Source organism: Mytilus edulis, chromosome 9 (genome assembly GCF_963676685.1).
Source record: "Mytilus edulis chromosome 9, xbMytEdul2.2, whole genome shotgun sequence".
Lineage (NCBI taxonomy): Eukaryota > Metazoa > Mollusca > Bivalvia > Mytilida > Mytilidae > Mytilus > Mytilus edulis.
The window spans coordinates 2,636,208-3,095,381 of record NC_092352.1 but is presented as its reverse complement, the minus strand read 5'-3'; the positions used below and the strand labels follow the sequence as shown (position 1 = coordinate 3,095,381).

General features: G+C 32.7%; 24 protein-coding genes, 2 long non-coding RNA genes and 1 pseudogene across 35 annotated transcripts; 17 read left to right on the top strand and 10 right to left on the bottom strand.

Annotated features, from left to right (window-relative positions):
- Positions 1-13,926: 13,926 nt before the first annotated feature.
- Positions 13,927-27,015, bottom strand: LOC139487478 (putative ATP synthase subunit f, mitochondrial). The gene is made up of 4 exons (XM_071272310.1): positions 26,677-27,015; positions 15,577-15,675; positions 14,655-14,768; positions 13,927-14,120 (listed from the first exon to the last, which is right to left on the bottom strand). Exons 1-4 carry the CDS (start codon positions 26,915-26,917, stop codon positions 14,092-14,094), a joined length of 483 nt encoding a protein of 160 aa, XP_071128411.1. The 5' UTR covers positions 26,918-27,015; the 3' UTR covers positions 13,927-14,091.
- Positions 27,016-27,204: 189 nt separating this feature from the next.
- On the top strand, positions 27,205-34,186 carry LOC139487477 (uncharacterized). Of its 2 annotated transcripts, none has more exons than XM_071272308.1 (2): positions 27,205-27,304; positions 31,687-34,186. In XM_071272308.1, the coding sequence occupies exon 2, from the start codon at positions 31,910-31,912 to the stop codon at positions 33,233-33,235; it is 1,326 nt and encodes a 441-aa protein (XP_071128409.1). In that variant the 5' UTR covers positions 27,205-27,304; positions 31,687-31,909; the 3' UTR covers positions 33,236-34,186. The 2 variants fall into 2 exon arrangements, with proteins under 2 accessions (XP_071128409.1, XP_071128410.1); XM_071272309.1 differs by having other exon boundaries at positions 27,211-27,261.
- A 3,714-nt stretch (positions 34,187-37,900) lies between these two features.
- On the bottom strand, positions 37,901-59,047 carry LOC139487500 (ribonuclease P protein subunit p21-like). 4 transcript variants are annotated; one of them, XM_071272353.1, is made up of 6 exons: positions 58,938-59,047; positions 48,209-48,278; positions 47,646-47,746; positions 46,760-46,842; positions 44,681-44,845; positions 37,901-38,179 (listed from the first exon to the last, which is right to left on the bottom strand). In XM_071272353.1, exons 2-6 carry the CDS (start codon positions 48,272-48,274, stop codon positions 38,166-38,168), a joined length of 429 nt encoding a protein of 142 aa, XP_071128454.1. In that variant the 5' UTR covers positions 48,275-48,278; positions 58,938-59,047; the 3' UTR covers positions 37,901-38,165. The 4 variants fall into 4 exon arrangements, with proteins under 4 accessions (XP_071128454.1, XP_071128451.1, XP_071128452.1 ...); XM_071272350.1 differs by having other exon boundaries at positions 37,901-38,182; positions 58,938-59,045; XM_071272351.1 differs by having other exon boundaries at positions 37,901-38,182; positions 58,930-58,954.
- A 115-nt stretch (positions 59,048-59,162) lies between these two features.
- LOC139487496 (protoheme IX farnesyltransferase, mitochondrial-like) lies at positions 59,163-72,030 on the top strand. Its single transcript, XM_071272344.1, has 6 exons — positions 59,163-59,437; positions 60,884-61,283; positions 61,981-62,105; positions 62,725-62,795; positions 68,221-68,453; positions 70,386-72,030. Exons 1-6 carry the CDS (start codon positions 59,312-59,314, stop codon positions 70,847-70,849), a joined length of 1,419 nt encoding a protein of 472 aa, XP_071128445.1. The 5' UTR covers positions 59,163-59,311; the 3' UTR covers positions 70,850-72,030.
- Positions 72,031-76,855: 4,825 nt separating this feature from the next.
- LOC139487492 (leucine-rich repeat serine/threonine-protein kinase 1-like) lies at positions 76,856-280,405 on the bottom strand. 3 transcript variants are annotated; one of them, XM_071272339.1, is made up of 34 exons: positions 280,315-280,405; positions 134,804-134,999; positions 134,077-134,117; positions 133,330-133,495; positions 132,798-132,833; positions 130,855-130,972; positions 127,133-127,277; positions 123,147-124,825; positions 122,514-122,742; positions 118,389-118,556; positions 112,460-112,608; positions 111,910-112,021; positions 110,478-110,630; positions 110,051-110,173; positions 109,242-109,506; positions 104,472-104,604; positions 103,648-103,742; positions 103,283-103,405; positions 102,693-102,892; positions 98,624-99,561; positions 98,054-98,077; positions 90,145-90,304; positions 89,795-89,908; positions 89,261-89,320; positions 88,625-88,876; positions 87,887-88,141; positions 87,023-87,145; positions 86,701-86,911; positions 85,484-85,596; positions 81,946-82,046; positions 80,792-81,064; positions 78,935-79,104; positions 78,090-78,200; positions 76,856-77,867 (listed from the first exon to the last, which is right to left on the bottom strand). In XM_071272339.1, the coding sequence occupies exons 2-34, from the start codon at positions 134,991-134,993 to the stop codon at positions 77,491-77,493; spliced, it is 7,407 nt and encodes a 2,468-aa protein (XP_071128440.1). In that variant the 5' UTR covers positions 134,994-134,999; positions 280,315-280,405; the 3' UTR covers positions 76,856-77,490. The 3 variants fall into 3 exon arrangements, with proteins under 3 accessions (XP_071128440.1, XP_071128438.1, XP_071128441.1); XM_071272337.1 differs by lacking the exon at positions 280,315-280,405 and adding an exon at positions 136,092-136,203; XM_071272340.1 differs by lacking the exons at positions 98,054-98,077; positions 280,315-280,405 and adding an exon at positions 136,092-136,203.
- LOC139487493 (chitinase-3-like protein 1) lies at positions 138,169-149,239 on the top strand. Of its 2 annotated transcripts, none has more exons than XM_071272342.1 (10): positions 138,169-138,287; positions 138,826-138,882; positions 139,742-139,921; positions 140,645-140,907; positions 141,146-141,270; positions 142,508-142,616; positions 142,982-143,167; positions 143,667-143,789; positions 144,549-145,401; positions 148,720-149,239. In XM_071272342.1, the coding sequence occupies exons 2-10, from the start codon at positions 138,837-138,839 to the stop codon at positions 148,890-148,892; spliced, it is 2,058 nt and encodes a 685-aa protein (XP_071128443.1). In that variant the 5' UTR covers positions 138,169-138,287; positions 138,826-138,836; the 3' UTR covers positions 148,893-149,239. The 2 variants fall into 2 exon arrangements, with proteins under 2 accessions (XP_071128443.1, XP_071128442.1); XM_071272341.1 differs by having other exon boundaries at positions 138,267-138,296.
- On the bottom strand, positions 151,685-156,346 carry LOC139487501 (acidic mammalian chitinase-like). The gene is made up of 6 exons (XM_071272354.1): positions 156,220-156,346; positions 155,636-155,750; positions 154,403-154,589; positions 153,558-153,680; positions 152,350-152,535; positions 151,685-151,771 (listed from the first exon to the last, which is right to left on the bottom strand). Exons 3-5 carry the CDS (start codon positions 154,532-154,534, stop codon positions 152,359-152,361), a joined length of 432 nt encoding a protein of 143 aa, XP_071128455.1. The 5' UTR covers positions 154,535-154,589; positions 155,636-155,750; positions 156,220-156,346; the 3' UTR covers positions 151,685-151,771; positions 152,350-152,358.
- On the bottom strand, positions 156,614-158,864 carry LOC139489389 (acidic mammalian chitinase-like). Its single transcript, XM_071275702.1, has 3 exons — positions 158,858-158,864; positions 157,954-158,133; positions 156,614-156,834 (listed from the first exon to the last, which is right to left on the bottom strand). The coding sequence occupies exons 1-3, from the start codon at positions 158,862-158,864 to the stop codon at positions 156,614-156,616; spliced, it is 408 nt and encodes a 135-aa protein (XP_071131803.1).
- Positions 160,637-179,787, top strand: LOC139489388 (uncharacterized). The gene is made up of 10 exons (XM_071275701.1): positions 160,637-160,724; positions 162,521-162,531; positions 163,679-163,811; positions 164,768-164,785; positions 165,847-165,983; positions 166,396-166,528; positions 167,468-167,485; positions 168,857-168,993; positions 169,409-169,541; positions 179,753-179,787. Exons 1-10 carry the CDS (start codon positions 160,637-160,639, stop codon positions 179,785-179,787), a joined length of 843 nt encoding a protein of 280 aa, XP_071131802.1.
- Positions 191,537-193,193, top strand: LOC139487503 (uncharacterized). The gene is made up of 3 exons (XR_011655829.1): positions 191,537-191,673; positions 192,078-192,210; positions 193,176-193,193. It is a non-coding gene; the product is annotated as an uncharacterized lncRNA (long non-coding RNA).
- LOC139489387 (BMP-binding endothelial regulator protein-like) lies at positions 195,799-204,276 on the top strand. Its single transcript, XM_071275700.1, has 7 exons — positions 195,799-195,952; positions 199,233-199,474; positions 199,936-200,231; positions 201,120-201,408; positions 201,689-201,891; positions 202,567-202,759; positions 204,250-204,276. Exons 1-4 carry the CDS (start codon positions 195,799-195,801, stop codon positions 201,313-201,315), a joined length of 888 nt encoding a protein of 295 aa, XP_071131801.1. The 3' UTR covers positions 201,316-201,408; positions 201,689-201,891; positions 202,567-202,759; positions 204,250-204,276.
- Positions 225,224-263,239, top strand: LOC139487498 (uncharacterized). Its single transcript, XM_071272348.1, has 10 exons — positions 225,224-225,352; positions 234,366-234,517; positions 235,049-235,152; positions 235,926-236,007; positions 236,745-236,958; positions 244,930-245,022; positions 245,697-245,802; positions 246,349-246,522; positions 248,670-248,779; positions 262,323-263,239. The coding sequence occupies exons 2-10, from the start codon at positions 234,367-234,369 to the stop codon at positions 262,348-262,350; spliced, it is 1,062 nt and encodes a 353-aa protein (XP_071128449.1). The 5' UTR covers positions 225,224-225,352; position 234,366; the 3' UTR covers positions 262,351-263,239.
- LOC139487504 (uncharacterized) lies at positions 269,556-271,357 on the top strand. Its single transcript, XR_011655830.1, has 2 exons — positions 269,556-270,493; positions 271,285-271,357. It is a non-coding gene; the product is annotated as an uncharacterized lncRNA (long non-coding RNA).
- Positions 276,603-280,176, top strand: LOC139487499 (uncharacterized). Its single transcript, XM_071272349.1, has 3 exons — positions 276,603-277,060; positions 277,386-277,541; positions 279,817-280,176. The coding sequence occupies exons 1-3, from the start codon at positions 276,674-276,676 to the stop codon at positions 279,856-279,858; spliced, it is 585 nt and encodes a 194-aa protein (XP_071128450.1). The 5' UTR covers positions 276,603-276,673; the 3' UTR covers positions 279,859-280,176.
- Positions 280,406-282,961: 2,556 nt separating the features above from the next.
- On the top strand, positions 282,962-292,780 carry LOC139487494 (chitinase-3-like protein 1; annotated as a pseudogene).
- A 1,535-nt stretch (positions 292,781-294,315) lies between these two features.
- Positions 294,316-295,277, top strand: LOC139489386 (uncharacterized). The gene has a single exon (XM_071275699.1). The coding sequence runs from the start codon at positions 294,555-294,557 to the stop codon at positions 295,275-295,277; it is 723 nt and encodes a 240-aa protein (XP_071131800.1). The 5' UTR covers positions 294,316-294,554.
- Positions 295,278-295,359: 82 nt separating this feature from the next.
- LOC139487502 (uncharacterized) lies at positions 295,360-297,480 on the top strand. Its single transcript, XM_071272356.1, has 4 exons — positions 295,360-295,640; positions 296,256-296,339; positions 296,690-296,803; positions 297,236-297,480. Exons 1-3 carry the CDS (start codon positions 295,421-295,423, stop codon positions 296,767-296,769), a joined length of 384 nt encoding a protein of 127 aa, XP_071128457.1. The 5' UTR covers positions 295,360-295,420; the 3' UTR covers positions 296,770-296,803; positions 297,236-297,480.
- A 951-nt stretch (positions 297,481-298,431) lies between these two features.
- On the bottom strand, positions 298,432-307,329 carry LOC139487497 (acidic mammalian chitinase-like). Of its 2 annotated transcripts, none has more exons than XM_071272347.1 (10): positions 307,226-307,329; positions 305,707-305,752; positions 304,338-304,517; positions 303,302-303,564; positions 302,959-303,083; positions 302,427-302,541; positions 301,070-301,255; positions 300,225-300,347; positions 299,050-299,238; positions 298,432-298,523 (listed from the first exon to the last, which is right to left on the bottom strand). In XM_071272347.1, the coding sequence occupies exons 2-9, from the start codon at positions 305,747-305,749 to the stop codon at positions 299,059-299,061; spliced, it is 1,215 nt and encodes a 404-aa protein (XP_071128448.1). In that variant the 5' UTR covers positions 305,750-305,752; positions 307,226-307,329; the 3' UTR covers positions 298,432-298,523; positions 299,050-299,058. The 2 variants fall into 2 exon arrangements, with proteins under 2 accessions (XP_071128448.1, XP_071128446.1); XM_071272345.1 differs by having other exon boundaries at positions 307,112-307,246.
- A 2,332-nt stretch (positions 307,330-309,661) lies between these two features.
- On the top strand, positions 309,662-315,304 carry LOC139487491 (C-type lection lectoxin-Enh3-like). Its single transcript, XM_071272336.1, has 6 exons — positions 309,662-309,690; positions 311,023-311,174; positions 313,086-313,189; positions 313,929-314,010; positions 314,652-314,865; positions 315,233-315,304. The coding sequence occupies exons 2-6, from the start codon at positions 311,024-311,026 to the stop codon at positions 315,234-315,236; spliced, it is 555 nt and encodes a 184-aa protein (XP_071128437.1). The 5' UTR covers positions 309,662-309,690; position 311,023; the 3' UTR covers positions 315,237-315,304.
- Positions 315,305-330,191: 14,887 nt separating this feature from the next.
- LOC139489385 (carbohydrate sulfotransferase 15-like) lies at positions 330,192-339,564 on the top strand. The gene is made up of 7 exons (XM_071275698.1): positions 330,192-330,388; positions 333,054-333,182; positions 334,089-334,245; positions 334,986-335,088; positions 336,939-337,086; positions 339,022-339,119; positions 339,550-339,564. Exons 1-7 carry the CDS (start codon positions 330,262-330,264, stop codon positions 339,562-339,564), a joined length of 777 nt encoding a protein of 258 aa, XP_071131799.1. The 5' UTR covers positions 330,192-330,261.
- A 538-nt stretch (positions 339,565-340,102) lies between these two features.
- LOC139487490 (glutamate receptor 4-like) lies at positions 340,103-352,466 on the bottom strand. The gene is made up of 10 exons (XM_071272335.1): positions 352,292-352,466; positions 351,697-351,861; positions 350,860-351,012; positions 348,046-348,237; positions 345,741-345,844; positions 345,404-345,494; positions 344,296-344,626; positions 343,024-343,241; positions 341,488-341,738; positions 340,103-340,650 (listed from the first exon to the last, which is right to left on the bottom strand). The coding sequence occupies exons 1-10, from the start codon at positions 352,442-352,444 to the stop codon at positions 340,335-340,337; spliced, it is 1,974 nt and encodes a 657-aa protein (XP_071128436.1). The 5' UTR covers positions 352,445-352,466; the 3' UTR covers positions 340,103-340,334.
- A 1,413-nt stretch (positions 352,467-353,879) lies between these two features.
- LOC139487489 (perlucin-like protein) lies at positions 353,880-357,415 on the top strand. The gene is made up of 6 exons (XM_071272334.1): positions 353,880-353,938; positions 354,693-354,844; positions 355,430-355,533; positions 356,279-356,360; positions 356,682-356,895; positions 357,344-357,415. The coding sequence occupies exons 2-6, from the start codon at positions 354,694-354,696 to the stop codon at positions 357,345-357,347; spliced, it is 555 nt and encodes a 184-aa protein (XP_071128435.1). The 5' UTR covers positions 353,880-353,938; position 354,693; the 3' UTR covers positions 357,348-357,415.
- Positions 357,416-372,620: 15,205 nt separating this feature from the next.
- Positions 372,621-385,586, top strand: LOC139489384 (carbohydrate sulfotransferase 15-like). The gene is made up of 8 exons (XM_071275696.1): positions 372,621-372,626; positions 373,368-373,643; positions 374,255-374,462; positions 376,233-376,361; positions 379,717-379,873; positions 380,566-380,728; positions 382,927-383,074; positions 385,102-385,586. The coding sequence occupies exons 1-8, from the start codon at positions 372,621-372,623 to the stop codon at positions 385,293-385,295; spliced, it is 1,281 nt and encodes a 426-aa protein (XP_071131797.1). The 3' UTR covers positions 385,296-385,586.
- Positions 385,587-385,989: 403 nt separating this feature from the next.
- On the bottom strand, positions 385,990-409,484 carry LOC139489383 (glutamate receptor 4-like). Its single transcript, XM_071275695.1, has 13 exons — positions 409,427-409,484; positions 406,023-406,148; positions 402,652-402,903; positions 401,822-402,000; positions 400,455-400,619; positions 399,185-399,337; positions 398,044-398,235; positions 391,865-391,968; positions 390,783-390,873; positions 389,910-390,243; positions 389,057-389,274; positions 387,957-388,207; positions 385,990-387,216 (listed from the first exon to the last, which is right to left on the bottom strand). The coding sequence occupies exons 1-13, from the start codon at positions 409,482-409,484 to the stop codon at positions 386,901-386,903; spliced, it is 2,439 nt and encodes an 812-aa protein (XP_071131796.1). The 3' UTR covers positions 385,990-386,900.
- Positions 409,485-410,684: 1,200 nt separating this feature from the next.
- On the top strand, positions 410,685-420,497 carry LOC139487476 (BTB/POZ domain-containing protein 6-like). The gene is made up of 3 exons (XM_071272306.1): positions 410,685-410,788; positions 418,515-418,792; positions 419,296-420,497. The coding sequence occupies exons 2-3, from the start codon at positions 418,524-418,526 to the stop codon at positions 420,308-420,310; spliced, it is 1,284 nt and encodes a 427-aa protein (XP_071128407.1). The 5' UTR covers positions 410,685-410,788; positions 418,515-418,523; the 3' UTR covers positions 420,311-420,497.
- A 1,640-nt stretch (positions 420,498-422,137) lies between these two features.
- On the bottom strand, positions 422,138-433,001 carry LOC139487475 (acidic mammalian chitinase-like). Of its 2 annotated transcripts, none has more exons than XM_071272304.1 (9): positions 432,961-433,001; positions 431,349-431,528; positions 430,688-430,950; positions 430,366-430,490; positions 429,344-429,458; positions 428,592-428,777; positions 425,248-425,370; positions 423,818-424,310; positions 422,138-422,544 (listed from the first exon to the last, which is right to left on the bottom strand). In XM_071272304.1, exons 2-9 carry the CDS (start codon positions 431,455-431,457, stop codon positions 422,261-422,263), a joined length of 1,698 nt encoding a protein of 565 aa, XP_071128405.1. In that variant the 5' UTR covers positions 431,458-431,528; positions 432,961-433,001; the 3' UTR covers positions 422,138-422,260. The 2 variants fall into 2 exon arrangements, with proteins under 2 accessions (XP_071128405.1, XP_071128406.1); XM_071272305.1 differs by having other exon boundaries at positions 424,142-424,310.
- Positions 433,002-441,744: 8,743 nt separating this feature from the next.
- LOC139489382 (chitinase-3-like protein 1) lies at positions 441,745-452,366 on the bottom strand. Its single transcript, XM_071275694.1, has 9 exons — positions 452,357-452,366; positions 451,762-451,941; positions 450,999-451,261; positions 450,435-450,559; positions 449,572-449,686; positions 446,824-447,009; positions 444,110-444,232; positions 442,314-442,653; positions 441,745-442,025 (listed from the first exon to the last, which is right to left on the bottom strand). Exons 1-9 carry the CDS (start codon positions 452,364-452,366, stop codon positions 441,745-441,747), a joined length of 1,623 nt encoding a protein of 540 aa, XP_071131795.1.
- Positions 452,367-459,174: the final 6,808 nt, after the last annotated feature.

The following is a 459,174-nucleotide window of genomic DNA, read 5'->3' as shown; positions in this document are numbered from 1 at the left end:
GTTATTATCTTGAATATTATTATAGATAGAGATAAACTGTAAACAGCAATAATGTTCGGCAAAGTTAGATTTACAAATAATTCAACATGACCAAAATGGTCAGTTGACCCCTTTAGGAGTTATTGCCCTTTATAGTCAATTTTTAACCATTTTTCACAAATCTAAGTAATCTTTTACAAAAATCTTCTCCTCTGAAACTACTGGGCCAAATTAATCCAAACTTGGCCACAATAATCTTTGGGGTATCTTGTTTAAAAAGTGTGTGGTGTGACCCGGTCAACCAACCAAGATGGCCGCCACGGCTAAAAATAGAACATAGGGGTAAAATGCAGTTTTTGGCTTATAACTCAAAAACATAAGCATTTAGAGGAAATCTGATGTGGGGTAAAAATGTTTATCAGGTCAAGATCTATCTGCCCTGAAATTTTCAGATGAATCGGTCAACCTGTTGTTGGGTTGCTGACCCTGAATTGGTAATTTTGAGGAAATTTTGCCGTTTTTGGTTATTATCTTGAATATTATTATAGATAGAGATAAACCGTAAACAGCAATAATGTTCAGCAAAGTTAGATTAACAAATAAGTCAACATGACCGAAATGGTCAGTTGACCCCTTAAGGAGTTATTGCCCTTTATAGTCAATTTTTAACCATTTTTCATAAATCTAAGTAATCTTTTACAAAAATCTTCTCCACTGAAACTACTGGGCCAAATTAATCCAAAGTTGGCCACAATCATCTTTGGGGTATCTAGTTTAAAAAATGTGTGGCGTGACCCGGTCAACCAACCAAGATGGCCGCCACGGCTAAAAATAGAACATAGGGGTAAAATGCAGTTTTTGGCTTATAACTCAAAAACCAAAGCATTTAGAGGAAATCTGATATGGGGTAAATATGTTTATCAGGTCAAGATCTATCTGCCCTGAAATTTTCAGATGAATCGGTCAACCCGTTGTTGGGTTGCTGCCCCTGAATTGGTCATTTTGAGGAAATTTTGCTGTTTTTGGTTATTATCTTGAATATTATTATAGATAGAGATAAACTGTTCACAGCAATAATGTTCATCAAAGTAAGATTTACAAATAAGTCAACATGACCGAAATGGTCAGTTGACCCCTTTAGGAGTTATTGCCCTTTATAGTCAATTTTTAACCATTTTTAGCTCACCTGGCCCGAAGGGCCAAGTGAGCTTTTCTCATCACTTGGCGTCCGGCGTCCGTCGTCGTCGTCGTCGTCCGTCGTCCGTCGTCGTCCGTCGTCGTCCGTCGTCGTTAACTTTTACAAAAATCTTCTCCTCTGAAACTACTGGGCCAAATCAAACCAAACTTGGCCACAATCATCATTGGGGTATCTAGTTTAAAAAATGTGTGGCGTGACCCGGTCAACCAACCAAGATGGCCGCCACGGCTAAAAATAGAACATAGGGGTAAAATGCAGTTTTTGGCTTATAACTCAAAAACCAAGGCATTTAGAGGAAATCTGACATGGGGTAAAAATGTTTATCAGGTCAAGATCTATCTGCCCTGAAATTTTCAGATGAATCGGTCAATCGGTTGTTGGGTTGCTGCCCCTGAATTGGTAATTTTGAGGAAATTTTGCTGTTTTTGGTTATTATCTTGAATATTATTATAGATAGAGATAAATTGTAAACAGCAATAATGTTCAGCAAAGTAAGATCTACAAATAAGTCAACATGACCAAAATGGTCAGTTGACCCGTTTAGGAGTTATTGCCCTTTATAGTCAATTTTTAACCATTTTTCGTTAATTAAAGTAATCTTTTACAAAAATCTTCTCCTCTGAAACTACTGGGCCAAATTAAGCCAAACTTGGCCACAATCATCTTTGGGGTATCTAGTTTAAAAAATGTGTGGCGTGACCTGGTCAACCAACCAAGATGGCCGCCACGGCTAAAAATAGAACAAAGGGGTAAAATGCAGTTTTTGGCTTATAACTCAAAAACCAAAGCATTTTGAGGAAATCTGACAGGGATAAAAATGTTTATCAGGTCAAGATCTATCTGCCCTGAAATTTTCAGATGAATCAGTCAATCGGTTGTTGGGTTGCTGCCCCTGAATTGGTAATTTTGAGGAAATTTTGCTGTTTTTGGTTATTATCTTGAATATTATTATAGATAGAGATAAACTGTAAACAGCAATAATGTTCAACAAAGTAAGATCTACAAATAAGTCAACATGACCAAAATGGTCAGTTGACCCGTTTAGGAGTTATTGCCCTTTATAGTCAATTTTTAACCATTTTTCGTAAATTAAAGTAATCTTTTACAAAAATCTTCTCCTCTGAAACTACTGGGCCAAATTAATCCAAACTTGGCCACAATCATCTTTGGGGTTTCTAGTTTAAAAAATGTGTGGCGTGACCTGGTCAACCAACCAAGATGGCCGCCACCGCTAAAAATAGAACATAGGGGTAAAATGCAGTTTTTGGCTTATAACTCAAAAACCAAAGCATTTTGAGGAAATCTGACATGGGATAAAAATGTTTATCAGGTCAAGATCTATCTGCCCTGAAATTTTCAGATGAATCGGTCAATCGGTTGTTGGGTTGCTGCCCCTGAATTGGTAATTTTGAGGAAATTTTGCTGTTTTTGGTTATTATCTTGAATATTATTATAGATAGAGATAAATTGTAAACAGCAATAATGTTCAGCAAAGTAAGATCTACAAATAAGTCAACATGACCAAAATGGTCAGTTGACCCGTTTAGGAGTTATTGCCCTTTATAGTCAATTTTTAACCATTTTTCGTAAATTAAAGTAATCCTTTACAAAAATCTTCTCCTCTGCAACTATTAGGCCAAATTAATCCAAACTTGGCCACAATCATCTTTGGGGTATCTAGTTTAAAAAATGTGTGGCGTGACCTGGTCAACCAACCAAGATGGCCGCCACCGCTAAAAATAGAACATAGGGGTAAAATGCAGTTTTTGGCTTATAACTCAAAAACCAAAGCATTTTGTGGAAATCTGACATGGGATAAAAATGTTTATCAGGTCAAGATCTATCTGCCCTGAAATTTTCAGATGAATCGGTCAATCGGTTGTTGGGTTGCTGCCCCTGAATTGGTAATTTTAAGAAAATTTGGTGTTTTTGGTTAATATCTTGAATATTATTATAGATAGAGATAAATTGTAAACAGCAATAATGTTCAGCAAAGTAAGATCTACAAATAAGTCAACATGACCAAAATGGTCAGTTGACCCGTTTAGGAGTTATTGCCCTTTATAGTCAATTTTTAACCATTTTTCGTAAATTAAAGTAATCCTTTACAAAAATCTTCTCCTCTGCAACTACTGGGCCAAATTAATCCAAACTTGGCCACAATCATCTTTGGGGTATCTAGTTTAAAAAATGTGTGGCGTGACCTGGTCAACCAACCAAGATGGCCGCCACGGCTAAAAATAGAACAAAGGGGTAAAATGCAGTTTTTGGCTTACAACTCAAAAACCAAAGCATTTTGAGGAAATCTGACATGGATAAAAATGTTTATCAGGTCAAGATCTATCTGCCCTGAAATTTTCAGATGAATCGGTCAATCGGTTGTTGGGTTGCTGCCCCTGAATTGGTAATTTTGAGGAAATTTTGCTGTTTTTGGTTATTATCTTGAATATTATTATAGATAGAGATAACTGTAAACAGCAATAATGTTCAGCAAAGTAAGATCTACAAATAAGTCAACATGACCAAAATGGTCAGTTGACCCCTTTAGGAGTTATTGCCCTTTATAGTCAATCTTTAACCATTTTTCATAAATCTAAGTAATCTTTTACAAAATCTCCACTGAAACTACTAGGCCACAATCATCTTTGGGGTATCTAGTTTGAAAAATGTGTCCGATGACCTGGGCATTCAACCAAGATGGCCGCCACGGCTAAAAATAGAACATAGGGGTAAAATGCAGTTTTTGGCTTATAACTATGAAACCAAAGCATCTAGAGCAAATCTGACAAGAAGTTAAATTGTTAATCAAGTCAATATCTATCTGCCCTGAATTTTTCAGATGAATTGGACAACTGGTTGTTGGGTTGCTGCCCTCCAATTGGTAATTTTTAAAGAAATTTTGCTGTTTTTGGTTATCTTGAATACTATTATAGATAGCGATAAACTGTAAACAGCAATAATGTTCAGCAAAGTAAGATCTACAAATAAGTCAACATGACCTAAATGGTCAATTGACCCCTTAAGGAGTTATTGCCCTTTATAGTCAATTTTTAACAATTTTCATTAATTTGGTAAATTTATGTAAATTTTTACCAAATATAGTTCTCTGTTACTAATGGGCAAAGTTCATTATAGATATAATTGTAAGAAGCAAAATCGTTCAGTAAAGTAAGAACTTCAAACACATCACCATCACCAAAATACAATTTTGTCATGAATCCATTTGTGTCCTTTGTTTAATATGCACATAGACCAAGGTGAGCGACACAGGCTCTTTAGAGCCTCTAGTTTGTAAATCTTAGTTATCTTTTACAAAAATCTTCTCCTCTGAAACTACTGGGCCAAATTAATTCAAACTTAACCACAATTATCTTTGAGGTACTTTGTTTGAAAAATGTGTCCGATGACCTGGCCATCCAATCAAGATGGCCACCACGGCTAAAAATAGAACAGGGGTAAAATGTAGTTTTTTGCTTATAACTCTGAAACCAAATCATTTAGAGGAAATCTGACAAGGAGTTAAATTGTTAATCAAGTCAATATATATCTGCCCTGAAATATTCAAATGAATTGGACAACCGGTTGTTGGGTTGCTGCCCTCAAATTGGTAATTTTTAAAGAAATTTTGCTGTTTTTGGTTATTATCTTGAATACTATTATAGATAGCGATAAACTGTAAACAGCGATAATGTTCATCAAAGTAAGATCTACAAATAAGTCCACATGACCTAAATTGTCAATTGACCCCTTAAGGAGTTATTGCCCTTTATAGTCAATTTTTAACAATTTTCATTAATTTGGTAAATTTATGTAAATTTTTACCAAATATTTTTCTCTGTTACTAATGGGCAAAGTTCATTATAGATATAATTGTAAGAAGCAAGAATGTTCAGTAAAGTAAGAACTTCAAACACATCACCATCACCAAAATACAATTTTGTCATGAATCCATTTGTGTCCTTTGTTTAATATGCACATAGACCAAGGTGAGCGACACAGGCTCTTTAGAGCCTCTAGTTGGTTATTATCTTGAATATTATTATAGATAGAGATAAACTGTAAACAGCAATAATGTTCGGCAAAGTTAGATTTACAAATAAGTCAACATGACCGAAATGGTCAGTTGACCCCTTTAGGAGTTATTGCCCTTTATAGTCAATTTTTAACCATTTTTCATAAATCTAAGTAATCTTTTACAAAAATCTTCTCCTCTGAAACTACTGGGCCAAATTAAACCAAACTTGGCCACAATCATCTTTGGGGTATCTAGTTTAAAAAATGTGTGGGGTGACCCGGTCAACCAACCAAGATGGCCGCCACGGCTAAAAATAGAACATAGGGGTAAAATGCAGTTTTTGGCTTATAACTCAAAAACCAAAGCATTTAGAGGAAATCTGATGTGGGGTAAAAATGTTTATCAGGTCAAGATCTATCTGCCCTGAAATTTTCAGATGAATCGGTCAACCTGTTGTTGGGTTGCTGACCCTGAATTGGTAATTTTGAGGAAATTTTGCCGTTTTTGGTTATTATCTTGAATATTATTATAGATAGAGATAAACTGTAAACAGCAATAATGTTCAGCAAAGTTAGATTTACAAATAAGTCAACATGACCGAAATGGTCAGTTGACCCCTTAAGGAGTAATTGCCCTTTATAGTCAATTTTTAACCATTTTTCATAAATCTAAGTAATCTTTTACAAAAATCTTCTCCTCTGAAACTAATGGGCCAAATTAATCCAAAGTTGGCCACAATCATCTTTGGGGTATCTAGTTTAAAAAATGTGTGGCGTGACCCGGTCAACCAACCAAGATGGCCGCCACGGCTAAAAATAGAACATGCAGTTTTTGGCTTATAACTCAAAAACCAAAGCATTTAGAGGAAATCTGACATGGGGTAAATATGTTTATCAGGTCAAGATCTATCTGCCCTGAAATTTTCAGATGAATCGGTCAACCCGTTGTTGGGTTGCTGCCCCTGAATTGGTCATTTTGAGGAAATTTTGCTGTTTTTGGTTATTATCTTGAATATTATTATAGATAGAGATAAACTGTAAACAGCAATAATGTTCATCAAAGTAAGATTTACAAATAAGACTTATTTGCTGTTTTGGGTTATTATCTTGAATATTATTATAGATAGAGATAAACTGTAAACAGCAATAATGTTCATCAAAGTAAGATTTACAAATAAGATTAAGTCAACATGACCGAAATGGTCAGTTGACCCCTTTAGGAGTTATTGCCCTTTATAGTCAATTTTTAACCATTTTTCGTAAATCTTAGTTATCTTTTACAAAAATCTTCTCCTCTGAAACTACTGGGCCAAATTAATTCAAACTTAACCACAATCATCTTTGAGGTACCTTGTTTGAAAAATGTGTCCGATGACCTGGCCATCCAACCAAGATGGCCACCATGGCTAAAAATAGAACAGGGGTAAAATGTAGTTTTTTGCTTATAACTCTGAAACCAAATCATTTAGAGGAAATCTGACAAGGAGTTAAATTGTTAATCAAGTCAATATATATCTGCCCTGAAATATTCAAATGACTTGGACAACCGGTTGTTGGGTTGCTGCCCTCCAATTGGTAATTTTTAAAGAAATTTTGCTGTTTTTGGTTATTATCTTGAATACTATTATAGATAGCGATAAACTGTAAACAGCAATAATGTTCATCAAAGTAAGATCTACAAATAAGTCCACATGTCCTAAATGGTCAATTGACCCCTTAAGGAGTTATTGCCCTTTATAGTCAATTTTTTTTTCTCTGTTACTAATGGGCAAAGTTCATTATAGATATAATTGTAAGAAGCAAGAATGTTCAGTAAAGTAAGAACTTCAAACACATCACCATCACCAAAATACAATTTTGTCATGAATCCATTTGTGTCCTTTGTTTAATATGCACATAGACCAAGGTGAGCGACACAGGCTCTTTAGAGCCTCTAGTTATGGTTTGTTGCTCAATCTTTATTTTTGTCCTTTTTTTAATACGGTATGTAGCAATAGGTCAACTATATTTAATGTTTGGAAAGATTGTAAGATGTATATGTTTGTCTAGAAATTATCATCTGACCGTTACCTTATTTTCATGGGTCAATCTTAAGTTTTCCTGGTTTGTTTGTTTCTTAGATACTATATGCAAAAGGACAACTATATTTAAAACATGTATTGATTGTTAGTGTATATGTCTGTCTGGAAGCTTTCATCTGACATTTGCCCCCATTTCATGGTTCATTGATCAATGTTAAATTTTCCTGGTTTCTTTGATGTGAAGTAGGTCAACTATACTTAAAGCATATTTGGTGTATGGAATGATTGTAAGGTGTACATGTATTTCCAGTTTGGTTTACCTGACCTTGACCTCATTTTCTTTGATCATGTTTAATTGATGTGAAAGTTGTATTAAAGCTTTATTAGCTCACTGGCCCTTTAAGTGAGCTTTTCTCATCACTTTGTGTCCATCGTCGTCCGGCGTCATCTGTTAACTTTTACAACCAGATGCTCCACAGGGCGCAGCTTTATACGACCGCAGAGGTTGAACCCTGAACAGTTGGGCCAAGTATGGACACAACATTCAAGCTGGATTCAGCTCTAAATTTGGATTGTGATTAAATAGTTGACACAGCATAGGTTTTTGACACAGAATGAATGTGGTCAAATGAACTTAAAAAATTTTTTTTGCCTTTGAGCAATTCACTATGCTGTTGAATATTAAGCCTCTCAAAAAAATGTTTGAAGACATTTTCTTTTTATTTATGAAATCTGAAATAAGAAAAATTTAACCCCCCCCCCCCCCTTTTTTTTCACATCCCCCTTTCTCTTTTTCTAAAACTGATCTCAATTCAAATTTCTAATGGAGTTTGCAACAATAACTACTCATTTAAATACATCATAAAATATTAAAATGTAAAATAAAGTGCTTGTTATCACTGAATTGTAAAGATTGTTTTAATTTATCAGTTGGTAGTAACAGTGAATATACATTGTATTATTGTATAAAACAATGATTTAAGTTGATTCAACTACTATTCTGGACAAAGAAAGATAACTCCAATTGAAAATTTCTTGCTATTGCACATTGTGCAATTAGATATTTCATGCTATTGCGCAATACTGTGCAATTGAAAATATTTGCTATTGCACAATACTGTGTAATTGAAGATTTCTTGCTATTGCGCAATAGTGGCAATTGAAAATTTCTTGCTATTGCACAATACTGTGCAATTGAAGATTTCTTGCTATTGCTGAATACTGTGCAATTGAAAATTTCTTGCTATTGCACAATACTTTATATAATAATTTTGGATCCTGATTTGAACCAACTTGAAAACTGGGCCCATAATCAAAAATCTAAGTACATGTTTAGATTCAGCATATCAAAAAAGCCAAAGAATTCAATTTTTGTTAAAATCAAACTTAGTTTAATATTGGACCCTTTGGACTTTAATGTAGACCAATTTGAAAACGGGACCAAAAATAAAGAATCTACATACACAGTTAGATTTGGCATATCAAAGAACCCCAATTATTCAATTTTTGATGAAATCAAACAAGTTTAATTTTGGACCCCGATTTGGACCAACTTGAAAACTGGGCCAATAATCAACAAGAGGCTGTCACAACGACAGCAAACCGGATTTATTAACATTTATTTGTGTCCTGGCAATATCACAAGAACCATTACTGATGAATGGTGAAAGTGAAAATCGTCAATATCAAATTTGACCTCCATTTTGTCATCAGTATCAACATATTAAAATTTGAAAAGCTTAGATTGAATGGTTCATGAGTAAATGCAACAACGTGAATGGAAACACCATTTTACGATCTTTCAAGAACCATAACTACTGAACGGTAAAAGTCAAAATCGTCATTATTGAACTTGTCCTCTATTTTGTCATCAGTAACAACATATTAAAATTTCAAAAGCTTTGGTTGAATGGTTCATGCATAAATGCACGGACACGACTGGAAACTCCATTTTTCAATCTTTCAAGAACCATAACTCCTGAACGGTAAAAGTCAAAATCGTCATTATTGAACTTGACCTCCAATCTGTCATCAGTAACAACATATTAAAATTTGGGAAGCTTTGGTAGAACAGTTCATGCGTAAATGCATGGACACGACTGGAAACTCCATTTTTCAATCTTTCAAGAACCATAACTCCTGAACGGTAAAAGTCAAAATCGCCATTATTGAACTTGACCTTCATATAGTTGTCAGTAATAACATATTAAAATTTTAAAAGCATTGGTTGAACGGTTCATGAGTTAATGCACGGACAACATTTGATTGCCGACCGCCCGCCCGCCCGCCGTACATCCCCAAATCAATAACCGACATTTTTGTCACAAAAATCCGGTTAAAAATCTAAGTACATTTTTAGATTCAGCATATCAAAGAACCCCAAGGATTCAATTTTTGTTAAAATCAAACTAAGTTTAATTTTGGACCCTTTGAACCTTAATGTAGACCAATTTGAAAACGGGACCAAAAAATAAGAATCTACATACACAGTTAGATTCGGCATATCAAAGAACCCCAATTATTCAATTTTTGATCAAATCAAACAAAGTTCAATTTTGGAACCTTTGGACCCCTTATTCCTAAACTGTTGGGACCAAAACTCCAAAAATCAAAGCCAACCTTCTTTTTATGGTTATAAACCTTGTGTTTAAATTTCATAGATTTCTATTTACTTATACTAAAGTTATGGTGTGAAAACCAAGAATAATGCTTATTTGGGCCCCTTTTTGGCCCCTAATTCCTAAACTATTGGGACCTCAACTCCCAAAATCAATCTCAACCTTCCTTTTGTGGTCATAAACCTTGTGTTTAAATTTCATTGATTTCCATTTACTTATACTAAAGTTATTGTGCGAAAACCAAGAATAATGCTTATTTGGGCCCTTTTTTGGCCCCTAATTCCTAAACTGTTGGAACCAAAACTCCCAAAATCAATCCCAACCTTCCTTTTGTGGTCATAACCCTTGTGTCAAAATTTCATAGATTTCTATTTACTTAAACTAAAGTTATACTGCAACCAGGTGCTCCGCAGGGCGCAGCTTTATACGACCGCAGAGGTCGAACCCTGAACAGTTGGGGCAAGTATGGACAAAACATTCAAGCGTGATACAGCTCTGAATTTGGATTGTGATCAAATTTTTGACATTACATGGTTTTTTTTTTACACAAAACAAATGTCAAGATTTTACAAATCAATTAAAGATTTCTTCTTCAAACTTTTTAAATCTAAAATTAAATAGTTGATCATGACACAGCATAGGTTTCTGACACAGAACGAATGTGGTCTAATGAACTTAAAAGTTTTTTTTTGCCTTTGAGCAATTCACTATGCTGTTGAATATTAATCCTCTCAAAAAAATGTTTGAAGAAATTTTCTTTTTATTTATGAAATCTGAAATGAGAAAAATTTAACCCCCCCCCTTTTTTTTCACATCCCTGTTTCCCTTTTTCCAAAACTGATATCAATTCAAATTTCTAATGGAGTTTGCAACAATAACTACTCTTTTAAATACATCATAAAATATTAAAATGTAAAATAAAGTGCTTGTTATCACTGAATGGTAAAGATTGGTTGGTAGTAAAAGTGAATATACATTGTTTATTGTATAAAACAATAACAAAAACTTCATCAGCAACATTTTATATTGGCAAATTTCCAATGAAGTTATTTACATAAAGTTATTGGCAAATAAAAATAGAAAATGACATCATAGTCATGTCTGGCAAATGTCCAACATACATTATCTAAAAACATTTTAGATAAGATAAGGAAAAAAAGCTTCATCAGCAACATTTTATATTGGCAAATTTCCAATGAAGTCATTTACATAATGTTATTGGCAAATAAAAATAGAAAATGACATCATAGTCATATCTGGCAAATTTCCAACATATATTATCAACTACTATTATATACAAAGAAAGATAACTCCAATTGAAAATTAATTGCTATTGCACAATATTGTGCAATTAGATATTTCTTGCTATTGTGCAATACTGTGCAATTGAAAATTTCTTACTATTGCACAATATTTCATATGGAATCCTGATTTGGACCAACTTGAAAACTGGGCCCATAATCAAAAATCAAAGTACATACATGTATTAAGATAAAGCATATCAAATAAGCCCAAGAATTTTTGTTAAAATCAAACTTAGTTTAATTTTGGACCCTTTGGACCTTAATGTAGACCAATTTGAAAACTGGACCAAAAATTAAGAATCTACATACACAGTTAGATTTTGCATATCAAAGAACCCATTTAATCAATTTTTGATGAAATCAAACAAAGTTTAATTTTAGACCCCCATTTGGACCAACTTGAAAACTAGGCCAATAATTAAAAATCTAAGTACATTTTTAAATTCAGCATATCAAAGAACCCCAAGGATTCAATTTTTGTTAAAATCAAACTAAGTTTAATTTTGGACCCTTTGGACCTTAATGTAGACCAATTTGAAAACGGGACCAAAAGTTAAGAATCTACATACATAGTTAGATTCGGCATATCAAAGAACCCCAATTATTCAATTTTTGATGAAATCACACAAAGTTCAATTTTGGACCCTTTGGGCCCCTTATTCCTAAACTGTTAGGACCAAAACTCCCAAAATCAATACCTACCTTCCTTTTGTGGTCATAAACATTGTGTTTAAATTTCATTGATTTCTATTTACTTAAACTAAAGTTATTGTGCGAAAACCTAGAATAATGCTTATTTGGGCCCTTTTTTGGCCCCTAATTCCTAAACTGTTGGAACCAAAACTCCCAAAATCAATCCCAACCTTTCTTTTGTGGTCATAAACCTTGTGTTAAAATTTCATAGATTTCCATTCACTTTTACTAAAGTTAGAGTGCGAAAACTAAAAGTATTCGGACGCCAGACGACGCCGACGCCAACGTGATAGCAATATACGACGAAAATTTTTTCAAATTTTGCGGTCGTATAAAAACCAAGAAAATGCTTATTTGGGCCCTTTTTGGCACCTAATTCCTAAAATGTTGGGACCAAAACTCCCAAAATCAATCCCAACCCTCCTTTTGTGGTCATAAACCTTGTGTTAAAATTTCATAGATTTCTATTTACTTAAACAAAAGTTATAGTGTGAAAACCAAAAGTATTCCGACGACGACGACGATGATGACGACGACGAAGCCAACATCATATCAATATATGACCAAATGCGGTCGTATAAAAAGTAAACCATTATAGGTCAATGTACGGCCTTCAACACAGAGCCTTGGCTCACACCGAACAACAAGCTATAAAGGGCTTCAAAACTACTAGTGTAAAACCATTCAAACAGGAAAACCAACGGTCTAATCTATATAAAAAAAACGAGAAACGAGATACACATATAAATTATTACATAAACAAGCGACAACTACTGCACATTAGATACATAGATGACCAAATATGAAGTCATTTTGCTTAGAAGTACATGTACTAGTGAAATGTTCACATCAAATATTTTTAAAAAGTATCTGCTAACAGGAAGTAGGTGTCAGACAGATTATTACAGTGATCACAGGTTACAATACATCCTAGAAAGCTGTTGACCAAATATAAAATTACGTGCAGTACTTCCTGTGAAGAAGTGTTGATGAAAATATTTGTTTGATGAAAGGATTGACAACTGCAGAACAAGAGGATTGCAATTTAGCCCCCTTTATTAGAATGAAGGTATAGTCATCATACAACAGGTATATTAGCTCAACTGATAGTAAGTATATTTTATTTTATCATTTCATCACCTTGCACTTTCACATTTTGACTGAACAGTTAGTTCAAAATTTTGACCAGTTGAACAGTTTGATTTGATAAAACAAATTGCAATTTGGTCAGAATTTTGAATGAGTTGCAATAGTCCGATAGCAACACTAACAGTCAAGTCACTGTAATACTATTAAAAATAATAACCAAAAACTGAAAAATTTCCTAAAAATTACCAATTTAGTGACATTCATCTGAAAATTTCAGGGCTTATAGCCCGTAGGTTATGAACACTTTTACTCATGTCAGATTTGCTCTAACTGCTTTGGTTTTTGAGATATAAGCCAAAAACTGCATTTTACCCCTATGTTCTACTTTTAGTCATGGTGGCCATGTTTTTTGACGAAAATAAAACACAAACTTTAATCTAGATACCATAAGGATCATTCAGTTTAAGTTTGGTTTGAATTGGTTCAGTAGTTTCAGAAGAGAAGATGTTTGAAGTAGTTTACACCAGACGGATGCCAAGTGATGGCTAAAGCTCACCGGAACAGCTAAAAATGCAACAAAAAGTTCATAAATGTATAAAAACAGCTCAAGTGTGTAAGAAAATAATTGATTATGAAAATGTATCACACAATATGACATGCTCACATGAAGCTGGATACCAAATTTATTTTCAGGTAGCTCAGATTTGTATTACTGAAAAAAATGTCAGAAAGATTGTACCAGAGACAGACTATGGATACCCAGACTAAGAACACCAATTAAAGCTTTATTCCTCTGCTTTTTGCAGGTTTTTTTATGTGCAAATACCAAATTTGAGTCATGGCAGATACCCCATATCCTTTCTTTTCTACATTCTATATATACCCCTCAATGAGCAACATCAATCATGTCCATATTGACATCTTTTTGGACAATCATGACAATCATGATAATCATGTCACCTTCTTCAACATTATTTACATTTAGTTTAAAGACAACTCCAAAACAGTCCTTGATTCCAAAATAGATTTATTAAACACAGATACCCTGTCCATCAGCTGTATCTTTTAATCTGTATGACTAAGAAATATGAACTCTTTATAACATTATCAGAATCTATTTAATAACACATTAATAAAGTTGTCTGATCACACATAAGTCTAATGTTTGTTCCTCCTTAATGGTACTTGGAGTGTCTTTCATTGGCTGAAAGAAAGAAAAAATATGGTTAGCACAATTTCTCTTGGTTGAATTATTTAGATATTTACAATTAATATACCTTGAAATAAAATATGAAAATCATAAAAATACCTTTCAAAAACATTTTTTTTTTATAGATCTAGAAATTTTTGGAAATAAATTCCAGACACAAACAAAATGAAATCAGTCATGTCAGTTAAAATGTGTAAATCTTTTTTTATAATTTTTACAATATTGGATGTTTTGATATCATGATTTTGATTGCATTTCATGCAATCTTTACCAGGTTTACCTAAAAAATCTATGAAGTACAAATGAATGTTTATCTATGATAAAATAAGTGAGTTGTGTGAGTGCTACCATCTTGTCATTATTTATGGGGTTTTTTTTGTGGACTATTAAGTCTGTAAAATGGGATCGAATTCAGATATATATCATGTATATTGCATCAAATTTCTCTTTTTTTAATTTCTATATATGTAAGATTTTATATATAGGCTAAGAAATCACATTATGCATGTTATGTGTTAATATACATACAATATTTAGGATACTGCATGATGTAGAAATAGGTCATTCCCACAGCTCCATATAACCAGATAAAATACATTGAGGCTGCTGATGTCTTATATTTCTGCATAACAGTCCACATTCCTGTGAAAAAAATGAAATAATTATCTATAGTTATAGAATGTAGACAACTTAATTACACTGATATTGCTAGCGATCGTCATTTCGTAATTTAAGAAACAGTTTTCACAATGACGAAAGTATTTCAAATCATAATAGATATTAATTTTATGGGGGGGAGTGGCTGTTCATAACTTTTGTTACGTATGGACCAATATGGCAAATGACTGTATCGATAAGATTTTATATAAATTTCCTAAATACTTTTGATCAAAAGCATTGTTGGTAGAGAAAATTGGTAAATGTGTGTATAATATGTAGTACATGTAAAACACAAATGGGAATAGAATAACAAAATAATGATTTTATTTGAATGTTTGACACATTCCCCCATTTACGTTTTCAATTTTATGTACATGTATTGGAGTATATATTTCATTGATCAGTTTCTTGCAAAGTTCATAGATATCATAGGATGCATAGAATGTTATGCTACATGTTAATGAACTGTTTTTATTTTTGTGATAAAGTCTGGAAATTTGATGTGTGTTACAGTTAAGTCAGGACCAAAATATTTTTGACTGCAGGATAAATGCATTCTCAATAAACCAGATGTAGTATGATTGTTATTTGTATAAAGATTTGAACAATTACTGGTCACCCTACTTCCTTAGCAAAACTTATACTTACAGTAAGCTGGATAACAAAATGTGAAAAAAATTGAAACTATTGAACGATCTTATTTATACCGAATCTAAAACTAAAACTGCATACAGCAACCAGTGACAACCACTAGACCTGGGCTAATTATATAAGGTTTAATTGAACTTACTTCTACTAAGGACCATGGAGAATGGTCGCACACCCAACTGTCTACGACCAAACCACTTTGGTAGTTCTCCTAATTTACAGTCCCAGAAGGAAACATCAGCTAGAAAGTAAACAAGATTTTATATCATTTGAACACATGTATAGTACACAATCATTTATTATATTCTTTCAAGTACTCATTCTAAATTTGGCTTCTTCTTCATAACCTTGTAGGAAGGCCTCACAGTAAAACAATAAATAATTAGTGACATTAGGCAGCAACCATTTGATTTTCTGGGGGGGGGGGGGGGGGGGGGGGGGGGGGGGGGGGCTATGGTTTTTTTTGGAAAAAAAAGTTTGTTTCCAGTTTTTGGAGAAAAAAATAATTTGTTTTTGGTTCTGAGAAAAAAAAATTGTTTGTTTCACCCTCAGCTGCCACTATATGTAATGCTAAAATTGAAAGAAAAAAATTGTTTTCGACTTGTCACGGAAAAAATAGATTGTTTTTCGCCGCAGGCGAAAAAAATAATTGTCCAGAAAAAAAAACCCCATAGCCCCCCCAGAAAATCAAATGGTTGCTGCCTTATAGGCTCTTTCACGGTTACTGCAGCCATGTCGCAAATGGGGCAGATTTTCATAATGGAGGCAAAAATGGTTTAACCATTTGAAAAATAATTAAATAATACATCACCAGGGTTGTAATGGGAAGATCTTCAACATGTTTGAGAATTTACGGTAAAAAATGTTGCCAAATGACATTAAAGCATTTTTTGGTATATGACGATAAAATGTTCCCTTTCGTTGAGTCGATAAAAAAATCTACTAAATAAATAACGGTACATGTAACTATTTGAGACCTCTTACGAAGGATATTTTGACAAATCATTGTAAAATTTTGCCCAATTTGCCCCTGTAACAGACCTGTTTACCCACCATGATGTCTATCAGTAGAATTGTCAGTAGTTTTGCAATGTTGTCGGTAATACTTTCGAAGCGGCACGAACCATCCATTTTTGCAACAAAGATTATAACCTAAAATTTGCATGATTTGACAAAAGTTGAGCTAAAGTTTGGCATGTTTGGAATAAGTCAATACACGCAAATCTGGTATTCACTGCATGTGTACAAAAAATGTACTTATAAAGAAACAAGATATGTACGTTTAAAATTTCATTAATTATTTAATCTTCACAGTACAACACATTAAAAATACAAAACCTCAAAATAATAAACTCAATAGGGACTAGATTTCAATACTTATGACTATAAATATTATCAAGTTACTTTCAATACAAAGTTGCCAATAGTTAAGACTTCAAAAAGGTACTATGTACATCGTATTCAATTCACAGTTCAGAGTTCGCAGGATCTTTGTTCAGTTCGTTGTTTTCTAACGCAAGAAAAATCTTTTCACAATGTGTGCATCCTGATTCATGCTGTCCATGAATTATACTTGATCACTATCATTTTGCGCTTTATAGAGCAGCTATTCCCAGTCAAAAAAGTGCCTTTTAGACACCGATCACCCTAAACGGAAGCAACTATGATTTTTTTCAGGATTGTTAGAAAATCCGTGCTTTTTCTTGACGAATCCAAGTAATTCTATTTAAAAATCTGTGTAAAATATGGACAATCCGTTCAAGTAAACACCTCTGCTGTAACAGTAGAGAATACATGTATCTGACTGTTTCAAGCCCAACAGTAAAAGGTATTCTTAACCTCATACAAAATGTAACAGTGAAGTGGCCTCTTTTTTAGACGTTATGTATAGCATGTATACCTGGCTGCACGGTAGTCCAAATAATTATGACGTCTAGCATGTCTAGGAATTTTTTTTTAAAATTTTTTGCTTTGACCCTTTTCTGTCGACAAAAAAGGTCTATCATGTCTATGTAATGTGTCAAAGAAAAGAAAAAAACTTTCAAGGAGGGTCTCTGCACAGAAGAAAGCGAAATAAAATTGAACGAACAATTAAAAATGTCTTGCACGTTTATCTTTTTAACGATTTCACGAAACACAGGGAATATTGATCCTTTTTAACAGCTGCATGCATGTGAAATAAAAATGGTAAAACAGGTTGCACTAAAATAACCCTTTACCACCCTCTTCAAGACGTCATAATTGTTTGGACTATACTTGTAGTTGAACGGCTGCAGACACAGGCACTTGTCTCAGAATTTTTTTCCCTATATACCTTATTATAACACAAGGTACTTAACTTGCATTTTAGAAAAATGTCAGGTGGTAACAAAGTTCCGTTATATGCCGCTTTAGAGGCTGTCAACCCCACTAAAACTTGTTAATTTTGTTATATCGTAAATCTAAATTGATTTATCTTTATAATGGTGTAAAACATGCCTACATGTGTTGTCGGAATCATCCGTAGCAATCCTACCAAAGTATGTCAATCGTAATAATTTTGCAAACCGCTGAAGAATTGGCAATACACGTCCGCAGTAAATGATTTATTATAAAAATTGTTTTAATAAAAACTGTTAGTATTCGTATTAATAGAACTTATCATACAGTTAGTTAAATTGTATAATATACCGTGAAAAAAATATAACAAGTGTTGTTTGTGGTATGTCTAATAAGTTACAAATTTTCCCACGACGTCAATGTCTTGCAGACTATCTCTTGACTTTATGTATGAAATGAAACAAGATCAGATAACTCCGAGAATCAATTAGACTTTCCCATAGAATTGAACAATCGGAAACCGAGATATACAAGGAGACGTGACGCGTTTATTGCCAATTCTTCAGCGGTTTGCAAAATTATTACGATTGACATACTTTGGTAAGATTGCTACGGATGATTCCGACAACACATGTAGGCATGTTATACACCATTGTAAAGATAAATCAATTTAGATTTACGATATAACAAGTTTTAGTGGGGTTGACAGCCTATAAAGCGGTATATAACGGAACTTCGTTACCACCTGAAATTTTTTCTAAAATGCAAGTTAAGTACCTTGTGTTATAATAAGGTATATAAGAAATTTTTTTCTGAGACAAGTGCCTGTGGCTGCAGACTACAAAAATTTAATGATCTTTAATAAAACTACAAAGTACGAGTACAGATCAGTAACCGACACAGGTACAGTATTCGACAATCGATTGAATAGACAGTTTACAAAAATTACTATCTATTGTATAGTCAATTCAAATCAATTGACTACTGCTGTAGGATCAATCAATTGTTGTCGGTTTATTACTATCATTTGTAGTCAATTCAGTAAATCTATTCAATCAACCCTTTTTTTTTTTAAAGATAATTGTATTCAATCGTTACGATCGATAAAGAGTTGATCAACTCAGTCAACTCTATCTTTTGTATTTCAAGGGTCATGATCGTATCGATCGTGTTCAATCGTTACGATCGATTAAGAGTTGATCAACTCAGTCAACTCTATCTTTTGTATTTCAAGGGTCACGATCGTATCGATCGTGTTCAATCGTTACAATCGATTAAGAGTTGATCAACTCAATCAACTCTATCTTTTGTATTTCAAGGGTCACGATCGTATCGATCGTGTTCAATCGTTACGATCGATTAAGAGTTGATCAACTCAATCAACTCTATCTTTTGTATTTCAAGGGTCACGATCGTATCGATCGTGTTCAATCGTTACGATCGATTAAGAGTTGATCAACTCAATCAACTCTAACTTTTGTATTTCAAAGGTCACGATCGTATCGATCGTGTTCAATCGTTACGATCGATTAAGAGTTGATCAACTCAATCAACTCTATCTTTTGTGTTTCAAGGGTCACGATCGTATCGATCGTGTTCAATCGTTACGATCGATTAAGAGTTGATCAACTCAATCAACTCTATCTTTTGTATTTCAAGGGTCACGATCATATCGATCGTGTTCAATCGTTACGATCGATTAAATGTTGATCAACTCAGTCAACTCTATCTTTTGTATTTCAAGGGTCAAGATCGTATCGATCGTGCTCAATCGTTACGATCGATTAAGAGTTGATCAACTCAATCAACTCTATCTTTTGTATTTCAAGGGTCACGATCGTATCGATCGTGTTCAATCGTTACAATCGATTAAGTGTTGATCAACTCAATCAACTCTATCTTTTGTATTTCAAGGGTCACGATCGTATCGATCGTGTTCAATCGTTACGATCGATTAAGAATTGATCAACTCAATCAACTCTATCTTTTGTATTTCAAGGGTCACGATCGTATCGATCGTGTTCAATCGTTACGATCGATTAAGAGTTGATCAACGCAGTCAACTCTATCTTTTGTATTTCAAGGGTCAAGATCGTATCGATCGTGTTCAATCGTTACGATCGATTAAGAATTGATCAACTCAATCAACTATATCTTTTGTATTTCAAAGGTCACGATCGTATCGATCGTGTTCAATCGTTACAATCGATTAAGAGTTGATTAACTCAATCAACTCTATCTTTTATATTTCAAGGGTCACGATCGTATCGATCGTGTTCAATCGTTACGATCGATTAAGAGTTGATCAACTCAGTCAACTCTATCTTTTGTATTTCAAGGGTCACGATCGTATCGATCGTGTTCAATCGTTACGATCGATTAAGAGTTGATTAACTCAATCAACTCTATCTTTTATATTTCAGGGGTCACGATCGTATCGATCGTGTTCAATCATAACGATCGATTAAGAGTTGATCAACTCAGTCAACTCTATCTTTTGTATTTCAAGGGTCACGATCGTATCGATCGTTTTCAATCGTTACGATCGATTAAGAGTTGATTAACTCAATCAACTCTATCTTTTATATTTCAAGGGTCAAGATCGTATCGATCGTGTTCAATCGTTACGATCGATTAAGAGTTGATCAACTCAATCAACTCTATCTTTTGTATTTCAAAGGTCACGATCGTATCGATCATGTTCAATCGTTACGATCGATTAAGAGTTGATCAACTCAATCAACTCTATCTTTTATATTTCAAGGGTCACGATCGTATCGATCGTGTTCAATCGTTACGATCGATTAAGAGTTGATCAACTCAGTCAACTCTATCTTTTGTATTTCAAGGGTCACGATCGTATCGATCGTGTTCAACCGTTACGATCGATTAAGAGTTGATCAACTCAATCAATTATATCTTTTGTATTTCAAGGGTCACGATCGTATCGATCGTGTTCAATCGTTACAATTGATTAAGAGTTGATCAACTCAATCAACTATATCTTTTGTATTTCAAGGGTCACGATCGTATCGATCGTGTTCAATCGTTACGATCGATTAAGAGTTGATCAACTCAATCAACTCTATCTTTTGTATTTCAAGTGTAACGATCGTATCGATCGTGTTCAATCGTTACGATCGATTTAGAGTTGATCAACTCAGTCAACTTTACTTTTTGTATTTCAAGGGTCACGATCGTATCAATCGTGTTCAATCATTACGATCGATTAAGAGTTGATCAACTCAATCAACTCTATCTTTTGTATTTTAAGTGTCACGTTCGTATCGATCGTGTTCAATCGTTACGATCGATTAAGAGTTGATCAACTCAATCAACTCTATCTTTAGTATTTCAAGGTTCACGATCGTATCGATCGTGTTCAATCGCTACGATCGATTAAGAGTTGATCAACTCAATCAACTATATCTTTTGTATTTCAAGGGTCACGAAATAAAGATAAGAAAAAACTGAATAAATTCTACAGTACAAGCGCTGGAATGTTCTTCGCCATAAGACCATGTGGTATAATAGTTAGGTGTGATGAAATGTACAGTCATGAATCATTAACGCAGGCTTTTTTATTCCTTCGAAAGGTATTTTTCAAAAATGGTGTATGCTCTGATAGATTGAAGTATATCGGTTATGATAGATCTTGTGAACTCGAACCATTTATAAGAAGGCTCGTACAGAACGAGGTACCAGGTGCTGAATGCATGTTAAGATCAGTAGACTTTTTAGTAGATATTTTTCATGTTATGAATCATACTAAATCTTGTTGTATGCCTTTACACAACAATCCCAAATGTGAATTCCACCCAAAACTAGAAAAGTTTGTAGATATACATGGTTCAAACACAGAGAGTTGTGAACAAGCATTCAAGAGACTTAAACAGATTTAAGCATTCAACAAGGATGATGACCCGGAAAAAAAGAAAACTATTCTTCATTAACATAAACAATGACTTTAATGAAAGGACAGAAGAAAAGAGTAGTTAAGCTATACAAATTTATAATATGCAAAAGACTGTTAATATTGAAATTATATGTTAACTATGTTATGTTCTATTTGCGATTCAAACAAATGGTATAATGTGGCACTTCAACACGCATTGGCTCACACCGAACTGCAAGCTATCAAGGGCCCCAAAATGACTAGTGAATCAAAGAGCTGAATAGCTCTGAGGGGAAAGACGGCCATTGTCTCTTTTTTTTTGTGGGGGGGGGGGGGGTATCTTTTGATAGTCTTCATATAAAGAATGAAAAAAGAACAGCTAGAACATGTAGAAAGGTTGACAATATTGAAGTCAATTGTTGTTTAATCTAACTTTGTTTCCTTAGTTTAGGATTCAATTTGGACCAAGAGATCTGCATCTTCTAAATCTAAAGAGCTGAAACATTCGATTAAAGTTGATAGTTAATTATGTTAAATTCAACTGATTTCTGTCATTTAACAACAACTACAATGTTTTCTGAAATCTTAATGGTGTACCACTGAACTGCAGGCTAGGCCATTTTCCATTTTTTATGACAGTACTCTAAGATTTTTAATTTTTTTCTTACGAAAGTTAGGACTGAAAAATCCATTTAATTTTAAATTTCCATTGATAAAGTTCCCAGTTACAACTCTCATCACAGGGATACAGGTACTAATAAAAAATAATATGATTGATGTAAACTGTGTGAAGCTTGTTTCCAGATCCTACATTTTGAAATATTTGTAAATTTCATGAATAAATAGAATTAAACTATAATATGCAACTTTTTTTTAATTTATTTTTTTATCAGTACAATGCTTTATTTGTTGGTACCAAGGATTGGTATAGCCTATAGAAGGGAAATGTTTAGAAAAGTGTTTAAAGTCAATCTATTCATTTGTGTGTTTCCTTCTCATCAATCTCAGTAAAATTTGTTGAGGGTTTTCCACACTATAAAAACAAAATGAATGATGTGAGGGAATGTCACTCTGGTCAACCCCATAGGGGATTGACGGCTTGAAGTCGTCTTTCCCCAAAAACAATTTAAACAGCAAAAGCAGCAGCCTAATTTGTATACAAAATAAGAAACGAGAAACACTTATGAACCATAACAACAAACGACAACTACTGAACAGCAGACTTCTGACCAAGGACATTTGTAAAATGTTGAAGTCCGTACATTGTTATTTCGATGGAGTGTTGTCTCAATGGCACTAATACCACATCTTCTTATTTATATGTGTAAGCCTCAAATCTATGTCCGGCCTCAAATCTATGTCCTTTCCGCAAAACTATGTCCTTTTTAATATTGCGTCATAGACGTTCCAAATATCTATGTCCTTTATTGTCTCAAATCTATGTCCTGTATTGTCTCACATCTATGTCTTTTATTTACTCAAATCTATGGCCATTTTTGGCTCAAATCTATGTCCTTTCATCGACGTAAAACATAACAAAACGTCATCAAGTAAACAATGAAAAGTTAACAATAACAGGTGTAAGTACGGCCTTCAACACGGAGCATTAACTCACACCGAACAAACATAGTACAAGTGGTTTATATGACAAAAGCAAGGTTAACATTTTAACTATTACTTCACATGATTTAAAATTGCTTTATGATTTGTCTTTAAAACTGGAGGAAAATCTGTTATGAATAGTGTACTGATAGGAAATTTTCAAAAATTTGTCTTTAAAACTGGAGGAAAATCTGTTATGAATAGTGGATTGATGGAATATTTTCAAAAACGTCAACTATAGAGATTTATCCTCTTGAAATGTTTTCTGACAATTATCAGGATATCTTTACTCCTACTATTGTGGAATATTTACAATTCAAAACAAATCCAGCCACGAACAAAGGGACTTCGGTGTTGACATCTAGTTTCTGGAGAGAAGGGATATGCCAAAACATAAAGAATGATTCTTCTCGGGGAAATATTTTCGTTATTAAAGATATTATTACAAGTTTTACATTTAAACTAAATAGATATCAGCTAAGACCAAACAATTGAAATATGTTCTTTTGTGATCCACAAATATTTCAATTAAAAATATAAAAAACGTTTTATTTTTTAACAATTTAAAATGATTTTTTGATACTAGTATTCAAGAAAAAACATAGATAAAGTGGTATAAATGTCAATGAAACAGCTATATGAATAAATTCAAAGACAAAACGAAGTAAGTTGAAGTTGCAAACAAATATTCATTCTTTACTGTCTTTTTGAGTAAAATTACTATGGTTTTGTGGTTTCATTCTTAAAGACGGCATACATATCACATCTTCTTTTTTATATACAATAATAACACACGCATCATATGTAAAGATTTTAACCTAACACATGAAAAAAGACTTAATAAAACAAAAGCATATACGACTGTACTTGACACAATATCATAAATACCAGCTAAATAATTTAGCTGGATTTTCTTAAACGTATACTATACTTCGGCTCTTGCATATACATGGATAACACATACCATCTTAATATTGAATTATGGGAAAGTACTTAATAAAATAAGTAAAGGGCTGCGCTTTAGCGCATGATACGCCCGTTGCTCTTTTAACTTGTCTTTTATGCTTTAAATGAATTTATATGATCAACTAGAAATATATATACAAATCAAAAGGGATGTTACATTAATATATTCACCAAAGTTTCATAAAATCCCCCTTTTTAAGTATAAAAATTCATTACTTAAGAAAACGTAAAATCTAAAATTTATAAAAATGGAAAGGGAGCTTATGTCAATAGATATAAACAATTTATCAAAGTTGCATAAAATTTTGTGAAAGTGTTAGTTATTGTCCCAAAATTGGAAAATCCCCCCTTTTTTAAGCATAAAAATTCATAACACGGAAACGTAAAATCTGAAATTTATAAAAATTGAAAGGGAGCTTACATCAATAGATATAAACAATTCACCAAAGTTTCATGGACATTGGTGAAAGCCTTTTTGAGTTATTGTCCGAAGTGTTGAAAATCCCCCTTTTTTTATGAATAAAGCCCCATAAATCCAAAACTTAAAATCTGAAATTTATAAAAATTGAAAGGGAGCTTACATCAATAGATATAAACAATTCACCAAAGTTTCATGGACATTTGTGAAAGCCTTTTTGAGTTATTGTCCGAAGTGTCGAAAATCCCCCTTTTTTTATGAATAAAGCCCCATAAATCCAAAACTTAAAATCTGAAATTTATAAAAATTGAAAGGGATCTTACATCAATAGATATAAACAATTCACAAACGTTTCATGGACATTGGTGAAAGCCTCTTTGAGTTATTGTCCGAAGTGTTGAAAATCCCCCCTTTTTTATGAATAAAGCCCCATAAATCCAAAACTTAAAATCTGAAATTAAAAAAAAACGAAAGGGAGCTTACGTCAATAGATATAAACAATTCACTTAAGTTTCATGGAAATTGGTGAAAGTGTTTTTGAGTTATTGTCCGAAGTGTGGACGACGGACGGACGGACAGACGGACGGAGACAGACGGACGGTTGGACAACGGTATACCATAATACGTCCCGTCTAAAAGACGACGGGCGTATAAAAACCTATAAAGCCGAACTTATTAGACGGGCATAAATTTGCGCATGGCGAAACAAATTGCAAAAAAAATTTAAAACATAACACAGATTTGAGACCTTATCTTTCTTATTACGGACACAGATTTGCGAATGACGTTGCGATTAAAAATCGGACACAGATTTGAGGTAGAACCATTTTTTACGGACATAGATTAGCGATTGACGTCACGATGGGGCATAGATTTGAAAAACGGACACAGATTTGAGGTCGTACACAGATCTGAGGTTTACATATGTATATATAAAAAATAACAAATCCTTGCAAAAAATACATACTCAGTATACTATTTGCAGTTATAATTATATGAAAACCGTTTTATAATATTTATTTCCACCTATGTTGTCGAATGCACAAGTCTTTTTGGAGTACGCTTCACCAAAGCCTTCCATTGGTAACGATCAAGTTGTTGCATTTCTTATTAAGTTGGTTGAGTTGAATTTTGGTAATCAATTGTGATCAATCGTATCGATCGTTACGATCGAGTAGTTGTATTTCGTATTGAGTTGATTGAGTTGATTTTTGGTAATCAATCGTGATCAATCGTATCGATCGTTACGATTGAGTGTTTGTATTTCGTATTGAGTTGATTGAATTGATTTTTGGTAATCAATCGTGATCAATCGTATCGATCGTTACGATCTAGTCGTTGTATTTCGTATTGAGTTGATTTTTGGTAATCAATCGTGATCAATCGTATCGATCGTTACGATTGAGTGTTTGTATTTCGTATTGAGTTGATTGAGTTGATTGAGTTGATTTTTGGTAATCAATCGTGATCAATCGTATCGATCGTTACGATCGAGTCGTTGTATGTCGTATTGAGTTGATTGAGTTGATTTTTGGTAATCAATCGTGATCAATCGTATCGATCGTTACGATTGAGTGTTTGTATTTCGTATTGAGTTGATTGAGTTGATTTTTGGTAATCAATCGTGATCAATCTTATCGATCGTTACGATCAAGTCGTTGTATTTCGTATTGAGTTGATTGAGTTGATTTTTGGTAATCAATCGTGATCAATCGTATCGATCGTTACGATTGAGTGTTTGTATTTCGTATTGAGTTGATTGAGTTGATTTTTGATAATCAATCGTGATCAATCGTATCGATCGTTACTATCGAGTGTTTGTATTTCGTATAGAGTTGATTGAGTTGATATTATATAATCAATCGTATCTATCGTAACGATCTATGGTTTGTACTTTTTAGTTAGTTGATAGAATTGAAAACTTGTTATCAATCGTGATCAATCGTATCAATCGATGTTTTAAAGTCAATTGTTATTGTATCAATCGATTGTCGAATACTGTACCTTAATGCAGTAACCATAATTTGAACCTTAGTTTTTACCTTTTGCATAATTCCGTGATGGATAATATGGACCATGTACCCTTGGGTTGAATTCTTTAGGGTATGTTCCAGCTCCAAAATACTGAAAAAGTTTAGGCAATGCTTGTGTAAATCCTGTGCCCTTGCCGAATTTTTTCTGTATATTTTCCCAACTGGTCTCTCCGGGAACCTGTCTGTCACGTTTAGATGTTACTTCTACTAATTTCTTTGGCAATTCCTCAATTTCTTGTTTAATACCCATGATGGACACTGCAGATAAATAAGGTCCAACTTGGTTTGTGAGTGTCCTTGCCCGGTGCCCTCAGACCTCTTATCTGGTACCGAAAAACAACAAAAAGAAACAGGGAACCACGTCAGAAACGCATCCGCACAACTTTCAAGCGTTATTTTCACATGTGCTCTTACAAAATGAATATCATCATTCATTAAATATATATAAAATCGTTAATTGATCTTAAATTGTTCAGAAAATTAATAAAAATTATAAAACATTTATTAAAACGAGAACTATTTTTACATGTAACAATATCCGTTTTGTTGAAAATATTCCTCCTAAAGTAAACTGTTCATTCAACATTATTACTGGTAATGTTTCAATTTTATTGATGAAAATATGAGATAGAAAATGGTAACTATAATATTAGGCTGCTGTCGGCACCACGATTACAAAATACCCTTTCATAATACGGAAAATAATACTCCTTCAAAAATCCAATGCAAAATTATTTTAGTGACACTGTCAGTGTAATTTTTCTAATTCAGTAACTGTTTTACAGAATACAGGATACTGTATTGACAAAAAAAATATCTGCTTCTGTCACTACAATCAACGAACTGATTATACGTTCATGGATTTAGAGCGCATACTCATGACTCATGGTACTGCTTGAACTATACACCTTTGAATAATCACTATTTGTCCACAATTACTGCACATCGCACAGGTTCACGCATAATTTTGATGTCATAATACAAAAATATCTGATGCCACAATGGTAAAGTTATTGTTGTATGGCGTCAAGAGTTCAAGTAGGACAGATTCTTTGGTCTGCCGGGAATATCTGTGAGCCATAATGAGGTTCACTGTATATTGGGTATATTGGGTGTTATATGAGGATTACTTTCAAGTGCATTCTTCCCAAGAACCATCTTGAGCATTCCAATACTTGATGATTCATGTTCTTTGGGAGAATGAGTTTTTGTGGTAATCAGTAAATAGCAGGATACTGATTGAAACTGGAAGCATTTGTTGTTGCAATCTTTTCAAACTGTCTGTTTTAAGGTGTTAACTGTAGCCAGAGACATATATACACATATGTATATATGTCTCTGCTGTAGCATTGTGCAAAAGGTGTACTTTTTTTTTTCTTCTGCATGTTCTGGTTAATTTTGCCACCAGGTTTCAAGTTTTCTGTTTTTGGTTCTTGTACTCCAAAATTTGTCCCCTTTATTGAGGGGCCTGATCGCTATCGTGATCAGATTTTCTACAGATTTTTTTTTGTTTTTATATTTTCGTGATCCATGATCTGTGAATCGTGATTGACAAAAAAATCAACTCATGAATCGTGATGAGACCCCCCATCAGGCCCCTCTTTTTAGCTCACCTGACCTGAAAGGTCAAGTGCTCACCTGACCTGAAAGGTCAAGTGAGCTTTTCTCATCACTTGGCGTCCGTCGTCCGTAAACTTTTACAAAAATCTTCTCCTCTGAAACTACTGGGCCAAATTCTACCAAACTTGGCCACAATCATCCTTGGGATATCTAGTTTAAAAAATGTGTGGCGTGACCCGTCAAACCAACCAAGATGGCCGCCATGGCTAAAAATAGAACATAGGGGTAAAATGCAGTTTTTGGCTTATAACTCAAAAACCAAAGCATTAAGAGCAAATCTGAAATGGGTAAAATTGTTTATCAGGTGAAGATCTATCTGCCCTGAAATTTTCAGACGAATCGGACAACGTGTTGTTGGGTTGCTGCCCCTGAAATGGTTATTTTAAGGAAATTTTGCAGTTTTTGGTTATTATCTTGAATACTATTATAGATAGAGATAAACTGTAAACAGCAATAATGTTCAGCAGAGTAAGACCTACAAATAAGTCAGCATGACCAAAATTGCCAGTCGACCCCTTAAGGAGTTATTGCCCTTTATAGTCAATTTTTAACAACTTTTCATCATTTTTTGTAACTTTTCTAAAAATCTTCTTCTCTAAAACTACTTTGCCAAATTTAATCAAACTTGGCGACAATTATCATTGTGGTTTATAGTTTAAAAAATGTGTCCGATGACCCAGCCTACCAAACAAAATGGCCGACATGGCTAAAATTAGAACATAGTGGTAAAATGCAGTTTTTGCTTTATATCTTTGAAACCAAGACATTTAGGGCAAATCTTTCAAGATTTTAATGTCCATCAGAATAAGATATATCCCCTCACAAAGTTTCAGTTGAATTGGACAACCTGTTGTTGGGTTGCTGCCCTTAAATTGGTTATTTTAAGAAAATTTTGCAGTTTTTGGTTATTATCTTGAATACTATTATAGATAGAGATAAACTGTAAACAGCAATAATGTTCAACAAAGTAAGATCTACAAATAAGTCAGCATGATCAAAATTGTTAGAGGACCCCCTAAGGAGTTATTGCCCTTTAGAGTCAATATTAAACAACTTTTCCTCATTTTTGTAACTTGTATAAAAATCTTTTCTAAAACTACTTGGCCAAATTTAACCAAACTTGGCCACAATCATAATACTAGGGTATCTATTTTTAAAAAGAGTGTCTTATGACCCCGCCTACCAACAAAGATGGCCGACATCAGTAAACACATTAACAGGTGAGCGACACAGGCTCTTGAGAGCCTCTAGTTTGGTCTTTAATTTGTATTTAGTTGACAAATGGTTGTTATAAATCTGATGATTTCCCTCTTTTCCTGAATCTGTGAACTGAAACAAAGTTACTATTTCTTTATTCTTGACTTTGTTGGGGTTCAGTGTTTCCATCTGTTGTTCTATAACTGGATTTGTTTTCACTTGAACCATTTATGAACTTTGAACAGAGGTATACTACCTTTTTTTTGTCCCAATGAAATTGAATACCAGTAACACACATGTATGACTAGTATATATTTGTTTAGGGGCCAGCTGAAGGATGCCTCCGGGTGCGGGAATTTCTCGTTACATTGAAGACCTGTTGGTGACCCTCTGCTGTTGTTTTTTATTTGGTCGGGTTGTTGTCTCTTTGACACATTCCCCATTTCCATTCTCAATTTTATGATAGTTTGGTTTTCATTGAACACCACTTCAGCTCGATTACATCATCTTCAATGTTATGCGATCTGAAAAGTACATTTTCAACTACAATTCTGCAATATTCATACATGTCATATCTCAAGTTGATAAGGTATTACAGGGCTTGTATTTCCTATCATGATTTCCTTGACAGAGGGATGCTAAACCAAGTATTCCAAGTGGAGATTGTTTAGCCATGTACCTTCAGTCATAGTTCATTGACTTTGAATATTTGCTAAACTTACATGTTAAAGTGTTGCTATTTTTTATTTCATCATTTGCATTATCGAAATTACAAAACAGCAAGACATAATATGATATCTCTGTGATAACAGTTTGTTCTTTTTAGTCATATGCATGGGGATGTTAGTTTATTCTTTTTACTTATCTTTTGTCTCTCTTGTCATTCTTGTTGATTGTTCTAACTTGTAAAGTGTGTTGATATGTTTTCTTTACACCTAACTATCACTTTATGCATTATATGATCCATGTTTTCAAAGCTCCTTTCAATTTCAGTGCTCTGATTTATAACAAACTCGAGTTTCTTTTCTACATCATTAACTTGATATGCAAATGATGATGATGGAAGTTTTTAACGACCTTGACTGGCTATACAGCCCTTGCACGGTTGGTAGGCAAATGAGTTACCGTAAATTGTAACCATTCATTATATAAGTCAGAGCTCAGACATAAACAAGTCGATTTTTGATTTTGACTTTAAGAAAAAGAAGTCAAAACATGTATTTATTATAAAAATGTGTATTCAATTTTAGACTTATCTAAGTCAGAAAATAACATACTTGTTTAGGTCTTTTATGTTGATGAAAAAACTTAATTTTACTTGGTGGCCAAAGTACACCACCTATGACAGCAAAAACCTGTCTGAGAGTTCACAAGGACTTGAGCTATCTATATTTAATTATCTTATTGAACATCCTTACTAAACACAGCTGTTTTACCTCATTAAGTGTGGTTCCAGGTGTTTGCATTGTAAGGTTAATTAACATTATCTCAGATTTTTTAGACTCTCATTCATATTTTTCTTTAGAAGACAAAGCATTGTCTTTCAAATGTTCAATGTTGTCATTATTTGATTTTATAGATGCATGACCTTTTTATAAATATGCGTGGGTCTTGAAGTTAACCAATTTTGATATCTAATCGACTTGTAGGAGTCGATATTTGCAACTTTTTGATTCTGGTCAATTATTTCTTGCTTAACAATATTTGACTTATTAAAGTCATATTTTGTCTTGCATTAAAGGGAGACAAATCCTAAAACTTACAAATTTAGACCTCTGTGAGTCAAAAGCAGATTCAGACTTATTTATGTCTGAGCTCTGACTGTATAACAGGTATCTTCTCAATTCAAACTTCTTAAATTGATGCTGAAGATCCAAACAACTTCTAAAAAACTGAACAGAATTGAGCAGTTGTGGTGTCAAAAACAATATTCAGACATTATTATTTCACAAGAAGTTTTTCACATACATGTACAGCATATACAGTTTATCAACAAGTATTCAGGTATTAAGTTACTGTTTCTAAGGCTGTGTAGGCGCCATATTTAAGATAGATAATCTTCAGATTAATAGGATGCTACATGTACATGATGTATTAGAGACAGAAAAAAAGTATTGTTTATCATAATCCTTATATATGTTATAGTAAAATTGTTCATAAAAATTTTGGAATATTTTATTCAATTTATAAATTATTTTTCAGGTATCTTACGAGGTTGAATAGAGACTAGACATGCTAGTGGATGAAAGAACCAATCAGTTGATGCATATTAATTATAATAAAACATTTTCCATAGAAAAACCTTGATGGACACATGATGGAGTATAAAATTCAACTTGCATAATAAAATGACAAATTACAAACTTTATTAAAGATGTAGAAACAGTAGAATAAAGGCTATAGATGGTATTGATTTGAATAAAAGATGTCTGACAGATTATCAGTGGTGTATCTCCCAAGTATATCTGTTGTTCAGATTCTATCGTATCTAACATGGGAGGATAAGATGGCGGTCTCATCAGCGTTTCCTATATGGGATATTATACTGTCATCAGCATCAGCTTGGCCCATTGTCCTGTATGAAAATGAACTGACAGAAAATGCTTACTTCATCCCTGAGAGAAGGTCACGCTTCATGTCTTGTATAAAGCAGTACGGCCAATATATAAAGAACATCACAATAGAATTTGCCTTTGAAGTAGGACATGATGGTCTAAACATATTCCAAGCTATATCTGAACATTGTGTTAATTTACAAGGTTTTTTACTTGTACAAGAATGGGAAGTCGGGAGTATTGGTATAGATCTTGATAGCTGTGCTATAGAATCAGTCTGTCAAATACTAGAGAAATGTACTAAGTTAAAATCTGTAGGAATCAATTATTGTGACAATGAATATCATGTAGAACAAGACATAGGACTCCTGGATGTTATAGTTAACAAGAACTTAGCCAATAAGATTACTCAATTGGAAATTTCCTGTATGCTCTTTTATGAAGATTTTGATCAGCGTGAATTTCCAGTGCTTACAAAATTTCCTAATCTTAAAAAATTACGAACACGACGAGAGATAATGACATCAGGCTTACTATTAGAATTGGTTAATAATTCATTACAAGAACTGACACTCGTGCAAGAAGAAGAATTGCCGTTCCCTTTACAAAATGATTTAAATGAGGATTTTTGGAAACTTGTATTAAAAAGCTGTCCTAATTTTAAACTGGATCTTGTGCTACGTTACCTTATGGTTATTAAAGAAAATTTTCCTCGTTCTATGCCTCTAAGGTGTCTGACTTTAGATGACCTAGCTAATATAGTGACTAAAGGTGTTTTAGATCATATAATAGATTGTTATCACAACACACTGACAACATTTAAATACACCAATTCTTTATTGGAAAATAACGAAGCTGGCGACAGAAGACTTCCATTTGCCCTCGTTGATATGATTAGACGATGTCCAAAGTTTAAGTGCTTACAATATGGTTTTCCTCTATCAAGTACTTCAGTGCTGCTTTTAGCTAGAATAAGAAAGCTAAAGACTTTAATTCTGCATGGTGTAGAAATATCTTATGAATATGATTGGCCAAAGAATCCTGACTGGCCACCAGAGTTTATCCATTGGTTGAAGGAATGTGGTTCTAGTCAAGGTAAACTAGAAAATACAGTATCAGGACTACAAGACAGGCAATGGAGATTGACATATGATCCTTTTACATTAGATGATCGACTTAATGCTTTATTCATATGATATAATTCACATGTATGATATATATATATATATGAGAGCAATTATCATTCTTGTGAGTAGATCAGCATGATCAGAAATGTCTTTTTTAAGTGATAGAATTCACATGTTTGATATGTATAATTGCAATTGTCATGCTTGTGAGTAGATCAGAAATGTCTTAAGTGATAGAATTCAGGGCTTTACTTTTAAACCCATTTTAGTTTTGGTAAGTTTAGTATTAGGCTACACTATATCATGCTGTGTAGCTATCAATGCTTACCTAGAATATTTACCCGGATCCAAATATTAATTATTTTTGAATAGTTTAAATATATATATTTTATTTTATAAGCTATGGTTCATGTATTACAATGTACGTACATTGTATGTAACATGTGTAAGATTCTTGCATGTTTCATGTTTATAAGTTGAGTTTCATATTAGGGTATAATTTATGATTGAAAGCTTTAAGGTTCTGCATTATAGTAATGTATATAAACATTATCATATATACATGTAATGATGAATGACCATGATTAGCATGATTAGAGAGAATAACCATGATAACAGAATCAGTCTTGAATATCTGTCATTTCTGACATGTCTGATAAGGCCAAATAAAAATATATGTGTGGTTCCAGTAACCCTACCGTCCCTACTTTTTCGGCTTAAAAATAGCCTACCCTAAAGATTTTATTGTCATTTTTCATTAAGCACCGTTAAAGTCAGAATGATGCTCCCATAGACTCAATGTAAAAAAAACCATAAAATAAAAAAAAATCCCTACCTACCTACCCTAACTTTTTTCCGGATGTAACTGGAACCACACATACTTTTTTATTTGGCCTAAGTAATTTAATAATGCCAAAATCCTTTTGAATAGAATGAATTCACATTATTGCTACATAAATAAAATGTGATACATACTGTAATCATTAATGATTCACATTTGTGATAAAAATGTTTATTTCATGCAGTGTTTTTCTCTTATTTTGTCCATATTTAATATCACTTTTATACATGATATACTGGACACATGCATCACAACATCATCCTTTGGCCCCACCATAACTAAAACTTGAATTACCTGGTATACACAAACACATGATGAATAGTTATATCTGCAGCTAATACCAGCTATACAACCTACTCTTGGTTACAAGCATTTTTATGCCCCACCTACAATAGTAGAGGGGCATTATGTTTTCTGGTCTGTGCGTCCGTTCGTTCGTTTGTTCATCTGTTTGTACGTCCATCTGTCCTGCTTCAGGTTAAAGTTCTTGGTCAAGGTAGTTTTTGATGAAGTTGAAGTCCAATCAATTTAAAACATAGTACACATTTTCCCTATGATATGATCTTTCTAATTTCAATGCCAAATTAGAGTTTTTAGTATTTTTTTACCCCAATTTCACGGTCCATTGAACATAGAAAATTATAGTGCAAGTGGGGCATCCGTGTACTGGGGACACATTCTTGTTCAACAGAAGTTTCAAAGTACATGTAGCATCTTTTAAGCACCAAGTCATTATTTAAACAGGATATGTACATGGCTTGAGTTGGTCAGATTTGACATTTCTGTTTATACAAAAATAAGATCCAAAGAACACAGACAACTGATGTAAACAGACATAAAAAATATTACATGGTAAGACATCCCTTACAAGTAAATAGAAATTAAATGTGAACAAATTTAACAGAAACTATCAGATTTGCCGCCAATTTTTTTTTCTTCAAATGACATAAAACTAAGATATGACACAAAACTACCACTAAAAAGGTTCTAGTTCAAGCTAATTTTCTAGACTGGGCTTACTCTGAAGTTTGAGAGACTTTTAAGGACTTGCTTGTGTCGAAATACTAAAAAGATCATACAGAAAAACAATTTTATTAAGAATTTTTCACTTGGAAATGCTGTGCAGGGTGTTTTAATCCATCTCTTCAACATATGTGTGTATAACTTTTTGACAAAGAGAGATAACTCAATTTAAAACAGTTCTTGATTTTATATACACCTTTGATTGTGGCCTATTTTTATTGTCCAGCCCGACTTTTTTCGCAGAAAGCTCGACAGGGATAGTGTTCCAGCGGCAGCTAGGGTAGAAGCTTTAGCTAACTTCTTAAAAACTTTATATTTTAAAGGTGGAAGACCTGGATGCTTCATACTTTGTATATAGATTCCATTTGTCACATACATACCTCATTTTTACGGTTAACATAATCCAAGAAAAGAAGGTAAATGTCAAATAAACCAAACAAGAAATACATGTACACATAAAAATAATTCAATACACCAAATATAATTGACCTATTGCCTATAGTTTTTTAGACAATACAATACATTATGCTTTATTTAAAAACATTCCGTCACATTGACATGTGAAACAAGAGGTAAATACATACAAAATACAATCATAGAAATAAATAAAACAGACAACCAAGAAAACTAAACAAACATTAAACAGTGAACCATGAAAATGAGGTCAAGGTCAGACAGACAGGTACACCTTACAATCAATCTATGCATTAAATAAAGTTGACCTATTGCTTTTAGTATCTTAGAAACAAAACTTAACTATGAAAACTTAACATTGACCAATAAACCATCAAAATGAGATCAAGGTCAGATGATACCTGACAGACAGACATGTACAACTTACAATCATTTCATACAACACTGCTTATAGTTTAAGGAAAACAGACCAAAACACAAAAACTTAACACTGGGCAATGAACCGTAAAAATGAAGGCAAAGTTGAAATGTCCACAAAAGATGGGGAAAGATTTATGACTCAAAAGATCTTTTTTAGAGATGAACCTTAACCAAACTTTTAAGTTATATTTAGTGTGACCTAGGTACTCACTAAACCAGATGCTCGGCAGGGCACAGCTTTATACGACCGCAGAGGTCGAACCCTGAACGGTTGGGGCTAGTATGGACACAACATTCAAACTGGATACAGCTCTGAATTTGGATTGTGATTAAATAGTTGACACAGCATAGGTTTCTGACACAGAATGAATGTGGTCTAATGAACTTAAATGTTTTTTTTTGCTTTTGAGCAATTCACAATGCTGTTGAATATTAATCCTTTGATATTTGAAGAAATTTTCTTTTTCATTTCTGAAATCTGAAATAAGAAAAATTGAACCCCAACAAATTTTTTTACCTCCCCTTTCCCTTATTCAAAAAATGATCTCAATTCAAATTTATAATGGAGTTTTCAACAATAACTACTCATTTAAATACATCATAAAATATAAAATGTCATACAGTCATGATTTAAGTTGATTTGACTACTATTCTGGACAAAGAAAGATAACTCCAATGCAACATTTTATATTGGCAAATTTCCAATAAAGTTCATTAAACTAAAGTTTTTGGCAAATTTCCAATGGAATTTATTAATAACGAAGTTTTGGTAAATTTCCAATATATATAATTTAAGAGCAGTTTAGGTGAGCTATTAAAATGAGTTTCAATTACCAACCTTACACTGCTTTTAAATTATGTTTTGTACTTAAGTAATTGTCCATTAACCTGGAAACCCTTTTCATCCCTTTTTTGCACCTTATTCCTTAACGGTTTGAGCCATAACTTCCAAAGACAATTCTTACCATCCCTTTGTGATATTCCAATATCCAAAATCTAAATACATGGTTAGATTCATCATATCAAAGATACCCATATATTGAATTTTTGTTGAAATCAAACAAAGTTTAATTTTGGACCCCGATTTGGACCAACTTGAAAACTGGGCCCATAATAAAAAAACTTGAGTACATGTTTAGATTCAGCATATCAAAGAACCCCAAGAATTAAAATTTTGATAAAATCAAACAAAACCCTTTGGACCTTAATGTAGACCAATTTGAAAACGGGACCAAAAATTAAGAATCTAAATACACGGTTAGATTCAGAATATCAAAGAACCCCAATAGTTCAATTTTTGATGAAATCAAACAAAGTTTAATTTTGGCCCCTTTTGGCCCCTAATTCATTGGGACCTAAACTCCAAAAATCTATCCCAACCTTCCTTTTGTGGTCATAGACCTCATGTTAAAATTTCGTAGATTTCTGTTTACTTATTCTAAAGTTATTGTGCGAAAACCAAGAAAAATGCTTATTTGGGCCCTAATTCTTAAACTGTAGGGACCAAAACACCCAAAATCAATCCCAACCTTCCTTTTATGGTCATAAACCTTGTGTTTAAATTTCATAGATTTCTATTTACTTTTACTAAAGTTAGAGTGCGAAAACCAAATGTCTTCAGATGACGACGACGCCAATGTGATACCAATATACGACCAAAAAATTTTCAATTTTTGCAGTCGTATAAAAATTAGGAGCAACCCCTTCTATCCAAATGACATTCTCCAGCCAAGTTTAGTGAAGGTTGGACCAATTATTCATGATACTTTTGACATATTGGCCCAAAACATCAATAGGAGTCTTCATCTTTTAATTATTAATTCAAGTGTGGTAAAGATATATTCTTCACGGCTCAAAAGATTGAAAGTTGATATCTGCTGTTAAATTCTGCCACTCGGGTTGTAGTCTCTTTGACATATTCCTCATTTCCATTCTCAATTATATTAAGAATTTTCCACCTGTGTCTTTGCTTTTGAAAGAATAATGTATAAAGGTGATAGCAGTGAAATTGTTTACAAATATAACAAATAAGGAAATACTTTTTATTGGTCCATTTAATTGCTTAATTCATCCAGTCATAATTCTGATTCACAATAAATTTTGACTAATAATCTGTATCTTTTCATTATATTCTGTATTTCATTCCCTTTAAACATACTGTCATTGTACATGAAAATTAATTTATGGAATTGGTGATAACATTTCCTGTTCCCTGTGCATCATTTTGTTTTCTGTGGCATGACTCATCTTTCACGAATGCTGTATCCACATACATCATACTTGCTCTATTAAACTAACATTTCATGTTTTGACTTCTTCTGGAATTTGAAAAAATAAATAAAAAAATCATTTAAAGGGGCACTAGCTACAAGATATATATTAAAAATCTAAAGTATGATTTTTTTTGGTTCAGGTGTAATACCACCAAATCATGGTTCATCACATCCGGTTGTATACGAAAGTAGGTCTAAAAAATATTCCCTTGAATTTGACAGTTGTAGGTAATTAATCCTACTTTTTATTGCAGTAAAAACATTTCTGTGTCATAAACATATGTCTTGATGCGACTTTGTTTGGATTTGTTGAAGAAATTTTGCTTGAATCGCTGTAGATGTCGTCTTTCATTATACTAGATTTTTCTCAAACTATTGAACTGTTTATGACAAAACTTGACAGAAATGCTTGAAATAACCAGTATTACAAAGGGAAAAAGTTACATTCAGTTTATTGAACAAAAATGTCTTCTTTAGGTGTAATACCAACAAATCATGGTACGTCACATCCGGTTGTATACGAAAGTAGGTCTAAAAAATATTCCCTTGAATTTGACAGTTGTAGGTAATTAATCTTACTTTTTATTGCAGTAAAAACATTTCTGTGTCAAAAACATATGTCTTAGATATTTCAAAACCAGGGCTTCCAAAAAATATTTGAGCCAGCCGGACATTTTATATCTGATCCCGATTTTAATCCCTAAGACTAAGTCACAAAAGGCAATTTAAATAAATTATAGTAATCAGATGGCCATCCCAATGATTGACATTAGATTAAAAAAAACGTTATTAAACTTTACTTTGATATGAATTTGATGTTCTGACGTAAACTGTTAAATTGACAGTGCATCATTCAAAGTGTGCACATCAGCGTGCTCATATCTGCCTTAGACTCTTTATTTGTGCAAAATGATGTTGTCAAAACTTTACTTTCGTTTTTAAACCAGATGTTGACATGACAATGGTAAAACATGGACCATGTACGGATACGTGAAATCCGTGTACGTTTCACAAAGCACAACTGAGTGAAGGAGCTCTTTCCACGTTATTTTTTCAACAAAATACTTCAAATGAACTTTAGATACAGGGGTTGAATGATAATTTTAGCATTTTTGAAGAAATGTAGGATGCATAATTAAACTTGAAAGGATGGATATTAGCACTAGCGATCCTAGACCTTTACGTATAAAATGGGATAAAATTGATAAACAAAAATATGAAAATTTACTTCAAGAGAGATTAACTGAATTTAGTGATGTGGCTGTGGTTGAAACTGCTGAAAATATAGAGAACATTTTAACAAAATTTTCTGACATTATTGTGACTACTGCTGAAAGTCTATGCCCAAAAAGGAAAAAGAAATTTAAGAGGAAAAGGGACTGGACCCCAGAAATGACTGAAATTGTTAAGGAGGGTAAATTTTACTATTGGAAATGGAAAAATGAAGGTAATAAAGATAATAAATCTAGCATTAACTATATTCGAATGAAAGTGCAAAAGAAAAAACTTCGTTCTGCCCAAAGACGATTGGCTGCTGAGAAAAGAGAAAATACGTATACCAAAATTATGGAATTAAATGAGAATAATGATAAACAATTTTTCGCATTAGTAAATAAGCAGAGAAATGCAAGGTCATCCACAACTTCAATTTTGAAGGTTAACAATAGACTGTATAATAATTCAGCCTCTATTCTGGGAGCTTGGGCTGAATACTTTGAAGATTTGGCCTCGCCATCTGTGCAAGATAGATTCGATAGTAAATTTTTCAATTTGGTTAATAATGACATTGAAATATTAACTGATATTTTCTTAAGTACAAGAGAACCGATTCAGGAAGTGACTGAGTACGAATTGAATAAATGTATTTTATCTTTTAAAAATGGAAAAGCTCCAGATGTTGATAAATTCACCATAGAACACTTGAAATATGGAGGTCAGACAGTTGTAAATATACTAACTAAATTGATAAACTTGATTTTTAAAACTGTTGCTGTCCCAAATAATTTAAAAATAGGGATAGGATGCCCTCTGTTTAAAAATGGAGGAAAACCAAAAGAAGATCCAAATTCATATAGACGTATAACTATAACTAGTGCTATTGGAAAAACTATAGAAAAGCTACATTTATCCCGTAACAAAAGCTCTATTAAAAATCAGCAAAGTAGATTACAAAAAGGGTTCACTGAAGGGGAATCCCCTACTGTAGCGGGGCTGGTTGTAACTGAACTAAGAATAGAAGCTAAAGAAAAACGTTTACCCATATATATTGGATTAACTGATGCTAAAAAAGCGTTTGATATAGTATGGCATGCTGGCCTATTTAGAGAAATGCATAAAATGAACATATCTGGAGATAATTGGTTATTATTTAGGGCATGGTATGAAGACTTAACTACAAAAGTAAAATGGGAAGGAAATTATTCACGTGGGTTTAAAGAAAAACAAGGCGTCCGTCAAGGAGGTGTTTGGTCTCCAACTGCGTATAAAGTTTTTATTAACTCTTTACTGAAAATCTATGAGGAAAACAAAATTGGGTCGTACATAGGTTCAATATACTGTGGTGCTCCAACTGTAGCAGACGATGTTACATTGATAGCTAATGATCCATATGAACTACAAACTATGATTAATATTCAAATGGACCATGCAAATAAATTTAGATATTCGATTAGTGAACAGAAATCCTGTGTATTGAAAATAGGAGACAAGTCAGAACATTCCTGGTATATGAACGACCAAAAGTTAAATACACCAATTAATGCTACCCACTTAGGAATAAAAAGGGACATAAATTCTAAATTTGGAGTTAAAGAAGTTGTACTAGATAGAATACAAACTGCTCGTAAAACAGTATATGCATTGATGGGCGCTGGTCTCTATGGCCTGAATGGGATAAATCCGAAGGTCTCAGTTCACATGATAAAGTGCTTTGTCATTCCGAGGCTACTGTATGGCCTGGATATTATTCGATTAACAAAAACTGATATAGCAAAACTATCTGTTTATTATATACAATTGTTGAAACAAATCCAGCATCTGCCGTCACGCACTGCGAATTCTGCTGTTTTAGTCCTGACTGGTCAGCTTCCTATAGAATCTGAAATCCACAAAAAAATGCTTTCCCTATTTCGTAACATTGCAGATAATCACGGGTCAGTTGAACGCAGTATCGCTCAAAGACAGCTTGCTTTGAAAACAAGAGACTCTGAAAGCTGGTTTATTCAAATTATAAAATTAACAGAAATGTATGAATTGCCATCTCCTATAGAGGTACTGGATCTAGTCCCAGAAAAGCATATTTGGAAAAAATTGGTTTATAACGCAGTGAATGACTATTGGAAAAACATTTTAATTCTTGAAGCTAGGACAAAAGTATCTATGAAAATGTTAAATGTTGATAACTTTAAAGTTGGTGTAGTTCATAATATCTGGGAGAGTAGTGGTTCAGAACTTTTATCCGTTAAAAGAGCATGTGTCAAAGCCAAAATAATAAGTGGGACTTACACTCTTCAAGCTGATCGAGCAAAATTTAATGGAAATAGAACAAGTTCTTTATGCCCTCTGTGTTTTAAACAATCTGAAGACTTAATGCACTTTCTTATAAAATGTAACTCTTTGGAAGGAGTGAGAAGGAAATTCATTATGCTACTAAGAAATCTACTAAATGATAAGATAAATGCTCTTCTTGTGGATGATTTATTTAACTTTGAAGATAATCTATTACAATTAATAGTGGACTGTACAAAATTCCAGTTTTTAAAACAATTATGGACAACTATTGAGCGCCTGTCAAGCAGCTTATGTTTTGGTCTACATCAGAAGAGAACTAGCTTGTTACTATAAAGACTGTTCATATAGTTTTCCAAGTTATAGAGACATATATAGTGAAATTTATTTTTTGAGTGTGGTATAGATGATAATGATAAGCAAAGATTTAAACTGATTGTTAAAGTTAGGTGGTCTTTTTAATGCTTATATGATAGGTGATAACTTTACATATTATTTTTAGATTTTAAATGTTTATTTGTCGCTAAGTTTTAAGTACAAATAACAATGTAATGGTTCATTACCTTAAGTTTAAGAATAAATTACTCTGTAATGAGGCTCTTTGGTTAGGGGTATATACTAGGTATAAGTGTAAGGGTTAGGACTTACAGTTTGCATTTGATGAGTATGTTTAAGTATAAGGAATGTGAATTAGACATTTGCTGAGCTGAGCAAGTTTCACAGTCTATGTGCTTGGTGGATAGATGTGATGTATATATATTCTATCGATGAGGAGAGAGACTCAAGTGAGATAAAGGACAAAATAACAATGGATGAATCTATCAAGTTTTAGATTTTAAAATATGACTGTATATACAGTTTGAATACTTTTAAATAAGTGTGGTGGCGGTGTATATAAGTGTATAAAGAAGATGTTTTTAATCCAATAGTGAATATAAGGGATTCTACACTTCAAGAGGATATTCCAACTGAAGTGGTTCATCTGATAAAGGTGGAAAGTACAGAATAGGTAACAGGTAACAGGTAACTTCCCACCTGTGCACATGCGCACATGTGTTCCAGTTTGTACTATCGTAGTTCGGACGATTTTTTTTTAATTTTCATCAAATCATGTTTATAAACATATTTCTTATAATTTTAATCTTTTGGTCTAAATCAATTAGATACAAACCGCTGAAATGTTAAAAAATAATTGTTAATAGACCGATCAATTTATAAGATGTCCGGTACTGAAAATAGTTTACCTGTCACCTGAACAGGTAGATTTCAGGCTTCACCGATTTAAGCTGTCCAACAACTAATTAGCCTTGATTAAAATTAGAAAGTATTGAAGTAGGGGTTGTTTTGATAGTAATTAATCATCATGTCACTTTTATGACCGGAAATGTGTGGCTGTTAAAGGCAAAATATTGGGTCAAAAAGATCGTGAATTATATAAAAATGACCGAAAAAACCTTGATATCTAAAAAGTAAAAGACCGTTTCATGCTTTTCCCAGCCGGACTTTTACCGGACATTATACAATTGTCCGGAATATATGACCGTTTTGGAAGCCTTGTTCAAAACCCCATTATTTTTTATTTGGGATTTCTATAGAAAATTTTGTAATCTTGAGGTTACATGGTGACTAAACCTTGTACACAGATAAATTAAGGGGATGAATTTGATTGGTTAACTTCCAATGATGGTTATTTTCTTATATGCAATGAAATTTTATGTGAATTTTTTCTATAGTACTGGACAAGATAAAACTTTACTCATGCCAAGTATTTCTTTATTTGAAACAAGGATAAATTCTGCACATTTTTTTGAAAAGTGCAAATTTAACAAAGACAATTAGGGGAAAATCAATGGTGGTATTACACCTTCAATCATTAAAGAATGTGAAATAGTGAAATGATAATTCCCTTTTAGTAGCTATAATGGTTAAATTTTGTGTAATTAAGCTAAGAAACATTGATAATGAATTATTCACGTGCATGTGAATAATTCGACCTTATTAAATTCATATTCATGTGAACTTCAATTGAACTCCTCAGTTAGAGATAGTATAACGCATGCATTGTCCGTGTACAGTTATTTAAAGACAAAGAATGTCAACATTGAAAGTGAAACAAAGGTAAATCATTTGATTGACTGCTTCGATCCACAAAAAAATTTCTTATAAGGTAAAAACGATGATGAACATATATTTTTCTTAGATATTATCAAATTAAACAGACCTATAAAATTCCAATTGCACGAGTTGCTTAATCTATTTGTATCTATATTTATGTTTACATCACTTATATGGTCATCAGAGTTCAACTCAATAGTTAATTAGATGGGGTCTAGACTAAAATACACAAAATTTGAAAATTTGAGTCAAATCGGTGAACATCAATTTGACAGCTAGCGCCCCTTTAATAAATATTTAACAGTGCCCAATAATTATTTTCATCCTGTTCCTTTGGTCCCATAGGGAATCATTATTGCTGTCTCTGTGACAGGAACTATACAACTCGCCTCATTATTATCAATAAATGTATCTGTTTCAACCTTCTAAAAATGTGTAAATATTCTTTATCAATAACTGACTCTACCAAAGAAAACTACCCGGTATTATATTTTTAAAGCAGACGTGAAATTTTCTGCATTAACTTTGATTAACTTCATAACAAACTTATTTCTTTAACCTTTAACTCTGACAGTTGTGTTTACATACTGGGAAGCATGATTTTAAGTACTCCACATGAGAAACTATATAAAATGTATAATGGTAAAATATACAAAGGGGAGATAATCAGTAAGCAAGGTACAGCCTAGGAGAGAAAATAAGGTTAAGCCTAATATTCATAATTGTCTAAATGTATGCCTTTAGAAATAGTGAAAAGTAAACACTTTATTTTAGATCATGTTTTAATGAAGCAGTTTATCAAATTGAAGTCATATTTGTTTAATGGCTATGCATTCATGAAAATATAACAAAATAATTATAATAATTTGTATTATAACATGTATAACTACAATCTATAGTTAATTAAGTCATTTGGCATACCATTATTCTGTTTTTTATTTGCTGACTGGAAATCTGTTATTGGCTTTATATGGTCAAGCCAAGCCTGTGGATTGTCTAACCATAGTTTGTAGTCTTTCCTCAGAAGAAATCTCTTGACTGTATCACATTCCAGACAGGTAACAACAAGGTGTTTCTCCTTTTTACCTATACAATATATTACATTTAACTTCAATGAGAGTCAGATATACTAGACTTTTATACACTTTGGATGATATTACAGCTTGTCATAATGCATTGCTAGCTTTCTTTTTGTTAATGATGTACGCTATCCTCTAGATTTTTTGTTGCTGAGCCTGCAACATTTTATGTTACAAAAGCAAAACATTACAATTGATTGATTTGTGATTGCTTTATGCAGCATCACAACACATAACCATACTAGATTCCTAGATGTACACTGATAAGCATCACAACACATAACCTTACTAGATTCCTAGATGTACACTGATAAACATCACAACACATAACCATACTAGATTCCTAGATGTACACTGATAAACATCACAACACATAACCATACTAGATTCCTAGATGTACACTGATAAACATCACAACACATAACCATACTAGATTCCTAGATGTACACTGATAAGCATCACAACACATAACCATACTAGATTCCTAGATGTACACTGATAAACATCACAACACATAACCATACTAGATTCCTAGATGTACACTGATAAACATCACAACACATAACCATACTAGATTCCTAGATGTACACTGATAAGCATCACAACACATAACCATACTAGATTCCTAGATGTACACTGATAAACATCACAACACATAACCATACTAGATTCCTAGATGTACACTGATAAACATCACAACACATAACCATACTAGATTCCTAGATGTACACTGATAAGCATCACAACACATAACCATACTAGATTCCTAGATGTACACTGATAAACATCACAACACATAACCATACTAGATTCCTAGATGTACACTGATAAACATCACAACACATAACCATACTAGATGTACACTGATAAACAGGGATTTCTGTATATTTATATGTACCGATTATCAGGTTGTCTGCATTTTGATATCGTAAAATATCAGCTGCGAGACATAATTTGAAGCTTTTTGTCGAGTAAGCGCAGCGAACGAGATCAAAAAGCCTTCATATTATGTCGAGCAGCTGATATTTTACAATATTAATATGCCGATAACCTGATAATCGATTTATCGGGCTGTATTTGCGTCTTTTGGAAGTATTGTCTTAGTTTCACCAGCAACCGGAAGTAGACTTGATAAGTTCAGGTCAAACTTATCAACGTCGGTTCAAACATTATGACGTCGCTGATATGTCCAGGTCAAAGTTATTAAGGCCAGGTCAACGTATTTGACGTCACAAAGCCGTGATATGGAGTTTTATTAAGAGCTGAGCCGATTGATATAGACAGTTGGACGACCGATAAAACAAAATATCAGTTTCAAGTCACAATTACAGCTGTTTTGGCAAGTGAGGACAGTCAACTAGCTAAAGAACTTTTCTTTGTGATAAGCAGATGATATTTTATATTGCCTACATTTGGGAAATTTTATAATCAACATACAGATTGTTTTTGTGTGGTTTCAATAAAATTGAGAATGGAAATGGGGAATGTGCCAAAGAGACAACAACCCGACCATAGAAAAAAACAACAGCAGAAGGTCACCAACAGGTCTTCAATGTAGCGATGTTTTTTTTCATATTTTTTTTTTTTAGATTACTGTGGATTCTTTTATTTTTGAGGGTACCATTTTTTGCAGATTAAGGGAAAATTATCTTATCATGGATATTTGATTTCTAGTTTGACAAAAGTATGCATACTAGCCTATAAAAAGTTTATGCTTTAATTTTTGAACATTAAATTTTTGGTTCGTGTATATCGAGGAAATCCAAGAAAATTGTTATCCAACGAATAACAATGGATCCACAATGAAACTGAGCACAGAGTGAGAAGAAATAGATGGGATTGTGGCACCAACAAATTGAATCTATGTATGATTATTTGTGACATAGATATATACTGTAGACATCACATCACCTTTACTTACTTTTTGTCCTCACAATGGCTGTTACTCCTGGTATCAATAAAACACAGCACTTTTTACACATTGTTCTCTTGATGTCAACATGTCTGTAAAATAAAATATATTCCAAATAATTGATTTTTTTTAAATCAAGTCAGACAAACAAATCAAGAAAAGTTTAAACAATGGTGAATAGAAAAATTGGTAAATGTACATGAAACTAACTTGAGCATGACATGAAGTAATTTACAGATATATAAAGCAGGTAGTTAATAAAGGGAAGTAATTCAATAAATATAATCTAATTTAACTTTTAACCAGCACACTGTATTTTAAGATACACAATTATGGAAATTGCATGGTAAAATTAACATGCGTAGTTGTGTATTCCTTGTCACAAACATGTTCTAAGAATTTTCCTACCTGTATGAAAAGATAAGCCCATAAATAGGGTGTTACTTAAAAAGACCATATTTTGATTTGAAGATGTTTTTTTTAGTTATTTGTTGTTTGGTTGCTGTCTAGAGTGTAGCATTTATCTAGTTCACTTGTCCAAATAAATAGTCCATTTTCAAAAAAATCAAGTTATCAAGATTCAAGGTTGTTCAATCAAGGAGAATTTTTTTTTACCATACATGAATTTTGCTGATTAATGTTTTAATTATTTTAGTGTAAGTAAAAGTTTTCTACAAGTACAAATTTGTATGTAGAACTTACAATCTAAAGACTAACGTCTTTGCTAAGTAGAATTCACAATCTAGAGAGAGACTTCTTTGCTAAACAGAACTTATAATCTAAGATTTGACCTTTTTGCTAAAGGAACTTACAGTCTATTCAAGACCTTACTTCTCTCCTAAACAAACTTACAATATAAGAATTGACTATGGGTACTTTGCTAAACAGAACTTACAATCTCAGAACTGACTTCTTTGCTATGCTTCTCATTGTTGTTAGATAAAATCTGCAAAGGTTGAGATCTCTAGGGTCAGACTTGATACATTGATTGGCAGCCTAAAATAAAAAGTCAACTCAACACACATGTATAAATACATAATCCCACTAAGCTGGAGTATCCCAGTAATATTTGAAGTCTGTATTATATTTTCTTGAAGTTATAACTCATACTACGAAGATGATTTATAAAGGTCATTATCAGTTGTCCCTCTTAAATATTTCAAAGGAAAAATATCTTATTGTTCATCTCCATTATAGGTTTATATAAATAAAGAAGGTTGGCTGATTAAAGTGAGGGTCCTGGCAGTTTTCTGGTTATTTTTTAGGCTTGTTTCAATGTATATTTGCCTATACAACTTGTATGTATGACATTTGGGAAAAAATCCTGATATTTAAAGGTATTTGTAAAAATGTGCTGTGTACAAGTTAGCGATGGTAAAAGAAGTATACCAGTAAACAATTAGCCAACTAAAAATGGTATAGCTTTAAAAATAATGTTATAGCTATAGTTACATGTACCTGATATAAGTATTGCATTCTTTGAAACTGTTCTTTTTGTGGAATTCCACCTTTGTTCTTCCCCATCTTCCTGAAATTAAAATGATTTGATAAAGCAGGTTTATTAGAAGCATGCATTGCTTACCTGACTAAATGTTTACTGGTCCGAGACCACATTTGTCGTCCCTTGATTTTCCTTGTTTACGAATATAGTCCCTAGTGTTGACAGTGGGTTACTTGCCAATATTATTCATACCCCTTCCAAATTTATTTCTCCATGTTTGATGCCTCAAAGTTGAAGAAGTGGGGGTGAAATTACAATGCAAACAAATTTGGGTCCAGAATTTTAAAGGAAAGTAGTGATTTGGTCCAGCTGAAAAAGGTTAAAAATTAGCACTTCGGAAGCTGTCAAAAGATTTCAAGACGCCCCAAACATAAAATTGTCCATATTTTGAGTTAGAGCCAATGAAGTTTTCTATAATTTTGATATAATTTGTCCCAAAAGTAGTACAAAACACACTGTAAAAGTTTCATTGAGAAAGCGCAGATGGGATTTTTTTAATTTTCATTTATGTTCTAAAAGAAATGCACTACGAATTAGTTGTGGTCTCGGACCTACTATTGTCAGCATAGATTTGTTAAAGAAAAAAAATGTTAAAAATGATTTCTTTTAGCTTTCATATTTCTATTTACCATGTTTACTGGTGATAACTGTTTTGAATGTGTTTCCAAAAATATCCTGCTTAAATGTCAAAGTGTACAAATGTATGTATCTAGGAAGGTCTTAACTACAGATCTGACAATTCTGATGTTTCCAATTAAAATATTCTACATCTACATCTACATTGTATGACAATCCATCAGCACATCGATGACTATACAACGGCACATCGCAAACAGACACTTAATAAAATATAACAATTTATGAGTGCAATAATTCAAAAATAATTTTGTGCAAAAAAAAAATCAAAAAATTAACACATTTACATATTTACAAACAGGTTGGATATCTAAATATACTGACTCTGGATCAGTATTCTAAACTGATCCAGGGAGTTGACACTGATGACATTCAATGGAAGTGAGTTTAACAGTACAACTGTGAATGGAAAAAAGCTGTACTTGAAGTAATCTGTTCTTGTGCTAAATGTTTGGTATTGTAATGAATTAGTGAATCTGGTGTTTTTGACTGGCTGTGGTAAAAGGTAAAGGTTTGGATATACTGCAATGAGATTGTGTAAGATTTTGTACAGCATAGTTACTCGATTGATGTTCTGCGAGTTTCAAGTGAAGATGGTCAATCATGGAAGTGACACTACTGATGTTGTGGTACCTGTTGACGTGCTGCCCTTCTTTGTACTTTTTCAATGTTGTCTTTTTGTTTTTGGGTGTGAGGTGACCAAACTGAAGAGCAGTATTCTAAATTCGAACATACCATGGATTTGTATGCCAAACTTTTTGTTTCTTCCTGGTTTATTTTTAAATTTCTTTTAAGAAAGCTTATGATCTTATTTGCTTTTGCAGTAACGTTGTTGATATGTGTATCCCAAGACATGTGAGAAGGGGTGATACCGAGATATTTTGCAGTGCTGACGGATTCTAAGATGTGGCCTTTTAATACATAGTCATGTTTGAATGGTGACTGTGATCTTGTTACAGTGAGAGAGTTGCATTTTTCTGGATGGAATTGCATACCCCAAGTTTGTTCCCATTTGGCTAGGCAGTTTAGGTCATTTTGTAGTAGGGTACAATCTTGGTGATTTGTTATGTTTCTGTATAAGATACAATCATCTGCAAACAAGCGTGTTTTTGATGTTACTGCTGCAGGTAGGTCATTAATGAAGATGAGAAAAAGTAGTGGACCCAAGACTGAGCCTTGGGACACTCTACTTACCACAGGCATTTGGCTATATACCTCTCCGTCAAGCGCAACCTGTTGCGTTCTGTTATTAAGGAAGGCTGATACCCAATTCCAGGTCAGGGCCGTAACTACCTATGAGGCAGGGGAGGCAACTGCCTCCCCTGAATTTTCTACACCAATTTTTTGTTTTTGAAGTAATAAAAGGGAAGTGACAATATGTACACGAAGAACTTGAATTTGTATTATGAACAACACATGTTTACAGTTTTAACAGTGTTATCATGATACGTGATATTTCTGTTATTTTCAGGATTTTTTTTATCGAAAGTGAACCATTTCAGTATTTGTTTTTTGGTGGTTTTTTTTCGTGTGGCCATCCATCTGTTATTCAATATTTCCTCTGTCGTACGAGAACGCATATGAAACTTTGTTATCGGCAATTTTGATTAAAAGTTAACTGATCACATTTATTTACCATGTTTAGGGGCTCAATTAAGCAGAGGAAGTTCCCTTTGTATTGTCATGATTCAAAGCTTTATTTAGAGTCGATATTCAATAAACTACATAAACACAAGCTCTAGTGAGCTTTTCAAATCGACTTTTGTGAATCTTTTATGATATCGGAAATTCGTTACCGGCTGAATCAGCTTTTGGATAATTTTTTGAACATGTCTAGTCAGACAGTACGTCTCCCGATCGTACGAGAACATTATGGTCATTGACTCAATGCCTAAATTAGTAGTTAAACACTCCCATTCGTTGTAGTTCTATATATGTCTATTCAGCTTTCAAACTATGATATTGAAATTCAAGGTCCTCGATAAAAAAAAATATTCTTGCGTTCTATTATCTTACTTGATATGTTACCAATTTGATTTCTAACAAAAATATCTTTAAATACAGATAATAATTGTTTGCAAAACAAATTGCTCCCGAGTTTCAAGCATTACTGATGAGTTGTAAAGTAAGGAAATCGAAGGAAAACAGGTGTTTTTTTTCGCCATTTTATTGAGAGAAAAAAATCGGCGGTCACAATGTATTTAATGTTAATAATTATAGTTAAAAGTACGACCCACAAGACGGAGCCTTGGCTCACCCCGAACAGCAATCTCAGTTTGTTTTTGCATAAAAATTGCTTCCAGGTTCAAGCAATACTGACGAGTCTTAAAGTAACGAAATCGAAGGAAAACGGGTCATTTTAAGCCATTTTACTGATCGAAAAAAATCAGCGGGAGGCTGCACCCCAAAACCCCCTCTCTAGGGGCCTTAATCGGCGGTCCCAAACCCCTGCCTCACCTGAAATCGATCCCTAGTTACGGCCCTGAAGAAAGATGTGTTAAAAATGAAAGTGAGATGTGGTGCAAATTCAGGTGCAAATTGTTAAAGAATACATGCTGGTATTTCATCTGGACCTGTAGCTTTAGACGGATAAAGATTTTTTAAGAGTTTTTCTATGCCATTTGGTGTGTACATGTATTTCTGCAATAGATGGATAGTTGTCCGAAAGAGTTGGTATTTGTTCTTTATCATTTTCAGATGTAAAAACAGAGTGGTATTGTTTATTGAGTATTTCAGCTTTTTCTTTTGTGTCATCTATCAGAATGCCCTCAGATCTTAATGGTGCAACTCCTGAACTGTCTTTTTTGGTGGACCTAATATAATTCCAATTTTTTTTTCTGTTTTTGAAAGGTTTGTAAGCTTTCGTCGTAACAAATGATAATTTCCAGATATGTTCAATAAGCTTTTCTTGTCTCTTTCTGAAGCAGTTTTTTTGTTTCCCTGTACTGTTTATTGATTTTATTGTGCGAGTCTGTTTTCATTGTTTTGAACAATTTGTTCCTTTTTCTAATCAGTGACTTTGTTTCTTTATTAATCCATGGTAGTTTCTGTTTGGTGTTATTTGTCATTTTAGTAGGGATGGACTCTTCCATGGTTTTTAATACCTTTGTTTTGAAATTATCCCAAAGTTCGTCCATTGTGAGATTTTCTAGGTTTGTAATATCGTTAAGGTGTATGTTATTAAGCTTTTCTTTAATTTGTTCAGTATTTGCTTTTTTGTATAGAAAAACTTTTCTAGGTGTTTTTTTTTTGCTCTTCTAGGTTTTAAGTTGGATTCAATATAAACAATTTCGTGATCGGAAATTCCGGGAATGACTTAAGTTTTATTTACTAGAGAGCTGTTATTAGTAAACCAGATGCTCCGCAGGGTGCAGCTTTATACGACCTTAGAGGTCGAACCCTGAACAGTTGGGGCAAGAATGGACACAACATTTAAGCTTGATACAGCTCTGAATTTGGATTGTAATTAAATAGTTGACACAACATAGGTTTCTGACATAGAATGAATGTGGTCTAAGAACTTATGCTAAAAAACTTAAAAATTTTAAATTGAACATTTACCTATTATGGTCCAATATCCAAAATCTAAATACATGGTTAGATTCAGCATATCATAGAACATGTAGAACCCCAAGAATTCAATTTTTGATGAAATCAAACAAAGCTTTTTGGACCTTAATGTAGACCAATTTGAAAACAGGACAATACTGTACAATTCAATATTTCTTGCTATTGTGCAAAACTGTGCAATTGAAAATTTCTTGCTATTGTACAATATTGTGCAATTAGATATTTCTTACTATTGCGCAATACTGTGCAATTGAAGATTTCTTGCTATTGCACAATACTGTGCAATTGAAGATTTCTTGCTACTGCGCAATACAGTGCAATTGAAAATTTCTTGCTATTGCACAATACTGTGCAATAGAAGATTTCTTGTTACTGCGCAATACAGTGCAATTGAAAATTTCTTGCTATTGCACAATACTGTGCAATTGAAGATTTCTTGCTACTGCACTATACAGTGCAATTGAAAATTTCTTGCTATTGCACAATACTTGATATAATAATTTTGGACCCCGATTTGGACCAACTTGAAAACTGGGCCCATAATCAAAAATCTAAGTACATGTTTAGATTCAGCATATCAAAGAACCCCAAGAATTCAATTTTTGATAAAATCAAGCTAAGTTTAATTTTGGACCTTTTGGACCTTAATGTAGACCAATTTGAAAACAGGACCAATCAAAGTGATGGATATCACTCATGGAAAGATTAGAAGAGTAGTTTGAATTATTTAATATTAAGGTATGGTGGGGAAAATGAACATTTATAAAGCTCTATTGCTGAAAATTGCATTTACAGCAGGTCTTTAGAAGGAAACCTGCTTTTCCAGTATGAGGATAAAATGAGCTCAAATTAAATAATATGGGTCTCTTAATTTGCACAATTTTATTTAAACTGCAGTTTATATCTTATCGAAATTATGCTGCCAGTTCTGAACATGTTTCAAAAAAACATAAAAATGCAAAATTTCTTCTAGTAAATGTTACCAACTATCCTTGTAAGACATAAATCTGGACCAACAGCTTAAAACTTTAAAGTGTCAACAAAAAAAATGGAAAAATGTTGTTTTGGGGCAATTTGTTAGTTGAAACAGAGGTTATATGGCATTGAAGATTAAAAGTTTTAGAGTGCCTTTTGATCAATTTTTAAAGTATTTTTCAACACAGGCCATTGAAAATGTACTTTTTCAACGTAAACCAATTAAAAAACTTATCTTATTGAAATGTAGATTCTTTCTTGATTGCAAAAATATATATTCACTTCTAATAAAAATTCAAATGACAAAAATAGACATTTATAATGATTGATGGGAAATAAACTAATAAACAATGGTTTGTTATATGGTTAAAATTAAAAGTTTTAAAATTTTAAAACTGTTTCAAGCCAATTCCTGATAAAAAAAAAAAAGTGAACTAATTTACTTGTAGATTAATTACAGATGATTATTGGAAATTTATCAAGTAAATTATAGGCCTTACTTGAATACCTTTTATTAAATCATATTTATATTCATATTACATTTTTTTAATATCTTGTTAATCCATTAATCATTTATCTTTCAGATATAATTTACAGAATCACTTTATGTAATGTAGATCAAAAGTAATTGGCAATAAATAAATCTATCATCCTTATAAATATCAAACATCTAATATACACATTTGTGTATTCAATTATGAGGTCAAATACTTGTGTATTAAGACATGTAAATATAGAAGTGCATATGCTAAATTTAGAGCAGGTGTTGCTCCGATTAAAATTGAAACTGGCAGATATGAAGGTATAGATGTAAATGAAAGGTTCTGTTTTAATTGTAGAAAAAATGATTTGAATATAATTGAAGATGAAAAACATGTTTTATTAGAATGCCCAGAATATGCAGATTTGCGAACGATATTTTCTAACAGTGTATGTAATATAGAAAGTAGTTTTAGTAATTTAAGTAATGAAGAAAAGTTTTTATTTATGTTTCATGATGATAGAGTTTGTTATTTTACAGCCAAAATCTGCCATGAAGTACTTTTTAAGAGAAAGTGTATTTTATACTCGTAATAAGTGTTTATAATGCTGTTTGTTTTCTTTTTTATAATTGTTTTTAATAGTATGGTGTTTTATGCTAAGACAGTACATGTAATAGATGTAATATCAATGTATTTTAATCTGTGTTTTTACAGTCTCTCATAACTCTTTTTAGAGTGGCTCTTTTATAAATTGTTAATATTATATTGTGTTGTATATCAAATGTTTTAAAGAGGTGGGACTCTAATAAATTAATTTGTTTGTTTGTTTGTAAGAATTATATGTATATTGAGTGGTCTGTATAATTATGTAAGACTGAGGTTGATAGGTAATGTGGTCAATTTGATTGGCAGTTTAGGAGGTGGGGCATTATAATTAAAGGTCCACATTGTCTCTGATTGTTTAGTGATAATGACAGTTGTCAATCATACTAGTTGAATCAATACCCATGCAGTTACCTAATCAAAATGTTGTTTAAAAAGCCTGCACATCAACACACCTTAATGACATACATTCTTGAATGAACTGCTCCAATAATATACCCAGTTTTTTTCAGTTTATATGTGTATTATGTGCACATACATGAGAACCATAGGGAACTATATTTCAGTGTGAATACATTTAGTAACAGTAGCTAACCTGTCCTGTTGTTAGGGAGGCCGGTGCCTAAGTAAAGAATTAGAACAAGTTCTAATCTTTCCAAAAATTAAGAATCTGAATACACGGTTAGATTTGGCATATCAAAGAACCCCAATAATTCATTTTTTTATGAAATCAAACAAAGTTTAATTTTGGACCCTTTTAGCCCCTAATTTGTTGGGACCAAAACTCCCAAAATCAATCCAAACCTTCCTTTTGTGGTCATAAACCTTGTGTTAAAATTTCATAGATTTCTATTAACTTATACTAAAGGTATCGAGCAAAAAACAAGAAAAATGGTTATTTGGGACCTGTTTTTGGCCCCTTATTCCTAAATTGTTGGGACTTAAACTCAAAAAATCAATCCCAACCTTCCTTTTGTGATCACAGACCTTATGTTAAAATTTCATAGATTTCTGTTTACTTATACTGAAGTTATTGTGCGAAAACCAAGAAAAATGCTTTTATGAGCCCTTTTTGGACCCTAATTCCTAAACTGTAGGGACCAAAACACCCCAAAATCAATCCCAACCTTCCTTTTATGGTTATAAACCTTGTTTTTAAATTTCATAGATTTCTATTTACTTTTACTAAAGTTAGAGTGCGAAAACCAAATGTCTTCGGACGATGACGAAGACAACGACGACGACGACGCCAACGTGATACCAATATACGACAAAAAAAAATTTCAATTTTTGTGGTCGTATAAAAAGAGATCAAGTGTGCACTGTGATGTTTCTGTGTAATGTGTTGGTTTTGTTACGACTTGTTCCAAATAGTTGTCTTGGTATATGTCTATAAGTTGTTGACATTGTTTTGAGTTGTTAAATATCAGCCGCTCTACACAATGTGTAATTTTTGATTTTATAAAAATGGATAATTACCACGTGAATCACTGTTTACATTTACTCGGAAGAAATTGTTCCGAGTATTCCTTATTTTGATTGGTCAATTTGTTACCTGGATACAGGACGCTCTTATATATTTCTTTGTTTCGGGATTCGCGGTACATTTGAAATTTTTCATTGAAATTATTTATTTTGTAAAGTTAAAAAGGGGCGCATTCTACCCATTACTTATAAAGAGTATCAAAATAAGCTTCGATATTTAATACAAAAAACAGGTCGTAACTCTTTATTTTACTCTACTCATAGTTTTAGAAGAGGGGGGGCAACTTTAGCTTTTCATGCTGAGGTTTCTACGGAATTAATTCAACTTCATGGAGATTGGCATAGTGATGCTTATAAAAAGTATTTAGAATTTACTTTGGAACAGAAACTTCAAGTTTCGCAAATGATGTCGAAGAGTGTTTCCTTGTTAGGTTACTAATTTATATCGTTTCTTTGTAGAACCAGGAACTTTTCTGATAGTGTCAGACTCAATTGCAAAATATGTGAAGCTTGAGAATGCGGATGTTTATGCGTTTCGGGGGGCTTCCATTGGAGAAATAACCTATCAGCTTAACAAGAACAAGGGGAGTATTTATGGAGGTTATAAATGTTTAGTTATTCATTGTGGTACCAATGATATTCATATTTTATCTATTGATCAGTTTAAGTCTGCCTATTGTAATTTAATTTCTACCGCCAAGTTATTGTTTCCTTCTATGGTTATTGCTTTGTCTGGTATTCTTCCTCGTCCTGTTGATTTTGAGGAAACGGGTAAGAAGATAAAGGATGTTAATATGGCTTTGTTAAATTTATGTTTGAGTTATGAAGTCGAATTCATTCATTCGTATAGATGTTTTTTGAAATGTGGAAAGCCAAAGGTGGAGCTATTTGCCTATAAAGATGGTGGGTTACATCTCAATTGTGAAGGTACAAGGCAGTTAGGTTTATATTTTAAAAGAAGGGTTGCTCATTTAATTTAGATAGGTTAACTTGTCATTTGAGATGAATTTCTTAAGTGGAGTTAAAGGATTAGATATGGTTGAATTTCATGTTTCTACCATACTTCCTTTGGGGTTTTTTTAGTTTATGGTTGATATTATTTCTTCCATACTAAAATTTGGATTATTTTTTATTTTATTTTCCTTAATATGTATTGGTATTATTTAAGATTGTTTGGTTAAGATGTAGTTAGGTTTATTTATATTAATATGTACTAATATTTTTATTTTATATTGCAGGTAAGGGACTCTTTTCAGTGAGTATTGTTCACACTGTTGGGTGCGGTTTCTTTTCATATGAGATATTGTTTCTTGTATGGAGAAAAGTTTATGTTCAGGGTTGATATTGTTTCTTCCTTGCTTGCTTTTATTATTTAGTTTTTGCTTGATATTATTTCTTGCATGCTAGATTAACAAGCTAAATTGTGTATTGTTTATATGATAGTTAAAATTAATCTGCTTAATTCTTTGTTCAGCACAGTTGTTTGTTTATTTTTTGGCGGCCGTTGGCTTGGCGGCTAGCTCATGTGTTTATTCGAGCTGTTTGGATGAATTTATTTATCATTTCTAATGGCTAGACGCTATATTTGCTCTTGAACATTAACTTTACATGTTATATGTGACTGTCAGTGGTACAGTCGAGTGTTTGTCCTGTGCTGTGAAATATATCTGTTTGTCTTGTGTATATATTGTGCCGTAATAAAATTGAGTAACTTAGATTTCTTTTGTGAGAAGCCTGGTAATTGTGTAATTTTTGATTTTATAAAAATGGATAATTACCACATGAATCACTGTTTACATTTACTCGGAAGAAATTGTTCCGAGTATTCCTTATTTTGATTGGTCAATTTGTTACCTGGATACAGGACGCTCTTATATATTTCTTTGTTTCGGGATTCGCGGTACATTTGAAATTTTTCATTGAAATTATTTACCCTCCCACCCGCCGCATACAACTGTGTTAGTTATAAATTTTAATGTATTTTGTGTACTTAGTTTTAAGATGTGCTTGTGTATACTGTGGCTAGCTCATGTGTTTATTCGAGCTGTTTGGATGAATTTATTTATCATTTCTAATGGCTAGACGCTATATTTGCTCTTGAACATTAACTTTACATGTTATATGTGACTGTCAGTGGTACAGTCGAGTGTTTGTCCTGTGCTGTGAAATATATCTGTTTGTCTTGTGTATATATTGTGCCGTAATAAAATTGAGTAACTTAGATTTCTTTTGTGAGAAGCCTGGTAATTGTGAAGCTTTTTAGGTCGTTCACTGCGCTCATGCACTTACCAAAAAGGTTCACATTGTATCTAGCAGTTGATATCTTGCAATATCAATATGTAGAAAACCTGATAATATATATACATATATGTCTATTTTAAAATCTGTGCAGGTTGACCCAGAGAATCTGCGACAGTTGAACTATTGATGTCATAATACACCTTATCGCTATTTGTCCGGTGTTACTAGATATCACACAGGTTCCTGTAAAATTTTGACATCATAAAACAAAATATCTGACGCCAAAATGGAAAAGTGATTGTTGTATGCATCAAAAGTTCAGCCGGGATTGGCGATAAGCCGTATAAAACAACAATAATTTTTCCATAATGTAAATGGCATCAGATATTTTGTATTACGTCAAAATTAATGAGAACATGGGTCCAGTTATGCTGGACAAATAGCAATAAGGTGTATAACAAGAAAAATAAGATTTATTAAAACAAATAAAGTAGTAGTATTGCTAATAAACATGATAAATTTTTGTTTTCATCATATTAATTTTTAATTTTATGCAGGAGAAAAATACTATCATGATAGCCTAAAGCAATATTTTTTTCTGGTGAATTTTTGTTATGATATGTTTTATAGATAGGCATGATAAGGGTGGATAAACTGTCAGTTTCAGAAACTTCAAAATTTTGTACACTTCAACCTTGACTTGTCTTTTTCAACTGTTTTCCTTTTTTAGCATTTTCCACAAGGTTTGACTAATACCAAATTGAATGTTCCGTTTTATATACATTTTTTTAACATTTTAAAAGCATGTAAAAAATGTTTGGTTGTTGTAGATGATGTGTTCGAAACTTCTTATATACATTTATCTGAATGGTCATTTCAAAATAAAATATTGTTATGTAAAGTTTGATTTTTTTGGTAACAGGATGAACCTTCACAGGGACAACATGAAACCACTCAACAGCAAAAAGAAACCGTCTCGATAAACTACGTTGTTTTATATTATAAATAACAAAATGTAGCTTTTAGATACATCGTAAACTTGAAAATGACTTTAATGTAACGATCGATATGCATATAATGAAAGTAGGATGGAGTGTTGGCAAGAAGAAGTTATTTCAACTGCAAATGTCAACAAAGTCATGCATGTCACATCTAGAGGTTACACAACGTGTAAAGTCTTCGTGGAGTATACAAGTATGTTTAATGTCGTTTTCATAAAATTTTTGCATTTATGAAATTAGTCATATTTGTGAATTATTAATTTTTTAGCTTTTTTACACATGTTAGACTGTAGTCATTCATCCTGTTCATTGTCAAATATTAGTGGGCTTGATCCCAGTTTATAAACATAGTTCAAAGTGGACGTAGTATGTCTTTTTAGGTACATATAATTATACATGTATATATAAACATTATTCGTCATTGTGCGAAGTGCTCCTTTGAAGGAGGGATTTTCTCAAACAGAACAGAACAGAACAGTGGGTAACACGAATGACCGAATAACACTGATATTATCCGAATAACACTTGTAATGACCGAATAACACTTGAAATTTTAATATAAGCACATATTTGTGACTTTTAAACATTGATTATTAAATAATAATATATTATCAATGTATTTTATAACTTACAAATGCTTTGCAGAAAACAGACAAGTTCATAGAAAACTTTTTAAATTTAGTGTGTTTAGTGGAGGTAAAAATAGTGTGGAAAATTCGGGAACACATCATTTTACAGAGCAGTTGCTTAGAAACATGCTTAGGATTTCCCACACTTTCATACTATTTCCACCTCTTTCCTAAAAATCTGCCCCCTATCCAATATGGCCGAACTAATCGTGAAGAGCCCTATTGGGGCACCTTCATGACGAACAATGGTAAAAATTCTTGTCAAACAACGTTAACAGTAATTTTAGGTGCATAACGATAAAATATCAACTTGTTTTGGTGAATCACATTAACAAAATTATTTTAGGCCGAGCTGACAAATTATGATAAGAATATTTTGACGACGCACAGTAAAATTTTAAACAATTTGTCGCTTACTATAGCCAAAAATGACTGTTTGACACCTGACGGTAAAGGGCATTCCTATCCTCATTCACGAGTCAACCAGCACAGATTTCCAAATAGAAATATAATATGGTGTATATATGTAATCAAGTAATCGTTGGTTTTATCTAACAATACTTGTATACTCGCTCAGAAATATACCAACACGGAAACACAAAGTTACATACTTTACATTCTGTGGATTGTTCTTTAATTCATTTGCAATTTTACTATACATAAACCATAAAAAAAATAGATTGAACTGAGATGCTCTAGAAGAGGTAGAACTTATATATATATCTTGTTACTCATGATCATTGCAAGCAAAATCTGTAATAAATTGTATTCAGCAATATCATGAACAATATAAGATGACAAGAGATAAGATAATATATATTCCTGGTCATCCTTGATATCAATGACCAGTCAATCAAATCATGATGACCAATAAACTGTCACATGACTGTTAAACCTTTATTTAAATAAATGCATTTTGAATTGTACCTGTGATTCCAATACTAAACAAAATGTATGTGTGTATACATATATATTACAATTATCACATGATTTATGTTTTATTGTTACAGTTAGCTCAAAGGACAGCTTCATCCAAAGCACAGAGGGTGTTTAAAGAATCAAACCATGTTGAAGAAGAGAGAATAAAACCAGATATGACCACTGTCCATCAATCTATCCTTAATCAGGGATTATCGTTACATCATAAACATTCTAGCACACTCCTTCATCTAAATGAAAACTTACTCGATATCAATGGTGTACAGTTACAGGATACTGTTAGAGATAATCCAAAATGGCTGACTCCAGAAAAACTTAAACTTATACAAAATGAATTGAAACGAGACAGAAAGGCAGAGAGCCCAGCAAGTAATATAGAATCACTTGTAGATTGGACGTGGCATGAACAGAAAGTTGATTATTCTAAACTCTTACACCATTATTTAATGTTATCAAAGATCAGATTAACAGGTAATATAGAATCACTTGTAGTCCCTTTGTGACATATACAGTCATGATAGTGTATGAATGTTATTTTAAAATTATAAATATATTATAGAACTGTTTTAGCAATAGCCAAGTCCTTATTGATATTATTAGAACTGAACCATTTGTAAATTCAATTGGTTTGCATATTTGTTGTTAAATATACAATGATATAGACCCATACAGTTTATATTATGGACCTTTAACGATATTAAAAGCTTATGTTTTTCGCATATATGTATCTTTTGTACTAATATTTTGTAAGAAAGTGTTTAGATAAATGTCTTGTTCATGTGTAATTATAGATTATTGTTGATCATCTCAACTTTCTTGCTTGAGCCAGTACGGCGAAAGCGAGAAAAGCAATCGAGTTGAGATGATCAATGGTAATCTGTTTATCGCTATTTTGCCTATGACGACGTTGTCAATTTCATTAGCAACGCTACACGCCTCCTGAGTTTCTAGCCATAATTTTCCATCTCAAGCGAGTACATGAAGCATGATATGAAAAATTATCACAAAAAAAATTAAAGGAAAAATGCACAAAATAGCGATAATTCATTGTTTCCGGACTGGTTGTATTAAAACAGTTTTGATTGCTAGTTTTGTTCATGAGTAATGTGTTTTTTTCAGGACTGGTTGTATTTTAATATAGATCATGTGTATGTATTATTTATTTTAGGACTAGTTGTATTAACACAGATGGCAGGTTTTGCTATAGCACCAGGTGCATTTGACCTTTGGACTTTTATGTTTGCCACTGTGGGTACATCTCTTACCTCAGCTTCAGCAAATGCCACTAATCAGGTACAGTATATTATAGTCCTAGGCCTCAAGGGTTAACTTTTTTATGAGATTTTGTTCCTACAATCATATTTTAACCCAACATCCCTGTTGATCAACCACCAAATTACCAGTAAAACAGTTTCATTCATACTTTAGTTTTAAGCAGTTGTGTTGGTGTATTTATGTGAAGGATTTTAATTATTTAACTTTGAAGTGCTCAGATGTGTTGGTGATTAGTACAATGGCCTTCTATAATATTACTAGGTGCCTCATTGGCTAAGTGGTCTTAGTAGTTCTACTACTGTTATCACTAGCCATTCATCACAGAAATTGCGAGTTTGAACCCCACTTGTGCAAGTGCACTCAACTTAACTCAAATCTTAATTGACTAGGATTGTCAGTTTTCCTATGAATAACTGTCAAAGGTTGTTGTTTTCTCTGGGCACTCAGGCTTCCTCCACTAATAACAACTGGCCACCAAGAAATAGCCCAAATATGTGCTAAAAAGTGGTGTTCAAACACCAACAATCAACATAATATTATTACATGTATAGCACTTAATGATTTCGATTTTCATAAGGTCACAGATAATTATAGATTTTATTGTAACAATGGAGTAATATTTATGTTTATATTGTAGTTTTTGGAAGTCCCATATGACTCACAGATGAACAGAACAAAAAATAGAGTTATTGTAAGAGGATTTTTAACGTGAGTTTAATTTTAAGAGTACAGGTTCACCATTTAACATCAACATACATGGTCCCCAGGGAAGTCCAATTTCTAAATGGAGTACCCACTAAAAAAGGTAAATTTGGAATTGTGCATACATTTTCACACTTAAAAATGAGAATGGAAATGGGGAAATGGGGAATGTCAAAGAGACAACAACCCAACCATAGAGCAGACAACAGCTGAAGGCCACCAATGGGTCTTCAATGCAGCGAGAAACTCCCACACCGGAAGCATCCTCCAGCTGGCCCCTAAACAAATATGTACACTAGTTCAGTGATAATGGACATCATACTTAACTCGGAATTATACACAAGAAACTAGAAATAAAAATCATACAAGACTTACAAAGGCCAGAGGCTCCTGACTTGGAACAGGTGCAAAAATGTGGCTTGGTTAAACATGTTTTTTGAGATCTCAACCCTCCCCCTATACCTCTAGCGAAAAAACAAATGCACAGTAAAACTCAGTTTAAGAGAAGTCCGATGTCAGAAGAAGTAACAAAAAAGAAAATAAACAAAATGACAATAATACATATAACAACAGACTACTAGCAGTTAACTGATATGACAGCTCCAGACCTCAATTAAACTGATTGAAAGATTATGTCTTCATCATATGAATATCAGGCACAATCCCTCCCGTTAGGGGTTTAGTATTATACCATCATAAATATATGAAAAAAACATAACCCGTGTCATGCCAACAACTAGTTTTAAAATAAATGTGTTTAATTCCAATGCAAAGACCCTATCAGTGAATCAATATTAAAGCCAACATATGCAATCCTTTAATGACCTGACAACAGTATCTTAATAACTATATATCCCTTCTTAATAAGTATGTTTAAGGGTTTTGATAGCTTTTGAGGTGAAAACTGACATTTTTGTGTTTCGTAAAAAATATTACCATAAAACAGAGGCGTAGCATCCTAATTTATATTGGTGCGGCATAAAATCATGATGGGTCGCAAAGCGACGCATCCCGCCTTGTAGAGGCGGTTATGCGGCAAGGGGTTCGGGGGCCGTTCAAGGCCCCCGAGAAAATTTTAATAAATAGTGCAAAATCCAGCATTCTGACAACCTCCAGACATTTAAATTTGGTTTTCTAAAACCCTAGTTTTATTGGCAACAATTTAAAATATGACTCTTTTTTTTTAAATCAAAATATAAAAATTCAGCAACAGAAACAACCTGCAGAACAAAACCACTAGACTGAATGAAACAGCACAAAGTATAGGCCTGACTATTAATGAGAAGAAGACCAAGCTCATGAACATCAGCAGTAATACAATTCAACCAGTGTACTTGGGACATAACATCATAGAAGAGGTTGAGGACTTTACATATCTTGGAAGCATGCTAAGTAACACCAATGGAACAGCAAAAGATATAAGAGCCAGAATAAGCAAAGCCAGATATGCATTCTGCCAACTACAGCCTATATGGAAGAGAAGGTCAATCAGTCTGAAGACAAAGATCAGAATATACACCAGCAATGTGAAGTCAGTCCTTCTATATGGGGCAGAATGCTGGAGAATTATCCAATCAGACATGAAAAAGCTTTCCTCATTCCATAACACCTGCTTGAGGAAGATCTGTAAGATATTCTGGCCCAATACTATTTCCAACAAAGACCTGTACCACAAAACCAAACAGATATTAAAAGGAAGAGATGGCGTTGGATTGGCCACGTATTGAGGAAAGGAAATGAGGATATCACCAAGATTGCTTTGAGATGGACACCTGATGGTAGACGAAAAAGAGGGAGTCCAAAAGAGACCTGGCGCAGAATGATAGAATCAGAGATGAAAGACCTTGTGAAAACCTGGAAGGAGATCGAGAAGAAGGCAAAAGACAGGCAAATGTGGCGAGTACTGGTTGAGGCCTTATGTGCTGACAGGCACGAAGAGGATGAGTGAGTGAGTGAATAAAAATTTATGATAAAAAGTGCAACTTGAATCCTGCATTCTGACAATCTCCTGACACTTAAATTTAGTTCCTAAAAAAATTGTTTTATGTGCAATTATTTTACTCTCTTGTGTTAAAATCAATTTCAAAATATAGAAAGCAGAATTTGAAACATGAATCGTGTTGAAAAGGCAGCAATTAAACTTAATCAAAAAAGTTGAAGGCCGTTGAACATCTTAGCTAAAATAAATACACGTACTTTAACTTTGTGTTGGACACCTTGCCAGGCCTTGGCATGCTCCTACAATACTTGAAAATTTTTGACAGAAAAAAAAGCGCCATTCCGAATATGCATACCGGTTGTAGGGAATTATTAAACTATCAAATCTTCGCTAAAAGTATTCAGGAAGTAAAAGGAACTATGAACAGACCGATGAACAGATTTTCAAAATTCCTTTTACAAAGACCAATAAATAAACATGATGGATAACTTTCAGAATTTCTCATACAATATCAAGTAAGGGTAAGACAAACGACGAATCTATGACACTGCAAAAAAATCTATTTTCATTGTGAATATGGTTTCATCGCAATAACGATCAATAAGTTTATGACGACAATGCTAGAACTGCTAAAGCGATAATATAGTAGCAACATAACAATGTTCAAACAACTTAGAACAAACAAAGTAAGAACATATTCAGGGAGGGACATCCCAATTTACAAGTCATTTATAATGGCATCGTGATTACAGATTAGTTTGTATATATTGTATCACTGCTAGCGATCCGATGGATAAATCTGTTGTAGAGTTGTCACTCGGTAATTTTTGCTTTTCCCTCACCGAACTGAGATATCGTGGTACCAAATTGCATTGCACTATGATCGGCGCACTAGACCAGTCGACCACTTGGATCTTATCAAAAGTGATAAACCAGAAAATATACAACTTGAAGCGGCTATGCTAGTTACTGGCGGAACTAAGCTATCATGATCACCCATTAACAAATTATACAATGAAACAGGATTGGAGTTACTATCAGAAAGACGTAAAAAACATGAAATGTTTCACAATAAGACCCCTGATTATTTAAGCGATATTATCCCTCACAACTGTTATTCATAACTATGACACAAGACCAACGAATGACACACAACATATAAAGTGTAGAACAGCATTGTATCAGAAATCTTTTCTTACGTCAGTCATTCGATCTTGAAATGCTTTTCTGGACGATATCAGATTTGGTCCCATTTAAGTCTACACTTAAACGTTACCTTAGTCAAAATGTAAGTAAAATACCAAATTATTATTTATATGGAGAAAGGAAAGGACAAATACTTCATGCCAGACTTCGGATGGATTGCAGTATGTATTAAGAGAAATCTTGAAGAAATTAAAAACTGTACTTGTGGTAGAATCCGGGAAAAAATACATAACAGCTAGGTGCAGAGAGTTCACGGAATATAATGGAATAGCATTTTCTAATAGCATTAAACGTGTTTGTAAACCGTCGAAGATCAGACTTGGGGTTTCAGTGACTAAAATTTTAAAAAATCACTGTGACTAGGGCTGGTCTATCATTATGTACTTTATTTCTAAGGATCATGCAAAGGTTGGCACGTATACTATCTGAATGCTAGATTTATATCCACGGCGAATATTCGTAACACTTGCTTTCAGATTTTAGCGTCACGGAACGCTAAATACTTTTAGTTTTTTTTTTCGATATCACACAGTAGATTGCAGATTTGTAGAGTGTAAAACTCCAAAATTACGAGAAATAATATAAAACCAAGTGTCGCACGGAACTTTTGAACATTTAGTTTATTATATATAAAATTCACACTATAACTGTTAAATGAAGAAAAAAATTCGTTATTTTCCCATAAAAAATTTGTTAAATTACAAGTGAAAATCGCATTCAGTTTTTTTCGTATGTTTTGTTCAAAATGCAACATTCTTTGCAAACACTTCTTAAAATCTTGAAGGAAAACAAAAAGCCATATATACAATGCACATTAGCAAATAATTATGAAAGACGCGATCACAAAAATTTACCATAGCACAAATGATATCACACATTCACAATGGTGGGATGTATAAGTACCGAGCCACGTCAAATAGATATTACCAAAACATGACTATTGATAAAACAGTAAAAATGTGCTACTTTATGGTTTTGTTGAAGTTGAATTATATTCCGATCGTGTTGGTGCTTAGAAGCAGAATGTGCATTTTAACAATGTGCAGATCGTTTATTTGTCTCTGTAGCGGATAGATTGGCACACATTTAAAATTGGGACAACTTGTTTATATTTTAGTCATGATTACTTAAACTTTATGATGCATGCATACAGAGTAACTGACAATATTTCTGTTGCAAAAAAATAAAATAACAAAAATACCGAACCCCGCCCAGGAACATTCAAAACGAAAATACTGTTATCAAATGGTAAAGTCAAGAGCTCAAACACATCAAATGAATGAATAACAACTTTCATATTTCTGACTTGGTACAGGTATTTTCTAAAGTAGAAAATGCTGGACTAAAACTGGTTTTATAGCTTGCTAAACTTTAATCTTGATGCCAGTCGCACAAAATTCCATGCTTGCCGCACAACGTTTGTTTCTCCATTTGAGAGTTCTAACTTTGATTCTTCCATGCCATTTGTGTTTAAACCAGAACAATTGTAGAAGGCAGTAACATGCTATTGATAGTACTATGACTGTTCATGACCATATGCATGGTCAATTAAAATCTTTTGTAAGTAAAAAAAATCCGTACTTTGATTAATACAGGGCAATTATTAGTTATCGTATATACTACGTATACGAGTTTTTGAACTTTGCTTATGAATGTATACCGTATATTGCTATGCTTCTACATGGACCTTTCTATCATGATTTTTTTCTGTAAAATCTGTATTTTCTTTATTTCCGTTGAAAACCCTTATTTTTTTTTATATTTCTTATATAAATTTTAGGTACGGCATGCCGTACCAACGAACATTATTGGTACGGCGAATGCCGTACCTGCCGTACTGGCTGCTACGCCCCTGTAAAAGATTGGATGTAATATACCTAAATGTATAAGATGATACACTTGACACCCACCCATAGTTTAAATTGTCTTCTGTTGGTCCAATGTATGTTTTAATGGAACAGCAGTAACCAAATATAACATTATTATTAGTTGTGTAATGTAATATGACAGAGTTTAGATCTGTAGGCTTTTGTACAGCATTTATAAATTGTAATGATAAAAATGGGAGATCAATTATTCCAATTTCAGGAAAATCTGTTCACATATCTGTGTATCAGATAAAAGAATGCAAGCTTTTTTATATTGTGATACTCAACCAGTCGCATTATTCGAATTTTTAAAAACCTCGCAATAATTTTTGAATTTACAGTATCTAATAGAAGAGTGTACAAGTTTCATATTAAAGTTACATTTTTTTTACACATGAAGTTTTTTAATTATTTTCAGACCAACACATGCTTTGTCATTTGCTGCGGTTTGTGGAAGCATTGGAGTTGTGACATTATTTTTTGGAGCTAATCCTCTGACAGCCGGCCTTGGAGCCTTTAACTGGATCTTATACACTGTGGTTTACACTCCAATGAAAAGAATGAGTATAACCAACACATGGTTTGGGTCCATCGTAGGAGCTATACCCCCTATGATGGGTTGGGCTGCTGCCACAGGGGCACTGGAACCAGGTAATATCAAAATCTTTATTGGGCCTTATAACATGTATAAGAATCTTTTTCTTCTATAACGGGTTGGACAAACAGTCCATGGGCTCTTGACTAGATTTCAAATGTAGAGATATTTGTTTCTAGTTCAGTTGCTGCTAGAGACAGAATACAAGGAATCCACATGTTTAGTCATAAAAAGTTAGGCAGTTAAAAAAACAAATGTACTAAACCTCAATTTGTATTAAAATTATCAGTGTCCATTTATACTGGCTAATTTCATGAAGATTTTTGTGGAATAATTGACAGGTGACTATCATATTTCTTGCCTACTTCAGGCACATACAGTTAACCAAACTAATGAGTTGAACCAGGTTTTATGGCATGGTACTTAAAAGTTAAGAGATGACGTAAAAATTGCCAAAGACAACTATCCACCATAGTTTAAAAGGATGAAGATATAAGCAACAATGGGTCTCTGTACAGCATTTCAGTTCTTATATAAATTGAATCTTTTATGCAATGGCTGAGTATTGTTACATTATTTTCAACCAAACAGACAAACCTCAGTATGAGTCTTTGTAAGAGCTCATGTATATTCATGTCTCTCCAGGCACTTTGCCTTCCACCACTAATAAAACTGACTGCCATGAAATAGCCAATAGTTCCACTGTGGTGAAAGTGGCATTAGACTTCAATCAATAAATACACATAACATAATAAACTCACACAAATGTATTGGTTGACCCTAATCAGTATATTGCTATATAAATGTATTGGTTGACCTTGATCAGTATATTGCTATATAAATGTATTGGTTGACCCTGATCAGTATATTGCTATATAAATGTATTGGTTGACCCTGATCAGTATATTGCTATATAAATGTATTGGTTGACCCTGATCAGTATATTGCTATATAAATGTATTGGTTGACCCTGCTCAGTATATTGCTATATAAATGTATTGGTTGACCCTGATCAGTATATTGCTATATAAATGTATTAGCTGACCCTGATCAGTATATTGCTATATAAATGTATTGGTTGACCCTGATCAGTATATTGCTATATAAATGTATTGGTTGACCCTGATCAGTATATTGCTATATAAATGTATTGGTTGACCCTGATCAGTATATTGCTATATAAATGTATTAGTTGACCCTGATCATAGCTGACCCTGATCAGTATACTGCTATATAAATGTATTGGTTGACCCTGATCAGTATATTGCTATATAAATGTATTGGCTGACCCTGATCAGTATATTGCTATATAAATGTATTGGCTGACCCTGATCAGTATATTGCTATATAAATGTATTGGTTGACCCTGATCAGTATATTGCTATATAAATGTATTAGCTGACCTTGATCAGTATATTGCTATATAAATGTATTGGTTGACCCTGATCAGTATATGGCTATATAAATGTATTGGTTGACCCTGATCAGTATATTGCTATATAAATGTATTAGCTGACCCTGATCAGTATATTGCTATATAAATGTATTGGTTGACCCTGATCAGTATATTGCTATATAAATGTATTAGTTGACCCTGATCAGTATATTGCTATATAAATGTATTGGTTGACCTTGATCAGTATATTGCTATATAAATGTATTGGTTGACCCTGATCAGTATATTGCTATATAAATGTATTGGTTGACCTTGATCAGTATATTGCTATATAAATGTATTGGTTGACCCTGATCAGTATATTGCTATACAAATGTATTGGTTGACCCTGATCAGTATATTGCTATATAAATGTATGGTAAGTTGCATATGTTGGAGTGGTTATAGATACGAATTAAAATGTTTATCAAATCCAGCATGTAAATTATCAAAAAGAATTGTAAAGTCAATTTTTGTAGATTTCAATGAAAGCTCTAGAAAAAAATCTTTCTGTCCAAATTTAACTTAAATACCAGTATATTATATTTTTCAGGAGCATGGTTACTAGGAGCTATATTATTTGCCTGGCAGTTTCCACATTTCAATGCATTAAGCTGGAATCTTCGTCCAGATTATTCCCGAGGTGGTTACCGGATGATGTCCGTCATTAACCCTGACCTTTGTAAAAGGGTGGCGATGAGATATTCCTTTGGAATGATTGGACTTTGTCTTTTAGCACCAGTTTTAGATATAACAACATGGACTTTTGCATTTGATTCCTTACCCTTGAATGGGTATTTCGCTTACCTCGGGTGGCGTTTCTATCGTGATGGTGACAGTAACTCTTCAAGGAAACTTTTTAGATTTAGTTTAATTCATATTCCAGTTCTGTTGATTCTGATGATAATAAGTAAGAAGCATAAGGATGAATCAGAACCAAGCAGTGATATCAAACAATTAACCACAAAACTGACAGATTATATTAAAACTGTTTCTAAATATACTAATAACTTATAGTATTAGTAATGTTCTTGTGAAGTGTTTTTAAAATGTTGGCCATAACAGGGATAGTAATTACATGATACTTAAAGGGTTACTATTGAAAGGGTATGGTATAGTGAAATGTTTACTTATAGAATTATGCATTCTCTTTTTCTCAGGACTTGTGTTCCCCATTTCCAATCAAACAGACAAATCATTTTATGGTGTAGTAAAACAGATTTTTTGTTTCTATGAAAAATTAAACTTTGTGTGTAACACTTCAAAGAATGAAAAGTATGATATACAGTATTATTACAGTTAACTTCCTTTATCTAATTTATTGTCTTTTATTTGTAAAAGTCATATTAATCATGTGTTAATACCAAATCAAACAAAGCAACACATAAAATATGTATGTAATTATAATCATTCATATTGATGACTTTCATGTACATATTTGCAGAGAGCAGACTTACCAAAAAACATGATTACCTCCCCTGGATGTCTAAAAAACATGATTACTTCCCCTGTATTAGGCATTTTAAAATTTCATGTTATTCTATTTAACAAAAAAAAATTTGCAATTGTAGATCAATTTCACAGAAATATTTGTTTGTTGTATTTATAAGAATTAAATTATAACTCTGTTATAAACTGGAGTTAATTTAAGGTTGAAGTTACATGTACATTGTACGTGTTTCATGAACATTATGAAACTTGTGTTTTGAAATAACATACTTTCTTATCTAGAATACTTTGTCTGTGTTCTTTATTCTTGTGATTACTGTTTGTTTTTATATCTATCTTAATTTTTTTTTATACATTTCAAAATATCATTAAATTTAAGACATTATTTGCACTTCCATACATATTGATCAAAGTATCAAGACACTTGTTGCAGTTGTGATTTGTTAAAACAGTAAAACAGCTGCTATCTTCTAATGATTTTTTTAAAATTTATAATAGATTGATATCTGGTTCTTGTATACATATACTTGATTTTTAAATTAGATCAAGGGCTCGAATCAACTTGTTATAATTTTTTCCTTTATTCAAAATTGAAAACGAGAGCGAGATTGAAATAATCAGATTTTGATCAATTTGTATTTATTTTAAACTTAATAAATACAGCCATGTACCAAATGTAAACAGTGATTAGTAATTCCGGTGTGTATTGAATTGATTTTATGAAATCATGGAATAAACTCTTAAAACATCTCAGAGTTGTTCATTTTGAGGCTTACATAGGTTGAGTTAACTTTTCTGGACATGAGTATTTTTTACTTTTTTTTAGTAAAAGGTGTTCCCCCATATTCAAAATTATACATGGTGTAGGACACCTGATTTGTCTGGCTGCATATACACAATAAACAAGAAATCTTGACTTATTAACAGACATTTACTTTATTGTCTTGCCTACAATGAAAGGAGCAGAATATGAGACTTAGAGATTATAATCCTGTGATGACGGCCTAAACTATTGTTTGTAGTAAACCTGGAGGCTTCATTTGTAAACAGATGCCTTATGTAACAAAGTTTCTGTCTGTAATATGAAGGGTATCTTTGACCTCATTTTCATGGTGCAGTGAAGTCTTGATAAAACAGTTTTGTTTTTTGTTATGTGAATTTCTCACCTATTATGAGTAATAGGATAACTTTATTTGGTGCATGGGTTCCTTGCAAGGTCTAAATGTCTGTCAGACAGGTCTGTTTCTCAGATACAGCAAGTTAAGCAATATGTCAACTATATTTGGTGCATTGAATAATGCAAGGTGTGCATGTCTGTCTGGCATTGTTTATCTGACATAAAATTGAGAAAGGAAATGGTGAATATGTCAAAGCGACAACCACCCGACCATAGAGCAAACAACAGATAGACTGCATTGACCATAGTTTATGGGTCAAACTATGTTTTCCTGGTTTGGTCAGTTTCTGCTCTTTGGTGGAGTTAAGTTTAAGTGGCACTTGTAGACAAATAATATCTTTAGGATTATCTAAACAAATCAAATAATGAATAGTAAATTAAAGCAGGCAAAACATTTCAGCTGGTGAACTTATTTACAATTTCACAATACTAGTATGTTCAGAATTTATAGTTCAACAAATTGTATGCAGTAACAGCGAGTTTGTTGTTTTGTACCTGTAGTATTCATATGGTGTATTTTTTAATTTTGTGCATAGGATTTGTAATAGGTCAGATGTAAGTAGCAGTTTTCTTATTTCTACGGTCAAATTAAAAGCTGAACCTTTTCATTCAATTCTACCTATCAGGAAGTTTGTGTAAAGGCAAACTATGTTACAGTTTACATTGTAATGGATCTTAAGGATGTACTTGGTGAGGTTTTGGAATTTGTGTCAAATGTTCGGACTCCTTGGTGTTTTTCCATACAATACAATGTAAAATATTTTGCCCCATAACACCCATTTATTTCTTTCATATAAGACTTAATAGGTCATGAAAGGTCATTTACCAGAATTTTAGAAGATTTTTGATGTTCTTTTTTTGTTTTGAGACCCAAATAATACCATTGCAAATATAAGGTAAAAGTCAGAGATAGCCTTTTCCTGCCATATTTTAAATCTCAAATATCTTGAAAAGGAGGTCCATGACCTATCAATATTTTTAGCTTATCTTTATCCTTAATTGATGCTCTACCAGCTTATAGTATCAATTTTAATTTCTTAATTTTTACCTAACCTTATCTAAGTACATCCTTAAGATCAGAACCACTTCATATAAGTGTGAAGACGCAAGTTGAACTTTCTAACACTTTGGAGAAATTATTTGTCAAAGATAACAAAGATGTGGTAGTTGATGTTGGTTGATGCCAAGCCTACAATAGAAGAGGAATTATGTTTTTCAGCCTGGGTATCCACCTATTAGTCCATCTATCCTGTATCAGGTTAAAAGTTTTGGTTTAAAAAATGTTAAACTTGTTTTTAAATAGGTTAAAGTTTAAAACTTGGTACACAAATTCGTTATGAAATAAGTTATCTTTAAATAATACCCAAAAATAAGGTTTGACCCATTTTTTGTAGATCACTGAACAAGTAGCTGTGACGGCAGGGAATTTTTGTTAATAACTAAATTATTATGAAATAAAGGTTAATTTATTCACACAACTAAAATTTAAATGGGTGAACCACAGGCACTCGTCTCAGAATTTTTTTCCCTATATACCTTTATATAACACAAGGTACTTAACTCACAATTTAAAACCAGGTGCTCCGCAGGGCGCAACTTATACGACCCCTATGGTTGAACCCTGAACAGTTAAGGCAAATTTGGTCACAATATTCAAGCTAGATTCTGTCTGAATTTGGATTGTGATCAAATTTTTGACATGATACAGGTTTTTGTCACAAAATTAATGTGGTCAAAGATCTAACAAATCGATTGCATAATACTGTGCAATTGAAGACTTCTTGAAACTTTTCAAAATTTGAAATTTGAAAAATTTTGAAAAAAAGGAAGCCCTTAAATGGTAAACAAAAAATCCCCCCCCCCCAACTTTTTGAAACCCCCTTGAAGCAATAACCCTTAAACTCAATCCTATGCTTTCCATTGCAGTATTGAACCTTGTAGTACAATTTCAGAGAGATCCATACACTTAAACACAAGTTATTGTCATGATTGTTTGGAAACTAGAAACATGCTTCTTTTTGGCCCTTTTTTGGCCCCTAATTCCTACATATTTTGGGCAATTAACCCAAAACTTAATCCCAGCCTCCCCTTTGTTATATGGTACATTGTGGTACAACTTCAGAGAGATCCATACAATTACACATAAGTTATTGTCTTGAAACTAGAATAAACAGCTGCACCATGATTTTGAATCAAAACCAAAAAGTATACAGATCTTTAGATTAATATAACAAAGAAGTGTGTAAAGTTTTAAGCAATAATCATAAATTATTTTTGAGATACGGCGCGACATGTAAAAAAACTCTCCCCTGTTTAACAAAAATACTCAATAACTCCAAAATAAAGTTTTGAATCATCACCAAAAAGTATACAGATCTTTAGATTAATATAACAAAGAAGTGTGTAAAGTTTTAAGCAATAATCATAAATTGTTTTTGAGATACGGCACAACCTGTAAAAAAAAACCTCCCCCTTTTATACAAAATACTCAATAACTCAAAAATGCAATTTTGAATCATCACCAAAAAGTATACAGATCTTCAGATTAATATAAAAAGACATGTGTAAAGTTTTAAGCAATAATCATAAATCGTTTTGAGATATGGTGCGACATGTAAAAAACCCTCCCCCTTTTTTACAAAATACTCAACAACTCAAAAATAAAATTTTGAATCATCACCAAAAAGTATACAGATATTAAGATTAATATAATTAAGAAGTGTTTAAAGTTTTAAGCCATAATCAAGAATCGTTTTTGAGATACGGTGCGACATGTGAAAAAAACACACCCCTGTTTTAGTTACAAAGTGCCGTAACTCAAAAAGTTTTAATCTTATTTTCACCAAAAAGGATACATATCATTTGACCATCATAAGAAACAACTATGTTAAGTTTCATGAAATTTGGATGTCGTTCTCAAGTTACGGTGCAACATGTTTACGCTGGACAGACAGACGGACGGACAGACAGACGGACAGACAGACAGACGGATGGACGGACGGACAGACAGAGGGACGGACACCAGACATTTGTATACCATAATACGTCCCGTCAAAATTTTGACGGGCGTATAAAAATGCTTGTTTTTACCCCTTTTTGGCCCTTAATTCCTAAACTTTGGCCCCATAACCCCTAAAATGAATCCAAACCTTCTACTTGTGGTTTTAAACATTGCGGTATGATTTCAGAGCAATTGAAATACTTCTACACAAGTTATTTTCCTGAAACTAGAAAAATGCTTGTATTGGGCCCCTAATTCCTAATCAGTTGGAACCACCATCCTCAAAATCAATCCCAACCTTCCTTTTGTGGTATTGAACCTTCTGAATAAATTTCATGAAGATCTATTCACTGAAACTAAAGTTATTATCCGGAAACCAATGTGTTTTTGGACGACGACATCATACCATTATACGATCCCAAAATTTTTTGGGGGTTGTATAAAAATATCAGGCGGTGAAGAAATTCCGTTATATGTCAATTTCTCGGCTGTCACCCCCACTAAAACTTGTTATGTCGTAAATCTTAATTAATTTATCTTCACAATGGTGTATAACAAGCCTACTTTTGTTGTCGGTATCATCCATAACAGTCCTACCCAAGTATGTCAATCGTAATTATTTCGTCTACCTACACAAAATTGGCAATAAACGTCTCGCAGTAAATGATTAATTATAAAAACTGTTTCATAAAAAACTGTTATTGTTTGTCTGAATAGAACTTTTCCCCCAGTTAGTAAAATTGTATAAGATACCTTGAAAAAAACCTCACAAGTGCTATTTGTGGTATGTCTAATAAGTTACAAGTTTCCTTTTTAGATACAAATTTTCCTAAGACGTCAATGTCATTCAGACTCTCTCTTGACTTTACGTATGAAAATGAAACAAGATCAGGTAACTTCGATAATCATTTAGACTTTCCCATAAAATTAAGCAATCGGATATATAAGGAAACATGACGCGTTTATTGCCAATTCTTCAGTGGTTGGCAAATTTATAAATTTAATTGGCTTGACAGACTAGAAAGCAGCATATAACGGAATTTCGTCACCGTCTGACATTTTTCTAAAATGCAAGTTAACCCTTTCCTCCATGTTTTTTTTTTTTTTAATATACTTGAATCGCATAGGATTTTTTTCAGTTAAAAAAAATCATCAGTTTTAAAGTATTAATGCATTGTGAAAACCAATATTTCATCAATGAAATTCAAGTCAGATAATTCTGATGAATATCCTTTTCATATTGGATACAATTTTGTTTAAGTCTGAAGCAGACATTTTGTAGTCAAAGCAGTTCAACTGAGGTACCTTCTGTTCTATAAAGGTATATAGGGGAAAAAAATTCTGAGACGAGTGCCTGTAGGGTGAACTGTATGAAAAACAAAAAACAAATAACATGTTTCAGAATTCCTTAATTTTATTGCACTGTTGTTATCACATAAAATTACTAATTAAACTCAAATATATATAATAACAATATGTACATAAACAAAAATTTAAACATAACAAAGCAAAAAAGATGCAAAAACAAGATTTTAACTAAGAAAAACTTCACTGCTGTGAAATGATTTTAAATATCATGAAATTTTAATACATACCTGTTATTTCAGAAAACATATATTTTTTAAAGCGTATAAATTAGTCAAGGCAGGTAGTTGTATAAATTAAAAAATTTAAATGATTGTCGACATATACAAGCATGATAAACTACATTAAATAGCATATTTACCTGACGATATCGGGATATAGGTATTTAGTCGGATCTTAAACATGTACTTGTGATTTGCTCAAAACCAGTTTTGATAAAAATAAACAAACAAACAAATGTCAAAAGGTTCAGGACTTAATCATACAGTGCTAATGGTGGGGATGGAATGTTATGAGGTGTATGTACTGGAATGCTGAATAATAAATATTACTTAAAATATAACATAGTTAAACTTTAGGCAATGTACATTCAATAAATATTTGGCAAGCAAATTATGGATTTCATTTACACTATAAAACAAATATTACAATCAGGAGGATCTAGTATCAGAAATACTCCCAGTTTTTAGCATACCAAGACAGTATATGAGTATAATTTTTCATGGCGGAACGTTTAGGACTTTCATCTTCAAACACATTATCACTACTATCACTGTTAGTGTGCCGAGTATCATATCCAGATGCTTGTTTGACAATGTCACGGAAACCTGTTCCTATGGTGATGATACCAGGAACACTGTCTTCCTCTTCTGCATCGTGTAACGGTAGAATTATACGGAAATCTTCACTACCATGACAACGGAACACTGTATATGGTCCTACTTGTAGATTCTCAGCATCAGCTACAATTAGACATCCCCATGTTGTACCCATGTAAAGGTACTTATCTATGACCTTCATAGAGGTGATTTGGTAGTTTCTTGCTGAAAAAAAATAAAAGAAAATATTGAAAATAAAATCCAAGAAAGCATCAATCTGTAAAATTTAAGAAAATCATGAAAAACAGCAAAACATCTACCAATGGACATCCATCAAAACAAGCAGATTCCAAAATCATCTTTAGAAATAGGAACTAAAAGAAACTAGTCTTAAATATTGATATTTCTATTGGAGAAATGAACTACGGCTTGGAATGAGATAAATACCTTCATAAACATGAGTAGAGACATGACTAGCTTCAGAGTTAGGTACAACATGCGAATCGAACTTCCCGTCAATCATTAAAGTCTCTGCATTCCACTTGTATATAACAGTGCCTGAAATTAAATTAATGAAAACTACTTATTCAAGTGTGCTGGCAGAGATAATCTCTATTAAATTATTCCACAACTTTACATGATGCAGATTGATTTAGAGGTTGAAATGTATGGACACTTGTCTAATGATTTACTTCTAGATTTGGTAATTTGTGGGTTTTTTTAGGTTATTTTATCACTGATGTGTACCCATCATTTCCTTCTATTGAAATACACATTCATCTTCCTCAAAACAATAACTTAAGTTATATTACACACATTGTATAGTGATGGTATATATGTTTGGTGATGACTTTATTGTCTCCACTAGAAAAAATCAAATTCACACGTTGAGAAGGAAAATCAGCTTTGAAAATTATCCTAGGCAGTTTTATGTCATGAAAATTGATAAATAATTAAAAATAAATGACACATTTTTTGCTATTTGGGATTTTTTATGAACAGCTATTTTCTACAGATTGCGTGAAAAACATCTAAAGTTTTCCAGTAGAAGAGTTATAATTGTATACTACACAATAAAATCTGTTCATTACAAATATGTTTACCCAAATAAACCAATATACTAATTCCAAAAACATATAATTTTTTAATCATTTGCAACCTAGAATGAATTATATTATATTGCCTTGTTCTATACATTGCTTTCTTCAACAAAATTATAGGGTTCATATAAGTTTCATAACAAACAAAATACTTTGAAAAACAAACACTATTTTATGATTTATATCACATACCTGGATAAATATAAGCCCATACAGAGTTATCTATCTTACTAGAGACTTCCAGGAACTGACATTGAATTGTGGGTATACCAACATTTGATGTTTCTAGGTACTGTTCACTGTTAGTCTCCAAATCTATCACTAAGATCTTCCCATAAGATTGTCCTAACCATAAGCTGTTCCTGAAAAAAGGAAAAGAAAAAGTCAATACTTCCAAAAAATTTAAACAAAATGGTTGAGTCTTCCATGAAGAAGAAATGCTTGACCTGCAGTCTCCAAACAATTAGACAGAAACAGGTGAATCAATGTTTTATTAACCCAAAAAATAACACAGACCACTTAAAATAGAAGTGGCACACAAATATATTTTGTATGTATACAACACTGTTTCTAATAACAACCAGATGCTCCACAGGGACCAGCTTTACATGACTGCAGAGGTCAAACCCTGAATGGTTGGGGCAAGTATTGACACAACATTCAAGCTGGATACAGCTCTGAATTTGGATTGTGATTAAATAGTTGACACAGCATAGGTTTCTGACACGAAATGAATGTGGTCTCCTGAACTTAATATTTTTTTGCTTTAGAGCAATTCACAATGCTGTTGAATATTAATCCTTTTTCTTTTTAATTTCTGAAATCTGAAATGAGAAAAATTGACCCCCCCCCCAAATTTTGTTTTAACCCCCCCCCCCCCCTTTTCCCTTATTACAAAAATGATCTCAATTCAAATTTCTAATGGAGTTTGCAACAATAACTACTCATTTAAATACATCATAAAGTATTAAAATATAAAATGTCATACAGCCATGGTTAAAATTAATATCAATTAATAGTAACTTCTAGAAAAATAAATGGGGAATGTGTCCAAAGGGACACAGATGAAGCCCCCGCTAGTATATAACATTATAAAGGGACATAACTCAAGAACTGTAAAAGTGAAGCTGCTAAAAATTGAACTTAAACTGAGTTTAGAGGTAATAAGCATTATATACACATTTCATAAAATCTAGTTTAGACAAACTTAAGTTAAGAAAACAGAAACGAAAAAATTCTTCAATTTTTCCACTTGTACAGGGGCATAACCCTATAATTGTAATCAAACTGCTTGTAATCACTGAATGGGAAAGATTGCTTTAATTTATCAGTTGGTAGTAAAAGTGATATTGCATTGTATATTGTATATAGCATTGATTTAAGTTGATTCAAATATTATTCTGGACAAAGAAAAATAACTCCAATTTTCAAAGAAGATTTCATAAAGCATTGGTTTTAGGTGATTCAACAACCATTCTGGACAAAGAAAGATAAATCTTATTTATTGACTTGAAACTACAAAAAGGCTTGTTTTTGGCCACTTTTTGGCCCTTTATTCCTAGGCTGTTTGACCCATAACTCTTAAAATATACCAACCTTTTACTTATGGTATTAAACATTGTGGTACAATTTCAGAACAATTGAAATACTTATACACAACTTATTGTCCTGACACTAGATAAATGCTTGTTTTGGGCCCCTTTGGTCCCCTAATTCCTAAACCTTAGGGACCATAACCCCAAAAATCAATCCCAAACTTCGTTTTGTAGTTATAAACATTGTGTTTAAATTTTATAAATTTCTATTGATTTATACTAAAGTTATCCGGAAATATCCGTCTTTGGACGACGCTGACGATGCTGACGACAACGACGCCGAAGCAGACGCCGCCGATGACGACATGATACCAATATACGACCCCCAAAAATTTTTGCAGTCATACAAAAATAAGTTACCAACAAATTTACTAATAAACTTGTTTTTATCAAACCCTTACCTCTAAACACCAATAAAACGTAACAATCACAACTATACAGTAACTTTATTTACCCATGAAAAACAGCACAGAAACACCTTCCATTGACAGTAAGTTCTTTATGTTCTACCCCATTTCCTGTCAGTAGACCTAGACTGTCCTTACTATCAGAGGTATGAATGGTGTTAGATATAGTATATACATCCAGGATGTCTGTGGCTTTCTTCCCTGTGTCACGCTTTACCACAATCTTCACATCAAACGTTAACTTCCTGTGACCTAATACCTGTATTCTGGTATCTGGTGGGGTCAGTCTAAAGTCCCACACACACTCGTAAGATGAAGTACTGCAATATAGAAAAGATATAATTAAATAACATACATAATATTAATGTATGAAGATAAACCCTTAGATATATACTTGTATAGTACTTTAAGAATCTCTTCAAACCAATTTAATGATTTTAAGGATTTACTAAGACTTTACATTGGTTTTCAAATGATCAGATTATGGGATTGAGGTTATGTCCAGTTGACCCCTGTCAGATGCAGTAACAGTGACCAACAGATATTATCATTCTATTGTAGTAAAGACTAAGGAATGCTTTGATCTTGTTGTATGTTTTCTAACTCATCATGAAAACTTTACAGCTAATAATAAGATGAAGAACAGCAACAAAAGAGCTGTCTATTGATATTTCTCCTAATTTCATCAGATTGTCGAATTAAGATGTTATTCTAACCCTGGATCATGGTATTGCATTCATCTAACCACCATTCCATCTAAAACACTACAGACACCCAATAGATTTTCAAGGTCCAATGAATTCAGAGCATGTTCTACCTGTTAACACATGTATAGGGGACACACTTATAAGAGGTTTAAATCTGTACACCTACCTGTAAACACAGACAGAGCCTTGTTTATCTACACACCACACATGTGTAGGTGATACCCTTATTAAAGTTTATGTACACCTACCTGTAAACACAGACAGAGCCTTGTTTATCTACACACCACACATGTGTAGGTGATACACTAATTAAAGTTTATGTACACCTACCTGTAAACACAGACAGAGCCTTGTTTATCTACACACCACACATGTGTAGGTGATACACTAATTAAAGTTTATGTACACCTACCTGTAAACACAGACAGAGCCTTGTTTATCTACACACCACACATGTGTAGGTGATACACTAATTAAAGTTTATGTTCACCTACCTGTAAACACAGACAGAGCCTTGTTTATCTACACACCACACATGTGTAGGAGACACACTAATTAAAGCTTCTATAGGATATCCTGGTTCATATTTGATTGTCTACAAAATTAAAACATATATGTATCCTAAAATCAATATTAGTTTCAACTTCTGTATTATCATTTGATTTCATTATGATGTAAAGTGTATTGTCCTTTTTCAAAAAAGATATATACCATTCAATTAAAAAGAAAACAAATTAATTGGTTTATACTTTTAGGTGTATAACACCGTCTCAGCACTATAGGCTATTTTCTGGCAGCTTTTTTATTGTTACAGGAAATAGCCAATGCCAAAAGAGAATAATTGACCTTTTGAGTTGAACACAGAAGCCATTGCGGCGGATAATTAGTGATTTGTCAGTGCCAAATATAGTTTTACTGGCCAATTGAATGCATGCACTTTATAAGCTGTACTAGATGTAACATATAAACTACCTGTATTTTTTTTTATGTAACATGCACTTTTTTTAAGCATAAAACTTTTTTGTGTCTAAAATGTTATTGTAATATATGTATGTGTATACTTAAGAAAAGCTGAAATAGAAAAAAAAATAGAATAAAAGTCAATATGAAACAAGTAGATTCATGCTTTTTCACAGTTTGAAATATCTGACTCATGCCTTATGGACATGTTTGTTCTTTTTTAATAATCAAAGCGCTGTAAGCGCTGAAGGCATTTAACCAAAAACCAAGGCAACCGTAATTATGAAAACTGTGTCAACATTAAACATTCATATATAGTGTACATTCATGTTTGGTCCCATACATATGAATATATATAATTTAGGGGTGGGAATCTCAACGGTTTTGAAGTTCTCAAAAAGGTAGGGGTAGGCAAAGGATTTAGGGGGGGGGGGGGGGGGCAGGGGGACACCCCACCCCCTTTTTGGGAAAAAAATTGGTTGCTTATATAGGGAATCACTGAAGCGTGACTGGAGTGGGCCCCCACTTATGAAAATTTCTGGATCCGCCACTGGGGGTAGGGTGAACCTAGGGACTTCCCCTACATTTCATTTTATTTGTTATATTGTCCCATACATGAATATATATGGTTTAGGGGTGGGGATCTCATTGGTTTCCAAGTTCTCAAACAGGAGGGGTAGGGTGACCCCAGGGACTTTTCATTTAATTAGTTATATTGGCCCATACATGAATATATATTGTTTTGGTGTGGGGATCTCAACCGTTTCCAAGTTCTCAAACAGGAGGGTTGGGGTGACCACAGGGACTTCCCCTATATTTTATTTGATTTGTTATATTGTCCCATACATGAGTATATATGGTTTAGGGGTAAAGATCTTGACCATTTCCAAGTTCTCTAACAGAAGGGTGTACAGTGACCTCAGGGACTCCCCCTATCTTTCATTTGAATTGTTATATTGTCCCGTACATGAATATATGGTTAAAGGGTGGCGATCTCAACGGGTTTCAAATTCTCAAACAGGAGGGGTTGGGGTGACCCAAGGGACTCCCCCTATATTTCATCTTATTTGTAATATTGTCCCATACATGAATATATATGGTTTAGGGGTGGGGATCTGGACCATTTTAAAATTCTAAAACAGGAAGGGTGGGGTGACCCCCAGCGACTCTTCCTATATTTCATTTGATTTTTCATATTGTCACAAACATGAATATATATGGTTAAGGGGTGTGGATCTCGACCGTTTCCAAGTTCTCAAACAGAAGGGGGTGGGGTAACTCCAGGGACTCCCCCTATATTTCATTTTATTTATTATATTGTCCTATACTTGAATATATGCAGGGGCGGATTCAGGGGGGGGGGGTGCTGGCTTGCACCCCCCTTAAATTTGCAAAGCATGGGTTGTTCTCAGCTTAATAAAAAATATTCCGATAATTTTACCTCAAATTTTTTTAGCCTCGCTCTGCTCGGGAAAATTTAAGTTTGTGCCCCTCCTAACCTAAAATCCTGGATCTGCCCCTCATATGGTTTAGGGGTGGGGAGCTCGACCGTTTCCAAGTTATCAAACAGGAGGGGTAGAGTGGCCCAAAGAATGCCACCTATATATCATATGATTTACTTACATTTAGGTATATATAATATAGTTGCATTATTTGTGAAAATAAAGAAACTTTCAGCTACTTTAATTGACCCTTCAAAATTGAGAAAAACTAATAACCCTTCGAAATTGCAGTAACATGTTTACACTTTAAAAGCATCTCACATGTATTATCATCATTTATCACTGATAAAGAAAATTTAGACTGTGACCATGAACATGTATATTGTTAGATATACTGTTGCCAGCTGTCACGTTGTATTGGATTTTTAAATTAAAATTTGTCAAAAAGTAATTTTGAGTTTCTGTATAAAATATTTTTCTGCTTTTTCTTTCTTTTACATATATCTTTTGGTTCACAATTCTAGTGTTTATATTCATTTACCATGCACAGATTTATTTTTTCACCTGCTTTGATTTATTTTGTAAATGATCGCCAAACCCGGAATTATCCTTATCCGCTTCTGGAATCGGATCCGATATTGTAAAATTTTTTCTTCACGGCCGCCATTGTTATGTGTTTACAATGTTGTTTTTGTCAATCAGATACGATTTTACTCGAATTTATACAATATTTGTCGGCGATTTTCTGTATAAAGCTAGCGGTTGAACAAAATGAACATCGCTGTCATGAATAATAATGATAAAAATAAGTTTTTAGCTTGTTTAATTGCAGACTTTTGTGACTTGCATGGAAGGTTTGCAAAGTAATTTCTTATTTTCTTTCAAGTGGAAGGTGACTACGTCGGGCGTAGCTAGAAACCAACTATCCTAGTCGAAATTCCGCTTGCAAAAGTGGAAGGTCGCGGACCTTGGACCACCACTTATTTGCACACCTGCCTCCAAATTGAAAAGCTACGAAAATTTCTTTTTCTAATTTGAAATTGCCGCCAACAGCATGAACAGTTGAACTTATTATATAATAGACTACTGACGTAATTGTACTACGTATTGATGACAAACAATATCACTACCACTTTTGCCATTTGGGAAATCTAAACTACTTGCCTTAAGAGATTTTCGGCGATTAAATATTTCATACAATTGTTCTTTGACATCTTATCTAAAAGCACAAGTCATAATGAACTACACAAGGATTCTTAATAAGCACTACTTCCTATGTGTAACTTCAAAACTTTTGGATAAATCGACGATCATTTAATGGTTTTTCTGGTCATATTTTTTGTAATCCAGAATAAAAAGTATTAAAAAAGTGTTCAATTAGTTATATATAACATAGTAGCGAGCTAGATAATAACAATGGCAAGTATTTCAGCATTTATTGGGTAGAACACAAATCGAGGGCGCTCGCATAATGCAACTTAACTGCATAAAAACTCTTGACTATGACCTTTAGGTTGATTTATTTGAGCACTATTATATGTCTTCAAACTATTATTCATTTATGGATCTTTCCTTTGTATATTTTGAGGTTATACCATGGACAACTTTTATTTTTGTTTCTATATTTTACCTTGTTTGATGTACACCTCAGCTTGGAATCAAATGAAAAGATCTCAATTCTGGATGTAAACTGAGATGGATCTGTACTCAACCATAAATCTGTTGTCAAGGGAACAGTGTCATCTATAAACAAATGTTAATCATGCAAATTAAAATTGAGAAGGGAAATGTATATATGTAGTAGTAGAACCATAAAACAAATGTAACAAATGATCCTTTCCATCAGAGTATTGTAACCTTTCACAATATTAGTGCAATTGTGTGAAAATTCCATGACAGATTATCAACAGAATACACACATAAGTATAAAAAAACACACACACTCTAGAACATTACATGTACTCTAAACTCTACACACCAGAATGAAAGAACACTTACATGGTTGAATCGTATTTTCAATACTCCTATTGTAGTCTATTAAAACAAAGGCAATTTATATAATAATGTACAAAAAACAAGGTTTACCAATTTTAAAATATTCACATGCATTAGCTTTCTATTACTTTTTGTCATAATCTTAACTCTTTCTTTTCTCAATTCTGTTCTTCTTCCAAACTTAAACCTTGAACCTTCTGCAGTTTTGAATCTAATTTGAATTTCATTTGAATATTATTTAGGGCTATTCCAGAAAAAAATGTATGGGGGGTTGGAAGGCACATTATATTAATAATACATGGGTGATGGGTATCAGAGCAACTTTTCACACTATAATGCACTATAATTTTCAATTACAATTGTCTGGGTGGCAGGTGCTGACAAAAACTGCCTTCCAACCCCAACCCCCCCCCCCCCCCCCCCCCCCCCATACATTTTTTTCTGGAATAGCCCTTATTTATTCTGCAGTTTCTAAATAATGTGGAAAGATAGTGTAATTGTGGAACACTTGATAAAACAATTATCATATGGTGTTAAAAAGTTGTCAATATAATTATTTCAAAACAGAATCTACTTCAGATTTCCATTTAGTTGTTCCCTATGAAAATATCTCTATTTATTTAGTTTATTAGTGTTTTGGGTTTTATTGGTTTTCAGTTCTTTTCAAAATTGTTTATAAACAAAACCTTTCCGATTATATTTTAAAATAAATTACAACATAAGATATAATTTTATTTTAATATTTAAATATATTCACTTTTTTATCCAAAATAAAAATATATCACAACTTTAATTTGTTTTCTGTAGACACAGCACATTGCAGGTGGCAGCACCTAGTGTCATGTGACTTACCAATATCTTCTTCTTCAACTGTATCAGAAACCACAACAGAACATCCATTCAGTATGCCTACACTAGAGTTCAAGGACACAGCATCAGCCAGGTGACAAAACTGGTGACTAGCAGATATCTGACAAATCTGTTCTGCTGTTGGTCGATTCTCAGGATCATGTGACCAGCTAACACACATCAGATCCAGAAAATGGGAGGGATATTGTTTTTCCTGAAATGTAATTTTTAAATTAATATTTGGTAAATCTTAAATTTGAAAAATGAAATCGAGAGTAAATTTTAGATAAACATTTGAACAATCTGATATACTGGCTAACCTTACCTTTGGAGTGATATGTGGACGACCTTGTTGACAGATATACAATGAAGGATTGGTAACATCCTCTAATGGGTTCTTACAGGTGATCAACTCATACAAAAACATCCCAAAGGAAAATATGTCTACCTGAAATTTAAAACATACTGAATCTGATGTACAGTAGTTGTCGTTTTTTTATGTAATTTATACGTGTTTCTTGTTTTTTTATATAGATTAGACTGTTGGTTTTCCTGTTTGAATGATTTTACATTGTCTTATCGGGGCCTTTAATAGCTGACTATGCGTTGTGGGTTTTGCTTATTGTTGAAGGCCGTAGAGTGACCTATAGTTGTTAATGTCTGTGTCATTTTGGTCTCTTGTGGACAGTTGCCTCATTGGCAATCATACCACATCTTCTTTTTTATATTACACTAGTAATTTTGGGGCCCTTTATAGCTTGTTGTTCGGTGTGAGCCAAGGATCCATTTTGAAGGCCTTACATTGACCTATAATGGTTTACTTTTATAAATTATTATTTGGATGAAGAGTTGTCTCATTGGCACTCACACCACATCTTCCTATATCTATATAAGCTTAACTTATTATCATTTTCTTTGTAAAACATGCATAAAATGTAATATTTGTATTTAAAGATTTACAATGTATTTATTAAGCATCTTCTAAACATTTCCATTTCAGTTTTTATTTCCTCTTGACCATTTGTCTATTTACTAAAACAACTGTGTCTAGCCATCATCGAAATGTATAGAATTAAAAATGAAGATTAAAAGGTGACTGATTCTAAACATAATATTTTTAGTGTTTTCCAATGAAAAAGCAACTAAGAATAAGGTTTATCTTTATTTTTCAAAACAGAATAATATTTACTTTTTCTGTATATGTACTGGTACCCCCATGTTGCAGTATTTCTGGTGCAATAAATGGAGGAGTACCACCAAATCCCTTGGTACCAGTACTCATGACTGACCTACTGATACCATAGTCAGCCATCTTGACAGTGACTGGTTCCATGATATCATCAATAGTATCAGCAGACGGCATATCCCATATAAGGACATTGTCAGATTTTAGATCCCTGTATATGATCTTCTCAGAATGTAAATAGGATAAGGCGTCTGCTACCTGTAAAGTCATATAGAATTTATCATGTAGAGAAGACATCAATGCTGAAAAATGTCAGTAGCTCAAACAGATTAAAGTTCTTGCATGTAATTCTATTCTTCAGTACTGGCACAATTTATAACAAACCTGTCTAAGATTGTCAGTTTTTTTAAATTTTGAATTCATGAAGAAAATAAGGTTTTAATTCCATCATGCAAAGTTGACCCTAGATGGATTTGACAATTCTTTTAGATCATGTTTGGTTTATATACAACTCTTCAGCTATTTCACTTCCAATATACCTAGGCTTTTAAGTACTAGGCTTTGAGCATTCCTGATAAAAGTTCATCCAGCAAAGAGCTTTGGCCCTATGAAAATTATAACATGTTGTTTTCATTTTTCCAAGAGTACAGTTCTTCTACATTTTACAATACATAAGTTTCTTGTATCACTACAACCATTGAAACAATTTTAAAACAATAAGATATATATAATTTTGCTTACCTGGATGACAATCTGTTTTATTGTAAACACTGATAGTCTTGCATTAATCTTATTCCTCATGTCTAGTTCATTCCTCAGTGATCCTTTAGGAGCCAGACTCAGTACGAGAGCTAACGGCTGTCGTGCTGAGAGACCTAACAATGGTACAATGTGATCATGTCTGATGCTCCGTAAGATAGATACTTCCTGTCGGGCAGTCAGATAAGCTGTTACAGCCATTTCCAAGTAAAGCTGGTGTTGATCTGGTCGAGGCTGATACAAAAATGTAAAGCTATTAATTTTCAGCTCTCTTATCTAGCCAGAATGAAATAATTGTTCATATGTGCACATTTAAAAAGTGCATTCAAGAGAAAACTAAGATATGAGGTAACACATTTGTAAAATACTTAATGACTTGAGTGTGTTAAACAAATATCGTCATATTTTAAGTTCTTTGTAATGAAGGTAGCTTAAGTTTAAGAGAACAGTGTACAAATACGGTGAAAACAATTGTTACACAGGGAAATCATAACAATATTCTATAACAGAGTTTGTTTCCATCTTTGAATACTTCTATATGTTATCCGACAAAAAGTGTCAACACTGAACAATGCAATTACTTCAATATCTTAATCAGAATTAAACTATAATGTTTACCTTTACAGATGGAAATTCAAACAGGATCTTAACAGCCACATCTTTTGGTTTCTCTTCTATCTGTAAATATAAATGTCCAGAAATGTAAATCTTGGTTTCATTCACAGAACCAAATTTTAATGGAATCTGATGTTCAGTAGTTATCGTTTGTTGATGTGGTTCATAAGTGTTACTCGTTATTTTATATAGATTAAACCCTTGGTTCTCCTGTTCGAATGTTTTTTTGGGCCTTTTACAGCTTGCTCTTCTGTGTAAGCCAAGGCTCCGTGTCGAAAGCCGTACTTTGACCTATAATGTTTACTTTTATAAATTTTGACTTGGAGTTGTCTCCTTTGCACTCATACCTAATCTTCCTATATCTATGAAAAGGTCTCTCTAGTTTTAAACAAAACCTCTAAGTACATAAGTAAAATCAACAATTTTAATACATGTAATTGACATGTGTTATCCAGAGCTTACATGATCAATACATTTGTAACTCCATCTAAGTTCATCAAAGCATATCAAAAACATAATGACCTAGTGTTTACTTACCCTTCTGAGTTTACCAGACCAAACATCACCAAATCCACCACGACCAAGTTTCTTTTCCATTGTCAAAGTATCCGTCTGGCCAATCACTACACTTCTGTCAAGGTCATTGAAAACCTGCAATTAAGAATCAGATTTAGAATCATTACATAGAATCATTCATTTTTATCTGAATTTCAAAAATGATATTTTTAGATTTAGTATGAATAATAAGAAACAGGTCAATGTGACAGTAAACTTACAAGAATAAAAAAAAGTCGAAATAATTTTGTTACCAAAACCAAACATTTTATAGACAATATCTGGGACTATGTGCAAGGTTCTAGCCAGACCTTCCATGAAAAAATACTTACAGCATCAGGGGCTATGTGCAGGGTTCTAGCCAGACCTTCCATTGACAACATGTACATAGGTGACACACTACTGTGATTTGGACATATTTCATCATGGTTTCTTTGGAAATTAAGAATGCATCTCTCCACCAAAAAACAGAACAAAGTGTCTTCTGGATTCCTGTAATAACAAATTTAAAAAAAAAATGTTTATTTGCATGCAAAACATACAAATGTCTAAATGTCTTTCAAAATTTGGTATTAACTCAGAAAAATCATAATATTTTGTTGTTATTGTATATTTACTATATCATGTATATTGACTTTTATGTAATTTAATGGTCAACTATGTAAATCACACTAGTATTGATTTCATATTAGTGAAAGGGTATACATTACTTAATAATTCTATTATTAAGGTGGATAAGGATGTTTTGTTAAAAAAAAATCCTCCAATAGATTTCTACAATATTTATCATTTTGCAAGATTAGGGTGTCCTCAGCAAAATATGAAAGTATTATGACCACTTTCTTGGTAAATAAGGGAGATAACCCACCATGAGTTACCCCCCCCTAATGATGATTTCCTCAATTTCCCAATAAAACACTAATTTCATGTTAATTTTTTAATTTTTTACAGTTAAAACATTTTTTTTCTACATAATTATAAAAAATACATTTGTTTCATATAATAATAATTGGATGTGTGCTTTACTTTCAGTTACAATCTGTGAACGGGGTAAAAATAACACATTTTGATGAAAATTGGCACTTCTGTAGGAGCCAATTATGCAAATTAGGTCACCCTGTACAAAAAACCACCCAATAGATTTTTTTTTTAAATACAAGCATTTTGAAGGTCTATACCTAAGCATTGTTTAAGCATAATATGAACATACATTTCTTACCTCATTTATTGTCTGTACTGTATACTGACAATTGAAGTAAAGTGGCAAAATTTGGAAAATTGACTTAAAATACCATTTAATAGATAAACTGTCATAAATTAGTAATTAAAATTGATGAAAAATGTATGGTGAAAGGGAGTTTGTTCTGTCAGTCATTCTAAATAAACAAAACCTTATCATGGACCTGCCAAAAAAAAAGAAGATGCCCTTTGGGTATCAGTCTGTCCGTAAGTCAATCTGTTCAGATCAGGTTCTGGTTGTAACATTTTTGTCTTTTTATGTAGGCTATTGATATATGGTATAAGGGTAGCTCAGCTCCAAAGGATGTGTTACTACCATGATAAGTGACTTTTGACCTTGAACTTTGACCTCAAGGTCAATTTAATGATTCTTTTTTTTCTAGAACTGTAACTTTTGTCTTTTGATGTAGGCTTAACTGCTGCTTTTGATATTTTGTATGAATGTAAATCAATTCATGAAGATGTGTCATGCACCATAGTGACCATAGTATTTTTGACCTTGAACAAAGACTTCAAGGTGAAAATGATTTCCATATAAACAAATTTTTGTTTGCAGGTCTTAAAGTGACAAAAACTTTGCACACATGATAATGCTATGACTACCCCACACTTGTAAAATTCAAAGTATTGATAACAGGATGAAGGTATTGGACAGACCTAAAAAGTAACTACACGTTTCAACTTATCACTGTCAGGGTGTTGTATTGGCCAATTACGAATAATGAAGTCATTAATTCTGCCAAGTATTTTCTGTAAGAAAAAATATTCGACCTTAAATGTTACAAGTACCAGCAATTAGGAAGTAGTTTTCAGACAGACCAAAAAGTGCTAACATTACATCAGACAACTCATGATTATTGGTTCTCACTTCTATAGATTGAATGTAATAAACAATTAATTTCTCCAAAGGCAACAATGGTTGCCTTTTTTCAAGATACAGAATCAATCCTCCCTATATATTGCTCCTTATTCTAAATAGGGACTATGTTGCGAATACTTAGATGCTTTCCCTTTTGGGGCCCTAACCAAACGCTGAAAAGATACAGTGCAAATGAAGCATCTGTTTTACACTAATCAGAGATCAGTAAAGGGCCCAAGATATGTTAACTGGTTCTTAGTTAGAAGTATAAACTGAACAAACACAGGTTTGGGACAAAGAACCACAGTTTAATATTTTCTTTGCATATCAATAAAGCAATACATGTAAACATAATTACAAACAAAGCAAATTCCAGTTGAAAATCTGTGGTACTCCTAACACAAAGTACATAATAACTGTGAGTTCTAATAATAAAAAAATAACATGCACTCATATGGACCTGATTAGCCATAATCTCAATTCTGAATACCATGTTATGTTCATAAAATGGTTGTGCCAATACAATCTGGTAACAAATAGATGTAATACCACCATCATGACCATTGATTTTCCTAAACAGTCCTTGTTAAATTTGCACTTTTCAAAGAATTGTACAGAATTTTTTTTTTAAAATAAAATATACTTTCTTTGACACATTTTGTGTGTTAATGTGCCTGTTCTAACTCAGGAGTCTGTAATTCAGTGGTTGATGTTTGTTTATGTGTTACATGTACATATTGGGTTCTCAATTATTTTTTGTACATAAACTAGACTGTTAGTTTTCCCCATTGAATTGTTTTACATTGACATTTCGGGACCTTTTTATAGCTGACTTTGTGGTATGAGATTTGCTCATTGTTGAAAGCAGTACAGTGACATATAGTTGTTAATTTTGTGTGTCATTTTGTTCTCTTGTGGAAAGTTCTGTCATTGGCAATAATACCACATCTTTTTTTCCATATTTAGCATGAGTAAGGTTGTATCCTGTCCAGCACTAGTACTATAGAAAAAGATGACACTGTACATTATACATTGCATGTAAGAAACTAACCATCACTGGATATTAACCAATAAAATTTTCCTACGCAACTGGTTGTTACTTTCTATGATTTGGTGGTACATGTGTATTACATCAATAACAAGTTATTCCTCAGTACATGTAAAATGTTTAGTAAAACATGTGACTGTTTTGGCATTAAAGCCATGCTCTAACAAAATAGATTTGAGGCCATTTTCACTGTCTCTGTTAAATGCTAACTGTAGATGTTTCAGACAAAGTCCACTGTGTGCTAATTTTCTAGCTGTTAGCTTGGTGATGCGTGAGGCCCTTATCAAGGGAATGTAAGAATCTGTTAGCAAAACTGAATTGAATGGAAAAACATCCTTTTCTGAATATTCAAAGTGCGCAAGAAGTTGAAATAGACTTGTGACATCAGCACATGCATTGTGAGCATCATATTCTACGCCAAGTAATTTTGTGACCAATGTTTGTTGTTTATGATTTCCTATGTCTTTAGTTTTGAATTTCCTTCTTGCCAATTTTATTGTATCAATGCACCCATAAATATGTAACATGAATTCTGAAAGAAGACTGTGCTGACGTAGTTTGTTCATCAATATGGGAATGTCAAACGAAGCAATGTTGTGACCGAAAAGAATTGGTTTCTTCTTTTTGCTGATAAACTCAATAAATTCTAGGAGTACAATCTGAATATCTCTGCTTTTAACTGGTTTACCATGATGGTACATCTGATCACAAGAAAAATCAAAAGTCAATCCTGTTATTTCTGATGATTTGGGTGAAATAACCTCCCTAGGTGATACATACTCATTAAAAACAGTGGTTCCATCAAATGCAGCCAGCTGAGTTATATCAGACTTCCTTGATAATCCTGGAACAAAAATAAACAAATATTGCATTAATAATTAAAAGTGTATCTATCCCGAAATGTGAGATGACTTGTTCCATATATCAAGTTTGGTTAAATTTTGCTTTAAATACTGTTTTTGTCATATTAATTTTTCTAATTTAAAAAATGATTTAAGCGGCAGCAAGTTTTAAATGGTGGACTCTATAAAAACTTATGGCTTCTTGAAAAGTGCATCCAAATTTATGGGAGTCAAATTTCTTGATTGCAAGAAAAAATGTTTCAATTTCAGCAGGTTCTAATTTTAGCAGTCCACCCTATTTTCACATGAACATTATATTGCAATTTCATTTTCATCTAACTTATTGCTTATTATATCTGTCAAGTTCCTCATGAATAAAGCAAAATTTAAATCAAAGCCTATAGTGTATGCTGTTAAACTGTAACCCATGTCAATTTTATTTTTCATGATGTAAGGGACTTAACTCCCAACAAACATCAGTAATATATCACTTTATTCCAAGATTATCATTGAAGTATTCCCAATACAATGGACGTTTACTACGCTTTATGTTATGTCACTTTCATCTATTTCACTGAATTACAATTACATTGTAAGCTTATTTCACTTACTAACAATAGCAATGTAAGTTTTAAGGTCATGGTAACTTTATTCCAAGCATCAATATTTGATTAAAGAATCACTAATAAAGTCATGAAAGTAGGCAAATCATGTATCTTGTGTGCCATTATTTTAGCCTGATATTTGTGATTCAATTTGTTTGTTTAGGCCGAGAAAAAAAAGGATCGATGTTTCCGGTAACCCGACCGACCCTGTTTTTTAGCCCCGACCCTAACTTTTTTATGGATCTTCAAAAAAAAAAAAAAAAAATTGTATCAACCGACCCCGTTTTTGACACAGGCTTCTGATAGATGACATAATATTTTTTCTCTCTTGCTTCTACTTGCATAGAAAGCCAGTAAAACATTTTATTAATGTCAAAAGGTATTCCAAATAGGTTAAAATCCAAGAAATTTGCACAGCAGGTGCTTCAAAAACATTGCAAATGGCACACTTCCGGTTTTTGAAACTAATTACGGATCCAAACTTGGAAAAACCATGATAATTTTCCGGATTTCATTTACGATGTCAAAAAAAAAAAAAGAATTCCGACCTACCGACCCTATTTTTCAAAATGATGTTACCGGAAACACATATCTTTTTTTTTAAGGCCTTACACTTACCTGTTGTTTCTAAATCAAAAACTACTACTGATTCTTCTCCTCCAAACTTCATCTTCGATGGAATAGTTTCTGTGTCAATATGTTCTTGCACTTCTATTTCTCCTCCATAGGTGTCTCCCTCTTTTACTGATTCTCGCTGATTATCTTTCAATTTCTTGGACTAGAAACAATAAAAAAAACATTTAAGAACAATTATGGAAAAAGTGATTCAGATCTATGCAAATGCACAGTGGGATGTTTAGAACAATTGCTATTTTAAGTTGAAACATTTAATGTCTCCTTCCTATCAAAATTGAGAGCCAGAGAATTCTCCATCTGTGGGTTTTCAACCAAAATGTTAATAAACTTTAAGACTTGTGGCTAAGTTTGATCAAATTTGGCCCAGTAGTTTCAGAGGAGAAGTTTTTTGTAGAAGATTACAAAAATTTACGAAAAATTGGTAAAAACGACTATAAAGGTCAATAACTCCTTAAGGGGTCAACTGACCATTTTGGTCATGTTAACTTTTTTGTAGATCATACTTTGCTGAATATTATGATGTTTACAGTTTATCTCTATCTATAATAATATTCAAAATAATAACCAACCAGTTGCTTCGCAGGGCGCAGCATTATACAACCGCAGATGTAGAACCCTGAACAGATGGGACAAGTATGGACACAACTTTTAAGTTTGATACAGCTATAAATGTGGATTGTGATTAAATAGTTGACACAACATAGGTTTATGTCACATTATGATTTTGGACCCTTTGGACCTTAATGTAGACCAATTTGAAAACTGGACCAAAAATTAAGAATCTACATACACAGTTAGATTTGGCATATTAACATTTATTCAATTTTTGATGAAATCAAACAAAGTTTAATTTTGGACCCCGATTTGGACCTACTTGAAAACTGGGCCAATAATTAAAAATCTAAGTACATTTTTAGATTCAGCATATCAAAGAACCCCAAGGATTCAATTTTTGTCAAAATCAAACAAAGTTTAAGTTTGGACCCTTTGGACCTTAATGTAAACCAATTTGAAAACGGGACCAAAAATTAAGAATCTACATACACAGTTAGATTCAGCATATCAAAGAACCCCAATTCTTCAATTTTTGATGAAATCAAACAAAGTTTAATTTTGGACCCTTTGGGCCCCAAATTCCTAAACTGTTGGGACCAAAACTCCCGAAATCAATACCAACCTTCCTTTTATGGTCATAAACCTTGTGTTTAAATTTCATAGATTTCTATTCGCTTATACTAAAGTTATAATGTTAAAACATTTAAATTTCAATGAAATATGAGTATTTACAATTAATAAAATTCCAATTTGAAGAAATTCCATCCAATAGTAAAAAAGTAATTGCAATTTGAATAATTTAATCGTATATTTTCAGGTCTTTTCAGGTCCACTTTCAGGTCTTTAGTGTAACCCTTATATTGATTATTTTTATATTTCCCCATGATCATAGTTAAGTAGTTGTCTCTTGAAAACAATCACCATTTGCATTCCTTTTCTATATAATTACCTAAACAAACTTTGTAGTTGATATCAAAGCCTTTGCCATTGCTCTTCTTCCCCGTTGGTACCAGACTGATGTGTTGACAAGCACTGCTCGGACACGAGATATATAAAAAACTAGCCATCCCATAAATCACCTCATCTTTTATATCAGATAATCTAAGCCATGAACTGCATTTCTCACAGTTCATGGACCTAGCCAGCACATCTAGCTCAACAACCCGTCTTCCTTGGAACCAAGGTTTGGAGGATCCCAGTTCAACATTTTCCCCAACTTCCAAATCAGTTGCATTTACACTTGTAGGTCCTTCTACAAAAACAGCGCCGTAATCATGGTCTTCACCTCGTAATGTTTCCTTACTATTCATTTTTCTCATACGGTCCGCCTTTTTACTTCTTCCTGTAGTAGCCATCTTTCCACGAACACGTTGAGAATACTTGTCGTCTGCCATGTTTGTTGTTTACCGCCGGAGTTTGCAGACGCGGTTCCGGTTCTATATTTACCATGACAATCACGTGACAATTCAAAACATCACGTGACGTAATGTCCTGCTCTACCTTAAATGTATTTTCATTATTATTATTTACATCAAATATCAAGTAACATCTATCAATAAAAGTCAAATTGAACTAATTAAAAAAATCAAATCCAGTGAACCTAATAAACAGACACAACAAGTATAAGCATTGTTTTCATGGCACAACTACATTGTGTAAGTAATATCTATAAATAAAAGCAATGAAAACTTACATAAATAAGAGGTTGCATGCCATGTTGTGAAATTGTATAACTCACCCTGATTCATGTTATTAGATGTTTAATTTTGTATTATACAATGCATCTCGTCTCTCTATTTTTAATATATGTGCCATGTTCAGTATATAAAAAAGGAAGATTTTGAGATAGAGGCTTGCTAGGATTACACCTCTAATGTGGGATATTACAGTATACCAATCAGCCCATGAGTGGGGGTATAAAGGCAATTATTTAGGTTCAGATTAAAGTATATTACATTATTGTATATAGCTAGATGAATAAAACAAAGGCTGGAATGTAAGGAAACACTTCATACTTACAACTGAAATACTTATCTAAGTATTTAAGAATTGAATGCGTCTTTTTGTTATTTTATTGTGTATAAAAGTGTTGATGGAAGCACATTTTGAAAGGCTTTTTACAATCCTGCAGTGTATTAACTTAACATAATAACATATAAGAATAAAAGAATTCAGCACAAGAACAGAGAAAATGCTCTTCAAAATCTGGCATTTTCTCTGCTCCTAAGCCTCTTTCTTTTATCATTTTAATGTCAATTCAATACTCAATTCATTTTTAAAACAGAGTGCTTTAAGTGAAGGTAGAATACATTCACAAACAACTTGCAATGCCTAAATCATGTCAGCAAACTAACAAAGGCAAGAAGGTTACAAGCAAAATGATTAACAAGGTTAAGTGCATATCATATATAGAGATAGATATGTTATAAAAGCTTATTATAAAGTACAACATCTTACTCTGTGGATATACATAGAAATGACCTACAATTTATGTATTATAATTTAAAACAGTTAATACAACATACTTTTGGGGTCTCTTGTTACATATAAATATCTGAAAAAAGTCAATACCTTATGGAATATGTCCAAGTAATTCAATAACACATAAACTTGACCTCTCATCTATAACTTTGACTAAAATTCATTGGGAACCATTCTCATGACAGATGAAAAGACTGTGAGATGGACAAAATAGACGAAACAAACTCACAGACACAAAGGGACAGACACATATGTTTATGTTACCCTTCTGCAGCTTTATTGTATGTGTATATTTATGATGACCATTTCACTTGATCATGACAAAAACTTCTAACCTTCTAAAGAGACAAAACTTGTTATTAAATTGATGGATTGTTGACTGCAGAAATACTAAACTTTGGTCTTGTTTTTGCATGCTTATGTCAAATACTACCAAATAGCACTGACCTTTCATCTAAAATTGTAAAATGATTTAAATAAAAAAAAAATAAACATGCACACATATAGTTTCCATTTTATGTAATGGTTACCATGATATACACTTACTCATCCTCCTCGTCTGTTTCCTCCTCAAGGTCAAATGTAGAGGACACTTCTGAATCATTAGTAACAAGCTGCCATTGTAATCTGGTATCCTTCCCATGTTCTTTCTTAACAATGTTCTGTAAGCAGTAGGGACAGGGAATTATCCTAGTGATTAAATACCGGCCAAAACAGTTTTGTTCAAACCGGGAACAAGCTATATCAGGATACCAGTCCTGTAACAAGTTGTCAACATTTTCCGTTACTTTGGTCAAAAAGGCTGCTGTCGCCTTCTCTTCCAGGAATATTTGTTCTTTCCTTGATGATGTCAAAGTTTGGTACGGTCTGTTCTCCATGTTTTCTGCAAAACTGAACGTTATTGAATCAGAAGGGAAGCACATTTCTAATACTACACTGTTTTTCATGTCCAATGGCAGCCATTGATCTTCTAAGTAACATTTGAGATTGTGTTGACTGTAGGTACACAGACCAGGTTTTCCAGCATGAATCTCTTTGATTCTGAAGATAACTGTACCATGATGTACTAACTGTAACCCTGTCTGCCATGGCTGCCAGAATGGTTTCCGGTGTTTCATACCAGGACACATATCTGACACATCTTGTGGAAGAGGGAATAGTTCTAAAACAATCGGCAGACTTTGAGGATCTGCCAGCATTCTGGTAATTAGACGTGGCCAGAAGCCACTTGGGAAGTAGGTCATTATGTATAATCTTGCACATGCAAATGTAACATTGTTGGTTGCCATGGTACTCAGCAGAATAAGTTGTGACGTAGGAGAATCATGGACTTTGTGATAAACAATTGAACCAGTTGGTGACACAGAATCTCCTGATTTGTTAGCAGATGTCATGGACTGTGTACCAGACAACACTGATTCTCCCATACCTCTATACACCGTAGAGGCAGGCGATGGCTTGTCTACCTTTTCCATCAGATAAATCTGCAATCGAAAAATTACATTAAAAATACTGCAAGAAGCTATATTTGAAATACGTCATTGGAGGTAAAAATACTGAGAAACATTGGCGACATCATTGAAAACTAACCAATCAATAACAACTTCAAAACAACTGCCAATGAACAGTATACTGGCAGATTGTTTGAGAGTCAAATCATTTACTTTTAAGCCACTTAAAGACTTCCATCCTATAATGGCATTTAACAATTATTAATTAACCAACTCTAAGGCAAGGGGGGTGGTGTGTACGCACAGCCAATTGATTTAACCCCAACAGATATTGTACCAAGATCAGGCTTTCATGACCATGTGGTGTTCATTGTTGTTACCCAAACAGATATTATACCAAGTCAGGCTTTCGTGACCATGTGGTGTTCATTGTTGTTACCCAAACAGATATTATACAAAGTCAGGCTTTCATGACCATGTGTTGTTCATTGTTGTTACCCAAACAGATATTATACCAAGTCAGGCTTTCATGACCATGTGGTGTTCATTGTTGTTACCCAAACAGATATTGTACCAAGTCAGGCTTTCGTGACTATGTGGTGTTCATTGTTGTTACCCAAACAGATATTATACAAAGTCAGGCTTTCATGACCATGTGTTGTTCATTGTTGTTACCCAAACAGATATTATACCAAGTCAGGCTTTCGTGACCATGTGGTGTTCATTGTTGTTACCCAAACAGATATTATACCAAGTCAGACTTTCTGGACCATGTGGTGTTCATTGTTGTTACCCAAACAGATATTATACCAAGTCAGGCTTTCTGGACCATGTGTTGTTCATTTTTGTTACTCAAACAGATATTGTACCAAGTCAGGTTTTCTGGACCATGTGTTGTTCATTGTTGTTACCCAAACAGATATTGTACCAAGTCAGGTTTTCTGGACCATGTGTTGTTCATTGTTGTTACTCAAACAGATATTATACAAAGTCAGGCTTTCATGACCATGTGTTGTTCATTGTTGTTACCCAAACAGATATTATACCAAGTCAGGCTTTCATGACCATGTGGTGTTCATTGTTGTTACCCAAACAGATATTGTACCAAGATCAGGCTTTCATGACCATGTGGTGTTCATTGTTGTTACCCAAACAGATATTATACAAAGTCAGGCTTTCATGACCATGTGTTGTTCATTGTTGTTACCCAAACAGATATTATACCAAGTCAGGCTTTCGTGACCATGTGGTGTTCATTGTTGTTACCCTAACAGATATTATACCAAGTCAGACTTTCTGGACCATGTGGTGTTCATTGTTGTTACCCAAACAGATATTATACCAAGTCAGGCTTTCTGGACCATGTGTTGTTCATTTTTGTTACTCAAACAGATATTGTACCAAGTCAGGTTTTCTGGACCATGTGTTGTTCATTGTTGTTACCCAAACAGATATTGTACCAAGTCAGGTTTTCTGGACCATGTGTTGTTCATTGTTGTTACTCAAACAGATATTGTACCAAGTCAGGTTTTCTGGACCATGTGTTGTTCATTGGTGTTACCCAAACAGATATTGTACCAAGTCAGGTTTTCTGGACCATGTGTTGTTCATTGTTGTTACTCAAACAGATATTGTACCAAGTCAGACTTTCTGGACCATGTGTTGTTCATTTTTGTTACCCCAACAGATATAGTACCCAGTCAGGCTTTCTGGACCATGTGGTGTTCATTGTTGTTACCCCAACAGATATTGTACCCAGTCAGGCTTTCTGGACCATGTGTTGTTCATTGGTGTTACCCAAACAGATATTGTACCAAGTCAGGTTTTCTGGACCATGTGTTGTTCATTTTTGTTACCCAAACAGATATTGTACCAAGTCAGACTTTCTGGACCATGTGTTGTTCATTGTTGTTACCCAAACAGATATTGTACCCAGTCAGACTTTCTGGACCATGTGTTGTTCATATTTGTTACCCAAACAGATATTATACCAAGTCAGGTTTTCTGGACCATGTGTTGTTCATTGTTGTTACCCCAACAGATATTGTACCAAGTCAGGTTTTCTGGACCATGTGTTGTTCATTGTTATTTCCCCAACAGATATTGTACCCAGTCAGGCTTTCTGGACCATGTGTTGTTCATTGGTGTTACCCAAACAGATATTGTACCAAGTCAGGTTTTCTGGACCATGTGTTGTTCATTGTTGTTACCCCAACAGATATTGTACCCAGTCAGGCTTTCTGGACCATGTGTTGTTTATTGGTGTTACCCAAACAGACATTGTACCAAGTCAGGTTTTCTGGACCATGTGTTGTTCATTGTTGTTACCCCAACAGATATTGTACCCAGTCAGGCTTTCTGGACCATGTGTTGTTCATTGGTGTTACCCAAACAGATATTGTACCAAGTCAGGTTTTCTGGACCATGTGTTGTTCATTGTTGTTACCCCAACATATATTGTACCCAGTCAGGCTTTCTGGACCATGTGTTGTTCATTGGTGTTACCCAAACAGACATTGTACCAAGTCAGGTTTTCTGGACCATGTGTTGTTCATTTTTGTTACTCAAACAGATATTGTACCAAGTCAGGTTTTCTGGACCATGTGTTGTTCATTGTTGTTACCCAAACAGATATTGTACCCAGTCAGACTTTCTGGACCATGTGTTGTTCATTTTTGTTACCCAAACAGATATTGTACCAAGTCAGGTTTTCTGGACCATGTGTTGTTCATTGTTGTTACCCAAACAGATATTGTACCAAGTCAGACTTTCTGGACCATGTGTTGTTCATTTTTGTTACCCAAACAGATATTGTACCAAGTCAGACTTTCTGGACCATGTGTTGTTCATTTTTGTCACCCAAACAGATATTGTACCAAGTCAGACTTTCTGGACCATGTGTTGTTCATTTTTGTTACTCAAACAGATATTATACCAAGTCAGACTTTCTGGACCATGTGGTGTTCATTTTTGTTACTCAAACAGATATTGTACCAAGTCAGACTTTCTGGACCATGTGTTGTTCATTGGTGTTACTCAAACAGATATTATACCAAGTCAGGCTATCTGGACTATGTGTTGTTCATTGCTATTTGTATGTGTTTATCTATTTTCTTAGAAAAGTCTGGTGTTCAATGTTGTAAATTCTTAATATAAATAAAAACCTTAGCATCCATGTTTGTTTTAATGACATGTTCCATTTCATTCTCTGTAGGTAAGAGTGAGGGTATCAATAGTTTGTTACTATCAAACTGTAGAGCTACTTCAAACTTCTCCAGTAAACCACAGATATACGTCTGCAAATCCTCAGGTTGAAAGGCTGACTTGTTGAATAAATTTTGCAAGTTCTTAATTTTCATCACACCTGAAATATGGGGAAAATTTAAATTGGAGTACAACATCTAATAATTGATTGGTGTTTGCTCATTGTGAAGTGGCAAATATTTCAAACAAATTCTAGGCAATCTTTTACAAGTGTTGACAAGATATAAAATGTTATTACAGAAAAATTTTCCACTATCAACGTCTTTTCCAAAATATTTCATTTGAAATTGAAATTACTTTCATAATATCTGAGAATAAACATGAATTTAATGTATGTCTTATTTATCAGCTGGAAACTAAATCACAAAAGAACATTTTTTGAATTTATTTTATATTGAAAACAGTGATGACTGACTGACCTTTAGTATACGTAATAATACAGTAAGTATAAACTTAAAAAAAAGTCATATTTAATAGCTGTGGCACTGACCATTTCTACAAAAGTTGTTGACTTGGTCCACTGTAACAACTTGGGCCAACTGATCACATAACCACTGAGGGTCCAAAAAGTATCGGTCCTTTAAACCAATTCCTTCATAGTGAAATAATATTCCTGAAATGAGAAAAAAAAAAAAATCCAATTATATTATTTTTACATTATAGCTTAACATTCTAGTTAAATTAAAAAAAATTCTTCGCTTTGTCATATTTTACTTTCACTTTATATAATCTGTTTACTATAAAAAGAAGCTGTCACTAAAATGTAATGCCATACTATTTCATACAACTACATATATAGTTTTGTAAAGAAATAAAACAGTTTAAACAGTTGACTTTTCATTGACATATATTTACCATTTTCATGTAAGAACCTTGTAGCCTGATCAAGGTCATCTGCATCTCTGAACAAAGATTGTGACAAGTTGTTCATTTTGTCCATGGTCTTCAACCTGAAATTATACAGTAAAATCAGCATCTCTGAACAAAGATTGTGACAAGTTGTTCATTTTGTCCATGGTCTTCAACCTGAAATTATACAGTAAAATCTGCATCTCTAAACAAAGATTGTGACAAGTTGTTCATTTTGTCCATGGTCTTCAAACTGAAATTATGCAGTAAAATCAGAACATCTAAAAGAATTTTCATAGCCAGCTGCCTTTTTATCTGTTGTTTTTTAACTGAATTTGTACAGTACAATCAGCATATCTGAACAAAAACTGTAATTTATTTGTATTATAAGTCACAATAACACCAAGTGACTAATTTATATTAAATATTTGCTAAGAGTTGCCACCAAATTTACTCTAGGAAGAGTCACTTGACCAAAGAATGACCAATTTAATTTGATTTAACTAGAGATTAAAATGAGCTGATGGTAAATGTAAATGTAAATCATTTTAAAATCATGGTAAGATATTGAGTGGATCTCTGGTTTTATAAGAAAGGCAGGAAATTGGAACAATGTCTGATTTTTTAAATAATTATAACATAAACTGTTGAACAACGTTAAACAGAAAAATGAACAATTGTTGACTTTGTCATTTTTTGAAAAGCAATCCCTCTGTCTTGCTTTTCTGCAACATTTTGTCACAGGCGAGACAACAAATACATGTATGAGTTTTAAACAAAACAATTCCTTATAATGTCATATTTCCAATAGACCTCTAAACAATACTAACACATATGAATCTTTGTCTAGAACTGGATCTTTCTTGCACTTGATCCTCTCCTCAGCTAAATCCTGTATGATATCTTTCAATAAAATGTACTTCCTGGGAACTTTATGGTTCAACAATTTCTCATGTTTTCTCCCTGAAAATAGACAACAACATTTTGTCATCAACAACAGCACTCATAAATTTAAATCAAAGCACCAAAGGCGCTGTAGGCAGTTAAGTAAAAAAAAGGAGAGGCAAAATACGAATATTGTTGAAAAATTGGTGAAAATATTATCTCGGCTATTTCTCAAGTATTGAATAATGTTTGTACTCTAAAGTTTTCACTATCCAATCCTGCCACTTTCAAAAGTTATGTCCAATTATTTTTTTTTAAATTTAATATCTGCGATTATGCACATACTATATACACTGTCACATGTAAGGGAAGAGTTAAAATTGTGCCTGTCCATATTGAGGACCCAGTAATTTGGTAATTGTTGCTGTATATCATATCCATTTTTCATAATTGTTTTGTACATAAATCAGGCTGCTGTAGTTTTATTGTTTTACATTTGTAATTTTCTGGTCTTGTAAAGCTTACTATGCAGTATACGTGTAGGTTTTGCTAATAGTTAAAAGCTGCATGGAGGATTATTCTTATCAGATTAATAATTTCAATAATGGGGTCCAGAAGTGGTGTATGGTTTAATTCAACTATATTCTAAAGTATGAATATGCCATATTAGCAGTTTTAGTTGCATCAGTTGGTGCATCTACATTGTATGCACAATCATCAAATCATAGCTGAAACTATCTTAAGTGGTGTAATTTTCTTGTAAGTTATTTTACAATAAATGCTGATGTTGTTATAATGGTCTAGCAATGATAAAACATTTTTTGAAGCCTGTATGGTTGCCTAACTATAATTGCATACTTTCTTCATTTATTTTGGTGGATATATATATAGTTGTCTCATTATGATGCATTGGCTATCATTCCACATATTCTTATCTTTATAATAATTGTACATGTCTTATCTATAATCAGCTTTTAATACAGAGACATGTTTTGCCTATTTGTTATTTTGATAATACAAATAAAACAATTAAAATAGAAATGCATTAACATGTAAAATATATTCAAAGACAATGATCCATGACTGATTGTACAGGGCTGAACAATCCCTATGGAAATAAGATGTGCCAACACTTATACAACTGCTTACCAAATAACATTGACTTTTCATAAGTTGTCCCATTTAAACAAACCCTAACACATAGATTACTGGTATCTTAAACTAACATAATTATAGTCAAAGTCAATAGATCATGCATATGACCGAGGGGTAAGGACCAAATATCCTCTATGGAACTGAAATGTACTAATGCTTCTTCACCTACATGGCAATCATCATTGACTTATGACGATTGGTTTCCTTCATAGTAAAATAATCAAAAGCTTTATGAAATTTCAAAGTAACGTAAGTTTCCAAGTGAAAAGAGAATAATTTAGGGGGCAGGGTCAAATATCCTCAATTGAAATTGAAAGTGACAAAGTTTATACAACTGCACACCAAATATCATTGACCATTCACTAGTGGTTCTTCAATAACTGACCTAATAAAAAACTAATACTCTGTTACGGGCTGTACATGTAAACTAAGTTTCAGAGTCAATTGACTATGACAAAGGGGGTAGGGCTAAATATTCTGGTAATCAGGTAATGAGATATACCTATGCTAACACAACTGCGTACCAAATATCATTGACCTCCCATAAACTAGACCTAATCACACAATCACAAACTACATTTTTGTAATACATTGTTGATGCTGACCATGATGACAAACAACACAACTATATATACATGTATGCCTCTCTTTTTGACTCTGTCATCTTTGGCAAGACAAAAATTCCAACAAATTTAATACAAATATTTTGTCCATCTTTTTTTAATATTTCTTTATTCTTAATTTCTTAAATAAATCAATGCTGCATTTACACATAATTCGATATCAATTTGAAACGTTTAACATGTTTAATGTCTACTTCAATACGCGTCAAAATCACTTCACTGTCCAAATGAGCTTGATGTTTAACTCAATTAATAATATTCATTGTTGTAACTGCTGGCAAGTTTATAAATAATTCCTGTCAGAAAGCTGAATCAAAACTTGTTGTATTAGTTGACATGATTACACCTGGCAAAAACAATCTTCAAAATTGATCATGTATGTAGATGTACATGTAGGTATATGTAAATATTTTCATAACATCGTACATGTAGTAGTCTAGTGTTTCATTGTTGTTGTGGAACTATAGGGGTGAATAGACAATCCAGTTGCTACAGAGAATCATGTATTGTACATATACATGTACATGAATGCCTTGCCTCTTCTTGTAATTAGCCATTGCAAAAGATTGGAATCAAGCTGAAATAAAAGCAAATACAAATAGGTATACTATTCATTATTGCTTTAAAATTTTTACATTTACAATGTAGCATAAAGGCTTCATGTCACGTCCACCTGTATTTTTGTCCATCTAATGAGTTAACCTTTTTCAACTGATTTTTATAGTTCGTTCTCATGTTGTACTGTTATACCACTGTACCAGGTTAGGGGAGGGTTGGGATCCCGCTAACATGTTCAACCCCGCCACATTATTTACGTTTGTGTCTGTCCCAAGTCAGGAGCCCGTAATTCAGTGGTAATCGTTTGTTTATGTGTTACATATTTGTTTTTCGTTCATTTTTTTATATAAATAAGGCCGTTAGTTTTCTCGGTTGAATTGTTTTACATTGTCTTATTGGGGCCTTTTATATGGGGTATGGGCTTTGTTCATTGTCGAAGGCTGTACGGTGACCTATAGTTGTTAATGTCTGTATCATTTTGGTCTCTTGTGGACAGTTGTCTCATTGGCAATCATACCACATCTTCTTTTTTTATATATTCATGTCTAAAATCTTTATGTATTAGTTTTTTCCATGTTCATGTTCATTGAGGCCCTTATAATTACATTTGTAATGCTTAAATTCTCTAGGGTCCCAAGTCAGGATCGTCTGGCCTTTGTTAGTCTTGTATGATTTTCAATTATAGATTCTTGTGTATAGTTCTAACTTAAGTTTAGTATGACATGAACTCCATAATCATTGAACTAGTAACTTTTGTTTAGGGGTCAATTGAAGCAAGCCTTCATGTTTTAGAGTTTCTCGCTGCATTGAAGACCATTTGGTGGCCTTCGGCTGTTCTCAGCTCTTTGGTCGTGTTGTTGTCTTTTTAGTACATTCCCCATTTTCATTCCAATTTTATTTGAAATTGTTAGTGAAATATCTTGATCACGGATTCGCTGTCATCCATTGCCAATGTTATAATAAAATAATATATCTGTTCTATAAATAATTGATGTAGGAATTAAGAAAAATACTGTTCGTAACTTGTTAAAAACGTAACTTCGTAACGCACAACGTTACCTTCTACAGGCTTCTTTTCGTACCATGCGAGTTTTATTTCACAGTAATTTCATAGAAAAGTGGTTTACCAGTATCAAGTTGCTGAAGGAAACAAAAAGTTATGATTCTTGAAAATTTCACGAATGCTTAAATATCCGGAAAATGAAAAGTGCTTGTAAATCCATAAACTGGACCCCTGTTGTGTTCACTTATCGCTACACTGACCTTCGGTGCAAAGCTTTAGATAGAACGGCGGACCAGTTTAGTAAATCCAAATCAATTACGGCTTGGGAAGCGTCACAAATTTCGTACTTAATATTTTACAATCATATACTTTTGAAGTGAAATAATGCTGTCCATTAGCAAATTATTGATAAAGTAGTAATCTTAATATTTTTTAAGCGCCTTTGGCTATATCAAAGCACATGTAGCAGTCTGTAACACCAAAGCCTTAACTAAAACACGATGAAGGAAACCATCTTGAAATGACCTTGACATCGACAAAATCTATAAATACGTATTCAAATGAGGTCCCGATTAAAATTGCAAAGGCCCTGATCGAGTATAATGTTTGGGGGTTTCCACGATACATAGCAAGTACGGAGAGACACGATGACAAATAATAATAACATCAGCTTGCATTAAATAATTAAATAAAATACATATCTTCATACAATGTAGAAATAAAATAATCAAGTATTCTTACAAATTCAAGACTTATACAGAGAGGAAGTAAGACAATGCTTTTAAATATTTACCTTTATTGGGATGGAATCCACCAAATTCAACGGCGTCACTGATTAAAAATAGCCGCAAAATTATATCCATGCGCCATTTGGCAAATTTTAATGCCTTCATTATAAACATTTTCGGCAATGAAATTATTCTTACAATAGCTCACTTACATCTTCATCAAAAGCACAGACGATAAAAAGCTATGCTTAACTTTTTAATTAGCACTTTTTCAAATGGGGAACATCAATTGTTTTGGGAAAATCGACGATCATTTAAGGTAATCTTCCTTATATTTATTGTTTTTCATAACAAAAAGTGTGAAAAAAATGTCTAATTAGTTATAAATAATCTACCAGACCTGCCAGATCAGAGAAATGGCACTTTTTCAAAAATTCCCAGGGGGGAACCAAAATCCAGGGTGCTCGCATAAGGCAGCTTAACTGCCTAAAAATCCTTGCACTAAAACGTAAAAAGTGGTTTTTTTTCAATTCAACAAGGAAAAAAAGATGATAACAGCTTACAAGAAAAATATTCAAGCCATAGCCAATATTCAAATATAAATGTTTTATATATCCTTCAAAGTCAAAGAATTTTAGTATCACTTACTTGGGTGTTTCAGTTCAAAGACAATGTCATAAATTTTATCCACCAGTTTTTTGCAGTCTGAGCTATCTTTACAGTTAATATTCATCATGCCAAGAACATTGGGTAAGCCAGCTTTGTCTGGTTCATCAACCTTCACAAACAAATTATCTATCATGTTCTTCATAGACTCCTCAAAGTTAGCAGGGTAATTGTCTCTGGTAGCTCTGGCTGTCAGCTCATCTTTGTGTGTCCCCACAATGAGAACAGGTGCTCCAGGAGCTCTAGCCTGAAAATTAAATTGCAATAAGTTGTTTTTTTGTGTGGTTCAAAATATGAAGAGGGGGTTCTAAAATTCTAAACATCAAATTTTAGACCTAGAAGCTGAAGCATATAAATAGTTGATGTTAGTGTGTTCCAACATAAATTCAAGTCCCTAGGAGCCTATATACTAATAATTTTTGTCTTTTCTTGTAAATTTTATAGGGTTTTTATTTTCAAGAAATTTTAATGTTTTTATATAATTAAAGATGTTATGTTTGCAATATATTTTTCCATGTCTTAAAATAATCGTCAAGAAAATTGTTGGTTTACTGTAGTTGTAATGCTTTTTTTTCTTGGCCTCAGTAAAACTAGGTTTTTTATGTCTTTGTTATAGTTTTTAAATATCAATTTGTGACAGTCAACCCTGCTGTTTTGTATTCAGAGCTTATTTTCAGGCTTAAATTACAATACAGTTATCTTTGAAGTTCAAATACCTAACATGCCATGTTTCCCTGACATAATTACCTATATATTAACTAACCACTGCCATGTTTCCCTGACATAATTACCTGTATATTAACTAACCACTGCCAGATACCGAACACTCCCAGCTCCCCTGATGTAACTTTCCACATGACCAGGTAAAGGGATCTTGGTGAAAGGAAATACTGATGTGTGGCATAGTACTCTTTCTAAAGAAACAATTATAAAGGTTAATATTTAGCACTGCAATTAATATAATTACAGTACATGCATAAAATAAAAGTTGGTATTTTCTAAAAAGAGTTATGGCCAATGATGAACATAACTTAACTTAAAATTTACTGTTTTGATTTCCTGCAAATGAAAACACCAGCCCTTTCAGATCATAAAACTTATCTCTGAACTTGGAGTGCAAAATTTGTGCATAACACACTTAATATGATGCTTGTATTTAACTTTTTTTAACCCTAGGGCTTGGGTCTATATCCTCAATATAGAGTTGGGTATTATTACCTGTCCACCGAAATCCCAGGTCTTAAATACAACAATACCCTTGGACCTTTTCTCTCCAATGGTAAGTTCATTGATATCAATACCCACAGTAGAAAGGAATTCTCCATACGGTTCAGAACTAGCTTCTCTCATAGTCTTTCTCTCATTCCAGTGCTAAAAATAGATTACATCAAATATGTTTAATCTCCAAAAGATCCAGAACTAGTTTTATCATACTCGTTCTTTCCTTCCTATGCTGAAAAACAGCTGTGTGATATTGCTTAGTTTTTTAGTCTCTCTTTTTGTTTAAGGTATTCATACTTCAAAGCAGTATTCTAATGCAATTATTTTACAACAATTGTTCTGATTGGATAACAGCAAGCGTAAAATTCTCTATCTCCTTGTCTGTAACTAAGGAAGCCGACATTTTGAATTTCGGAATGTATTTTAACATGTTATTTCTACAATAATAAACAAAAAACTCATTTGTTGCGCCTAAAAATCTTCTTTTTATCAAATTTTATTACATTCTAAAGCAGCACAGAAGCCAGAAAACGCCCGGTGTTTATGTTTGACGCTGGAAGCATACCTATGACGTCACCTAGTGTAGGGACAAAAGAACATAACATCTTTTTGCGGAATTTTCTTTAATCAGCATTTTACACCGAAATAATGATTGAAATTTAATTATAAACTTGTTTAGAATAGAGATAACTGTATTGTATTTGAAGCTTTGCGGACGTCCATCGGTAGTTTTACTGTCGCAAATACCTGTTTACCTGTCTCCACTCCACGTCGCCAGGTAACTAAATTTGCGACAGTAAAACTACCGATGGACGTCCTTAAAGCTTCAAATACAATACAGTTATCTCTTAATTCTTAAATTAAAATATCTATGTAATGTAATGTAAAACATGGGGCTAAAAATTAAGAAATCTTATTTCATGCTTAGTTCATGGTGAGATAAAATGTTCTTGCAACAACTCTCGTCCTTAAAAACTACAGTTATTTCTGGAAACATCAATATCTCAATACTGTTATAAAAGTGTTGAAATTTGCTATTTTTGAGGGTCATTTTCTTTTATGATTCTTGTATTCAATAAATCCTGATTATTTTATTCCCAACTTTTTATGTTAAGTAAAACTCTGAATTTTATGAAGATTGCTTGTGTAAGTCACACAAAAACTCATCTACTAATAATCTAGGGAACATCTTACCATTACAATTATGACTGGGATAAAACAGGTGAACACTGACATTCATATGATTAGTATCATTATAAATATAATGATAATTATAAGAAGTAATAATTTATAAACATGCTAATTGCTTATTCATTTTCACAAAAATTTTGATATCACACACATCTTTTAAATCAAATACTTTTTTTTTTTAAATCAAACTTCTCATCAGTTTTTGTGGTGTTAAAATTTATTAGATAACTTTACTTACAGTAGCTTTTTTAGCAGTTTTACGATTCCGACTAATTTCACTGAGCAGAGTTGTCTTTCCTATCTTCTCTACTCCGACCAGCATGAGGTTCATACAGTTATACTCTACTGAACTAAAACAACACAAAATATTTGTATTAGAAGATATTTGTACTTAAAAAAAAATTGTATGGCAAAAATGACATAAACTTTACATTTTCTTATTCTGGTATCAAGAGTATGCTGAATATTAGCTGCACATCTAAGCATTGTATAAACAGAAACTATACTTTAGAATAATTAATGAGCACAAAATTATAAATTTGTCAACAACCATTCATGTCAGATGCTAGTAGTTGCTGCTGAACATAAATCTCCTTTTCCGTTTTTTTTATTAACCTGTCTATTCTTTATATAAAAATAAGAAGATATGGAATGATTGTTAATTGCCTATATTTTTCTTGTCAACTGATTGAAGTGTATTGTTTTTTTTATTCTTCCTAATAAACCTGCTAATCAGTAATAGCAAGTAAATACAAAATGTATTGTTGGCCCTTGATCTATATACTTACTCTTCTAAGACAGACAGCAAAAATCCTAAAATATCCCTCGTCCTGAAGTTTGCCTTTTTACTTATGATATCCTGGATATGACCCTCCAAGGGACATAACTCTATCTCTATGGTCAAGAGATTCTTCAGACGACCTAGTTGAGGTGGTAGCTATAATAGATAACAAGGTTTAATAGAAGAATATAAACTAACCTACATTTGCATATAATGAAGTTATTCAAAAAATACATGAACACAAAAACTATCTTTTTTTTAGAAATTGTAACAACATAAACTTTTCTCTCATTTCTCTTCAAAAGAATGGTGCAAAAATGGCTTTATGTAGCCTTCTTGTTACTGAAAAGAAAGTTATTTCGATAGTGAATTACGATTTTTTAATTATTCAATCCTGAAGAATTATATAAATTTTATTAATTTAATGAATAGGATGATATGAACTTGACATTCACATGTGAATGTTGACCTCTAGATGTCTTTTGAAATCTTACACTATGGATCTAAAATTGCAATTTTACTCACAGTTTATATAACAAATTAAGATATAGTATCCTTATTTAACAAAACTAATTAAGAAACGAAACTTATACACATTTAATTATGCCCCATTTATGGCCATTATGTTTTCTGGTCTGTGCGTAGTTTGTTCGTTCATCTGTCCGTTTGTTCGTCTGTTGGTTTGTCTGTCTGTTCGCCTTCAGGTTCAAATTTCTTGTTCAAGGTAGTTTTAAATGAAATTTAAGCCAATCAACTTGAAACTTAGTACACATGATCCCTGTGATATGATCTTTCTAATTTTAATGCCAAATTATAATTTTTATCCAATTTTCACTGTCCACTGAATATAGAAAATGACAGTGCGGATGGGGCATCGGTGTACAATGGAAATGTTGACACTTCCTACCTCTTATGTGATAATGTTAGGTCTTTACTCAATCCCTACCTCTCTAATACTAGATTTAGACCAACACAATCGTTTAAGACTGTTGAGACCCCTGCCTCTAATGTGATTATGTTAGGTCTTTACTCAATCCCTACCTCTCTAATACTAGACTTAGACAAACACAATCTTTTCAAACTGCTAAGATCCCCTAGATCAATTGGGAGTTCTGTCAGGTCTTTACTCAATCCCTACCTCTCAAATACTAGATTTAGACAAACACAATCTTTTCAGACTGTTTAGATCCCCTAGATCAATTGGGAGTTCTGTCAGGTCTTTACTCAATCCCTACCTCTCTAATACTAGACTTAGACAAACTCAATTTTTTCAAACTGCTAAGATCTCCTAGATCAATTGGTAGTTCTGTCAGGTCTTTACTCAATCCCTACCTCTCTAATACTAGATTTAGACCAACACAATCGTTTAAGACTGTTGAGACCCCTGCCTCTAATGTTATTATGTTAGGTCTTTACTCAATCCCTACCTCTCTAATACTAGACTTAGACAAACACAATCTTTTCAAACTGTTAAGATCCCCTAGATCAATTGGAAGTTCTGTCAGGTCTTTACTCAATCCCTACCTCTCTAATACTAGATTTAGACAAACACAATCTTTTCAGACTGCTAAGATCCCTGCCTCTAATGTGATTATGTTAGGTCTTTACTCAATCCCTACCTCTCTAATACTAGACTTAGACAAACACAATCTTTTCAGACTGCTAAGATCCCCTAGATCAATTGGGAGTTCTGTCAGGTCTTTACTCAATCCCTACCTCTCTAATACTAGACTTAGACAAACACAATCTTTTCAGACTGCTAAGATCCCCTAGATCAATTGGGAGTTCTGTCAGGTGTTTACTCAATCCCTACCTCTCTAATACTAGATTTAGACAAACACAATCTTTTAAGACTGCTAAGATCCCCTAGATCAATTGGGAGTTCTGCCAGGTGTTTACTCAATCCCTACCTCTCTAATACTAGATTTAGACAAACACAATCTTTTAAGACTGCTAAGATCCCCTAGATCAATTGGGAGTTCTGTCAGGTCTTTACTCAATCCCTACCTCTCTAATACTAGACTTAGACAAACACAATCTTTTCAAACTGCTAAGATCTCCTAGATCCATTGGTAGTTCTGTTAGGTGTTTACTCAATCCCTACCTCTCTAATACTAGATTTAGACCAACACAATCGTTTAAGACTGTTGAGACCGGCCCTGCCTCTAATGTGATTATGTAAGGTCTTTACTCAATCCCTACCTCTCTAATACTAGACTTAGACAAACACAATTTTTTCAAACTGTTAAGATCCCCTAGATCAATTGGTAGTTCTGTCAGGTCTTTACTCAATCCCTACCTCTCTAATACTAGATTTAGACAAACACAATCTTTTCAGACTGCTAAGATCCCTGCCTCTAATGTGATTATGTTAGGTCTTTACTCAATCCCTACCTCTCTAATACTAGACTTAGACAAACACAATCTTTTCAGACTGCCAAGATCCCCTAGATCAATTGGTAGTTCTGTCAGGTCTTTACTCATTCCCTACCTCTCTAATACTAGATTTAGACAAACGCAATCGTTTAAGACTGTTGAGACCCCTGCCTCTTATGTGATTATGTTAGGTCTTTACTCAATCCCTACCTCTCTAATACTAGACTTAGACAAACACAATCTTTTCAAACTGTTAAGATCCCCTAGATCCATTGGTAGTTCTGTTAGGTGTTTACTCAATCCCTACCTCTCTAATACTAGACTTAGACAAACACAATCTTTTAAGACTGCTAAGATCCCCTAGATCAAATGGTAGTTCTGTTAGGTCTTTACTCAATCCCTACCTCTCTAATACTAGACTTAGACAAACACAATCTTTTAAGACTGCTAAGATCCCCTAGATCAATTGGTAGTTCTGTTAGGTCTTTACTCAATCCCTACCTCTCTAATACTAGACTTAGACAAACACAATCTTTTCAGACTGCTAAGATCCCCTAGATCAATTGGGAGTTCTGTCAGGTCTTTACTCAATCCCTACCTCTCTAATACTAGACTTAGACAAACACAATCTTTTCAGACTGCTAAGATCCCCTAGATCAATTGGGAGTTCTGTCAGGTGTTTACTCAATCCCTACCTCTCTAATACTAGATTTAGACAAACACAATCTTTTAAGACTGCTAAGATCCCCTAGATCAATTGGGAGTTCTGCCAGGTGTTTACTCAATCCCTACCTCTCTAATACTAGATTTAGACAAACACAATCTTTTAAGACTGCTAAGATCCCCTAGATCAATTGGGAGTTCTGTCAGGTCTTTACTCAATCCCTACCTCTCTAATACTAGACCTAGACAAACACAATCTTTTCAAACTGCTAAGATCTCCTAGATCCATTGGTAGTTCTGTTAGGTGTTTACTCAATCCCTACCTCTCTAATACTAGATTTAGACCAACACAATCGTTTAAGACTGTTGAGACCCCTGCCTCTAATGTGATTATGTTAGGTCTTTACTCAATCCCTACCTCTCTAATACTAGACTTAGACAAACACAATCTTTTCAAACTGTTAAGATCCCCTAGATCAATTGGTAGTTCTGTCAGGTGTTTACTCAATCCCTACCTCTCTAATACTAGATTTGACAAACACAATCTTTTAAGACTACTAAGATCCCTAGATCCTTTGGTAGTTCTGTTAGGTCTTTACTCAATCCCTACCTCTCTAATACTAGATTTAGACAAACACAATTTTTTCAGACTGCTAAGATCCCCTAGATCAATTGGGAGTTTTGTCAGGTCTTTACTCAATCCCTACCTCTCTAATACTAGATTTAGACAAACACAATCTTTTCAGACTGCTAAGATCCCCTAGATCAATTGGTAGTTCTGTCAGGTCTTTACTCAATCCCTACCTCTCTAATACTAGATTTAGACAAACACAATCTTTTCAGACTGCTAAGATCCCCTAGATCAATTTGTAGTTCTGTTAGGTGTTTACTCAATCCCTACCTCTCTAATACTAGATTTAGACAAACACAATCTTTTCAGACTGCTAAGATCCCCTAGATCAATTGGTAGTTCTGACAGGTGTTTACTCAATCCCTACCTCTCTAATACTAGATTTAGACAAACACAATCTTTTCAGACTGCTAAGATCCCCTAGATCAATTGGTAGTTCTGTCAGGTGTTTACTCAATCCCTACCTCTCTAATACTAGATTTAGACAAACACAATCTTTTCAGACTGCTAAGATCCCCTAGATCAATTGGTAGTTCTGTCAGGTGTTTACTCAATCCCTACCTCTCTAATACTAGACCTAGACAAACACAATCTTTTCAAACTGCTAAGATCTCCTAGATCCATTGGTAGTTCTGTTAGGTGTTTACTCAATCCCTACCTCTCTAATACTAGATTTAGACCAACACAATCGTTTAAGACTGTTGAGACCCCTGCCTCTAATGTGATTATGTTAGGTCTTTACTCAATCCCTACCTCTCTAATACTAGACTTAGACAAACACAATCTTTTCAAACTGTTAAGATCCCCTAGATCAATTGGTAGTTCTGTCAGGTGTTTACTCAATCCCTACCTCTCTAATACTAGATATGACAAACACAATCTTTTAAGACTACTAAGATCCCTAGATCCTTTGGTAGTTCTGTTAGGTGTTTACTCAATCCCTACCTCTCTAATACTAGATTTAGACAAACACAATTTTTTCAGACTGCTAAGATCCCCTAGATCAATTGGGAGTTTTGTCGGGTCTTTACTCAATCCCTACCTCTCTAATACTAGATTTAGACAAACACAATCTTTTCAGACTGCTAAGATCCCCTAGATCAATTGGTAGTTCTGTCAGGTCTTTACTCAATCCCTACCTCTCTAATACTAGACTTAGACAAACACAATCGTTTAAGACTACTAAGATCCCCTAGATCCATTGGTAGTTCTGTCAGGTGTTTACTCAATCCCTACCTCTCTAATACTAGACTTAGACAAACACAATCGTTTTAGACTGCTAAGATCCCCTAGATCCATTGGGAGTTCTGTCAGGTGTTTACTCAATCCCTACCTCTCTAATACTAGATTTAGACAAACACAATCGTTTAAGACTACTAAGATCCCCTAGATCAATTGGTAGTTCTGACAGGTGTTTACTCAATCCCTACCGCTCTAATACTAGATTTAGACAAACACAATCGTTTCAGACTGCTAAGATCCCCTAGATCAATTGGTAGTTCTGACAGGTGTTTACTCAATCCCTACCTCTCTAATACTAGACTTAGACAAACACAATCTTTTCAGACTGCTAAGATCCCCTAGATCAATTGGAAGTTCTGACAGTTGTTTACTCAATCCCTACCTCTCTAATACTAGATTTAGACCAACACAATCGTTTCAGACTGCTAAGATCCCCTAGATCAATTGGTAGTTCTGACAGGTGTTTACTGATCAATCCCTACCTCTCTAATACTAGATTTAGACAAACACAATCGTTTAAGACTGCTAAGATCCCCTACCTCTCTAATACTAGATTTAGACAAACACAATCGCTTCAGACTGCTAAGATCCCCTAGATCCATTGGTAGTTCTGTCAGGTGTTTACTCAATCCCTACCTCTCTAATACTAGACTTAGACAAACACAATCGTTTTAGACTGCTAAGATCCCCTAGATCCATTGGTAGTTCTGTCAGGTGTTTACTCAATCCCTACCTCTCTAATACTAGACTTAGACAAACACAATCGTTTTAGACTGCTAAGATCCCCTAGATCCATTGGGAGGTCTGTCAGGTGTTTACTCAATCCCTACCTCTCTAATACTAGATTTAGACAAACACAATCGTTTAAGACTACTAAGATCCCCTAGATCAATTGGTAGTTCTGACAGGTGTTTACTCAATCTCTACCTCTCTAATACTAGATTTAGACAAACACAATCGTTTCAGACTACTAAGATCCCCTAGATCCATTGGTAGTTCTGTCAGGTGTTTACTCAATCCCTACCTCTCTAATACTAGATTTAGACAAACACAATCGTTTAAGACTGCTAAGATCCCCTAGATCCATTGGTAGTTCTGTTAGGTGTTTATTGTAACTCAGATCCAAACTCGTCAGATTGGGAAATAATAATCTCTTGGTCTTCTCATCCTTAGCTATTGTCAGAGATTTCATCTAGAAAATAAAAATAACATAAAGTATATCTGTATTTAATATAGAATTTCTGTAAATACCATTATATGCAGTATATCTGTATTTGATATAGAATTTCTGTAAATACCATTATATACAGTATATCTGTATTTGATATAGAATTTCTGTAAATACCATTATATGCAGTATATCTGTATTTGATATAGAATTTCTGTAAATACCATTATATGCAGTATATCTGTATTTGATATAGAATTTCTGTAAATACCATTATATACAGTATATCTGTATTTGATATAGAATTTCTGTAAATACCATTATATGCAGTATATCTGTATTTGATATAGAATTTCTGTAAATACCATTATATGCAGTATATCTGTATTTGATATAGAATTTCTGTAAATACCATTTGTTGTAAATGTGTATATTGGTTATTTCCAAGTAAAGGAATATTGTTATTATTGTATTAAGAGAGTTTATATAAGTTGTCAGAAGTTATTTCTAGTATTTAGTATATTGAAAGTAATTTTTATGTTATTAGCTGTATCGATGACGTCGTATATGGCGCAACTTTGTCATGTATTGTTCAGAACGTTACCGTTGGGTCAATATTTTAAGCGTGAACCCAAAAGTATACATTTATGAGTTCTTAACTGGAAGGATTAATATGTCTAGATATGTTTATTTATAAGTCATTAGAGTGTTTTATTATAAGCATTTTGAGTCGAGGACTCCTATATTTTATGTAAGTGTTTTACGTTGTTTTTCTTCCTGCTTAGAATATTTACTTCCGGTAATTTGAAATAAATACGAGTGCAACGTCACATTTGTCAGTCTTTGCTGTGTTTACTTTTGGCTTGCAGCAAGGCTCATCCTAGAGGTAAGAAGCAGCGCATTAGCTGTATGCCTCGCATTTTATATTACAAGTAAGGGTTATAATTTAGAGGTAAGAAGCAGCGCAGATAGCTGTATGCCTTGCATATTTATTTATATTGTCAAGTTAATCCCGGTTGGTCCGTACGAAAATACAAGTAAAAGACTATTATTTTAGTAGCTCCGCCCGTATGTAAATTATATATATCATTGTTGGAATATTGTACTTGTATGGAAGTATATCGGCTGTTAATAAAAGTATCATTTTTACTATTGACTAGTTATTCACGCTACCAATGATGAGAGAGAACAGACAACAGATTTGACGACCGTATTTATTTATTACCCCGTGCATTTACTAGTTTTATGAGATATTCGTATTTGCTGGCTTTATAACTATATCAAAACATAGCAAGAAGCAGAAATTACGACACCATTATATGCAGTATATCTGTATTTGATATAGAATTTCTGTAAATACCATTATATGCAGTATATCTGTATTTGATATAGAATTTCTGTAAATACCATTATATGCAGTATATCTGTATTTGATATAGAATTTCTGTAATTATAGATTATTACATGGCATTTTTCATATTGCCCTGGTATCAGCCCTAGACTCCCATATCAAGCCAGAGGGCTTTAGCCCGAGGGCTTGATATGGGTCGTGGGCTGATACCAGGGACCATATGAAAAATGACATGTAATAGTCTATTTATCACATATTTTTAAGCAAGAGAAAACAAATAGCTTACACCAAATTATGTTTGATATTTCATTAAAAATCAAAAAGATATTTAACGAAAATAAAATAAAAAATGTATCACTGTGAGTTTAAAAAAGTTCGTATCACAGTAGGTAAACAACGTTTTGTGAAAAGTTTCAGAAATGATTAACAATAAATATATTAATTCTAAGAATTGCAAATATTAAACGACTTTAAAATGTTACATTACAAATGTTAAAAATGCTTAAGAAGAATCCTATATCGCTACTCATTCCAGTGTGGCGTCATATATTTTATAAATTCTTTATGACGTCAAAATTTTACGGGAACTTTTGTGATTTTCACTGTTGATTTCTACTTTTTTCTTCTACAGCAGATTCGTAACTTTCTAAATTTCTTTTCATTGTGTTCAACTTGTTTACAAATAGTCTTTGATTGACAGTTTACCGGAAGTTAAACTCGGGGGCTTGATATGGATTTCGAGGGCTGATATCGATATCTGCCCCGAGGGCTGATAACCAACCTTGACTTCCGGCTATTATTGGCCATGCAAAAACGTACATATCAGTACAAAATATGTGATAAATACCATTATATACAGTATATCTGTATTTGATATAGAATTTCTGTAAATACCATTATATGCAGTATATCTGTATTTGATATAGAATTTCTGTAAATACCATTATATACAGTATATCTGTATTTGATATAGAATTTCTGTAAATACCATTATATGCAGTATATCTGTATTTGATATAGAATTTCTGTAAATACCATTATATACAGTATATCTGTATTTGATATAGAATTTCTGTAAATACCATTATGTACAGTATATCTGTATTTGATATAGAATTTCTGTAAATACCATTATATGCAGTATATCTGTATTTAATATAGAATTTCTGTAAATACCATTATATACAGCGGAAGTCATTACAATATTGTGCATCCTAAAGGTAAATAAGGCCGTCTTTTTTATACATAAATAAGGCTGTTAGTTTTCTCGTTTGAATTGTTTTACATTGTCATTTCGAGGCCTTTTATAGCTTACTATGTGGTATGGGCTTTGCTCATTGTTGAAGGATGTACGGTGACCTATAGTTGTTAATTTATGTGTCATTTTGGTCTCTCGTGAAGAGTTGTCTCATTTGCAATCATACCACATCTTCTTTTTTACATAAACTAACTGTCACTCAACCAAAATCTCTGAGCAAGTAGCTCAAAATCCCTATCTCATTACATAGGTCAAATACTCAATAAGGGCTAAAATTTCCTGAGGCAATACCTTTAAATTACTAGCAGAATTTTGAACACATATAGCTTAACTTTGGACTACTCCCCGATATCCTGAACCATTAAATAAATCTATAAATAAAACTACACATAGACAGGGATTCTTGTTATATGACTGATTAATTGAATTGATAAAAGACAACTTCATATACAGAATGTTTTCAAAAGTAGAGGGGAGAATGTTATGTTCATTGCTTGGAAACCTGGAAGATGTCTGGTGCCTTATAGCATTTGATAATTACAAAAGATTTTCCTTTATAAGATATTATACGCTGTAAATAGTTTCAATCCAAAATATTAAGTGACATTTTTATTTTTAAAAGTTGATTAATCCTTCTTTTATCTAAAGTTTAATTAAACTGTATACAGCAGTATGCACGGTTAGCCACTAGTCCGATGCCCCAGACTAGTAAAATTTTATTCAGACTAGTTAGTGAGTTTTAACAAAACATTGTTTGGACAAATAAGAAAAATGTCTTTATATTGGTCTTCGGACTAGTACATGTAGTTGAAAAGTTTTTGGTGCAGACTGATACAGTTTAAACAGCAATTAATTTTCATAACAAAGAGACAAAAGCAGAGGCAGAATTTACAATTTTAAGATAGCTGACACATCATTATATCTATATATAGATTCTACTACTGTATTGAGAGTGATAATTATAAACTTGAGACAGGTAAATTTTTCGATTTAAAAGGTGAGGTAAATATTTAAAATTTGATTGTCGAGAATGGACAAATATCGTATTACACAACATTTGGTGGTGGATTCTGTTTCTAAAATGATTTTTTTTAACTATATACAGACCAATTCAATTCTTCCTTTCAAATAATTTGCAAAAAGATGTATTTTTTCTATGTGATGTCACCAGCCATGGTTGCCTTTATTCAAGACGTAACAAAAAGACATTTGAGGAAAGCAAGAAAATTTGACGTAATCATTGAATTTTGACCAAAGAAAAACTGAGATCAAAGAAACCACACTTTGATTAAATAAAAATATTAACACAAGATCAGGCAAAGGATAAATTCTGTAAGAATTAGAGATACATATATCTCATAAAAAAACTTACACTATTAGTTGAGCTATTTTTCCTGAATGATTTCTCTGTTGTTAATGATAAATCTTCCAAGCCTGTCTTGGTGACTATGACAGATTTCAGTTGATCATTATAACTCAGATTCAATGTGTCCAGCTGTTCCAGTATAGTGTGCATCTGATGCTGACAACCAGTCATTGAATGGTGAGAAAATGAGGCGAATGATCTGGTAGTGGGACTACCCCTCGATGATGGTCGTGACCTACAATTATACATCATACAATATTAATTCTTTAACAAAAATGCATAGACATAGACAATACGATAGTTATGAATTTCTAGTAGACAAAGAAGTATAAAACATAGAAAGTGATGTTGATAGTTCTACTTAAGAATTAAAACTTGTAAAAATACCATGTTGTCTTCTCATAAAAAAGTGCAAACATGAACACTTTCACTTATAAATAAAGAGTATAATCCTTTCAAGATTGTTAGGAAGAACTTAAAACTAGGACAAAATTTATATTACACCTCGCAATGGATGATATAACAAAATTTGTTAAAAAATTCCACTTTTTTTCCAAAAAGTAACATAAGCATTTTCTGGCAGACTGACAAATGATACTTCAAGGATAAAGAATTAATGATATTAAAATGTATACCAACCCTTGTGAGACTTTAGAACTATAACATGTTACATAATCCTTGCTGTAGAACTGGAACTGTGTTGTATCTTGAATTCTATTACTACTCAGGTCTAACGTCTTCAGATGCTGGGGGTAGCTACTGATCATTCCCACACCCGATATCCAATTATGGGCCAGATTAAGATTTTCCAGGAATGGGGCCACACATGCTAGCCATGACGGAATGTCAGTAAGTTCATTGTGAGAGAGATTCAAATCCTGTAGTCCTGAGTTTTGTCGATCAGCTTTATTTATCATGTCAAATTCTGTCTCCAGGACATTCAGCCATGTAGACCAGACAGTGGAATGCTTTACTTCACTTTCTTGTATGTATGTTCCCGTGTCCACACTTGGCATAGATTGAAGTGTGGAAAGTTTTCGTGGTTTTGAACAAGATTTTCCCTGATTTGGGGGTGGTAACATTACTATCTTATTATCAGCCAGGTTTAATACAATTAATGATTGCATGACCCATACTTCAGGAGATATTTCTCTGAGATAATTGTTAGCCAGAGACAGAACTTTTAACTTCTCAAACTTGAAGATATAATGTGGAAGTTCATCTATGTGATTATGATCCAATCGTAATTCTTGTAAAAAGTCACATTCAGTCTTCACATCCACTCCAAAAGTACTGATCCTATTTCTAGAAACATCTAGGACATGAAGGGATGGCAGACGTAATAAATTGTCGGGAAAGAGTATCCCAAGGTTATTACCAGACACATCAATCTTAGTGATGGCGTAGAGGGCAAACCTACTATTAAATGTCTCCATTGATGGGTTGTGATGGTAACCAATGTATTTCAGATCTTCATCTTCAATAGCAGAAACGTGCTCTAAATCCTGCCATTTAATGTGTACGGCAAACGATGGAAATGTCTTTTTAAAGTTGATATTCATTGATGACACACTGTCGAAACTGTCCTGGTCACCTGACATCTTATCTAAGTACTCCTTTCTCATTCCTGATTTGTTGATCGGAAATTCATTATCCCTTGTTGTACGATACTTCAGTAAGATAGACAGTAACTGAGGATTTTCATGTTTAGCATATTTAAATACTTTTTTATCGTGATCGGTGGCATTGTATTGGAGTAGTTTATCCATTATATAGCTATCCCCAAGCTGACAAGCTATCATGAGAGCCGTTGTCTCTTTACCCTTATCTTTGACCACTGCACTGACATCAGCTTTGGCTTTCAATAGGATTTCTGTGATCTGACCAGACCCTTTCTTTATAGCGATATGTAAAGGCATCAATCCATTATTATTGACGGCATTTATCTTCACAGGACTATATAAACTGACCTGAGATGAACTTGGACTAACAGGCATGGTTTTACGAACAGATACACGTGTCCTTCCCATCTTTCCCTTCCATTTTGGTTTAACATTAAAATCAACAAGATATCTAACAATTTCTACTTCTCCATTTTGACACGCCAAATGTAATACAGTCTGCCCTTCCATATCTATGGCGTTGATGTCTAAGGGGAGGTTATATGTACAATCCTCATCTTCAAACATTTTCATAATTTCTAGAGGGTATTTAAAGTCAAGAATAGTTTTCATGGAGTTAACTTGACCTGACTCAGCACAAATGTGGAGGAGAGATTTACCATTGGGTACTTGTATTCCTATAACATCTGGACAATGCTGTAATATAGAAATAAATATATATAAATGGAAAAGATTGAACATTGTTGGGTACATGAATTCCTATTACATCTGGACAATGCTGTAATAAAGAAATAAATATGTATAAATGGAAGAGATTGAACATTGTTGGGTACATGAATTCCTATTACATTTGGACAATGCTGTAATAAAGAAATAAATATATAAATCAAATTTTGTTTGGCCTGCTATATAGTACATTTTTTTATTTAAACTATTACTATGAAATGCTGCTATATAACCTAGTCCAGATGATTTTTTAAATTCAATGGGTTGTAAAAGTGTTGACAAAAGAGCACTTCCTTCTATTAAAAGATTGCTTAGAGAAACATTCAATATTTATAATTACTTTTTTTTACTAGGATAATGAAAACACGATGTTTGCACTGTTTGTATCACTTTGTTCAGCTTTTGATGAAATTGCATTCCTTGGCTTTGTGATGTCAAAAACTTTTAACCAGCCTAAATAACTATGAACCAAACATATCAACAACATCATTATGAATTAACCCAAGTTGATAAATTTGACCCAAGGTTATCAAGTCATCTTCAAATTTGCTGGTGAAACAAAGAAAACACTTAATTCTACCATGCAAAATACACAATTACAATCTGATAAATCAATTATCAGATTTTCATCATACAGTCGACTCTCATTATGTCGAAGTCAGCCGGACCAGAGAAATATTTCGAGATATACGTAGTTCGACTCAAACGTACACCGGACAATCTAAGGGACACAAATCTTGCTTAGCTTGGTAAAGCTAAAATAAATCCGGGTGAATATGGCAAGGGGATTGATATTTTAGTATCAGATCGATGTATTTGTATGTCACAGTCTTTTATTATTATAATGACATTATTTTTACTTATTCAAATGTTTCAATTAAAAAAACATCCTATGGCTTTTCCAAGAAAATAATTTCCAATCAATAGTTTGTTATTCAGGTCGGTTATAGCTGATTTAAGAAAATTTTGATTTCTATTCATTTTGTTTTATCTCACTCTTTCTTTTCAAAAGAAAATATAACAAGATTAAAGACGTAGTTTTTAGGTTATCATCAACGGAAGCCATAATCCTCACTTTAAACACACCCAAGCCCATTAGTGTAAATCACAAATTAATTGTTTTGTAAACATTTTAAATACTTTTCCATGAACATTAACAATGTATCATTAATTATTTATCAAAATTCTATAAAAGGTAATGTTAGGTAAACACTCATGGAAATAGCATGTCATAAATCAATACAGTGGTCAGTGACCGGAAATTTAATAACACGTGTATTGTCAGATTAACTATTCAATCCATTTAAATGCCGGAGGTTATGTTTTGACAAATGTGTATTAGTTCGTGATAAAAAATGAATTTTGAATGCTTTTGTTAACCTTGGGACTGTAAATTTACTTCGACTCAACCGAAATTTCGACTCATCCAATTTCGACTCATCAGGAGTCGAATTACATACTTTTGTATGGAATAAAGTTCAGGACCATGTGAAAACTTCGACTCATCCGAAATGTGTCAACCGAGACCTATAGTTGTTAATTTCTATGTCATTTGGTTTCTTGTAAGGAGTCTCATTAGCAATCCATGGAAAAGAAGAAAACACTCCAAGTTCTCAATTTTATTCTAATGGAATTTTCATTACTCTAAGTTTTGTGATATTTAAATATCTTTTAAAATACAAAATTTGAAAGATAATTTCCAAAGACTCCGAGTTCTGTCTTCTACAATAACCTTCACAAATCAAGTTTTTCTCTATAATTCTATGGTGTCTTTTGGAGTTCAAATAAGTTCACACAATCAAATCCATTCTGTATATATGTGTATGCTTACTTGTCTTTTTTATTGAGTAAAGCCATTTAAATTGATATCTTAAAGTGTGTCCTTCTATGTTGTAATGTTACACTACTAATTCAGGTTAGGGTGAAGGTTGGTGCCTAGTAAACATTTAAACCTGCTGCATTTTTTTTAACCTATCCTTAGTCAGGAAACTATTGCTCAGTGGTTCTTGTTTGTTGACATGGTTCATCAGTGTTTCTTATTTCTCGTTTTTTATATAGATTAGACTGTTGGTTTCCTGTTTGAATTGTTTTACACAGGTCATTTTGTTGCCCTTTATAGCTTGATATTTGGCTTTGAGCCAAGGCTCTGTGTTGAAGGCTGTACTTTGACCTATAATTGTTTACTTTTTACACATTGTGACTTAGATAGAGAGTTGTCCCATTGGCACTAATACCACACTACCTTATTTCTATATAAACATGTATTTTGAAATATACCTGTTGAAAGAGTTTGATAATATCAGTACTTCCATCCTCACATGCTTTGTGTATAGCAGCGTAACCATTATCAGCTAACACCCGTGGATCTGCTTCATGGTCCAATAAAAACTCAACCATCTCTACATTTTTTTTCTCTGTAGCCCTGATAAAAAAATCAGTCATTTATTTTTATATCAGAGTAAGATTAAATTGTTCCCCCATTGACCTATAACAATTTTGACCTGTGACCTGCATATTTGAAGAAGGTTTGAATATATATACTGTATAAGCACTAATTTTCGTGGGGTTAAAATTTCGTGGTTTTGTATCCAAAAGTAAGTTCGTGGGGATTTAATTTCGTGGTTTTTATGTTGAGAAAACATATTTTAATGTCACTTTCGTAATTGAAAATACTCGATAAAACTAATCTTAACTTTTGCCGTTGGGAAAAATCAATAGTGCATTTAATAGTGACAGTGAGCTGTAATTAAGTTTTGTGAACTTAAATTTTATCATTCATAAATTGTAACAAGAAGTGTAAACATGTCTATTTTAAAATGGATTAAAAGTTCTAAAATACGTGAACCATCCTCCCCAGGATTACCTTCCCCGAGCCGTGCAACCTCCGAGGATGATGCAATAGCAATAACGGCAGCAAATGAAGCGATCAAAAGTTTATCTGATTCCCCAAAAGCTTCACCTTCTAGACCGGGTAAAAGGAAACGAGGAGAATATGGATCATATACGCCTGAAGAACGTGCTAAATTTGCAAAAATTGCAAATGACTTTGGTGTGGCAAAAGCTTCAAGAAAAATATCAAGTGATCTCGGAAAACGTGTGTCGGAAACAACAATTAGGAGTATGAGAGACGAATACCGTAAGAAGATCAAGATAAACCTAGAACAGAGAATTGCATCTGAAATTAAGGAATTGCCTACTAAAATTTGAGGTAGGCCACTGATGTTGGGAGATAAACTTGATGACAGAGTAAAAATGTTTGTGAAAAATTTATGTGCTGCTGGTGGGGTTGTCAATACGACTATAGTTGTTGCTGCCGCCCGTGGCATAGTTAGAGCTGAAAACCGTGCTTTACTTGTTGAAAACGGAGGACATTTAGATGTAAGTCGCGATTATGCAAGATCACTTATGAGGAGAATGAATTTAGTCAAAAGGAAAGGGACAAAAACGGCAAAAAAGTTACCGGTTGATTTTGAAAACTTAAAGGCGGAATATTTGAAAAAAATTACAAAATGTGTTGACGAGTATAATATTCCACATGAACTGGTTATAAACTTTGACCAGACAGGTCTTAAAATGGTTCCTACAAGTGAATGGACATTAGAAGAAAAGGGATCAAAAGATTGTAGTATCGTTGCGTTAGATGATAAAAGAGAAATAACGGGTGTGGTAGGAATTTCCCTGACAGGTGCATTACTTCCGTTTCAATTAATTTACAAGGGTACAACTGATAGATGTCATCCTTCATACACATTTCCTAAAGATTGGAACGTAATGCATTCTGAGAATCACTGGTCTACAAGTGTTACGATGATAGAATACGCGAAATCCGTATTGATACCCTACTTTGACAAAGTTCGTAAAGAAATTAAACGTTCCGGGAGAAGCAAAGGACATGCATTAGCCATATTCGATGTCTTTAAAGCACATCAAGACAAGGTTTTTCTTGCACTGCTTCATAAAAACCGTATTCGTACAGTGTTTGTTCCCCCAAGTACAACAGAAGAGCTTCAACCTTGTGACCGTTCCGTTAACGGGAAATTAAAGTACATTATCAAGCAGAAATTCATCAATTGGTATTCAGATCAAGTGTCTACTCAACTGGAAAAAGGTGTACCTGTTGAAAAAGTAACTGTCGATCTCCGGATTAGTGCAATTAAACCGGCACACGCTAACTGGCTCCTACCCACCTTTGATGTCTTATCAAAGGACGATGATTGTGTCATTAATGGTTTTCGGCTTGCGGGCATTACAGACGCATTAGAATGTTAAATGACACTGATTGACAGCTTTTTGATTTTGATTTATTTCTGTACAAACAAAAGATATTACTGAAAGAAAACATTTAAATATTTTTGTCTAATCAATTAACCTTTTATTTCATTGTATACTTTTATAATTATGTTCACCATTATATAATGTCAAAATGAATTTGTCTGATTAAATAATGTAGATATTTACGTATTTTTGATTTTGACTTGGGGAATTAACAGTTAAATTTTCGTTGGGGTTTTAATTTCGTGGATATTTCTTATCCACGAAATAAACAAAATTAAATCCCCAACGAAAATTTCTGCTTTTACAGTATATATATATATATACATATATATGCGAAAGCAAATTTACAGATCTAACATTGTTGGGTTGATGTTTAGACGAGTTGTATATATATATATATATTTACAGATCTAACATTGTTGGGTTGATTGTTTAGACGAGTTATATATATATATATATATATATATACAACTCGTCTAAACATCAACCCAACAATGTTATAACATTGTTGGGTTGATGTTTAGACGAGTTATATATATATATATATATATAGCAAAAGTAAATAAACACGGTGTACAGAATGTATATAATAATATTTTTAAATTTGCAAACTACATTTCACATCAAATAATAACAGTTCGTTAAAATATTGTCACTAGCGCTTTCATGCCTTCTGGCAATCTTCAGGCGACGTTTTAACAATGTCCTTGACGACACTGCCGTTGGTAACGTTTATTACGTTACAATAACGATAAGGGGAGATAAATTTGAGAGTGGAAAATTTACCGTATATCCGTTCTATAAAATGAACGAATCGAACAAATATAAAAGACTGGCAAAGGAAGCACACTTTATAAAGGACTTTCAGCCAAAATTAAACGGATCTACTTAAACACGTTTGATTTATCTCCCCTTATCGTTATTGTAACGTAATAAACGTTACCAACGGCAGTGTCGTCAAGGACATTGTTAAAACGTCGCCTGAAGATTGCCAGAAGGCATGAAAGCGCTAGTGACAATATTTTAACGAACTGTTATTATTTGATGTGAAATGTAGTTTGCAAATTTAAAAATATTATTATATATATATATATATACAACTCGTCTAAACATTGTTGGGTTGATGTTTAGACGAGTTATATATATATATATATATATATATACAACTCGTCTAAACATCAACCCAACAATGTTAGATCTGTAAATTTGCTTTCGCAAATTTTTGGTTCTTCCCTCGCCGGGATTCGAACCCATGCTACTGTGATATCCTGACACCAAATCGCCTGCACTGCAGCCGTCCCGCTAGACCACACGACCACCTGGGCTCTCAAAAAAAGAGCTTTCGGTGGGCATGTGTTACCTTTCCACGTCAGTTTTAATCTAGCGGCGTACTACAGTACATGATATATAAGGCATGAAGATGTTATTGTTACAGATCAGCTAAATTATCTATAGTAAAGGATCCTACAAATTAATGTAATATACAGTCACAGAAAATAATTATATTCATAAGTACGTCTGATATATATATATATATATATATACAACTCGTATATATATATATACAACCATCATTGCTGGTGATCCAATGGATAGAGTTGTCACAGGCTCAGACGTACTTATATCTATATTTATATATACACAATACAAACAATATTTTTAAAATTCTCTTTTTGTCAGCTTTCTCTCAAATATCATGTAAGTAGACCAGTTCCAGTACTTACATATATAACGGAGTTAGCCCCTTTTCCACAATCTGGTTTACATAGTCTTTTGATTGACTTTTATTTAACACAGTTCTCATGGTGGCTAATTCATCTTCTTGGCAAGCTTCCAGGAAATCTTGAAAAAAACCCAGATTAAAATATACTATAATATTTTTATTGTAAAGTCCAATGGATGCAAGGTTTTGACTGCTATTCATTATTCTGTTTTATTTCTCCCTTATTTCACTCCTCCAAAATTTTTTTTTCTTAACTATATATGGTTAAAGAAAACCCAGAGTATATGGTATAGCATTCACTACAAGATCACATGTAATATAACTTATCATATACTTAGCATTGATATGATAGCTTTTGCATATGTGTAATGAGCGGAAGTACACAAGCCATAATTTCCCGCCCGGGCTGATAACCCATATCAGGTGCATCTCGTGCACAAAACCCATAATAGTGTCTCTCGTGCAAGTTACTTCCGGTGTTTCCGGTATCAGTTGTTTACTTTTCCATTGTGAGGTCAGATGTTTTTTATGACGACGTCAAAATTTACGGGAACTTTTGTGGGGATACTAACAAATGCCATTGACAATTACGAATCATTTTATAGTACAACAAACATGAAGTAGTAATGATTGTAAAACTCTTCCAAATTTTCAATGTTTCAAAATGCCTCTATAGGAAATGTTACCATAAATATATAAGGAGTTAATGATGCTGTTGTTGGACAACTCTAGTATATATTTGATTCATAATTTTAATTTTCTTTATAAAGTGTTTGACTGTTTTAGTTATTGCATTAGTTTATTTGCCTTACATAAAACTATTGTCGGAAGTATATGATAAAGCGATTAATACATGGCCTTTTCCATTTCATCCTGGGTATCATCCTTCGACCCATATCAGCACCTCGACTCCGTCTCAGGCTGATATGGGGGTCTCGGGATGATACCCAGGCTGATATGGAAAAGGCCATGTATTAATCTCTATTTATCACATATTTGTTACGAATACGTTGGGTTTTGCATATGCAATAACCTCAAAATTGCCCGGGGCAAAAAAGACGATATTGATATTGTGCCCTGATTCCAAATGACGTCACGTCATTGCGTCCTTTAAAAGGACACTTTTGTGATACAAAATTTAAAATTTTACCTGTTATGTTTTATTAAATTGTAATAGTTGAACTTTGTGTCTCTATTCTGCAGAACTTAGATATGTGATAAATAGATTATAACATGGCCTTTTCCATATTGGCCCTGGTATCATCCCTCGACCCATATCGGCCCTCGGCTAAAGCCTTGAGGCCGATATGGGAGTCTCGGGATGATACCAGGGCCAATATGGAAAAGGCCATGTTATAATCTATACATATTTAACATATCATACAATCAGACATAAAATTCACCAAACACAAGTAGATACTAACTGAGAAAGAACATATATAAGTAAAGGGGCGGGAGTTAGTATACCAAACTAACTACTGTGTCCTTACTATCTTGTAACAAAGGTAGTATTGGTCAGACACACCTTCGTAAATTTCCTTCAAATCATGACAGCCTAAATTTAGATTAAAAATCTAATTTAAAATTTTAAAACCAATATATAAAAGGACTGTATAGAAATGTTATTACTTAGTTTTAAAAAATCTGTCTTGGTTTAAATAAACATTATCCTGGCCTCTTGTTTAAAAGAGAAACAATGGAGATCCATCACTTTTATTTCTAACTGAATCTTTTTAAAGAGTTTTTTTTTAAATGGGTGATGTTTATCATTTATTATATTTATTTACAACCAAACTTACTCAGGGGAACATAGGAGGTGTTAAAACTAAAATTGCTTTCTTGAATACTCAATAGATATGAAAATTCAGTTTAAGAGTGACCAGATATGTAACAATTTGTTAACACCTTTGTGAGTTTGTTTATAATTCACAGAATCAACTATACCTTGTCCTACAGTGTCCATCTTTTCTTTTCTTCCAACTAAAAAAAAATTAAAAAATAAACATTCCTTTCAAATTCAAACTCATTAATCTTTGGATAATAAAATTTGAAGGTAACATTGTTTGTAATTTCATCGATAGTTAAGAATTTCTTTATTGGTTTTAAGAAGGAAAAAACACCAACATGTATGTAACTTTCAAAATTGATGTCGACTTAAACAGGGAAAGTTTAAAGCATGTACAGAAGTATCCTCTTCTGACTAACTGAAGATAAAAATTCTACGCCAGCACCTATTTGAAACTTAAAAAGTGGAACTTAATTAGTTAAAATTTCTAAATTGAGTAGTCAAAAGATTTTTAACACAGTATCTAATCAATGACGATTTTGCAAAGAAAAACAAATGTAGTAAAGGTACTTTTCTAGTGAGTGTGTCTTTTTGTAAGGGGGAGTTATTGTTCATGGATTGCTGTCTTATTATATACAATTCTTTTAAATAACACTTAATGTATACATTTGTATTTTAGATTAGACATACTTATTTCTGATTTAATCATACATATAAGATCATCACGATCAATATTGTTAGCCAATTCTAAGGGAGTTAATCCAGTAGCATCCTTAATGTTGACATCGACCCCAGATTCTAATAACAACTGAGTTATCTTTTCTTTTCCATCTAAAATAGCCAGATGAAGTGGTGTCTACAAAAAAAGATATATAAAACTAATGAGTAAAGAACCAAGGAGCAAGTTCAGTATGGGACATATTTGGTTTTGAATATTTAGTCTATTGTTTCAAAATAAACAAATGTTTCATGATGATGAAAAAGCATGTACGAAAGTAAAATAGAAAAAAGAAGATGTGGTATGATTGAGCACTATTTGTTTCAAGCATTTCTTGTAAAGCTTGGACAATATTGAAAATTTTTGGACTAAATAGGCCCAATATAGAAATTATGAAATTTTGATAAAAGTTGATACAATCATTAAGATTTAAACAAAATTTCATGAATTTAGGCAGTGTGCTTTGAAAAACTAAATATTCAAGTTAGATTTGTAAGTTATTATAACAAGCATAATGTAACATTTTGAACTATTTATAAATAAATATGATAAATCAAAGTTAACATTGATTCTTGCCAAACTGTAATTTTAGTTGGTATGAAACAAGTTCATATAAATAGACTTTCCTACACAAAATGTGAATATTCCTGAAATCTGATACTTAAAACTAACTGATCTTTAAAAGGTTGTGATAAAGTCCTTTATACTTCCAAACTTACCATACAGTTAAATTGTTCATTAGCGGGGATGTTGGCATCAGCTGAAATATATCAAATATCAATCAAATATTGCTTTTGTCAAACTCCCTTCTTTGAACCTCCTGACTTCCCCATTCCTCATCATTTTTCATTAAGAAAGTGTTGCTCTTAATAGTTTTATGCTAAGTGTTTGTGACCTTTTCCTTATTTACTGTTTTGTAATGTTTTTACTTGTTTTGGTTTTGCCCCTTAATATCGTGGTCATCTTTAAAATAATCAACTACATCTTCAGCAAATGGAGTTTTCGTTAGTAGAAGCCAAATTAATTATGTGTATCAGCGAAAAAATAAATCAATGTAAAAGTATTTAACAAATATAGTATATATATGCCAAAACACATAATAAACAGCGCAGGTGATGTTTCATAGCCTGACCGGTTTCAGTCCATAAGGGACCTTCACCTTCAGCAGTACCAGATACAAAATGAATATAAAATGATATGAAAATCAACCAAGTAGTTGTGACATATGAAATGTACGAAGCATGTTCACTCCAAACACAATAGGTATTGAAGTACATAATTGAACATTGATAAATGAATGTATTAACTTTTTTACAAATTGTGACTTGGATGGAGATGTGTCTCATTGGCACTCATACCACATCTTCTTATATCTATATATTAACTGTAACTTTAATTAAAAGGATTCCTTGATCACAGTTTTAAATGTCTGATCAAGTTTTATACCTCCATATTCCAATAGAATTTGCAAGCATCTGAAGCTATTATTAGAGACGCTGGTATAAATAGCAGTTCTATGGCATCTATCAGTCTTGTTCAGGAAGTTTTGACATTCTCCTTCCAATAAACAGGTCAAAAGGTCATGCTGATTATAGATGGCTGCTTGTATTAATTCTTCTCCAGTAAAGTCAGACATTTATTTCTACAAAACATAAAATTCACACATTAAATCTCAGTAGGATGAGTCATTTTAATATTAAATCATCCAGTAAATGTCTTCACTTGATTAATTTTCATGAAAATTATGACCATGTCCAAAACTACTTTAATACAATATAAATAAGGCAGTAAACATAAAATTCTCACATTAAATCTCAGTATCATTTTCAATCAGTGTGCATTTAATTTGCAATATGGTTATTATGTATTATTATCTAATACATATGTAAATACAATTTAAAAATATTATTTTTCATACTCTTCACTTGTTCTACACGAAATCCCCACATTATCGATAATTTCCGTTTTCATTCCCGATCATTCCTGATTTGAAAGCCTTTTATTAGAAAACCTGATGTGGGTATGCGTAGCCTATACGAATGGCATTGACTGTTTGTACCCCCATGCGGGTACGCACAGACATTGCCTATAAATAAGAACTTGGAAGATCAGGCATGATAGATTGTTTGGATTTAGTTGTTGTTGTATAACTTATGTTAATTTGTCTGTACGTTACATTCTTTTTTTTTTTATTTCAGATACTGTCATACCTAATGCAGAGAAAAATTGAAACACATTGAAAATTCATAAACATGAAATTGCGTTGGATGTGCAGACTTATAAAACACCTTATCACCATGCATCTGATCAACACCATTCGTACGCTACTACTGGACTTGGCAAAGGTTCTGGTAAAAATGTGACGTCATAATACAAAATATCTGATGCCACAATGGAAAAGTGATTGTTGCTTGACATAAAAATATTAAGCAACACAGATTCTAGGGTCAACTGGCGCAGATTTCAATTAACCATTTTTAGATGTATTCAAAAGGGAGAAGGGAATACCAAAGCACATGCAAATGACAATTCATTTCTTCTCATATCTGTATAAATAACTAACATTCAAATCTAGTTAATAAAAGATTGAAACCTTTTATTTTGGTTCTGTTTTTCAGTTGACAGTTGTAAAATTGTCACCCAAAAAATCGAAAAAAACCTGGATTTTTCAAATTTTCAAAGGTATTATTTCCCTGTATGATTTATGTTTAATGTCATGAGAGTTCTGTGTTACCTTCATCTCATTCAAACCTTTCATTCAAACCATTTGATTGCAGAAATCTATTTTTGTTTGTGTTTTCTACAAATCTTGTGACTGCTTTCTGTTTATGAATAAAGACTGGAAGAAACGCGACGTATTCCGAGTAAATAATATAATTTATGTCCAGATGTAATGATTTGGTAAGAATGTTCACCGTTAGAACATTTCTTTGTTGTAATCAAAAGACCCAGAACGTACCAAAACAGCATTTCCGATTCAAACCATTTCTTCAATTGATTACATCAGAAGGTGCAATAATATTTTCGCCTCATTCATTCTTATTTAAAATTTATTAATCAAGTTACAAAAAGATGCAGAAGATAAAAACGGTAAGAAAACGTAACAAAACTTAAATAGTATTCACCCACTAAATAAGTGAATGCACTTAAAAATTACAAGTTTTGAAGTTTACGGCTCAATCCACTCAGCTCATTAAAACAAAAACAACCAAAATAAAAACAAAAACAAAAACAAAACAAAACAAAAACAAAAACAAAAACAAAATCAAAAACAAAATCAAAAACAAAAACAAAACAAAAAACAAAAACAAAAACAAAAACAAAAACAAAAACAAAAACAAACCAAAAACAAAAACAAAAATACAAATACAAACAAAATACAACAACAAAAAAAAAAAAAAAAAAAAAAAACATAACATAACATAACCTAACAAAACAAAACAATAAACATCATTATTGTACAATCCTAAAATCTGCTTAAAAAACAAAAAGACATTTCGTAGGGATGACATTAGGAACAACCACCCTTATGTACCATCTAAAGAAAAGAAGACAAGAGGGTGACCGAAACTGATCTTGCAACAACATGCTTTGCAAAGAAATATATATATATAACTGCTATAATTTGGTAGAAATACACAAAAACCGTTTCATCAAATATCTATTGTCAGATTTTTGTGTCCGAAATTCGTGAGGGTAATTAAGCAGGAAGTTCAATCGTTTCAGCTAACGGTCATCCGAATGAAATCTTGTCAATATGTTGATGATTTACCATCTCACATCAAAGACACAACTGATTATATGAGAAAAGTGTAAGACTTAAATCCTCTTCCTGCCACACTTGTCTCTATGCATGTCACCCCTCTTTACACGAATATTCCCCACGAAGATGGCATTGAGGCATACAAAGAAGAATGAGATTTTTGCCCAAAACAATCTCCTCCCATTGACTTTCTGGTTACAATGCTCACGTTGGTACTGAAGAAATACAACTTCACATTAATTTGATGGATACTTTTAACACATATAAATGACACTGCTATTGGTACCAAACTTACTCTATCGTAGGCTTACGTATTTATGGGTAAATTTAAAAAATACATTTATAACTCATGCCAACACCATACACCATCCGAAATTCGAAATCACCTTGCTACTTCTTTTTCCTACAGTTGACATGATATAAACAGACCTAAATTCTATATGATTGGTTGTATGTGTCACATCTAAACTTACGGGCTCGATAAACAACATTAATATAAAAATTATAATGAAATATCCCAATTTGTAAAAAGTTGTTTAAGGGTACAGTCAAAATTCTGAACGAAAATTTGAATTTATAATTAAAAGGATTTTTACATTCTTGGTATCTTTTCAAAGAAGAAAATGACATTTTCATTGATATGGCAAACATTTTTAAAAACTCAAATTTTACAAGAAAATCTTACTACTCTTGCTACCGATTTAGCAAGTATGTTATGTGAATATTTCATATTTATAATTTTTTTTAACTATTTTTATGTTCATATGGAGTTGACGAAAAGAATGTTGAACCGAATGACCACGTTTAAATTAAGGATATAGATCAAATTTCTTGAATTTGTGTATAGTTTGATTGAAACTTAAAATTTAACAGTCATTTAACTTTAAATGTTGGTTGTGCAACGCAGTTCAGGAAAATAATTATGCAATTATCTGTGGTCACAGTTGCAGGTAAATTACTTCCTATTTAAAACATTGATTTAATTTAGACTTTACCATTGTTAAACATTTATAATAAGACTAAGGAATGGGTTCAAATTGCTAACCTTGAACGGATCAATGAAATATCTAACAAGCAGTATACATTCTATACCGATTCTTTGTAATACTTTAGTAATATCTTCAGTAATATCTATCTGTCTTTTATGTACAGTTTTCAACTAACACGGTAACATGGGTAAGGCCTTCCTCCAAACAAGAAATGTGTCTTATAATTTAAGTGCAAAATATTAACATTTAATAATTTAGGTAAAGTAACTGATTATTTTGATAACACTCTTTCGATTATTATTTATGAATTATTCTTAAATAACTAAACATTTTGTATCTAAGTTTACACATGGCGTTTCACAAGTTCGTCATATTTTCTGTATGATTCGTGGGTGGATGGTTGATAGAACACCCACAATTCTTTTTAAGTTTACTATATATATATATGATAAGATGACTGCAGAATCATAATCCTCACCGCTGATTATTATCTTATCATATTCCGTAAACAAATATCAAAATTGCATATTTATACCAGGTTAGCGATTCAGGCTCTTAGTAGCCTCTTGTTTCATTGATAATTTGGGTTGTTCTTTAATGAAGAAAAATACACATGTATTAACCAATATAGTGAGTGAAATGAGAGAGAAAGAGAGAGAGAGAGAATTGAATTAAATTATTTGCGGGTAGAATTTCATTGAAATATACATTTTCAGACAGCGTTGCTATGATTCGGACCGGTGTTTGTTTGATACTATGCTTACACTGTGAAGGTAAGTCTGTAACTTATATAGCCGGTAAGTAGGATATATGTTATTCGCTACTCAAAACAAATATGATATATACTGTACATGCACAAATGTAATTGCCTTCTATAGACACAGAGGAGCTTTCGCCAAATCTATATGTGGTGTTGCCCCACTAAGGATTGATACTGGGAGATATGCACATATAGTTTTATAATACAGAGTGTGTTATACATATGATGGTTTTATTAAAGACAAATTTCATGTTTTATTAAATTTCCTCTTTTTGACGATTTAGGAAACCATTCATGTTACGTTGCTGAAACATTTAATAAAATTTAGATACCTGACAACCAAACTTTATATTTTTATTCTCAGATGTAAAAATGATACGTGTGTGTACGAAAACCTGTTATTCAATGTTAAGAAGACCTCCACATTTTAGTACTTTATTTCATATTGTTTAATGTAACGTATCTTATATTCATATCAATAGTATCTCATAACTCTGTTTAGAAGGTTTTCATTTCATGTAGTATTGTTTTACAATTTGTAAATACCGATTGTACTTGTTGAAGGATGATACTTTAATAATATAATATTAAATTGAAGTGCACAACCGTCTTGAAATAACTGAATATACTTTGCTCGAAGTCAAAACAATTTACTTACATAAGGGTATGAGTAAAAGAGGGAAAATATATGGAATAAACGTGATCCGACAATGAAAAGTGACGTTTTGGTTAACTAATCTAAATTGATATCAGAACGGTAAAGCAATTTTATCTATAGTGCTGAAGTTTGACAATGTGTAAAATCAATGTAAAAAAGTAAAATAACAAATATTACCTATAATATCAATGTAATAACTTGAATCCTTTTACAGTTATTTCTAGTTACAAAAGAGTCTGCTTCTTCACGAACTGGTCACAATATCGAACCGGTATTGGAAAATATACGGCGGATAAAATTGATCCATTTTTATGTACCCATGTAATATATGCATTTGCCAAAGTGTCCGGAAATACTATCCAGTCATATGAAGAGAATGACATCACCAAATCCAGTAAGTTAAAACTGATTGTACCACTGTTACTGCCAGTGCTGTTTTTTCTTATTTCTTTATAGAGAACAAGAAATGAAATTGTAAAAGAAAGACACAAAATGAACGAATAATTCAATGAAAGCATTAACGGTTGAGTCAATGTTGTTGGTCCTTATCAGTTTTGGAGACAAAGTTTTGATCAATCATCAGTCGTCTATTGTTGATTTGTGTTTGAACAGCACAGCTTCAGTTGCTACTGTATTGGTTGATGGATAGCGACTCTGTCACAAATTTTAACTCTCTTAGGAAAAGTTTGCCTATCTGTTATCATGACATTTTATTCTGACTCCGAGCCGACCAGTGTGCTCTTACTCCTATACATACTGCTTTCCTTTTGGCGTAGATAAGTTGTGTACATATTTTAAGTTTTTAGGTTGAGGACGATTACTTAGGTTTGCTCAAAAGCAAAGAAAAATTTCAAAAGAGAAAATTACAGAGAACAAAACACTAAAATAACAATTAAAGTCTGAGTACTGTGAGGTTTATTCTTTAATAATCAAAATTTGCGATGAAAAGTTTAACTATAAACTCAGTGTTTCTGACTGCGTTTAACTTTTTGCTTGTAAAAGTATAAAAGTATATATAAAATGTTTTTTATATTCTACTTTACCCTTTTGTGCTTTAGAAAAATCACTGCAAAAATGTGCATAAAACAAAGATTACTTTTGTATACTCTTTTTTAAGGTAAAGGTCAGTATGAAATGGCTAATGAACTCAAATTAATAAATCCGGAATTAAAAGTTCTCTTAGCTATTGGCGGATGGAATCATGGAAGCGGACCATTTTCTACATTGGTGTCCAACCAGTTAAATATGGACGCATTCGCACAGAACTCATTGAATTATCTCAGAACACATGGTTTTGACGGCCTTGACATTGACTGGGAGTATCCTGGTAGTAGAGGTAGCCCCCCAGAGGACAAATATAGATTTACAACATTGGTAAAAGTAAGTGACACATTATTCTAATTGATTGTAAATAAAATTATGAATAAATAAGGTGTTCCCTCATACTTAAATGAGGTATTTTTCATAAGCAACTCAAGAGCCACCAAGAGCTTGACATAAGACCTTCAACAATAGATACATCGCAATATAACAAACTCCAAATGATCTAAATGGATTTAACTTAGTATTTTAAAGGATAGCTGTATAACATGACTTAAAAGCTGTGTCTTTTTTGCAGACATTACGTTCAAAGTATGACAATGAAGAGTTAACATCCGGGCGGTCACGACTGTTATTAACAGCTGCTGTTTCAGCAGGCAGGGGAACAGTAGAATCTGCATATGAAATCGACAAAATATCACTGTAAGTTACCAACTTAGTTATGCTGTTATAAAATAAGGCGATACATAAGTTATCGAGGAGGGGAAGGGGGTACCCTCAAAAGATGAAAACAACGGATAATAGAAAATAATATATATGTAGGATCCACTTTACTTGTAACTGTTAAACTTTGTATTGACAAATAAATATACACTTTACTTTTATATATCACAATGTTTGTTTTAAAAAATTATTCTGACTAAGTAGTATCTGAAATTCTGTCTTTCCTTGACAACATAGACTAAATGGGATAAACTTTCTAAGACAGCACTGCATCAACATTGCGTATACATACTTTACTACTCCAAATTGAAAAATCAGTCCTATGGTTGACATATATATTCTAATTCAATCGAAGTTCGCTATACATTGACATACGCAGAGAGCAGACAATACTGAGTTTTCCAAAATTTACCCAAAGAAATTTACAGAAATATTAACAGCCATAACTGTCCATTCCTAGATTAAGATATTTTTCAGATATACACGAAAAACTCTTCACAAAAATTTTAGACAAAAGGGACGATTTTTCTGTTCCCTATTGTTAATTTTCCTTTTTCTAGAACGGTGATGTTCCTTTGGCACCGTCTCACGGTGTTTATTTATCTCAACTCGTTCGTAATGTCAGTCTCAGCAGTGGAGTTTGGATTTCAATGAGCGAAATCTATATATTACTGGTAAACTATTCAGGGATTTCGTAACCACAAATTACTTGAAGCCTAAACTAAATCTTTCCATAGATACATCGATTTGGTTTGGAATTTTGTTTATAATTTATTTCAAACGGAATTGCACATCATAAATTTTACGGGATCTTTAAAGGCCGACTTTATGGTATAGTTTCTTCTCATTTTTGAAGGCCTTACGGTTGCCTATAATTTCTTGCATCAATTTTTGAACTTTGGTTAGAAGTTGTCTCATTTGCAATCAACGTCTCCGTATTTTTATAAAAAAATAAATTAAATAAGATAGTACGTAATCTGTAAATCAATGGTTTCTACAAATAAACCTATTTACCTATTATATTCAGGAAATGAAACTTATAATCTCTTTATTGGCCTTGATGTTTTTAAAGTATTGTCAAGTTTTGGTCTAAAACAGTATCGTTTTTTAAAAAGAAAACCAAAGCGTCTGTTTAGAACAGTAATAACTATTTCGAAATAAGTATTCATATAAACGTTCAAATGATTTTTTATAAATGTTTATTTTTTTTCTTCAGATATTTGGATTTTATAAACCTAATGACATACGATTTTGTTGAAGTTTATAACACAGTAACGAGTCATCACAGTCCATATAATGACTCGGCAGTTTTTGGCTTCAACGTTGTAAGTGTGGATAAAACTATCAGATGATCTTATTTCCAGTAGATGTTAACATGTTGTTCTAAAATTGTACTTTTACCCCACTCTCCCATGTAAGACCCAACATTTTTTATTCTACCATTTTTCTGTATATGCCTTTAACAAACCAGAAGCATGAAGTGTATACTGTTGTTGGATTATCTTTTGCTTTTGGTTTAGTTATCAACCTAAATAAAGACGTTGATTTTCTGTTATCAATTGGCATTGGTACACTTTAATGTTGCAATTTGGTTTTTTAGTAACATCGAAATGTTGATAACTTCTATATCCATGCAAACATACACCTTCTATCCTGATTTACACGCTTTACAAAAATGTACTTATTGCAGGATTATGCAGTTAAAATGTGGTTAGATGGAGGAGCACCGAAAGAAAAACTGATCATGGGGTTTCCTACATACGGAAGGTCTTTCACATTGAGTAATACCATGAACACAGGGTTAGGTGCGCCATCTATTGGTCGTGGTACAGCTGGACCTTATACCAGAGAGAGCAGTGTGTTGGCTTATTATGAGGTAAGATTTTGCATGCAGTAATACCAAAAGTTACCGTAACTAACGAATCATGCTTATGATTGCCAATGGTTTGGCAATATTGATCATCACGTCTTAAGGTCTTGATCATCCTGTTTGGGTTTACGCTTTCCTCTCAAAGCTTGATCATGAAAAGTGCGTAATAGTGTTTTACGTTTATTATAGAACAGATAAAAGCACCAAAACAATAGAGTGGTGAACAGATGAGCTTTTAGCCTGAGTCAGTTGAAATCTCAAGATTTTAGTGAAATGGAATTATTTCTCTACTGGAATATCAAAACCAAAATATACCATTTCGGACATTCCATTAAAAAAAACCTTCTACTATTATTAAAATTGAACCCTGAAGTTCACTATATCAAAGTTATCTAAAACAAATCACACCATCCTAAGTGGTAATGGAAAACAAAACATGAAAAGACAGTATATTCAGTGAAGATAATGAAATTGTAAAAATGTCAGTTTTTTTTTTATTACTAAGATATGTTCAAAAATCCAAACAGAGAACTGGACAGAGGTGTGGCTTGACAAACAACAAGTACCATATGCCTATCATGGAAACCAGTGGGTTGGATTTGATGATCTTAGAAGTATTGAAATAAAGGTTACAGCTTAAATTAAGATCATCAAAATGTGTAATATCTTTTACAATATATAGGATTAGTGTTACGAAATGATATTCATGAATAACTAATATTACTATTGGAACATTCAAAGCATATCTTGACTGTGATGTTTAATTCATGTTGGAAATCTTGGACTGCCGTCAGTATTTATCGTTTTTATAACCTTTTAACTACAGTTGCTTTACTATGTATTTTACTATTATATCAGTTTAAATTCTAACAATCTTAAACGCATATGTCTTGTCAAACAATCCGGCCATATATGTCAAACAATCCGGCCATATATGTTCTGTTTATCGTTTATTATTCAACGACTTTCTTATATATAAAAAGTATAAACAAAAATACCTTGAAGGTAAATTTTAAAATTAAAAATTCGTAAAACCTGACAAAGCCAAATGCTCTAAAGGCAACAATTTGAACAATAGTATACCACTGTTCAAATCGATTAAACGAAAACAAATCCAGGTCACAAACCAAAAAACCGAGAGAAACACATCAACTTTAAGCAGAAACAACTAAACAACAAAACACTGAACTGCTACAGAAACAAACGTCAATAAACACAAAAACAGACTACTTGATAACAACTGCCATATTCCTGACTTGGTGCAGGACACATTAAGAAAATAATGGTGGATTGAACCTGGTTTTATGGCTAGCCAAACCGCCCGCTATTATGAAAATGTATAAAAAAATATTGTATTAAATAAGGTATTGGTTATATGTATTTACAGGTAAACTACATAATAGCAAACGATTTAGGAGGGGCTATGGTATGGGCTATTGATCTTGATGATTTTAATGGCATCTGTGGAAATGGTGCCTACCCATTGACCAGTAAAATGAAAAATATGTTCAACGCTTCTTCTCATGAATATATTTCAACACCAATATCATCAACTGCAGATATAACTACTCTTAAAACTTCTGATGACACTCTTACAGAAACCATATATACATCTACAGAAAGTTTTTTCAATGACATATTCTCAACTAAAGATACTACAACAACTCCAGTATCTAGTAAAAGTGATAAATCAACCAGTCATTCAACTCAAGATATTATCTTAACGAGAGAATCAACAACTCATGCTATCCCTACTGATAGCCATACTCAAATACAAACTGATCAAACAACAAGCTATACGTCTGATACAGATATGGAGTCAACAGACAAATCAATAAAGCAATCCAGTGAAATGCAAAATACATCGACAGAAAGGCTGAATTCACCAGCCTCAGAATTAACCACACAGTCGGAACAATTTGATTGGACAGATAAAACATCGACAGAGAGGCTAAATTCAACAGTCTCAGAACTAACCACACAGTCGGAACAATTTGATTGGACAGATAAAACATCGACAGAAGTATCGTCATCTGCCACAGAATTGTTGAGAACATTTAATGACTCTTTATTACCAACAGTTATAACTGATACGTCAACTGTTGATACAACAGAACCAGTCCCGACGACATTAGGATCAATCTCGTTGACAGAAACAGACCATACAGAAGTTACATTATCACCAAGTTCCACAACAACATCAAAGTTAAATGTTCCAGATTCACAAGAATATTCCAGAGGTATTTATACATCATTAAGATAAAATAAGATAGTTGTTGTGTAAATCAATTTTAAACACACACAAGAGAGTAATGTCTATTGCAAGTCAGGAATATGACAGTTGTCTTCCATTAATTGGTTAATGAAGTCTAACATTTGTTTTATATGGACTTCCCTCTATTTTTAGAGGGACTTAAAGGGAGGTATCTGCACGGACGAACGTGAAATGAAATTTCCATTTCACGATGAACGAGCAATTAAAAATGTCTTGTACGTTGATCAGTTACCGATTTCACGAAACACGACGAATAACGAACCTTTTCACGGCTGCACGTGAAATAAAAATGGCAAAACACGTTGCACGAAAATAACCCGTTATCACCGTCTTTTAAGTTTACTTTGGATTTTGTTTTTTAATTTTTGTCATACATTTTTGTTGTACATGTGTCTTTCTCCATCCGAAGCATACCACACTTTTTGAACGTATCAAAACTAAATAAATCATTTATTTGAATTTTAGAATGGAGGGCAATAATATCAATTTGAAATTAGTAAAAAAGTGTGGACACTCCTGCTAACACACAAAAGTCAAACAACATTTCAAATCATAAACAAAGATAGAAGAAACCAAAAGGAAAATGATATACAAGCTTTTGAAAATTGTTCAGAAGTTGAGACAGTAAAACCGTTCAACAAACTTCGTGAAAATCACCCCAGGCCTATGAAACTCGCGATTCTAATAAACTAATAGTCCTTTGATGTAACCCTGCCTGAGTTTTAATTTAAAGATTTACCTTATTTCAATCCTTTCGGAAGAAAGTTCGTATACGTAACATAGTATACATGTCTATTTCAGACCCATGATTTTTTATCATGAATGCAATGAATTGTTTTTAATTTATTTTCCATTGATTGATTAATTCACGAGAACATTTATCATTTATGTTTATAATGATCTTCGACAAGATCTTTTTTCTGAATCTCTTAAAATTGTGGAGTATTTTAATAATTTTACAGATTGTCAGAAAATGGTATTTTTTTATTTCGGAATCAAGATATTATAAGATTATGTGCAAAAACCTGTAATTTTATTCTGAAAAGACGCCGAGAAGTTTTATATTGTAAATAATACACGGCTGGTAATCTACACACGCAGAACATTTGGTTCTGCAATGAAAACCGTGAGAGGATTTTCCGGTTGTGCTTGAGTGGAGTAATTGTCACCACTTCAAAAGGTATGTACATTTCTAAATCTCAATTTTCTTATTCAACTGATCAAAATATTAAAAATCAGAGAATGCTATGCTGTGGTGAATACTTTAACGAAGAAATACATATATCATTTACTGTTGTACGTAGAGTTGAACTCTTACAAAATCAGTTGCCCCACGAGAAATCGCCTAAAAAAGTGACATTTTAATTTTAAAATGGTTCTATTTACAGACCTACAAGTTCAAATTTAGTTTTTTTTAGGGCAATGGGTATGAATGTTGTTTTTGGCGGCGTGTACGCTGTCCGGTGTTGATAGACGTCTTAATAATTCAAAAAACTACATTTTTTCATTAAGTCATGCGTGAGGGGATCGGTTCTGATTGAGGACATCGTGAATGCGTGAGGGGAAGTACAGAAATATTTTTTAATCTTTGGCTTTGTGACTTTTGTTGACTCAATAAATTTGATCAATGCTGATTAAAAATCATCACAGATTTGTCCTTATACTTTAACAGATGTAAACTGATCACTGATTCAATGAAATCAAACTATTTAAAATTGTTTGCTCAAATTCAGAAAATGCCATTATTCAAAGGTAAAAGGAAAAGAGGACTAAAATTGACTCTCTACAAAAAGCCATGGAGATAAAAGTTATCCCCGCCCTCGACGCGAACTAAACCCTGTGGGAGTAGTCCTGTCGTCAAATATACGTCACAGAGATCACCACATATATTAAAGAAAAGTATATCGCCGATCAAAACTTCAACACTTATATATATTAGACGTAATCCGTTCACCCAAAATCACGAAATTTCCGAAACAAAAAGGGCAGATATACAGAATTTATTATTCACGAACATCGATGTAAGCCAAGATAATCTCGAGGAAGACCATAAGGAAGAGCATGTATTAGACAACGAAGAAGACATAGAAGAAGTCACAGAAGAAGACCACGTAGTAGACCACGAGAAAGACCACATGGAAGACATTGAGGAAGAACATAAAGTTTTTCAAAGTGCTTTAGATAAACTCTCAGACGTAGGGAAAAGGGAAACATTTTTGATTTTTTTTTTCATTAGTGGACGTTTTCCTTTAAAACAACATTGCATTCGACCTGTTTTTGGACATTGTTGAGTGGTTTGAAAAGGACGAATCAAGACGAATGAGATACTCCCCAACATCTCTGCAGTATTTTTGGTTATCGTTGACAACATTTTTTGTTTTTATTCTTCGTGAAACATATTATTAAACCCTAGGTTCCAACAATTTATTTCAATATCAATCTCAGTGATTTTTTTAGCACACATTATGTGTTTTTTCATGAACAATGTAACCTTATTTAGGTAAGTTTCAACGACTCATAGCTTGAATATAAAGATATGATTTGTACTTCCCCTCACGCATTCACGATGTACTCAATCAGAACCGATCCCCTCACGCATGACTTAATGAAAAAAATGTAGTTTTTTGAATTATTAAGACGTCTATCAACACCGGACAGCGTACACGCCGCCAAAAACAACATTCATACCCATTGCCCTAAAAAAAACTAAATTTGAACTTGTAGGTCTGTAAATAGAACCATTTTAAAATTAAAATGTCACTTTTTAGGCGATTTCTCGTGGGGCAACTGATTATGTAAGAGTTCAACTCTACGTACAACAGTAAATGATACATGTATTTCTTCGTTAAAGTATTCACCACAGCATAGCATTCTCTGATTTTCAATATTTTGATCAGTTGAATAAGAAAATTGAGATTTAGAAATGTACATACCTTTTGAAGCGGTGACAATTACTCCACTCAAGCACAACCGGAAAATCCTCTCACGGTTTTCATTGCAGAACCAAATGTTCTGCGTGTGTAGATTACCAGCCGTGTAATAGTAGAATAATTATGTTGTATACTTTTACCTTTCATGTTTGATATTTATAATGTACGTACATATTGTTTTAGTTGTAATCGTCTCTCATAAATATGTAAAGATTGGCTTATGTATACAAAATGTATCTTTTATAAATGTATTGTGTAATTTTATACATAAGGAGAGATGTAAATAAAATATTAAATTGAATTGATATAACAAACTTAAAAAAAACTGTATTTGATTTTTTTTTTTATTTCAGATTTAGTAAAAGATTTGGACAACAAATATATTATTTTTGTTTTGGCAGGGATGCTGTTTTTATCTTTGCTAGTTAATATCGTTCAATGTTTGCGTTCGCGAAAAGAAGACGGCGACGAGAACTGTTCTTGTATCCGAAAACACAAACAGACTTTACATCTGACTAAGTTATGACCAAAGATATTCATACGATGTATTTGATTAGGGATTTTCCATTTTGAATTTTCCTCGGAGTTTAGTATTTTTGTGATTTTCTTTTTTCAGTATCATCTGGATCAATTCTATAAATAATCTTCATTAAACTATAGTTGATTTACAGCTGCATTTTGGGAGATTTTATGTTTAGTATTAGACGCAGTGGACATATTGACTGTTGAATAAACGGAAAATAGAAGGAACACGTCTTCGTTAGTCCTCCCATAGCTCTGACATCGCTTATAGATGTCGTTATACAATAACAATGTCAATGTACAGATGAATAATTTTCTAAATGATTTAATTAAACAGTTTGGATATTATAACTTCTGGGTTTTTTTTCTGTTTCCATCTTATTAAACATTATTTATCTTAATTAGTTATCAAAGGTACCAGGATTATAATTTAGTACGCGTCTACATAAGACTCATCGGTGACGCTCATATCAAAATATTTAAAAAGCCAAACAAGTGCAAGGTTGAAGATCATTGAGGATCAAAAATTTCTAAAAGTTGTGCCAAATACGACTAAGGTGATCTATGCCTGGGATAAGACAATCCTTAGTTTTTCAAAAAATTCATACCATTAACAAAATATTAAGGTCCGATTTATATCATGCTCTTAACGCAGGAGACATGAAGGCTTTATTTTCTTTTATAAAACAAGAACTCATAAATAAAGGCAACAGTAGTATACCGGTGTTCAAAAGTCATAAATCGATTGAGAAAAAATAAATCCGGGTTACCAACTAAAACTGAGGGAAAAACATAAACTATAAAAGGAAAACAAAGGAACAACAGGATCTTTGGAACGCAACAAAACAAACATCAACATACATAGACAAACATACAACATATTGCAACTAGAAATGGCTCACAAATCAATAGATAGAGGGTTGCGGCTCACAAGGAGGCTATTAGACCAAAAGTTCCAAATGGTGAAGTTCAAATCATTTCTTCGTAAATTTTACGCACGCCATCACGAGTTGGTTGGCCGTTATTGAATAACCTTTTCACACCTAATATCGGATATGTTCCTTAGGTCGTAATTGGTATTTCCTTCCCTTTTCCCGAATGTGACCTACCGAATTAGACTATTCATCGTTTTTTTAATAAATGAGCAAAACGACGGGTGAAACATGTAGATCAGGATCTGCTTACCCTTCCGGAGCACCTGAGATCACCCCCAGTTTTAGGTGTGGTTCGTATTGCTTAGTGTTTAGTTTTCTATGTTGTGTGTTGTTGTTCTATTATCTATATGTGTGTCTTTTTCTTTTTTAGCCATTTCGTTTCCAGTTTATTTTCGATCTATGAGTTTGAGTTTGACTGCCCTCAGGTATCTTTCGCCCCCTTTTAACTGACGTTCAAACCTCTAGGTTAGGATAAGGAAGAGAAAAGTTAAAAAAAAAAAAAAAACCAAAAAGCAATAATACTGAGGAAACTGAATAAAATCCAAAGAGAGCGAGACCTTGTGTCCCAACAGGATACCCGTCTTCTGATATACATGCACCACCCACCATGTGAAATCATACTCAATTACAAATGTTACAATCGAGAATAGGAAAAATAACAGCAGTGTAACATCAAAGATCAACAATAGTCTGATTTAATTATTTAGAATTGTTTATAGCTACTCATCAAGCCAACACATACTGCAAATCACATAACCAAACATTCCAGACTATTTACAACTTATTCAAAATATCGTATTATTCAATGACTTAAAGTTGAAACTATATTTGAAGAAGAAGAGACAATCCCGCCATATTTTCCCGACTTATAGAACACCTGTGGTTACACCCATATTTGCAAGGTTTTCGACGTAGCTTTAGCTTTAGTTTTGTATATTGATTCTTTAGTTTCAAATATCTGCCCTTTTGAGTAAGTAATTGTCTTATTACCATGGTGCTATGGTATTTTATTTTGTACTCTTGTATTTTTTGTTTGTTGCTTATCTGCTTTGTCTGAGCACAAAACCACGTGCATTCTGGCTTTGTATTGCAGTCACCAAAATCTTATTTATCAATTTATCAATTTATCAATTACAAACTAAGATTCGTCTTTGATTTATTCATTTATAGTATTTAGTATATACAATGTAGCGTCATATTCACGATATGTATCTTCCTCGTATTATTGACATCACGTCTACAATAAAGAAAAAAGTCAAATATAATTACTATTACAGCTATAGGATACCCGTCTTCTGATATACATGCACCACCCACCATGTGAAATCATACTCAATTACAAATGTTACAATCGAGAATAGGAAAAATAACAGCAGTGTAACATCAAAGATCAACAATAGTCTGATTTAATTATTTAGAATTGTTTATAGCTACTCATCAAGCCAACACATACTGCAAATCACATAACCAAACATTCCAGACTATTTACAACTTATTCAAAATATCGTATTATTCAATGACTTAAAGTTGAAACTATATTTGAAGAAGAAGAGACAATCCCGCCATATTTTCCCGACTTATAGAACACCTGTGGTTACACCCATATTTGCAAGGTTTTCGACGTAGCTTTAGCTTTAGTTTTGTATATTGATTCTTTAGTTTCAAATATCTGCCCTTTTGAGTAAGTAATTGTCTTATTACCATGGTGCTATGGTATTTTATTTTGTACTCTTGTATTTTTTGTTTGTTGCTTATCTGCTTTGTCTGAGCACAAAACCACGTGCATTCTGGCTTTGTATTGCAGTCACCAAAATCTTATTTATCAATTTATCAATTTATCAATTACAAACTAAGATTCGTCTTTGATTTATTCATTTATAGTATTTAGTATATACAATGTAGCGTCATATTCACGATATGTATCTTCCTCGTATTATTGACATCACGTCTACAATAAAGAAAAAAGTCAAATATAATTACTATTACAGCTATATATATTTGTATAACACTTAATGGTTTATAGTTATGTTCAATATAGTAATGTTCAAATTATAAAAGATACTATGCTTAAAAGATGTTTGAAAATATTTAAATGAAGAGAAAGAGTGATTAAAGTTTGAAAAACACATTGTCAAATAAAGGCAACAGTAGTATACAGGTGTTCAAAAGTCTTAAATCGATTGAGAAAAAACAAATCTGGGTTTAATAATATCACAAAACACTACGTGACAGAAAAACAGTACAAACATTAATAACAGAGAAACGCACACACAAATACCATAATAGTCGACACAACATGCAAACCGCGAATCAACAACGATATTCCATTAACAATACACACCACAGGATACCAAAAACAGTGACGTGTTCTATATTGAAATAGTTCCCAAAAAAGTGGTTTGGATAAACATGTAAAATACTTTATAAAACGAGTTACAAAAAGGCTTTTAATAACGCTATAGCAACCTATATTGGTGGACTTTTGATGTTTCACTGCTGTAAAACTTAAGATATACAGCTAATTACCTGATGATATTAACCAACAACTACAGGTAGTGCAGTCGGTACAAAATCAAGTCCAGGTTTACCACTGAAAACATCCTTCATTGTTATCAAAGGGTTTTTGCCTTGGCCACAAACGCCATGGAAATCATCTAAATCTAATGCCCACATCATACCTCCTCCTAAACCATTATCCATAATGTATTTTGTCTGTTAGGGAAAAAAAACATTATAAAGTTTAAATTTTAAGTTCTTCTTGTTAAACGACTATACTGGATAAAGTCTTCTAGAATATAACTGTCAGAATTTGATTACAGTTATTGGATTTTTAGTTTCTGTTCTAAGTAAAACAGTCTTAATTTGTTGAATTTATTAAGTCGTCTTTACACTAAATCCATTGAACGTTGAATGTGCACTGATTGATTTCCTCGTCTTAGTTTAAATAAAATGGAAATGGGGAATGTGTCAAAGAGACACCAACCCGACAAAAGAATAAAAAAACATGATTACATAATTACTTTATGCGTTGGTTTTTGCTTTGAACTCAATTTAAGTAACTGAGATAACACAGCGTATGTGCTAAGTGTATTTCGTATTTAAATCAATATTTTTTCCAGATTAAGGGAGGTTTTGGTGCCTGTTTTTCACTACATTCAGCCTGCTACTGTAATTCAGTAGTTGTCGTTTGTTGGTGTATATTATATTTGTTTTTAGCTGATTGTTTTATCAGATCGTTAGCTTTCCTTTTTGAATTGCAATACATTTTGGGACTTTTATAACTGGCTGTGCTATGCGGTTTCAGGTTTATTCATAGTTGAAGGTCGTACGATGACCTATATTTTCTAATTTCTACGTCATTTGGTATCTGTTGGAGATTTATCTCATTGGCAAACATACAAATGTTTGTACATATATATAAAACATATTCAACTGTCTAATTGATTGTATAAACTGCTTCTGCCAGAAACTTTCCCATTCTGATACCTGTTCTTAATACTGTTCATATGAAAGTCACTGACAGATGTGAATGATGACTATGACCAAGTTTGGTTCAAATTTTCCAAATATCGTTTTATCGTTAATGTAAAGGGAGTGTTCAAAAATGTATTTCAAACCTTCTGAGCCTTATTATCTTATATCAATTGCAATATTTAATAGAAAGTTAAGTAGTTATAATATTTATAATTATTGTTGGTATATAAAAGTTATCTTTTCCTGACATAAGTACTTACTTTAATGGCAATACTTTTCGGAGTTTCGAATGAGATCCACTGGTTATCATGATACGCGTAGGGTACTTTCTGTTCATCTAGCCAAATCTCTGTCCAATTCTGATACATAATGTCATAGCAGATCTAGTTGTCAAAGAATGATAATAAATAATTATTGATTGCATTTGAATATTGATTAGATTGAAAAAAATATCTGAAGTCATAATAAAATATCCATAAAATACTTTATCACCATAAGGCATTGATCCTTTATGTTGTAAGTAATACATTAAGAACCAATCGCACATTAGACCATACAAACCATTTCTCCCTACTGTAAAGATACAACAAAGATACATAAGCAAAACCAAGTTAACCGTGACACAGCAGGCATATAGATATAAGGATTAGCGTGAGCATTTCATAACATTGACATCAACGGAAATGTGGAAAAAAAATGTTAGAATTCATATGTAAATAAACTCACCATAGAAACCAGGATTGAAATTTGCATTTGCGCCAGACTCGCATTTAAAAAAAGTAAGAAAAAAACAACAAACAAAGTACGAAGTTTAAGAGCATTTCGGACAAAAAATTCCTAAACTTTTTGCAAAATACATTTAAGGTTATATATCACTTAGGTTAAAACGCCTTAGTATTTCATAAATGTCAAGTGTTATTTACTGTTAATTTAGAATTAAAACCATGTCGAGGATAAGTCATGTCAACACAGAAGTGCTGACTATTGGGCTGGTGATAAACCACCATAAATTAAGAATGAATTTACATGTAACCCGAGATAAAATACATGACAATGACAATGACAAAAAAAAAAATCTTTTATCTCTTTATCTTATCAAACTTACCTCATAGTATGACAAGAACCCCTTTTCTCTAGTGGTTGAACCCGCAGTACCCTGGCCGGAACTAGGCGCACCCAATCCTGTCTCAGATGTATTATTCAATATGAAAGACCTTCCATATGATGCCATACCCATTACAAGTTTCTCTTTTGGAGTGCCGCCATTTTAACCACATTTTAACAGCAAAATCCTTAAAACAAACAGTGTGATCATTAATACGTTGTGAAATCAGGTATAGCGTTTTAAATAAATGGAGCCATGAAAACACTGCAAACAATAGTAAAGCACATGCCGTATAGCAAGTAATATACGGATTGGACATGACAAAATAACAATTAAAATGAGAAAACCAAAAATCTGATTTATGAATAAACAATACAATATAATATAACAGACAGCAAACCATGTCTTCCACTTCAGGCTTCTGGTTTGAGAGAAGCAAACAAACAATTGGCAGTTAATAAATGTATCATTCTTTTTAGACTAAATATCAAATAGTATATGAGAAAAGAATGAACTTGAGCTTTCTAAACTGGATTGCAATATAATTCGTAACGTTGAACTGCTGATAATAATATTAATGTAAGGGCCAAAAAGCCAATATTCAATTATTTAACTATAGTGTTAAACGGACAACTTTTAATAATACGTTTAATCAAAGGTCCAAGAAGTAAACTTGCATCGTATATGCATTTTCGACCTCTATAGACAGCATTATCATATAAATTCGAATATAAAATCCGCTTTGTGATCCGGTTTACCAATAAACATGACATAACTATTATCATGGTTGAGAGTCAGAGTTGTATTTCTTTAACTTCTTAAACAACATTGATTAATTAGGTAAAAACTGTTTTGTACATGTTTGTATCAAGTCAGGAGTATAAATAAAGGCAACAGTAGTATACCGCTGTTCAAAAATCACAAATCGATTGAGAGGAAACAAATCCGGGTTACAAACTTAAACCGAGTGAAACATATCAACTATAAGAGGGAAAACACACTCAAGTGCAACAGGAATTAGGAGTATGACAGTTGTTTTCCATTCGTTTGATGTGTATGAGCTTTTGATTTTGCCATTTGATCAGGAATTTTCGGTTTTGAATTTTTGTTTCAGTTCATTATTTTACTTTGTACTATTTATTATTACTTTGTGTACTATTTATTATTACTCTGTACTATTTATTATTATTATGTATTATTTATTATTACTTTGTACTATTCATTATTGCTTACCACATTATTAGCCTCGTATGGAGTTAGTGATTTATAAAGTGGAGTATTACATTGTGTACCATTATAAAAATCACTATTCATATCAAACGCCATTAGATTTATAAAGTCCAAATTTCTGAAGAAGAAAAGAAAAGGATAAAGCAATTAGTATGTATGAAATTTAATTTTCTTTAGGAGATACACATTTGTGATCTGTATGTTGAAATAGATAACAATAAAATCCAATATGACCCAAAAGAAATGTCTTATATAATTTGCAAACTTTGAAATTCTGTTAATTTATATTACATCTTCGAAGAAAACGTTCTGAGTAAGACTAACTCGTGTGTTACCCTTTACAAGATATTTTGAAAATAAAATATGTGTAAACTAAAACCGTCTTCAATTGATAAATATAACCATTGCTTCAGGCTTATCCATAAAATATAGTTCAGTGTACGAATATGTTCTATCCATAATATACAATAGATAATATTGTCTTAAAATTGAAATACTAATTTATGAAGTGAAATTTTATTTCTTAATTGAACAGAAAATTACATGAATCTTCAACATAAATAATTAAAAACAAATTAGAACTTTACTCTGCTATTTTCCTGATTTCGTACGCACTCTCTATTTCCGGTTTACTGGCTGCCACAGCTGCTGTCAACAACAGACGAGAACTACCATTTCTTAAATCTTCATTGTCATATTTTGTTCTTAATGTCTGTCAAAAAATATTTTCTTTCATAAATGGAGATTGGTATAAGATAAAGCTTCTCACATTTACTTATTTGAAAGTCTGCTATCAATTTATTTTGAAACACAGAAATATGTTTAGTAGAATTAAGACTAAAATAATTAATCCTTTATTTCATTCTTCAAATTGAATTTTATACTTTTAAATATTGAACAGAAGATGCATTTTCTTTGTGCTTTATTTATAATTTGTACCTTAACTAGGGAAGTAAATCTCTCTTTGTCCTCAGGAGGGCTTCATCTGTTGGCAGGATATTCCCAATCTAAGTCAAGACCATCAAAACCGTTCTGTCTAAGGAATTTGATTGAATTTGTAGCAAATGCATCCATGTTTGATTGGTTAGCCACGATTCTTGTAAATGGTTTGGTACCATGATTCCACCCTCCAACAGCTAACAGCAGTTTTAAGTCAGGATTTTTACTTCTTACATCATGCATCATATCAAACTGACCTTGTCCTGAAATGGATATACAAATAAAATTGAGATGGAAATGGGGTATGTGTCAAAGAGGCAACAACCCGACCATAGAGCAGACAACAGCCGAAGGTCACCAATGGATCTTCAATGCAGCGAGAAACTCCCGCACCCAGAGGCGTCCTTCAGCTGGCCCCTAAATATATACAAGTTCAGTGATAATGGACGTCATACTAAACTCCGAATGTATGAATGTTAACCGTTTTCAACTGAATTTGTGTTCTAAAAGTTTTAAAACAAACTTAAACAAATAAATAAGAAAATGTTAATTGCTTGATTGACTTTGAGATAAACACTAGTTTCAACAAACGTGTTCTTTTAAAATAGAAAAAAAAACAACAACATTTAATTCTTTAAAAAGAATTAATGGACAAACAAAGCGTTTTACCGATCAAAACATTTCTATGTAATTTATATATAAATATATAATCAGTTAAATATGTTATATAAAAAAAGATGGATTTATTAAAAAAAAAAATCCAAACTGACTTCCGATATATAATCTTGTACATGTAAGTATGGATCATCATCAATAGCCAGTTAATGGGATACAAACACAAATACAAAGAACAAATATTTGTAACAATATACTTATCTCATTAAATAATGAAACTACCCAAATGCACGAATGGATTGTACCCTATGCAATTTTGAACCTACCCTATGCACCATTGAACCTACCCTATACGCCATTGAATTTACCATGTGCACCATTGAACCTATCCTTAGCGCCATTGAACCTACCCTGTGCACCATTGAACCTACCCTGTGCACCATTGAACCTACCCTATGCACCATTGAACCTACCCTATGCACCATTGAACCTACCCTATGCACCATTGAACCTACCATATGCACCATTGAACCTATCCTATGCACCATTGAACCTACCCTGTGCACCATTGAACCTACCCTGTGCACCATTGAACCTATCCTATGCACCATTGAACCTACCCTGTGCACCATTGAACCTATCCTATGCACCATTGAACCTACCCAATGCATTATTGAACCTATCCTATGCACTATTGAACCTACCCTATATACATATGGACTTACCCTATATATATATAGACTTACCCTATGACTATATAAACTTACCCCACACACTTATATCATTCCATTCATAAGGTTTGATGTAATTTGATTCCAACTTGGCAAATGCATAAATCACGTGCGTGCATAGAAACGGATCTACATTATTGGCCTTGTACTTTCCGATTCCACTACGATACTGGACCCAGTTTGTAAAGTAACAAACCCTTTTATAACTTGCAGCGCCTGAAAAAGTATGTATGTGTTTAAGTACAGCAATTTGTAGAGAAAATCTATAAAATATAAATAACAAAAACACATGTTCATATAAGGATATCTAGCCATTAGATTTTTATCAGAAAGCTATAACTCTACATTCTGAGAAAAATGTTAATTTATGAACATTTGAAAGAGAAGTTAAATGACAAAAAAACGAACTCCGAGGAAAATTAAAAAGTCCCTTTATTATCAAATGACAATATTAAAAGCTCAAACAAATCAATCGGGTGGAAAACAACATTCATACTCCTGACTTTGAAGGTGCATTTCGTAATGTAGAACATGGTGAATTAAACCTGGTTTTGTAGATTGTTCGATTTCTAACTTGCAATTCAGTCGCATAAAATCTCATTAGATTGGTAACATTGTATGAACAAAACAAACAGACATACCGTTTGAATGGTTTTACACTAGTAATTTTGGGGCCCTTTATAGCTTGTTGTTCGGTGTGAGCCAAGGCTCCGTGTTGAAGGTCGTACATTGACCTATAATGTGTACTTTTTTTGAATTGTTATTTGGATGGAGAGTTGTCTCATTGGCACTCACACCACATCTTCCTATATCTATATAATATGTAAAATTGTCAAAATTAGCTTACGGAAGTCAACATCATTTTATAATCTTAGTCACTATAAAAAACAAACAATTACGAAAAATGTTCTGTTGTTGGAACAGCTTAGCAAACTTTTACTCTCCATTTTGTTTTCTTTAAATGCAAAGCTGCTATTTATGATGTTGCTATAGGATTTAGCAAATTTTTGTTAATTGTTTCATTGCTTTTCGACTGAGTATTTAGTTTGTATTTCAATATGTAGTGATACGTGCGTCCCTGATGAATATTGTGTAAACGGAACGCCGAGTCTGAGGTACCTGATTATAACAAATGTATATCTTTTCATTACTTTTAGTAACCAATGGATAGAGTTCATTGCTGATGAGCGTTCCGACTAAGCGCACCGCCGACTTTGATTTCAAAATAAGTGGAATTTTTAACTTGTTCTATTAAAGTCATATGAAATAAGTGACCGGTGAAAGAAAACTAATCCACCCAATGCATACATATATCATAAACTTCTTCTGTGTACGATTTTATCTTTTTTTTTCGCATAAATTTCGTATAATCGTAAAAGAAATATTTCAATTGGTAAGTGTTGTTGAGAAAATATGGCAAGTTATTAATGGTCGTGTTTTGAAGCAGAGGTTAAACGATTGTAAACAATCAACAAACGGAAGCAGGGATATTCATGTATGCACGTGTATAGCAGGTACAATAAGATATAGTTTATCTTGACAGAGCGATGTTTACGTTTGGTTTTCCATTCGCACTTGCGTATTGCGATCACCGGATTTTTCGAGAAAGGTCAACCTGAGTACGGAAAACACGAAGGCGAATTGATTCCTTGAAGCAAGCAATTAAAAAAGAATACACTGCTTCTAAATTTTCACAACTTATAAATGTTGTCCAGAAAAAAAGTATATGTACATAAGTTCTATAATAAAAACTAGCAATTTAGTTATAAAAACATATGCATAATGTTTAATTAATTTGATGTTTCATATGAATTTAAATGTATTCTTCTCAATGTTATCGCTTCGGGCTGTTTTACTCGTGTAAGTACTATTTTTGTAGTAAGTAAAAATCTCATCAACGGTACTTATCCTTTAATTTCAATGAATACACCAGACACGAACTCCTGAATGTCAAACAAAAAACAAGGTACACACATTTACAGAATATTTGTCCCTTACTCAAGGCCTGCAGGATTTTATCCCAGGAATAGATTACCTTAGCCGTATTTGGAACAACTTTTTGGAATGCTCTTTAACTTTGTACTTGTTTAACTTTATAACTATTTTGATCTGAGCGTCACTGATAAATCTTATCTAGACGAAGCGCGCGTCTGGTGTATTAAATTATAATCCTGGTACCTTTAATAACTATTTACACCACTGTGTTGATGCCATTGATGGTGGAGGTTTCGTCCCCGAGGGTATCACCAGTCCAGTAGTCAGTGATACGGTACTTTTTGTCCGCAATTCGCTTTTTGTCCGCTTTTGCTTTTTGTCCGATAATTTTGCTTTTTGTCCGACACTTTTGCTTTTTGTCCGTTGCTTTTTGTCCGTTTTGCTTTTTGTCCGATTATTTTGCTTTTTGTCCGACACTTTTGCTTTTTGTCCGACACTTTTGCTTTTTGTCCGTTGCTTTTTGTCCGTTTTGCTTTTTGTCCGATTATTTTGCTTTTTGTCCGACACTTATGCTTTTTTGGCCAGTGAATCTAATGGCGAATGGTCACTATGTCTAATGGCGAATGGTCACTATGTCCAATGGCAAATGGCCCGTGAATCTGATGGCAAATGGTTACCATGTCTAATGGCGAATTGCCAGTGAATCTTATGGCAAAATGTCACTATGTCTAATGGCAATTGGTCACCAAGTCTTGTGGCAAATGGTCAGTGGACCTAATGGCAAATGGTCAGTGGATCTAATGGAGAATGGTCACTATGTCTAATGGCAAATGGTCACTATGTCCAATGGCAAATGGCCCGTGAATCAGATGGTAAATGGTCACCATGTCTAATGGCGAATTGCCAGTGAACTAATGGCAAATGGTCACTATGTCTAATGGCAAATGGCCAGTGAATCTAATTACAAATGGTCACTCGTGCATTAACTTTTTTTTTGCCACACAAAACTGTTTTTAAAAAGCATTCTACATCTGAACTAGTAGAATTCGCTTAATTATGATTTGACGAAAGGTTTATTTTTTGTATTCAAAGTATGGTGGGCAAGGAAATTATTTATTAGCTTAAAAAAAATTAATCCGTGCTATACATTAACTTGTAATTTTGATCAAGTAGGCCATAGATCTCTAGCTTACGTTTTCACCTAGTGCAGATAAAAGTATTGCCGCAGAATATTTTTAATTAACTGTAACGGTTGGGTTGGGTGGGGTATCCGACCTCAACTTTAGACCTACTTTAGAAAAAAAAACCACTAAGCATAACAACACCCTGTATTTTTTCTACTGTAGTCCTCAGCTACCTACCTTCCCTTTGCACCTAGTGCGGACAAATTTTATTACATTTTCGGTAAGGGTGGGGCTGGGTGTCCGACCCCAACTTTGGACCTATATTAAAAAAAAAAAAGCTGAACAGCAACCTTGATTTTTTTCTCCAGTAGACATCAGCTATCCAACCCCCCTTTACACATTGTGTGGACAAAAGTATTGCCGTAGAAATTTGTTTATTAACTTTTCTGTAATGATGGGGTAGGGTGGGTAGCTGAGGTCAACTTGAAAAAAATAATACAGGGACTCCAATGTGGTTTTATGCAGAACAACTACCGGAAATCTATGGTAGTTTGCAAAATAATAGTCGTTTTTATAATGTGATATGTAATATGTTGTCAAATAATGAAAGCTCGCATCTTAATTAATATACATAGAAATAAAGAGAAACCGTATGATAACCAATAAAATCTCCCAGAGACAAACTAACGTTCATTAAGGCAACTAGTATGATGGTCTGGATTCGGGGTTCTTAATTTCTGTATTCTTTGATATTTTAGGCCATATTTCTCTATTCTTTATACTTTTTTATCCTCTTCTCGTTATATTTTATAACACCAATATTCTCGCTATTCTATTTATTTCTTGGTCCATTATTTATATTTTTGTCCACTATTCCCAATTCCATAATCCCCCATGAACGCCCTAGCTCTAGTTAAAGTCACCATATAGCCTTCACAAATAAGCAAAACTTATACCGAATAGGCTCCGAATGACAAAATAATTGAATGCTTATCCCAGTTTGAATTGTGAAATTGCGGAAATTTGTTTTTTTATCTATTGATCAAGCAAAATTGTTCGTAAAATACTGGCAGATGCATAGGCGGATCCAGGGAGGGGGGTCTGCGGGCCCCCTTTTCGTGGGAAAAATTTGGTTGATTATATAGGGAATCATTAAAGCATGACTGGAGTGCCCCCCCTTTTAGGTCAGTCAGCGGCCCCCCCTTAGAAAAAGTTCTGGATCCGCCACTGAGATGGACCTTGGTCGTCAATTCTAATAATCTTAGATCAACCTTTCTAAACTTAAAAGTAAAGTTCACGCACCCTTATTGTTCAGATTATTAAAGATTTTTGCATTCGTCGACATTTTCTTCGATTAAAGTAGTATTAATCTGACAACCGCTGTGCATGTATACTTTAACGACCGGGCTAGTTTTTTTGTCAGTGTTAATGTGATGTTGTCATCAATCTATCTATTTGTACCATCTTTATATAATATTATATTGTACAATTTAAATTTGTGATAAGTTTAATATTTAAATATAATAATGTATTCTTTATCAAAGATATAAACAAGGTAATTTGAAAGTCTTTGATTACTTTATAACCGTAGTTCAATTCAGAAGTCATGCGGAATATTTTGTCTACATTATGTTGAAAGAACACCGTGGTGTTAACATTGGCAATATATTTACTACCAATGACTGTGAAACAACAAAGGAAAACATTTTTTTAATTCAAACCGAGATATAATTAAAATTAAAAACAAAACTCTTCTTTAGAAAAATCAAAAACAAAAAACGGAAACACTTTTGATTTTCATTTTGGTTTTCGAGAAATGAAAAACGAAAAATGAAAATACTGCCGTTTTTTTTGTTTTTTTGTTTTTGATATTTCAAAATGAAAAACGAATGGACACAAATATACACGGACCGTCCTAGGGGTAATATCAATCTTAAGCCTGAGGAGCGTTTCTTACAAATAATTACCAAAACAAAACGTTTTCGGAGTCGTAGATTTCATTCCTTAGACTTTTAATTGCTCCATCGTATTTGATTATCGTACAATAAAACGATGATTTTCTTTGACATTTTACACATTAATGAAACATGAAACCTAGCATAATTTATCTTGAAAATATTCAATCTATAGGTTTTTTTTCCATTTATCAAAGAATCAGGATATATTGGTTGTTATCAGGATGACAGCACTAGAATATTACATAACGAGGTACTGAAAGACAAAGGTATGACAGTTCAAAAATGCAAACAGTTTTGTGGTAAAAAAAGGATTCAAGTTTGCAGGTGTTGAGGTAAGTCATTGATAGGTCAGGAGTTTGTGTTCATGAATTTATAAAAAAAGTTTGATTATAGTAGTTTTTGAAATGTGCTTCACATCACTCTTCACCGAAACATTTATTTTAGTCAACCCTAGTTTTTAATAAATATATTACATTTTTCAAAACTTGTGTCCCAGGGGTAATATCAATCTTAAGCCTGAGGGGCGGTTCTTACAAATAATTACCAAAACAAAACGTTTTCGGAGTCGTAGATTTTATTCCTTAGACTTTTAATTGCTCGATCGTATTTGAACCATAAGAAGGACATATGACATATATACTTTATTACTCTGAGATAGTCAAATACCTTGCATTACCTTGTATTTGATTAGATTATGTTAATACAAAGGTGATACTTATAATAAAAAGAATAATAATTTTATAGTATGGATACGAATGCTTTTGTGGAAATGATTTACGAAAAGACAGAAAAAGAAAAGAAAGTGATTGTAAAACGCCATGCTCAGGCAATAAATGTCAGACATGTGGTGGTCCATGGAGGATCTCTATTTATACAGGTAAGAGGTTGTTTGTATATATTTCCCCTTCCTCTACACCGATCACTATATAATGAGACGGTGATCTTTATTTAATTGGCACGTTGAGATACACGAATGAGATATTCCTTGTTCATTTTATTTCTAATTTGATTCAAGGAAAATGAACTAAAATTTATCTGTAACACTTCTTTTTTCAATCATTGTATATAGCTGAGTTCCACATAAAGAGAAATTAGCATCATTGGAGTTCTTAATCTTCTCAACATTTGGGTTTGGTAGTATATAAAAAGATGCCTTAGGGTTGGACTAGTAAGAATTTTAATCACAGATTTTTTCTCAAATAACTGTTATTTGTTTTGACTCTGAGCTAAAAAGAGATTTTATTTGATGCAGCCTATCACTGATGAGTCTTTTGTAGACGAAACGCGCGTCTGGCGTTAATTTAAATTTCAATCCTGGTTTCTATGATGAGTTTATTATCAACATAGTTTACGTTCGTACGTTTTGTCAGATCAATATAGAAATTTTTTCCAAATAGCATTAAAATATATGTATCCCATAATATAATAATACTTGCATATATATTGTGTGTGTTAAGCAGAATATCGAGGTGACGGAGTAAAATCTTGTTAAAAAGACAAACTTTAGTATTTTTATATTGTACACAAAGCAAAATATAACTTATAATTAAATCAAGATTTAATTTAGTGTAAAGACGTCATAAAAAGTCTGCAAAAAAGATGACCTTATGCAATGCCAAACTATAAGTATCCTCGTCATTGTGAGCGAAACAATAGTTCTAATAATCCATGTTTTATTTATCTTGTTATTATTCAAACCATTACGATATAAAGTTGACTTTTGATACAGGGAAACAAACTTTTTACTACATGTTTGTTGGTTAAAACCTTAGTTACATATCAGAATGTATAAAATAAATTAAAATGAAGTGTATTTATTTTTTCTATACAAAGCACCAGAGGATGTTGATGGCGAGTATGTTCTCTAAATTAAATGCAAATAAAAACAGACAATACCATGGCCAAAAATAACAAGAAATATAACCTATAATTCAATAATTGTTCATTTTGCAAAGATGACATCGTGAAATTCGAAAATAACCAAGCCCTTGCCAAGGAGAATGACTAAAATATTACTCCATCGTGACCTTTGGTACTCAGTATTGACCCAATGAACATCCAATTTAAATGTCACAATATCAAATCAAATTTTTTTTGAGGTAGCACTTTATCATATAACCTCCCGTTTAGTTGGATATGAAAATATCTCTTCATCCGTAAAATTAATAACAGGCCAAAAAACCATCAAAACAATGTAGTTAATTTAATATCACGTACTTTTCATTATAGAGGCCAAATGTGTTATTTTAATTACAATTAACCAAATGCAAGGACATTTTGCATATCTTTGTTCATTTTTATATGCAAGATGTCTGTATATATAAAAAAAATAAGAAGAAGTGGTATGATTGCCAATGAGACAACTCTCAAAAAGAGACCATAATGCGCAAAAATTGACGACTATAGTTCACCGTACGGCCTTCAACAATTAGTAAAACCAATATCGCATAGTCAGCGATGCGGCATATATAAACGAGACAAATATCCGCAATAGACCAATTGGGGTAGATGTAAGCAGCTATATGTTCTCGTTCGACCTTGCAAAAACAATGTGTAAAACCCATACCATAAAGTAAGCTATAAAAGGCTTCGAAATTAATAAAATATGCTGCTGTCCAAGAGATAATGTCTTATAAATATTTGAAGAACATCATTTAGTAAATTTTTTAATATCTTTTGATTTTCAAACTCAAGGACCCCAAAACTGGCATTATAATACTTCTGCTTTGAAATTTCATCTGTTACGCGGACGATCAAGAAAACTTGTGTAACGTTGATCAACGATTATCGTACAATAAAACGATGATTTTCTTAAACAATCTTTGACATTTTACACATTAATGAAACTTGAAACCTAGCATAATTTATCTTGAAAATATTCAATCTATAGGTTTTTTTTCCATTTATTAAAGAATCAGGATATATTGGTTGTTATCAGGATGACAGCACTAGAATATTACATAACGAGGTACTGAAGTACAAAGGTATGACAGTTCAAAACTGCAAACAGTTTTGTGGTAAAAAAGGATTCAAGTTTGCAGGTGTTAAGGTAAGTCATTGATAGGTAAGGAGTTTGTGTTCATGAATTTATAAAATAAGGTTGATTATAGTAGTTTTTGAAATGTGCTTCACATCACTCTTCACCGAAACATTTATTTTAGTCAACCCTAGTTTTTAATAAATATGGTACATTTTTCAAAACTTGTGTCCCAGGGGTAATATCAATCTTAAGCCTGAGGGGCGGTTCTTACAAATAATTACCAAAACAAAACGTTTTCGGAGTCGTAGATTTTATTCCTTAGACTTTTAATTGCTAGATCGTATTTGAACCATAAGAAGGACATATGACATATATACTTTATTACTCTGAGATAGGCAAATACCTTGCATTACTTTGTATTTGATTAGATTATGTTAATAAAAAGGTGATACTTATAATGAAAAGAATAATAGTTTTATAGTATGGATACGAATGCTTTTGTGGAAATGATTTACGAAAAGACAGAAAAAGAAAAGAAAGTGATTGTAAAACGCCATGCTCAGGCAATAAACGTCAGACATGTGGTGGTCCATTGAGGATCTCTATTTATACAGGTAAGAGGTTGTTTGTATATTTTTCCACTTCCTCTACACCGATTACTATATAATGAGATGGTGATCTTTATTTTATTGGCACGTTGAGATACACGAATGAGATATTCCTTCTTCATTTTATTTCTAATTTGATTCAAAGAAAATGAACTAAAATTTATCTGTAACACTTCTTTTTTCAATCATTGTATATAGCTGAGTTCCACATATAGAGAAAATAACATCATTGATGTTCTTAATCTTCACAACATTTGGGTTTGGTAGTATATAAAGAGATGCCTTAGGGTTGGACTAGTCAGAATTTTAATCACAGATTATTTTCTCAAATAACTGTTATTTGTTTTGGCTATGAGCTAAATAGAGATTTTGTTTGAAGCAGCCTATAACTGATAAGTCTTTTGTAGACGAAACGCGCGTCTGGCGTAAATATCAAATTTCAATCCTGGTTTCTATGATGAGTTTATTATCAACATAGTTTACGTTCGCACGTTTTGTCAGATCAATATAGACATTTATTTCAAATTGCATTAAAATGTACGCATCCCATAATATAATAATACCTGTATATATATTACGTCTGTTAAGCAGAATATCGAGGTGACGGAGTAAAATCCTGTAAAAAAGACAAACGTTAGAATTTTGTATTGTACACAAAGCAAAATATAACTTATAATTAAATCATATTTCCAAGATTTAATTTAGTGTAAAGACGTCATAAAAAGTCTGCAAAAAAGATGACCTTGTGCAATGCCAAAGTATAAGTATCCTCCTCATTGTGAGATTAACAATATTTCTAATAACCCATGTTTTATATATCTTGTTATTATTCAAACCATTACGATATAACATTGACTTTTGATACAGGGAAACAAACTTTTTACTACATGTTTGTTGGTTAAACATTAGTTACATAAATATCAGAATTATTTTTTCTATACAAAGCACCAGAGGAAGTTGATGGTGAGTATGTTCTCTAAATTAAGTGCAAATAAAAAACAGACAATACCATGGCCAAAAATTACAAGAATCATAACCTATAATTCAAGAATTGTCCATTTTGCCAAGATGACATCGTGAAATTCGAAAATAACCAAGCCCTTGCCAAGGAGAATGAATAAAATATTACTCCATCGTGACCTTTGGTAGTCAGCATTGATTGACCCAATGAACATCCAATTAAAATGTAACAATATCAAATCAAATTATTTTTGAGGTAGCACTTTATCATATAACCTCCCGTGTAGTTGGATATGAAAATATCTCTTCATCCGTAAAATTAATAACAGGCCAAAAAACCATCAAAACAATGTAGTTAATTTAATATCACGTACTTTTCATTATAGAGGCCAAATGTGTTATTTTAATTACAATTAACCAAATGCAAGGACATTTTGCATATCTTTGTTCATTTTTTATATGCAAGATGTCTGTATATATAAAAAAATAAGAAGAAGTGGTATGATTGCCAATGAGACAACTCTCCAAAAGAGACCATAATGCGCAAAAATTGACGACTATAGTTCACCTTACGGCCTTCAACAATTAGTAAAACCAATATCGCATAGTCAGCGATACAAAAAGAAAAAAAAAACATAGAACAGGGTGACGGAGTTAGATCTTGTAAAAAAGGCAAACGTATGTTTATTTTTTTTTGTAGTTTTAAATGCCAACGTAGAAAAATACCTGCAACAAGACCAATATATAACCAATCAAAATCTTTATATTTTTTTCTTTTAACTTTTATTCAATAAATTTCTACTATAGAAATGCCCCAAAAGGCCGATAAACCTTATATGTATCATATAAGCAAGGAATCGAATCGAACACTAAACTATCAAACAAGCTAATAGATCAGCATAAATATCCAAATAAAAGATGCGGTATATATAAACGAGACAAATATCCGCAATAGACCAATTGGGGTAGATGTAAGCAGCTATATGTTCTCGTTCGACCTTGCAAAAACAATGTGTAAAACCCATACCATAAAGTAAGCTATAAAAAGCTTCGAAATTAATAAAATATGCTGGTGTCCAAGAGATAATGTCTTATAAATATTTGAAGAACATCATTTAGTAAATTTTTTAATATTTTTTGATTTTCAAACTCAAGGACCCCAAAACTGGCATTATAATACTTCTGCTTTGAAATTTCATCTGTTACGCGGACGATCAAGAAAACTTGTGTAACGTTGATCAACGATTATCGTACAATAAAACGATGATTTTCTTAAACAATCTTTGACATTTTACACATTAATGAAACTTGAAACCTAGCATAATTTATCTTGAAAATATTCAATCTATAGGTTTTTTTTCCCATTTATTAAAGAATCAAGATATATTGGTTGTTATCAGGATGACAGCACTAGAATATTACATAACGAGGTACTGAAAGACAAAGGTATGACAGTTCAAAACTGCAAACAGTTTTGTGGTAAAAAAGGATTCAAGTTTGCAGGTGTTAAGGTAAGTCATTGATAGGTCAGGAGTTTGTGTTCATGAATTTATAAAATAAGGTTGATTATAGTAGTTTTTGAAATGTGCTTCACATCACTCTTCACCGAAACATTTATTTTAGTCAACCCTAGTTTTTAATAAATATGGTACATTTTTCAAAACTTGTGTCCCAGGGGTAATATCAATCTTAAGCCTGAGGGGCGGTTCTTACAAATAATTACCAAAACAAAACGTTTTCGGAGTCGTAGATTTTATTCCTTAGACTTTTAATTGCTAGATCGTATTTGAACCATAAGAAGGACATATGACATATATTATACTTTATTACTCTGAGATAGGCAAATACCTTGCATTACTTTGTATTTGATTAGATTATGTTAATAAAAAGGTGTTACTTATAATGAAAAGAATAATAATTTTATAGTATGGATACGAATGCTTTTGTGGAAATGATTTACGAAAAGACAGAAAAAGAAAAGAAAGTGATTGTAAAACGCCATGCTCAGGCAATAAACGTCAGACATGTGGTGGTCCATTGAGGATCTCTATTTATACAGGTAAGAGGTTGTTTGTATATTTTTCCACTTCCTCTACACCGATTACTATATAATGAGATGGTGATCTTTATTTTATTGGCACGTTGAGATACACGAATGAGATATTCCTTGTTCATTTTATTTCTAATTTGATTCAAGGAAAATGAACTAAAATTTATCTGTAACACTTCTTTTTTCAATCATTGTATATAGCTGAGTTCCACATAAAGAGAAATTAGCATCATTGGAGTTCTTAATATCCTCAACATTTGGGTTTGGTAGTATATAAAAAGATGCCTTAGGGTTGGACTAGTAAGAATTTTAATCACAGATTTTTTCTCAAATAACTGTTATTTGTTTTGACTCTGAGCTAAAAAGAGATTTTATTTGATGCAGCCTATCTTTGATGAGTCTTTTGTAGACGAAACGCGCGTCTGGCGTAAATATCAAATTTCAATCCTGGTTTCTATGATGAGTTTATTATCAACATAGTTTACGTTCGCACGTTTTGTCAGATCAATATATACATTTATTTCAAATTGCATTAAAATGTACGCATCCCATAATATAATAATACCTGTATATATATTGCGTCTGTTTAGCAGAATATCGAGGTGACGGAGTAAAATCTTGTAAAAGAGACAAACGTTAGAATTTTGTATTGTACACAAAGCAAAATATAACTTATAATTAAATCATATTTCCAAGATTTAATTTAGTGTAAAGACGTCATAAAAACTCTGCAAAAAAGATGACCTTGTGCAATGCCAAAGTATAAGTATCCTCCTCATTGTGAGATTAACAATATTTCTAATAACCCATGTTTTATTTATCTTGTTATTATTCAAACCATTACGATATAAAATTGACTTTTGATACAGGGAAACAAACTTTTTACTACATGTTTGTTGGTTAAAACATTAGTTACATAAATATCAGAATGTATAAAATAAATTAAAATAAAGTGTATTTATTTTTTCTATACAAAGCACCAGAGGAAGTTGATGGTGAGTATGTTCTCTAAATTAAGTGCAAATAAAAACAGACAATACCATGGCCAAAAATTACAAGAATCATAACCTTTAATTCAAGAATTGTCCATTTTGCCAAGATGACATCGTGAAATTCGAAAATAACCAAGCCCTTGCCAAGGAGAATGAATAAAATATTACTCAATCGTGACCTTTGGTAGTCAGCATTGATTGACCCAATGAACATCCAATTTAAATGTACCAATATCAAATCAAATTATTTTTGAGGTAGCACTTTATCATATAACCTCCCGTGTAGTTGGATATGAAAATATCTCTTCATCCGTAAAATTAATAACAGGCCAAAAAACCATCAAAACAATGTAGTTAATTTAATATCACGTACTTTTCATTATAGAGGCCAAATGTGTTATTTTAATTACAATTAACCAAATGCAAGGACATTTTGCATATCTTTGTTCATTTTTTATATGCAAGATGTCTGTATATATAAAAAAATAAGAAGAAGTGGTATGATTGCCAATGAGACAACTCTCCAAAAGAGACCATAATGCGCAAAAATTGACGACTATAGTTCACCGTACGGCCTTCAACAATTAGTAAAACCAATACCGCATAGTCAGCGATACAAAAAGAAAAAAAAACATAGAACAGGGTGACGGAGTTAGATCTTGTAAAAAAGGCAAACGTATGTTTATTTTTTTTTGTAGTTTTAAATGCCAACGTAGAAAAATACCTGCAACAAGACCAATATATAACCAATCAAAATCTTTATGTTTTTTTCTTTTAACTTTTATTCAATAAATTTCTACTATAGAAATGCTCCAAAACGCCGATAAACCTTATATGTATCATATAAGCAAGGAATCGAATCGAACACTAAACTATCAAACAAGCTAATAGATCAGCATAAATATCCAAATAAAAGATGCGGTATATATAATGGACGTCAAGTTGGTTACCTATTCCCTATTCCCTATTCGTTACCTATTCCCTATTTCCTATTCGTTACCTATTCGTTACCTATTCCCTATTCCCTATTCGTTACCTATTCGTTACTTATTCGATTTTTAATATCCTTCCCCCTTTTTAATTAATTCTCCCAAACAAAGTTTGGAGACTTATTGTTTTTGCTCAGTTCTTATTATTTTTATTATGTCACCCGATCGACAATGTCGGGTGACATATTGCTTTTCCTCTGTTTCTTTTTCTGTATTATTATTATTATACTTCCACCTAATTTTGTTCGCCCGCTTTCTCAGAGCCAAAAGTACCAATCCGAATGATGGTGCACTATAACAAGGAACCCTGACTCTCCAGAGTCTGTGCAACTTTGGAACTAGAAAATGGCTGCCATCACCATGGAAACGGAAAAATGGTGAAAAAATATAATTTTGGAGTTCCTTGAATTATTTGAGAATGCTTCAGCTTAAAATCTTTAGATTTTAATACAATGTAGGTGCCCACTATATACTGGTTTTGGATGATTTTGGCACATTTTGGAACTGCTATGTTGCCATGGAAACTACACCAAAATTTTCAAAAATATGGAAATGCTCCAATTTTTTTGAAACTTTAGCATAACGATGAGCAACTTTGGTAGATGTCGAATTTGGCGTTGGAATTTCCAAAATGTCTGTCGTTTCCATGGAAACAATGCAAAAAGGTCAAAAATTCTCAAAATGGTTTTAACTTAATGAAATTTGATATTATTGGTAACTGACAAGTTAAGATGAGACTTTTGACTTTGAAATTTTCAAAATGGCTGCCGTTGCCATGGAAACGGTATAAAATGCTCTGAATATACTGAAAATTTACAAAAAGATGAATAGCCATGCATATTTGTGCATTTACTGTTAAACAAGTTTGAAATGGCTGCCGCTTAGTGGCAATAGGGGGAAGGGTGACATCCGCTATTGCTTGCAATGGCAATTCTAGTTATTCTTCTTCTTCCTCTTCTTCCTCTTCTTCTTCCGCCACTTTAAAAATGAACTTGTCCGCAGCATTTCTCCAAAACTACTTGTCAGATTTACTTAGGGTTTCATAAAATGTTAGACTAATATGTCTAGGTGAGCCATCAATCGTTCATTTGTGCATTGGGGTCTATTAAGGGGTATTTGGGGGGGGGGGGGGGGGGGCAGAAAGAAGGGAGGGGTTTACTATAGAACCCTATGGGATTTTATTTTCTAAAATTTTCAAATGAATATAACTTGAAAACTGTAAGTGATAGATACATGCAGTCTTCAGAAATGATTAAAGGACAATACATCAAATCACATGAAATATAGGGGAGTCCCTGGGGATCATCCCTACCCCTTTCAATTCGAGAATATGCTTTTAACTTGTAAACGGTCCAGATCCCCACCCCTAAACCATATATGTTCTTGTATGGGACAATAAAACTAATCAAATGAAATTAAATAAAAGTTCCTGGGGTCACCCCCACCCCGTTTAATTTGAGAATGTACTGTTATCTTGTAAACGGTCCAGATCCCCACCCCTAAACCATATATATTCTTGAATAGGACTATAAAACAAATCAAATGAAATTAAATGGAAGTCCCCGGGGGTCATCCCCAACCCGTTCAATTTTAGAATGTGCTATTATCTTGTAAACGGTCCAGATCCCCACCCCTAAACCATATATATTCTTGTAGGGGACAACAAAACTAATCAAATGAAATTAAATGGAAGTTCCTGGGGGTCACCCCCACCCCGTCCAATTTGAGAATGTACTATTATCTTGTAAATGGTCCAGATCCCCACCCCTAAACCATATATTTTCTTGTAGGGGACAATAAAACAAATGAAATGAAATAAAAGGAAAGTCCCTAGGGGGTCACCCCACCCCCTCTTGTTTGAAAACTTATAAACGGTCAACATCCCCACCCCTAAACTATATATATTCTTGTAAGGGACAAAAAAACTAATCAAATGAAATTAAATGGAAGTTCCTGGGGGTCACCCCACCCCGTTCAATTTGAGAATGTACTATTATCTTGTAAACGGTCCAGATCCCCACCCCTAAACCATATATATTCTTGAATAGGACGATAAAACAAATCAAATGAAATTAAATGGAAGTCCCCGGGGGTCATCCCCAACCAGTTCAATTTTAGAATGTGCTATTATCTTGTAAACGGTCCAGGTCCCCACCCCTAAACCATATATATTCTTGTAGGGGACAATAAAACTAATCAAATGAAATTGAATGGAAGTTCCTGGGGGTCACCCCCACCCTGTCCAATTTGAGAGTGTACTATTATCTTGTAAATGGTCCAGATCCCCACCCCTATACCATATATTTTCTTGTAGGGGACAATAAAACAAATGAAATGAAATAAAAGGAAAGTCCCTAGGGGGTCAGCCCACCCCCTCTTGTTTGAAAACTTGTAAACGGTCAACATCCCCACCCCTAAACAATATATATTCTTGTAAGGGACAATAAAACTAATCAAATGAAATTAAATGGAAGTTCCTTGGGGTCACCCCCACCCCGTTCAATTTGAGAATGTACTATTATCTTGTAAATGGTCCAGATCCCCACCCCTAAACCATATATGTTCTTGTAGGGGACAATAAAACAAATAAAATGAGATAAAAGGGAAGTCCTGAGGGAATCATCCCACCCCCTCTTGTTGAAAACTTGTAAACGGTCAACATCCCCACCCCTAAACCATATATATTCTTGTAGGGGACAATAAAACAAATAAAATGAAATGTAGGTAAAGTCCCTGGGGGTCACCACCACCCCCTCCTGTTTGAATACTTGTAAATGGTGGAGATCCCCACCAGTAAGCCATATATATTCTTGTATGGGACAAAAAATCAAATCAAATGAACATGGGACCATATGAATTGCGAGTTATGGGAGCTTTGTTTGGGAGACTTCGTAACAGCATCCTGTTACAATTACTTCTTATTGTTTATACTCTTATATCTGGTAATAGTTCTAAATTTGTTGAGGTAAAATGATCTTTTTTTGACCTATTTATATGTGTTTGTGCTCAACCGATCCTTTTACTTTATGTTCGATACTCATTTGTTCCTTATTTGATTTTTATACGTTCTACCTTTTAACTGCTTTATGTCCGTATGTTTGAAGATGGATCTTGGTTCGAAGGGATGAAATCACCGTGTTAGCCCGTGCATAAAAAAAAAGATCTGGTATGATTGCCAATGAGACAACAACCCACAATAGACCAAAATGAAACAGAAACTGTCAACTATAGGTCAATGTACGGCCTTCAACAATGAGCATAGCCCAAACCGTTTAGTCACCTATAAAAGGCCCAGATATGACAATTTCAAACAATTCAAACAACAAAACTAACGGCCGTATTTCATATATAAAAATATAAACGGAAAACAAATATGTAACACAAAAACAAACGATAACTACTTAATTTCAGGCTCTTGTCTAGCGACAGGCACATACTAACATAATGTGGTGGGGTTAAACATGTTAGCAGGGTGTACATCGTTTCAGAGCATGCTATTACCTTGTTTAATTCGTTCCATCACTCGCTTATAATTCGCTTATAATACGTGTATCATACGTTGCACCTTTTAAAACATGATTTTCAATTGTTTTCTTGTCTCTGGTGGTAGATTTGGGGTTCTTAGAGGTGATATAACTCTTTAAGCGCATATGTACCCGTTCCAGCGCTCGGATAATACCCTGTTACTTATTCGCTTTTAATGCGCGGGGTAAGTATACGTTGCACCTTGAAATAAATCGTTTTTTAATTGTGTTCATGTCTCTGGTGGTAAAAATGTGTTCTTAGAGATGAAATGACCCTATTAGAGCGCATGTACCCGTTCCAGCGCTCGGTTAATACCCTGTTACCTATTCGTTACCTATTCGTTACCTATTCACTTATAATACGTTTGTTGTACGTTGCACCTTTTAGAAAAGGATTTTCAATTGTGTTCATGTCTCTGGTGGTAACAATGTGTTCTTAGAGATGAAATGACCCTATTAGCGCACATGTACCCGTTTCAGCGCACGGTTAATACCCTGTTACCTATTCGTTACCTATTCGGTACCTATTCACTTATAATACATTTGTTGTACGTTGCACCTTTTAGAAAAGGATTTTCAATTATGTTCATGTCTCTGGTGGCAACAATGTCTTCTCAGAGATAAAATGACTCTATTAGCGTGCTTGTACCCGTTCCAGCGCGCGGATAATACCCTGTTACTTATTCGTTCCTTATTCGCTTTTAATGCACGGGGTAAGTATACGTTGCACCTTGAAATAAATCGTTTTTTTAATTGTGTTCATGTCTCTGGTGGTAACAATATGTTCTTAGAGACGAAATGACCCTATTAGAGCGCATGTACCCGTTCCTGCGCTCGGTTAATATCCTGTTACCTATTCGTTACCTATTCACTTATAATACGTTTGTTGTACGTTGCACCTTTTAGAAAAGGATTTTCAATTGTGTCCATGTCTCTGGTGGTAACAATGTGTTCTTAAAGATGAAATGACCCTATTAGCGCGCATGTACCCGTTCCAGCGCTCGGTTAATACCCTGTTACCTATTCGTTACCTATTCGTTACCTATTCACTTATAATACATTTGTTGTACGTTGCACCTTTTAGAAAAGGATTTTCACTTGTGTTCATGTCTCTGGTGGTAACCATGTGTAGTTAGAGATGAAATGACCCTATTAACGTGCATGTACCCGTTCCAGCGCTCGGATAATACCCTGTTACCTATTCGTTACCTATTCGTTACCTATTCACTTATAATACGTTTGTTGTACGTTGCACCTTTTAGAAAACGATTTTCAATTGTGTCCATGTCTCTGGTGGCAACAATGTGTAATTCGAGATGAAATGACCCTATTAGCGCGCATGTACCCGTTCCAGCGCTCGGATAATACCCTGTTACCTATTCGTTACCTATTCACTTATAATACGTTTGTTGTACGTTGCACCTTTTAGAAAAGGATTTTCAATTGTGTCCATGTCTCTGGTACGTGGTAACAATGTGTTCTTAGAGATGAAATGACCCTATTAGCGCGTATTTACCCGTTCCAGCGCTCGGTTAATACCCTGTTACCTATTCGTTACCTATTCGTTACCTATTCACTTATAATACGTTTGTTGTACGTTGCACCTTTTAGAAAAGGATTTTCAATTGTGTTCATGTCTCTGGTGGTAACAATGTGTTCTTAGAGATGAAATGACCCTATTAGCGCGCATGTACCCGTTCCAGCGCTCGGTTAATACCCTGTTACCTATTCGTTACCTATTCGTTACTTATTCACTTATAATACATTTGTTGTACGTTGCACCTTTTAGAAAAGGATTTCCGCTTGTGTTCATGTCTCTGGTGGTAACAATGTGCAATTAAAGATGAAATGACCATATTAGCGTGCATGTACCCGTTCCAGCGCTCGGATACTACCCTCTTACTTATTCGTTCCTTATTCGCTTTTAATGCGCGGGGTAAGTATACGTTGCACCTTGAAATAAATCGTTTTTTAATTGTGTTCATGTCTCTGGTGGTAACAATATGTCGTTAAAGACGAAATGACCCTATTAGAGCGAATGTACCCGTTCCAGCGCTCGGTTAATACCCTGTTATCTATTCGTTACCTATTCACTTATAATACATTTGTTGTACGTTGCACCTTTTAGAAAAGGATTTTCAATTGTTTTCATGTCTCTGGTGGTAACAATGTCTTCTCAGAGATAAAATGACTCTATTAGCGTGCATGTACCCGTTCCAGGGCGCGGATATTACACTGTTACTTATTCGTTCCTTATTCGCTTTTAATGCGCGGGGTAAGTATACGTTGCATCTTGAAATAAATCGTTTTTTAATTGTGTTCATGTCTCTGGTGGTAACAATATGTTCTTAGAGATGAAATGACTCTATTAGCGCGCATGTACCCGTTCCAGCGCTCGGTTAATACCCTGTTACCTATTCGTTACCTATTCGTTACCTATTCACTTATAATACGTTTGTTGTACGTTGCACCTTTTAGAAAAGATTTTCACTTGTGTTCATGTCTCTGGTGGTAACAATGTGTTCTAAGAGATGAAATGACCCTATTAGCGTGCATGTACCCGTTCCAGGGCGCGGATAATACACTGTTACTTATTCGTTCCTTATTCGCTTTTAATGCGCGGGGTAAGTATACGTTGCATCTTGAAATAAATCGTTTTTTAATTGTGTTCATGTCTCTGGTGGTAACAATATGTTCTTAGAGATGAAATGACTCTATTAGCGCGCATGTACCCGTTCCAGCGCTCGGTTAATACCCTGTTACCTATTCGTTACCTATTCGTTACCTATTCACTTATAATACGTTTGTTGTACGTTGCACCTTTTAGAAAAGGATTTTCAATAGTGTTCATGTCTCTGGTGGTAACAATGTGTTCTTAGAGATGAAATGACCCTATTAGCGCGCATGTATCCGTTCCAGCGTTCGGTTAATACCCTGTTACCTATTCGTTACCTATTCGTTACTTATTCACTTATAATACATTTGTTGTACGTTGCACCTTTTAGAAAAGGATTTCCACTTGTGTTCATGTCTCTGGTGGTAACAATGTGTAATTAAAGATGAAATGACCCTATTAGCGTGCATGTACCCGTTCCAGCGCTCGGATACTACCCTCTTACTTATTCGTTCCTTATTCGCTTTTAATGCGCGGGGTAAGTATACGTTGCACCTTGAAATAAATCGTTTTTTAATTGTGTTCATGTCTCTGGTGGTAACAATATGTCGTTAGAGACGAAATGACCCTATTAGAGCGAATGTACCCGTTCCAGCGCTCGGTTAATACCCTGTTATCTATTCGTTACCTATTCACTTATAATACATTTGTTGTACGTTGCACCTTTTAGAAAAGGATTTTCAATTGTATTCATGTCTCTGGTGGTAACAATGTCTTCTCAGAGATGAAATGACTCTATTAGCGTGCATGTACCCGTTCCAGGGCGCGGATAATACACTGTTACTTATTCGTTCCTTATTCGCTTTTAATGCGCGGGGTAAGTATACGTTGCATCTTGAAATAAATCGTTTTTTAATTGTGTTCATGTCTCTGGTGGTAACAATATGTTCTTAGAGATGAAATGACTCTATTAGCGCGCATGTACCCGTTCCAGCGCTCGGTTCATACAGTACAGCCTGTGACTTCCTCTTAGTTATGTCCACCCTCTTGCATGGTCAACATCCAATGGTGAACATTTATTGGGGTATTCAATCTTGAGATGTTGGCCATTTATTGGGGGTCATAAATCATAGGCAGATTTTATCTAATTAGGTTACCTGTTAAAATCAATCAGGGTTGAAGTTTTCAGCTGGTATGTTTCATTAAAATTTACCTGTACAGGTAACTTGGGTTTCTTTTAAAATTGACATTTCAGCTTTTTTTGAAAATGTAGAATACATTTGTTTTTGTCTGTTAATTTATTATAATTTGTTTGACTTAAATTTTATTTAATTTTTTAATTTTTCATTGTTTTTTTTTATTTTTGTATGTTTTGTTTCTTATTCCTTTGATTTCTTCTTAGTAAGAATCTTGAGAAGAAATGGCAAAAAGTCAGAGCTAAAGTTATTGACTAGCATTTTAAATAAACAGACTTTTAATAATTGTTTTTTTTAAGTAAAAGGTTTATATAAATGTACATGATGTACATTGTATTCAATTGTTTGTTAACATTATTAAATGAGTTATTACTATTAATAATAACTTATAATCATGCAAGTGATATTTTAAATAAAAAAAATGAAAGTAATTAAACAATTTGTTTTCTTAACAAAATAATATGATTACTATCAATCCTTTTACAATACATTTTGATAACATCTAATGTTATTCAGGAAAACTACAAGTACCATTATTATATATGTTAAAAAAACTAATTTTGTTTATCATGTTTATCTAAATTTTCTTCAAATCTCAAAACAAGAGTTGTGCACAAACAATCACCGAAAAGACTTATTTTCCAAATGCCCACCTAGTTATCATCAAATTTTGATAAATGTTCATTAAAAATGCTTATCATAATGAAAGATGTTCTTATATATCTTAATAAATAAAGTAAATCTTAAGAAAAGATTTTTTTTAAAGAAAGTGTCTTGAAACTTATTAAATATGTTATCTTCAGTTTGGTTAATTTCTTTCAAAATTTGTCTCCAGAAAAAATAAAGTGCACTTCTAAAGATGGTGACACTTTAATGGTCTATTAATTAAATCATTTTTTTTTCAGTGTATTATATTGTCAATAGTGCTGGACTGGCATGATAAATGTTCTTGGTATACATTTACAAAGAATATTTCAATCAACCTAGGCCTTTTAGATAAAGTTAATAATTGCAGCGACTTAACCTCTAAAACATGGATCATGTTTAAAATATCATATGACAATAAAAATATTATCAAATTTTGCTGTAATGAATATTTTTAATACTTATAAATATTCTTTTCAATAAAGAAAAATGCATTGCCTAATTTGTATTTAGCATAATTCCTAAAGACACAATGTTGAATGCAGATCAGTCTATCTACAATAATAAACCATTTTGATATTAGAAAATCAATTTAAGAAACACCTTGTCAATAGAAAAAGGCAGGCATTGTAAATGTTTGCAGTATTTTTTGAAAATTATATTCATTTATTCTTCACTACCAAAAAATAGACTTAATATAAAAAATTACTTAAATTGATCAAAAATTATTTAAAAGGTATAATATATAATATCAAAACTAAAAGTCAGGAGACAATTATTTTTTTAATTTAGCTGTTTGTTCAACTAGTTTTATTATTTAATTTTTTTTGAATTTCTTGTCATAAACACAGTTGTTAAATTTGACAAACTGATACATGTGTATTTTACCTGAGACACCTGACCTGTAAGTTATATAATTTTAACACTTCAATGCATTCAAGATTTCCCTTTATCCATGACTAGTTTTTGTTTAATACCTTGTGTATTAAAAAAGCAACAGGGGGTATGATGATGAACATATAGGGCCACCATGGTGAACATATTTTTTATGGCCACCATTAATAAGATAAAGTCACAGGTAGTACTGTACCCTGTTACCTATTCGTTACCTATTCGTTACCTATTCACTTATAATACGTTTGTTGTACGTTGCACCTTTTAGAAAAGGATTTTCACTTGTGTTCATGTCTCTGGTGGTAACAATGTGTAATTAGAGATGAAATGACTCTATTAGCGTGCATGTACCCGTTCCAGCGTTCGGATAATACCCTGTTACCTATTCGTTACCTATTCGTTACCTATTCACTTATAATACGTTTGTTGTACGTTGCACCTTTTAGAAAAGGATTTTCAATTGTGTCCATGTCTCTGGTGGTAACAATGTGTAATTAGAGATGAAATGACCCTGTAAGCGTGCATGTACCCGTTCCAGTGCTCGGATAATACCCTGTTACCTATTCGTTACCTATTCGTTACCTATTCACTTATAATACATTTGTTGTACGTTGCACCTTTTAGAAAAGGATTTTCAATTGTGTCCATGTCTCTGGTGGTAACAATGTGTTCTTAGAGATGAAATGACTCTATTAGCGCGCATGTTCCCGTTCCAGCGCTCGGTTAATGCCCTGTTACCAATTCATTACCTATTCGTTACCTATTCACTTATAATACGTTTGTTGAACGTTGCACCTTTTAGAAAAGGATTTTCAATTGTGTTCATGTCTCTGGTGGTAACAATGTGTTCTTAGAGATGAAATGATCCTATTAGCGCGCATGTACCCGTTCCAGCGCTCGGTTAATACCCTGTGACCTATTCGTTACCTATTCGTTACCTATTCACTTATAATACGTTTGTTGTACGTTACACCTTTTAGAAAAGGATTTTCAATTGTGTTCATGTCTCTGGTGGTAACAATGTGTTCTTAGAGGCAGCACTCGCACCCGAAAAGTGGAAAGGGGTAAATATAAGTTGCAAAACTTGTTTCCCAATCCACTATAAATAAATATGTTTAAATTAAAAAATAAAACGTGTGTTATGCGTGTCTCTTTAAAAAAATATTTTTGTGTCTCTGGTGGTAACTGTCGGTTCTTAGAGGTGAAATAACCTTAATCGAACATATGTACCCGTTTCAGCGCTCGACTAATACCCTGTTACTTATTCGTTCCTTATTCGCTTTAAATACGCGTGCTATGCGTTGTACCTTGAAATAAGAAGTAACAAATATGTAACAAGGTATTAGCCGAGCTCTGGAAAGGGTAAATACGCGCTAAAAGGGTTATTTCATCTCTAAGAACACATTGTTACCACCAGAGACATGAACACAAATGAAAATCTTTTTTCTAAAAGGTGCAACGTACAACAAACGTATTATAAGCGAATAAGTAACGAATAGGTAACGAATAGGTAACAGGGTATAAACCGAGCGCTGGAACGGGTACATGCGCGCTAATGGGGTCGTTTCATCTCTAGGAACACATTGTTACCACCAGAGACATGGACACAATTGAAAATCCTTTTTCTAAAAGGTGCAACGAACAACAAACGTATTATAAATGAATAGGTAACGAATAGGTAACAGGGTATTAACCGAGCGCTTGAACGGGTACATGCGCGCTAATAGGGTCATTTCATCTCTAAGAACACATTGTTACCAGCAGAGACATGAATACAATTAAAAAACGATTTATTTCAAGGTGCAACAAATACCCTGTGCATTAAAAGCAAATGAGGAACGAATAAGTAACCGGGTATTATCCGAGCGCTGGAACGGGTACATACGCGCTAATAGGGGTATTTCATCTATAAGAACACATTATTACCACCAGGGATATGAACACAATTGAAAATCCTTTTCTAAAAGGTGCAACGTACAACAAACGTATTAAAAGCGAATAAGTAACGAATAGGTAACGAATAGGTAACGAAAAGGTAACAGGGTATTAACCGAGCTATGGAACGGGTACACGCGCTCTAATAGGGTCATTTCATCTCTAAAAAGACATTGTTACCACCAGAGACAAGCACACAATTGAAAAACGATTTATTTCAAGTTGCAACGTATACCCTGCGCATTAAAAGCGAATAAGGAACGAATAAGTAACCGGGTATTATCCGAGCGCTGGAACGGGTACTATGCGCTACTAGGGGTATTTCATCTATAAGAACACATTATTACCACAAGAGATATGAACACAATTGAAAATCCGTTTCTTAAAGGTGCAACGTTCAACAAACGTATTAAAAGCGAATAAGTAACGAATAGGTAACGAATAGGTAACAGGGTATTAACCAAGCGCTGGAACGGGTCAGGCACGCTAATAGGGTCATTTCATCTCTAAGAACACATTGTTACCACCAGAGACATGAACACAATTGAAAATCCTTTTCTAAAAGGTGCAACGTACAACAAACGTATTATAAGTGAATAGGTAACGAATAGGTAACGAATAGGTCACAGGGTATTAACCGAGCGCTGGAACGGGTACATGCGCGCTAATAGGGTCATTTCATCTCTAAGAACACATTGTTACCACCAGAGACATGAACATAATTGAAAATCCTTTTCTAAAAGGTGCAACGTTCAACAAACGTATTATAAGTGAATAGGTAACGAATAGGTAACGAATTGGTAACAGGGCTTCAACCGAGCGCTGGAACGGGAACATGCGCGCTAATAGAGTCATTTCATCTCTAAGAACACATTGTTACCACCAGAGACATGGACACAATTGAAAATCCTTTTCTAAAAGGTGCAACGTACAACAAATGTATTATAAGTGAATAGGTAACGAATAGGTAACGAATAGGTAACAGGGTATTATCCGAGCACTGGAACGGGTACATGCACGCTAACAGGGTCATTTCATCTCTAATTACACATTGTTACCACCAGAGACATGGACACAATTGAAAATCCTTTTCTAAAAGGTGCAACGTACAACAAACGTATTATAAGTGAATAGGTAACGAATAGGTAACGAATAGGTAACAGGGTATTATCCGAACGCTGGAACGGGTACATGCACGCTAATAGGGTCATTTCATCTCTAATTACACATTGTTACCACCAGAGACATGAACACAAGTGAAAATCCTTTTCTAAAAGGTGCAACGTACAACAAACGTATTATAAGTGAATAGGTAACGAATAGGTAACGAATAGGTAACAGGGTATTAACCGAGCGCTGGAACGGGTACATGCGCGCTAATAGAGTCATTTCATCTCTAAGAACATATTGTTACCACCAGAGACATGAACACAATTAAAAAACGATTTATTTCAAGATGCAACGTATACTTACCCCGCGCATTAAAAGCGAATAAGGAACGAATAAGTAACAGTGTATTATCCGCGCCCTGGAACGGGTACATGCACGCTAATAGAGTCATTTTATCTCTGAGAAGACATTGTTACCACCAGAGACATGAATACAATTGAAAATCCTTTTCTAAAAGGTGCAACGTACAACAAATGTATTATAAGTGAATAGGTAACGAATAGATAACAGGGTATTAACCGAGCGCTGGAACGGGTACATTAGCTCTAATAGGGTCATTTCGTCTTTAACGACATATTGTTACCACCAGAGACATGAACACAATTAAAAAACGATTTATTTCAAGGTGCAACGTATACTTACCCCGCGCATTAAAAGCGAATAAGGAACGAATAAGTAAGAGGGTAGTATCCGAGCGCTGGAACGGGTACATGCACGCTAATAGGGTCATTTCATCTTTAATTACACATTGTTACCACCAGAGACATGAACACAAGTGGAAATCCTTTTCTAAAAGGTGCAACGTACAACAAATGTATTATAAGTGAATAAGTAACGAATAGGTAACGAATAGGTAACAGGGTATTAACCGAGCGCTGGAACGGGTATATGCGCGCTAATAGGGTCATTTCATCTCTAAGAACACATTGTTACCACCAGAGACATGAACACAATTGAAAATCCCTTTCTAAAAGGTGCAACGTACAACAAACGTATTATAAGTGAATAGGTAACGAATAGGTAACAAATAGGTAACAGGGTATTAACCGAGCGCTGGAACGGGTACATGCGCGCTAATAGGGTCATTTCATCTCTAAGAACACACTGTTACCACGTACCAGAGACATGGACACAATCGAAAATCCTTTTCTAAAAGGTGCAACGTACAACAAACGTATTATAAGTGAATAGGTAACGAATAGGTAACGACTAGGTAACAGGGTATTATCCGAGCACTGGAACGGGTACATGCACGCTAATAGGGTCATTTCATCTCTAATTACACATTGTTACCACCAGAGACATGGACACAATTGAAAATCTTTTCTGAAAGGTGCAACGTACAACAAACGTATTATAAGTGAATAGGTAACGAATAGGTAACGAATAGGTAACAGGGTATTATCCGAACGCTGGAACGGGTACATGCACGCTAATAGGGTCATTTCATCTCTAATTACACATTGTTACCACCAGAGACATGAACACAAGTGAAAATCCTTTTCTAAAAGGTGCAACGTACAACAAACGTATTATAAATGAATAGGTAACGAATAGGTAACGAATAGGTAACGAATAGGTAACAGGGTATTAACCGAGCGCTGGAACGGGTACATGCGCGCTAATAGGGTCATTTCATCTCTAAGAACATATTGTTACCACCAGAGACATGAACACAATTAAAAAACGATTTATTTCAAGGTGCAACGTATACTTACCCCGCGCATTAAAAGCGAATAAGAAACGAATAAGTAACAGTGTATTATCCGCGCGCTGGAACGGGTACATGCACGCTAATAGAGTCATTTTATCTCTGAGAAGACATTGTTACCACCAGAGACATGAATACAATTGAAAATCCTTTTCTAAAATGTGCAACGTACAACAAATGTATTATAAGTGAATAGGTAACGAATATGTAACAGGGTATTAACCGAGCGCTGGAACGGGTACATTCGCTCTAATAGGGTCATTTCGTCTCTGACAACATATTGTTACCACCAGAGACATGAACACAATTAAAAAACGATTTATTTCAAGGTGCAATGTATACTTACCCCGCGCATTAAAAGCGAATAAGGAACGAATAAGTAAGAGGGTAGTATCCGAGCGCTGGAACGGGTACATGCACGCTAATAGGGTCATTTCATCTTTAATTACACATTGTTACCACCAGAGACATGAACACAAGTGGAAATCCTTTTCTAGAAGGTGCAACGTACAACAATTGTATTATAAGTAAATACGTAACGAATAGGTAACGAATAGGTAACAGGGTATTAACCGAGCGCTGGAACGGGTACATACGCGCTAATAGGGTCATTTCATCTCTAAGAACACATTGTTACCACCAGAGACATGAACACAATTGAAAATCCTTTTCTAAAAGGTGCAACGTACAACAAACGTATTATAAGTGAATAGGTAACGAATAGGTAACGAATAGGTAACAGGGTATTAACCGAGCGCTGGAACGGGTACATGCGCGCTAATAGAGTCATTTCATCTCTAAGAACATATTGTTACCACCAGAGACATGAACACAATTGAAAAACTATTTATTTCAAGATGCAACGTATACTTACCCCGCGCATTAAAAGCGAATAAGGAACGAATAAGTAACAGTGTATTATCCGCGCGCTGGAACGGGTACATGCACGCTAATAGAGTCATTTTATCTCTGAGAAGACATTGTTACCACCAGAGACATGAACACAATTGAAAATCCTTTTCTAAAAGGTGCAACGTACAACAAACGTTTTATAAGTAAATAAGTAACGACTAGGTAACGAATAGGTAACAGGGTATTAACCGAGCGCTGGAACGGGTACATGCGCGCTAATAGGGTCATTTCATCTCTAAGAACACATTGTTACCACCAGAGACATGAACACAATTGAAAATCCTTTTCTAAAAGGTGCAACGTACAACAAACGTATTATAAGTGAATAGGTAACGAATAGGTAACGAATAGGTAACAGGGTATTATCCGAGCGCTGGAACGGGTACATGCACGCTGATAGGGTCGTTTCATCTCGAATCACACATTGTTGCCACCAGAGACATGGACACAATTGAAAATCTTTTTCTAAAAGGTGCAACGTACAACAAACGTATTATAGGTGAATAGGTAACGAATAGGTAACAGGGTATTATCCGAGCGCTGGAACGGTTACATGCGCGCTAATAGGGTCATTTCATCTCTAAGAACACATTGTTACCACCAGAGACATGAACGCAATTGAAAATGTTTTTCTAAAAAGTGCAACGTACAACAAACGTATTATAAGTGAATAGGTAACGAATAGGTAACGAATAGGTAACAGGGTATTAACCGAGCGCTGGAACGGGTACATGCGCGCTAATAGGGTCATTTCATCTTTAAGAACACATTGTTACCACCAGAGACATGGACACAATTGAAAATCCTTTTCTAAAAGGTGCAACGTACAACAAACGTATCATAAGTGAATAGGTAACGAATAGGTAACGAATAGGTAACAGGATATTAACCGAGCGCTGGAACGGGTACATGCGCTCTAATAGGGTCATTTCGTCTCTAAGAACATATTGTTACCACCAGAGACATGAACACAATTAAAAAACGATTTATTTCAAGGCGCAACGTATACTTAGCTATGGCAAGCCGTTCTCGTCAAAACTATGTTTAAACCCTTTTTTCGAAAAAAAATACACTCTGAGATTTAAAAACCTAAAATAACACACTGAGAAATCGAAATTACACACTGAGATTTAAAAAAATAAAAAGCACACACTGAGAATTCAAAATTACACACTGAGATTTTAAAAAGACACACTGAGATTAATATGCAAATTACTAATGAATATTCATGAGATGAATAATTCAACAGATTAATATCTTGATCTCAAGAACTCTTGTCATTATAATGAAATGCTATTCCTTCAACCAACATTCGTAATAAATTTCAAGACTTAACATCGCTCATATTCATAAGTTTGTTGCCTATAATTCAGATCATTACTACCAGTGTATCGGGATGATTTTTCTTTTAACTTAAAACCGTTGGTCCCTTTTCAAAAGTCTTCCAACTGTTTCCCTGGTTTCGCTAGTTAATCTTTTATATTTTTGTTACGTTTATATGCTATAATAGACACCTGGGTAAAAATTTCACTGCATTCTTTTGCAGATTGTTCCAATGTTTTCTTATAATTTTAATAAATTTTTTCACCATTTGGTTATATTTTGTAATAAGAGTAAGTGGGTATTTTTCTTGTTCTTGTATTTCTAAAGTTTTTTTATTAATAATTTGGAACCAAATCGAAGGACTAACGAGTTCTGTCCCCTTGTTGTTTTAAGCTTGTAATAGATTCAGATTAAGTATGCTAATTAGATATGTGCGCATAAAAAGTGCGCACAAATCTCAGTGTGTAATTTTAAATTCTCAGTGTGTAATTTCAAATTCTCAGTGTGTGTTTTCAGTTTATTTATTCTCAGTGTGTCTTTATGAAATCTCAGTGTGTAATTTTCAATTCTCAGTGTGTAATTTTCAATTCTCAGTGTGCGTTTTTCATTTTTGTAATCTCAGTGCGTCTTTATGAAATCTCAGTGTGTAATTTTTAATTCTCAGTGTGTAATTTTCAATTCTCAGTGTGTAATTTTCAATTCTCAGTGTGCGTTTTGAAGTTTTAAAACCTCAGTGTGCTTTGTTGTAATTCTCAGTGTGTAATTTTTTCGAAAAATGGTTAAAACATAGTTTTGACGAGAACGGCTTGCCATACTTACCCAGCGCATTAAAAGCGAATAAGGAACGAATAAGTAACAGGGTATTATCCGCGCGCTGGAACGGGTACATGCACGCTAATAGAGTCATTTTATCTCTGAGAAGACATTGTTACCATCAGAGACATGAACACAATTGAAAATCCTTTTCTAAAAGGTGCAACGTACAACAAATGTATTATAAGTGAATAGGTACCTAATAGGTAACGAATAAGTAACAGGGTATTATCCGAGCGCTGGAACGGGTACATGCACGCTGATAGGGTCATTTCATCTCTAATTACACATTGTTGCCACCAGAGACATGGACACAATTGAAAATCTTTTTCTAAAAGGTGCAACGTACAACAAACGTATTATAAGTGAATAGGTAACGAATAGGTAACGAATAGGTAACAGGGTATTAACCGAGCGCTGGAACGGGTACATGCGCTCTAATAGGGTCATTTCTTCTCTAAGAACACATTTTTACCACCAGAGACATGAACACAATTAAAAAACGATTTATTTCAAGGTGCAACGTATACTTACCCCGCGCATTAAAAGCGAATAAGGAACGAATAAGTAACAGGGTATTATCCGAGCGCTGGAACGGGTACATATGCTCTTATAGAGTTTTATCACCTCTAAGAATCCAAATCTACCACCAGAGACAACAAAACAATTGAAAATCATGTTTTAAAAGGTGCAACGTATGATACACGTATTATAAGCGAATTATAAGCGAGTGATGGAACGAATTAAACAAGGTAATAGCATGCTCTGAAACGATGTACACCCTGCTAACATGTATAACCCCACCACATTATGTTAGTATGTGCCTGTCGCTAGACAAGAGCCTGAAATTAAGTAGTTATCGTTTGTTTTTGTGTTACATATTTGTTTTCCGTTTATATTTTTATATATGAAATACGGCCGTTAGTTTTGTTGTTTGAATTGTTTGAAATTGTCATATCTGGGCCTTTTATAGGTGACTAAACGGTTTGGGCTATGCTCATTGTTGAAGGCCGTACATTGACCTATAGTTGACAGTTTCTGTTTCATTTTGGTCTATTGTGGGTTGTTGTCTCATTGGCAATCATACCACATCTTTTTTTTTATGCAAGGGCTAACACGGTGATTTCATCCCTTCGAACCAAGATCCATCTTCAAACATACGGACATAAAGCAGTTAAAAGGTAGAACGTATAAAAATCAAATAAGGAACAAATGAGTATCGAACATAAAGTAAAATGATCGGTTGAGTACAAACACATATAAGTAGGTCAAAAAAAGATCATTTTACCTCAACAAATTTAGAACTATTACCAGATATAAGAGTATAAACAACAAGAAGTAATTGTAACAGGATGCTGTTACGAAGTCTCCCAAACAAAGCTCCCATAACTCGCAATTCATATGGTCCCATGTTCATTTGATTTGATTTTTTGTCCCATACAAGAATATATATGGCTTACTGGTGGGGATCTCCACCATTTACAAGTATTCAAACAGGAGGGGGTGGTGGTGACCCCCAGGGACTTTACCTACATTTCATTTTATTTGTTTTATTGTCCCCTACAAGAATATATATGGTTTAGGGGTGGGGATGTTGACCGTTTACAAGTTTTCAAACAAGAGGGGGTGGGATGACCCCCTCAGGACTTCCCTTTTATCTCATTTTATTTGTTTTATTGTCCCCTACAAGAACATATATGGTTTAGGGGTGGGGATCTGGACCATTTACAAGATAATAGTACATTCTCAAATTGAACGGGGTGGAGGTGACCCCAAGGAACTTCCATTTAATTTCATTTGATTAGTTTTATTGTCCCTTACAAGAATATATATTGTTTAGGGGTGGGGATGTTGACCGTTTACAAGTTTTCAAACAAGAGGGGGTGGGCTGACCCCCTAGGGACTTTCCTTTTATTTCATTTCCTTTGTTTTATTGTCCCCTACAAGAATATATATGGTTTAGGGGTGGGGATCTGGACCCTTCACAAGATAATAGCACATTCTAAAATTGAACGGGTTGGGGATGACCCCCGGGGACTTCCATTTAATTTAATTTGATTTGTTTTATCGTCCTATTCAAGAATATATATGGTTTAGGGGTGGGGATCTGGACCGTTTACAAGTTAAAAGCATATTCTCGAATTGAAGGGGGTAGGGATGACCCCTAGGGACTCCCCTATATTTCATGTGATTTGTTTTATTGTCCTTTAATCATTTCTGAAGACTGCATGTATCTATCACTTACAGTTTTCAAGTTATATTCATTCAAAAATTTTAGAAAATAAAATCCCATAGGGTTGTATAGTAAACCCCTCCCTTCGTTCTGCCCCCCCCCCAAATACCCCTTAATAGACCCCAATGCACAAATGAACGATTGATAGCTCACCTAGACATATTAGTCTAACATTTTATGAAACCCTAAGTAAATCTGACAAGTAGTTTTGGAGAAATGCTGCGGACAAGTTCATTTTTAAAGTGGCGGAAGAAGAAGAGGAAGAAGAGGAAGAAGAAGAATAATAAAAATAATAAGAACTGAGCAAAAACAATAAGTCTCCAAACTTTGTTTGGGAGACTTAATTAAAAAAGGGGAAGGATATTAAAAATCGAATTAGTAACGAATAGGTAACGAATAGGGAATAGGGAATAGGTAACGAATAGGTAACGAATAGGGAATAGGGAATAGGTAACGAATAGGTAACGAATAGGGAATAGGGAATAGGTAACGAATAGGTAACGAATAGGGAATAGGGAATAGGTAACGAATAGGTAACGAATAGGGAATAGGGAATAGGTAACGAATAGGGAATAGGTAATAGGTAACCAACTTGACGTCACTAAATTTATAAACAAGACAAATATCCGCAATAGACCAATTGGGGTAGATGTAAGCAGCTATATGTTCTCGTTCGACCTTGCAAAAACAATGTGTAAAACCCATACCATAAAGTAAGCTATAAAAGGCTTCGAAATTAATAAAATATGCTGCTGTCCAAGAGATAATGTCTTATAAATATTTGAAGAACATCATTTAGTAAATTTTTTAATATTTTTTGATTTTCAAATTCAAGGGCCCCAAAACTGGCATTATAATACCTTCTGCTTTGAAATTTCATCTGTTACGCGGACGATCAAGACAGCTCGTGTAACGTTGATCAACGATTATCGTACAATAAAACAATGATTTTCTTAAACAATCTTTGACATTTTACACATTAATCAAACATGAAACCTAGCATAATTTATCTTGAAAATATTCAATCTATAGGTTTTTTTCCATTTATTAAAGAATCAGGATATATTGGTTGTTATCAGGATGACAGCACTAGAATATTACATAACGAGGTACTGAAAGACAAAGGTATGACAGTTCAAAACTGCAAACAGTTTTGTGGTAAAAAAGGATTCAAGTTTGCAGGTGTTGAGGTAAGTCATTGATAGGTAAGGAGTTTGTGTTCATGAATTTATAAAATAAGGTTGATTATAGTAGTTTTTGAAATGTGCTTCACATCACTCTTCACCGAAACATTTATTTTAGTCAACCCTATTTTTTAATAAATATGGTACATTTTTCAAAACTTGTGTCCCAGGGGTAATATAAATCTTAAGCCTGAGGGGCGGTTCTTACAAATAATTACCAAAACAAAACGTTTTCGGAGTCGTAGATTTTATTCCTTAGACTTTTAATTGCTCGGTCGTATTTGAACCATAAGAAGGACATATGAAATATATACTTTATTACTCTGAGATAGGCAAATACCTTGCATTACTTTGTATTAGATTAGATTATGTTGGTGATACTTATAATAAAAAGAATAATAATTTTATAGTATGGATACGAATGCTTTTGTGGAAATGATTTACGAAAAGACAGAAAAAGAAAAGAAAGTGATTGTAAAACGCCATGCTCAGGCAAAAAACGTCAGACATGTGGTGGTCCATGGAGGATCTCTATTTATACAGGTAAGAGGTTGTTTGTATATTTTTCCACTTCCTCTACACCGATAACTATATAATGAGATGGTGATCTTTATTTTATTGGCACGTTGAGATACACGAATGAGATATTCCTTGTTCATTTTATTTCTAATTTGATTCAAGGAAAATGAACTAAAATTTATCTGTAACACTTCTTTTTTCAATCATTGTATATAGCTGAGTTCCACATAAAGAGAAAATAACATCATTGATGTTCTTAATCTTCACAACATTTGGGTTTGGTAGTATATAAAGAGATGCCTTAGGGTTGGACTAGTAAGAATTTTAATCAAAGATTTTTTTCTTAAATAACTGTTATTTGTTTTGGCTATGAGCTAAATAGAGATTTTGTTTGAAGCAGCCTATAACTGATAAGTCTTTTGTAGACGAAACGCGCGTCTGGCGTAAATATCAAATTTCAATCCTGGTTTCTATGATGAGTTTATTATCAACATAGTTTACGTTCGCACGTTTTGTCAGATCAATATAGACATTTATTTCAAATTGCATTAAAATGTACGCATCCCATAATATAATAATACCTGTATATATATTGCGTCTGTTTAGCAGAATATCGAGGTGACGGAGTAAAATCTTGTAAAAAAGACAAACGTTAGAATTTTGTATTGTACACAAAGCAAAATATAACTTATAATTAAATCATATTTCCAAGATTTAATTTAGTGTAAAGACGTCATAAAAAGTCTGCAAAAAAGATGACCTTGTGCAATGCCAAAGTATAAGTATCCTCCTCATTGTGAGATTAACAATATTTCTTATAATCCATGTTTTATTTATCTTGTTATTATTCAAACCATTACGATATAAAATTGACTTTTGATACAGGGAAATAAACTTTTTAGTACATGTTTGTTGGTTAAAACCTTAGTTACATATCAGAATGTATAAAATAAATTAAAATAAAGTGTATTTATTTTTTCTATACAAAGCACCAGAGGATGTTGATGGTGAGTATGTTTTCTAAATTAAATGCTCGAGGTTACTTATTAAAAATAATTATAGCTTAAACATATTTATTAATAGTGGATTGGGAAACAAGTTTTGCAACTTATTTTAATCCTTTTCCACTTTGTGGGTGTGAGTGTTGCCTTGTAGCGGCATTAGCCTGCAGGTAGTGTCCGTTGCTACATTGTAGGAAGTTAATATACACAGACAGAACAAACACGGTTCAATTTTATACTCCATAGTTATCTTAAGAGTCAATTTCTTTCACATCGCTGCATAATGTCATTTGTGTATTAAATGAGGAAAAACAAACAGAACTGTCTTTCACTATTTAGAGGGTAATTTGTATTGATATCGGTCATTATGGAATCTATTAATGATGCACTTACTTTAGATAATGGATGTTGTTACAACACTCGACTAACATTGTTTATATGCCCCCGCCATCGGCATAAAGTGTTAACTTTGACCGACCTTCTTAATTTCCGTTCGTCCGTTTGTACCATTTCCGTTTGTTTGAAGCTTGAACGAGGACATTCGTGTCCTCAGAAACATTCTTCTTTTTTTTATTATTATTTTGGACTGTGCGGCGAAATTGTATGTTTTTTTATTTAATGCCATGAATGGTTCAATACTGGATGGGAGTTAAATTCGTGTTGCCTAGCTTAAAGATTTATTTTTAGCTTTTTTATTGAATTTTGTCATCCTATTTTGTATGTTTATATTTCTGAAATGTCGAAAGAAAATACAAACGCCAAATACGTATAGATACAAACGACTCTCAGATTATGGCATCACTGTAGATAATCCTGAAAGTATTAAGTTCAAAGTAATGGCTAGTAATGATGCCCATATCGCTTTGATATCTACCAATAATGTGAAGAAGCCTTTGTATGAGTTAGTATCAGGTGATTGAGGTAACTTAAAGTCAATAATCCGTGACAAGAGGCCAGGCCGAAGCTTGGCGAAACATTAAAGAAAAATGCATCGTCATAATAAATCACAAGTATTTAAGGTTATTTAAGGAATGACTGTAATATTTTTTCTGTTAATGAAGAAATAATATTAAAAATTTGGTGCACACCGAATAACGCGCGTAGCGGGTTATTTAACAGTGTGCACCACATTTTTTATGTTAGTTGGAATAGACAGAAAAAAATATTACAGTCATTTCTTGTAATTTAATTCTAAATTCCATTTTAAACCGTAGAAAACCATGAAAAAACGTTGATGACGTCACGGTCACATGACTAAATTATGTCTATGGGCTCATATAACAAAATAACGTCAGCCAATCAGAAGACGCGTTACATCCAAAACTAAATTATAAAGGAATAAAGGAAAAATCCGAGTAGAGGACGGATCCGAGTAGAGGACGAATCCGAGTAGAGGACGGACGCAGAAAGAAAATTATGCAATGATGTGATACTTCAAATCCATTAAAAATCAAAGACATCGGAATATCAACTGGCTTTGGATCAACTGAAAAATTGTAATTTCCGTGTTAAGGTATCTGCTTTCTGTTTTATATTTGTGAAAATATAATTTCTCTTAAGTAAATGCGATTACGTTTGTTTCAGGTTAGTTCGTTGATAACAAATCTCCTTCAAACCCAATTTGACACTTTCAGGAGGGTCCGGATTGGGTTAACAGAGTAGAATAATGGGGATAGAGAATAACGGGTAAAATGTGCGGATAAATGGCAAAATTAATAAAGAACACAGACAAATAGGGCCAAAAAATAAAGAATAGAAAATAAATGTGTGCTAAAATATAAAGAATAGGGAATAATGGGCAGAAAATTAAAAAACAATACAGTAAAATGACCTAAAGAATTAAAGAAAACTGAAATGACGGACCCCAATTGAAACCCTCATTTAGTTGTTACGATATACAGGAGCTTGATTTTCCTATTTCGCTTTCCTCGATAAAGGTTTGATGTGTATCAGGCGCGGTATTTATTTTCTGTGTAGAGGTTTGAAGACTGGAATGTCTTTTGTATTGAAGGGGAGCATGCTGTTTTCTTTTTTTCTTCGACTAGTGCGATTTGGATGTCTCATATGCCTCTTTTTTCTACTGACGTAAATAACATGTATATCTTAATAATTGATTGGTTGTAAAATTAAGGACGAATTGTTTTAAGGATATGTGGTTTCGCTGTAAAACATCTCTGCGTCCTTTTTTAATACATTGAACTATGCAAATTTCTTTTTCCTTCCACATTATTATTTCTTTATGGCGTCTATTATAAATAATGAAAAAAAAAACTATTTTTACTCCCTACTATATTTATTAGTAGTAAGTTGTGCATGACATCGCTTAATAAAACTCTTGACCCTATTTATTTATTTACATTTCTTGATGATATAGCCTCCAATATTATCAAAGCCATAAGCTTGAGACTACACAGAGTCAGGGATAATTTTTAACATATATTAAATCTAGACCATCCCATTAGTTGAAATGACGTAGAGGATAAGAACTAGAAGTCACCGTGCGATCTTCATTAATAACCAAAACCTTTACCATATACTAGTAGTTAGCTATTCAAGCAAGTTCGATGTCTCTATTCTTCATCTGTAAGTGGTGTTTCAATTTAATTTCTAAATGCTAATAACAATATCTCGCTATGATGGTTTGTTTGTCTATACAGGCACACCAAGTGATTGCAAGGGAAAATGTCACATACATGATACATGCAAAAGAGGAAGATGTAGATGTAAAAGAGGATACACAGGAGATGGAATCAACGTTTGTTCCAGTAAGTACCGTTTACCAAAATGAAAAAGGCATCATGCTGTGTATATTTCAGCTAGAGATATTGTGAATTTGAAAAATAAAGACTTGTCCACATCTGAGGATGAATTTCATTAAATTGGACCAAAGAGGATACTGTGGTGTATTTAATGCAGCATCTTTCAATTTGTATTTGACTTAGATCAAAGGTTGCAAGATTTAAAAAAAAAATATCTGATCTGGTTTGATGGCTAATACATTTTGAAAAGACCAAACAGTTGAGTTTCAACACACCTTCGGGTTATGGTTCTATTCTTCGCATTGATTACATAACGTGACTGTAATAACATTGCTCTTACTGTTTTTTTTTGTGTATTCAAAAGTTAATACATTAACCCATTGTTGTTACTTTTGTCCCTTCCTCGGAAGTGTTTTTGTCATTAGAGTTACCACACATGGTTGGAAAACATCTAAGCGTTTACACCATCGTTAAACTTGACACATCGCCAGTCTATCACCTGAGGTTTGGATTTTATTTATTTTGTGTCGTTATTCATGGCAACAATGGTCAGCTTATTTCCACGTGTCATTCCATTTAGTTCTATATCGAACAAAAAGTTTTAGTGTTCGTTTTGTACTAGATACCTTATAATTATTGGTTAAGAACAGATCATTTGACGACGTTGAAAATTAAGCATGATGCATTGCTGAGAATGAGAAAGAAAGATAATTGTCTTGATTTTGGTGCACGATTTTATATCTTTATCACAGTTATAATTGAGGAAAGTTAAATGAGATGGAAATACAAACCATAGTTATATACGTTCATAATTATATTATATTATTTATGGATAATAAATTTTATTAGAGAATTTGCATACACATGTAGCAAAGGTTACAAAATCTCGTTTAAGTTTAGTTTAGTTATTAAGAGCATTTCTCTGTAATCACCAAAATATTTCGGCACGGACTAAAATATATTTGATTTAAACTTTATTAGTTCAATAGAGCCACATGAGCTTAGCAAAACATATTACTACACTTAGCCTCTTATGTTTACCGTTTCCATGGTAACAGGACTTAAAGTGTCAAAAAAGGGGGAAAATGAGGTGTATACAAATTATGATGAATTAGGACTAATAAAAAGAAAAAATATAAATATTCAGACATTTAACACTTTTTTCAGTTGAAAAAAAACCAAATGAAAATTGTGTTCAACAGTAAACTTTCTTTAAAAAAAATCTATTTAGATTAAATAGGGTAAAAAGTGCAATAAAAGGGGGATTTTAGAGCCTATTTTGATCAGGTTTTGTAAAAAAATGCAGCCATTTCCTATATTGTTGATTATATGAATAGAGAGAATGAATTCAGGTTAAACAAGAAAAGAAAAAAAAATCAGTGGGCAAATTGACTCTGTTGAAATAAATTGACCCTGAAAAGTCGAGTTGTCCTGTATTTACCTAATCAAAAATTACCTCCCTTTGCGGAGTTCTCTTGTAGAGAAACACATTAAAAACAGGAGGGAAAATGTAAACAAATGCAGACAACAAGGTTTTCTTACGATTTTTTTCATGTTTTATATTCAAGCATAATGGGAAATAGATAAATTTTTCACAGTGATGTTAGCCTACACTTTCATATATGGTTAAGTTGGTGTGATGTGCTCATATTTTGAAAAAATTGTCTGAACAATGGAACAGTAGACAGTGTATAAAAAAACTTTGCTTGCCGTAACTAACTTTTTAGCGTATTTATTCATACATGTAGAGTCTATAATCTTCGAATAAGTGTTATAAAATGTGTAGCTTAAAAGATTTCCTAGGCAATTGTGACAACTGCAGTAACGACATGTATTTTTGAAACCGCTTTCATCTGAAAAAGAGACATGTATAATTTTTTTGTCGGAAATTTCTTTACTTAAACATGTTAAATCTGACATTCCATTGTACCCAACAACTGAGGATCTGTGATATTCATAGAAATGTTATCATCGAAACAACGTACAAGAAATATAGAAGGAAAAATTGTGGTGTGCAAATGTAATTTTGAAGTACCATCAGCATGATCAGGGGATCAACATGTTGCAACCAAGATGTTTCAAAGAATTGTTACAAAGACAGACTTTTTCATTCCTATTGGAACAAGTAAGTAGATAATGTTAATCTAATAAATCTTTTTCTGTAAAAAAGATACAGTGATCATAAATGTGTGTATAAGACCAAAAAGTAAACAAATGCAGCTGTTACCCCCTCCCCAAAAAAAACCCCAAAAACAATACAAAACAAAATAAAACACACAAACACAAAACAACAACAAATCTTAGGGTTTATCTACCATTTGGCTTTAATATCATAAATATGAACTTCTTTAATACCCCTTTTTTAAACTATTAAACATAAAATTATGTGAACTTTTTTTAATCTTGTTTTGAGAGAAAAAAATTATAACATAAATGCTGTTTTATATCTCCTTTCCTTTACCAGATTTGTAAGGTTTTGTACATGATAATCACATCATTTCATGCAAGTCCTGTTATGAAATAAAAAATGTTGCGGCAAGAATGCTGCAATGTTGTGACTTTAAAGCCGCAACCTGATGAGGTTGTCAGAACATTGATGCCGTTGTAGTGCTGAATGATGCCGCTACTGACATCAATCTGGCTTCATTGCAGCGCTACATGTATTTCAATCCATGACAAAAAGCGCCGCAATGTTGCCATAATGCAAATTAAACATATAATTTTTTTCATTTCTCATTCTAAATATACATGTACTAGAATGATGCCATAATAAGCCCATTGATGATGTCACCATATGTTGCTTGAGCTTATGATTTGAGTGAAGAATTGGGTGTTCAATTATTGTGAAGACTTGTAGATTAACATGATAAAGTAAATGCATCATATTAAAGTTCAATCTCTTAAAGTTGTAATTAAATCAAGGAAATTGTCTTATCCTGATAGACCTGGAGAGCATTTTCAAAAAGTAACTTAATCCAGGGACGAACTATCGTGTATTGGGGCGAATTGGTACCTTCTGAAACATTAGTCGTCGTTTCTCTTCCCTTTCTCAATTTAACCCTCACTAAATTTTTAAGAGCATGCAGAAAGAAGTTTGGTCAATTGTGTGTTTGTTACCCTCTAAAGTCAGCTTGAAAGTGTTATTTGTTTGAATTTTTTTTGTATTATCACGAATTTAGATTGCTAATTAGACAAAACACAACACCTTTGACTGCTGTATGATAATTTGCAGATATGTTGTTTCTTATAATGAACTTAATATGTTATGTACATTCTCTATCACCAGAAAGCTGTACATGTTCAGCGAGCGGCGATCCACATTACAGAACTTTCGACGGACAAGTATTACATTTCATGGGAACATGTAAATATACTTTGTCTCAATATGTTAATCCAAGCAGTAGATGCAGATTTCATGTTCAAGTCAAGAATGAAAACAGAGGAAATACACAAGTCTCATTTACAAGGTCTGTTCAAGTAGTCGTTAGAAAGACGAAGATTGACTTGTTAAAGAATAACGTTGTCAAGGTAATATCTTAAATTCAATATTGATATAATAAGCTAATGGGCCAAAAGATAAAAAGGGATATTCAAACTCAGGAATCGAAAATAAACTTACAAAAAAAAAAACGATCAAGAGACAAGAGAATCTTTAATTAAGATTATAGAAAAAAGATAAGAAATTAGTAAAGAGGGTGGCAATTTTATTTCGCGTTCTTCCGTGCAGATACCCCCCACCCCCTCTTTACGCCCCTTAGTAAATACACACTATTATAAAAAGAGGCGGAAGATTCGAAAGAAACTGTGAAGATAACTGACAACATCATAACAAATGTATAAAAGTGTTGATCGTGCAAACATTTTCAGAATGGAGCACTTCAACGCTTTCTACAAAATGTGCGTCTGTAAACACTTCTACACCCCAATAAAATTACAAATAGAAGCATTCATTTCTTAATTGGTTTTTCAAGTTTTTTTTACATTTGTAGGTGGATGGAATTAAAATATATCTACCATATAAAACTAGATATTTCAGTATCATATATTCAGGACGTTATGTGAGACTAAAAACTACATGTAAAGTTTTGATTACATGGGACGGGAACAGCGCAGTAACTATATCGGTACCGAGTCATTTCAGCCGGAATTTAATTGGCTTGTGTGAAAATTGTAATCGCATTAAAGATGATTTTAGAACAAAAGATGGTTTGGACGTACGCACAAAACTGGACAAGTTTACGCTTATTGGTGAAAGTTACCTGATTCGAGAAGGCACTAGCAAAAAGTTAGTGTATAGCACACGTACAGTTATACAGAAAAGAGATTTAGAGTATTGTCAATATCAATATCAAATACACAAAAAATAATTCAGAACTTAATACAATAGCACGAAACAATACTGAATATCTATACAGAATGATACGACCAGACCGCTCTAAACCAAAATAAAGAATTTTGGGAAAAAGTTTTATTTTTGGCCTTTATAAGTGCTTTGTAGTTGATTTTTTTTCACAATGATGAAAGAATGAGCAAAATAAAATAAAATACATGATCTCAAAACTTGATTAAAGTAGTGGAAACTGGCTTTTTTTAATATTCTATTATTCTTTTTTTGCGTTTTTTTTTCTTTTTCTGTTCTTTTTTGCCATATTGTTTGGTCATTTAGGTTATACCATTGGGTATTACATAAATAGTTAATAGTTAGAACATGGGAAATTTTAAGATATTGATAGGATCAAATGTATCATTATAACGTATATGATTACTGAACGCTATTTGGCATACATGTCAGAGATTTAGCTAGCGATAAAACCAGGTTTAACTAATCGTTTTCTACATAAGAAAATGCCAAGTCATGAATATGACCGTTTTTTTCCATTCGTTTATATATTTGAGATTTTAATTTTTCCATTTGATGATGCACTTTTCGTTTTGAATTTCCTTGGAGTGAGGTATTTTTGTTATTATTTCTTTTTTATTGATGTTTTTTCATTAATTCTTATTTATTTCGTCATTAACTTTAAAAACTGTTCTTAGTTCGTGTCTCAAGATGTGTTGCCATTAAGCAAACAAATAACAGAAATTTTCCTAAATAAACAAGTGCCTGCGTGAACTAAATCATGATCAAAATTATAAATCGTATGTCTACATGATTTTTCTAAACTCAATTCAGGTGTGGCATGACAACCCCGCCGGATCCTTGTACGTCAGCACTGAGAAACAAAGCGAATAGAAACTGCGGGCAGTTAAATCCAGCTAACCCAAGCAGCTCGTTCAAAGACTGCTCACAAGTAGGCACGGCATTAGTTCAAGATATATATAACACTTGTGTATATGACTACTGTGCATACAGTGATACCCAGATATAGTAAATACAATTGTTTGCGAAGCTGCTGAAGGCATAGAAGAAAGATGTGAAAACATGGGTGTTAGTATATCATGGAGAACAAATCAATTTTGTCGTAAGTGTGCTGTTCCAAATTTATATCTAGTGTAAACGATAAATCACCGTTTTAGAATTTACTTTTTAAGAATCCTAATGTTGATTTCGTCACTGTGATTATGTCAAAATATGAATAATTTTCAAACAATCAATTTTGGTAACGATGTTTTAATCGATTATCGAAAGTGGAAATATGTCATTTGTACCCCATCTCCGTTTGTTTTTGCATGTAATCTATAAATATTGAAATGGCATGCATTATATCTGCAATTACAACTACATTTATTATTTTTGAATAGCTTTTATATGTGAAGGCAATATGGAATACAGTAGTTCTGTAAGTGGATGTCCAGCCACATGCGTTGATATACATGCCCCCAAAACATGCAAACTACCCCCATCGGAAGGATGTCAGTGTAAAAAAGGATTTGTACTAAGTGACATCAAATGTATACCGATAGCTCAGTGTAGTTGCAAGCTATCTTCCGGCGAATACTTTCCAGTAAGATATTGAATTTTAAAACTCATAAAGATATCAAGCTGATTAATCTTGAAATACAGACGCGCGATTCATACTTATCAGACTCATTACTGGCACTGAAACAAAAACCTATTATGTCAGAAGTTCGGAATCATAGGTTTTTTTTCCTACGATGCTGGGTAAAATATTGTGCCCTATAACACCCATTTTTCTTTTCATATAAGACTTCGAGACCCAAATAAAACTAATGTAAATATAATGTAAAAGTCTGAGTCAGCCTTAAGCTTTTCTTACCATAACAAAAAAAAAATATCTCGAAAAGGAGCTCATAACCTATGAATATTGTTAACTTATTTTGTTCCTTAACTGATGTTCTTTCGACTAATAGTATTAATATTAAATTCAAGGTTTTATTAATTTCACCTATGTACATCATTAAGTGTATTGAATAATCTAACATTACAAAATAAGATATGTATTCATATTATTTCAATGGAAAGATTTGTTACTCTCATTTCGGTTTTTGAAGGCGACCTTATATGCATCCTATATTTTTTATGGATGTACACCGTTTAGTTTACTACTCGTAACAACGATTGTGTCGAATTGAGAACGATATATCCAAATTGAGATTCGAAACTCATTTGATACTTCCATATTCAGCTGTAAAATACAATATTGTCTTTTTGCAATTAGATTGATACAGAAATTACATCCAGAGATTGTGGGACGGTGTCCAGATGCGTTGCTACAATATCAGGTGACGCAAACATGCAAGTCATTAGACGTCAAAAATGTAACAGGAATGCACAATATAAAATACTCAATGGCGTTTATGATTGTGTTTGCGAAGAGGGTTTCAAAGGAGATGGAATCAAACAATGCAAAGGTACTGACATCTTTTATATCTAAATAGACGTGTTTATCCTAATATACAAATTTGTTCTGCATTACTTAAAATCACATAAGTGCCGGCATAATTTGCATCACAATTTAAACCATTTGCCGGCCGTCATAATTTAAAATTAATTGTTGAATGACGTCAAAAGGTTCGTAGGTGATAAAATACTAAAACTGTAAATACGTTAATAATTGTGTGGTTTTACCGTCGTAATGTTCAATAATAAAGATAATGTGTAGTTCAGGTTAAAATATAGATATGCTTTAAAAAGTAAATATATTAATCGACATCGCAATATACATTTTGATTTTTACTCAAATCTGTTGATGCAAAGCACAATTTGGTTCATTATTTTTCTGATTTTAAAAAGCTGCAAACTGTATTTATTTTCCTTTGAGATTATGTTTTTTTTCTTCTTCCTGTTTTTCTGTTTTTCTTTATTCTGAGACAATAATGATATTCCACTCCCATCATATATTAAACAAAAGTTGAGACTAAAGACAGACGACATCTGCTATTTTTGTATCACATTAGTATCGTAGCGTGATTATGGCTGGAAATTTTGTCTTAGAACCATTTCTAACTAGAAAAAAGTCTAACAAAAACCCTGAACTCCAAGGTAAATCTAAAAGGTGGAAGCAAATAAGAACTGACGAAATTAAACGTTATCAAACAATGGAATTAGTGAAAAACATCTCTCATTTTTCTGACTTGTCTGAGGAAAATGGTGGTTTAAACCTGTTTTATAGCTCCTTTAAACCAAACAGACACAACGACAATAAAAAAAATATATAAAGTTTTATTTCTTCTAATTGTTTAATGAAAAAACAAATTAAAAAGGAAGTATGTTCTCGTGATTTATACTTTGTTTATCAAAATAATACAAAAAAGGTATTCAAAGGAAAGCCACGACCTGTTACAGAAAAAGTGAAGTTAAATCGTGTTTTGTAGATCAGTTGGTCAGGATAAGTTTCAGCATGTGTATATTTATTTGAAATATTTGTAAGGCTTTCTTTTGAACACAGCATAATGAACGGATTCAATAAATAGTCAACACCCGTTTGTCTTTGTAGAATTTTCCTATTTGTTTTTTTTTCTTTCTATTATTATTTCTATTTAGACGGGGACAGGAGTTGTTCCTAACATATTTTTTTATCTGAATACATCACAACAGTAGTATTGAATAGGATATGCAGATTTATCTTTTGGAGTGATTGTTACCCAGTAAAACATGACTGTCATATAGTGGCATGAATCTGCACACATTTTAGCGATAGTTTACAATTTGTTGACTTGTTCATTGATATCTTTAGAAAATAATCATATTTAATATTTAAGCAATGTGTACGAACTTTAACACATATCTTTTTAAATTATCTTTATCAAACCTTTAGGGGAAATATGTATCAAAAATATAAATGGGATTATTCTTCGAAATTTAAATTAGAATAAAGTGTATTTATATTTTCTATACAAAGCACCTGAAGATCCAGAAGATGTTGATGGTGAGTATGTTCTCCAAATTAAGTGCAAATTAGAACAGACAATACCACGACCAAAAATTTACAAACAAAAAGTGAAAGAACAAACATAGATATTTACTTTTTAAATACACAATGTGGGAAATTTCACTATTTATTGTTGGAAGAGGGCCGAAAGATACCAGAGGGACAGTCACACGCATAGATAGAAAATAAACCGACAACGCCATGACCAAAAATGAAAAAGACAAACAGACAAATAATAGTACACATAACACAACATAGAAAACTACAGACTAAGCAACACGAACCCCACCAAAAAATGGGGGTGATCGCAGGTGCTCTGGAAGGGTAAGCAGCACTCGTCGTGTTGCTCATTTCATTACAAACCGGTAAATAATCTAACTCGGTAGGTCACATTCATGAAAAGGGAAGGGGATTGTAGTTGGAAAATTTATTATAAACTAATTTATATATAATGGTATCTTTTTTACTCAAGAGGTGAGTATTTCGACATAACTTTGTGGCAGCTCAGAGTTACTTTCATCATATACACTTTAAAACAACTTCAGGAAAATTAATGCAGCTTTTGAACAAGTAATGTTCAAACTTACTCATACTATATTCAAAATATTATTTTAACGTCAAGTAATAGAACTTCATGCATGGTCTTTTACGAGTACAATATATCTCGTTTAAATTCGATTTACTTTTTGTCATTTCGAGCCTTCATTCGCTTGCAATATATAGCTATGTCGTATATTTGTTGAACATTGTCGAAAATCTAAAGTTGCTAACGTCTACGTCATTTTGGTCTCTGGTGAAGAGTTGTTTTATTGGTAATCATACCCCATCTTTTTATATAATCTTGTTATTAAAATCGGAACACATATGTTGCCCGAAGAATGACAAAGTGATTATCAGGATTTTGATGCTTGTGAAAATTAAACAAATATAACTGAAATCGATCAATTGCTGAAGAAAACCTTAGTGTATTGTTCTCTTAACTTAATTTGCTATGTCGTTGTATTGCAGGCTCAACGACGTATACACCACATCTCAATTTATTAATAAATATTTCAGAATAACAAAAATCCACTAAAGGTACGGAATACAAAGGTCGAATTAGTTTGACACAAACTGGACGTTCCTGTCAGTATTGGGGACGGCAATATCCACACAAACACGTGTTTAGCAACCTTAAAACGGAACATGATTACTGTAGAAATCCTGACAACAGCGGACAACCATGGTGTAATACAAATGATCCAACCACACGTTGGGAATATTGTAAGACACCTATGTGTGGTAAGGTTAATTGCTTTAACTTGTGTTACTTTTTAATCATCGCATTACAATATGTATAGAGGTCGTAATTTAAGAATCATTATATTGTTTTTCGTTCTTTTTTTTAAGCTCACCTGGCCCACAGGGCCAAGTGAGCTTTTCCCATCACTTGGCGTCCGGCGTCCGTCGTCGTCGTCGTCGTCGTCGTCGTCGTCGTCGTCCGTCGTCGTCGTCGTCGTCGTCGTCCGTCGTCGTTAACTTTTACAAAAATCTTCTCCTCTGAAACTACTGGGCCAAATTTAACCAAACTTGGCCACAATCATCATTGGGGTATCTAGTTTAAAAAATGTGTGGCGTGACCCCGCCAACCAACCAAGATGGCTGCCATGGCTAAAAATAGAACATAGGGGTAAGATGCAGTTTTTGGCTTATAACTCAAAAACCAAAGCATTTAGAGCAAATCTGACACGGGGTACAATTGTTTATCAGGTCAAGATCTCTCTGCCCTGAAATTTTCAGATGAATCAGACAACCGGTTGTTGGGTTGCTGCCCCTGAATTGGTAATTTTAAGGAAATTTTGCTGTTTTTGGATATTATCTTGAATATTATTACAGATAGAGATTAACTGTAAACAGCAATAATGTTTAAAAAAGTAAGATTTACAAATAAGTCAACATGACCGAAATGGTCAGTTGACCCCTTTAGGAGTTATTGCCCTTTATAGTCAATTTTTAACCATTTTTCGTAAATCTTAGTAATCTGTTACAAAAATCTTCTCCTCTGAAACTACTGGGCCAAATTAATCCAAACTTGGCAACAATCATCTTAGGGGTATCTAGTTTAAAAAAATGTGTGGCGTGACCCGGCCAACCAACCAAGATGGCTGCCATGGCTAAAAATAGAACATAGGGGTGAAATGTAGATTTTGACTTATATCTCTGAAACCAAAGCAATTAGAGCAAATCTGACAGGAGTAAAATCGTTCATCAAGTGAAAATCTATCTGCCCTGAAACTTTCAAATGAATCGGACAACGGGTTGTTGGGTTGCTGCCCCGAAATAAGTAATTTGAAGGAAATTTTGCAGATTTTGGTTATTATCTTGAATATTATTATAGAAAGAGATAAAATGTAATCAGCAATAATGTTCAGCAAAGTAAGATCTACAAATAAGTTAATATGACTAAAATGGTCAGTTGAACCCTTAAGGAGTTATTGCCCTTTATAGTCAATTTTGACCAATTTTTCGTAAATTTTTGTAATCTTTTACAAAAATCTTCTCCTCTGAAACTACGAGGCCAAATTAAACCAAACTTGGCCACAATCATCATTGGGGTATATTGTTTAAAAAATGTGTGGCGTGACGCCGCCAACCAACCAAGATGGCTGCCATGGCTAAAAATAGAACATAGGGGTAAAATGCAGTTTTTGGCTTATAACTCAAAAACCAAAGCATTTAGAGCAAATCTGACATGGGATAAAATTAATTATCAGGTCAAGATCTATCTGCCCTGAAATTGTCAGACAAATCGGACAACCTGTTGTTGGGTTGCTGCCCCCTAATTAGTTATTTTAAGGAAATTTTGCAGATTTTGGTTATTATCTTGAATATTATTATCGATAGAGATAAACTGTAAACAGCAATAATGTTCAGCAAAATAAGATCTACAAATAAATCAACAAGACCAAAATTGTCAATTGACCCCTTAAGGAGTTATTGCTCTTGATAGTCAATTGTTAACAATTTTCATAAATTTTTGTTAATTTTTGTAAATTTTTTGGAAATATTTTCCACTGTAATTACTGGGCCAAGTTCATTATAGATAGAGATAATTGTAGCAACAAGAATATTCAGTAAAGAAAGATCTACAAACACATCACCATCACCAAAACTCAATTTTGTCATGAATTTATCTGTGTTTATGTTAATATGCACATAGACCAAGGTGAACGACACAGGCTCTTGAGAGCCTCTAGTTTAAATAAATTGTTCAAATTACTTTTTACTGCATGATTAAAATATATTGATATGTGACATTTTCAAACAATTCAAAGTATAGGGTTGTATTGTAGGTACAAAATATAGAGCAGTTATTTTAAGAAATACAGGATTCCGTATTCGATTTGCTAAACAGCATTCGTTTTTCGATAATTTATTTGTCATCCGTTTTGCTCCATTCTATGCGCTCAAAACGAGTATTATGAAGAAAATAAAAAAGGGGCATGATTTTTATTGAGATTTTTATTGAGATGACTTTCCTCCAGAGACCAAATGGCGTAGATTTAAGCAGCTATTCTTCCCCGTACGGCCTTCAACAATATTGAAATCCCATATAATAGATATAAGAAGATGGGGTATGAGTGCTATTTTTTTATGTTATTTCAAAATGACAGAAAAAATGTTATCATCATTTCTTATAATTTAATTCTAAATTCTATTTTAAACCCGAGTAAACCATGAAAAAAAAAACATTGATGCCAATGCGAAAACTCTATATCCAAGTCACAATTTGTAAAAGTAAACCATTATAGGTCAAAGTACCCCCTGCAACACGGAGCCTTGGCTCACACCGAACAACAAGCTATAAAGGGCCACAAAAATGACTAGTGTAAAATCATTCAAACTGGAAAACCAACGATCTAATCCGATTAAAAAATAACTGTTATCACAGAGATAAGTCTCGCCTTTTTGTAACTTTGATTATGCAAACGTTGAAATTAAAATAGCAATTCTTTAACATGTTACATAAGTTATGCAAATATTCAAAGTCAATGAACCATGACTGAGGTACACGGCTAAACAATCTCCATGTAATGAGATGTGCCCATTCTAATACAACTCAATAACAAATACCATTGACTTATTATAAGTCATTCCTTTTAAACAAACCTAAACACAAACATTTAAAACTTGTAAACTATGTAAAAGTTTTAAATAGTTATCAAAGGTACCAGGATTATAATTTAGTGCGCCAGACGCGCGTTTCGTCTACATAAGACTCATCAGTGACGCTCAAATCAAAATCTTTATAAAGCCAAACAAGTAAAAAGTTGAAGAGCATTGAGGATCCAAAATTCCAAAAAGTTGTGCCAAATACGGCTAAGGTAATCTATGCCTGGGATAAGAAAATCCTTAGTTTTTCAAGTCATTCAACCATGAAGAAGGGTGGGCTAATATAACGTACATGGTAACGATTCCTGCAAATTCCAATAAATAAGCATACAAAATATCTATGACTTAACATTAGCAGTTCATCTTAAACTGATCTAATCACAAATTTATACATGTAAACCAAGCAAAAGTGTCAATAGACCATGACTGAGGGAGCGGGGCCAAATATTATCTATTGAAATGAGATGTGATAATGCTTATACAACTGAATACAAATTGGCCTACCACTAAAGGTTACCCTTAAACTGACCTATTAAATCGCAAACTAATAAATGTTAACTTAGGCAAATTTTTCAAAGTCAATAGACCATGACTAAGGGGGCGGAGCCAAATAACCTCCATAGAAATGAGATATGTATATACCAATGATAATACAACTGCATACCAAAAATCATTGGCCTACCTGTAGTGGTTCTCCATAAACTGACCTAATCACAAGCTAATACATGTCAAATAAGGAAAAGTTTCAAAGTCAATAGACCATGACTGATGGGACAGGGCCAAATAATATCCATGGAAAAGAGTTGTACCAATGCTAATGCAACTACATACCAAATATGATTGACCTACCAGGGGTTCACCATAAACTAGACCTAATCACAAACTATACCATTGTTGACGCTGCCGCCGACACCGGAAACAGCATAACTATGTCTCGCTTTTGGACTCCGTCAAAGCGAGACAACTAGAAACGATAAAACACTTATGAACCAAATCAACAAAAGACAACCACTGATCATCAGGTTCCAGACCAAGGACATGTGCAAACAAAACAGCGGTTTAAACGTTTTATCATCAAATAAAATTTAAGGGAGGTGCTATGGCTTCGGATGAGTCTATTACTTCGGATATGTTTTCTTTGAATTATAACACGAAACTAAAAGTAAAAAATCAAATTCTGATAAAACAAAATAGATAACTTATTCTATGTTCATGATATTTGTAGATATGAAAATAATATTATTTGTCTCCATGCGATATTTAAGGAATAAATCAATGTCTAGAAATTTTAGACACAAACAAACATCATTATTTAAATAAAACAAAATAAATCTTTTACTAGGTGTTCAACATTTGCAGAAGGAATCTGATGTTCAGTAGTTGTCGTTTGTTGATGTGGTTCATAAGTGTTTCTCGTTTCTCGTTTTTATATAGATTTATTAGACCGTTGGTTTTCCTGTTTGAATGGTTTTACAATAGTTATTTTTGGAGCCCTAAATTATAGCTTGCTGTCCGGTGTGAGCCAAGGCTATGTGTTGAAGACCGTACTTTGACCTATAATGGATACATATACATAATACATTTTGAATTGAATAGAGAGTTGTCTAATTGGCACTCACACCACATCTTTTTATATCTATTGGTCTTTCAAAACGGTGTGCATAAATAAACCTACAACTATTAATTAACCTACTAACAATGTAAATGTGGTACGAGTATAATACAGGGGAACAGACCTCGACAGTACAGTTACCAGTTAAATACAGGGAAACCGACCTTGAAAGTACAGTTACCAGTTAAAAACAGGGAAACAGACCTCGACAGTACAGTTACCAGTTAAATACAGGGAAACAGACCTCGACAGTACAGTTACCAGTTAAATACAGGGAAACAGACCTCGACAGTACAGTTACCAGTTAAATACAGGGAAACAGACCTCGACAGTACAGTTACCAGTTAAATACAGGGAAACAGACCTCGACAGTACAGTTACCAGTTAAATACGGGGAATCATACCTCGACAGTACAGTAACCAGTTAAATAAATATATTTATCTATATAACTTTAAATTTGTTTTATTTAAGTGATATATTCCAGTGGCTTATCCATTCCACTCATGAAATAGGAATTCCAATTCTTCCAACATCACCAGAAGCTGTCACTGTCCCCTCAAGACCTAAAGTTTAAAAAAAAATATAGCTATTTTAAGCGCTATAAAACCAGGTTTAATCAACCATTTTCTACATAAGAAAATGCCTGCACCAAGTCAGGAATATGACAGTTGTTATCCATACGTTTGATGTGTTTTTTAAGCTTTTGATTTTGCCATTGATTGGGGACTTTCCGTTTTGAATTTTCCTCAGTACTGTTGTTATTTCACTTTTTGTTATGTAAACAATAAATATAGTATGAAACACGTGTGTGATTTCTTGTAAGCTGGGTCCCGCCATATGGAGCTACATACATAGACACAGAATACTTTTTACATATTCTATTAATATTGCTCATGAGGTTGAATGCTCAACCTTTCAAAATGCTGGATCCTGATCTGCTATCCCTCTAAGTTTCATAACATAATATATTTTGCATTACATTTATAATACATAAATAAGATGTGGTATTATTGCCGATGAGAAAAATATCAACCAGAAACCAAAATAACATATATATAATGTAAAACTCTAGGTCATTGTATGACCTTCAACAATGAGCAAAACATGTACTGCACTGAGTTAGTAAGCTAAAAAGATTCTGAAATGACAAATGTTAAAGAAGTCAAACGAAAAAACAGCCTGATTTATGTACAAACAATTATAAACCCAAAACAAATATGATATACAGCAACAAATGACAAACACTTAATTTCAAGGTCCTGACTTAGGAAAATTTCATACAAAATATGGCGGGGTTAAACATGTTTGCTGGCACCAAAACCAGGGACAGTTGTGTAGCAGTATATTATTATAAGAACCAACTAAAAACCATTTGTAGAGGGCTTAACTCATCGATCAGATCGATACAAATCACCCAGAAACCTTAGGCTATGTAGGCAAAATATAATACATGTGTTTCTGCTAACGGTCTGATAAAAAAAATAGGGTAGGTAGGTATAGTTAATATCATTTTATTTTACAAACATTTAGCTGGCTACCTCTGTTTTTTCAATGGGTTTATAACAAGAGGTTCTCAGAATGTGTTTCTGTAAGTTCCCTCTTTGACTAAACCCATGTCTGGCACACTTCACATTTATAAGGTTTTTCACCGGTGTGTATTCTATTGTGTGCAGTCAGATTAGATCTATCATTAACAATTTACCACACACATCACATTTGTAAGGTTTCTCACCTATGTGTACTCTCGTGTGTTTCTGCAAGAACTTACTATTTCCAAAACCTTTACCACATACATCACATTTATCACAGGTATTTGTTTTCATGTCTTTCTCATAGTCAGAATTGTCATTAAACCCTTTAACACACATCACATTTATAAGAGTAGTATGATTTGGGGTCAGACCCAAACCAAACTCCCAACGGAGGTCACGTCACAGCCAATCCTCTTAACTATGACGTAATGTCCGGTTTATAATCTCTTAATCTCTAAGTCCATTTATAAGTAAAATACGGAAAAAATGGTATTTTGTCTTACAAAATTTACTTCTAGATACTATCTTACGATCAGAAACAAGCATCTGTCCATGTTTGGTACAAATCCAGGATAGTTAAAGAAAGTTATTAAAATTTTAAAAAATACCCCAGAGTGAATGTATTGTTTCCTGGCAGAAAAACTTTAACCAGATTTCTTTCTAGATACTAGCTTTTGATCATAAACAAGCTTTTGTCCAAGTTTGGTAAAAATCAAGGATAGTATAAGAAAGTTATTGAAATTTTAAAAACTTTAACGTCAGAGTGAATGTATTGTTTCCTGGCAGAAAAACTAAGTCCATTTATAAGTAAAATACGGAAAAAATGGATCTTTGTTTTTACAAAAGTTACTTCTGGATACTATCTTATGATCATAAACAGGCTTCTGTCCAAGTTTCGTAGAAATCCAGGGTAGTTTAAGAAAGGTATTAAAATTTCAAACACTTTAACCACAGAGTGAATATTTGTTGATGCCGCCGCCGACGACGACGACGATGCCGACGACGGAATGTAGGATCGCTGTGTCTCGCTTTTTCGACAAGTTCGAAGGCTCGACAAAAATGAAAGGTCACATTTGGGAAGCTGAAATCATCTCTTCTGTCGTAAAGTTTTATTATCAAACGACCCTCATAGTCGGTTTCTAGATATAAGTCCTAATCAAATGGCAAAATCAAAAGCTCGAACCTATCAAACGAATGGATTACAACTGTCATATTCCTGACTTGATACATGCATATTCTCTTAACTGGTACTTAACATCCTGGTTATAATCCTCTTAAATGGTACTTAACATCCTGGTTATAATCCTCTTAACTGGTACTTAACATTCTGGTTATAATCCTCTTAACTGGTACTTAACATATTGGCTATAATCCTCTTAACTGAAGTGGATTAATCTCATAATTCTCTTAACTGCTACTTAACATCCTTGTTAAAATCCGGTTGTGGAAAATTAACGGAAGTGGTTTTAATACTCTACCCTCCTACGTATGATCTTGTAAACGTGCCATACACGTTGACCTATCCACGTTTACATCTCTCAGTATATAACATGTATAATGCAATGTAAATTAGTATCAATCATTCATTGAAGATGGAAAATTATAACCAACATATGATTGACCAACTGGTAAAAGTTATTCCACAAGATGTATTACAGAAGTTACAACAGATGTCAGCACATGACTTTACATTGCAGTCTTACATTCAGTTAAACAACAAAATCCAACCGAAAAACAACTTGATCAAAAACCTACATGAAAAGATGACAGAGTTACAGATAAAGATGATGTATCAAATTTTGAGTGCCGAACATGCGCCATGAGGTATGCAAGAAAAGATCATTTCATTCGACACCAACAGAATCATACAAATATAAACTAGGAATGTGAACATAGTGGTTTAAGAACGAAAAGGAAATGTGTTTTATCTAAACATATGTATATGCAGGGAAGACATGATGTAAAGAAAAGAGCCCAGAAGGAAGACGATTTACAACAACCCCCCAGTAAACGTCAGAGGACAGATGGTATTGACCAACCTTCCGAGGAACGACTACGAGAGAAAAGATACATAACAACAGCAGTTCTGAACGATGGTGTGGATAACATCCGTTTACAACCCAGCAACAATGAAGAGAGATATGACTTGATGCTATTTTTCAAAGAAAATCAAGTGGATTTTGTGCAAATATAGAGGACAAGCTACTAAAAAACAATATTAAGTTTTATTTGAGTGTACAAGTTTAAATTATTAATATAGTGGACAAGCTACTAAAAAGCAATATACAGTTTTATTTGAGTGTACAAGTTTAAATTATTAATAATTCACCAGATGGAAAATACGACGATACTGGTCCACATTTCAATAGTAAAATGAGTACCTTTTTACAATCTGTTGCTAGTGAAATACCTCACTAGTTGAATAAAGGATTTCAAAAAAAAGTATTCATTTCTTTCGAATGGGTTCTCAGAAGCTTTCAGACATACCTTCAGACAAGATAAAATCAACAAACATTTTGGTCATTGCAGTTCCCCTGTCAATTGCCTTCAAACGGAATTCCTAGACTAATTTTGGTGCTATAAGGCAACTTGCTATATTGACCAACCCACGAGGATGTTGTTAAATATATAATGGGTTCACTATTGACTCCTGCAAATGACTGATTAAGTTGTTGACATGATGTTCATCCCGATTGATAGTTACAGGTCTACTTTCATCATGTGTGTTTTTATCAACAGTAACCAATCTTCATCTCATTTGCATTGCTGCACTGAACTGGCCTACTGTGTGTCTGATTTTTGGCGTTAATTAGACAACTGACCAGAGCAGACGCGTCCTCTGTTACTAGAAGGGAACGTACTTGGCTACGTATGATCTTCATATTATTCAATATCCTTCATTGCAATTGGTAGGAGACAAAGACTGAACCTGAAACACCGCCATAGCCATTACATGGAACGTATCTTTACCATCTGGAGACAGTTTCACAAAAATACTTAAGACTAAGATTGATCGTAAGTCATGAACAATTCAGTATACTTACGATCAATCTTAATCGTAAGTTTTTTTGTGAAATCGACTCCTGTTGTTGTTTCCGTATGAATTTAAACATTGCCTGCTCTGCCTTAATGAGGCTAACTTCCCCAGGACACGAAATAATACATTGAGGAACATATGTTCCATCTTGTCAATATTATGAGCTGCTACGCTAGTAAGAAATCATCTCAGCTCGTTGTTAGTAGCATAGAGCTCATGACAATGAAAACTTTCAACCAAATCTCATATATGATAATATATATGATGCAGTTGCAAGACCAAACAAAGATTAAAAGGCATAAACGAATTTCTATTTATTGACACTATTGTTTCCGCAAAGGCCAGGTATTTTCGTCATTTTCCGTGGATAGTTCATTGTCTTTATTTACAGTTTGTTTCACCACTTAGAAGCCAGCATCAGAATGTTTCCAAAATAGGGGCCGTAAGTTTCAGAGACTAAATGAAGCATCTGCAGGTGACGTATGTATCACATTTTATCTTACCTCCTATACATTTCTAGGAATATGATTGGTTAAAACAAACCACGTGGAGACCATGTATATGTCATATGGGGTTCGTAGCCGTGGTTTATTTCAATACACGGTTAGTAGTGGCGGTACGCGCCTTTGTTCAAACAACACGGTGTTGAGGAAACATCTGAAAGGTTTCAACAGACGAATAATTGATGATGAAAGATTGAAATAAATTCACAAAACACATGTAAAGCTAACAAATTGTTATTGTTGGCATTTGTTTATGTGTAGACCAATGCATGTAGGTTCTAAATACTAAGTATTAAAGACTTGGACTCTTTGAAAGGCCACTAGTCTTATTACCACATGTTAAGATAGTCGGAAATATAAATTCGTTACATAATGTGCTACTGACCTAATACAATCTACATGGGGCCATTCAATTCCATATGGGGATTCTAGCTTCGTTATCACTCCATATGGAATTAACTGACCCCATATATATCGTATTAAATCACAAGCACACTATGTAACTAATAGTATGACGAGATCGCCAGTTTAATTATGTAAAATACCGACAGCTTTATGTAGTACGAGATCTTCATCACAATCAGGTGTTGACACAGTGCTCAGATCATCAGTTCTGACATGTTTCATCAATTGGATCCTATCAATTGATGCTTCCTCGATCTTTTTATATATTCATGAATACGCCTTATATAAACTTCATTCTTTCGCTGAGTCAAAGTTCAAAGAGAAGTTGCTTTTCCCTTTACAGCTTTAAAACTTAACCGCTCTTCTATAAATACTTGAATAACGATATAACGTTAGAGTTTCTGTCCTTTTAAGTGGCAGGGGTGGGAGAGGGTAGTTTGACAGAACAATATATCCAGTTAGACTTTGTCCGGGAAAATCCTTGAGTCATTCCCGTAAAGAGTTTTCTATCTATGGATCCCATTTATTTTTCAAAAAAATACTTTTATATTTTTTATTGAATGCAAACAGTAAGGCAATATCAATCTTCGAAACAATTTTAGCGAAAGTATAGTTCAACTGTGCATGTGAATCATGCATATTTATGATAAATTGACATTATCATAAACAGGTAAAGAAGTGATTACAGCGAAAATGAATTCCGTAATTGCGTTGGAATATTCATGAGTGCGTAAAAATGCAAAAAATCCAGAATAATTCAGTAATAACAATATGTTTTAAATGCGTTATGAACTTGGAAAAAGTACTATATATGATTTTGATTTGAAAAAAACCATCAAATCAGATACTCAAAAACATCTAAAAGATGTTGCAGAAAATGGGTCATGTTTTGAAGTAAGGATAAAACTGTTACAAAAATGTTGTTTTCTCTAAAAAAAAAAAACCACACAATATTACTCGTCAGAATTATTTGGTTATACTTTAATATGTAATACGCACATAATCAATCCATTGTATCAAAAGAAACGGAAGCTACTTGCTAATAATATATGTTGAAACACAGGTTGTAAATTTTCAGTTAAATATTTCTTAACTCTGATATAATTTTTACAAAAATTGCCCCGCACGATATTTTTACGACCGGGCAAAACATGAGGTTCAGATATTCAACGATCGCTTGTAAAATAGTCAGCTGTGTGAAAGGTGGTTGCATTACAACGAAATGTTTTCTGAAAATGTAAGAAATAGTTATTTACGCAAAAATAAATAGATCAAAGAGGTAGGGACAATTTGGTCTGTTTTGTTTTAAACAAATAATCAGAATTATGAAGTTGTCAAATCCTGTTTGAAAATGAGTATTGAAAAGTATATATCATACGATTAAAATATGGTTTGAAAAATTTACACGTATCCAGTGCTACATATTAATGTGGAAGGCATCTGGATACACATTTGTAAATCACACATGTTTTTGTCAAATTTTACATCAATGGACGTTTCTAACTTTCCAAAAGAATTTTGGTTCGGTAAACGATGTCTTTCTCATACATTTTGAGTGAGATATAAATAGATTTCCCAAACCTGGCCAAAATAGAGCTCTATTTAGGCGTTTACTGTGGGAAAACTGATGACGCAAGAGCAATTGAAAAGTATCTACACTTCTAAAATAACGAGGCCCAATTTGTTAGCCGGTATAACGTTAAAACGACGAATCAAATAATTCAACTTTATATATAACTTATATAGGACAATGGTGTTGTTAAAAATTACACCATTCCAGGCCCTTTTGTTTTCTACATAATCAATAATACCAATAATTAACAAGTTCCGGGTCGAATCCGATACCGATACCATTAGTATATGTCGCATGTAGTTTCCGTTACCTGTTGTTTTCTGTAAACCCTTTCTATCAGGAGAATCTGGAATTCTTCTAGCAGTTGTTTGAATTTATATTAAACTCTAGGACACTATTTAACAAGTCTGTTTTCTTCCACCTTTATCAGATGACAATACTAAAAATCAAGGCCAAAAATAAGGCATGGGTACTTTAATTCAGTCAGGGACCCGCGGGTGTGTTCTATAGTCTCTTATAAAAAAAAGTTGACAAAAGCAATAGCACAACAATGCCGATGACCATACTGCTTAATTTATAAGTTATTTCTAAACAACAATCGTACGTATACATTTTAAAGAAAGTATTTGTTAAACTGTGATATTTGAAATATAAATACAAATGCACAATGTTTTAATTTCATTATCTATCTTGATATATGCATTAGAAGCTTGTTCTTTTTTAACTGTTAACCTTTGCAGCATATTAATAAAAAAAAAAAAATGGAAAAAATCATGTACTTACAAAATCTAAAGCTCTTTCAAGTCAACAATTTTCGGAGTGTTCCACATAATCTTTAGCATATAACAATTTCCCAAAATATACCCATTTTACACATCTAAGTTTTAGAATACGCCAATCCGCTCATTGTTGCCGCGTGAACTTTCAATATAGTAATATTGTCTTTTCGTAAATACAAGATTTAAAGATGTGTCTGTGCAGATTAAGATAAAAAAGAAAATATCTTTACAAAATAGGTTATCTGTGTAATTTTACTTCTTTTGACGATATTGAGAATAAGTGATCTCGTTTTTTGTACATGTATTTCACAGTAGGTTTAGTCTCCGGTTGGGTTGTTTTTTATTTTCAGTTATTTTCTCTTTTTTTCGAGTGAGTATGATCAAAAATGTAAACAAACAGACTTCCTTTCTTGTAAAACGTTAAAAAAGATGTTAGAAATAAAGGCAACAGTAGTATACCGCTGTTCAAAACTCATAAATCCATGGACAAAAAACAAAATCGGGGTAACAAACTAAAAACTGATGGAAACGCATTTTAAATATAAGAGGAGAACAACGACACAAAATTAGAACCTTATATACATGAGCATAGAAGATAACATAGTATTTGTGATAAAAATATATTATCAACCCTCAATTATTTTATTTTATAAACGTTTAATTTAGTCTTGTATGCTTTATTCCAAAATATAGATTTATGTATGCCGTCATACGACAAAATTATTTTTATGTCTACCTGTGCGAATTTCAAACGCGCAATTTTACACCAGTAATGAAAACCTTCTATCATTTATGGGTAGACTTTACATAGATAAATTCAGCCGTATTTGACGTGAAACTGTACTTATGTATCCCGTCATACTTTGAACCACAACATTATTTTATTTATTATTTTTACTGTAAGTCTGTTTTTTGTTATATCTACTTTACGTGAGTCTGCATTTATGTATGCCGTCATACGACAAAATTATTTTTATGTCTACCTGTGCGAATTTCAAACGCGCAATTTTACACCAGTAATGAAAACCTTCTTTCATTTATGGGTAGACTTTACATAGATAAATTCAGCCGTATAGGAAAAGCAAAATGAGAATGTTGAATTTGATGTATGCCTTTTTGTGCTACTTTGTTACATTTGTTGTTTATGTAGTGATATTAAGATGATACCACAATATTGACTGTTGTACCCCTATTTTTGACATTTTTACTCTTTGAGTATGTTTGTTTTGTTCATGCATCGTTGACAATGTAATGGAATTTGATGCGACTGTCATACAAGTGAGAGGTTTAGCTAGCTTTAAAACCAGGTTCAATCCACCATTTTCTACATTAGAAAATGCCTGTACCAAGTCAGGAATATGACAGTTGTTATCCATTCGTTTGATGTGCTTGGACTTTTGATTTTGCCTTTTGATTTTTGATTTTCCTTTTTGAATTTTCCTCGGAGTTCAGTATTTTTGTGTTTTTACTTTTTACAGCCATTTTTACTCACATACCAATGCAAATGTCAACGGAAATGCTTACACTGAATCTTTACATACTAAGATTACAGACACTTTACAAAAATATCTTGTTTTTTTCATAGAAAAAGACATTTTGCATAGTAAATTCATTTTTATATGTCCGTGTTTTTTCTAGTGCGTCCGTGTTTTATCGAGTGAAAAACAAAATTCCTATGGCTTAAACTTTAATATATCACTGCATTCACGTTTAAAAAACAATGAAAAAGGTTAAAATAAAGTTCTTTGCAAAGCACGAAAAATGCATTAAATCAGTTTGATAATGCTATATTAACACGTTCATTTCGTTAAAAGGCATCGTTTATTTGTATTCAGAGATCTTCATGTTAGCGTACAGATATGGATTCATACAGTAAATATTTCGTGATGTAAAACAAACACTTCAATTCTCAATTTTAAACTTTGTGTGAGTTCAGACATGTTGGATTGAGACGTACGTACACATAGTGTGTAACGCGGGTAAATGTGTGGTTTTTTTAACAGAAAGTACATCATAAGTGTTTCATTTACTATTTATCTTGATGGTAACATGTTTAATCGTTCTAGAAATTGAAATCTAGAATAATGTTCAAATGCTCCTACGCGAAGAGGTCACACAGAAATAAAGCACCACCGTACTTCATTTTCATCATAAACACAAAGAATACAAATTTACAATGTATATTTCATGTATTTAATAGGTGTACTCATATTATATACACATTTTTTTTTATCATTTCTAAAAGATCGTTTTAAAGCTTATAGATTGTATATTTCGTTGTTTTTTAAATACATTGGATAAGTCCCCGCGTTTAACATCAGCTCAGTAGTCAGTAATTTAGTGCTGGCATGATTTATAAAAAACCTTTTCAAAATTGTTTACCTCCAATGGGGACTGGGGAATAGAAATATGGTCATTTAGGTCCTCTTCCGACCGGTAGTAAAACTCGTGCTTCAACTACGCAGTCACCTCTGATCAGAATGGGGCGTGTAGATAGAATGTCACGCTCACTACACCACTACACGTTAAGAACCCTTGCAACAGTACTTTGAGGGTTCCGTAAGGGGGCCTGTTGCAAGGCAACATTTCTGTCAATATCCAATATACCCGCGTTTTCAGTGACAGACTAAATTTCCCAACCTTCATCCCGAACGTCCTCTGTTACGGGACCTACCCATTGGATTTATTGTTGATTTGTTCTCGTCTTGAAAATTTCATTGCACGTTCAAGAAACCAACAATCAATAATTCAACACTGTCGGTTTACAAATTTAAAAATTATAAAGAGCCTAAGGTTTCAACTCTATCAAGCAAAGTTGAACTTAGGTTAATTTGGCTATTTATTAGGTGCTTTTGGTCATATGTCTGCAAATATTTCGGTTCTTACACATCCTTGGTTTTCAAATATTCGACTTTGAGCGTTACGGGTGAAGGTAATCCAGAAAAGCGCTTCGGACGAATGAAGTGTTGTTTTCATTTTTCATTAAATATTCCATTCAATTCAAATAATGTTCTTTTATTTTTCAATTTATTATTTTGTTTGGGGAGGGGGTGCTTTTTTATTAGAATATTTGGATTAACATTTAGTTTTTAAATTTTTTTACTGTTTTTTCTTAGTTTTCTTGCTCCTATGTCACGGTCATATATATCATTCATAAAATATTCTTGACTGTAAAAACAAAGAGCATTAAATGAAGTGGAAAAGATTATTAGTCCCTGTACTCGGTTCTATAGACCGTTTTAAAAAGGACACAGTGATTTTTTTATATATCTTAATACTGCAAGGTTATGGCAAAATGTTTTCAGAATAGTTCAGAATAGGGATTATCATTAAATTGAATTGAAATGAGTTAAATTTGATCAACAAAGTAATATGCTTTTGTAACTTATTAAGAATATATAACGTTGTCCTTTGAAATTTTATATACATTTACAGACTCTAAAATAAGTAGGTTTTTAAGCCAAAGAATGTCTTCTTTCTTATCACATTTTCATAAAAAAAAAGAAACCGGAGCATTTGTTGAAAAACCCGGATATTATAAACATGTTTAATGTTGCTCTCGAAAAAAAAACCACGGAAAATATAAAACACTGAATTGTAAGTAAACTACAAGGAAATTGTGAGTCGTTCGTGCTCAAAACATATATAGCATTCAGCCAGTAAAAAACTAAATCTAGGTTGATACGCGAGCAATTTATTCGCATATCAATATTAAAATCAAATTTACATAAAAGTTCTATAGCCTGCTTTTCTCATTGACGAGATCCAGTTTTCAGTTTTCAAGGGAGGTAATGTTTTGTCACTAGATTACCCACTGAAAAAATAATAAGCAAGACAACATGTACAAATAAGTATTCTTTAGCTTTGTTAAAAAAAAACCATGCTCTATTATCCAATAAAATTAGTTTTCACATGCGTATATTGACTACGGCAGAAAAATGAATTTTATCAAATTGGTATGCATTTAATGTATTTCATTAACTTAAAACACTTTCAAACACTAAAATGATACACATTTTGTTACTAATACTTTTACAATGACAACAATGTGTTACAATTCGAAATTGATATATTTGACCTAGATACCGCAACGTTCATGTTGGCTGTTCTAACTTCAAAACCCCTCCCTCTGAAAAACACGTTTCATCTATCCTGTTAAAAAGGCATGTATATAATAATTTCATTGAAACATATGATCTGACAATAAATATAAAATAAAGTATAGGTTATTATAACTGTTGTACTGAAATGACAAAATTGTTTCATATTTACGATAAAATGGATTGACCCTAGCAGGGAATCGAACCCCATTCTCCTATTTAAAAAAATAGGCGTAATTACCAATATACCACCGAAGTTTCCAATGCATTTTACAAATACAACATGATTGTCACTCAGTTTTAATTTTAATCATCATGTAATACAGCATTTTAAATCGTCAGATGCACAAAGGCGTGCACTTTTATCAACTTTACAGGGTGTAGCTACCGCAAGTTTAGTCCAAATAATTATGATGTCTGGCAAGGCTATTTTAATTTTTTTTCTGGGACGCCACAAGGCTATTTTTTTTTCTGGAACTCAACAATGCTATTTTTTTTTTTTTTTGGGACGCCGTCTTAGGAAGGCGTCCCAGAAAAAAAATTAAGATAGCCTTGCCAGACGTCGTAATTATTTGGACTACCGCAAGTATAAATGAATCTCTGTCAAAGGGCCCCTCCTGCCAAGTCTCGAATGTCAGCACAACTTTATCAAGGAATCCTCTATCAGATATGAACATATTTACCAATGCTAACATAACCGGCGGAACATTTACGATTAATTTAGTAACTATAGACCTACCGATTTTCCTTGTGCGTCCACCGCTATTGACAACTGACTTGAAAATGTGCGTGTCAGAAATTGACTTCAAACGAAAAGACGGTTGAATTATAACTTTTCTGTTATATTGTGACGCAAATATCGTTTTAGTTAATAAATTTGTTAATTTCTGTTTCAACTTTGAATTTTAGAAAAATAACTTTGCGAAATTAAACTGGTTTAAACTAGTTGGATACAAATCGACAGGGAGGTTGATGGAAGAGCCTACACAAATACTGTACACTTATATACAGCGAACATAGAAATTACCGTAAATGACCTAATCAGAATCGAAATAATTGATTATCACTCTGGCAAAAATAATCACGAATATAATGCCTACCCATGTTAAAACTACAATAAAGTATAGCTGGCATCAATTTTTTCTTAAATAAAGTACAATTCTTAAATAGGTACTTGAGTTTGAATTACGATTTTTACCCATGTCTGTGTTGTTGGGTAAAAAGCATGATAAAAAGAGAAACTATCAACAATAACAAAAGAAAAAAAAAAAGGGAAACAAAATCTGCAGCAGTAAAAGATCAATCAACTGAAATTCTAGTCATGAATATATTCTAGCATAATACATTAGAGCTTGGCTTTCTAATTTCCATAAAAACATACTGCGTTCTATTTCAAAAATGAAATGCCGACTAGCGGTATTTTTAAAATTTAAAATTTTTAAAATACATTGTACTTATTCAAGACGAGAAAAAAAAAAAATGAATAAATAATAATACAATGTATAATAGTGCACAAATATTCATTTCCTTTTCCTGTTTTGGTAATTCAAGATATATTTGGTTGAAATGCACTAGAAATTACCAATTGAGGGGAACTAACTCCGTAATTTGCTATCATTCTAACCAAAAGTTATCTGGAGATTACTCGAATTACCAGACACACAGAAACGAAAAAGCTACCATTCCTACCTCAAGATGAACGTTACTTCAAATTGGATGATTAAGTTGGTTTGGTTTTTTTTTCGGTCAAATTTGAAATTCTTCTAAATTGCCTGACGTTTACAAAGACTTAAATATATATAACACAGTTCACACAGATTATAAAGATGAATAAAACAAATTTTCGTTTTTGGAAAACTGCATGGAATTTTTCAATTTCAAACAATATTCTCAAGCTTAAACTTATTAATAATTTTCGTTTTGCCTTATTCTACATGTGTAACCTCCAAAAAATATTTTTCGAATAAAAAGAAGCAATACACTATTCAAATTCCACATGCGTCGGTGTAAGTTATCACATCGGTGAAATATAATTGTATTTAATACAATTAAATAAAGGCAACAGTAGTATACCGCTGTTCAAAACTCATAAATCCATGGACAAAAAACAAAATCGGGGTAACAAACCAAAACCGAGCGAAACGCATTAAATATAAGAGGAGAACAACGACACAACATCGAAACGCAACACACACAGAAACAGACCAATCATCAGACAAAACACCACGAGAATAACAAATGTAACATGAAAACCAAATACATGAATTTGGGATAGACAAGTACCGTGCCACGTCTTATCTCAATATCTCAAAAATAAGAGAAAACACAAACGACTCAACGTTAAAATGCAACACAAAGAGAAACGAACAATATATAACAATGACCATCTTCCTGACTTGGTACAGGACACTTTTAAAGGGGAATAAAAGTGGTGGGTTGAACCTGGTTTTAAGGCATGCCAAACCTCGCACTTTAATGGCAAAGTTAAATATAACATTGAAATGACAACATAATATTACAGGACTACAATACAAATAAATAGGAGAACATATTAGACACAGAAAAACATGATTAATAGATAACAAAAAGCATCAGGTTTAAAATTCAATACGCCAAAAACGCGCCTTGCCCACACAAGACTCACCAGTGACGCCCAGATATAAAAGATCGAAAGTGAAAAAAGTACAAAGTTGTACAGCACTGAAGATCAAAAGTTGAAAAGGTTTCGCAAAATACGGCATTGTTTTTATGCCCGGGATAAGAACATTCTAATTATATAGAACAATTCATGCTATTGCAAACAGTAAATTTTATCAAATGAATATGAAAGAGATATACACAAGGAAACATGTGTTACATAGCCAAAACAAGGAGATGCAATATTCGGAAATAATGATAATTTCAGATATATGAGAAGGTATATTAGACATGTAATTACAATGTTTAAATTTATATTTACGGATGGACAATAGTATCATTTTAGTATAGATAGCCTATAACCTATTAGAAGATACAATCAACAACTCATGTTACTTCATTTAATTTACTGATGATTATGTATAACATATCAAAAAAATATACATACAAGTTTTTTTTTTTTTTATAATTTTGATACAATCATCAATCGTTAAGTGTAATTATTGTCAATTTTTTAATATATCTTGTGCGTAAACAACACAACATGTTTCGCCAATTCTTTTGAAACCTTTTTTTTAAATTGGAAGGATAATATTAAATTGACTTCGATTGACACACACGTGGGTTTATTAAGGGTATATAAGCAACTTTGCATCACATGAGACTCAAACAGCCGGAATCATGGATGCATGACTGGGAGTTTTACTTTTCTTGCTTGTGACAGTCCTACAGACAGTAGTTGGTAAGTTGAAATTTTAAAGATGTTATGTAAATATTATCTGTATGTAGATATCCGAAAGGTTTGTTAGTTTTACTTCCTTTTTAAAATTAAATACTTTTGAAAATTTGTGCCTTTGCACTCAATGATCATATAATTATAAAATCAAAATTATTCTTAAAATAAAGGTCAAATTAGAAAAGAGGATGTATAAAATTTAAACATCGGTTATGTACTATTGCATAGATCGATATTTGCTGAGTTCTAATTATTATTTGTTTTTATTCTTTACTTTAATTGTTTTATAGTTTTATTTTTGTTGGAAAAAAGGGTTAGTGTTGGGGTCGTTGTTCCAAGTAAAAAAATATTGGTTTACAGACTAGCAGAATATGTTTCATACATATCAAGTTTAAAAAAAATAATACATAATTTACGCAGGGTTTTTAAGAGAAATATGATAAACATAAAGGTCCAGCTCTCAGATTACAGAGGATATAATGTTATGTGCAAAACAAAGTGTATCATATTGCTATTACAAACAAAATTATAACTTTCTATTCATATTTTTCTTTTCCTACTGACTGTATATTTTTGTCAAAATATATTAAAATTGTTCACAATTATCATTTTATTTTCGGAAATCAATTTTCTTTTATCTTTTACACATCAACACACACTACTTAAAACTTTTTAAGGGCTTACATGGAATAATATATGTGTTGTTAATCAATATGTCGGATTTTTTACAAAACAAAATGGCATATAGACAAAGCAAACAATCATATATGATTCCAAAAATGCGCATTGCTTTCGTTTTTATATTTATTAAATGATTTTTGCGAGTTTAAGGTTCATTATAACAAATGGACAAACATTGCTGTGTTTAGAGTACAAAAAACTACTCCGAGTACAGACTACATTCATCTTTCTTTGATGGTACATGCATACTCTATTAATAAAAAAATATACCGAACATTTTATCCCATTTACGGATTAGTAACGTTTACTCAATGGTCGATTTTTAGGTGACTCATTGGGATATTATACATATATGTCAAGCAGTGGATTTAGTACTGTTGATTATGCTGTTGTTAGCGAGAGTCTCCTGTCCTCAGTCAAATATTTTAAAACAAACGATTTTACTTACCTATCAGATCATGTTCAAATTACTTTATATATAGAAGTGCTCTATAAATATAGATAAAGAAATTGGCCTTCAGGAAAAAGAGTGGCACTGGATTAAATCATATAAATGGTCAGAAAATTCTAAACTTAAACTTATTGATGCTTTATTGACTGAAAATGTAAAGAATGAGATAATAGAGTTTGAAATGGCTAATTACGAGGAAAATCAGGTTGGTGTTGATGAGGCTACAGAAAAAATTGACAAAAATTTTAGATAATATTTCAAGCCTTTCTTGTAAAGCAACTCCAAAAACTAAGAGGAGGAAAAAGAAAAGGAAATTTAAACAAGTTTGGTCAGACAATTTTATATATGAAACAAAGCGTCAAATAAATAAAATAGGAAACAAAATAAGGAATAATCCAAATAATAATAGTTTAAAGCAAAAGTTTTTTGAGTTAAAAAAAAAACTTAAAGAAAATGGTTAAACAGAAAAAGTATGAATATAAACAAAAACTTTATAATTGTTTAAGTGATTATATCAATCAAAATCCAAAGGAATATTGGAAAATTTTAAAATCTCTTAAGAATAAAACAGAAAAAGATGAAATACCAGAGGTATTAAAAGATGAAGAAGTTTTAATAAAACATTTTCAAGATCAAGGTAAACCTTCATCTATAAATAATGCTTTTATGATAGACATTGAATCACAATTAAAGCTATTAGAAAATAATATAGACTTCAAAGCTGAAACAGATGCTCCAATATCTTGTTCAGAAGTAAATAAGGTAATCAGAGGACTAAAACTTCAAAAGTCTGCTGGACCAGATAGAATTATAAATGAAATAATTAAAACCTCAAATCAAGTAATAATTAAGTCAATTGTTAAAATATTTAATTTAATTCTAAAAACGGGTATATACCCAAAATCACGGAAGGACTCATATATAATAGCACTGCATAAGAAGGGAGACAAATCTGATCCCAATAATTACAGAGGTATATCTTTAATCATCACAGTTGTGGATAAACAGCTGAATAACTGTCAATTTGGCTTCAGAGAAAACCACAGAACTGCTGACAGTATTTTCATATTAAAATCTTTAATTAATAAATATATACACAAAAATAACAAAAAAATATATGCATGCTTCATTGACTTAAGAAAGGCATTTGACTCTGTATGGAGGACAGCCCTTCTATATAAATTATGCAAAATGGGAGTAGGAAAGTCTTTTTACAGGGTAATAAAACAACAATATTTAAATACAAAATCCTCTTTAAAATATAAAGATCACATTTCTGACTATTTTGACATTACTAGAGGTGTGAAACAAGGGGACTCATTAAGTCCTACTTTGTTCAATATTTTTATAAATGATATCACTAAAGGTTTGGAAGATGACAACTCTAGTCCATTGGAGCTCATAAATAGTAAACTAGGCTCCCTCCTGTTTGCTGATGATGTGCTTTTACTATCAGAATCTAAGGAGGGTCTCCAAAATAGTCTAAATAAAGTTTCCATGTTTTGTGAAAACTGGCAGCTTTCTCTAAACATAAATAAAACAAAAAGTATGGTCTTTTCAACAACAAAGTAAAAGCCTGAAACATCTATACTTGTATATAAAAAAAAAAAAAAAAAAAAATAGAGAATGTTATGGAATATCCTTACTTGGGTCTGCTAATTTAATCAAATGGTAATCTCAGTCATAGTACAGCTGAATTAACAAAAAAGGCAAAAAAGGTTTTGTTTTCTATTAAAACATATACTAATTCTCTTGGCAGCCTTCCTATCAGAGTGTCAAATAACTTATTTGACACCTTAGTGAGACCTATATTAACTTATAATTCTGAAATAACATATTTGGACTCATATATAACATATTTGAAAGCTAAAAAAAGAGCTTTGGTTTCTGGAAAAATTGTGGACCCATTTAATTTTATTGACAAGACTCCAATAGAAAACTTGCATCTTGGTTATTGCAAGTTTACCCTTGGCACTAACAAGAGTGCCTCAAATTTTGGTACAAGGAACGAATTGGGAAGACTGCCTATTGAATGTCATATAAAAACCCAAACTATTATGTATTTAGCAAGGCTTTTCACCTCAAATTTAAATCCCTTATTACATGAATCTTTTCAATTAACTAAAACTTTGGATTCTAGTGGCTCCTATTCATGGTTCACTTTTGCAAAAGATATTCTTTCTGAATCTAACATTGATATAGATAGACTAAAAATAGACTGTAATAATTTAAAACAATTAAAAAATATTAAAAGATATATTAAACCCCAAATAAACTCATATTACAACAACCTGTTGATGGATAAGTTGAAATCTATTGATGATAAAAGTAAATTAATTTTTTTTATAAAGGACTTGAGCCAAATCTATTGATCAAACCTTACCTCTCTAACCCAAACTTTGAATTTAGAAAATTAATTAAAAAACTTAGAATCAGTGACCATTAATTATTAATTGAAAAAGGAAGGCATTATAAAATTCCTCGCGAAGAGAGACTTTGCAAAAAATGCAAAGTACTAGATGATGAGAAACATTTCTGAATAAATTGTTCTCATAATTCAAATATTAGATTAACATATTTTAATTGCATTAACAGAGAAAGTAATTCATTTGCTAATCTAACTGACAATGACAAAGTTATATATATACTTAACCCATCAACACCAACACAAGTGAATAAACTAGGATCCTTTATAAAAAAGTCAATGGAACTAAGGACAGGGGACCCTTTAATATTTACCTGAATTTGTGTATATATATCGAGTTACCTAGTTATTGTCTTTATTTGTTTTTGTTGTGTGATATGTCACAAACTGTATAGTTTATATGGCAATAAAACTTTGAATTGAATTGAATTAAAAGTATTGCATTTCAGTGAAGAAAACAAATAACAATAACTTCTACTTTTTTCCGCCGTACAGACTGGACGAAGTCTAAAGGCAATTGGTCACGAAGTCTTGTGGCAAGTGATCACTTTGTCTAATGGCAAATGGTCAGTGGATCTAATGGCAAATGGTCACAAAGTCTAATTGCAAATGACCAGTGAATCTAAGTAGACATGGTAACCTTTTGCCATTAGATTCACGGGCCATTTGCCATTGGACATAGTGACCATTTGCCATTAGACATAGTGACCATTCGCCATTAGATCCACTGACCATTTGCCATTAGGTCCACTGATCATTTGCCACAAGACTTGGTGACCAATTGCCATTAGACATAGTGACCATTTGCCATTAGGTCCACTGACCATTTGCCATTAGACATAGTGGCCATTTGCCATTAGATTCACTGACAATTTGCCATCCGACATAGTGATCATTTGCCATTAGATTTACTGACCAATTGCCATTAGACATGGTGACTATTTGCCATTAGATTCACTGACCATTTGCCATGGTGACCATTTGCAATTAGATTCACTGGCCATTTGCCATTAGATTCACTGGCAATTCGCCATTAGACATGGTGACCATTTGCCATCAGATTCACGGGCCATTTGCCATTGGACATAGTGACCATTTGCCATTAGACATAGTGACCATTCGCCATTAGATCCACTGACCATTTGCCATTAGGTCCACTGACCATTTGCCACAAGACTTGGTGACCAATTGCAATTAGACATAGTGACAATTTGCCATTAGATTCACTGGCAATTTGCAATTAGACATGGTGACCATTTGCCATCAGATTCACGGGCCATTTGCCATTGGACATAGTGACCATTTGCCATTAGACATAGTGACCATTCGCCATTAGATTCACTGGCCAAAAAAGCAAAATTGTTGGACAAAAAGCAAAATAATCGGACAAAAAGCAAAACGGACAAAAAGCAACGGACAAAAAGCAAAAGTGTCGGACAAAAAGCAAAATAATCGGACAAAAAGCAAAACGGACAAAAAGCAACGGACAAAAAGCAGAAGTGTCCGACAAAAAGCAAAATTATCGGACAAAAAGCAAAAACGGACAAAAAGCGAATTGCGGACAAAAAGCACTGTATCAGTCAGCACTTAGGTGTTGACATGAATATCAATTATAATTATGGTCATTTTCATAAATTTTCCTGTTTACAAAACTTTGAATTTTTCAAAACTAAGGATTTTCTTATCCCAAGAATAGATTACCTTAGCCGTATTTGGCACAACCTTTTGGAATTTTGAGTCCTCAATGCTCTTCAGCTTTGTACTTGTTTGGCTTGATAGCTTTTATGATCTGAGCGTCACTGATGAGTCTTATGTAGACGAAACGCGCGTCTGACGTATTAAATTATCATCCTGGTAATTTTGATAACTATCTGAACACGGAAATTATTTTGAAGAGTATAGTTTTTGTTTCAAGAACTTGACTTTTAAGCAAAATTACCTACCGCTTAACTAAAAGGGGAGGGATAATAACTTTTAATCAAAAATTATATAAATATTAAAGAGGATTTGATAGTTTTAAATAATGTGTCTTACCTTCTGATAAAAGAAGAATCAGAACAATAAAGCTGAATATCATCCTCTGAAAAATTATAGAATAATAATTATACAGTAACATTTAGGCGAGCAAGAAAGACATCCACAGTGGCGAGTGTCACATATCCTGGAATGCGACTTAACCTATCAGACTTATCAATCACCTACATGAGCAACTGAATGGGGGCCAAATGATGAGCACTTTATATCACCCCCGATTATTTGTGGGGTTCGTGTTGTTAAGTATTTAGTTTTCTATTTTGTGTTTGTTGTTTTGTCCTTTTTCTGTTGAGTTTTTGCCATGGTATTGTCAGTTTGTAAAAGACATTATAGTTTGAATGTTCCTTTGGTATCTTTCGTCTCTCTTTTACTACTATATTTGAATAACCCAACCAAGCTTGGACACTTTAGATAAATACTGATAATAATTAAATGATATCTTTAGGAATTATTAATCATTTTGATAAAGGTTAAATGTCATCGATAGATTATACCATGAAGATATCTCCTGCAGCCACAAGGATAACATTTTATATAGATTTGTAAATGTAGGTTCGACAACTACTCCCTGCCCTTGAAACAAACACAAACATAGTGGGCTGTAAGTATAATAAATCTATTGCATTTCATCACAAAATCATAAAGTAGGATTTTATCCTTATGTTTGATGGCCGACAAGCACAATCGTAAATCAAGTAACAAGGACTTTATCTTTAATAGTAAATTCAGTCTGGTAGTAAAATTTGTTTCTTTTACCTTTTTCCCTTCGTAATTATGCCCATAACATTAGTTTTTTTTAGGAAATAATCCATAGATAATTAAAAGTATTTTGCATATATTTTCCGAATAAAGACATGGATGTTTTTCCGTAGGATTATAAATAAAACGGATATGCATTCTGTGGGAAATTATTGAATTATAATATCAATGATCAACTGTTACCCAAAAATTAAAAAAAAATATTGTTTTAAAGTAAATGATTTATTTTCTTACTAATCCTGCTTTCTTTTTTCGTACCAGATAAAGTCATGAATTAGAGGCCACAACTGTTTACTGTTGGTCAAATTTCATAAATTCCTTCAGAAAATAGAATTCGAGGTAAAAAAAATCCGTAAAAATCGTATCTCTAAATGAATTAAGACCGGGTGTATTGACAGAGAAAACATTCCCTTGTATGAATGCATCACCCGCCAGATGTAAATGTTTCAAAATCTAAACCAAAACCACAACTATTCGTGTGTGAATGATTGAACAGTTTTGACATGTACAAAAATAACTTCAAACAATTTAAAACTCTGACCTGCTTTGGTCAAAGATGGTCCACTGCTAATCATAGAAGTAGACGACAAATTAAACTTGAGAAATATATTCGTACTTCAAAAGAAGAAACGGTTTCATTGGTCATTACCAACCTTTAGCTTGAAAGATCCTTCTAGTCCTTTTCTGATTAGGAACACGAGATTATGCACACGTTTACATATATTACATATACCAAGAATAAGGTGTATTCATTGTCATTATGTTATCAGTGTTGAAATCTTTATCTAACAGAATAATTCTAAACGTGTACAATACGAACCCAAATATTTCAAGCAAAGTTCCAACAGAAAAGTTTGAAAACTACTCTTTATCTGTAACTGTTTTTAATACACATATTTTGTTCTTGTTATTAATTTAAAATCAATCTTACTACATTGAAGTTTTTGAAAACATATACCAATTCCTACCTTACAATAATATTGTTTACTAATATACATCATGGAAGACGAAGATATAAACATCAATAGTGTTTTCACTTTTAAATTGTTTCAGATTTTGTCATTACGCGACCTTTTATAATTTAACATTTGATTTTGCCATTTGATTAGGGACTTTCCGTTTTGAATTTTCCTCGGAGTTCAGTACTTTTGTGATTTTACTTTGTTCTATATACGATCAAGACGAATAGTGTGACTACGTCTTATTTATGTTACCATCCTTTATGATGTGAAATCCTACTAGAAATAAAAGACATACCTGCTCATGATATTGTTAAAAAGGGCTACACATTTTGAACCTTACTATTAGGTTTGTGTGCTTCTGGACAAACTTTGTAACTTATGCTCATTTCTCAAGTTTTTCTACACTTTTCAAACAGCAGAAAATATCATTCATCATTGCAATGTTTTACTCATGTGGTTCATTCAACTAGATATGAGCCAAGTCTCCGTGTTGACCTATAATGGTTTACTTTTATAAATTGTTATTTGGATGGAGAATTGTCTCATTGGCACTCATACCACATCTTCCTAAATCTGTATCTTGCAATTTCAATTCTACCATAGACACATTAAGAATAGAAGTTGATTACAATTATGTAAATCGGTATCATTACAAAATTGCGATCTTGGTATCTATGATGAGTTAATTGGTTAGTGTGGTGGAGTTGACACATACACTTATTTCTTTTTATTTTATTCAAAATTGTAATTTTAAGATTCGTGCATACATTCGTCTTTAGTTACACAGTGATTGATCTTCGTTTTAACCTTTAACTAAAATTAAATATATTTACTAAATAATATTCAATTGATATATTTTAAAAAAATGTCAATAATATAAGAAAGGATAATAGGTATCACCACATACTGGACAGCACAACAATACCAACCAGAAACACAAACCTTAAAGAAATACAACGCACAAACAAGTCGCCATAAATACTGGACAGCACAAACAACACCCTTTAGAACATTGTATTTGACATCAACCTATATTTGCATTAAAACGAAGTTTTTGAAATAGCCGATTGCGAATGAAACCCTATACTTTTCTAAGGAAAGCGAACTTTTTGTATGGTCCAAAAATTGCGGGTCAGGAAAACTACTAAACGAAATTGATCAAATATCTAGTTTTCATTCAATTGTATTTATAGAAAGTATATATTATTATGCAAACATTGTTCGGAGGTGAACTTTTGTTTTAATTTGATCATGTTTAGATCATTAAGGTTCAAATTGTCTAAGTCATATTTAGCACAACTTAATCGGTTTTTAGCTCTCTGCAATTTTGTTTTGGATTTGGCCTTCCAGCTGTTTTTATTTGAGCGCCACTGATGAGTCGTATATAAAAATAGAATTCAGAGGACAATTTTAAGATTGAATTAAATTTTATTTAGATAAGAATAAAGAGTTATGGCATGATTGCCAATTTAACAACTACCCACCTGAGGGTATGTAAGTATGAAACTATAGGTCACTGTATGGCATACAACAATTAGCAAACTCCATCCCGTATGAGAGGCCATAAAAGGCACCGGCATGGCAACATTTAAAGCATTCAAACGAAAAACCCAACAGCAAAATTTAAACGAAAACAACAAATGAAAAACCAATATGACAGACAGCAGCTAACGACTTCATATGATTATCTTATTTATTTTTTGTTAGAATGAAGCTGTTTATTTTTGTGGTGTTTGTAATGGCGGCTGAAGCTCTTGATTCTTGTTACACGAGCCAAGAACGTAAAAACATTGAGGAACTTCAAAATCATATCCTGGCTTTCACGAAATCTGTTGACACTTTGAAAACTGACCTTGAAGGTGAGAACTTACCAAGAGCTTTTACAATTTTATTTGTAAGTTATACAACACGTTATATACAAGAGTTTTATAGTTAAAGGAAAATCAGGTATTTCAAACGACAGCAATCTATAATTATAAATTCAATTGAACATTTTTCTTAAAATGTTTTTAACTCTGTGTTTAAAAAGTCTAGATCAAATTGTCAATTATGCTAAGTCAAGTCAGGTTTTTGCTTTAATCAAATTAAATTGATACTTTAAATTCATTGCAAATTTGTAAAACCTTGAATAATACTTTTTATATCGTCATTTTATCTTCTAAGTCATTATAAAACTAGGATATACGTTATTAAAGATCTTACAAATTATTAAACAGTTGAGTATTTCATCTGACACATAAGGAGTATATTCTAAACGAGTCTTTAAATAGATAAAAAAAGTAATGGCATGTTCAAGGGTCATATTTGAAATGAAATAAAGGTACAGTATTACATAAATTGTAGTAAGATCACAACTTCAAATTGAAAACTTGTTGACTATTCATCTATAGGGAAATATACTGTCTTGAATGGTGAATGCCATAAAGATTGGAAGCCTTTCCGGGACCATTGTTATTATTTAGTTAAAGAAGAGAAAACGTGGTTTGAAGGAGAGGTAGGACTTTCAAGATTCTTAAAATCTACCTTTATTTTAAGTGATAGTTATTCATGAGTATAATTTCTCAGGGAGAAGATAAAAAAGGATTTAAAACTTATACGAAGTATGACAAGGTCCTTCTTGAGCCTTTAACTGTAAAATTACAATAAGTATCAACTACATGTACAACTCTCTACAAATGTTTATAAGACACCGTTTGTCAGAAATCAGTAATGATATTTAAATTTTGTTTTATACATTTATTGTTTAGATGCCTCTAAACTCAATAACTCAAAATACTTGTTTCATTTTTTAGATCTTTCAGTTCATGAATACGTGTACTCAAGATACGAGGAACGGGAAAATATAAATTAAATGTATATGTCACAATATGTTATATGCAATGCTGCTCATTTGAGTCAAGTATCGTTTTTGAAGTGATTTTTGATAACATTTATTATATGACTTGATAATATTCGTTTCAATAGTAGGGATTGTCTCCCACCAGGAACAGGTTTCACGGTCGTGCTTTTATAGAATATTGCGTTTCTTAAACCTTGTATATTTGTTTTATTGTGGATTCTTAATATTAAAGTTTATTATAAGGTTAAATTTATTCATTATTTGTAGACTAGCACATGGCGTGCATACGATTTTGAATTAATCAATGTTATACATTGTACAATTGTATGATTGATTTAATCAACATTGATACGACTCCTTATTTTATAAAATTTAAGATTCTCTAGTTGTTGTACAGCTGCATATAATTGTCTTTATCTTAAATTTAGAGATTTTGCAAGAACAAAAGCTCGTCTTTGGTTAATGTAAAAGATAAAGACGAAAATAAATGGTTACAGTCACAGTTCAAAGGTAAAATTAAAGAATAGTAAAAGCAAGTGTCAAATAAACTCATCATAGATACCAGGACTCAATTTTATATATACGCCAGACGTGCGTTTCGTCTACAAAAGACTCATCAGTGACGCTCGAATAAAAAAAAGTTAAAAAAAGCCAAATAAAGTACGAAGTTGAAGAGTATTGATATCACAAATTCCTAAAAGTGTTGCCAAATGCAGCTAAGGTAATCTATGCCTGAGGTAGAAGGAGAACATCAAATGTAACAGTCCCAGTCACAGTAAAAAAAACAGTTGAAAAGACAAATTAATGATTACAGCTAAGGTGAAAAAAAAAAGAATTAGACACAAACATCAATAATTTAATTTGGATGCAACGCGTCTTCTGATTGGCTGACGTTGTTTTGTTTATCAGCCCATAGACAAAATTTAGTCATGTGACCGTGAAGCCATCAACGCTTTTTATGGTTTTCTCCGGTTTAAAATGGAATTTAGAATTAAACTGCGCGCGTTATTCAGTGTGTACCACATTTTTTATGTTATTTCTTCATAGACAGAAAAAAAATTACAGTCATTCCTTAAATAAAAAATCAACTACAGTCTGCAAAAGATGATTACAAGTATTTGAAGTTCCCTTTAAAAAACATAGCAAAGTGCTTTAAAAATTATTGAATGCAGTTTATGTTTTTGAAATTGAGAGAAGACGCAAAGAGACTTTAAATCTAATAATAATTTCAAATTGTTGTTCTTTAGACGTGCAAACGTTTTGGCTAGGTATTACGGATGGAGATTTGAAATATTGGATTAACACAGTAGATTATGCTCCAACTACGTATTTCAATTGGGATTCTGGTCAGCCTGGAAATGGAGCGGAAAACTGTGGCATATTTTATCCAGGCAGTGGTAAATGGCACGACTATCCATGCACTAAATATTTACATCCGTTTGTGTGCAAGAAAGATGTCAGGTTGGTATCGTATCTTAATCTTTGGTTTTATCTTATTGAACAAATATTTCCTTTTCAATAAACTCCAATAGAGATTCTTGCTTAGCCCTTATTCAATTTCATAAAGAAAAACATACTATATTTTCAACAATATTCCATAATACTATATGTGCAAATATTTCTAAATTTAGCATAAAATACATTTACTTTTTAATTCTTAAGGAAAAACATGAAGTACATTTTATGTTGCATGCCATCAGAATTAGATCACGAGCTTGACATGAATGCATGATTTTATTTCACGTACTGTTCGCGACGGTTCAAGTATACTACTCATAAGATGAACAATGTATAGACAGAGAAACTAAAAACGTTTGATTTCTTTTGTTTAATTGTACATGAATATTTAACAAATGCTTTTTATTGTTACATTACAAGGGGAGCAATTTTATCGAACCGCATTCCGGACTGATGTGTATATATGTCTCTGAAATTTCTAAGTCCAAGAATAATCTTTTAATGGGTAACTCAGTCCTTATTACTTGTGACCAATAAAATTGAGAATGGAAATGGGGAATGTGTCAAAGAGATAACAACCCGCCAAAATAAAAAACAACAGCAGAGGGTCACCAACAGGTCTTCAATGTAGCGAGAAATTCCCGCACCCGGAGGCGTCCTTCAGCTGGCCCCTAAACAAATAAATACTAGTCCAGTGATAATGAACGCCATACTAATTTCCAAATTGTACACAAGAAACTAAAATTAAAATAATACAAGACTAACAAAGGCCAGAGGCTCCTGACTTGGGACAGGCGCAAAAATGCGGTGGGGTTAAACATGTTTGTGAGATCTCAACCCTCCCCCTATACCTCTAACCAATGTAGTAAAGTAAACGCATAACAATACGCACATTAAAATTCAGTTCAAGAGAAATCCGAGTCTGATGTCAGAAGATGTAACCAAAGAAAATAAACAAAATGACAATAATACATAAATAACAACAGACTACTAGCAGTTAACTGACATGCCAGCTCCAGACTTCAACTAAACTGACTGAAAGATTATGATTTCATCATATGAACATCAGGCACAATCCTTCCCGTTAGGGGTTTAGTATCATACCATCATAACATATATGAGAAGAACATAACCCGTGTCATGCCAACAACTGTTTTTAGAATAAATGTGTTTAGTTCCGATGCAAAGACCTTATCAATGACTCAATATTAACGCCAAAATATGCAATCTTTAATGACTTGACAACAGTATCGTAATTATATCCCTTCTTAATAAGTCTATTCAAAGGTTTTGTAAGTTTCTGAGGTGAATACTGACACCTTTGTGCTTTATAAAGAATATTACCATAAAAAATTGGATGTGAAATACCTGAACGTATTAAAAGTCTGCATGTTGAGCTATATTTACGAATAATGTCTTTATACCGATGATAAAATTTAGTAAATGTTTTGACTAGTTTGTGATATCGAAAACCCTGGTGTAATAATTTTTCAGTAATACATAAATTTCTCTCGTTAAAATCTAAAACATTGTTACATACACGAGCGAATCGTACAAGTTGAGATATATAAACACCGTAAGATGGTGACAAGGGAACGTCACCATCTAAAAACGGATAATTATTAACGATAGGAAATGAAAAATCATCCCTTTTATCATAAATTTTAGTATTCAGCTTTCCATTAGTGATATAGATATCAAGATCGAGAAAAGGGCAGTGGTCATTGTTAGTATTAGCTTTATTTAAAGTAAGTTCAACAGGATAAATTTCATTAATATACATACTGAAGTCGTCATTATTGAGAGCCAAAATATCATCCAAATATCTAAAAGTATTATTAAATTTGTTTATCAGATGTTGTTTCGATGGGTCTTTGCTTATTTTTGTCATAAATTGTAACTCATAACAATACAAAAACAGGTCCGCAATAAGTGGTGCACAGTTAGTCCCCATTGGAATTCCGATAATCTGACGATATACGGAATCCCCAAAGCCAACAAAAATGTTATCTGGTAAAAATTCAAGGGCATATATAATGCATATTACTTAAAGAATGTAGGACAGAAAGTCACAGGACAAAAAGTCACGGACAAAAGATCACAGGACAAAAAGTCACAATTCATTTTTTCTAATTATTTTCTTTGAGTAAAAAATGCTTTTAAATATTTCTACAAAAATATTTTTGTATTTTTCTTGAACTAGAGTGAGGTGCGCATATTCGCCGGGGACACAATTTCGCCGTTTTATAATTTTGAGTTGTAAATACTTCAAAAGATGGCTGAAATGGAAGAAATATGCCGGTAACTAAGATTTTTATAACAAATATGATTTTATTTTAAACTACGACAAAATTGCGGCACTTACCGCAAAGGACCGAAAAACGGATAACGATTTTCGGCCAATTTTCTGAATGAATATAAACACGATTTCAAAGAAGTATTTCTTAGTAAATCTTTGACTGATTGCCCTAAATTTCAGTTCTGTACACCTTTAAAATGTCTGCTATTGCCATCTATAAAGAAATTGATTTGAAAAATATTGTTTAAAGCTGCAGTTATTTGGGTTTAAATAGATGTATAAAAACGGCGAATATGTGTCCCCCAATGACAAAACATCAGGCAATTTCAAACACCCTTTAATCTAACTTTATATGTAACACTCAGAAATGTGTCTTTCCCCCCAAAGTGTCCGATTCCCCCAAACGTGTCCACATCGACGTCACTGAACTGCAAAACATGTCTAGTTGTAAAACAGCGCCAAAGCGAGTCATTTGTATAAACGCCTAAACGTGTCCATTTTAAAAAAAACACTCAAACGTGTCCAATCCCCCAAATGTGTCCCATTATTTTTACTGGAATTATCATTCGTGTCAATAACATAAATACGTGAAGATATTAAATCAGACACCTTGTGTAGGGAGAATGTGCTATTCTCTGTGCGTTTCTTACTGAATTCATAAAAAACTCAGTTTTTACTAACTCTCAATTATTTTTAGATTAAAATCCGAACGTGTTAATCCTGAATAACCGTTAAAATTTAGGTCCAATCTTAAATTCCCGGTATGATAAAAGAACCTATCTACAGTATAAATAAGATGTGGTATGATTGCAAATGACACAGAAATTAACAGCTACCGTACGGCATTCAACAATGAGCAAAGCCCTTACCGCATAGTCAGCTATAAAAGGCCTGAATTTAGTGGTGATCGAAACCTGATAATTTATATATAAAAAAAACTGATAACCAGTTTATGATTTTAAGAGCTTTTAAAATATCAGAACTGTTGCAGATGACATATCATGTATTGCCACATCTCCAGCATCCTTACAACATATGCTAAATATGTGTAACCAATATTCAAAGAAATGACTTTTTCGTTTCAATGCAAATAAGTTGTGTATCATTCAATTTTCTGTGAATACAAGAGAGATCAATGTCAATTTTCCATGGTTTATTGGTAATGAACGTATCCCGATAGCAAATAACTATCTACACCTTGGCTATAGAACTAAACTCTTGATTTAAATCAAATCAAAGAACTGAAAGTTCATGCAGAAAAAGCAGAAACGCACACTTTGCATTGAATGGTATAAAGACGAACGCGTGTGTAGTACTCAAACTATATAAAACTGTGATACTACCCAGTGTTCTATACAGGTGTGAGATGTGGAATAACATGAAATCTTATGACAAAGCTACTTTAAACTGGTTTCAATATTTTATAGTGAAACATATTCTCAACTTGAAAAAGTCGACTTGGTCTGATATGTGCAAAAGTATTCTTGGCATTCATCCAATAACAGGATATATTGACAAAAGAAAACTCATATTCCTACAAAAGCTATGTACCTTAGCCATTTCCTCTATTTCTAAGAGAATATTTCTCACCAGATTGTTTACTTTCTTTATAGACTCTCAAAAGAAACACTACGGATTTATTCCTGATATCATTGACATTTTAAAACAGTATGGACTTGTGAGTTACCTTCTTGAATATATCAAAGAATGAACATTTCCATCAAAACAAATTTGGAAGTCTATCGTTTATAGCGAAGTTGATATTATACAGTTAAACTATTGGTTAAACCATGTTATTTCTGATGACAGTTTCACACGTTTCAGGAATATTCATACGTCAGTGACAATTATGGAATTTTGGAAACACTCAAATTCTTTTAAGGAGATTAAAAATTCCTTTTTATGACCCACATACAATAGTAGAGGGGCATTATGTTTTTTGGTCTGTGGCTCCGTTCGTCCGTTCGTCTGTGCATCCGTTCAGGTTAAAGTTTTTGGTCATGGTAGTTTTTGATGAAGCTGAAGTCCAATCAACTTGAAATTTAGTAAACTTGTTGCTTATGATATGATCTTTCTAATTTTAAAGCCAAATTAGACTTTTGACCCCAATTTCACGGTCCACTAAACATATAAAAGGATAGTGCGAGTGGGGCATCTGTGTACTTTGGACACATTCTTGTTAATCACTAAATTACTAACTGAAATACCAAATACAACAAGTGCCTGTTTAAGTGATACATGTGATATATGTACAAGGAATTTTAATGATGTTTATGTACACGCTTGTTGCAATTGCCCATGTAATATGCACAGCTTGAAGTCTGGTGGGACATTTTAAGTGACAATTTTCCAGTGCAGCTTTACTGTGAATTAAGCATGTATGATTGAAGACGAAATCCTGTTTCAAATGTTACTCGGTCAAAAACCACTGACAATTTTTTCAAGCATAGATGAATCGGTTCAATTTCTCAAGCTGTGTCATGCACATGTTATCCAGTGTGTAGCAGAATATAGTCGATCTCTACTTTTGAATAGCCACATCTGCCATTCATATTTATAATGTTCATGAAGAAATTTTGCAAGCCTGATTTTTAGCTCACCTGGCCCGAAGGGCCAAGTGAGCTTTTCTCACCACTTGGCGTCCGTCGTCCGTCGTCGTCGTCCGTCGTCGTCCGTCGTCGTCGTCGTCGTTAACTTTTTACATTTTGAACTTCTTCTAGAGAACCACTGAATGGAATGGAACCAAACATGGCATGAATGTTCCTTATGAGGTGCTGACCAATTGTGTTACTTTGTAGCCGATCCATCATCCAAGATGGCCGCCAGCGGGGGACTTAGTTTAACATAGGACCCTATGGGAAATGCATACAAATGACTTCTTTTAGAGAACCACTGAATGGAATGAAACCAAACATGGCATGAATGTTCCTTATGTGGTACTGACCAAGTGTTGTTACTTTGTTGCGGATCCATCATCCAAGATGGCTGCTAGCCGGGGACTTAGTTTAACATAGGACCCTATGGGAAATGCATACAAATGACTTCTTTTAGAGAACCACTGAATTGAATGAAACCAAACATGGCATGAATGTTTCTTATGAGGTGCTGACCAAGTGTTGTTACTTTGTTGCCGATCCATCATCCAAGATGGCCGCCAGCCGGGAACTTAGTTTAACATAGGACCCTATGGGAAATGCATACAAATGACTTCTTTTAGAGAACCACTGAATGGAATAAAACCAAACATAGCATGAATGTTCCTTATGGGGTGCTGACCAAGTGTTGTTACTTTGTAGCCGATTCATCATCCAAGATGGCCGCCAGCGGGGGACTTAGTTTAACATAGGACCCTATGGGAAATGCATACAAATGACTTCTTCTAGAGAACCACTAAATGGAATGAAACCAAACATAGCATGAATGTTCCTTATGGAGTGCTGACCAAGTGTTGTTACTTTGTAGCCGATCCATCATCCAAGATGGCCGCCAGCGGGGGACTTAGTTTAACATAGGACCCTATGGGAAATGCATACAAATGACTTCTTCTAGAGAACCACTAAATGGAATGAAACCAAACATAGCATGAATGTTCCTTATGGAGTGCTGACCAAGTGTTGTTACTTTGTAGCCAATCCATCATCCAAGATGGCCGCCAGCGGGGGACTTAGTTTAACATAGGACCCTATGGGAAATGCATACAAATGACTTCTTTTAGAGAACCACTGAATGGAATGAAATCAAACATGGCATGAATGTTCCTAATGTGGTGCTGACCAAGTGTTGTTACTTTGTAGCCAATCCATTATCCAAGATGGACGCCAGCGGGGGACTTAGTTTAACATAGGACCCTATGGGAAATGCATACGTCAAATGACTTCTTTTAGAGAACAACTGAATGGAATGAAACCAAACATTGCATGAATGTTCCTTATGCCGTGCTGACCATGTGTTGTTACTTTGTAGCCCATCCATCATCCAAGATGGCCGCCAGCATGGGACTTAGTTTAACATAGGACCCTATGGGAAATGCATACAAATGACTTCTTTTAGAGAACCACTGAATGGAATGAAATCAAACATGGCATGAATGTTCCTAATGTGGTGCTGACCAAGTGTTGTTACTTTGTAGCCGATCCATTATCCAAGATGGCCGCCAGCAGGGACTTAGTTTAACATAGGACCCTATTGGAAATGCATACAAATGACTTCTTTTAGAGAACCATTGAATGGAATAAAACTAAACATTGCATGAATGTTCCTTATGAGGTGCTGACCAAGTGTTGTTACTTTGTAGCAGATCCATCATCCAAGATGGCCGCCAGCAGGGGACTTAGTTTAACATAGGACCCTATGGGAAATGCATACAAATGACTTCTTTTAGAGAGCCACTGAATGGAATAAAACCAAACATGGCATGAATGTTCCTTATGAGGTGCTGACCAAGTGTTGTTACTTTGTAGCCGATCCGCCATCCAAGATGGCCGCCAGTGGGGGACTTTTGAATGAAATTAAACATGTTCCTTTCCTTATCAATGAGGTTGTGTTGTCACTTTTAGCCAAATTTTATATTTTTTCATATGATTTCAAAAACCCAAGTAGAATCAGGTGAGCGATACAGGCTCTTGAGAGCCTCTAGTTTATTCATGAAGTTAAATTGAAAAAAAGTGACTTTTATCTGAAAATTATTGTCTATATTTTGTACCGATTATGTCTGTTTTGTTCACGCATCGTTGTAAAAATAATGGAATTTGATGTGACTGTCATAAAAGTAGGTACTTATATGTTATATAAGTTAGGTTTATACATAGTTTGATTTTAATTACTCAGTAGTCATTATTTTAGGATTTTCCCAGGATGTGTATTTTCTTTGCCACCGTTTTCTACATTTGAAAATGCCTGTACCTAGTCAGGAATATGACAGTTGATGTCCATTTGTTTGATGTGTTTTATCCTTTGATTTTGCCATTTGATAAGGGACTTTCCATTTTGAATTTTCCTCGGAGTTCAGTATTTTTGTGATTTAACTTTTTATTATATTCTTGTATGTTTTTATTTTCATGGTTTTTGTGGATTATCTTCATCACAGTTGAATTTAAATGTCCAACGAAAGTTGACAACTGTTGTCAAAATCAAGACATTGAAACATTATTTTTACATTGCATGGGTGTAATTTTGCATTGGAGATTGGATTCATTATCAATACAAGCAGGTTTAAACCTTATAAATTAAATAAATTGGGTGATTTAAATCCATGCTCAGATTTTAAACTTAAGTTGTCAGATTTTTTTTGAATAATTGGTATTGGACAATATAATTTACTGTTTTAAATCATTTTTTGCATAGAAAGTCACTATGATCAATGAAGAATTTTGCAATGGATACATAAGTCTTGAAAACCAGGATTATTAGAAAATACTACAGGTACATGTACATGTATAACCGAATCATATATAAATAATATCTCACAGATACTGTTAATGGATAATGAGAACATCCAATTTATTCAATCACATGTGACTACCATAGATTTTATTTCCTCTAAACCAACAGATACAACATGCTTTTTATAATTACACTATTCTGAAAAATCTGCTAACCATCAATTCAAAAGTATATATGCAATATTTTCCCGTCTCATATCATATGCATATAAGTCAAATTTACTGATATTGTAGAGAAAGGGTGATGCAAACAGCAATGACTGGAGAAGTTAAAGAGCAGTGGGTTTCCTGTGTAATCAGTTATTCATCACAGTATAACAATGGGAAGTAAGTATCACATACAGTGATGATACACAGTACATACAATATAACAACTTTTACATAGACTGTTGTAATCAAGATCATTACATTGTGTAACTTTGTGATGGTGTATAGAATGTGGAGATTACATCATTCCCCATATAATCAACCAAATTTTTTTTCCACAAAAGGCCCTCCAGCCTATTTAGCTTTGTTTAATAATGGAATAACTAAATATAATTCTTGACATCTTGGTTAAAGAATATTTTGGATTGTTGGTTGTCGCTTAAATTTTCAATAAGAGTATAACCTCAAAAATGCACAAAATCATAATATTCTGATAATATCTCTAGATATTTCCCAAATGTGATAACTTCGTAGCCTAATATATACTTTTGTGATCGATATATTTGTTTTAGCTAGTATTACAGATTTAGAAATAGATCCAGTTTATAAGAACCAATATTCTGGCCTTTTTGATATTTTATTATAATGTTGAAATCAAAGAGTTTGTCATAAAATGTATCATTGGGAAAGAACTTAAGGTTAGGTAACTGGGAATAACCCCCTAGATGTGTATTTTAGTTATCTTGGTCTCTCTGTCTCATTGATATTGTCCAATATCTTGTTTTCTTCTTTTTTTGCTATATTGATAATGCATGTAAAACACAAACTTTATTGGTTGATGTATTTCCTTTCAGTTGGGCAGCAGATAGTGTAATAGGCAAACCTCGAGTGTACCCAAAATATGGAGATATTCCTGGAGCATGGGCCCAAGGAAAAAAAGATTCAAATCAGTTTATTGAGGTATGGAAAACCTGACAATTTAATATGATACAGATAAAACTACAGTATTTCAACTTTTACTCCTTGATATTTAACTAATAAGTTAAAGATATTTACATCAATAATATAATATTTTGATTCCTTATTTTAATAGTATTTTTATTAAGAGGACATCCTGTAAAGTTTGCTGCGGGCTGAATTTAGTAATTCTTTTTCTTGATACAAATATACATTGACCTTTGGTCTTTTTAGCTCACCTGGCCCAATAGGCCAAGTGAACTTTTCTCATCACTTGGCGTCGGACTGCTGTCGTCGATCTCCTTTAGTCTTCATCCTTCTTCTGTTGTCTAACCACATTTGGCCACAATCATGATTTCTGCGAGTTTAAATAATTTTTTATTTCGAAAATTGATTTTTAAATTGTGTATGCATTTAATGGACATGAGGTAAAAGTGTTTTATGCTGCTTTTATCTGATGTATAATATTATATTGAAACAATGTAATAAACTATATACATTTACTTACTTACTTACATATAGCAACAGTTTCTTTTTATAAACTTTTAGGTGGAATTTGAACAAGAAATGTACATACAAAAGATAGAAATATATGAAACCTACCATGCTGGGGCTGTGAAAACAATTTCTGCTAGAAAACCAGACAATGGTTATGAAGTTGTATGGAAAACAAAATCAGTCACCAACATAAATAGCAGCAGAATATTTTCACCTAATTTTAAGGTAGTATGTTTTTATTTGTTTCTTTAAATTTCTTGTGTCAATTATGATATGAGTTGATAAAAGATTTTCATTTTATGTCGAGTAACTTTTCAAGGTTTACAAAGTTGCATGAAATGTTAAGAATAAAATTAGGAAAGTGTATGACAAAAAAAATATACACTGTTTACACTAGGGACTATATTTGTAGACAACGAAAACCAAACCATGTGCATATAGACAGGAATTTATTATTATTTTTCTATGAATTACCCTTACCAAAAAGTGCTAACATGTTGCACATAAGTTGCACATAAGATGCTCACGTTAGAAACTAACATGATTGCACACGAGTTTTTTAACATGCAAATTAGGTGAGCATTTTGTGAGCAAAAAAATTGCACATATGAAACTAACCTAATTTGCATGTTAAAAACCTCACGTGCAACTGCTCATATGAGCTTTTGTTTCACATGTGCATTTTATTAGATTGCTCATATGAGCAGTTGCTCACATGTTGCTTATGTGAATATTATAGTTGACCAAAACAAAATGGCTGCTTTAAAAAAGGAATATTTTTCAAATTTAAATGAAAATCTTAAATAATTCAGTTGAAAATAAAATAACTGATACATCATGTTAAAAGAGTTATTCTTTAATTATTGTCAGTTAATTATGATTTTCATATGATTTTTTTTTTTTTTATTTAAACAATAATCATGATCATGACTAAAAACATAACATTACATTATAAAACTAATAGAGGGACTTGCAAGTTTAGTACACAATGAATGTCTTTGATTAATAAGTACTGTATTTCAAAAAGTTTAAAAAGGAAAAATCTTTATACATGTAGTACTTATTTTGAAGCAACCTGTATATATATTCCCATAAAGGACTTAAAATTGTAATATATTTCAAAATCTGACACAAAAATGAAAATAATGAAATAGAAATGATAACTTACAAATAATTAACCACAGCCACACTGGTTTTATCAGATTTCAACAATGCCTTTCTTCAAATAGCACATTATAGGACTTAACATTTTCCATATCCATCTACCTCCATTTATTGCATGCTTTTCATGAATTTGAATTTACAGGAAGTACATGACTGGGCATGTCATTTTGAAAAAGCTCATATGAGCAATGATGTAGGTTAGTTTTGAATGGTTAGAAGAATGGAAAAACTTTTCAAAGTACAAAACTAACATAAAACTAACATGGATGATAAATGCTCACCTGAGGTTTGAATTGCACATGTGAGCATTATGTTAGATTTTTGTGGGCACATATGAACTACCAAACTGCACATATGAGCAACCTGATTTGCATACAATTCTTACTTGCATCTCATGTGCTTCACATGTGAAACTTATGTGCTTTTGTTAGCAATTTCTGTACGGGTATGCCCCTTTGAACTTGCAATTTTGGCCTTTATATATTACTGCAACACCTTATCATTGCAACTCCTCTTAAACTACACAACAGAAATTCATGAAACTATGTAAATAATAAAGTCATATTCTATGAGGGGGGATAGGACCTTTATTGGGACTCAGGGATTGGGCGTTTTTAAGCTCAGGTTCGAATTTCAGGATGTCAGGATGTAAATTTATTTTAATTCGGGACCTCAGCTGGGATTTCGGGATCAGGAGTTGATTTCACAAAAAAACTTACGACTAAGATTGGTCTTAAGTCATGAACAAATCAGTATACTTAAGATCAATCTTAGTCGTAAGTTTTTTTGTGAAATCGACTCCAGGACCCTTCCAACCCCCCTTGCTATGTAGATGTGCATTGACAATAGTAGTGTTTCCAGTCATGTTCAAACAGAAGTTTTTTCTAAAGTTTCAAATTTTTTTCCTGAAGTTGAGCCATTTTGAACTTCAGAATTTTGGCCTCAATATTACTACTGCAAGTTTGTCATTGCAACTCATTTATAACCATACATCAGAATTTTTTTGAACTTTTTAGATAATAAGGATGTTTTATGCAGATTTGCATATTCACAAAAAATCTTAAGCAGTTGACTTTTGTAGGAGTTTTGAGTCTTTCAACTCAGGAATCTAGTAAGATTGTTTTTGCCTTATTACAATGTTGGGCATGTTTTTTAATTTTAATTTTTAGCATATTACAACAGCTTTATATATTTCTTAAATTTTTCAGGCACTTTCATTTCTATGTAAGGTTTTGAGGATTGATATAGACTGCTTAGCATCAAAATCATGGGTGGAAATAGATGCTATAAAAATTACTGGAACAGTACCACCAAGGCCGTAACTACCATTGAGGCAAGTGAGGCAATTGCCTCACTAAAATTTTGACATTAATTTTTTTTTTTATGTGTTTATTTGTTTATGGTACAATGTAATTAAATACAAACATAGTCTTCTGTTGTTTTGTGTCAACCTTAATTTCTATAACTTGTCATCATTCCTTTTAAACTATTCTTCCCTGATATAACTCAGCATCTCAATGGGTGATGTTTCTCGATTACATAAACCTAGTAACGGTAATCATCATGGTTCTCTGGTTAAAACAGACTCTTGCAGAAAAATGAAAAGCGATACTGAAGGTGAGGAGGGAATAATTCTAGTAAACTTACTGGTGTTGTTTGTGATCACAACAGAGCTTAAGATTTTGAGTATTGAAAATTACCTCTGGAACTAATCCAATAACTATAAATATACTGACAAGTATACTGAGGCATCGTACGAGAGCAGTTCTGTCTGCCTATTCATTTCTCTTATTCTTCATATTTATTTGTTCTCTTAACAGACACACAAAATATAAATCACATGAAACCTGCATGGGTAAGCATGGATTAGTTTTTGTCCATGTTTCTTCAACCATAATAATTTAAAGAACATCCTGTATTCCAATTTGACATAATTGAGGAACGGCAGGACCTTTAAAACGAGAATTTGTCTTTTTCTAATTCTGGACTACGGAATTTCATTCCTTTTATATTCGGGATTTCGGGATTGGACTGCCACCCCCTAATTTATTGACTCGATCTTAAATATGTTACCACTGACTATTACCAGAAATAATTTGAAATCACGGACCTACATGTAAACGGTGAAAAACTCCAGTCCAATTCCCCTGCACCCATATCACACTAGTAAACTAACTCTATATACATATAGAATCATATCCATGTCTCATCTCATTCTATCCCTAGTTTGTTTACTCTTTGTCAGCATAAAAGCAATTTATTATTTTGTAACAGCGATTGTATGATGGTATAGGAATGCATAATTCCTTTTTTTCAGGAATTTTACACAAACGTACGACGTGTTCTTAGGCTTTTATTAACTCCCCAAGTAACAAGCTTCTGCTGTGAACGTTCTTTTTTCTGCCCTGAGACGACTGCAAACTTAGGAAAGGGTATTCATGAGAGGCGATGGATTTTGTGGTCTTGCCATTCTCCATGTTCATCGCGATAAGCATGATAAGGGTGTCAGCAGAACAAATATTCTGAAACGATTTCACGAAACCGGCCATTTGAATAACAATTTCTACTGAGTCGATGTTTGTACTATGTTCTGGCAGCAGACACAAAATTTTATTTGGAAGTTTATATGACATATAAATTCAAATAAAGATGTTAAAAATTAGGTGTAAGTAAATGTCTTTAAACATGAACAATTTATATAAAAAGTGTCCAAATTCTAAACATTGTCAAGCTCTCTGGAAATGCTCAGAATGCAGGATTTTGCACCATTCATTCCATACCCTGCCAAAAATTTTTCGCCTCGCTTCGCTCGGCTCAATTATTTTGCCTCACTAAAATAATAGGCCTAGTTACGGCCTTGACCACATACTCACAACCAAACAGCACCTTTGCCAGCTATTGATAGCCAGCAAGTTCATAACCCAAACAATGTTGACCAGTGGGTATCCGGAGTGGTTAACTATTCTTCTCAATATGATGATAATTCGTAAGTTATTAATTACAATACAAAAATGAATTTATGTATATTTTTGAAATACAGTATTTCTTTTTCAAGTCTCATTGGTATTTTTAAAAAATACCCAGAAAACATAACTGTTAGATTATGTTGCTACTAGTTATTATAGATTGCATTTCTGCCTTTGCAGATAAAACTGTGTCACTTTTACTATGAAGTTTCGTAAAAAATTATATTCTAGAATGGAAAGTTTATATGCCCTACTATTTCATTCATGAAAACAGTATAATCATATTATTACAAGTATGGACACAGACGCAAATTGTCAGTGGGGTTAAAGGTCGTTACAAATGTATTGAAAGCTAGACTGGAAATGTGTATTAACAAATTGAGTTGATGTGTACATGTCTTCATTCAAATGCATTGACTGATAAAAATCAAAGAGCTGAAAGCTCTGAAGAAAAATGACGCCACTGTCTCTAATATTGGGATAGTTTTTATGCAAGTCTTGATTTTCACATACTGTAATTAGTTTAACAATGCAACATGTATCGTGAGCATATAATTGATATTCGTATATGTGTGTGTGTGTGAAGTGAAGGTGACAACTGGCTGGTTTTTTTAAGACAAATGAATAGGTCAAGACTAGCTGAATTGTACAAATAAATACCGTAGAAAGGCTTGTATATTTCTCACTGGTACATAGTCTGAATCTGGGTCCGTTCGCTTCCATTCACGTTTGCGCCCACTCATTTTCACCCCTTTCACACCCTACATGTTCGCACCCAATCTTAATTGGTTTTGTGTTTAATAACTCTGTAAGCAAGTGTTTTCTTATAAGTATAATTGTTGTCATTGTCTCAAAATAAAGTGAGACAGCAATTTTTTTTTTGTGTTGAATAAATCTTAATCATGTTTTGGATAAGGTATTGCTAAAAATAATAATAATCCTTTCTAAATAAAGTGGTATTTTGTCAACGTTTTATTTTGTGTTGAATAACTCTTAATCATGTTTTGGTTAGTGTATTGCTATAACTTGTTTCATTGACTTGTTTCAAAATGAAGTGAGATTCTGACTATGTTTGTTTCTGCGTGTTCAATAAATTTTATCATGTTTTGGTTATATTAGTGGATTGCTATATTTTGGTTTCTATGTTTTATTGTTTCGTTGTTTCAGATCAATGGGACCAAGCTGTTAAAAACAATTATCTTTTGTGTTTTTTCCTTTAAAATCTTCAATGTTTTACTCATACAAAGCTATAAATACATTCAGTATTAACACCAAAGCAATTTAAAACAACAACCATGATTTTCAAATTATTCAACTTGAATTTGAATTAAAATTGGGCGCTAATGAGTAGAGTGTGAATGTGCGAACGTGTAGGGTGCGAAAATGTATTGGGCACAAACAGACCTGATACCACACAGTCTGAACCCCCTTCTCCCACAAAATATTAAGTAAATAATCTTTTTGTTACTGCTATCAAAGGTCTAATGAAACTCAGATAGTTTCAAACATTTGTCAAAGAATTCTAGTCAAACTGGCAACTAGTTAAATTGGCACCTGGACAAATCAGCACCTGGTTAAAATCGACACCTGATATAGTCAATTCGTCACCCATGTTAAATATATATTTTTAACAGTAGTTTAAGCAATAGGGTAAAAATAAGAAAGGGGTTGCCAGAATTTTTTTCAGTATTTAAGCAAAAAGAGTTAAATACTAACTTTCACATTTTTGGGTATTCATGTACATTTTGTATACATTTATTTTTCTCAACTAATGACTTTTTTGGTGTATTTTTAATGATATATATATATATATGAGTAGTCCAAATAATTATTACGTCTGGAAAGGCTTTTTTAATTTTATTCTGGAACACCTTCCTATGACCGCAAGGCTATGTTAATTTTTTTTCTGGGACGCCTTCCTACGAACGTCGTAGGAAGGCGTCCCAGAAAAATAATAAAATAGCCTTGCCAGACGTCATAATTATTTTGACTAATACATGAGATATTGTGTATTTTTCTGCATTATTTTAACCAGTTGAGCATTTTACAGGATTGTTGGTTTAATGCTGTTTAAACTTTACTGAAAAACAAACACCTTAAATTTGCTAATTATTTGGCATGAAAGTTTGATTTATTGAAAGGGACTCATAGTTTTCCATTTTATTTTAATAATTGACTTGTTTTTACAATTACACAAATTGTCTAATTGTTAAAACAACAGCTTTGGTAAGGGCTTCGTTGTTTACCTTTATACACTACATATTCACTTTCGTTTCGTGGTTTACCAAAATACACAACAACATATTCACTATGTACTTGGTAACAGTAATTAATTAATTGAATAGAAAATATTATAACAAATATTATTGGATGCCGACTTGACGTCGAATAGGTGCCGATTTGACTAGATGCCAATTTAACCAGGTGCCGACTTGACTTGTACGTTTCAATTCCTCTGCGATCGTTTGCGGTATTTTCTTGAGAAAACCTATTTTCCATCATCAAAGAGAAGAAGAAACTGCTTTATAAAGATTCTGGAACGCTTCATGATTGTTAAAATAAGTTTAATTCACTCGAAAACAATTTTAAAACTTGCGATTAAAAAGGAAGTTTCCAAAGCACGTGTAAAAGAAGAAATTAACCGGTGAGAGTGGAAATCCGTATATGACAGATATCCCTATAGTACGACTTTGAAAGTTAAACAGTTCAATCCTTTTGTAAAACAATCTATAATATACCTATCACATTAATGTTTGAAGGGTCTTAAGCTTATTCAAACCATATAAGTCGGTATGAAACACCAAAACGGAATGAACAATAACCGATTACGTTTTGTAGTTTACAAATTCGAAAACTGGTTCCCGTCAAACTACAACACTTTGTTCGAGTGTAGTGGAATACAAGCAAAAACCAGTGTAAACTGGGTCCTGGCTGATTTAATACTACACAATGATGCATAATGATAACACAAGCAGATTCCAGTTTGTATGGAAAATAGGAAATACGAAACCAAGCGCGGTAGGCAGAGAAATGTAATGAAGTTCAGGTCGGCAGTTATGGAACAATGACTGCGTCATTTTCCAAAAAGGGGGGCTTCAACTTCCACCCCTCTCTGTGAATTTGTTGATTGAGTGTTTGAATATGGAGTTTGTTAATAAATAGCTGCACTGTAAGCGCATGATATGTCTTGATTCCTTTTAAGCTTGCTTAAAGGTTGAACTATTTTGTTTTGTACAATTATTAGTCTATTTGTTTTCTCATTTCATTTGTTTAATATTTGTCATTTTAAGGTCTTTTATAGCTGACTGTGCTGTATGAGCTTTTGTCATTGTTGAAGGCTATTTGGGGACCTGTAGTTGTTAATCTTGTTTTAAATTTTGGAATGTAGCTGAAGTCAACAGACATAGACAATTCACCCAAGTTTTATAAAATGATGTGGAAGTGTTTATGTGAATAATTGAGATGGGAAATGAAGAAAGTGTCAAAGTGACAACAACCCAACCATAGAGTAGACAACAGCTGAAGGCCTCCAATGGGTTTTCAATGTAGCCAGAAACTCCTGCACTTATAGGTGTCCAAAAACCCTTCTTTTTTTTAGCATATATAAAAATTCATAACACAGAAATGTATAATCTGAAATTTATTACAATCAAAAGGGACCTTAGGTCAATAGTGTAAACAATTCACCAAAGTTTAATTAAAGGTGATGGATGCATTTTTGTGTTCTTGTTCAAAATTGGAAAATTCTCTCTTTTTTAAGGAACAATCTCTTTTCATAACATGGAAATGAAAATTCTAAAATTTATAAAATCGATGTGGAGCTTATGTCAATAGATATAAACATTTCAACAAATTTTCTTGAAAGTAGGGGGAAGTGTTTTCTAGTTATTGTCTGAAGTGTGGATGATGGACTGATAGACAACAGTATACTATATTATGTTGTGTGTGAGACATTGGTATAATAAAATGGTTTCGAATGGATAATGATTAGAAACTGTTTAATGCAGTTATTGAGGGAACGACAGTGAAGAAATTCCTGAGATCAATGCGTTTGAATCCTAAGAATTCAATTTTTGTTGAAATGAAACAAAGTTCAATTTTTGACCCTTTGGATCTTAATGTAGACCAATTTGAAAAAGGGACAATCCTGTGCAATTGAATATTTCTTGCTATTGTGCAATACTGTGCAATTAAAAATTTCTTGCTATTGCACAATACTGTGCAATTGGAGATTTCTTGCTATTGTGCAATACTGTGCAATTGAACATTTCTTGCTATTGAACAATACTGTGCAATTGAAGATTTCTTGCTATTGCAGAATTACTGCGCAATTGAAAATTTCTTGCTATTGCACAATACTTAGTATAATAATTTTTGACCCCGATTTGGACCAACTTGAAAACTGGGCCCATAATCAAAAATCTAAGTACATGTTAAGACTCACCATATCAAAGAACCCCAATAATTCAATTTTTATTAAAATCAAGCTTATTTTAATTTTGGACCCTTTGGACTTTAATGTAGACCAATTAGAAAACAGGACCTAAAATTAAGAATTTGGACATGGTTAGATTTGGCATATCAAAGAAGCACAATACCGTAATTCATTTTTTTGATGAAATCAAACAAAGTTTAATTTTGGCCCCTTATTCCTTGGGACCAAAACTCCAAAATTAATCCAAACCTACCTTGTGGTCATAAACCTTTATAGATTTCTATTAACTTATACTAAAGTTATTGTTCAAAAACCAAGAAAAATGCTTATTTGGGGCCTGTTTTTGGCCCCTAAATCCTACACTGTTGGAACTAAAATTACCAAAATCTATCCCATCCCTCCTTATGTGGCCATAGACCTTATGTTAAAATATCATAGATTTCTGTTTACCAATACTTAAGTTATAGAGCAAAAACCAAAAACAATGCTAATTTGGCCCCTTATTCCTAAACTGTTGAGACCAAAATACCCCAAATCAATCCCACCCTTCCTTTCATGGTCATAAATCTTGTGTCTAAATTTCATATATTTCCATTTTACTTTTACTGAAGTTAGAGTGCGAAAACCGAATATCTTTGGATGAAGACGATGATGCCAACGTGATACCAATGTACAACCAAAAAGTTTTCAATTTTTTGCGGTTGTATAAAAATGATGTCAAATCAAATTTTTAATGGAGTTTGCAACAGTAATTATTCAACTACTCATTTTAATACATCATAAAGTATTAAAGTGTAAATGTCATACAGTCATGGTGATGATGCCTCCGCTAGCATATAACGTATAAAGGTACATAAATCAAGAACTGTGAAAGTGAAGCTGCTAAAAATTGAACTTAAACCAAGTTTAGAGGTACCGGTAATAAGCATTGTATACACATTTCACTAAATTTAGTTGAGACAAACTTGAGAAATTTTTCCATTTGTGAAAGGGGATAACCCTAGAATGATAATCAAAGTGCTTGTAATCACTGAATGGCTATTAAAGACTGCTTAAATTTATCAGTTGGTAGTAAAGTGAATTTTGTTTTGTATATTGTATATATAGCATTATTTTAAGTCGATTCAACTACTATTCTGGACAGAGAAAGATAACTCCAATTTTCAAAGAAGATTTCATAAAGCAATGGTTTTAGGTAATATTAATTCAACAACCATTCTGGACAAAGAAAGATAACTCCAATTTATTGTCTTGAATCTACAAAAATGTTTGTTTTAGGCCCTCAATTCCTCGACTGTTTGCCCCATAACCCACAAAATAGACCCCAAACTTCTACTTATGGTATTAAATATTATGGTACAGTTTCAGAACAATTGAAATACTTATAAACAACTTTTTGTACTGACACAAGATTAATGCTTGTTTTGGGCACCTTTAGAACCCTTATTCATAAACCTTAGGGACTATATATATATATAACCGCCCCAAAACAATCCCAAGCCTCCTTTTATGATTATAAATATTATGTTATAATTTAATGGCTTCCTTTTTACTTATACTGAAGTTATTATCTGGAAACCATCCGTCTTGGGAAGACGACGACAGGATACCTACATGTATTTCAACTGCAAAAATTTCTGTGGTTGTATAAAAATTTCAAATATGTACAATGAAATATAGTTTCAAAATTGATAAGCCTAGATAGGCCTTTTAATTTTTCCCCCACATAATTGAAGGACCATTTACACTCAGGACCGAGTCATAAGTAGGCAGTACAGTCTACAGATGTATTAAAACAACCTAGCATCATATTGCTAGTAGTGAGAGTAGCATTCTCGGGTAAATTTGTTCTTTTTTTTTATAATATGTTTGGTTCAAATCAAAATAGAATGCTTTTATCTCCCTAATACTTACATTGTAAATAGAGGTGGTACTACTTTGACAAATCCTTGTATATGAGAGTTTTCTGTCAAATCTTTATTTCACAAAGAATGAATTGCATAACAATGAACTGAGCTCAAAGCAAAGTACTTTAATAATACACTTAGACAAAGAGCTAAATCCAGTGATATACTTTGTACTACAGGTCCTTCATTAACATCCATTGACCAAAACCATATCTCAACGACATTCCATACTACATGGTTGGATTCGGAAGTCCTGAAAAAGACATGATTTTTTTTAACATATTTTAAGTATATATATACACAGGTTAAAACTTTCTTGTTGTATAATCATTCCGTATCTAGCAACTATCAATTTGCTTAATGCACATATTGATATATGTTGAGTGTACCTCTGTTGGAAATAAGAACACACAAACCTCCACCTAGTTTTAGTCAATGGACAAAACATTCAAAACTATAAAATATTATAGATCTAAGACTTGTCAGTGTCTATTTACCTTTGCCACTGAATCAGTGATATATGTATTGTACACACAATTATATACATGCAAGACTAAAATTATAAAGTACATACATGTTTGTATATAAGACTAAAACTGACATTCAGTCTTTACAACATCTTCATTCCCAAAGTCATGTTCAAATCTGACTTCATGGTAAAATAAGATTCCATATCTACAACCAATTAAAAGGAAAAATCCCTCTGATAGACTAGCATTTAAATCCGATTTCTAAAATGGAAGCTAGGTCACCTTGGAACTTAGAACTAAAAAAAATCAAACAATATATCTGATATATTTCAAATGCATGTACATGAAATAATATAAATCTCTAAAATTCACCATATTGTTCCCTTTTTCATCTTCTGTTAGATACTGTATATCCAGTGGCGGATCCAGAAATTTTCTTAAGTGGGGGCCCACTGACTGACCTAAGAGGGGGCTCGCTCAAGTCATGATTCAGTGATTCCCTATATAAGCAACCAAATTTTTTCTCAAAAAGCAGCCCCCCCCCCCCTAAATCCGCCTCTGATATCAACCTCTAGATGTCTTTCAATTACATTCAGTTTAGTGTGGGTTGATCTTTGATTGTTGTACATGTTACAACCAGATTCCCAGCAGGGGGCAACTTTGTAAGACCGCAGAGGTTCAAGCTTAGATTTTGAAATAAGGGGGAAAATGTAACCTTTTCAATTTATAAAACAGGTTCAACATCATTTCTATACATACATAAACATATTCTAAATTGTGGAAACACCTTCATTAAATATTCTACTTCAATTAGTGGAGGAGATCAAATTAAAAAGTTGCAATGGTTAAATACTCCAATCACAGTCTTTCCTGCTAAAATCTCATGTGTAGAATGTGATAAACGGTTTTTGGGTCTATATATTGTCCTTGATATTGAGGTTATTTTGACACAGCAAAATATAAAGAAAATGTAAACTATGATCTGGAAATTGACTTCGTTTTCCCATAATAAGCCTACTTAAACTGATCTTTAAATGCAAAAGACCTCTAAATGGCTAACAGATATTGCTATATAAAAGATTAGTCCTTGATTATACATGTACATGATATTAAAGAATTCATGAAATTTACACTGATTCTGTCAGTTGAATGGACTAGAATGAGATAAGTTATATACATGATAGACATAAAGGGTTTTTTCCAACAGTTGTGGTGTAAATTAAATTAGTTGTATTTTATGGATGATATATTTATGTATATACATGTATGTAAATCATTATTGGCTCTTCAACCAATGATATTTTACAATATCGATTATTTGTTTATTTTTCTAATGTTGGTATTTTAAAGCATACTAAAAATGTTTTAACACAACACGAGCACAAGCTTGATAGGGTGTCCTTACACAGGGTTTCCGCTGGCTGTCCCCATTTTCCCAATTCGCGAAAAAATAATATTTGTGGCGATAAAAATTTGTCATTTGCTAAAGAATTTGGCGAAAGAAATATATAGAAAGATTTATTTTCCTCCTTCTTGTTTATTTACTTTTTTCGAGTTTCTCGGACTTTAACTTTAATCAGACAATACTCGGAATTCACCTTGACCTCATTAAGAATTTGACAGAAAATCAATTATCAGCTGATTGCAATTTACAGCTATCGACAACGAAGGACTAATTAATAAAGGTGTTGATTGAATTGTTTGACAAAATGATATGGTTGAATGGCTTCCACTAAATGTCACATACAGGAGTTATTTACCACTTTTTGACTCACATGTTTGAAGAACTCTTTTGACGTCTCATCTCCATGTAAAGATAGTTTAGAAAAGAAAGCTGTTGTTGTGACAATAAATGTTAAAGGGCAAGAAAAATCTCTGATTTAAAACTTGAATTATCCTTTGACTTTGATGTAAGTAATTGATCAGGGAGACTACTTTAAAGTCGTTTGAGTGACACGCGTGTTTCAAGCATAGTTTTACGTCTGAACTTTTTCATTTAAGATGGTCAAGATGGTGGTTATGAAGAAGGGGGGGGGGGGGGGAAATGCATTCTGGCGTCACAATTTCAAATGACATAGGATAACATATGATCTGTCCATATACATGTATGAGGGTAGTAATGGGGGTATCTTATTGAAGTATTCTTGCCAAATGAAGATTAAACAGTAATTCTTAGACATGACCATAAAAGAGGGGGGGATAGGACCTTTATCGGGACTCCGGGATCGGGTGTTTTTAAGCTAGGGATTATTCCCCCTCATAAAATTTACACTTTTTTCAAGACGATTAAAAAATCAGCTGAATTTGACAAATCACACTATTTGTTTTCCAAAAATAACCGTAATTGGATGGGAGTTCTGTGTATTCACATTATTTGAACAACTCTCCTTGGGCCAAGAAAAAAAAAGATCCGTGTTTCAGGTAACCTGACCGACCCTGTTTTTTACCCCGACCCTAACTTTTTTATTGGATCTTTCAAAAAAAAAAAAAAAATAATAATTATCAACCGACCCTGTTTTTGACACAGGCTTCTGATAAATGACATAATATTTTTTCTCTCTTGCTTCCTCTTGCATAGAAAGCCAGTAAAACCTTTTATTAATGTCAAAAGGTATTCCAAATAGGTTAAAATCCAAGAAATTTGCACAGCAGGTGCTTCAAAAACATTGCAAATGGCCCAAGACCATAATTAATGACCCCGCTTTTCGTTGTTCACGAATGTAGTTCCTTTTAATTAGAGTGTATTTTTCCTTAATTCTTTTTCTTTCCCTTCCCCACTCATTTGGGTGGAAATGAAAGATGAGAGGTAAAATAATTTTTTGGATGTTGTATTTACTCATTTTGATATGGAATGAGTGATTAGGCCAAGTGCAAAAAGGTCATATTTACAGTTTTCGGAACATCTCTTGACTTGTCCATAGGGGTATGGATGTATATTGGCTAAATTTGTAAAAGTGATTGCTTCAATCTTTCTGAATTTTGGATATATTTTTAGACTAGTGCTATACATAAGACACACAAAAAATTTGACAAAAGTGCATGGTGCAATTTTTTTAATGATACAAAATGTTCTAAAGAAATGATAGAGAAATTAATTGTGGTCTGTGGCCAAATGGCACACTTCCTGTTTTTGAAACTAATTATGGATCCGGACTTGGAAAAAACATGATAAATACTCAATAACTCAAATATGAAATTTTGAATCATCACCAAAAAGTATACAGATATTAAGATTAATGTAACTAAGAAGTGTTTAAAGTTTTAAGCCATAATCAAGAATTGTTTTTGAGATACGGTGTGACATGTGAAAAAAACACCCCCCTGTTTAAGTTACAACGTGCCGTAACTCAAAAAGTTTTAATCTTATTTTCACCAAAAAGTATATAGATCATGTGACCATCATAAGAAACAACTATATCAAGTTTCATGAAATTTAAATAAGTCGTTCTCAAGTTACAGTGCCACATGTTTACGCTGGACAGACAGACGGACACCTGACATTTGTATACCATAATACGTCCCGTCTTTGACGAACGTATAAAAAGCAGTACTAAGCGTGCATGTTACGCTAGAAACATATTCAAAGAATAAAGTTTTATAACTTCTTAATGTCATATCCAATATTTATCAAAACCTATAGGGGAGTTACATGTATCTTACTTCCTTTATTTTTTCGTGGATGTCAATACACCTAATCGCTATTTATTCCATACCGGATAAATTCTAAAATTACACAACTTTTTCATCCAGTTGAAGCTATCTGGGGGCCGTTGAAACAATTCACCATGCACAATACTTTTTAATGAGACCCGTTTTAACTTATTGTAAATACTTTAAACAAAATAATTTTTTACTTCAATTTTCAATTTCGAAAAATAGTGGATCATACTCTATTAAAGTTTCTTGATGATCGCTTTCTTAAGTTTTTCCTCCCTCAGCTCTCTAGTAAAAAACCTTTATTTTCAGTCGCATGACCCAAACAGAAAGTTGTACATACAGTGTATGACTGTTTTTCCCAGATTGGACTAAATAGGGATAATTAAATAAAGTGTAATTTCGGGATTGTTGAAAACTTGCATATTCATCACTATCTGATTTAGTGGTTTTAACAATCCAGACAGACAAATAGCAATAAGGTGTTTAGGAAAACATGACCTAAAACCTCCTTCATATAAGCATGGGAACTCATACTGAATGGTCAAATGTGTTCAATATGAAAATTTCAATTAAGATGGTAAAATCACAAATCAGCCGTTAATGTAAATGGACTATAAGTATGACTTTTGAGCAAATTTAAAGGGAAATGACGGAGAAGGGGCAAATTAGCTTTCAAGGGGAGCAAATGCTGTTTAAATTGGTAAGCGGGTTTTAAATATAGAGGGAAAGTGGAGTCATCTTTTTGGACTTTAGTTACATGTAAATATAACTTATGTAGACTTACCTTCTAATTTTATAGACTATTAAAAAAAAACCACACACAACTCGGAACTATTTCTAATTCACTTGGACTACTGATATGCAAACCTAAAAACAAAAACAAAAATATCATAAAATAGTGATTGAAAGAATCATAACACTTTGAAAGGATAATTCAGACACGTGTTACACGGGGAGCATGTTTGTTTACAAATAATAATGTCACGTGATCGCGCACTGACCTCGCCTGCTGCATCGCCCTTACAATTCACTAATACATGTACATAACCATTTTCATGCAAACATGCAACGTTAATGTGATTGGTTATCAAATAATACAAAAATAAAGCATGAACCGTTGAAGAAATTGTTTCATCAAATAGATTGGATTTTCACTTTCGACACGAATAGGTCGAGTTGACATTCCTGTCATCGGAGATAGTATTGAGATAAATGGGATAAAACGGACCGTCGAAAAGGTCTAGAGTAGCACATCAGTAGAACCCTAACATAAATAAGTAATACTTACCAACATTTCTCTAATTGATAACCTATAGAACTGAAATTTCACAAAAATACCGGTAAATAATTTTGTTGTGATGCTGGTTAAATTGGCGCTAAATAAATATTCTTACTCCTATTGCTTCATGTAAAAAAAATTGTATAGAATTGAATTCGACTACAGTTCAGAATAAAAAAACGTGAATATGCAAAAGCCAGGTAATATGTTAATGATAAAGTTTGTATAAATTTTCGTAAACGAAGTTACCCGTATACTTCACCAAGAATTACATTTGAGCGCAAAGTATTGTATGTGTGATTTGGTTGGTTCTAGACTGGGATCCTGGCTAATCTTGACCTTACGACGCGCAGCTAGATTGGGCCGGATCCCAGGCTAATGTAACATCGTAGAACTCAGGGTAACGGAATTTCAGTTTGCGTTGCTATTAGATCATTGAGGCCATCTATTTTTATTGCGGGTTCCACATATTTAAATCGGAATTATAGAAAAAATGGAATGTTTTGAGCAGAATTAAAACAGAAATGATGAACACTGCAACATTTCCAGCAAAATATAAATAGGATGGAGGATTTGTGTATTGACATTATTTGTAAAACTCTCCTTATTCATGTGAAGCGTGTGCTTTACATCGAGGCTTATTCTTTACATCGAGGCTTATTATGCTAATCATTGACGCCACAGTACTTCAACCAATCAGACAATGTTTATTTGGGGCATTCGATCGATTTTAACTCAGATTTTGGAATATTTCAATCGAAATTATAGAAAAATGGAATGTTGCTGGTACATATAAAATAGAAAATGATGAATACTTTTAGCTAAAGATAATTTGGATGGGGGTTCTGTGTATTCACATTATTTGCACAACTCTCCTTACTGATGCCATATTTTGGAATTTCCGTGACCTAAATGGTTCGCGAAAATTAATATTTTTATATATAGTATAGTAACTAAACTGTTTATTTATTTCTTCCTTTTTTTTATATAGATGAAAGATGTTTTCTAAAAAGAAATAATAGAACAGTCGATGAATAACACGAATAAAACATATAAGAACACAACATTAGAGTTATTGGAGTTGTTTTTTTGGAAATTCCAAGGAAGACTTTTTGCTCTTTTTGCCCTCCAACTTTGTACTTGTTTGGCTTTATAATTATTTTGGTCTGAGCGTCACTGATGAATCTTATGTAGACGAAAAGCGCGTCTGGCGTATCAAATTATAATCCTTTGATAACTATTTATGTCTTATTTTTGACTGTTGCTGCTTTTTCCTTTGGTGTCTTCTAAAGCTGTTTGCCTCAAATGTATCAAGATTCCACAGGAAATAATTCAAGAAAGTTTCTTCATTTACTTTGTTAGAAAATCCGGACATACGATTCTATCCTATACTGGCATGTTATGCAGTCTTCAATAGGTTTTATCAATGCGTACCTTTTTAACTTTAAACTCTGTCGCTTTCTATACATTCCATTAAGAAAAAGAAAGTTAAATAAATAAAATACCGAACTCCGAGGAAAATTGAAAACGGAAAGTCCCTAATCAAATTACAAAATCAAAAGATCAAACCCATCAAACGAATGGATAACAACTGTCATATTCCGGACTAGGTACAGGGATTTTCTGTTGTAGAAAATAGTGGATTAACCGTCGGTCGTATAGCTAGCTTAATCTCTTACTCATTAACTTGTTTCTCAATTAAATAACGTTATACAGTACTTTTGTTAGGAAAAATAAAAAGAGCTACATTTCCATTTACGTTAAAGTTCCGCTATATAAATGATGTCCTCTCACAAGTTTGGTGACCATGTTGAACTCATCTCTCTTTTCTAACTCGAAAGAAAGGAACTTCAATCCCCTTCCCTTTTCACGAACGTGACCTACCGAGTAAGACTATTAACTGGGATTTTAATAATACGATCAACACGACGAGTGCCATATGTGGAACAGGATCTGCTTACCCTTCCGGAGCACCTTAGATCACCCCAGTTTTTGGTGGGGTTCGTGTTGCTAAGTCTTTAGTTTGCTATGTTGAGTATTGTGTAGTATTATTTGTCTTTTTGTCTTTTTGATTATTAGCCATGGAGTTGTTAGTTTATTTTCGATCTATGAGTTTGACTGTCTCTCTAGTATCTTTTGCCTTTCATTTATGTTTTTCAGTTGAAACAATATTCAAGAGCATGCGTTTCCGATTATGCTATATTTGTGAAAGAGTTGCTCATAAGAAAACTATTGATCAAAAGGTTCCAAGAAGTGAAATTAAAGTCGTCTCTTTAACAGTTTTAAACGCTGTCACAAGTTGGTTGATTGTCAATGAAAATCTGATTACCACGAATATAGTCATTGGTCGTAACCACAATATGAAAATAGATCTTGTACTCGTTATATCGATTGTGACTTCTCCGAATGACACTTAACTTATTGTATTTATCATAGCTATCATGAGCAATACGATGAGTGCCATAAGAGAACAGGATCTGCCTTTCAGTCCAGATCACATTCGATCACCACTAGTTTTGTTTACAGTAGTTCGTATTACATTGGATTACGGTTTTTTTTCTATTTTCCAAAGGCAATCTTGTTTTTATCGGTAAAAACATCGCATATACTTGTCCTAGTTAACGTATTTTAATTTTTGAATTTGACATTTTGTCAGTTTTAAGGGATAGAATCAGGCATAGCGCATGGTTAACGAATAAGGTGATATGGTTTGATTGTTCACACATCTTGTCAATATAATGGAATGATATGCGCCTGTCATACAAGTGAGAGGTTTAGCTTGCTATAAAACCAGGTTTAATTTACCATTTCCTACATAAGTCAATATATGTACCAAGTCAAAAATATGAAAGTGTTTGTCCATTCTTTTGGTGTGTTTGCACTTTCGATTTTACCATTTGATTAGGGACTTTCCGTTTTGAATTTTACTCGAAGTTCAGTATTTTTGTGATTTTACTAATCTCTACTGAGTGATGCCTCGGTTTGAATGTGTTTCGAGTTCAGTCTGCAATTTATGTGTAGTGGTTTGTTGACAATTGTTTTTCATTTCGTCGTTTTTCTGTTGTTTTTTGTCATGGGTCAGTCAGTTTTTTCCCCGAATTTCGAGCTTTGAATAAGGAAAAGAAGATGTGGAATGATTGCCAATGAGAAAACTCTTGATAAGAGAAAAATATGACACAGAAATGAACAATTATAGTTCACCGTACGACTTCAACAATGAGCAAAGATCATACTGCATAGTCAGCCACAAAAGGCCACTGAATCACAAATTCAAACGAGTAAACTAACGGCAGAATTTCTATACACAAAAATGAACAAAAACAATTATGTAACACAGCAACAAAAGACAAATACCGAATAACAGGATCCTGACTTGGGATAGCATGTCGTGGAATTAAACATTTGAGCGAGATCATAACCATCCCCTAACCTGGGACAGTGGTGTAACAGTACAATATGAGAACAAAAAAAAATTAGTTGAAAAAGACTTTACACATCAGATAGATACAAACAGAAATACATCAAACTAAAATACAGGGTCGACGTGGCCAGGTAAATCCCAACAACAAAAACACGCTACAGATACTGATAGTATTCGCAGCTACTGACAGCTAGTTCAAAGCCAATAAAAACTTATACAAAAATCATGCCGTTATGACTAAATCATCAACCAGTACACAACCAACATCCAATGAATTTAGTGTATAGACACCATAAATAGTCAGCGAAAAAAATGACCTTGTGTAATGCTAAGATACAGGTATCAACAGATTGTAGAGTTAGGAATGAAAGTACGTATATAGTAAAATGACAACAAATCTAAATTCTGAGGAAAATTCAAAACGAAAAGTCCCTAGGATAACAATAATATCTAGTTTGCTGAATTACTGAATATAACTACTAATAAAGTCATTCAAAGATCTCATCACAGTAGCCTTTTAGGATAAGTTTATTTAAAGGATCAATAAGTTAACTAACTTTGAAGGTAGATTCTAAATTTCGGGGCAATTTCGTTAACCAACATCTCCGGGATAACGAGGATGTGATATCCCGTTTAAAATGAGTTTTCTACAGGTACAAAACAGAGCGGCGAAAAATACCAGAGGGACATTCAAACTCATAAATCTAAAATAAACTAACAACGCCATGGCTAAAAAAAATTAAAAGACAAACAGGCAAACAATAGTACACAAGCCACAAAATAGAAAACTAAAGACTAAGCAATACGAGCCCCACCAAAATCTGGGGGTGATCTCAGAGGTTGAAGTCATAAAACTTTGCTCAGTGCTTGAAGCACAAAAATCATGCTCGAAACACCAAATCCTGTATTTTGATTGGTTGATTCTCGAGTCTGAGTACAAAAATCTTGCTCGAAAGTTTTATTACCGTAAGGCCTGGTACTCCAGAAGAGTACGCAGATCCTGCTCCACAACTTCGTACTTGATTTGGCGTTTTAAACTTATGTGACTAGAACGTTATTTGGCGAACAAATTCATTCTCCTCATATCTATGATGAGTTTATTTGGCCTTATTTTACGGTGTTTATATATCCTAACTCGTTCGTCATTCCGTCGTTTGAACGTAATCAAAATATTGCTGGTAAATGATTACGTCAATGATTACGTTTTCAAAGATTACTTAAAACCTTGACAAAATCTTTCATAGATATAACGCTTCGGGTTTGAAGTTTGGCTGTACCTATAGAACGGCTTTGCTGATTACTGTGGATTCATTACAATTCGTTAGATACCAATTTCGTGGGTTTCGTGGGTACAGGTGAACAACGAATTCAAATGTTTAGCGAATATCATATTTTCAATAGGCTTTGTATACAGAGATTGGCAAAATCAGATATCCACGAATATGCAAGATTTCAGCAAACCACGGAAATTATATTTTTGAAAAACTTGAGAAGTTGTAGAATGAAGGGAAGCCGTTCTTAAAGGCATATATTTCTCTTTTTTTATACATCTCTTTGCATTGTAGTTTTAAAGTATTTTCAATGTGTAGCTATTTTATGCTTTTATTTATATTTCCGAAATGGATGCATGAGATTTGACCCACGGAAAACTACTATTGCCTCTAGTTTTGATTGATTGATTGATTGATTGTCGGTTGCTTTACGCCGCATTAGCACAACAAGGCTATATCGCGGCGATCTCTAGTTATGAAACTAGGGTTTTAAAGGAAATCGGAGTTTTTGTTATTTTACTATTTGCTCAAATATTGAATTTAAGAGTTTCTGTATTTAAAATCGTAATTTGTAATATCAATAACAACTCTAGTAGCAGTTGTAGTTTGTCATTTTTGAGGATTAGATTAAGATAACAGATCTTTGATCGATACTACTACATTCATTCACAACGTTTATTATATGAATTCGAGAAGATTTAAAGCTCGATATATATACTGATGGTGGAGTTTTAATTCCCTGAGGGTATCACCAGCCCAGTAGTCAGCTATTCTCTGACTGACATGAATTATCATTGATTAAGTCGTATTTATGAATTAACTGTATACAACACTTTTGAATTTTTGACATACTAAGGCCTTTCTACCTCAGGAATAGATAACCTTAGCTGTATTTGGCAAAATATTTAGGAATTTTTGTCCTCAATGCTCTTCAACTTCGTACTTTATTTGGCCTTTTTAACTTTTTTGGATTCCATTGTCACTAATGAGTCTTTTGTAAACGAAACGCGCGTCTGGCGTATATACAAAATTTAATCCTGGTATCTACGATGAGTTAATATACATCTGTTTTAGTCTGATTTTGAATTCGATAGGACATTTTTTTGTTATTCTTTAAGAACATAAGTTCCGTGACCCCTACATTTGTTTATATTTCGGAAGTACATTTGTATTTATGAAAAGTAATTTCTTCATTGAATATTCCCTTCAATCTCATATCCTCCCCCACTACAACCAAAAAAAAAAAATAATAAAAAAAAAAAAAAAAAAAAAATAAAGAACACAAAGCATAGCAATCAGTTCATGTGTCTGTCCCAAGTCTGCAATTTTAAATGTGGCTGTCTTTTGGTACAAACCCCGATGATGAATGGGGAATAGAAATAATGACATTGAAGTTTTTTGTCGATCAACAGTAAATCACTTGCTAAATATGTCAATATCATCAGAGTGAAAACACCGTAAGCTGAACCAACAAGAGTTTTTGTAGAACAAAAAAAAAAGTAAAATGCATGCGGTTTATTCAAGGTCAAAGTACTTTTTCCATTATTAACATTTTCTCACCATACACGCAAGCAAACTAGAACAAACAATATATCATAAAATAATCAATAATAGCAAAGATCGGCGGTACTATAAATAAATTTAAAGTTATTTTTAGAATGACATCATTTGTTAAAGTGCCCGTATGTCATGCAAGCGGATATCGATTTCCGTTGTACACATAACGTGCATGAGGTTATTAAAACTGTATTTTTAAACAAAAATATGGATAGTTTTTGAGATACGGTGTGACATGTGAAAAAAACACCCCCCTGTTTAAGTTACAACGTGCCGTAACTCAAAAAGTTTTAATCTTATTTTCACCAAAAAGTATATAGATCATGTGACCATCATAAGAAACAACTATATCAAGTTTCATGAAATTTAAATAAGTCGTTCTCAAGTTACAGTGCCACATGTTTACGCTGGACAGACAGACGGACACCTGACATTTGTATACCATAATACGTCCCGTCTTTGACGAACGTATAAAAAGCAGTACTAAGCGTGCATGTTACGCTAGAAACATATTCAAAGAATAAAGTTTTATAACTTCTTAATGTCATATCCAATATTTATCAAAACCTATAGGGGAGTTACATGTATCTTACTTCCTTTATTTTTTCGTGGATGTCAATACACCTAATCGCTATTTATTCCATACCGGATAAATTCTAAAATTACACAACTTTTTCATCCAGTTGAAGCTATCTGGGGGCCGTTGAAACAATTCACCATGCACAATACTTTTTAATGAGACCCGTTTTAACTTATTGTAAATACTTTAAACAAAATAATTTTTTACTTCAATTTTCAATTTCGAAAAATAGTGGATCATACTCTATTAAAGTTTCTTGATGATCGCTTTCTTAAGTTTTTCCTCCCTCAGCTCTCTAGTAAAAAACCTTTATTTTCAGTCGCATGACCCAAACAGAAAGTTGTACATACAGTGTATGACTGTTTTTCCCAGATTGGACTAAATAGGGATAATTAAATAAAGTGTAATTTCGGGATTGTTGAAAACTTGCATATTCATCACTATCTGATTTAGTGGTTTTAACAATCCAGACAGACAAATAGCAATAAGGTGTTTAGGAAAACATGACCTAAAACCTCCTTCATATAAGCATGGGAACTCATACTGAATGGTCAAATGTGTTCAATATGAAAATTTCAATTAAGATGGTAAAATCACAAATCAGCCGTTAATGTAAATGGACTATAAGTATGACTTTTGAGCAAATTTAAAGGGAAATGACGGAGAAGGGGCAAATTAGCTTTCAAGGGGAGCAAATGCTGTTTAAATTGGTAAGCGGGTTTTAAATATAGAGGGAAAGTGGAGTCATCTTTTTGGACTTTAGTTACATGTAAATATAACTTATGTAGACTTACCTTCTAATTTTATAGACTATTAAAAAAAAACCACACACAACTCGGAACTATTTCTAATTCACTTGGACTACTGATATGCAAACCTAAAAACAAAAACAAAAATATCATAAAATAGTCATTGAAAGAATCATAACACTTTGAAAGGATAATTCAGACACGTGTTACACGGGGAGCATGTTTGTTTACAAATAATAATGTCACGTGATCGCGCACTGACCTCGCCTGCTGCATCGCCCTTACAATTCACTAATACATGTACATAACCATTTTCATGCAAACATGCAACGTTAATGTGATTGGTTATCAAATAATACAAAAATAAAGCATGAACCGTTGAAGAAATTGTTTCATCAAATAGATTGGATTTTCACTTTCGACACGAATAGGTCGAGTTGACATTCCTGTCATCGGAGATAGTATTGAGATAAATGGGATAAAACGGACCGTCGAAAAGGTCTAGAGTAGCACATCAGTAGAACCCTAACATAAATAAGTAATACTTACCAACATTTCTCTAATTGATAACCTATAGAACTGAAATTTCACAAAAATACCGGTAAATAATTTTGTTGTGATGCTGGTTAAATTGGCGCTAAATAAATATTCTTACTCCTATTGCTTCATGTAAAAAAAATTGTATAGAATTGAATTCGACTACAGTTCAGAATAAAAAAACGTGAATATGCAAAAGCCAGGTAATATGTTAATGATAAAGTTTGTATAAATTTTCGTAAACGAAGTTACCCGTATACTTCACCAAGAATTACATTTGAGCGCAAAGTATTGTATGTGTGATTTGGTTGGTTCTAGACTGGGATCCTGGCTAATCTTGACCTTACGACGCGCAGCTAGATTGGGCCGGATCCCAGGCTATTGTAACATCGTAGAACTCAGGGTAACGGAATTTCAGTTTGCGTTGCTATTAGATCATTGAGGCCATCTATTTTTATTGCGGGTTCCACATATTTAAATCGGAATTATAGAAAAAATGGAATGTTTTGAGCAGAATTAAAACAGAAATGATGAACACTGCAACATTTCCAGCAAAATATAAATAGGATGGAGGATTTGTGTATTGACATTATTTGTAAAACTCTCCTTATTCATGTGAAGCGTGTGCTTTACATCGAGGCTTATTCTTTACATCGAGGCTTATTATGCTAATCATTGACGCCACAGTACTTCAACCAATCAGACAATGTTTATTTGGGGCATTCGATCGATTTTAACTCAGATTTTGGAATATTTCAATCGAAATTATAGAAAAATGGAATGTTGCTGGTACATATAAAATAGAAAATGATGAATACTTTTAGCTAAAGATAATTTGGATGGGGGTTCTGTGTATTCACATTATTTGCACAACTCTCCTTACTGATGCCATATTTTGGAATTTCCGTGACCTAAATGGTTCGCGAAAATTAATATTTTTATATATAGTATAGTAACTAAACTGTTTATTTATTTCTTCCTTTTTTTTATATAGATGAAAGATGTTTTCTAAAAAGAAATAATAGAACAGTCGATGAATAACACGAATAAAACATATAAGAACACAACATTAGAGTTATTGGAGTTGTTTTTTTGGAAATTCCAAGGAAGACTTTTTGCTCTTTTTGCCCTCCAACTTTGTACTTGTTTGGCTTTATAATTATTTTGGTCTGAGCGTCACTGATGAATCTTATGTAGACGAAAAGCGCGTCTGGCGTATCAAATTATAATCCTTTGATAACTATTTATGTCTTATTTTTGACTGTTGCTGCTTTTTCCTTTGGTGTCTTCTAAAGCTGTTTGCCTCAAATGTATCAAGATTCCACAGGAAATAATTCAAGAAAGTTTCTTCATTTACTTTGTTAGAAAATCCGGACATACGATTCTATCCTATACTGGCATGTTATGCAGTCTTCAATAGGTTTTATCAATGCGTACCTTTTTAACTTTAAACTCTGTCGCTTTCTATACATTCCATTAAGAAAAAGAAAGTTAAATAAATAAAATACCGAACTCCGAGGAAAATTGAAAACGGAAAGTCCCTAATCAAATTACAAAATCAAAAGATCAAACCCATCAAACGAATGGATAACAACTGTCATATTCCGGACTAGGTACAGGGATTTTCTGTTGTAGAAAATAGTGGATTAACCGTCGGTCGTATAGCTAGCTTAATCTCTTACTCATTAACTTGTTTCTCAATTAAATAACGTTATACAGTACTTTTGTTAGGAAAAATAAAAAGAGCTACATTTCCATTTACGTTAAAGTTCCGCTATATAAATGATGTCCTCTCACAAGTTTGGTGACCATGTTGAACTCATCTCTCTTTTCTAACTCGAAAGAAAGGAACTTCAATCCCCTTCCCTTTTCACGAACGTGACCTACCGAGTAAGACTATTAACTGGGATTTTAATAATACGATCAACACGACGAGTGCCATATGTGGAACAGGATCTGCTTACCCTTCCGGAGCACCTTAGATCACCCCAGTTTTTGGTGGGGTTCGTGTTGCTAAGTCTTTAGTTTGCTATGTTGAGTATTGTGTAGTATTATTTGTCTTTTTGTCTTTTTGATTATTAGCCATGGAGTTGTTAGTTTATTTTCGATCTATGAGTTTGACTGTCTCTCTAGTATCTTTTGCCTTTCATTTATGTTTTTCAGTTGAAACAATATTCAAGAGCATGCGTTTCCGATTATGCTATATTTGTGAAAGAGTTGCTCATAAGAAAACTATTGATCAAAAGGTTCCAAGAAGTGAAATTAAAGTCGTCTCTTTAACAGTTTTAAACGCTGTCACAAGTTGGTTGATTGTCAATGAAAATCTGATTACCACGAATATAGTCATTGGTCGTAACCACAATATGAAAATAGATCTTGTACTCGTTATATCGATTGTGACTTCTCCGAATGACACTTAACTTATTGTATTTATCATAGCTATCATGAGCAATACGATGAGTGCCATAAGAGAACAGGATCTGCCTTTCAGTCCAGATCACATTCGATCACCACTAGTTTTGTTTACAGTAGTTCGTATTACATTGGATTACGGTTTTTTTTCTATTTTCCAAAGGCAATCTTGTTTTTATCGGTAAAAACATCGCATATACTTGTCCTAGTTAACGTATTTTAATTTTTGAATTTGACATTTTGTCAGTTTTAAGGGATAGAATCAGGCATAGCGCATGGTTAACGAATAAGGTGATATGGTTTGATTGTTCACACATCTTGTCAATATAATGGAATGATATGCGCCTGTCATACAAGTGAGAGGTTTAGCTTGCTATAAAACCAGGTTTAATTTACCATTTCCTACATAAGTCAATATATGTACCAAGTCAAAAATATGAAAGTGTTTGTCCATTCTTTTGGTGTGTTTGCACTTTCGATTTTACCATTTGATTAGGGACTTTCCGTTTTGAATTTTACTCGAAGTTCAGTATTTTTGTGATTTTACTAATCTCTACTGAGTGATGCCTCGGTTTGAATGTGTTTCGAGTTCAGTCTGCAATTTATGTGTAGTGGTTTGTTGACAATTGTTTTTCATTTCGTCGTTTTTCTGTTGTTTTTTGTCATGGGTCAGTCAGTTTTTTCCCCGAATTTCGAGCTTTGAATAAGGAAAAGAAGATGTGGAATGATTGCCAATGAGAAAACTCTTGATAAGAGAAAAATATGACACAGAAATGAACAATTATAGTTCACCGTACGACTTCAACAATGAGCAAAGATCATACTGCATAGTCAGCCACAAAAGGCCACTGAATCACAAATTCAAACGAGTAAACTAACGGCAGAATTTCTATACACAAAAATGAACAAAAACAATTATGTAACACAGCAACAAAAGACAAATACCGAATAACAGGATCCTGACTTGGGATAGCATGTCGTGGAATTAAACATTTGAGCGAGATCATAACCATCCCCTAACCTGGGACAGTGGTGTAACAGTACAATATGAGAACAAAAAAAAATTAGTTGAAAAAGACTTTACACATCAGATAGATACAAACAGAAATACATCAAACTAAAATACAGGGTCGACGTGGCCAGGTAAATCCCAACAACAAAAACACGCTACAGATACTGATAGTATTCGCAGCTACTGACAGCTAGTTCAAAGCCAATAAAAACTTATACAAAAATCATGCCGTTATGACTAAATCATCAACCAGTACACAACCAACATCCAATGAATTTAGTGTATAGACACCATAAATAGTCAGCGAAAAAAATGACCTTGTGTAATGCTAAGATACAGGTATCAACAGATTGTAGAGTTAGGAATGAAAGTACGTATATAGTAAAATGACAACAAATCTAAATTCTGAGGAAAATTCAAAACGAAAAGTCCCTAGGATAACAATAATATCTAGTTTGCTGAATTACTGAATATAACTACTAATAAAGTCATTCAAAGATCTCATCACAGTAGCCTTTTAGGATAAGTTTATTTAAAGGATCAATAAGTTAACTAACTTTGAAGGTAGATTCTAAATTTCGGGGCAATTTCGTTAACCAACATCTCCGGGATAACGAGGATGTGATATCCCGTTTAAAATGAGTTTTCTACAGGTACAAAACAGAGCGGCGAAAAATACCAGAGGGACATTCAAACTCATAAATCTAAAATAAACTAACAACGCCATGGCTAAAAAAAATTAAAAGACAAACAGGCAAACAATAGTACACAAGCCACAAAATAGAAAACTAAAGACTAAGCAATACGAGCCCCACCAAAATCTGGGGGTGATCTCAGAGGTTGAAGTCATAAAACTTTGCTCAGTGCTTGAAGCACAAAAATCATGCTCGAAACACCAAATCCTGTATTTTGATTGGTTGATTCTCGAGTCTGAGTACAAAAATCTTGCTCGAAAGTTTTATGACCGTAAGGCCTGGTACTCCAGAAGAGTACGCAGATCCTGCTCCACAACTTCGTACTTGATTTGGCGTTTTAAACTTATGTGACTAGAACGTTATTTGGCGAACAAATTCATTCTCCTCATATCTATGATGAGTTTATTTGGCCTTATTTTACGGTGTTTATATATCCTAACTCGTTCGTCATTCCGTCGTTTGAACGTAATCAAAATATTGCTGGTAAATGATTACGTCAATGATTACGTTTTCAAAGATTACTTAAAACCTTGACAAAATCTTTCATAGATATAACGCTTCGGGTTTGAAGTTTGGCTGTACCTATAGAACGGCTTTGCTGATTACTGTGGATTCATTACAATTCGTTAGATACCAATTTCGTGGGTTTCGTGGGTACAGGTGAACAACGAATTCAAATGTTTAGCGAATATCATATTTTCAATAGGCTTTGTATACAGAGATTGGCAAAATCAGATATCCACGAATATGCAAGATTTCAGCAAACCACGGAAATTATATTTTTGAAAAACTTGAGAAGTTGTAGAATGAAGGGAAGCCGTTCTTAAAGGCATATATTTCTCTTTTTTTATACATCTCTTTGCATTGTAGTTTTAAAGTATTTTCAATGTGTAGCTATTTTATGCTTTTATTTATATTTCCGAAATGGATGCATGAGATTTGACCCACGGAAAACTACTATTGCCTCTAGTTTTGATTGATTGATTGATTGATTGTCGGTTGCTTTACGCCGCATTAGCACAACAAGGCTATATCGCGGCGATCTCTAGTTATGAAACTAGGGTTTTAAAGGAAATCGGAGTTTTTGTTATTTTACTATTTGCTCAAATATTGAATTTAAGAGTTTCTGTATTTAAAATCGTAATTTGTAATATCAATAACAACTCTAGTAGCAGTTGTAGTTTGTCATTTTTGAGGATTAGATTAAGATAACAGATCTTTGATCGATACTACTACATTCATTCACAACGTTTATTATATGAATTCGAGAAGATTTAAAGCTCGATATATATACTGATGGTGGAGTTTTAATTCCCTGAGGGTATCACCAGCCCAGTAGTCAGCTATTCTCTGACTGACATGAATTATCATTGATTAAGTCGTATTTATGAATTAACTGTATACAACACTTTTGAATTTTTGACATACTAAGGCCTTTCTACCTCAGGAATAGATAACCTTAGCTGTATTTGGCAAAATATTTAGGAATTTTTGTCCTCAATGCTCTTCAACTTCGTACTTTATTTGGCCTTTTTAACTTTTTTGGATTCCATTGTCACTAATGAGTCTTTTGTAAACGAAACGCGCGTCTGGCGTATATACAAAATTTAATCCTGGTATCTACGATGAGTTAATATACATCTGTTTTAGTCTGATTTTGAATTCGATAGGACATTTTTTTGTTATTCTTTAAGAACATAAGTTCCGTGACCCCTACATTTGTTTATATTTCGGAAGTACATTTGTATTTATGAAAAGTAATTTCTTCATTGAATATTCCCTTCAATCTCATATCCTCCCCCACTACAACCAAAAAAAAAAATAATAAAAAAAAAAAAAAAAAAAAAATAAAGAACACAAAGCATAGCAATCAGTTCATGTGTCTGTCCCAAGTCTGCAATTTTAAATGTGGCTGTCTTTTGGTACAAACCCCGATGATGAATGGGGAATAGAAATAATGACATTGAAGTTTTTTGTCGATCAACAGTAAATCACTTGCTAAATATGTCAATATCATCAGAGTGAAAACACCGTAAGCTGAACCAACAAGAGTTTTTGTAGAACAAAAAAAAAAGTAAAATGCATGCGGTTTATTCAAGGTCAAAGTACTTTTTCCATTATTAACATTTTCTCACCATACACGCAAGCAAACTAGAACAAACAATATATCATAAAATAATCAATAATAGCAAAGATCGGCGGTACTATAAATAAATTTAAAGTTATTTTTAGAATGACATCATTTGTTAAAGTGCCCGTATGTCATGCAAGCGGATATCGATTTCCGTTGTACACATAACGTGCATGAGGTTATTAAAACTGTATTTTTAAACAAAAATATGGATAGTTCCTCAGAAAAAAGTAAATCAGAAGGTAATAAACATTGTTGTTATGGCACATGTAACAATGATTCAAGATATCGTCATCGTGAAAACATGGAAGGTGTATTTTTCATACCGTTCCCTAAACAACTGACCCGACGACAAACTTGTGAAAAATGGATTAAAGCATGTGGACGCCCTGATGATGATTTCAACTGTAGCAAAATAAAAAGATCTACATATATCTGTAGCAAACATTTCGTAGGCGGAAAAGGCCCGACGGAAAAGAATCCTGACCCAATCCCAGTCTTGTTACATACAGATGAACAGGTAAGCGTAAACAAGTAACGAGTATATTATAGCTGATGTTTTGATAAATGCTCTGTCATCTTGATAATTTTGTAGTTGACAGTTTTATAAATTTATAGAATATATAGGTCTTTAATAGTATTTTTATTTTGACATTTTAAAATATACCTGTATATATATAATAGATGTACAGTATTTGTGCATCTGTACATGTCATGTCATGATACAAATGTATACATTATGTACATACAAAATGTACATGTATACAGATGCTTAAAAATGCATATTTATTAATTCTAGACCTATTAGCTATAGCAATTGTGTCAATTTTTTCTTAAACTTACAGATGAGAAGATTTGAAAGAAAAAGAAAACCACCTACACCAAGGAGGAAAGTGGTGAAAATAAGCAGAAGGGATGTACAATCGGCAGCCGAGTGCCTTTTGGATCTTGGAAAAGAAATTTCTGGGTCTCACACGCCAAGTTCATGTGAAGATGTTGAGGTAATGTAAAATAAGTATAATAATTGAAACACAGTGGATTTTAGATATAATATTTGTAATTCATGTTGTTCGTAGCCATGGTAATCATTTATATCTTGAATCTTTTTCATACTGTATGAATAAAAATAAAAATATACATTTTATGCACTGTTGAGCATGTTTATTTACATTTTTGTAGTTTGAATAATGTAACATTTTAATCATACCTCAATTTTTTTCATGTTTGTACTACAGAAGATGTATATATACATGTATATTGTTGCATGTAGCTTGTTGTTCGGTGTGAGTCAAGGCTCCGTGTTGAAGGCCGTACCTTCACCTATAATTGTTTCATAAATTGTTTTTTGGATGGAGAGTTGTCTCATTGGCACTCATACCACATCTTCCTATACCTATATATACAAGTGTTGCACATTAGTCAAATTACCATTCGTAGGCTACGCGTACCCACATCCGGTTTTACAATAAAATGGCATCGGATTGGGAACATGGGGAATGAAACGTGAAATATGATCAAATATAAACGAAATTTGTTGCAGTTAGTGAATAAATTGACTAAAACCACTCAGAAGTTTTAATTTATAAATATTTATATATAGGTATACATTTCAAAGTTATCATGAATAATTGTAACTATCAGTCAATCAATTTTATACAATTGTATAAAAGAAACTTGGAGTCAATAGACAACTTTCGAGTTCGATGTTGTTTGGACTGGTAACATTTGAAATGTGCAGGGTTGAAAAATGTGCCAAAACATTTAACCTATTGGATATATAAAAAAATTTCAAAATCTTTTAAACTAGTTACATAAATCTTATAAAATTGGTTTATTATGACATTATTACCTGCTTCTTTAATTCAGTTTTATATAGACATCCAAGCTTTAAGTAGTTTAAGATGTTTTATAATTTCAGTTTCTGTTTTACATTTCACTAAAAGATTATTTTTAAATCTCATATGGGTGGTTTTCAAATTCAGTAAAATCTAATTCTTTAAATATGCATTTACATTTAATAATAGTACTAATTTTTATCATAAAATTGAGAAAGGAAATGGGGAATGTGTCAAAGCGACAACAACCCAACCATAGAGCAGACAACAGCCGAAGGCCACCAATGGGTCTTCAATGTAGCGAGAAACTCTCGCACCCGTAGGCGTCCTTCAGCTGGCTCCTTAAGAAATATGTATACTAGTACAGTGACAATGGACGCCATACTAAACTCTGAATTATACACAAGAAACTAAAATTAAAAGTCATACAAGACTAACAAAGGCCAAACATGCCAGAGGCTCCTGACTTGGGACAGGCGCAAAATTGCGGCGGGGTTAAACATGTTTATGAGATCTCAACCCTCCCCCTATACCTCTAGCTAATGTACAAAAGTAAATGCATAACAATACACACATTAAAATTCAGTTCAAGAGAAGTCCGAGTCCGATGTCAGAAGATATAAGTATAACAAAAGAAAATAAATAAAATGACAATAATACATAAATAACAACAGACTACTAGCAATTAACTGACATGCCAGCTCCAGACCTCAATTAAACTGATTGAAAGATTATGTCTTCATCATATGAATATCAGACACAATCCCTCCATTTGGGGTTTAGTATCATACTATCATAAAATATATGATAAGAACATAACCTGTGTCATGCCAACAACTGTTTAAAAAAAATAAATGTGTTTAGTTCCGATGCAAAGACCCTATAAGTAAATCAATATTAAAGCCAAAATATGCAATCTTAAATGACCTGTCAACAGTATCAAAACTATATCCCTTCTTAATAAGTCTGTTTAAAGGTTTTGTAAGACTTTGAAGTGAATACTGACATTTTTGTGCATGTTTTTCATTTACAGGGACTGTGAAGTTTCATTTTCCATCAGTGTGCATTTAATTTGCAATATGGTTATTATGTATTATTATCTAATAAATACAATTTAAAAATATTATTTTTCATACTATTCACTCGTTCTACACGAAATCCCCACATTATCGATAATTTCCGTTTATATTTCACGTATCATTCCCGATTATTCCTGAATCATTCCTGATTTGAAAGCCTTTTATTAGAAAACCTGATGTGGGTACGCGTAGCCTATACGAATGGCATTGACTATTTGTACCCCCATGCGGGTACGCGCAGACATTGCCTATAAATAAGAACTTGGAAGATCAGGCATGAGTGCCAATAGATTGTTTAGATTTAGTTGCTGTTGTATAACTTATGTTAATTTGTCTGTACATTACAATTTTTTTTATTTCAGATACTGTCATACCTAATGCAGAGAAAAATTGAAACACATTGAAAATTCATAAAACACCTTATCACCATGATCAACACCATTTGTACGCTACTACTGGACTTCGCAAAGATTCTGGTAAAAATGTGATGTCATAATACAAAATATCTGATGCCAAAATGGAAAAGTGATTGTTGCTTGACATAAAAATATTAAGCAACACAGATTCTAGGGTCAACTGGCACAGATTTCAATTAACCATTTTTAGATGTATTCAAAAGGGAGAAGGGAATACCAAAGCACATGCAAATGACAATTCATTTCTTTTCATATCTGTATAAATAACTAACATTCAAATCTAGTTAATAAAAGATTGAAACCTTTTATTTTGGTTCTGTTTTTCAGTTGACAGTTGTAAAATTGTCACCCAAAAAATCGAAAAAAAACCTGGATTTTTCAAATTTTCAAAGGTATTATTTCCCTGTATGATTTATGTTTAATGTCATGAGAGTTCTGTGTTACCTTCATCTTATTCAAACCTTTCATTCAAACCATTTGATTGCAGAAATCTATTTTTGTTTGTGTTTTGTACAAATCTTGTGACTGCTTTCTGTTTATGAATAAAGACTGGAAGAAACGCGACGTATTCCGAGTAAATAATATAATTTATGTCCAGTTGTAATGATTTGGTAAGAATGTTCACCGTTAGAACATTTCTTTGTTGTAGTCAAAAGACTCAGAACGTACAAAAACAGCATTTCCGATTCAAACCATTTCTTCAATTGATTACATCAGAAGGTGCAATAATATTTTCCCCTCATTCATTCTTATTCAAAATTTATTAATCAAGTTACATAAAGATGCAGAAGATAAAAACGGTAAGAAAACGTAACAAAACTTTTAGTATTCACCCACAAAATAAGTGAATGCACTTAAAAATTACAAGTTTTGAAGTTTACGGCTCAATCCACTCAGCTCATTAAAACAAAAACAAACAAAACAAAAACAAAAACAAAACAAAAAAACAAATACAAACAAAAACAAAACATAACGGCATAACATAACATAACATAACATAACATAACATAACATAACATAACATAACATAACATAACATAACATAACATAACATAACATAACATAACATAACAAAACATAACATAACAATAAACATCATTATTGTACAATCCTAAAATCTGCTTAAAAAACAAAAAGACATTTCGTAGGGATGACATTAGGAACAACCACCCTTATGTACCATCTAAAGAAAAGAAGACAAGAGGGTGACGCTTTACACATAGGTCACAGGATACGAATGATAAATCCAGTCCTTTACTCAAGTAGTGTGGTCAATCATCTGAATACCAGTTGAGAAAACATCTCTGCAGTCGAGGGGACACTTTATCTGTCCCAATAAATGAAAATTTTACAAAAAGTCTCCGCATCAAGAACTATTAAGCGTTGAGGGAAATAACAACATGAACAAAAAATTGACGAAAACTTGAATAGTGACTCAAAAAATTCAGATAACGGGAAGAACTATAAACTTCTTTAAAAGCTTAAGGTTATGGGACGAAGTGGTTTCAGTCAAGTAAGTCTTAAAAAGGTACTACTACAAATTTACTTGGATTCAAATATTCTCTAATTTCCACCTTAGAATCCTTTTTTACCATTTTGAATCAGATGTTTTTAGAAATACCTGGAAAACAATAAATCTTGCTGCAGTCTTACCCCGAAGAACGAGCTGCAATGGAAAAAAATAACGATCCGATAAACATGATAAATCTGCCTACACTTATGATGATCTCAATCATGGCTGAACGTCAACCTGACGATACAAGTTTCTACCGAAACTGATCTTGCAACAACATGCTTTGCAAAGAAATATATATATATAACTGCTATAATTTGGTAGAAATACACAAAAACCGTTTCATCAAATGTCTATTGTCAGATTTTTTTGTCCGAAATTCGTGAGGTAATTAAGCAGGAAGTTCAATCGTTTCAGCCAACGGTCATCCGAATGAAATCTTGTCAATATGTTGATGATTTACCATCTCACATTAAAGACACAACTGATTATATGAGAAAAATGTAAGACTTAAATCCTCTTCCTGCCACACTTGTCTCTATGCATGTCACCCCTCTTTACACGAATATTCCCCACGAAGATGGCATTGAGACATGCAAAGAAAAATGAGATTTTTGCCCAAAACAATCTCCTCCCATTGATTTTCTGGTCAAAATGCTCACGTTGGTACTGAAGAAATACAACTTCACATTAATTTGATGGATACTAATGACACTGCTATTGGTACCAAAATTACTCTATCGTAGGCTTACATATTTATGGGTAAATTTAAGAAATACATTTATAACCCATGCCAACACCATACACCATCCGAAATTCGAAATCACCTTGCTACTTCTTTTCCCTACAATTGACATGATATAAACAGACCTAAATTCTATATGAATGGTTGTATGTGTCACATCTAAACTTACGGGCTCGATAAACAATATTAATATAAAAATTATAATGAAATATCCCAATTTGTAAAAAGTTGTTTAAGGGTACAGTCAAAATTCTGAACGAAAATTTGAATTTATGATTGAAAGAATTTTTACATTCTTGGTATCATTTCAAAGAAGAAAATGACATTTTCATTGATATGGCAAACATTTTTAAAAACTCAAATTTTAGAAGAAAATTTAACTACTCTTGCTACCGATTTAGTAAGTATGTTGTGTGAATATTTCATATTTATAATTTGTTTAACTATTTTTATATTCATTTGGAGGTGACGAAAAGAATGTTGAACCGAGTGACCACGTTTAAATTAAGGATATATATCAAATTTGTTGAATTAGTGTATAGTTTGATTGAAACTTAAAATTTAACAGTCATTTAACTTTAAATGTTGGTTGTGCAACGCAGTTCAGGAAAATAATTATGCAATTATCTGTGGTCACAGTTGCAGGTAAATTACTTCCTATTTAAAACATTGATTTAATTTAGACTTTACCATTGTTAAACATTTATAATAAGACTAAGGAATGGGTTCAAATTGCTAACCTTGAACGGATCAATGAAATATCTAACAAGCAGTATACATTCTATACCGATTCTTTGTAATACTTTAGTAATATCTTCAGTAATATCTATCTGTCTTTTATGTACAGTTTTCAACTAACACGGTAAGGCCTTCCTCCAAACAAGAAATGTGTCTTATAATTTAAGTGCAAAATATTAACATTTAATAATTTAGGTAAAGTAACTGATTATTTTGATAACACCCTTTCGATTATTATTTATGAATTATTCTTAAATAACTAAACATTTTGTATCTAAGTTTACACATGGCGTTTCACAAGTTCGTCATATTTTCTGTATGATTCGTGGGTGGATGGTTGATAGAACACCCACAATTCTTTTTAAGTTTACTATATATATATATGATAAGATGACTGCAGAATCATAATCCTCACCGCTGATTATTATCTTATCATATTCCGTAAACAAATATCAAAATTGCATATTTATACCAGGTTAGCGATTCAGGCTCTTAGTAGCCTCTTGTTTCATTGATAATTTGGGTTGTTCTTTAATGAAGAAACATACACATGTATTAACCAATATAGTGAGTGAAATGAGAGAGAAAGAGATGGCGAGAGAATTGAATTAAATTATTTGCGGGTAGAATTTCATTGAAATATACATTTTCAGACAGCGTTGCTATGATTCGGACCGGTGTTTGTTTGATACTATGCTTACACTGTGAAGGTAAGTCTGTAACTTATGTAGCCGGTAAGTAGGATATATGTTATTCGCTACTCAAAACAAATATGATATATACTGTACATGCACAAATGTAATTGCCTTCTATAGACACAGAGGAGCTTTCGCCAAATCTATATGTGGTGTTGCCCCACTAAGGATTGATACTGGGAGATATGCACATATAGTTTTATAATACAGAGTGTGTTATACATATGATGGTTTTATTAAAGACGAATTTCATGTTTTATTAAATTTCCTCTTTTTGACGATTTAGGAAACCATTCATGTTACGTTGCTGAAACATTTAATAAAAATTTAGATACCTGACAACCAAACTTTATATTTTTATTCTCAGATGTAAAAATGATACGTGTGTGTACGAAAACCTGTTATTCAATGTTAAGAAGACCTCCACATTTTAGTACTTTATTTCATATTGTTTAATGTAACGTATCTTATATTCATATCAATAGTATCTCATAACTCTGTTTAGAAGGTTTTCATTTCATGTAGTATTGTTTTACAATTTGTAAATACCGATTGTACTTGTTGAAGGATGATACTTTAATAATATAATATTAAATTGAAGTGCACAACCGTCTTGAAATAACTGAATATACTTTGCTCGAAATCAAAACAATTTACTTACATAAGGGTATGAGTAAAAGAGGGAAAATATATGGAATAAACGTGATCCGACAATGAAAAGTGACGTTTTGGTTGACTAATCTAAATTGATATCAGAACGGTAAAGCAATTTTATCTATAGTGCTGAAGTTTGACAATGTGTAAAATCAATGTAAAAAAGTAAAATAACAAATATTACCTATAATATCAATGTAATAACTTGAATCCTTTTACAGTTATTTCTAGTTACAAAAGAGTCTGCTTCTTCACGAACTGGCCACAATATCGAACCGGTATTGGAAAATATACGGCGGATAAAATTGATCCATTTTTATGTACCCATGTAATATATGCATTTGCCAAAGTGTCTGGGAATACTATCCAGCCATATGAAGAAAATGACATCACCAAATCCAGTAAGTTAATAATGATTGTACCACTGTTACTACCAGTGCTTTTTTTTTTTTATTTCTTTATAAAGAACCAGAAATGTAATTGTAAAAGAAAGACACAAAATGAACGAATAATTCAATGAAAGCACTAAGGGTTGAGTCAATGTTGTTGGTCCATATCAGTATTGGAGACAAAGTTTTGAGCAATCAGCAATCGTCTATTGTTGATTTGTGTTTGAACAGCACAGCTTCAACTGCTATTGGTTGATGGATAGCGACTCTATCACAAATTTTAACCAACCTAGGAAAAGTTTGCCTACCTGTTATCATGATATTTTGTTCTGACTCCGAGTCTACCAGTTTGCTCTAAATCCTATAAATACTGCTTTCCTTTTGGCGTAGACAAGTTGTGTACAGATTTTAAGTCTCTAGGTTGAGAATGATTACTTAGATTTGCTCAAAAGCAAAGAAAAAAGTCAAAAGAGCGTACTACAGACAACAAAACACTAAAATGACAACACTGCAAAAATGTGCATAAAACAAAGATTACTTTTGTATACTCTTTTTTAAGGTAAAGGTCAGTATGAAATGACCAATGAACTCAAATTAATAAATCCGGAATTAAAAGTTCTCTTAGCTATTGGCGGATGGAATCATGGAAGCGGACCATTTTCTACATTGGTGTCCGACCAGTTAACTCATTGAATTATCTCAGAACACATGGTTTTGACGGCCTTGACATTGACTGGGAGTATCCTGGTAGCAGAGGTAGCCCTTCAGAAGACAAATATAGATTTACAACATTGATAAAAGTAAGTTACACATTATTATACTTGATTGTAAATAAGATTATGAATAAGTAAGGTGTTCCCTTATACTTTTTTAAATAAATGATGTATTTTTCATAAGCAACTTTTAAGAGCCACCATGCAAGAGCTTGACATAAGACCTCCAACCATAAATACATCGCAATAAAACAAACTCCAAATGATCTAAATGGATTTAACATACTTAGTATTTTAAAGGATAGTTGTATTATAACTTGAATTAAAGCTTAAAATTGTTTTTTTTTTGCAGACATTACATTCAAAGTATGACAATGAAGAGTTAACATCCGGGCGGTCACGACTGTTATTAACAGCTGCTGTTTCAGCAGGCAGGGGAACAATAGAATCTGCATATGAAATCGACCAAATATCACTGTAAGTAAACAACTTGGTTATGTCTGTTATGAAATAAGGGGATACATTAGTTACCGAGGAGGAGAAGGGGTACCCTCACAAGATTAACACAACGGATAATAGAAAATAATATATATGTTGGATCCACTATACTTGTAACTGTTAAAATTTGCATTCACAAAATACACTTTACTTTTATATATCACAATGTTTGTCTAAAAAATGAATCTGACTAATTAGTATCTGAAATTATGTCTTTCCTTGACAAAATAGACTAAATTGGATAAACTATCTAAGACAGCACAGCATCAAAATTGCGTATTGGTTACATACTTTCCTACTCCAAATTGAAAAGTCAGTCCTACGGTTATCATATATATATATTCTTATTTAATCGAAGTTCGCTATATATTGACATACGCAGGGAGCAGACAATAATGAGTCTTCCGAAATTAACCCAAAGAAACTTACATAAATATTAACAGCCATAACTGTCCATTCCTAGATTAATATATTTTTCAGATTTATACGAAAAACTCTTCACAAAAAATTTAGACAAAAGAGACGGTTTTTCTGTGCTCTATTATTAATTTTCTTGCAATGAAAGAAATCTATGTATTACTGGTAAACTATTCAGGGATTTCGTAACCACAAATCACTTGAAACCTAAACTCAATCTTTCTAGAGATACATCCATTTGGCTTGGAATTTTATCTGTAGATTACTCATTTCACACGGTATGGCACATCTGCAATTTTACAGGACCTTTAAAAGCCGACTTTACGGTATTGTGTCATCTAATGTTTGAAGACCGTACGGTTGCTTATAATTGTTTGCATCTACTTTTGAACTTTGGTTGGTAGTTGTCTCATTTACAATTATATCACATCTTTATCAAAAAAAATCAAAAACATATGATGATATAACACTTAAAACCTCTTTATTGGCCGTTATGTTTTCAAAGTATTTGACAGGTTTCTGATCTAAAACAGTATCGTTTAAAAAAAAAGAAAAAAACACACTTCTGTTTAGAAAAGTAATTACTATTTCTAAAATGATATTTATATAAAAGTGCAAATAATTTTTTAGAATACTGTAAACAAAATATTTAATATGTATTTTCAGATATTTGGATTTTATAAATCTAATGACATACGATTTTGTTGAAGATTATGACACAGTAACAAGCCATCACAGTCCATTTAATGACTCAGCAATTTTTGGCTTCAACGTTGTAAGTGTGGATAAAAATTATCAGAAGATCATATTTCCAGTCGTTGTTAACATGTTGTTCTAAAATTGTACTTTTACCCCACTCTCCCATGTAAGACCCAACATGTTTTATTCTACCATTTTTCTGTATATGCCTTTAACAAACCAGAAGCATGAAGTGTATACTGTTAAACATTGTTGGATGTTCTTTTGCTTTTGGTTTAGTTATTAACCTAAATAAAGTCGTTGATTTTCTGTTATATATTGGTATTGGTACACTTTAATGTTGCAATTTAGTTTTTTAGTAACCTCGAAATATTGATAACTTCTATATCCATGCAAACATACACCTTCTATTCTGATTTACACGCTTTACAATAATGTACTTATTGCAGGATTATGCAGTTAAAATGTGGTTAGATGGAGGAGCACCGAAAGAAAAACTGATCATGGGGTTTCCTACATACTGAAGATCTTTCACATTAAGTAATGCCATGGAAACAGGATTAGGGGCGCCAGCTATTGGTCTTGGTACAGCTGGACCTTATACCGGAGAGAGCAGTGTGTTGGCTTATTATGAGGTAAGATTTGGTATGCAATTATACCAAAAGTTACCGTAACTAACCAATCATACTTATGATTGCCAATGGTTTGGCTATATTGATCATCACGTCTTAAGGTCTTGATCATCCTGTTTGGATGTACGCTTTCCTCTAAAAGCTAACCCATGAAAAGTGCGTAATAGCGTTTTACATTTATTATAGAACATATAAAAGCACCAAAACAATAGAGTGATGAACAGATGAGTCTTTTAGCCTGAGTCAGTTGAAATCTCAAGATTTTAGTGAAATGAAAGTATTTCTCTACTGGAATATCAAAACCAAAATATACCTTTTCGAACATTCCATTAAAAAAAAACCTTCTACTATTATTAAAATTGAACCCTGAAGTCCACTATCAAAGTTAATTAAAACAAATCACATCATCCTAAGTGGTAATGGGGAAAAAAACACTCTGAAAAGACAGTATATTCAGTGAAGATAATGAAATTGTAAAATGTCTATTTTTCTTACTAAGATATGTTCAAAAATACAATCAGAGAACTGGACAGAGGTGTGGCTTGACAAACAACAAGTGCCATATGCCTATCATGGAAACCAGTGGGTTGGGTTCGATAATCTTAGAAGTATTGAAATAAAGGTGAGAGTTAAATAACTTAAATGCCTGTTCCAAGTCAGGAATATGACTGTTGTTATCCATTCGTTAGATGTGTTTGAGCTTTTAATATTGCCATTTGATTAGTGACTCTCCTTTTTTTGAATTTTTCTCTGAGTTCAGTATTTTTGTGATTTTACTTTTTACAATATCTAAGATTGATGTTCCTTAATTATAGTCTTACACAAATAGTATTGCCAGAATATTTTAATGAAATTTTATGTTGTCTTATTCATGTCTGAATTATTTATCAAACTAGTCAGTATTTGTCGAAATTATACTAGTTATGTGCCGTTGGTTTATAATGTTTTTTCACTGTTATATCAGTTTTAAACTCTTATGATTTTATACGCATATACCTTGTCAAACAATATGCCAACAAACAATATGGCAATATATGTTTTTGATATCTTTTCTGAATTAACAGCTTCTTTCTTGTCGTAGCCTTTGCAGGGTGATTCACTGAGTTGCTCAATATATACAAATAAATGTAAAAACAAAATAAAAAGATATACCTTAAAGGTAATTTGAAAAATGGAAAGTTCTCAAAACTTGTCAAAACCCAATGCCCTGCTCATCAAATATGAAAATGTTCTTTTAAAAATATTATTCACATATTATTAAGGTTTTAGTTGATTATAGTTATCAAAGGTACTAGGATTATAATTTAATACGTCAGACGCGCGTTTCGTCTACATAAGACTCATCAGTGACGCTCAGATCAAAACAGTTAACAAGCCAAACAAGTACAAAGTTTAAGAGAATTTAGGACCAAAACTTTCCAAAAGTTGTGCCAAATACGGCTAATGTAATCTACTCCTGATAAGAAAAGCTTCTTGAAGTGTTTCCCTCGGTTTTGGATTGAAACCCTGATTTGTTATAGCTTAATCGATTTATGACTTTTGAACAGCGGTATACTAAAGTTGCCTTTATTTATATGTATTTTCAGGTAAACTACATAATATCAAACAATTTAGGAGGAGCTATGGTATGGGCCATTGATTTTGATGATTTTAATGGCATCTGTGGAAATGGTGCTTACCCATTGATTAGTAAAATGAAAAATATGTTCAACGCTTCTTCTCATGAATATATTTCAACAGCAACACCATCAACTGAAGATATAAATTCTAGTAAAACATCTGATGATACTCTTACAGAAACCATTTATAAATCTACAGAACGTTTTTTCAATGACATATTCTCAACTAAAGATACTACAACAACTCCAGTATCTAGTAAAACTGATAAACCAACCAGTCATTCAACTCGAGATATTATCTTAACGAGAGAATCAACAACTCATGATGTCCCTACTGATAGCCCTACTCAAATAAAAACTGAACAAACAACCAGCTATACATCAGATACAAATATGGAATCAACAAACAAAGCAACAAATCAATCCAGTGAAATGCAAAACACATCGACAGAGAGGCTGAATTCAACAGTCACAGAATTAACCACAAAGTCAGAACAATTTGATTGGACAAAAAAAATGTCGACAGAAGTATCGCCATCTACCACCGAATTGTTGACAACATTCAATAACTCTTTATTACCAACAGTTATAGCTAACATTTCATCTGCTGAAACAACCGAATCAGTAACGACAGATTCAGAATCAACCTCGGTGACAGAAACAGACAATACAGATGTTACTGTATCAAAAAGTTCCTCAACAACTTCTAAGTTAAAGTCACCAGATTCACAAGAATATTCTAGAGGTATATATACATTATTATGATAAAATATGAAAGAAATTCTTTAAATCCATGTGTCTAAAAGAACTAAGGACATTTTAACCACGTGTGATTTATTTGTTTTACAGTTTGATTTAGCAAAAAATACCGACACTACAGTGTTTCGTTGTTTTCCTCTTATAGTTGATGCGTTTTTCTCGGTTTTACTTTGTAAATTGAATTTATCTTTGTCTCAATCGATTTCTGACTTTTGAACAGCTGTATACTACTGTTGTCATATTTTAAACACACACAAGGGAGTTATGTGATCATTTAAAAAAAATTCCTGTTTACAAAACTTTGAATTTTTCGAAAAACTAAGGATTACCTTAGCCGTATTTGGCACAACTTTTTGGAATTTTGAATCATAATGCTCTTCATCTTTGCACTTGTTTGGCTTTATAAATATTTTGATATGAGCGTCACTGATGAGTCTTATGAAGACAAAACGCTCGTCTGGCGTACTAAATTATAATCCTGGTACCTTTGATAACTATTTACACCACTGGGTCGATACCACTGCTGGTGGACGTCTCGTCCCCGAGGGTATCACCAGCCCAGTAGTCAACACTTCGGTGTTGACATGAATATCAATAACGTGGTCATTTTTATAAATTTCCTGTTTATAAAACTTTGAATTTTTCGAAAAACTAAGGATTTTCTTATCCCAGACATAGATTACCTTAGCCGTATTTGGCTCAACATTTTGGAATTTTGGATCATAATGCTCTTTAACTTTGTACTTTTTTGGCTTTATAAAAATTTTGATATGAGCGTCACTGATGAGCCTTTTTTGAGGTTACCTTGGACGTTTTTTTGTATTTTTGTCATACATTTTTGTTGTACACGTGTCTTTCTCCATCCGAATTAGAATGTAATTTTTAAACGTATCAAATGTGAATAAATAATTTGTTTGAATTTAGAATGGAGGGCAATAATGTCATTTTCAAATGACTTTAAAAAAATGTGGACACTGTCTGAGTTTTAACTTAAAGATTTATCTTATTTCAATCCTTTCGGAAGAAAGTTCGTATACGAAACAAAGGTTTTGTATACATGTCTATATCTTGAAAGTGGTTATTTGTTTATCTTTATTTGAAATTATTTGATTAATTCACGAGAACATTTAACATTTATGTTTATAATGATCTTCGACAAGATCTTTTTTCTGAATCTCTTAAAATTGATGAGTATTTTAATAGTTTTACAGATTGTCAGAAAATGATATTTTTATTTCGGAATCAAGACAATATAAGATTATTTGCCAAAACTTGTAATTATATTCTGAAAAATTGAAAACAACACGTTTAAAAATTTCTTGCGTCCGAAGCGCTTTTCTGGATTTACCTTCATCAGGAACGCCCAAAGCCAAACATTTGAAATCCGAAGATGGATAAGTACCGAAAACGTTGAAGAGCTATATGTAAAAAATACCTAAAATAAATAGCAAAATTCATCTTAAACCAACTTTGCCTGAGGGAGTTGAAACCTAAGTTTCTTAATAATTTCAAAATTTATAAACGGACATTTTTAGTAAATAAAATTTGAAAGGAAATGGGGAATGTGTCAAAAGTAAAAACACAAAAATACTGAACTCCGAGGAAAATTCAAAAAGGAAAGTCCTAAATCTAATGGCAAATTCAAAAGTTCAAACACATCAAACGAATGGATAACAACTGTCATATTCCTGACATGGTACAGGTATTTTCTTATGTAGAAAATGGTGGATGTTCAAAGCAACAACAACCCGACCATAGAGCAGACAACAATTAAAGTTTGTTAAATCATGTCAGCACCGAAGTACGGACTACTAAGTTGATGATAGCACCTGGGACTGATGACCAGCAGAGGTATCGACACAGTGATGTAAAAAATGAAAACAACACGTTTAATAATTTCTTGCGTCCGAAGACGCCGAGAAGTTTTATATTGTAAATAATAGAAGAATAATTATGTTGTATACTTTTACTCTTCATATTTCATATTCATAATGTACATACATTTTGTTTTAGTTGTAATCGTCTCTCTTAATATGTGCAGATTGGTTTCTTTATACAAAATGTATCTTTTATAGATTTATTGTGTAATGTTATACATAAGGCGAGACGTAAATAAAATATTGAATTGATTTAACAAACTTAAAAAACATTGTATTTTTGATTTTTTTTTTAAATTTCAGATTTAGTGAAAGATTTGGACAACAAATATATTATTTTTGGTTTGGCAGGACTGCTGTTTTTATCTATGCTATGTAATATTGGTCAATGTTTGCTTTCGCGAAAAGAAGACGGTGACGAGAACTGTTCTTGTATCCGAAAACACAAACAGACTTTACATCTGACTCAGTTATGACCAAAGATATTCATACGATGTATTTGATAAGGGATTTTTCGTTTTGAATTTTCCTTGGAGTTTATTATTTTTGTGATTTTCTTTTTCAATATCATTTGGATCAATTCTATACCTATTCTTCATTAAACTATAATTGATTTACAGCTGCACTTTGAGAGATTTTATGTTTAGTTTAAAGAGGCAGTGGACATATTGACTGTTGAATAAACGGAAAATAGAAGGAACACGTCTTCGTTAGTCTTCCCATAGAAGGAATACGTCTTCGTTAGTCTTCCCATAGAAGGAACACGTCTTCGTTAGTCTTCCCATAGAAGGAATACGTCTTCGTTAGTCTTCGCATAGAAGGAACACGTCTTCGTTAGTCTTCCCATAGAAGGAACACGTCTTCGTTAGTCTTCCCATAGCCCTGATATCGCTAATAGATGTCGTTATACAATAACAATGTCGTGTACAGATGAACAATTTTCTAAATGTTTTAATTAAACAGTTTGGTCATTATAACTTTTGTTTTTTTCTGTTTACATCTTATTAAAAATTATTTATCTTAATTAGTTATCAAAGGTACCAGGATTATAATTTAGTACGCCAGACGCGCGTTTCGTCTACACAAGACTCATCAGTGACGCTCATATCAAAATATTTAAAAAGCCAAACCAGTACAAGGTTGAAGAGCATTGAGAATCCAAAATTTCTAAAAGTTGTGCCAAATACGGCTAAGGTGATCTATGCCAAAAAATTCATATCATTAACAAAATATTAAGGTCCGATTTATATCATACATTTAACGCAGGAGTAGTGAATGCTTTATTTTCTCTTATAAAAAAAGAAGATCGAGAGAAATAAATTCGGGTTACAAACTAAAACTGAGGGAAACACACAAACTATAAAAGGAAACAAAAGAACAACATGATCTTTGGAATGCAACAAAAGCAAACGCCAACATACATGGATACTCATACAACAAATTACAACTAGAAATCAATATTAAGAGGTTGCGGCTCACAAGGAGGCTATCAGATCAAAAGTTCCTAATGGTGAAGTTGAAATCATTCCTTCGTAAATTTTACGGACGCCATCATGAGTTGGTTGACAGTTATGGAATAACCGTTTCAAACATGATTTCGGATATGTTCCTTATGTCGTAATTACAATTCCCGTCCTTTTTCGCGAATTTGACCTACCGAATTAGACTATTTACCGGTTTTTGAATAACATTAGCAACATCACGGGTAAAACATGTGGAGCAAGATCTTTTTACCCTTCCAGAGCACCTGAGATCTCCCCCAGGTTTGGGTGGGGTTCGTGTTGCTTTGTGTTTGGTCTTTGTATGTTGTGCGTTGTTGTTCTATTATCTGTCTGTGTGTTTTCTTCTTTTTAATCCATTTCGTTTTCAGTTTATTTACGATCTATAAGTTTGACTGTCCCTCTGGTATCTTTCGCCTCTCTTTTACTGACGTTCAAATCTCGTAACTAGATTATTGAGAGAAAAGTAAAAAATAAAACCCAAAAACGGAGGAAATTACATTAAATCCAAAGAGAGCGATACCTTGTGTCTCAACAGGGTAACCGTCTTTTGCCATACATGCACCATCCACCATTTGAATTAACACTCAGTCAAAATTTTACAATCGGTAATAGGAAAAATAACAGTAGTGTAACATCAAAGGTAAACACCAGGTTGATTCAATTATTTAGTCGTTTATCGCTAACCATCAAGCCAACACATACTGCAAATCACATAACCAAACATTCCACACTATTTCTAACTTATAATTCAAAATATCGTAATTTTCAATGACATGAAGTTGAAACTATATCTGAAGAAGAACCAAAAATCCCGACATATTTTCCTGACGTTGTGGAGTATCTGTGGTCATCTCCATATTTGAAAGGTTTTCGATGTAGCACCTGTGGTCGTCCCCATATTTGTAAGGTGTTCTATGTAGCATTATTATACTTTCTGTAAGAATGTCCTTCTATAGTTTAATTACTCTATTTTTGCATAGTTTTTAAAAGAAATATATAGCGTTAACTGCACTATGCGAAAATAGTATGTCTTGCTGTTGCAATAGACTATTGATTTTAACGTCAATCATTGTTTTATTTCACGAGGGAAGGTGGAGCTTAGTCGCATTGATAGACAAGTGGGCTGGGCTTATTAGCCTGATCATATGTGCGCTTAAAATAACGATGTTATAAACCACTAATTAAAGTCGCTTATTGACTATACTGTCGTCTGCAAAAAAACAAAACAAACAAGATGTCGCGGTTTGGTCAAGACGACCCTACAACATTTAGAAAAGAGAACTTTAAGTCCAAGAAAACTGGTCAACAAACACATTTTGCTGTTAAAGTTTTGTCAGATTTCATTGTTGAAAGAGGTATGGAAATTGACATTTTGGAAGCCACAAAAGATGAAATCGCAAATTTATTGCAAGATTTTTATGCCAACATCCGAAATAAAAGTCAAGAATATTACAAGAAAAATACTCTTCTAGCCATACGACAGAGCATAAATAGATATCTGAAGGAGAACGACAGTTTTTTTGACATCATAACCGACCCCGAATTTACCCGAGCAAACGACAACTTTACTTCCCTACTCAGGAAAACGAGAGAAGAGGGAAAAGGAACTGTCACCCACCATGAGGCTATCTCACTAGAGGATTTGAGAATGCTTTATGAACACCCACTAGTTTTTAACACGTCAACTCCTCAGGGCCTCCTAAATAAAACTATATTTGAGACAATCTTATATTTCTGCAGAAGGGGTCAAGAAAATCTCTCACAATTGAAGGTTGATGAATTTAAAGTTGACTCGGATCAACAAGGGCAGATGTATGTCCGTAAACATACAACAGAACTAACAAAAAACCACCAAGGTACTACAAATGAGCCAGAGGGTTCAGGGGGAATGATAAAATTGAGAATGAAAATGGTGAATGTGTCAAAGACTGAAGAGACAACAACCCGACCAAAATAAAAAAACACAACAGCAGAAGGTCGTATGCTACTGGCACAGATAGATGTCCTATTAAGTCTGTTGTTAAATATCTAAAGAAACACAATAATGCAAGCAACAGATTATTCTTGCATCCAAAGAATTCATTCAGTGAACAAGATGATATGTGGTTCAGAAATGAACCAATTGGACAGAACACCATGAAAGTGTTTATGAAGAATTTGTCGAAGTCCGCAAAATTATTTAGAGAATACACCAACCACTGTATCCGGTCAACATGCATAACCTTGCTGGACTATAGTGGCTTCCAATCCCGTCACATCAAGACTATCAGTGGACACAGAAATGAGGCATCTTTATCAAGCTATTGTTATGATACTTCAGGTAAATGCTATACACAAATATTTAATATTCATTGTGCAATTGCTAAAATTTTAATACAGTTATTTAAGGAATGACTGTAATATTTTTTCTATCTATGAAGAAATAACATAAAAATGTGGTATATTACAGTCATTTCTTATAATTTAATTCTAAATTTCATTTCAAACCGTAGAAAACCATGTAAAAAGGTTGATGACGTCACGGTGACATGACTATATTATGTCTATGGGCTGAAAACAAAATAACGTCAGCCAATCAGAAGACACGTTCCATCGGAAATTAAATGATATCTATATATCTTATGCAGTACATCATTTGTACATATAATAACAAAAATATACATTGAATTACACCAATATTGTAAGAATATTTTTGCTTTTAATATCATAATTGAGTTTATCCAAAATTTTTATGTAAAATCTCAAAAAGGTATTGGGTTTTATTTATGTGTGAAATGACTGAGTTCAATATTAATATATTCTTTATTCTAATGACTTTACTTGTACATTTCTTTATTTTATTGTGCATGTTTATAAATTAATTTTATTGTCTGTCAATCATTTTCTGAACTCATATATAAAATGCTTTCATTGTTTTTTTATAAATACATTTCAGATAAACAGAAAAAGAGTATGTCTGATGCATTAAGTAAATGTACCTATGGAACATTACAACAGACAGAAAGTAGGAGTGTAACTAGTAAGTATAATCATGTAAACTATCAAATTAAACAAAATAATCAAAGAAATGCAAAGAAAAAATAACCTAGGAGAAATGCATGTATTTATCGTCTTGTCGGTACCATGAAATATAGCACACTACATTGTTGCATTGACTCCCCTCAAATATTATAGCACAATAAAATCACATCGATAATTGTATTCTAATATTTGCCACTAAACTTGGGTTGTACTGTTTTAAGATACTGATAAGACAACTGTTCATATATGGCTCCTAAGTCCTTTTGTACATATAGTCTATATAATATATAAATAGTTCTCCTTACATGCAAGATAGTGTAAAAACAAACTTAATTCTTTTTATTACAGTTAGCTTGTCCCAGGAAAAGACTGTTTCTACCTTCACGTCGGATGAGAATGAACAGCCAATACCTCTACCAGTAATATAGACTGTTTCTGCTGTTAGAAATAGTAAGAGACAAGGTATGTTTTCTTTTTGTATTCAGGTACTATTGAAATAGTATAAACTATTCAACATATATTTTGGGTCAAAACATGAAATAAATGACAAAAGGTTTGTCACATAGTCTTCAACAATGAGATCTTCCTTAAAGTCACTCTCCTACATGTCCCGTTACATATAAAGGAGTCCATGAACAAAATGGCATTCAGGTGAATTAATTGCATATTTAACACATGTAAATACATTTATGTCTCAACATTCTTCAATACATTTTAAAAATGAAAGTACGCTTTTACTTGTTTTTGATAGTACAAATGATGTACCGCTATATGTGTAAATATGGCCAAGAACTATTTGTGCAACTTTGTTATGTTCAACTAGAATAATTTGTTACCTAATAGTATCGGTACTTTGTTCACACTCAAAAGCTGATTTTATTTAAATTATTTCAGTTGAAACTGCACCATATGATCCAAATATCATTGACTTTTTGGGACTACCTGATGATGTTTTGGTGGACTATTGCCAATCAGTCGAGAATTCTGACCACCAAATTAGTGCCCCAAAGCAAATGAAGATGATGCCATTGATGAATATTTCAAATTGTACTGTTAATATCAACTATTACAATAATTGAATTTGAACAATGATGGAAAATACATTGTAGTAGATATTATTTGAATTATAAGGACATTTAAGAGACTTAGTTTCTGTTAAAACTTCATTTTATATGTGTTAACATATGTTCACTGCTATTGAAACAAAAATAGTCATTTGTTACAGATAAATTGTAATAAATGACATTTACTGTTACTATTACTTGTTTTTTTTAAGTTATAGAGTACTGTGAAGAAGGTTAATAAATGATATGGAAGAGGTTTGGAGTACACCTTCTTGAGAAAAATCCAAAATAATACAGAGACAAATCTAGGACATAATGCTTTAATTGTACTTCTTCATCTTGAAGTGAACATGAGTTTAAGCTTTCAACAATGAGCAAACCGCTGGAACCTTATAGCAAGTTTAACACAACTTCTAGCACCAGGCCAACCAGTATTCTATTGTATGTCAGTAATGATTTATATTCAGATACAGAGTTAAAAACAATCATTTCACCTCAAAACATACTATTGAATCCATCCCTTTGATAATCTTTCTTGCAGCTATAAAGACAAAGTCAAAGTCTTTTTAAGAGAGCAAATATATGTTGATAAGATTACATAAAAAGCATTTTTTTACATTGAAATACACTATTGTCACTATTCAAAATAGTACACAGTCAGTATAATAATGATATTAATGTTGTGTTTAACATTGACTATGGAAAATAGTAGCCAGGGTTTGAGACAATAGTGCACTCCCCTTCGGGTCGTGCACTATTGTCTCTCACCCTGGCTACTATTTTCGCATAGTCAATGTTAAACACAACATTATTATATAATTAGCGTTAATTTTGTATATTGTTGCTTTTATTTCTAAAATCTGTCCTTTTGAGTAAGTAATTGTCTTTTTATCATAGTGTTATTTTGCTATGGTAATGTATTTTGTCTTTGCTAATCTGCTTTGTCTTAGCACAAAACTACGTGCATTCTGGCTTTGTATTGCAGTCACCAAAATCTTATTTATCAATTTATCAATTACAAACTAAGATCCTTCTTTGATTTATTGATTTATAGTATTTAATATATACAATGTGTCACATTCACGATATGTATCTCCCTCGTATTAATGATATCACGTCTACAATAAAGAAAAAAAAAGTCAAATATAATTACTATTACAGGTATATATTTTTGTATAACACTTAATGGTATGTTCAATGTAGTAATGTTTAAATTATAAAAAGATACTATGCTTTAAAGATGCAGGAACATTTTTAAATGAAGAGAAAGAGTGATTAACGTTTGAATAACACATTGTCAAATAAAGGCAACAGTAGTATACAGGTGTTCAAAAGTCATAAATCGATTGAGAAAAAAACAGTAAAAACATTTATAACAGAGAAACGCACACACAAATACCATAATAGTCGACACAACATGCAAACTGCGAGACAACAACGAACATATTTCATTAACAATACACACCATAGGATATAAAAAACAGTGACGTGTTCTATTTTGAAATAGTTAGAGTGGTTTGGATGAACATGTAAAATAAATTATAGATCGAGTTACAAAAAGGCTTTTAAATACGCTAAAGCAATCTATATTGGTGGACTTTTGATGTTCCACTGCTGTAAAACTTAAGATATACAGCTAATTACCTGATGATATTACCCAACAACTACAGGTAGTGCAGTCGGTACAAAATCAAGTCCTGGTTTACCACTGAAAACATCCTTCATTGTTTTCATTAAAGGGTTTTTGCCTTGGCCACACACACCGTGGAAATCATCTAAATCTAATGCCCACATCATACCTCCTCCTAAACCATTGTCTATAATGTATTTTGTCTGTTAGGAAAAAAAAACAATTATAAAGTTTAAATTTTAAGTACTCCTTGTTAAACGACTATACTGGATAAAGTCTTCTAGAATATAACTGTCAGAATTTGATTAAAGTTATTGAATTGTCAGTTTCTGTTCTAAGTAAAACAGTCTTAATTTGTTGAATTTATTAAAGACGTCTTTACACTAAATCCATTGAACGTTGGATGTGCACTGATTGCTTTCCTCTTCTTAGTTAAAAAACCCCCATGGATATGGGGAATGTGTCAAAGAGACACCAACCCGACAAAAGAATAAAAACATGATTACATAATTACTTTATGCGTTGTTATTTGCTTTGAACTCAATTTAAGTAACTGAGATAACACAGCGTATGTGCTAAGTGTATTTCGTATTTTGTATCTATATTTTTTCCAGATTAAGGGAGGTTTTGGTGCCTGTAAACGTTTTCCACCACATTCAGTCTACTACTGTAATTCAGTAGTTGTCGTTTGTTTGTGTATATCATATTTGTTTTTAGCTGATTGTTTTATCAGATCGTTAGCTTTCTTATTTGAATTGTAATACATTTGCCATTTCGGGGCCTTTTATAACTGGCTATACTATGCGGTTTCGGGTTTATTCATCGTTGAAGGTCGTACGATGACCTATATTTTCTAATTTCTACGTCATTTGGTATCTGATGGAGATTGATCTCATTGGCAATCATACAAATGTTTGTACATGTATATAAAACATATTCAACTGTCTAATTGATTGTAATACTGTACACATGAAAGTCACTGACAGATGTGAATGATGACTATGACCAAGTTTGGTTCAAATTTGCCAAATAGTTTCAGAGACGATTATCGTTAATGTAAAGGGAGTGTTCGAAAATGTATTTCAGACCTTCTGAGCCTTATTATCTTATATCAATTTCAATATTTAATAGAAAGTTTATAATTATTGTTGGAATATAAAAGTTATCTTTTCCTGACATAAGTACTTACTTTAATGGCAATACTTTTCGGAGTTTCGAATGAGATCCACTGGTTATCATGATAGGCGAATGGTACTTTCTGTTCATCTAGCCAAATCTCTGTCCAATTCTGATACATAATGTCATAACAGATCTAGTTGTCAAAGAATGATAATAAATAATTATTGATTGCCTTTGAATGTTGATTAGATTGAAACAATATCTGAAGTCATAATAAATTATCCACAGAATACTTTATCACCCTAGGGCATTGATCCTTTATGTTGTAAGTAATACATTAAGAATCAATCGCACATTAGACCATACAAACCAATTCTCCCTACTGTAAAGATACTACAAAGATACATAGGATAAACCGTGACACAACAGGCATATAGACTATAGATATAAGGATTAGCGTTATCAGTTCATTACATTGACCTCAACAGGAATATGGGAAGAAAAAAATGTTAGAATTCATATGTAAATAAACTCACCATAGAAACCAGGATTGAAATTTTGCATTTGCGCCAGACTCGCATTTAAAAAAAGTAAGAAAAAGCAACAAACAAAGTACGAAGTTTAAGAGCATTTCGGACAAAAAATTCCTAAACATTTTGCAAAATACATTTTAGGTTATATATCACTGAGGTTAAAAAGTCTTAGTAGTTCAAAATGTCAAGTGTTATTAACTGTTAATTTAGAATTATAACCATATCGAGGATAATTCATGTCAACACAGAAGTGCTGACTACTGGGCTGGTGATAAACCACGATAAATTAAGAATAAATTTACATGAAACCCGAGATAAAATACATGACAATGACAATGACAAAAAAATTATATCTTTTATCTCTTTATCATATCAAACTTACCTCATAGTATGACAAGAACCCCTTTTCTTTAGTGGTTGAACCCGCAGTACCCTGACCGGAAGTAGGAGCACCCAATCCTGTCTCAGATGTATTATTCAATATGAAAGACCTTCCATATGATGCCATACCCATTATAAGTTTCTCTTTTGGAGTGCCGCTATTCAACCACATTTTAACAGCAAAATCCTTAAAAAAACCAGTGTCATCCTTAATACGTTGTAAAATCAGGTATAGAGTTTTAAATAAATGGAGCAATGAAAACACTACAAACAATAGTAAAACACATGCCGCATATTAAGTAAACCAAAAATCTGATTTATGAATAAACAATACAATATAAACAATATGACAGACAGCAAACCATGTCTTCCACTCCAGGCTTCTGGTTTGAGAGAAGCAAACAAACAATTGGCAGTTAATAAATGCATCATGCTTTTTAGACTAAATATCAAATAGTATATGAGAAAAGCATGAACTTGCGCTTTCTAAACTGTATTGCAATATATTTTGTAATGTTGAACTGCTGATAATAATATTAATGTAAGGGCCAAAAAGCCGATATTCAATTATTTAACTATAGTGTCAAACGGATAACTTTTAATAATACGTTTAATAAAAGGTCCAAGAAGTAAACTTGCATCGTATATATATTTTCGACCTCCATAGACAGCATTATCATATAAATTCGATTATAATATCCGCTTTGTTATCCGGTTTACCAATAAACATGACATAACTATTATCATGGTTAAGAGTCAGAGTTGTATTTCTTTAACTTCTAAAACATTATTGATTAATTAGGTAAACACTGTTTTGTACATGTTTGTATCAAGTCAGGAGTATAAATAAAGGCAACAGTGGTATACCGCTGTTCAAAAATCACAAATCGATTGAGAGGAAACAAATCCGGGCTACAAACTTAAATCGAGTGAAACATATCAACTATTAGAGGGAAAACACACTCAAGTGCAACAGGAATTAGGAGTATGACAGTTGTTTTCCATTCGTTTGATGTGTGTGAGCTTTTGATTTTGACATTTGATAAGGAATTTTCGGTTTTGAATTTTCGTTTCAGTTCATTATTCTACTTTGTACTATTTATTATTACTTTGTGTACTATTTATTATTAATTTGTACTATTTATTATTACTTTGTACTTTGTACTATTTATTATTACTTTGTACTATTTATTATTACTTTATGTACTATTTATTATTAATTTGTACTATTTATTATTACTTTGTACTTTGTACTATTTATTATTACTTTGTACTTTGTACTATTTATTATTACTTTGTACTATTTATTATAACTTTGAACTATTTATTATTACTTTGTACTATTTATTATTACTTACAACATTATTAGCCTCGTATGGAGTTAGTGATTTGTAAAGTGGAGTATTACATTGTGTACCATTATAAAAATCACTATTCATATCAAACGCCATTAGATTTATAAAGTCCAAATTCCTGAAGAAGAAAAAAATTGATAAAGCAATTGTTACGTGTGAAATTTAATTTTATTCAGGAGATACACATTTGTGATCTGTATGTTGAAAAAGATAACAATAAAATCCATTATGACACAAAAGAAATTTCTTAAATATTTGCAAACTTTGAAATTCTGTTGATTTATATTGATCTTCGAAGAAAACCTTCTGTTACCCTTTTCCCGATATTTTGCAAACAAAATATGTGTTAACTAAAAACGTCTTCAGTCTATAAATAAAACCATTACTTCAGGTATATCCATAAAATATAATTTACCAATAATATATAATAGATAATATTGTCTTAAAATTGAAAAAATTATATATAAAAAATTTAATTCAACAGTAAAAGACATGAATCTTCATCATAAATAATTAAAACAAATTAAAACTTTACTCTGCTATTTTGCTGATTTCGTACGCACTCTCTATTTCCGGTTTACTGGCTGCCACAGCTGCTGTTAGCAACAGACGAGAACTACCAGTTCTCAAATCTTCATTGTCATATTTTGTTCGTAATGTCTGTCAAAAAATATTTTCTTTCATTAATAGAGATTGGTACAAGATTAAGCTACTCACATTTACTTATTTGAAAGTCTACTATCAATTTATTTTGAAATAAAGAAACATGTTTAGTTAAATAAAAAAAAACCTTTTTTTCATTCTTCAAATTGAACTTTTCTACTTGTAAATATTGAACAGAAGATGCATTTTCTTTGTGCTTTATTTATTATTTGTACCTTAACAAGGGAAGTAAATCTCTCTTTGTCCTCAGGAGGGCTTCCTCTATTGGCAGGATATTCCCAATCTAAGTCAAGACCATCAAAACCGTTCTGTCTAAGGAATTTTATTGAATTTGTAGCAAATGCATCCATGTTTGATTGGTTTGCCACGATTCTTGTAAATGGTTTAGTCCCATGATTCCACCCTCCAACAGCTAACAGTAGTTTTAAGTCAGGATTTTTACTTCTTACATCATGCATCATATCAAACTGACCTTTTCCTGAAATGGATATGTATGAATAATCACCGTTTTCAACTTAGTGTGTGTTCTAAAAGTTTTCAAAACAAACTTTTAAAAACAAATGAATAAGAAAATGTTAATTGTTTGATTGACTGTAAGATAACGACTGGTTTTGATAAACAATAGATATAGGAAGATGTGGTGTGAGTGCCAATGAGACAACTTTCCATCCAAGTAACAATTTAAAAAGTAAACCATCATAGGTTAAAGTACGGCCTTCAACACGGAGCCTTGGCTCACACCGAACAACAAGCTATAAAGAGCCCCAAAATTACTAGTGTAAAACCATTCAAACGGGAAAACCAACGGTCTAATCTATATAAAGAAAACGAGAAACGAGAAACACGTATATATTACATAAACAAACGACAACTACTGTAATCAGATTCCTGACTTGGGACAGGTGCAAACATTTGCAGCGGGATTAAACGTTTTAATGGATCCAAACCTTCTCCCTTTTTCTGAAACAATAGCATAACATCACAACATAGAAAAACACGTTCTTTTAATATAGAAAAAAACCGACAACATCTAATTCTATAAAAGAAGTAATGGACATACCAAACGTTTTACCAACCAAAACTTTTTTTATCCAATATATATAAATATATGCAATGCAATAAGTTATATATATATAAATGTTCTGAGAACACATGTTCGTAATCAAGTACTTAATTCGTTAACTGATGGAATTACCCCATATACGAATGAATTTTGCCATATGCACTATTGACTCTACCTTATAAACTTACCCCATACACTGATATCATTCCATTCATATGGTTTGATGTAATTTGATTCCAACTTGGCAAAGGCATAAATCACGTGCGTGCATAGAAACGGATCTACATTATTGGCCTTGTACTTTCCGATTCCACTACGGTATTGGGCCCAGTTTGTAAAATAACAAACCCTTTTATAACTTGCAGCGGCTGAAAAAGTATTTATGTGATTAATAACAGCAAATTGTAGAGTAAATCTATGAAATATAAAGTACCAAACACACATGTCCATATATGGATATCTAGCCATTAGATATCAGAAAGCTGTAATCTGTATTATAATAGACATGAAAGAGAAGCTAAATGACAAAAAACAACTCCGAGGAAAATAAAAAAGCACCTTTAATATCAAATGGCAATATCAAAAGCTCAAACACATCAATCGAGTGGAAAACTACATTCATAACCCTGACTTTTAAAGTGCAGTTCGTAAATTGTATGACAGTCGCATACAATCTCATTAATTGACAAGAATGTATGAACAAAACAAACAGACATCAAATGTAAAATAGTCAAAGTTAGTTACAGAAGTCATCATATTATTTTTCAATCTTAATCACTATAAAAATTAAACAACTACTAAAAAGTTTGTAAAGTTCTGTTGTTAGAACAGCTAAGCAAACTTTTACCCTCCTTTTTGTTTTTGTAAAATGCAAAATTGTTATTTGTGATGATGCTAAAGTAGTTATCAAAATTACTAGGATTATAGTAGGATTTAACACATTTTGGTTAATTGTCTCATAGCTTTTCGAGTATTTAATTTTGGATTTCAATAAGTATTGCGTCTCTGTTGGGCAATGTGTAAACGAAACGCCACGTCTTAGGTACCTGATTAAAAGCTAATGTATATCTTTTGTTTACTCATATTTTATTAAAGCAATGGATTCTAGTGAGCGTTCCGAACAAGCGCACCACCAATATTGATTTCAAAATAAGTGAGATTCTTTTATTTGCTCTATATTAAAAGTATTCTTTTCAATATTATCGCTTCGTGCTGTTTTACTCGTGTTAATGTTATTATTGTGGTGCGTAGAAATCTCATAAAAGGTACTAATCTTTTGATTTTAAATGAAAACACCAGACACGAACCCTTATATGTCTCAGCAAACAAAAAACAAGGTACAAATGTTTACAGAATAATTTCCACTTACCCAACGTCTGCACACGAAAATTATTTTTTAAGAATATGGTTTTTGTTTCAAAAACTTGACTTTTAAGCGAAAGGGACCGTTTGTCATGATAACTTACCGCCTAACTTAAAGGGTAGGGATAATTACTTTTAATCAACAATCATATAAATATTAAAGACGATTTGATGGATATAACTAGTGTGTCTTACCTTCAGATAAAAGAAGAATCAGAACAATATAGCTGAACATCATCCTCTGAAAAATAATAGAATTATATTCATACAGTAAAATCTTGGATAGCAAGAAAGACATCCACAGTGGCGAGTGTCACATATCCCGGAATGCGACTTAACTTGTAAGACTTATCAATTAGTTTGTACCTTCATGAGCAACTGAATGGGGACTAAATGATGAACACCTAATATCACCCCGATTATTGGTAGGGTTCGTGTTGCTTAGTATTGCTTAGTATTTAGTTTTCTATTTTTTTTGTCTTTTTTTGCCACGATATTGTCAGTTTGTAAAATATTTTAAAGTTTGAACCTCTTTCGGCTCTCTTTTACTATTATAATTGAATTATTTGTAACCCAACCATCGCTGGCCTTTTAAATAAATACTGATGATAATTATATGATACATTTAGAAATTATTAATTATTTCCATGAAGGTTAAATTTACTCGATAGATTTTACCATGAAATTATCTTCTGCAGCAACAAGGATGTCTTTTTTTTTTTTTTTTTTTATAGATTTGTTAATTCAGGTCCGATAACTACTCCCTGCATTTGGAACAAACACAAAAAATAGTGGGTTGTAAGTTAAATAACTCTATTGAATTTTCTTGATTCTTTTTTGTCACAAAATCATAAAGTAGGAATTTATTCGTATTTTTTTAGGCCAACAAGCTTAATCTTAAATCAAGTAACCAGGACTTTATCTTCAATAGTAAATTCAGTCCGGTAGTAACAATTGTTCCTTAAACTTATTTCTTAGGTAATCTTGTCAATAAACATTTTTTTTCTAGGAAAGAAATCCATAGCTAATAAAATAATATTTCTCATCCAGATAGAATGAAGACATGATCCGTAAAATGGATAAGACGACAATTCTTGTATTCAATAATCTAATACCGCAAACATTATAAAATTAGTGAGTTAAAAATTCAGTACTAAGTCAGGAAAACGGCCATTGTTATGTTATAGTCCGTTTCTGTGTGTTTTACATATTAATGTTTTGTTTTTTGGGTGTCGAATGTCTTCTTTTATATTTGATGCGTTTCCCTCAGTTTTAGTTTGTGACCCGGATTTGTTTTTTTTCTCAATCGATTTATGAATTTGAAACAGCGGTATACTACGGTTGCCTTTATCTATTCATGATGTTGTTATAAAACGTACTTATCATCGATTTCAGTCTTCTTTCTTATGACTGTGTTGGAACAGTGTTATAACAATAACAAGAATACAGAAATAATACGACAGTGAAAAATAATACATGTACATTGACATAATAATGTAAATATTTCAAAATCTTACACAAAACCACAACTATTCGTGTGTGAATGATTGAACAGTTTTAACAGGTACACAAATAACTTCAAATAATATAAAATCCTGACCTGCTATGGTCAAAAGATGGTCCACTGCTAATCAGAAAAGTAGACGACAAAGTAAACTTGTGAAATACATTCGTACTTCAAAAGGAAGAAACGGTTTCATTGGTCATTACCAACCTTTAGCTTGTAAGATCCTTCTAGTCCTTTTCTGATTAGGAACACGAGATTATACACACGCTTACATATATTACATATACCTTGAATTTGGTGTATACATTGTCATTATGTTATCAGTGTAAAAGTCTTTATCTAACAGAATGATTTATAACCTCAACAATAAGAACCAAATGTTTCAAGAAACGTACCAATAGAAAAGATTGACAACTACGCAATAAATGCGTACTACTTCAAACTATATTTCTAATATATACATATCCTTCTCTTTATCAATTTCAAAATAAGTGCAAGGGACTACGAGTTACACACTGAGGTCAATCAGTAATTTGAAAACACATACTGATATTTTCCTAACACTATTGTTGGAAATATACATAATGGAAGAGGAAGACATATATTGATCTTGGTGTTCTCTTTTAAAACCAACAACAAAACACAAACTTTTCAAAACAACCAAGTTTTACCCGGCCGAATGTTCATCTCCATGCCCCAAGTTTGAAAACTCTTTAGTGAGTATTGTACATGTTTATTTTGTTTAATACGTGGTATGAGTGCCAATGCGACAACTCCCCACCCAAGTTGCAATGTGTAAAAACAGTCAGGATCCTACTTCGTCAAAATTATCTCCCCATTACGCCAGTTCATTTTCACAATCGTAGAAACGGAAGCCATTGAAGGGATGACGCGCTACCAATTTTGCTCTTGGAAACCGATATATTTATCCACATTGCAACATTACGATCCTTATATGTCAGTTGTATTTAAAAAAAAAAACAAATGTATTACCTAGATAATGAGCATCAGTTAATAATCTTGTCTGCATTGATTCAACTTAAAACTTGTGTCTGATCAGTTGTCAGGTGGAATTTTCGAAAAATCATAAACATTTAAAAAAATTCTAATTAAATATTTCGTGGAAGGGCAGACTAGATTTTGTTAGTGTATGAAGACTCTAAACTCTAGTTATCACACACAAAAAATTAGAATTTTTCGAAGATATGCATTTTCATCATCCAACTTGAAAGACTGTCGTCAAGTACTTTCAGTAAAAAAAATAGCTATTCGAACACACCTTCTCTGTTTTTGTGACTCATTAAATAGGTATTTCACTTGACCCATATATTTCATCTTTTATAACTTTGATTTTTGTGTTATAACGTCAACCTGTAGCTTTAATATATAAAAATGATAGAATCTGAAGCGAGACGATGTATGAAATATTCTTACTTTGTACGATATCAAGACAAAATAATCAACTCAAACACGCCCTAACATAAAAAGGTGACTCGATTTTCTCTTTTCGATACGATTTTTACCCATTTTTTGGATTTTTTTCTTCAGTCACATAATGGAAGGGCAGACACGAAAATTACCGAACTAATAGATTGATATGTTTTCCGTCCGTGGTAATTTTTTCAAAAAAAATCGGAGGTTATGCATTTTTGTCATCCAACTTGAAAGATACCCATGTCGTCGACTTGATATCTAATTGTTCTGCTTAACTATGAACTAGATAAATTGAAAACTTATGCAAATGGTGTTTTTAAAATAAAACACCTCGTAATTGAGAAGAAAATTGCAATTTTGTTTGTTTCTATTAACTTTAAATTTTTTTGTCACTATAGTAAACAATACTGTAAACGTTTATCGCCTTCTCTAATAGAGAGCTTCGATTCTTTTGTTCTATTTCAACCTGGTTTCCGACTGAAAAGTAAACAATTATATGTAAAGTACGACCTTCAACACGTAACCTTAGCTCACACCGAACAACATACGATCAGGACCATTGCTATTTTCTACACTAATTTGAAGAATTCCAGTTAGTGTTTATTAATAGCGATGACACTCGCACTTATATCTGTCTTGTCTATCAAAACTACGAAATTGCATGTGTATATTGCAGAGATCGAGCTGCATTTCGTACTTTGATTAAACTCAATAAACTGAACAAAATAAGCATTTGTTTATATGTCAAGAAAAACAGCAATTATTCATAGGAAAGGACTCGCGAAAATACTTAACAGTACAACTATACCAAAACACAAACATGAACAAATACGACGCACAAGCAAGATGTTTTTAATGAGCAATAAAAAAACAGTTGACAAGCAAAACATTGACAAAACCAATTACTGAGCGACACGAAAGCAACCATATAAAGGCAAACAAATCTCAATAAGAAAATTGCCCGGAATTATATAGAGGGTAAGCATTTAACTTGTATTCAGTATCTGTTTTGAGATTTTGTTTTGATTGTTATTTATTGTACATTTGATTTTGCAAATAAAAAAAAAAGGTGTTCTGCTTATTTAAACAGATACATTTTAAAACATAACACCTAATGTCGTCTCATATTACGGTAAAATCAAATTTCTTTTTAATGACTACGGCATGTGCAAATAAACTGTATTATATGTAATCACTCGTACCTTTCACAGAACATACAAACATCTTTAAGTGATAAGGTAAGTTTAAATAATAATTCATAATTATGAAAATGTATGTAATTGCTGTGTACACAGCTGCTTTTGCATTGGTACTATTTCTGTAGTAAAAATTTGTAGTACTGGAAATCTACTTTTAATATTCAGTACTATTTTGTTATTCTAAAACTATTGTAATACTAAGGTACCTGTACTTTACAGTACTTTATTTGTACTTGAAATTTGGGTACTACAGATTTTAGGTTACTACCGTTACATTTTCAGCATTTTGAATAAATAAAGCCAACAGTAGTATACCGCTGAGCAAAACTCATAAATCCATGGACAAAAAACAAAATCGGGGTAACAAACCAAAACCGAGGGAAACGCATTAAATATAAGAAGAGAACAACGACACAACACCGAAACGCAACACACACAGAAACGGAAAGTTTTTCTATTTCAAATCTCTTGAAGATATCATTTTCAAACATGGAATATTGTATTATTTCTGTACCAAAATATTTAGTACAAATCAAGTTCTGTAAAATACAAGTACCTAAATATAACAATAGTTTTAAAGTAAAGAAATAGTACTAAATATTGAAAGTAAATTTCCAGAACTGCATTTTTTTTAACAGAAATAGTACCTTTGCAAATGTAGCTGTGTTGAAAACTCAAAATTGACACTCTATTGAATATTGACATTGAAATTGGTGTGGATGTAAGCAACTGTAGGTCGCTGTACGACACTCATATAAAACAATAAATGAAAAACAAATATGACAGACAGCAGTCAATGACTAAATATACACATCAAAAAAAAATATTGCATTGATTTTTTAAAACTCGAAAAATCAGCCTCTTATTTTAGATGATTAAATATTTGTAAAATAATATTGAAACATAGTTTTTGATAACATTAGCCTTAAAGCGAACAAAAAATGTTTGAATACAAAATAATTATCTAACCAAAAATTTAATAACAAAATGAAGTGTTTTGTGTACAAAAAAATGCATTTTACAACTTTTACTCTAGTGGAACTTTACAATGTCGGACATTTCAAAATTAATCTTAATATGATTGTTGACATCATGGTTGATCGTTATACGCCAAAGAAATAGAACTTTGTGCGCAGCCTCCATTCAAACGGATAACCGTTTTGCTGTTTACGGGTACGGTAGCTGCATTTGCAGATAAGAACTTATCGAGTCGATATTTATTGATTAAACTCAGGTGATATTTTAATAATGTTTAACAAGTTCTATTTTAACAAATTATATCACAAAAAAATAAAGAGTGTGTTTTTAATTACAATGGTGTTGCAATACTTATTTACATGTGTATATAATGATCGTCTTTGTTTTTGTAAGAATGAAGCTGTTTATTTTGTTGGTGTTTGTAATGGCGGCCGATGCTCTTGATTCGTGTTACACAAACCAAGAACGTAAAAACATTGCAGAACTACAAAATCACATCCTGGCTTTCACAAAATCTGTCGACACTTTGAAAACTGGACTTAAATGTGAGTACTACTCAAGTTCTTTTGCAATTTTATATAAAAGTAAACTTTTTATACGAGGGGTTTTATAGTGAATTAGAAATTAGATATTTTAAACATCAGCAATCCTTCGTTATCAATTCAATTCAATGTAAATCTTATAAAGTGTATCATCTGTTAAATTTGCAGGTCACTGAAAGGGGAAGTTCCATACGGAAATAGGTTTTGAGATTGATTTTTATATCCAGTGACACATTTTACATGCGTTTGATACATCATTTACTCTCAAATTGCAAAAAACGAAAACTTCCACTTGTATTTATAGTATTTGTTGAAAAAGTCCTCGTCTCACAACGTATAATACTCTATCTATTTGACCAACGATGTTCAAAAACAAAAGACAACGAATTTTATGTCATCTTTCCCTATTTTTGAATGTAACTTATAAGGCTGTTCAACTGGCAAGAATACCGCTCAAGCAAACAAGCAGTTTATTCTTTAAATTGCTATCATATCACGGCAAGAAAGAAAATAAATCCCGAAATTGATTTGAAACTTTAATACTCAATAGTTTTCCTAGAAAATACTCACATCCCTTTGGGATTATTAGTGTACGTCCAGTTGCATATATTTTACATGAATGTCGGAACAATTGTGATGATGACGAATTTCTTCCTTTATTCGAGAACAATCTAATTGATATATAAAACTGGGATTTTACTATGTTCATAACTTCGATGAACCAAAGCAAGATATAAATCGACCTGTATTTAAATCAAACTGGTTCTCTTCTTCTTCTTCTTCTTCTTCTTCTTCTTCTTCTTCTTCTTCTTTTGGTATACAATATAGTCTGATACATGCATATATTTTAAATTGCACTATAGTTCCGTAACTTTTTATCCAGGCGTATAAGCCAACATCGACAAGTGCGTACATTTTTTAAATCAATATTTTTGGTATGTTCCAGTCTGTCCTTTACTATTGACAAATTACATTTTCCCAAATTAACCCTCGGAAAAAATATGTATATAGATTTTTATTTCTTCAAATTTTATTTTTTTGGTGGTATTTTTTATATTTTCATAAGTTTATTACTTTAAAGAATTATGAACGAATTAGATTTTTGAAAACAATTTTCACGGAACACTTATTTATTTTTGAACTTTGACTTTTTAACTAATTCCAATATTAACAGTTTAAAAATAACAGATATATAATAATGGTCATTTAAAAAAAAATAAGAACATTTTCCGTATCAAGTTTATAGTTAGTCAGATAAAACAATCGTACGATTGACAAGATATCGACACGCAATTACGACTACATCGGTTACTGTAGTTTTGGTCCTTTGTGTTTTATAGACATATCGTGATTATAATCCTAGAAGATGACAAAATGGCGGAGCGTAGAAAATTGATACTCAAAATTTAAAATCGATGTTGATCTCTTATCTAGCGGAATAAAACTTTAATATCTATAAATTTGAGCCTTTTTATACAGAATGGACATAATATCAATTTTTGATTTTTTTGCGAAGTTTCCCTTTAAAAAAAAACGGCCACACAGGTTGCATTAATACAAACTATAAATCAATGTATATTTTATTTGATACAAATGAGGTATAATCTAAACAAGTTAACTTTATAATTCACTCTGACTATCAAAACGTTCATTCTAGTCATCGTCAAGCTTAACAAGCTTCAAGGTCGTCCTGGTTCATACAACTCAGTCGTTCAGAATATATCATATGATCAATAAGGTTTATCATGTATATTTATATAGTCAATACATGTTCGTTTTTTACATAAATAATAATGACATGTGCATAGGTCATCTTTGAAAATAAATAAAGGTACAACATTACATAGTTAAAAGTAAGATCAAATTGAATACAAAACTACGTCTTGTTTACTATTTAAAAGTATTTATATATAGCGAAATTTACTGTTTGGAATGGTGGATGTAAAAAAGGTTGGAAGCCTTTCCGGGATCATTGTTATCATTTAGTTCAAGACAAGAAAACATGGTTTGAATCAGAGGTATGCTCTTCATGAATCTTAACGTCTATTTTTTTTAATGTTTTTGCCTTTAGATTAGGGACTCTCCGTTTTTTAATTTTCCTCGGAGTCCATTTATTTGTGACTTTTTGTTTTTACATTTTGAGTGATTTTCATTCATGAGCCGAAACAAGTATGAACATGGTCTTATTTGGTCATGTATGTATGTTTCATTTATATTTATATTGCTGCCTTTACACTTATTAGTTTTATTAATATTTAAAAACAAATTCACATTTCTTTCCGTTTGTTTTTATATATTTCAAGCATGGTGTGTACACAAAGGAAGGAAAACTAAATTTAATGTTTTTATCATAATACATTTAATATGTCTTATAAAACAATGTACATTTCTTTAGTCACATCTATATATATATATATATATATATATATAGGGCTTGATAATGCGAATAGTATGTATATTTTTTTAATATTAGTTATTCGTTTCAAATTAAGGAATATCCCTCTACCCCTAAACTACTCCTGTTTAAAGACGTGCGCATACATAGTTACATTTCTTAAACCTTGGATCCTTAATATTTAAGTTGCATAGTTTATTTTTATACATAATTTGTAGACGTGCACATAGGATTTTGAATTATTCAATTTACGATTACATATAATTGATTCAATCCACGTTATAAGACTCCTTATGTTATATACGTTAAGACTCACTGTTGTTGTGCAGTTGCATAAAACTTATCTGTTATCTTATCCTTAGAGATTTTGCAAGAAAGAAGGCTCGTCTTTGGTTAACGTTAATGATATAGACGAAAATAACTGGTTACAGTCACAGTTCAAAGGTAAATATTTGAAAAAAGTGATAGCTCAATAAATAGTAAATAATCAAAGCAAAAATATTTTTCATTACAATTGAGAATGAAAATTGGAAATTTATCATAAAGACAACAACCGGGTTACCCGACCAAAGAGCAACTCAGCTGGTCCCTAATTAGAAAAGTGTACTAGTTAAAATGGATGTCAAACTATACTCTAAAACATACAAATGATCTAGAATAAAAAAAAAATACAATACTAGCAAGGGAATTTACTACACTACACTAGTTATGTTCGGGTCCTTTATTGCCGTTCGATGTGAGTACAGTACAGATATTTTTGTTAAGAAAACATATATTATAGACACAGATAAAATGCTAAGTATATATAGTTACAGACAAACGGTTAAATACACATGGTTAAAAATTTATGTACAACCAAAACCAAACAACATAAAGGATAACAGATAACATAGATGCAACAAAAAAGAAAAAAAAACCAAAAGACACAGATTTAAACAGAAAATCCTTTATACAGTGCTCAAAGGAAAAAAAGTATTGAAGTCATTGTTCAGACAAAGAATTATGCGGCAAAGAGTATCTTTTTAAGAGAAGACAGTAAGGTATTTGTATAAGTTGAACATGAATTTAGAATGTTTATTCTCCAGTCGTGTCAAACTTTTGGCTTGGTATTACTGATGGAGACTTGAAACATTGGATCAATGCAGTTGATTATGCTCCGACTAAATATTTCCACTGGGCATCTGGCGAGCCAGGAAATGTAAATGAAAATTGTGCTATGCTCATAACAGCCGATGGTAAATGGCACGACTTCCCATGCGGCACACAATATCTTCCTTTTGTGTGCAAGAAAAATGTTAGGTGTGTACTTTTCCATTTCAAGAATATCAGCTGCGCTACTTTAAAATTCCTTATTTGATTTGATGAAATGAAATGCAAAGAATTAATTTGATGAACATTTGATTTTTTTAAAAAGTTTTAAGATTAAGAAAATACTCGTTTTTGTTTTAATTTTCGGTATGACAATGCATGAACTTTTTGTTTTATGCTACATGCCATCAGATCAATATTGACAGTAAAATAGACGAAACAATATAATTTTATATGACGTACAGTGCATGAACACTTTTATTTGAGATAGAGAAAAACTGTACATAAATATTTAACAAATATATGGTCTATAGATGTTTGATATTTAATTTTCTAAACTGTATATTTTTTATTTTAGATAAAAGATGTGTTTTAAAAAGAAATCGTAAAGCAGTCGATGAATAACACGAATAAAACATATAATGCAAAACAGTAGAGTTATTTATAGATTTTTATAGAGTTGATTTTGGTCTTTTTTGCTTTCACGATATATGAAAAAAGAATATGTAGGGTATACATTGTCTTACAAATTTCATTATGTGGTCTTTTATTGCTTTTTGGTGTGAGCCAATACTACATAATACAGGCCGTACTTTGACCAATAGATGTAAACCTTTTTATATTGTGATGTGGATGGATAGTTGTCTAATTGGCACTCGTACAACGTTTTCTTATTTTCATATAGATAAATGGACAGATCACTGCAATAAGAGATCCAATGTTTTACCACGCAAACAATTAGGATTGCTACTATTTCTAGCATGACCCATCACATCAAAATTGAATGTTTAATACGATATCATAACTTTATCAACTGATCTGGTCTTTTGCTTCTGTGATCGGAGTATATAGTAATAATGCATCAATAGGGTATTGTTCTATGGACAGCAAACTAACTACAAAATGAACTAAAGGCAATCGACATACAAGAGATAAATAATATCTCTCTGTCTATACCGTCCACGGTCAACATTAAATAATTTTAACTTACTATTAGAATACTTTCTTTTACAACTGTAAGAAAGGTCAAGATACAACCTTAACATAATATTTAATACAGGTTTTGATCGATTTATGAGTTTTGGCTTTGAACAGAGTTTCAGACAGAAAAATTCGAGTGAAATATAACCTTAGGCGATTTATCAACAGCATTTTACTACCTTAAGGAAAACGATTTGTGACACGAGTTAGAAGGAATTGTCCACAATTTGTCCTCTGTGTAATGCTTATAATTATACCTCCAGGTTTCGTCTATTCATCTGTCTATTCCAATATGAATATTTTTCCTCACATCTTTGTTAGAAACTACATTATAAGCAATTCTTAATTTGGTTTTAGCGTTTATATAAGTCAGCTATACAATAAGATGCGTTTTCATAAATTACTCAACAACTTCCTTAAATATTTTGGCTGCGGCATCATCAACTTGTTGTTGTCTTTCCTGATTTTTTTTTTATTTTAGCCATGTTTTGTTGTAAAACGTCTACGAATATTTGGTCCTCTATTCTCTACAAATTCTTACTTTATTTGACCTTTTTTATAAGCGTGTCACTAGTGAGATTTTTGTAGACGAAATGCGCGTCTAGCGCAAATACAAAATTTAAATCATGGTTTCTTTGATGAAAGCCAACAGCAATTTAACGCTGTTCGAAAGTCACAAATCGGGTGAGCGAAAACAAAACCGGGTAACAAACTAAAACCGAAGAAAAAACATCAACTATAAGAGGAAAAAAAGGAACTACAAAAACATTTATCTGTGTCGGAGTTCTTTCAGAGACTTGTCAAAAACAGGAAGATCAAAGAAACCAGGTTATTCAATTTAACATACAAATATATTGATGATGTCCTTTCCATTAACAATCCAAAACCTTTCTGATTGGGTTTTAAAAAGTAAAATCACAAAAATACTGAACTCCGAGGAAAATTCAAAACTATAAGTTCTTAAGCAAATCAAAACAAATCAAATGACAAAACACAAACGAATGGACAACAACTAGATCTTTCAGAACAAGAAATTAAAGAAACAACAGACACGACTTCATCTGCCTCATTTATATACTGATATCTCGAACTTTACATACACGGTCATCTCAGTACCAAAATCTGACAAAAGATACGATTTTAATTAAGAAATTATCAACTTCATCCACCTTAGTAGCTTTATACCAACTTCACCTGCACATGGGATGTATATTTTCCATTTTTTTTGCTTTTCAAGATCTTACATGTGTCACTAAGACTTCACCAGTTTCTGAGTTGAAAGATTAGGAGCTAGAGGTATAATTTGTCGTGGTATTTGTTACATAGAACTTGGCTCTGTACTTATACATTCCCTAATTGTGTTATTGTGCTATCGTAAATTCTTGTACTCTTGTTAATGTGCTTTGTCTATGTGCCGTTTTGTGTTTCTTTGTTACATATTTGTTTGTTTTCATAATGATTAAGATTATAACACAAAATTGACTGCTGTACCTCAATTTTGACATTTTTACCTATTTTGTCTATTTGTTTTGTTCCCTCGTCGTTTTCAATATTACGGAATTTTGTACGACTGTCATACAAGTGAGAGGTTTAGCTAGCTATAACACCAGGTATTGTCCACCATTTTCTACATACGAAAATGCCTGTACCAATGCAGGAATATGAAAGTTGTTTTCTATTTGTTTGATGTGTTTAAGCTTTGATTTTGTCTTTAATAATGGTCTTTACGTTTTTAATTTTCCTCGGAGTAGTTCGGTATTTTTGTGATTTTTCCTTTTTTCGTAATTGTATAAGGCTGTTCTTGTGTACTGTACTAAATTAATTTAAATTATCCGTTGCTATTCCATGTTCAACGTGTCAAAATGTACGAGTAACTTAAATTTTTAGGTATATATTTCTCTGTCTTGAGTGTTCTTGTATATACTTGTACTGTATTTATTTCATGACAATAAACGTCACACTAAACTCCAAAAATATAGATAAACTAAAATTAAAAATCATTCAATACTAACAAAGACACAAAATAACGGCGGGTTAAAACAAGTTTTTGTGATCTCAACCAACTATCCCCCTATACCCCTAGCCAAAACACATACCAATACACACAGTAAAACTTAGTAATAAGAAGTTTGAGTCCGATGTCAGAATATGCAACGACATTAACGTAGCAAAATGACAATGATACATAAATTAACAAAAAAGTAAAATCTCAACAATACTGAACTGCAAGGAAAATTAAAAGGAAAGTCCATAATCAATTGCCAAAATCAAATGATTAAACATATCAAACGGAGAACAAAAACTGTAATATTCCTGAAATGTAGAAAATAGTGGATAGAACCTGGTTTTATAGCGCTAAACCTATCATTTGTATGACAGTCACATCAAATTTTGTGATATTTATCTTTTTAACTTTTTTTGGATTCGAACGTTACTGATGATTCTTTTGTACACAAAACGCGCGTCTGGCGTATATACAAAATCAAGTCCTGGTATCTATGATGAGTTTATTTACAACGATATGTGAACAAAAAAAGACATAATAGGTAAAATAGTCAAAATATAGTTACATTTACAAAAAGCACAAAAAGCATCGACCAAATTAAAAAAGCTCATTCACTGCTTCGCATGTTTGACGTCAGAAAAAGTAAAAGTCAAATAGGAAGAAATTTTATCGTTCAATGTGTATTCAAATAATATACAACTTCACATTTGCAATGATAGTCTACAGGGTTAAAAAATCAAAATTTATGTTAGAATTAATTTCCGAAACAGACAAAGATTTAGAATTACACAGAACTAAGTTCTTTAGAAATTTTAAGAATCCACATATGGTAAATACCACTACGCGAGTATACTAATTTTGTCGTTGGTCGTTCAAAGTATTTTAGAATTTATAATAGAACAATATCATAATGATTTATAATAGAACAATAACATAAAGACGGGATATATTAAAGTACATAGTCACGTTATGAGAACCAAATGTCGCATATACAAAAAACACGAGTAAAAATGAAAGATAAAACAAACCCATCGACGAGATGTATAAGTACCGAGCCACGTCAACTGGATATAACATTAAGAGATCAAACAGTAAAATTCATATTAATGAATGAATGAATCTTTATTGCAAAGCATAGACATGTTATGGCAAAATTAACGACATATATTACATAATAGAAAACATAAATAGACAGCAGAGAACAATAGTATAATACAATCTCTATGAGGTACGAAATGGCATAAATCTGAAACAGTTATAAATCTTCCATGAGGTACGAAATGACATATATGTAAATCTTCCGTGAGGTACGAAATGGTTAAGGTACGAAATGGTCAGGGTACGAAATGGTTTTTGCCAAGGTACGAAATGACTTTAATAAATAATTGAACAAAGACAAATAAAAGAACAATATAACACGCTGTTAAGATGATAAGCAACGTCAGTAAGCAGAATCTATGCATCAAGACCATCATGTATTATTTATGCAGCTGATACGATTTTTAAAACATTTTTGGATTCTCATAAATTCTATGTACATGTATAACTTTGGACTAGTTTGAATCTCGGTCTATTTCTGTGATTTATTCTTACATACTTTTGATTTTTTTAACCCTGTATGCGTACATTGCCTATGTACATTTTAAAATTGTTTGTATGCACATTTAACGACAAATTTATGTGACGTATATAATTTTTCTGACGTCAGACACTCATATCAATCCATGTGTTCGTAGATAGTAGATGTTTTTGTGTCCTGTTAAATTGTTCTTTTTAAAATTGTTATACGATGATGACTGATGTACCCATATTTTGACTATTTTATTAATTGTGACTGTTTATTTAACGCATCATGTAAATGTAGCGGGATTTGATGAGACTGTTATTAAAGTGAGAGGGTTAGCGCTATAGAACCAGGTTTAATCCACCATTTTCTACATTTGAAAATGCCTGTACCAAGTCAGGAATTTGACAGTTCTTGTCCATTCGTTTTTGATGCGTTTTGTTATTTGATTTTGCTATGTGATTATGGACTTTCCAAATTGATTTTCCTCTGAGTTCAGAATTTTTGTGATTTTACTTTTTATCAACAAGGTCTAACTTAGGTGTTGACATGAATATCAATAATGTGGTCATTTTCATAAATTTCCGGTTTACAAAACTTAGAATTTTTCGAAAACTAAGGATTTTCTTATCCCAGGCATAGATTACCTTAGCCGTATTTGGCACAACTTTTTGGAATTTTGGTTCCTCAATGCTCTTCAACTTTGTACTCATTTGGCTTTATAAATATTTTGTTATGAGCGTCACTGATGAGTCTTATGAAGACAAAACGCGCGTCTCGCGTACTAACTAATAATCCTGGTACCTTTGATAACTATCTAAGTACCTTCTGATGAATCTTTTTGGAAAAATTGGGGAAAATTTATAATTTCAAAATTAAAATCGTCTCGTTTGTTATAGATTCTGGTACTGAGATGACTGTGTATGTCAAACATGAGGCAGAGGAAGCCGTGTTGTTTTTCCTTTAATTTCTTGTGCTGGGGGATATATTACTGGAACTCAATTAGAAAATTTCGGTTTGTTAATGAAAAGAACATCATCAGTATATCTGAAAGTGAAATTAAATAATCTGGCTTATTTGATCTTCTTGTTTCTGCAAGTGTCTGACGAGACTCCGATTCAAACGACTACAAGCAGTAACTGACATGCCAACTAAAGACCTAAGTTAAACCGATTGAAAGATAATGTCTTCATCATATGAAAATTAAGCACAGTCCCTGCTGTCAGGGGTTTAGAATCATATCGTGATTAAATATACGAGAAGAACATAACCCGTATCATGCCAATAAACAAACTAATCATATATACCAGGATTAAAATTCAGATTTACGCCATACGCACGATTCGTCTACAATAGACCCTATGAGTGAATCAATATTAAAATCAAAATCTGTCATATTTATTTACCGAACAACTGTATCGTTACTATATTTCCTTCTTCATAAGTCTCTTTAAAGGTTTGGTAAGCTTTTTGAGGTGAATGTCGACATGTTTATGCTTTGTTAAGAATAATAACTTTAAAAGATTGGATGTGAAATAGCTGAGCGTATAAGATGTCTACATATTGAATGTTGACTTGTACCGATGATAAAATTTAGTAATTATTTCGACTAGTTTGTGATATCGAAAACCCTGGTGTAATAATTTTTCAGTAATATGCAAATTTCTTTCTTTAAAATCAAATACGTTGTTACATAAAAGAGCGCATTGAACAAGTTGATATATATATAAAAATCATAAGATGGTGACAAGGGAACGTCACCATCTAAAATAGATAATTAACAATTGGAAATGAAAAATCATATCTTTATCATAAATTTAGGTATAAAAGATATATATATCAAGATCCAGGAAAGGGCAGTGTTTATTGTTAGTATTAGCTTTCTTTAAAGTTAGTTCAACAGGCTGAACCACCTCTTTAGTGTACATATTAAAGTCAACATTAGTCATAACAATGTAGAAACAGGTCCGCAATAAGTAGTGCACAGTTAGACCCTTTTGGAATTCCGATAACTTGACGATATACGGAATTTCCAAAGCAAACAAAAAGTGAATCATATACCAATTCAGGGGCTTTTATACTATAAAAGCTGGTCCAGTTGACACAATTCTTTTGTTTTTTTATAACTTATAGTTATCAAAGGTACCAGGATTATAATTCAATACGCCAGACGCCTGTTTCGAAAAAAGTTTCAGTTTGTAGACAAAATGTGCGTCTGGCATATTCAATTATAATCCTGGTACCTTTGATAACTATTTACACAACTGCGTCGATGCCACTGATGGTAGACTGTTTGTCCCCGAGGGTATCACCAGACCAGTAGTCAGCACTTCGCTGTTGACATAAATATCTATTATATGGTCATTTTTATAAATTTCCTATAACAAATCTTTGAATTTTTCTAAAAGAATGTTCTTATCCAAGGAATAGATGACATTAGCCGTATTTGGCACAACATTTTAGAACTTTGGGTCCTCTATGCTCTTCAAATTTGTACTTGTTTGGCTTTTTAACTGTTTTGATCTGAGCTTCACTGATAATTCTTATGTAGAGGAAATGCGCGTCTAGCGTATTTAATTATAAAGCTGGTACCGATTAATATTTATTGTTTCGTTTAACAGTTTCGGCGAATAAAAAATATCGGACACGTTTTTGGGTTATGAAATCGAACACGTTTGGGCAAACTTGAGTATTACGGATACGTTTGTGTAAATAGGACACGTTTAGGGGAATCGGACACGTTTGGGGGAAGCGGATACGTTTGAGGAATCGGACACGTTTTGGGGAATAGGATACGTTTGTGGGAATCGGATACGTTTGAATGAATCAGACACGTTTTGGAGTGTTACAAATTATCAACGAACATAACGCTTGTTGCCGCCTATCTTTATATTTCGGAATTAATTATACAATTCAATTCCCTTATTTAATCTACACATCAATGTCATTTTAAAAAAGCCAAAGCAAAAACAAAAATACCCTCCACCCCAAAAAAAGAGAAAAAAAACACCAATACAATAGCCTGCAGTATCAAAGTGATTGTGAGGAAAAGAAATATAAACATGACAGGTTTTTCTGACCGATAGTAAAAACTTTGCTTAATATTTAAATATAAAAAACGTGAAAACACCTACCACTTAACCAATAAGAGTAATTGCACACTAAACTAGAAAAACAAGGTAAAAGGCATGTGGTTTATTCTAGGCCAAACTACCGTTTCCATTTTTAAAATTATCTCTCCATGCACGCAAGCAAACTAGAACAACAATATATTATAAAATTATCAATAATTGTACAACTTACACGTTAAAGAAATGACTGTGAAACACGGAAGTAACACTGAAAAAGTGTATCCAATTCAAAACCTTCCAACTGTTGCTGTCAAAATAGTTTTTACTTCACGCTATAGTATTCATTTCCTGATATTTGTTTTCCAATACATTTAAATCATTCTCGGGTGACATTATCTCTTTCAATTACACATTTTTAATGGCCCGAAATGTGTTTTTTAATCTAAATAAAACCAATAATGATTACCAAACAAATTTAAACTTTATAGGTATAAGAAGACGCAACACTATGACCAAGGCAACTTCCAAAGAGTTTAAATAGCTATAGACCACTGTTTTCAACAATGAACAAACACCATAACTGGTATAAAATTAAACAGGCCCCGGCATGCCAAAACAAAACTACCCAGTTAGAGAAAACATATCAAGTAACTTCAAAGTTATGTTCTTTACTAGATTAATACAAGTTATTGTTGATGTTTTTCCATTGATTTTAGTTTGTAACAAGGATTTTTTTTTTCAATCGATTTATGACTTTTGAACAGCCGTATGCTACTGTTGCTTGTATTTGATTTTAAAAATTGTGACTTGGATAGAGAGTTGTCTCATTGGTAATCAGGCCATCTGTTCTTAACCGCTGTGGTTAACAAAAATGGTGCACCATATACAGTCTATGTAAGAAGCGATTCGATAAAAGCTTTTCTTATATCAACGAGCGATATTGTCTTATATCAACGAGTTGCATTGTGAGAAATTTCAGACGAATGTTAGCAATTGTACGAAGAAAGGCAACTATCTCGGTATGAAGTAATGACTCTTTTCTTAAAACAGGGTGACTTTCAACACGACATACGTCTGGGGTATAATTGTCATGAGTTATTTCATGTAATAGCAAGCAAGGTGTATTTAAACGAGAACATTGATTAATTGAATAAAGGAAACATAAATGCACGATTTATCATTTGTAGATGTACACCTTCTTTAAATATCATGTAGCAAATTCAGTGGAATGCAATTGAGATGAATTTAATTGTTTGTTACGCCAAAATCACCTATAAGTCAACGATACTGCTATATTTTAAAATATCAATGCGATATTTGTCTTATATCATAGCGATGATTTTTTAATATTAAAAAATTAGGAGTGCGACACTTTTCTAATATTACTGCTATAGTTTTCTAGTATACATTGAATACGTTGACACGGCACAATGCATGTCAAGAAACTGCCAACATCATTCACAAACTTAGATCATGACCGGTTTAATGTTTTAGGATTAATATTACTAAAATTTCGTAACTGTAACTGTAACAAAATTAACACTTACATGAACTTATCATTTCAAAAAATTTTCTTGACCCTATTGATAGTTGAAAGTGTTAATAATATGTTCAGTCTAATGTTTTAAATCACATGCTTTAACCGACTAACTAACATGTTTAACCCCGCCACATTATTTATGTGTGTGCCTGTCCGAAGTCAGGAGCCTGTAATTCAGTTGTTATCGTTTGTTTATGTGTTACATATTTGTTTTTCGTTCATTTTTTTTAAATAAATAAGGCCGTTAGTTTTCTCGTTTGAATTGCTTAACATTGTCTTATCGGGCCTTTTATAGCTGACTATGTGGTATGGACTTTGCTCATTGTTGAAGGCCGTACGGTGACCTATAGTTGTTAATTTCTGTGTTATTTTGGTCTCTTGTGGACAGTTGTCTCATTGGCAATCATACTACATCTTATTTTTTATAATTCTATTTGAAGTTATGATGCAATGGCGGAATTTGAATTCGATTGCAAATACGTCTACGGACCTATTACATTATAATATACTAGTCACACTGCTATAGCCTTTCCACTTTGGTAATATCGAAATAGACAAAAATATCATTTCTTAAAAGGAACATTCATTCAAACAATCCAATCCAATACAGCTCCAAATTACAATAAATAGTCAAATGGTATAATCAATAATCCAAACAAATTAAAATGTACAAATGCTGATGTCCCGAACTTTGAAGATACCAACTGAGTAGCCTAAGACTATAAATTGGACAACTTCAGATAAAACGAAAATCAAAAATCTTGTCAAACAGAAAATGTATTTATTATTAACATAGAAAAAGATATTGAGAAGAAAAACAGTTCTTTTTGGATATCAAAGACTTTTCCCGTTGGTTAATCGACATCTCTATGAACATAATCGTGTTTACATCGCGATGACCGTGAGGGCATACCGATGTATTGTTGCCACAGAGATTTGCCACAGAGTTTTGGCTAGTAACCGACCGTATAAATACGCGAACATTTCTTAGTGCAAAATAACAATCCGTATCACTGGTTATACATTCATTTCTTCAATGAGTATTTAAAAAAAAATGTTTAGAACACAAATAAATAAGATGTAAATGTCTTTTGACGTTAGAAATGTGTATATATCTTTTCTATATTCATACATTTAGATCGTTCAATTGGAGGACTGGAAAGCAGTTATTTAGAAGGGGACATTTTAAAGATTTATATATAGATATAAGAAGATGGTGCATGAGTTCGAATGAGACAACTTTCCATCAAAGTAATAATTTGTTTAAAGTAAACCAATTATAGATCAAAGTAAGTCTTTAAACACGGAGCCTTGGCTCACAGCGAACACCACGTTATATAGGAACAAGAACATTGCTAGTGTTAAACCATTCAAACAGAAAACCAACGGTCTAATTTGTAAAAAAAAAGGAGATTCAAAAGTACAGGACAGATTTTGTCAAATCAATCTGAACGAGGACAGTATGATTTATCTAAGTCACAAGTTCGTTTCATTGTTATCCAATAAAAGTCTACCATGTGAGCGTTGCGAGCATATCGGATATATATTATTTCTGTGCGTTCATTATAAAATTTGCGAAATGTTATATATGTGAACATTCATTTTGATACTCAGCTATTTGATTACGGCATGGTTTATTAAACCCTTATTTGATTAGTTTTGCTTCCAAAAATAATTGAGAAATTTGTAAGATGTTACCAAAAACAATTTGAATTGAAGGAATGGTCTTAAAACTGCTTATTTACATACATTACTACTAAGAATTAAAATCACAAAAATACTGAACTCCGAGGAAATTCCAAACAGAAAGTCCCTTATTAATTGGTAAAATCAAATGATAAAACACACCAAACGAATAGATAACAACTGTCATATATCTGACTCAGTACTGGTATTTGCAAGTTTTGAAAATGGTGGATTGAACCTGGTTTTATAGCGCTTAACCTCTCACGTGTATGACAGTCTCATCAAATTCTGTCATATTTACAACGATGCGTGAACAAAACAGACACAATAGGTAAAATTGTCAAAAAATGGGTACAACAGTCTAATATTAATACTAATCGGTACTAATATTGATATCAGAAAAACACTGCTATGATATTTTAAAAGTATCGCATTGATATTTTAAAATCATCGCATTGTTTATTTATGTATTTTAGAAAAACATAGCACTTCGAATTTAAAACGGACATAAACTTTAGCTTCTAACTAACTTCTCAATGTATATTTAGACTCAATTGTTGTTTATATTTGAACAATAAGTTTTAAAGATAGTATTTTCTTAAGTTAAGTTTTCGTTGCCGAAAACAACATTTTCCGCATGAAATGTCTGCATATTTACAATTGATATTAGACAACATCGCTTTGTGATATAAGAACATTTTTTATCGATACGCTTCTTCCATAGACTGATATATATTTCATTACAATATTTAGATTAATTTATCAATCTGCTTTGCACTGGAAATGACATACATTAAGGTGAACGACCTACATGCATCGGTGATTTCATGTTCCTGGTATAACCAAACGTGATAACTACCTATTAACTATCTAGTTAAAACAAGTTACTTATTCGATTACTTCGATGTTTATGCTTGAAGCTATAGAAATAGTCCTCAATCTTAAAAGTGTCCATTAGGTAATTAATAACTTTATCTATATATAACGTTGATCGAAATTTTGAAAGTTTAAATTTGAATGGCAACTCAATTTCCTTACTATGATTTTCTACTCTGAAGACAAAATTTAAACAATTAATAATTTTTCGTTTTTGAGTCTTATCAACATTTTAAACCTCAGGTTGAATCCATCATTTTCTATATTCGAAAATGCTTGCACCAAGTCGGGAATATGACAGTTGTTGTCCATTCGTTTGATGTGTTTTATCATTTGATTTTGCCATTTAATGCTACTAGGGACTTTCTGTTTCTAATTTCCCTGAGAGCTCAGTATGTTTGTGATTTTTAAAATGTTCTTATCAATTGTCTATTTAGGATTCGGAAATTTTACATTTTTGTAAATTTAACCCCCGTCTTTCAAGAAACGTCACTGAGTCCCTTTTGAAGTACCAACGACTCGTCAAATACCCAGTATTGACACGAAAAATTAGGAGGATTGTTAAGTATACACGACATTGGACTTTTGAAGCAATGAAATTTTCAAACTGATCTGTGAAGAAATACGCTGGAAAGAAAAGAATGTTTCAGAGAAATTGGCTGATTTGATATGACGGGCTTGTATAATCCCCTTCAAAAGAAAGACTTATTGTATGTATTATACTATTATATAATAGTATACTATATATCTATCACATTGATGAGTCCTTGTAGGCACCCATTTGTTCAGTAGCTGAAGTATAGTGCCTCGTTTCTATTTCAAGAATCAGCGCTTATGCATTGTAAAATAACATGGAAAATGGAAACGGGGAATGTGTCAAAGAGAAAACAACCCGACCATAGAAAAAAACAACAGCAGAAGGTCACCAACAGGTCTTCGATGTAGCGAAAAAATCCCGCACCCGGAGGCGTCCTTCAGCTGACCACTAACCAATATATACTAGTTTAGTGATAATGAACGCCATACCAATTTCCAAATTGTACACAAGAAACTAAAATTAAAATAATACAAGTCTAACAAAGGCCAGAGGCTCCTGACTTGGGACAGGGGCAAACATGCGGCGTGCTTGAACATGTTTATGAGATCTCACCCTTCCCCCTATTCCTCTGGCCATTGTAGAAAAGTAAACGCAAAACAATACGGATAATTCATAAAAATCCATTTTGTATATCATCAGGAATCATCATATGACTAAAAAATGTATGTTTTTTCATTGACTAAAAGTATAGGAAATCATCATTGATAAAAAGCATCGCTGGTAAATAATCACGTTTTAATTGGTTAAAAACTGTCACGTGATGACCACCTGTGTATCAATGATGGTTAGAAAATTTTGTTTGGGGTTCACGAAGTTGCGTCTACTGTAGAAAAGTTTAGCATGCAATACATTCGTTATACGGACCTTAGAAGGAAAATAAAATCCACAAGGCATTTCGCCTCTGGACTCACCCTCTAACCTTCCATGGATCCATAGGGGATCAGTAGCAAACTATATAAATTGTAATACTCACTGCAGTAAAAAATAGGTAAATACAAGATTTGGAAAAGCGTCCGTGTACCTAAATATAGATACTTCAATGACGTAGGTTCACGACGTCAAGTAAATTCCCGTTTTTTTTTCTTTTTCAATTGCTTTTGGTCCTTCTTTTTTTGTGTATATTTGTTTTGAGTGAAAGTTATTGGATATTTCAACTTATATTAATTAGCAACTGCAAAACAATATGATATATTTAATATAAATCAGGGAGAAGTTTTATAAGTAAAAAAAAGTATCTTGAACAAATACTAGAAAAATGGAGAATGATAAAAAGTCATATCGTAAAACAATTGTTGACATTTGATTTCAATTGATTTCATTTATCAACGCAAGAGATATGACATTCACCCTTGGCCTTCATATTTCGGGGTTGATAAATCATTGTATTAACCTCATCCGAAGTCAATTATTGTTTATTGTTACAATTCATTTCCGGAATGGCTGTAATATGTTTTCTGCCTGAATAAATAGCATAAAATGTGTGGTGCACAATGAATTACCCGCGTAGTCTTTAGAGAAATGCTAACATAAAAAAATTGTTGTGCACACTAAATAACCCGCGTATGTGATTATTTTTACATTTTATATTTCATTATAATATTTTGATATTTATCAATTTGTCTTTCACCGGCAATACCTCACATTAAGGTGAACGACTTACGTGCATCTTGACATCTTAATCAGTGATTACATGTTCTATTAGCAACTTCTTCGATTACCTCAAGGTATATACAAGAAACTGAAGAGATGTTCTGTTGGTAAATAATATTTTTATTAATTATATAATTTTATAACTTTGATCGAATTTTTAAAAGTTAAAATTTGTATGGCAACTTAACTTCCTTCCTACGTTTTCTACTGTGATGCCAAAATTCAAAGTATTATTTTCTTTCGTTTTTTAGTCTTATTAACATTCTTATCAATTGTCTATTAAGGTTTTGGGCATTTTATATTTTTTTGTAATTTTGACTCTGTCCTTATTTTCTTTTTGAAGGTTCAGAATGAATTCTTGTTTGAACGAATACAAGAAAAATCGGCAAGTAGATTTTTTATTCTGATAGAATGTGGATTTTCATAGAATAAGAATTATTATATCCCAAAGCAAGAAATGTCTACGATTATATGAATGTTTTTCTTTTTTTTCTTTCAGACATGCTATGACGACCGTTCATCTCGACTCAACGACAACATGGAACATTCTTGGCGATTAATTCATCGATGTAATACCATGATAAGAATTCTAATAGCTTATATACTTGCTATTTTGACTGTGTGTGTCTTAAATAAACTAAGATTTATTTTAGAATTCAACGTATATGACAAAAGACATACAAACAGACCCATTGGATTTAACAGCTGGAAGTATCAAGAGAAGTACTGCCAACACAAAAGACAAAATACAAGTGGTGATGACATTCTGTGCATGGTTTGTATTTTAGTCAATTCTTATGTGAAATCTGATATCAATGTTTATGGGAGATCTTTGTTATTGTCAAAAATAATCACATGTATTATAGACCCATATTGGTTAAGTATACTTTCTAGACACCCATCTGTTGTCGACGATATTTTTAATCATTGAGTTGCTCCGTGTATCCTTTATGACATTATAAATTTAGGATATGTGGAATAATTGCCAATGAGACAAATATCTAACCTGTTCAATGACATAGATTACATAGACTAAAGGTCATAGTTCGACCTTCCACAATGCGACAAAATGTTCAACAAAAAAAAATAAAAATATCATCAAATCGATTAAAGACAAATAATAAACGGAACGCAAATGAAACTAACAGCCATGAACAGCATTAATGATATTCTGGAAAACAAACACATATACAATTTGGCAGGGTTAAACATGTTTGCCAGTAAACAATCCATCCGTCCTCGTTCTCAATGAAGTAGTTTGCCGCTTTCTCTTCTTTCAAATCTGTAAAATGCAACGATTTGTTCATGAACTCTACACAAGACACATTTTTTTAGAAACCATTTCAGTATTTGCCAAATTTTAAAAACCCTTGTTGGAGGGATGTGAGCCATACCATTAAATGTCTTCCATACTTTATGTTAATTGGGATAGACAAATCTGGAACAACGGATCTTTTCTCTAGAATAACCAAACATCCTGAAATAAAGGGGAACACTGGGAACCAAGAAAAAGAAACAAAATGGTGGAGCTGGTTGAGATATGGTAAGTATTCCAAGTTACAGTTAATGCTAAGATCGAGTACGAACGCGCAAGCGCAGACGACGATTGACAGATTTGAAATGTATTTGTCAACGTGGTTTTCTATTTGTTCATTAGAATGAAGATAACATTTGGTACGTCCAGCTAACGCGTCGATAGTAAAGTTAATTTGCAACCTTCATACCACCAATTGATGCCTTCGGAGCTTAAAATACAATACAGTTATCCCCTAATCACTTGTAATCCTAAGTCGTAGAATAAACACAGATTCGACTTGAATTGATTTTTTCAAGTAAATCTGGTTCTTGGTGTTTTGATTCTTTTAGATCCTTTTTTAACAGGATTTTTGTGACAAAAATGTCGGTTATTGATTTGGGGATGTACGGCGGGCGGTCGGTTGGTCGGTCAGGCGGCCGGGCGGGCGGCAATCAAATGTTGTCCGTGCATTAACTCATGAACCGTTCAACCAAAGCTTTTAAAATTTCAATATGTTGTTACTGACAACTAAATGAAGGTCAAGTTCAATAATGGCGATTTTGACTTTTACTGTTCAGGAGTTATAGTTCTTGAAAGATTGAAAATGGAGTTTCATGTCGTGTCCGTGCATTTACGCCAGAACGGTTCTACCAAAGCTTCCCAAATTTAAACATGTTGTCACTGAAGTAAAAATAGAGGTCAAGTTCAAAAATGACGATTTTGACTTTTACCGTTCAAGAGTTATGGTTCTTGCAAGATTGAAAAATGGAGTTTCCAGTCGTGTCCGTGCATTTACACCAGAACTGTTCTACCAAAGCTTCCCAAATTTTAATATGTTGTTACTGATGACAAAATGGAGGTCAAGTTCAATAATGACGATTTTGACTTTTACCGTTCAGGAGTTATGGTTCTTGAAAAATTGAAAAATGATGTTTCCAGTCGTGTCCGTGTATTTTTTCATTAACCATTCAACCAAAGCTTTTCAAATTTTAATATGTTGTTATTGATGACAAAATAGAGGTCAAGTTCAATAATGACAATTTTGACTTTTACCGTTCAGGAGTTATGGTTCTTGAAAGATCGTAAAATTGCGTTTCCATTCACGTTGTTGCATTTACTCATGAATCATTCAATCTAAGCTTTTCAAATTTGAATATGTTGATACTGATGACAAAATGGAGGTCAAATTTGATATTGCCGATTTTCACTTTCACCATTCATCAGTAATGGTTCTTGTGATATTGCCAGGACACAAATAAATGTTGATAAATCCGGTTTGCTGTCGTTGTGACAGCCTCTTGTTATTCTTTCAAATAGTGTGAATAATTATGATTCAACTTTTCATTTTAAGTGTATTGAAAGACTTCAATCAGGAACTTATGAGTTTAGATAAGAAGTTGAAAATAACCTTTTACTTTACCTTCCGTTATATAGACCATGTTCAAAATTTGATGTCTATGTTGAATCCATCTATCCCAAGGAACTATAGATAAAGGGTACAACATATACAGCTATGTCTGCCTCATTTATTGTCTTACATTGACAATGAGGGTCGGTTGAAAACAAAACTAAGAACCAAAAGAGATGATTTCAGCTTTCCAATTGTGAACTTCCCATTTCTATGTAGCAACATTCCATCAGCACATGCATACGGAGTATATATATATCTTTCAATTGATACGATATTCCCGTCCTTGTATCTCCTATCATGATTTCCTTGATGGAGGGTTACTGCTCACAAGGAAGCTGTTAATCTAAGAGTTCGAAATCATGAAGTTGACATCATCCCTTCGTAAATTTCACGGATGCTGCTATGAATTAACCGTTTCACAGATAATATCCGATATGTTCTTTATGTCGTCGAATTAGACAATTTACCGGGTTTGTCATAACATTAGCAACACGACGGTTGCCACATGTAGAGCAGGATCTGTTCACTCTTCCGGATCACCTAAGACAAGATATATTACTTGACAGAGAGTTTCTGCTTACAAGGAATCGGTTGAATCAAGAGTTTTAAAACAGTGAATTTTGTTTGGACACCATAATGAGTTGATATACCGTTTTGGATATTTTTTCACAGAAGACAACGGATATGTTCCATTTATCATAATCACAATTCTGTCCTCTTTTTCGAATGTGACCCACTAAATCGAGATATGACCGTTTTTGTATTTACATGAGTAACACGATATCTGACGGAGCACGTGCGAACACTCATAGTTTTGTTTTGAGGTATTCATGTGCTATCTAAAATTTTTAAGGGTTGTATTTTTCGGCTGTGATGTTTATACCGTTAACATTATTGTTTATCCTTTGTCATGTAAAACGTGTTTCTATTTTGAATTTTCTCAGTCGGTCAAGTTTCAGGAATATATTATTGACTTGATCGATGGTTTATCAATTTGGCGATGTCTTAGGGTTTAACAGGATCCATTTACTAATCCGCTTTATAATAATCAAATGATGTATTCAACTGTAATATTACATTGATATTCATCAACCATGAATGTCAGATTTATATCAAGAGTTTTGCTCTCGTTTGTTTTTACGGAAATAACATTTATATTGTAGTGCCAGAAACAACGTCATAGAGCTTTTATATCACTACCAAGTTGCGTTAGTTGATGCGCATAAACAATAGGCTGTTTGGTATTTAAAGTTGTCCTTATAGTTCCAATTGTTTGTTTAGGTTTCTGGTTAAGACAGAACGCAAAAAGACGACGACAAACCTTCTATGAGTACATATCATACTTTGATTCGTCAGCAGCACATATACGCAACACTGTAAATGATCAAGGATATCATAACTTGATAACAGGTTAGTAATATTGAGAGAGAGAGAGAGAGAGAGAGAGAGAGAGAGAGAGAGAGAGAGAGAGAGAGAGAGAGAGAGAGAGAGAGAGAGAGAGAGAGAGAGAGAGAGAGAGAGAGAGAGAGAGAGAGAGAGAGAGAGAGAGAGATATTCATATAATATATAACAAAAACCCAGAGTGTTCTGATACCAAATAAGTATATCACTACAATATAATAGTTATTACGTTGACGTTGAATCACTTTCATTTTTTAATCACCCACACAGAATAAAATATATCTATGCACCTTAACCAAACTTTCAGGTATATAAATATGATGTTTTTTTCTGAGACAAGTGCTCGTCACATACTACCAGAACTTGCGGTCATCCGATGTTCAGTTCTTTAGTTCAACTTTAACGTTATGATATCATGTCTTCTATGTACGTTTGTTCAAAAAGCATGTGTTCAGCTAAGGAAATTTGGAATTTTCGAGTTTAGTCTGACTGTATAAATTTGTGTTAAAATGAAATACTTACATTTTATATTTGATCGGAATAAATCGGTTCAACGAGTTTTTAATTTTAAGTATACTGAATTGATGAACGTAGAGCTCGTAATAAAGCAGCTGATAGTAAGAAAATGAAATCGGATGCAATGAGATCCAAATATTTACTTACAAAATTGCAAACATTTGCAAACCATATTAATATTTCACTTTTTCACTTTCATTAATGATTGAAAAAAAGTGCACCTTTAATAAAATAAAACCGAATTCATTTTGAAGTATTAATCAATTAAACATATTATATTTGCTTAGATATGCAAAAGGTTTGAAGCACAAGTTAATCAAACTTATATAGTCTTCTCCCTTGAACTATGCATGTATAAATAAACCCTGCCACAGTTGCTAAAAGTGTGTTTCTTTTCAGGTGATGGCACTCCAATGGATATGTGGGATTATAGAGGATGGCCACAGATACCACAAAATCTAAATAAATCTGATCCAGAAATTCTTACTCCACATCTAATAAGACATCTTAATCCAGACATGAAATTTATAATTATTTTACGAAATCCAATAGACAGGTACTTGGATTTTAGAATGTTGGCCATTTGATAATTTAACAACAAAAAAATACTTTAGTGAATGCACAGAACTAACAATTTCCATCCGACTTGGATCTTCTAGCCTTGATTTGATGTTCATACTTTAAACGTTACTGTTATTGTTCATTGTGTCATTACTTTATTTTAACATAAATTCTTATATTGGTGTAAAATTGTGTATATGTATCCTAAAAGCTGTATCGCTTTCGGAATAAAGTATTATTATTATTACTACGGTTCATAGGTCAACTATGTGTTGTTAATTGTGTAACTTATCGAATGCATGAACTATAGCTTGCCCATCAACAAATATATTATTATATGCAAGAAACTAAAACTAAAAATAATACAAGACTAACATAGGCCCGAGACTCCTGACTTGGGACAGGCGCAAATATGCGGCGGGGTTAAAGATGTTTTTTGAGATCTCAACCCTCCCCCTATACCTCTAGCCAATGCAAAAAAAAAACCAATCGAACGCACGACAATACTCATAGTAAAACTCAGTTGAAGAGAATTCAGAGTCCGATGTCCGGATAGGTAATCTATATATTAACATAAAATGCAACATATTACGTTAAACCTTATTTTTGATTATTTCCAGTGTATTACAAATATTTTTAGGTTTTTAATTGGATTGCTCTAGCTCACTATTTCACTGTAGATTATACTCGAACTACTTTTTTCATATGCCTTTCAAAATGTGTAATTATTTGTAGATTATACTCGGACTACTTTTTCCTAAAACGTGGTGTTCCAACAAGCGCTGCATTTGATGTTGTTGTCAATTCATCTATTCAGATCTTTAATGAATGTACTCGTGTAAACAGTCTCCGAAGATGCCTTTATGATGCAAATCATATATATATAAATGGGTCGAAAAGGTACTTCTTTGAATATTTACTGATTTGTGTAATAATATATTGGAATTCGAAGGGTGTCATTTAAAAAAAAGAGTTTTCTAGTTATATCCTTTTATAGCGTTAATCCAATCGAGGCATCATGTGTTTCTATATTTCTCCATTTATCAATATTGAAATATTTTCCCTCAATTTAAGAGAATACGGTGACAGTAAATTATTGATATTTATTGCAAAAGAAATGACATTTTCCCTCAGAATTCTTCGGTGCGTTCCTGTTCATTTTAATTTTTTGCAAGTTTTTTTGCCAATTGTAAAATAAAAAGATAAATAGAAATAAAAACATGTTTTAAATTTGATATAGAATGACAAACCAGGTAAACTTAAAAGAAATATGTTATTAAAAAGGGGATTTTAATATGCTTGATATGGAAAGTCACATTGAATCACCTAAAGCATCATGAATATATAGCTTGAAACTTGAATAAATATATTGTCAGATGGCCATTTATAACTTTAAGATATTTACATGGCTAAGAAGACATGCCTAGTTGTTAATATGAATATGGACTAGAATAAAATTGATCAATGTTTACCAAATATAACATAGTTATATAAAAATGTATCAAAAAGCTAGATGAAAGAAGGAGAAGGAGGACAGACAGACAAATCAAAAACCTTATACGAAATTAGAAAACAATTTATTTGAGGAAATAACTACAATTTAGTGTACATTAATTTTATTACAAAAGTGTTTGTTTAAAACGGTAATTTTATTCTGATTTGAATTTTCGAAAAACTAAGGATTTTCTTATCCCAAGCAGAGATTACCCTAGCCGTATTTGGCACAACTTTTTGGAGTTTTGAATCCTCAATGCTCTTCAAATTTGTACTTGTTTGGCTTTATTAATATTTTGATATGGGCGTCACTGATGAGTTTTATGTAGACGAAACGCGCGTCTAGCGTACTACATTATAATCCTGGTACCTTTGATAACTATTATTTATATAAATGATATTTTAAAAATGGAGAAAATTCACAAAGTGAAATTTTCTAAAAAAAAAATGGACGATTAAAGCACTCTTAAAAAGCGCATTCCCAAAGGGATGGGTACACTGTCTGAGTTTAGGGAATTCCACGAGAAGACGAATCAATGTAAAAAGTAGTAATTCTATTAACATCTAATTCAATGAACTCAGTGGCATTTTGCCTTATCACTATAAACCAATAATAAACTGATATAATTTATTCGCAATATGCACAAATTATTACTAATTTGTGTAAAGACTCTCATAATATTTTTATATAAATATAAATAATAACATGGATTATAAACATAACAAAATGTAATTTCTAAAACAAAACTTTGCTATGTATTCCAGTTTTCTTTTTTCCCAATAAATCTTAAAAATGAGAATGTTTATAATAAGTTCCCAATATCGAACAGCGGTATACAACTATTGCCTTTATTTAACCATCTATGACAAACGCGTCGACATCAATTTTGAAATTATCAATTTCCTCCGCCCTGAAAGCAATATACAAAATCACCAGTATATGGGATTTGATTTGGTTTTTGTTGTTTAACGCCACTTTTAAGAACAGCATTTAGGCTTTTTCGTGGCGGCCAGTTTTTATTGATAGAGGAAGTCGAAGTGCCCGGAGAAAACCACCGACCTTCGATACGAAAACCAGCATATTGGATAAACATTACCCAACTTATTCGGTATTGAAAAGCTTGCAGCTGCTATTCATAAAAGACTTTTCAAAATGAGAACCATTCTTTTGATAATGCTTAATTTTTTTTCCAGGCTCGAATAAATGTTGGATTCTATAGTGTATATTTATCAGAATGGTTTAAAGTTTTCCCCAGAGATCAGTTCTTCATTTTAAGGACAGAAGATTATACCAAAGATATGTTCAATCACATGTCGAAACTATTTAAATTCCTTAAAGCAGGTAAGCTAACACATTGTAAAGATAAGATTGTTTGTTTTTCTGTTTAAATGGTTTTACACTAGTCATTTTTGGGACATTTTATCATGTTTATAGCTTGCTGTTCGGTGTAAGCCAAGGTTCCGTTTGCAGGCCGTACTTTGACATAATATGGTTTACTTTACAAATTCTGACTTCGATAGAGAGTTGTCTCATTGGCACCTTATCTTCTTTATTTATATATATATAAGATAACACTTTAGGAATGACATTTTATTACATATATAATACGTTGCCTAAACTTTAAATCTGCGTCTTAGTGTTTGGAAGAGTGGTCTGAGAAAATAAATTTAGACATGAATGCCTTATATTATATTGATCATGCTCAAAATCTACAATCGTTCCAATTTAACATTTTATGTTAGGTATGAAAAGAAAAAGATGTGGTATGATTGCTATTGAGACATTTTCCCTCCTGAAACCAAATGAGGTAAAAGTTTTCTACTAAAGGTCACCATACTACCTGTTATGATGAGCAAATTCATACAACAAAGTAAGCTATAAAAGGTCCCGCTATGACAAATGTGAAATAAGTCAAAATACATAAATAAAGGCCTGCTTTTTGTACAAAACTATAACGAAAAACAAATATGATACACAAAAAACAAAATCCAACTACTGAATAAACAGCTTCTAACTCGAGGCAGCTGCATACAGAATGTGCTTTGGCTCTAAACCCGCTTCTAAGCTCATATATTATCAACTATATTAATCCGTATTCTATTCGTTGTTAGCAACAATTTTCAGTATATGCTGTACTCAAAATTATAAGTGTTCATAATAACTAGAATCAATATAAATCTGCTTTGCTTTAATTATATCTTATCGAAAGTATTCTTTAAACTTGTTTGCATTTTCATTATCGTATGGTTTGTCATCTTTTTTTTTAAATGATCTTTCCAAAACTCGTGGATGGGGCTAAATTTCTCAAGATCAGAAAAAGTGTATATAAAAAAGAAGATGTGGTATGATTGCCAATGAGACAACTATCCACAAAAGACCAAAATGACACACACATTAACAATTATAGGCCACCGTACGACCTTCAACAATGAGCGAAGCCCATACCGCATAGTCAGCTATAAAAGGCCCCGATAAGACAATGTAAAACAATTCAAACGAGAAAACTAACGGCCTCATTTATGTAAAAAAAAAATGAACGAAAATCAAGTATGTAACACAAACATAAACAAACGACAACCACTGAATTACAGGCTCCTGACTTGGGACAGGCACTTACATAAATAATGTGGCGGGGTTAGACATTTTAGCGGGATCCGAACCCTCCCCCTAACCTGGGACAGTGGTATATAAACAGTACAACATACGAACGAACTATAAAAATCAGTTGAAAAAGGCTTAACTCATCAGATGGACAAAATTACAAGTTGACGTGGCCGGGTACGTATACATCCCGACACAAAAAGACACAATGAAAAGGTATGAGAGTACTAGCAGTTATCTGACAGCTAGTTCAAAGCCACTAACAACTAATAAATAAAATCATGCATCTAAGACTAAAGTATGTTCAGTATAAAAAAATAAAAAACCAGCGCCTTTCAACATTTCACAATCAACAGTAGAAATTTGAAGGTAGTGAAACATGGACACTACTTTTATCATTGTGTGTCCCCGGGTAGAAAAGTGGACATGCTCCACTATTGACCAGACACCACTAAAGATTCGTTAAACGCAATTGATTTATTCATTTCTTATACGGAAAAATATAACACAACCGATTGTACAAACCATGTGTGGTAATATTTGTCTTGCAAGAGTTTTTTTTCTAAAAATCTATATATATGATAGATAAAATTACAATTAGAATTATTGTCTTAAATATAATGTTTGTAGTAGTCTATAGATTTGATCTCTAATGAGTTTTATCTTTACTTCTAGGTGAATTAAATATAAAGCAAATGAATGATTTGGGAATTCTGTCAAAGAATCGTAAACATGTAACAAAAGTAAAACAGAAAGTTGCACCAATGTCACATGTAACCAGAAAAAAATTATTAAAATTATATACGCCATTTAATAAGGAGCTTTCAGCTATGCTAAATGATTCACGTTTTCTGTGGAAAGACATTTAACCGAAAAAAACCTTGAAAAATAATTATTGATAATGGACACCAAAGAGCTCGTTAATTTCATAGACATATGGCAACAGTTATGAAATGCAACGCAGCTGAGTTATGGGAAATAATTCAAGGTTGTTTATGATGTGGAGTTAAGGGGAAATCGATGAAATTGTGTTTTTGTTTGATCTATACTGAGATTGTTGCTATTTCTGTAGAAAGGTATGGTTACTGTATTTAATTTATTGAATGTCATTGTATTTGTCGGTTATGGATTATTTGCTTGTTATAAACACATGTCGACTGATAAAGCTGAATACGTTTCATGATTTTTATTGTTTTATTTTAGACAGATAAAGCATGATTAAAATTTTTTACAGGCCCGTCATACATAATTGATATATTTAAAATTTGTTTAATGCCCACCACTCCTTTAACAAATATATTGAAACACTTCTACCTCTGCTATAATTAACACATGATAAAAGGTACAGTGAATTGAGCTATATTTTTTAAAACAATTTATTAAGTTTTTGCCATGACTTTGTAAGTTTCTTTTCAATTATGAGTGTGACTTTTCCTTTGGTATCGCTACATTGAAGACCTGTTGGTGACCTTCTGCTGTTGTTTTTTATTTGGTCGGGTTGTTGTCTCTTTGACACATTCCCCATTTCCATTCTCAATTTTAATGGAGTAAAACGGTTGAACTAATTAACATTATAAACATTTTCCATTCCCTACTATTTTTGGTTTCGGTATCGGTATCGGTATCGGCTTATGTCTAATAAGGAACAATGGTATGATGGAAAACTCCTTTAACTGTAGAATCTTTGAATGCAACAGTTATATAGCTAGACAATAGTTATTATTTACAATCATAAACAGTTAAACACCAGATTTATGCGTAGTAGTTTATTTACTATTATAACAAGTTAAAAACAAAATTTGTTTTATAAATCAATTCAAAGAAAAGGAATTAAACATTCTATCATCAGTGGCAGATACAGAAATTTTCATGAGGGCCCACTTACTGCAAAAAAGGGACCCGCTCAAGTCATGATTCAGTTATTCACTAAATAATAATTCAAATGTCCCCTGAAAGGACTCTTAGGCCATCCTGTTATCCGATTCTGATCATTTTACTAAGGTAACAACATCCGAGTCCCTATTCATCAGCCTGTTTATGAGCATTGTCTTTCCAGCATTCAATTTCGTTGCTTGTACTGAGATCCATCGTTGGACTATCTTCCTGCTGCAAATCAATTCAATGAGGAAAGAAAAAACAGCTAAACCGACAACTCCGAAATAAACATAGTAAAGGCCAACGATACTATCTAAGCCGAGCGACTGCGCAGAGCCAGTTCTATCGGAACTAGTACAATCATCTGATAGAGACCACCATTGTTTCCGCCATTTTTCAATTAATCCTGCTTCATTCATCTTCAATATTCTATATCATTAAAAAGAAAAGAATTAACTTTTAACAACAGTGCACCGCCGATGCAATTCCACGAATGGACAGTTTAGAATCACAAAAACGTGTGTTTGTAGTGCCAACATAGTGATTTGAAATACTTGACAATGAGATAGCAAATAGGTTGTTTTTCGAATAGACATATAGCGATCAGCATTAGGTTTACTTTAAAAACGTGTGCCTTTTAATTTATCAATCTTAAAAATATTGTGAGTAAAAGTAACAATACTTTTGTTTGTCCAAACACATAAGTTGACATTATTTTTAATACGCAATTGTACCCAAGCAGAAAACTCTGGTCGTTTTTGGCACAACTGTTTTTAAAATTTAGGGCCTCGATGCTGTTCAACTTTGTACTTGTTTATGCTTCCAAACTTTTGTATCTGGGTGTCACTAGTAAGTCTTGTGTGAACGCACTTCTGGCGTATTAAATTTTAGACCTGGTGCCTTTTGTAAGCTATTATGCGTGTGTTTCCTTGTCAAATATGTTCTCCTTTTTATTTATATTGTAGTCCTGTAATGTTGTGTTGTAATTTCAATGTTATATTTAACCTGGCCATTAAGGTGGTTTAGCATGCAACAAAACAAGGTTCAAACCACAATTTTTGTCCTGTACCAAATCAGGAATATGGTCATTATTATATTATAGTTCGTTTCTGTGTGTGTGTCATTTTAACGTTGCCTCGGTGTTCTCTTATATTTAATGCTTATTCCTCGATTTTGGTTTGTGACCCGGATTTTTTTTTCTATCGATTTATGAGTTTTATACATCGGTATACTACTGTCGCCTTTATTGCACAACATGTAACTTACGCAAGATTAAATGCATTTAAATATGGTGAATTTTCTTCGAGAACAAAGCCAAACCCTGCATTGTTGAACTTTTCATCCGCCATGGCGTACGTCTGACAGTCTTGTAACATGATGTATTCCAGAAGTGAGAAGTCCGACATGAAGGCATACTCATTGGTTCGCACATAGCTCAGTGTTGTATCTATGTCTTTAACTATTGGCAAACCAGACATTTTACTCCAGATCTGTCCATATACCGACGATTTAGCAGTCTGTGGAAATATATCAGTTAAATGGAATTAATATAATATATCAAATATTAACATAAACATTAGATTTTGTATGATTAATGAAACAACTATCCGCCAGAGTTGAAATGTTGAGTCTTTCGTGGTTGAATAATTTATTTCGATAGAATAAAACAGTAGCATCAGTAATCCACAATTAAAAGTTCCGATTCGTACAATTATCTATATTATCAAAATATAATAATTCTACTGTTTCTTTTTATCAATTTACACCAATTAACGTAATTAGTAATAATTAGTTCAAATATTATTGATGAAATACTTTGAAATATTTATTAGTGTAGGTTGCTTATTTTCTATATAAATAAAAGGCAACAGTAGTATACCGCTGTTCAAAACTCATAAATCTACTGTGGATTCATTAATATTCGTGGGATACCAATTTTCGTGGATTTCGTGGTTATAGGTGAACCACGAAATTAAATGATCAACGAATGACAAAATTCATGTAGGCTTGTATGAAGACTTCGGAGACACCACGAAATTAAATATCCACGAACATGCAAGTTTTCCTTAATCCACGAAAAATGATACCCACGAAAATAAATGAATCCACAGTATGGGAAAAAAAAACAAAATCGGGGTAACAAACTAAAACTGAGGAAAACGCATTAAATATAAGAGGAGAACAACGACACAACACTAACATGTAACACACACAGAAACGGATCAAGCATCAGACAAATCCCACCAGAATAACAAATATAACATCAAAACCAAATACATGAGTACCGTGACGTAACTTATCGCAAATAGTACAGTTTGTATAGCAAGTTTATGGCCTTGTAAGCATCAATATCAATAAAATCCAGTACATTCCGTTATCTTATAAACAAAACTGTGTACCCTAACCACAGGATATAGCTTCCACGAAGTGTTGGAAAAAAAATGATAAGTCAGGAAAATTCAAGTAATTGTCATTTTCATGATATTCTACGTTTTGCAGACAAGTAAAGTTTGTGATAATGATTTTTATTATGTAGGACCAATGTGAGGAGTTTAAACTTGGTACACAAAAAATATCATTCGACTATTGACGTTTTCTTAGAACAAAGGTGCATCATTTGTAAGCTTAAACATCACTGTAAACTAAAACACTGATAACGTAGAGAAATTCATGATGATAAAGCGAATGGTGGAAAATCATTGTTTACTGGACGGCAATTGGAAAATGTACTTTTTGCTCTTACTATTTCTTTGTTTCGGGGATATCTAAGTCTAGCGGTAAGGCTATACAATGAACAAGTACCTTAAACAAAGTATGTAGATTTGATCCTGAAAATATTAAAGGTCGAATGTCTGCATGATTCGCCAGTTCCTCGAGACTATTGATAGGTGATTCGATAATTGTCACAGTCAAATAGGCAGCAAGATTGGCTGTGTATGTCGCTAACATCAAAATAGTGAACATCCACCAGACACTTAATATCAGACGGCCAGATAAAGATCGTGGTCGTTCATCTCCTCCTAAAATGATCATATGAATATATCTTTAGTACAAAAAAATAAAGCCTCTCAGTACCACTCTAGAAAAAAATCCACCTGAAAACCCATACAATCTTATACCTTGTTCAGGCTTACTTTGTTTGGAAAATGAAATGACATCGATAAATTTAATGTATATATCCTTTATGTATAACTCTCATCTTGTTGTCAAATTTTGCTATTTCGTAGGCTTATTAAGCATTTGCTTCTGATTTAATATATCTAGATATTTTATCTTTGAACAGTATTAGATGTATCCATCATAATTGGTACGTTATAGAAAGGAAATAATTTTAGCCACACGATATCAAATAACATAGAGAATAACAACTTAATGTCAACGTATGGCTTTCAACAATGATCAAAACCCGTATAGTCAGCTGTAAATACCCTCAAAATGACATAGAAAATAACAACTTAATGTCAACGTATGGCTTTCAACAATGATCAAAACCCGTATAGTCAGCTGTAAATACCCTCAAAATGACATGTGTGAAGCAATTCAACTGAGAAAGCTAACGACAATATTTATGTACGAAATAATGAACAAAAAATCTCAATGTCATAATTCTGGCAATTTTTTTCGTTTCAAAATTTACAACTGCATGCATTGTGACTACTTCGTGATACCCATTACTAGTCAAAGTTTTTATTACATATGAAAAAGAAGATGTGGTATGATTGCCAATGAGACAACTGTCCACAAGGGACCAAAATGACACAGAAATTACAACTATTGGTTATCGTACGGCCTTAAACAATGACCAAAGCTCATACCGCATAGTCAGCTATAAAAGACCCCAAAATGACAATGTAAAACAATACAAACGAGAAAACTAACGGACTAAATTATGTATAGTATGTATAGAGAATCAATCTGAAATGTCAGTTATATACGTAACGAGATTATTTGTGTCATAGAGGCATTGGACATACAGATAGCTGTTCATACATACAAATTAAAATAACTAAAAAAAACGATCTCCGAGGAAAATTCTAAATGAAAAGTTCCAAAAACAAGTACATCCTTAGTTACCTTGCTCTACAAAATATCCATAAACGTTCCACATAGAAGAGCTTAGCTTTGGTGGATTCTGTGGAGGTTCATTGTCTTCTGGCTTAACTGTGATAACTGGGCTGTATCTGTTGTTCACATACACCAACACACCGACAATAACTATAGTAACACCAATCATTACCCAGACTGTTACAGACAATGGTTTGAACATTTTGTACTCCTTATTTTCTTCTTCCTTTGGTCTCATTGTCAGAATTCCAATACCTTCCTCCATATATGTCGTTGTAAAATCAATTACAGATTCTCTGGCGGATGTTATTGTGAAAGGACCTGCCGCAAAATCTGCTTCCTACAAAAAACATTTAATTCAGGCGCCAATATTTAATTGATGTTTATATCTCAATAATTGATTTGGAAAAGAGACAATTCCAGGATACAAACAATAACTTTAAATTTACACCAAAATGAGCGAGATTGTGTGCTCTGCCAAGATAGGCGTCTCATGATATTCAAGCATAATCGGGACTAAACAAAACTAGTAAAATTACAGATCAGATGGTCATACTAGTTACAAAAGATCTAGGACTTTGAGAACCTGTCGCTAGTTAAATTAAAAATCGAGCGTAACTTGTACCATTAGGGTACGTGAACAAACTGTTCCGCTTACCTCTAGCGTACGTGTGGCAAATAAAAGTACGACAATAACAGACCTTCATAGCTAGGAAGTTATACATATTCATAGTTTCTAAAAAAGAGGAAAATGATAATTTTCAAAGTAAAATATATAATTTCTTTTTATGTCTAATTTTAAGTATATAAATTGATGAAATCCGTTTGTTCCCTTTAAACAACGAAAGACGTTTAAACTTAACTACAAAGAATGGTTTATATCTATCTATTCTCAAATGTTCCATTTTGTATATGTACCTAAACTTTTTGAAGAAAAAAACAGACATTTAAAAAAAAACCAGTTGTCTGTGTACACTTAACAAAAAGAGACAACAGTAGTATACCACTGTTCAATACGAGAACAAATCCGGGTCACTGGAAAACAAAACGTAAAAAAACACATGGACTAGAATAGGGGAATAAAAGGAACAACAGAAAACATAAATCGTTTACTCACATTACTCATGACCATACCAACCATTCCATTCCAAGTTCCATCATCCTCAAGACTTCCGTAGGCATTGTCGGCAGGGGACACAATCTCATAACTTAAAAAAAGAGAAAAACATCAAAGAATTTTTAAATAGTGAGAATTTGTTTTTACGAAAATGATTGCTACTAAAAGAGAGGCGTCAGATACCAAAGGGATATTCAAACTCGACAACAAACTAACAATGTCTTGGTAAAATAAAAGCCAACCAGAATCAAAAGAGGAAGTTCAAATCATATGTCATATGTCATATGGAAACACAAATGTGGAAGATATGATATAACTCATAGCATTTTTAACTTACTTGAAGTAAAATTTCAATGCGAGCTGGTCCAGGATGTCGATACAGAAACCGCTATATGTTGTCTGGTTGTTATCGTCAATGTTGAAGAATACAAAAGGATCAAGCTGAAATTGTATTCAAATATTATTTGACAATATCACTGATAAGTTTTTGCAATCACTTGGTAAATGGAAAAACTGATGGACGTCCTCGACAGTATTGGGTTACTGTCATGATGACAGGTTTCTTACAGTTGAGTTTTAATGCAATATGTGGTTAACTGCTATTTTTGTCTTCGGTAATTTTTTCCTTGACAAGGCATGGTCAGTTTGTTTTTGATTAAAAAAATTTGATTATCCGTTTCCATATTTTCGCCTCTGTCCTGCACTTTTCTTCATATATATTATACATGATATATTTAACCTAGATATCAATATGGTTGCATGTTTTACAAACATCTATATTTTCATACATTTTTGTCAAAGACAAATAGATACGATATTTCAAATTTGCCTTTCTTGTGAAATATTTCTGGTGTTAATTATAGAACAAAAAAAAGAATAATTGGAATAATGAATTAATTTAATTCGAATTGTAATGTTTATGATCTATAGAATTGCTAGATCAGTAAGTGCAACACATTCTTTTGGGAGAAAATTATCATTCGTCATTTTGAAAGCATTTGAATACACTCTGATGATTTTAATCACGAAAGCCGTAAATATTAATGTATTGCAACAAATACTAATCTTATGTTAAACGATTTTATGAAATAGATTTATTTTATGAAACGGTAATATAGAACATATAGGTTATCAAAGGGCTTTTTTAATTACAATTTTTATATCCAATAAATGTAAAATAATTTTTGAAGTTATATATGCTTGAAAATTAAAACAAGTCAGTAATATGACAGTTGTTGCAAAAGTATAAATTATTCTAAATAATAGGGATGTTCTGGAAAACCCTGGCCGTTCTTGGCACATTTTTTTTCTTTTGGTTCTCGATGCTGCTCAACTTTGTACTTGTTTTGGGTTTCATACTTATGTATCTGGGCGTCACTTGTAGGTCTTGTGTGGACAAAAAGGAATTCTAGGGTATTTAAATTTTGAACTTGTTGCCTTTTGTTGGCTATTGTTCGTGTGTTTCTTTGTCAATTGTGTTCTCAAATTTATTTATATTGTAGTCCTGTGATGTTGTGTTGTCATTTTAATGTTATATTTTACATAGCCATACAAGAGGGAGGTTTGGCATGCCACAAAACCAGATTCAACCCACCACTTTTTCCTTTAAAAATGTCCTGTACCAAGTCAGGAATATGGCCATTGTTATATTATAGTTCGTTTCTGTGTTACATTTAAACGTTGCGTCGTCTGTTTTCTCTTATTTTTAGCGTAAATTCACATTGAGATAAGGCGTGTCACGGTACTTGTCTATCCCAAATTCATGTATTTGGTTTTGATGTTATATTTGTTATTCTCGTAGGATTTTGTCTGATGCTTGGTCCGTTTCTGTGTGTGTTACATTTTAGTATTGTGTCGTTGTTCTTCTCTTATATTTAATGCGTTTCCCTCGGTTTTAGTTTGTTACCCCGATTTTGTTCTTTGTCCATGGATTTATGAGTTTTGAACAGCGGTATACTACTGTTGTCTTTATTTTTCTATTCGTTTAATTTGTTTAGGCTGTTGATTTTGCCATTTTATTAGGGACTTTCCGTTTTAAATTTATCTCGGAGTTAAGTATTTTTGTGATTTTTCGTTTTTTCTTTGTTTTGATCTAGATTTATAAAAGTATTATTGGATGTACTTGACTTGACATGACCGTGAAGTATAAAATTTTGATTTTGATTACTGAAATGCATACTGATGATTGGTAATACGTATGTCCGATTCTTTTGTGTAATAAGTCATGATGTGTGTAGCGCTCTCGTTTCTTCATTAACACGGTCTTGGTCTAAACTATGCATAGTTCCAAACGACAGGCTCCTGACTTTGAACAGTCACATACAGAATGTGGCAGAGTTATATATGTTGCTGCGTACTCAATCCCCCTAAACTGGGAAAATGGTATAACAGCACAACATAAAAACAAACTTTAAAGTCAGTTGAAACGGACTCAACTCAATGTATAATTTCAAAGCAGAAAAACAACACAGCAGAATATTTATACATCCAAAAACCCAAATCAAAACACATGGTACAAATCTGAGAGTTGTTACTGACATTTAGTTTCAATTTTCGACAAACAACGACAAAGGACAGACACAAGCTTAAAAACTGAATATTTGATTTACAACAAGTAGCAAAAAACCGGAGGTATCGATTACCGGAAGTGCTGCTACTTTTAGCGTTGCATTGTTGAAGTCGATGAATTCATTTCCAAACAATTTACTTGTCACCAGCGAAATTCCATTGTCCTTTGACCAATTACCCATATACTTCCATGAATCTGTCAAACTGTTTTCAGTGCTGCATATCTGGTATTCAGAATAATTCATAACATGGTTTTGTTGAAATGTCTACAATGAAAAGAAGTTCAAAGTATAAGGGAGGAAGATATAAATAAAGCAAAGCAGATAAACAATCAACTCTGATGAATGAAGTAAAAAAAAGACACACAAAATAAACAGTAGCACAAAACACAAACATTTAGATACCGTCATATTCGGATACCAAGCTAGTGGCACCAAACAATGAGTTTCTAATAACATATATAAAATAAACAGCCGTTCGATGGACGGCTGATGTTTGTTAACCATACAAAAGGTAGGGAAACTTAGCAAAAGGAACGAAGGCACTCGTGGGGAAAGATGTAAAAATAAAAACAAACAAAGTCTAGTATGACATAACGCTTTTGTATAATCATTAAAAATATATACCTTTTAAATTGCAAATAAAAATGAAATATCGCTAAGAAATACGATGTTCTTGAATGATGTATGGTTATTTTTCTCGCCTTCTTGTTCTTGGGGGGAAAAAAATTCATGTTAATGAGTTACAAAGTTAAATTTTCGATTATTTTTTAAAATGTTTTATATCTGACAACTATAACAAACAATTGCAATGATCTCATGTCTTTCAAATCTTCTTATCAACTTTGATATCATGGTGATACCAACAATGTACTACCTTAAAAACCTCCATAGCGTGATATTAAGGTGATACCAACAATGAACTACCTTAAAAATCTCCATAGCGTGATATTAAGGTGATACCAACAATGAACTACCTTAAAAACCTCCATAGCGTGATATTAAGGTGATACCAACAATGAACTACCTTAAAAACCTCCATAGCGTGATTTTAAGGTGATATCAACAGTGTAATACCTTAAAAACCTCCATAGCGTGATATTAAGGTGATACCAGCAATGAACTACCTTAAAAACCTCCATAGTGTGATATCAAGGTGATACCAACAATGCACTACCTTAAAAACCTCCATAGCGTGATATTAAGGTGATACCAACAATGAACTACCTTAAAAACCTCTATAGCGTGATATTAAGGTGATACTAACAAATAACTACCTTAAAAACCTCCATAGCGTGATATTAAGGTGATACCAACAATGGACTACCTTAAAAACATCCATAGCGTGATATTAAGGTGATACCAACAATGAACTACCTTAAAAACCTCCATAGCGTGATATTAAGGTGATATCAACAGTGTACTACCTTAAAAACCTCCATAGCGTGATATTAAGGTGATACCAGCAATGAACTACCTTAAAAACCTCCATAGCGTGATATCAAGGTGATACCAACAATGCACTACCTTAAAAACCTCCATAGCGTGATATTGAGGTGATACCAACAATGAACTACCTTAAAAAACTCCATAGCGTGATATTAAGGTGATACCAACAGTTAACTACCTTAAAAACCTCCTTAGCGTGATATTAAGGTGATACCAACAATGGACTACCTTAAAAACCTCCATAGCGTGATATTAAGGTGATACCAACAATGAACTACCTTAAAAAACCCTATAGCGTGATATCAAGGTGATACCAACAATGCACTACCTTAAAAAACTCCATAGCGTGATATCAAGGTGATACCAACAATGCACTACCTTAAAAACCTCCATAGCGTAATATTGAGGTGATACCAACAATGCACTACCTTAAAAATCTCCATAGCGTGATATCAAGGTGATACCAACAATGCACTACCTTAAAAACCTCCATAGTGTGAGTCCTATTACTTGGTGTACTTTGATATTAAGGTGATACCAACAATGTACTACCTTAAAAACCTCCATAGCGTGATATCAAGGTGATACCAACAATGTACAACCTTAAAAACCTCCATAGCGTGAGTCCTATTACTTGGTGTACTTTGATATTAAGGTGATACCAACAATGCACTACCTTAAAAACCTCCATAGCGTGATATCAAGGTGATACCAACAATGTACTACCTTAAAAACCTCCATAGCATGATATCAAGGTGATACCAACAATGCACTACCTTAAAAATCTCCATAGCGTGAGTCCTATTACTTGGTGTACTTTGATATTAAGGTGATACCAACAATGTACTACCTTAAAACCCTCCATAGCGTGATATTAAGGTGATACCAACAATGTACTACCTTAAAAAACTCCATAGCGTGATATCAAGGTGATACCAACAATGCACTACCTTAAAAAACTCCATAGCGTGATATCAAGGTGATTCCAACAATGCACTACCTTAAAAACCTCCATAGCGTGATATTAAGGTGATACCAACAATGCACTACCTTAAAAACCTCCATAGCGTGATATTAGGGTGATACCAACAATGCATTACCTTAAAAACCTCCATAGCGTGATATTAAGGTGATACCAACAATTTACTACCTTAAAAACCTCCATAGCGTGATGGTGATACCAACAATGCACTACCTTAAAAACCTCCATAGCGTGATATTAAGGTGATACCAACAATGCACTACCTTAAAAACCTCCATAGCGAGATATTAAGGTGATACCAACAATGCACTACCTTAAAAACCTCCATAGCGTGATATTAAGGTAATACCAACAATGCACTACCTTAAAAACCTCCATAGCGTGATATTAAGGTGATACCAACTATTTACTACCTTAAAAACCTCCATAGCGTGATGGTGATACCAACAATGCACTACCTTAAAAACCTCCATAGCGTGAGTCCTATTACTTGGTGTACTTTGTTGTCGGCAATCCATCGGTTCTAACGCTGTTACGCTTTTTGAAAGCACAACATCTGAAAATATTTCCACCATGGCTTTTATGGCATCGGATAAATATATTTCTGAATTCTAAAAATAGAAGTATAAAGATGTTCATTTTTACATACAACATAAAAGAATCCAAAATCTTTTGTAATGATTACTGATGAATAAGGTATTATCGTGGTGACCGGTGAGAATCATGCCACATCTTCTTACTTTTTTCATTATCATGACATTTAAGCTACCAAAATAGCACCATTATTAACAGAAACATTGATGATATGCAAACAAGATCATTTTCGAAGTTGATGTCATCATTAATTCCCAAATAGGCAAGGTTTATTAAGAATGTGTCCTTTTCAATGGTTACATATTTTTCATCATAGAAACTGATTTTTTATAATGATGCATCTATTATGCAGTACGGGATGTTTTCATGTAGCAACGTCTGTAACAAATGCGTTTGCTATATTTCTTTTAGTTCTTTTTCACGTTTTTGTTGAAAGATAATTGTATTGTATAATTTTTATTAATTAAGATATCAATAAAATAGTTATCAAAAGTACGAGGATTATAATTTAATACGCCAGACGCGCGTTTCGTCTACATAAGACTCCTCAGTGACGCTCAGGTTAAAATAGTTGTAAAGCCAAACAAGAACAAAGTTGAAGAGCATCAAACCCAACATTCCAAATAGTTGTGCCAAAAAGTGTGATACTGCATGAGGATGGCATTGACAATGAAAGTGCTAATTGATAAGAGACTACGTACCAATTCCCTGGAATGGTTGGATTTACAGGTTCCTTGATCAGATATTAAACCTTTAAATTGGTTTCTCAGTAAGACAACGAAACTGTTATTGTATTGACTACCATTTACCAGCTGTGTGTCACCAGACATCAGTACCCATGGAAGGTTCGAACTACCCACTTGACCCTAAGATGGAATAACATTATTTTTATTTATACTTTTATCGGTTATTCGTAGACTAAAACATATGTATTTATGTTATTGCAATACTTTTCTTTCAAAACCTGGTTTAAGATGTGCCTGGAGCTAAGTAAACAAGACCTGTTGGTGACCTTCCGCTGTTGGTTTTTCTATGGTCGGGCTGTTGTCTCTTTGATACATTCCCCATTTCCATTCTCAATTTTATTGACTTGTTTAGAATTCGAGAAATTAGCTAGAGCTTGAGTGATCTAAAGCGTTGACTATAATATGTGAACATTGTGATGTTATAGGATTTGTATGTCTTTCAATGTATTCATATGGTATAATTACTTATTAAAGTTACCAGGATTATAATTTAGTACGTCAGACGCGTATTAAAATAATCAGTTGTGTATTTAGGAGATAAGTTCTGTACCTGCGATATTATATCTTCCATTGTATCGGTTGCCGTGACAACAAAGATCCCATCAGGTGAATGTCTGTCTATATAAGGTAGATATTGCGATGGTCCAGCATAGTTGTTCGTTTTGACCATTCTTGTTGAAACAGAATTCAGAGACAGTTGCATGAGGAGATTTGTCAGGCACAACGAACCTTGAGAAAACAATGAGTGTTAAATTGTTGGTATGCAACGTACTAGTATCTCCTATTCATGTACGCACAGTGGCAATTATATAAAACAAAATAATATTTGTTATCGTGAACATCAATTATTATAAGAACCCTTTGCAATGAAGAATACTAATGTTCAAGGTTTGACATTCGGTCAGTTTATTTCAAACTTTCAAAAAACTGTAAATAGAATTTGCTGATTGTTGAAATTTCAAATCGATGAAAACATAGATTGCTGAAGGTGATAGCCTTATATTGGCCAGATTTTTTTAATTCCGAAATACAGGTTTCGTGAATACAGGTTAACAACGAATTCAAATGATTAGCGAATATCATATTTTCAATAGGCTTTGTATACGGTTTTTGTTTAATCCTCCATTTTCTACATTTGCAAATGTCAATATCTAGTCATGAATATGACAGTTCTTGTCTAATCGTTTTGTTATGTGTTTTGTTATTTGATTTTGTCATGTGATTAGGGATTAGGATTGAATTTTCCTCGGAGTTCAGTATTTACTACTGTATTGAAAGTTTTACATCGCTATTTGAAACATAAAACAAATCGTTTTCTACCATTATTTTTTATTTGCCAGTAATGACCAAACTTTGTACCTCATGTCCATTTCTTAAGTTTTTCTACACTTTCAAAACAGCAGAAAATACCATTTTTCATTGCAATTTTTTACTCATGTTGTTCATTATTCAACTAAATATCATTTGCAATTTTAATTCTACCGTTTACACATTGACAATAGAAGATAATTACAATTGTGTACTTTGGTTTCAAATACAAAAGTTCAATCTTGGTATCCATGATGAGTCTATTGGATAGTGTAGCGGAGTTAAAACGCACACTAATATCTAGTTATTTTATTCAAAATTCTAAAATAAGAAAATTTATGCATTCATTTGCCTTAAGTTTTTTCTGCGTTTTGACCTTTAAGTAAAATTAAATATATTCACTAAAAAATATTCAATTGATATTTTCCCAAAAAAAATCAATAATTCATTAGACCTTTGTACTATAGGTATCACCACACACTGAACAGCACAACAATACAAACCAGAAAACACACAAACCTCAAAGAAATGCGACATATACACAAGAAGCAAATAAGGACAAACAAACACAGACTAAGCAACACGAACACAGAAAATAAAATCAGGAACCGGCATTAACACCAGTCAATTTTATATCTGTTGTGCTGCAATAATTTATATGTTATGTAATTAGGTTTTAGAATTTCCAATGAAGAAATAAGTTACCAATATCGATGTTTTACCTTTTTTTACACGGAAATAACATTTTAAAACATAACACTTTTGTCTCAGATTACGGTAAAATCAAATTTCTTTTTAATGACTGCGGCATGTGCAGATAAACTGTATAGAGTACATGTAAGAATTAACACCTTTCACAGAGAAATACAAACAACTTTAGTTGAATAAGGTAAGTTTTAATATTACTTTATTATTTTATAATTTTAAAAATTGGTATTGCCATATAGAAACTCATTATTGACCTAAATAAGTATTGAAACGGTGTTTTTGAAATTGCCGTTTGGGAATGAAAGCCTATACTCTTTTTGCGAAATGAGAAAATGCAGTCCAAAAATTTCGGGTCAACAAAGTTACTGAACGAAATTATACAAATATCTTGTTTTCATTCACAAATATTTATAGAAAGTATATATTATTGTGCAAACATTGTTTCAGCGGTGAACTTTTGTTTTAATTTGAATATGTTTAGAACGTTTAGGTTCAAGTTGCCTCAGTTATATTCAGCACAACTTTTTCGGTTTTTAGTTCTCTTCAATTTTGTAGTGGATTTGGATCAAACTGGTTTTTTTTATCGCAACTAATGAGTCGTATGCAAAAATAGAATTCAGAGGACAATCTTTAGATTGAATTGAATTTTATTCAGATAAGAATAAAGAGTTATAACATTATTGCCAAATGAACAACTACCCACATAAAGTTGAAAAGGGTATGTATGTATGCAACTATATGTCAATGTACGACATTCAACAATTACCATTATGATATATTCCGTATAAGAGGCCATAAAAGGCATCGGCAACACATTGAAAGCATTCAAACGAGAAACCCAACAGCAAAATTTTATCAAAAACACTAAATAAAAAGCAAATATGACAGACATCAGCCGACGTCTTATCATGATTATCTTATCTATTTTTTGTTAGAATGAAGCTGTTTATTTTTTTGGTTTTTGTAATGGCGGCTGAAGCTCTTGATTCTTGTTACACGAACACAGAACGTAAAAACATTGAAGAACTTCAAAATCATATCCTGGCTTTCACAAAATCTGTTGACACTTTGAAAACTGACCTTAAAGGTGAGTACTTACCAAGAGCTTTTACAATTTTATAACTTATACAACACGTTTTATACAAAAGTGTTTATGGTTAAAGGAAAACCAGGTATTTCAAACGTTAATAATCTATCGTTTTAAATTCAAGTTACACATTTTTCTTAAATTATTTTTAACTCGAAAAACGAGTCTAGATCAAATTACCAATTATGCTTAGCCAAGTATGGCTTTTGCTTTAAACAAAATGGATACTTTAAAACCATTGTAAATTTGTAAAACCTTGAATAATACTTTTGATATCGTTATTTCATCTTCTAAGTCATCATAAAACTAGGATACACTTTATTAAAGATCTTACAAACAGCATTAAAACAAACTATAAAGCAATTAGTTATTTCATTTGTTACATTAGAAGTATATTCTAAACCAGTCAACTTCATATTTCATTCTGAATATCAAAACTTTCAATCTTGTCATTTTCAAATTAAAAAATAAAATAATGGCATGTTCAAAGGTCATCGTTGAAATGAAATAAAGGTACGGTATAACATAAATAAGATCCCAACCTGAAATTGAAAAACTACGTCTTGTTTTATTATTCATATAAAGGGAAATATACAGTCTTGAATGGGGGATGCCATAAAGATTGGAAGCCTTTCAGGGACCATTGTTATTATTTAGTCAAAGAAAAGAAAACGTGGTTTGAAGGAGAGGTATGAGTTTCAAGATTCTTAAAAATCTACCTTTATTTTAAGTGATAGTTATTCATGAGTATAATGAGAGAAGATAAACAGGGATTTAAAATTTATACGAAGTATGACAAGGTCCTTTTTTGGCCTTTTAACTGTAAAATTACAATGACTATCTACTACTTATATAACTCTCAAAGATGTTCATTAGTCACCATTTATCAGAAATCAGAAATGATATTTTAAGTTTGTTTTATATATTTATTTTGATGCCTCTAAACTTAAAAAGTCAAAATAATTGTTTCATTTTTTCGATCTTTCAGTTAAGTCGTGTACTAAAGATGTGAGGAATGGGAAAATATAAATTAAATGTTTATGTCACAATATTTAGTATGCAATGCTGTTCATTTGAGTCAAGTATCGTTTTGGAAAGGATTTTTGATAACATTTGTTATATGACTTGACAATACTTTAAAAAGTGTGTATATAAGAATTGTCTCCCACCTGGAACAACTTTGGTTTCACGGTTGTGCTTTGATCTTTTATTTTTTTAACTTTGAATCCTTAATATTAAAGTTTCGTAGGTTGGATTTATTAATTATATGTAGACTAGCACATGGTGTGCATAATAATTTGAATTAATCAATGTTATACATTGTACAAGTGTATGATTGAATTATTCCACATTGATATGATTACTTATTTTATATCATTTAAGATTCACTGAGTGTTGTGCAGTTGCATATCACTGTATTTTTCTTAACTTTAGAGATTTTGCAAGAAAGAAGGCTCGTCTTTGGTTAACGTAAAAGATAAAGATGAAAATAAATGGTTACAGTCACAGTTCAAAGGTAGAAATTAAAGAATAGTAATAGCAAGTCTCAAAAGTAGAACATTAAATGTAACAGTCACAGTCACAGTAAAATAAAACAGTTGAAAAGACAAATAAATGATAACATCTAAAGTGAAAAAGAAAAAGGAATTAGACACAAACAGTAATAAAAAATCAACTACATTTGCGAAAGATGATTACAAGTTTTTGAAGTTCCCGTTAAACAAATAGTAAAGTGCTTTAAAAGTTATTGAATGCAGTTTATTTTTTTTTAAATTGAGAGAAGACGCAAAGAGACTTCTAAATCATCTAATAATAATTTCAAATTGTTGTTATCTAGACGTGAAAGCGTTTTGGCTTGGTATTACGGATGGAGACTTGAAACATTGGATTAATGCAGTTGATTATGCTCCGACAACGTATTTCAATTGGGAATCTGGTCAGCCTGGAAATGGAGCGGAAAATTGTGGCATGTTTCATCCAGGCAATGGTAAATGGCACGACTATCCATGCACTACATATTTACATCCGTTTGTGTGCAAAAAAGATGTTAGGTTAGTACTTTATTTTTGGTTGTATCTTACTAAACACATATTTCCCTTTCAATAAACTCCAATAGAGATTCTTGCTTAGTCCGTATTATTCAATTGAATAAAGGAAAAAATATACTATATTTCAACAATATTTTATAATACTATGTGTGCAATTATTTTTAAATTGAGCATAAAATAGATTTATTTTTTTAATTTCTAATGACAAAACATGAAGTACTTTTTATGTTGCATGTCATCAGAGTTAGATCACGAGCTTGACATGAATGCATGATTTTATTTTACGTGCTGTGCGCGACGGTTCAAGTATACTGTTCATAAGAATAACAATGGATAGACCAATAAACTAGAAACGTTTAATTTCATTTTGTTAAATTGTACATGAATATTTAACAAATGATTTTATTTTTACATTACCCAACTGTTTATTTCTTCTCGTTTTATTTTTTAGATGAAAGATGTTTTCAAAAAGATACAATATAACAGTCGATAAATAACACGAATAAAACATATATTGACACACCATTAGAGTTATTAGAGTTGTTTTTGAAAATTCCTAGAAGACTTTTTATGTCTTATTTCTGACTGTTGCTGCTTTTGGTGTCTTCTAATGCTGTTTGACTAAAATGTATCAAGATTCGACAGGACATAATTCAAAAAAAGTTTTTTCATTTACTTTGTTAGTCATTTTGAAAATCCGGATCTACGATTCTATCCTATACTGGTAGTTCATGCAGTCTTCAATAGTTTTTTACAATGTGTAGCCATGGCGTTGTCAGTTTATTTTCGATCTATATGAGTTTGACTGTCCCTCTAGTATCTTTTGCCCCTTATTTATGTTGTTCAATTGAAATGATATTCAAGAGCATGCGTTTCTGATTATGCTTTACTTGATAGAGAGTTGTTTATAAGAAAACTATTGATCTACATGTTCCAAAAAGTGAAATTGAAGTCGTCTCTCTGAAAGTTTTAAAAACGCTGTCACAAGTTGGTTTATCATCATTGAGAATCTGATTACCACGAATATAGTCATTGGTCGCAACCACAATATGAAAATAGATCTTGTACTCGTTATATTGATTGTGACACTTATTGCATTTATCATATTTATCATGAATAAAGGCAACAGTAGTATACCGCTGTTCAAAACTCATAAATCCATGGACAAAAAACAAAATCGGGGCAACAAACCAAAACTGAGGGAAACGCATTAAATATAAGAGGAGAACAACGACACAACACCGAAACGCAACAGCACACAGAAACGGACCAAGCAACAGACAATACACCACGAGAATAACAAATATAACATCAAAACCAAATACATGAATATGGGATAGACAAGTACCGTGCCACGTCTTATCTCAAAAATAAGAGAAAACAGAAACGAACAATATTATAACAATGGCCATCTTCCTGACTCGGTACAGGACACTTTTAAAGGGGAATAAAAGTGGTGGGTTGAACCTGGTTTTAAGGCATGTCAAACCTCGCACTTTAATGGCACAGTTAAATATAACATTGAAATGAAAACAAAAAATTACAGGACTACAATACAAATAAAAAGCAGAACATATTAGACAAAGAAAAGCATGATTAATAGATAACAAAAAGCATCAGGTTTAAAATTCAATACGCCAAAAACGCGTCTAGTCCACACGAGACTCACCAGTGACGAAAAAAATACAAAATTGTACAGCACTGAAGATCAAAAGTTGAAAAGATTTGCCAAATACGGCATTGTTTGTATGCCCAGGATAAGAACAGTCATATTATATAAAACAATTCACACTATTGCAAACAGTAAATTTTAACAAATGAATATGAAAGAGATATACATAATGAAACTGAAGTAAAAACTAATTACAGAAAACTAAACCCGAATACATAACGCCCAGATATACAAGATCGAAAGTGAAAAAGTACAAAGTTGTACAGCACATGAGCAATACGATGAGTGCAACAAGAGAAAAGGATCTGTCTTTCAATCCGGATCACATTCGATCACCCCTAGTTTCGTATTACCTTGCATTACGTTTATATTTTTTTTTATTTTCTAATGGCAATCTTGTTTTATCGGTAAAATCATCGCATAAACTTGTCCTGTTAAACGTATTTTAGTTTTGAATATCACATTCGGTCAGTTTTAAGGGTTAGAATCAGGCATAGCGCATGGTTAACGAATAAGGTGATATGGTTTGTTTGTTCACATATCTTGTAAAGATAATGGAATTGTATGCGCCTGTCATACAAGTGAGGGGTTTAGCTTGCTATAAAACCAGGTTTAATTTACCATTTCCTACATAAGAAAATATATGTACCAAGTCAAAAATATGAAAGTGTTTGTCCATTCTTTTTGTGTGTTTGCACTTTCGATTTTACCATTTGATTAGGGACTTTCCTTTTTGAATTTTTAAAAATCTTGCTCGGAGTTCAGTATTTTTGTGATTTTACTCATCTCTACTGAGTGATGCCATATTCGGTTTGAATGTGGTTCAAATTCAGTCTGCAGTTTTATGTGTAGTGGTTTGTTGACAATTGTTTTTCATTTCGTCGTTTTTCTGTTGTTTTTTGTCATGGGTCAGTCAGTTTTTCCCCCGAATTTCGAGCTTTGAATAAGGAAAAGAAGATTTGGAATGATTGCCAATGAGAAAACTCTTGTCAAGAGAAAAAAATGACACAGAAATTCACAATTGAACAAAGATCATACTGATAGTCAGCTACAAAAGGCACCTAAATCACAAATTCAAACGAGGAAACCAACGGCATAATATCTTTACAAAAAATGAACAAAAACAAGTATGTAACACAGCAACAAAAGACAACTATCGAATTACAGGATCCTGACTTGGGATAGAATGTCGTGGAGTTAAACATTTGAGCGAGATCCCAACAATCCCCAAACCTGGGACAGTGGTGTTACAGTACAATATGAGAACAAATTATAAAAATCAGTTGAAAAAGACTTTACACATTAGATAGATACAAATAGAAATAGATCAAACTAAAATACAGGGTCGACGTGGCCGGGTAAATCCCAACAACAAAAACACGCTATAGATACTGATAGTATTCGCAGCTACTGACAGCTTATTCAAAGCCAATAAAAACTTATCCAAAAATCATGCCGTTATGACTAAATCATCAACCAGTACACAACCAACATCCAATGAATTCAGTGTATAGACACCATAAATAGTCAGCGAAAAAAATGACCTTGTGCATTACGTATATAGTAAAATGACAAAAAATCAAAATTCCGAGGAAAATTCAAAACGAAAAGTCCCTAGGATAACAATAATATCTAGTTTGCTAAGTGACTGAATATAACTACTAATAAAGTCATTCAAAGATCTCATCACAGTAGCCTTTTAGGATAAGTTTATTTAAAGGATCGATAAGTTAACTAACTTTGAAGGTAGATTCTAAATTTCGAGGCAATTTCGTTAACCAACATCTCCGAGATAACGAGGATGTGATATCCCGTTTAAAATGAGTTTTCTACAGGTACAAAACAGAGCGGCCAAAAATACCAAAGGGACATTCAAACTCATAAATCTAAAATAAACTAACAACGCCATGGCTAAAAAAATTAAAAAGGCAAACACTACAAACCATTAAAAGTCTGAAATGGCCTATATCTGTACTCGACTGTACTGATTTTTACTCGACCAGTCTGAATTCGTCTGAAATTTACTTGATAATACTCAACTGTAGTCTGAACCATACTTAACAGTTTGAATGTGTACTTGACCAGTACTTAACCATTTTATACTAGTCTGAACCGTACTCGACCTAGTCTGAACCGTACTCGACCTAGTCTGAACCGTACTCGACCTAGCCTGAGCCGTTCTCGACCCAGTCTGAACCATACTCGACCAAGTCTTAACCAACCTAGACCTATTCTTTGTATCTATCAACTGAATTTTATCAATTTAGGATTTTTTTTCAATAAAAATGAAATTTGAACAACAACTTGAAATTAAAAATGTATTCAATACAGTATTGAAATTAAAATTTGACAATAATCAATCATAATATAACTTCAACTCAACTCAATATTAATCAGCACTTACATAATAATATATATCAACTTTTGAAATATAAATAAAACAAGCTGATCAAATAATCTTAAAAAATGAATTGTGACTAATATTTTCAATATTATTCAAAATGTTATGAATATTTCGGTAGTATTTTATGGTAACTGGACTATTTTCACCATTGACTTAAGCCAGATACATATATACACATGTGTATATATGTCTCTGCTTAAGCCTAGTATAGATTTATGGTGTCAGTTGAGTTCAGGTAATAATGCAGTGAATGTTTTTTTATTAAGATATATATAAAATAGTATATAAAACAACTAAATAAATTTAAAAAAAATGAGAGCTTAATTGTTTTGTTTAATTTTATTAAACCAAGAATTTAATATAATCATGATAATAGAATTTCCATAGCAATCCTTGATAACCTTTTTAAAAAGAAAATGTATTCCAAAGTAACAGTAAAAAAAATTCAATCAATTTAATTATGTTTTTGTCAAATTAACATGGCATACATAAAGCACTTTAATATGTTCTAATTACCTCAATACATGTGTGTTTTACAGGTAAAAAGAAAGCCCTATTTTCTTAAATTCGTGTATTACTTATCTAGTACATACATGTATATTCGAAATGCCTTATTATTTAATCTAAACATGATGTTGCAATTTTGAATCAATGTTATTTAGAATTAAATACCTCTGACCAGGTGTGATCTTATTTATGAGTTTGCCCCCAAGCAGAGGTTATACTTTATATTTCACCACTAATCAGAAAAACAATTTTATTCATTCATTTAATTTTATCCTTTTTTGATGTAAGTTATATATAATATATTTTTTTTTATCCTAAATATAATCAGAGATATATTTCTTTTATAAGGTTAAAATTTTATATAAATTTTGTTGGCTGTTGTTATATATGTCAGTTAAAAAGAAATTTATTTTAACAGTTAAAAAGTAGATGTTTTTTGGTCTAGTATGGTTCAGACCGGTCGAGTATTGTTCAGACCTTTGGTTAAGTATGGGTTAGACTGGAAAAATAGGTCGAGTGCATGTCGAGAATGGGTTAAGACTGTTTCAGACTGGTCGAGTAATAGTTCAGACTATTTTCAATGGCCAAGATAAGGGTTAAGTACGATTCAGTACAGTCAAGTATGGTTCAGACTGGGGTCGAGTAATGTCAAGTAAAAGTCAGACCAATTCAGACTGGTCGAGTAAAAGTCAGTATAGTCGAGTACAGATATAGGCCATTTCAGACTTTAATGGTTTGTAGTGAAACAGGCAAACAATAGTACACAAGCCACAAAATAGAAAACTAAAGACTAAGCAATACGAGCCCCACCAAAATTTGGGGGTGATCTCAGAGGTTGAAGTCATAAAACTTTGCTCAGTGCTTGGATCACAAAAATCATGCTTGAAACACCAAATCCTGTATTTTGATTGGTTGATTCTCTAGTCTGAGTACACAAATCTTGCTCGAAAGTTTTATGACCGTAAGGCCTGGTACTCCAGAAGAGTAGGCAGATCCTGCTCCACAACTTCGTACTTGATTTGGCGTTTTAAACTTATGTGACTAGAACGTTAATTTGTGAAGTTTTTTGTAGACGAAATGCGCCGCGACTGGCGAACAAATTCATTCTCCTGATATATATGATGAGTTTATTTGGCCTTATTTTACGGTGTTTATATATCCTAACTCGTTCGTCATTCCGTCGTTTGAATTTTATCAAAATATTGCTGGTAAATGATTACGTCAATGATAACGTTTTCAAAGATTACTTAAAACCTTGACAAAATCTTTCAAGATATAACGCTTCGGGTTTAAAGTTTGGCTGTACCTATAGATCGGCTTTGCTGATTACTGTGGATTCATTACAATTCGTTAGATACCAATTTCGTGGGTTTCGTGGGTACAGGTGAACAACGAATTCAAATGTTTAGCGAATATCATATTTTCAATAGGCTTTGTATACAGAGATTGGTAAATCAGATATCCACGAATATGCAAACTGTCAGCAAACCACGGAAATTATATTTTTGAAAAATTTGAGAAGTTGTAGAATGAAGGGAAGCCGTTCTTAAAGGCATATATTTCTCTTTTTTTATACATCTCTTTGCATTGTAGTTTTAAAGTATTTTCAATGTGTATCTATTTTATGCTTTTATTTATATTTCCGAAATGGATGAATGAGATTTGACCCACGGAAAACTACTATTGCCTCTAGTTTTGATTGATTGATTTATTGTCGGTTGCTTTACGCCGCATTAGCACAACAAGGCTATATCGCGGCGATCTTTGATACTAGGGTTTTAAATGAAATCGGAGTTTTTGTTATTTTACTATTTGCTCAAATATTGAATTTAAGAGTTTCTGTATTTAAAATCGTAATTTGTAATATCAGTAAGAACTCTAGTAGCAGTTGTAGTTTGTCATTTTTGAGGATTAGATTAAGATAACAGATCTTTGATGGATACTACTACATTCATTCACAACGTTTATTATATGAATTCGAGAAGATTTAAGGATGTCTGCTTGTCATGTTTTGGAATTTTTGTCAGATTTTCGGAATCCTCTGGTTTCACCCATTTGAATACCTTAAAAAATTTTGCCCATGAACCCCCATTTTTCTTTTTATAAATCTTTTACATGTATAATTATAAGCCATTTATAAAAGTCTTATAAAATCTTATTTATTTTTTCATAGTATTTTAGGACTTTGACTGGCCAATGATAAAGCTATGAAAAGTCAAGAGAGAACATTTTCCCACCAAATTTCTAATGGCTTATATCTCGAAAGCAAACACATTGACCCCTATATATTTTTTGCTTTTTTTATTCCTCAATTAATCCCCTATCAAAATAAACTAGTTTTATGAAAAATTATTTATTTTGAAACTGAGCAGCGAACATCCTTAAAGCTCGATATATTATATGTTATTCAGGTCTCAGACAGGGTATATACTGTGACATTCCCGGCTAAGAGTTTATATCCCCTGGGCCGAAGGCGAAGGGGATATAAGCCCTAAGCTGGGAATGTCACAGTATATACCCTTTCTGAGACCTGAATTACACATATATTACGGATTACCCCTGACTTAATGTTATTTTCCAGTGCAGGTATTTGTTGACAACACATATACATTGAAAAACCCAACCTGATATGTTCGGCATACGTGAAGGATTTTCTAATTTGCTGTGAACATAATTTTATCGTGTATGTAATAATTTATAATAACACTTTTAACATCAAATTAAAGTATTAAAAGTGTTAAATGCGTGATTTTGTATCAAAAATGTATTATTGACTGAAGCACGTCATTATTTTCCCTCTGTGAACCTCTGACAGTCTTGATAGCTTATGACTACGTCACATAGTAACCGGTGTTATGATGACGTTTTTGAGGTTCCAATTGGGGATAAAAACGTCGTATATACCCCGGCAGTTTCCTGAATATATACTGACATCTCTGTGTTGTTATCCAATCAGAAACCTCGACACATTTGTAATCCGTAATATATACTGATGGTGGAGTTTTAATTCCCCGAGGGTATCACCAGCCCTAAGGCCTTTCTACCTCAGGAATAGATAACCTTAGCTGTATTTGGCAAAACATTTAGGATGTTTTGTCCTCAATGCTCTTCAACTTCGTACTTTATTTGGCCTTTTTAACTTTTTTGGATTCCATTGTCACTAATGAGTCTTTTGTAAACGAAACGTGCGTCTGGCGTAAATACAAAATTTAATCCTGGTATCTACGATGAGTAAATATACATCTGTTTGAGTCTGATTTTGAATTCGATAGGACATGTTTTTCGTTATTCGTCAAGAACATAAGTTCCGTGACCCCTACATTTGTTTATATTTTGGAAGTACATTTGTATATATGAAAAGCAATTTCTTCATTGAATATTCCCTTCAATCTCATACCCTCCCCCACTACAACCAAAATATAAAAATAATAAAAAAAATAAGATAAAAAACAAAGAACACAAAGCATAGCAAACAGTTCATGTGTCTGTCCCAAGTCTTCAATTTTAAATGTGGTACAAACCCCGATGATGAATGGGGAATAGAAATAAAGGACATTGAAGTTTTTTGTCGATCAACAGTAAATCACTTGCTAAATATGTCAATATCATCAGAGTGAAAACACCGTAAGCTTAACCAACAGGAGTTTTTGTAGCACAACAACATTATTAACACTTTTTCACCATACACGCAAGCAAAATAGAACAAACAATATATCATAAAATAATCAATAATTGTACAACTTTAACGTTGCTTTACAAAATATAAATAAAAAACACGGAAGTAACACTGAAATAAGTGTATCCAATTCATAACCTTCCAACTGTTGCTGTCAACATAGTTTTAACCTCACGCTCTAGTATCCATTCCCTGATAATTGTTTTCCAATACATTTTTATCATTCTCGAGTGATATATTATCCTTCAATTACACAATTTTTATGACCCCGAAATGTGATATTTGTTTTTATCTAAAAAAACAACCCCAATAATGACAACCAAACAAATCCAAATAATATAGGTATTAAAAGATGTAACACTATGACCAAGACAACTATGTATTAATGACACAAGGATGAAAGTATAAATAGCTATATACCACTGTATTAAACAATGAACAAACACCATAACTTGTAGTAAGCTTTAAAAGAGACCCAGGCATGACAAAACGACAATACCCAATAAGTGATAACATATCAAGTAACTTCTTACTAGGATAATACAACTTATAATTGATGTTTTTCCATTGGTTTTAGTTTGTAACCATGAATTGTTTTCTCTCAATCGTTTTATGACTTTTGAACAGCGGTATACTACTGTTGATTGTATTTACTTTTACAAACAGTGACTTGGATAAAGAGTTGTCTCCTTGGCAATCGGGACATCTGTTCTTAGTCGCAGTGGTTGACAAAAATGGTGCATCATTAATAGTTATCCCACAAGGACGCGGTGTGTCAGTGTAAGATCACCCCGATGACCGGAGGCCAGAGGGTGATCTAACACTGACACAACAAGGCCGAGTGGGATAACTATTTTACATCCCAGCTGTTTTAGATTAGACGAAAAAAACATTAACAATTAATAAAATCTAGTTTAGAACGCCACATATCCATTATAATATTCTTTATATATTACTATATGATGTATACCCTTTATGACCCCCGAACACGATGAGGGGATATCAAACAATGTCAACTCACCCCACTTGCCAATCGGCCCACACTATATCGCCACTTTATAAAATAATCGCCCCACTCTTGTTTACCGACTCGTCCCACTTTTGACAAAAGTGTAAAATCAAATTGAACAATCAGTCTGACAATTCACTTATTAACGAAAAAGATTTAAACCCCACTGAATAAAGGTCTGCCAACTCGACCCACTTATAAACAGATCTTGCTTCCTTTAAGTATGTTAAATTACTGTTAGCTCGTATCCAGTCGTCCTGGTGTAGTGGTATGTATTGTGGTTTGATATGCTAAAGGTCTTGAGTTCGAATCCCAGCATATACTCTGGATTATTTCTACGTTAATTTTGATATATAGTCTTTTCCGTATAGTTTATTAAAGTGGATTTGACATTCCCGCCAAAATGTGACAGAACAAAGGAAAGCATGCAAAACAAAGAAACTAAAACTGGGCTGATCTGGTAGGGGTGATCCGGCTTAGATCACACCTGTAAGAACAAAGGAGCATGGATGTAATATATATTTCATTACAATATTCAGATTAATTTATCAATTTGTGTTTGCCAATCGACCCACACTATATCGCCACTTTAAAAAATAATCGCCCCACTCTTGTTTACCGACTCGTCCCACTTTGAAAAAGTGTAATAACTTAAATTAAGGTGAACGACCTATATGCATCGGTGATTTCATGTTACTGGTATAACCATACATGATTACTACCTGTTAGTTAAAACAAATTACTTATTCCCCTTTAAAAGTGTCCTGTACCAAGTCAGGAAGATGGCCATTGTTATATTATTGTTCGTTTCTGTGTGTGTTGCATTTTAACGTTAAGTCGTTTGTGTTTTCTCTTATTTTTGAGAAATCGAGATAAGACGTGGCACGGTACTTGTCTATCCCAAATTCATGTATTTGGTTTTCATGTTATATTTGTTATTCTCGTGGTGTTTTGTCTGATGCTTGGTCTGTTTGTGTTACGTTTCGGTGTTATGTCGTTGTTCTCCTCTTATATTTAATGCGTTTCCCTCGGTTTTAGTTTGTTACCCCGATTTTGTTTTTTGTCCATGGATTTATGAGTTTTGAACAGCGGTATACTACTATTGCCTTTATTTATTCGATTACTTCGATGTTTATGCTTGAAACTGATGAGTTAGTGATCAATCTTAAAAGTATTCATTAGGTAATTAATAATCTTATTTATGTATAACGTTGATCGAAATTTTAAAAGTTTCAACTTGAAGGTTACTTAATTTCCTTACTATGATTTTCTACTGTGATGCCAAAATTCAAAATATTATTTAATATTTGTTTTTGAGTCTTATTAAAATTCTAAATCTCAGGTTCAATCCACCATTTTCTATATTTTTACTAAGTCAGAAATATGACAATTGTTGTCCATTCGTTTGATGTGTTTTATCATTTAATTTTGCCATTTGATTCTACTAGGGACTTTCCGTTATGAAATTTCCTCAGAGTTCAGTATTTTCGTGATTTTAAAATATTCTAATCAAGTGTGTATTAAGGATTCGGGCATTTAACATTTTTTGTAACTTTGACCCTCTGTCCTTCAAGAAACGTAACAAGCGAGTCCCTTTTGAAGTACCAATGACTCGTCAAAGACCCAGTATTGATACGAGCAAAAATGGGGATTGTTAAGTATACACGACATTGGCCTTTTGAAGCAATCAACATTTCAAATAACAAACGAACCCATGGTTGTTAATTTCTGTGTCATATCGTCTCTTATGAAAAGTTGTCTCATTGGCAAGCATACCATATATATATATATATATATATTTATTAAATATTAATTTTCAATCAGGAACAAACTCTAACTGACATGTAAAGAAATACGCTGGAAAGAATAGACTGTTTCAGAGAAATTGGCCGATTTGATCTGACGGGCTTGTATAATCCCTATCAAAAGAATGAATTATTGTACGTATTGTATTCTAATTAAAAAAAAAATAGAATGATTTATTAAAATATATTTCAAAAGTCACAAAACAAAATATTGACAAAGTAACAAATAACACACATAATCATTCTCCGTCAAAGTAGTCTATCACATTGATGAGTCCTTGTTGTTTAGTTTAAACATATTTTATTTGCAAAAGTAGCAAAAGGGATTAGCCACAAGTTATAACAACTTTTTTTTCATAAAAATCCTTTCTGTATATCATCAGGAATCATTATCTGACTAAAATATATACTTCTCATTGGCTAAAAGTATAGGAAATCCACATTGATAAAAAGTTTTATCGCACCGCGGATAAATTATCACGTTTTGATTGGTTTAAAGCCGTCACGTGGTGAGCCCTATGGATCCATGGAGGTTAGTAAATTTAGTAGGGGGTTCATGAAGTAACGTCTACTGTAGAAAAGGTTCAGCATGCGATAAATTCGTTATACAGACCTAAGAGGGTAAATAAAATCCACAAGGCATTTTGCCTCTGGCCTCACCCTCTACGTATTTAACTAACACTCCATGGATCTATAGGGGGTCAGTAGCGAACCATATAACTTATAATACTCACTGCAACAAAAAAAATCAATAGGTTAATATAAGATTTGGAAAAGCGTCCGTGTACCTAAATATAGATAGTTCAATGACGTAGGTTCACGACGTTAAGTAAATTCCCGTTTTTTTTCTTTTTCACTTGTTTTGGTGTATGTTTCTCTGTTCTTCTTTTTGTGTGTGTATTTGTGTTTAGGGAAATTTATAGAATATTTCAACTTATGAGGGGCTGGACAGGGGTTTAAGTTTCTCCCTGCTCCCACCCCTTCCCCTTCTTCCTCCCTTTGCTCTCTTTCTCTTACCTTTTCCGACATACATTTCATTAAAATCCATAAAACATTCATGAAGAGTTTCGCCTAGACGATTAGTAATGCCATATATTAAAGTAACGAGTATCTCTCCTTTAACATGTAGAACTTTCTTGTGTAAATATTTCATTAATATCCATCCAGTTGTTCAGGAGGAGATGCGCTTAAAAGAGATACATTGATAGACAAATTGGGTGCAATGTGCCTGCGAGGTGATCAGACTCATACAAATATCCATCTAGGAGAGACATTCGAAAGCAACCTCCCATATTTTCGATTTTTGACAAATTTTAATCGGGAATAGTCCTGTCAAGGACGGCAGTAAAAATCGTGAATGTGTGACCCCAGCTTAACTCTAACTTTCGCCGTTTTCCGATGATTAAATAAAAATAAAAAAATCAAACATAATAGAAACGCAGGATAATGTGTGAAAATACGGGGAATTTTAGTGACACTATTAGTGCAATTTCATAAGAAACCAATTCGTTTTAAAATGATTGCCGAAAAACGCTTCTTGCAAAAAAGACAAAATAAGATTCTTTTGGAAAATAATACGGGATATAATTAATCGAAAATACATAGTACAAGCAGTCGTTGAAAATCAGACAGAAAATGATTTTTTGAATGGAATTAACGAATAAGAATAATAAAACTGTCCCTGAACTTGGTTATTTTGGCGCACAACTTTCCCTATATTTTTCCACTTAGACTACTATAACATAAAAGAGGGACGAAAGATACCAAAGGGACCGTCAAACTCATAAATCTAAAACAAACTGACAACGCCATGGCTAAAAATGAAAAAGACAAACAACAGCACACACGACACAACATAGAAAACTAAAGAATAAACAACACGAACCCCACCAAAAAACTAGGGGTGATCTCAGGTGCTCCGGAAGGGTAAGCAGATCCTGCTCCACAGTGGGCACCCGTCGTGTTGCTTATGTGATAACAAATCCGGTAAATGGTCTAATTCGGTAGGTCACATTCATGAAAGGGAAGGGGATTTACGATGTAAGGAACATATCCGATATAATTTGTGAAACGGTTATTCCATAACGGTCAACCAACTCGTGATGGCGTCCGTAAAATTTACGAAGGGATGATTTCAATTTCACCATTTGGAACTCTTGGTTTAATAGCTTCCTTGTGAGCAGCAACCCTCTATCAAGAAAATCATGATAGGAAATGCAAGCACGGGAATATCGTATCAACTGGGAGATATATACTCCGTATGCAGGTGCTGCTGGAATGTTGCTACTTAGAAATGGAAAGTTCACAATTGGAAAGCTGAAATCATCTCTTTTGTCGTAAAGTTTTGTTTTCAACCGACCCTCAATTTCTAGATGTAAGTCAAGATATGAGGCCGACGTAACTGTATCTGTAGTATCCTTTATCTCTAGCTCGATTGGATAGATGCGTTCCACATAGTCACCAAATTTTGAATTATTTAGTGAAAGAACATCATCTATAACATATTAGTCCAGTGACCCGTTTTTGAATATTTTTGGATTGTACAGAAAATATGGTTCCGGAAGCTTGTAAAAAAAAAATTGCCAATACTGTAATCGCATAAGCGCAGTTTACACAGGACAGCAACATCGGAGTGAGGAAAAGTCAATTACACGATTGATTAAATAAAACCCAGTGGCCAACAATAAATGAATAATCGGAATTTTGATGAAGATAAACCCCAAAAAGCGCTCCGAAAGCCAAAAATAGATTAAAAAGATATATTGGTTTGCCTTTATTTCTTCTAATGCAGAAACAAACTGAAAACACTTACATTTTAATATCATTTTGGTTCATGTTAATTTACACTATGGTGTACAGAGATGGGTGTGTTTTGTTGTTGGGTTGGCCATAATGTACAGTTGAGATTTCCCAACTTTATTCCACTATGAGCTGCTTATTCAAAAATGAATGTTGTCACCAAATGCTTTGTAAAATAGAACATAAACGCTTATTAAATATTTTGGTCCATAGCCAAAATGCCTCGAGCATACTGTTTTACTCGTGTCATTTTGGCCGTCCGTCACTTAATCGGTAAATAGGGTTTATACAACTTATTTCAAAATGCTATATTTTTTTTATGTCAACTTTAAAATGAATATATATACCAAAAGTGCGCATATTCAGTCAAGAATTTTTTTTTATGACAGGTTGCTAAATTTGGTATTTTGAAAATACATAAAGGCATACAGAGCACATAGTCCGACTTCCTCCTTCTATAGTGTACAATTTCAAGGTGGAACTTTTATAAGTGTTTTACTTACAGAGAATGCATGTATGTTCTGAGATATTTTTTATTGTATCATTTTTCATGAATGACAGAATGTTGAACTTACATTTAATACAGTTTGCAAGGTTTGTCTGCAACTATGCACACTACCCATAGAGAATATACTATATTAAAAACAGGTATTGTTCTATCTTTCACTTTTACAACTAACAGAATGTTTTTATTAGTTACCTTTTTTATTGCTGCATAAGAAATGTGCCTTTTAGACACAACAACTTCAAATTGTATTGTATCGTACTGAACATACCTGAAATATTTGCCACCGGACATTTTGCAACCTCATATCAATCAATTCAAATTGTACTTGAAAATCACTGTTTACTCAAAAGATATTTTGAAGCTGAATGGGCACCCTGTTAGTTGGAAACAAAACTAAATCAGTAGAACTAATAGGAAATTTACGAAATCAGATAGGGGAAATGAAAACAAAATAACAAACACCATTCAGATCCTGTTACATATTTTTTTCAATACGTCTCAGAAAAAATAGCTTATTACTCTATATTAAGTAATGTCATCCTTTTTCTGCCAAATTCTATGCATATTGGTTAACTTTGAAGCAATTTATCTTTAAAAGAAAACAAGGATGGTGACATGTGTCTCTATACATGCATGGGCTCACTTATAAATCCTGTAAATTGTTAGAAAATGCCTGTACCAATATGGAATATAACAGTTGTTCTCCATTTGTTTGATTTTGCAGTTAGATTTAGGACTTTCCGTTTTTATATTTCCTTGGAGTCGTTTTTTGTTTGTTTTGTTATTTTACTTTTTATTAGCACTTTCTTTAATCTTTTGATTAACTCATTTGTTAAATAATTGTTTTCCTGCTAAATGTTAATGATTTTAATATACATTTTTGACTCCTTTTTTAACCCCTTTTCTCCTTTCTCCTGCCCCTTCTCTCCATTCTCCCGTCCCTTTCCCGTCTTCCTTCTTCTGCCCCTCTCTCCCATGCTCCCAATTACCTGTCGAGGCCCTCACTTATGACAATTAGCAACTGCAAAACCATATGATATGTTTAATATAAATCAGGGAGAAGTTTTAAAAGTAAAAAAAGTATCTTGAACAAATACTAGAAAAATGGATAAGGATAAAAAGTCATATCGTTAAACAATTGTTGACATTTGATTTCAATTGATTTCAATTGATCCAATGATTTAACAACGCAAGTGATATGACATTCCCCTCTGCCTTCATATTTCTGGGTTGATACATCAGAGGTCAATAATTGTATATTGTCACAAAACTATGGACATTTTTATCAAATACACGTTTATAAAATCACCGGTATATAAGCCGAAGGACAGGCAAATTCATTTACGGAATGGCTGTAATATGTTTTCTGTCTATGAAGAAATAGAATAAAACATGTGATACACAATGAATAACACGCGTAGTCTATGGAGAAATGATAATATAAAAAAATGTTGTGCACACTTAATAACCCGCGTAGGTGATTATTTTAAAGCTTGCACCACATATATATTTCATTATAATATTTTGATAAATTTATCAATTAATCTTCCATCGGTATTACCTCACATTAAAGTGAACGACTTACGTGCATCTTGACATCTTAATCAGTGATTTGCTGTTCCTTGTATAAATATTATAAGTAACTTCTTCGATTACCTCAAGGTATATGCGTCAAACATGTTGTCACACTGAAGAGATGTTCTGTAGGTAATTAATATTTTATTAATATATTACGTTGATCGAATTTTTAAAAGTTTAAATTTGTATGGCAACTTAAATTCCTTACTAAGTTTTCTACTGTGATGCCAAAATTCAAAATATTATTTTCTTTCGTTTTTTAGTCTTATCAACATTCTTATCAATTGTCTATTAAGGATTTGGGCATTGTCTATTTTTTTTTGTAATTTTGACTCTGTCCTTATTTTCTTTTTGAAGGTTCTGAAGGAATTCTAGTTTGAACGAATACAAGAAAAAAATCGGCAAGTAGATTTTTTTCCTGATAGAATGTGGATCTTCACAAAATAAGAATTATTATAACCCAAAGCAAGAAATTTATGTCTACGAGTATATGAATGTTTTTCTTTTTTTCTTTCAGACATGCTATGAAGACAGTTCATCTCGACTCAACGACAACATGGAACAATCTTGGCGATTAATTCATCGTTGTAATACCATGATAAAAATTCTAATAGCTTATATACTTGTTATTTTGACTGTGTGTGTCTTAAATAAACTAAGATTTTTTTTAGAATTCAGCGTGTATAACAAAAGTCATACAAACAGATCAATTGGATTTAACACCTGGAAGTATGAAGAGAAGTACTGTCAAAACAAAAGACAAAATACAAGTGTTGATGACATTCTGTGCATGGTTTGTATGTTAGTCAGTTCTTATGTGAAATCTGATTTCGATGTTTATGGGAGATCTTTGTTATTGTCAAAATATTCACATTTATTATAGACCCATATTGGTTTAGTATACTTTCTAGACACCCGTCTGTTGTCGACGACATTTTTAATCATTGAGTTGCTCCGTGTCTCCTTTATGACATTATAAATTTAGGATATGTGGAATAATTGCCAATGAGACAATTATCCAACATGTTCAATGACATAGATTAAATAGAATAAAGGTCACAGTTTGACCTTCCGCAATAAACAAAACCCATACCGATGTCAGCTATAGAAACGTGACAAAATGTTCAACAAATCAAACAAAAATACCATCAACCTGCTCAAGGACAAATAATAAACGGAACGCAAATGAAACTTACAGCAACGAACAAAAACTACTGAATCAATGATTCATGACTGAAAACACATATACAATTTGGCAGGCCTAAACATGTTTGCGAGTGGCCTCAACCCTACCCTCCTCGTTTTCAATGAAGGCGTTTGCCGCTTTCTCTTCTTCCAAAAAAATAATAAATCTGCAAAATGCAACGATTATTCTTGAACTCTACACAACACACATTTTTTTAGAAACCATTTCAGTATTTGCCAAACTTTAAAAACCCTTGTTGGAGAGATGTGAACCATTCCATTAAATGTCTTCCATACTTTATGTTAATTGGGATAGACAAATCTGGAACCACGGATCTTTTCTCTAGAATAACCAAACATCCTGAAATAAAGGGGAACACTGGGAACCAAGAAAAAGAAACAAAATGGTGGAGCTGGTTGAGATATGGTAAGTATTCCAAGTTAACAATTAATGCTATGATCGAGTACGTACGCGCAAGCGCAGACGACGATTGACAGATTTTAAATGTATTTGTACACGTGGTTTTCTATTTGTTCATTAGAATGAAGATATTAATATTGTATGTTAAGCTAATGCGTCGCCAGTAAACTTAATTTGCGACCTTCATACCACCAATTGATGCCGTCGGAGCTTAAAATACAATACAGATATCCCCCAATAACTTGTAATCCTAAGTCGTAGAATAAACACAGATTCGACTATAATTGAATTTTTCAAGTAAGTTTTGATTTTTTTAGATCCTTTTTTATTCTTTCAAATAGTGTGAATAATTATGATTCAACTTTTCATTTTAAGTTTATTGTAAGTAATTGCCTCTTGCTGCCTTGTTCCTTTATTATTATAAGGCTGACTTCAAACAGGAACTTAAGAGGTTAGATAAGAAGTTAGAAATATCCTTTAACTTTACCTTCCGTTATATAGATCATGTTCAAAATTGTATGTCTATGTTGAACCCATCTATCCCAAGGAACTAGAGATAAAGGATACCACGTATGCAGCTATGTCTGCCTCATTTATTGGCTTACATCTAGAAATTGACAATGAGGGTCGGTTGAAAACAAAACTTAAGAACAAAAGAGATGATTTCAGCTTTCCAATTGTGAACTTTCCATTTTTATGTAGCAACATTCCAGCAGCACATGCATACGGAGTATATATCTCTCAATTGATACGATATTCCCGTGCTTATATCTCCTATCATGATTTCCTTGATAGAGGGTTACTGCTCACAAGGAAGCTGTTAATCTAAGAGTTCGAAATGATGAAGTTGAAATCATCCCTTCGTAAATTTTACGGATGCTGTTATGAAATAACTGTTTCACAGATAATATCCGATATGTTGTTTATGTCGTCGAATTAGACAATTTACCGGGTTTCTCATAACATTAGCAACACGACGGCTGCCACATGTAGAGCAAGATCTGTTCACTCTTCCGGATCACCTGAGACTAGATATCTTACTTTATAGAGAGTTTCTGCTTACAAGGAATCATTTGAATCAAGAGTTTTAAAACAGTGAATTTTTTTTTCGGATACCATAATGAGTTGATATACAATTATGGTTATTTGTATTACAGATGACGACGGATATGTTCCATTTATCATAATCACAATTCTGTCCTCTTTGAATGTGACCTACTAAATCGATTTATGAACTTACTTACATGAGCAACACGATATCGGACGGAACTCGTGCGAACACTCATAGTTTTGTTTTGAGGGATTCATGCTGCTTTTCTAAAATTTTTAAGGGTTGTTTTTTGCGGTTTTCAATTTGTAATGACTGTGTTGTTTATACCGCTAACATTCTTGGTTATCCTTTGTCATTTAAAACGTGTTTTTTTCTGAATTTTCTCAGTCGGTCAAGTTTCAGAAATATATTATTTACTTTATCGATGGTTTATCAATTTGGCGATGTCTTAGGGTTTCACAGGAGTCATTTACCAATCCGCTTTATAATAATTAAATGATGTATTCAACTGTAATGTTACATTGATATTCATCAACCATGAATGTAAGAGTTTTATCAAGAGTTTTGCTCTCGTTTGTTTTAACGGAAATAACATTTATATTGCAGTGCCAGAAACAACGTCATAGAGCTTTTATATCACTACCAAGTTGCGTTAGTTGATGCGCATAAACAATAGGCTGTTTGGTATTTAAAGTTGTCTTTATAGTTCCTATCGTTTTTTTTAGGTTTCTGGTTAAGACAGAACACAAAAAGACGACGACAAACCTTCTATGAGTACATATCATACTTTGATTCGTCAGCAGCACATATACGCAGCACTGTAAATGATCAAGGATATCATAACATGATAACAGGTTAGTAATCGAGACAGAGAGAGAGAGAGAGAGAGAGAGAGAGAGAGAGAGAGAGAGAGAGAGAGAGAGAGAGAGAGAGAGAGAGAGAGAGAGAGAGAGAGAGAGAGAGAGAGAGAGAGAGAGAGAGAGAGAGAGAGAGAAGAGATGAGAGAGAGAGAGAGAGAGAGAGAGAGAGAGAGAGAGAGAGAGAGAGAGAGAGAGAGAGAGAGAGAGAAATGAACGCTAGCGGAAGAATATCTCAAGAACGTTTTGCAACAAACGTGGAAAAACATAAATGCCTTTTCAACACTATACACTTGCACTGCACTGACAATGCAATATCATTAGCATAGATTAGTAGAATGATATATAAATGGATGGAAATTATATATCACTTTTACGTTTTACGTTTTGTTCCTTACGTCGTAACTACAATCCCCTTCCCTTTCATGAATGTGACCTACCGAATTTGACTATTTACCGGATTTGTAATAACATAAGCAAAACGACGGGTGCCACATGTGGAGCAGGATCTGCTTACCCTTCCGGAGCACCTGAGATCACCCCTAGTTTTTGGTGGGGTTCGTGTTGTTTATTCTTTAGTTTTTCTATGTTGTGTCATGTGTACTATTGTTTTTCTGTTTGTCTTTTTCATTTTTAGCCATGGCGTTGTCAGTTTGTTTTAGATTTATGAGTTTGACTGTCCCTTTGGTATCTTTCGTCCCTCTTTTATATACATAATAATATAATATATAACAAAAACCCAGAGTGTTCTGATAAAAAATAAGTATATCACTACAATATAATAGTTATTACGTTGACGTTGAATCACTTTCATTTTTAATCATCCACACAGAAAAAAATATATCTATGCACCTTAACCAAACTTTCAGGTATAGAAATATGATTTTTTTTTCTTCGACAAGTGCCCGTGACAATCAACCATGTTCAGTTCTTCAGTTCAACTTTAACGTTGTTCTCGTTGTTGTGATATCATGTCTTCTATGTACCATTGTTCAAAAAGCATGTGTTCAGTTAAGGAATACGGAGTTTTCGTGTTCAGTCTGAGTGTATAAATTTTGCAGTGTTAAAATGAAATACTTACATTTTATATTGATTGGAACAAATCGGTTCAACGAGTCTTTAGTTTTAAGTATACTGAATTTACGAACGTGTAGATCGTACTATAGCAGCTGATAGTAAGAAAATGAAACTTTCGAGTAGCGAATATTTTACATACATTTATGCAAATAAATGTTAAAAGGCACTAGCTGTCAATTTCGTGTACACTTATTTGACTCAAATTCTCATATTTCATTGATAACAATGTTAAACCTTTATCCGTATTATAAAAAGTATAGAATAAACAATTTACAGGGCATGAGCTCGAAAAAATTTAAATTTGTTTCGTGTGTATTTAAGTCTTGACGCAGTCTACTTCAATTTCGAGTTGACCTCCGGAGACCCCTGAAGGTCATATAAGCAATATAAACATAAATATAGATAATAAAAAGACACGAACTCGTGCATTTGGATTTTTCTAGATCTGTTCAATTTCTTATTATAGATTAAACATATCTGTTAATCATCGTTTTTAGCTGCATAAGAATGATATTTTGTGGAACGAATCAGTCAATCAAATGATTAACCTTTGTTTCACTTTCAATGTTTACATTCTTTTCCTTTAAATAACCCAACACGCACAATGCATGCGTTATCCATTTCTAGCTAAGGGGTTAAATCGAAATTACCATGAATTCGGATGCAATGAGATCGAATTATTCACTTACAAAATTACAAACACTTACAAACGATTTATTATTTCACTATTTCACTTTCATTAATGATTGAAAAAAATAAATAATCAAAGTCATAGTGCTCCTTTAATACAATAAAAACGAAACCATTTTGAAGTATGAATCAATTAGTTTCAAATAAAGGCAACAGTAGTATACCGCTGTTCAAAACTCATAAATCCAGGGACAAAAAACAAAATCGGGGTAACAAACTAAAACCGAGGGAAACGCATTAAATATAAGAGGAGAACAACGACATAACACCGAAACGTAACACACACAGAAACGGACCAAGCATCAGACAAAACACCACGAGAATAACAAATATAACATGAAAACCAAATACATGAATTAGGGATAGACCAGTACCGTGCCACGTCTGATCTCAATATCTCAAAAATAAAAGAAAACACAAACGACTCAACGTTAAAATGCAATACACACAGAAACGAACAATAATAGAACAATGGCCATCTTCCTGACTTGGTACAGGACACCTTTAAAGGGGAATAAAAGTGGTGGGTTGAACCTGGTTTTGTGGCATGCCAAACCTCGCACTTTAATGGCAAAGTTAAATATAACATTGAAATGACAACATAATATTACAGGACTACAATACAAATAAATAGGAGAACATATTAGACAAAGAAAAACATGATTAATAGATAACAACATATTTTATTTGCTTAAATATGCAAAAGGTATGAGTCACAAGTTAATCAATCCTCTCCCATGAACAATGCATGTATTAATTAATAGTTATCCCACGAGGACGCGGTGTGTCAGTGTAAGATCACCCGATAACCGGAGGCCAGAGGGTGATCTAACACTGATACACCAAGTCCGAGTGGGATAACTATTTACATCCCAGCTGTTTTAGATAAGACGAAAAACCATTCACGATCATTTACAACTCATAGAATTTAGTTTAGAACGCCACAAAATCTTTAAAATAGACTTTATATTTCACTATATAATGTATACCCTTTATGACCCCCCGAACACGATGATTGAATATGAAACCATGCCAATTCGCCCACTGATCAATCGGCCTACACTAAATGCCACTTTCTAACAAAATTGCCCTACTCTTGTTTTCCAATTCCCCCCATTTATAAAAGAGATAAATGCCATTGAATAATCAGTCTGACAACTTACTAATTACGAAAATGGTTAAAACCCCACTGAATAAAGGTTTGCAACTCGCTCCACTTATGAAAATATCTTGCTTCCTTTAAATTTGTTAAATTACTGATAATTGGTAACCAGTCGGCCTGATGTACGAGAATGAGTCGTGGGCTGATATGCTAAAGGTCTTGAGTTCGAATTCCAGCACAAACACTGGATTTTTTCTACGTAAATGTTGATAGATAGTCTTTACCGTATAATTAAATATAATTTTCATAGTGGATTTGACATTCCCGCCAAAATATAACAAAACAAAGGAAAGCATGCAAAATAAAGAAACGCTAGCTGGGGTGATATGGCAGGGTGATCCGGGTCAGACCACCCCTGGTAGAACAAAAGAGCTGGGATGTAATCAACCCTGCCACAGTTGCTAAAAGTGTGTTTCTTTTCAGGTGATGGCACTCCAATGGATATGTGGGATTATAGAGGATGGCCACAGATACCACAAAATTTAAATAAATCTGATCCAGAAATTCTTACTCCACATCTAATAAGACATCTTAATCCAGACATGAAATTTATAATTATTTTACGAAATCCAATAGACAGGTACTTGGAGTTTAGAATGTTGGCCATTTGATAATTTAAAAACAAAAGCATACTTTATTGATTGCACAGAACTAACAATTTCCATCCGACTTGGTTCTTCTCACCTCGATTTGATGTTCATACTTCAAACGTTATTGTGATTGTTCATTGTGTCATTACTACGGTTCATAGGTCAACTACGTCTTGTTAATTGTATAACTTATCGGATGCATAAACTACAGCTGGCCCCTCAACAAATATATAATTATATGCAAGAAACTAAAATAAAAATAATACAAGACTAACAAAGGACGGAGACTCCTGACTTGGGACAGGCGCAACAATGTGGCGGCGTTAAAGATGTTTTTTGAGATCTCAACCCTCCCCCTATACCTCTAGCCAATGCAGAAAAAACAAACGCACAACAATACGCATAGTAAAACTCAGTTGAAGAGAAGTCCGAGTCCGATGTCCGAATAGGTAATCTATATATTAACATAAAATGCAACATATTGCGTTAAACCTTATTTTTGATTATTTTCAGTGTATTACAAATATTTTTTTGTTTTTAATTGGATTGCTCTAGCTCACTATTCACTGTAGATTATACTCGGACTACTTGTTCATATGCCTTTCAAAATGTGAAATTATTTGTAGAGTATACTCGGACTTCTTTTTTCATATGCCTTAAAAAAATGTGTAATAATTTGTAGATTATACTCGGACTACTTTTTCCTAAAACGTGGTGTACCAACAAGTGCTGCATTTGATGTTGCTGTCAATTCATCTCTTCAGATTCTTAATGAATGTAATCGAGTAAAAAGTTTCCGAAGATGTCTTTATGATGCAAATCATATACATAAATGGGTCGAAAAGGTACTTCTTGGAATATGTATTGATTTGTGTAATAATATGTTGGAATCCGAATGGTGTCATTTAAAAAAAAATTCTAGTTATGTCCCTTTATAGCGTTGATCCAATCGAGGCATCATGTGTTTTCATATTTCTCCATTTATTTGTATTGAAATGCTTTTTCTTATTTTAAGAGAACACGGTGACAGTAAATTATTGATATCTATTGCAAAAGAAATAAAATTTTCCCTCAGATTTCTTTGGTGTGTACCTGTTCATTTTATTTTTTTGCAAGTTTTTGTTTGCCAATTGTAAAATAAAAAGATAAATAGAAATAAAAAACATGTTTTAAATTTGATCTAGAATGAAAAACCAGGTAAAGTTAAAAGAAATATGTTATTAAAAAGGGGGTTTGAATATGCTTGATATGGAAAGTCACATTGAATCACCCAAAGCATCATGGATATATAGGTTGAATCTTGAATAAAGATATTGTCAGATGGCCACTTATAACTTTAAGATATTTACATGGCTAAGAAAAAAGTAAAATCACAGAAATACTGAACTTAGAGGAAAATCAATTCGGAAAGTCCATAATCACATGGCAAAATCAAATAACAAAACGTATCAAAAACGAATGGACAAGAACTGTCATATTCCTGACTTGGTACAGGCATTTTCAAACGTAGAAAATGGTGGATTAAACCTGGTGCTATAGCGCTAACCCTCTCCCTTTAATGACAGTCTCATCAAATTCCGTTATATTTACATTGATGCGTTAAATAAACAGACACAATAAATAAAATAGTCAAAATATTAGTACATCAGTCATCAGCGTATAACAATTTTAAAAGGAACAATTTAACAGAACACAAAAACATCTACTATCTACGAACACATTCATTGATTTGAGTGTCTGAAGTCAGAAAATTGTATACGTCACATAAATTTGTCGTTCAATGTGCATACAAACGATTTTAAAATTTTACATAGGCAATGTTAGCATAGAGGGTTAAAAAATCAAAAGTATGTAAGAATAAATTTCAGAAATAGACCGAGATATAAACTAGTCCAAAAGTTATATATAGCATTTAAAAGAATCCACAAATAGTTAATTCCACTACGCGATTGACTGATTTTGACGTTTGAAAACATACCTAGTTGTTGATATGAATATTGATTAGAATAAAATTGATCAATGTTTACCAAATATAACATAGTTATATAAAAATGTATCAAAAAGCTAGATGAAAGTAGGAGAAGGAGGACAGACAGACAAATCAAAAACCTTATACGAAATTAGAAAACAATTTATTTGGGGAAATAACTACAAGTTTGTGTAAATTAAATTTTATTACAAAAGTGTCTGTTTTAAACGGTAATTTGATTTATATAAATTATATTTTAAAAATGGAGGAAATTCACAAAGTGAAATTTTCTAAAAAATGGACGATAATAGCAAATAGATGAGTCAACCATCTTAAAAAGCGCAACCCCAAAGGGTTGGTTACACTGTCTGAGTTCAGAGAATTCCACGAGAAGACGAATCAATGTAAAAAGTAGTAATTCTATTGACATCTAATTTAATGACCTCAGTGGCATTTTGCTTTATCACTATAAACCAATACTAAACTGATATAATTTATTTGCAATATGCACAAATTATTACTAATTTGTATTACTAATTTGTGTAAAGCTTCTCATAATATTTTATCTAAATATAAATAACAACATGGATTATAAACAGAACAAAATGTAATTTCTAAAACAAAACTTTGCTATGTATTGCAGTCTTCTTTTTTTTACCAATAAAACTTGAAAATGACAAATTTTATAATAAGTTTCCAATGGAAAACAGCGGTATACTACTATTGGCTTTATTTAACCATCTATGACAAACGCGTCGATATTAATTTTGAAATTATCAATTTCCTCCGCCCTGAAAGCAATATACAAAGTCACCAGCATATGGGATTTGATTTGATTTTTGTTGTTTTTACGCCACTTTAAAGAACAGCATTTAGGCTATTTCTTGGCGGCCAGTTTTTATTGATAGAGGAAGTTGGAGTGCCCGGAGAAAACCACCGACCTTCGATAGGAAAACTAGCATATTGGATATACATTACCCAACTCATTCGGTATCGAAAAGCTTGCATCTGCTACTCATAAAAGACTTTTCAAAATGAGAACCATTCTTTTTATAATGCTAATTTTTTTTTCAGGCTCGAATAAATGTTGGATTCTATAGTGTATATTTATTAGAATGGTTTAAAGTTTTCCCCAGAGATCAGTTCTTAATTTTAAGGACAGAAGATTATACCAAAGATATGTTCAATTACATGTCGAAACTATTTAAATTCCTTAAAGCAGGTAAGCTAACACATTGTAAAGATTAGATTGTTCGTTTTCCTCTTTAAATGGTTTTGCACTAGTCATTTTTGGGACATTTTATCATGTTTATAGCTTGCTGTTCGGTGCACGTGTGAGGCAAGGTTCCGTGTTGCAGGCCGTACTTTGACATAATATGTTTTACTTTGACAAATTGTGACTTTGATGGAGAGTTGTCTCATTTGCACCTCATCTTCTTCATATATATATATATAAGATAACACTTTAGGAATGACATTTTATTACATATATAACTTTAAATCTGCGTCTTAGTGTTTGGAAGAGTTGTATGAGAAAATAAAGTTAGACATGCATGCCTTATATTATATTGAGCATGCTCAAAATCTATAATCGTTCCAACTTAACATTTTATGTTAGGTATGAAAAGAAAAAAATGTGGTATGATTGCTATTGAGACATTTTTCCACCTGAAACCAAAAGAGGTAAAAGTTTTTCTACTAACGGTCACCATACGACCTGTCACGATGAGCAATTCATACAACAAAGTAAGCTATAAAAGGTCCCGCTATGACAAATGGGAAACAAGTCAAAATATATAAATAAAGGCCTGCTTTTTGTACAAAACTATAACGAAACACAAATATGATACACAAAAAAAAAACCAACTACTGAATAAACAGCTTCTAGCTCGAGACAGCTGCATACATTATGTGTTAAGGCTCTAAACCCGCTTCTAAGTTCATATATTATCAACTATATTAATACGTATTCCATATGCTGTTAACAACAATTTTCAGTATATAGTGTACTCAAAATTGTAAGTGTTCATAATAACTAGAATCATTATAAATCTGCTTTGCTTTAATTATTCTTTAAACTTGTTTGCATTTTCATTATCGTATGGTTTGTCATTTTAGTTTTTAAATGATCTTAGCAAAACTCTTGGATGTGACTAAATTTCTCCAGATCAGGAAAAGTGTATGTTCAGAATAAAAAAATTAAAAACCAACGCCTATCAACATTCCACAATCAACAGTAGAAATGTAAAGATAAGGAAACATGGACACTACTAAAATCATTGTGTGTCCCCGGGTAGAAAGGCGGACCTGCTCCACTATTGACACTACTAAAGATCCGTTAAACACGATTGATTAATTCATTTCTTATACGGAAAAATATAACAACAGATTGTACAAACCATGTGTGGTAATATTTGTCTTGAAAAAGTTTTTCCTTAAAATCTATTTATCCTGCAATTGGGTGTCCTACTATACAGATACAGCCCTACAGATATCGCTATGCTGTATCTGTATACTATACAGATATCGCTTTAAAGCTCCGCCCACTGCCGGACTTAGTATTGTTTGAACCTGTGTGACCTCCGAATGTGTATTCCAGTTGCATTCCAATGACGATGACAATTGTCGATTTCAAAACTTGAATGTGTATGATTGTCACAAAATCAACCATGTCAATTTCAGCATGCATGTTTAGTGAAAGTCAAGTCTGAAGCGTAGGACAACTCGTACACTTCTGTTTCAAATTTGACAATGTTTTGTTATTTGTTTTTACTGTTGAAATTAGTTGTTATGTTAAAATAGATAATTATTCACCTTGAGCGATGTATTATTGTTGACCATTCGAGATTATTTTTTGCGAAACCGTCTTCAGCGTAATGTGTGATTTTGATATTACTACGCGGGTCTCAAGGGATTACAAATCGAAAATAAATGCTAAATATGTTAGTTGTTGTGTCTTTCAAAACACAAACAATATACAGAATTAATTGCAGGATAAAGACAATAACTGTTTAGTGTCTTTAAATATCAGCTGTATTTGTACTCGGCTCGAAACAGGTGTAGTAGCTCGCTAAAAGCTCGCATACACCTTGTTTCCTAGCCTCGTACAAATACAGCTGATATTTAAAGACACTTAACAGTTATTGTCTATATATATGCTAGATAAGATAACAATTACAATTTATTGTCTTACAATGTTTATAGTAGTCTATAGATTTGATCTCTAATGAGTTTTACCTTTACTTTTAGGTGAATTAAATATGAAGCAAATGAATGATTTGGGAATTCTGTCAAAGAATCGTAAACATGTAACAAAAGTAAAACAGAAAGTTGCACCAATGTCACATGTAACCAGAAAAAAATTATTAAAATTATATACGCCATTTAACAAGGATCTTTCAGCTATGTTAAATGATTCACGTTTTCTGTGGAAAGACATTTAACAGAAAAAAACTTGAAAAATAATTATTTATTACGGACACCAAAGATATCGTTAATTTCATAGACAGGTGGCAACAGTTATGAAATGTAACACAGCTGAGTTATTGGAAATAATTCAAAGTTGTTTTTGATGTGGAGTTAGGGGAAACCGATGGAATTGTGTTTTTGTTTTATCTATACTGAGATTTTTGCTATTTCTGTAGAAAAGTATGGTTACTGTATTTAATTTATTGAATGTCATTGTATTTGTCGGTTATAGATTATTTGCTTGTTATAAAGCTGTATACGTTTCATCTTTTTTTTTTTTTTTTTTTTAATCTTTTTATAGTTTATTACATGTTTATCATTGTGGCACTATGCTGTTTCTGAGAACTTCATCATTTTTGTATTTGAAATGTTGATTTGCGACTTTTTTTTTAACATTTTATGAGATCCTAATTCGATGCTATGCTTTTCTGTCCCTAATACATTTTTTCAATGCGTTTACAAATATGATATTAAGAAACACTAAAGCCTTTAAAAGGAAAACTATCATAATATCCACGTGATTAAAAAGAACTGCATTCCTTGTGTATTTCTACGTTTTCTGAGAAGTCGGTAGTTGAACTTGGTAGTGGTATTGTGTACTGTGCACTTTTATTTTTTTTATGCAATTCTACGACAGATAAAGCATGATTAATTATTTTTTACAGGCCCGTCATACAGAATTGATATTGAAAAAATTTGTTTAATACCCTCCACTCCTTTGACAAATATATTGAAACACTTCTACTTCTGCTATAATTAACACATGGTAAAAGGTAAAGTTAATTGAGCTATATTTTTTAAAACAATTTATTGAGGTTTTGCCATTACTTTGTAAGTTTCTTTTCGATTATGAGTGTGACTATTCCTTTGGTATCGTTCGCCTCACTTTAAGACAACTTTTAAAAAAAAATAGTTTTTTCATAGAATATATGAAATTACTGCGTGATTACTCGGACTTTTTGTCCCAATAAGAAACAATGGTATGATGGAAAACTCCTTTAACTGTAGAATCTTTGAATGCAACAGTTATTCAGCTAGACAAAAGTTATTCTTTACTATCATAAACAGTTAAACACCAAATTTATGCGTAGTAGTTTATTTGCCATTATAACTAGTTAAAAACAAGATTTATGATATATAAATCAATCCAAAGAAAAGAAAAGAAACATTCTATCATCAGTAGCGGATACAGAAATTTTCATAAGGGCCCACTTACTCAAAAGAGGGACTCGCTCAAGTCATGATTCAGTTATTCACTAAATAATAATTCAAATGTTCCCTTAAAGGACTCTTAGGTCATCCTTAAGGTGGTACCTAACACTACAGGGAGATAACTCTGTAAAGTCAGCTAAACGTTTTAATTACATTGTGTTGTAAAGGGAATATAAAGCTTCTCAATGATCAAAATTGGTGTTTGTCAAACTGCTATATAACCAGTGACATTTTTCTGACAAAACGGTTGGTTCAAAATTTTTGAAATTTTTATATTTTTGTTAAAGGGTCAAAGTAATTTTATGAAAATTAAACGAGCCAAATTAATTTTGGTGAAAGTGTTGGTTACCACCTTAATCCGATCCTGATCATTTTACTAAGGTAACAACATCTGAATCCCTGTTAATCAGCCTGTTTATGAGCATTGTCTTTACAGCATTCAATTTCGTTACTTGTACTGAAATCCATCGTTGGACTATCTTCCTGCTGCAGATTAATTCAATGAGGAAAGCAAATACAGCTAAACCGACAACTCCAAAATAAACATAATAAAGGCCAACGATACTATCTAATCCGAGCGACTGCGCAGAGCCAGTTCTATCGGAACTAGTACAATCATCTGATAGAGACCACCATTGTTTCCGCCATTTTTCAATTAATCCTGCTTCATTCATCTTCAGTATTCTATAGCATTAAAAAGAAAATAAATGAACTTTTAACAACAGTGCACCGCCAATGCAATTCCAAGAATGGACAGTTTAGAATCACAAAAACGTGTGTTTGTAGTGCTAAAATCATGATTTGAAATAATTGACAATGAGATAGCAAATAATTTGTTTTTCGAAAAGACATATAGCGATCAGCATAAGGTTTACTTTATAAACATGTGCCTTTTAATTTATCAAGTTTTAAAAATATTGTGAGTAAAAGTATGTTGAACTTTGTGTTTATGCTTCCAAACTTTTGTATCTGGGCGTCACTAGTAAGTCTTGTGTGAACAAAACGCGCTTCTGGCGTATTAAATTTTAAACAGGATGCCTTTTGTAAGCTAGTATTCGTGTGTTTCTTTGTCAAATATGTTCTCCTATTTATTTGTATTGTAGTCCTGTAATGTTGTGTTGTAATTTTAAAGTTATATTTAACCTGGCCATTAAAGAGGGAGGTTTGGCATGCCACAAAACCAGGTTCAACCCACCATTTCTTCTTTTAAAAAAATGTCCTGTACCAAGTCAGGAATATGGTCATTGTTATATTATAGTTCGTTTCTGTGTGTGTTACATTTTAACGTTGTGTCGTTGTTCTCTTATATTTAATGCGTTTTCCTCGATTTTGGTTTGTGACCCGACTGTTTTTTTTTCTATCGATTTATGAGTTTAATACATCGGTATACTTCTGTTGCCTTTATTGCACAACATGTTACTTACGCAAGATTAAATGCATTTAAATATAGTGAATTTTCTTCGAGAACAAAGCCAAACCCTGCATTGTTGAACTTTTCATCCGCCATGGCGTACGTCTGACAGTCTTGTAACATGATGTATTCCAGAAGTGAGAAGTCCGACAAGAAGGCATACTCATTTGTTCGCACATAGCTTAGTGTTGTATCTATGTCTTTAACTATTGGCATACCAGACATTTTACTCCAGATCTGTCCATATACCGACGATTTAGCAGTCTGTGGAAATATATCAGTTAAAAGGAATTAATATAATATATCAAATATTAACATAAACATTAGATTTGGTATGATTAATGAAACAACCATCCGACAGAGTTGAAATGTTGAGTCTTTCGTGGTTAAATAATTTATTTCGATAGAATAAAACAGTACCATTAGTAATACACAAATAAAAGTTCTGATTCGTACAATTATCTTTATATTTAAAATATAAATAATTCTACTGATGATTGTTTGGCAATTTACACCAACTGACGTAATTGGTAATAATTAGTTCAAATATCATTAAAGAAATACTCATTCGAATATTCATTAGTATAGGATGCTACTTATCTATATGAAACAGGATTATCTATATAAAACTGGACAGTTTAAATTGGCTACCTTATGTCTTTTGAAGCCTTAACGTCAATTAATTCCAGTACATTTCGTTTTCTTATAAACATTACGGTATAGCATCACCACGGGATATAGGTTCCCCTAATATGAAGTCAGAAAAAGTCAAATTCTTATCATTTTCGTTATGTTCTACATTTTGTAAAGAAGTCAAGTTTGTGATTATGATTCTTAAAATGTAGCTACTATTTAGCACTCATATGATGCGTTTAAACTGGTTCAAAAACATTTCAACTATTCATTTAGAACATGTGCGTCATATTTAAGCTTGAACATTACTGTATTAAGAAATAAACTACTGTTTCCGCAGAGAAATGCGTGATGATAAAGCGAATAGCGGCGAATAGCTGTTTACTGGACGGGAATTTGAATATGTACTTTTTGCTATTTTTGTTTCATGGTTTTTGGGGTACCTTTGTCAAGCGGTGATGCTTCACAGTGAAAATGTACCTTAAACAAAGTCTGTAGATTTGATCCGGAAAATATTAAAGGTCTAATGTCTGCATGATTCGCCAGTTCCTCGAGACTATTGATAGGTGAGTCGATAATTGTCACAGTCAAATAAGCTGCAAGATTGGCTGTGTATGTCGCTAACATCAAAATAGTGAACATCCACCAGACACTTAATATCAGACGACCAGATAAAGATCGTGGTCGTTCATCTCCTCCTAAAATGATAATATGAGTATATCATTAATACAAAAATAATAAAGCCTCTCAGTTTCACTCTAGAAAAAAGCAACAAAACCCATACAATCTTGAATCTTGTTCAGGCTTAAAAATATCATTGTTTTGGAAAATGAAATGATATTCATGAATGACAGTATATATCCTTTAATGTATAGCTTTCATTAGACTATTTACCGGATTTGTTATAACATAAGCAACACGACGTGTGCAACATGTGGAGTAGGATATGCTTACCCTGCCGGAGCACCTGAGATCACCCCTAGTTTTTGGTAGTGTTCGTGTTGCTTAGTCTGTAGTGTTCTATGTTGTGTCTTCTGTACTATCATTTGTCTTTTTGTCTTTTTATTTTTTAGCCATGGCGTTGTCAGTTTATTTTCTATCTATGACTCTCCCTCTGGTATCTTTCGTCTCTCCTTTTTCATCGTGTAGTCAGATCTTGCTATTCATCTAAACCTCCATTGATTTTGTAGGCTTGTTGTCTCAGATTTCAGTTATTTAGATATTTTATCTTTGAACAGCACTAGATGTATCCATTAATTTACCGAAACAAAATTACCGAACTCCGAGGAAAACTCTAAACGGAAAGTCTCAAAACAAATACAGCCTTAGTTACCTTGCTCTACAAAATATCCATAAACGTTCCACATAGAAGAGGTGAGCTTTGGTGGATTTTGTTGAGGTTCATTGTCTTCTGGCTTGGTAACTGGGATAACTGGGCTGTATCTGTTGTTGACATACACCAACACACCGACAATAACTATAGCAACACCAATCATTACCCAGACTGTTACAGACAATGGTTTGAACATTTTGTACTCCTTATTTTCTTCTTCCTTTGGTCTCATTGTCAGAATTCCAATACCTTCCTCCATATAAGTTGTTGTAAAATCAATCACAGATTCTCTGGCGGATGTTATTGTGAAAGGACCTGCCGCAAAATCTGCATCCTATAAAAACATTAAATTAAGCCGACAATAGTGAAGAATAGAAAAAAATTAATTAAAATTACAGATCAGATGAATATACTGGTTTCAAAAGATTTAGGACTGGGAAAACATTTCGCTAGCTGAATTAAAATCAAGTGTTATGTGTACCTCTAGTGAACGTTAACAAATTGTTACGCATACCTCTTACGTACGTCTGCCGAATTAAATTATGACCAGAACAGCCCTTCATAACTAGGACGTTATACATATTCACAGTTTCTGTAAATTACAAAAAAGTCGAATATATAAAACGTATTTTTTATGTTTATCTTTATGTATGTATTGGAGTTTAATTTGTACCGTAACATTTTAAAGCCATAAACAAACAATTAACATATTAAACGGTACACTGTGTAAAGGCAACAATAGTATACTGCTGTTTAATACTCATAAATCGATTAGGCAAAAACAAATACGGGTCACAAAAAAAAACCCTGGGAAATACATCGACTATTAGAGGGTAAAAAGGAACAACAGATAAAAATAAATGGTTTACTCACATTACTCATGACCATACCAACCATTCCATTCCAAGTTCCATCATCCTCAAGACTTCCGTAGGCATTGTCGGCAGGGGACACGATCTCATAACTTTTAAAAGAGATAAAAACATATAAGAATACCTAAATTGTGATAACTTCTTTTGTAAAAAAAAATACTTGTTTGCTACTAAGATAGAGGCGCCATATACCGAAGTGATATTCAAACTAAAAGAAAAAAAAACTAACAATGCCATGGTAAAAAGAACAACAGTGCAAAGCCAAACAGCAGTATGTAAAACACAACATAGGACCTTATGGATGGAATACTTTCTTCTTTGCCTTTCTTTTCATTTATTAACTCGGTAATTTCATGATCATTTAAGTGTGGATGGGTGACCGAAAACAAAGAAAGGGCAAATATTATAGAAAACAAAGAAAAGGCAATTATTATAGAAAACAAAGAAAGGGCAAATATTATAGAAAACTAACACTGAGCATTACCAATCCCAACAATAACACTAAAAACACACAACACAAGCGGAGGTGATCTCAGATGTTCCTAAAGCGTTAGCAGATCTAATAATGCCATATTTGGCACCAGTCATAAAAACCCGGTGTTAGTTTAATTCGGTACGTCACATTCGAGAAAAAGAGAATAACAGAACTGTGGTTCTGGTAATTGGAACATATCAATCGTCATCTGGGAAACAGATTTACCATCCTATCAACCAACTTCAAGTAGAAACCTCTTAACAAGCAAATCATGATAGGAAGATACCTGAAATTCAAACTGTTGAAATGTGGTGCATCAAATAGTATAAATATACTTTATATTCAGAAGCTGCTAGAATGCTGTTACATAGAAATGGAAATTTCACAATAGGGATGCTAGACTCATTTCTTTTGTTCTCGACCATCATGGATATAAGACCATACAACATACGCTTATGTTTGTTCTGCTTAGTAAAATTTGTGTTCCTGTATTCATAACATTGCTTTTTTAACATTTTTATCCATTTCATATTCGTTTTACAATAAAAAATGAAGGTAAAAAAAAATTGACAGACGTATCAACATAGTTCATAGCGGTTTTGACTTACTTGAAGTTAAATTTCAATGCGAGCTGGTCCAGGATGTCGATACAGAAACCGCTGTATGTTGTCTGGTTGTTATCGTCAATGTTGAAGAATACAAACGGATCGAGCTGAAATTGTATTCAAATATTAAACTATATCACAGCTAATAAGTATATACCACGATGGAAGCTTTTAACGACCTTGACTGGCTATACATTCCTTGCAAAGTCGGCAATTTACACTAAATAAATCAACGCTGGTGGACATCCCCGCGGATATCGACAGCCCAGTAGTAAATACCTCTGTGTTGACATGGAAAATCAGTTAAGCCCTTTAGTATATTGGCCATTGTGGTCTTTTAAACATAGAGATTTAAGCAGATGTAGCCTGTTGAAAGTCGTATAATGTTCATTAGATCATTTCGTATCATTGGGTTACTATCATAAGGACAAATTTCTTACAGTTTAGTTTTTATGCAATGTTTTGTATACTGTAATTTGTTTTTGGTCGTTTGTTCTTGGCAAAGGCATCGTCAGTGTGTTTTTGATTTAGAGTTCGTTTATCCGTTTCGGTATTTTCGCCTCTCTTTTGCACTTTTTTCATTTATATCATACATGATACATTTAAACAATATAAGGGATACGGTTGCATGTCATCAATACATCTATATTTTTATATATTTTTGTCAAAGACAATCAAATTTAATCGAAAAAAAGATTAATTGGAATAATGATTTAATTTGATTCGAGTTGTACTGTTCATGATCTGTAGAATTGCTAGATCAATTAGTGCAACACATTCTATTTGGAAAAAAATCATTATTCGTTATTTGGAAGCATTTGAATAGACTCCAATGATTTAAATCACGAAAGATGTCAATGTTAATGTATTGCAATAGGAACTAATCTTATGGTAAACGATTTTATGAAATAGATTATTATTATAAAACGCTAAAATTGAACATATAGCACTGGTATTAAAGAGATAATAGTAACTGCAATTACGATTATCCCAATATGGCGACGGTAGATATAGGTAAAATCTTTACACTCGTTTTTCTTAAATGTAGCATGTTTTTGTCAATAGTTACTCAGCTGCAAGGTTTATCTATACCATTACATCATATTTGAATCGTAACGGTGCACTGGAATTGTCTAAGAGCTGTGAAAATAGCCGTTGAAAAATTCGGGATGATAATCGTAACTCTATGGTATTTTTCTTCTTTGATAATCGTAATTTTCTTTATATGATAATAGTAACTGAAACATAATAAATGTGTCTTTCAGCATTTCAATGGTATTTTGTGTGTTAAAAATGTAAATGCCCAGTTAAACGATGACATTAACGTATATAAAAATAAATGAAGAAAAAAATTTACCTATATATCTCTAATTGATGAGAAAAAGGATGGATTAGCTATATCCCATATTCCAAAAGTGCAATCCTTTCAATTCATTGCTCAAAATGAAAGTCACGTATACCACATTTTCATATGTCAAAAAAGATATATGCCTGTTTCATTGATTTCAGGAAGGCATTTGATACTATTAATAGAGATGCCCTCTTTTACAAATTGTCTTATTACAACATAGATGGTCCCTTTTTTTTTAGTATAATGAAAGATAGATATAAAGAGGTTTTGTACTTGGTAAAGATCTCGGAAGGTATCACTGATTTTTTTAATTCCTCAGTTGGGGTAAAACAAGGGTGTATTTTAAGCCCTACATTATTTTCTTTATATATTAATGATTTACCATCTATTTTTGACTCAACATGTGAACCACCCAAGTTAAATGATAATGATATATCATATCTGTTATACGCTGATGATTTAGTTCTTATCAATAAATTCAGCCGTCCATATTTTTCCTTTGGATTCATTTTTTTCTATTTTATACTGATATATGATTTTAAAAATTTAATTCAAATGTTTTGATCAAATTCCCATGTATTTTAGGACGTTTCTTTAAACAGTGTGGATGGTAAAGGATCTAGAATAGTTACCAGTTTATTGTTACTATTGTTTATTGTCACTTTTGTTTTTTGTTACTTTTGTTTATTGTTACTTTTGTTTATTGTTACTTTTATTTTTTGTTTTTATTAGCCTTACCTATAGTCTTACGAAGCATTTGACAGACGAAAAAAAACACAAATATGTATATTGATAAATTACATCAAAGGGCCAAACATGTAGATTATCACAGTCGGAACTGGTTTAATTACAAAGATTTTTATAGATTTTAAAACAAATATTTTGTGCTTCAGAAAAATGCATGAAAATTAGGAAAGGCTAATTTATGTTTTCATTTAATAGAAAAGTACTAATTATATGGCAAGTATGCAAATACAAAAATGTTCCTTGTTTAGTACCTTCAATATTTTTCTCTACAATATCTTCCATGCATATGTATGCAGCATACTTTTCATATACCGAGTATTTATGAATTTTTAATAAGTTTGTTTCTAATTTTGCGGAATATGCGTTATTTTATTCTCATCTTTGCAGTCATTCTTTGAATAAGTATTTCTTGTAAGAAAATTTAAAGCTACATCAATTTTATTTTTTGATTTTCGGGCTTTTGGCCAAACTATAAAAGAACACAAATCCATGTTTGTCAATGAACTCCACGTTACTTAATTTCATAATACACAAAGAATCCCATTTAGGGCCAAACATTCTCTAGTCTTATATAGCATTAAATGTTTTAAGGATGTCATATTATCATAATTCAAAATTGAATTTGTGTTGTTTATAGTTTATATCTGAGATACTGAAATTTCAGTGACAGTCATGAAGTAGCTAATATGAATAAGAAGATGTGGTATGTTTGCCAATGAGACAACTTTCCACAAGAGACCAACATGACTCAGAAATTAACAAATATAGGTCACCGTACGGTCTTCAACAATGAACAAAGCCCATACCGCATAGTCAGCTATAAAAGAAATGACACTGTGAAACACTTTTCAAAGTTATCTCTTGTTCATCATAACTTTAAGTTGTGATATCATCCATGAAAAATGATCGAAGTGACATGAAAACTGTAGCCACTAATTACGCGTCAAACGGTTTTTGACGAATACTAAATGTCTTTCCTACTTCGTTATGGCATAATAGGGTATGTTCTAGAATTAAATCAGCAGTGGCTTCCCGGGGGCAGAAATAGCACATATAACCACATACAATAAAATAATTTAAACAATATTAACTATATTTACTATTTACTTCAGGATAAATTATTTTTTCTTTACTGTCTTAATTAGAAATCTGATGTAAGGTGACACATGCGTGTCGCCTGACAATTATTGTCATGTATCATAATTTCCATCGCTCATTCACATATTTTGTGGCATACCTAGTTCAATACATTTCTGTATATTAACAAAGTTCGTGTTTTCCCATTTCCAAATTTCTTGAAGCTTGTTCACCCTTCCAATTTTATAATATACTAGTATGTAGCTGTTTTCATAAGAACAATTAATTATATATGCATAAAAAGAAATGTCATAAGATGTTGGGACGTTTCGTAAATAATTCATCGCCATAATTTCATAATATGCTATCAGATATACGTTTTTAGTGTCAATATCAATAAAACAGTTTCCAGTTACGATTATCTTTTTTATTTTTAAATACCATAATTACGATTATCTTTTTTCCGAGTTACGATTATCATCCCGAATTTTTCAACGGCTATTTTCAAAGCGCTTAGACAATTCCAGTGCACCGTTACGATTCAAATATGAAGAAATGGTATAGATAAACCTTGCAGCTGAGTAACTATTGACAAAAACATGCTACATTTAAGAAAAATGAGTGTAAAGATTTTACCTATATCTACCGTCGCCATATTGGGATAATCGTAATTGCAGTTACGATTATCTCTTTAATACCAGTGATATAGGTTATCTTGGGGATTTTTTAATCACAATCTTATATCCAATGAATGTAAAATAATTTTAGAAGTAATATATGCTCGAATATTTATTACAAGTCAGGAATATGACAGTTGTTATCCATTCGTTTGCTGTGTTTGAGCTTTTGATTTTGTTATTTGATTTACGACTTTCCGTTTTGAATTTTCCTCGGAGTTCAGTATTTTTGTGATTTTATTTTTTTCTTCGTTTTGACCAAGTTACATTTGTTTTAATCATTATTGAATGTACTTGACTTGATATGACCGAAAAGTATAAAATTTTGTTTTTGAATACTGAAATGCATACTGATGATTAGTAATACGTCAGATTTTTTTGTGAAAATAAGGAAGAAGTAAAATCACAAAAATACTGAACTCTGAGGAAAATGCATAACGGAAAGTCCCTGACGCAACGTTAGATATTGGTACTACCACGAAAAATAGCGTTAAGTAAATATTTGACGGGAAAATTTTTATAGAAATGCTGAAATAAATATTTCAAATTACACATGAAAATAAAGATTGATTCTTAAATTTTCACATTATGATAGAGAAAGAATAAAAATATAATATTCCTAGGCTTAGGAAGACACAGATTATCCGAAAAACGTTGACTTAGCGTTGTCCCATGTAACAAACTCGAAACATAAAACTCGAACGATTCGCGAAATGTTCACGCAACTCTTCGAAATTTTGCATGAACATTGTATGACGTGATATATTTCAGTATTGGTTAAAATGGCTGTCTCCATTTAAAATTTGCATGCATATTTTCAAAAGAATATGATGTACGGAAATGTCCCATCGGAAATTTAATTTGGAAACTTGAAACATTTCAGTTCAAAAATAAAATTATGAGAGATAAATCATTAAATTGTAAGCACCATCGTTTTGTACTAAGTGTTAGCTCCCAAAGTTCGAATTGAAAAATAAATGGAGCTACATATTCAATTCAAAACAATAGATATACAATGTCTTGCGGAAATGTCCGAGTTAAACTTTCATGCCTTCACAAAACTTTTACGGCCAAAAAAACAGAGATTTGATTTCGAGAAGATTATTTTTCGGCTTTGATAACTATACCAATAAAAAGTACTTTTGAATTTGAAGTTGGTACACCAAATATAATTAAGATTACAGGGTTATCTATAAAAAATACGGATTAATCAAAATGTCTTCCAAGTTTGTCCGTTATCATAATTTGACATCGACATAAGCGTAATATGCTAGGGACGGTATGAACTGCATTCGCATGTTCCTTCCTCCATAATATATATATAATATAAATGTCCTGCTTTCAACAAAACGAAATGATGCACAAATTACAAAAATACACATCTATAATACGATCAAAAAGTAAGAAAACTTCAGTATCATAAGTATAACCTATTGAATGTCACTGCTTGAATAAAATCATACTCGGTTTGAATATATAATGCAGCAATATTCCTCCAAAAACACATAATTACTAGCAGTAAAATTGAATATGCTATGTTAATTATAAAATCATATTGGATTTGATTCTCATGGCATTTATACTTGTATGTTATACTTTACATTTACCAAAAAAGGAAAGCAGGAAGAATTAGATAAAGCATGTTTCCAATTTAACGTCATTTTTGTGTTACACTAAATGGTAGCAATATCTGACATTGCGTCCCTGGAGGGCTAATAAAATGGCAAAACCAAATGATAAAACACATCAAACGAATGAACAACAACTGTTATATTCCTGAATTGTTACAGGCATTTTAAAATGTAGAAAATGGTGGATTGAACCTGGTTTAAAAGCGCTAAACCTCTCACTTGTATGACTGTTGCATCAAAGTTGTAATGTTTATAGCGCTCTCATTTCTTCATTAAAATGGACATGACCTAAACTATGAATAGTTACCGACAACAACCAACAAATTACATGCTCCTGACTTGGGACAGGCACACACAGAATGAGGCAGAGTTATTTTGTGTTCTTGTGCGCTCAATCCTGTCCTAAATTAGGACAGTGGTGTAACAGCAAAACATAAGAACAAACTTTAAAATTGTTTGAATAGGACTCAACATAACAGATCATTACAAAGCAGAAAAACAAATGTAACAAAACCACATACTAGATATGACATGATATTTATACATTCATAAACCCAAAACAAAACACTAAGTACAAATCTTTGAGTTTTTACTGACATCTAGTTAACATTTTCATCAAAGAACGGCAGAGGACGGATACCAGCTTAAATACTGAATATTTGATTTACAACAAGTAGTAAAAACGGAAGTATCGATTACCGGAAGTGCTGCTACTTTTAGCGTTGCATTGTTGAAGTCGATGAATTCATTTCCAAACAATCTACTTGTGACCAGCGAGATTCCATTGTCCTTTGACCAATTGCCCATATACTTCCACGAATCTGTCAAACTGTTTTCAGTACTGCATATCTGGTATTCAGAATAATTCATAACATGGTTTTGTTGAAATGTCTACAAGGAAAAGAAATACAAGTTAAAAGGGAGGAAGACATAAAGAAAGCAACACAGAAATACAAGTTAAAAGGGAGGAAGACATAAAGAAGGCAACACAGAAATACAAGTTAGAAGGGAGGAAGACATAAAGAAAGCAACACAGAAATACAAGTTAGAAGGGAGGAAGACATAAAGAAAGCAACACAGAAATACAAGTTAAAAGGGAGGAAGACATAAAGAAAGCAACACAGAAATACAAGTTAAAAGGGAGGAAGACATAAAGAAAGCAACAAAGAAAAACAAATAACTTTGAAGAATAAAGAAGTTAGAAAAAAACCGAAACAGTCAAAACAATAGCATACAACACAACCATGTAGAAACCGTCATATTCAGATATCAAGCTAGTCGCACCAAACAAAGAGTTTCTAATGACATACTTAGTTCGATGGACGGCTGATGTTTGTTTACCATACAAAAGGTAGGGAAACTTAGCAAAAGGAATGAAGGCACTCGTGGGGCCTAGTATGACATAGTGTTGTTCTATTATCATTAAAAATAAAAACCATTTAAATTGCAAATAAATATGAAATGCCGCTAAAAAGAGCGATTTTTCAAAAGGAATGAAGGCACGCGTGGGGAAAGATGTAAAAATAAAAACAAACAACGCCTAGTATGACATAGTATTGTTCTATTGTTATTAAAAATAAAAACCATTTAAATTGCAAATAAATATGAAATGATGCTACAAAGAACGATCATTCTTCTGAAGGTCTAATGTTTCTCTCTCACTTTCTACATTTACGAACACATCAAAGCTACTTGTTAACTTCTTGTTCTTAGAAAAAGAAATTCACGTAAACGAGTCTTGCAAAGTATATTGAACCCTAACAAACAATCACAATGCCGTTCATGTCTTTCAAATCTTCTCATGAACTTGGAAATTAGGTTTATACAAACAATGTTCTACCTTGAAAACTTCCATAGCATGAGTCCTATTACTTGGCAAACTTTTTTGTCGGCAATCCATTGGTTCTAACGCTTTTATGTTTTTCGAAATCACAACTTCTGAAAATATTTCCAACATGACTTTTGTGGCATCGGATAAATATATTTCTGAATCCTGAAAATAGAGGTATAATAATATTCATTTTCAAATGAAGCATAAATGGATTAAAAAAAATACTGATGATAAAGATATTCTTGTGGAGACCATTAGAAATCATGCCACATCTTCTTATTTTTTTCATTACCATGAAATTACGACTACCAAAATAGCAGCTGTATTAACAGAAACATTGATGATCTGCAATTTATAAAGGCAACATAAGTATACCGTTGTTCAAGTCATAAATCGATTGAGAGAAAACAAAGCCGGATTACACAAACTCAAACAAACTTGACAACATCCGATGGACACCATTTGTTATCCTGGGCGGCATACAATAAAATTGAGAATGGAAATGGGGAATGTGTCAAAAAGACAACAACCCGACCAAATAAAAAACAACAGCAGAGGGTCACCAACAGGTCTTCAATGTAGCGAGAAATTCCAGCACCCGGAGGCGTCCTTCAGCTGGCCCCTAAACAAATATATACTAGTCCAGTGATAATGAACGCCATACTAATTTCAAAATTGTACACAAGAAACTAAAATTAAAATAATACAAAACTAACAAAGGCCAGAGGCTCCTGACTTGGGACAGGCGCAAAAATGCGGCGGGGTTAAACATGTTTGTGAGATCTCAACCCTCCCCCTATGCCTCTAACCAATGTAGAAAAGTAAACGCATAACAATACGCACATTAAAATTCAGTTCAAGAGAAGTCCGAGTCTGATGTCAGAAGATGTAACCAAAGAAAATAAACAAAATGACAATAATACATAAATAACAACAGACTACTAGCAGTTAATTGACATGCCAGCTCCAGACTTCAATTAAACTGACTAAAAGATTATGATTTCATCATATGAACATCAGGCACAATCCTTCCCGTTAGGGGTTTAGTATCATACCATCATAACATATATGAGAAGAACATAAACCGGCAAACAAGACTATTTTCGAAGTTGAAGTCATTAGTACTACCCTAATGGGTAAGGTTTATCAAGATGATGTCTTTTCAATGGTTCCAATTATCTTCTTAATGAAAACATAATTGTTTAGACAAGAGGGTGCATCTCTAAAAGGTGACTTTTCACTTAAACAATAAACTACTTTATAATTAAAGACTACGTACCAAATACCTGGAATGGTTCGATCTACAGGTTTCTTGATCCGATATCAAATCTTTGAACTGATTCCTCAGTAAGACGACGAAGCTGTCATTGTATTGACTACGATTTACCAATTGTGTGTCACCAGACATCAGTACCCATGGAAAGTTCGAACTACCGACTTGACCCTTAGATGAAATAACATTATTTTTTTATTTATACTTTTATCGGTTTATTTGTAGACTAAAACATATGTATTATTGCAATAATGAACAGATATATCATGTTAAGGAGGGGTATTTGCGAAAAATACCAGTCGAGAGAATGTTAAATTTCACGAGCCGTAAGGCGAGGGAAATTCATTCTCAAGACTGGTATTTTTCGCAAATACCCCTCAATAACATGATATATCTGTTTAATTACACCGAATGTTAATGTACTAAAACGCATTGATGATCGTGACGTTACAAGCGTCCAGTCGGATAGAGTATTTTTTGGCTAATTACACCTTATATAAGAATGCCAGCTTTTGATTGACTGATAGCCAGTGTATTTTTCGCATATTCTAACATTTCTTTCTCATTTCAAACGAATCTGGCTGTTTTTACCACTGCCGGTGAATATGCCTCAAATACCATGGTATTTGCCATTTTGGATATTCCTTTTTTACCCTCGCGAGCATTTTCCCGCCATTTTGTTCGGATATGACGTTACATAAAGACAGCGCGAACGCGTATAAGTACATGTATAGTTCCCGCGGTATATTTTATGATAGTACTTGTCCTCAAATAAATATTTCCTTTTCCTAGTACAGAGAGTTTAAATTAAAATTCATTCGGTGTAATTAAACAGATATATCATGTTATGGGGGGGGGGGCGGGGTATTTGAAAAAAATACAAGTCTTGGGACAAAATTTCCCTTGCCTAACGGCTCGGGAAATTTAAGTCCCTCGAGTTGTATTTTTCGCAAATACCCCTCCATAACATGATATATCTGTTCAAAATACCACGGTAGAGAGGGTAAAAAAGGCATATCCTTTTAGCAAAAACCCCGGCGGCGTTAAAAATGAACGATATTCATTTGATAACAGTAAATTGGTGAAAAATACACTGGCTATTAACCAATCAAAACCCCGGATTCTTACATAAGGTGTAATTATCTACATTATATACTTTCAAAAGCTGTTTTAGACAAATGAAGAAAAATCGTTAAATAAAATTGACTGGTTTAGAATTCAAGAAATTAGATTGAGATGCGTTGACTAAAATGTGTGAAAATTGTGATGTTATAGGATTTGTATGTCTTTGCCGCTGACTTTTTAACCGAGAAATTAATGTATTCATATGGTATAAAATTATCAGTTGTGTATTTAAGAGATTCGTTCTGTACCTGCGATATTATATCCTCCATTGTATCGGTTGCCGTAAGAACAAAGATTCCATCAGGTGAATGTCTGTCTATATAAGGTAGATATTCCAATGGTCCAGCGTAGTTGTTGGTTTTGACCATTCTTGTTGAAACAGAATTCAGAGACAGTTGCATGAGGAGATTTGTCAGGCACAAGGATCCTTAAGTAAAAAAATAGTGTTAAATTGTTGGTATGCAACGTACTAGTATCTTTTTCATATTTAATCCTATTCATGTAAGCACAGTGGCAATTATCTAAAACAAAATAATTTCTGTTACCGTGAACGTCAATTATTATAAGAACATTTTGCAATGAAGAATACTAATGTTCAAGGTTTGACATACGGTCAGTTTATTTTACTCTTTCAAAACTGTCAAATAGAATTTGCTGATTGTTTAAATTAATTTTTCAAATCGACGAAAACATAGATTGCTGAAGGTGATAGTCTTATATTGGCGTGATTTTTTTTTGGCGAAACCGGTTTTTGAATGATTGGCTTTATTAACTACTTGACTGACTACTAACTTTTACCGGGTTTGTAATAACATGAGAAACACACGAAGAGCAGGATCTACTTACCCTTCCGGAGAACCTGAGACCACCCCGAGTTTTTGTCGGGGTTTGTGTTGCTTGGTCTTTAGTTTTCTATGTTGTGGCATGTGTACTATTATTTGTCTGTTTGTCCTTTTCTTCTTTGTCATGGCGTTGTCAGTTTATTTTCGATCTATGATTTTGACTGTCCCTCTGGTATCTTTTGCCCCTCTTTTACATTATAGTAGTCTATGCTCTTACAAATATAGAACAAACTTACTGTAAGTAGTGTCAAAGTAAAGTAGTACATTGCGCCAAAGCTTGGACGCAGCAATGTCAGCTAACAGTGTATTGCTGTAAGTACAGTCTGGTCGTAACTGTATCATCCGGGTGCTTGTCACGTGACAGAAATCACGAATCACTACAACAGTCGGTACGGAACTGAATATCTTCTGTTTCTCTAGTACCATGGCTGTCCTACAGTCAACAAATAGGACAAATCCATCAACAGACCCAGGTGCCAACTCACAAACTGTTAATCAATATATTAGAAAAATAAAAATTAACAATTATATAATAGCGCGCTTGCAAAAACATTTTTATACCTCTTGATTTTTAAATCACAGTTTTTGGAAGTAGAGTAGAAAAATGTAGACAACATTATAAGCGATTATGAAGTCAGTTCGGTTATTAATAGTGGGTACATTTGATACTTTTAAGTTTCTGCATAATGATTTAGTAAAATATCTACTACTTAATACAGTAAAGAGCAAACGCTTTCAGAGAAATTTTAATATGCCATTTCTGAAATAAAAAAGTATCGCATTACATTAGACAATATATATTTGCATTTCAAGTTTTGAGAGTTACTTTGGTATATAGGAATCCGAAAAGTCTGTAAATAATTTCTGAAAAACGTTACTATTTGTTATTTTGTTTTGAATTTTTTTGTTCGTCATTTGTTCTTCGTTTGTATAATCATCATGCGGTTCCTTTTTTTCACGTTGAGTAATTAGTATGTTGGATTTTTTCGTATAAACTCTATTCCAAAGAATTGTTTCATTTCAAAGACTTGGGAAAATATCCAAAACTTTTATTTACACAAAGTATTTTATATCAATATAACTATTCTATTTTCCAACACGTAGCATGTGTATTGGAATTTTTATTTGAAAATTAGCCATTTTGTTTAAAAAGCTACCGTAACTACAATGATTTTTAATTTAGATAAATAAATAATACTTTATTGTATTATTTTGTCACATATTGATTAAGATGCATGAATACATAAACTATTTAACATACATCTTTATAAAACAATCAATATAAGGTCATTCAATTTGGCGAATGACAATACAATAATATTTGTATTAAACGTGTTGAATTGACCAGTGAACTAATTCAAATAACAAGATATATTTCTATCAACCAATCAAAGGAGATTGACGTACGAACGATAAGTTATGCATAACAACAAGTAAGGTATAATTTCGAAAGTATCCGAGATGTAATTAAGCATTTATAATTATTTATAAAAATTTACATATTTCAAACGGCATTGCACATTCTAATTATATCGGAGTTGTTGTTTGCCGAGCCCGAAAATAAATACGATCCGGAGAAACCTATCAATCGTTTTAAGAAACCTTTTTTTTTCAAAGGTTGAAAATTCAACACTAAGTACTATGCCGCTGTTCAATAACATAATTCGATTAAGCAAAAAGAAATCTGGGTATCTGACTAAAACCGAGGGAAATACGTCAACTATAAGAGGAAATTTCAACAACGGAACAACAGACACTAAACTACAACATCATCAAACCGAACAAGCATAGAAACGAAAACGAAAAATACTGTAATTAGACCCTTGAATATTGTTACATTGGTATTTATTTTGATTTTGTTTTCAGTTAATTAAAACACAACTGAATATTATTCTTAAACAAATTTTTAAATCCACGGTACTACAATAAGTCTAAACCTTCATTTTGGCTTTGTTGTGAGGGGTGTATAAATGACCTGCCATGTTCGATCTGTGTTTATATTGGACGGTTTTCTGCTTTGAATCGACCGAGTTGTGTAGTGCCTATTGCTGCCTGTGTGTTTGTTTGAAACATTGGAAATAGGTAGAGGGAGGCTTGATTTCTCACAAAACACATTTAAACCCGCAGCATTTTTCGCCTGTCAACATTTGGATGTGAAATACCTAAACATATGACATGTCTGCATGTTGAATTAGATTCACGAATGATGTCTTTGTACAGATGATAAAATTAAGTAAATGTTTTGACTAGTGTGTGATATCGAAAACCCTGATGTAGTATTTTTTTCAGTAATATTCTCTTAGTCTGCTTGTCTTGTATGATTTTTAATTTTAGTTTATTTATATTCTTCATAAATTTAATTAAGGTCTGGAGCTGGCATGTCAGTTACTGCTATTTGTTCTTTGTTTATTTTTGTATAATTGTCATTTTGCTTATTTCTTTTGTTACCTATTCTGACATCATATTTGGACTTCCTTTAATCTGATTATTACTGTATGTATTGGTAGAGGTATTTTTTAGTCTATTATGATTTTTAATTTTAGTTCATTTACATGTTTTGAAGTCTAGTTGGACCACCATTATTACTGAATTACCACACATTTTTGTTGAAGGGACAGGTGAATCATGCCTTCGAATGTGGGATTTACTCTCTCCGGTTATTTTTTACTGTTTGATCGGGTTGTTGTCCCTTTGACACCTTCCCCATTTCCATTCTCAATTTTATAAGATAGGTTAGCAAAACGTTATCGTATCTGAACCAACTAGTGGTTGCTATTCAGTGGCAGATCCAGAAATTTTCATAAGTGGGGGCCCACTGACTGACCTAAGAGGGGGCCCGCTCCAGTCACGCTTCAGTGATTCCCTATATAAGCAACCAAATTTTTTCCCCAAAAGGGGGGGGGGGGGGGGGCCGGGACCCCGCCCCCCCCTAAATCCGCCTATGCTATTAGAATGCACTTTTTAAAAAACTGCGACATCGCGGATGCGTGACTTAATCAAAGTACCTACACCTTATTTTAAGTCTCGATTTTTTAGAATTTGTATTGTTATCTGATAAAGTGCTGAACATTTTAAGGACATAAAATTGAGAAAGGAATTGGGGAATGTGTCAAAGCGACAACAACCCGACCATATCTAGCAGGCAATAGTTTTCTCTGCTGTCATTTTTTTTTTCTGTTTAAACCAGTCCCGTTTTCTAACAACGACCAGAAAATTCATGTGACAAAAATTGAATTTAGTAGTTTTAATCACTGCATAAAAGACGAAGTTCATGACCTCGTTATTTTAGTATTATATATTTCGGGGGCATGATCAAGGGCTAATGCGAATAAAAGACACGGATCGATAACGGTCTTCCGATTTGGATATTTTTTATGTAGAAAAAAGATTGTTTCAAAGACAGATTTAGGAAGTTCAAAACATTTCATTTATACGTCATATCACACACATCCGACTCTTTATGGTTCAGAGGAGTTGAGGTTCAATGAAATCGATATTATCCTTAAGGTAGTATATAGATTAAGACGGCTGCCAAAAATATTATCGTATCTAAACCAACTTCACTGTGGTATCAAATATAAAAAGATTATTGATTGGTTTATCTTACCTTTATTTGTGAAATCAAATATTTTGTTCTCAGTTGTGACGCTTACTACTTCCAACGTGACGTCATTAGTGTTCACTGTCTCATTTTTAAATGGACCTTGCCACACGTCACCCTGGACTAAAACAACTGTAATAAAACAAGCTTAATGCGATGTTAATAATATAAAAATTCCAATGCTATTGTCTGAAATAAAATTGAAACTCTATTCTTATTTTTGAGAGGAAGCACAGTAATCAAAGTGCTGCTCCTTTGCTATTATTTTGTCAGAGAGTGAAGATATTGTTAGACCATGAATGGACATCGCATAGTAATTCTTTTTGCTAAAAACATATGAAGATGTGTTTGAATACATAACTAATAATTTAAGATACGTTGAATCAAATTATTAATAGAGGAAGTCGAAGTGTCCGTAGAGAACCACAGAACTACGGTAGAAAAACTGACAACCCTGGTCAATCATATTACAGAAAAACTGACAACCCTATTCAATCATATTACAGAAAAACTGACAACCCTAGTCAATCATATTACAGAAAAACTGACAACCCTAGTCAATCATATTACAGAAAAAAACTGACAACCCTAGTCAATCATATTACAGAAAAACTGACAACCCTAGTCAATCATATTACAGAAAAACTGACAACCCTAGTCAATCATATTACAGAAAAAAACCGACAACCCTAGTCAATCATATTACAGAAAAACTGACAACCCTAGTCAATCATATTACAGAAAAAAACTGACAACCCTAGTCACTTATATTACAGAAAAATTGCACTTGACACAATAGTGTTCGTTATCACAAACACCTTGTTGCCAGACTAGTTGTATAGTTAAAATGAACCAAAATGCATCGTTATTGTTTTTGTATTTATAATTTATTTTTTTTCTTCATGAATTTACAGGTATCAACATATATTTATCTTGTGGCACAATAAGCAAGCAAATGAAATAAATAAGTATAACAAGCATTTTATGAACTAACACTTAGAAATATATGGATTAAGTATAGTAATAACATTTTCATTCATATAGTAATAGTAGTGCAAGAAATATATGAGCATACATATGGTATGGTATAACAGTGTACAAATAATTTCAAATGCTCATATACATACATGTATCAATTTAATCAATAACCTTAGCCCAGGGGTTCCAGTACATGTTGTGTTCTTCCACACTTAAGTATTTTGAAGAAATAGCTTATATTTCCTTTACCAAAACCGCCGTGTGTGTAAAAACCAAATAAATTGTTCTAAAAAAATAAGAAATTGCCTTAAATCTAATTTAAGTATATGTATGACTGTTAAAGACCAAAACAACTTGTCGAAATACTTAAGATATCATGAATGCATGTATAAGATAAGTACAGCCAGCTCATAAAAGTGGATAAAAGGAATTATAAAAAATATCTGAGAGTACAACAAACCACACTGAGAAAAAAAAACAACACCCAATTTCTCTCAACAAATGGTCCAGATAGCCTGATCCAGAACAGATACCAAATGTTAACATACAATGACAAAGATATGGCGGGAAAAGGGGGAACATCGTGCTACAATCTTTGCATGGTATTAATTAGTGTTACTAATGCAATCTTTAGATTAAGTTGAATCCGAAAATGAGGTATTGGAAATGCTACACGATACACAATTTAAATTACAAACCTAATAGGATCGCAGATTCGAATTAATATAGTACAATTCTACGTTTTATAAAAATTAACAAATTGGTTTTACATTCAATTTCAAAATGTAAATAGAAGTATTGAATATAGAGCAAATTTATTTTAAATGAGAACTAGAACAAGAAAGATAATAAAAGATACATGCGATTTTTATTTTAAATCATGTTCTTACGCTTTAGTTAAAAAGATAATAACAGAGTTGTAATTATAACTAACTTACCTATTTTAAAAGTAGGTAGTGCATAGACTTTGTCCAATAGTTGTAGAAAAATAAGGACAAAAGACAATCGTTTTACCATCATGATGAGTGAAATATAGTAATCGCAATGCTTATATTAAGCAATACTAGTTTCTTCTGACTATTGTCCAAACAAACATTGTAGATCTCAATTAGAACACAAACTTTCTGTAATTATTTGACACAATGACTATGAAATTAGTATTTTCTATATAAGTGTTATATTCTATTGATTTCTTACAATCGAACAAATAACATATCAATGTTATTTAAATGATATTTAGCGAGTGTAATATTCTTTAATATGTTTTATTATTTTCTTCACCGTCTAATCTAAGCTATAATTAATCATGTCAGAGACAAAGTAAGCAATCTATATGTACATGTATGGTGAGTAGGAATTGTAATATATTAATGATGCAATATAAAATCGTCTAAAATCGGTGACAAAAAATATGGAAGGATATTTATATAAAATAGAATGGAAATGGGCAATGTGTCAAAGAGACAACACATTGGCGGATTCAGAACTTTTCATAACGGGGGGATCACTGACATATGGGGGGCCCGATCCAGTCATGTTTTAGTGATTCCTATATAATCAACCAAATTTTTCCGAATAAAGGCACCCCCCTTGAATCTGAATATGCAACAACCTGACTATAGAGCTGACAACAGCCGAAGGTCACCAATGGGTCTTCAATGCAGCGAGAAACTCCCGCACCTTGAGGCGTCCTACATGTGAACAATTTATAATTATAAACCTCAGTTTTGTATTAGAAACGAGAATGAACAATCATCCAGGAGAAATACTGTAGAAACAAATCTTACTCACGATACAGCAATGAATATTTAACTTTTCCGTTATATGTTACATGTATAACCTGTGATATGACGCAAATGATGTTTTTTTCATATTTTGTCGCAAATGAAATATAACCTTGTGGTGCCCGTGTTAACAGCGATGACCTTAAGCCAAATACATTCTTGCACAACTATTGAGTTCTGGTCTAAATCACTTTCATCACAGTTTTGAAAATGACACGTAACTTACGTTTTCACATATATCTATAAAGCTACTGTATTTTCACGGCTTTGAACAAATATGGCTTCAGCAGAATCCGCCTTTTTACCTATATACTAATTAGGTGTGTCTTATAAGAGAGCAGATTTTGATAGTTTCAAACAATCATTCAAAACTAGTCAAGTAGGGTTAAGAGAATGACATGTAGAACAAACACGTTTATTGTTATAGACATTTCGTTTACCGTTTTTTCACTCGTACTTGCGCTACCGCGTTCGATTTCCGATGAAATAACGAAATGTATCATTGTAAAGACACATGTACCTACATTCGGAAAATCTGCCGGAGAATAAGCAAACGGGAAGGCAATAATTTAATAACAGTTCTGTTCTGAAGCTTTTGATGAAATAAGGCATAAAAACGTATATGAACACCTTTTAAATATCATAAACCTGAGCCTTCTTCCTCCAGTAAGCGGCCACCGTCAACTGGTTGACTATGTTGCAACATTTTTGGAAACGAACAGAAAATCCTTACAAGTATATTAATATTTCTACACTTTCTTATATATTAAATTTGATGCATCATAGGACTTTAAACATTGTATATCAACACACTTTTTCATATTTCTTCTATTACTGATCTCATCTTCACAAATTGTTAGAAGAAACAAATAATTAATATTTATCTGATATCAATTCTGTTTTTTAATTAAAACTTAATATTTTGCAAAGCATTTTTTATAAATGTTTTTTTTAGATCAATTTATATTAACGGACTATAATTGCAATGTTCAAGACATTTAGGAAAGTAATTCCATCTAAATAGTAAGAAGTTGTCATAACGTATGGCCTAAGACATTAAAAGAAAACCGCTCATTCTGTAAAAGATCTGTTTCATTTCTTCCAAAAACAAATGAATATACCCATATACCACATTTTTATTCTAGAAACCATGTTTTCTTAATGTTTAACATACAATATATATTAAAAAAATATTTATGCGTTTTTTTTGTTTGTTTTTTTTTTAACTTCGAGGCTATTTTTATAAACAATTCCTGACAAGCTGTTTATATTACCTCTTTTTATTCATTTTATTTATCTATTCTATTTATTCAATTTCTTTATTTTCAATTTACTATTGTACGCCATACTCAATTGTGTCGTTTTAATTTCAAGTCTTACGTTTTTCACATGAAAAATTCTTATAATAAAAATTAAAGATATTTTACTATGTTTCACAATATTTTTTTTTTAACTAGCTAGGTAGTATAATTTATATGAAGCGTCACATACGTCCGATTGTCTTGATATTTGTCTTATTTTATTACTATTTAATAAATTTGATATAATCTGAATCTGTATACAATTTTTTGTAGTCCAATATGTGAAACTTTAATTTAATAGATTATTACTATGTATTATTCTATGTTATAACCAAGTACTACATTACTAGCATAGAAAAGGTACCACAATTTAATCTGTTTTTCTTTTAAAATGGATCTTTCTCTGATGGAGATGGTTCCCGCCGAGTATTTTGAATATCTTTTAATTATTGCTTCCGTGTTATGTCCCCGAAGCGCACCAGGACCGACTCAAATATTCAAAATTGTTTGATTGATTTATTATTTATTTACAAAACAAAAGTAGACACAAACTGTGATTCATATTGAATAAGAAACAAAAAAAAAACCCCCAAAAAAAACCTAACATTATACAGTTATTTTTGGGAAAAGAATAAAGTGAAAGTGAAAGTAGAAACTACTGATAAGGGATATTAATACTTATGAGTCACTAGACAGAGAGAACATTCATGTGAGTTATTTTATATATTTTATCAAACAGTTGTTAAATTTGTTAAAAAACGATGTTAAACATGTCAAATAACAGGTCTCAAAAATGAACCTATATATGAATGAACGAAACTAACGATATTGATAAAGGAAAACGTACGTGTACATCATATACTTATATAAAATGACTGAATAAATAGTCAACGATTAATCTTACAGTGCAATGGATCATGTAATATGATTCGGTACACTACAAAATAAAATATATAACAAGCCAGAGAGGGTACAACATCACCATTAAATAACTATAAAATGAACAAATATTAGATATTTCGGATAACAGATATCTTTCTTCAATAATAGCACGTTGTCAAATGAATTATGTCAATATATTCAAACTGAGAAATATCAACATCTTGAAATTTATACAATTTAAGCGAACACCACAGACGCTGGTACAATTTTAAAATTTCCAGATTACAAAGATATGCCAAATAAAAATAGTCATTTGCGTAGTGAAATGGCACAACTCTAAATTTCCAAAGGTTGTGACAGTTTAGATGTTATAACTGCATGGAGGGCAGTCCTCAAACAAAAAAAAAAATCAAAAATGCCCTTACCGGTCCAAGTTTGTATAATATTTCAGATATGACAACGGTAGGGCAATAGCAACAGAAACTACATATTTAAGCCTCCCAAACGAATACATATAGCAGTTTGATAATGATAGAAAAATAAGTTTTATCTACTAAGGTAACATAATTGAATGTGGTTACGTACTTATACATCCATCCCAAAAGAATGGAGCCCTGTAATTTAAACTGGTATTTTAACTGTTCAAAAAAAATCTTCGAACTGTGAAGCTAGTACGGAAGCCGGAGTTACTGGAAACAAGTGATAACAGGAAAATGATTCACTCATTCTATGTTTTTTTCATTTATGCCCTCTGGGAAAATATATATATATATATATATATATATATATATATATATATGAGTCTGAAAGATTGTGTAACAATACCGATACATAGATGGAAAACAAAACACTAAAAAGTGTTGAATATCATTGCACAAAGAATATATATATATATATATTATTAATTCATATATTTTAACAAATTTGATTCGTTTAGGGATAGTCACATGTTAAACTATATTTTCGAAGGTAGAGAGAAAACGGCGGATAGCAAAAAGCATATTGACCGGCAAAAAGCATATTGCACGGTTATTTTTAGAATATCTAAAAACCGATATACTTTGTGACGTCATGTAATGAATTTCAGGACATTGTTTAACGTTTTGAAACAAATGATATATGTGATCGATTATTTGACGAAAAAAAATCTTCAAATACATAAGATGTCCAAATAAAAAGTAAATGAAATAACAACTAATCTACAAATATGTAATGTTATTGCCAAGGAGACAATGTGATATCTATAAAGTTCCAACAAACCTAAATGACGATTTTGATACAAACATGGTCGGAAATTAATAATATATCAAATATAGCCTTTGTGTGAGGTCAATACATGATATATCGACCCAAAGAAGTATATTGACTGAGGACGAAGGTCAATATATCCTTGTATCGACCTCATACAAAGGCTATATTTGTATAATATAGCATGTAACATTCAGTTTACTAACTTTATATATATATTTGTGATCGCGTTTTACTTATATCATTGGATCGTAATCAAGTAATTGATACAACTAGTGATAACTAAAATATGTAAGGTTGATACGTCAATGAGATAGGAGAGATCCGTTTGCAGCAAAAATGCGTCTTTTTGCGCCACAACTTTTTTCTCCAATGCTGCATTTGCGCAACATGTTTTAGAATTACATGGTATCATTTGCGCCAGAAATGATACATGATATTGCGCCAATTAAAAGAAAAATGACTTCCCTCCTCCTTTATTCGGACTTGGAGCCGGCAGTTTACACGGCAAATATTTTCATTTTGAAACATACTTTCTGCTGCTTTTGCATGGGTATTTCCCAATTTAATATGTGTAGTAGCTGGTAACTTCACTTTGTTATCCAAAAACACAAACATTGAAGGATGAAATGATTACTGGTATATCTTGCAAAGATGGAGATTCAGCCCATACGGATGGTGGGAACAATGCACTGTGTCATCAACATATGTGGCAAACATAATCAGCAAAAGATTCTATTTTCTAGTTTTTTTTTTCTTTTTCTGTAATAACTTATGCATTTCAAGTAATTTCTCTCCAGATGCGCATCTTCATGGTGAAATATCTCCGAACACAAGATACTTTTTAAGCCAAAAATGAGACTAAATATTAAACATTAATATTTAGGATAGATATGTGTACAAGTAAATTGACGCAAATGAGTTCCGAGTATTGGCGCAATTGATACATTTTGAAAACAAAATTTGGCGCAAATGATACCCCTGAAAAACAGTAATTTGCACAAAAGGACTGCTGCCAATGAGACAGCTAGCCTAATTACACATGTAGACATGTGTTTTAACATGGTTAACCCTGCGTTAACAATTATATCCCTTTTTAGCTCACCTGGCCTAAAAGGCCAAGTGAGCTTTTCTCATCACTTGGCGTCCGGCGTCCGTCGTCGTCCGTCGTCCGTCGTCCGTCGTCGTCGTTAACTTTTACAAAAATCTTCTCCTCTGAAACTACTGGGCCAAATTAAACCAAACTTGGCCAAAATCATCATTGGGGTATCTAGTTTGAAAAATGTGTCCGGTGACCCGGCCAACTATCCAAGATGGCCGCCATGGCTAAAAATAGAACATAGGGGGTAAAATGCAGTTTTTGGCTTAGGGTGCAATCAACAGTTTTTTTCTATGACGTCACATTTTGAGGGGCCATGCATAAGTGACCCTTAGTGGTGGACTGATTAATAAAGATACTTGTATAAAACTAGATATCACTGGAATCAGAATGTTCTCTAGTTTATAATGAAATAAAAATAATGTGTACTTTTAATATATTAAAAATATTCCATCCAATGAACATGGGGGAAAAAAGGTCTAATTTGAACATAAAAAACTTGAAACCAGGTCATGTGCACACCCATGAAGACATGATCCATGCACATTTTACATAATCAAAACTGTATGAAATTTGTAGGTTTTTACCTGGCCTTTCAAAAAAATCTTGTTTCAGGGTACGGTTTCCTGCTCCGAAAAGAGCTACAGTGGCTGCAAATAAGTTTTCAATTTTCACTGCCAAAAAAACAGGATGTTTACAGTGTTGTCTCCCCTCAAAACATGTAAAGTTAACATAATTTTTAAAATTATATCAATCATTCAACCTGTTTTAATTCAAAGCTAATTAACTAATTTTTACAATCAAATACAAAAAACATGATACTTTTTCACCAATTGAGTAAATAAACAGGGGTTTCCCTCCATGGTTATTTTTAGTCGGGGAATAACCCCTAGTTTTTTTTTTTATACGAAACTGTTTATAGCACCCTTATAACTCAAAAACCAAAGCATTTAGAGCAAATCTGACATGGGGTAGAATTGTTAAACAGGTGAAGATCTATCTGCCCTGAAATTTTCAGATGAATCTGATAACCCGTTGTTGGGTTGCTGACCCTGAATTAGTAATTTTAAGGAAATTTTGCTGTTTTTGGTTATTATCTTGAATATTATTATAGATAGAGATAAACAGTAAACAGCAATAATGTTCAGCAAAGTAAGATTTACAAATAAGTCAACGTGACTGAAATGGTCAGTTGACCTCTTTAGGAGTTATTGTCCTTTATAGTCAATCTTAAAACCATTTTTCGTAAATCTTAGTAATATTTTACAAAAATCTTCTCCTCTGAAACTACTGGGCCAAATTAATCCAAACTTGGCCACAATCATCTTTTGGGTTAGTAGTTTGAAAAATGTGTCCGGTGACCCGGCCATCAAACCAAGATGGCTGCCATGGCTAAAAAAAGAACATGGGGTAAAATGCAGTATTTGGCTTATAACTCAAAACCCAAAGCATTTAGAGCAAATCTGACAGTGGTAAAATTGTTAATCAGTTCAAGATCTATCTGTCCTGAAATTTTCAGATGAATCGGACAACCCGTTGTTGGGTTGCTGGCCCTGAATTAGTAATTTTAAGGAAATTTTGCTGTTTTTGGTTATTATCTTGAATATTATTATAGATAGAGATAAACTATAAACAGCAATAATGTTCAGCAAAGTAAGATTTACAAATAAGTCAACGTGACTGAAATGGTCAGTTGACCCCTTTAGGAGTTATTGCCCTTTATAGTCAATTTTTAACCATTTTTCGTAAATCTTAGTAATCTTTTACAAAAATCTTCTCCTCTAAAACTACTGGGCCAAATTAATCCAAACTTGGCCACAATCATCTTTTGGGTTAGTAGTTTGAAAAATGTGTCCGGTGACCCGACCATCCAACCAAGATGGCCACCATGGCTAAAAATAGAACATGGGGTAAAATGCAGTTTTTGGCTTATAACTCAAAATCCAAAGCATTTAGAGCAAATCTGACATGGGGGTAAAATTGTTTATCAGTTCAAGATCTATCTGTCCTGAAATTTTCAGATGAATCGGACAACCCGTTGTTGGGTTGCTGGCTCTGAATTAGTAATTTTAAGGAAATTTTGCTGTTTTTGGTTATTATCTTGAATATTATTATAGATAGAGATAAACTATAAACAGCAATAATGTTCAGCAAAGTAAGATTTACAAATAAGTCAACGTGACTGAAATGGTCAGTTGACCCCTTTAGGAGTTATTGCCCTTTATAGTCAATTTTTAACCATTTTTCGTAAATCTTAGTAATCTTTTACAAAAATCTTCTCCTCTGAAACTACTGGGCCAAATTAATCCAAACTTGACCACAATCATCTTTTGGGTTAGTAGTTTGAAAAATGTGTCCGGTGACCCGACCATCCAACCAAGATGGCCACCATGGCTAAAAATAGAACATGGGGTAAAATGCAGTTTTTGGCTTTTAACTCAAAACCCAAAGCATTTAGAGCAAATCTGACATGATGTAAAATTGTTTATCAGTTCAAGATCTATCTGTCCTGAAATTTTCAGATGAATCGGACAACCCGTTGTTGGCCGGTTGCTGGCCCTGAACTAGTAATTTTAAGGAAATTTTGCTGTTTTTGGTTATTATCTTGAATATTATTATAGATAGAGATAAACTATAAAAAGCAATAATGTTCAGCAAAGTAAGATTTACAAATAAGTCAACATGACCGAAATGGTCAATTGACCCCCTTAGGAGTTATTGTTCTTTATAGTCAATTTTTAACAATTTTCATAAAATTTGTAAATTTTTACTAACATTTTCCACTGAAACTAATGGGCCAAGTTCATTATAGATAGAGATAATTTTTAGCAGCAAGAATGTTCAGTAAAGTAAGATGTACAAACACATCACCATCACCAAAACACAATTTTGTCATGAATCCATCTGCTTCCTTTAATATTCACATAGACTAAGGTGAGCGACACAGGCTCTTTAGAGCCTCTAGTTAATTTCCTTGGTCTCGTTCGGGGTCATCCCGTTGCTGTACATATACAGGGTTTTCTTTATGTGCTAATCAGAAGTGACGGTTTCCTAGACAACATATAATTAACGAACTTGATCATTTATTTTTCAAGATGGAATTGGATAATGTATTTACATGATCAGCTGAAGTACACATATTATTGAACAAAGTGTATTAATTCTGCATTTTATTGTGTTAACGTTAAATTTTCTGTTATTGATCAAGGTAAAATTTAAATTGAGAGCAATTAATTCAGCAAAGTAATAATATTCACAACTCAGTAAAAACGCAATGAATTGAAACAGAGGTATCAATCTATCATGACATAATTAGTACTGCTACATGTTGTTACTGTAAGACGGAAAAGAAATTACCATTGTATCTTCTTATAAAATGCCGTATACGGTGCAGGAAATGCTTACCCTTCCGGAGCATTTCACTCCCGGTTTTTAGTCGAGTTCGTGTTGTTTCTTAATTTTTAATTATTTAGAACTGTTGATGTTCGGCCGTGTTCATATTGACCTAAACTCGGTGTTGTGTTAGTGTAACTCACACATAAACTAAACATAATTACGTTGCCATTGATAAAACGCAATGTTTACATGTAGTTTAAATCATATTTTGTCTACATGCAGTCGATAGTCGATGTAGGCCTAGTGTAGTAAATAGTTACATCACAGCTCCTTTGTTCTAACAGGGGTAATCTGAGACGGATCACCCCTACCAGATCACCCCAGTTTTAGTTTCCTTGTTATGCATGCTTTCCTTTGTTCTGAAACATTTTGGCGGGAATGTCAAATCCACTATAAAACTTATAAAAGAGGGACGAAAGATACCAAAGGGACAGTCAAACTCATAAATCTAAAACAAACTGACAACGCCATGGCTAAAAATAAAAAAGACAAACAGAAAAACAATAGTACACACGACACAACATAGAAAACTAAAGAATAAACAACATGAACCCCACCAAAAACTAGGGGTGATCTCAGGTGCTCCGGAAGGGTAAGCAGATCCTGCTCCACATGTGGCACCCGTCGTGTTGCTTAAGTGATTAATTATACGGAAAAGACTATCTATCAAAATTCACGTAGAAAAAAATCCAGTGTATATGCTGGGATTCGAAATCAAGACCTTTAGCATATCACGCCACGTCACACGTACACCAGGACGATTGAATACGAACTACCAGTAATTTAACATACTTAAAGGAAGCAAGATATTTTTATAAGTGGGGCGAGTTGGCAGACCTTTATTCAGGGGGGTTTAAACCTTTTTCGTTAATTAGTGAGTTGTCAGACTGATTGTTCAAGTTTATTTTACACTTTTTCAAAAGTGGGGCGAGTCGGTAAACAAGAGTGGGGCGATTTTTTTTTATAAAGTGGCGATATAGTGTGGGCCGAAGGGCAAGTGGGGCGAGTTGACATTGTTTGATATCTACTCATCGTTATAATGGTTGTGTGGCGTTCTAAACTAGATTTTATGAATTGTAAATGGTTTTTCGTCTAAACTTAAACAGCTGGGATGTAAAATAGTTATCCCACTCAGACTTGGTGTGTCAGTGTTAGACCACCCTCTAGTCTCCGGCTTTGGGGTGATCTTACACTGATATACCGCGTCCTTGTGGGATAACTATTAATTATCCCACGAAGACGCGGTGTGTCAGTGTAAGATCACATTAAAGGAGCAACCACTTTATTTAAAAAAAAGAGGGAGGGGGTTCTGAGTCCGAATTGTTTTCGCGTGAAAGTTAATATTTAGTTCTTTTCCGATGGTACCAATTCAATATTCAACATATAATGTATGGGGAAACTTTGGATTCAGAATATTTGTTCATTCGTATCATCTGTATGACCCGATTTTATTATTTTTATCAAATTGTGGAAAAATCCCTCCCAATGTTTTTTTCAAATGTCAAATGGTCGTTCCCTATCTGCTAGAAAAATTGTTCGAAAAATTGGTTCTACGTAATGAACATTTCAATGACATATAGTTTACAAGTATGACCAAATCTTATGTACAGGTACAAGGTGTATAGATGTGAACAAATTTAATGTGAAACTAGTGTACATTACATTAAACCAAATGTAAACATGTTTACTGTACACAAGGTTTGGTGTGAACACGGTCTAAATGTCCTTTAGTTTTGTGAATCTTTGTTTACTCCTTGGTTTTGATTGTTATTGTCTCTTTCCATTATATCGATATTTGAACTATTTTCAGTTTATTCAAATGATGGCTTCTGTATACTGGCAAGACTACCTCTCTCTAAAAGAAGCACTATTACATATGTTTGATAAACAGATCTCGTGTGATGTTATTTTTGACATTGGAAGTGACCAGATACCTTGTCATAGTTTTGTTTTAATTGCTCGTAGTCATGTCTTTGAAGCCAACCTGGACAGTCCATTGGTAAAATTAAGCAGCGATGGTGTGAACACGATGAAGACAATAGAGTTACATGAAGCAGTTGACTGTGATGGCGTTAAAGAATTTCTCAGGTTAGAAATCAACACTGTTGCTTAAACCATAATTGAAAAAAAATCCGGCGTATATCAGTCATTTTTCTTTCTATTAATTTAAATCAAATCAACGATACATATTTTTATTCAACCGGTAAAACATTAGTTATGGGCACATGATGTGCCCATACCAACGCTTGCAATAGAAATTACAATCAACTACAAATAACTAAATAGTACTACATATATTAAATTAAAAGAGAATTGTAACACTTCATTGTACCTGTGATAAAATGCTCTAGTAAAACTGTTGTTACTTACAGTAATTTTGTATTGGCACATAATTATGACAACTGGGTTTTGATTTATGTGATACATGTAGTTTTTCTAAGCAATCTATAAAACAAGGCAACAATCTGACATATACTTGAACATTTATGTATATCAAGAGATGAAAGCCTAGTAAGAAACCAAATACAATATTGTAATACTAACTATGCATGGGACACACAACTAAATAAAGGTTTCACATTTTTTTCCAGATATCTGTATACAGATCACATTGAACTTGGTGAAGATAATGTTATGACCTTATTATACTTAGCACGTAAGTACATGGTTTGCAGCCTTTCTGACCAATGTCAGAGTTTTATCACCGCAGCAAGCCTGGATGACCCTACTAATGCAGTAGAGCTTTATCATCAGGCATACCTGTTGGACATAACAGATGTAATGAAGGATAGCATCAAGGTCATTAATCAAAGAACAAAACAATGTCTGGAGTTGGAGGCGTTCCTCTCACTTCCGCCTCAATGTGTGAGAAGTTTAATAGCAGACGATCATCATCAACTGGACGAAGACAAGATATATCGTTATATTGTCCAATGGTGTGAAACAGAAGACATCGAAGACACTGATGAAAATTATAGAAAGATCCTTGGAGATATTTTGTACGAAATACGATTTCCAAACATAAGTTACAAGTTGTTTAAATCCTCAATACAGAGAAGAAATATACTAACAGATAAAGAGAAGACGGACCTTGAAAACATGTATAAAAATGGTAATAAATGCACTTATAGAGGAATCTTCAAGTCCAAACCTAGAAATGTCAGCGAGCGTTTGATGAGAATGACTGACTATGATGAAAGCTTAATCCTGGACAATGTCAGCCATTCAATAGCTTTCACGTCGACGGAGAAAGTTCTTCTACATGGTATCGTCACATACGGATTAAGTCACGAGAAAAAGAAGTTTAAAATTTACGTTAGACTATCGGATGGTAATGGGAAAGAGATAATGGACGATGAATTCTGGGTAAAATCCGAACCTATGGAAAAAGAATATGATGTCATTTTTCAGAAAGCTGTAGAAATTCAACCAGACATCAAGTTTGTTGTTTCATGGGAACTTGATGATGCAAACTGGATGTGGAATGGCAGAAATGGAATTCGCAGCCTGATTTTTAAAAATTCAGAAATACAGTTCACAGATGAATCTGGAACGGAAGAAACTAATACATTCCAGGGACAAATTCCTGGGATTATTTTATCATGAAAACTTATTGATAGAAGATATTTTTTAATCTACATTACATGATTTTTATCAAAAACATTAATTTTTGTTTACAGAATCATCACATGCTGTTAGATTACTTCAATTAAATGCGCAATAGGCAAAATAGTTAATAGATGCTATTATACATTTTACTAAAAAAAATCATAATTAAAGACCATACATGCTACTCTGTTGTCAAACTCATTACGTTATCTTGACCGATGTTTATATTCACTTGTCTTTTGGTCTTTCTCAATGGTTTAATGGATTGAAAATTGTTTCACATCTGTTTTCTTATTCAATGAAAATAGTGTATTGTTGTATTCTGTTGAAACAGTGAATTGCGATGCAAAAAAAACATAACATATTTTGCAGAAGTGAAACTAAAGAAAACCAAAAGCATAACAGCTTGAAATAGTTACGGTAGTGTTTGGAGCAGTTTAGTTATAGTTAGCACTATCCTTTAACTCTACGTTTCGCTATAAAGATGATGTTCTTTCACTAAATAATTCAAAATTTGGTGACTATGTGGAACGCATCTATCCAATCGAGCTAGAGATAAAGGATACTACAGATACAGTTAAGTCGGCCTCATATCTTGACTTACATCTAGAAATTGACAATGAGGGTCGGTTGAAAACAAAACTTTACGACAAAAGAGATGATTTCAGCTTTCCAATTGTGAACTTTCCATTTCTAAGTAGCAACATTCCAGCAGCACCTGCATACGGGGTATATATCTCCCAATTGCTACGATATTCCCGTGCTTGCATTTACTATCATGATTTTCTTGATAGAGGGTTGCTGCTCACAAGGAAGCTATTAAACCAAGAGTTCCAAATGGTGAAGTTGAAATCATCCCTTCGTAAATTTTACGGACGCCATCACGAGTTGGTTGACCGTTATGGAATAACCGTCTCACAAATGATATCGGATATGTTCCTTACGTCGTAACTACAATCCCCTTCCCTTTCCTGAATGTTACCTACCGAATTAGACTATTTACCGGACTTGTTATCACATAAGCAACACGACGGGTGCCGCATGTGAAGCAGGATCTGCTTACCCTTCCGGAGCACCTGAGATCACCCCTAGTTTTTGTTGGGGTTCGTGTTGTTTATTCTTTAGTTTTCTATGTTGTGTCATGTGTACTATTGTTTTTCTGTTTGTCTTTTTCATTTTTAGCCATGGCGTTGTCAGTTTGTTTTAGATTTATGAGTTTGACTGTCCCTTTGGTATCTTTCGTCCCTCTTTTTTTTAATCTTGTTTTAAACACTGATGTAGTGGAGCAGGTTTGTTAAGAGTCTGCTTTAGTGCCAAATATAGCTAATTTCTTTAACTTTGTCCAATTATCTTTAAATAATAAAAGTTCAACGAAATCATAAGTCGATTCCATATATAGGACTTTCAGCTCCCTTATTATCATTTGTTTTTAGTCTAGGCCTATTATTTTAAAAACTATAATTTATGCAGAGAAACTAAAATTGTAAAAATTACCAGCAGGACAAGATAATTATACAAATATGTCGAATTGCCGAAATTCCTTGTCGACTCATTATAGGAATTATTGACCTTTAATAATGGTTTAACTTATTTTTTTTGCATATTTTACCAAAACACTTGTAGATAATTACTAACAAGACAAGTTCCTACAGTAAATTATCAGTCGAATTTCTAGAGGAGTTGTGCTTCTTTAAGGATAACATTTATACAATTTTGCATGTGTCTATGCAAAGATATACAAGATAAAGAAACTGAAAACAAAAATATATTCACAATGAAATGAAAAAAAAAAAACCTGCATACATTAGTTATGAATTAGTTTTTTTTATGTGTTGGAGGTTGGTCATTGTTTAAATTGCAGATAAATCATAGTGAGCGACTTAGGAAAAAATATTAATGTATTTGCTTTGAACTACATTCGCTAACTTCATAGTTTATGTCCAATGGTTAAAATCTTGGTCCAGTAGGAGCAGATTGATCACTTTCAGTTTGATGGTTCACTTTATCAGAAACGTAACCCACGTCCGGTAAAACATTACTGGACTCTTTTAAGTTGTCATACTTCGCTGCTTTAATCTTCTTTAAAATAACACGCCGCAAGATGACATCATAACCGTTTAGTTTCAAGATGATAAGGGTTAGCACTATATTTACTATCACCGATACAGCCAGTAAAACTTCAAGAACAACATTAACTGGTCCGTTATTGCTTTTACAACCTTCTTGTAAGCCTAGAAAGAGAGATATGTCATATGTTTATTCAACTTTAATAAAGATTTCATATTGCTTGTTAATTGTTTCTAAATGCTATTTAATATAATTGGGAAGAAGTGTTGTTTGATGGTTTAATTTTCATCCATCTTATTTTAAGAAACGAAGAGTGGGGACGTTGTATGTAAATCATACATTGTTGTCATATCAAAATTTATTAACAAATAAAGAATGGACGCATACAGTACCCGCATCCCCATTTTAAAACCACTGACGGAAATATGTCGTCTTTATAGACGATGTGAATTTGTGACTTCTAAAATCGTCGTACTTATTAGATGCTAATAATATCACAAAGTAAATGACTTTTTTGTTATATAAATGCAACTGAACATTACATTATATGCAACAGGGTATTGATGATCACTTGGGTTGTACTAAATAGGATGCAGATAGTGTGATGAAATTATGTTGAAAACCAATTTCTATTCACACTGCGGACTCATAATTGTAAAACATATTTATTTCAAATGATAACTTAAGATTTCCTAATAATTTGGAACCGTGAATTTGATAATAAAACATGCAATATTAAATGTGCTTACCTGAAATTAGGGAAGACGTTATAGATCGCAGAGCTATTTTACGTGCATGATGAATAGTGAAAGCTCGCATAAGTACGAGTACGAAAATGTGGAGAAGCGACTGAAGTCTTTATGCAGACTGTCTGTCAATGAATGAATGGACGGATTAATGTATGACTGAATGATTGAATTAATGTGTAAATGATAGTTAATATTTTTAAAAACAACATATACATTGTTCCTTGAACAAATTTTCGCACAAAAAATATTTATTTTGCATTAGGCCAAGATAGTCAAATAACATAATTCGAAATATTTGTCAACTAAGAAGAGTCATATACTATTGCCAAATACACATAATGGCAATCCCTTGCAGGTTATAACATTAGGAGTGCCATAGGTTAAATTTGTTTTTTTCCGGTCACTTTTGTGTTATTTAGCTCCTGACTTTGTCAAGTTAATGTTTCCTAGGTTAAGCAGGTTTTGGGTTAGAACGTTCCCGATTGATGATAAATGATGATGGTAAATCCAGAACACCCCTTCGGACCCACGAAATTGGAAAGGTTTTTTTTTTATAAGTAAGCAAGTATGAAAGTAATAGAGTTTACCGATGAAAGGACGAAGACTATGTGTCCTCGATCGTGGAAATTCAATTGGTATTGTAATGTTTAATAACTGATAACAGTATTTCTTGAAAATATTGTGATACCTGATGACACCGATGATTTTGTTGAGTCAGTTATCGATATCTTTGATGATGAATCAGTAATCAATGTCTTTGACGTCGAATCCGGCACATTAGTTGATAATTTTGACGTCGGTAGTCCCTTAGTTGATGAATATGACGTCAATCCCTTAGTTGAAGATTTTGTTGTTGGTACTGTTACAGAAGAGTAGCTTGTTGACCCCTTAGTTGAAGATTTATTTGTTGGTACCGTTACAGAAGAGTAGATTGCTGACCCCTTAGTTGAAGATTTAGTTGTTGGTACCGTTACAGAAGAGTAGATTGTTGACCCCTTAGTTGATGAAGTACCTGGTTTGCTTGTAGGTTCAATGTCAGGAGGACCCGCAGTTCCATTGAAAAAATTCTTCATTGTTGTCATTAACGGGTATTTGACATGCCCACATGAGCCATGGAAATCATCGATGTCTATTGCCCATATCATACCTCCGCCTAAACCATTGTCTACGACATATTTTGTCTGTAATAAAAACAAATATATTGATGCTGATCTTTGATGGTTACTGCTATTATAAAATATTCAAATCTCGAACGCCACCTCGAAGTGCAATGCGGAGGAATTATAACCGCTGAAGACTACATGTTAGCCTATAGAGTAAGTTGTCATTGAATCACGTGAAATTTTTTTATTAATGTTTGCATTTCATTTGATATACGTTTTATATTTTTAAAATTCCAGTATCTCAAGGTAAATGAAAATCAAACTGTATGTTTGTCAATCGGAAACATACCCTGCAAAGACTTATAGCACTCTATTAGAAAACTACAGACCACAGTATTAAAATTCCGAAATGAGCAAAACTCAATCTGAATACGTAAGTAAGTCATAACATAATAAAATAAAACAATTTAAAAGGGAAAATCAACGGTCCGATTTATATGTGAAGAATAAATGATTTTCATCGCCATTAGAATCTATTGATGACAACTGGGTTACACACTGACGCAAGTGACCAACATAAAATAATGCAGTGGGTTTGAACCAGGTTTTGAGAGCTAAACCCATTCCTTATCTGGCCATGCGGTCATAAAGATTCAGAATTCGACCAATCAAAATCCTGGATTTAGTGTTTCGAGCACAATGTTTGTTATGTTAAGTTCTTTTCCTAAAGGTTACTGAGTATGATGGTTCAACATAAACATAAACTTATACCTTTCGGTAACTAATGTCAGATACGTAAATGCTACTGTCTAACTACAACATTGTTGTTTTTGTTAAGCTATCCAAAATATCCACGAAAACCTTCAATAACTTTTATGAATAACAACAAGTGCTGTATTTTTATTTACTAGTTACTTCTTAAATTTTCCGTGAACATATTTGTATCCACTCGCCAAAACCATGATTTCTCAAAATCATTTTGATTTTAAATGCGCCATTGAATATTAAATCTAACCTTTATTTCTATGCTTTTAGGATTATCATAACCAACCCATTGATCACCTTTGTAGGCATATGGAACTTGTTGATCTTGTAACCAAACTTCCGTCCATCCGTGATTTTTGATATTAGTACAGATCTGTGAAAAAAAGATTTAGTTAAGAACTTTAAAGATAAGTATGAGTTTACAACCATTTCAAACTAGATTCGTTCTATATTTATATCTTAAAACAAAAGAGATGTGTAATGATTAATAATGAGATAACTATCCATCAAAACAAAAGAACAATCATCATAGACTTGCATGTAATATTTAGCATTAGATATTAAAAAGACTTGCATGTAACATTTGGCACTGGATATTAGAAAACACCTGTCAATCAAAGAGACTAAATGCATAATGATTCTGTGTCATTCTGATTGCATTCTTCAAATGAATGTAGTTTCACATTTTTATTCGTTTTTAAATCCATTATGAATCACGATCTTTAGGAATGAGAGTTTATAATCAGGACTCGTGTCAAGTATGGTTTGTAACTTTCTATGCTTAAATTCCTCATTGAAAATGAAAGAAATAAGTTTAGACACTACGATCTTTAGTTAATTTTACTATTCTGTTTAGGTCAATTTGATCTCTTGATATCTAACTCTTACGATTAAAACGTGTTCACATAGCTCTAGGTTTTGCAGGATCTAGATATTGACGACTTCAAGTCTAAACCTCCTGATTGCACTTGTGCTAGTTCCAAATTCACTTGCCACGTTATTACCGGTGACCTCAACATTGTTAATAACACTTCTCTACAAAATGTGTTATCGAAAGGTCCGAAATATCGTGAGCCTAAATCCATCAATTGGAAATACAACTTTTAAATTTTGATGGATTGAGTCGAGGATTATGCCAGACAATGGACTAAGCGCAAGAAGGAAGACGTAGACACTCTTTGCGAATGGATTAAGGCAGTGATGTCGTTGACACAAATCAGAATTAAGAAACTGAATGGGTCTATCAATGCCCATGCCACTTCAGTCTTTAAAGACCTAAATGTTGCAAAACACATATCCTACCTCCATGACAAATATATTGTTGCCCCCACGATAAAGCTCCAAACAACACCGTTTTTGTGTGTAAAACTCATTACATCAACTGCTTAATAAACGAATTAGGTATTGACAATTCACTTGGAAACTCAACATATACCCTCACGACACTTACCAAAGAGGTAATTCAGGATAATCATAGGTCTGTTCTATATTCCTTTGGAATTTCAACCAAAGATGAAGAACTTGATCTTCCATCACTGTATTAGATACCTAAACTATATAAGTGTCCATACAAACAACGGTATATTGCTGGGGCTTCCATGTGCTCCACGAAACCTCTTTTTAAATTATTAACATCTATTTTATCAGCAATCAAAGACGGGCTTCAAAGTTATTGTGAAACTTTCTATTCTAGATGTGGCGTGAATCAGATGTGGATACTTAAATATTCTAAAGATCTTTACATACAATCTAACTCTCTTACATCTTGTAACAGTATTAAAACATTTGACATTTCTACTCTTTAAACAAGTATTCCACATTCCAAACTAAAAGACAAATTGAAAGAGTTGACATTGCTTTGCTTCTTAGGGAGGGACAATTCCTACTTTGTAAAGGATACCCCGATTCAAACTCAAAATTCTCTGAAACTGATATTATCAAGATGCTTGATTTCTTGATTGACAACATATTTGCTACGTTCGGAGGACGTATTTTTCAACAGACTCTCGGCATTCCAATGGGAACAAAATGTGCCCCTTTACTTGCCGACTTGTTGCTTTAGTATTATGAGGCTGACTTCACGCAGGAACTTCTAAGGAAGAAAGAAAAGACGTTAGCAATATCCATTAACTCTACTTTCCGCTATAAAGATGATGTTCCTTCACTAAATAATTGAAATTTGGTGACTGTGGAACGCATCTATTCCATCGAACTAGAGATAAAGGATACTGCAGATACAGTTAAGTCGGCCTCATATCTTGACTTTATACATCTAGAAATTGACAATGAGGGACGGTTGAAAACAAAACTTTACGACAAAAGAGATGATTTCAGCTTTCCAATTGTGAACTTTCCATTTCTAAGTAGCAACATTCCAGCAGCACCTGCATATGGGGTATATATCTCCCAATTGATACCATATTCCCGTGCTTGTAATTTCCTATCATGATTTTCTTGATAGAGGGTTGCTGCTTACAAGGAAGATATTAAATCAAGAGTTTCAAATGGTGAAGTTAAAATCATCCCTTCGTAAGTTTTACGGACACTATCACGAGTTGGTTGACCATTATGGAATAACCGTTTCACAAATGATATGGGATATGTTCCTAACGTCGTAACTATAATACCCTTCCCTTTCATGAATGTAACCTACCGAATTAGACTATTTACCGGACTTGTTATCACATAAGCAACACGACGGGTGCCACATGTGGAGCAGGATCCAGTGGCGGATCCAGAAATTTTCATAAGTGGGGGACCACTGACTGACCTAAGAGGGGGCCCGCTCCAGTCACGCTTCAGTGATTCCCTATATAAGCAACCAATTTTTTCCCAAAAAGGGGGGAGGGCTCTGGGATCTGCTTACCCTTCCGGAGCACCTGAGATCACCCCTAGGTTTTGGTGTTCGTGTTGTTTATTCTTTAGTTTTCTTTGTTGTGTCATGTTTACTATTGTTTGTCTGTTTGTCTTTTTCATTTTTAGCTATGGCGTTGTCAGTTTGTTTTAGATTTATGATTGTCCGTTTTGTATCTTTCGTCCCTCTTTCACATGTTCAGTTTTGCGCATTCATAATGAAAGAAACACAAAGCAGTGCCTTGGACGCTCATTTATAAATTGAGATTTTCTAATTTAAATAGAAAATGACATAAACATATATATAATTTGATTTGTCCTTTTAGATATACCGTAACATTTAGACTTTATATAAAGGTGGTTTGATCGGTATATATTTCTTAGGATAGATCTGTCTTACAGTGTCACCGAACTTGTTTTCTTTGAACAAGTAAAAGATGAACATTTTCATATCATTCAAGCATAAAAATTTACTATATCAGTTATCTCCCCTGAAGTTAATAAGTTGAAAAAAATGATTTTTTAAAAACACAAATATTTGGTATTTGTCGAAACATCATCGATAATGTAATAAATCACTGGTTTTTATCAACATAAAAAAAAGTCTTACACAAACCTTGCGAGTCTGTCTGAACATATGCATAGTTTGGCAAGGAACTAAACCGATTGTGTACTGATATTGTACAATACAAGATGGCGGTTAAGAGTGAATCTACCTTAAGGCAATTTTTGTCACCATACCTCATAATACGATTGAAATCCCTTTTCTCGGGTATATGTTCCAGCTGTACCTTGACCGGTGGTAGGAGCACCAAATCCTGTGTGGGCTAAACTTCGTAATGTAAAAGATCTTCCATAGGTTGCCATTCCTACAATCAGTTTATGTTTCGGTGTTCCTCCATTCAACCACATCTTAACAGCAAAATCCTTAAAAGTTATCAAAGGTACCATGATTGTAATCTGATACGCCAGACGCGCGTTTCGTCTACATAAGACTCATCAGTAAAACAGAAACATTGAATGAACCCCACTGGTATTAATGTAATATACGTTTTGTATTTTGACTGTTAAATGTAATTGTATAAACTACAGCTCATTTAACTATCATTTGCATTGTCATTTCGGGGCTTTTTATAGCTGACTACGCGGTATGGACTTTGGTCATTATTGAAGGTCGTATCTATAGTTGTTAATATCTGTGTCATTTTAGTCTCTTGTGGACAGTTGTCTCATTGGCAATCATACCACATCGTCTTTTTTATATCACGAATATTTTCATGTGAAATTCTTAACGTGAACCTTTTTAAAGAAAGCAAGGTATTTTTCAAGGTTATATTTATATTCAAAGGTTGAGATGTTAAAAATAATTATCTTTGGAAACTCACGTGATTGATGTCTTGATTTGAGGTTTATTATTTCGTTTTCCTTTTTGTGTTTGATGATGTACAATACAATCATTATTGTTCACTATGACAATGGACATTAATACTTACTATATTATACGCCTCGTTGGGAGCCAACGATTTGTACAAAGGACTGTTATGTTGTGTAACGCTGTTGTAATCACTGAACAAATCATACGACATGAGATTGATGAAATCTAAATGTCTGAAAAAGCATGGAATGAAAATAGAATAGCATAAACAATTCAAAATGTATGTTGGCGACATTAACAGTAAATTTGAAGCTAGACATTGTGATTACTATTATACTATGATATAGAAAATAACAGTTGATAATATACAAATCGACAAGAAGATTTCAAACTCATAAGTTAAGGACAATTAGACAATACCATGTCAAAAAAAAACAAACAACAGACTACAAAACAGGTGCTCAAAAAGCAGATACTGTTTCACATTTTGCACCGTCGTTTTACTCGTGTCGTGTAAGTTCATATCCGGGTAGAACTCTTCTTTAGAGATGTCAAAATTTAAGAAGAAAAGGGCAGAATGGTGGTAACGAAAATTGGAACAAATCTGTCGTTATCAATAAAACTGATAGTCAACCTCTTTGTTTCATAACTTACTTGTTAGCATCAAGTCTTTATTAAGATACTCATGATGAAAAATGCAATCATTGGAATATAGTTGTAACCGGGAGATATATAATTCATATCCAGATACAACTGGAAATCGCCATATAAAAATGTAAAGTTTACAATTGGAAAGCTGGATTCATCTTTTACAAATGTTTTTTGTCAAAGCGTTTGTTTTTCTCAGCTGACGTTTAATTGTCAGCTTCTACAAATGTATATGTTAGTTATATATGTTAGTTATGTAATGGGTAACGGAAAATGAATTTTCTTGCTGTGTTGAAGACCCATTGGTGGCCTTCGGCTGTTGTCTGTTCTTTGGTGGGGTTGTTGACTATTTGACATATTCTCCATTTCCATTCTCAATTTAATTGATTGTAAAATTTCGAACATTTAAGTTACATTAACTATATGAAAACCATTCATTTACAGAGAAACCATTATTATAGGCTTTTAAGGAAATTTGTATGAAAAACTTACTGTGCTATTTTATAGATTTCATAAGCACTTTCAATAGTAGTTTTACCGGCTGCCACAGCGGCTGTCAACAGAAGACGTGATTTCCCAGAATTCAACACTTCATTGTCATACTTTGTACGTAACGTCTGGAATGGAAAATGATATATACACAATGTTTGACTGTGAACGTTCCTGATGGGGGTAAATCAAGAAAAGCGCTTCTGACGGATGAAATGCTTAATTTTTGGTTTTCAATTTTAATTGATAAGAATGTATGTATTGCACGATTTCTGTATTTATGTCATTTATCGATACTTTCCAACTATAAGAATAATTAACTGACCTTTACTAACTGAGAAAATCTCTGTTTATCTTCCGGGGGACTTCCTCTGTTGGCAGGATATTCCCAGTCAAGATCTAGACCATCGAAACCATGAGCTCTGAGGAATGTCATTGAGTTTGTAGCGAATGCGTCTATATTTGATTGGGTAGCTACCACCTCGGTGAAAGGTGCACTGCCATGATTCCATCCTCCGATAGCTAGCAGGATCTTTAAGGCAGGATTTTTACTTCGTACATCACGAATCATTTCATACTGACCTTTAGCTTTGAAACAAATTAAGTCAAGGTAAACAGTGAATAGCATAAAATAAAAACAAATATCACGAAATAAGATAACATCTTCATTCATTGAAAGACAAATGTATTAAGGAAGGTTAACATACAAACAAGCGTGTAAAACATGATTTTGAATATCCCTTTAGTATAGTTCGCCTCTAAGTATGTAATAACAAATGCCATATTCCTGACTTGATACAGGACATTTAGGACCTGGTTTATGGCTAGACAAACCTCTTGCATATATGGCAATGTTAAAATTACCACAGATTGATGCAAGAACATTCAGAACAAATATATAAATAAATAACCCTTTCATTGAAATCATTTCACAAATAAGGTTTGATATTTCGTAGATCTTACGGAATCAACTATTAAAAACCTACCCCATTCATTGATATCATTCCATTCGTACGGTACGATATTGTTGTCCACCACTTTGGCGAAAGCATATATCACGTGTGTACATAGATAGGGATCTACATCACTAGCCATATACTTTCCGGTTCCAGGTCGATACTGGGCCCAGTTTGTAAAATAACATACTCGTTTATAATTTGCCCACACTGAAATGTATATTTTATATAAAATTATGTAATTTCATGTAAAACAATCGCCCATTCAAATTTGAAAATCTGTTTTACTTGCAAGTCTATTATTAAACATCTTACTTGTCAATTCTATGGTAGGGTTCCTGTTGCACATTTGGTAGTATTGTGTTATACCGTCTTGTCGGCATCTTTTTATTTCTTATTTTTTTATGCCAAGCATTTATCTTCCTCTGATATGATTTAAATGATCTCGTGTATGTGCCTTTTTTATTTATATTGTAATATTATTAGAAGTCGTGCTTTTTCTCCAGACTGTTTATGGTAACTCTTCAGTAAATCCTTAAGATAACCACTGAAAAATGTTTTGGTTTAGAAAAACTTAAGGAACACTTGAGCGCTGATACATATTTTACTCTGTCACATTGTTAATGTGTCAAGTCACGATATTGAAAATTAGAAAATGTGGTATGACTGGAGACAACTATCCCCGAAAGACTCAATACAGTAAGATAAGCTAAATTAGGGATTGTACTGACGTTAATAATAAGCAACACTCAAAGTAGTAAAGTGAGATATATATGACCCAGAAATGACAGAAAATCAACCGAGAAAGCCAAAACACAATAGTATTAATCTCTGCTTATTTTTATTTGAAATTTTCAATTATTATTAAAATCAATGTTCTAGTGCTCAAGTGCCTGTCTTCTGTCTTGGCGATTTGTGTTCGTTCAATTAAATATTTGAAAATGAATATTAACAGATATTACAAAATACAAGGGGCATCAAGTTGTAAGAAATTCAAGTAGATCAGTTAATTAATTTGTAAGCGGTATTTTGTCATATGTTTCATATACTATTGATCTAATGATATAATAGTTAATTGTGAAAAAGCTATACAAACAAACCAACAAACCAACAAACCAACAAACTCCAAGTATATTTCAAAGAAGGAATTGTTTATGAAAATTGACACAACCAAACGCTATCAATCAACGAAACAAGTGAGAAACAACTCAAACGCTATCAATCAACGAAACAAGTGGGAAACAACTCAAACGCTATCAGTCAACGAAACAAGAGAGAAACAACTCAAACGCTATCAATCAACGAAACAAGTGGGAAACAACTCAAACGCTATCAATCAACGAAACAAGTGGGAAACAACTCAAACGCTATCAATCAACGAAACAAGTGAGAAACAACTGACATACTCCTTAACACTTGATTATTCACATGTGGTAAATAGTCTGTAAACCAGTAACAACATGCACAAAAGATAGTTTCTTATTATGAACTTCCTCACATCTGACTATAAGGACAAATACTTAATTGTGATAAACTGTTTAATTTAAAATAATAATCATCCTGAATTTAAACAGATGTTTTCCCTAAAGAGATTTTTTCTTTGTCTTATTTGTTTTGAGATATCGTGACTGACAAAACTTACCAGTTGACAAAGGAAGTAAAAGAACCAGACCTTTGTACCAATTCATCTGAAAGGGAAATAATAAATAAATGTATACTGATATGAAAATAATAGAAATGTAGATAAGAATAGTTTTAACTTAGGTTAAAAAGAAAGCAAATATTTGTTTGTACATTCGATTCTTTTCTTTAAGACAATTTTCATGTAGGAAATTTTCCTCTTAAAGACAAAAGAATAAAATGATAATTAAAACACTTCTTTTAGATTTTGTGTAAGTTTTTATCGTTATTAATGAATAAAATAGGAACAAACTTTCTAAATTCAACCAAAACATTGATGGTAAATTTGCGCAATCCAATCACTAACACACGTTTACAAAACCCCTCACAACTATTTGATGTAATGACAGAAATTCCCAATACGTATGCTGTCTTATCAAAAAGTAAAATAACTAAAATACCATACTCCGAGGAAAAATCAAAATTGAAAGTCCGTAATCAAATGGCAAATTCTTAGTACAAACATTTTCTTATGTAGAAAATAACTAACTAAATATTGTACTTAGATGACAGCTGCATACAATTCTATCATACTGACCGATGTTTTAACAAAACAAACAGACTGCTCGGTGTGAACCAAGAATCCGTATTGAAGACCGTTCTTTGACCTATAATGGTTTTTTATTTTACAAATTGTGACTTCGATGGCGGTTTGTCTGATTGGCACTCATACCACATCTATAATAGATATAAAAGCCAAAGATAGGGGTACAGCAATCACCATTGTGTCATTATCGTAATCACTATGAAAAGAATTAAATATGCCAAAAGAAAAAAAAAGAAAAAAGAAAAAAAGGCATATAGACATAAGCACACCCGAAAAAACGAAAGACAGAAACACATATCAGATAATTCCGTAGATAGTCTGATAAAAAATCATGATAAAAAAGACTTTTGACCATTAAATATTTTTTATTTTATAATAACTGTTTTACTCTAAGCAATCTTAAACTTACCACTGTCCTGAAGTGACATACGATGTCTTGAAATAAATAAGTGTTCTGTGCTCACTTCTAAGGAAACAGTTAATTTTAAAGGTTATTAGTGGTTTATATATCCTTATATGGCTTTTCTTTTTTTTTTATATATTTTGTTGGTGTGATTAACTGGGTAAGATAATAAATTAACTAAACAATGTTTTATTTCCTGACGTGAACTTTCAATTTGTTTTTGTTTCTGTAATAAATCTGTTCCCGCTTATTGTATAAAATCGAAACAGAGTTTACACAACAATACTAGCCACCAACGTATATGACAACGTTTGCCACTGAACTGTATCGACTATATATCTTTCCGAAAAAATAGTACCTAAACGAATATGTTTAAGATTAAGACTTTAGATGCTGTATTCAATATGAAAGAAACACAAACATTGATAGATATTTTTTTTCATCAAAGAAACATGAACAAGTTTCAAAAGTAAACATAATGATTATCTTGGTATATTAGCGGAAGAATAATTGTGTTGCCTCCATTAGCAAACGTCATCATATATTATACATATTAACGTTATAAATCATCTTAGATAGAGATGAAGTAGAAGAAATCTTCAGAGTTACGGCATATGTTAGATTTTCTACGTCTGAGATAGTCTGTAATAGTTAAAATTCAGCCAACTTATGATTAACGTCTTTGGTACTTTTTTTTTAATAAATTCAACAGAACTGTAACAAAAGCTTAGAAAAAAATCGTAGTTATTCTACAAATGATAAACTGATCGCCATAACAACATGAACAAGATTTAATTTCAGATATGTAAGCTTTTTAATGTTTTGGAACATACACCAGTTCACTTAGTTAGCATGAAATGTAGATATTGTTTAAAAGGCAATTTCAATGGAAGCTTTGTCAATATGATTACAATATTACCCCAAGAGCTTGAATTTAAATAGTAATTGTACAATAGTTGTCCAATTTTGGATATGGAATATGAGATAAGCCAGCTGCTGAATGAATGGATGGGATCACTTTCTGGAGGAAGTGTTAATAGTAACAGCGCCTTTTGTGTGTACCCTGTAAACTTGTATGTGGTGGTTTAAAACATTACTCAAATAACCAATAAACAAATAATGACAAACTAACATGGGTTGTCTGCTGTATGAAATATTATGGTATAACATATATATTTATATAAAGAAAAGCATTACCAAGTTCCTTCTTTAAGATATCTCATTGAATTATTTAATAAAAGGAAATCATCTTTAGCCTTAAGCTTAGAACTATAAAAAGGGTGGGTGACTTATGTCCAAAAATAGTCTTGTCTATTCTGAAATTTTTGTTAGTTGTTTAGATTACTTTCTAATTGACTTTAAAAACCTGAAATATCTCTTTATTCATAATTATACTATATTACTCATTTGAACGAAACTAAAAAAATATTTACATTAAATACACCTAATGCCTAAAGAATATAAATGTCTAGCTTTTAAGGTCCACTAAACATTATCAGTGATCTTTTGGTAGTTTGTTTGAAACCATGATTTATTGTAAAATTTCCCCACTCTTAAAACATAAGCTGATGTTGTTTTATTGGCAATGACAAAAATGTCCACAAGAGATAACAATGATAAGGGTGTGGATGGCTATATTAACTCATTGTTAAAATATAAAACTGTAAAAACAACGAATGGAAAAAAAAATATGACAGACAGCAAACAATAACCACATGTACTAAAGGGTCACTTACTTGTGATAATCATATTCATAGTGTGTAGGGTTAACCATGTATGCGAACACCAAGCCCTCCCACAATCAGTAACAGTAGTGAAATTGCACACAACTTAAGTGTAAATTGTAAAATACAGTTGGAAAGGGCTCACCTCAAAAAGGTCAGCACAGAGTATATACTAAACCAATTAACAAAATGACACTGAGTTCAAATAGCTTGTTCAAAGCTAATTACAGTTGATGAATAAATACTATTGGCACCGACTAAAATCAGTACACATCCGATCAGTGAAAAGTGGGTTCAGTGTAATTATTATATATTATATTGATGTTTTGGGAGGCGACTTTCCTGGCATGGAACTTGCACCCTTGTGGGTTTAGTGTTACAGCCAAAGCTTTATGTATATGATGTGAAAGTACTGAGATCGTCGCTAATAACATGAGTAGTTATTTGCTTCTGGAGCCTGGAATTTTTATTTGTGAAAAAATATTTAACATAAAATCGTTTAACACTCATCATTCTTTTTTTTCTGATAAAAATTTGTTCGATTCTAAATCTTTACATGTTTGTTCAAGAAGAAAAATGTAAAAATAAACGTTTTCTTTTAAAAGTTGTGGTAAAAAAAATTAGTTAAAGGCAACAGTAGTATACCGCTGTTCAAAATGCATAAATAGATAGAGAAATCCGGGCTACAAACTAAAACTGATGGAAACGTATCAAATATAAGAGAACTACGACACAACAGAGACACAACACCGAAACGTAACACACAGAGAAACGAACTAGAATGTAACAATGACCATTTTCCTGACTTGGTACAAGACATTTTATGTAAAAAATGGTAGGTTGAACCTGGTTTTGTGGCATGACAAGCCTCCCGCTTTAATGGCAGTGTTAATTACTAGTATAACATTAAAATTACAATATTACACGACAGGGTTACAATAAATAAACAGATAAATGGGAGAAAATATAGGACAGAGAAACAAACGAATAATAGCCACCCAAAGGTAACAGGTTAAAAAAAATTTGTAATAATAATTAAACTAAAGTGGAGACTAGCTATAAAATAAAAAACGAATAAATTACAAAATCACAGCCCTATTAGCCATAGTCAATGCAACGCCCAAAGTGACGTCACATATAAATTTTTAAAACGTGTTCCGAAAATTAACAGAATTTGGATGAAATTCAAGATTAGATTTGTATGACTCATTTAACTTATATTAATAACAGTGAAAATGATAACACTAATTAATATTTAATTGAAGTAGTAATTAGATAATTAATTGTATTATCTAGCTTTGTGGTTGTTTCTTCTGATCAAACTGCAAACCAAATATATAGTGTAAATTTAGTTGATCAAAAATTAAATCTACAAAATAAACTGGATGAGTAGTTATCCCCCAATACAACACAATAATACGACAGAAAAAATACGATTTACAACTACAAACGTTAAAACATTTGAAAAAATCCGATGACAACAACAAACATAACATCAAAACCCAACAAATTAGTTTGGGATGGATCAGTACCGTGCCACGTCTTAAAGCAATACGAATTCACACTCAGAAAAACAGTCACATTTGGGAATAAGTCACATTCGGTAATAAAAAGATCAGACGACGTAATGACAAACCACAATCTAACACGTGGTAAAAATGTCCATAGTTAGTTTGGACAAAGATACATCGTATGGATTAACCAATTCGTGATGGTGTCCGTAAAATTTACGTAGTGTCATTTTTAATCTGTCCTCCTCATAACTTTGTTGAAGCAGTTTCTGCGTTAGGAGCACACTCATGTATATGAAGTCCGTATAGTGTGAACATGCACGAGAATAACGTATTAATTGAGATATGTAAATACCATACAAAGGGACAGAGGATACGTTACTACTGAGAAATGGGAAATTGATAATTGGGAGGTTGAATTCGTTCTAAAAAAACCCTAGTAAGATTGTGACTATATTGGTTAATCTAACGCAGAATAGTCTTCTGTTATAGGTTAATTATCATCACTTCAATAATTGCAAGTTTTTATCGACCATGACTGGCTAAACAGCCCTTGCACAGTCGGTACCATCACTATTGTGGAGAATTAGATCTTTAAATTGTAAAATAACAGAACACAATCTCGGTCTATATCTTAATTTAAATATACAAATTTTGAGACAGGAAAGTGATGCATTTGTAATATTATTCTTTTGAATTGAGATAATTATGCATTGTATTGTATTACTTGAACTGTTTTAAAAAATACAGAACTTTTTTTGAATAAATTTTTTTTTTCAACTTTGGCAAATAAGGGGAAGCAACTCATATTACTTTACTTTTACTACAAGATATTTTCATGAATTAAACCACTTTCCGCAAAATATATGTTTGTATAGTTTTAGTATGTTTTTCATAGATAGTAACATAATTGTTTTTCAAAGAATTAGTTGCAGGTTGTTCACTAAATTAACTTGACTAAAGGTGCAGTAACATTCAACAATTGTTAGATTTTTCAGTATAACTGATCATAACTAGTTGTTGGAAATACTAGCCGAAGTACAAACATAAATGTGTAATCGCCAAAGTCTTCAGATTGGGTTTACATTCATTACAAGAGTGACAGTCGTTAAATGACCTTTTAGTAATATTTAGTGAAAGTCAAGCACACAATCACCTAAGTCTTGATAAATCATTGTATTTAACAAAGCAGAGTAGTTTCGAGGCATTGTAAAGCTTACTATGCGGTATGGGCTTTCCTCATTGTTAAAGGCCATACGGTGACCTGTAGTTGTTAATTTCTGTGTCATTTAGTATCTTGTAGAGAAACAGTAACATCACAAAAATACTGATCTCCGAAGAAAATTCAAAACAGAAAGTCCCAAATCAAAGGCATAATTCAAAGCACAAACACATTACACGAATGGATATACTGACATATTCCTGACTTTGTACAGACATTTTATTATGTAGATTATGGTGGTGTTTGAACCTGGTTTTATAACTAGCTAAACCTCCCACTTGTATGACAGTCGCATCAAATTCCATCATATTGACAAAATATGCAAAAATGTCTCAAAAATAGGAGTACAGCAGTCAACATTGTTTTATAATTGCTTTACAAGACAAGTCTTAATATATGTTTAGTGATTCATAATGAAAGATATTAATCTAAAATAATCTTTCGTATAGTTTTATTTCCTTACATGGATTTATTTTATATTCTTATCTATATCTTGTCTTTTCTGGCGTATTGGTTACCACAATATATGTCACTTTTTTTTATTTTTAAGATAACAATTTGAAGGAACCAGGAAGGCATTTCGAAAAAAAAATTCTTTTCATTCAAGCTCGATGCAAACACATTCAAAATTCCAAAAATATGAAAGTCTAAACTAACCCAGATGGCAGCACCTGCCATTGAAATCTTTAAGCAACACATTTCCCATTAAATTACCACCTAAACCACTGTTCTATTACTCACCTAAAACTTCAATATGATACATCAAATATAAAGTAAACAATAAAAAAACGATTTATTCATCGGCATAAGTCATACGCATCAAAATGATTATTTCAGACTTTTGTGACTTATTACATTTTTCCGATAAACAGTGTGGTTCAAGCTATTTTAATTTTTTTTTGTCAAAGGGTCAAAAATAAATTTTTTGTCAAAATTGAAATTTATATAATGTCTTGATTACCACTTTAATAGATAATTACAAAATAGCGAAAATAGATACACTCGAAAAAATACATATAGATAACTTTTCAATTGGATTCATGTATATGTATAGATGTTTCACATTCTCATATCTAAGGAGTAAACTATTTGCTATACTGAAGTATAATGTTACGAACGTATGCTTAAGGATTAAACTTTGATTGTATTTTGTACGTATCAGAAATATATGAGGTTTTTTTTCATCAAAATAAGTAGATAAGAATTGAAATAAATGTGAGTCATTTAACATGTTATAATTTGATAAAATCAATACATCTGTTTATGTGTCGTATTGTAGATGTAGTAAATTATGTTTATATTATCTTTTATTTTTTGTGATTACGATGGAAAAGGTTATGTCTGCAAAAAGCATGATACAAAACATAAATGTATCAATGTGTAATCATTTAATGCTTCCGAGATTTTGATCAACTAAAGAGATAATGCACGATGAATTCTAAGGCAAATTGAAGCACATGACTTAAAGAATATTATGTATTTTATTCAGAAACCATAAATAAAACTTGTAGAATTGGAATACAAACTGGACATGCATTGGCAAACACGGAAATTGTAGTGTGCATTAAAATGACACAAATCATAGCTAAACAAGGATCAAATGAAAGTGACAAGTTCCTAGGATATATTTTTAATAAATATGCAAAAAAATATGATAATTCATTACTGATTTGGACTTTTCTTTATTGACAATCATTATGCAATCAAAACAATTACATGTCATTAGATTCCCTACATTATATGTGTACCAAATACCTCTCAAAATAAAAGTCGGTGAAAAACAAAATAACAAAAATATCGAACTCCAAGAAAAATTTAAAACAGAAAGTCCGAAGTCAAATGGCAAAGTCAAAAACACATCACGCGAATAGATAACAACTGTCATGTTCCTAACTTGGTGCAGGCATTTTCATATGTTGAAATTGATGGACAAAACTTTGTTTTATATGTGGCTAAACCACTCACTTATATACCAGTCGCAAAACATTCCATTTAATTGACAACGATGTGTAAACAAAACAAACAGTTATAAATGGTAAACATGTAAAACAAACGGGGGATTCAGCAGTCAACATTGTGTTGTAATATTAATCACTATAAACACCAAGAAATATGTAAATAAAGGCAACAGTAGTATACCGCTGTTCAAACTCATAAAATCCATGGACAAAAAACAAAATCGGGGTAACAAACTAAAACTGAGGGAAACGTATTAAACATAAGAGGAGAACAACGACACAACACTACAATGTAACACACACAGAAACGGACCAAGCATCAGACGAAATCCCACGAGAATAACAAATATAACATCAAAACCAAATACATGAATTTGGGATAGACAAGTAACAAAGAAACACACAAAGGCATATATACAAAGCACATTAACAAATATGAAAGAATACAAAAGTTACTTAAGCACAATAACACAATGATGGGATGTATAAATACAGAGACAGGTCCTCTATAACAAAGAAAACACAAATACAGAGACAGGTCCTATATAACAAAGAAAACACAAATACAGAGACAGGTCCTATATAACAAAGAAAACACAAAAGGCACCAACACCAAAAACATTATCAAAAAATAAAAGACAAAAATACAACAACTTTAACATAACAAAATTTTAGTTTTTGCTGGCTCAACATTATCGAAAAACATGACAGGTTTGCAGTACAAAACAAACGAAACTTGTAAAAAGAACAGCTTAAACTAGACAGTTAGGTCGAGTTCCGCTATTATGAATTGAATGTTGTAAAACCATGAGTATGACGGTGCTGCTAGACGGACATTTATTGCTTGACAAGACCGTTACCGACCGCGCGATGAAAATAAATAATAGATAACACTATGATCAAAAATGCATACCCCTTACCTGTAATACCTAGGCAATGGGTTACCTTAGCTGTATTTGGCAAAACGTTTAGTGATCCGGAATGCTCTAAACATTATTTTTATTCAATCATCACTGATGAGTCTGTTGTAGACAAAACGCGCGTTTGGCGCAAATATAAAGTTTCAATCCTAATATCTATGATGAGTTAGTATGCGAACAAAAGACTCATCAATGTTGCTCAAATAAAAAAAGTAAAAAAGCACTAAGAAATTACATGAAAAAGAGCATTTAGGACATGAAACTGCGTAAGATTTCAGCAGTTACAACTGATGTAATTTATTCCTTAGTTATTCGAAAATTTTAATCTAACAGTTAATTTACAGTTATAACCATATCAATGATAATGCTACTAATGTTATAGACATATTTCTAGATATAAAACAATGTTGAACATGTTTGCTGAATTCATTGTAATGAATATATTGGGTTATGACCGACGGTTAATACTTTGGCTCCTTCGTACCAAATTGATCAGTTTCACCTTCTATGTTAATTTCGTCATAAATATAACCAACATTCGGCAATACACTCGGACCTTTCAAGTTGTCATACTGTTCTGGTCTTATCTTCTGTATACAAAAACGCAACAGAACGACCTCATAACCTTTCAGTTTGAAGATGAAAAGGAGTAGCACCATAACTGTTGCCAGCGCTATCGTCAGTAACACACCAAGAACAACATCTACTGATCTGTTACTGCTTTCACAACATTCTTGAAAGCCTAGAAAAAATGCAGATTGAAAACATTTTTTTATCAAATACAAATACAGTACTAATGACACAAACTCAATCCAAATGTGAGAATGTTAAAAAATTAAAAGAATTATTTTTCAACTAGATAATATAAATGATGGCCCAATACTTTGCAAAGATAGTTAACAGCACGGTTTATATAATTCAAAGAAATAGCGTATTGTGACATAAGGCCAAATTACTTTTTCTAGATCAGGAATGCAATTTATTGTGATAAAATTTAAAAAGCAGTACTTTCTAAAACAATCTTTGATACCTGATGATTTAGTTGAATCAGTTATCGATATCTTTGTCGTAAAATCAGTCATTTCTGCCTTTGCTGATGTATATGTCGTCGACATCTTAGTTGAAGATTTAGTCGTTGAAGATTCCGTCGTTGATACCTTTATAGATGAGTGAGTTGTTGAACCTTTAGTTGGTGGCGTTGTGCTTGGGCTTGTAGATTGAAAGACAGGAGGAACCACAGATCCATTGAAAACATTCCTCATTGTTGTTATAATCGGATATTTTCCAAGCCCACATACATCATTGAAATCATCAACATCTACTGCCCATATCATACCTCCGCCTAAATTGTTGTCCATGACATACTTTGTCTATAATAATCAAATCAGAATTTTAAATATGTTTTCGTTATTATATATCATAAAGACTTTGGCTGATGTAGATGTTGTTCTCAGGATTTATTTTCGTTAGAGGCCAATTTAAATCCAATATCATTTAAAAAACGTTATGAAGTTAAATGCACGTTTGATTTTCAATGTATCTATGAAATAAGAATTTTTAGTAAAAACGATACTGCTTATTGTTTAAAAATAAGCAACCTTCAAAAATAAAATTTTTACATTGTATTTCAGACGGATCTATAAGTACTAGTATCTATTTTTTGGAAATTGCACAAGGTTTTTTTTCTTGCTCTCTGACCACTAATGAGGCATTTGCAATAGATACCGTAGGGGGTGTACTGCTTGACAGTAAAACACGATGACCTTTACTTTGTCTCATTTTGTCTTTTTGAGATATACTTATTTTCTTTTCTATTCCAAATTCATGCATTTAGGGTTTATGTTATATTTGTTATTCTCGTCGAATTTTGTCTAATGCTTAGTTCATTTCTGTGTGTGTTACATTTTAATGTTGTGTTCCCATTCTCTTATATTTAATGCGTTTCCCTCGGTTATGGTTTGTGACCTGGATTTGGGTTTTTTCTATCTATTTATGAGTATTGAACATCGGTATACTACTGTTGCCTTTATTTGCTTATTAAATAATTCCATTTTAATCGATTAAAACAGCATCCTCTGATGATGTGCTTAAACTCCAATGTACGAGGTCAACACACTTGAAATGAATCAAATAAGTCAAAAATCGCTTCTTTTTCTATGTGTATGTCCAAAGCTAGGAACATGTTGCACAGTTATTGTTGTTTAACTTTGTTGCTGTCCACCATGTACATCAATTCAGAATTAAACATTTATGAATTAGCACACATAATTTTAATCTTGGAATCAGAAAAATAGTTTCTGGTGCATTATGAATAAAGTGTCTTTTTAGTTATTCTGATTTCCAGCAGAGCAAAAATGCCGTGGAATTAAGCAAGATACCGGCTTCAACAATGTACAATGTCCATAGCATCAGCTATCGAATACCACAATATTACAATATTACAACCTAAACAAAAAAAAACGCCCTAATTTATGAAAAACCAATAAACAGAAATGATAGTCATTAATAACAAGCTTGAGTTTGGAAAGGTCATCTAGGATGTGGCGAGGTGAAAAATGTTTCCAATCTATTGTAGCGCTGCAATAGCTCAGCAATAAAACTGTTAACATGTGTTGTTAATAACTGACCTGATAGACTAGACGTTAAATTGACTTAGACTAGAACAAAAAATATGTCTGCGTATGTCAATATCAACTTATTTTCTTGGACATGCAGGTGCTATTTGTAATTTGAAGTTAAGCATTCAGCAATGTATCAATCAATCAAATTGTTTTGGGATTAATAGAGGAATATTTTTCCATGTTTTAAATCCTGGTTATATCTTACCTTTAATGCCACACTTCTAGGATTATCGTAACCAACCCATTGATCACCTTTGTAGGCATATGGTACTTGTTGATCATCAAGCCAACCTTCTGTCCATCCCTGATTGTTGATATTGGAGCAGATCTGTCGAAACACAAAGAGTGATTACACAGATCGAAATCTTTTAATTCGTTGTTCCTTGAAAACACATGACGTGACTGATGATCGAATTGCTGTGAAATTTTCAATTTGTGGCTAGAACCTTTATGCATACATAAACTCATCATAGATACAAGGATTCAAATTTATTTATTTACGCCAGACAAGCGTTTCGTCTACAAAGACTCATCAGTGACGCTCGAATAATAAAATGTTAAAAGGCCAAAAAAGTACGAAGTTGAAGAGCATTGAGGTCCAAAAATTCCAAAAATTTTTCCAAATACATCTAAGGTAATATCTTCCTGAGGTAGAAAAGCCTTAGTATTTAAAGAATTAAAATGTTTAGCTAACAGTTAATTTATAATCATAAACATATAAATGATAACTCAAGTCAACACAGAAATGCTGACTTCTGGGCTGTTGATACCCTCGGGGTAACAAATCTCCATCAGCAGTTGCATCGACCAAAAATATCTTTATAACGAAATATTTTATTATAAGAACCAGTTTGTCTAAAGTCTTAACAAAATAATTTTATATTGACGCAACTGTGGGCTACTTTAAAAGAAGCATGTTTACATGGTACACATATGGATCTTCTTGTAAATATACGGCATATTCAGTAAATTGTCCATTGATAATAGGACATAACTTGAGAATGGTTAAATGACAATATTCGTACCTGTTTCTAAATTGTTTGGAATAGGCATTTTGTGTAGAATATTTGGTTGAGGCAAAGTAATGTTAAACTTGACATTTTTTCCACATTCATAAATGATCTGTGTTTGGTGATAATAAGCAATGTTAAAAAGTTTCATAACAGTTGCTTAGGGAAAATAATGTCGAGATAAAGAAACTTATTTTTGGGACCGACGTACAGTTGAACAAGGATAAGACTTAATACTCCTCTGAGAAAAAAAAATCCGGGTTACAAACTAAAACGAAGGTAAATGCATCAAATATAACTAAAATATAACAACTGCCATTTTCCTGACTTCGGACATTTTAAGAAAAAAATGGTGGGTTGAACCTGATTTGTGGCATTCCAAAACTCCCGCTTTTATGGCAATATTTAATATAACATTAAAATGACAACATTACATGACAGGACTACAATACAAATAAATTAGAGAACATATAGGACAGAGAAACACACAAATATAAGCTTACAAAAGGTACCAGGTTTAAAATTTAATACGCCAGACGTGCATTTCGTCCAAACAAGAGTAACCAGTGACGCTCAGATGAAAAAGTAAAGTAAACTAAGTTTGTTATTACGCCAGACACGCATTTAGACGAGAAAAGGCCAATCAATGGCCCTGATATAAAAAAAAGGTGACTGGTACAAATAAATTAAGGTACAAGTTAAACAGCAGCAAAGAACAATATTCCGAAAGGTTTTGTCAAGTACAGCCAAAGTAATCTATATATTTGGTTCATATCTAAAAGGACTTATAAAATTAGTTTGCTATCGTGAGTATATTATATCTTTTGTGTGGTTTGCAATGAAATACACACTTTATCATTGTCGAGCTTTTCCGGTGCTATACCTTAAAAAGAAATGCTCAAACTGCAACATTTACAAGCAAGGGATGCTAATACGCATTATTGTTAGGACTATAAGACAATAAGGGGCCTAAACGAATAAGCCAATTTCATATAAATTAGCCTTTGTCGTATTGGATAAAAACCTTAATGTCTTATAGTTCTTAATAAATGCGTCATTTTATATCAGTATTTAGATTAAAACGAGATTTAATAATCTACAACATTAGGACTGTGGAATGACAAACTAAGCATGGGTTTTGTCGTTAATAATCTACAACATTAGGACTGTGGAATGACAAACTAAGCATGGGTTTTGTCGTTTATGATCTACAACATTAGGACTGTGGAATGACAAACTAAGCATGGGTTTTGTCGTTTATGATCTACAACATTAGGACTGTGGAATGACAAACTAAGCATGGGTTTTGTCGTTAATGATCTACAACATTAGGACTGTGGAATGACAAACTAAGCATGGGTTTTGTCGTTAATGATCTACAACATTAGGACTGTGGAATGACAAACTAAGCATGGGTTTTGTCGTTAATAATCTACAACATTAGGACTGTGGAATGACAAACTAAGCATGGGTTTTGTCGTTAATGAGACTGCAAAAAAAGCAAAAGAAGAACATTTAGAGGTCTTCAACTTTAGATACAATGCCTATGAATATGCCACAGAAATGTCTGACTTGAGACAGGGGTGTGAACTTTGTTAGCTCACGGTATATCAATCTTCCCATTTGTATTTTCAATTGGGGGCAAGGATACAGCTTAAATTATATTTATTCTATTATACTACTTTATTCTTAATTTTTGGAAAGTTATAGATTGATTGATAGATCATATAAAATATGATGTAACATTCAATATCATTTAAAGGTATTGTTTGTTACCAGACATAAGTTACTGCTTTAGTTTTCTATGTTGTGCCATGTGTCCTATTGTATGTCTGTGGCATGGCGTTGTCAGTTTATTTATGATTCATGACTTTGATTGTCCTTCTAGTATCTTTCGTCGATCTTTTACCTCGTAATATGATAGAAATCCTTTTTCTTTTGTAAATTTTCCTGGTGTTCCTGCTCCCAGTGTAGGAGCACCAAATCCTGTCTGAGCTGTATTTTGTAACACAAAAGACCTTCCATATGTTCCAATCCCAAGTATCAGTTTGGTTTTCGGTGTTCCTCCATTTAACCACATTTTGATAGCAAAGTCCTTAAATAGAAAATTAGAATTAATTCACACAATTTCCTTCTGTACTACCTGTTTTTTTTTAATTGTATGTTGCTCGCTCTATTAATTGCGTCTGGCGTATGAAATTATAATCCTGGTACTTTTGATAACTATTTACGCCTTTCTTTAGAAATATTGTTTATATTCTGTCTCACCGAAACCTATAGAGTGGGGTGCTCTTATTCGCCGTTTTATGATTTTGATGTGTAAAAACTTCAAATGATGGCTGAAATGAAAGAAATATGGCGGTACATTAAATTTTTATAACAAATATGATTATTTTGTAAACTTGGACACATTTCGGCACTTACCGCAAAGGACCAACAAACAGATTAGGATTTTCGGCCAATTTCTTGAATGAAAAATACGATTTTAAAGAAATATTTATTAGTAATTCTTTGACTGATTGCCCTTTAAATTTTAGTTCTTTACATCTTTGAAATGTCTGCTATCCATCTATTATAAAGTTGATTTGATAAATATTGTTTAAAGCTGCAGTTATTTGGTTTTAAATAAATGTGTAAAAACGGCGAACATGTGACCCCCTTTGACAAAACATCAGGAAATTTCATATAGCCTTTAACATGTTTCATCTAACTTTTCAGGTGATTTCTTTTGAAAGAAATACTATTTCAAGCTAAAATATTTTACTTTTGGTGTTATGTTCATATAGAAATATCAGTTTACTTCAAACACATACAGACCTAACCATAAACTGCAGAAAACATGGAAACTTGTGGCGAAAATAAGTACCCCACTCTATATAAAAAAGAGAGATTGACTGACAACTAATCAGGATTTTATCTGAGCATTCTAGTTATTAAAAAATTGATAAGGTCTTCATCGGTGAAAGAGTATGTTGAAATTCGGCCTTAAATTGAAGTTCACACCTCAAATTTTTGAATCAGAATGATGTCATCTTGAATTGATTACTCTAACTTGCATCCTCTTTTTGACGTCTAATTTACTGTCATGCATAATGAAACGTTCTACAAAGAATATTGACTTAAGGTGGTACCTAACACTTTAACTAAAATTAATTTGGCTCGTTTAGTTTTCTTAAAATTTTGACAAAGTATTTACTTTGACCCTTTGACAAAAATATAAAAAATTTAAAAATTTTGAACCAACCGTTTTATTAGAAAAATTACACTGGTTATATAGCAGTTTGACAAACACTCATTTTGATCATTGAGAAGCTTAATATCCCTTTAACTACACAACGTAATTAAAACGTTTAGCTGACTTTACAGAGTTATCTTCCTGTAGTGTTAGGAACCACCTTAAGTCTATTTAGTGTATATTGAGAGCACTGTTTTACAACAAAAAAGATCCAAGCCGCATCTGCATATCGAGTTCCGGAGTTTGTACACATTTACTGCCATAGCTTCCTGAATAGAAGATTGCTGTTCACAAGCCAGTTATTGTATAACAGACCTCTTTACTAAGCGAAATTATTGTATAAGCATTGTATAAAGGATCTATATACTGACGCAATTATAGGCGTCGTGTGCTTCGGGAGAAAGGGAGTGTTGCATTTTTTTGCTTCAATTTTGATTACCCTTGTATTAATAATTTACATAATTTGTACTTGATTAAACGGATATATGCTTTATACAGCTGAAGGACGCCTCCGGGTGCGGAAATTTCTCGCTACATTTAAGACCTGTTGGTGACCTTCTGCTGTTGTTTTATTCTATGGTCGGGTTGTTGTCTCTTTGGCACATTCCCCATTTCCATTCTCAATTTTATTTATACAGTATGCAAAAACCTTAGTTCTCGTCGACTTTGTAAGTTTGAAACAATCCCTTTCCTGTTGGTGAGTTTTCTATGAGCTACAACCTCTTTTCTATTGGTGTCTTAACCCAGAGCTACACCCTCTTTTGTTGATGTCTTTTATTTTTATATATTTGTGTTGGATAGTTTTGTTGTATATGTCCATTGTGATCATTTGCATAGTTCACTGCTGGCCTGTTATATCTGCATGGGTTACACAACTACCATTGTCGAAATTATGGAACTTTCTAAGCATCTGTCTTATAAGTGAAAGGTTTGGCTAGATATAGACAAAGGTTTAATTTTTTCGGTAAATGCATGTACTAAATCAGAAATTTTATCCTTTTTATTAACGTTCTTGGAGCTAAGAACGTTGTTCTACATTTCCATATAACGGATCTTTATACTTACTGCATTAATGGCGTTAAAAGGGGCCTTGTATTACGGACATTTATACGTACTACATGACGGGTGCCCTATATGTGGATCTGCTTACTCTTTCGGAGTAACAAAGATTACCACCAGTTTGTGTTGGGGATCGTGTTGCTTGGTCTTTTTTCTATGTTGTGTTTTGTGTACTATTGTTTATCTGTTTGTCTTTTACGTTTTTAGCCATGATGTTGATAGTCTATGTTTATTATATGAGTTTGAAAGTTCATTTCGGATCTGTCGCCCCTTATAAGGCTCTGCAAGGAACTATAGATTTATATACTACATAAAAGGCGTTGATAGGTGACATATATCTGTATAACGGACCTGTATACTTACAACGTTAAAGGCCTCGTTCGGAGATAACGATTTGTATAAGGGACTGTTATGTTGTGTAACGCTGTTGTAATCACTGAACAAATCATATGACATGAGATTGATGAAATCCAAATGTCTGAAAGTGATAGAATATTGAAAAATTATATTTTTACATTTGTATTTTTTTTGAATTGACAGTTTCACATTTTATGATCCTTAACATTACTTAATCATAAGATTCATGACTGATGACAGAAACAAAATAAACGATGTATTCGGATTAACTATAATATTTGGTAAACGGAAAAAATACCCTAAAAAAATTAATAAAGACGAAAACCGCATTAGAATAAACATTGTATTGCAGGGGAAAATCAAATGACTGAGATACTGTGTTGGTAGATATGTAGTATGTTTGTGTTGTTTCTTAATACACTGATTTAATCACATGGTATGCTGTATGCTGTCAGGAATCTGATGTACAGTAGTTGTCGTTTTTTTATGTAATTTATACGTGTTTCTCGTTTCTCGTTTTTTTATATAGAGTAAAACGTTGGTTTTCCCGTTTGAATGGTTTTAAACTAGAAATTTTGGGGCCCTTTATAGCTTGTTGTTCGGTGTGAGACAAGGCTCCGTGTTGAAGACCGCACATTGACCTATAATGGTTCACTTTTATAAATTGTTATTTGGATGGAGAGTTGTTTCCTTGGCACTCACACCACATCTTCCTATATCTGTTGAACATAATATTGCTTACTATTACGAACAAGAAAAATGAAAACAAAACATACATATTAAGTGTTTTTTACACGGCTTTCAGAGAAAGAAGGCATTTTTACAAGGTTTTTAGGAATATAATTTGGTATAAGGACTAACAGTCTTACTGTGCTATTTTGTTAATTTCATAAGCACTTTCTATTGTAGATTGACCGGCTGCAACAGCGGCTGTCAACAGAAGACGTGATCGACCGGAAATCAACATTTCATTGTCATATCTTGTACGTAATGTCTGAAGTATTGAAATATAGAAAAAATCATTATTGGCCTAATCATACAATTCATTTACAATTTTAACACGACATTAGACAATTTTTTGCAATACGTATTGGCACAGTACATTTTCGGAGTTTTTCACATTTGAAATGTTTTACCATGAACATATATCATAAACCCCCCCAAAGTACCACTGGTATATGTTCTGATCCATTCTGAAGTTTCTTTATCACTTGACATTACAATAAGATTATGTCCAGTGATTTTTGTTTTGCTTTATGTAGATTACATATAAAACAAGGACTTCCTTAATATAATTGCTGAATCATGGTTCATAAATAGTACTTGATGATTTAAATTACTTTTTTTCACAACTTATTATGTTATTCATAAATTCATAAATGCACGTTTGCTTTGCATGTTCTTTGCAAATTATCTAAACTGAATAATATTACCTGTACTAAATCAGTAAACCTCTGTTTATCTTCTGGAGGACTCCCTCTGTTTGCAGGATATTCCCAATCAAGATCTAAACCATCGAAACCATTAGCCCTGAGGAATGTCACTGAATTTGTAGCAAACTCCTCTATATTAGATTGAGTGGCTACCATAAGTGTAAAATTGTCACTTCCATGATTCCAACCTCCGATAGCCAGCAGGACCTTTAAGGAGGGATTGTTACTTCGTACATCACGAATCATATCATACTGTCCTTTACCTATTGAAACAAAGAAACTGTTTTAACATTACCACCCAAATACAATTATTGAACGAATAAGAAAGTGATCAAATAAAATGTTGAAAAAAAATGAATTTCTTTGGTAAAATATAGATTTCTTGCTTCTTCGTTATTGATGACAAAAAATCAATTAAAAATGTAGTTTGAAAAAGAACCAGTAGCGCAAATATAGGAGACAAAATATACATTTTCACCGAACTAGTGGACAATTTTTTTTTAAAGGGGCCAGCTGAGGACTACCTCCGGGTACGGGATAGTCTCGCTGCGTTGAAGACCTATTAGTGTCCTACGGCTGTTATCTTCTTGTTTGTCTGGTTGTCTCTTTAACATATTCCCAATTCCCATTCTTAATTTTATATTGTAACTTAAAATAATATTCTTTTCATACGGTTCGATATTGTTTCCCACAACCTTGGCGATTAAATAAAAAAAAATGATTTAGACCCACTAGCCCCCTTAAGATGTTTTGAATAACTTACCCCATTCATTGATATCATTCCATTCATACGGTTCGATATTGTTTCCCACAACCTTGGCGAAAGCATATATTACGTGAGTACAAAGATACGGATCAACATCACTAGCCATGTACTTCCAAATCCCATCCCGATACTGGGCCCAGTTTGAAAAGTAGCACACTCGTTTATAATTTCCATAGACTGTAATTTATATTTCAAAGATATATGAATACATTCAATCATGCAATATCAAAATAGACAAACAATGTGTTTTGACTCTTCATTCACATTTATGATCAGTGTTCAAAATCCTGCATGTCAATTAGGCTTCAAAGTTGTCATTTATTTGATTTATGTTGTGTTTATTTTTTAGTTTCAAAGAAATCGATGTAGGATAGTACTCACAACTATTCATTGAATTTGTGTAAAATACACAGTGGATATAACGTTTAGATAAAAATGAAGAATAATCAAACATGCATCTTTAACAGTTAATGGAACATTTCAAGCTAAACAAATGTCATTGTCCTTGTTTGTAACCTTATTTTATTTTACTCAAAGTAAAACTTATTGTATTAACATTGCATTTGTTCTAATATATCGCAATCAAACTTACCAGTTGCCATTACAATTAAGAAAACCAGGCCAATGTATCTGTTCATCTGAATGGAAAATATTATAAAGCTGTATGCAATTACAGACTTTTGTAGATTTGTTACTGACAATATCTGATAAAAATATATGTGCGCTTTATAATAATGGTCAAAAGTAATAAGGACGTAATAAATGAACAATATAATAGTGAGAAAAAAAAGTGAACAAGAGGGCAATAAATATTTCTTTGTACATTTTGAACCTCTTTCACTTAATCATTTTATAACTGTTTAATATGATTTACACAGAAAGCTCAAAAATGTTTTTTTTTTTTTTATTTAATGACATATCAAAGAAATTTTAAGAACAGCCATATTGATGGGACAAACAATAATGCTTCGATAAAGGAAATAACGAATAATATGATTCATTATTCATAATACTTACAAGAATAAAAACTAAGATATCGACACACAGCCATGCATAAAATAAATACTACCGTTCCACATAAAAGAGAAAGAGGGTAGAAATCCAAATATAAAACAACAAACTCAGAACTTGTTTGGCACCACCACATTTGAGAGACATTTTTGGTCCAAATGCGAACCTGGTGCAGAAAAATTGGTACCGTTACTGTTATTGCTATCACTGGGTCGATGCCTCTGCTGGTGGGCTGGTGGTCATGAAAATACGGATTTTTTGTGTTATTAAAATTTGCTGTTACAAACTGTTAGAAATTATTATAAATTAAGGAATGTATATTCCTCATGCAAAGCTCTGATTTGTTTTTCGGATTTGGCTATACTTTTTGGACCTTTTAGATTATAGCTCTTCATCTTTTATATAAAAAGCTTTGGATTTCAAATAGTTTGGCCACGAGCATCCCTGAAGAGATATGTATTGTCGAAATGCGCAGCTGGTGCAAAATTGGTACCGTTAATGTTATTGCAGATGCGTATCTCAAATGCAAGTCAATGACCTCATCTTATCTTCTGTTAATAGGAGATCATTGAAGCTGGCTAATACATTATATTATTCTTCAACTTTTTTGTCTGAGTTTTTAACTGCAATAAATAATTGAAATTTGCACTCTGTTTATAAAAGCTTTAAAATCATCTTGTTGCTAGGTTATTCAAAAATACACGATAACTATTATCATTATTGATGGCTGGTGTGGTTTGTGTTGCTGTTGTACCTCTAAAGTGTCTTTGTTTTGTTCACGCATAGTTGTTAATATAACGGAATTTAATGCGACTGTCGTACAAGTGAGAGGTTTAGCGTTATCATACCAGGTTCTGAAAATGCCTGTACCAAGTCAGGAATATGACAGTTATTGTCCATTTGTTTGATTTGTTTTATCATTTGATTTTGCCATTTGATAAGAACTTTCCGTTTTGAATTTTCTCGGAGTTCAGTATTTTTGTTATTTTACTTGTTTATAGACGAAATGCGCGTCCGGCGAATAAAAATCAAATCATGGTTTCAAAAATAAGTTTATCTTTCACTTAGGCACTAGTTTTAACAATACAATAATATGATAATATAACGAAGTTTCTTCAACTTACCATTATCCTGCAGTACTGTGTCTTATTTTGAACGGAATAATTGTTCACGTCTAGGGAAACATTCAATCTTTAAATCAAAGTGACAGTTGGTTGTATTTCCTTATATGGCTCGTCGTGCTTTTTTTACAGGCCTCTGTTTTATTGATATTGTAAATTAATGTGAAATAAATAAAATCAATTAAAAGTTATGACTTGTAGTTTCATTTCCATTTTCTTAAGCTGCATGTGAATTTAAAGAGAGGTAGTATACAGCAGACTAATGACAAACATAACCAGAAGACAATCAGAGGCCAGCATACTGTCTTAATAGTAGATAAGTCTACACAGTATGTGATACATTTAATCATGTAAATCACCCTGAGTCAATCAGAGGCCAGCATACTGTCTTAATAGTAGATAAGTCTACACAGTATGTGATACATTTAATCATGTAAATCACCCTGAGTCAATCAGAGGCCAGAATACTGTCTTAATAGTAGATAAGTCTACACAGTATGTGATACATTTAATCATGTTAATCACCCTGAGTCAAAAAAAAGTGGAGAAATGTTTCAACAGACACAATTAAAGTTCTGCAGACAATTAAAGTTCTGCCATCAATGCCTTATTATCCAAACAATTAAAATATTAGAAAACTGCACACTAGATTGTTTCCGCATCCAGATTTGTTCGCGGCTTGGACATGATATTCGAGAGATAGTCTGTATTATAGCCTTATACAATGAATTTAATTCAATGAACAAAACATTGAAAAGCATATCGAAGGACTTAACTTGTTTATATTGGATACCTAAGCCTAACAAAATTTCTAACACACATTGGTATATTGCTAATCTGCATGTTTGACAAAAGAATTTTGCATTAAATTGACAAAAGATTCCGTCCACTGTCAGAGAGGGTCTTTATGATTATTGTGAAACTGTTTACTCGCGTAATGATATAAATAAAGGCAACAGTAATAACCGCTGTTCGGAAATTCGTAAATTGATTGAGAAAAAAAACCAAATCTGAGTTACAAACTAAAATTAAGGGAAACACATCAAATATAATATGTGGATTTTGTAAAAAAATTAAAATGATAATAGATTATTTTAAATATCAATCCTTCTCATAATTAGAATTATCAAAACTTTTGATTATTCAAGCCAATTCCCAAAGTGAAATTAAAAAATATCATTAAAAAAATAATCCACAGTGCTTTTCATCATAAAATTATTACGTCATCAGTGACGCTCATATCAACATATTTATAAAGCCAAACAAGTACAAAGTTGAAGAGCATTGAGGATCCAAAATACCAAAATGTTGTGCCAAATACGGCTGGGTAATCTATGTCAGGGATAAGAAAATCCTTAGTTTTTTCAAAAAATTAGCACACGCTTTGCATTTATTACTTTTGGAAAACAATATGGCATTTTCTGTTACTGTGAAAAAAAAGTGTAAAAAATGCTACACATAGAATTAAGTGATCATTGTGTTGGAGTTTCTTATTGACAACATATATGTTAAATTAGGAGTCCAATTGTTGGCCTTCCAATGGGAATGAACTCAATCCTTCTCATAATTAGAATTATCAAAACTTTTGATATTTCAACCCCGTAAACCACAATTCCCAAAGTGAAATTAAAAAATATTATGAACAAAACAATCCAGAGTGCTTTTCAACAAACATTTGTTAGCACACGCCTTGTATTTATTACTTTTGGAAAACAATATCATGGCATTTTTTGTTACTCTGAAAAAAATGTGTAAACAAAGCTACACATTGAATTAAGTGATCATTGTGCTGGAGTTTCTTATTGACAATATATTTGTTAAATTAGGAGACAAATTGTCGGCCTTCCAATGAGAATGAACTGTACGCCTCTTCTCTTATTGTCATATATGAGTTGGAGCTCCTTTCACTACTTGACAAAAACAAGAAGATCGTAGAAGCCAGGTAATTTAATTTCACATTCAGATATATTAATGATGTTCTTTCCATAAACAATTCAAAACATTTCTGATTGCGTTTAATAAAAAGTAAAATCACAAAAATACTGAACTCAGAGGAAAATTAATTCGGAAAGTCCATAAGCACATGGCAAAATCAAATAACAAAACGCATCAAAAACGAATGGACAAGAACTGTCATATTCCTGACTTGGTACAGGCATTTTCAAATGTAGAAAATGGTGGATTGAACCTGGTTTTATAGGTAGTTAAACCTCTCACTTGTATGACAGTCGTATAACATTCCATTCTATTGTCACCGATGCGTGAACAAAACAAACAGACACAATAGTTAAAAATGTCAAAAATAGGGATACAGCAGTCAACATTGTGTTATCATCTTATTCACTATAAAAACAACAAATGTAACGAAGAGGCACAAAAAGGCATACATCAAATTAACATCCTCATTTTGATTATATTATACGATTTTACTTGTTTATGTAAAATGCACCCATCAAGGAAGGAGGGTTTTGAGTACTGGTGTAAAATTGCGCGTTTGAAATTCGCACAGGTAGACATGAAATAATTTTGTCGTTCAAAGTATGACGGGATGCATAAATACAGTCACGCAAAATAGATATAAAAAAACTGACTAAACAGTATAAAGTATTAATAAGTAAAATAATAGTGTGGTTCAAAGTATGACGGGATACATAAGTACAGAGTCACGTCAAATGTATATCACAAAAAAAGTTGGTTAACAGTAAAAGTACTATTAATAAATAAAATATTTTTTTCATTCAAAGTATGACAAGATACATAGGTAAAGAGTCACATCATAAAATAATTTTGCCGTACAGAGAACAGAGTTACGTCAAAAAGGATATCTAAAAAAACGGACTTAACAGTAAAAGTAATATTGATAAAGACAAATAAAGGAATAATGTTACATGTTATTAAGATGATAAACAACGTCAGTACGCTAAATCTATACTTCAAGACCATCGTGTATTATTTGTGAAGTTGATACGGAATATTTATCAACAAGTTCTGGGTACCTTCCGATGAACTTTTTTTTAGAAAAAGGACGAGACGTTCTTTGACATACCCCTGGTTCATTAACTTTCTGCTCAGACATTGGTGACGTTTCACAAAATCTGAGTAGGAGCTGCAAGCTCTTGAATACCGAATAAGTTGGGAAATGTATATTCCATATGGAGGTGAAGTTGGTATATTGCTACTAGTGTGGGGAAAATTGATAATTTCAAAATCAAAATCGTCTCGTTTGTCATAGATTCTGGTACTAAGATGACTGTGTATGTCAAATTCGAGGTATAAGTCTAAAAATGAGGCGGAGGAAGCTGTGTCTGTTGTCTCTTTAATTTCTAGTTCTAGTGGATATATTAATGAAACCCAATCAGAAAAGTTCGGATTTTTAATGGAAAGAACATCATCAATATATCTGAAAGTGAAATTAAATAACCTGGCTTCTTTGATCTTTTTGTTTTTGACAAGTGTCTGAAGGAACTCCGATTCATATGAAAATAAGAAGAGGTCAGCAAGGAGAGGCGCGCAGTTCGTTCCCATAGGAATGCCGACAATTTGTTGAAAAAGTCTACCTCAAAACTCAACAAATATGTTGTCGATAAGAAACTCCAGCATACTGACCACTTGTTCTTTTGTGTAGCATGTTTTACCTTTTTGTTTGTCACTATTAACGAAATATGCCTTATGAAATCCCAAAGTAATAAATTTATAGCGTATGCTACCATTTTTATGTTGAAAGGCATTGTAGATTATTTCTTTTAGACGATTTTTCAATTTCACATGGGGAATGGTGGTATACAGGGTTGAAAAATCAAAAGTTTTGATAGAACTAACTTCAGAAAAAGACCGAGATTTAAAATTGTCTAGAAGTTCTTTAGAATTTTTAAGAATCCACATATGGTTAATACCACTACGCGAGTAAACAGTTTCACAGTATTTCTGAAGACCCTCTTTCACTGCGGATAGAATTTTAGTCAATCTAATGGACAATTATTTAGTGGAACATGAAGATGAGCCAACAATATACCGTTGTTTGTACGGAATTTTATGAAGCTTTGGTATCCAATACAAACAAGGTAAGTCCCCCGATTTGGTGTTCAATGTAATGTTTATTGAAGCCATGAAGGACTTATGATTTGATAAAATATATCCTCCAGAACTAAAAATTAAAGAAACAAGAGACACGGCTTCCTTCGTCTCATTTGTAGACTTGAATTTGACACAATTGATCATCTCAGTACCCTAATCTATGAAAACGAGACGGTTTCAGTTTTTAAATTATCAATTTTCCCCCACCTTAGTAGCAATATACCAACTTGGGCTCGATACGAATTCAAGAGATTCACCAGTGTCTGAGCAGAAAGTTGATGAAACAGAGTTAATCCTTTTTTTTAACTAATTTGTATAGTTCGGTCTTCTGTTGTACTGTTACAGCACTGTCCCAGGTTAAATGAAGGGTTTGGATCCGCTAACGTTTTTAACCCCGCCACATTCTGTATGTATGTATGTGCCTGTCCCAAGTCAGGAGCATGTAATATTTTATAACTGACTATGCGGTATGGGCTTTGCCTATTGTTGAAGGTCGTATGATGACCTATAGTTGGTCTCTCGTGGAGAGTTGTCTCATTGGCAATCATACCACATCTGTTTTTACGATATTAAGACCTTGTTGATAAATATACTGTATCAACTTCACAAATACTACACGATGGTCTGAAGTAAAAAAAATAATGACGTTGTTTATTAATTAGATAACGTGTCATGGAATTCTTTTATTTGTCATTTTAAATTAATACTTTTACCAATAAGTCTATATATGGTACTATCAATTTGATGTGACTGGGTACGTATCCATCCAGTCCTTGTTATGGTTTTAAAAAATAAATGTTCAGACACATCATACGAACAGAAAACAACTGCCATATTCCTGACGTGGTACAGTACAAAACAATGAACATCTTATACATAACACCACAAACCCCATCTCAGATGACCAGGAAGAATAAACAGATCATTTCTCCATATCTAGCACCCGACCAAAACTGACAAAATTCCTGACTTTATAAATACACACGTGCTTTATTTCCTTCTTGTTTTTATTCTATACTAAATTTCATTTTTCTTTAACTTATTTCATAGTAGCTTTATAGCACATTTTCATGAAAAGAAAATGCTTAAATTTCATTTTCATAATGTGACGAAGAAATAAAAAAAAAAGCAAAAGGGTATTCAATTACGACTATTTTGTGATGGTGAGTCATTGCATATTATGATACTCATGTGACCAATATAT

Excerpts from the sequence above, each read along its gene's own strand:
- LOC139487478 (XM_071272310.1), bottom strand. The coding sequence starts at position 26,917 with ATGGGTATTAAACAAGAAATTGAGGAATTGCCAAAGAAATTAGTAGAA. Across the intron at positions 15,676-26,676 it reads ATCACGGAATTATGCAAAAG|CTGATGTTTCCTTCTGGGAC; the intron begins GTAAAAACTAAG and ends TTTACTTTCTAG. Across the intron at positions 14,121-14,654 it reads CATGCAGTATCCTAAATATT|CCAATGAAAGACACTCCAAG; the intron begins GTATGTATATTA and ends TCTTTCTTTCAG.
- LOC139487477 (XM_071272308.1), top strand. The coding sequence starts at position 31,910 with ATGTCTGACAGATTATCAGTGGTGTATCTCCCAAGTATATCTGTTGTT.
- LOC139487500 (XM_071272350.1), bottom strand. The coding sequence starts at position 48,274 with ATGGGGAAGAACAAAGGTGGAATTCCACAAAAAGAACAGTTTCAAAGA. Across the intron at positions 47,747-48,208 it reads GAATGCAATACTTATATCAG|GCTGCCAATCAATGTATCAA; the intron begins GTACATGTAACT and ends TTTTTATTTTAG. Across the intron at positions 46,843-47,645 it reads AAGAAGTCAGTTCTGAGATT|ACATGTTGACATCAAGAGAA; the intron begins GTAAGTTCTGTT and ends TTTATTTTACAG.
- LOC139487496 (XM_071272344.1), top strand. The coding sequence starts at position 59,312 with ATGCATATAATGAAAGTAGGATGGAGTGTTGGCAAGAAGAAGTTATTT. Across the intron at positions 59,438-60,883 it reads AGTCTTCGTGGAGTATACAA|TTAGCTCAAAGGACAGCTTC; the intron begins GTATGTTTAATG and ends TTATTGTTACAG. Across the intron at positions 68,454-70,385 it reads CACAGGGGCACTGGAACCAG|GAGCATGGTTACTAGGAGCT; the intron begins GTAATATCAAAA and ends TATATTTTTCAG.
- LOC139487492 (XM_071272339.1), bottom strand. The coding sequence starts at position 134,993 with ATGTCTGACTTTACTGGAGAAGAATTAATACAAGCAGCCATCTATAAT. Across the intron at positions 132,834-133,329 it reads TATGATTAAATCAGAAATAA|TTGGAAGAAAAGAAAAGATG; the intron begins GTATGTCTAATC and ends ATTTTTTTTTAG. Across the intron at positions 79,105-80,791 it reads TTCTGTGCTGTTTTTCATGG|GAACAGCTTATGGTTAGGAC; the intron begins GTAAATAAAGTT and ends TCCTTTTTTCAG.
- LOC139487493 (XM_071272341.1), top strand. Across the intron at positions 142,617-142,981 it reads CAGTTTTTGGCTTCAACGTT|GATTATGCAGTTAAAATGTG; the intron begins GTAAGTGTGGAT and ends TACTTATTGCAG. Across the intron at positions 143,790-144,548 it reads TTAGAAGTATTGAAATAAAG|GTAAACTACATAATAGCAAA; the intron begins GTTACAGCTTAA and ends ATGTATTTACAG.
- LOC139487501 (XM_071272354.1), bottom strand. The coding sequence starts at position 154,534 with ATGGGTATGGCATCATATGGAAGGTCTTTCATATTGAATAATACATCT. Across the intron at positions 153,681-154,402 it reads GGTTCTTGTCATACTATGAG|ATCTGCTATGACATTATGTA; the intron begins GTAAGTTTGATA and ends TTTGACAACTAG. Across the intron at positions 152,536-153,557 it reads CGAAAAGTATTGCCATTAAA|ACAAAATACATTATGGATAA; the intron begins GTAAGTACTTAT and ends TTTCCCTAACAG.
- LOC139489389 (XM_071275702.1), bottom strand. Across the intron at positions 156,835-157,953 it reads GAATGATATAAGTGTGTGGG|GACAAGGTCAGTTTGATATG; the intron begins GTAAGTTTATAT and ends TATCCATTTCAG.
- LOC139489388 (XM_071275701.1), top strand. The coding sequence starts at position 160,637 with ATGGTCAGTGGATCTAATGGAGAATGGTCACTATGTCTAATGGCAAAT. Across the intron at positions 165,984-166,395 it reads TCAAGTTTGCAGGTGTTAAG|TATGGATACGAATGCTTTTG; the intron begins GTAAGTCATTGA and ends ATAGTTTTATAG. Across the intron at positions 169,542-179,752 it reads GAGGATCTCTATTTATACAG|TGTATTATATTGTCAATAGT; the intron begins GTAAGAGGTTGT and ends TTTTTTTTTCAG.
- LOC139489387 (XM_071275700.1), top strand. The coding sequence starts at position 195,799 with ATGCTAATAACAATATCTCGCTATGATGGTTTGTTTGTCTATACAGGC. Across the intron at positions 199,475-199,935 it reads TAAAGAATAACGTTGTCAAG|GTGGATGGAATTAAAATATA; the intron begins GTAATATCTTAA and ends TTACATTTGTAG. Across the intron at positions 200,232-201,119 it reads CGAGAAGGCACTAGCAAAAA|GTGTGGCATGACAACCCCGC; the intron begins GTTAGTGTATAG and ends AACTCAATTCAG.
- LOC139487498 (XM_071272348.1), top strand. The coding sequence starts at position 234,367 with ATGAAGCTGTTTATTTTTGTGGTGTTTGTAATGGCGGCTGAAGCTCTT. Across the intron at positions 235,153-235,925 it reads AAACGTGGTTTGAAGGAGAG|AGATTTTGCAAGAACAAAAG; the intron begins GTAGGACTTTCA and ends TCTTAAATTTAG. Across the intron at positions 246,523-248,669 it reads TATTTTCACCTAATTTTAAG|GCACTTTCATTTCTATGTAA; the intron begins GTAGTATGTTTT and ends TAAATTTTTCAG.
- LOC139487499 (XM_071272349.1), top strand. The coding sequence starts at position 276,674 with ATGCAAGCGGATATCGATTTCCGTTGTACACATAACGTGCATGAGGTT. Across the intron at positions 277,061-277,385 it reads TGTTACATACAGATGAACAG|ATGAGAAGATTTGAAAGAAA; the intron begins GTAAGCGTAAAC and ends TTAAACTTACAG. Across the intron at positions 277,542-279,816 it reads GTTCATGTGAAGATGTTGAG|ATACTGTCATACCTAATGCA; the intron begins GTAATGTAAAAT and ends TTTTTATTTCAG.
- LOC139489386 (XM_071275699.1), top strand. The coding sequence starts at position 294,555 with ATGTCGCGGTTTGGTCAAGACGACCCTACAACATTTAGAAAAGAGAAC.
- LOC139487502 (XM_071272356.1), top strand. The coding sequence starts at position 295,421 with ATGTGGTTCAGAAATGAACCAATTGGACAGAACACCATGAAAGTGTTT. Across the intron at positions 295,641-296,255 it reads CTATTGTTATGATACTTCAG|ATAAACAGAAAAAGAGTATG; the intron begins GTAAATGCTATA and ends AATACATTTCAG. Across the intron at positions 296,340-296,689 it reads AGAAAGTAGGAGTGTAACTA|TTAGCTTGTCCCAGGAAAAG; the intron begins GTAAGTATAATC and ends TTTTTATTACAG.
- LOC139487497 (XM_071272347.1), bottom strand. The coding sequence starts at position 305,749 with ATGATGTTCAGCTATATTGTTCTGATTCTTCTTTTATCTGAAG. Across the intron at positions 304,518-305,706 it reads GATTCTTCTTTTATCTGAAG|CCGCTGCAAGTTATAAAAGG; the intron begins GTAAGACACACT and ends ATACTTTTTCAG. Across the intron at positions 299,239-300,224 it reads CGAAAAGTATTGCCATTAAA|ACAAAATACATTATAGACAA; the intron begins GTAAGTACTTAT and ends TTTTCCTAACAG.
- LOC139487491 (XM_071272336.1), top strand. The coding sequence starts at position 311,024 with ATGAAGCTGTTTATTTTGTTGGTGTTTGTAATGGCGGCCGATGCTCTT. Across the intron at positions 311,175-313,085 it reads TTTGAAAACTGGACTTAAAT|CGAAATTTACTGTTTGGAAT; the intron begins GTGAGTACTACT and ends ATTTATATATAG. Across the intron at positions 314,011-314,651 it reads GTTACAGTCACAGTTCAAAG|TCGTGTCAAACTTTTGGCTT; the intron begins GTAAATATTTGA and ends TTTATTCTCCAG.
- LOC139489385 (XM_071275698.1), top strand. The coding sequence starts at position 330,262 with ATGTTAATTGGGATAGACAAATCTGGAACAACGGATCTTTTCTCTAGA. Across the intron at positions 334,246-334,985 it reads TTACGAAATCCAATAGACAG|ATTATACTCGGACTACTTTT; the intron begins GTACTTGGATTT and ends AATTATTTGTAG. Across the intron at positions 337,087-339,021 it reads ATTTAAATTCCTTAAAGCAG|GTGAATTAAATATAAAGCAA; the intron begins GTAAGCTAACAC and ends CTTTACTTCTAG.
- LOC139487490 (XM_071272335.1), bottom strand. The coding sequence starts at position 352,444 with ATGCAACTGTCTCTGAATTCTGTTTCAACAAGAATGGTCAAAACGAAC. Across the intron at positions 351,013-351,696 it reads CCAACCATTCCAGGGAATTG|AATTCAGAAATATATTTATC; the intron begins GTACGTAGTCTC and ends TTCTATTTTTAG. Across the intron at positions 344,627-345,403 it reads TTGGTATGGTCATGAGTAAT|GAAGCAGATTTTGCGGCAGG; the intron begins GTGAGTAAACGA and ends TGTTTTTTGTAG.
- LOC139487489 (XM_071272334.1), top strand. The coding sequence starts at position 354,694 with ATGAAGCTGTTTATTTTTTTGGTTTTTGTAATGGCGGCTGAAGCTCTT. Across the intron at positions 354,845-355,429 it reads TTTGAAAACTGACCTTAAAG|GGAAATATACAGTCTTGAAT; the intron begins GTGAGTACTTAC and ends ATTCATATAAAG. Across the intron at positions 356,361-356,681 it reads GTTACAGTCACAGTTCAAAG|ACGTGAAAGCGTTTTGGCTT; the intron begins GTAGAAATTAAA and ends GTTGTTATCTAG.
- LOC139489384 (XM_071275696.1), top strand. Across the intron at positions 379,874-380,565 it reads TTACGAAATCCAATAGACAG|ATTATACTCGGACTACTTTT; the intron begins GTACTTGGAGTT and ends AATAATTTGTAG. Across the intron at positions 383,075-385,101 it reads ATTTAAATTCCTTAAAGCAG|GTGAATTAAATATGAAGCAA; the intron begins GTAAGCTAACAC and ends CTTTACTTTTAG.
- LOC139489383 (XM_071275695.1), bottom strand. The coding sequence starts at position 409,484 with ATGTTGCAACATAGTCAACCAGTTGACGGTGGCCGCTTACTGGAGGAA. Across the intron at positions 389,275-389,909 it reads TGGATATTTTGTAGAGCAAG|GAGGAGATGAACGACCACGA; the intron begins GTAACTAAGGCT and ends TTATCATTTTAG. Across the intron at positions 388,208-389,056 it reads ATCTACAGACTTTGTTTAAG|ACTGCTAAATCGTCGGTATA; the intron begins GTACATTTTCAC and ends ATATTTCCACAG.
- LOC139487476 (XM_071272306.1), top strand. The coding sequence starts at position 418,524 with ATGATGGCTTCTGTATACTGGCAAGACTACCTCTCTCTAAAAGAAGCA. Across the intron at positions 418,793-419,295 it reads GGCGTTAAAGAATTTCTCAG|ATATCTGTATACAGATCACA; the intron begins GTTAGAAATCAA and ends ATTTTTTTCCAG.
- LOC139487475 (XM_071272304.1), bottom strand. The coding sequence starts at position 431,457 with ATGGCTAGTGATGTAGATCCCTATCTATGTACACACGTGATATATGCT. Across the intron at positions 430,951-431,348 it reads GAATGATATCAATGAATGGG|CTAAAGGTCAGTATGAAATG; the intron begins GTAGGTTTTTAA and ends TTTGTTTCAAAG. Across the intron at positions 428,778-429,343 it reads CCAACGAGGCGTATAATATA|GATTTTGCTGTTAAGATGTG; the intron begins GTAAGTATTAAT and ends ATAACTTTTAAG.
- LOC139489382 (XM_071275694.1), bottom strand. Across the intron at positions 450,560-450,998 it reads GGTTTACTGATTTAGTACAG|ACATTACGTACAAGATATGA; the intron begins GTAATATTATTC and ends TCAATACTTCAG. Across the intron at positions 449,687-450,434 it reads GAAATTAACAAAATAGCACA|ACATTTGGATTTCATCAATC; the intron begins GTAAGACTGTTA and ends TATCACTTTCAG.